Source organism: Lepidochelys olivacea, assembly GCF_965140295.1.
Source record: "Lepidochelys olivacea isolate rLepOli2 genome assembly, chromosome: 5".
Lineage (NCBI taxonomy): Eukaryota > Metazoa > Chordata > Testudines > Cheloniidae > Lepidochelys > Lepidochelys olivacea.
The window spans coordinates 20,404,893-20,883,569 of record NC_140415.1 but is presented as its reverse complement, the minus strand read 5'-3'; the positions used below and the strand labels follow the sequence as shown (position 1 = coordinate 20,883,569).

At 40.5% G+C, this 478,677-nt stretch overlaps 2 protein-coding genes across 6 annotated transcripts; one reads left to right on the top strand and one right to left on the bottom strand.

Moving 5' to 3' along the window:
- Positions 1-44,932: 44,932 nt before the first annotated feature.
- WDR7 (WD repeat domain 7) lies at positions 44,933-430,088 on the bottom strand. Of its 4 annotated transcripts, none has more exons than XM_084629121.1 (29): positions 429,883-430,088; positions 428,797-428,871; positions 399,573-399,744; positions 397,701-397,807; positions 378,124-378,202; positions 377,348-377,522; positions 376,194-376,270; positions 370,389-370,508; positions 369,661-369,806; positions 366,750-366,852; positions 363,673-363,814; positions 360,886-361,134; positions 358,986-359,206; positions 349,149-349,344; positions 339,622-339,836; positions 314,989-315,758; positions 314,390-314,478; positions 308,259-308,348; positions 302,941-303,059; positions 300,950-301,073; positions 253,146-253,259; positions 187,785-188,006; positions 145,367-145,553; positions 124,230-124,347; positions 121,312-121,461; positions 120,176-120,258; positions 108,519-108,618; positions 54,786-54,890; positions 44,933-48,326 (listed from the first exon to the last, which is right to left on the bottom strand). In XM_084629121.1, the coding sequence occupies exons 3-29, from the start codon at positions 399,729-399,731 to the stop codon at positions 48,123-48,125; spliced, it is 4,464 nt and encodes a 1,487-aa protein (XP_084485247.1). In that variant the 5' UTR covers positions 399,732-399,744; positions 428,797-428,871; positions 429,883-430,088; the 3' UTR covers positions 44,933-48,122. The 4 variants fall into 4 exon arrangements, with proteins under 4 accessions (XP_084485247.1, XP_084485248.1, XP_084485246.1 ...); XM_084629122.1 differs by having other exon boundaries at positions 428,797-428,868; XM_084629120.1 differs by lacking the exon at positions 428,797-428,871.
- Positions 430,089-450,757: 20,669 nt separating this feature from the next.
- Positions 450,758-476,789, top strand: TXNL1 (thioredoxin like 1). Of its 2 annotated transcripts, XM_084629007.1 has the most exons (8): positions 450,761-450,981; positions 454,013-454,109; positions 456,009-456,182; positions 460,278-460,400; positions 462,128-462,197; positions 462,759-462,931; positions 467,631-467,735; positions 475,144-476,789. In XM_084629007.1, the coding sequence occupies exons 1-8, from the start codon at positions 450,884-450,886 to the stop codon at positions 475,171-475,173; spliced, it is 870 nt and encodes a 289-aa protein (XP_084485133.1). In that variant the 5' UTR covers positions 450,761-450,883; the 3' UTR covers positions 475,174-476,789. The 2 variants fall into 2 exon arrangements, with proteins under 2 accessions (XP_084485134.1, XP_084485133.1); XM_084629008.1 differs by lacking the exon at positions 467,631-467,735 and having other exon boundaries at positions 450,758-450,981.
- Positions 476,790-478,677: the final 1,888 nt, after the last annotated feature.

Here is a 478,677-nt window from a genome sequence, read left to right as displayed (position 1 = left end):
GATTCTGGGATGCATTTCCTCAGAGGTGCAGCCCCCGGAAGTAGAGTGTAAGCTCCTTGGCACACGGAGCATTTATTTGTTCTGTGCCTAGCATAGTGGGGTCCTGGCCCATGACTGGGACTTACAGGCACTATGGTAATACAAACAAATAATAATAGGAGCAAACTACTCTTGCGGTAACGTGAGGAGTACCTTCCTCTCTAAACAGCCATTGATTTTAGTGGGACTGCTCAGAGAACAAGGTACTGTACAACATGAGTAAGGGTGTCAAAATTGGGTCATATTTCCTCTTTCTCTCATACACACATGCACTATTTCCAGCAGTGGCTTGCACAACCAAGGTATTAGTGATGGGCTGTGCAATTCTGTGTGGCCGTCCCTGCTGGTCTGTCTCTGAGGGAGGCCACACCTCCTCGCTGTTGGGCCCTTAGCACTGCAATTAATTAGTGGGGAATTAGCAGTCTTTAGAGCTCAGTCCACTTGATCCAAGCTGGGCAACAGTGAGTCTATGAACCCCAGCCCTTAGTCAGGGTGCAGCAGCAGTTACTGCAATCAGGACACAGTAACGTTGTCAGTCAGGGTAGGGCAGCAAGCAGTTAGGGGCTCAGGCCGGGCTGAGCACTCAGCAGGCTAGGGCTCAGGCAGGGATGAGCATCAAACACAGGCCTTCTGGCCTAATCCAGGGAGGCTGACACCCCAAGAATGGGGTGACGGGGGTGGAGGGACCTGGGCACACCCTACTCCACCGGGTCCCAGCCCCAGGCCCTAACAGTGGTGGAATGGTCTGCCACTGGGTCAGCAGGGATCCACCTGCAATATGCTGACCTAGTATCAGACTAAGGCCCAACCAAACTGTTGTCTAATTTGCCCTGAGCTACTTCCTACCTCCCCAGGGTTTGGTACCTCCATGCAGTAGTGGTCCTCCGTCTCCCCAGGATCAGTGGTCACCAGTAGCCCCAGCCACTCGTCAGTGTCTCGGTCAGGTGGCAGCCCTGGAAGCTCTGTCCAGTCCTCAGGCAGCAGCCCCAAAAGCTTCCTCGACATCCTGCTCCAGCAGTTGCAGAGAAACGTCTGTCTCCCTCAGTAGCTCCAGCCCAGCTGAGCTACAAGACCTGCCTTTTGTACTTCTGCTTCCTGTCCCACCCCTTGGCTTCCAGCATGGTGGGTGTGGCTTTCCTGACTCTGCAACCCAAAGGGTGGGTTGTGGTCCCTCCTGGTCTGTCTCTGAGGAAGGCCATGCCTCCTCACTACAGGCCTGAATGAAAACCTCCAGATCCAAACACCATGAACTTTGTAGAAGTTTGGAATCACATCTTTGTGTCTCAGGCCACAGGTGCCGACTTTCCAAACTGCTGGGGTGTGCTCGACCCCTGGCTCTGATCCATGAGGCATTTTCCAAATACTCAGGAAGGCACAGCCACTGTCCCAAAAAGCACACAATCTATTGTACACAGACAAAGGCGATGCCTATAAAGGCTGTGTCTAGTCTGTGCTGCGTCTCACTGTCAAAATAATAATAAATCATTTGAATTGTGGAGAGAGGGTGGAGAAAGGGAATTTAGCTTTTAATGCTAAATACAGTAACAAACATACCTAATAAACTATGTGCCTACCATTGCCCTGATCACTCATCCTGTATGTGACCTCCCTTTCCGTGAGCCTTTGGCTACATCTACACCATGAGCTCGGGGTGTGATTCTCCTTCTCATGTGAACATACTGGTGCTAGCTCTCACTGAGCTAGCAGGAGCATAAAAGCAGCGTAGCTGGTGTAGGCTGGGTAGCAGCATCAAAGGCATGGCTGAGCCAGGCAGAGAACCTATCCAATGGTTTCAGGTGAGTTCGTACTCTGCCTGGCTCAGCCGTGCGACTGACACCACTGCCCAGGCTACCTGACCTACAGTGCTCTCTAAAAAACCCAAACCACCACATCCCCTTTCTCCACCCTCCCTCACAGTTCAAGTGATTTATTCTTATTTTGATACCAAATGCACAAAATAGGTTTTTAATTAGAAATGGATAACCTCAAACTCAGGGTTCCATTGGGCCTGGGTTGGGTACTTTTTGGGTACTCCATCAGAAACGTGGTTAGAGTTGCCCTTTGGACAGAATCCTGGAGGAATTCAGAGACTGCAAAGAGCTAACAGGCTTTGTCTCTGACCACTGTGGTCCTCTGTAGGCTCCAGTATGGGCTCCAAAGGTGCCTGCCTTAGGACCTCTAAACCCATCTCATGACAGCAGCCAAGGAGGCAAATCATACCCTCAGGGCCTTCTCCAAGACCAGAGGTAGCCAGGCTCTGATCCTATCTAACTGCCAAACCCCTCCCACTCCCAAGGAGTCCATGTATTTACTTATGGCACTTGGAAACCTCTGGGATGAGATCCCAATAACGCAAGGGCTGAGTTACTTTCCAGGTGACTGGCAGCTAGGAAGACTGAATGGGTTGTGAGTCCTGATGTGACATTGGCCAAGGCCAACAGCTCCAAAATGCACCTGCTATCCAGAGACGGCCATCTGACTAAAGCTACTACTCTCCAAACCCCATGACAATTCAGATGTAGAAGATGGGACCTGACTCACCCAGGCAGTTGATGGCTAGGACTCCTCAGCACTGATGGTGAAGGGTAACTGCAGGCCTAGAACCCTAACCTTCATGCAAAGGGAAGGTCAGACTCTACAGATCTGTCCAGGGCGCAGAGCAAAGAACTCAATTGTGTGAGCTGTTCTGGAACACCCAATTGTATAGCCTCTCTGTTTTTTAACACACAAGAACCAATCGTCCTGAAGATCTGTTGGCTCATTGCAAAAGGTAATTTATGCAGCCATTTTATGTTCCCCTTAAAACTGGGTTAGGATGTGTCCCTCAGCTTCCAATACCCAGAATTAAAATGGTACCCTGGCAGTTGATTTGTTTTTTAAACATTTTCTCAAGGGGATTTCTTCTTTCCATAAAACAGTAAATCCTATTACTGGGGAGTCTGTTATAGGCCACATGAAAGAACCAAACAGTGCAACCCAGATTTCTCATTTTCACTGAAATGCCTGAGCACATCTTTGGAGTGGGATGGACATTCTGTCTTGTACTGTATCCCATAATGCAGTCTGCTTTTTCATCTGCAGTGAGCCTGATTCTCTTCACGTACAGTGCTGTGAATCCAGAGTAGCTTTATTGAAGTCAGTGGAGTACAGCTGGCATAAAAGACTGGAGAATCAGGCCACAAAACAGCCTGTTACCAGGGTATATAAGTGGTGCAAACAGAGGTGAATTTCCTAGAGGAGTCCTTTGAAGATAATACTTGGGCCCAAGGGAAGGCTCTGATGTTTGTGGTAAGAAAAGCGTTGCCATAATTGCAAAATGCTGCATTAAATATTGTGTAAGACCATGTGTTATAATTACAATGTTCCATAACACTTTGTCTGGGATTTTCAATACATCCTTTAATGAGTGGAAATGGCATAACAGCAAAGCACAACAAAAAACATAAAAACATTACTAGCTGGCACCTACAGCTTTATATCAATGATAAATCTTGAATTCCACCTTTCCAAGAGCCCCTCACTTCCGATCACTCAAGAATCCACTGAAAGTTTTCCCAAGGGTAGGGATATCTCCCTCAGTGTCCTCGCCAAATTCTAATTGGAATAACTACATCCTGCCTAATTAAAATTCTCCTGTTACTTTAAATGGATACAAAAATCCTTCACTTCCTGTGTTATGTGGCTGCTGAGCTTACAGTGTCTACGCGTTTTACTACCAGAGAGATGGCTGCATTTCAGGGATGGGAAAAGTCAAGCTATTCCTTTGTGCGGTGTAAAGAGCTTATACGCACTTGAAAACGACACTGAAAACTCAACAAATGATAATAACAGGGTAGAGGGAGAACAAACATTAAGCTATGAGGGCCAATAGCATTTTCTGCCCCTTGGGTATTATAGCTGGGAAAGGATGACCCTATTTTTTTCCTCTGCTGAACAGTTCTGGATTATATGCATATATGCACACAGCTGATTGCAACTATAGCAGCTGTGTTTTATTTTGTCAGTTCCAGTTTCCACATTGTCAACAGTTAGCTTCATTTTTCTGCACACGCAAGATGTTACTTTTAATGTTCTCTTTCTCTCTCTCTCTCTCAAACAGATGTTAAAATGTTAAGAGACGTCCTTCTGAAACTGCGACAGTAATTGCAGTGTATTCCATTAGTCATACAGATGAGTCAAACCCACCACAGTAGTAATTTGTGCTTTGTGCAAGTTGTTTTTCCTCCATACAGTATTCTTCTAATGTAGCACCCCTGGTATATAGCATCAAAGAGAAAGCCTGTCACAAACTGAAAAGGAGAGATGTAGGGCGAGGAATGAAGCTAAAGATGGCTTGCCCATCCCTGGGGATCTTCTGTTTGTATTAGTCTTAATATTTGGGCTTATTTGTATTCGTGTTTATGTTTTTATGGGTTTTTTAATGCTGTAGGGATCTGGTTTCCTCATGAAATTTCAATTCCTGGTTCACAGAATTACAATGAGGATCTCAGACTTCATGGGGTTTTAGGAAGCTTGCTCAGGTTTCAGATGGAATTTCTGGTCAAAAACAGAGAGAGATCCATCCCACAATAACCAATGGCTCAGTGGTTAGGGCCCTCAGATCCCAGGTGAGGGCCCTAATCATGGGCTGTTGGCTATTCTGGTGTGGTTCTCTCACACTTCCTTGACCTCATTTTTCATGAAATTTTTGAGAGGTCTTAGTTGCATTCCAATGCAGAATGGGAAACATTTTTGAAATTTCAGAAACCATTTCCCATCCCACTCTGATAGTGAGATCAGAAACTGGGAGGGACAAAAGGTCCACTCAACACTAATTCCTGTTTTATCTCCCTCAAAACATGGTAGGATCCTCCATGGAGAAAGGAGGAAAAGCAGGGCAAAGAATTCCAGGGAGTTGGAGCAGCGCAACAAAACAACAAACCCCCAACTGCAAAGAATTGCAGAGAAAGTTTAGACAGGAGGCAGAGAGTGAAAGAGGAGGAGGATATGAACTCAGGACAGTGGTCTGAGCCTCTAAGATGTTACCTTGTTACTTAGTGGGAAAAGGTCCTGGATCCAACTCTATGCAGTACGGAAGCTCTGTGGCAATCTGGGACAGTGTCTCTTGAGCCCCTTTAGATACCTGTGAGAAAATAACATAAATGAAGGTGCTCTGAAGTCACGACCTCTACTTGCAGTTATGTGAGGAGGTCTCCTTTGCCTCAGTCCTTCCCGTGCTCCACACTCTGTAGAATGCATATGGCAAGAGTGGGCAACCAAGCAATTCAAAAGAGGACCTGATGACGTATGTGCAACAAGTGGATGAGAAATGTGGCCTTTTCTTTTTACGCAGTCCCTTCATTGTTGAGATACTCCCCATGAGTTAAGAGAGGACAAGGGAGAAGGCAAAGCAGAAACATGTATGTGAGAAGTAGTTTGTTCCCTGCAGCGTACACAGATAATTACTAGACTTCCCTGGAAGTGGAGAGGAGATGAGGAAAGGGATGTTTTCCAGCACAATTCCCTTCCTTCTATTAAAAAAAAAAAAGCAGCTAGAATCAGAGAGAAAGTCTGTAGCACCCCTTTGATCACTGGATTAGGTCTGATGTATGGATCTCCTAAGAACTGCAACATGTACTGGGTAAAGAATCTCACAATGACTATTGATTTGTCAGCTCTGACAGTGGGTTCTGCCTCAGTGTGGCTAAGGAGATATTGCAATTATCACTTCAAGGAAAAAGAGCAGAATTTCTAACAGAACGGAAACAGGTAAGCAGAATTTGAAGAAGGGGGTGAGGATGTTACAGCAGCAGGAAGCATGAGCTTCAGCTGTGATTACAACAGGGAAACACAGGAAGCTTTGGGATGTGAATTCAGACACTTTTCACAAGGTAAGAGGCCTTGAGTCTGGCCAGCGCTTGGGTGACAGACTGCCAAGGAAAATCCAAGGCTGCTGTCCTAGTGATTCATCAGGTCACTCGTTGGTTCAGTACTTAGTCAGAGCAAAGCCCCTGTTGCTGGGAGAACTAAGCTTCTGGAAGTGCCAGGTTTTAGATTAGACAACAAATAAAGGGCATTGACTTTTGTGCGTTCCTGTGCTAGGAGAAAAAACATGCTTCCAGTATACTTTTGAAGTTAGAGAAAACAACAAGAAGAATAAGAGAAAAAGCCCATAGAGAGAATACAGTGTGTGTTTCTCCTGTGTTACAGACTGCAGCCACTCTGAGAACAAAATGGCTGCCGGACTCTGCACACAGGGAGAAACGTCAAGGTGTGTGCAGCACACACAAAAAAGACATTGCAATTTTATAGCTACATATACCAGCTGGTTACTTATCCCTATCTAAAGATCCTATGCTACTTTTTGCACAAGTAGGAGTGGTAGCCCTAATGCCCAGGCTAAAATCCAGGTTGGGTAATCACATTCCACCTACAGGTGTGGTGTTCTCCTTCATCTCTTCTCCTAAACCTGTTGCATGATGTCACTGCATGTTTTTAGAGGTATTTAGGTATGCCTGTGCTTAGAATTGCAATGCCTAAATACCTTTAAAAGTCTGGGCCTATATTAGCCCCTTTCCACTAATAGGTTGCTGATGTTACTCCTGTGTGTATATAGAGATAACTCTTGCAGACTTTACACATTACTCAATAAGGGCTGCAGTTTTGATTGAACAAGTACTGCCCTGTCATGCCATGAACATGCTGGGGGTTGAAGGCACCCACCACACCCCAGGGGATGCTCAGTACCTCAGACAATAGAGTCCATAGCTTCCAAAGTGCCCTGGGATCTTTCATGACAACAAGCGTTACACACTGTCAATGCAAAAACATTCAGCCACTGCCACTCCAGCCATCCTGCACTCTCAGGGCCGTTCCTGAGGAGACTTTTTACCGCCACTACAGAAAGGTACGCATTCAAACTGATTCCTCTTCAGCGGCTCTGAGTGCTGAACCGTCCTTTGCATCCCTTGTATCTGATGTTGGCTCTACACGGCTCAAAGAGCTTTCAACTTTGGCTGTCAGCTTAACAAAAAACACGAGTGCAAACATCCTGGCAGCAGCGGCGCACTCCTGAGCCCTCTAGAGGAATTGTCTTCAAAGGGGTTCTCACCCCAAAAGCTCTGAATTTCCTGAACGAAGGACTCCTTCATGTAAAACAATGACACCCTCTCTTTTGCTTTTAAGAGGAGCTGTAAGTTCTACATCTACAACTTACCAGGGAGCTGGGGTTAATGGATAATTTAAAATGATTCACAGTGAGATTTTTTTTCTGTATTTGAAGCTCAGGAGTAAAATGTTCAAGAGGAACCCCCCCCCCCAGACGGTTTGGACATGCAGGGAAAACGAACCCTATGTTTATTTTTAATGTATTATCCTAACAATAAACCACCCCAAACTCTGCGAGTGAAATTGTAGCCCCATTGAAGTCAATGGCTAACGTCTCACTGAGTGAAAAAGCCCAGGATTTTGCCCTCAGCCTACCCCCTTCTTGAGCAACACTGTCAATAACCCTGAAACAGTTTATTTTCCACAGGGAATTTGTGCTCATCAGAGTCATCAGTCACAGAACTTCCAGAAAGCAAAAGAAGCCGTTGTGCCCTAAAGGCTGTTTGAGGCTTTGATTTTAAAGCTAAGACTGGAGTGAGCACAGTGGTAGCGGTTACACGCCATCACTGCCCTCAAAGTTACACTTCAGGGGGATTTTGTCTTGCTCTTTAGTTATGCAACAGACACCGGAAAACATGATCATTTCCAGAAAACCAAGAGGTTCCTTTCATTAAAGTGGGTGAATCAGCTCATCTGCCTCAGGATTCAAGTAAGATGCAGGATCCAAAAATCTCTGCTGTGTACCAGGGAACAGCCCTATGCTTTGCAGAGCTTTCGGGAAAGGGACTCACTGGTGCACCCCTTTACCCCCCAACTTTCGTCCCAAACACTCATAATAGTTCCTCCTCCCCTTAATTCACTTGCTGTTCACTTGCACCACCTCCCACAGCCAAGCTGAGAAAATCCTTTCATCCTCCAGCCTCTTATTATCTATTCTCAGCCCCATTTTCTCTCTTTTTTAAATATATCTATTAATAAAGGATTTTTTAAAATCCCTCTTTTTCCTGGATTGCTCTATGCAAACCTTCATGCACATGATCACTCCCACTCCCATCACATGGGGGCAATCCCATAAGGAGTCAGTTTGGCTGAGCTTTTGGGATTACTCACCTGAGTAACCACTGAGCCCCTACTGGGTGAATTTTGCAGTGCAAAATGTCAGGCATTAGAATCCAGGCCTGCACTGAAGTCAGTATCCTCCAAATCCCCACCTGACCCTTCTTAATTAGACCTGAAAGGATTCATTTTCACATACCATGTTATTTTTACCCATTGGTTCCCATCACTTGGCCAACAAGAGGGAGACAGGTGCAAACATCTGTCATCTTGGCTCCTTTCCAGGACTCCAGGTGACTTCCCTTGCTACACAGCTGCCAGTGATTCAAGCCTGGTCAAGAAAAGCTTCAACAGCTCCCTGAAGTTCTCACCTTCCAGACCGCGGGGCAAGGCTGGACACTCCTATGGTTGACTTTCCACTGGCTGCACTTTGCAGCATCCTGCTACCTCTCCATTGTTTTATGAAGTCAATATGTGGGACTCATGTATGGGCCTGATTGAGTGGAGACGTGTAAGGGAGTTATCTCCCCCCATTTGGCCCCAATGTAGTTCAACCAGTGCAATTGCCCTGTGTGGGCTCTCTGATTTCGGTTTCGGAGTGGTTTATTTTGGTTTAGCTTAAACCTGTTCCTTATTTACTTAAGCAGAACCAAAAAAGTGTTTAAACCAAAATAAGAGTTTAAAATTGCCCCTTTATTTAAACCAGTGCAAGTTTGGTGTGTACACCTTGATTATAAGTTGATGAGGGCATCTCAGTGTAAGGGAGCCTGACTGGTGTAATTTACATGCTGAGGTGCTGGAAGGAGGTGAGAGTTAAAGCTGGGGGTGGATGAGGAGATGCTACTTTAATAGGTACCTGCTTGTACCCTCCTTCCAGCTGCCTGGCTTGCTACATCCCTCTCCTGTGTCCCTTTGGCATGTTACTCCAGCTTAGACTCCATTACACCCACATGCTGACATGTAACTTACACCACCTGGCTCCTCACCTCGGAATCTGGCCTGGAGAAGCGAGTTCTTCTCTCAGTTATATAACTGCAGACTCTAATGAAGTCAACGGGGGCTGCAGCCATGCAGCATTTGGCCCTTAGAGTATAATAATACCTAGTTCTCACCATAGATCTCAAAGTGCCCTGCAAGCCATTTAGAACCTAGATAAACCCAGGACAAGGAGCAGAAGAATTAAGAACTGGACACTGGGATATTAGTTGTCAGTTCCAGTCTCTCAGACTGAACATTGTGACATTGGACCAAAGGAAAAAGCTGTGTCATGCTTGGCAGACTAGTTCTTCTCCATCCCCCTCTGTTCTGCATCATAATAATTTGATCCAGAAGGGACTGTGACTTTATCATGAATTATTATTATTAACATTTCCAGAGCTGACAGGACTCAGATTCTGCACCCATGAAAATTCAGATGCTGAGTTTCTGATCTAGCAATATCCTCAGCGTGCTAATGCAGGCATGGAATCATGTGGAACAACATGGCTGCCAGCTTCAGCTGCAGCTTGCTGACGGTCCGGCCCTCCCCCTCCAAAAAGGGCAAACATTGTTTAGAGACAAAAAGAAAAGGAGGACTTGTGGCACCTTAGAGACTAACCAATTTATCTGAGCATAAGCTTTCGTGAGCTACAGCTCACTTCATCAGATGCATCAGGTGAAGTGAGCTGTAGCTCACGAAAGCTTATGCTCAAATAAATTGGTTAGTCTCTAAGGTGCCACAAGTCCTCCTTTTCTTTTTGCGAATACAGACTAACACGGCTGCTACTCTGAAACCTGTTTAGAGACAGTTATCCCCAGCCAGTATTTTAACTCTGGTAGAGAATACTTGCCTGAGCCTGACTGATTGCACCTATGAATGCATTTCCCAGCTTTACTAAATTAGAATAATTATCTTGTATAATTATCTCTGGCACCTTTCATTCCCAAGGATCTTAAAGCACCAGGCAAACTGTGTATGTAAAGGGATCACTCCATTTACCAATGAGATACAGCAGCCACTTGGGTGGGAAACGAATAGCTTTACTTTTAGTAAACAATAGACATGAGCACTACAAACATTTAGGACAGCAAGTGAAGAACATGGTGTGCAATAGAAAGTGTAAGTGTAATTAATAGTAAGCAGCCAGATATTAATCACCCAAACTGGAAATTACTCAGGGGGACACTGGAGTGAATATCCCTACTTTTGCCAAAAGTCCCATGGGAAGTCTTTGATAACAAGAGGGGCAGTGTTTGTACAGTCTCTGGCACAGTGGGGCACGTAGGTGCTTCTGGAATTCAAATAATAAGAATGAAAGGCAGGATGAGGACCTCCGTTTACATAGCCTCCAGCAGAACAACACTCCCTTATACCATACAGGGCCCTTGGTTCAGCATTAACTCAGAGGAAACAGTGCCTCCAACTGAATCACAAATACCATAAGTACTTGTGGCACCTTAGAGACTAACAGATTTATTTGGGCATAAGCTTTCATGGGCTAAAGCCCACTTTATCAGATGCATGCAGTGGAAAATAGATCTATATCTATCTATCTATATATACAGAGAACATGTGCCATACCAACTCTAACAAGACTAATCAATTATGGTGGGCTATTATCAGCAGGAGAAAAAAAACTTTGGTAGTGATAATCAGGATGGCCCATTTTAAACAGTTATCAAGAAGGTGAGTAACAGTAGGGGAAAAATTAGCATGGGGAAATAGTTTTTACTTTGTGTAATGACCCATCCACTCCCAGTCTTTATTCAAGCCTAATTTAATGGTGTCCAGTTTCCAAATTAATTCCAGTTCTGCAGTTTCTCGTTGGAGTCTGTTTTTGAAGTTTTTTTTGTTGAAGAATTGCGACTTTTAGGTCTGTAATTGAGTGTCCAGGGAGGTTGAAGTGTTCTCTGACTGGTTTTTGAATGTTATAATTCTTGACGTCTGATTTGTGTCCATTTATTCTTTTGCATAGAGACTGTCCGGTTTGGCCAATGTACATGGCAGAGGGGCAGTGCTGGGCGCATGATGGCATATATCACACTGTTTGAAATGGGCCATCCTGATTATCACTACAAAAGTTTTTTTTCTCCTGCTGATAACAGCCCACCTTAATTGATTAGTCTTGTTAGAGTTGGTATGGCAACACCCATTTTTTTCATGTTCTCTGTGTACATATATATCTATATCTTCCTACTGTATTTTTCACTCCATGCATCTGATGAAGTGGGCTTTAGTGGGCTTTATTTATGCCCAAATAAATTTGTTAGTCTCTAAGGTGCCACAAGTACTCCTCGTTCTTTTTGCTAATACAGCTACCACTCTGAAACAAATACCAGAGATTTTCCTTGATGGTCTCCCATCCAAGTTCTAATCAGATCCCCTACTGCTTCAGGTTGTAAGATCTGGCTACCTTCCGGGCACATAGCTGTATGGCTGCCATCCCTGAAAAAGCTGCTGGGGCATTTTGATGCCTGCTTTGCTGGGGGGGGGGGGTTTCTTGCTTTTTGTTGTGGTTTGGATTGGTTTGGGTTTTGGGGGTTTTACTAGTTATTGGTTTTATGAGTTACAGAGAGCAAAACTTTCAGTTGGGTCAATCATTACCTGGGCTGAGAGGATGTAACACCCAGAAATCTAAACCTAGATTAGCAGGCAATATTTTTTTAACCTTGTCACCTTGTGTCAAAGGATAATGTGTTTCCCTTCACAAGTGCAGCCTCTTCTACTGCTGTAGGCTGGGATGGAAACTGCTAGGATATAAAATCTTCCATTGCTAGAAGCCTGGAATGATTCGCAAAAGACTGGTTAAGGATCAGGGATATTTCTCAACAAGTGAGGTTGATTTCTTAGCAGATCCAAAGCATGGTACTCAGGGTACAGGAGATAACGAGTTGTACTGAGTGCCCCACATTTTAAAATGCTGGTAAATTGTCTCTCTCTCTCACACACACACAAGCACACATCTCCCTCCAACTATTGGAACATAAGAATGAACAAAGATAAGGCACAAAATTAATCCCACCAATCACATATGATGTGTTTAAAATCTATTTTCCCACAAGGTAATGTGAGAAGGATGGGAAATTAGTGAATATAAATAAAAGATTTTATCCAGCAGGTTAATATTTAAAATGTGTTTAATATTCTTCCTAATTAGTCGAGGTGGGCAAATATTACAAAAGCATTTTAACAAATAGTTGCTTAAATTTTTAAAAAACTATACACTTTGGCTGCATTTGTGCCCCCTTTGTATTTGCCTTCCATGAGTTTGCAGAAAGTGGCTTCTGGGCTTGCAGAAAAATTGTCAAACTTAGCAATAGAGCAAAGTGTGATGACAAAGTTATTCTGATATTGACATTAGGCTAGAATTCTAAAACACACAGATTAAGATGATAATATGATAGGGACTCATCAATATAGATTCTCCAAGGAAAAATCATGCATCTTCAAACTATGACATCTCTTTGAGAGAGATCAGCAAGAGTATGAATAAGTGAGATCTAGATGATATAATCTGTTTATCTCAAAGCTCTTGTTAGAATCCCAGAACCAGCATTCCCTATAAGTGTACTCTGCTATCTGTGCAGTAGGATACATATTTAGAACTCTTCCTGTTCACAGAACATTCAGATTTTCATTATGCACCCTATCCGCCAGTGTCATAAATATAAAGGGAAGGGTAAACCCCTTTGAAATCCCTCCTGGCCAGGGGAAAGCTCCTCTCACCTGTAAAGGGTTAAGAAGCTAAAGGTAACCTCGCTGGCACCTGACCAAAATGACCAATGAGGAGACAAGATACTTTCAAAAGCTGGGAGGAGGGAGAGAAACAAAGGGTCTGTGTCTAGTCGTCTTGGCCGGGGATAGACCAGGAATGGAGTCTTAGAACTTTAGTAAGTAATCTAGCTAGGTATGTGTTAGATTATGCTTTCTTTAAATGGCTGAGAAAAGAATTGTGCTGAATAGAATAACTATTTCTGTCTGTGTATCTTTTTTGTAACTTAAGGTTTTGCCTAGAGGGGTTCTCTATGTTTTTGAATCTAATTACCCTGTAAGATATCTACCATCCTGATTTTACAGGGGGGATTTCTTTATTTCTATTTACTTCTATTTTTTATTAAAAGTCTTCTTGTAAAACACTGAATGCTTTTTCATTGTTCTCAGATCCAAGGGTTTGGGTCTGTGGTCACCTATGCAAATTGGTGAGGCTTTTTATCCAACATTTCCCAGGAAAGGGGGGGTGCAAGTGTTGGGAGGATTGTTCATTGTTCTTAAGATCCAAGGGTCTGGATCTGTAGTCACCCTAAGCAAATTGGTGAGGCTTTTTACCAAACCTTGTCCAGGAAGTGGGGTGCAAGGTTTTGGGAAGTATTTTGGGGGGAAGGACGCGTCCAAACAGCTCTTCCCCAGTAACCAGTATTAGTTTGGTGGTGGTAGCGGCCAGTCCAAGCATAACGGGTGTAATATTTTGTACCTTGGGGAAGTTTTGACCTAAGCTGGTAAAGATAAGCTTAGGAGGTTTTTCATGCAGGTCCCCACATCTGTACCCTAGAGTTCAGAGTGGGGGAGGAACCTTGACAGCCAGCATATTCAGTTTTACAAAAGGGACTTGAATTGTATTCAGAGACTTATCTCAGAACGATCACAAATGTTGCAAAGTGTCATCTAATGGCTACAGCACATCAGGAGTGGGCAGATGCGATGCCCCCCAGATTTTTTGGCTGCACCCCCCCCCAACTCAGACAGGCTGGAGGCCCACTGAGGTGAGTCAGGGGGTAGATGTGGTGCTCCCTCCCAAAACCCCGCTACGCGGGGCCAGCCTGAGCTGCCTGACATCGCTGCTTACTCCCCTCAAATTTTCCTCCAAACCCCTCCTGGGTGGCACACCCCACAGCTTGAAAACCTCTGTGAGGCGGTCACATGCCCCATCCAAACCTTTAAATTGGGCCCCCACACTTTGAACAGTTACATGTCACCTGCAACCACGGGGGCTAGAAACCTACCTTAAAATCAATTTTAAAAATGCTGAGATTCTATTGTAATTACATGACAGCAAGAGACAGGACCCTAACATGGGCTTATGGTGTCTATGCATTAATTCAGCCCTGTCTATGAGCACTATACGTTTGCTGCAGAATCCACACACTTCTAAGGCTCTTAATTCACTTTTTTAAAGAGTTGATTTAGGATAAAAGAGTTGAACCAACCTATGACCCGAGTGGTCTTTACCCACATCGTAACCCCTAGCACGAAATACCTGACAACTCTCACACATCTAAACTTCTGTATATCAATAGTTAAAGAGAGCTAAGTCTTACATTGTGTTGGAGTAACACAACAGGGAAAGCAATTATTGGTGGATAATTCCAACCCCACATGCAGTCAAGTGTGACTAATCTCTAAAGATGTGATTATCTCCTGGGCAGTTCACCCCAGAGGATCTTGTTTCTGTTATGGAAAATTTGTGCTGTGGAGGGGAAAAAAGGTACATTGGGGTGAGAGACTGGAGAGGGGAGGAAAATAAGTTCAAACACTTGAAAAACACCCCTAGTTTCCTCTTTTCTTCAGTGGTGGCTTCTTGCCCATGACTTTTGCTAATTTAGCATATTCCCAACAATAACTTCTCCTAACTCCTATAATTGGGGTTTCTTTAATTCTGCCTCCAAAGGCTGCAAAAGCCACAAAAGAAAAGGAGCCCACTTCAGGATACTCATGTACATTACATAGGCTAAAAACACATACCATTTACTGCGTCTGAATCATGGGTTCCTTTAAATGTCCATTTTAAAATCCCAGGTCAAACCATACACCCCACTGAACATTTGCCCTCACCCCATACCCTGTCAAAAGTGACTCTGGCCTTGCCACTATTGTTTTTATATTTTATTTTTGTTTGTTTGTTTCTCACCCTCGGTATAGACTATCCCAAACTGCCCTTCTGCCTCAGATTGTATGGGGTAGCTTCAACAAGCTACCCTTGTGATATTTAATTATCATGCCACGGTCAAGCATATTTGCCTATTGGACTCGTCTCTGCAACAAAGTAATAATGTAGCTGAAAAAAATTACCTCATGCAAGTTTCAAATTTGGGAGCCAAGGAGCGTAATTTCCTGTGTGCCTCAGCTGTGACCACATGACAAAAGATTAGTATTAGATCCCCTCATTACAGCAGCGTTAACTTCTACTCTGAAAGGAGGTGGACAAGTGCCTTCCATTGAAAAGCTTGTCCCATTTAGCATGCAATATTCTTAACCTTTTCAGCCCTTCAGAGGGGGGAAAATAAACATTTTGACATTCAGGCAGATGCATGTGACAGGCCACAATGTATCATCTCTCCATGTCAACATGCTTCCACTGCCATGGATGTCTCACCAGTCTAGCTCGCTCCTGAAACCTGATCCTCTTTCTTCTGTTCCATGCATCCTACTACAATGAAATGTGGGCTTCTAGGCTTCTGCTGCCAGCATCAGCGTTGGTTGCCATTCGACAGACATCTGTACACAACCTCTGCCACAGAAATGATTAAAAACCTGCCAAAGAAGCATTGCCATCAATTAAAAAAAGGAGACATGCCAAACAGTTCTGCTGGAGATAAGGGCTATACCACTGTGTGCCAGATTCATCCCTGGAATAAGTCCATTATATTCAGCTAAGTCACACCCGGAGAAGAATTTGACCAAATAAGACCATTTTTCCTCTCAGACACACAGCTGCAACTCCACTGACAAAGTACCGAGTGAGGGCCTGACACAGGGGGACAGTACTTGAGGATCCAGGATTCCATTGCTGGAGTGGAGAAACCTCTAGTAAGAGCATCTAAAAGTACAGCAGGGGTTCTCCGTCTTGTAAGTGAGGATGCAGGCATCTAGTTAAGCATGCTCCCTCCAGAGAGCATTAGAAATAGCAGATTGTTTCCAGAGATATTGCCCTGCAACTCTCGTAATTATTTACAGACTGATCCACCTCTCATTGAAGTCAATGAAAGTCTTTCCATTAACGTCAATGAGTATTGCATCAGCCACTGAAGTAGGATTAAATATACTTACACAGTCCGAACCAAAGTGGGTGTGATTTTGATGTGCTTTGGATCTGGCCCTTAGTTACCAAAGTGACTCCGGTTTGGATATAGACTGGGGATATATGTATTTGGTCTAATTGTCTTGGCATTGTTCAGCAATACACCTTAGGACTAATGCCTTAAGACACGGAGAGGCAGCTTGCATTCTCCTTTTAGTGACAAATGAGATTTGAAGTTCTCCCGTCTTGGATCTATTGGCCTTCACACTGCTGTGCCACATACTCCCGAACACTGTGTCAACTATTGAGGCCACAGTTCAGAAGACTATTGAAGCACATCCTTAAATCCCACTGAATTAGTGAAAGTTAAGGATGTGCTTAAGTGCTGCCCTGAATGGGGATGCATTCCTGAATCAGGGTCTAGATTCTCAGGTATTGCTCTGCAATTTATTTTTTCTGGAAGCACAGAACTACTGCATGTTTTTTCGATCTCTGCTCTTCTTAGTACCTCTGGATACATTTCTTTCTAATCTTTCCCAGTGATTCTTGCTCCTCTTTAAAAGTCTCTCTTTAAAAGCCTTCTCCCCATCTCTCTCTCCCCCCCCTCCCCATCATTGGAAGAGGAGAACAGGATAAATTCCTTTAATCTGACAAAGATATCTGACTCAGCTGCTTTTCACACAGAAAATTAATAATAAATGATCATATTACTGTGAAATGTTTTAATATTGAGAGTGTGAAATAGCTTCTCTAGCGGTGGATGGTTTGCAGTGAAATACAAGTTGAAATGTTTGATTTTTCATTTTATTTGTGAGGTTTATTTGCCATGCAAGTCGAGTACGTATAATTAGCAAAATGAACTCTTTCGGAGTAGATTTCTGTTCTGAAATATACTAGTAGCGTTCTACATGAGATCAAATATTTTAACATCCACTTGTGTTTATTTGTGAAGGAATATACTGCAAAGGAAGGAAGGAAAGGGATGTGGAATATATAGAGAGCAATAATTTAAAGGGTTCATGTTTAGGGACCAATTAATTATCAAAACCTCCAGATTTGGGAAGGAAGATATTTAATCTCCTCTAATCCCTTGTGACTCAGACCTTTGACCTCAAAGTCATGACCTTTGGCTTCACACCTTGCCTCCCTTAGGACCTGACTAAATATAAGACTATTGTTTTGTCAACAATACTTTCATAAATCTTTTTAAGTGTTATACAGAAATACAGGAGAGCTTTGTTGTCATTCTCACAAGGTTGCTTCTTTCTAAAATAGACAGTTGAAGGAAGTGGATTTTAGCATTCTGGTTTGCGCAAAACCCATCAACACACTGTAAATGCTACCATGGTAACTGAAAAAGAATGGCCTAAAAATTTGCATTACACAGACAAGAACCTATCCAAACATGGAACATTCCTATATTTTTTTCTTCAGTTTTTATAGTTGCTTCTCAATGTAATTCAGCAACAGTTGAATTTGGAAGGTGATTACATGGTGCTGCATATACCTTGCTTGCTGCATGCTACCAACTATATTATTGACATTTATATTAATTATTAGTATTATTTCTCACCTACATAATTCATAGTTGACACTACCTTGTGCAAAATGGAAACTGGTTACAGTTCAGCAGGAGTTGCTGAATATTCTACAGCCAGCCCTCTGTCTGCTTTCTGCATATTGTACCAAATAGCTGGTGTCATTTTTTCATATGAAAAGAGTCTTTGATAGACGACCATACATAATGGAAGCTCTGAAAAAAATACAGCATGAATCTTCAGAAGGCATTTGTATCTTCATTTTATCATTTCTAAAATAATGAAAGGTAGCTTGATGTGTTTCATTTCCCACATATGACTTTCTTTGGATGTTTTTGACACTGGAACAGTTATTTCCAGCCACTGAAAAGAAGATTTCATCTCAGAGGCAATGAAAGAAACTTGATCACATTTAACTCTTGACACTGAATGTTTGCAAGGTGTATGAAAGGCAGGTGCCATAAACTGAATGATTTTTCCATCCAAACAGAATAATTACTAGTCGTTGTGAATCAGATAAATAAGTTATCCCCAATATGTGGTTTATGATTCCCATTTATGCTCCTTCCAAATGTCTTATATCATCAGTAAGACAGCAGACCATGAGGGAGCTGATATTAGCCTTACCTGCAGGCTTATATTTGAAGATGAATTACTGCATGTAGTCAAAGTATCTCTTCAGCAGGAAATACAATACCAAGTTACAAGTAACAAAAATGAGAATATTGAACGAAGCCTTAATTTAATTTATCCATGTATATTGCTATGTGCTTATATTAACCATGGGATGGAATACTTTGTATGGGTAAGATTGTGCTGGCATTAATAATTAATGTTTAGTTCATGAAAAATCCACTTCCCCTCTGCTATGGGTCTACACTGAGCAGGGGATATTTTCAGTAAACTGAAAAGTACAGAAAATTGACACTGAAATAAGTAATCATAGTGGTGATGTCTGAAGCTCTCTTTTGCTTCCAATTTTCCATAGTAAACATCCCCCTGAGAACACATATGCCTGACCCTAAACTTCCCCCATTTTTCAAGTCACTGCACTTGATGGGAACTCATCTTGCTGCTCTCTCTTTGATTACATACCCTGTAGATCTTTAGTTGTGGAACTGTTGCCAATTTAGAGTTGGTTGAATTCATCTCACTTATGGAGCTTTCCAAATATTTTTTTTTTCTTGCTGCCAATCAGACTGTGTAGCAAGGCTTATGATTTTATATGTGATTCTTTAGTCTCACCAAACATAAAAATATACTATGGTTTTTTTAGACCAAGTGGGGGCTATGGAATTGTCATTTATGGACCTAAACTTAAATGCAAGTTTTTTAAGGTCCCCCCCGCACTTTCAATTTTTTCATGCTCATAAAAATCAATAGATTTATGTTCCCATCTGTAAGCCACCTGACATTCTCTGAATGATCAATGGAATTTATGTAGCAACTCTCAAGTCCAATCAAAACCACGTTTAATTTTGTGTTCTGTTGATTTGAATAATCTTTCCAGATTATTATTATTATCAAATAATCTTTACAGATTATTATTTACATGTATGAAAGCAGCCCTAATTGCCTTTGGTTTGAACTCACAGCAAAAACAGTCCTGATAAATAAATGCTAGCAAATGCAACATACTAGCATATGCTAATATATGGAGATCAGAAAGATGATTTTCTTGATTTCTTAAAATTGAGAGACTTGAACTAAATAATACCTTGATATAATTAAACACACACATGCAATTTGCTGCAGCTTAAAGCCAAATACATGGTTTCAGAAAGATTTCATATCCAAATTAATTACTGAGTGTGTTCTTCAGCATAACAAATAGCAAAATATTAAGTGATCTAATAATGGAAAAACAAAGTTCCACTGTACACTCTAACTTCCTGATGTTGTGACCGCTCTCAGGGTGCCGATATCTTCTGCATATAGATGTGCAAATTTGTACCTGGTGGACAGGATCTCTGACAGCTTGGGCTCATTTCATTTTTAGCTATAATCAGTACCTGTATGAATTACTGCATGTAGTCAAAGTATCTCTTCAGCAGGAAATACAACCAAGATACAAGTAAAAAAAATGAGAATATTGAATGCAGGTTTAATTTACTTTATCCATGGATGTTGCCATGAGCTTACGTTAACCATGAGATGGAATACTTTGTGTGACTAAGAGACAACTAAGACAACACAATACTTTGTGTTGGCATTAAGTCTTGTGTCTGTTTTAAGTTTTGTCAAGAAAGTAATTTTCTTTTATTCTCAATGAAAAAAACAGAAAAGAAGGAGGAAACATAAAACTGAGATTTTCTTTTCTTTTCAAAATCACAGGCTGAACCTTATAGTCACTCCCAAGCCAAGTTTAACTTCCAAAAAAATCTTTTCAAGATGTACAAAGCATCAGAGCACAGTTTGGCTATAAGCACTACCATCTGCCACACTAGTCCTCAAACCATAATCCCTTGGTCTGGCAAAGCCTTTTATAGTGGATCATGCTGTGCCCAGTGGAGAATGAGCATTAGGTAATGAAATATGAAGAGTTTAGTGTCAAAGAAGAGCACAACAACTTAACAACTTCCATGCATGGTACTTATCCAAATGATGACTACAATATTCACACAAGATATGAGTGATATCTCTACCCTATAACCATGTGTAGGCACATTGCATTCAAGAAATACAAGAACTATGTGTGAGTGTAAACATTCAGAATGTCACATCATGCAACAAATCTGTGGCCACCTAGGAACTTGACAGTTATTACCATGCTGCACATAATAGCTCAGAACAGCACAGCAATTTTAGGGTTAGAATTTGGATATCCGGGCCGCAAAGGTAAAACATTTGAGCTGAGGGAGAATCTCCATGAGCTGCTAGCAGTACAGAGCCCCTGAAGCCCCCGAAGCCTTATGCCCAGATAAATTTGTTAGTCTCTAAGGTGCCACAAGGACTCCTCTTTGTTTTCGCTGATACAGACTAACACAGCTACCACTCTGAAACAGGACAAAATAGCGTATTGAAGTAAATAGGGAAACCCAGCATTTAGAACCCTATGTTAGGAATTTTTTTTTTAAAAAAAAGAAGTTATATAGTTGTGTTTTAACTTGTATTTTATTTAGGATGTCTAGGTATTTCAGATGATATCAATCCGTCTCTCTCTTTCTCAGGGTTCTATACTACGGCCCAGCACCAGAGTATCAAAGGACCTTCCATGGAACATTGATAGCAATAGCCAGGCCCTTAGTGGACTTCATGGAGACTCTGATGCTTCTCCCATTTCAGGGTCTAAACTTTACTAGATGAATCCCTGAGAAATGGAGCACCTCCAACTTCTGTACTAATTCTCTGTTCCCTCAACTCAGTACCCTCAGAATGAACCATTTCCCCAAAAGGTGGGTGTCATCTAGTGCAGAGGTCAGGCTGCAGGGCTGGAAACTGGATATTTGGAAGGAGTGAGAGAAATCTCAGAGTCCTGGGTTGCAGAAGTAGGGCTGGGGCCCAGGGCACAGTAGTTCAACATTCCTCAGATGTTATCGGCAGCTGAAATTGCTGGGTGTCATCTGCAATAATAAAGAAATTCAAGTTACAAAAATAAAATCAGTCACCTCAAATATTTGTGACAATTGCTCTTGTATTTCTTACCAAATGCTATTGTTCAATCCACAGTGCTTTCCTCACTGATTCCAATACAAAGCAAGCGTCTTCTCATTCTTATTTCTCTTACTCAATTTATTTAGCAGGAAAAATGGCAAACTCCATTAATAAGTAATCTTTACCTTTTGGCTCATTATAAAGACTTTAAAAAAATACAATCTAGTTAATTGTTGGATTTTGAGAATAAACCTATTCGATAAAAACTTTGATGGCCTTAACCAAAATAACTGGGCTCCTCAGTCTCAGCACCTGCATAACCATTAGGTGGTCATCTGGGAGTATGTGTTTTTGGTTTTGTTTTTCACAACTGTAAGCTAAAGCAGAGATCCAAATGCAAATTGCAGCACTTGGAAACTTCATGTGAATTTGTGACCGTTCACGAAGGGCTTTGGGTCCAGAAAGTACTGAATGAACTGCAAGGAGTCATAAATATAATATTGTCATCAGCAATGGATATAGCTTTGCTTCAGTGATGTTCATGTCATGAAGCAGGTCAATCTCCAACAGGAGTAATTACATTCACTTTACCAAAAAAATTGCGCTGCAGTTTCTATGGGAGACAATATTATTAATTATTATTATTCACTTAATTTCTGAAATATTGTACAGAAAAGAACTGCTGCTATGCTCCATCCGAACAACTGATTTCGGTGGTTAATGGAATACACTGAGGCTCTTTAAGCAGAAACGTGTCAGAAAAAGGTGTTCCCAGTTATTATGAAGAGGCCAGGTTGTCCCCATCTTGGGGGGCAAACCCCCAAACCAAACAGTACAGGAGGACAGCAAGTGCTGTGAGCTCCCACTCACAGGATTTCATCAAAATTGTCCAGTGGAAGAGGTGGAATTTGCCCTTATCTTCTATGGAACTGGCCACAGTTTGGCTCCATAAACTCATATCTGTGTGGGCATCCTGTGTCTCCACACTGCCTCCAAGCCACAACGGCAGCATGGCTCCTGCAGAAGTGAGGGTTGTAGCTAGAGAACAGTGCTCTTGCAGGTGGCTAGGGAATCCTGAGGAAGGCTAACTACTGTAATGCAGACTATGGGAAGGGGGTGGGGATACTGTGCTGTTGGCTTAGCATAGCTGGCAGCCAGAGCATCCACCCACTTCCCTTTTGGGGAGAGCTGGCTAATTTTGCCTCCCAAAGTGGATTCTTCATAGAAAGAGTCGCACCACATCCATCGGTCCTCTGGATCTAAGCACAAGAGTCTCTCCTACCTGGGCTAAAAGACTATTAATTAAAACTGCAGCAGTTTCTGTACCTCTGTTCCATACTTGGCCCAGTCACCCCCAGAGAGACAGAACCACACACTGAGTGCATGTGGATCAGTTCATATGAAGTGCCTTCATTTCTTTCCTCCCCTTCCCCCACCCTGAGAGCCTGTTGTGTGGGAGAGGCCGCTAGATATCTCCATTAAAGCCATGAGAGATAGAGAGGTCTGTTATTCCTCGGAGAATGTTGGTCCTGGGCCCCAAAGAGACCTCTAAGGGATAGGGTGGGAGGAGCGGAAGGGTATGATGTCTAGGGGTCTAAGCTGGACTGAGAGTTTCTTGGAGGTTTGGATTTATGTATAACCTGAATCTCTAAGTGAATCTGAATTGGTGCCAGGCCAAACATTTGCAAGCTACGTTAACTGGAACCTTCAGAGTTCGTCTTTCCCAGTCTTGACCCAACCCATCTCTCTTTCCTTGGCCTGTGAATGGTCTGGTTTCCTAAGGACTAACACTCAGATTTTTAAAGATACTTGAGCATTGCTGCACTCAGCATGGCAACACCTAACTGATTTAGGAGCCTAATCTCATTTCCAAAAGAGATTTAGGCACTTAGGAGCCAAAATTTAGGCACTTGAATCAGTTAGGCATTGCAACACTGAGCATAGCAATGCCTAAATACTTTTAAAAATCTGGGCCTAAATCTAGCCTTAGCTACGCTAACTGAAAAATGATACAGCGGGAGGTTGGCCCTGGACAATTTGCAGAGCTGGATATGGGCTTGTGACGATCAAAATTTGTTAGTCCTCGTGGACCTGAGGGAGCTGTCAAAAACATTCAGCGTAATGATTTCTCTCTTGCCAGAGCAAGAGAGGGCATGGGAGACTTAAGTATTACTTGTTAAACACAGTTTTAAAAATACCATGCTTGCATGCCTCAGAAACAAAAGCAAAAAAATAAATCATCACCTTAAACAACGTGGCACTCTGCTGAGGAACATCTCCACAGTGTGTAAAGTATTTACCTTCACAACACCCCTGTGAGGTAAGGTAGAGGTATTTCCCCCATTATACAGAGACGGGAACTGAAGCACAGTAACTAAGTGACTTATCCAAGGTCACCGAGGAAATTTGTGCTGGAGAAGGTACTTAACCCCAGGTCTCTCAAGTCCCTGGCCAACACCCTAACCACTGGGCTATCTTCCTTTGCTTTTAATATATAGTGTCTCTCTACAAAGGCACAAATAATTGTTCATACTTCTTTGCATGCACAAAGAACTCTCCATCCTTAGATCTCAAAGCACTTTTTAAGGTAAGTATCATTGTCTCCATTTCACAGATGGGGTGACAGAGGTACAGTGATGTGAATTAAGTGGCTTGCGTAAAGCCATCCAGCAAGGTCAGAATCAGCAATGGAGTCTACATCTGCAGACCAGTCGTATGTCCTACGCACTGGGCTTGGCTGCCCCTTCAACTGCAAGACATAGCTCCAGAAGGAAAAATAACAGTGCATGAATCTTCACATGATGCCAGATAGTGTGAGCTCCCCTGCTGGAAATCACTCTGTCACTGCTGCCAGTCCTGAAGACTTCAGACCCATGGAACAAGGCTCCCTGCTGAAGGCTGCCCTGTTGTTCAGACTTCAGGGACTTCTGGGGAAGAGGAGAAGCAGCCATATTCTGTTTTCTTTTCTCTTTCTCTCTTATTACTAGGCTTCTAAACTGAGTTTTGGTTTTGGAAGCAGTTTGCTGACAACTTCTTTGTCAGTCTAGCTTTTAAGCTGAGTTCTGGTCTGCTTTGCTTTTTAAATAACTTTATTTGATTAAATGATCCCTTACCAGGAACAGCTTTGCTGGCTTTTTGTCATTATACATACACAGCTTGATGGTTTTGCACTTGCTGAGCCTTTTTACCCTCATTATTTAATTATAAATTTGTGGGTAAGACTCTGGCCATTTTTCTCCCACTTGCCCAAACACTGCCTTCCTCTTCTTCCTCCTCCCCTTCTCAAGAAGGGTGGGGCAAAGAATATCCCCTAAGAAATAAGAGCATATTTGGCCGCAACAGTGGCAATAATGATGTACACTCTGGTGTACGTGGACTTGGGCAGGATGTCTCCATCTCTGCCCCCAGCTAGATCTTACCCTCCTGTCTTCTCCCCATCCTCATTCATGCACTAATTCACCCACACTGAATTCTGCTAACCCAAAGTGTCCATGTCCCCTGAGCTTCCTTCCTTCCTCCCACCCAAACCCACTCCACCAGCCTCAGAGCTCCTTATTATCTCAAACTCACCCCACTCAAGCTCAGGCACCCTTGGACTATAAACCCCACTTTCTATTGCTCAGATCTATGCCCTCTTCTGAGACTTCTTTCATTCCTGCCTGACCCTCCCCACGTCCACCTCACCCCTTCTTCCCAAAGCCAGAAAATGCTTCCCCAGGTGCGTACCCACCTAAGACCCAAGCTCAGAAATTCCCTCCAGCTCAGAACCCCCACAACAATCCCAGCAGACCTGCAGTCTTGAGCCACACCCCCTTCTCTCACATCCATCGTCCGACTCGCTAGAGGCCTGGAGAAGGAGGGAAGGGGAAGAAAAGAGAGATCCTGTGGCTGCAAACAGCAGATACCCTGCCTCTGAGGACTAATACGAGCTCCAAAAGTTTTGCTGGATCTGGATTTTACTTTATCTTCAATGGACTTTGGGATCAGTCTTAGTTCACATCTGCAAATGACAACTGCTAACAAGTTCACATTTCCAAGCCACTAGTCATATTGCAAGTGCATGTTCTTCTCACTGATAAAGGCTGCTAAATCTTTGGTGCTGCTATCTTTGCTTACAAAGCCATGACCTGTTAAAGTGTACAGTATTTAGACCTTGCAAGATGCACAATATGTTGCTTATTTTGGATAAGACACTGCACTGGAGAATCCACTACATCCCTAGTTATATTGTTCTATTGTTAATCACCTGGGCTATTAAAAATTGCATTTTTCTTCGAGTCTGAATTTGCCTCGCTTCAGCTTCCAGCCATTGGATACTGTTATGCCTTTACTGCTAAATAAAAGAGCGCCCTCTATTAGCAGAATTCTCTCCCCATGTTGGTACTTATAGAACATGATCAAGTGAACTCTTAACCTTCTCTTGGATAAACTAAATAGATTGAAGTTCTTTAATTCTCCCTGTAAGACTGCTTTTCCAGACCTGAGCTTTGTATCTCTTTTCTGAACTCTTTCCAGTTTATCAGCTGACGGGAGACAGGCTTAACAGAAGTGAAACTAGCATCTTTTCGCTGTCTAAGAAATTAAAAAATAAACTTACCGCATAAACAGAGAAAAGTAAGTTTCTGTTTCAGTTACCTATAGTCATCTGCTAAAGAAAGTTAAGGATTTTTTCTCCTTTTATATCTACTTCTTTTAACCTAACAGTATCCCCTACAGCAGAAAATTAGACTACGAGAAAATAAATATTCACAATAAAGAAATAGGTCACATAAGGACAAATCCTTGCCACCACTCCTATGAGTTATTGGTATAAATTAGCAATGTTCCAGGGCACTTTCCTGCCACACATAGTAGTTGTATTAGTTTGATCAAGCTTGTACAAATCTTTGACCATTCAATGTGCGTATCATTGCCATGTATAGTTATTAAGTATTCATTCACTCTACAACTTGTCTACCTAAGCTGCTAAGGACGGACATCAATGGAGATGGTGGGTTTTGTGATATCAACATCTGTCCACTAGGAACTGGACTGAAACCAGATGCTCATTTCACACAAGGTGGCAAAGAGAGTTGACAACTTGTTATATGGGCTGGATCTGGGAAAAATTGTATCCCAGTGCAAGACCCTTGCCCCCCATCCAGTTGCTAATATGAACACAGAGGGCTCATGAATGCTTATAGGCTTTCTTCAATTCCTATACATATAGATACAGGAATCTAGCTGAGTGTTCAAGTTTCTGAAAATGGAACCGAAGGATATTTATACTAGAAAGCGTTATTTTAGTTGCTTTCTCATTCAGCTAGAAGCTCGTTTAATGTCCCAAAGGGATGGCTTCCTTTTACTGAACAAGTATCACAGCTGACTCTTTCCCATGCAAGGTTTTTACAGAGCCTCCTAGTATTGGAATTTTTAAATGTCAACAGGCAAAAATCTTGAGCGTATGTAGAAAAACAATACACATGATAAAACAATGTTGGCATTTCAGAAAACATGTTTTCTTCGAAAGATTCCAGGTTCCATTGTACCCAAGCTGCGTGGCCGGTTTCTGCGAGTTGTTGCAATCTGAATTAAAAGCACAGAATGTAGGTCATTTCTGCTGTTACCAGCTTGTTAAGGAAATATGAGGAGAGAGAGAAATGCCCATGGAGTTTTATTTTCCAAATATTAGATAAAATGTTCAGGAGTTTTAGGACTATATGCAGGGTGCTACACATTCTATTTAAGATGCCCTGACAGTTGCTTGATTCCATCTTGTACATTTCCATAAGGAAAGAGACATCTCTAGGTAAGTATATGGCTTCAATTGTTGTGTCGATCTCTTCTCGTATCATGAACTATGAGAGCCCAGCTTGAGTGGTTTACAGCTGGCAGCTGCCACTGAGAATGTATTTAGCCAAGCATTCACTCAAAAGGCATTTATTGTTAAAATACAGGACACACAGGTGCACCTATTGTAGCCTGATTCTGGCTTAGCCCTGGTCTACACTAGGACTTTAGGTCGAATTTAGCAGCGTTAAATTGATGTAAACCTGCACCCGTCCACACGATGAAGCTCTTTTTTTCAACTTATAGGGCTCTTCAAATCGATTTCCTTACTCCTCCCCTGACAAGTGGATCAGTGCTTAAATCGGCCTTGCTGGGTCAAATTTGGGGTACTGTGGACACAATTCGACGGTATTGGCCTCTGGGAGCTATCCCAGAGTGCTCCATTGTGACCGCTCTGGACAGCAGTCTCAACTCAGTTGCACTGGCCAGGTAGACAGGAAAAGAACTGCGAACTTTTGAATCTCATTTCCGGAGACTGCGGGAACTGTGGGATAGCTACCCACAGTGCAACACTCCGGAAGTCGACGTTTGCCTCGGTACTGTGGAAGCACTCTGCCGAGTTAATGCACTTAGAGCATTTTCTGTGGGGACACACACACTCGAATATATAAAACCGATTTCTAAAAAACCGACTTCTATAAATGCGACCTGATTTCGTAGTGTAGACATACCCTTAGTGGGGTTGCTATTTCTACCCTTCTGTGGGTAAAGCAGGTGTAAATGATGGAGGGTAGGTCTACATCTACCACAGCATGTAGACTCCAGACATTGCACGCCCAGCGAGCATGGGTATGAAGAGTAGTGTAGATAGTGAGGCCTTGCTTAGGCGAGGAAAGACATTCCAGAACACTTGGGTATATATCCTTCATGGCTTTCTACATGCCCAAGCAGTGCCTTCTGCATCTACACAGCTATTTCTAGCCCTGTAGTGTCCTCATGCCTCCCCATTGCCAGAGTCTTTCCTTGCTGCATGTAACTACAAACTCCAGTGTGGACACAGCCTACTTTTCACCGTAGTATGCAGCTACACGTATTCTACACATGCCACCACATGTGTAGACAAGGCCTAAGCTTCACCTTTTTGATTCTACATCCTAACTGTAGCTGGGCAGGGCAGGGACCATGACACAGGGGCTTGAAGCTATCCCACCAACTTTCCCTGTCCGTTCCTTTGCCCCAGAGGGGATGCAGAGCCACAGACCTGGCCACCAATTCAGCAATGCTAGGAAAGTGGGCTGATCACACGCTGCGTTGCACAGTGGTTGGTGTACAGACTAGAAATATTCTGCAGCGTTGCACACTATAAAGCACTGACTGAGACTAGTGAAACAGTGCCACAGTTTTTCCTGGTGCAGGGTGCATGGTAGCCAGACCTAAGGCTTCTCAAATCTTTGGATGTGAGATTCTAGACTGATCCCATTACAGACGTGGGCTGGAGCCATGAAATTCAGATCCACACTTCCTCTTTCTCTACGTGCGAGGGGATTCTCTGATTCAAGTGTGTGTGTTAATTTATACCTATCTCCTTTCACTAAATCCCTCTGAATTTATCACATCTTTGCAATATCCAGATGAATTCCTTTTAGAATCACATTCTGAGAAGACAATGAGTATGTACCTGATAATATGCTGGGGCGGGGGAGGAGAGGGAGAAGAGGAATCCAAGCAGCAATGATAGTTTCCTTTACTTCAGGCAGATGCAGATTTTAATCAATTAAATCAATGGCTAATGTTTGCTGGCTGTAAAAATGGTTAAAAGGTTGCTGGTGAGTGGCCATAAGATGGATGGCCAGTGGCACAGGACTTCAGAAAGGTCAAAGGTGACTATCACCTTGAAATCTAATCTACAGCTGGTTCTCTCTACACTGGACACTGGCTGCGGTCATAAAAGCAGCTTAAGTCAACCTGCTGGTATAACCTTAGGGAATCCTGATCAGCTCTTTCCTGCTAATGAAATTACTTTATAAATGGTCACATACGCAGATTCATAATTATATTAGACATTCATTAAGCCTTTCCATGACTTGGGATTCTTCATAGCTAAGACACCAGAATGTAATCAGAATCAGAGCAATGTATATTCTCGCTCGGGGTTAGCCTTCTTTTCTTTTCTGTGGATTGTCTTCCAGCTATCTTTCCTGTCCTACAGCACCCACATTACTGACTCACAGCTGCCTTCCCAAGTTCCTGATCATCTCTTACCAGATCCAGTTTGTGGTACCCCGTTGTGCTCAATTTGTAACCTTCTCCCTCAGAGCCATCAGTGTAAGGACTGGGATGGTGCTTCTGTTCCAAAAATCCAGAGGTTTTGATCCAGGCTAGAGATGCTGGGTCCTCTCTGTCTACTCCTAATGTCATGGACGAAGTGGGGAGTCATATATTCTCCACCCCATCCCCTGAGAAGGAACTAACCAGGTCTTTTTCTTTCTTTCCCCATAAGCAATGCATGAGAGAGGGCCCAGGATACCAGTGCTCCTGGGTCTTTCAGCAGAGCACTGTCCAGGCACAGCTAACAGGAGGCCTAGCAGTGCACTCTGTAGTTGTCCCCCCGGGCAACTATGTGCCTGAAGACTACAGGAAATATATTCCAAGGGCTTAGAACCACTGCCCAGCGAGCACATGAGAACACGGTTCTGATGGCACATCACATGTATCCTGCTGGGATTTGGTTTCAGCCCCAAAGTGTCCAGCACTCATATCCGAGAACCATGCACACTCGTCACAATACTTCTTGTTCTCAGCTCTCCTCTTATGTCCATGACATTGTTTTCCACTGTTTTCCACACCGGCCTTCCACTGTGCCCTTCACTCATTCTGCTATTGACCCACCTTGATTCCTCCCCCTTCCCCAGCTTCTCTTCCCAATCTGATTGCCAGGGAGATACGTTTATGCAGCTCTTGCTACTAAATTAATCACCTTACAGCCAAGTTGCTGGCATTGGGTTAATGTCTCCTTTAAGTCTCATTTATACCGGTCTGATATATTAGACCAGTATAAATAAGAGTGCAGCTCTGTCCTTTCACCGCCTCCAAAACTTTACTTGTGCACACCACTGCCTTGACCCCACCTCTGCTAAAATCCTCATCCATGCCGTCAACATCTCCAACCTTTACTATTGCAGCTCGCTCCTTCGAGGCTTTCCCCAGCTCTTCAGATCTGCACTTGCTGAATCACGGAAATCAAAGATGGCAAAGACATACTAGCTCATTTGCTTTATCTCCTGTCTGTTGCAGCTCCTGATCTCACACCAGTCAAATCTAGTGTAACACAGAGACACAGAGGAACAGATCTAACTTAACCATCCCTTGTTGATCTTAAACCAGTAGCAGATTGCGCACAGCAGAGCTCTGCTTTGCCTCTCAGCATGGCCCCCTCTCCCACTCGACCTGGAGTGGGCGGGGGGGGGGGGGGCTAGTGCAGGTGACAGCCACGTCACTTCTGTCAGTGGAGCGTTCCCTTGCACAGGGAGTATTCTCTGCTGGTCAGTTCTGGTCAGTTTATCTCCACTTTGAATCACTAAAGCGGTTCAGTGTGGCCGCAGCAGACTGGAGAATCCGTCCCTTTATCTTTCTACAGTACCTCTTCCTTACATGTGCATAGGCATTTATTTACTGATATGTTTCATTCTCTCCCTACAAGCATGAGGAAGGGAGAGAGAGATTTCAATAAACCATATGAGGTTCAGGTGACAAATGTGGTGGTCTTCAGCAGTAAACCCCTTTCAGCCCTGACAGTAATAGGGAAAATGGGAGCTTCTTCTCCCCAGCATGGACTCTTGCTTCCGTTATTCTACAGCCAATATTCTGAGAATCAGAAATCTTCATGCTGTCTGCAGTTTAAGTGGGCAAGTTCAGGCTTTCAACGTATTTGCAGGCTGAGCAAAACTAGTGTGAAGTAACAAGCCATAGTTTCTCCATAATTTACAGCCTTTGTCTCTTTTTAAAAATAGACTCCCTTTCGGGTGACTTTTTCCTCTGCTAAGCCTCCATTGACCTGAGAGGCTATTCAGACATAGCTGGGTGACCTACATTGTTATATATCATTTCATTTCATTTTTTTCACCCCTTTTTTTTTATTACACCCGCTCTACATTTGCTTTTCATTTGGCTCACTCTCTGTTCCATTTTACATTATTTTCCCACCAGCTGCTTCTCCCTCTCCCCTCTGCTCCTTTTTAACACATATTTCTCCTAAGCAAATTCACAACAGCAGCATTCAAAACTGAAATTCCAAACCCACTGAGTGCAAGTGAGTTCAAAATTAGCCAACACTAGGCCATGCCAAGTCTTGAAACCAGCCCACAGTCAGGCAGCCTACAAGAACACAAACTGCACAAGACACTTACTTTGGGCAGGGACAATTTTTTTGGTTGTGTGTTTGTATAGCACCTAGCACAATGGGAGTCCTGATCCATGACTGGGCTCATGGGTGCTCTGCACTACAAGTCATGATAATACACAACCACTGAGAACTAGCTTCCTTTTAATTCCATGTTGATGTCATCTTTGCATGAGGAACACGAGAAGTGTAAAATCTCAAAGCCAGTTTCTCTACAAAAGATTATTCCTATGCTCAGCATGTGTGACTTATTTGCCTCTAATAAATGCAGTTGCTCTGGGTGTGCAGTTTTCACTAATCATCATCTTATTTGCATTTTAATGACAATTACGGGCACATCAAGGAAATAAGTTACATCTCAAAGTTGGTAGGTGCTCCCTTCCACTAAGAATATATATTTTACATCTAAAAAACATACTCCTAGAAGAAGCCTGTTGTGATTTCTTTATCCAAATTATTGAAAATCCATATAAATGTTGTCCTGCAAGCGTACTTTGATAACCTTCTTGTTGTGACCTCCTCAAAACAGCAAAGGCTCTTACTGAAAGCTCTTTCTCTGCTAAAATGACACTGTAACAATGATGTCAATTGTCACAATTATCAGGGGGTAGCCCTTCATGCATCTGAAGAAGCGGGTGTCTTACCCACGAAAGCTTATGCCCAAATAAATCTGTTAATCTTTCAGATGCCACCAGACTCTTAATTGTTACAATGGAGATTTTAATCCCCTTTCTTGCTAAATGCCAGATGATATTCCACCTACCTTAATACCCCCTTGTAATTCCAGTTGAAAGAGTTTTTTTTTCCTTTCAAACCAAGTGCATAGTGGTGCTGCACACTGTTAAGCAGCTGGTTCACCCCACAGCTCACTGCATTTCATTGGTGGGTAAATTCATTCCCACAGCTTGTACCACTAGAAATCAGCCTTCAAAGTGCTTAGAGATCCTTCTGGATGAAAGGGGTTATTAAAAATGTAGCATCATTATCATTATCACTTACCCTTCAAGTGAGGAAAATGGAAAGCAGCCTCTTCTGAGGCTATCCACATTGACAGATGACCTGCAGGGCGCAAGGTAGCCCACCCAACAATGAAGTTGTCCCCTCCTTCAAAGGTCACCTTATTGACATGCATTTTCTTTCTTACCCTATGCAGCAGGATGTCTCAAGGTGACTTGAATTCAAGTCTAACTGGCAGTGCTGATGTGTCAATGGGCTGACTAGTTAGATGTATTTATGAACTGAGATTACCATGAAATTGGACCTAATGGCTGACTATTAATTTCAATCCTCATTGGGATCATGTGGGATGCCAGGGAACACTTTATCTTTTAATGAAAACTAAATGAAAAAAATGTATCACTCATACTGTTACCCAGGCTCAATATATCAATGGTGTCAACTCCTTTGCCTTCAGTGGAATGACACCAGAGCTGGATTTGGTCCTATATGTTTAAATGATTTTAAAAGTGCCACTATTAAACAGGAAATATAATATTTCAGCGTGCACAGGATAAGAGCAGTCAGGCAGAAGGAGAACTGCAGTATGGTACCCTTTGATCCTTTTTTCAGAGTAACAGCTGTGTTAGTCTGTATTCGCAAAAAGAAAAGGAGTACTTGTGGCACTTTAGAGACTAACCAATTTATTTGAGCATAAGCTTTCATGAGCTACAGCTCACTTCATCGGATGCATACTGTGGAAAATACAGATGATGTTTTTATACACACAAACCATGAAAAAATGGGGGTTTATCACTACAAAAGGTTTTCTCTCCCCCCACCCTACTCTCCTGCTGGTAATAGCTTATCTAAAGTGATCACTCTCCTTACAATGTGGATGATAATCAAGGTGGGCCATTTCCAGCACAAAGCCAGGGTTTAACAAGAATGCCTGAGGGACAGTTGGGGGCGGGAGGGGGGAGAATAATAAACAAGGGGAAATAGGTTACTTTTTATAACGACTCAACCATTCCCAGTCTCTATTCAAGCCTAAGTTAATTGTATCCAATTTGCAAATTAATTCCAATTCAGCAGTCTCTCGTTGGAGTCTGTTTTCGAAATTTTTTTGTTGAAGGATAGTCACTTTGAGATCAGAAATCGAGTGACCAGAGACATTGAAGTGTTCTCTGACTGGTTTATGAATGTTATAATTCTTGACATCTGATTTGTGTCCATTTATTCTTTTATGTAGAGACGGTCCAGTTTGCCCAATGGACATGGCAGAGGGGCATTGCTGTACATGATGGCATATATCACATTGGTGGATGTGCAGGTGAACGAGCTCTGATAGTGTGGCTGATGTTATTAGACCCTGTGATGGTGTCCCCTGAATAGATATGTGGGCACAGTTGGCAATGGGCTTTGTTGGAAGGATAGGTTCCTAGGATAGTGGTTCTGTTGTGTGGTATGTGGTTGCTGCTGAGTATTCGCTTCAGGTTGGGGGGCTGTCTGTAGGCAAGGACTGGCCTGTCTCCCAAGATTTGTGAGAGTGCTGGGTCATCCTTCTGGATAGGTTGTAGATCCTTGATAATGCGTTGGAGGGGGTTTAGTTGGGGGCTGAAGGTGACAGCTAGTGGCGTTCTGTTATTTTCTTTGTTGGGCCTGTCCTGTAGTAGGTGACTTCTGGGTACTCTTCTGGTTCTCTCAATCTGTTTCTTCACTTCCGCAGGTGGGTATTGTAGTTGTAAGAATGCTTGATAGAGATCTTGTAGGTGTTTGTCTTTGTCTGAGGGGTTGGAGCAGATGGGGTTGTATCGCAGAGCTTGGCTGTATACAATAGATCGTGTGGTGTGGTCAGGGTGAAAGCTGGAGGCTTGTAGGTAGGAATAGCGGTCAGTAGGTTTCCGGTATAGGGTGGTGTTTATGTGACCATCGTTTATTTGCACTGTAGTGTCCAGGAAGTGGATTTCTTGTGTGGACTGGACCAGGCTGAGGTTGATGGTGGGATGGAAATTGTTGAAATCATGGTGGAATTCCTCAAGTGCTTCTTTTCCATGGGTCCAGATGATGAAGATGTCATCAATATAGCGCAACAGGACAGGACCAACAAAGAAAATAACAGAACGCCACGAGCGGTCACCTTCAGCCCCCAAATAAAACCCCTCCAACTATTCCACTTTCATTAAACTCTCCGGTCCTTAAGCCTTTTATTTCTCTGAACACTTTTTGTTGTCCTTTTCTGGACAATTTCTGTTTTGGGTGGGTTCTTCATGAGATGGGGTGTTCAAAACCAAATGCAATATTTGAATTGAGGAAGTACCATTTTGTTAAGATACAGATCTAGACAGATTAGATACAGATCTAATTTAACACATTCAACTTGCATGTGAGTCACGGAATACTGTTCAAATAAGATCAGTCCTGGCAAGCTGTGCAATGCAGTATGTTGGCTTTAACTGAGTTCCTTTACAAGGTGACAGTGACATAGGTAGGACTACTCTTGGTGACAGAGCAACTCTCCTGGGTTAGCTCAAGATCTCATGGCTACCCATGACAATTACAGGGAACCAGAGCTTTCTGGGGTCATTCATAGCTGGCCACACTCAAGGTCTCATGTGTGGACTGCATCTAGAGGTCTGCAATGTTGTCATGGATCAACCACTGCTATCTTCATTTTGGTATCAGGATGTAACCTTTCCTACCAGGATCTGTTTTAATAGTCTGTCCTTAGAAGCTGATATACTTTAAAAGTGTCTCTGTCAGAACACTCTTGATACTCTCAGTACAATGGCCTCTGGACACCACCTCCTCATAGGTCACCCTGCCATACAGATGATCTGTGATAGGTGGAGCCACGATAGAGTCAGCTAGAGTGCCAACAGCATAAGTCTAGTGCTAATCCAACTAATGGCATCTTTGAAGCCTTATGCCATTCAGGAGATGAAGAGAAGGCTCTTGCCTCCCCTAACAGTGTCCATAAAGCCCTGAATGGTGAAAATGTTGCAGGGGGTGAATGGCCTGGTTAATTCTACTTGGCTGTCACTGTTTTGTTATGTCGTTGAATTCCTTTTATTATAAGGAATTTTCATGCTACTTATAAAATCACTCAGATCTGGACTGAGCTGTTTGTTCTTGTCAGGGTGGCAGAGCAGTATCTAGGTGGGACAAATGCCACTCCTCAAGACATGCCACACTGTAACCTCACCCACAATCAAAAAAGAGTCTGCTCTCTAATTGTTGAGATGGTAGAATCTCAGGGTCCTTCTAGGCTCTTTAGTGCTACTAGTCACCCAGCTAGCAACAGCTACTCAAAATATCTTCCTACAGCTGGCTTCTTATTGGATTCAAACCTGGTTACAGTGATCGATTTTTTTTTTTTAACTCCAGCCTTGTGTTTTGCAGTGTATTGAGCCTGGAAATGATTACAGATGTCTAATTTCATTATTCCTGCCTGTTAAACAACGAGGTTAATGTAAGCACCTCACCCTGGTGCTCTGGATACTACATTAGCTCCCCCCAACTTCTAGATTAAATTCAAAATCTTTTGGTCTTGATTTTCAAAGCTCTGAATAGCTGGCCCTGGCTACCAGGGGTGTGCCCCTCTGCTCACAGTTAGGGATTACTGCAGCACAACCATGCAGTCACAAACAACAACAGAACCGGTCAACAACAAAAGTCAGACTCATAAGAGCCAGGGACAGCTTCTCAGTGGCTGGCCTGTAGCTGTGGAACTCCTGTCCACAGGGGCTTAGAATAACCATGAATCTTACCACCTACAGCAGCGGGGGTTCTCCACCTTTCCAGACTACTGTACCCCTGGCAGGAGTCTGATATGTCTTGTGTACCCCCAAGTTTCACCTCACTTAAAAACTACTGGCTTAAAAAATCAGACATAAAAATACAAAAACGTGTCACAGCACACTCTTGCTGAAAAAATTCTGACTCATTTTTACCATATAATTATAAAATAAATCAACTGGAATATAAATATTGTACCTACATTTCAGTGTACGGTATATAGAGCAGTACAAACAAGTCATTGTCTGTATGAAATTTTGGTTTGTACCTGACTTCGCTAGGGCTTTTTATGTAGCTTGTTGTAAAACTAGGCAAATATCTAGATGAGTTGATGTACCCCCGGAAGACCTTAGTACCTCCAGGGGTACCTGTACTCCTGGTTGAGAACCACTCACCTACAGGATGGACCTATCTCTTTGCAATGCCTTTCCCACAGTACAGCCACCTCACAATAGAGTAATGAGGTCAACAAATGATAGTGAGAAATGGGGAGGAAAGGAATTTACCTGCATAGCAAAGAAGAGAAAGAACCAATCATTTATGTTTAGGCTTTTCATAGACTTTATATCATTTTGTAAGATGTGTAAGATTCCACAGCATGAGTGCACGACAGATAAAGTGTCTGTCTAAGGTATATGGGCCAAATGCTTCTTTCACTTATCCCAGTATAAATCAGGAATAACTTCACTGATGACAACAGAGCTAATAACAACGTAAAACTGATGGGAGAAAAATCAAAGCTTATTGGGTTTTTATTTTAAGGTGGACATTTTCCACTCTGCAAAATGTGTTCAAATTAAAAAGTTTTGCAAATGTAACAAATATCTCCTCAGAGATGCCACTCAGCCTTCATTTAAAAAATAAAATCAACAAAAAATGCTCCACAGGAAGGGTTCATCTTTTAATTTTTCATACAAGATAAATTTTTAATTTCCAGACATCAGAAATCAGGGGAATTTCCCCATGAGGCTTGCAGTTCAAAGAACACTCTTTGGGCAAATGTTGCCATAAAGTGTTAATTCCTTATACTGAAGACTCAGACTGTACAATACTTATTTTTACTGCTGCTTTTCTTCAGACAAATTTATTACTGTTATTTTTTGAGTCTTAGCTCTTTGCTAAAAGGCTGGGCACTGCCAGAACAGCTTACTTGAACACACAGGAAAATCTCCCTAGCAAGCAGTTCTTTTATATAGTTTTGTCTGCTGAGCACAGATTTCACTGTGGTCCCATCAATTTCTCCTAATGCTGCCCAATTTTGTCTTATTTTAGTTTAACTCAGCATTATTAAAAATATTAAATTTTGAAGTTGGGCAATACAAATAGGACAAGCTTGTGTACTCTTTGAAGCTACCTGCTAATGTCGGAAATTCAAACATAGGAAAGACCTGCATGGCTGCTGAAAGATTTCATTTGTAAAGTAAGATCAACTTAAATTTTTTTATATAGTTGATGTGCAGGCCCCAGCTGTGTCTGATGTTCACATTGGCTGCTGACTGGTTTGCAAACCTTTGAACTGAAACTCTACTGAAATTAATTGCTATAACTTTGAAGGTACACTTTTGAAACTTGTCATTTGTTCTTGTTGTTGTTATAGATTTCTGCCTACACTGTTCTTCTGCTCTGGACGTATATATACACTCACTAAGCTCCAGTGTGCTGTTCCTATGTTCCAAAGGGAACAGGTTGAAATGACAGTCATGTTTTCTATTCCAACGTAGGAAGGAAAGAAGGAAGACGGAGGTATCACAAAGTTGTATTGTTTGTGGTTTCCTAGGCAAGAGGGGTTTGATTTGAGTCGGGTAGGAGGGTGGAGAAGATGGAGCTGTGCAGGAATCTTCATAATTTCTATCCTCTAAACAGGAAGGAAATATGTGCTATAAACTTTGATAATTGTAAGAATCCTAGGTTTCAGAGTAGCAGACATGTTAGTCTGTATTTGCAAAAAGAAAAGGAGTACTTGTGGCACCTTAGAGACTAACCAATTTATTTGAGCATAAGCTTTCGTGAGCTACAGCTCACTTCATCGCTGTAGCTCATGAAAGCTTATGCTCAAATAAATTGGTTAGTCTCTAAGGTGCCACAAGTACTCCTTTTCTTTTTGTAAGAATCCTAGATGCTCTTCAGTGAAACCAAGACCTTGCTCTCAACTGAAAATGTTTAAAACCAGCCTTGCAGCATTGTGAGGAGTTTTTTTTTTATTTCTGGAAAGCACTTGAAATCTAACCCGAGGTCACAAGTTAAATTAATTAGATGTTCACAAGCTCATCATTTACCAGACTGTGGTCTAAATCAGAGAATTGCCTCACACAGATACACTACAAGACATCAACAAGAAAACAATCTAACCTTGGAGGAGCCAGTATAGCTGGGTTGGTAGTTACATTTGGGACAGAAGGTCAAGTTGCCCGCAGGATTTGGGCTTATAGCAATGCTCTTGCTGCAATGCAGTACTTGGGGAATGCTATGCTGTCAAAGATGCTGTCCATCAGATGATATATTCAACTTGGGGCTCTTCTGTTGGTCTCTGTTGATAATTAAAGCTCCTGTAGCATTTACCACAGAGGAGAGGGAATAACTTTGGTTCCTCTCCAATATTCCCTGATAACAAAATAGGTTCTAAATGTGAGAGATATTGCTAAGCATATAAAGGTTCCTCCATTTACTTGCAGACATTAGCCTGCTTGTACAAGGTTTATTTTTTTTTAAACAGGCACTATATAAGGTCAAACCCTACACATTTCTAAAGTGTTCTTTTTCAGGCTTTGGGTTTACCCTGTAAGCTTGCACCGCAGTTTTCTGTATTATCTGGTTAACATGCCTTGTGAAGCCCTTTCAAATGGCTTTAAAAGCCCTTTATTTCACACTTTTGTGAAGTATACACTATAACTCTGGTGATATTTGCTTTACAGTTCTGATTGTGCCCTAATAGGTATATTCTTATCTTAAGGTTTTGGGAATTAAGCCACCATCCAAATGAGAACATAGCTCTTTAATGTTTTAACTAAAATAAAGCAAGATGTGTTTAAATGCATCTCTGAGTCAGCTGCGAGGGATGTCCATTGTCTTCAAGAAATATATATAATGTAAAACTGTAGCATCATGCTATTTGGCAAAATCTTTGATCAATACATTTGATGCAATTTAGCTTGTGCCAACCTCTGTAATTTGCATTTTGAAATAGCCCTGTTTTCAAGTGTGATTGACAGATTTTGAAGAGGACATTTAACACCAATTATGAGGGAAATCCTGCCCCTACTGAAGTCAATGCGAGTTTTGTCACCGACAAACCTTCAATGGGCCAGGATTTCACCCTATGGATTTATACGATTTAGAAGCAAGAGTTCCATACACTGCACTTGAAATGAGACTCCTTCTACCTGCACAGGGATGCCACAGAAGCAGCAGCCCAGTGGCATATAAAAGCAGGAAAGGCATACCTTCCTTTCTGTTTGAGTGCAACAAGCCTGAAAAGTTTAGTGCAATTTTTTATACAATTTTCTCCCTATAAATTTCAAGTGGCCTCTCATCACAGGTGTCGGACTCCAAGGGGATGGACCATCTGTGGATGGACCATCTGTGATGCTTTTAGTATTACCTGTCATTAGGGCATAGCCATTAAGTAATTTGCACCAATTCACACCGAGTATCATGTGGGAGTTTGGAGATAACCTGCTTATGTAATTAACAAAGCACAAATACACCATCCCTTATCTTAATCTCTCTCTCATTTGTTTTTTTTCCCCCTCTCAGTCTTCATTCACACTCTTGTATTCTGATTGCCACAGAAATCCCTCCCTTGATCCCCGCTGCCTCTGCCCTTTTACCTCCAAGCTTCTTGAGTGTGCCCCTCATATTGCTGCCTTGAAGGTCCCCCGCTCACCCCCAAAACCTTCTAATCAAGCTTGTCACTCGGAGTAACTACCCTTACTAGCCTCTTCCTGACCAACTTCCAGCACTACACTCTGTTAGTCTCTAAGGTGCCACAAGTACTCCTCGTGCTTTCTGCTGACACAGACTAACACGGCTACCACTCTGAAATCTGTCACCATGCAAGGCACTGCATTTAGCCATATGAAGTGGAAATCCATCAACTTCATCAAAGAACTCAGACAGACACAGACAGACATCATCTTCCTTTCCAAATGCAAACAGATGGACATCATACCAAAAGGACTGAAGGTAAAAAATCCATTGCGATCTACATACCTCACAGACTATGCTGACAGATTGTGCCACACGGTCTCAAAGAAACTGCGGAACCACCTCATCAACATCCTCTACAGCAAACGAAAAGATTAAGAATAAGCTCTCAAAACTAGATACTCTCATAAAAAAAACAACCTTCCATACAAACTTCCTTGTGGCTGGACTTTACAAAAACTAGACAGGCCATTTACAACACACACTTTGCTTCTCTACAAAGGAAAAAGGACATGAAACTATCTAAACTACTACATGCCACAAGGGGCCGCAACAGTGGTTCCCTTACCCCACCCACCAATATTTTAATCTATCCAGCTATACTCTGAGCCCAGCAGAAGAATCTGTCCTATCTCGGGGCCTCTCCTTCTACCCCTCCACCCCCACGAACATGATACAGTTCTGTGGTGACCTAGAACCCTACTTTTGACATCTCCAACACAAGGAATATTTCCAAGACACCTCTGAACAGCATACTAACCCACAGAAACCTTCCTACCAACACTAACAAAAAGAAAGATTCTGCGTGGACTCCTCCTGAAGGTCGAAACAGCAGACTGGACTTCTACATAGAGTGCTTCCGCTGACGTGCACGGGCTGAAATTGTGGAAAAGCAGCATCACTTGCCCCATAACCTCAGCCGTGCAGAACGCAATGCCATCCACAGCCTCAGGAACAACTCTGACATCATAATCAAAAAGGCTTACAAAGAAGGTGCTGTTGTCATCATGAATAGGTCAGAATATGAACGAGAGGCTGCTAGGCAGCTCTCTAACACCACATTCTACAGGCCATTACCCTGATCCCACTGAGGGTTACCAAAAGAAATGACACCATCTGCTCAAGAAACTCCCTGAAAAAGCACAAGAACAAATCTGCACAGACACACCCCTAGAACCCCAACCAGGGGTATTCTATCTGCTACCCAAGATCCATAAACCTGGAAATCATGGATACCCCATCATCTCAGGCATTGGCATCCTGACAGCAGGATTGTCTGGCTATGTAGACTCCCTCCTCAGGCCCTACGCTACCAGCACTCCTAGCTATCTTCGAGACACCACTGACTTCCTGAGGAAACTACAATCCATTGGTGATCTTCAGGAAAACACCATCCTGGTCACTATGGATGTAGAAGCCCTCTACACCAACATTCCACACAAAGATGGACTACAAGCCATCAGGAACAGCATCCCTGACAATGTCACAAAAAGCCTGGTGGCTGAGCTTTGTGACTTTGTCCTCACCCACAAATATTTCACATTTGGGGACAATGTACACCTTCAAATCAGCGGCACTGCTATGGGTACCCGCATGGCCCCATAGTATGCCAACATTTTTATGGCTGACTTAGAACAACGCTTCCTCAGCTCTCGTCCCCTAACGCCCCTACTCTACTTGTGCTACATTGATGACATCTTCATCATCTGGACCCATGGAAAAGAAGCCCTTGAGGAATTACACCATGATTTCAACAATTTCCATCCCACCATCAACCTCAGCCTGGACCAGTCCACACGAGAGATCCACTTCCTGGACACTACAGTGCTAATAAGCGATGGTCACATAAACACCACCCTATACTGGAAACCTACTGACCGCTATACTTACCTACATGCCTCCAGCTTTCATCCAGACCACACCACACGATCCATTGTCTACAACCAAGCTCTACGATACAACCGCATTTGCTCCAACCCCTCAGACAAAGACAAACAGCTACTAGATCTCTATCAAGTGTTCTTACAACTACAGTACCCACCTGCTGAAGTGAAGAAACAGATTGACAGAGCCAGAAGAGTACCCAGAAGTTACCTACTACAGGACAGGCCCAAGAAAGAAAATAACAGAATGCCACTAACCATCACCTTCAGCCCCCAACTAAAACCTCACCAGTGCATCATCAAGGATCTACAACCTATCCTGAAGGGCAACCCATCACTCTCACATGTCTTGGGAGACAGGCCAGTCCTTGCCTACAGACAGCCCGCCAACCTGAAGCAAATACTCACCAGCATCCACACACCACACAACAAAAACACTACCCCAGGAACCTATCCTTGCAACAAAGCCCGTTGCCAATTCTGTCCCCTTTCTATTCAAGGGATACCATCATAGGACCTAATCACATCAGCCATGCCATCACAGGCTCGTTCACCTGCACATCTACCAATGTGATATATGCCATCATGTATCAGCAATGCCCCTCTGCCATGTACATTGACCAAACTGGACAGTCTCTACTCAAAAGAATAAATGGACACAAATCAGACGTCAAGAATTATAACATTCAAAAACCAGTCAGAGAACACTTCAACCTCCCTGGACACCCAATTACAGACCTAAAAGTAGCAATTCTTCAAAAAAAAACTTCAAAAACAGACTCCAATGAGAAACAGCAGAACTGGAATTAATCTGCAAAATGGACACCATTAATTTAGGCTTGAATAAAGACTGGGAGTGGATGAGTCATTATACTAACTAAAAACTATTTCCCCATGCTAATTTTCCCCCTCTGTTACTCACACCTTCTTGTCAACTGTTTGAAATGGGCCATCCTGATTATCACTATAAAAGTTTTTTTTCTCCTGCTGATAATGGCCCACCTTAATCAATTGGTCTCATTAAGAGTTGGTATGGCAACCCCTATTTTTTCATGTTCTCTGAATATATATATCTTCCTACTGTATTTTCCACTGCATGCAGCTGATGAAATGGGCTTTAGCCCATGAAAGCTTATGCTCAAATAAATTTGTTAGTCTCTAAGGTGCCACAAGTCCTCCTCGTTCTCTCATCTGTGGCTTGTGACAGTCATTCACTCCCTCCTGAATTTGCTTTGCACTTGGAAGTCATAATCCTGTTTCCTTCCCTCGATATGTTTATTTCCTTTACATATTCATGAGCCAATTCTTACCTTTCTATCCCCCTACCATAAAAATCCTTATCTATGGCTTGCCTCACTTCAACTTACATTCAGATCACGGTATATCATACATTCCCTCCTCTCTAGGCTGTTCAAAACTCTGCTGTGCTCTAGATAACATTTCATGACAGTACTATTAGGCTTTGTATTAAATGCCTCCAGGCACACATTTGTTCATTTACATTATTCAGAACTGCAATTTTTTTCATGTAAAACTAGTCTTCATATGCTATCTCACCTCTGAGTTAAAGGTGTGGATTCAGGTCTAATTCTAGGATTTGGATTTATATTCCAAATCAGTACCAACACTGCAATACAGGTATAAGCCTTTGGATCCTATTATATTCTACCCTTTTCTGGTGGCTGTCCATGCTAAGAATTCTATAATACTTTACCAAGGTGTAGGGGAAATTCCATTCTCGCTCTCAATACCATTGATTATAAAGATAAAAGCTATTGCTAAAGACAAAATGGTTGCTCCATTTGCCTAATTTGTCTCCGCACCACCAGCAAGTAATTCATTGATTTGTAAAGTAGTTTTGGTGTAAAACATGTGCAAAAGAAATTTTAACCATTCTATATGGTGCACATGATATATAAAACCAGATTAAATTACCCAAGAAAGAAAATATTACATTGCCACATAAATGACAAATATTGATCATTTTGCATCAAAATGAAATCATGCCAAATCATAAATAATAAAAGTGCTTGAATATAGGTATATAGCAGGCAGTAAGCAGATTTACCACATAATTAAAGTGCTTAAGGCAAAACATAGACTTCTGGTATTTTCTAATTTCTAGTAAATCAGGGTGAGCCGGTAAATTCTGAGATCACTTAATTTAAAAGTATATTTACAAGTTAAATCTAACTGTAGTCTCTATTCTATAAAGTAAACAGCAAGGAAACAGTGAGCATCTAATTTTTGAAATTCTTCTGGCTTTTCTTTTTGACCTTTGGTATTTGTATGTATCGACGCTTTCTCTAAACCATTGTACAAAAACACCTTGAAGTGTCAAGCTTTAAAAATGAGTCTTCGTTTCTCTTTCTCCTGTGCAGCTTGGATTATCTTGGCCTTGTCAAAATACATTCTCTAGTTAGAGGTTGAAAATATTTCCCTCCTGGCTCCTAAGTATTGATTTTTCAACACTCAACTCTGTCTGTCAGCTGAAGAGGTGAAAGGTGAAAGTTCATCCAGCACTGCCTGGCTTTACCTTCCTATTAATGTCATGCCCTTTCCACATTTGATCAGTTTATGTGATCACCAACAAACTGTTATTAAGCATATTTTACCTATGAGAAAATATTTAAGTCATGAATGATTTTAACACATACACACACCTTGAAAATTCAGGACTCAAATATGTTGCAACCAACTCCTTTTGTTTTTATCTATTTTTTTAAAGTCTTGTTATGTAAATGATTGACTCAATTCAAACTGTACTATCTTATCTGAACACTAAGAGAAAGATTACATTTACTGCTTATGCTGTAAACCTTTTTAAGCAATAATGATCAATTTTGTTATTCTTGCTCAAACGCAATCATGCTTTTTCTTACTAGGGGGGATGCAAATTCAAATCCAAACAAAGTATTACATTAAACAAATTTAATAATCTCAGCTCAGTTTCCAGTGAACAGTAGTCCATGTCAGAAAATCTCGATGCATAATTTGGTTCCATTACTCTCCCTCTTAAGAGAGATCTAGGGCTTGAATAACCAGAAGAGAGCATAGCTTTACCCACGCTACAGAGGATGTTGCTGAGGTTCTGGAAGATCATCACCATCTTTAACTGGTTGACTCACACTGTTCTCATAGACAGAAAAGATAATAGCTTTCCCTCAGCACTTTCCGACTTCTTTTTTTGTTAAGGAGGCCTTGAGTCTCTTGAACATGAATCTTCATCCAACTTAGTGAAATGTAACCTTATTCAAATAAATGTAAGAATTTATTTCTGTGCATAAGAAAATAAAAATGAATGTCAAGTAAGTAATGGAACTAAGGATGCATTTGTGTGTGATCACATCACAGTTAGGATGATAATATAGGAACAATATCCTTCAATACTGTTCAGTTTTATTTCACAAACATATGTACATAGCATTAATACATACAGTAGCATTTAAGTGGAATCAAGAAATTTCTTGAGAGGCAAACATTTTCATCATTTAACATTCACAGTGACTTCAATCATTACAACATTTTCATACAGTTATCTCATCATGTCATCTTTAGCTTGTAAACCGCCAATAAAGCCACATACATCTCTACATTTACAAGGACAAGTCCAAATACAGTACCAACAAATCAATAAAATACTAAAAGCTTACACTGGAATGACAACACAAATTTTACTGCAGTGCTGAGAAATCTAATCTGTGAGGAAATTTGGGAGTAGGGTTAACAAAGTCACTGAAATGAAGATTTGTGTTTAACTAATGTGCAAATATTAGTTAAGCAGTTAGATAATCTATTTCCACCCACTAAGCATTACTGCATTTTCTAGCCAAGTAACACTAACTCCACATTAGATTGCAATCCTGACTGTTGCTTTAGATGTGTTGTATAAAACATTTGCAGAAGTTGTCATAATCTTCTGAAAATTTTGCTAATTTAGCTTTTGCTACATTTAACTATTTTTCAGTACTGGAAGTAGATTGCCCTCTTTCTTTTACAATTTTTTTGTAATCCATTAAATTTTTAGTTTAAAGCAAACTTTTAATTACACATGCAATGCAAGATCTTTTACTGTATACTAAAGAAAATCTTCTTTAGCATACCCATTGCTACTGTGTTTCCATTTAGATTTTAAAAATAAACATATATGTACTTGAAAAATATTATAACAAGTAAATATGACTTTGGAATGCCTATAGAAGAATGAATAAAATGTACCTTTTAATTTTCCTCATATGCCTATACTTAAATGTAGCACTATAGCATTTGATTCTACAGACAAATATTGTATATGCTGTGTAATTCTTTGCTTCTTGTCATAGAGACCTACATATATCTCTTTATAAATACAATGTACATGCATGTTGTATAAGTTTACTTTAAGGAAAAGCATCAAAAATTCTACTACAGAATTTTACCACCACTATATACTACAGCCTTGCCATAGTTAGAAAGAATAAGATTTACAGCAATATGAGATAAACATTCCTAATGGTCTTAATTTCTTACTTTGTTTGTAAAAACTATAGTAAACAACAGATATGTTGATTCTGGACTGTAGATCCTACTTTCATGTATAGTGTACTATACAGAGTGCCTCTAGAAAACAATGCATTTGAAATTTAGAAGCCATTATTTTCTTTGTTCATTTTTTCTCATTCTATTGGATTTTATGGCAAGTACCACCTTTAACTTTATGTCATCATTTAATGTGAGCCTTGTCTCTACTGTGAGTTTTCTAGACAAAAATGGCAAAGAAAATAAAAGCTATACAAACACTTATATCAATATGTTTAAATAAAATAGTATTTTATGGATTTTTTTTTTACTTTGAGCATAAACCAGCATATTTTTCACATTATTCGATATTTCACAAAATGAGATATGTAAGAAAGAGGGAAAATGTGAACAATTACAGCTTACATTACAGAAGAATTCTCTTACTGCGGAAAATGTTTAAATATATTGGATTCAAATAACAACTAACTCACCTTTTACATATTTTCCATAATTTTTGAGTTGTTAAATATCAGTGATATCTGTGTTTCCATCAAGCGCACTTGCATTCTTACTCAGTCCTTCAATGAAGCCAAACTGAGTTTGTGACACTGCAATAGTTTATACAGCAACAGGATGTGATGGCATAAATGCAGGATTCTCATTTTCCTGCAAGTTCCAGCACAAGTGGGAAAGAGAAAGGTCTTTTTAAAATATAAATATCTGCAGTAGAAGCAAAGGGAATACAGAAAAAACACAGCTTTGTGCATAAGTATTCTTTTTTTCAAGTTTCATTTCCCCTCTTTAAGAGATTCTTGGTATTTACATGTGGACGGCTCATTCTTTCTTCCAGGTCACAAAAACAATGACCTAGTATGCCACAACTTCCAATTCAAGCAAGAACTTAAACTTTATGAGAGGAAATAGACTTCTTCAAAATGAGAACAATGGCTACTCTTTTCCTGAAAACCTAATTCCTCATATACTTTCTCATGAATCCCATTACAGTTATCCCCAAGAAGCTAACTGCTAAACCCTATGAAACCTCACCCAATGATCACTCCATAGTCACTAGAAGAAAGTACATGTAAACATAGAACCTTTTTGGTAAACAGTAAGCTTCTTTAAGAACCTCAAAAGGAAAATAATATTTATAATTAGGACTGCTCTGCATTACTTCCATTTAAAATGTAAAAGTGACTTGATTCAGCCCAACTTCAGAGGTTGGGGTATGATTCCTGAAAATACTGATCTAGTCAAGGAGTACAACCTCAGTGATGTTGATTTTTTTCAGCTTCTGTTGCACCAAGCAACAAGAGCTTTCCCAATAGCCATCTTCGTCCCTCTTATCAACGGCAAGAAAAAACTACATGGTGATAGAATAACCACACTTGGTTGAGCTGGTGGACATACCTCTGAATCAATAGCTGGCAGAAGCAAGATTCTGCTCTAGGGAACCATGCAGAAATGTTGCAGTCTGGCTGGTCCCATTGGATGATTTATATAGGCACTGGTGTGGGTAATCCAGTGTTACAAAAGAATAGAGAAAGAGAGAATTACAGGGAATTTTACAACAAAAAATATATTTCTAGCAACAGAGAGCCTGACTCTAGACCATAAATCGATGTTCTTTGCCATCATGTGCCATAAGAATAACATTGCGATTGGAAGTCCAGATCAGCCGTGCCAATTTGAGTGCATTGTGTGAACCTGGTGAGGCAGGCTGGACAGGAGGCACCTGGTATGTTTTAATACAACGGAGCTGAGGTGCAGAATTCAGCATTCCAATACTTCCCAAAAGAGAGGTGTTCATCTGCAGTAATAGAAAAAGAAAGAGTCAACACTGAAACCAAAGGGTTTCTTGTGAAGAATAATTTAATGTGAAACAAAGCCTTTTCTCTTTGATATTTGCAGAAAACTTTTAATAAGACCTCCCAGTACCAGCTAAATGGCTGCCCTCTCTAATGATCTTCAATTAAAATTTTATTTAGTTCACCAAAAAACACTGTTTTAAACTAAAGAGATACTGAGAATCTAAGCAGTATGTTTGCAAATGCTTAATTAACTCTATACACAACTCTGCAAAATGAAACTAGTTGTGCTAAATTTAGTAGTGCATATATTACTGCTTTCCTTTTTTCTACCGATCTGTAGACTTTACATTGGTATAAACATAAGAACATAAGAATGGCCATACTGGGTCAGACCAAAGGTCCATCCAGCCCAGTATCCTGTCTACGGACAGTGGCCAATGCCAGGTACCCCAGAGGGAGTGAACCTAACAGGTAATGATCTAGTGATCTCTCTCCTGCCATCCATCTCCACCCTCTGACAAACAGAGAATAGGGACATCCTGGCTACATTATCTTAAACGACACTTTTACAGCCAGATTTTAAAATGTTCTCCTCCCTTTTTTCCCTGCAAGACATGATGAAAATGATTTTTTTTAAATTGGACTAAATGGAGAAATAAAGTACAGCCAAGTTTCTGGCTTTTGTAAGTTACACTCTTTTGCAAGGCATGGAAACTCAGCGAAGTTTAGAAACAGAATTAGTGGTAAAGAAATTAATTCCAGTCTCATCATTTGCCTTTTTAAAATTCCATTTTCCTTTGATTCTATCTACTTCAAATTAAATAGTGAGATCTGAACCAACATATTAGCTTAAACCTATAATGAAGTCTATCACTTTAATATATTAAAAAGTATCACCTACAATTTCTTTATATTCATTTAAACAATAGCATTTCAGAACTGAAGTAAGTAATCAAAAATTATAAATTATAATTGTTATATTTCTTCTGGAATATATATTGAAACATGTTAGAATTACAAAAATTAGAGATGGAAAAGACTTTTTGGATGCTGGAGTATATCTGCACGACAGAACAAGAGTGGTCCCAATGGCATAACAGAGAACTCATGGCGGACAGGTGAATTTCCAGACGACTGGAGAAGGGCAAACATAATACACCCATCTTTAAAAAGGGGAACGAAGAGGGCCCAGGGAATTACAGACCAGTAAACCTAACTTAGTTACTTGGAAAAATACTGGAACAATTGATAAACAATCAATTTGTAAGCATCTGTAGGATAATATGGTTATAGGAAATAGTAAACATGGATTTGTCAAGAACAAATCATGCTGAGCCAATCTAATTTTCTTCTTTGACAGAGTTACTGGCCTAGTGGATGCGGGGAATTAGTAGATGTGATATATTTTGACTTTAGTAAGGCTTTTGACACAGTCCCACATGACATTCTCATAAGCAAACTAGGGAAATGTGGTCTAGATGAAATTACTAATACGGTGGGTGCACAGGTGGTTGAAAGACTATACTCAAAGAGTAGTTATCAAACAGGGAGAGCCTGTCTCTAATGGGGTCCCAGAGGGGTCAGTCCTGTGTCCAATATTAGTCAATATTTTCATTAATGATTTGGATAATGGAGTGGAGAATGTGCTTATAAAATTTGTGGATGACACCAAGCCAGGAGGGATCACAAGCACTTGGAGGCCAGGTTTAGAATTCAAAACAACCTTGACAAATCAGAGACTGAGAGAGTTGTCTGAAATCAACAAGATGACATTCAGTAAAGACAAGTGCAAAATACTTCACTTAGGAAGGAAAAATCAAATGCACAGCTACAAAATGGGGACAAGCTGGCTGGAAGGTAGTACTGTTGAAAAGGATCTCAGAGTTATAGTGGATCACAATCTGAACATGAGTCAATAATGTGATGCAGTTGCCAAAAAGGCTAATATTATTCTGGTATGTATTATCAGGAGTGTCATCTGTAAGACATGGGATGTAACTGTCCTGCTCTAATTGGCACTGGTGAGGCCTGAACTGGAATACTGTATCCAATTCTGGGTATCACACTTTAGGAAAGAGATGAATAAATTGGAGGAGAACAACAAAAATGATGAAAGGTTTAGAAAACCTGACGTATGAGAAAAGCTTTTAAAAAAAGCCTGGGTTTGTTAGGCTTGAGAAAAGAAGATTATGGCGGGAGAGGGATCTGATAGTCTTCAGATATGTTAAAAGCTATTATAAAGAGGACGGTGATCAACTGTTCCCCATGTCCATTCAAGGTAGGACAAGACTTAATCTGGGCTTAATCTGCAGCAAGGGAGATATTAGGAAAAACCTTCTAACTCTAAAAGTAGTTGAGCTCTGGAACAGGTTTCCAGGGAGGTTGTGGAATTCCCACAATTAGAGGTTTTTAAAAACAGATTGGACACACACCTGTTAGGGATGGTCTAGGTTTACTTGGCCCTGCCTCAGTGCAGGCAGGCTGGACTTGATGACCTCTCAAGGTGTCCTCCAGCCCTACATTTCTATGATTCTGTGATAATCTTTTAAAAAACAACAACAAAAACTTCACCCTCTTTCTGCTATTTATATCAACAAAATATTAAGAGACGAAACCTTTAAACATATTTGTTGATCTATATTCTTTGAAAAATTGTCCAATATTTTTGAATTATATTTTGTTATATGTTTTAAAAACAAGAAAAACTCCCTCAAAAACTTCCATTCTATTAAATGCTCCAATACTCTTGAAAGACTCCCCATATAAAAATGTATTAGGATGCTAGGATTTCTATACAATAGGTAGATGATGGTCCAGCTGTATACCTAAGACTGGGCACATGAAACCTGGGCAAATCTTCGGACATTTAAGATGTGTTATTGCTGACACCATGTTCTGAATTCTGATCAGTACAAAATATAAGCCATTACTTTTTCTAGCCCTTCTCAGCAGCAGAATGGTGTCAGAGAGTGTAAATCATGGCATCTCTAGCAGGGAGCATGCAAGCACCACTGACATTTTCACAATTTAAATCATCTTGAGTAATAACCCTTTTAAGATGACTAATGTTACTGATTTTCCTGCATTAATAATAGTACCGAATAGAACACAGAGGGGAAAAAAATCACTAGTGCACCAGGTCACATTTTAAAACTAAATGCATAGGTACATTTAACTCTTTATGTAAAAGCCAGCTTAACATGAATAGATTTAGACACAGTAAAATCTGGCAATTCACATTTTTAAACCTGTGCCTGAATATGAAGTTTTTTTAAGTGAGGTCCCTTTTCTATGATTCTATGTAAAAGATCAAAATCAATAAGCCTGATTGCTTTCCCAGGTAGTTAAACTAAGTATATGTACTGATGGTTGAACATTTTTACTGTTCTTATTCACTATTTCAGAAAGCACAATATATGATGGATAATAATTCAGTACTTTTTATGGCATGTACAGTATTACTGAATGGCATACAGAAAATTGTGGAAGATTAAAAAAAAACATTAACTAATATCTGCAGGCATACTGGGTCTAGTCTTGCAGTCTTACTGCTGGCAAAACTCCCACTGTCTTTGATGGGTATTGTGCCTGCATGAACTGCAGGATCAAGACCACTTGTTTTTCAGATAACCATTATTTAAGTATATAATTTAAAAACACTTTTACATCCTTCGGCCATTTGAGTTGGTTTTCCTATTTAAATGCATACGTTTTAAAACTCTTAATGACATGTAAGGTAAAGGTGAATGTTAATTGCTTAAAAATATGAATGGAAACTAAACGTAAAGCAATAAATACCTCAATACATTAATGCCAATATCTTTTTCTTTTAGAATTCAATATGAATTGATTACACATGAAAGCGAGGGACAGGTTATGCATAAATGAGGGTAGTGCTGTACACACTTCCCCATCCAGCTTTGCCAACAAACCTTCACCCTAACTTGCTATTTCCTTTCTGTTGTCTCTTGGGTTCTGCCAATCATGCTACACTGAGTGCTGATGTTTTGCTATGATCAAAGGGGAACTAAATGGCAACTACTAAAATCCTTTATACTGGTGACCTGATATAGAATTGGAACTCTGAGCTCCAGAGGAAAAAAGGGACAGAGCTACCCAAATGTACCCTATCACATAGCCCAATTGCAAAGTCTTCTAGGGAAAAAAAAAAGTCTAAAGATCCAACTCTGCATATGGATCTGTTCTTGTTCCTTTTGCAGGATAAAAAAACCCATAAGAATGAAAAATATTGTTCAAACTATTAATTTAAACTCAAAAGGATAGGAATGCTGTTATCCTGCTTTTTATAAAGTGCACAGTTCACTTTTGGTACTATATAATATAAATATATATTAACAACAATAAGAATTTTGATTAAAATACTTAGATCAAATTCTCAAGCCTTAGCATAAAAATTCATTTAAAGGAAATAAAAAGAAACAAACGAAAAACCACAAACACCTGCTTAGAGGGTCTACTTGCTAAGTGCAGGGCAGGCTCTTATTTGGTCAACCATCAATGTACCCTTACATCTACAAGGCATCAATACAAGTTATAGAAGTATGGGTATTTGATTAAGAATATAGTGTTATTCCATGAAGTTCCAAACTTATGAATGTTCTGGAGTTACCTAGAGGTTACACATTTTTAGTGTGCACATGAACAACAAAAAACACAGTGCAGTAACTCCTCGCTTAACATTGTAGTTATGTTCCTGAAAAATGCTACTTTAAGCAAAACGATGTTATGTGAACCCAATTTCCCCATAAATAGGGGGTTAATGGGTTAATGCATTGTTGTTAATGTAACCTCACATTCTACAAGGCAGCATGAATGGAGGGAGGGGAGACTGCATGGCAGAGAGAGAAGAAACACACACTCTGTGTGTGTGTGTGAGAAAGAGAGAGAGAGACGCACATTGCCCCCTTAAGTACGTTAACCCCACTCTAAGTACACTGTCTTTTTAAGTAGATCAGCAAGTTGAGACAGCAGCTGCTGCCAGCAAGCTCCCCCCATCCTGAGTTGTGTTGTGCCCCCCCCAACTCTGTGGAGATGGGGTAAAGGAGCAGGGGGCAGGAGCAGCAGGAGGGGGGCACCCTAACTTTAGCACCTCTCCCCCTCCACCCCGCACAGCAAGCAGGAGGCTCCCGGGAGCAGCTCCAAGGCAGAGGGCAGGAGCAACACAGGGCGGTGGGGGGAGGGACAGCTGAACTTCCGGCAATTGATAGCCTGCTGGGCGGCTGTCGCACAGGGAACTTAGAGGAGCTAATACGGGGGCTGCTGGTCCACCCTGGTTCCAAGCCCCCACCAGCTAGCTCCAACGGGCTGCTCTTCCTGCAAGCAGTGGACAAAGCAGGCGGCTGCCAAACAATGTTATAAGGGAGCACTGAACAACTTTAAACGAGCATGTTCCCTAATTAATCAGCAACGTAACAATGAAACAACATTAACTGGGACAACTTTAAGTGAGGAGTTACTGTAAAATTCACCTTACATTTAAAAATAGTAATACAAAGGTATATTATTATTTATGTAGGAGCATTGGTAATCAGAGATATCATCACAGATATAAAATGCAAACAGAGGAGGGTGGTCTAATGGGTAGGGTGCTAGCTTCCTGGAACTCAGGGATCCAGGTTCAATTCAATGCCATGCCACACCCTTCCTGTTTCCTTGGTAAAGTTGTGTGGTCTCTCTGTGCCTCAGTTCTCCATTTGTAAAGTAAATGGAAATAATAGTACTTCCCTCTTTCACAAGTATGTTGTGGGGAGATATACATATTAAAAAACTGTGAGATACTCAGATAATACTGCAGTAATGGGCAATATATCAGCACCTAAGATAGACAGAGGTCTATATTGCAAGGACCTTATCTGTTTATACATATATATTTATTCAACAGATACATTTATACAATTTATAATCTATTTATACAGATAACATGAGTGAATACATTTGTCAAAATGTTACCCTAAGTAACTAAGGAGTCTAAGTCTAATGTTTAAGTGATTTAGGCACTCAGGAACCTAAATCCCATTGATTTTCAATGGTACTTAAATTGCTAAGGGCCTATGTCACTTTTGAAAATGTTACCCTTTATCAACATGCCTGTGTGAGCGCATCACAGACAGCATGTGAAAAAGAACTAGTGGGGCAATAAAATAGGGGGAAGCAAGAGAAAAATCAGTGGGGAGATATAGTTCTGTATATGGATTGTCCAAAATGAGAGTATTTATGTTCTGGTTTCAGCTTTAAGTTTTGGAATTTCCTGATTTTTGGCATGGTTGTTATTTCAGCCATAATGATACATTATTTTTTCCTTTGTCAGAGGTTACACTAGTACTGAATAACATTTTTTAAAAAGACCCAAAAAGTTGACTGTACAAATGCCAAAAACTCAGCCCCATTTACAATACGAGCATCGCATATATATCTTCGCCTTTTGTGTATATTCTTACCTGCCAAAAGGAGATGTGACTGTCTGTGTTGGAATAAGTGGCAAGGTACCGTCCATCAGGAGCGAAAGCCACAGCAGTTATTGGCCCTTTATGGCCATGGATAGTCTAACAAAGAGGAAAACACGTAGTTTAGAAGATTAATTACTCAGCACCATTATGGTGCCACACAGACACAAATTGAACACAAAGCTAACAGAGTGTGTATCTATAGAAATGACTTATAGATATAGGTCATAACTGTCAGTTAAAACTAAGTATAGTGAAGAGATCATAGTCTGGCAAACTGAAAACCAAATATAATTTCATTATTTCATAAATGAGAGGGAATTTAGTGATAGTGTAAGGCCGCACCAGGACAGCCTTGGAGGCAGAAGGCCTCTCTCTCTCTCTGTGTGTTCTCAGAACAGCTGCAGCATGTACAGCAGCGGCTGAAGCTTCCCCATGCCCCATTGTTATACATCAGTCCTAAACTAGGTACAACTTGTAATACAGTCTCTATGCCATCCTTGCCTTCTCTACGGACACTGTTAATTATGCCAATCGTGGTGGTTTTGCATATAAGTAAGTGAACATTTGTCCATTTTCAGGGATTCTGAAGAAATGTTCTGATCGAATAGTAGAAAAAGGTTCAGACTTTCAAAATTACGACCTTAACTAGAAGAAAAGGGAATTATTATTCTCTTGGCTATTTGTAGTAATAGTGCTTAATCTTGGTTTAAAATGTCAGGCATGAGATTCAGAAGCTGACTGTCCAGAAACCTTTGGTGGAACAATTTCAAGCATTTACTTGCCAACCTTCATCTGCTGCGAAGGAGATTAGACCTATACCTGTTACCTATATCCCGTCTACAGCTTTATAGTCACATGATCAGTGGTTCTTTCTTGTTACTCAGCTTCCAAATCTCATGCCTTATGTTTGAAATCTTGGAGAATTTTTCACCTATATCTTGTATATCTTTGGAGAATGCTGAATTCCAATGAATCTGCAGATAATATTTTTGCATAGCTCCCCAACATTCTCTTCCCCTCTGTATAAATATGTAGTATGAAGGATACAGCATCTTTTTGTGACAGCTGGTGTGGAGAAATAATGTGGATTCCCACAGCTATTCAGTAACGATGTCTCCTGCCTATTGCCAGGGGTTCCAGTTGCTGTGTAATGTCAAATTAGGAATTAGATGATAGCAAATTAGGACCACCATTTCCAGTACTACAATCACAGACCCCATCCTGCTTGATTATTATATGTGGACATTAGACTCAGGGCTATGACCTTTGGAGAGGCCCAGAGCATATTGAATACATTTCCTGTTGTCCTAACAATGATTATTTACAAGTTGACTGACATTCTGCCAGCTGGTATACACCTTCAAAGGCGGTGTGGGGGAGGGAAGTCTCTCTCACTGGGTTTCATTTCTGTTAGCCGCAGAAAAAAGAACCACCATATGCAGTTTTCTCTCACTTAAAGAAACGGCAAATGGGACATTGGGGAGAGAAGAGGCAATCAAGAAGCTTTCTCAAATAGGGTGAGGGTTGTTGAATGATTCTCATGTAATCCCAATAGGAACTCCCCTCTCCCCATCCCCCATCACCCCCCCCCCCCGTCTTTCATGATTAGAAGTTAACCTCTTTCTCCCTGATCCTTAACGACATGTACTCTTTAAAAGCCAAACCAAACCATGCCTTTGACCATGACTGGTGCTTATATTTTTTTTCCTATCTTGGGCTGCTGGAGGTAGTTATCACTGCTCTTCAGAGGACCAGAGAACATCAGGAGTGGAGAGGCCCATAGTAAGATGTTGGTAGGTTATTTGCATGAGATCTCCTCTTGGTGCAGTTTTTTTTCTTTGACTTCTGTGTAGCAGAACTGACCTTTCCTCCACCTGCTCTGGAGTCAGTATCCATGAATGGCTTTTGACAATTTATATGGCTCAAAAAGCTTCTTAGATAAGATAAGATAGAATAGGAGTCTATGTTTATCTACCATAATTAAACAAATGTAAATCAGAGGATGCAGAAAGAAAAAAATAATTTAAAATAAAATGAAATAATTAAATTACTGGACCAGATAGAGTCTTTGCACAACATTAACATGACACATTTTTACAGTAGGAGTTTATCATCCCATGGTAGCAGTAATTCAAGGAAAGAACATATGACATGATATATTTAAATCTGAAATGTCACCATAAAATTCACTATAACCATTACTATGACAGCAATCAATATTTTTGAAGCTTACAGACAGTAAGCACACTCCATTCTCTGTTATATGAAACAAGAAAGGTGCTATTTGGAGGAACACGTGATCACATTACAATAACAAATGAGAAAAATGCTCAAGACTAAATTTTCAAACAAGCCCCAGAAACTACACCGACAAAGTTTGACAGTGTGCCACTTTGTATACAGAAAAACCTTCACTTGCACTCAGAATGGGTATTCCTGCTATTACAATACATGTTTTGCCTTGGCACCTATGTGCTTGCTTGAATACCCAAAAGGCACAGGTACGTTTTTAGAAATCACTCCTTCTCAGTAGGTCTCCCATCAGCAAATGAAAATGTATTTGCAGGTCACTGCAAAGGAAAATCTCCATCCTAACAAGTATACAAAAGAGGTTGATTTCAGAGCCAACAAATCACAGAATCACAGATATATAGGGCTGGAAGGATCCTCAAGAGGTCATCTGATCCAGCCTCCTATGCTGAGGCAGGACCAAGTACTCCTAGACGATTCTTGGCAGGTGTTACGAATCATCCACATTCTCTACAAGCAAGTCTTGTCCCCTAACTACTTTCCCTCACAATAAGCCTAGATCCTCTGCAGGAGGAGGAAGGTACTGGGGCCAGTGCAATTTAGTAAAGTCTGAAATTCTCGAAACCTACCTCTCCACTTTATTCACATACCAAGAGGAGAGGAAAATAATCAGGAAAACAGAGTCAGAATTGGGGACGGGAGGAGAGTGTGTGTGTGGGAGCAAATGAAACACATTCTCAATTTGTAACAACTTAAATGTTCTTAACGCAATTGTTTTCGGGGGCCAGAATTTAGAGCCTCAAGGGCCACAGGGTGCACACCGCTGCATTAGACCTGATCTGAGCCTATTTTCCTTGCACAATTAAAACTCCCAGTGACATCACTGAGCATTTTGGATGCTCAAGGGGTGCAGGATCAAGCACAGGACAAAAGGTGCTATAAGAATGAAAAGAACTACATAAGAGCAAGGTATTAATTATTAATTATTATTATTAAGCACTGTGTCTCCAAGTGTTAAATCTCCTAAACTTTGGCCAGAAAAAGACACCCCTGCCCTCTCTCTGTCTCAAATTCAGCAAAGCAATACCAGAGTCCCAACAAGGAATCTATTTTTGTGTAAATTTGTATTTAGGCCATTTTCATATCTAATTGTCCCAAAGACCAGGAGAGATCATTTGAAGCCTCTACAGTCTGTTATGTACATTCTTATTTACAAAAATGATGTAAACCCATCAAATATCCAGAGAGAGCACCAAAACCATTCGAGTCAATGTAAACTTAGGTGTGTGCTTTTCAGTCAACATTTCTGTTTTAAATATTTTGACAATTTCTTTTCAATGTGCTTCAATCTCTCAGCCTATAAAATTGAATTAAATCATTTCAGAAACAAATCCCTCACCAACTTGCAGTTTTTAAATCAAATCAAAGCCATTTGTCAGGTATCTTAACAAAATATGGCTTTAATTGAATTGCTTTTTAAAGTATAATACTTAGGTTAAAAAAATCAGCTTTAAACTGAATGTCTAAAATATTTACTTGGGAGTTTATTGTTAAGTGGGAGTAATAATTCTTTTATGGGCAAACTAACCTGTCAAACTAAGTTATTTTTATTACGTAAATAGTTGCACGGCCTAAACTTTGTTCTACTTTGCTACCTTCCAATAATACAATTTGATATTTTTAATATCTTTTATATTTTTAGTAAAAAATTCTTTTTGCGAATACAGACTAACATGGCTGTTACTCTGAAACCTATATTTTTAGTGAATTTAGTGCTCATACTAAAAAAAATCTACAAATAATGGAAAATGCATATTTAATTAAGTCTTAAAATACATAGGATTTTATATTAGAATTTCAAGTTTCTAATATTTAAAAAGGTATTTAGGCTTAAAAAGTAAAAAAGACTTATGACTGCCAAAAACTACAGTACACATCTCCCAACAAAGCACGTACTTGGCATGTTTTATCACCACTTGCCCTTCTGAAAATGGGAAAGCTCTTGGGACACACAGGCTTGCAGCACTGTTCCTTTCCCACTGATCGACATAATCATTTATGTCCAAACTTGATTAAATTAGCAGCATGCAATTAAAATCTTTTGGACCACTGCCATAAAAAATGTTAATTAAAAGTTCAAACCTTTTGTAGTAGATGAAATGTAAAGGAATTATTTAAAAGGCATAATACTCAACCACTAGTGGTACATAACATTTTTTCACATATACTTTAAACCCGCGGTTCTCAAACTTTAGCAACCCGAGGACCCCCATTTTGATTTAAATTTTTTTGCAGACCCCAAAGCTCCCCACTCAGTACAAGGCCCTGCCTCCACTCCACCCCTTCCCCCAAAGGTCCACCCCTCCCCTGTCTCTTTTTGCCCCCTCCCCTGAGCACGCTCCATTCCCGCTCCTCCCCCTCCCTCTCAGTGCCTCCTGCACACTGGGGAACAGTTGTTCAGTGGCAGGCAGAAGGTACTGGGAGGGAGGGGGTGGAGTTGAGAGAGGGAGGGGGATGAGTTGATCAGTTGGGCCGGCAGACGCCCTGGAGTACCCTCAGGTCCACGGACCACAGTTTGAGAAATGCTGCTTTAAACTATAATCTGTAATCCGCACAGCAGTAGATATACAATTCACAAACAGTTGTAATGAAATATATTTCCTGTAAACCCATACAACCAAAGATCTTTCCAAGGCCTAGTCTGGACTCCTAACTTGGGCAAAACTCAAATGGACTTCAACATTACAATCTCATCCATCATCATCTTCTAGCTAAAGTAAAAACCTATATGCAATTTTTATGTGCATAAGACCCAGAGTCAGGAGCCTTGGATTCTACTCCTGTCCCTGCCACTGACTTGCTGTGTGATCTTCAGCAAGACACAACTCTCCATATCTCAGTTAAATACTTTTTATGTAGCTTTACTTGGGCCAAATTCACAGTGGGGTATTACTTAATATTTTACATTAAGGCAGTGCCTGGAGTTCAAAGCAGAACTGGGGCTCCTTTGTGCTCGATGTTGCACTCTACCTAAAGATCTCACAATCTGAGAAGGCAAGTGACATCAAAAATACTTGGCAAGGCGGATACAGTTTTTAAATATATCTATACACAACTGCAATTTTTTTTTATAATTATGAATACTTAAATCATTATAAATTGACTGATTTCTTATAGGCATCACTGCAAAGTTATTCTTAAGGCGAGATCTGCAGTACAGAATAGTAGCATATGCATCAGTTAGGGGAGGACATTGGACACTCAAGAGCAGGATGGAAGCAGTCATGAAAACGTTTGCCTGAGAAGCTGACAAAGGGTCAGACAAGACAGGCACTGCTGGTAGACAGTAGGAGATTAAACTGGCACAGTAGGAGACAAGAGTAGTCAAATAAAGAGGGGCAGAATTGTGAAGGGTCTTGAAAGGTAGGACAAGAAGTTTGAACTTGGTTCGGTGAAACAAGGGCATCCAGTGAGAGAAAAAGTTAATACAGTAGATAGAACCTCAAAGATATGAAAACCAGAATTACGGACTGACCGGTTAACCGGACATCATGTGAAACCGGGAGTAACCAATCAGGCAGCAGCGGAGACAAAAAAAAAAGAAAAAGCAAACACTGTACAGTACTGTGCCTGTATTGCATCTTAAAGGCAGGCACATCTGGGCTGCTTCCGCCCCCCCCCCACCCCCCAGCACCCACTTACGTCTAGGAGTGAAGACGCTTGAACTGCCAGCCCAAGGCAGCTGGCAGAGCAGGAGCAGCACTGGGGGCTGCACTGCTTTCACCCCGCCTCCCTCCCCCGTCCCGGGGGTGGGGGGAAGCACTATTTTCACCCACCTCCCCCGGCTGGGAGGGGGACAAGGTTGCAGTCTGACCCAGGGAAAGAAGCTGCCTGCAATTAAGCTGTTGGCACTGAGGAGGGAGTTCAGCAGCTGCTGGAACCTGGCTTGGAGCATCAGCTGCTGGGACTGGAGCCTGAACTGCACGTTGTTCACGGTTATGAACATTTCAGAGTCAGGGACAACCTCCATTTCTGAGGTGTCCGTAACTCTGAGGTTCTACCGTATGATCAAAGCAACCTGTAAGGAAGATGATCTTAGCAGTTGCTTTTGTATGGGCAGAATGGAGTGATGGTTCAGGGATCCTGGAGAAGAGGTTACAATGTGTCAGGTGAGAGATTCTGGATTAAAGTTTGCCCATCTAGACAGAAAAAAAGGACATATTTTAGAAGTATTAGGGAAGATTTAGATACAGCCTGAGTATACAGGGCAAGAGAGGATGGTGCTGATGATGGCTCCCAAGTTGCAGCCCTAAGAAACTTCTTCACGTTTGGATGCCTAAATTGATGCAACTAAACCAATATTCAAAAGTGCTGTGCCCAAGTACCTACAGATCTTAATGACTTCAGTGGGAGCGGTAAATGATCAGCGCTTCTGAAAGTTAGGCCACTAAAGGCCTGACCCTGCACCATGTAAGTAAATGGGAGTTTGCTACTGATTTCAATAAACTCAGGCTCAAGCCATTAGGTGGTTAAAAACAGATTTATTTCCTGAGTTTAGGAAAACCTGTTTGAAAAATTTGGCTTAAGTGCCAAAACAACTTAATTTTGAAAATATCTTTTTGCTATTATCGTGCAATAAAAAATACTAGAATTAGAAACGCATAACCGTTTAAACTATTTTCTGAAAAATATGCACAGTATAATTATTGTTTCTGCACTGAAAGTCTCTGTGCGTATCAGGCTAAAACTTGGCATTAAATGGCTACATTATAATCTCCCTATTGAGAACTGGGTTTGTAACATTATAACTTGAATTACAATAGGAAGATGCACCCTATAATTGATGGTGGGAAAGTACAGTAGCTTACATGACAACAGAAAGTAAGATATACTGCACTTACAAGAGGTCGTGTATTAGGAATCTATAGTAATATTTTCTTACTGTACATCACGTACAAGATATGTCGACTTAAGCAAACCCTTGTGCCTTTAATGTAATCACTATTGCTTAATGATAAGGAAAACTAAAAGGCCAATTAATTATAGGATTCAATATTTAGACCATCAAACTCTTTAGCACTTAACAAGCAATTAATATGTGTCAATGAAAAATGTTTTGGTAATACAAAGGTGAAAATCAATAGCACTAGCATACTTGTTGCACTCTTTACCACTGACAATTTATCCAAATAACTACAGTCCTTAAGGGAGCCACATCACTCTGATGTTTTAATTTATGTACTTTCCTAGCTGACATTAATCCTTTAAAACACAGATTTACCTTTTCTGTGGCTTATTCAATGTGCATTTGGCAATGCTCACCCTTTTATTTACTTGTCAGGTAAATAAGCATATCACAAAATCTATGCAGCTCAATCAGAAGTATTTTATTTGAACCAATGTTCTTGCTTTTTAGGCTTGGCTGGCCGGCCGAGGCAATTTTATTGCTATGCTAAAGGCTACCTGGAAGGATGTGTGCCTCTGTTGCTTCCATAAGGAAGTGCATGATAAAATATTTGTTTAGTTTTTTTGCCTTTTGGATTACACTCAAAATGGGTATGTTTTCTGCTTGGAATTAGTTACAGAATGTTATGGAAAAATCTAATATCTGTGCATTTAACAGTGGCACTGGTTCACGGATACCGTTTATTTTGAACAAAAAATACAGTGGGACAAAGTGCAGCTGTGTGTCGTATCCCTCTGCCCAATGAATTGATTTGTTCTTTTTCTAAATGGGGGATGCTCCTGGGAGACTATTTGACTTCTGCACCTGCCTGTGTTGCTGTACTAAAGCACATCATATATGGAAGCTATGAACACCCATTTCAAGGTCTGATATTTCCCAAACTCTACAATAAAGTAAATTGTTCTGTCAAAGGTAAATACCTGTGCTAAGTGTTGAATTCCACTGCAGCAATATTCTAAAGTATTTTATTTTAACCAGCAGTTGAAAAAAGTATTTTAAATACAGAACTGGATATTAATGTAACTACTGCGTTACTGCAGAAACATACATCACATTATGGATATCTATTCCCAAAACCCTGTGGGTGTATGAACAGAAAGGAAATGATATTGCGTTATCAAGGAAAGCAACGTACCCAAATGCATCACACAGAAGTATTATAATCCAAACACATACATAAGAAAAGTCTGGAAACCTAGCCTGAACTGTGCCACCTATGTGCTTTGACCAAATATTAAGCAGGAAGAGATCAGACAGTCCCCCCGTCCCGCAAGAACACATTGTCTACTGCTTGTAGCTTGGGAAGTTAGGCAGTTCCAGGTCTCCACTTCCACCAAAGGAGATAGAGCAAATCAATCCTTGTATAGACTGGTTATTTGCACATTAAAAATGAGAAGACTGTGAAGCCCTCTCATTAACAACCAGCCAGTGACACTGATTTTGGGGGCAAATCCCCTTGAGCAGTCATGTTGATGTGCTCTGCAAGAGCAGCAATATACATCTGGTTTTCAGTGGTACACTAAATAAAACACATTACAATAGCAATGCAGTCTAGGTCACAATGGAATGGCTCATTATACCAAAGTCCATGTCTGGAAGAGTGAGACACAATCTCTTGACATTTTGGTGACGATAAAGGACACTTGACCTCCCTGAGAACCTCAGCTTGCATAAAAACTTAGTTCACTTTGCAGTAAAAAATACCCCCAAATCTAGAGCACACCTAATCAAGAAAGACAGGTTTCCGAGTAGCAGCCATGTTAGTTTGTATTCGCAAAAAGAAAGTACTAGTGGCACCTTAGAGACTAACCAATTTATAACCAATTCAGTGGATCCACTGAATGCATCCGATGAAGTGAGCTGTAGCTCATGAAAGAACGCATCCGATGAAGTGAGCTGTAGCTCACGAAAGCTTATGCTCAAATAAATTGGTTAGTCTCTAAGGTGCCACTAGTACTCCTTTTCTTTTTGCTAATCAATAAAGAAGTCTGAATCAAACAAGCAAGATCCTCTAGATTAGAGGTTCTCAACCTTTGCTACATCATGACCCCATATTATAAAAGAAAAGTTTGGGGAGTTCCCTCTCCCATCTAGCCATAAAGAAAGAAAGGGTGGTGGCGATCCACCTACAGTTGTTTGTAAACCCCTCCGGAGGTCTTGCCATTCTGGTGCACAGCCCATGCATGAGATTTTCCCATACCACACAAGCATACCAAATAATCTTATTTGACATTTCAACCAGCAGTCTCCATTATGTCCCAGCTGAATTTTAATGTGAATGTAAAGCACTGAGAACAGAAACCAAACCATAAAGAGCTTTGAAAGTCAAAACCAATCCTTGGAATTGCACTAAAAATGCATTGGAAAACCAGAGAACCTATGGAGCATAAATACAATATGCTCTTTGTGTGAAACACTGTTAAATAAGCAAACGGATGCGTTTTGTACAAGCTGAAGTTGCTGAGTTATCATCAGGTATAGCCTTATTCAGAGTGCATTGCATTACGGCAATCTGGAGGTGATGAAAGAATGGGCAATGATGGTGATGTCTGTATATGATAGGAAAGGTCACAACTTGTAGCCCCAATTGACTATGAAAACAAATGTTTTGGCTGAAACTGCTATCTGGCCATTCTGAAACAATCCAGGAGCCAACAAGATTCCTAGATGACAGAAAACAAAGATGTATAGGTAAGTGTCAACAGCATACTACAGCCTAAATAAATGATTTCACTATCCCCTCAGAAGCCTCACCCACACATTGCCATTTACATATATAATCAGAAGTGGGTCTAATAATTCCCTTTATTGTTAACTGATGATATGTATTAGAATCAGTATGACAAACAGATCCCCTAATTTAAGATTATCGTCAATGTCATTTACATTGATATGGTGTAAGAGAAAAGAAAGTCACCCAAGATACATTAACTCCTATTCCAGATCACTGTCTTGTAGTCCCCAACTAGAGTTGCTATGGCCAAGAACAGTGCAAATTGCTAGGCCCAGTGCATATTTTTCATCTCTCAGTGGATCATCTGTAGAAGTAGTACACATCTGGGTAATAGAGCTCTTGTAGTGGTCTCTAGCATGCTGAACCTGTTTTATTACCCAATTCCGTGTATTTCTACAGATTTCTGCCAAATTTTCTATAATTTCAGAACACAATTTAATTTACTGGTAACTTATACCCTTACATTTACGTATGATACATACCTACAACTGACTGGTATATCTGGATCTACAAAACATGGTTTAGGAAGTAATCAATATTCCATTATGGAATTGACCTTTGATTTCAAATAGTAGCTTGCTGTAGCTGTGTCTGATTAAGATTAGCCCATAGTCTAAAGATTCCTGTGATCCAGAAGATCTTTACAGATCACTAGTATAGTGTTATAGCACACCCCCACACTAACTTTGCACAGCTTTCTAATTGCAACAACGCTACACTACTAACTTGTAGTGGGTATGATATAGTTATTTTCAATAAATATTTTTACATGTAAAATACTAAAAAATAATCACAAAAACAAAAACAACAACCCCATAAGTATGGTGGATTTTGAGTAATGCAAAACTTAAGAATTCTGTGTTCCAGCTTCCACCAACCTACAGTAGATCTGTTCATCTTTTTTTTCATGCAACTGAAAAGCAATTTACAACTAAGGGCCCTATCTTCAGCTGTATCTACAGCCATCAGCCCTAATTTAAAAATTCACTCTCTGTCTTCAAATCCTTCCTCAAAATTCATTTATTTTGGGTAGTATTCCACTAACACCACAGGTGTCCATCACCACTGCCATTTCTGCACATGATCATGAATGTATTGTAAGCAAAACAAAAAACCCCACAAGACAATGCAACAAAATAACTTGAATGTTCAATACATTAAGTTCCCATGGAAGAAACTTGAGAGGTTCTCTTTTCCCCTTATACCAGCTATAGTTTTGTCTCTCCACAACCATCCCCAGCCCTGGCTCCCCATATTCCCTGTACTGTATTTCCTAAAAAAGGGATTTTGGGGTTTAGGTTTTTAAAATATCTCATCTGGAAAACACTCTTTATCCATGTGCCATTGCAGTATATAAATAATAATAATAATCTGATATAATTAAGTTTGATGTCTTTGTTTTAAGAAAGCTCACTTTCTACAGATATTCTGTTTCTGTCTTCTTTGCTTGTGTCTAGTAAATTCTACCTTTCTGGTTCTCTCACTTGCCTTTCAAAACACATACCAAAGTGTCAAATTTTCTTACAGTGTGTTATGTGCTTAGATACACATTTTATAGTGTGAAATAATTGAAAGTACATATTAAAGTTAAATAGTTTTATGTGTAAAGACAGATGTTAAAACAATTTCTTCAATTTTTGTTGCCATACCAAAAAACAAATTTTTTTCTCAGAAATGTCTAAATGTGAATTCCAAAAATAATTCAAACTCCTTATTCTACAAACATTTATGTTCAGCTATTTTAACATATTTTCACTAAAAAAAGTCTAAATCTAAAGATCTCGTAATTAAACTGGTATGTTCGTTCAAATAATGCTGGCACTTGCAATAAAAATTCAGTACTATACTAGCAAAGAAAAAAGCATATTTGCCTTTTATTTTTTAATTCATTTTCTGCCTGTCCTTCAAATAGCTTTTCAATAATAGCAAGATAAAGTCAAAGCACATGTACTAAAAAAATTAACTTAATAAAACATAACAACTTTTAATCTTCTGGTAATATAATTTTGCATCAACCATTCTGCATCAACAATTACTTATGCGAATCGTATGATTTGACAGCCAGCATACGAGAGCACAAAGTGACCTTGAACAGCAGTGTACAAAAATACATTTATCACTGAAATGGCATGCTGGCTGTCAGTCAATATATGCCTCTCATTTGTTAGGAGGTTCTCCTGCTGTGATTCCCTCATTACAATTTGCTTTTACTTCCTGGGCAAATGACAACCAGAAAATGGGGCCGCTTCTATCTTGACCAAACTTAATCCAGAAAAAAAAATAGATGACAGCTGCAACCAACCAAGTGTTACAGGGTGTTTTACAAAATGTTTCTAAATTGCACTGCTAGATATCCTTAATGCTACAAACTATTAAATAAGATAGCCAAGGAACTAGCCTCATTGTCTCTAAAACCATCACATTTTATTAAGTTATGCATGGTGATCTGCAAAAATCAATCCCGCTTATTTTTCAAACAAACCAGAGGTTTACAAATATTTGATTTACATTCTACTTTAAGAAACATGCCAGGGTTTTGTCAGTTTAAGATACTTTAGACGACATCATCAAAATTCATATAGCAATTAACTCCCCCTATACATATAGAATGGTTATGCCCAGATGACAATATTAATATTTTCATGCATGCAGTTATCTAGATGTTTTTAATACTGCACCCATCATCATATAATCTGAGCACTAGTATGTAATGGATTCTTGCTACTGATGTTTAATCTTCCCACAGCAATTATTGTTTTAAAAGAACTCCAAACAGCTGATTGGTTAAATGGTACGCTATAGTTTATATTTTAAATTATTTTCTTAAAGGTGCAGTATATGCCATACAGGTATGGTCCAGAAAAACAGAAGAAGAAATAAAGCACTTATATGATTTTAAATTTTTTAAAAATATTCTTCTTTTGTAATATGCAAAGTAAAATATAATGAAGTTACATACATATTGTAATAAAGTAATAAAAGGGATATAGAAAATATGCATACAAACAATGAAGATTAATTCAGAAAATGCATAAAATCCACATCATAGGGCAAATTATAACTCTTGAATTTACATGTGCTAACTGCTATAAATCATTGTAAAGTACTGGTTCTTGAACCACAAATCCCATAAAATTGATGTTCAATAGGTGGGATGATGATTGGGTTGATATCCTAGCTCTAGAGAGCACTTTACACAAAGAAAAAACTTTGAACATTTTCCAAAAACATAATGTGGAACAGAATCACCATTTATTAGAAAGACTTTTATCTAACCAACTTTTAACATGCAAATCATATTCTTAATGGGAATAGCTGCATAAGTGCTAGAAATAAATAAAATTAGGAAGCATTAAATAATATTAATTCACTCGAATAATGTGATTCAGATTCATTAAGAGATTACATTACAAAGGAGCATAGAAAACAAATAAAAGGCAAGAGTATGCTATCAAACTAGAGTAGTAACCACTTTTTTGGAAATAGATCTAATTTGATTCTAATTTGAATGGCAATATACCTAGTTAATTAAATAATTTACAGGAAGTTTGGGGGTAAAAATTCTCCCAACCCTATTCTATTTCTCTTTGTTTAAAATAGCTTTGGTAAAGATCAAGAAAGCAATGCACATTTTTTGCCTTGGGAGGCTATTGAATTTTACTATAATTTTGGTACAAATTCGGGGTAGCACTGTATCCGCATTGTGACATAGTATCACATTAGTAATGTCCTAATGTAAGAGGATAACCTCTTTCAGTAACAACAACAACAACAAAAAGATATAATCATATACACTCATAGTATACACATTTTGACAATAACAGCACCACAAGCAAACTCCTCCGCTCCAAAGGAAAAAAAAAAATCCAACAAAAACAGCAAAAGAAACTCATAACTCACTCATATGAAAAAGTTATAATCCTTTGATCTAATCTGACTGGAACAATGTACTGTGATTAAAAGATTCAATAAAATACTTAAAATAAGAATGGAGAACATAGGAAGAAAACTTTTGTTATTAAACTGACTTCTGATGGAGACAACATGGAAGAATTATATAATTTTATCCAAGAATTCTGTAAAAAATTTCCAGTTTTCAAGATATGAACTTTTAAAATGAGCAGCAGTGATACAAGGAAACAGTTCTTTGTTTAAATAACATTATATGGCTTACGATGTCAAAGACAGACATCACAGAATTACTGTAGAATCTCCTTAATTGGAACACTCTTGCGGAGAGTTTAGCATCCCAAAGGAGCAGCTGTGCTGATTAAGAGAAAAAGCTATTACAAAATAAAGTCTGATTAGATTTAATATGAAAAATTACTGTACTGAAAAGCACATGCTATAAATATAGCCTTATTGTGTATAAATACACACACTCTTACCCTTTTTTCCTCTTTATAAAATAAAAATTATTTTAAAATAATTATAAACATTTAAAAGAATTTCCTGCATTTCACTTGCCTTATTTCTTTTAATATCTGGTTAACCTCTGTAACAAAAGACTGGCGTTTACAATTTCACACCTATTTAACAACAGGACTACTCACTGGCGTAAAACAAGAAGAATTTGGCCCTAAACATTAAAGAACACTTTGCCCTTTGGCACTGACAAAGTGTTCTTATGAAGCCAAATTTTGGCTAATGCTCTCCTATTTAAGCAGCAGTCATCGCAATGTGCAATCAGTTCTGAAGGGTAAATCAGTTTCCCAAGAAATGTTCCAATGAATTAACTATTTCTTTTAAACAATGTGTATTTGCTTATGACACCATTTGGACTCAGGGAGCAGTCTGATTGGCTAAAGTTTGTTCTTAAGATCCCACCACAAGGTTAAGGTAACTAGTCACTTGAATGAGGCAGGCAGAAATTGGTCCTGAATATTACTTTATTGTTGTTGAAATGAAATTTCCCCCCAACTTTAATCATAAAAACCTTTTAAGAAAAAATGTAGGGTACATAACTAAAATAGCATCATTTATGTACTTTGAACACTGTAGGGTATTTAACCTTTGACTTCATGAACACCAGTGCACAGGGAACATGCACAAATCAACAGCACTAGCTTTAAACAAAAGCTTTCACTAATGCACACAAAGTAGGGAAAAGCCATCAAAATCACCCTTCCCTACCAGCATCTCGGGGTTCTGGGGCTTAATTATCTGCTCAGAGGCTTTTTGTGCCCTGAGCATTCTGCCCATGGCCCCGGAGAAAACACGCTATGTCATAGTTTGTTTCAGAGTAGCAGCCATGTTAGTCTGTATCCGCAAAACGATTCACACTTTGCTCCCTGCTCCCACTCTAAGAACCTTTGGCTTGATTCCCAGGCCTTTACCAAGCTTGTACTCAAATTCTAATCCTTTACCATTCTTCCTTCCTTGACCATGCTCTTCTTTCCACTTTCACCATTCTCTTCCAAGAGGTACAGCATTAGACATGAGGGGGCTGAAACTTTCAAAGCCACTACAAAGAATTGGAAGCCCATTTCCCATTAACTTTAAGCAACCTTGAAAATCTCAACCTAGGAGCTCAATCTTGAATTCATACTTTTGTATACTCCCATTTATAATCTCACTGGTGTTTTATGTGGAAGATTGTAAACCAGGCTTTTAGACCTTTTTGCAGGTATTCGTGTTGCTTTATAAATTCTAAGCTTTAAGTCCAACACAGACATGTGTAACTGAATGGAAACAGCAATAGTAGGGGACTATGTACAGTAATAAGCATATGTAAATATCTAATTCTTTGCAGGATTCGGGCCTGGAATTGCTGCTAGAATGCTTGATTAGGAGCGATATGAGCAAAAATTCTCAAAAGGTGTTTTGATAGGGTGTTTAGGGTCTAATGGAAGAAGTGCTACCCAGAATCTAATGACCCCTACTGGGACAGTATGCCACCATTTTGTCGCAGGAAGTGGTAGTAAACCATGGCACTGGAATTGTAGCCTACCTATAATGACCCTCCATTTTTTTTTAATCCCACTGTTCCTTTTCAGGTGATATATTCCTTTATTTCTCTTTTGTCTGAGGTCTGTCTTCAGTGTTTGTCACGATTGAACGATGGCAGAAAGAATAAATGAAGCAGGCAAGTGTATGCCCACTTGCTATAATGTTGTGCTTCTGTGGTTAAAGGGGGTACGCATGTGAACATACTTACAGCAGTACAGTGCTCGGCCATGTTAGAAACATGAAATGCTCTACACAGATTGCTCTGAAAAGGACAACTCCTTCTGGCAACTTTTTCCAAACCTTAAATATACTATTTAAAATATGAAAGCAAATTGGATGCAGATTTTATTTTTGCATTTTTTACAGGCGTTTGGTTGCTCCTACTTTTCAAAATCAATGAAAACTCTCTACCACTTTGATGTGACCACACATCACAACTGCAGCTTATTTATAGAGATAGATCCACTAACAGCGGTGTTTTAAGAAGCACACACGTTCTTGCATTCACTGTCAATACCATACAATCTGCTCTTGCATTGCACAGTTCACATACAGTAACATGTCCCAAAGCATTTTACGATCTATAAAAGAATAACGCAAAATGCAAAACCTCAAATAAACTAGATAAGCCCTGGGGGGGGGGGTGGGGGGTGGGAAGTGTGTGTGTGAAAGGATTTTGAGACTAGCCTTAAAAATGCATCTGAGTGTTCCAAAACTTATTCTCCCCTAGCAAAAACAGTACTAATTATTCATACAACTGTTGTGCAATACATAAGGAAATCTAATTAATAATGATAAATAATAATATTTGGCACGTTATATATAGGGCTTAACATTTTACATTTTCAGAGCAATAAACAAATATTAACTGATCAATAATTATTTAATCATTAAAAAATAAGTAGCAAGAAACAATAGGTAAACCCTTTTTTCTGATTTTAAGCCTTTTTATTAAAAATGCTCTGGACACAGATTTCCGTTGCTCATTGTTAATTATTTTTTCAATTACCTTTGAATTGTACTTTGATATCCAGACTAAAAGCTTTAGTTTCATTGTAGCTTCTCTAAGTACTTCTATATCCTCTGCTGAAATGCCATTTTCTAACTTCTCACAGCAATATGCTCAGGGAATCACAAACAGATGTACCAAGGCCACCTGGGGAATATACAGAGGGAAGTTTTCCTTTTCTATATTAGCGGAAGCACAGCAGTGTCATAAAAGACTATACTTCATCAAGATTCTAGCCTGATGAGTTCTTCCCAAGCTGTAAAACATCATTAATAACAAGATATTCCAGAGACAAGGAAATAACTATGCACATTAGAGCAAGGAAAAATGGTCCTAGGGTAATGATTCCACTTAATACTGACCCTTGCCTCATGAGCCATCTAGTGTGGCTAGAATTGTGGAAGATGCTGCTATCAGAAAAAAAATATTGATAAGAAATTCTCTGTTTTGCAGAAAAGCAACATCACTTCTTGAGGAAGGAGGAATTCACCTTAGGAAGAAAGGATTCTGGGTATCCAGGGCACCAGACTGTCCTCATGGAGCATGTTGTAAGGCTCTTGTGTAGATAAGGCTGCCAGCTCCAACATTTGCCTGACAGATGTGGCAACTACTAAGAAACAAGTCTTACTGGATAAATAAAAAGCCGACACTGAAGTCAAAGGCTTGAAGGGATGGCTTGTCAAGGCCCACAAAACTAACGGAAGGTCCCATTTTGTAAGAAGTGGCCTGACCAATGGTCTGGCTAGTTGGATGGCCTGAAGGAATCTGGCTACCCATAGACTGTCTGCAGGAGAGCCTGAGGATCCTGTGAATAGCTTGCTACTAAGAGCCGACACCTAATGCACGATACTAGGCTGAAGGGCTCTGACTGTGCCTTCTTGGAGAAAAAATGGAATAGCTGGAATTCCAGGATCTCTGGGATTTGCATCAGTTGTAGAATCTGGAGCAGACAGAGGAGTATGCTTTGAGTGTCAATAACCTCCTAGATGAAAGCAATGTCTTGAGTCTGGAGGACAGAGCGATTCTAGCATTTCAGTCTCAATAGATAGGCTATTAGTTGAAGCTGTTTTGTGTCTGGATGTAGAAGGGAACTTTGCAAGAGGATGTCTGGCCTCTACGGAAGCTGGAGTGGGGATTCTGGTTTCAGCACTATCAGGTCTGAGAATTAAGGTCTCTATGGCCAATGAAGCGTTATAAGAATTACTGTCGCCTCAACTCATCTATAGTAGAAGAAAGGATGGAAATGTATAAAGTAGGTCCTGAGGCCAAGTGTATGATAAGGCATCTGTCTCCAGGGCTCTGGAGTCTGTGAAGTATTTTAGCCTTTTTGTAGTTGTATGATTCACAAATGGGTCAACTGAAGGGAGCCCAAATGTCTAAACAATCTGATTGAAAATCTCTTGATTCAGGCACCACTCAGAGTTGTTGATCCTGCACCTGCTGAGCCAGTCTGGCTTGTTCAGATCACCTTTGATGTGGATCATTCTGAAAGGAGGAACTGTTCTATGATCACCTCATTATTTCCAATGCTTCAGGCTTTTTGTTCCCCTTGGCTGTTTAAATAGGTGACTGCTGTCATATTGTCTGACTGAACCAGGACGTGGTTCCCCATTATGGTGGGCTGGAACCTTCACAGAGTTAACTTGACTGCTCTCAGTCCTAGGAGTTTTATGCTGTGAGCCTTTTCCTTCTGGCTCCAGAAAGCCTAGGTGGTTTGGGTCTCCAAGTGAGCTTTCGAGACCTCCAAACTCACATTGGTTGTGAGGACTAAAAGATCTGGAAGGTGGCTGACTGGATGAAGAATGAATTGGGTGGACCCCACAGCTCGATGGAGTAACCTAGCTAATTATTGCCCTGACCCATTTTCTGTGGTCAGTGAAAATCATTCCTCTGCATTGTGGTGGGGCTGAGGCACCTCTAGATTTCCCCCCTAGGACTTCGATTCCACTGTTTTCCCTTGGAGAATCTGTTGTCCCTTCAGTGGTACCTCTGTGAGGACAAGTAGTAAAAGAAGTGACTGTCTGAAAACTGGTCTGTACTCTCCCCTGGGGCACTTAATGGGACAAGGAGAGACTGTTTGAATTTTGCTGCATTGTCAACCACCACTTTCTCCAGCTCTTCTCTCAGAAGGAGGGAGCCTGTAAACTTGGCCAAACACATGGCCTGAGTGTGAGTTCATCTTCCAGAGATGGAGCCATGGATGGCACCTGGCTACTGAGCTGGAAGCCATGGCTTGGACTGAAAACGTCATTGCATCTCATTGAGGTGTCAGCTACAAACGCTATTGCTAGGGAGACTTTCTTTAAAGATAGAACCAGAGTCAGGGTGATATCTGTCCTTAAGGGCTCTGAGATCTTTTAGCCCACAGAGGGATGCTCTTACAAAGCAGGTAGCTGACAGGGACACTCAGAGGGTGCTAGAGGCTTCAAAGTCCTTTCTGAGAGTGGCCTTCATATTTCTATTTGTGAGGTTCTCAGGCTAGAACTCCTTCTCTGAGGAAATAACCATATCCCTGGGCAAAGGATGCTATAGTGGCATCAACCTTCAGTAATTGAGTCCTTGAGTCCTTGAGTTCCTGAATATGATTGACCCTGAGGTCACTCTTGTTAATATGCTTGCCTGTCTCAGGCTTGTTCCATTCATCCCTAATCACTTCCTCAAAGGAGAAGCAAAGGGGTATTGCAGCCTCAGGGGAGGATTTTGAGGACAGAAATTTACTCTGAGGCTTACTCTCAGAAGCCTGCTCAGGTTGGATTTGAATCGTGGCAACAAAGCTGTTGCACATAGCTTGAAATTTTCTCAAGGTGAAAAAAAAACAAACACCTTTGCTCCATTTTTCCAGCATTCTGTTTGGATTCGGAGACAGACAGGTCACCTTCCTCAGTGGAGGAGGGGAAGGATGAAGAGGAGTCAGAGAACTCATACCTCCTGGATTTTTTGGTGATTTTTCTTTTCCGTTTTTGGTTTTTTAAAACCTTTTTTGCATGCTTTGGAGACACAGAAGCTCTGCTGCAGCTCTGAGGAGGCCTTTCGCGGCTTGGTGCCCTCTCGAGAGGTCTGTTTCACAATCCTCTCCGCTGGGCTCCCCCCAGGAAGGAAGAACTCATTGTCAGAGCCCTCCTGGTAGGCTTGAGAGGCAGGGGAGCAGATTAAAAACCCTGCTTCTTTTCCCATTGTGCTCAGGACCCACCTTAAGATTTGTGGGGTGGGGTAAAATTTGTGGTCCCATAAGCATCTTTGTTCTGCAGGGGTCCTCTGAGACTTACCACCTGAGTTGAGTGGCCAGGGTCCGCCTCACTTTTAGAGCCTCTTCTTGTTCTGCACTGGGGTTCCTGGTTCACTTTTCCCCTCTTGGAGTCTTGGCTGCCTCGGTGGGAAGGGGACCCCACCTGTCCGTCTGAATTGTAGTCTCAGGGCCGAACAGAGTTAGTGTCAGAAGGCTAGATGCAGGCTGGGCACAACTCACCACCTGTCAAACCTGGAAAGGCTGCCTCAGAACTAGAGAAAAGTAAGGGATGGACCAACAGAAACCACTACTGTCTGCTGCCAGAGAGGCAGAGAATCCGGCGGCAAGTGGGAGCAGAGGGGACATGGCAGCACAGGCAAAGCCAAAATGCTGATCTGCCTCCATGAAGCTGCAGAGAAAAAGGAAACCAGGCCAGATGTCCAGCACTGTGGGAGATGCTGGGCTCCAGAAAAGCAAAGTAGTGACCTGAATTCATGACACCCTTCTTCCTAACAGAGACCAAAAACCTGCAAGCAAAAATGCATTCACAAAGGCCACACCTAAATTAGGGGAAAAGGTAAGGTTTTAAAAAATGTCTTAGTAACATGATTTTACCAAGGTCTTTGCACTTACAATAAACAGAGCAAGTCATGTTTAAATGTGCATTGGCTAGTGATAGTTAGCCTGTGAGGAGTTAGACTATGACCAGCTAATACATTTTTAAACATGACTTGCCTTGTCTACACTAACTGCAAAGTCCTGTTTAAAATGGAGTTTGTTAAAATGTGTTAACACATTTGAAACAATACTACTAGGGCTGTCGATTAATCGCAGTTAACTCACAAGATTAACTCAAAAAATTAATTGCGATTAAAAAATTAATTGCAATTAATCACAGTTTTAATCGCACTGTTAAACAATAGAATACCAACTGAAATTTATTAAATTTTTCGGATGCTTTTCTACATTTTCAAATATATTGATTTCACCTCATACAAGTAATGTAGTGCAATCTCTTTATCATGAAAGTGCAACTAACAAATGTAGATTTTTTTTTGTTACATAACTGCACTCGAAGTCAAAACTATGTAAAACTTTAGAGCCTACAAGTCCACCCAGTCCTACTTCTTGTTCAGCTAAGACAAACAAGTTTACATTTACAGGAGCTAATGCTATTTACAAATGTCACCTGAAAGTGAGAACAGATGTTTGCATGGCACTTTTGTAGCTGGCATTGCAAGGTATTTATGTGCCAGATATGGTAAACATTTGTGTGCGTCTTCATGCTTCAGCCACCATGCTAGAGGACATGCTTCCATGCTGATGGCGCTCGTTAATAAAATAGTACATTAACTACATTTGTGACTGAACTTGTTGGGGAGAATGATATGTCTCCTGCTCTATTTTACCCACATTCTACCATATATTTCAAGTTATATCAGTCTCAGATGATAACCCAGCACATGTTCGTTTTAAGAACACTTTCACTGCAGATTTCACAAAACCTAAGAAGGTACCAATGAGATTTCCAAAGATAGCTACAGCACTTGAGCCAAGATTAAGAATCTGAAGTGCCTTCCAAAATCTGAGAAGGATGAGATGTGGAGCATGTTTTTAGAAGTCTTAAAAGAGCAACACTCCAATGTGGAAACTACAGAACCCAACCCCCCACCTACCGCCCCCGCCCCCCTCCCCCAAAAAAAAAGAAAAAAAAAAGAAAAGAAAATCAACCATCTGCTGGTGGCATCTGACTCAGATGATGAAAATGAACATGCTTCGGTATGCACTGCTTTGGATCGTTATCGAGCAGAACCCGTCATCAGCATGGATGCACGTCCTCTGGAATGGTGGTTGAAGCATGAAGGGACATATGAATCTTCAGCACATCTGGCATGTAAATATCTTGTGATGCCAGCTACGACAGTGCCATGCAAATGCCTGTTCTCACTTTCAGGAGACATTGTAAACAAGAAGAGGGCAGCTTTAGCTCCTGCAAATGTAAATAAACTTGTTTGTCTGAACGATTGGCTGAACAAAAAGTAGGACTGAGTGGACTTGTAGGCTCTAAAGTTTTACATAGTTTTATTTTTGAATGCAGTTTTTTTCCACATAACTCTACATTTGTCAGTTCAATTTTCATGATAAAGAGATTGCACTACAGTACTTGTATTAGGTGAATTGAAAAATACTATTTCTTTTGTTTTTACAGTGCAAATATTTGTAATAAAAATATAAAGTGAGCACTGGACACTTTGTATTATGTGCTGTAATTGAAATCAATGTTTGAAAATGTAGAAAACAGCCAAAATATTTAAATTAATAGCATTATTTTATTGTTTAAGAGTGCGATTAATCATGATTAATTTTTTAATTGCTTGATAGCCCTAAATACGACCTCTATTTCTAGCTTGGATGTGGCTTGAGAAAGAAAATGGTTTAAGGATATATACATATAGAACTGCACTTAAGTATGCTGAAACCAATATGGAAGACAGAGTCTAACCCAGTGTTGCAGGGTTGGGTGAATGATACTACTCTAGGAAATAGGCAGGTAAGTGTTGTGCACAGAAACATTACCACCAGCCAAGACGGGTGACGAAACACATTGTCTCCTGGCTTCCGGCCAAGTGCACCTTTCCCAAGGTCAAAGGGAAATCAGTTCCTTGCTTATTCTCTCATTTGCTCTTTCCCCTAACATTTTACATTTATGTGAGCAGGTGTGACAGAGCTGCCAAATATATGACTGTCACATCACATGCATGACACTTGGCAGGTCTGAATCGTGTATGTGTATTTTGTTACTGTGGATGCACCTTTTGAATAGTCTGCAAAGTCTTTGCATTCAAACTAACCTTCCAAAACTCCTCTCTGCCCCTCCCACAAAATAAACTTTTCCCAGAGAAAGAAACATATGAAACCACATACTGAAAACTTGCTCACTGTGACTGTGTCTTGATTGCACAGAACCATCCTAGTTAGTAAGATTAAGTTTATTTTGTATCCTGCACACTGTGGAAGATTGAGGGAAAAGTGGGCAGTCAATGCTGACATCTTTTGTGGGACACAGTGAAGGACTTGGTAACAAACAAGAACAGGTAAATAGGGAGGGGAAGGTTGTGAAAAGCTTTAAAATTGACTGAAGATGTGGTGGAAATGAGGGATCAAGTGGAGGAATTCAAAGAGTGGGGTGACACAGGGAGGACAATAGGCAATGGAGACCATATTATTAATGGCATTTTAAACTGATGCAGTGGCAGGGATAGCCAACGTGGGAAGGCCAGAGAGGAGGTGGTTACAATATTCCAGAGAGAAGATGAGGAGGGCCTTGCTGAGTTTTAGCTGTACACACTGACAGAAAAAGCCATATCCCAGAGATGTCATTCAGATAGAAGCAAAAAGATTTGGATATGTCCTGATGTGTGAGGCAAGAAAGAGGGAGGAATTCATGACATTTAGGTTGCTGGCCTGGGTGACAGGAAGAAGATTGAGAAAGTGGGAAGTGAGGAGACTTTCAGAGAAGAGGTTGGGAGTTCAGTTTAGCATGTTAAATTTAAATGGTTGGTGAGAAATCCAGGTGGAGATGTTAGAGAGATGCAGGATTGGTGGGAGGGAGACAGATCAGGAATAAAAAGGTAGATGTGAGAGTCATCAGCATAAAGATGGCAAATGAAGTCATGTGAACAAATAAAATAATCTAAAGAAAGGGTATACCTGGAGGATTCAGACAAGACTGGAGTCCTATGGGACCCGCACAGAAAGTTGGGAAAAGGAGCAAGAGGACTGCCAACTTTCTGAAAACCTTCTGTTTTGGAATAGGGCCACTCAGTGTACTAGGATCAAAGTTTACAAAATACAAAGACTTTCATCCTTTCCACTAAAAATACCCACAAAACCCACAGCATTCCAAAAAAAGAGCAAATTAAGCCAAATAATTCAAAACTGTGAGGCTGGCACATTAAAACCATACTCTAATATAATAAAAGTAATACGTTAACAATTTAAAGAAGTCCCATGCAGGCCCAGGAAGAGCAGATTTATAAACATATCTAATTTTAAGCTTGTGAAAGCTCACTGCTGCTCCAACCCTATTTTGAAAATAAAACATAATCAAAGTGCTATTTTAAGAGTAACAATTCTACAAACATTCTCCACAAAAGCTTGCTTTAAAAATATATATGTATATTTTTCAAACTTTTTCTTTAGCTTCTTTGAAGAAAAAGTTAAAATTATAGAAAACTACAGCTCGTATACACATAAGGGACTGACAAGAATTATCTGTCTGATCCCAGTTAAATCTGTATATAATAATCTGTAGATTATGCTGGAAGCTATATGATCTCTTTACTGGAAAATACCTTTCCTGAGAAATTGCTTCCTATAAATGCAGGATGAAGAAGAAAAAATGTCTCTCTCCCTCTCCCTCCGGATACCTTCTTTTGACAGCTCTAACAAAAGTACTTTAGCAACACTTAAAAAATGGAAGCATTTAAAAAAGAAAAAGCTGGAAAGATCTGTCCTGGAAAAGAGCAGGTAAATTAGATGTTTTGTGGTGCAAATTCAGCTTTCTAACCAAACCTCACTACAAAATCTCTACACCCAGCTTTCTGACTCCCTTTTCTCGTGCTGCGTCTATAGCCACTACATGTAACTCAATGCTATAATAAAATTGTAAGGTCCCAGTGGTGCATGATGTGGCCTCAGAGTTTAGTCAGCAAATCTAATATTTTTTCAGGCACCCTTAACCTTAGTATACTGAATTGTACTGTTCCACAAATGAAAAATCTTTTAGTAAAATTGAATGTAGTGTAACCTTCCCACCTAGATATCCAACAGTTAAAGCATATAAGTTAAACTTATGTGGAAGCATGGATGAATGTATTTTCCTTCTTTAAATTTTATTTTTACTAACTTGGATTGTTTCAGAGCGTTTCTGATCACTCAGTCAATTACTCTCTATATCCATTCCTGATCACTTCCCCTTTTCCTCACAGGGAGATATCACCACATCCTCACTGGCTGTGAAAGCAGAATATGCAGTCTCCTTAAGCAAAGCCACCAAAAACCAGCTGGTAAAAAACGTGCTTATATAAAGGTCCAGCACCAATCCATTAGAGAACCACCACTGCTGATCTCCATCGTCTGAAACAAGTGCTATAATGTTGTGCCTGAAGTCTAATCTTTTACAGCACTCTTTATGGTAGCACACTTCACTGCTGAAGTACCCCCAGCCAAGTGGGTATTACTAAATCCATTGTTTTCCAAAGGGTGTTTGGGGAGGGCTGAGAAAGTGGGGATGGTTTGTTCTGCAACATTTTCTTGCTGACTTGTATTACATGGCTGGGGTCTGCTGCTGATGGGCGAGGCATGTTATATGTTTAAATAAAAATGAGCAGACCTCCCTTAGTTATAGCATCATAAAATGTTTAGAAAGATTAGTTCAGGTGTAATGCTACTGCATCCTATGGGGAAAATAGTGTCTGTGGGTGTGCTAGCTGGTGCAGAGCCTTGTTTCCCCCACACAGCACACCCTAGCATCAGAGGAGCAATCTCACCTAGGAAAAGCTAAGGAACGGGACGCTGGAATGAAAATGTATAAGCTGTTTTGTGGGGGACTTGAAAAGAATAAAAAGTTGTGGGAGGAGGTACATATGTCCCCTTAACACCCATTTCCACCCCCCTCTCCCCTTCAGTAACTACACTTACACCTAGTGTTTGAGTTGCCCCTTGAGGGCTTGGCCACTGCTTACGTGAGCTAAAGTACAGGCTCCAGGTGGTCCCAGTCTTCCATGCATATTTGTATGGCTGGCAGTACATGCCACAGGGGATACACACTGGCATATTTTAAAGTGAAAGTGTAATGCACGAAGAATTCTCCTGCATCTACCCTGCGCTCAGACAATAGCATAAGAGAATCCACTGCATGGCTTACAGCTTTCACTCCCTCCCCAGCATGTCTCAGGTGAGACAAGGCAAGGCTTTTGACCTATACGTTAAAGAGCTAGGCTCAATGATGATCTTTTATCCACAATATGTGATTGCGTGTTTCTGCTAACAAGTTTCCCTGCCTCATTTGAACTTGTCGTTATAACAGTGTCTGTAAACATATTGGTAGCTACAGGTTGCAGTGTATTCATCTCTCTTTCTTTCTGTCTAGAAAACATTGCATTTCTTAACAGTGATTTTTCACCCCATTTAGTGATCATGCTTCATAATATAAAAAGCCATTCGATATGGCAAGTTTAATACCTTTTTATCCATTTTTGATCTTACCTAAGAATAATTTTTAAGAACTAAAGCTATTGTCTAGGCATTGAAATTAGCGCACACACTATTCAATGAGTTCCTTGACCACTGAAACACTGAGTTTATTTCTATAGTGAGCAAGAAAATTTCTCAGACACACACTGAATTTATTACAGCATATGCTCAACAATATTGTTACTCTGAAATATGCAGAACCAAACTCAGACTTCTTTTTAGTCTCCTGTCTTTGTATGACACAGTAAAATTTTTATGTACAAAGACTCATATTTGCAGAGTCTTCTAATTCACAAGGAATGTGCACTGCAGCTATTCCCATAAAATTGCCCACCCTAATCTCCTAGCTATACATCATTCACTAGGATGCTCTTCACTATTGACACATGTCTGGCTAGGAACAACTGGTAGGTTAAAGAAGTGATTACAGAGGACTGATTGGCTTAACAGAGATAGGTAAGAAACTAAGAATGAGCTGTTATTCAGTGAGATAAATGATTTGTTTCCTTATGAGCTCTTTTTAGATTTAGATTCTACAGTTTTAAGGTTGTTTTACATAGACCAGATCTCATTTTGACTTCAATTTTAATTGACTAAACTGATTAATGAATATGAATGTTCTAAATAGAAAGGAAGAAAATTAAGCTGTTAGATTTAATCAGAGAAATATAACATTTTGGAAAAAATAATTTTAATATTCAGGCCTAGTTACATTTACTCATATGAATATACAGTATTCAGTTCCTCCTATATCTCTTGCAATCAACTCTGCATAGGAAGTGAACAGAGTGTACATTGAAAAGGAGGACTTGTGGCACCTTAGAGACTAACCAATTTATTAGAGCATAAGCTTTCGTGAGCTACAGCTCACTTCCTCAGATGCATATCGTGGAAACTGCAGCAGGCTTTATATATACACAGAGAATATGAAACAATACCTATTCCCACCCCACTGTCCTGCTGGTAATAGCTTATCTAAAGTGATTTCCAGCACAAATCCAGGTTTTCTCACCCTCCACCCCCCCACACAAATTCACTCTCCTGCTGGTGATAGCCCATCCAAAGTGACAACTCTTTACACAATGTGCATGACAATCAAGCTGGGCTATTTCCTGCATAAATCCAGGTTCTCACATCCCCCCCCACCCCCATACACACACAAACTCACTCTCCTGCTGGTAATAGCTCATCCAAACTGACCACTCTTCAAGTTAAAATCCAAGTTAAACCAGAACATCTGGGGGGGGGGGGGGTAGGAAAAAACAAGAGGAAACGGGCTACCTTGCATAATGACTTAGCCACTCCAAGTCTCTATTTAAGCCTAAATTAATAGTATCCAATTTGCAAATGAATTCCAATTCAGCAGTTTCTCGCTGGAGTCTGGATTTGAAGTTTTTTTGTTTTAAGATAGCGACCTTCATGTCTGTGATCGCGTGACCAGAGAGATTGAAGTGTTCTCCGACTGGTTTATGAATGTTACAATTCTTGACATCTGATTTGTGTCCATTTATTCTTTTACGTAGAGACTGTCCAGTTTGACCAATGTACATGGCAGAGGGGCATTGCTGGCACATGATGGCATATATCACATTGATGGATGTGCAGGTGAATGAGCCTCTGATAGCGTGGCTGATGTTATTAGGCCCTGTGATGGTGTCCCCTGAATAGATATGTGGGCACAGTTGGCAACGGGCTTTGTTGCAAGGATAAGTTCCTGGGTTAGTGGTTCTGTTGTGTGGTATGTGGTTGTTGGTGAGTATTTGCTTCAGGTTGCGGGGCTGTCTGTAGGCAAGGACTGGCCTGTCTCCCAAGATTTGTGAGAGTGTTGGGTCATCCTTTAGGATAGGTTGTAGATCCTTAATAATGCGTTGGAGGGGTTTTAGTTGGGGGCTGAAGGTGACGGCTAGTGGCGTTCTGTTATTTTCTTTGTTAGGCCTGTCCTGTAGTAGGTAACTTCTGGGAACTCTTCTGGCTCTATCAATCTGTTTCTTTACTTCTGCAGGTGGGTATTGTAGTTGTAAGAAAGCTTGACAGAGATCTTGTAGGTGTTTGTCTCTGTCTGAGGGGTTGGAGCAAATGCGGTTGTATCGCAGAGCTTGGCTGTAGACGATGGATCATGTGGTGTGGTCAGGGTGAAAGCTGGAGGCATGCAGGTAGGAATAGCGGTCAGTAGGTTTCCGGTATAGGGTGGTGTTTATGTGACCATTGTTTATTAGCACTGTAGTGTCCAGGAAGTGGATCTCTTGTGTGGACTGGACCAGGCTGAGGTTGGTGGTGGGATGGAAATTGTTGAAATCATGGTGGAATTCCTCAAGGGCTTCTTTTCCATGGGTCCAGATGATGAAGATGTCATCAATATAGCGCAAGTAGAGTAGGGGCTTTAGGGGACGAGAGCTGAGGAAGCGTTGTTCTAAATCAGCCATAAAAATGTTGGCATACTGTGGGGCCATGCGGGTACCCATAGCAGTGCCGCTGATCTGAAGGTATACATTGTCCCCAAATGTGAAGTAGTTATGGGTAAGGACAAAGTCACAAAGTTCAGCCACCAGGTTAGCCGTGACATTATCGGGGATAGTGTTCTTGACGGCTTGTAGTCCATCTTTGTGTGGAATGTTGGTGTAGAGGGCTTCTACATCCATAGTGGCCAGGATGGTGTTATCAGGAAGATCACCGATGGATTGTAGTTTCCTCAGGAAGTCAGTGGTGTCTCGAAGGTAGCTGGGAGTGCTGGTAGCGTAGGGCCTGAGGAGGGAGTCTACATAGCCAGACAATCCTGCTGTCAGGGTGCCAATGCCTGAGATGATGGGGCGCCCAGGATTTCCAGGTTTATGGATCTTGGGTAGTAGATAGAATATCCCAGGTCGGGGTTCCAGGGGTGTGTCTGTGCGGATTTGATCTTGTGCTTTTTCAGGAAGTTTCTTGAGCAAATGCTGTAGTTGCTTTTGGTAACTCTCAGTGGGATCAGAGGGTAATGGCTTGTAGAAACTCGTGTTGGAGAGCTGCCGAGCAGCCTCTTGTTCATATTCCGACCTATTCATGACGACAACAGCACCTCCTTTGTCAGCCTTTTTGATTATGATGTCAGAGTTGTTTCTGAGGCTGTGGATGGCATTGCGTTCCGCATGGCTGAGGTTATGGGGCAAGTGATGCTGCTTTTCCACAATTTCAGCCCGTGCACGTTGGCGGAAGCACTCTATGTAGAAGTCCAGTCTGCTGTTTCGACCTTCAGGAGGAGTCCACCTAGAATCCCTCTTTCTGTAGTGTTGGTAGGGAGACCTCTGTGGATTAGTATGCTGTTGAGAGGTATTTTGGAAATATTCCTTGAGTCGGAGACGTCGAAAATAGGATTCTAGGTCACCACAGAACTGTATCATGTTCGTGGGGGTGGAGGGGCAGAAGGAGAGGCCCCGAGATCCTACCTGCATGCCTCCAGCTTTCACCCTGACCACACCACACGATCCATCGTCTACAGCCAAGCTCTGCGATACAACCGCATTTGCTCCAACCCCTCAGACAGAGACAAACACCTACAAGATCTCTGTCAAGCTTTCTTACAACTACAATACCCACCTGCAGAAGTAAAGAAACAGATTGATAGAGCCAGAAGAGTTCCCAGAAGTTACCTACTACAGGACAGGCCTAACAAAGAAAATAACAGAACGCCACTAGCCGTCACCTTCAGCCCCCAACTAAAACCCCTCCAACGCATTATTAAGGATCTACAACCTATCCTAAAGGATGACCCAACACTCTCACAAATCTTGGGAGACAGGCCAGTCCTTGCCTACAGACAGCCCCGCAACCTGAAGCAAATACTCACCAACAACCACATACCACACAACAGAACCACTAACCCAGGAACTTATCCTTGCAACAAAGCCCGTTGCCAACTGTGCCCACATATCTATTCAGGGGACACCATCACAGGGCCTAATAACATCAGCCACGCTATCAGAGGCTCATTCACCTGCACATCCACCAATGTGATATATGCCATCATGTGCCAGCAATGCCCCTCTGCCATGTACATTGGTCAAACTGGACAGTCTCTACGTAAAAGAATAAATGGACACAAATCAGATGTCAAGAATTGTAACATTCATAAACCAGTCGGAGAACACTTCAATCTCTCTGGTCACGCGATCACAGACATGAAGGTCGCTATCTTAAAACAAAAAAACTTCAAATCCAGACTCCAGCGAGAAACTGCTGAATTGGAATTCATTTGCAAATTGGATACTATTAATTTAGGCTTAAATAGAGACTTGGAGTGGCTAAGTCATTATGCAAGGTAGCCCGTTTCCTCTTGTTTTTTCCTACCCCCCCCCCAGATGTTCTGGTTTAACTTGGATTTTAACTTGAAGAGTGGTCAGTTTGGATGAGCTATTACCAGCAGGAGAGTGAGTTTGTGTGTGTATGGGGGTGGGGGGGATGTGAGAACCTGGATTTATGCAGGAAATAGCCCAGCTTGATTGTCATGCACATTGTGTAAAGAGTTGTCACTTTGGATGGGCTATCACCAGCAGGAGAGTGAATTTGTGTGGGGGGGTGGAGGGTGAGAAAACCTGGATTTGTGCTGGAAATCACTTTAGATAAGCTATTACCAGCAGGACAGTGGGGTGGGAATAGGTATTGTTTCATATTCTCTGTGTATATATAAAGCCTGCTGCAGTTTCCACGATACGCATCTGAGGAAGTGAGCTGTAGCTCACGAAAGCTTATGCTCTAATAAATTGGTTAGTCTCTAAGGTGCCACAAGTCCTCCTTTTCTTTTTGCGAATACAGACTAACACGGCTGCTACTCTGAAACCTGTCAGAGTGTACATTATACATCAAAGCCAGGTAATCTTTTAATAACCTGTCATCAAATGGTTTAATTATATTCACACTTTGTGGCAAGAAACATTTCTTTTCCTTCAGTGTAAATGTAGTAATTCCCCACTCAAACCAATTTTCAAGTTAAAGTTACAGGGAGACTTAAAAACAGTGTTTTATAATAGAAGCTTGTTGCAGTCTTAAATATTGAGAAATCTCCAAAATAACAAGCAGCAAATTTCAAGTGCTCAAGAAGGGGACTCCTTTAATAAACAGAAGCTGTTTTTAAGTATTTTAATCTATGATTCAAATTTTTGTCTTGGTTGCTTTTTATAGTTCCTGTTCTAAAAGTAACCTCCATAGGTCTCTGAATTATTTCAAAATGAAAAAAAACAAAAAACCCTACATATTTTTTAAAAAAGTCAAGATTGTGGTACCAAATCAGTAAAAGAAAATGTAGAATTTTGCTGTGAAGTATCAAGTATCTTCAAATTTTCACTAGCATAACAGGGCAATAGGGTTTACCAACATATGAAAATGGCATAACAGAGCAATTTGCCCTCCAGGTGGATGAACCATGACACAACCACTACCTTTATGATCGCTTTTGTGGCTATTTAATGGTAATTGTTTGGTACATTTCACCATTCCTCTGGAAAAAAAGTTATAAGGCTATTTCCACTGAAGTCAGTGGAAGCCATATGCACATTATCAATGGCAGAATATGCCCAAATTATTTTTGTGTGTCACAACCTTAACAGTATTGTCGTTTTTCTTTTGTGCTATAAAAAATTACAATGAAGTAATACAATAGCTGTGGCACAATGGAAGACTAGGAGACTTAAGAGGACACAGAGCCCCTCACTTGAGACCACTAGCCTGAATTTAGTCTGTCATGACCAAATACACTCCAGGAAACTATGCAAGGAAAAAATCAAAATGATGCAAAATTAAATACTTTAACAAATTAAATGAACAATAACACTATTTGAACCTTCTTTAGAAATATATACAGGTATTTTGAATTACTATAAAGCAGATATAGCACATTTTATCACAGAACTGTAGTGCTTTATCATTCCTTGAACAAACAACAAGTGACCCAGCAGGTGTGATTTTTAAAACTAAATAATGTTAAATAAGGACTTGTTAAACTGAGATTAGTTTTTATAATTTTTAGCAAAACACCCCTTTTTTGCAGTAAATTAGATGCTCACATCTTTTCAAAGTTGAAGTGCAAAACAAAAAACAAAAGAATGCTTTGAGTCCTTGCAGTATCTCAAGTACTGTGCACCAATAAGACTAAACCAATGGATATTCTGTTAACAGAGAGTCTTTTTAAATTCCAAGATTGAAATAAAAATAAAAATAAAAAGGAACACGAGCTCTTTCAGTTGTCTTCTGAAAGAGAGTGCCTCAGACCAGAGAGGACAAGATTATACACCAAGTTGCTACGCTCAGCATCAGTTGTGTTTGTTACAGTATTTATGTATCTGAAAGCTAATATTTTCAAATTCAGAAGATGGTCAGATGTTGATGACCAAAACATGACGATGTCAATTTCCCCTGACCGCAGAGCTCTCTTGATCACATCAGGTGTCACCTCCCCGGTACACAAAGCAAACTCCTCTGCTGAAATGTCACTGAAGCCAGGAATTGAAGCGTAATCCTCTTTGACATGAGACATTACAGGAACTCTTCTGTGGTTGAAAATCCTTATGAATTTCAGGAACTTCACTGTGGGCTGCTCACTCTCAGTATCACTGATGTACTTCTTCAGCTTTTCAGCTGAATTGTCAACAGCCAAATGGAATAGGTGTACCAACTTGCTACTTTGATCAGTTGTTACCTTGTTGACATCTTCAGCCCTGAGAAACCTTTGAGTGGTTTTGTCATAACCATACAGCTAAGGGTAGCCTAGAATTCCTCCTTACCTGTAAGGGGTTAAGAAGCTCAGGTAAAGTGGCTGGCATCTGACCGAAAGGACCAATGGCAAAAGAAGATACTTTCAAACCTTGGGGGGGAGAAGGGGAAGGCTTTCTTTTGTGTGTTCTCTTGGGAAGCAGAGAAGCATCAGGTCAGAAAACTCCTTCTCCTGTAAACCATCCTAAAAGTCTCTCATATTCCAAAAATTGTAAGTAAAAGCCAGGCAAGCCGTGTTCAATTATCTTTTGTTCTGCTTGTGAATTTTTCCTTTGCTGAAGGGAGGTTTATTTGTGTTTTTTTGTAACTTTGAAACTAAGCCTAGAGGAAGCTCTGCTGTGTTTTTGAATCTTTTGTTACCCTGTAAAGCTATTTTCCATCCTCATTTTACAGAGGTGATTTTTACCTTTTTTTAAAAATAAAATCCTTCTTTTAAGAACCTGACTGATTTCTCTATTGTTCTAACACCCAGGGGTTTGGGTCTGTGATCACTTTGTAAAAGCCCCCTGGGTAATTATGGAATAAACACGGGGTTACCTGCATTGTACACGTTTATCGGTCAGGTAGTCCCAGACATCTAATAATAAAGGTGCGTCTGATTAAACCCATGTCAAACGTCTCCCTGTCCTTCTTTCTATATAGCCAGACTATGAGTCAGCATTAACTCTGAATTGGGTTTATCATAATCCCAACTCTGTACATAGATCTGGGAGAATTCAGTTTCCTTAAAAAAAAAATTGATATACTATTATATATTATTTAACTGCATGAAACATCTCCAATTTCTGCATTCCAAGTTTTCAGAAAATTATATAATTTAGAGCCAGAAGAGTACCCAGAAGTCACCTACTACAGGACAGGCCCAACAAAGATAATAACAGAACGCCACTAGCCATCACCTTCAGCTCCCAACTAAAAGCTCTCCCACACATCATCAAGGATCTACAACGTATCCTGAAGGACAACCCATCACTCTCACAAATCTTGGGAGACAGGCCAGTCCTTGCCTACAGACAGCCCCGCAATCTGAAGCAAATACTCACCAGCAACCACACACCACACAACAGAACCACTAACCCAGGAACCTATCCTTGCAACAAAGCCCGTTGCCAACTGTGCCCACATATCTATTCAGGGGACACCATCATAGGGCCTAATCACATCAACCACACTATCAGGGGCTTGTTCACCTGCATGTCTACCAATGTGATATATGCCATCATGTGCCAGCAATGCCCCTCTGCCATGTACATTGGTCAAACTGGACAGTCTCTACGTAAAAGCATAAATGGACACAAATCAGATGTCAAGAATTATAACGTTCATAAACCAGTCGGAGAACACTTCAATCTCTCTGGTCACTCGATTACAGACCTAAAGGTCGTAATATTAGAACAAAAAGACTTCAAAAACAGACTCCAAGGAGAGACTGCTGAATTGGAATTAATTTGCAAACTGGATACAATTAACTTAGGCTTGAATAGAGACTGGGAGTGGATGGGTCATTACACAAAGTAAAACTATTTCCCCATGTTTATTACTCCCACCCCCCACTGTTCCTCAGACGTTCCTGTTAACTGCTGGAAATGGCCCACCTTGATCATCACTACAAAAGGTTTTCTCCGCTCCCGCCCCAACCCCTCCCCCGCTCTCCTGCTGGTAATAGCTCATCTTAAGTGATCACTCTCCTTACAATGTGTATGATAACACCCATTTTTTCATGTTGTGTGTATATAAATCTCCTCACTGTATTTTCCACTGAATGCATCCGATGAAGTGAGCTGTAGCTCACAAAAGCTTATGCTCAAATAAATTGGTTAGTCTCTAAGGTGCCACTAGTACTCCTTTTCTTTTAACAATAACTGGGTATGTTTTAGATCAGTCCCAGGCTATATAATAGATGTGGGTTTAAGGCACACACTAAGTGTATTAGAAATACACAAGAAAGAACCTAATGAACAATAAATATATTAACCACTTATCAGGCTTTAAAATTTCAGTCCTTTGAACAGTATTTATTTCAAATTCTGAAAGCAATAACAATCACATATGTTGTGGGCTAATTGTTTGCAATACCTCTATCCCTCTCATAACACTAATTTATCGATAATTACAGAAAAAATCTCAGAAAAGATTAACTTTTAAATTTGCTTTGAGAGAACTTAAGATCAAGTTGAAAACAAAGAGTCAGGAACAATGCTGTTTCCAATATGAAACCTTTTAGGATTTTTTTTTTTTTAAATAAAGTGTGCCTATGAAGGAAAGAAAAGCTACATTTTCTATGGCAGATTATGGCCTGAAGCCAACTCTGTGGTAAGAAACACTGTTGCTAACTTTAGTTTCCATTTTCATTGTGAATTTAAAATTCCCCTTTTGTTCAGTTGCATCCAACTTGCTGAAACAGCTTCTACTTGTCATAAAATACTACTTTTTTTTCTCATTTATATCTTTTAATAAGAAAATGAATTAAGAAATTAATACATAAATGTTCTACCGAGCTGAAACTTTGCACAGAGTCCAGAGTACATCAAACTGTCATTTTATAAAATCAATGAAAAACGATATTCGGAATGGAAATTGCAATTCAACCACAACTACAGCAGCATGAAAACACTGCAATAATATCAATGAGCTGCAATGTGGTATGTTTCTCATTAGATAATCACACCCCTAGAGGATTAGAGGCACTCAGCTGAACCTTGTGCCTCAGAACACACTTGGGGTGTCATTATCTCATGATAACCCTACTCCCTGTCAAGTCTTATTGCTTAATTAGGGGGTTACGAAGGTGATAACAAGACTTAAAGAAATTGGATGAACAGCACATAAGATGAATGATACCTTAATCAACTTAAATCTAGCTCCTGAAAGACACACGGTCAACAAATGCATATAATCAGTTACAGTGACCATGCTCTATATTTTAGAGGAATGGGGTAAAAGCTGAGAGAGAGATCTGAGAAATCTTGACACATTTAATGTCTGACTTTCATTTGCCAGGTTTCATAATATTTTATGATTGGTAATTCAAATGGGGCTTTTAGACTAAATCACAGCACATGTAAAATGTTAAAAAATTGAAAGTCAATATGAAATTTAGCTTTGACCTTAAGATACCAGGCTCACAGGAGAATGAACCATCATAATCCCAATACAGAATTTAAGTATATAGTATGCAAGTTATCTAATCAATAGCACCCAAGATTTTAACAAACTTCTCTTTGCCCTCAAAGGTAGCAACAGTGTGCTGCTTTACTTAATTTTCAATTATGGTTTAGAAATGGGCAAATGTTTTTAAAAAGAGCTCTTTAATAATAAAGACCTCTAAGCTCTACAAAAGCTATCACGGAATGTTTGACTATAGTTCTTTTGTTCTGTTTTGTAAACAGCTACCATATTTGCAGATGGAACACAGTCACAGATCTGGTACACTCAGAACTGCTTTCCAATTCACCGTGAAACATCAATTATCTTTATCAAATAACAGTATCTCATCTCAGTCCATTATCAAGATGGAGTCTTATTTTAGCTGGACTGCTGCTCTATCTGTATATCAAGGCTGGCCGCAGTGGCAAAGAGTGAGTGAAAGGCTGTGAAATAATCAATAATAATCATCAAATTGTGGTCGACAGGTTGTGAGGATGGAAGTTTTTGATGAAACCTCAACCTTTTTTGTGCAGATGATAAGGCTTAACCTTTGCAATACCTGATAACTCAGTCAGAGGAAGCCCTGCATACACTTCAGAGGTTTCACAGTTCCAAAACAACAACAATAACAACAAAACCTACTGAAATACTCTGGTTTAAGTGGAATACCAATTTCATATCATCAAACACCATCTTTTCTTCACTGAACAACTGGGAGGACAAAAAACTGCACTGAACATATTTTACGGTATATTGTAAACATACTACTGTACTCCAAGAATTCAAAGCCTCACACTAGTGAAAGCTACATCTACACTATCGCCTAGGGGTGAGAGTCCCCTGCTCAGGTAAACATACTTGTGCTTGCACTAGCAGTGTAGGTGGGATAGCACAAGTAGTGGTAGCGGAGGCATAGCTTGGCCATGCCGAGTACGTACACAGGCTTTGAAGTAAGCTTGTATTCAGCTAAACTGTGGATCTGCTGCCACTGGTTGTGCTATGCTGCTATGTATAGTCATGCTAGCTCGATGAGAGCTAGCGCGAGTATGTGTACACAACCCGGGGATTCACACTCACAGCACAGACATAGCCTAAAGGTCAACTCAGAAGGGAAACTGCATGTGTAACAATGAGTAGGACTGGGGAAATAATGCAAAAACATTTTCAGCAAATATTACTTGAATATTTACATGAATAAATTTCAGCCACGTTTTTGCCCCTTTTAGGTTTACTTTCACTGGAAAAAGTGTTTGGGACAAGTGAATATCAAAGTCACATGCACAAATACTAGCAAAATCTGAATTCCAAATTCTCACGTGCAGATGATCCAGAAGTGCTTGTGTGCGCTCATGTAGTTAGGAAATGGAAGCAAAACAGGTGATTTATCGGAGCAATCTCACCTAAGAGAACTCACATTTTAAATATTTACAATCAATACATTCAAAAAGACATGAGAAAAATAATTGCAACTTATGAGTGCATTCAAGGAAATTGTTAAAATCAAAAATTTGCTGTTGTGAGTTATTTGCTCAGATCATACAATCTGTTAATTGCTTTTATTAAGTATTTGCTATGTAAATAAACTAGAAAGCCATTGTAAATCACAAAATTCTAGAAGAGTTGTTAATAACTATCTTACTAAAACCGTAACAAATTAATGGCAAACACTATTTAACTACTGTTTTTGTGAAATTTTATTAAGAACAAAATTTAATCATAACATTCCTAGAATTAAAAAAATGTGCTTATGAATTTAAGATCTTTCCTTGTTGATTTATGTGGGAGTGACACATATATGACTAAAAAGAAGCTTTTCAAAGTTAACGGGAATAACACACTTGATCTTGCCCACTTGTATGTCTTAATCCTGCAGTATGTTGGGGCTAATTAAAAATGCAACCTTAACACCAGAGAATTCTGCCCCATAAGAATTACCTCTGATTAAAGGAATCTTCTGGTGGCTTAGAGCTATGGGGGTGGACAAACTGTGGCTCATGAGCCAAATGCGGCTCTTTTACAGTTAAAGTGTGGCTCCAAGAGCTCCTCCTCCGTTCTCCAGACTCGGGGGGGAGCTTGGGGCTTCTGCCAGAGATGACTGGCACCTGCTGAGAGTGGGGGATGGGGCTAAATTTAAAGGTTCGCCCTCCCCCCAGTAGCTTGAGTCACACACTTCCTCTTTCCCTCAGCAGTCCCTCCATCGGCTCCCAGGTGTTAGCTCCATGTGGAGAGGCAACGGCAGACAGATGGGAGCCCCAGGGAGGAGCCATTGCTTTAGCTCCTTTGGGAGAAGCAGCAGCAAAAGTGGTGGCTCTCCCTGCAGCTCCCAGCTGTTTGCCATTGCCTCTCCCCAAGGTGCAGCTCCCAGCTTGCTGACTCCAGCAGGGAGGGGGCCTGGCAGCACAATGTGACCGAGCGGGGCCAGCAAACTCTGGCAAAAATCTAGAGGGGGTAGACGTGACCGCAGACCCCACATCGTCTCTGGCTTCTGCCCACCAGGGAGGAGGGTCTTGGGGCTTCAGCCCTGCAGTGCCGGAGGTGCCTGCTGGGGCTTCAGCCCCACGGGGCCCAGCTGAAGCCCCGAGACCAGGCAGGCGCACCCCAGCTCTTGAACTTCTGAAGATTAGAATCATAAAATCATAGAAACTCAGGGTTGGAAGGGACCTCAGGAGGTCATCTAGTCCAACCCCCTGCTCAAAGCAGGACCGATCCCCAATTAAATCATCCCAGCCAGGGCTTTGTTAAGCCTGACCTTAAAAACTTCTAAGGAAGGAGATTCCACCACCTCCCTAGGTAACGCATTCCAGTGTTTCACCACCCTCCTAGTGAAAAAGTTTTTCCTAATATCCAACCTAAAAGATTGTTGTATGCACCTTGGAGGATCAGTAACTTTGGCCACCCCGAGCTCCTACACCACTACTTTCCAAATCTTCTGGCATTGGGCCATGGTCAGAACATCCCTATACTGCTGGAATGACTCCTGGGAACTGTTGGTAAACAACACAAATTAAGTAAACCTTTAGGCTACCCAAATATGTCCTGGGGGAACAATCACCCAAATTGCCCTAGCAGCAGCTCAGGATTGGGTTCTTTGGCATGTTGGCAGATCTTACTCAATGTACAGGGTATGCTCAGGATCTGGGCCACAGAGGGGCATGTGTGTGTGTTCAGCTGTTTTCAATTTGCAAATCCTCAATCCTCATCTCTAAAGTTCTGACTAATTTGGGCTCAGAATATGTAAACAGATTACTTGATAGACTGGCATTTAAAACTGTAATTAACTCCCCTCTTTTGGCACAAGGGAAGAGTTACTGCAAGGGTGAAGACTGTTTATGAAGGAGACCAAACTTTTTCAGGGGCTCGCTCTGAACTTTCGAATGTACTCTAGAAATAAGAACAATCTCAAATGTCAACGCTTGCCATTCCAAATGCAAAAAGTCACAATTAAAAAAATGCATAGTGCTTCACAACGGAAACAAAATCCAAGAATTTTAAAAGAGCTGGCCAAGGAGCTCTGTAAATTGTTAATGTTGATTTTTAATAAGTCTTGGAAACTAGGGAAATTCAAAAGGACGAGAACAAATCGGTGGTTGGGCCAGTATTTAAAAGGATAAACGGGGTGACCTGAATAATTATAGACTTGACATAAAGCTCAGGCAACATAATGGATCAAATGATACAGAATTTGATTAATAAAGAATTAAATAATGGCAATCAACCAGGGTATATGGAAAATAGATCTTGTGAAACAAATATGATTTAATTTTTTGATGAGATTACGAGTTTGGTAGATAAAAATAATAGCGGTGGTGTAATACAATTAGACTTCTGTAAAGCATTTGACTTAGTTCCAAATGACATTTTGATTAAGTAATTAGAAAAATACAAAATTAACATGGCAGACATTAATATGATTAAAAATTGGATAACTGATACATCTCAAAACACAACTATAACCAGGGAAATCACCACTGAGTGGATGTGTTTCTAGTGGGATTAGTTCTTGGCTTTATTCTAATATTTTTATCATTGGCCTAGAAGAAAATATAAAATCATTACTGATAAAGTTTTCAGATACCACAAAGGTTGGGGGAGTGGTAAACAATGAGGAGAACAGGTCACTGCTACAGAGCGATCTGGTTTGTTTGGTAAGCAGAATGCAAGCCAAAAATATGAATTAGCCAAATGCAAGGTTATATATGTAGGAACAAAGAAGGTAGCTATACTTACAAGATGAAGCACTTCATACTGGGAAATAGCAACTCTGGAAGAGACTTGGGGGGTCATGCTGAATAATCAGGGGAGCATGAGCTCCTAAATTGACGCTGTGGCTAAAAGGGCTACTGAAATTTTTGGATGCATAAACAGAGGAATATCAAGTGGCACTACGAATGTTTATACTACCTCTGGATTTAGCAGTGACTGATACTAGACTACTGTGCCCAATTCTGGTGTCCACACTTCAAGAAGGATGTTGATAAATCGGACAGGGTTCAGAGAAGAGTGTCGAGAATGACAAAAGATTGGAAAACATGCTTTATAGGGAAAGCCTCCAGGAGCTCAATCTGTTTAGTTTATCAAAGAGAAGGTTAAGGGATGATTTGATCACAGTCTGTAACTACTTACATAAGCAACAGAAATTTGATTCTAGAACATTCTTCAATCTAGCAGTCAAAGGTACAATAAGGTCCAATGGCTGGAAGTTGAAGCTAGACAAGTTCAGACTAGAAGTAAGACACACATTTTTAACTGTGAGGGTAATTAATCATTGGAACAATTTACTAAAGGTATTGGTGGATTTTCCATCACTGAAAATTGTAAAATGAAGATTGGATGTATTTCTAAAAGCTATGTTTTAGTTCAACACAGCTATTGGACTTCATATAGGAATTAATTCAAGGAAGTCTTACAGTCTGTGTTATGCAGGAGGTCAGACTAAATGCTCATAATGGTCCCATTGCCTTCAAATCTATGAAAATAATCCATACACAATTTTCCCCCTTGGGAGAAGCACCATACATAACCAATGCCAGTTAAATTTCTTAATGCACCTCTGGATGGTGCACAGATCCCACGTTAACATATGGTGCAAGAGCACAAATAGAATAGAAAACCTAATCTTACATAGTACTATGGTCCTTCCTCGGAGCTAGTGCTCTGCACTTCACTTGCTAATCACCTGGTGAGACTGGGCAGCCCCTTACTAACTAAAAGAGAAGCCATCTTTTAAAATTTCCTCATGACAGTTTGAGCATAATATTTCTTTTAAAATATTTTTTTTGTTATTTTTTTCTGACTCACACAAAACACTATTTTTGTACCAAAGCAAAAAATTTTAAGTCAAGACAATAGCAACTTGAATAAATGCAATCATTTTTCAAAATGTCTTTCAAAAAGGTACCTAATTTAACGAATATAGATTTACTCCAATTTAAACAGCATAGGTTCAGAATGTGTAGTCTTAAACACTGTACAAATTCCAAACACAACAGAATTGACTACAGGTAAACAATAAATAATCCCTTTTATGGAAAAATATACTATTGTATTCTACAGAAATGGCCCAAAGTACAGCTTATAATAATGTTAATACCACTGGTGGACTATTATAAATTACTATAAAATCAAGTTACAGAGAATGTATTGGTAGATTTTTTTTAAAAGCTGACAGCTAATTAAGTGAAAGGCAAAGTGTATGTATGAGATTTCTATCTATCCTAGTTATTTTAGTATCCATCACTCAAGTTTCTACAATTTTGAAAATTGTCTCAGATTAACATCTTCACCAGATCTCTTTATCTTTTACTCTTTTGAAGTGCCCTTCATTAGGGAAATGTTTCAAAAGTTGTTCTGGTACAACCACATGTACGATTTCATTCTCATTTTCAAAAATACAATGTAAGACTTGTAAGCCCCTTTTTCCTTTCAACAAAATAAAATTTTATAGTGTGGGTTGAACCTTGGTATATAGGATCTGCTAAAACAGAGCACAAGACACAATCTTAAAATTGCTACAACATTTTACTCCACATACAATAAATGTTCTCCAGAAATGTAGCAGTTGTTCTAAGGCTAGATCAGTTGGCTTCCAGAGCTGAGCAGCAATAAGATAGTATGTTTTATTATGAGTGTCATGGAGACGGTGTGAAAAATCAAGAGCCACAGGCAGTAAGCGGCAGTGGGTCAATAATGTTCACAGAGACATTGTGTAGATAATCAACAACAAGGCCCTAGGTTCTCTATGCATTGCAAACAGCTGAAGGGCAAATCAATAGAGCCATGGGAAGGACACTACCCTGTTCCACTTCCCACAATACACTATTACCACTTCAGGAAAGCACCCTAAAAAGGGAAGTAATTCAGAATTTATATGCAGCTAACATTAAGCAAAAGGACTGTAAAAATAATAGTTAGTAAAAAAGATACTATACTTTTTGTCTAAAATATGCTTAAAAATCTATGTAGCTAAAGAGAAACACGATTAAACAGATCCTGAATCTGTTTAATCTACACTGAATTATAAACAATGACTAGCAGAGAGAAAGTGGTGTGTATTTGGAATACTTATGATGTAATACAATAGGGATGCTGACTGCTTTCTAAAAGCAATAAGTGTTTTATAGATAGACACTTGAAATGCATAACACTTCTAAATTCTAGGTATATGGCTGAAATGCATCAGGTTTTATAAATTTAGGATCTACCATTTAATATTTTAAATGTTGTAACCAAATGTTTTTAAAAGTAATGCACAGGAATTTTTTTTATTAAATTAATACATTTATGTATGATACAAAATTAATTATTAGAAAGAAAAAGGATAATATTTTAATGCAGATTATTGGTACTATGAGGCAATATTTTACAGGTAGTTTTTATAAATGACACTTAGTTAAATGTGTGACACTAATATTGCAAAATTTTAAGTAAAAAACCCATCACAAATAAATGTTCTTTTATTATTTCTTAAGAAAAAGGTGGTTCTCCACATCCATCATTGTATTAATCACTAGATGTAATTTCTCTGTGTACAACCATCTTTCTCAAACCCTAACTAAAAATATGCTGGAAGGAAAATGAATACATACAAAATAATTGTTTCTGATCATTCAAAGTTGAAGTGCCTCCCTGTTTCCTTAACCAGACAATAAAATCCTGACCATTAACAACACCCTATTTCACAGAAATCTAATAACTGCATCTAGCAGAATATACACAAAGAACAGCATCTTGTTCTTTTGCTGAGCACAATTACCAACTATATTACAAAGCGTATGAAAAAATACCACACTTTTGTGCTAAATCTTAAATGCAATTTCAGTAAATTAAAAAGCCACAATATACATATGTTACTACAAACAGGTCATTAGAAGAGTGCTTGCTCTGGTATAACTGCATATGAAGGGATGACAGCATTTACAGTTTTATTTTAAAGTGCACAGTAAAGTGCTACTGTTTTCTTTATGCCTCATTCATTACCAACACCACAAAGATAAAAAAAAGAAAATGCACACAAAGATTTTTATGAGGGCTTCTGATATTTTTCTCTCTTATAAAGATCCAGAATTCCAAAATCAATTCTGCTCTGACATACTGTATCCTAGGATGCTGCTGCTGAGAGAGAAAAAGAGGAACTGTAATAGCTAATGTCTCCACTCTAAGGTTCTTTTAACTAACTACAGGAAACCAACAGTAAATACACCAAATGAAACTTGTACTTGGAGCTCTGCTATAACAGAGTCTGAAACTTTGAACAGTATTCTTTGGAACACAGCTTGTTACAACATCATTAAAGGCTTTTTTCCATGTTTGTAAATTATACTGCCTAATAAAATCACCCAGACGGAATTGCTCTCACTGCTAACAAAGGAGGAGTGGATCTAATCTGAGTGGAATTCCCTGTGACAATCTGGAAAGGGAGGACTCCAGCTCTTCTGGGACCCCGTGGACCCCATGGTGAGTCTTCCTCCACAGGACTTTAGGGGTAGGAATGGATGAATCAAGAGATCAGCATCTACTCTTCAGCCATCAGGTATCTATGTGGAAATCTGGGAGTGAGAAGCAACATTAACATCCAGAGTCCCCTCCATAGCCATTCCTACACAAGAGAATTATGAAATGGGCTCCTTCAGTAGCCAGACTGTCAAGGCAACAGAAGCCAGTGAAAGCCTCATGAAGCATGTGCAAGATGACTACTGCCTCAGCAGATCAAGGATTACCCTCTTTCACTCCTCCAGTGGGATTAGGGAATCTTTCCTTTTATCCTCTGCACAGCTACCTTATCCCCCACTACAGAGGATGTTGTGAGCCTCACAGAGTTTTTTGGCCTCCCTCTGCCAACATCTCCACAGAAGGGGTGGTCCCCACTTAGTGTCTGTAGATGTACTTCAACACCTGTTGTGCAAGCAGCTCCCAGCAGCTATCACAGTTTAACTGAGCTTCATTTTAGTCACTTGATCTCCCCAAAATATTTAATCACTTGATCTCCCCAAAATATTCTTTGAGTTTGGACCTACAAAGTTTACCAAAGCCAGATTTATATTTGTATCCTGTCAGAAAGGGAATTTATTCTGTGAAAAAGATGGAAATCTGATGTAGAATAGATTAATGTTTGCAAAACCAGCAAAAATGTGAATTTTTCAATGGCTTCTTGGGTAATGAGAATATTTTCACGTAAGTGTAATAGGCATTCACAGCAAGCACTGTAATGCGGCATTTGGAAGTTTTACAGCGTGCGCTGTGATTTGTAAATATTCGTATTATGGACCTATTATTCACATTTGTATCTTATTCCTTTTGAACTGACATGTGATACCGAATATTAACCAAAGCACGGAATTACACAAAGTTGACGAGATTTTCAAAGGCACAGATGGCAGTTAGATGAGATTCAATGGAAGTTGGGAGCCTTATTGCCATTTGAGACTTTGAAAATCCACCCCAGTGCTGTTAGCAGAAATATACTGTGGTCTGCTGGAAAATGTAGCATACAATCGGATTAATCAACCACAGGAACTGCACTCCAAATGATATTAGTACAGAAACACATATGTGTATTTTAGTCAACACATAAACATGGTCTGTTTATAAATACATTCTGGGTTGTAATAAAGAGGATGTTTTTCAAACAACAATTTTGAAAAACATTCAATTTCGTCTTTCCTGCATATGTGAATTCTGTATATATGCTTATCCAGACAGTCCGCTAATCCATCTCCCACCAACAAGAGGTTGAGATTTTCCATGCGGACCTTAAGAACAGGTGGAGCGCCATATCATCTGTTTGTGTGTTTTCCTCAAGAACAGCAGCTAGCAAGCTACCCGGCATACTAAGTTATTAAATAATGATTAGAAAAACATTGTTTGTTAAACTGAACAATCTAGAACTCTTTCTTGAAACGCAGCACTATTTATAAAAAGGGCCTGTATTAGCATATATATAATCAAATGAACAGACATTTGCAGTAAGAACATAGCTTCCTCTCGGTGCAGTTTCACATATGGCAATCCAGGAAGCTCTATAACAATAACACCACCAACATTTTCAAACTGAGTGCTTATAGTTACATGGCCTAATTAACAGGTACTAAGCACCCAGAGCTGCTACTAAATTCAATGGGAAAACTAAGTTACTTATTTAAATGTGTAGACATGGATTTAAGTGCCAGATTTTGAGCACCCACATTTGAAAAAACTGTCGTTTGTACCCAGCTAGCCAAAGAGAGGTGTCAGGACGGCTAAAGTATTATCACTAGCTCTAACTTCAGCTCTGTGTGAAACTCAACAAAAGAGAAGGTGGGGGAGGGAATATCTTTTATTGGACCAACTTCTGTTGGTGAGAGAGACACGCTTTTAAGCCACACAGAGCTCTCTCTTGTCTCTCTCATCAACAGAAGTTCGTCCAATAAAAGATAGTACCTCGCTCAACTTGTCTTTCTAATATCCTGGGACCGACATGGCTACAAATACATTGCATGTAAAAGAGACGCGTCTCTTTAGAGATACAAATCTATTCTGCAATTTCTCAAACACTGAAGTTCAGAAAGTGTACTGAACTTTCTACATAGCTCATCAATACTGGCCTTCTGATGTTTTGTCAATGATATTGTAGCTGCTCTTTAGTAACCTATTCTGAAGCCCGCTGAAGTTGCCTTAGCTATTTACATGGGCCTCTTTCTTTTGCTTTCTATACTTATATTACAAAAGCAGATACAAATATCTGATTATTCTACCTTGGCTTCTATAGAACAAGATGGAGATGGATGAAATCCCAAATGCATAAATCAATAGCAAAATATCCATTGACTTCAGTGGGACCAGGATTTCACCCAGTGTCTAAGTTGACAGAAAGGAAGTTGACAATGGCCTTGTCTATATAATGAAGTTTTTTTTTTGTATAATCGAGTTGTGAATTTAAACTAATCTAGATATACTGGTATAACCTACTCCCATGTAGACATTCTTAATCTGCTATAAAAGAGTGCCTTCTCAAATTAGTCTATGTTGCTTGGGAAGCGGCTTAAGCTAAATGGAAAAAAGACACTTTAATATCAGAATTAGAGTGTCCATATTGAAGGGAGGGTGCTATACTGATACAACTACATTGGTGTAACTGGTAAAGCTTTCCTGTGTTGACAAGGCCTTATCCTTTCAACAACACTGACACACATAGCAAAGGCAAATTTTCCCTTGCAGACTCTAGCTTTAGAGAAAATGTAGCTATGAAGGTTTTCACCTTTAAATGGTACATGGTTAATAAAAAATTTTCAACACAATAACAGCTGGCCCTTTTAATACCAAATTTCTGATGACTGTTCATGGAATCAGAGTAACAGCCGTGTTAGTCTGTGTTCGCAAAAAGAAAAGGAGTACTTGTGGTACCTTAGAGACTAACCAATTTATTTGAGCATAAGCTTTCGTGAGCTACAGCTCACTTCATCGGATGCATACTGTGGAAACTGCAGAAGACATTATATACACAGAGACCATGAAACAATACCTCCTCCCACCCAACACCACCCTATACCAGAAACCTACTGACCGCTATTCCTACCTACATGCCTCCAGCTTTCACCCTGACCACACCACACGATCCATCGTCTACAGCCAAGCTCTGCGATACAACCGCATTTGCTCCAACCCCTCAGACAGAAACAAACACCTACAAGATCTTTATCAAGCATTCTTACAACTACAATACCCACCTGCGGAAGTGAAGAAACAGATTGATAGAGCCAGAAGAGTTCCCAGAAGTCACCTACTACAGGACAGGCCTAACAAAGAAAATAACAGAACGCCACTAGCCGTCACCTTCAGCCCCCAACTAAAACCCCTCCAACGCATTATTAAGGATCTACAACCTATCCTGAAGGATGACCCAACACTCTCACAAATCTTGGGAGACAGGCCAGTCCTTGCCTACAGACAGCCTCCCAACCTGAAGCAAATACTCACCAACAACCACATACCACACAACAGAAGCACTAACCCAGGAACCTATCCTTGCAACAAAGCCCGTTGCCAACTGTGTCCACATATCTATTCAGGGGACACCATCACAGGGCCTAATAACATCAGCCACACTATCAGAGGCTCGTTCACCTGCACATCCACCAATGTGATATATGCCATCATGTGCCAGCAATGCCCCTCTGCCATGTACATTGGTCAAACTGGATAGTCTCTACATAAAAGAATAAATGGACACAAATCAGATGTCAAGAATTATAACATTCATAAACCAGTCGGAGAACACTTCAATCTCTCTGGTCATGCAATTACAGACATGAAGGTCGCTATCTTACAACAAAAAAACTTCAGATCCAGACTCCAGCGAGAAACTGCTGAATTGGAATTCATTTGCAAATTGGATACTATTAATTTAGGCTTAAATAGAGACTGGGAGTGGCTAAGTCATTATGCAAGGTAGCCTATTTCCCCTTGTTTTTTCCTACCCACCCTCCCCAGACGTTCTGGTTAAACTTGGATTTATGCTAGAAATGGCCCACCTTGATTATCATACACATTGTAAGGAGAGTGGTCAGTTTGGATGAGCTATTACCAGCAGGAGAGTGAGTTTGTGTGTGTGTGGGGGAGGGGTGAGAAGACCTGGATTTGTGCTGGAAATGGCCCAACTTGATTATCATACACATTGTAAGGAGAGTGGTCAGTTTGGATGAGCTATTACCAGCAGAAGAGTGAGTGTGTGTGTGTATTGGGGTGGTGGGGTGAGAAAACCTGGATTTGTGTTGGAAATGGCCCAACTTGATTATCATACACATTGTAAGGAGAGTGATCACTTTAGATAAGCTATTACCAGCAGGGGAGTGGGGTGGGAGGAGGCATTGTTTCATGGTCTCTGTGTATATAATGTCTTCTGCAGTTTCCATAGTATGCATCCGATGAAGTGAGCTGTAGCTCACGAAAGCTTATGCTCAAATAAATTGGTTAGTCTCTAAGGTGCCACAAGTACTCCTTTTCTTTTTGTTGATGGAATGTAATAAGCAGTGTCTGCACTGAGATCTAACGCTGCAAAGAGTACTGGAAAAGCTCATGAAATGTTACTTTTCAGAGTAGCAGCTGTGTTAGTCTGTATCTGCAAAAAGAAAAGGAGGACTTGTGGCACCTTAGAGACTAACAAATTTATTTGAGCATAAGCTACCGTGAGCTACAGCATCCGATGAAGTGAGCTGCAGCTCACGAAAGCTTATGCTCAAATAAATTTGTTAGTCTCTAAGGTGCCACAAGTCCTCCTTTTCTTTTTGAAATGTTACTATCCACTTAAGTAGTCAGCTCTCACTGCAACTATTGCAATAATCAGACAAGTTGCCTGGACCTAGAAGTACTTTTAAGCCTTCTGTTCTCAAAACTGTTTCTGACGTTTTAAAACTCTTTCTTAAAAAACATGTTTTTGGTCTGCTGGATTCTTGAAGCATCCTTCAAGTAAGTGTTCAAACAAACACCTTCTGTGTGTACTTTATAATTCCATATAGAGACAGGCAGAAGAGCCCTTATAAATATGTAACTGTTAAATCTTTAAATTGGATAATATAAGATTGTCATCCGACTGCTCCCTATTTTCATCCCTGGGAAGACTATTCTGTCCATCCTCAATCTGTAAATCAGACACTATTTTAATATCTATCTCAGGATCAAAATACCCTTGAGGTCACTAAAATATGTTAAATAGGCAAAGTGAAAGAGGAGATTGGGGAGGACTATTTTTTACTGTCTTTCTTAATATTTCCCATCCTCCCTGTCTCCCATACTGATGGTAGATATTTTCCTCTTTTAAAAAATGTTACAGGATTCAGCTGTAGAGCCAGTCAAAGCCTATAAAAATCCCCTCTGCTCTTCGGTAAGCTAACCTATCTCCTGTTGCCCCACTTCTTTTCTCCTCTTCTGCCCCATCACAGAAGGCTCTTTCTAGCTGTAATAAAATTATCTATATTAAGAAATGGAGGGTTTTGATTCCATTAATGTTAAGCACCTTCCCATAGGGGTCATGGGGTGAGGAGCACCTCAAAAGATCAGATTCTGAACATGAAGCCTAAAGTCAACTGATGGCTTTTGTTTTTTCCCCTAATCATTTGTCATATTTGTGACAAAAAAATTTCTGATATTATGACATGGAATTTTTTTAAAAAAATCAAAACTGCAAATGGTAATATTTAATTACTCTGAATGCCCTTCCCTGGCAACCAAAATTATCTGCCCCTTCACATGATTTGTTTAGAGTCTGAAGGACAGTAAGGAAACAGGTGGTCTTAAATATTCCACTAAAACGTCCAATTAACTACAATATTCTTCAAACCATTTATTGAAACAAATCAGGATTAGGTTCCAGTAATCTAATACAATAAAATCTCAATTAAAAATGAAAACAGGGCGTTTCTGGATAAATGACTTGCAAACATTAGCCAGAGACAATCTCTTTCAACATACCCAATAGTTATTATATAGAATGCATTTTAAAAGAATGCGGGGGGGGGGGGATATCGGCAAGATAAGATACTTTTGCATGTCTGCCAAACCAAGGGCAAACCAATCCAGAGGGAAGATTTTAACTGCAGATGCAACCACACGCATACATGTAGCTGTAAGCACTTAATTAGCTTGTCTATCAACAGCTCTGATGCTTTTTAACTATTTTAGACCAGTAGATAAGACATTTGATAGCATATTTTGGAAATCCTATTGTGGGGACATACTTGCCAAAATTAGAGTTACTTCAGAAATAAAGATACCCATGTGTTTATCCAAGAGTCATTTTAGTAAATGAATATAAAGTTGAAAATTTAAGAATTCAAAGTGTAGGACAAATGTAATAGCTAAATTAAAGAATTGGGTACGTTGTCATTCTCCTTAAATGGGAATATACAGGCACAACAGAGTTAGAGTGAAGTGGATGGTTAAATACTTAAAAATTAGCATAAAAAATATATGGACTAGCCCACAGGCAAGAGAGACCCAGACTAAGAGGTTATTTTGGGTTTTTCACTCCCAGCTTCCAGTGAGATCAAGAATACAGCAAAGATGTCATGACGAGTTTCGGAATGGACAGAGATGCTCAATACAAAGCCTTACTATGACCTTGATTGCTGAATGATTGGAGCGGAAAGTGATGCAATGTTCATAGCACGCTTGGCAAAGAGGGTCAAGAAAACATATTTTGAGAAAAAAGAAAGTAACTGACTATGCCTTTGCAGTGAGAAGGTAGGCCATAGCTAGGGTCTGAAAACTGCAGAATGGGATAGCTTCTATAGGCAAGAAATAATATTATCCGGATCAAACAGCCCCCCATGGTTTGATGTGTCAAGGCTGTTCATGTGATAACAGGGTTGAAAATAACTCACAGTTCGTAGTGATGGAACACAATCAATGATTAAAATCCAGGCTAGCCTTCCATAAAGGCCAGGAGATTTACATAATCAGAGCTAGTGATTTCTTTAGCTTTCAGGTGATATTACAAACAAATCACTTTAAAAATGTCAACTGTCGGTCTGATTTGTATGTTACTAAAGCTTTGCAAGTCTTATGGAACTGATTCAATATTTAAGCCAAACAGGATATGTAAAGGGGCTGATGGCTTCTGGGATCAGAAATAGGAAATGGAGGCTTTCACCTCTAGGTTGCCAGCTGATAAAGTCTGTTACCATCATACGGCTGTTTTTAAAAGAAATTTGGTGATCTCAAACCAATTCCAAATGGACAGATGTTCACATAATAAATACTACCACAAATGACAGCCTTGCTAGTAATCTCAGCTGAGAAGTCAAGGATCAGATGCTGGGATTGGACACTGAACTACCCTCTTACTCCTAGTCCTTCCAGGTAAGAGGTGAGGAAGCATGAGGATATGTACCATTGTCTTTGCTGTTTTCCTGTTCTATAAATAAACAGAGGATTTCAGTCTCCGCGGCTGTCTATCTGGAAACTACAAGCAGCATTATATTTATACACAGAATTAGAAGAGCAAATAAAAACCACAAAACAAAAGGTAGTTAAAATTAGGGCTGTCAAATGATTTAAAAAAGTAATCATAATTAATTGCGAGATTAAAAAAATAGTTGTGATTAATCGCAGTTTTAATTGAACTGTTAAACAATACAGAATACCATTTATTTAAATATTTTTGGTGTTGGGGGAAGCGTGTGTGTGTGCGTGCGCGCATGTGTGTTGGGGCACTGCTGTCTCTTTAAGCACCGCACTCAGGAGCCTGAATGCTTTTTCAGCCAGCAGCAGCTGCTGTCGGCAGCATTCACTCCTAAGCCAACAGATGATAGGCTCCCCCTGTTCCCCAACACCAGCTCAGCAGCGACCGGGTACATGGGCGAGGGGAGGGAAAACACCACCACATCAGCCCCCCCACCCCCGTTCTGCACAGCAGACAGGAGGCAGGCTCCCAGTCTGGAGCAGCTTGGCCAGGGGGTGGCTCCATGGGTAGGAGGGAGAGGAGGTGGAAGAAGCAGTGGGGCAGGGCAGCAGGAGGAAGGGCACCCCTGCCACAGAGACAAGCAGTGGTGCCTCCCCTGAGCACGGCAAACTGATTAACACTCATTAAAAAACAATGTGTTAATTTGTTTTGAGTTAATTGCATGTATTAACTGTGATTGACAGCCCTAATAATTATTTTTGATTACAAATATTGGCACTATAAAAAAGATAAAAAAAATCTACAAGTCAAAGCATGAAGGGGCATATGAATGTTTAGCATATCTGGCACACAAATACTTTGCAATGCCGGCTACACCAGTTCCATGCAAATGCCTGTTCTCACTTGCAGGTGACATTGTAAATAAGAAGCAGGAAGCATTTTCTCCCATAAATGTAAACAAACTTCTTTGTCTGAGTGATTGGCTGACCAAGAAATAGGACTGAGTGGACTTTAGGCACTCAAATGAAATGAAAATGAAATTTTACATTGTTTTGTTTTTGAGAGCACTTATGTAAAAAAAAATCTACATTTGTAAACTGTACTTTCATGATAGAGATTGCACTACAGTACTTGTATGAGGTGAATTGACAAATACTATTTCTTTTGTCTTTTTTATAGTGCAAATATTTGTAATAAAAATAATAGCATAAAGTGAGCACTGTACACTTTGTATCCTATGTAGTAATTGAAATCAATATATCTGAAAATGTAGAAAAGCATCCATAATATTTATAATAAATTTAACTTGATATTATATTATTGTTTAACAGTAGGATTAAAACTGTGATTAATCATGACTAATTTTTTTAATCTAGCTAATTTATTTTCCGTTAATCGCTTGTGTTAACTGTGATTAATTGACAGCCCTAGTTAAAATAATTAGTTTACATTTAATCTAAAAGCTTTTGGAATTCTACCAGGGTTTTATCATATTATCAATAATAAGAGAGAAAATTAACACTTAAATTTTATGAAAAAATTATCAACTACAAAATAATATTCAACTAAGTCCTCATCATTCCAATATAAAGACTGAAAAATTTACCCTGAACCATAATCTGACTGTGCAACCTATTGTTTTGGGTTGACATTATCTTGCTCATCTAACTACACATTTTGTTTAATACCAGAAAAGTTAATATATTTGAAATATAGGCACATTTTGTAAAGGAGAACGGTAGAAAAAAATAACCAGTACATTTTCTTCATACTGAAAATCAGACAAATATAAAATCATAATTCAAATACAAGAGATTTATTTCAGAGGAGTTTGTCACAAGTAACACCTTATTTGGGGTTTCTGTTATTAACCCATCTATGGCAGCCATTCAGTCACAGTGAATGAAGACAGTAGGGCTCTATATACTTTGAGTCCTTCATTAAACTATTGATCCCCTTAGCATTCTCCATAATGTTCCAGCAGCTCAGCATGTCAACTGACGCAGAGCTAGTCTCTCTTTCCTTTCAATAACTTCCACATGCTGTGGGGAGAAAGTCACAATGATTTATTTACCTGACATTTTCCAGTCCGGATGTCGTAGAGGGCCACTGAACCATGGCGAGCTCCAACTGCTATTCTGTGACTCCGCTCGTAATAGCTGACCATGTAGAACCTGCATTGAACATTATAACAAGGAACAGGTGAGATCTGACCTGGTTTCACGATGTGAAAGTTAACTGGTCATTAATATTAGTGCTTAATATTAGTGAGGAGATTTTATTAAGCTATCTTTTGGTTACTAGTCTCCAACATACTTTTCATTTAGAAAAAAACCCCCAACTGACTCCTAATAAAATAATGCAGCACTCTAGCCAGACGTTTTATATCTCAGGACTTATGAGACTTGTTTATCAAGCTAGGTAACAGCATGCACAGGCGTTATAATATATTTGAATAAATGTGAATTTTGTTATAATAAAATAACAGACTGACAACTCTTAAATACAGAATGGTTAAATAAGAACCTTTCTGCACTGAACAGTACCAAAACATGTCTGCTTGAACATCAGAAAGGAAAGACAGGATGTAATGGGGGGGCGGGGGTGCTGCCCATTAAATGAAACTGGGCGCAGCTCTCTGGTTTCAGTCCACATGTTCTGAGATGGCCCAATTAAGAGGCAGGGTAGCACCTAAGGGGCTATAGGAAACCAGATGAGATCCAGTGTGTCAGAGCAGACTGAGTGAGTTAGGAGATAGAGCAGGAGATGTGAGTTGCCTGGGAAAGGGCTGAAGGCAGGTGTGCAAGGGGTTTTCTTGTTGGTGTTCTCCTCTCCCCTCCCCCCGAAAGCTGGAGAGCGCTGATGGCAGGAAGAGCAGCAGAGGGAGATGCCTGCTGGCTTTAAGCTGGAGAGCTGGAGCCAAGGGTCAGAGTGGTCTGAAAGAAGGGGGAGCAGCAGAGGTGTTTACTCACTGGTGTTTCTTTGCTGCATAGCTGAGGCCTAAGTGAGGGTCTGAGTTGAGAGGCTGAGGGAGATCCTGCTGGGAAGAGTGGGGTTGACCCAGGAAGGAGGGCTAGGGTGGCTGTTCTGGTAGAGGGATGAAAGAGGATTTGCAGGGAGTCTGGGTATGGCAGAAGACATTGGAACCAAGTATGTGTTATGTAAATGGAGAAGAGGATGTGTGATTTTAAGGACTCCTTGCACTGGGGTAATATGGACTATGCTCTGGGACTTTTGCACTATGTTTGGTTAATAAGTTATATTAATGGACTTGATAACATGCTTCCATAGAGTTTCTGGAAACTCAAAAGGGAAACTGAGGCAAGGGATGCCTGGGAAGAGGCCACTCAGTTACACAGGATCATTAAAAAAAGATAAGGAAAAAAACGCCGAAGTAATGACAGTATCTTTACATAAGAAGCTATGAACAACAATAGGTATTAAGGGCAATAATATTCTTCCAGCTGAGGAAGAATTGAGAAGTATGTTGTATTTCTTAATGTCACATGATACTTTATGCAGTGCATGAGCATAGCATTACTTTAAAACACACAGTCACTTTCAAAGTCAGGCCATTATTACATCTCCAACATGACACACAATGCCAATCTCCTTATTCCAAAGTCAAGCCCTTTGGAACTTCAGAATACCTTTCTGATAAAACACAAATCAGATCTTAAAAAAATAAAAGTGCCCACTATTATATTCTTGAGAGTTAAATCTCACTCAAGCAGGTTCTATGTGAGACTGCTAGAGTCATGCTGTAAAAATATGGTGCTGACCATATATATGGCTTTAAACACCACCGCTAACAAAATCTTACACTGATACATCACCTTTCTTCTTGAAGGACTTAGAGTGCTGCATCATCTATACAAATACAACAATCATGCACTCATTCCTACGGTGCAAAATGGTAGTCAGGAAGAAAAAGAGCACATAATGGGCTGTAAAAAAGTGGATGGTTAATTTTGATACAGGATAATAGGTTAAAGGGCTTGAAGGGAATGAAGAGTATGGATTATACTTTTGGGTCTCTGTTTTAAAGGAGTAAGTGCATAAAGTTAGGGCCAGATTCACAAGATTGGCCCCAGCATCTGCTGCGACTCAGGAAAGAGAAGGTCACAATCTGGCCTTGTCTGCCTGCACCATCCACATGGTTGTCCATCCTCTTGGGACACTATGCCGAGGTCAATAATTTAGTATAAAATTCTGAGGCCCTATCTTCCCACAACTTCTGCCCACCACTGCTCCTCCATCCATGCACTAGTGCTATTAAAAGGACGTGCACAGTCAAGGACATATCACATGAGAGCATAAAAAGCTGCTAAGACTGTTATCCCATGCCTTAACTTATGTCCTGTGCTCTGTCAGTACAGAACACTCCATCCCCAAGATCCATCAGCATGTTTCCAGCCTCAATACTAAGCCTCTTATTCCCCTTCCCTGGCACCAGCCTGGTCAATCTCTTTGATTTCTGGGCTTTCAGATCCATCAGTTAAGGCCAGCATTGAAATTATTCTGTCTTCTTATCACTCCTCATTAAGGGTAAAAAAAGGTGTTGGAAACATGGGCTTAGCCACGTGTAAAGACTGCAATCCAGGAGCCATGCAGAGGGAAGAATGAGTATTTTGGGTGAGGTAACTGATAATGCTATGGGCAAATAGATGCCCTCAAGGTCTAAAGAATATGAACTTGATATAAGATATGTACGTTGAATGAAATTCAGTGAATAAGGCAGGGCACCACTTAACTAAACTCATACCCACATTTCACATCAGCCATGTCAAATTTTACTTGCCAGGCTTAATAAAGTAGTTGCCTCAGGAATTTTGTAAAACTGTTTCATACAATCAGTAAACTCAAGACTTTATATTTATTCTCGCAGAAAAATATGTACTAAAACCAACCAAACAAAAAAGTGGTATCTGATAACTCCAGGTGAACATTTGTGGGGGGAAAGGAAGGGATTTTAATACAAATTCCTTTATCCCTCATTAGTTCTGATGCTCCACTGCCTGGGTACAATCCACATGTTGGCAGCAGATTTTTTTAAGAAATGAGAACATCACAAACTGCTGGACCAAAGCAGACAGCATTCATTTGCTTACTGGATTTTTTAAGTGCCCATTTAGACAGAGACAGCTGAGTCAGCTTTCTTCCTTGACAAGGAGAAACAGTCTGCATAATAACATTTTGGTTTTGTTATTTTTTTTTAAATGCAAAAACCTCCTTGGAAAATAGACATTTTTGTTTTCACCTTTAAATAAAAAATAAAAAAAACAAAGCCTCCAAAACCAATTCTAGTCCATTTGCATTCAGTTCTTGACTATTTTACTTTTTCTTTACTTTTAATTTGTTTTTTACTACCACATTAGCCTTCTCAATTTTTTTCTTAACAGTATCATGTTTTCATCTGTTGGCTGTAATATCTATTTAACATGTTTCCAACCCCTTTTAGAGAGTTTGCAAGAGATGAATATTTCCTTTCTGCAAAAATATATACACAGTTAAATATTTTTAATCCTATGAATCACACTTTCTAAGCTTCCAAACAGCAGAATTCAGCTAACAGATAATGATTTCAAAGCAGCCAATCTACATCTAAATTTAGATCCGACAGCAATTCCACTCCTGCAAATCCAGTTGATGTATCCATACACACACTTGGCAGCTTAGTGGAATCTATGCTCTTAGTACCGGGCTTTTATTGTACATGAAAAAGCTGTGGTGGGCAAAAGGACAACTTCCATCTCAGCATCCACTTCATTTTATTACCTGAGGAGTTTTGGTCAAACTGAATAAATAATGCTTTTATAGCAGCAGTGGCAGACATGCCCCAACTTAGAGGTGGGGCTGCACGTAGCAATCTGCACACACACTCCCTCCCCCACAACTCTCTCTCCTTTTCAGAATGAAAAATTCAGATGTTCATGGGCAATGTGGCCCCTTTACTGTTCTCTGTTAGGCCCAACTTCTCTCCCTCCAACCTACTTTTCAACTCCAATTCCTATCCATGCACACTGTCAGTTCACCTACAACCTCATTCACCATCTGACTCCATTTAATCCTGCCAGCCCAAACTCTTCCCCTCCCAACTCAGAACAAGCTCAAGCCACCTCAGCTCCCTCCAAGTCAACCAGAGTATTGCCAAACTGAAGCATGCAAAAATCATGAGTCAAGGCCCCAACTCTCCCTGCCCAAACCCATGAGATTGGCTTAAAAACCATGAGATTTTAAAAATAATAAAGTTGGGATTTTTTCTTTGCCCTCTGGTTGTGGAGCCTCTCCACAACCAGGAAGCTCAGAAACTTGCTTTAAATTTTTTAAAAAATGAAATCTTAGATTTTTACACAAGTCAAGTGATTCCTGAAGCTGGAGTTTTATGAAAATCACCAGATATCATAGGACTTGCTATAAAATCATGAGGGCTTGTGACACTGCAACCTCACCTATTCCAGAACACCCCCTCACACAAGCAACGCTCTATCCTCCAGGCTAATAACCCTTCTTCTTTCTAGCTACTTACTTTCTCCATGACACAGAACCCTCTCTCACCACACACTTCCAGGATCACAATACAATCCAGCACACCCCTGAGATTTACAACCTGCCAGAGCTTAGAAGAAACCTCCTCAGGCTCAGAACACTTCCTCCTCCTAACCAAACACCCCATCTCCGTGAAGTGGAAAAGAAGGAGCAGAAGCAGCAAAGGAATATGTGCAGAGTCTGCCTCTGTTGGCCTGCTCCTGTAGAAGCCTGCATTCCCTGCTCAGTGCCACCTTCCTCTGCTGCCTGCAGTCTGTGTGTCACTGACACAGAATTCCACCATGGGGAGCCAGGGGCTGCCACTAGAACCAGGCTCCAGCCCTACCAAGAGTGCCCCAGGGACAGCAGGTGGTACTGCACCCTGCCCCACATCAGTCACATTACACAGCTGTAATGTTATTGGTGGAGTTTAGCCTTAATATGCTATAATGACCAGCAACTCCACAGAATGGAAGAGTGTAGTGTATGTTGCCTTTAATATGCAGTATCTTTCACAATGTACTTGCTAGGGGTCATATTAAGCCCTGGCATAAATAGGCTTCAGGTATCCATTTACAACAGGACTGAATATGGCCTGTAGTTTTATAACAGTGGAATAAACACCATCCTTTCTCTAACAATAAACATTTCCTGGCAAGTGAAAAAATCCTAAATATTTTTCTTCCTTATTTCTCAGAAAATGTTTAATATACATGTACTTACATGTCAGATGTTTTCAATTGCTGTAAAAAGATGTTATGTACTAGTGTACATTACTGTAAACCACCATCAAATTACTGGTGTGGTCAGTATGTTATTTACTAAATATGTTGTGGCATCTAAACCAAATATTATAGTGAGTGCAGGCTGAATATTGAAAATATATGATACATTTTATTAGATTGTAACAATTTAGACTAAGAATTAGAGCCCATTTCTTATCTTTGTGTATTTGTCATTCCATTCCATATCTCTCTATAGCTCTGTGTAAGTAATAACAGTAAAATACAGTCCAAGTATTTGACAATTATTTTTGTTATTATTTATAATTTGTAATGTGGTAGTGCTCTAAGGCCCCCATTGGGATGAAGAAACCTATTGTCCTAGGTACTACACAGTCACACAGGCAAACATCTCACTCTGAAAGCCAATTTAAGGCAAGGTGCAACAAGTGAGTTACAGATAAACAAAACAAAACAAAAGAACAGGAGAGAAGTGAGGTAGAAGGTAAGAGAAATAAGTATATAAGTTTACACAGGTGAATTATACATATAGCTTGATGGTCTGAATCATTTCAGAGTTAATATAAATAAATAAGAATCAGCAATCCCCACTGACTTTTTACCTATCCTACTATTAGCTGATAAGTTCTTGTAGGCAGCATGGTAGAAAGGGATCTTGAGGAGCAATATGAAGGAGGGAAGAATTAGCAATAACTCCTATATAAATCTAATGTACCTATTCACTATGGAGGGAAGGGAGGTCTATTATAACCACGAATTGGATTCTAAATTACTTTCCTATATACCGAAGCCACTGAAGAGTGATGTAAGAAATAAGTCTGGCTGTGTGACTAACAGCTCACCACATTCTTCAGAACACATTTAGAATAAGATATTGTCTGCATATGATGGAGCTGAAGACACTATTTTGCTAATGCAATGCTTTTACTTTCAGATATTTCTTTGGACTCAGCGGGTAACAAAATGTAGAAGCTTAAATATTCATAAAAATATTAATTGTGTAGGTAATACATTTCCCTTTATTATCATACATTCACTGGACATCTCAGAGACCTTAATTTAGAATTTTAATGTCTTGCAATTAGCTGCAAGGGGGTCTGGCTTTACTTCAGATAGTCTTCAGTCATATTTTAAAGTTTTGTTCCTTTCCTTTTACAGAATCAGGCCTCCTCTGAGATCTGATAACCAAGAATTAACATGGGTGACAGCACCTTTACCTATTAAGTTGTAATTCCTTGGCATTCTACAAGAAACTCAGAAAGTATCTGTTTTTAAAATTTTGTTTCAAGTCCTTGTTTTGTTTAGTCTATGAAATAAAGTTCTAGCTCTAATACATTTGCTTCCTGTGAGATTCTTCCACTGTAAAAAGCAAAATAAGAAACATTTGTTGTTTCAAATTCAGACTAACTGTTTTCAAATACACAGCAACATTTGAACATCAGTTAATTCCATCCTAAGGTCTCGATTCAGCAAGGTATCTAAACACATGCCCAATCCCACTGACCTCAATAGGACTATTCACATGCATCAGGCTGCTGAATCAGGGCTACGTGATTCTTAGGAAATCTTCTGAGCCATACACATTTCTGACTTCAACTTTATCTTGAGCATTTTCAAAATTTCACGCATACTTTACCGTCAACCCACTGCACTTCTGTATTTTATTTTATTTTATTTGGACTTTTATGATTTGTCTGGTATTCTATTGAGCATTGGTAAAAATCAGTCTATATACAACATGACAGAAGCAAAGGGAAAACTAGATATCAACTCTAATCAAATATTGTAAAATATGTTGTTTAGTGAGAGATTCATCTCATCACAGCCAGATTGGATGGATTCAGGATCACAGTCATTAATAAGATGACTGCTAAATCTGTACGCCACTAAGAAGAAAAACTGAAGGAAACATAATAATCCAGTATTTGAACAAGCATACTGTTGTTTAAAGCCATGGGTTTTACAAGACTACTCAAGCTAGGACTTTGCTTGAAAACAGCAACACACACATCAGACAGAGATTGGTTGTTATAGCCATGATATGGTATTTAAAGACTACTGTATGAGAAGGGAAAGCCAAAAATGCCTAATAATATTGTTTTGTCTGCTGAAGTGACAGACTCAGTCACAACAGGTGTGCACATTTAATACAGTATAGCAGGGAGATCATTAGGAGATTAAAAGAATTAGTAATAGGATTAAGCCAAAGTGCTGCCACTTGGCTTCTCTCCAGAGATTCAATGATTTGCTAAAATCATATGAAAATTTCCACTGGTCTGAAAGATGACTTCAGTAGAGTACTGTATCATTTTTACAATAGCCATAACTATGTACAGTAGGAGATATTGCTAGCAATTTAGCCAAATGTAAAGACAATGTGCCACTATAAAAATGCAAAAAGGATGGGGAGATTTCTTGCATTAATTCCTACTTGTCCTTGCATTTACATTTCAAGCTAAAGTTTTTAAAACATCTGAAGGAAGGAAGATTATCTTTATTCATGACATACCTGTCAAGGGTATAATAGCTCCTTTCTTGCAACTGTTGGTTTTTTTATAACTTGTTACATTAAAATACAACCCCCTGACATATTAAATATTGTAATTTACATGGTTAATATGTTATAATATGAATATTTATAATAGCCTAAGAATATTATAAATACTCACATATTATAAATCACATTTTATTATCTGTGAGTATTAAATTTTAAGAACAAAAGGGGAGATTTTCAAAAACACAAATGACAGGCATTTATCTTCAACTGAATGTCAGTGGGAGTTAGAAGCCTACCTACACTTTGTGCCTTTCTGTACTCCCCAAATGTCAAACCACCACCATTCGAACATGAACAGAAAAAGAAAACCACCACGTTCCTGACTAGCTAAAATAATATGATAATTCTATAAAAACCAAAGGAACAAAAAAACAATCTCTGATGGCAGAAAAATATTAACACTCTCTCAGCAGCTTACATACAACAGACCGCGAGACAGCTTTAAAACCTGCAACAGGGTTCTACTGACATTTGTGAATTTAATTTCAATTGAATCCTATACACCTAGTGTGAGAGACAGTCTTAAAAATATTTTTAAGAAACCAATCAGATGAGAGCATTTATGTTCCATTACTTGACAGATGAATTAGCAACAAGTGCAGGTCTGTCACATAGTAAGTATCCTCTGAAGTCAGTTTTTGTTCTGTGTTTCCAAATTCTGTTCTTCTTCCAAAGATGCGAGTGGGGGAGCAGTAAAACCTTTTCAAATGGATCAGAAAGCTATCAGGGACCCTGACTGCATCTTTACAGTTGTTAAAAACAACTGAGGAAAAGGATAAAACTGGCACTTTGCAGCACAATTTACTGGCATCTGGGGGAAACTGGTCAGATGGGCAGACACAGGAGAGGACAGGCATTTGGGAGCCAGGTGATCAAGGTCTCCTTGTCCAGCAATAACACAATCATGAGGATGGTAGAGATTTGGCAGGTCAAAAGAGAGGTACAGATCCTGCTTATCTGGCAGAAGTGTGTAAAGTAGCTACATGGCAGGAAGAGATCCCTTTTCACTCATTCATCTGTCCTCAAAGGTATGAAGAGTGAGTGGTAATTACCACAAACTCAGATTTTATTAAACCCAGTTGTTTTTTTGTGACTGTTTCTTCTTATCTCAGTTATATTGCTTGTTCCAATTGGACAGCCATATTATGCCCCTAGAGCAGAGGTGGGCAAACTACGGCCCACGGGCTGCGAGCTCCTGCCGCTCTGAGCAGCATGGTAAGGGGGCAGTGGTGGCGGGGTTGGGTAGCGGGTCTCAGGGGGCAATAAGGGGACAGGGAGCAGGGGGCGGTTGGATGGGGTGGAGGTTCTGGGGTAGTCAGGAATCGGGGAACGGGGGGGTTGGATAGGGTATGGGAGTCCTGGGGGCCTGTCAGGGGGCGGGTGTATGGATAGGCCAGGGCAGTCATGGGACAGAGAGCAGTGGGAGTTGGATAGGGGGTGGGATCCGGGGGGGTGGTTTGGACAGGGGGTCCCAGGAGGGGGTGGTCAGGGGACAAGGAGCAGGAGGGGCTGGATGGGTTGGAGGTTCTGAGGGGGACAGTCAGGGGGCGGGAAGTGGGAGGGGGCGAGGGCCAGGCTGTTTGGGGGGGCACAGTCTTCCATACCCGGCCCTCCATACAGTTTCATACCCCCCATGTGGCGCTCGGGCCAAAAAGTTTGCCCACCCCTGCCCTAGAGACTAGGATGGAAGGTCTTGAAAGTGCATATTCTGTAGAACATTACTCTGCTCAATGCTCTCTTCAGGCTGGTCTACCGATACCATATGTATTTATAAAAGTGATGCACTTCCACGTTGGGTTCTTTGTAATTCCACCTTATTTTCAGCTATTAGATTTATCAAAGCTGATTCTTTCCAAGAAAAGAACAGTCATTTGCTTTCAAAATCATATACTTGGTGAGGGTGGCTTTATGGTCCAACAGCACTCAAAGAGCAAAGCTCAAATGCCTTATAAAGGAGGAGTACACCTGTGATATGGCCAAATTCTGTTATGAGAATACACATCGCTGCGCTGCTGCACATGGTTATATCACAAAAGGGAAGTAGGTAAGCAGGTGTCTTGAGTGCTGGTTCCTCAGCACCCATGGAAGACTTATTCTGTTATAGGGTCAAAGACCTCAATTATGACAGCGCAGCCTGCAGTCTGGCCTCAGCATTCCTACAGACTGTGATTAAATAGCCTCAAGTTGGACCAAGATAGACCACTGCGTTATTTTTTAACTGCTTATTTTGAAATAGTTGCAGCCTTCATTTTACACCAAAAATACATCTCTCTTCCTTGTGTGCCTGAGGCAACGTGCTTTATTTTTAATTGTATAAGCATCTATGAAGTTTGTGCAGAAACACTATTAAATTAAAATATGTCCTTTGTTTTCAAATGTGGGTATACAATTATCCACCAATACTTTGAGGGAAAAGTATTACAGATATTTTCCCCCTTCTGGAGAGGATAAATAGACATGCTGATAAATCACCTCTTTTATGGAGTATTGTACAGTGTTAGACTGGAAAGGAAGCATGTAAAACTCTCCTTTGTCATGATGCCCACAAAAATCTTGACCACAGTTAGGCTGCTGGTGCTCTGAGACTGCCTATCATGCTGACCAATATTTCCTCACTGCTTCCTTGCACCCCTCTGTTGGTCTGTCTGTATCCATCGGTTGTTTCTCCTGTCTTATACTTAGATTGAAAACACTTTGGGGCAGGAACTGTTTTTCTTCTGGGTTTGTACAGCACCTAGCACAATGGGATCCTGGGTCTATGACTGGGTTCTTAGGTGTTATGATAATACAAACAACAACAGATTAAACCACAGGGCTTGGATTAAACCTCAGAAGATCTGTGTTCTATTCCCATCATTGCCAGAATTCCCTTCACAAATCACTTCACTTTGCCTCAGTTTACCCATGTGTACAATGAGGTTAATAACTAATTAACTGAGGTACACAAAGCACTTTAAAATCCAGGGGTGTAAGATGCTATAGAATTACAGACTTATTATTACCAAACAAAAGAAATAAACTGTGGTGGTTTCAACTACAGTGAAAGAACCATGACCATTTTTTGTGGTTTATGATAGAGAAAATAATACAACGTTGGGGTTGTAGGGCAAAGTTTTAAGTGATACTGCCAACATAAAAATGAACAGGATTGTACCATGTGTGGACTTTTATACAGAAGCATTTTCAATAGTTGGCAATAACACTGCTATTTTCTGACCTACTTCCTCTTTTTCAGATGTAATATGGATTAGAAAAACTGTACACCACAGTAGAACCTAAGAGTTACAAACACATCAGGAACGGAGGTTGTTCGTAACTCTGAACAAAATATTAAGGTTCTTTCAAAAGTTTACAGCTGAACATTGACTTAATTCAGCTCTGAAACTTTACTATGCAGAAGAAAAATGCTGCTTTCTCTTTTGTTTTAGTAGTTTACGTTTAACGTTTACGTTTAGTAGTTTACTATGTGTACGTGTAGTTTATCCCTCAGAGGGAGGGATCGCTCAGTGGTTTGAGCATGGGCCTGCTAAACTCAGGGTTGTGAGTTCAATCCCTGAGGGGGCCATTTAGGGATCTGGGGCAAAAATTGGGGATTGGTCCAGCTTTGAGCAGGGGGTTGGACTAGATGACCTCCTAAGGTCCCTTCCAATTCTATGAACACAGTATTGTACTGTATTTGCCTTTTTTTTTGGTCTCTGCTGCTACTTGATTGTGTACTTCCAGTTCCAAATGAGGTGTGTGGTTAACAGGTCAGTTCATAATGCCTGTATTCATAACTTTGAGGTTCTACGGTACTTAAAATACTCTGTAAATCTGAAGTTTTAAGGTGTAAATGTTATGGCTATAAGTAAGCTATAGCAAGATAATATATTTATCACAAATCATTTCCTTCAATGCTTTTACCTGCAGATGGCTGGAAAGCATTCCTGAAGTCCCTTTTTTTTGACCAAGGATCCTTCAAGGCAGTACATGAGGATGTCCATAACCTTGGAAACAAAAGTTACAATTGTATAACAATATTTGATTTTATTGTTCATAACAAAAGTTAAATTCTGAACAATTATAGAGTTTTCTAGATCTTGTGTTTAATTATATTTTTGGTACCTTAGTATAATGTGTTATTTGCACAAACAAATCTGACTGCACTGCAACATATTGGAATTTGCAAAGACAATGGTACTGGGAATTGCTGCAAATTCTCATTCACAGTAACAGTACACATTTTACAAAGCTATAAACACAGGCAAGTCTCTGCTAGTGAAGGCCTGAGAAGGAACACCACATTTTATGCTAGTTATATTAAGAGGGAATTTGAACAGGAACACCAAAGTTAAGCAAATCACACGGTATGGTGGATTCTTTAACAATCTCCTTCATCCTTAATGAATATGCATCTGAAAGAGAAAACTTTCAACATCCCTCTTCAGTCCATTCAAAATGCTGCTGTTACAACCACATCCAAATTGCCAACAAATTATTTTGCTAGCTTGTCCTTACCAATTAAGTCCTACCCAACTCTCTGCTCTGGTCTTTTCAACCCTGGGCCCCTTCATTTTGCCCAAGCTACAGGATTAAACTATTCCATTTTGTCCATCTCCATATATCCTTTTATGTAGCCCTCATGTCAGAAACCCTCTCTGCAACCCTGTCTTCAATGGAACCACTTAACCATTTTCAAAGGCCTCCTGAAAATACATTACTTCTCAGCCCAAGTCATCCCCTTAAAAAATAGTTTACCTAAAAACAGATAAAGGAAAAAAATTAGAACAAGGTGTGCTAAACATCACTGCTCACTGATCTCGCTTTTGTTGCACCTTACCTAGCCATTTGTATATCTGCTTTCTGCTCAGTTTTTAAGCCCTTTGAGACAGGGACAGAGTCTTATGGCCTCAGATGTGTTATTTTAAAAAATAACATATGTTCCATGGTGCTGTAAAGGTAGATGGCCACTTTACAATTTCCAATTGAGTTTACGTGCAATGTATTATTCATTGATTTATTAAAAACTATGATATACAGATATTACAGCATATTCTTACCTCTACAAGAAGATCCACAACATCTGTGGGCATTTTATCTATTAGTATTTCGATGACTCTTAGGATCTCTCCTTTAGCCCGAGCAAGAGCTGTAGTGTGAATATTCTGTTGAGACTGAGTGTTTGCTGCCAGCGCAGTGTGTCTATGCACCTACAAAAGGAATAAGATTATATATTTAACTACTGCTGTCCACATATGTTTCAACTATACTTAGCATGAGCTTTCCATGATAGTTTCTTAATACCAGATCAGGATTCACCATGTCTACGGTCTCTAGCAGCAGTCAGAGGACTCCAAGTGTTCATATGGGCTACTGCAGTTCTACCTTGTCACACCTCTTCTTCAATGTGTACATAAAGCCAATAAGGAGGTTAAGTAAAGAGGCAGGGGTGGTGATTATTTCTGTTTGCTAATTACACCTAACTCTGTGACTGCACCTTTGATTTGGCTGGCAAAGTGGAATAATTAGCCCACCGTCTAAGACTGAGGCATGGATGAAGACTGAGGTACTGTCACTAGGCTGAGGGAAGAAACCAGAGGAATTACAATTACATATTAATTACAATTACATACAAATTACATATTAATTATGCAAAATGACATTTTTCCACATCATTCACTAGGAATAAAGACATCTGATGACCAATCCAGAAATATCATTTGTGAAATATACAGAAAAGAAACAGTTTTTGTTTGAGATTTAAGGACAAATGTTCAACATTTGGACTAAAATATTACATTAAGAACATCTGTATTTTGCAGAACTCATTTGAATCATAGAATTGCAAGGGACCTCGAGAGGTCATCTAGTCCAGTCCCCTGCACTCATGGCAGGACTAAGTATTATCTAGACCATCCCTGACAGGTGTTTGTCTAACCTGCTCTTAAAAATCTCCAATGACGGAGATTTCACAACCTCCCTAGGCAATTAATTCCAGTGCTTAACCACCCTGACAGTGGGAAGCTTTTTGTCCTAACTTCAGAGTTAAGAAAAACTCATTATTTTCTTCCTCCTTGTAACAACCTTTTACATACTTGAAAACCATTATGTCCCCTCTCAGTCTTCTCTTTTCCAGACTAAACAAACCCATTTTTTTCAATCTTCCCTCATAGGTCACGTTTTCTAGACTTTTAGTCATTTTTGTCGCTCTTCTCTGGACTCTTTCCAGTTTGTTCACACCTTTCCTGAAATGTGGTGCCCAAAACTGGACACAATACTCTAGTTGAGGCCTAATCAGAGTGGAGTAGAGCGGAAGAATTACTTCTTTTGTCTTCAGAGTAGCAGCCATGTTAGTCTGTATTCGCAAAAAGAAAAGGAGTACTTGTGGCACCTTAGAGACTAACCAATTTATTTGAGCATAAGCTTTCATGAGCTACAGCTCACTTCATCGGATGCTTGTAACACTCCTGCTAATACATCCCAGAATGATGTTTGCTTTTTTTGCAACAGTATTACACTGTTGACTCATATTTAGCTTGTGATCTACTAGGACCCTCATATCCCTTTCTGCAGTACTCCTTCCTACACAGGTATTTACCATTTTGTATGTGTGCAACTGATTGTTCCTTCCAAAGTGGCATACTTTGCATTGTCCTTCTTGAATTTCATCCTATTTACTTCAGACCATTTCTCCAGTTTGTCCAGCTCATTTTGAGTTTTAATTCTATCCTCCAAAGCACTTGCAACCCCTCCCACCTTGGTATTGTCTACAAACATTATAAGTGTACTCTCTATGTCATTACCTAATCATTGATGAAGATACTGAACTGAACTGGACCCAAAACTGATCCCTGTGGAACCCCACTTGCTATGCCCTTCCAGCCTGACCGTGGCTTTTGAATGTAGCCTTTGAATGTGTTTTAATTATTATTCCACATACAGTCTTTAAAATGTTGGTCCCACTTTCTTTACTGATCCTCACTTTCACAAAATGGGAGGGTCAGGGTGAATAAATGGCCAATCTTGGACTTAAAAATGATATATAATACCAAATGTTATTCTGGACATTTAGAGGCCCTTCAATGACTACCTCCTTGCTGGCCTTCTTTTACCAACCCCATGTCTAGGTACACTCACACATAATCAGCATGGTGCAGGACCTGCAAAGGCTGCAGCTGCTTCTAAAATCAGATGCACTAAGGAGATGGGAGGATGACTGGGGTAGAAAGGGGATCCTAGCTTCTATGCTACACCCAAAGAACCTAGGACTGGATTGGGGAGGACCCAGAAGAAACACCCATCACCAAAGATGGGTTGGATGATGGGCTGGGAAGGAGACCTGTGATGTCCCTCCCAAGAACACCTTCCTATTTCCCCCAAAGGAACACTTGTTAGACTCCCTTCCCCAACAGTGAAATGAGAAAAGGAAAAATCCCTGAACCTGAGTAGCCTGAGTGACAGAAGAAGAAAAATGAGAGCAGAATTTGGTCCCTAAAACACCGAATTCTTTCATCCAACAACGTATGTCTGCTGGACCAAATCCCAAAAGCAATGCTCAATTTCCATTCAGTCCCGAATCATGCAGTATTTGCATTGCCTAGGTAAAGGCTAAGAAAAAAACCTAGTAAATCCTTTGGGATTTTGCCCACTGCTCTATATGTGAATTGGAAGGTTATACACCCAGTACATCAGGACACAGCCATTTTCAACTCATCAAGTGACCTGGTGTATCAGTTATCAAGATACTGTTGCATAATGCTGCATACCGCCAAATATTTAAAAATGATAACCCATTTTGTTTCCCCAAAACAGCTAAATTTTGGGGCAGTTGTAAAGGAGATTTGACTATTTTTTATTTCTGTCTGCTAATACTGGAGCTGAAAAGAATTAATATAAAAACCAACCAAAAACTTTGTTGCACGCTGAGATCATTATTCTTTTGAAAGTGCAGCTCAGTGAACACTGAGGTTTTTCTCACCTCCTTGGCTATAGTTGTTATGAAGGCGGGTGGTCTGGCTGTGGCAATGAGTGAGAGAGCATGTCGTGCAGAGCGGGCGGAGTCAGCTGCTGGACTCAGAGGCAGCCCCATTGTGATGCTAAACAGGAATCAGACAAAGAGGGGAAAAAGAAAAGAGGCATTAGAAATATAGAGTGAAAAGATTAGGCACAGCTTATAATGTCAGTTCAAGGTCAACGGGAGCACTCAAACAGTTAGAATATAATGGACTTCCAACAATGAGCAGTGATTAGGAGTCAGGGTGTTCTGGCATCAAATACAAAATCGAATAATTAACCATGAAGATTGAAAACAGTATGTGCATCTGTCCAAAGTGTTAAAAAGGCCTTGTTAACAAATTATCTAGCTGTAGTATTGAATACATATCACAAAACCTGGGACAAAGCAAATAAAGAATGTCATACAAAGTATTTTTATATTTTATTGTTTAGCAAAAGTTTAGAAGCAGCTTGAAAATACAGCTTTTGTAGCATTACTATTTAATTCAGCTAAGTACTTTTAACTAGTTGGAGGGAGGAGAAGGAAGAGCTTCTAGAGGCACTGGAAATACTGAATTCATTCGATTTGGTTTCCTGTGTTGAATGAATCACTTTGTTTTAAATTACTGCAAGCGCTACTAAGACACAGCTAGACTCACCTGTCAGCAATCCCTATTTATGAACATTACAGGCATGGCAGAAGTTCAACACACATTAAGGCAAGATTGCTTTTTCAGAGCATATGCAAATGAGCACCACTGACTGGCTGGTGAAGAGGCACTGATTTTTAGAACAACTCCTCCGCCTTAAAAATCTACATCTTAGCTGTTGTTCTTAATTTACATTATACATATATATGAATGCTAAGTGTTAATAAAACTATGATTTTTCATTAAAGTAACTGTCATTTAAGTGCACATGGAGAAGAACAGATGATTTTTGTTACATAAGAAGAGGTGAAATCTACAGCTTTCTCCTCTAGCAATGTGATTTCAGATGCATTAGTACTTTAAGAGATGCACAGGAGATAAAAATATATTAATTGAAGTCTGTCCCGGCCCAATTAAGTAATTTTATCAAGCTTCATCTGTAATTTAAATTACAGACGATTTAACTCTAAATACTTATCGCTGAGGACACCCCCAATATGTTAAGTCATGGCAAATACAAAAGCAATACAAAATTATGAGTGTCTCTTTGGAAAGCCTGCAGTCCTTACTAATGTGAGCAGTCACACTGCTTTCAGTCAGATTACTCACATTAGTAAAGTCTGCAATTGAGTTGTGATTGCAATAATTTTACACAACTAATGTCATTATAACTGATCAACAAAAAAACTCCTTTCTAAATCCTTAACATAACATACACACATTTAGATACTCTGGGTCGGACTGTAACCGTGCCAGAACTCCACTCAGTGCAGCTGATTGGTGAGGTGGTAAAGGTAGCTGTCATCCACCGTTGTGCTTTTCTGATCTCTGGGGTTGCTGGGGGCCAGTTCAGCCTTCAGTGCAAGTTAGAGCGGCCTCAAGATTACTCTAAACTATATAAAGCCACAACTGTCCTCTGTGGAGCTGTTTCATAGCAGAGAATCTCTCGGTACAGTAACATCCCATCCATGTCCCTTTCATCCCCTACATACTGTTGGAGTGACAAGAAGATGCCTTATTAGAGGGCAGGATATGGCTCATTATTGCTGTTCGCTCTGACTGCAAATGAGAGAATGCCGAAGACCACCCCAAACAATTCCATTAACTTTCACATCATCTTATATTTTATTCACGTCACATCTTACAAAAGGCACACATTTAGAAATGTTAAGAATTTTAAGACTTGTTTTTTAAAAAACAGTAGTATAACATGTTTTGTATTGCTCTACTGCAAAGCCTATGTAGAGTCCAATGCCACAAGCCTCAAAACGACAGGAAAGAAAGCATCAATACCTTTGTTCAAGCTCCAAAAATATGTAACTTAGTCTATCAACTTGTTTGGCCCCATCCCAATAATGTCTGAGTCATGATATTAATGTTTGATATCTTCTGATATGCCAGGCTAAAAGAGGGAACGGTTTCTAATTCTCCAAAGGGGTATTTATAGCACAGTTAAAAATGTTCCGGGACCAGATAAGATGTTTCTCAATTCTGGTCTTTAAATAAGTATAACCGGCAAGGGGGCTTGGAGCAAATGTACATTTTTGGAGACAGGGAAGGAAGGGATGAAGTATACCTCTCAACAGCCTAACAAGAGAATGTGTGCGCAAAGGGGAAAAAAAGGATACAATGTGAAATGTTATTTTCTCAATGAAGAGAAGATATCTCTTTTTGAACTATGCTTAGGTCAAATATTTCCTATAAAAATAAGACTTAAAAAAATCTATACTGTTTAATTCTCTCCTCTGCTCATGTTTTATATGGAATATATGCTAATGAAGTGTGGTATAAAAGCTGTTGGCATGAGTTTGGGATGGCCAATTACTTATAAGTGACAAAGCCACAAATACATGTGAGTGCCATTTAAACCTTTATTCCACACCACTAAGTGAATGCCCTAGCTTCAGGAATATTTTAGTGGGTTTAAAAAAATTATTGGAACTATTTTTTCATCTGTAAAAGTAGGTGCTTTAGCTATTGAGAGTTCTCTCTCATGTTTTGTGCAGGAAGTGGGTGCCAAGACTGGTGTCAAAATTGTTTCATATTCTTAGTATTTCCATTATTTTTTATTTTCGAGAAAAAATGTGTGTTCAGTGGTACAAAGCTCCTCTTGAACTGCACTTAGCAACTTTGATTGTAACGTAATGAAGTTTTTCTTATTTTAGATTTTTGTGTGTGGTAAATCTATGATATAACAGGATTGCACACTCTTGTAGTTTACATATGAAAAAGTATGCAAAGACCAGCCAAGCATCCATTAAAGCTTTCTCTGACAAGTGAGCTATTTGAGCCACTTTCAAACTATGTAGCAGCAATACATGGATAAGGGATAAGCATTAGATTCAATAAAAATACATAAAATCTTGCTTATAATTTTTATTTACCTCATCTTCTTTTACTTCATCAATATATGCAATAAAATAATGAATATAACAATTAATGTACTTCTCAGGATAGCACTATAGAAGATGTCCCTGTTTCCTTTTATTTGTTATAGCTCTTTGAATAAAACTAAAAATCATTCAGGCATTTTTGCAGACTACTGAGTGATGAAAGCATATCAAAAACTAGTTTCAGAGTAGCAGCCATGTTAGTCTGTATCCGCAAAAAGAACAGGAGTACTTGTGGCACCTTAGAGACTAACAAATTTATTAGAGCATAAGCTTTCGTGGGCTACAGCCCACTTCATTGGATGCATAGAATGGAACATATAGTAAGATATATCTCTATATATCTATATAGATATACAGATATATAGATACAGATAAGTTGGAAGTTGCCATACAAACTGTGAGAGGATAATTAGTTAAGATGAACTATTATCAGCAGAAGAAAAAAAACAAAAAGCTTTTGTAGTGATAATCAAGATGGCCCATTTAGACAGTTGACAAGAAGGTGTGAGGATACTTAACTTAGGGAAATAGATTCAATATGTGTAATGACCCAGCCACTCCCAGTCTCTATTCAAACCCAAGTTAATGGATCTAGTTTGCATATTAATTCAAGCTCAGCAGTTTCTCACTGGAGTCTGTTTTTGAAGCTTTTCTGTTGCAAAATTGCCACCCTTAAATCTTTTACTGAGTGGCCAGAGAGGTTGAAGTGTTCTCCTACCGGTTTTTGAATGTTTTGATTCCTGATGTCAGATTTGTGTCCATCTATTCTTTTCCGTAGAGACTGTCCAGTTTGGCAATGTACATGGCAGAGGGGCATTGCTGGCACATGATGGCATATATCACACTGGTAGATGTGCAGGTGAACGAGCCCCTGATGGCGTGGCTAATGTGATTAGGTCCTATGATGGTGTCACTTGAATAAATATGTATCCTCACACCTTCTTGTCAACTGTCTAAATGGTCCATCTTGATTATCACTACAAAAGTTTTTTTTTCTCCTGCTGATAATAGCCCACCTTAACTAATTAGCCTCTCACAGTTTATATGACAGGTTTCAGAGTAGGAGCCATGTTAGTCTGTATTTGCAAAAAGAAAAGGAGTACTTGTGGCACCTTAGAGACTAACCAATTTATTTGAGCATAAGCTTTGAATAAATTTGTTAGTCTCTAAGGTGCCACAAGTACTCCTTTTCTTTTTACAGTTTGCATGGTAACTTCCAATGTATCTGTATGTGTGTATATATCTTACTATATGTTCCATTCTATGCATCCGATGAAGTGGGCTGTAGCCCACGAAAGCTTATGCTCTAATAAATTTGTTAGTCTCTAAGGTGCCACAAGTACTCCTGTTCTTTTATCAAAAACTTGATTAACAATCTAATCCTAATGTTGTTATCTAGTAAACCTGGTCTCATCCCTATGTGCATTCACTAAAAATTTCAGAAGCATAGTTCAGACAGTATTTCTGCCCATAAGCAAGGATTCACATGTTTCTGTCAGGAGTATTTTTCCTCCCAGTGTTTGGTAAGGCATGCATTTTCCTGAAAAGCAACAGGTTTCATGTTAATTCATTTACAACACTCAGCAGCGGTAGTATGTGGCCAGAGATTAACCCCCTCCCGCAGCTGGTCTGTATGTCTTCTCTGAGAGCTAAAGCTGTGGGTGATGGAACGGGCACATTGCACCAAGACCACAGACCAAAACAAAGGCAGGTGCAAACCTAGCATTCACAGGGAAGCACCAGGTCTCTTATATCCAGATATATTCTTTTATAGGGGAATTTCATTCTTTCCACATCCTTAAGATTAGTACAACCTGTGTACTGCCCCAGCCAGATACAGATTCTGATCACACCTGAAACAGTCATTTGTGTAAACCACAGTGCAGAAAAGCTACTGATGGACTTTTACAAAACTGATACTGACCCATCCTAACACAACACATACCTATCCATTGCCAGTGGCACTAAGGGAGCTCAAACTGTTCTATTTTTACCATGTCAAGGTTCCTCCCCCACTCTGAACTCTAGGGTACAGATGTGGGGACCTGCATGAAAAAACCTCCTAAGCTTATCTTTACCAGCTTAGGTCAAAACTTCCCCAAGGTACAAAATATTCCCCCCGTTGTCCTTGGACTGACCGCTACCACCACCAAACTAATACTGGTTACTGGGGAAGAGCTGTTTGGACGCGTCTTTCCCCCCAAAATACTTCCCAAAACCCTGCACCCCACTTCCTGGACAAGGTTTGGTAAAAAGCCTCACCAATTTGCCTAGGTGACTACAGACCCAGACCCTTGGATCTTAAGAACAATCCTCCCAACACTTGCACCCCCCCCTTTCTTGGGAAATGTTGGATAAAAAGCCTCACCAATTTGCATAGGTGACCACAGACCCAAACCCTTGGATCTGAGAACAATGAAAAAGCATTCAGTGTTTTACAAGAAGACTTTTAATAAAAAAATAGAAGTAAATAGAAATAAAGAAATCCCCCCCTGTAAAATCAGGATGGTAGATATCTTACAGGGTAATTAGATTCAAAAACATAGAGAACCCCTCTAGGCAAAACCTTAAGTTACAAAAAAGATACATAGATAGAAATAGTTATTCTATTCAGCACAATTCTTTTCTCAGCCATTTAAAGAAATCATAATCTAACACATACCTAGCTAGATTACTTACTAAAAGTTCTAAGGCTCCATTCCTGGTCTATCCCTGGTCTATCTATTTTTACCCTTCCTCCTCCCCGCTCAGGAAATCTGATTCAGAGTACAAATATATTTTTATTTTATTTATTTAAGTTTATACAATGCATAAAAAAGCCAGCTATTCAGGGCTGCCGGCATGCTTGGCATATGTTAAAAATTCAGTCAAACTGGTACAAACAGGAATAAATCCAAGCACCTCCCCCAAACTGGGAAACATCCAGCCAAATAGAAAATACCTATACATTAATATAGTGGGTCAAGATTTATTGCCTGGGTCCCACTGGCAGAAAGCCTGCCTGGAGTTAAGGTTTAGCTGCAGACTTTAGCTGCTAAGCCAGTGGCCAGATGATGGCTGACACAGCCCACAAGTGGGTGGAAAGCGCATCTCCCTCACAGCCTCCACTGATGGGACTTGTGAAGCTCTGGTTGGAGTTTAAAGCTGCTTTCCCATAGGGGAGGCTTCCCAACCTGGGAAAAACTGCCTCTATGGACACAGCTGGTGAATACAGTGGGAACTAATCAAACCCAAGCTTGTAAAAAAAAAATTACACTGTACCCCAAAATAAACATAACAACAGTATGTGGGACTGAAGTTCAGATTGCTCACTGTGGGTACCCTAGAGGGAAGGGGAGAGATGAGATTCCCTTGGCCTCATGTTCCCATGCAGGAGACTGCTATAAATTTGCTGCAAGCTTTAGAGAAATGTAAGGGACCAGCACTCTGCCCCTGAATAACCACGGCTACAGCAAGTCCCAGCAGGACAGCACTGTGGGAGCGCAGACTACGTTTTAAAGGTGTATCAATAAGTATTTTTTACTGAACTTACTCCAATACCATAGTGCCATACAAAAGATCTGTTCTGAACAAAGGTATGAAGAATGGCAGAGCAGTTTTGCCTGGGATGCTCTTGGGCCTACACTGACACGTTGTTGGTGGTAGTGGAAACTAGGCAGAGCTGAGACTAGCTGATACTGCTTCAGCTAATCTCCGGCCTTCATGCTGCTGGGAGAAGGGAGGCTTGGCGATGACAGAGCCAGTGCCCTGAGATGTCATATCTGTCACTGAAGAATGGGCAGGAGCATTATGGGAGAACTAATTGCATGACTGTAGCTGCAATACTTGTTTTTCCTGTTCATCCTGGCAATGCAATCATGTAGAGTGACTGGATGCAAATATATAAGTGCCTCTGTATGACAGTTGCATTTTCCAGGGTCTTTACAGACATTCCATGTTTTTCACACACTCCAGTAACTGACTGACTTCATTATTATTCTTATTTTATAGATGGGGAAACAGAGGCAGAGCAGTTAAGTAATTCTGTGAAGGCAACAGAGGAAGCCTGTGTCAGAGCTCTATCAGAGTCCATGGGTTATAATCCTGCATTCAGACTAAGGCTACTCATTCCTCATACACAGATGCATACTAATAAAAATGCATATTTTCAAAAAATCAGGCCAAGATTTATTTCAGTAGGGATTTAGGACACAAATGCAAGCTCTTAACAAGCAACAGTCTGTTCCAGTACTGTACTTGTAAGTGCACACTTATCCTAGTCCGACAATCCTGTTTTGGTATGGAAGCAAAGGAGTCTAATGGTCAGAGCACAGGCTCTGGAAGCAGAACTCATTTCTATGCACAGCTGTGGCATATGCTTGGTGTGGCATTGAAAAAGGTCACTAACCTCTACTGTACCTCAATTTCTCTATCTGTAAAATGGGTATAATGATATCTATATTTGTAAGAGCTTGGTGATTGTCAGATGTAAAGAACTATACAAGTAGTATCCCATGTCTACCTCCAGGACTAGTCACCACACAAAATATTCATATTCTCATGGTTAGATACATAAAACCATTTAGTCTTATCTTAGATGCCTGATTATTGTGGCTAATTGTTACCATACCTTAACTATTCCATCCCCTATGTAAGAGATCAATGTGCAAATGCTGTTCTTACCTGACCAAATCCCCACCTAACAGTTAAAAAAGCACCATGCATTTCCCCCTACCAGAATACCATACTGGTTGCATAATCTTCACAATAAGAATAAAGGTTCTCTTTCAGCTCCCTTCTCCTAAAAGGGGCTTCCATCTAATATTATTTCAACTGATAAAACCCTCGTATCTTCTCATCAAAGAAAACATTTCCTTTCCCGTTTCTACAGAATTTTTCTCTTAATACAAATAGTATGTAATTAGAAGGATCTCAGATACAAATATTTGGGTTTTAAGTTAATAAATGTTGCTCTGTTGGGATTATTTTTCTAGGAAGCACATTTCTGAGAGAGACACTGCAAGAACACAAGTCCTTAGCTAGTTGCAATAATTAAGTAGCACTGCTGGGAACATAACAAAGGCTCTGTTGGGTTACTGGAGAACAGTGGATCTTAACCTGTGGGTTGCAATCCTGAAGGTTGTTGCTGGCAGGTTTCTGTAGGGATGTAAGGCTGGTCCCTTTTTCCTGCTGGTCAGATGCCATAGGTCAGCACTTTGCCTTGTCTTATGCATGAGCGAGTGGAATGCTGAATCATAGAATATCAGGGTTGGAAGGGACCCCTGAAGGTCATCTAGTCCAACCCCCTGCTCGAAGCAGGACCAATTCCCAGTTAAATCATCCCAGCCAGGGCTTTGTCAAGCCTGACCTTAAAAACCTCTAAGGAAGGAGATTCTACCACCTCCCTAGGTAACGCATTCCAGTGTTTCACCACCCTCTTAGTGAAAAAGTTTCTCCTAATATCCAATCTAAACCTCCCCCACTGCAACTTGAGACCATTACTCCTCGTTCTGTCATCTGCTACCATTGAGAACAGTCTAGAGCCATCCTCTTTGGAACCCCCTTTCAGGTAGTTGAAAGCAGCTATCAAATCCCCCCTCATTCTTCTCTTCTGCAGGCTAAACAATCCTAGCTCCCTCAGCCTCTCCTCATAAGTCATAGAAGTGTGCTGGTATCAGCCAGGAAGACCTGCACTTGAGAGGAACTCAAGAATACAACATTCCCACTCCCAAGGGTGAGAAAGAACACTGAAGGGCTCCCTCCAGTTCCTGGGAAGGAAGGTGAAAAGGCTGTGTATAAAGGAAGGTACTATGATGGAGGATAGAGTTTTATCGGCTCAACACACATTAGTAGCTAAGAGCGGGGGCAAAGAGAAAGTGGAGGCCTCACCTCACAGGAGGGAGAAGAAAATCACCTACTCAGAGCAAAAAGATAAGATTTTTAGGATGTGAAATCCTGGGGCAGGAGGTGAGGAGGAAGCATCTCAATTTTGGGTCAGGGGAGGAAGAGGCTTTTTAAAACTAAAAATAAAGATGCTTCAGTGTTTTCCCATGGGAACATGGAGCCTTCTTGAACACACACAGATTTTACATGGGCATTTCCTCCATCTGAGAGGATGAGATCTACATTAAAAAAATGAACAAGTATCCAGTTATTGGGAGCTTTAATTTACTTTAATTTCCAGTTAACTTTTTGCAGCTTTGGGGAGCTCAGCTTTGCAAAAGAAAAAGAAGCAAAGAATGATCTGCTGTGTTATAATATGGATGTTCAGGACTACAGTGCACTTGGAGGTAACAGGAAGGAGGACAGAATGAGAGGGAGAGAGAGACTTTAGGGTAACACAGAAGAGGCAGATGGGTTAGGGGAAAGGGGATTAGCAGAAGAGAATCATAACTCAATTTTTTGGCTTTTGTAAGGTGAAGTCAGATGCAAAGTTTGATTACTGTGTTTTTACATCAGCATGAATAATTGGTTTGGTCGCTATGTAACTCTGGTAGTCCATCACTGATGATGATGACGATATTGCTGCAATTCTCATCTATGGCTATGCATATGATTCTGAAGTCCGAACCCTGATGCACAGTCAGCTGCACTGAGGGCATGGGAAGCCTGTATCTATGATGTTTGATGAAGCAGCTCTGTGGCGCCTTTCATGCAGACTGGAGATGATTTCGTTGATCCCTCTCAAACCTGTCACACGCTGATCTTGTCAGAGACCACCAGCGAGTCCTACTCTGAGCCATTTGCTCGAGTTCTTTGAGACTGATGCATGCCCCCAGAAGACTACTCTAGGCCCCTATCTAATAGCCAGCTATCAAACGTCAACAGTGCAGTTGTTTACCATTATTATTTCTAAAGCAGCCTAGTCAACTGCACAGGATTAAAACCATGAAATTTTAGTATAAAAAATGTGTTTATTTTGTTCCATATTTCCGTATAAAAAGAGTGACCAAGGGGGAAAGCAAATCCCGAAACCCCTGGATTCCACTCAGACAGTAACACAGAGGAACCATGTTCTCCTCCAACCCTTTATTAGTGATGAAACCATGACCAGTCTAGTAACCTTCTGCGAGAGAAATTCCAGGGATGTGATTTTGCTCTGGATCTTTCTCTGTTCTAAGGATGACGCATGTGGCTTCTTTTGTGCCCCTTTCCTTCTGTGGCTGTTAGGTCAGATAGTTACTTTGCAGAGGATGAAATGCTGCTGTACAAACGGGATTGAGGGAAAAGCCAACACACAGCCATTTTCTGTCACTGTGGCTTACGCTGCCAGACTGACACCATGAAGCAAAAGAGTGGGAGGAAACCGGTGTGTGTGTGTGTGTGTGTGGGGGGGGGGGCTATATTTCTGCAACACTGTAAAAAAAAGTATTTTTAAAAGCAGTCTCTTGCTTACATGAACAGGACTGATCTGATGGCAAAATAAAGAGCCAGGAATGAACATTCCAACATGGCATAACAGCATGGACATTGGGACTGTTTTGCCTTCCTCAGGGCTGTTGAGAATCTGAGCATATCCCAATGATCAACTGCCCATGAATGCAGAATTGCATGAGTACTGATGGAGCTGACTACTGATGGAGCACAGTACTTCCTATTTTATAATGCTATGCCTCTATCTTTAGTCTGAATTTCAGCTTAATGAGAATTTAAAGATTTAAAAAAAATAAGCTTATAATTGAAATGGTGACAGATCCCTTGCGACTTCCAGGTTTAAAAGGTATTTTTGTAGCCCAAATATACAGAAAGTCATCCAATCATCTTTAGAAGCTTTCTCTATTCACTAGCTCATGTTCTTCCTTTTTTAAAATCCCCAACCATAAACTACAAAGGTTACATTCTAAAACTATTGCCCTATATTTGCAAACTATTCAAGCCCTTTAATTTATGCTGCATTTTCACCATAGAACAAAAAAATTCCTCTAATCATGTTAAACTAACACTAAAAAGGTACTACTTAATTATTTGTACCGTTTATACATACACACGTTGGAGAAAATACAATTTGTTCTTAAATGTTGATAAAACATTACAAAGTAATCCAAATTAAACTGCGTTTTTTAATTCAAAGAAGAAAAATTATGGACAGCAATGATCCCTACAGTCCTCTATGCCTGTAGGAAATCAAAGCCTAATTTAATGCTAGAAAAATACTCTTAAATCCTCATGAGTGAGCAGTTCCACTCAGCATGGCTAAAATAGTGTATTCTTTAGTGTGTGTATGTATGTTTGTGGGTGGGGTAGGGGAGGGGCTGGACTAGAAGGGTGGAGGAGTTATCCAAAACTCTGCAGCACATCTCAGCTCAGAAATGTATTTTTATGCAGCGCAACAAAGAAGACAAACACTGCATGTGTTTTTTTTCTTTGTCAATAAATGTGAAGTGAATTTTTTTTAACAGCACAAGCTTGACATAAAAGCTCCTTCAAAAAGTGTGCTTAACATCACAGACAGAAGCAAGGCAGCTGTGCACTGTTATTGTGTACACGGTAAATCAGGCACAAAAAGGGGCAGCTCAGCAGGGCATCAGGAGGGTAAGATGCGTACTTAACCCCCTGTACACATTGTTACTACATTTCTTTCCATCTTAGTCCTTCTGAAGTCAGTACTGTACCTGTCATAGATGTAACAGGCCGTTTTCAATCTAAATCTTGTTATGGATTAATAAGCAAACACTTTCTCGCTTATTATGCAATTTATCATGATGAAAATTGCATTGGGCTCCTCAAGGCTACATGCTGATACATTCATTTATTCTGTGCTCTGTGTATAGAGAGCCATACTAATCTTTATGACAGCTAAGGATGGAACAGCAAGACTAAAATTACTTTCTGAATAACTGTACTTGCTCAGTTTATATAAAGTCTACATTTAAATACAGTATACCTTACCTGAATATTTTTAAAACCATGCCAAAGGGCATAAAATATTTTACACTTTTATCTTCTAAAAATCAAACTAAGTTCAGACAACAATTATTCATCTTATTCACATATTTTTCCACGTTAAACGTTACAAACCCACTCATTCTTTACATTTTGTTTGGCCGATGTCTAAAAATATGCAATATAATAAACTATTAATATTTATCTGTAAACAATGCAGAAAGAAGTTAGTCATCTGAAGACAGACACAGAATGATGACTGGATGCATTTTAGAAGCAAGGCAACCTGCAGAGTTTATTATTGTCCACGTTTTCTTACATAGTTCACAATTACAAGCCCCTGATACTGCAGCAATCTTCAAGTGAAATATAAAATGTAACACAAGAATGAATTCAATTTTGATACTAAAGAACATGGCTTGTGAAAGTATACAGTGGTGTTTAATATTCTAGGAATTATTTAACAAAAACAGATTAAGAGCACCTTTAAAATATCTAACTGAAATACTGTGCATTTTTTATTTTGTAGGGTTTATATTATCATCATAATTTTTTTTAAAAAAAATCTTTTTTCTCTTTTGGTAAACTACTAAGATATAGTGCACTATACAGCTAGATGAACAACTGTCATTAGATTTTTGCAAATAATGCACTTATTAGAATTAAATGTTAAACCAACTAATCACTTTAAAATATTGTGGCAAATTTGTTTATCATTTTAATTTTTTGTTAACATTTAGACAAGTGATCTGAAGATATATATACGGTATTATTTATGATGATCAAAAATTTATAATCTCACAATGTATATAAATACCAACTCATCAGTTAAACAGTATACTGCAATTTCAAGGCACTGCGCAGACGACGCATGCATTAAATCATTTATTAATGTTTTTTCAGTACTCATCTCTCACATGCTTTAAAATATATCCAGAAACCTTTATGGTATCAGCAATATGATAGAAAAAACCAATTACTGAAGAGAAGACCTGCACTTGTATTTCCTATGAACAACAGTATGGTAAGATTAATTCTTAACTTAGGATGGTAACACAATGCTGACTCATCTATGACATTTGTATGTTCAATTTCAGAATGTTCCTTTCAGTTTAAATCCTTAGCTAGCCAAAGTGCAAAGTTCAAAATACTGTACATTCTTTTTGTAGTAGTGAATTTTTTCCCAATTGTTAGTCTAGTTTACCATTTAGCACTTAAGGCTGAATGTTAAAGTACTGTATTCGCAAGGATAAAGGCCTATATGTTTGTGTGAAATTGTTCCATTCAATATAAAATGTATATTAAAAAATACAAGTTAGTATTTACATGCATCCGATGAAGTGAGCTGTAGCTCACAAAAGCTTATGCTCAAATAAATTGGTTAGTCTCTAAGGTGCCACAAGTCCTCCTTTTCTTTTTGTGGATACAGACTAACATAGCTGCTACTCTGAAACTTATTTACAACTTGTAACCTAAAAACTGGTAATTCTGGGAATGCTGATCAAAGGTCCAAAGAACCAGATCCTCATTTGGTGCAAATCAGCAAAGCTCCATTGAAGTACATGGAGCTATGCCTGTGTATGCCAGCTGTAGATCTGATCCACACACTTTACTGAAACACACCTTATAAGCAGAAATTTAAAATACTGAACAGTTGTAGTTTAAACTTTCAATACATTAAAAATATAAAATAATTTTTTAATTGTTTTTATTCCAAGTGGTGAAAAAGCATATAATTAGATCTGCTATTTGCAGTTATATTTCTTTTAACATTGATTTTTGTATCAAATAAATACTAAAAACCTTAATTTGTAGTTGCAAAAGAACTACAATACAGACACTTCTGAAAATATTCTAGATACCATTTAGAGGATAAATTGAATATTTACATAATTCTCCCAGAGTAGGAAGCTGATATTTTGTGTGTCGCAGTTAGGAGTTTATTTATTTATTTCACAGGACTCATGTAGCTATGAATGGAAACTAATCTTATCTCAATATACACCTGACATATAGCCACTAATATTATACAGTATTATTAATTTTTTTATACAGGAAAGAGCACAGACAATATGAAATATAACAATTTAGTTATATCTAATACACAAACAGACCACTCTGGCTGCTTGTTGTATCAACTGTAATTTAATTCATTAATTATAAATATACTATAGTGTTTCTCTTTTTCCATGTTCATTTTGTATAACACAGTTTGCATTATCTGATAAAACTTAACTAAATAAAGAAAAAATATAGGAGATACAGAAACATTTTAATATAAAATCTATTGTGAAAAATATTTAGGATAAATCTCAGACAAAATAATTAATTTTACAACAACAAACACTAACAATAAAAAAAAGAAAAAAAAAAGGCCCATTTCTGCAAAATCCTTAATTGTGCAAGTAGTCACACTGATATCAGATTACTAGAAAGAATAAAGATTATTCATATGAGAATTGATATTTATGATAGAAAGGCCTCTGGGTAACAAAATATTACTGAAATCATGCCTTAACAATCAATCAATCAATCCATCAATCAATCCACGCACGCACACACATATACATACACACAGATTAAAAAAGGCACATCAAATTTTACAAGCACCTAATTTCCCATCGCATAAGCACAGAGGTCCAGATTCGGCCACCCTTATTTCATGAGTCATTTCATAGTTATATATTTTATCATAATTATTTCAAATGGGATGATTCAAATAGTAAGGGACTACTCAGTGCAAGTAAAAATAGTAGAATCTGGCCTGTGATCATTGAAACAACCCTGCACAAACTACACATATTAAAAAAAGAAACTGAGCAACTCAGAATCTCAAATGAAAGGATGTTGTATATGTACACTACAATGGTGTGTAGACTAAGGGGGAGGAGAGAGCAGACAGAGGAGAGACATTATACGTGAGCAGATGCCACAAGCTTTTTTCCCTGTCCTCTATCTAGGTTTATATATTGCACTCATCAACACAGAATCCAAGCATTTTGTCTAAGCCAGGGAATCCTGCAAATACAGATGAAGGCTCCTATTCATGTGAGTTATGTTACTTAAATGCATTTAGCAGGATTGGATCCTAAGTGTTAACCTGAAGTAGTCAGGAATTCCGATTCTACTTAATCGCAGTTGCTCCAAGAGGACATAAGGCAAAAGGTGTCACATCAAATCGACAAATTCTGTAGTATTTAAATCTCTACATGCTAATAGTAAGACCTGGAGATGCACTTACTAGATAATAAGTCGGAGATGCAGAAGACAGATAAATTCTATAAACTATAGTTTAAGCTGTGAAATATTAGAATATATTTTACCATAATAGTATATTGATGTCTTATGTCTATTTCAAGGAATTGAGATTTTAGTTGTACTGGAGAAGACATATGATTATATGAACCAGAACCCAACCTGCCCATAAAATGATGTCATCAAACTCGTCTTTCTTGCCAGTCAATAAGACCAAGGCCCCACTTCCACTCTGAATGCCTCCACCGTCTTCACTTCTTCCACTGCATCAAGATTTTTATCCTTGACTTCAAGGCCCTGAATATTTCTTCCCCTCTCCAATTTTTGCCCTTTTCTCTTTTCATAGCAATTCTGTCCCTTCTGCTCTGCTAATTACTCTAGCCTTGTTATACATTATGCTCACTTCTCCCACAAACATCTCCATGATCTCCACTGTAGCATCCCTGTATTTAGTTCATCTCCATGAGCTGACCCTCTCCTCCTTTAAATCCCTTTGGATGACCCACTTCTAACGTGATTGCTACAGAAGATTAGCTGGGGGTAATTCGGGATAATCTTTGTATTTTTCATAACTCACACACACACTGTGTTATTAAAACTTTACAGTATCAGTGTTTGAGCAATCACTATCTATTTTCTTTGTTGGTTGTAACTCTTTCCTCTACCCATTCTCACTGCTTTGTCTTTTCAGTATGCATTATTTTATCTTTTTTATAGCATCCAACACATTGTGAGTACTACTGCAAACAAATAAATAATAGCTCCATCTCCAAATGCCTTCCTTGATTCAGACCTTCGATTTGTCTTCACCTTCCATAATTTTGTCTTTATCTTAGATTCAGAATCTCTCACCTCCTCATGCATTTCCCACATTGCTATACTCATCTTATACCACTGTGACACATAGGCCCCTTAGCAAACAATGCTTTGCAAACAACTCACGACATCAAATACATTGCTTAGAGTATTTGTCAATTAAGGTTAACATGTAAGGTCTCTATTGGAAGCTTGCAACGTATAAGTGCTTATAATCATGGCATGTTATGTCTATGGGTAATAGTTAAAGAATAATGTAACTATGTTGAAGTTTATGCTCATATGGTTTTTAAGTTAAAAGGAATCACCAGGGAGTGATCTTACTCAGTGACTGCCTAGTTCTACAGGAGGGAGTAGCCACGTATCCCTGGTTAGTCAGTGATGTAATGCAAGGTTCAACTGCCTATCATTGCCCCATCACAGAAGAGTCAATGGAAAACTATCAAAGACAACTGCAAACAATCGAACCACTTGGAGGTAAAAAAGGAGCATAACAACAGAAAGGGATCGCTTTGGATATGAATAAAGGCAAAAGACTGTTTCAGTATAATTAGAGTGCGGAGCAGCACTCTGGATCTTACTGAGCAGAGGTGTTTTTCATTAAAGATTAGATCTTGGTTTCCGTGAAGCCAGCCAGCTCTCCAACAGACTGAACTTTGGGGGGGGAACCTACTTTATAAGATAAGAAGGTCACGTAATAAAGTGTAGGCCCTAGTTCACATTTTATTATTTTATTTTGTATTGTAACCATTTGTTTCCTTCACTCTCTCTTGCTTCTTGTGTAATCTCTATTCTTTCTTAAATAAACCTTGTTTTGTTTCATTACAAGTGCTGTGTATTATACAGGGGCAGCAGTTTAAGTAAAACTGGTAAGAGGACCTGGGACTTCTGTGAGTAGCCAGTGTCCGTGGTTGGATATCACAGGGGAATGCTTCAAGAGGACTCAGGGACTGAGGTGCGCCTCTTACTAACCTGCAAGGCAAACACAGGGCTGGCATAGTCTGGAGGAGAGTGGCTTGAGTGGCTGAAAGGCTGGTGGTGTTAGGGAGCTAGCACCCAGCTACCACAAGCAAGACTCCCTCACAACTGGAGGCAGAGGCACAGTCCTGCGTACCCAGAGAACCATCACAACCACCTCCACTGACATCCTGATTCCTTCCTTCAACTACGGTACTTTTTATAAGGCTTCCCTAAGCCCCAGTACCCTAGATCTAACAAAATGCTGCTGTTTGCATTCTCACACATACAAACATGCCCAACCACATACCTCCATCCTCAAACAGCTCAACTGGCTTATCATTCATTCAGGATTCATTTCAAAATTGCCTCCTTGTTGATAAACACGCTCCCAGGGCTTGTCCTAGCTTACCACATAGACCTTGTCTCCTCACACTCTCTTCTACTAACCTTTCATTCACCTAGCATACGCACCCTGGAAGTAAGTAGGCTGTATCTGCATGGGCTGGTCGAAATATTGGGACCATTGAGCAGAATCTGCTGCTGCAGAGTCTAAGCAATGACACAATCCTGCCCCTTATCCTTTGATTAGACAATGTTAGGCAGTACATTGTGTCATTTAAATGTAGTGGCAGCTGCCACAGATCCTGCCCAATGATTTTAGGCTCCCCTTCCCCCATAATCTGGCAAGGCCAAAACCTCCTCTGTGTAGGCTTCAGGCATGGATGAGGCAGAACAGCAGCTGGGATCTCAAATACAAAGGATTAGTCTGCATCCCACACCATTCCCATGCCTTTACTGTGAGAGGTCCATCTCCTTGGCTTCTGGTCATAGTGGTCTTTTAGTTCTTCACTGGGGGATCTGTCATGACAATTGGGCCTATAAATTTACCTGAACCATGAGCTCAACTGTAAAAAGTAGGTAAAAGTTAACCAGATGTTACAGTAACCTACAATAACAAAAGTTGGTTGGAAAAGGTACAAAAGGGATACAGAATAACTGAATTAGGCTAGACAAAAAAGCCAAGTTGATATGATTCAAGGACTGCATTGAAATTATGCTGGTTAAGAACCAGGAGGTGAGAAGCCGGAAGTTAATAAGCCAAAATTGGTATGTTGGATACTAGGCCTAATTGGTGGACAAAATAACGAGGGGATGGCTATTCCATCCACCACTCCATTTTTGGGTCCTTACAAGAAAGAGATTTTCTGGGAAAGTATAAAAGAACAACAACAACAAAGAACAGAATGAAAGGACCGATGGAGGCTACTAGAGCAAGCTTTACCATCATGGCTGTCAGCCTCCACTGTTTCCTGGGACCCCAAGCCTCAATCAGCCTGATCCTGAGAGGTGTCCTCACCAGAACAAACCAGAAACATAGGGACCTCGATAACAAATTTCCACCACTATACCAGTTCCAGCTGAATCCCTATGAAATCTTAAAAAAAAACCTATCCGATATCAACACAATCACAGGATTTCAAGCTATGGAAACAACGCTTAGTTATTTAATTCACCATACATCACAGTACCTGCAATAAACAAACACCAGAGGATTAGAGAAGGACAGAGGAACTGGGCTCCATTTCATTGGTTTTGTGAGTTTAAAATAAAGTTACAGGATTGGACTGAACTAAAATATTTTCAGTAGAAATTACTTATTTTAAAGAAAACTAATACAAGTTTTTAAAAGAAATTCTTGCAGTATTTTACAAACCAGTTTTGAAGACATATTTTGAGAAAGTTTTAAACGTGGGTTGTTGTGTAGATGTAAATTTAGTGTTTTTTTACAATGGACATACACACACACCATACATTATTATTTTAAAAAATGTTATTGTGATAATATTTATTTTGAATTTTACCTCAGATTGGCAGTTTTACAAGAGAAATCTCTTTTTGATCTGATGGACTGCAAATATCAATTTAGAAAGTGGACTATGTGCCACACAGACCAAAAGATGTATACTATAAGACAGTCTATAGTATAAATCCCTATCTAGGTCAGTTTAACAAGCTGGGTATTGACCCAGGAGACAGTTTGTGGTCTATTGAGTTCATGATTTCTTAGGGATGTTTAAATCCACAATTTACCTAGATGCTACCCGTTCAAACTAAGTTTAGATGAGGAAAGTATAAAAATCTAGATGATCACCGTCATAAATGTAAAGGGAAGGGTAAACCCCTTTAAAATCCCTCCTGGCCAGAGGAAAAATCCTCTCACCTGTAAAGGGTTAAGAAACTAAAGGTAACCTCGCTGGCACCTGACCAAAATGACCAATGAGCAGACAAGATACTTTCAAAAGCTGGGAGGAGGGAGAGAAACAAAGGGTCTGTGTCTGTTGGTATGCTATTTTGCCGGGGATAGAACAGGAATGGAGTCTGAGAACTTTTAGTAAGTAATCTAGCTAGTTATTTGTTAGATTATGATTTCTTTAAATGGCTGAGAAAAGAATTGTGCTGAATAGAATGACTATTTCTGTCTGTGTGTCTTTTTTGTAACTTAAGGTTTTCCCTAGAGGGATTCTCTATGTTTTGAATCTAATTACCCTGTAAGGTACCTACCATCCTGATTTTACAGGGGTGATTCCTTTACTCCTATTTACTTCTATTTCTATTAAAAGTCTTCTTGTAAGAAAACTGAATGCTTTTTCATTGTTCTCAGATCCAAGGGTTTGGGTCTGGGTCACCTATGCAAATTGGTGAGGATTTTTACCAAACCTTTCCCAGGAAGTGGGGTGCGAGAGTTGGGAGGATTTTGGGGGGAAAGACGTGTCCAAACTATGTTTCCCAGTAAACCCAGTTAGAGTTTGGTGGTGGCAGTGGTTATTCCAAGGACAAAAGATAAAATTAATTTGTACCTTGGGGAAGTTTTAACCTAAGCTGGTAAAAGTAAGCTTAGGAGGTTTTCATGCAGGTCCCCACATTTGTACCCTAGAGTTCAAAGTGGGGGAGGAACCTTGACAGTCACAGAAAATAATTGTGCCTACATGTAATAAGCAGTATTTCTAAACAAAATAAATAGCTTTTTCCAAAATGTATTTTACAAAATACCCAAAAGTTATTAGTTCATGGTATAAATTTAATGCTGCACAACAAAAATATGCTTTTTGAAAAAAAGGAGAAAAAAAAAGCTGCTGACGAATACTAGCTTTTCGAGTTTAGAAAAATCTGTTTTCCTAACAGATAACGTGTAACTGATTTTTTTCCTCAAATTTGATGAGAATGTCTTATAGGTTAAAAACTTTGTACCCCAAAGCACATCCTGAAAAATGTTTGCCAACTACAGACTCCAGGAAAGGGTTCATGCCCAAGATGGTAACAGACTACATAAGTGTAAATAGTGTCACTAAAGAGATCCTTCTAGTCTATGGGTCTAACACTGCAATTAAACACCTGTGGCTGGCCTGTGCCAGCTGAGTCCAGCTCAATGGGCTCAGGCTAAGGAGCTGTTTAATTGTGGAGTAGTCTTCTGAGCTCCGGCTACAGCCAGGGCAATGGGCCGTTCCCATCTTGCAGGATCCTAGAGCCCGGGCTCCAGCCCTAGCCAGGAAGTCTACACAGCAGTTAAACAACCCCGCAGCCTCAGCCCTGTGAACCCAAGTCAGCAGGTGTTTAATTGCAGTATAGACATACCCTATGTGACTAGGCCTTTCCCCTGCTGAGGCTATAGCTACACTACAGGCATGACAGCACCACAGCTATGGCACTGTAGCTCTCCTCCAATAAACCCATAGCGTACAGCAGATTACAGCAATGGAAAGGGATTATCCTGTGCGGTAGGAACTCCCTCGAGTGATGGTAGCTAGATCAATAGAAGCATTTTTCTGTTGACTTAGCTGCATCTACAGCAGGTGTTCGGCTGGCCTAGCAATGGGGCTCAGGGATGTTTTTTTTTCACACCCACGAGTGTTGTAAGTACGTCAACCTAAATTTTGAGGCCTGAGATTACAACCAGAGCCAAGAGAGACTACAAAACCAAGTCAACTCTTGTATACCGGTAATTATAATTTTGGTGGTGTTGGTACAAATGCCAGATTTCAAATTGCTCAAACACAAGGGGGCTTCCTCCCCTAGTTAAATACAGTGGTCATATCTATATTTTCATGTGTGTTAACAGGTGCAACAAAGCAGAACATAACATACACATACACACCCCCCAAAAAATTATTGGATTAAATACATACTTTGCAAGTTGCTTCTCAGCATCAGCACAGAGCTCCAAAAGGCCCATTAATACAGCGGAGACATCCATGTAAGGCTCCCATACTGTAAAACCTCGCCCAATCAGATCAATGGCAGTTCTGCGGATGGTGCTGTGTGGAGGAAGTTTGGGGCTTGGTGGTTGCAGCAGAAGGAATGTCAAAGCTTTACCTACCATACAAAACAGAATAAAAACTAGTACAATAAAAAGAAAACTAGTGAATTGATTCTGCTTCGTTATTTTTAAAAAGTTACCATGAATAAGAGTACAGTAGGGAAATCTACTCATAGAGTACAATACAACATTATTATGCTGTAAAAGTTTCCAGTGGCCAAGTCCCTACACCTGCACAGGTCTCAGTGAAGTCAGTGAAAGGAGAGATGCACCCTGCTGTCTATATCAATTACAATAATTGACCGTAACCTCTATGGTGCAAGGACCATTTTTCTGTTATGTGTTTGTACAGAGCCTAGCACAATCAGACCCTGACCATGATAGCTAAGTGTTACTGCAATAAAAAGAATTATTATAAATACTAAATATCAAATCTTTTGCGGGATCAGGGCCCTATTTAATATAGGATCTTTCCAGTAAATGGTATGTCAACCCTCTAGCGAATTAAATAGTACAATCACAGATTTAAATAAATAGCAGGTGAGAGAATGAGAGGAAAAAGCGTACCAAGGAAAAATATGCTCTAAAATGAGACAGAAAGATACAGGAAAGTTTTTCTAGCTAAAAGGAATGGCAGTGGGGAAGGCTTTTCCACCAACACTTGTGAGACTAGAAGCCCAGACAAAGTGCTTACCAAAAAGTCCTACAGAATTCAACAAAAAAAGTGATAACCCTTCTATAGGATTTTTGCACCATCCTGTAAAATTTAATGAAGAATTATGTGCCTAATATAAAACTCTTTAGGATGGATAAACTATAGGAAGGCAATAATTCTCTATTAGAGTCTATACTAATATTTATAGACTATTGATTCCATCCATATTGTATTCTTTCTGTAGGACTATTTGTAGCAGGGCCAGCTGCTTCCTGCATGCCCTCTTGTGGCCTGGGGTCATGCTGCAGCACCCGGCCTCAGTTTCCCATCTTTGATAACCAAATAACTTCATGAAAGCTCTCTTTTCTCAATAATACCTCTCCTCGGGGCTGGTTTATTATTATAACCTAGTGCAAAATAGTGCATAACAAAAGTCCAACCTAAAATTGGACTAAAACAGTGTGTTAATTTGCATTAATTTGATTTCATGCAAATCTGACAGCAAAACCACTGATAAGTTTAACCACGTTAAGGGAGTTAGTGTCTTTGTAGTTGCTTATTATCCTTCCTGAACTTGGGGAAACATGTACCTATGTCAGCAACTGCAGCCATTTTATGGCAAGAAGTTGAACATCTACTTACATTTATCTACCGATTTTATTTTCCAACTAGAAGTCTGCATGCACTATAACTGCACTGAAACCAAATAAAATAACGTATTATGAGTAGAGATAGGTGGCATTCAGCCAAAAATATGTTGTAAATAAGTTTCAGATGTATAGCCTGGACTGCATGTATATTCTTCCTTTAAATCTCATATAGTATAAGGATTTGGGTTTATGTAATGTAGAAGGTTAGCAGTAATGAGGTGACTCAGGCTGCGACATGAGATTGAATCCCATCTCATCAAAAGCTACTATTCTTTCTCACTGATGGTCAGTAAGTTAAATCATCACAACATCATGGCACTGTTGGCTTGAGTAAATTTATAGGGATAATCTGTTGGCTTTGATAAATTTATAGGGATAATCTAGTTATCAGTTAAAAAATATTTGTCTTTCTTTATACCTGAAATGTGCTGAACTGACCCTAAAATATCCAAATGACTTTTTAACAGGGACATCACTAAGTTTATTGGGCCTAAAGAGTGACATGTTACAACATTTGTCCCAACAGTATTGTGGCTCAATTTTAAAAAAAACCAGATGTATAACTTAAAGCAAGCATATCAATATATATTTTATCTCACCTACTCTTTAGTGAGAGCATGTGAGTATCCGCACGTAACCCCTCTCTCCCCCCATTCTGTTTAAGAATGTTTGGATAAATTTAATACTCATGAATGGTGCTGGAGTAGTTCTCGGTCCACATAGCAAATACAGCATCATTGAAGGCAGCACTAGTTTTCCCACATCACCTTACTAATGTCCCTCTATCTTTTGCTGGGATAAAATGCTGTTCTGTTTCCATTCATACTTGAAACTGAGTCTACTAAAAAGGATGTCAACTGTGAATGTATTTTTGTGATGTGGATATCTGTCCACTAAGAACTGGACTGAGACCAGTATTGCACGTTAAAACAGACTCTGAACAGCCATCAGATGGTAATGGCCTTAAGGTACCACAACCTGGAACAAATGTGAACCAATGTGACTAGAGCTTAAAAGGTTTTATATTCCATTAACAATGCCATAATCTATAATCCGTCCCATCTCTACCTCTTGATTGTTGAAATAGCATGAGTGGCAGTAATGTTTGTGTGAAGAATATACGTATTCTGAACTAGGTGATCCATTGATCTGAATCATCGGGCAATTTCTATACTCATATTGCATCCTAAATATACATTTTTCAGTGGAGAATACCCCACTGTTAATTTTCAAACCAAATAGTCCTGAAAATATGATTTTACTGGGCCACAAGATCACCAATTAAAAATTGCATTTCTGTGTGACAAATTTCTAACTACTGTTTTTAAAAAGCCCTTAAAATTACTAGGACTAAAAGAGACTACAGGGTATTTTTAACAGGCTGGATTTCACAGCACTTTGTGCATAGTCAATTATTTCATTTCCCCATGTAGTCAGTAAGCAAGGGAGAGAGAACTGAAAAGCTCTAATAGACATTAATAGGAAGGAGAAAAAGATTTATAAAACCTGTAAATTATTTTGGAGGGTGTTTTATTAGAAGCAAGACTTTTAATTAAATAATTAAAAAAATTAAAATAGACATCATCTTTTTAAATGATCACAACACTATGTAAAGCACATTATGCTCTAGCCACGTAGATGTTGTAGCTTTCAACATTCCAGTCAAACACTTTTGCAGCCTAACCACAACCTACTGTAAGTCAAATTGTATATTGATTTTTGGTCAGAATTGTGGCTAGAGTTGGTAGAATTTTTTATGATTTTTTCAGACTTATTTTTAAGGTTTTTCAACCAGCTGACAGAGGTGGCTGAAGCATTTTTTTGGGGGAAAACGTAACCATTTTCCAAACAGCTTTAATTGTGTCCATCTCATCAGTATATACGTTCTATCCTTTACTTAAAAGATCCCTTATGACATCATATGAAGAATCAGTAGAGGGAGGCTTTCAATCTAAGTGAACAGTGCTGTCTGGGGATGTAACTTTACTGAATAATGTTGCAAAAATGGAGTAGTTTCCTATGTGTAATGGTGTATTCCACCAGCATTTCCCTTAAACTTAATCCCATCATGACTATTACTCACAGGCAGCACTTGATTTACTTTGATTAAAAGCTGCTGCTGTCTGCTCCTCAGGTGATGTCAGAAAGCCGCACTGGCCTTCTCTCCACCCTGAGACTTCTATAGGCAGCTTCCTCACATGAAGCAAAAAAGAGAAACATGCAAGTGGGAAATTTCTTGAGAGTCCGATAAACGGAGGCCGTGAGCTCAGGAAACATGCTCACTTGTCCTAGGCATCTCACAGCAGTGCGTTAGAAAGTGAAATGACAGAAAAGGAAGAATCAGCAATAGTAAAATGAAAATTCTTTGCCTGCCCTGAGCTGCACAGATGGTGGCTGCTGCTATAAGTGAGTGATTTAGGAACCGTATACACAATGAATAGCTCTACAGCAAAAGTAGATCTGGGCATCAGAGTAGCCTCTTCTCTCCCTTTCAGGAATGGACAGAAGCCCCGTGAAAACGTCTCATACTGAAACTTCCCCAGTGCAATAAGCATGACAATAAACAACATGCTGAATAGCCGACAAAGGAAAATTACTTATGATCCATCCATAACATTCTTTTTCTGCACGTGCCATCTGGTAGTGCATAATACTCACTTCCAAAATACTGCTAACTGCACCAGTCTACTGTACTAAATGAAAGAACCAAATAGAGACTGAGGAACACTTGGATATATTGCTAAAGTTGGTTTATCTTAAAGTATTACAAATATTTCACAAAACAGGAATGTCTTGAATACACATGAAGAAACAGCTACCAATTACCTACCAATGTCAGAGGCTGAACAGTAGACTGAGGAAAAGAGGGTCACATTAAAATAATGCTACATTAATTAATAGCTCAATTACAATGACAACCCTTTGAGATTACATATTATATGCACTTTAAAACTAAATGAATTTCTGATGATTTATGTTATTACAATGAATGCCAAATGAATTAATAATGTGTTACCAAGTGAATGAAGTCCTTCCCCCAGTCATGCAGGTCACAGAACACAAGTGGCATGGTGCCATATTGTATTCTTCTCTCTCTGTTTCAAATGACTGACTTTAATAAAAAGGAATTAAAGTATAACAAAATATCTTACTTGTAAGACAGGGAAAATAACTATTTACAATGGCTGTCACTCGATGTTTATACAAATCTATACATGTAGTTTTGGGGGGCTTTTTGTTTTTAAATTTCTACCTGGTGTCACATTTTATTAAAAAGAGTGAAGAAGCAGAAAAAGTTTCATTAAGGGCCAAATTCTGGCTGCCAAATGAACACAGGAGCCTGTCAGAAAAGTCTAAGGTAAAGGAGAGCTGGGTAAAAGTTTTCCACCCCAATTCTGGGTCACCATAAAACCCACCAAAACTGACCATTTGCAGGGCCGTAAATGATAGCAGCTGTGCAGAAGGCAGCTCAAGGCCTAGGTATTAGAAGGTGTGTTCTACCCATTTGAGTGCATCAGTCACCCGACTCAGCCACAGTAACTATGCTGGGGAGTTTGCCCAAAGGGTGTAAATATCCTGCATGGTTGAACTCCACAACCTGCAGGGCTCTAGTGTGCGATTGCACAGGGAAAATTTGGAGTGGAACAGGAGCAGAAAAGGGGAGAAGAAAGGGCAGAGCCGTGGGGCAGAGGTCACTGCCCCTATAAAACATGGATGTTAGAGCTATTGGAGACACTATAGCCACAGGGATTTAGCAGCAAATACAGAGAGCTTGCATTTACATCTGCATTTAAACATCCACAGCTGGCCCGTGCCCGCTGACTCGGACTCGTGAGACTCAGGCTAGGAGCTGTTGAATTGCGGTATTGTAGAAGTTCAGGTTCAGTCTTTGGGACACTGCAACTGGGGAGGGACCCAGAGCTCAGGCACCTGCCCAAGCCCAAATATCTACCTGTTAGCCCAAACCCTGCAAGCCCAAGTCAACTGACTGGGGCCAGCCGCAAGTTTCTCTATAGCCTAGGAGCAGCATTCTTGGTCCCAAGATACTCTTCAGTGCACAGCCCAAATGCAAGCTGTGCGCTTAAAGAAGGCATTGCCTGAAATTTACAAGAAGAGACTTCACTATAAAATTTCACACCCCCACTGGTGTCTCTCAGTAACTTAATATTTGATTACGGCACATAAATGAAAGACATTTTAAACTGAGAATCCATGTACAAAAAGAATATTGTGCAGTTTTACTTAGCCCCACTTTTGTGAACTCATCCTACATTGATCTCTTCACTGGCAATCTCACACATTCACACACTTCATTCAGACCCCAATGTATTGCATTTATCTGATTTTGACTGTTGGCTATTTGGAGCAGGATCCCTGCAATTTTATGTTTTGTGAAACACCAAGTACACTTAAGACACTACAGATAATACAACAACTTCAGATTTTCTTTGAGATTTGCTGCATTGCAGTTAATAGCTAAATGCAACTACTAATAGTGACTGCCTGACTACTACTTCAAAGAATACTGCTACACCATCATCAGTTTCTACTCTGTTTAATGGAAAGTAACTTTTTCACCTTTCTTTTCTGCCTTTTAAAAATGACAATAACTAGAAAAAAGATAATGATCCAGTCAAGAGCCCAGCCTATTAAAAGCCAAGTCCAGATTCTGCACGCTCAATCATTATAATTATGAATTTTATTTTAAATAGTCTCTATTAAAATAATTAACTAGTAACTGTTTATAAAATGTGAATGACAGCTAAAAAGAGTAAAATTCCAAGGTAAATGTAATTTATCATTATTGCTGTGCAATTATACATTACCTCTTCTAATAACATTACTTTAGATAGTTATAGTGGTAGAGATAAAATATTGATTTTTATTGGTTTTTCTCTAGGCAGTTCTTAAAACTAGACTTCTCCAAGTTGCTTATTTTTATTTATTGAACAAACTGCTAGCCATATTTAGCAGTTTAGAGCTCCTAACAACTGACATGCCTTCTTATGTTAATCTGTGAATATGCAATCAAAGAAGAGTAGTAACTGTTGCTTCCTGATATACACATTAAGCTCTGAAGTATGTGCTTTAGTTTACTTTAATTTTATTTCCTAAACATGGAGTTTTATAAAAAAAAGTGCCATATGCAAGAAACATTAGCACATTGATGATTGCATGCTTCCTTTAGAAAAATACTCTAAATATTTCTCTTGTCAACATTTATTTTGTTTAAATTGAGCTACAGGAAAAAAAGATGAACTAAACTAAAGTCACTCTGCTGCCAGTTTCTCAGTCTGGACATCTTTGTTTAAGGTTTGACTTGGCTTAAATGAACGAATTAATATTGACAAAAACATCAACTAAGCTAATGAGTTGTTAGTTAAGGCAATAAACATGTCACATTAGAGTCAGCGCAGTAAAGAGGTAATTAGCCCTGGAAAAGCTCCGCTGATTGGATCTGTTGAGATCCTTTGCTCTTAACCTTTGAGTCCATTATCTAGTGCAGGACAAGTAGTGGCTATGCTAATGTGAATTTGCCAATACACATCAGCATTGCTACAGTAGCCAAAGACTGCATTAGCAAGTCTGTGCTGATGCTGGTGTCTTGCTATTTATTAAATGTCTATTAACAAATATGCTAACTCCAAAAATGATACAAACCTAGCTGTACGGAAAACTGCAATATGAAAAGTATTAGAACATATTTAAATGCAAGTCTAAGATGACCTAGTGGCATGGTAACATTATACAGATTGCAGTAAGTTTTGGAGTTGACTAGAGTTTTTGCTCCACATTCCAGAAAAGATAATATACTCAACTGTAAATTGATGCTGCAATGTATCATGCAGTTCCCCCTCTTTTGCTAGTAATTAGCACACTCTTTAAAAAAAAAATCTGTCTTGGCAAGATGGGAATAATAATGTCCAACATATGTCAGTGATTACAAAAAGTAATTAAGAAATAAACTTCATGAACAAAGCCTTCAGTAAAAATACTCAAGCTACTTTTATTGAACAATATTATTTCAGGCAGTAATTTAGAATGTGATTTAGTAAAGGACTCTCCTATATCTTTTACATAAAAACGTGATTTTGTCCCTGATATTTTATTTAAAAGCTGCAAATAGACAGGGATATAGAAACCAGTACATTAAGTTGGTATCAGTAATTTTGTGACTGGAAGTAGCTGACCATCCTTTTTAGTTTAGAAGAAAGTTTTTCATTGATCATGTTTCTCCATCTTCAATTTGGATTTGCTTTCCCCTTCATGGAAATGTCTAGTGGGGCAGAGGGGAGACTGGGCGGGGGAGGGGAGATGAGCAGACAGGACGTTGAACTTAACATAGGATAGACACAGCAAAGTTGTAAGCAAAAAGTTCCAGTCTTGATGATTTTGTACCCTTTTTCAGATCTTGCACAATTATTTCTCTGCATGCACACTGGGAATGTCACAGGGAGTGATGGGTAATGAAGGAAAAGAGAAGCTTAAAAACCAGAAAGAAATCAGAACAGTTTGCTCCAAGCCAAACAGAGAGGGACCATGAGTAAGTAAACAAATTTTAACAGTAAATTAAAATGTTACCTCTTTAAAGCTTAAGTTGAATTTGTGACTGGGCAACTGTAACTTGCATCACTAGAATATGCACAAATATTTCCATGGTGTTGTTAATAATTGTGACGAAGCAGGACTGTTCTTAATGTTTCCTCTGAATATTGCGGGGGTGCCTCAGTTTCCCCTATGCAGTTCTTAAGTATCTAGGTGGTGGGTTAAGGGTGTTTGATCATTGCAGAGCCCTAGAGGGCAGGTATGTGCAGGGGTCTGGACACAGAGAATGGCCAACATTCTGTTTCCTGACAACTGGTGGCCTGGGCCCTTCCCCCTTGCAAGATGAGAGCTAAAGGGCTGGAGAACAAAGGAATCAGGTGACCTCCTGGCCCAGGAAAGGAGTGGCAGGAGAGAGTTTCAGTTTGGGGCTGGCTGGGGATGTGGAGTGAAGTGCAGACGTGGTTGTCTGGCTCACTGCCCCCCAAAATGGACCCAGCTGAGAGGTCCTGTTCTCTGCACCTACAAGCTCTGTTTTAGACCATGTTCCTGTTGTCTAATAAACCTTCTGTTTTACTGGCTGGCTGAGAGTCACGTCTGGCTGCGAAGTTGGGGTTCAGGACCCTTTGGCTTCCCCAGGAGCCCGCCGGGGCGGACTCGCTGTGGGAAGCACACAGAAGGGCAGAGGATGCTGAATGCTCCAAGGTCAGACCCAGGAAGGTGGAAGCCGTGTGAGCTGTGTGTCCTGAAGACAGTCTGTTCACAGAAAGGAGACTTCCCCAGAGTCCTGACTGGCTTCGTAGGGAGCAGTTCCAGAGCATCGCCCGGGGACTCCTTGACAATAATACTTTGCACTTCACTAGTGCCTTTCATTTTTAGGACCTCTGTGTGCTTTACAAACAACTTTGGACGATAAGTATTGTTATTCCCATATTGCAGATGGGGAAACAGGTTAAATGACATGCCCAGCGTCATGCAGAAAATCAATGGCAAAGACATGAAATAAACACTGATCTTTGTTTCTTAAGGCTGGTCTACACTAAAGCTCTAAGTTGACCTAAGTTACAGTACTTCAATTACGTAAGTTATGTATCTGAAGTCGACATAACCTAGGTAGACTTACAATGGTGTCTACACTCTGCTGTATCGAGGGGAGATGCTCTCCCATCGACTTACCTTCCGCCTTTCGGGGCGGTGGAGTATAGACGTTGATGGAGAAGCGCTCTGCCATCCACTTAGCTTGTCTTCACCAGACCTACTAAATCAACATCGCTGCATTGATCGCAGCAGTGCCAATTTAGCCAAGTACAGACAAGCCTTCAGTCTTATGCTTTAGCCACTAGACCAAGCTCTCACTAAACAAATATGAAAGACATCAGCCATGCATGTTAACTTGTTTCACCTCTTTTTTTACAGTATTAATAGTGACGACTCCCCTCCTCTCTATATTTTGTATAGCTTTCTGGGAGAATGATGAACAGCGGTTAGAGCAAATCACAATCTCTCTGGGTGAAATACATTCCCCACATGCTACAAAACCAAATGGATGTTGAAATGTTATGATGATGAGGGAATCAAATTTGTAGACAACTAGCTAGATGCAAGACCTATCCCAAGAAGAAGAGGGGTGCAAGGCCATCATTTATATAATCTCAATGCAGAGAATTTCAGCTATGTGCATCAGTCTACTCATCTATTAAGTGGGTAGAAGATGACTTTCCTCTCTCGTGCGGCGGAATTGTTAGGCCTAAATTAATGGTTTGTCAAGTGCTCCAGGGCTTGAAGATCCTCCAGCGAAATAATTATTCTACGTATAATCTTTGTAACTTTGTTTACTGAGAACTTATCTCTGTTTTTCTGGAACTTCCTTCAAGTCTAGTCGTAATTTCTTTCAGACATTGACGCTGATTTTCCACAACTAAGTTTGTGATGACCTAGACTCTTCTCTTTTGACCTATGCCGATGAGTGTTATGCACCATTCTCACGAAAAGATGGGAAGGCAGCAACTTTTAGGGAATCACAATTAGCAGTGACAAGATTTCAAAATTGTGTGTGTGTGATTTTCTTTTCTTTTTTACAAACATGCTTGTACTTTACACTAAGTGTATGTCAGCACAGCAAAAGCTGCGCATAGGCTCGTCTATATGAGCTAGCTCAAATCCAGCTGGTAGCAGCAGCAGCAGAGAATACAGCATAGCGCTGGCCTCAGTGGGGGTAGTACAGGTCTGGCACAGACCCTGGGACCATCCTCGGCTCACTAGCCCACTCTGAAGCTTATGCTGTGCTGTCTTCCCTGCTACTGTTACCCACACTCGACGGTTTCAAGCTAACTCGGGTAGGCTAGCCTAGGCACAACTTTGGCTGTGCAGACATACCTTTAGAAGCTAGTGTGGCTGTCATGTGTGGTCAACAAACTCCTGTGACCGACAGAACGATTAAGGGTACTTTATGTTCAGTCTGGAATTAAGATAGGAGTTGCTCCTAAATAGGAATAGAAAAACAAAATATCTTAAAATGATCCACAATGTCTATACTCGAACTCCATATCAAATGACAAATCATCAACAATGCTTGTCTGTAGACACATTGTATATTTTGGATGCTTTTATTAAATGCTGTCTCATTAACTTGGAAGATCCTCAGGTAGAAAAACAGATGAATAAATAACTTCAAAAAGCTTGAATTACTGTGTACTGTACTATTATCTGTATCTGCTGTGTTTATATGAGCACTGCACAGGCCAAGTGTGCAAAGAATTATACTGCATTCTCATATCTCTGCTTAATCATTTTGTGCCATGTTTCATTCATTATACAGTGATTCAAAATTAATTCCTCTTAATCTTTTAGATAAACTAAATTTGGTTTCAGTCAGGGCCAGATTCGCACCCTGACGTGTGGGGAACAATAGGACATTTACTGTACAGTAAATCAATAAGTACTATCTAGCTCAGTCTGAGTAATTTCAAAAGGGACAGGAAGCAATTAGCAGTCTCCTGGCTTATTGGTCAGACCACAGTTGTAATATTTTTGACTCCTGCTCTTCTTTCACTTATGAATATATATAGCCCATTCTATCAGAGATGGCACAGAAGGTTTAATGCATCTCTAGAAAACAATCTTTGCTTATTTTGTCATTATCACCTAATATTTTAAATGTAAATATAACAGAATTGAGAAAAATGTAGAATATTATTTTCTTCGTGAAATTAATAACAAAGCAATTTTTTTTACTTTTTATTATTTGATTTATGACTGATTAAAAAGTATTTTAAATTAATTAAGTTAGTAGTTGTTGCCCTTTCTAGTCTAGATGCATAAGAGTACAATTTAAAATGGTCGGAAGTGTGTATTTTAAAGAAGGCCTTCACAATTCACTTTTTTCTATTTCCGTGCAATTTTAAGGACTACGGGTTGTTTTTAAAACTGTTAAAATCTTAATACTCTAATGGTTTTGGAGCAATGAAGATTAACTATTATGAAAAATATATTGATAGCATCCTATTAAACCTATTCTGCCTTCATATCCTATACAATACTACTGGTTTCAGCTGGCTTTCCTGGGGTACAAGTGAACACAAAATTTGTGATGCAGTTTATAGCAACCTCTTATGAGCTTGAAAATTAAATGTTTCTTTATTAAATACTTTCCCCCTATGAAATATACAATTTGGTCTTTTATTGTAGGACTGCTAGAAGTTGTTACTATTTGAACATGGAAAGCCCAACATTTACTCTTTAGTTTACCCGTTGTCAAAATGCACATCTATGTTTTAAACATGTGTCTTAGCAGAACATATATATTTGAGTACAAAATGTGACAATCCATTTTGAAGAGTTAAGACAGCAGAGAAATATTATTTGATCTCAGCAAAGCAAGAACTTCCCTCCTATTAATTGTTATATCAAACCCTTCAGGTTAAACAAAAGTGTCTCAGTGCAAAACAGCTAATCCTAGGGGTAACAAATTGACAGTATTTTCTATGAAGTAATAAACTGATGTACTGCTTTGTAAATTAGATCCATGAATGTTGAGGGTCTATATGAATGACTTCACAAACTATATTAAAATCAGCTAAGATGTTATTTTAAAAAATCCACAGAGAGAAAGACAAAGAGAGAAAGAAGAAAAAATATTTAAAACAGTTGGTTTGTGAGTCTTTTCTGTCTAACTCTGGCCTAGTTAAACTGACCTAACAACGCTATTTTTCTTCCTCTCAAAATCCGCAGTGGGTGAATCAAATGTGAAAGCAAGATCAATTCTATTCCAAGACGGTAAATGAGCTTTAGATCAGACTTGTTTCAATTTATGGAGAGAACCCAAATATAGCAGCTTAAGTGCATTCTTACTCTGACTATGAAAGTATATTATACTGCTATGGAAACAGTAAACAATCTTTTTTTCTCAAATTTGTTTATACTCTAGCAAGGAGAAGAAAAATCAATGTGTTTATTCTTAACTGTGGTTCAAATTTTACACTTTCCTTTACAATTGTTAAAATTAATTTTAGAACACTATTAACCTATGTTATTTACTTTAACTTTTAAAGTAGTACTTAAATGTCATTAATGTAAAACTTGATAGTTTTTGTAAGAATAAACATCATATATACAGTTTATTTTATGGAAGCTGACTGTTCTTTATATTAAATATTTGGTCATGCTGTTTTAATGGGTTAATCTCACAAACCTTTTATATTACAAATGATATCTGCTAATAAGGTTTTAAATCTCTTTGAACCAGAGTGAGAGAACCCCTATTCATATTAGTGGGGGTTGCTCACTTGAGTAGCCCCATTAAAACTAACGAGAATAACTAGTTTACAACTTGGAACTCTCTAAAGTGTGTGTATGTCTGACATTTAAAAGCAGCAATATTGAACAGGGAACTCTTAAGTTATTCTGGATCAACAGCAGTTGCTTTAGCTGCATAAAACCCAAGTAAGAAATGGTTACTTACTGTAACTGGTTTTTTGAGATGTGATGGAAATGTGTATTCCACTTAGATGTGAGCTGGAGAATTTTGCTTAGCAGTACCTTTGGAAGGGCAGCACTTGTGCCTTGTGGCCACAGCCCCTACCATGGCTATATAAGGCAACTCCACCCCAACCCCCCTCAGTTCCTTTACACCGAATAGGGATGGAGGATGGGTTGTGGAATACATGTCTGCATCACATCTCAAAGAACCACAGTTACCGTTAGTAACCATTTCTTCTTTGTTGAGTTGATGCAGCCCTGTATTTCATTTGGTGACTCATAAGCAGTACCCTCTAGGAGGTGGGACTCAGACTTCCTAAAGAAGGATTGCAGGATGGCCATACCAAAGCTTGCATCCACCCTGGAAGATGCAGTAATGGCATAATGGTTCGAAAATGTACGTATGGACACCATGTAGCAGTCCTGTAAATATCCAATATTGAGACATCACCGAGGAACGGTATTGACATTGCTTGCGTTCTCGTAGAATGAGCTCACATCCACTGAGGCGGCATAGTCGAAGCTATTTCACATGCAGTCTCGATACAGGATGTTATTTGTACAGAGATCATCTGTAAAGAGACCATTTGCCCCTTCATACAATCTGCACATGACACAAACAGGTGAGGTGAAGCATAGAATGGTTTAGTCCTGTCCAGATAGAAGGCTAGACATCGCCTGACATCTAATGATGCTGCTCCTCAGGAGATGAATGCAACTTCTAAAAGAATACAGGTAAATATACCACCTGCTTCAAATGAAACTGAGAAACTTGTTTAGGAAAAAAAATTGTTGTAAAGTTATTTTGTCCTTAGAGAATTGTGTATAAGGAGGCTCTGCCATCAGAGCTTGCAACAAACCCACGCTCCTGGTGGATGTTAATGCTACCAGAAACACAGTCTTCTGACATAAAATCAGAAAGGAACAAGATGCTAGGAGCTCAAATGGAGGTCCCATTAAAACTGCTAGGACTATGTTAAGGTCCTACAGTGGAACTGGCTCTTGGAACAGAGGATGGAGCATGGGCAGCGGGTATCTTAGGCTGGGGGAAGCTGTGCCCCCCCCAAACAGCCAGGCATGGTCCCACCCAAGCTCCGTCCCCAGGTTCCACCGTCCCGCTTCCGCTTGGTGTAGCTCCAGTCTCCCTGTGGGGTGGCCCCAGCTCGGGCCATGCCACATGCCCTCCTGGTGCTCCGGGGCTGGGGCCGCACCGTCCGCCCTCCCAGCGCTGGGGAGGTGCCACCCACCTTCTAGTGCTCTATGGCTGGGGGTGCTGTGACTGTGCAGCCTGCTCTCCTGTCGCTCTGGGGTTAGGGGTGCTGGGGGACGCACTGCCGCCCTCCTGGTGCTCTGGGGCTGGGGGTGCTGTGGACGCGCCGCCCACTCTCCCGTTGCTCTGGGGCTGGGGGAAGGCGGGTAGAGGCTGAGGACGCTCCGGGGCTGGGGGTACTAGCCTGGGACAGGTGCTGGCAGCTGCGGTGGCGGGGGAACTCTTGGCTCCAGAGGGTGTGTGGAAGGGGCAGGGCTGTGGGCTAGCCTTTCCCAGCCGGCAGCTCACCTGCTGCCCATGGGATGGAGACAAAGAAGCCCTTTAAAGAATCTTGGTACTGTGGCCGTGGAGAACCCTGATTTTCCCTGAATAGGGGGATGAAACACCAGTATCGCCACCAGATGTACTCTTCATGAGCTAAGTGCATGGCCCAACAAGTGAAGATGCAGAAAGTACTCCAGATGTCCTGAACAGAAGTCAGCACTAACTGAATTCTGTGGGCCAACCACGACAGTGAAAACTGCTTCTATTTCACTCAATAGGCCATTCTGATAGAGAGCTTTCTAATTTGAGTGGGACCTATTGAACAGCTGCCGAACACTGCTCTTCCTCCCCGTTCAACCATGAAGCAGCCACCTGTGAGATGCAGGGAGCTGAGTTTGGGATGTAAGATGCAACTGTGATTCTGTGTGAGTAGGTCAGGATGGAGATGAAGAGGTATGAAAGGCTCAATTGACAGCGTGAGTAGGTTTGAGAACCAGCACTACCTCGGCCTCACCAGGGCAATGAGAATGAGTTTGGCCCAATCACGTTTAAAGATGACCTGTGGGATGATCAGGATTGGGGGAAAGCATACAGGAGAGCCAACTGCCACCTGAGATGGAAAGCACTGGAAAGATAGCCTGGACTGAAGCCCCCTCAAGAGCAGAACAGATGACATTTCTTGTCCTTCATAGCAAACAGGTTTTATCATCAGAATGTCCCGAGCTGCGAAGAAGAACCCGAGGACACTCATCTTCAGAGACCACTTGTGACTCAAGGAAAAATTCCTGATTTGAAACCCCAGGCAAGTGGTCGGTTATTGGGTGGTAGTCTCCTGGATGCAGAACTTCCACAACTTGATTGCCTCTTGGCAGAACATCCTGGAGTGTGCTCCCCATTGCCTGTTCACATAATAAATTGTGGTGGTATTGTTGGTAAGCATATGAACCACTGAGCCCTGATATGGTCCAGAAAAGCATGACATGCATAGTAGATGATCTGAAGCTCCAGTACGTTCATATGCTGTGAGGACTCCAGTTCTGACTCAACAGATGCCACAAGACCAAAACAGGAGTCAGTGGTATGTGTTCTCTGACCTCCCTGAGCAGTACTGGGGAGAAACTGATGGGACCTGCTCCATCCCGCATGCTGGCATTCACACTGTGCCAATCCACAAGCCTTCTGGAGGATGCAGATGAGCCCCCACATAACCTAGAGCAACCTCGATTGGTCTTACGCGACCTTTTCCTTGGCACACTTGACCAGAATCTCTGTCTTTTCAGAGAGGCACCAGTTCCAGACTGTAAAGAGGCAGCAATCTTGGAACCTGAGGGCAACCTCCGATCCAACACAGGCCTCAGTGCTGAAGCAGGCCTCATCTCTTGTTTGAGCAGGTGCTGTTCTAGATGAAGATCCCTGAGTCTGTTTCGTGAATGATTTGCAAATTGAACACTGCTCCTTGACGAGGACTTCTACTAAGGACAGCAAGTACCATGTGTGGTGATCATTGTTGGGAATTTCTCCCACACATGACAGTGTTTAAACCCTGGTGAGGGCATCACCAGGGATGTTCTTGAACTAAAGCGAACACTAAATCTAACACTAAGTACTAACTGACTATATAGAACTAGAAAAAATCACTAAGAAACAGAGAGGTTGTGAGGCTAGGAACCACACAGAACACCAACTCTAGCCACTGACAGTAAGCAGGAATGGGGGGGCAGGTCAGGGTGGCACTGCCTCATACAGCCAGGGAAGAGGCTATGAGCATGAGACAGGAGAGTCACCCCCCTACGGTTTCTGCTAAGCAAAATTCTCCAGTTCTGGCATTCTGGGTGTGCATTCATCTAAGTGGAATAGATGGCTGCATCTATTCAAGAAAGAACATGGCATTACTGGGATTCAGAGGCGTGTATGTATATATACAAAAAGATCTGGGAAGTGAAATAAAGCCCTAAGCTAGGATTAGGAAGCAAGGCTGTAGAACAGTTTCCCCCACTCGTTGCCTCCTGCTGCTACTCCACTTGAAGGGCTGAAGTGGATCCATGTCATTTAGACAATGTGTCAGTGCCACAGGACCTTGTGATCCCTTCCCTGGCTCACCTCCCTCACAACTGCCCTCCTGCACCAGCTTATTTTGCATGGCAATCTCGTCACATGGATGAAGGGGCCCCCTTCTCAGGTCTCATAGCACAGCCCCAGCACAGTACTTGAGTCATGCAGAGGGTGTCTGTTGATCTTACACACTTGGGCAAAATATACTCCTAGGTTCCAATCTAGGAAAGAGGTGAATGGGATGTTCATAGTATATAAAGTTAAATGTACGCAAGGAGGCTGTGGGTTTAACAGAATTTTTTACAGTTCAAGGTGATAGGAATGAATGATGCCTGTGTAGTTGAGCTGTGGGTTTCATTAGTGGGCCACGTTCAAAGAGAGCATAATAAAGAGAATACAGGACTAGAACTGGAACAACATATATAAAATTCAGTACTACATATACATATATAGTAACATAGAAATGGATATTCTGGATCAGACTGATAGCCCATCTGTCAAGGTTCCTCCCCCACTCTGAACTCTAGGGTACAGATGTGGGGACCTGCATGAAAAACCTCCTAAGCTTATCTTTACCAGCTTAGGTCAAAACTTCCCCAAGGTACAAAATATTCCACCCTTTGTCCTTGGATTGGCCGCTACCACCACCAAACAAATACTGGTTACTGGGGAAGAGCTGTTTGGACACGTCTTTCCCCCCAAAATACTTCCCAAAACCTTGCACCCCACTTCCTGGACAAGGTTTGGTAAAAAGCCTCACCAATTTGCCTAGGTGACTACAGACCCAAACCCTTGGATCTGAGAACAATGAAAAAGCATTCAGTTTTGAAACAAGAAGACTTTTAATAGAAATAGAAGTAAATAGAAATCACCTCTGTAAAATCAGGATGGTAGATACCTTACAGGGTAATTAGATTCAAAAACATAGAGAACCCCTCTAGGCAAAACCTTAAGTTACAAAAAAGATACACAGACAGAAATAGTTATTCTATTCAGCACAATTCTTTTCTCAGCCATTTAAAGAAATCATAATCTAACACATACCTAGCTAGATTACTTACTAAAAGTTCTAAGACTCCATTTCTGGTCTATCCCCGGCAGAAACCCAGCATATAGACAGACACACAGACCCTTTGTTTCTCTCCCTCCTCCCAGCTTTTGAAAGTATCTTGTCTCCTCATTGGTCATTTTGGTCAGGTGCCAGAGAGGTTACCTTTAGCTTCTTAACCCTTTACAGGTGAGAGGAGTTTTTCCTCTGGTCAGGAAGGATTTCAAAGGGGTTTACCCTTCCTTTATATTTATGACACCATCTATTCCAGTATCTTCTCATTGACAGCAAACAGTACCAGATGCTTCAAAGGAAGTTGCAAGAATCTTTGCTGTAGGCCAGGGGTCGGCAACCTATGGCACGCGTGCCAAAGACGGCACGTGAGCTGATTTTTAATGGCACGCTGCTGCCTGCCGGGTCCCAGCCGCCAGCCTTGCTGAGCCCGCTGCCGAACCCAGGCCGGGACCCCGGCAGGAAGCAGTGAGCCATTAAAAATCCTGCCCGCCCCAGCCCGCTCTTCTCCACCCCGCCCCCCGTGGGGGCAGGGTAAAGGAGTTTGGTCCTTCCGGCAACTGCTGCAGGGAAGGCTAGCTCCCCCCGCCCCCACCTCTTCCCCCAGCGTGCTGGGTTCCTGCCCCTACTCCTCTCCCTCCCTGCCGCCCATCAGCTGATGGCCCTTGCGAGGGAGGGGGAGAAGCGGAGCCGCAGCGTGCTTGCTGCTCTGGAGAGGAGGCGGAGAAGAGGTGGGGATGGGGCGTGGAATCAGGGCATATCCCCTCCAGCCCCCTGCCGTGAGCCACTCTGGGCAGAGGGCTGGGAGCACCCCCATGACCCTAGCCCACACACTCCCAGCCCTCTGCCCTGACTCCTGCACCCCCCCACCACACACCCAGCCCTCTGGCCTGACTCCTGCACCCCCCCACACCCCTAGCCTCCTGCACCCTCCTCACATACACCCAGCCCCCTGCCCTGTCTCCTGCACCCTCCTCACACCCCCCCAGTTCCCCAACACCCCATGCCCTGACTCTTGCACCCCCCCACACATTCCCACCCCCACTCTAAGCACCAAACAGGAGCTCCTGCACCCCACCTCTCACATTTCCACCTGCAGCTCTCGCACCAAATGGGAGCTGCCCAGGTAAGCACTCCACACCCAAACCTCCTGCCCCAACCCTGAGCCCCCTCCCTCATTCTAGCTCCTGGCCAGACCCTACACCCCAACCCCCAGCCTGCTCCTTCACCCCCAGCCCTGTGCTCAGTGCAGAAAGAAAGGAAGAGAATGGGCTAGAACCAGGGAGAAGGTATGTGGGCAGGGCAGGGATCCCAGACCTGCAGCGGGCTGAGCGGGGCCGGCAGCGGGGACCCTGGCTGGCAGGAGCTGGTGGACGAAACCCCAAACTGGCAGTGGGCTGAGTGGCAGCGGACTGAACCGCTCAGCCCAATGCTGGTCTGGAGTCCCAGCCACCGGCCCTGCTCAGCCCGCTGCCGGTCTGGGGTTCTGGCTTCCAGCCCCTTGCCAGCCGGGGTCCCGGCCTCAGGCCCCGCTCAGCCTGCTGCCGGCCTAGGTGAACGGAACCCCAGGCTGGCAGCCGGCTGAGCTGGCCGGTGGCGAAAGATCAGCATTTTAATTTAATTTTAAATGAAGCCTCTTAAACATTTTGAAAACCTTGTTTACTTTACATATGACAATAGTTTAGTTATATAATATATAGACTTATAGAGAGAGACCTTCTAAAAAAATGTATTACTGGCACGCGAAACCTTAAATTAAAGTGAATAAATGAAGACTCGGCACACCACTTCTGAAAGGTTGCCGATCCCTGCTGTAGGCAGTAGTGGGATAATCTGCCGCCAAGAAATGTGTCCTTCAAACCCTCACTATTTAGATGCTGTCTCACGTCATGAAGAATGAAGGTTTCTCACTCTTCCAAATCTTTTGTTTGGTATTTACTATTGGAACTCTTGATATTTTTGTTATTCATATATAGGTCTAATCCCTTTTGAATCCTGCTTTTCTCTTTGCCTGAAATTGCAACAATGAGTTCCACAGGCTAATAAACTTCTGGGGCCATGTGCTGAGTTTGGGGAAAAGAGTTGGTCAGGGGAATCCTGGCCCAACCCAGCTCTCTCCCACCATGCAGAGGCTGTCTGCTCCCAGGATTCCCAACGCAGTGTGCTTTTGCTCACTGATGGATTTTAAAGGCATGCTGCAAAGGATGGAGATGCTGGAGCTTCTAAAAAAAGTCAAAAAAATCTTTTATAATGGAAAATGTTAATCTAAATAGAGGGATCACTACTAGCTCTCTCTCTAAAATACTATTAATTTTTAAATACTTTTATCATGCCTTCTCTTATTTGTGTCCTCTCTAAGAGATCAGAATCTTTGAATCTCTTTTCATTTGAATGTTTTCTCATGCACCTAATCATTCTTATCATTCAGCTCTCTATGGACTAGAGTTCTGAATTTTCTCCAATTCCTTTCTGAGATAGAGTGGCCAGTGCTGAACACCACATTCTTGGTGAAAGTGTAACACTGATTGATATAAATGGCACTTTAATAGTTCCAGTATTTTCTTTCATTTAATTCTTTATGCAACCTAACATTATTTGTTGGTTTTTTTTAACTTTTGCTTCATATTAAGCAGCGGCCTTCATTAAAGAATTAAAATTCTTTAAAAAACATTATTTTAAAAACACACAAGCTATTGGTTGCCTAAATGTGCACAACTAATTAGATGTACAAACCTATTCCTTAGACATAGACACTGAGCAATATTAAAAAGAAATTTTTAGCCCCTAAATTCTAAATTTCTTATATGAATAGACGTACATAAATAATGTAAATAAAACCCCAAATTACTTTTTGTTTATTGGTCTTCTTAGCTTTATAAAACATTCAAATATTACTTTTTTTGTTGAAATGTGATTATAATCTAGAAGTACAAATCAGTACTGGAAAATCTTCTCTTATTTTAAAAATGCATGTACATTACCATTTTCCCCACAACTTTTTGTTCCTACACATGGTCTGCCTTAATAACAATGGTGACAGTTGATTATGGCAGCAAAACTTACAATTCATTTAATCAACTTCACAATTGGTTAAAATTTCCACTCCATACAACTAAATAATTAGATTCCAACAGAGAACACCTTTCACTGTGCTCATCAGAAAACATGCAATGAATCCAAGAAAATCCTTGATACCTAGATAACCATTTGTGCACAAGACACATCTATAGCAATTATGATACATCAGTTGTAAAGTAAAACAACAGTTATATAGCTTAACAAGCCTTTAAGCATTGCTGTTTTTTGTTGAACATACTAATGGTTAAAAAAATCCATGAATTAATTTTTATATTATTTTGGAGGCTGGGGTTACCTTTCCCATATATGTATATATAGTGCTAGCATAATGGTGTCTGATTATGGTCTCTAAGCACTATTGAAATATCCAAATAAGTTTCATATTATTATTTGAGTAAGAGGAGGTAATAAGTAAAGAACTGTATGAACCACAGATATCTGTTTCTGAATCACCCAAACAAAATAAAGGGAAAAAATATTATGAAATCTACTTTTAAATTTCAACTCCCAGAATATAAATATCAGTTGACCATTCAATGAGAATGATATGTTCCTGTTGTTCCATAATGACGGTATTTAAAAATACCAAGAGGATATCTTCAAGCATACTGATTTCATAACTTCCATTTTCTAAAATAATAATACATATCCAGCAGCATTCCAAAAGAGGTACATATGTAAATAAAATCAGTTTTTTAATTGGAAGAAAATCCAGATAATAAAACATATAAAACACACAACTGTGTTACGGCACCAAACAAAATTTTTTTTAATATACAACTGGCTCCCTAACATATGGGCTACCATGCCCCATGGCCAATATTGAGCAAACCTTAGGACTGGACTAAGATTTGCTCAATATTGCTCAATATTAGTAATGGCACCCTAATACATTTTGTGTCTAAGAAACCTAAATACGTATACACATGTAGGTCCAAGTAATGAACACTGGGAGCCCTATACTAACACATATTCAACAACAACAAAAACAACCCTGGTAGCTGCTACTTGTCAAAAGTTCCCTTTACTCACTGAGGTAGTCTTTCCACTGAATCACAGGTGCTTCCTGTATGTGTATCTTTTTAAGATATGGAAGTACATATCCTGAAGAGTAAGTGTCCTGACCAACCATGACAATTTAAACTAGGGATTATATCTCCCAGAGAAGCAGTAAGGCTTTGAGACCAATTTTATACCTTCCATTTCCACAAGAAAATGGACCTCACCCCTTAGCCGCGTAATGAAGAATTGTGAAGAGGAATGGAAAGTGGAGTTCAGTCTTGGTATGACTTCAGATTGAAGGGCATATTATCCCCCTTTAATTAACACCAGATACGCTGCTTTGCCTGAAAATATTTAGACAATTGGGAAATGAAATTAAAATTATATCTAGGCCATCAAGGTAAACTGCAGTTTTGCTAGGCCAATGAACCCAAGATGGATAAAAACAAGACAATCTACATTTTATTTTTTATCAGAAATTTTTCTGATTGATAAAATCAAGACCTGTGCTGAATCTGAAAGCCTCTTAAAGAAGAGTGGAAGGGACTGGCTTCTATGACACCAGTGTTTTGTTTCCCTATACAAAAGACTGTCTCCCACTTCAGTGGCCCAATTGTTAATCTGACCGCAAAACACCACAGTCAGCGGTACAAGTGGACAACAATGGATATAGTCAGAGAAGTATCAACAAAATCAGATGCATTGTTACACCATCTCCTCCAGGAATTGCAGCATCCTGACTTTTTCTGCTCATTTGAAGAAACTCCAACTTCTTACCATCTGCAATATGTTCCAATCTGATAGATATTTTATTCTAGAGAGAACAGCAATATCATACTGCCTGTGATAAAGATTCCTTAAAATAAGGAACATAAAGAGCGTATCTTCCTTCTAAATGGGCCCTTTAAGAAGCTGTTGACACCATCAAAGAGCCGAAGGCCACTCTACACTAGATACTTTTCCTGGTATATTAATGTTGCTTGATGTGATTTTTAAAATCATATTCTTATAACAGCAAAAGCATTCCCTTACTGGTATAAGATACATCTATATACATCTGTGTGTATATAATGTCTGCTGCAGTTTCCACGGTATGCATCCGATGAAGTGAGCTGTAGCTCATGAAAGCTCATGCTCAAATAAATTGGTTAGTCGCTAAGGTGCCACAAGTACTCCTTTTCTATCTACACTAAGAGGGTTTAGCTATACCGGCAAACATTTTCTAGTCTACACAAGGCTGAGGTAGGATGCTGACTGTTAAAAGGAGTCAGGCTTCCTGTTTCTCTGAATAATAAGAGGCTGGGTGGCAATAAGCCAAACGCCATAGACAGTGTTATTCAAAGGAAAGAGCCTGGCGTGGAAAACTAAATCCCCACGTCGGGCAGTCATGCTAGAAAACGATCCCCAGAGAAGTAACTGCTGGGATTCAGTCATTCCTTTCTGGGTCCCACAGTGAACCACGACGCTGATGGATCCAAAATGAAAGGCAATGCTGGGAAAAGCAGTGTCCCCAGAGACCCCTTGAATCTAAAACGAGTTCAGACAAAGAACCTGCAGATGATTACCCCATTCATTATTTACTGTGCACTATTCAAACCCTGCTCTGAAGACAGAATTACTAATTTCCTCATGAGCTCTTCTATGGTGCTCCTCACTATAATATTCAAGTGCTTCATAAACAATTTATTTTCACAACAACTCTAATATAAGGGGGTGGTGTTATTCCCATTTTACAGATGAGGAATTGAAGCTTAAGTACCCACTAATTCTGGTTGTCTATTTCAGACACCTGGGGCATCAGTAATTAACATTATATTTTAGATACCACTTTATACATTAAAAATACAGCTTCTTTTGGCTTAGGATGCAGCTGTGTGTGTCCAGCACTTTGTCAGACCCCAAAGTCTCAACTCAGGCACCCAGAAAATGAGGAATACACAACTTGTGACCACCTGTGAAAAATATGTGAGAACTCTGTGGCAGAGGCAGGAGTAGAATCCAGTGCTCCAGGACAACATTTGACTGCCTTAACCAGGAGATCATCCCTTCTCTTCCTGCAATCCCCTGCCTCATTCATTACACACCCTTCAACTTCTGCAGAAAATGAGGCAATGGCACATCTTGGACACTGATGAGGCAGAGGTCCTATGGAAAAAACAGTATTTCGATCATGTAATTAAAAACTGTATCATAACATATGCACAAGGAGGCTGAATTAAGGTTGCACAGGCAACTTTTGACTTCCTGCATAGTGGTATGCCTGACTGAGGATCACTGGCACAAAGAGACGCCACAATAGGTAAGCCTGACTGTCCACCATGTGGAAAGGAGAGGCTGGGCCTGAAGTTTTTTGGGTTTAAATACATTTGGGTCTGGGAAAGTTTACACTAAAGAACTGTGCCTTGAAATTTTATTATCCCCAAAAGTGAGGTGCCATTGGCAATATGAGGTTGTAGGGTTCTTTATTTTAAGCAGCTTACAGAAAAGTAATAAACTTGATGTAGCAATCTAAATCACTTATTGAGTTGTTTCATATTCAGAATGCAATACTTTTAGTTCACTATTTTTAACAACTCACTACAATAATCGGATATAGAGGTTGCTAAAAAGAAATCCCTGAGGACTAAAAATATATATCACATACAGTACTTGTGTTCCTCATACTTTTGGGGGAGAAGGTGGAATTTATTCTTAGATTTTGCTGTTGACGTCACTAAGCAGATACAGAGAAATCAGGGTGCATATCTGCTGTAAAGATTGACTGATTTCTGCCATACAGATTGACTTTTTTCTAAATATTATCTCTAAGGCCAAGATATAGAGTTTTAGAAAGCACCTTGGGTTTTTTCCTTCAGGGACAAAAATTCTGCTTTGAGACACTGATCTAATCATAGCAGCTAGGATAAAAAAAGAATGCTGCTGATCTACTGGTATGCTGAATTTCAGAGCAACCTGGAGATTAAAATCCACCGATCCAAAAGAACCAGTACAATTGCAGCCAGGAAGAGAATCCATGAGGTTCTGCAAACCTTCTTGCATACCTGGTATCCAATAAGCCAATAAAACAAAGTATAAATAATGGCACTATTAGCAATCTTTTAACTATGCCCAAATAATAAAATCAATTTATTTGTGATAAATATGCCCAGTTTTTTTATTATGTTATTCAGCCAGTTTGCTAAATTTGCTCTGAAAGGCTGCTATTCAGGTGCTCAACAACTGATTTATTGCCTTTGTAACTCGTGATCTTGAGCTGCCTCCTTTGTATTAATTGCTTTGGTGTAGTTCAAAATATTGGCTAGCAGATATCTTTATTTGTAATAGCTGTATACTGTTAGTGGGGACAGACATTCTTCTTAGAAAGATTATTTTTCTATATATTAATTGTTTTTAATGGTGATTAAAATACTGGCACTGCACAGCAGAGCTAATGAATCCAAAACACATTAGGAAAGGCTTCCGCTACCTGACAAATGTAGCGAATAGTCTTTCTTATGCTCACTATGGAGCTCAAGTTTAGCCTTATGTTAGGCTACTTCGTTAAAAAAAATAAAAAATTGGATATACTCCGTGTAAAAGTTTATAATGCTTTATAAGTTTATAATGTTTATAATGCTCCAGTTCAACAAAACACTTAAGTATGTGCGAGACATTTTAAAGCACGAGTAATCACATGCCTATTTACTTCATTTGGACTATTCACATGTTTAAAGTTAAGGGTTTGTCTAAGTGCTTTGCTGGATAGAAATGGGATCAAATTAAGCACACACTTAAGACCACTGCTGAATCAGGACTACAGTGCACACCAGTAAAATGATTATTTTTATTTTATATATAAACACATATACATATATTACCAATAATAATACAAGCTCACAGAGATGATGCAAAAATAAATTCAAGAACATTTGTGAAGCACTCAGCTCCTCATTCTAGTGAGAAGCACCATAAAAAAGCCCATGAGGAAATGAATATTTCTGCATTCAGAGCAGGGTTTGAAGAGTGTGCAGTAAATAAGGCCTGGGGCCACACACTGAAAATGAGGAAAAAACTAAATACTGAACAGCTGCTCATTCAGTGAGTACGGCCCATCCTGTGCACTGAATAAGGCAGGAATCCCATGATCATGTAATTAAGGACTATTATAATACACATTCATAGTTTCATAGAGTCTAAGGCCAGAAGGGACCATTGTGATCATCTAGTCTGACCTCCTGTATAGCACAGGCCATAAAACTCCCCCAAAATAATTCCTAGAGCAGATCTTTTAGAAAAAAAAATCCAGTCTTGATATAAAAATAGTCAGTGATGGAGAATCCACGATGACCCTTGATAAATTGTTCCAGTGGTTAATTATGCTCATCGTTAAAAATTTATGCCTTATTTACAATCTGAATTTGTCTAGTTTCAACTTCCAGCCACTGAATCATGCTATAACTTTCTCTGTTAGACTGAAGAGCCCATTATTAAATATTTGTTCCCCAAGTAGGTACCTATAGATTGTAATTAAGTCACTTCTTAAAACTTTCCTTTGTTAAGCTAAACAGATTGAGTCTATCACTGGAATGCATGTTTTCTAATCCTTTAATCATTCTCATTGATCTTCTCTGAACCCTCTCCAATTTATCACCATTCTCTGCGAATTGTGGGCACCAGAATGAGACACAGTCTTCTTGCAGCAGTTGCACCAGTGCCAAACACAGAAGTAAAATATCATTTCTACTCCAACTCAAAATTCCCCTGTTTATGCATCCCAAGATCGCATTAGCGCTTTTGGACACAGAATCACAGAGTGAGCTCATGTTCGGCCAATTATCCACCATGACCTCCAAATCTTTTTCAGAATTACTGCTTCCCAAGAGAAAGTTCTCCATCCTGTAAGTATGGCCTACATTGTTTGTTTACAGATGTACACTCTGACATTTACCCACACAAGGGGGCCAAATTAAGGTTGTAGAGGCAACTTTAATTCTGCCATTTTGAGTGCTTGACTTCACAACCTTAAAGTTCTTTTAATGTAGGGTGTGTGTATACAATTTCCTAGGATTTTAATAAAGCAAACTGAAAAAACTCCAAATTCCACCATGTAGAATCGTACTGATGCCCATGTGGATCACCAGCAGTTGGACCCTTTAAGTCCACAGGATAGACCTCTGCCATCTGAGTTAACACAGTAACTGACAGCAGTAGTAGATTGTCATCCTTCACATGCACAAGCCATATATTGGCATTGGCCCTTCATGTTGCCAGTGGATTTCATAGATATTTTCAGACAGCAGAAAAATGACACTCAGGAATCTTCTGTTCCATTCCACCATCTGGAGAGGAGTGTGCGCTACTGGCCACAGACTTTTCAGTCCCTGTTCCCCACAAGCCCTATCCCTTCTGCCCACCTTGTACCCTCCCATTTGTTCCTGTGTCAGCTCTCTCTCTTCCCCCACCCAAAGCTCCTCATCTAAGTTTTCCCCATACTACCCTAGCTCCTTATCCCAGTCCCCTCACTAAACTAGAACCAGTTTCTCTCGTGAGGCTCTTTATCTCAGACCCAGACCCAGGCCCAATCTCTTCCCTCCAAATTCCCCACGTTGACTCTCAATTCACCCTGCTGTCCCAGTCTCCCTTCCACCTCTTTTCCCCACCACCCAGTACCAGTCTTCCCTCCCAAGTCTTGTCCATCAGGTGCCTTTTTCCTCCTCCTCCTCCTCCTCCTCCTCCATGTTGTCTGGGGTGCCAGCAGAGGGAGCATTGGGAGCAATCTTCCTTCTCTCAGTTCCTTTATCTGGTGCCACAGTGGCCTCCAGCAGTCAGGAAGAGCAGCTGAAGGTACAGTCTTGTTCAGCCCCTGGGTCCTTGGACTGGAGCAGGCCCAGTGCAGATGGAATTTTTGGAGAATTTAGCTACCAAACTCTAACAAGTCTCTACTGAGCATGAGCAAACTATGATTATTTCAAAGGGACAGCAAAAGGTTCATCTCGGCTATCCCTGCCAATATCAACTCCCTATTTCAAAGCATGAGTGCTAGAACTCTCAAGTAAACTATTGTAAGATTTTGGGTTTTTTTTAAACATGGACAAAACAATGTATTTTTCCCCTCATCAGGGTCTTATAATGGAAAATGTTAGGCAATCTTAAGTACAGTTCTCACTAACAGAACCACCTCTAATCATTCCTGTTATTGTCTTAAACAAATGCAGTGGCTAAGACTGCAATTACAATGCCACTAAAAGGTTCACTGGGATTGCACATGTGACCAGAACAGAATAAAATTTCAACCTCTATCCCTTTTTAAGTCTGCTAGTTTATGTTTATTATAGGCAAAGCTGATAGCAATGCCCACAGTTCAGGCTGCCTAACACTTCCCATTTTAAAACCCTATTTTCAGTTGCTTATAACTTTACCAAACAAACTAACTGTTTGCTTGACAATTGGGTGTCTGCCTCAGAATGTATTCTTTTGGAATGTTTCAGCCAAAATTGGTTAACTGTTTCCAAGAACGAGGTTAGTATAACCCGTTATTTTTCCCCATGTTAAAAAATTCTTAGAATTGTTTCACTGAAAAGCTCTAACACCTCCATGCTTTGAAGCAGCAACTGGAAATTTGGCAGAAGTTGGGATGTTTTTGTTTTTGGGATGTTCCTTTTAACCCTGCCCCCCCTGAAATCTGCCCAAATCTAGACAGGTCATAAGCCTCTGCAAAATTGCAGTTTGCACATTCTCAGTAACGTTTACTAAACATTTTGTAGAATTTAGCTCCCAAACTGTCTGCACTGAGAAGACTCCACCCACACAACATTCCTATTCTCCACAGTCAGACCATGCATGTGCCTGTCTCACAGAAGGGCTGAGCATGCTCCCTCACACAGCTTCAGGTTTCCCAGAAATCTGTCCTCTTAGCTGCTGTAGCACCAAGCACTGGAACTGAGAGCAGGAAGACCCTCTCTCCTGTGCTCTCAATGTCCCTACTTCTGGTGCCCAGGCAACTTGGAGGAGAAGCAAGTGGCCTTACTGGAATGCAGAGAGATGAGGTGAAGGTGTGGGAGGCAAGAGACATGGACAGGATGGAGGGGACATGTATAGAAGGGGTCAGGCTGAGGGAGGTGTGGTAAGGGTAGAAGTGTCTGTAGCGACTAGACCACATTTCTCTCCAAAACCTGGAACGCTGGATTCCCAGTCTTAATATTTTTTGTTGTTAGCAAGTATCTGCGAAACCCACAAGTAGCAAATGTGAAACTGGCAAAATGTGTGTCTTTGCGATCTTAATTTAGCCTCTGTGCAGATTTACATTATGACGCAGTCTAATTACAAAGTCATGTACTATCTTTTCCACAGGATTGGCAGCGCATAGGGAAACAATTAGGGTTGTATAGTGTTTCAGGCTGCTGTCTGTAGGACCCCCCCCCCACCTCATTTGTTGCAGTAGTTGAAGTGTGTGCAGTGAATGAGACAGGGGACTGCAGGAAGAGGAAGAATGGCCTTATGGTTAAAGCTGCTGAATGCTGTCCTGGAGAACTGGATTCTATTCTTGCCTCTACCATAGAGTTCCCATGTGATGCTGGGCAAGTCACTTAAACCAAACTTTTCTCATGTCACCACTTACCTCATAGCCCCAGCTGGACAGGTGAGTTCAGGTTCAAATTACACATACATTTAATGGTTTTGTGTGTTGATGGCAAGGGGGAGATTGGGCAACAGCACGCATACCAACACACAGCAAGCCTTCAGTGTAGACGTACCTTAAGTGGGTAATCCTTATTTTCATCCCTACTTAACACTTGGGGTCTGATTTGCAGAAGTGCTGTAAGTGAGCTGTGCTTTGAAGGTATGAGGTGCTAAATACTATGAAACATCAGGCCCTAAGTATCTCACACTGGGCATCCAAAAATTAGTGGATACTTTGTACCTTAATATGTGTGTACCTCCCTTCCTCATCTGTAAAATGAGGATGATAATACCACCTGACCTGAGAGGATGTTATAAAGATCAATTCATTAATGTTGTGAAGCACTCAGATACTGTACTACTGTGGTGTGCATTGATGAGAAAATTCCTAGCAGGGTCAGAAGGGTGTGCAGTACATGAGAGATGGGGCAACATGCTGAATGATGAAAATAAAATAAAATATTACATAACTATCCAGTTGCTGAGCACAATATATACCGTGCACTGAATGAGGAAACAGTACTACGGAAAAAAATAGTATATGATTTTGTAATTAAAGACTGTACCATTATGTAAATGCAGAAGGGAACCAAATTAAAGTTTCATGGGCAACCTCAAACACTGGCCTTTCCTAAGGTTTGGAGTGTTTGATTTTGTATGCTTAACATTCTTTTAATGTGTTTTGTTTTTTTATTGCACATGTATGCACATGCGCGCACACACACACACACAGTGTCCTGCCGAAATTTTCACTTGCTCAGTTTCCTGGCCAGAAAACAGAGTCAGCTGCTGTTAGAGGTTGAGAAGTGTAAAAAGGAAAATGGTAGCCCCAAGATGTTTATAAACTAGGACCTCCATTCAGGAGTAGCTTAGAAGTGTTGAGGGCCAGCATAAAATAATAGCTGGAATGACTGTCAGGTAGCAAGGGAAACCCAAAGTTATTCTTTGAAAGATAGTAGATAATCTGCAAAAAAGAAACAAAAAAATCTCAAAAACCTCAAATATGTTGTCATTCATGACACTGACTGAGTTAAAGTGCAAAACACTTATCATTAATAACTATATTTCTAGCAGTGCTTTGAAAAATATACTACATTAACAATGGAGCAGAGTATTTTCATATTCAGGACAGTCATCCAGATTTATCAGCCCATTAACTTTATAAACATAGCATTAGCTGCAGTTTAGGTGTGATGTGGTGAATCTGTAATGAGAAATTCTTTGGGCGGCATTTTATAATTAAATATCTCATGAACCATTTGTAAGGTCAACACAGATTAATGTGAGATGTCAGGCAAGGTCACTGTGTGAATTTCTAAAGAATTCCATCCTCACAGACTGGAAATATCACAATTAATAGATATTTTCTAAAATACAATATAGCATGATATATATGAATTTTATATAATTTTAAAAGAACCTACAACATTAAGTTAACAGTTTGCCAAAATAAATTAATTACTTTTTAATGTGCTATTCTGAATATAAGGGGTGTATGTTAAATTGTATATTTTGGCTACAAATTGTTTTTCTCATTCCTTTATCTTTGAAAAATTCACAATATATAACTTCTCTAGAAATACACCATGATATACAAAATATATAGATTAGCCATGCTGTGATAGGGTTGGCCTCTGCTGCTCCCCCTTCTGCCCCTCTGTGGCACTATTCACCCTGCCTCAGTTCCTGCTTCCCTCCCCCACTCATGGGGAAAATCTCCAAGGTAGTAATCTCTAAAGAGGGAGCACGTGTTTAGTGCTGGGAACAAACTTAGAAAACAGTCCCAAGTGTAATCCAAACAAAAGGGTCTTCCATCCCTCCTGGGCTCAGTTCTTTCCCGGTCTCCTACAGATCACTGATTGTCAAAGCTTTTTCTCTCTAGGAATCTTAATTCTTCTAGGACTAGTCACAGGAACCAGCCTTGCTCCTGCAACCCTCCTCAATTATCCTCCAGGCTATCTGTTTGGAAGTTACGCTTCTCCAGGGCCTGCCAGAGGAGCCAACTGACTTCTTCCAACTCCCCCTCTCCCAATTAAGTTCTCACAGCTCTTTGTAGGCATCCCAGGACCCCTTCCCAACTGACTTCCCAGCTGAGCTGGCTGTATTTCAAGGAATCCCTGTTGAGGTTACAGGGACAAACCATCCCGATGTGTCGAAAGAATAGTAAATATGGCAGGCGACCAGCTTGGCTTAACGGTGAAATCCTAGCGGATCTTAAACATAAAAAAGAAGCTTACAAGAAGTGGAAGGTTGGACATATGACCAGGCAAGAGTATAAAAATATTGCTCGGGCATGTAGGAATGAAATCAGGAGGGACAAATCGCACCTGGAGCTGCAGCTAGCGAGAGATGTTAAGAGTAACAAGAAGGGTTTCTTCAGGTATGTTGGCAACAAGAAGAAAGCCAAGGAAAGTGTGGGCCCCTTACTGAATGAGGGAGGCAACCTAGTGACAGAGGATGTGGAAAACGCTAATGTACTCAATGCTTTTTTTGCCTCTGTCCTCACTAACAAGGTCAGCTCCCAGACTGCTGCGCTGGGCATCACAACATGGGGAATAGATGGCCAGCCCTCTGTGGAGAAAGAGGTGGTTAGGGACTATTTAGAAAAGCTGGACGTGCATAAGTCCAGAGAGCCGGACGAGTTGCATCTGAGAGCGCTAAAGGAATTGGCAGCTGTGATTGCAGAGCCATTGGCCATTATCTTTGAAAACTCGTGGCGAACGGGGAAAGTCCCGGATGACTGGAAAAAGGCTAATGTAGTGCCAATCTTTAAAAAAGGGAAGAAGGAGGATCCTGGGAACTACAGGCCAGTCAGCCTCACCTCAGTCCCTGGAAAAATCATGGAGCAGGTCCTCAAAGAATCAATCCTGAAGCACTTACATGAGAGGAAAGTGATCAGGAACAGTCAGCATGGATTCACCAAGGGAAGGTCATGCCTGACTAATCTAATCGCCTTCTATGATGAGATTACTGGGTCTGTGGATGAAGGGAAAGCAGTGGATGTATTGTTTCTTGACTTTAGCAAAGCTTTTGACACGGTCTCCCACAGTGTTCTTGTCAGCAAGTTAAAGAAGTATGGGCTGGATGAATGGACTATAAGGTGGGTAGAAAGTTGGCTAGATTGTCGGGCTCAACGGGTAGTGATCAATGGCTCCATGTCTAGTTGGCAGCCGGTGTCAAGTGGAGTGCCCCAGGGGTCGGTCCTGGGGCCGGTTTTGTTCAATATATTCATAAATGATCTGGAGGATGGTGTGGATTGCACCCTCAGAAAGTTTGCAGATGACACTAAACTGGGAGGAGAGATAGATACGCTGGATGGTAGGGATAGGATACAGAGGGACCTAGACAAATTGGAGGATTGGGCCAAAAGAAATCTGATGAGGTTCAATAAGGATAAGTGCAGGGTCCTGCACTTAGGACGGAAGAACCCAATGCACAGCTACAGACTAGGGACCGAATGGCTAGGCAGCAGTTCTGTGGAAAAGGACCTAGGGGTGACAGTGGATGAGAAGCTGGATATGAGTCAGTAGTGTGCCCTTGTTGCCAAGAAGGCCAATGGCATTTTGGGATGTATAAGTAGGGGCATAGCGAGCAGATCGAGGGACGTGATCGTCCCCCTCTATTCGACATTGGTGAGGCCTCATCTGGAGTACTGTGTCCAGTTTTGGGCCCCACACTACAAGAAGGATGTGGATAAATTGGAAAGAGTCCAGCGAAGGGCAACAAAAATGATTAGGGGTCTAGAACACATGACTTATGAGGAGAGTCTGAGGGAGCTGGGATTGTTTAGTCTGCAGAAGAGAAGAATGAGGGGGGATTTGATAGCTGCTTTCAACTACCTGAGAGGTGGTTCTAGAGAGGATGGTTCTAGACTATTCTCAGTGGTAGAAGAGGACAGGACAAGGAGTAATGGTCTCAAGTTGCAGTGGGGGAGATTTAGGTTGGATATTAGGAAAAACTTTTTCACTAGGAGAGTGGTGAAACACTGGAATGCGTTACCTAGGGAGGTGGTGGAATCTCCTTCCTTTGAAGTTTTTAAGGTCAGGCTTGACAAAGCCCTGGCTGGGATGATTTAATTGGGGATTGGTCCTGCTTTTGAGCAGGGGGTTGGACTAAATGACCTCCTGAGGTCCCTTCCAACCCTGATATTCTATGATTCTATGACTCTAATAATTAAACAGGGCCATCTTACCCGTCCAAACTGAGGTCCTATGCAAAATCCAGCTCAACCAGACCCTAGGATCAAGGACCTATCATTTCATCTTCTCCTAAGCTTTCATTCTGCTGCTAATAAACCCTTGATATAAAAAAATATCAGAAGAGGTTGTGGACATAAACCAATACCAGCTGCCTAGAATGATGCCAAATACCACAACGCTTGCAAACTTCTCTGATGAATCATGTGGAGCACAGAGGACATACCTAGAAACCCTCAATGGCAATATTTTTGGCATCTTCTTCTGCTTCTCAAGAAAATGATTAAAAAAAGGAAGTCACAGGTCCACAAACTGGAATTGATATTAGGCTATGATAACATGAATTGTTTACACAGATTCCCAATGTACCCAAGATCACCTTTCTGACCTAGAACAAAGTCAGTCTTTCCAGCTTCTTTGTTGCATAGAACACAGAAAACAACCCTGGAGCCCTTAGGTGTGTCACTGGTCACAAATACAACCACCAAAATGGGAGTTAAGTGTGAAGAAATATTGAAAACTGTGTCAGAACAGGTACTAACAATCTGCCCTTTTAAGGACAGCAAGTGTAGTGGATGGCATCAGCCAAATACTTTATTGACGGGTCACCTTCCCCCTTCTCCTTGTTCTCCAATGTATCCTTTAGATTATGACTCTTTTCTTAGTGATATTCTCCAAGAACTCTGCCATCTCAATTCCTGAAACTGCCTATGTTCACCACAAGGGGAGATGCAGACATGATGTATCAACAGGAAAAGCAAAAGACTCTGTAGCTTAGAAAATCACCTGATGTCCTCTATCACTAGTGTCTTGGCTACAATCTGCACACTCACACCAACCAAGAAGATCACCATGATTCACAGATAAAGAGTGCTCAGAGTACTTTGCTGATAGTTTTATACATACAAGGTTGATCTTAAAGAAAGAAAATGCCATTTCTGACCAGGCCATCTTGTCAAACCCAACATCCCTTCCAGGGTTTGACTCTATCAAACTGGATGAAGTTAAAGAAGCCCTGGAAAATATTAGAGCTACAATCTGTGAAATGGAACCATGGTGCTCCTGGCTTGTGAAACCCAGCAAAGACCAATTATGCCTCCTGCTAATACTTAATGTCTTCTTCAGGAAAACTAGTATTACAGAAGACAGAGTGTTCTACCTACTTAGAGCCTGATAAATGGCGCCAGCCTCGTGTCTGAAAGATTCTTTTCCCACTTTAGGGGTTTCTGAAATCAATTAAGGCCTACTTTGTCCCTGCACACAAATGAAACAAGGGATGAACCTAAGGGTAACAGTCTCAGTCTTATCATGAGGAAAGTCTAGAGCTGGAGGTGAGCATGACTTTTGGGATCAATGTGTAACAGCTCAGCATGCTGAACAATTATCATGGGATCATTTCCAGGAAGGCTCATGTCATGTTATTGACTTGAATTGGGACCATATAGAACATGGTTGCAAACAAGGTCCTGTAGTGGCACCAAATCTTGTCTAAAGTGGGTCAAATAAGGTGTCTCAGACAAGGTTATGGTTTGCTGGTTATGATTATGCTGTCTATACTTGTGAATCATTGTTGCGGTTAAGTTATGAATATTGGCTCTGTACTGTCTGTATTTCAAACTTATGCTATGCTTCTGGGTGACACCCCAAACAAGTTGGTGTCAGCTCTGCCTAGCCTGCTTGGTGGCCCATTAAGGACCATCAGCTACACAACTGACCCACTGAGAGAAGGCAGACACGCCTTGTGACTTAGCAAGGTATGCAGGGACATGCCAATGGACAGAAATGTGAGGTTTTTCCATGCCATGTGATGGACAGCTTGTCTTTGGAATAAAGAAAGCAGAGACCACATGGCAAAAGAATATAAAAAGATGCTGCAGCTCCTCCATCTTGTCTTCAGTCCTGCTTCTTACCTCTGGAGGGACTTTGCTATGCTGAAGCCTTGAACCAAGGACTGAAAGACCCACCCCAGCTGTGGATGTACTCCAGAGACTTGATTTGAACCTGCAGTTTATTCTATCACTGCAGCAAGCCTGAACCAAGAACTTTGCCATTACTGTATGTAATTGATTCCATTTAACCAATTCTAGCTATCATCTATATCTTTTTCCTTTTATGAATAAACCTTTAGATTTTAGATTCTAAAGGATTGGCAACAGCGTGATTTGTGGGTAAGATCTGATTTGTAAATTGACCTGGGTCTGGGGCTCGGTCCTTTGGGATCAAGAGAACCTTTTTTCTTTTACTAGGGCATTGGTTTTCATAACCATTTGTCCCCATGAGTGGCACTGGTGGTGATACTGGGAAACTGGAGTATCTAAGGGAATGGCTTGTGTGACTTGTGGTTAACCAGTGGGATAAAACCAAAGTCCTCTCTGTCTGGCTGGTTTAGTTTGCCTTAGAGGTGGAAAAACCCCAGCCTTGGGCTGTAACTGTCCTGCTTGAAGCAATTTGTCCTGAACTGATACTCTCAGTTGGGTCCCACCAGACCCAGCATCATTACAGTTCAGTACTATTAACCACTCCATTTAAATCTTTTTCCCAGGTCTGTTCAAGTAGACCTAATGTCTCAGAACCAAGATGGAGATGGCCCGGGAATCTAAACTATGCAGCAATTGCAGAAAGTATCATAAATTACCTATCTAAACCAAAAGTTAAATTGGAGGGGTTTTTTGTTTGTTTGTTGTTATTTTTTGTGATAAAATCTGTTTTTATTAATGCAGCAAGCAGGTAGCCATGAAAATGAAAGAAATGAGACAGCTGGGGCATACATGACCTTATAATCTCAGCTTTGAACACTGGGGGCTGTGAGAGGGCACTTACATATTGCTTTTCTAAAAGGTTCCTGAAACTTAAAAGTGCTGGAGAGGCTGCATTCCACAAGTGAGAATGTGTAGACGTCATTTCAAGGAATCATAGAATCAGAGAATATCAGGGTTGGAAGGGAGCTCGGGAGGTCATCTAGGCCAACCCTCTGCTCAAAGCAGGACCAATCTCCAACTAAATCATCCCAGCCAGGGCTTCGTCAAGACTGATCTTAAAAACTTCAAAGGAAGGAGATTCCACCACCTCCCTAGGTAACCCATTCCAGTGCTTCACCACCCTTCTAGTGAAAAAGTTTTTCCTAATATCCAACCTAAACTTTCCCCACAGCAACTTGAGACCATTACTCCTCGTTCTGTCATCTGCCACCACTGAGAACAGTTTAGATCCATCCTCTTTGGAACCCCCTTTCAAATAGCTGAAAGCAGCTATCAAATCCCCCCTCATTCTTCTTTTCCACAGACTAAACAATCCCAGTTCCCTCAGCCTCCACTCATAAGTCATGTGTTCCAGTCCCCTAATAATTTTTGTTCAAGAACGAGGGAGTTCTTAAAAATAGGGTTTGATTTATAACTGCAGCATGACCAACAGAAAATCTTCCAAGTTTTTCATGTTTCTATACTTTGCTATGAGCTCAGTTTTGAAGTCAAAACAGGAGTATGTTAGGGGTGTGTTATGTCTGCAACTCTCTTCAACATTTCCATCGACTGGGTAATGAAGCGTACAAAAGAAGACATGCCAAGGGGCATCAGATGGACACCCTTCTCATCTCTTGAAGACCTGGACTTCGCAGATGATCTCGCTCTCCTTTTGTATACCCATAAGAACGTACAAACGGCCATACTGGGTCAGACCAACACTCCATCTAGCCCAGTATCCTGTCTTCCAACAGTGGCCAATGCCAGGTGCCCCAGAGGAAATGAACAGAGCAGGTAATCATCAAGTGATCCATCCCCTGTCGCTCATTCCCAGCTTCTGGCAAACAGAGGCGAGGGATACCATCCCTGCCCTTCCTGGCTAACAGTCATTGATGGACCTTTCCTCCATGAGTATATCTAGTTCTTTTTTGAATCCTGTTATAGTCTTGGCCTTCACAACATCCTCTAGCAAGTTGACTGTGCGTTGTGTGAAAAAATACTTCCTTTTGTTTGTTTTAAATCTGCTCCCTATTAATTTCATTGGGTGACCCCTAGTTCTTGTGTTATGAGAAGGAGTAAATAACACTTCCTTATTTACTTTCTCCACACCAATCATGATTTTATAGACCTCTACCATATCCCCCCTTAGCTGTCTCTTTTCCAAGCTGAAAAGTCTGAGTCTTATTAATCTCTCCTCTTATGGAAGCTGTTCCATACCCCTAATTATTTTTGTTACCCTTTTCTGAATCTTTTCCAATTCCAATATATCTTTTTGGAGATGGGACGATCACACCTCCACACAGTATTCAAGATGTGTGCATACCATGAATTTATGTAGAGGCAATATGATATTTTCTGTCCTATTATCTATCCCTTTCCTAATGGTTCCCAACATTCTGTTCACTTTTTTGAATATCGCTGCATATTGAGTGGATGTTTTCAGAGAACTATCCACAATGACTCCAAGATATCTTTCTTGACTGGTAATAGCTAATTTAGAATCCATCATTTTATATGTATAGTTGGAATTATGTTTTCCAATGTGCATTACTTTGTATTTATCAACACTGAATTTCATCTGCCATTTTGTCACCCAGTCACCCAGTTTTGTGAAATCCTTTTGTAGCTCTTCGCAGTCTGCTTGGGACTTAGCTATCTTGAGTAGTTTTGTGTCATCTGCAAATTTTGCCACCTCACTGTTTACCCCTTTTTCTAGATCATTTATGAATATATTGAATAGAACTGGGCCAAGTATAGACCCCTGAGGGACACCACTATTTACCTCTCTCCATTCTGAAAACTGACCATTTATTCCTACCCTTTGTTTCCTGTCTTTTAACCAGTTACCAATTCATGAGAGGACCTTCCCTCTTACCCCATGACAGCTTACTTTGCTTAAGAGCCTTTTAGTGAGGGACCTTGTCACAGGCTTTCTGAAAACTTAAGTATACTATATGCACTGGATCACCCTTGTCCACATGCCTGTTGACCGCCTCAAACAATTCTAGTAGATTGTAAAGGGAAATCATGCCTCACCAAAAAGCATGTTGACTCTTCTCCAACAAAATATATTCATCTATGTGTCTGACAATTTTGTTCTTTACTATACTTTCAACCAGTTTGCCTGGTACTGAAGTTAGCCTGTAATTGCCAGGATCAACTCTAGAGCCCTTTTTAAAAATTGGCATCACATTAGCTATCCTCCAGTCATTTGGTACAGAAGCTGATTTAAACGATAGGTTAGAAACTACAGTTAGTAGTTCTGCAATTTCACATTTGAGTTCCTCCAGAACTCTTGGGTGAATACCATCTGGTCCTGGTGATTTATTACTGTTTAGTTTATCCGTTTGTTCCAAAATCTCCGCTAATGACAGCTCAATATGGGACAGTTCCTCAGATTTGTCACCTAAAAAGAATGGCTCAGGTTTGGGATTCTCCTTCAAATCCTCAGCCGTGAAGACTGATGCAAAGAATTCATTTAGTTTCTCTGCAATGGCCTTATCGTCCTTGAGTGCTCCTTTAGCAGCTCGATCGTCCAGTGGCACCACTGGATGTTTAGCAGGCTTCCTGCTTCTGATGTACTTAAAAAAATTGCTATTATTTTTTGAGTCTCTGGCTAGTTCTTCTTCAAACTCTTTTTTGGCCTTCTGAATTATATTTTTACACTTAATTTACCAGATTTTATGCTCCTTTCTATTTTCCTCACTAGGATTTAACTTCCACTTTTTAAAGGATGCCTTTTTGTTTCTCACTGCTTCTTTTACTTTGTTGTTTAGCCACAGTGGCACTTTTTTGGTTCTCTTACTATATTTTTTAATTTGGGGTATACATTTAAGTTGAGCCTCTATTATGGTGTCTTTAAAAATTTCCATGCTGCTTGGAAGGATTTCACTTTTGGTGCTGTACCCTTTAATTTCTGCTTAACTACTTTCCTCATTTTTGCGTAGTCCCCCTTTCTGAAATTAAATGCTACAATGTTGGGTTGCTATGGTGTTTTCCCCATCACAGGGATGTTAAATTTAATTATATTATGGTCACTATTACCAAGCGGTCCAACTATATTCACCACTTAGGACTACATCAAGAATTGCCTGTCCTTTTGTGAGTTCCAGGACTAGCTGCTCCAAGAAACAATCATTTAGTGTGTCAAGAAACTATTTCTGCAACGCAACACCATATACAAGAAAAAACAAACCAACTCAACACACATAGCCAGCAAATCACACTGAAAATCACCTGCAAAAAGATGATATCATGACCCTTAATATTGCCTCACCATCACCAGTACGTTCATTACTGTTTCTACATTCGTGAGAACTTCACATACTTGGGCAGCACCATCAGCCAGAATGGTGGAAGAGCCAGGATATCCAGAACAGAATCAAAAAGCCCGGATCCAAGAAGCCAGAACACCTTCAGGATCTTAAATACAGTCTGGAAATCAAAATATAACACCAAAACCAAACTTAAGTTTAGAGCTGCGTACTTTCAACACTATTTTATAGTGCCAAATGCTGGGGAATGAAAAAACAGGACATGTCTAAACCATCTTCACTCCATAGAACCTGCCTCAGAAAAAACCTCTGTATCTTTTGGCCCAGAACAATCTCAAACCAAGACCTATTCATACAGTGCAGCTAAGAAGATATGAGCACCATCATTACCAGGAGGCATTGGAGATGGATTGGCCATGTGTTTCGGATAGAAACTGATTCCATTATCAGAATAGCATTAAGATGGACACCAGAAGGCAAGTGAAAACGAGGTCACCCAAAAACAACATGGCGAAGAGCTGTGGAAGCTGAGCTGAAAACCACAGCTGGGGAACCACTGAAAGACTTGCCAAAACCAGACAGGAGTAGAGCAGCTTCGTCAATGCCCTAAACACCAGAGGTGTAATGGGTACTAACTAACTATACTTTGCTGAGTGCATGTGTTCTCTCAACAGGCATTCCCCTTTTCAATAGCCAGCTAGGTGGCTTTTCCTTGTGTACGTTTGACTTGTAGAGCACCTACAACAATGGACTTTTGGATACTAAAATAAGATGATAATTTTCATGGCTCTTAGGAGAATTCACAGTGCTCAATAAAGTGACTCATTTACAACCCTGATGCAAAACTACCTACGCAGAAATTAGAATTAAATTTTAGAGGAGAAAAAAAGCATTTTTTTCTTAACAAACAGGATTTCTCTGTTTAACCTCATGTATGCACCTGATACTTTACCCTGTAAATGAGAACAACTAGGAGGTTAAGAAATGAAGAGAAAACAGCATATCTTCAGACATGCTACAGTAAACAAAGCCTTGGTGACCTCTGCTCTTAAGTAGGCAGGACACTGCATTATGCATTGACTGGAGCTTTTCCAGGGTCAGCATTTTCATTTTTAGGTGCAAAGCATTGCAGTAATACAGCCTGAAAGTCACAAATGCATGGATCATTGCAACTAGAATCCCACTGTGAGGACAATTTCCTAGATAGCTAAAAACCAAAAAAAAGCATTACTCACCAAAAAAAGCATTACTGTAATTGTACCATACATCCAGGAGCAATGGAGAATCTAGCATGAGTTTGAGGCTGTGTGCCATGTTGATTGACTGTACTTTGACATCCTGAACCAATGGCAGGTTAGAGCACTGGCAAGCTCAGTATAATGTTTTCACCTTTCCCTACCATCACCATTTATCTCTCTCCTGGACTGCGTTTAAGTCAAAGCACTAGAATGCTTTTAATCCATTTGCTTATTTTTTCCAGGTATTGGGTCATCATCGTGTAGATGTTGCACTTGTGCAGTGGACAGATATATTTTCATGCTCTATTAATTATAATTAATATAAATTATTCTTATTATCCACATGCTGGTGGTACCATGGTGCTTCATGATCTATAGGAGCAGTCCAATATAGATGTTGAAGAGGGTTGAGAATATTAAGCCATTCTGGACTCCAGATAAGGTTTCTGTCAGAGGTACCACAGCCTCAAAACCTTTCCAAGATAAGTGAATGCACCCAATGTAGTGCTGCTACATTTGCTCCTATGAGGGTCTCACGAGTGTTAGCATCAAAACATCATTTACTGGCACTGACTGCTGAAGACAGCAATATAAACATAGAAGCTTGTTTCCTGTCCACAATCAGGATAGGTCCATCAGTACTAACAGGGCCATATCCTGTTCAGAAGGGTTCAATATACTGTAACAGCACAGATCTTATTGGACCTTTGAAGCCATCACATTTTCAGTAACCTTGTCAAACTCTTTGTTCTATCGTATTAGAGACTTAAGTCCTATTTTCAGCTCTGCCAGATAGGATCCTGGGTGACTTAACTGATTCTCATTCATAAAGTATTGGGGAAGGAAGTAAATTATACTTGCCAGCCCTTGCTCAAAAAGAGTTGTGAAGTACTGTGAATTAAGGCCATCCAGTGGAAGAGATGGGACCAGAACTCATGGTCTCCTGGTTCCTAATTTAGTACTTTTTCCTAGGCCATAAAGATATTTTTGAGGGGAAAGCAGAAGCAGTGGTATGCACACATGTACTCTTGGGTGCTTATAAATCTACACTATCTAGTTGATAGGTGGAATTTTTAAAAGCACATAAGGGAGTTAGGCAACCAATTCCCATTACAAGTCCAACCTTGAAAGAATTCAATTGACTTTAATGGGAAGGGAACCTAACTCCCTCAGGTGCTTTTGAAAATCCCACCATATATTCATAAAGTTCATATATTGCTCAGCTACATATTTCAGAAATAATTTCCTGATAGTCAACATACTAATTTGAAGCTAAGTGCTCAAAATTGGTTCCTTTTCCTTACTCTTTGAAAATGAGATTATTAGTGAACAAGGAGTATTGAAATAAAAACTACTGCATAGTTATGATGTGGTTAAAAGAGCAAAGGAGGACACAACATAGAATACTTACATGTATGTCTTGCCAAGGAATAGTTTGATCCACCACTAGTTAAACCAAATCCCTCAGGAATTTGACTGGAACTGCGTGGCCTCGTCAACAGTTTTGGAGGTTCAATTTCAGCTCCAAATTCTGCTCCAATCACGCCGAGCAAGACAATAGCAGTGGCTTGTTTCCGTCTCTCTTCATAAGATGTAGATATTTTTTTCATTTGTGGGAGACCAGATAGACAACCTGCAATGTAAAATAAAGGGCATTAGGATGATTGGTCAGCAATATTAGCAGTGGAAGGCCACGCCAATCAAATTTTATATATTTAGGAGAATTTTTCATATTTATAACAAAACTGTTCTTTTCAGCTACTTGAACATATACTGCTGGGAAAATGCTATTTAGAGTTGTCAGAAAACATCAAATATATATATATCAAAGGTCAAATGGGAAAACAAAACCGGTCTCTTTTCAATCTCAAGGCACTTGTTTGCTATGCTTACTTCCCCCTATAGGAAAATGTGGAGCCAGACAATTTTTAGGTGATTGGTCCTGGTTCCATTTTGTCTCTCAAAGTCCCCAGTCCAGGCTAAAAGTTTACGTACGACTTGCCCCTTCCTCAGTCTTCAGTGCCACCTACAGAAAAGTAGCATGTTCTTATAGGAAAAACTGTTTTAATTTCATTGTTTCTCCAGGTTTGTTTGTTGAAAAAGAATGAAAGACTTCTAAGATTCTGCAGTTATGAAATCAGTATTTTCTGGACGGTGAGTTGTGATCTTGATTCTTATTTACATCAGTATTAATCTGCTTTAAGACAAACAGGTTATCTTCACAGAAACAGTCTACGAAATAGACTTTTTAAAATACATATATTTTTCATGTTATAAAAAGCTGTTATTTAAGTGACCATCCTCTTCTTTTTTGAGGATTACTTTTAACCCACTGCAACAGTACATGGCACTGTGCAAATAATTTTCGATCTCATGATGCTAATTACAGAATATTAACTAATGTGCTTGCTAAAACGAGGGGAAAAGTCTCATTGCAAAATTTCAAATATAGTTATTAATAATCCAATATATCGCACACAACCTTTTTATTTCCCTCAAGTACTGCAGATTACCACATTTTGTGATTTAGGGAGTAACCGCACAACCATAATTAACGCCCCCCAAAAGAATGTACCTTCTTCATATATTTTGACAACTATAGTTCAGATACACTTATAATAATAACTCAAATTACACCAGCAAATTCACTGGCATATATCTTGCAAAAGTAATGAAGTCTTAGCTCTCACAGCACTCTGGGATTAAATCTTTGTTGAGAAGTTGGAAGAGACCACCTGGTATACTGTGAGAAAATACTAGGTTTGAATAATGAAGTGTGAATTAGTGAGGGTCTACTGTATGTCTAGCTTTTCGAGTGAATTTCATACTACTGTACTAATAGAAAAGTAAATATTACTTAAAAAATAAAACAAGTATAAGAATCTCTATTAGAATATAGCCCCAATTCAGGTAATGATGCTGTAGCTATGACTGTGATATGCCAACCAATTGGGGGGGGGGGAGAGAATCTAAAATCTTAACAATGCTAAGGGGGAAAAAAATCAATAGTCACTGCCTTCCCAGAAAGAAGGATGAAAATGGACTATAAACAAACAAAGTGATACTTAAACATTTTAATTTTTTATAACTTATTTCACATATACATAATTAAGATATACAACACACAAATGGTACCTGAGATTTTGATATATAAATATATTATCCTTTATGTGTTTTATATAGCATACTTGGAACACGAAGCAAACCATGCTCCCCTCCCCCAGCCCAGCAAGAAGCATGCTCCATAACAATAGTTCAAAGGGAAGCTCTATTCTGCAGTTGCACTGATTGTTCTGTCAGCTGACCTCTGCAGAAGGGAATTGCTAACCGCTGCCGAGCTCCTTAGCTGACAAATGAATGATCGTGGCTCCATCTATTTTCACTATGGCCGCCTCTAGCCCAGGTGCTCAGACAGAGAGCCCGGTGTGACATCTTAGATCAAGATGAATTGGCACAAACTCCTGATCCAAGATTGTTTTATACCATTTAATTTAGTTTCTTCCCCTGCTTGGATGAGCACAGCTCTGGTTATGGATTTCTATTCTAATGTACTGAAGCAGGCACTGAAAGAAGCCAATGAAGCAGATGCTGGAGCAGGGGACTGCAGGGATACTGATCAATAGGCAAGGCATTGACCCCAGCCGCTCAGCCTCTGCAATGGCCACTGCTTAAAGAAAAAGAAAAAAGAAAAGAAAAGAAAAGAAAGAAAAAACACATGTGCTGCTTCCAGTAGGAAATTAAACAACAGAGGCACTTGGTGAATTCCTGCCCCCACTTTGTTGTTCTTCCTTCTGTTTGATTACAATAATATTGCATTAACCCTTTATTGTACCGTGAAGGATGTCTTTTAAAACAATATCCTTAAAAACATAAGCCAAGGCCAATAAACCTGTCAAGTTTCACCCCTAAACTAACAAGTAATCCATTAACAGGTGCCTGGCCCATAATGCCAGAATTCTGAAGCTAAAGGTAAACTATCAATTGCCCTATTGCCAGATATTTTAATTATATTCTAAAAAGTAGGCTATTATGCATTTATCTCACGATTTATAGACTCACTAGCTGCCACTGCCACTCATGGCCTGTATATGAAGCATATAGGATTTTAAATCTCAGCAAGTCTTACAACTGTACTTCTCAAGAGTCTCTAGATTGCAAGATTCTGACTCTTTGTTAACAAAGCAGTAAATGCTGTGACCAAAACAGGGTGGAGGTAATGTAGTTCTGACAGTCTCATTAGCAACTCATTGTACCAACATAAATTGCTCCTTCTCTCTCACCACTGTATTTTTTTTCCTCCTTCAAAGGGAAAAAAAATCTCAGTGAGCACTTGTTTTTGCCCTTACTTTCTTTGAATTATTAGTAGGAACACACAATTAATTGTAATGATTTCCTACAAATAAACTGACAGCCAAATGGGAGATTTTAAAATGAAATGTCTATAAAAAAAGTCCTTTCTACAGTTGCATTTGTCTCATGAAAATTTGGTATTTTCTCACAGCAACGTGCCTCCATTTAATCATGCTAAAGGGTGACACAGAGATCCATTTTCTTGACAGGACGGTTGATCACCCTATCACAGAGAGAAAATTAATAACCTCAAATAGCTTTATGTGGAAAAAAGAAGCTACACTGGTGAAAGGAGAAAACGTTCTACATTTTAAGCCATACAGATAACAAACTTACTGTATTACACACAAATAGAAGTGACAGATTTCTTCATTTGCTCAGATTTAGCAAAATGAACACATATTAAAATATATTTCAAAGCATAAAATCTCTAATACTAAAACAAAGCCAGTAGTTAACCATTGTCTCTACAGATACCTTAATATGAGTAAATATTTTTCTAAACTGTTCAAACAAAAATATGAGTAAAATATTTGAGAAGTTAAACTGTTTAAAGGGCTGTGAGATATTGATTACTTCATTTAAAAAGCAGTCAGAGTGCAACCACGAGGTCAGGATAAATTTAACAGTTTGAAGCACTTTACTAAATAACTCTAAAGATCATGTTAATTGGCTTTGCAGAGTTCTAGGGTAAAATTAATTTTATCTTAGCTTCCAATAAAAGGATTAAAAGACATATTAAGTTCTTCAGGTTTAACTGGAATAGGAATCAATGAATTTGAATTAAGGCTAAAGGCAGTTTTATGAGAGATGGACTACTACCAGATACTTTATATCTGCTATTAGGAACATCTTGATGGTACTCTGTTATTGTATTAGGTATTAAACTCTCAGACAAGTAGATGCCAGGACAATGTATTACTGTAAGGATAACCCATAAGAACATGTGTTGCTAACGTAGTTTTCCCAGAGTGGATGATGCCTCTTTTGGTTTGAGTCCATCCAGGATGTTTTCCAGCTGTGCCCCAATCAAGTGCTATGAGATGACACAAAGCTGTTACATAAAAATACGGTGGACTATAAACTTGAATATTTTAGCCTTTTATGTAGAATGCTACACATGTGAATGTAATCAGTAAGATTTAATCATTACCCATAAACATCTATATCATAATATTCCTCATTGGAGAAAACTAACAAACATCGAGCTTCCAGCCTCTGCTTTCCATGGCATACCTTGTCATTTTTGAGACACATTTCAAGCGTGATTATGTATAATGCACATATACAAGACTTTCTATCAAACAAAACAAGAAATAAACAGATTTAATGAGTTTGTTCAACGCAGCAAATTAATTAAACAAATGGGGCACTGTGTGGGTGCAGGGGGTGCGCCAGTGGAGAACCCATTACATGATCAATGTTTAAATAGACAGGAAAGACAAAGGGTGGGAGAAAAGGACTCTAATACTCATGCTTTGGCAGCACATATACTAGAACTGGAATGATACAGAGAAGATTATAATGGTCCCTGCGCAAGGATGACATGCAAATTCGTTGCAGATGGAGATTTGAGGCACAGCATGATTAAATGACTTGCCCAAGATCATAGTAGTAAGGGGAGAACCAGGACTAGAACTCTAATCTCAATCCAGTACCTTAACCAAAAAACAAACCCTACTTTCAATTCTTGTATCTATCTCAGCAACTTCTATAGCATCTACCATTAAACACCGAACATGGTAATTTAGATTTGGAAAGCACTGCCCATAGAGAACAACTTTCAGTGAGAATATTCTCAGGGCATGTATCTTTCATTCAAGAGTATTTCACTCAAAACAAATAAAAATATCCTCCCTTGTTTGCCATTATCACACTCTCCCCATCTTTCACCCTCTTTTCTGTTAAGAAAAGCATATGCAACACAATGTGGCAAAAGCAGAGATTAATAGCAACAACCAATGACATTATCTTTGAAAACTCGTGGCGAACCGGGGAAGTCCCGGATGACTGGAAAAAGGCTAATGTAGTGCCAATCTTTAAAAAAGGGAAGAAGAAGGATCCTGGGAACTACAGGCCAGTCAGCCTCACCTCAGTCCCTGGAAAAATCATGGAGCAGGTCCTCAAAGAATCAATCCTGATGCACTTGCATGAGAGGAAAGTGATCAGGAACAGCCAGCATGGATTCACCAAGGGAAGGTCATGCCTGACTAATCTAATCGCCTTTTATGATGAGATTACTGGGTCTGTGGATGAAGGGAAAGCAGTGGATGTATTGTTTCTTGACTTTAGTAAAGCTTTTGACACGGTCTCCCACAGTATTCTTGTCAGCAAGTTAAGGAAGTATGGGCTGGATGAATGCACTATAAGGTGGGTAGAAAGCTGGCTAGATTGTCGGGCTCAACGGGTAGTGATCAATGGCTCCATGTCTAGTTGGCAGCCGGTATCAAGTGGAGTGCCCCAAGGGTCGGTCCTGGGGCTGGTTTTGTTCAATATCTTCATAAATGATCTGGAGGATGGTGTGGATTGCACCCTCAGCAAGTTTGCAGATGACACTAAACTGGGAGGAGTGGTAGATACGCTGGAGGGTAGGGATAGGGTACAGAGGGACCTAGACAAATTGGAGGATTGGGCCAAAAGAAATCTGATGAGGTTCAATAAGGATAAGTGCAGGGTCCTGCACTTAGGATGGAAGAATCCAATGCACAGCTACAGACTAGGGACCGAATGGCTAGGCAGCAGTTCTGCGGAAAAGGACCTAGGGGTGACAGTGGACGAGAAGCTGGATATGAGTCAGCAGTGTGCCCTTGTTGCCAAGAAGGCCAATGGCATTTTGGGATGTATAAGTAGGGGCATAGCGAGCAGATCGAGGGACGTGATCGTTCCCCTCTATTCGACATTGGTGAGGCCTCATCTGGAGTACTGTGTCCAGTTTTGGGCCCCACACTACAAGAAGGATGTGGATAAATTGGAGAGAGTCCAGCGAAGGGCAACAAAAATGATTAGGGGTCTAGAACACATGACTTATGAGGAGAGTCTGAGGGAGCTGGGATTGTTTAGCCTGCAGAAGAGAAGAATGAGGGGGGATTTGATAGCTGCTTTCAACTACCTGAAAGGGGGTTCCAAAGAGGATGGCTCTAGACTGTTCTCAATGGTAGCAGATGACAGAACGAGGAGTAATGGTCTCAAGTTGCAGTGGGGGAGGTTTAGATTGGATATTAGGAAAAACTTTTTCACTAAGAGGGTGGTGAAACACTGGAATGCGTTACCGAGGGAGGTGGTAGAATCTCCTTCCTTAGAGGTTTTTAAGGTCAGGCTTGACAAAGCCCTGGCTGGGATGATTTAACTGGGAATTGGTCCTGCTTCAAGCAGGGGGTTGGACTAGATGACCTTCAGGGGTCCCTTCCAACCCTGAGATTCTATGATTCTATGACAGTTTGTGGAATTGAAATTTTGGAGACAGTTTTCAAAAGATAGGAAGTTTTATAAACCAAATACGTAATAACTACAATGAGGATATGGGATTTGTTTACATTCATGTGAGATGAAAATAAATTCTATAATTGCAGTTTAATGTTGACAACAACTGGAAAATCTGAACATACAAAAAGGTTATTTTCAAGCCCCTCACAGAAAACATTTACACAACAATTAAAGTTGAGTAATTTAAATAATTCTTCCTCAGACAAAGCAAAACAATTTTCTCACAACTTATACATTAACCCAATACATTTGTAATAAGCTCTTAAAAGTGTAACTCACAGCAGATTAATTTATTTGCAATATAAATAGGACACTAAAGGTTAAGTTAGATGCATGTAAAAAATCTGCACATCATATGCACACAACTAGCACTTGAAATTGATCAGAACATTTAACAGAAAGCCAAATGCCACTTTACAACTTTCCCCAGGTAATTAGCTCCTAAGACAATACACAATAGAAGAAAATAATAATGTGTACAATATTTCAGGGCTTCTCAAACCTTATGAAGAGTTAATAATGTTTCAAATAAACCAAAACTGAAAAATAATAGTATAAAGCAATACTCAGAATGGGAGGTAGCAGAATATTTGCCACAAGTGGGAAGAGACACAATATAATTCACTTGATATAGCCTCCAGAGAGTTATGGTTCCTTCTTTCATTGATGAAATGAATAAAGTAGCCCTTGTTATGATGTACAAATATTCTGAGGGCCTGAAAATTTAGCTATTCATTATGTTGGTAGTTTTCTTCCACTGATTAAACAGACAGAATTCCTCCACAAACCCACCCTGTGATATTTTGGAGTGTTGTTTATTTTTGAACTGGAGAAGATTATGTGTATCATGACCCCTGCTGGACTATAAATGTCCTGCCCATGTATAGTAATTTTATATAATAAAGGTGAGCTGCCCTAGCTAACCAGATCAAGTTCTCTAATGCTGGCCTGAATATCCTGTGTATTTCTTTTCTAAACTAATCATGTCCAGATTGCCTAATTAGAAATCTAGTCTAGCTCAAACTTTAAAAGAATCAACACCATTGCTGTCATAAGATTTTACATCATTCTCTCCATACTTACGTAAGTCGTAAATAATATGGGTCACGTATATATGGATGTCAGAATAAATATGCTGTCACATTTTCTTAGATGTTACTTTCTCCTAAGAGCTGTTACGGATTCTACACCACCACTATCCTAATTATGGAGATAAACTTCTACTTTTTAAAGTCCTTTACATTTATATTACAATTGTCTATTGATCTTAGTTGTAGAGCCTCAATGGAGTTTCACCAGGGATAAATTTGGTCCCATAAAATCTGATTAAGGCTCCTATTTCAATGAATCTTTCCTGTTTTTCACCAACCTCTTGATGGAATCATAACTAATAACTTAGTGCAATGTGAATGTAAAGTATGGCATAGCTTAAAAAAACAGATTAATTTACAGTACAACTTTACTGTGAGACAGAATTCTGACACCAAAGAACTGCTACAGTTGAGAAATGAGGTTCTATGCATATTAATTCAGATTCTGGATCTTTAAATGCTTGAAAAGTGTCACCTCACATATTTTGTCAAAGGTCATTCTAACGAAATGGGGCAAGGATATTCAGTGACTTCTTCCCACTTACAACATTTACCCCCAAACAAACACATATGGAACAAGTTCTCAAAATTCCCTTACCACATTTATATACTACTTGCAGTGTCATTAGAGAACAGAACAAGGTTTTTAAAAGAAAGAATAAATGCAAACAGAAGATGTACATGCTTAATGCTAAACAAAAAGCTCTCAGCAAGAAACCTCAAATACTGAACACTGGAAAAATTGTAAAAGAACATTCAGTCATGTGAAAATATCATCCGTGTAACGCTGCCAAGGTCTGTGAAACCCAGTGTGTTGATCTGCTGAGTAAGTGCTGGATATGAAAGTTAAGCTGCCTTTGTGCAACTTTAACTTATGCATCCAACTTTTTTTGGGGGGGGGCATAGAAGAGGGGAGTGGGGAAGTATAGTTTGCTCCTTTCAACCAATTCCTCTCTTCTTTCAGCTTTCTATTTGGCTGAGCACACAACAAATATCAGTTAAATAGGGCAAAAACCTCTATGGAGGTGGAAATTCCAACACATACTGATGAGCTAGGAATCTTCTTTTACCTACAACTATTTTACCTTGGGATAATTATGTGGACTTCCATGGATTTACTGATATTTAAACCAATGCAAGTGAGAGAAGAATGAGACCATTACTGCACCCACAGAGATATCTCCAGAACTGGTTTTCTATACAACTTATTACGACGATTTCTTTTTTGATTTCTAATTTTGTTTTAAATTAAATTAGTTTGTAGCTTGATTGCCACCATGACCTTTAGAATGCAAACCAATACAGTGCTATCTTGAATCTGGAAGCCTGACAACAAACAACAAAAGAGGGAGGAACTTCTCAGTGATTGTTAACTCTAAAGCCCAACAACGTTACTATATTTTAAGTTTTTAATGGCTATCTGTAATAAACATACATCTAATGTGGGTGCACCTATCTGTCATGTCCTGACAGCACATTCAAAAGCTTATGCTGCAGAAAAAAAGGTTAAAGGTTTAAATGGATAAACTCCTATATTTTTCCTTGATCCTTAATGGAGAACTCTCCTCCTCTACTGCCAATGAATGGACATTATTCTTTCCTTCCCCAACATTAAGAGACTGGACTGGATTCTCACTGGAGAAAATCAATGCCAGTCCTTGTAAAATTGGGGTCAATATGAGGTGCTCCCTCCTCAGAAACATCTTAATCTGATACTTTCATAGCCCTCCCATATTAGGCTGGCCTGGGGATCAAGACTGTGAATTAAACGTGGGTCTCATGCAGTAGTTTAATGCACTAACTATAGGGCTACCAGTCTAGCTATTAAACAGTCTTTTAATTATTCATAGAATTGAGATACTACCTACTGACCTTAATTATTAAGAGTGAAAAAGTAGTTTACCATGTAGTCATTTATAAAGTGTTGGACTCCTGTGGCACACCTTCTAGAATTTTGTACGTTTCATATAGAACTTGCCCAGGAGAAGTACAGGCACTTCAATTTAAAAATCTAATTAGTGTCTTTAATGATCTCTTTGTTTTAGATACAGATAGATGCTACTAAAATATTACACATTGGGCCAAGTAGAAATAAGAAAGCAAGTAAAATTTCATGTTTTTAAAGAAAAATATCTCACTGCAGATTTTGCCAAAATTTTCTGCAGTTTGTAACGTACAATTTCTAGACAGAAGATATGCATATTTGGATAGCTTGAGAGCACTCAAAACACCATTTAAAAATCCAGTTTATGAAACATTAGTTATGAGATCAAGGCAGGGGCATATTTTTCCCCAAAAGGAAAGGTAATGGAGTGGCAATATTATAATATATTACAAGTATACTATAATATTGTAAAAGTCAAGATTTTTTCTATTTAATTTTCATTTAAAATCATGTACAGTTATTTTATATTTAAACATTTAAAATTTTTAAAAAATTGCAATATCTTGCTTTTGCAGGAAACATTCTGTGGTTAACAAGAATAGCCATTTATATTAATAATACACAGAATATTTTTGTAACATTTACAACAGAATTTTTTAAACAGCGTGACTTGCCTTTTTGAGGTTCCCATGATTTGGACACCAGTAATATAGTGACTACATAATGAAGTGCCTCAAACATAGCACAGAATGTTAACCTCCTCTGGTAAATGTGTAAAACCTCCTCTGGTAAATGAAATACTGACCAGAACACTAGAGTGTATTCTTTCTAAAACCAATCATGCAATCATTTACATACAGAAATGAGCAGAAGGTACCTTAGTTTAAAGTTCTAATTTGAAGGGCTTTGTCTCTAACAGCATGGACATCCACTAATAAAAAGTATGATCGGAAATCTTAGTATGGGATTAGAACCCATCTGTAAATCCTTATCATTCTAGTAAGCTTATTTCATTTTATTCATTACGGACTCCTTGAAATATGTGATTGCGAAATTCAATTTCTTTAATAATGAGTTAATATTGAAATATTCAAGTTTAAATTTGTTAGTAATTTCAATGAGTCTGTAATGAAAACATTTAAGAGTAGCTAACAGCAACCACAAGGATTAATACACTGATTTTCTGCAGCGTAGCTGCTGCTATTCTAAGCTGATAATGTGTTTAAATCCACACCAATGAAACCAATACAACGGTGTTTTATTCAAGGTGAGACCAAATAAACCTGTCTGAAGCTTTGAGAAATAGGATTTGCAGTACACTTTGAGTCCTAAGTGCCTTTCAGTCCAGGGACCTGTCATTAAATAATCATTAGCCATCATTCATTCTTCCTAAAAAGCTTAACATCTAAACTTGTTCAGCATTCACTAAAGTATTAGTATAGACTACCAAGTACTCATTAGCACTTAGTGATGTTTATACCGTTCTCTTTAACAACGTATGGCCTTGTTACAACATACTTGGAATAGCATGGCTTCACTGAATACACAATGTATTCATAGCTTCCAGGTATCCACAAAGCTGAAATGATTTGTATATTGTCTTGTTAAAATATAAAACTATTTGTAATCTTATATTTACTCATACATTTATGGTTTGCTGAAACTGTTTCGTATCTTATTGCACATTGTCAGTGATTCTCAGCATTTCCTAACCTCAGTTTGCCTCAATCTTCAGATTTAGACCAGTGACAGATGAAATTTTAATAACTGTATTAATCTATCCATGGATTTCTATTAGATTCATTCTGTTGCCTGTTTTGTTACAGGTAACACAGACCTGGACTTTAATTGTTGAATTGTAATGAAGATGCATAATACTAATCACAACAAACTGATTTCACCTTTAACTGCGAAATACTGAGGTTGTTACTGTCGAGCACTTGTTATCCCTAACAAGCTACAGCAAACAAGGATCAAAAATTAAATATTTATTTAATTCAGAATAGCAAGTTAAGCAGTAATGTTTCCTTTTTGGTATGTACAAATATACAGCTGATTGTTTTCTTTCCAGTTAAATGAAACCTTTCTTTGCTCACCAACGATTTATTTGGAAAGTATGTGGGTTGGAAATTCCCTATTCACTTTTAAAATCCAAGACCACAAATTAATTATTATGCTTTGCAGTGTGTGTGTGTATCTCTCATTGGTAAGTTCAACTAAGTGATCATTGCATTAGTTTAATATAATTCTGTTAAAAGCCATATAATATAATATTTATTTAATGAGTTAAGAATTAATTTAAGTGTGCCTGTATATTGTATTTATTATGCTGCCATTTGTTTATTTTACCATACAATTATAAATTATAAAAATTCATAAATTATACAAATATTTACTGTACAATGATCTTGTAATTTCAGTTACTAGATAAAATCATGCATCTGTATGCAGCATTTAAAATTCCATAGATTTCTCAGTATTGTGCTGTACTATGTTAGAAATCTATAGCTTATTTCATCAATATCATCTGCATAAATGTACAAATAACATACATAAAATCTTAAGCCTGATACAATTGCATAACAATAAAAATAATGTTATGCATAGAATAACATACATAAAATATATGCCTCATAGAATTAGGATATTCTGAGTATGAGGTTCTACTGTAAATAAAACAAAATTCGATTTTGTTTCTATTAAAGTAAAAAAAAAATCTGGCCTACTTTCCCAATGTAAACTGTAAAGAATCCATTTTGTCTAGGACAATTTTTCACTGGTCTATGCTCTGTGAGAAAGAGAATCATCTTCATCCATTTTATGCTCCTTGAAATTCAATAGAGTGAAATATTCAGTCATAAAAAGAATGCTACAGTACAGAACAACAGTCTAGTGAATAGCCATATACTATGGAAAATACAGTAAATAAAAATATCTACCTATATATATATAAATGCATTTTCTATACGGCATAAGATTAACAAATAGCAATAATTAAACAATATCTTGTGTCTTAGAGTTAATAATATATTTAAGCATACATTAAACAACAAATGGCAGAGTTAAATATTTGAGTAACCAAACCTAGAATACCTTGTCCTGTTTTCTTTTCGAATTAGAAGATTAATAAAATTATATTCTTACAATGTCACAGTATTTAAATTGATATTAATATTGAAAAATGAATCATGAGGTATAGTACATTGATACTAGAATTTCACAACAACATTTTTTTCTTGCCAAGGCATCAGTTCTGGCTACATTAAAAACACAGCTAGAAATATCAATATTCACAACTCTAACAAGGAAACAAAATATTAAAAAATAATAAAGGTCACTGTCAGCAAGTTTTGTGTCTGAAAAGAGAGTAGTTAGTTTGCATGTAGTTAATAGCTAAACAATAAAGAATACAAATGTTTTCCCAAATGCTTTTAAAGATATGTTAGATTAACAGTTGTTAAAAATAATTTAAAACAAAACAAAACAAAAACAAAACCCCCCAAACTCCATCACCTGATCAATAAAGCAATTCATTATTGAATATCAAATCTCTCTGGACATAGGTAAAACATCCAAATGTAAAATTCAGATCCATAGTGGTTTTACTGAAACATGATTACTACTTTCTTAAAAAGGAATGTAAGAGTAAAACTATTTTAAATTATAGTCATTTTGAATATGAGTTGCAACCTATCTTGATTCTTTATGAATACTGCAGGTTCTTACTAGAAATCAATGAGAAGGCAGGTAAAATTAGATAGCCATGTTTTGCCCGGAAAGCAATAAGAGATACAGCAATATCGGACTCTAAGTTCTATGTTTTTAAGAAACTAATATTCATTTTTCTGTAAGGAAAATTGTTAAAAGTTAACAGCAGAATGTATACTTTCAAATGTCATCATACAATTTTAGAGACAAGGTGGGTGTCTCTCTATATCTTGGGCCCAACACAGCTACAACAACATTGCAAATGTTATATAATTTTGACACATCCAGCTTCATAAAAATGCTTTTAAAAATATTAAATTTTTTTAAAAATCCCAGTTTTAGTATGATTAAAATACATTTCTCCATGGCTTGTTTTACTATATTTCCATTAAATAACTTAAAATGCTTAATGAAATCCATTTGACAGTGAAACGGTCCAACTATCACTACACACAAATAATAGGATATATTTATTTTTATGGTAGGTCTCATCATAGTATCTGTAAATTAATTTTAAGAAAATTTTAACCTCTATACAAATGAAAACTTAAAAGGTAAAATTATAAAGTAAAAATTTGGTGCCAAAGGTGTGACATAAAAAGGGAAAGGTGAATACCACCACGGGAAAGCGTAGCAGAAATATATTTAAAATCTTCTAACAGTATGGATTGGCAAATTAATAAAAGAAAGGGAAATTCAGAGTTACATGTGTACCTACAGTTCAACCCACCTAGTTTCTCAAAAGTAATAAACAGCAGTTATATTTAGTGATAGATTCTCAGCCTTTTCTTAAAGCTGATTCTATATTCCTTGAACACCCAAAATTCCCAGTGATATCAATGGGAGTAATCTATATATGTAACAAATAGAGGGAAGTGCCTCAAATTTATTTTCCCTCTGCAAACATGTAAATACCCAAGCAAACTGTGTGATCTATTAAGCATACATATTTTTATTAATATAAATATGTGACTATTACATGCGACTATACATTTCTGTATTATTTAACCTGTTATATTAAAGCATGCTATCTTTTACGGGGAAATGATGACTGACCCAGAAAAAACAAAGAAGAGCTTTACATGTAAAGTTAAATATTACTGGCTAGTATGTCAGCACAAATATTTTAAGATTCACAAGTAGAAATAGGTACATTTTTAGCAATTTCTTGATTCTTTAACCCAACATTCTTTAACATGCATGTATATTTTATTCTGATTACAACACATTGAATCTCCAATTAAGTTTCACTTTCAAACAGTATAATCAATAGGATATGCTTCTCACTTTCTGATTTAAATCTGTGTATTCATATTAATTATGAGAAACTAGTATATACAGCCTTACTCCGAAAAATGCAGAAGAATGTATCATTTTAGATGTTATCAATACATTTATTTAGAAGTAAAAGCAAAAGAAAGTCACAAAGGAAAGCACAAATCAGCATCAAAATTATATCAGGCCATACTGTATTGCAGAAGCTCAATACTAGACTGCAGCTGCTGGAGGAACTCCAGAGAGAGTTAACCTGATGTGATAAAAGGCTTGACAAAGCAATTCTGACTGTGCAGCAATGCTAAGTTGTGGGCTAATACGAGAACAGGGGGCCCAATCGGTGTCTTTCAACACGCGCAATTTACACATGGCTTTATCAATAGTCCTAGTGCTGAATACAGAACACACTCTATTTGGCTTTCAGTCAATTAAGCTTTAAGCTGTCAGCAAACAAGACTTTTAAGTTAATTTTGAATCACCGCGAATCAAGTTGAAGGTTGTGAAAGGGCGCGCTCACATGCCGGCATGAAAAAAGCAGTTTAATTGCCTCTGAATAGCTATTATTATGCTGCAATTGGCCTACTGAATCTTAGATGATCTATTTATTTATCAAAGTGCAACCAAAGACTAGTAAAAGAATTAAATTTATGAGCTAAGCTTTTAAAATTTTGCATAAGTAGGTAAAATTACATGCTTCTGTGTACAATATAACAGATCAAAATATTAGATTCTTTTATGTTCAACATGTTTTATTAAACTTACATTAAGTGACATTGCCTATTTAAAAGAAAGAAAGTATTGTAAACTTAAACTACAGATATCTGAAATGTAGAAACAAATAATTTTCAGTATAATAATTCCAATTACAGTTAATATCTTTTTCTCAACTTGAGCCAAATGGCCTTTGTATAAGTAGGTGATTGCTTTAAATGACCATAGCTTTGAAAGCAGAATGCATTTAACTTTGTAAAATTAGAAAACAGCAAAAAAGTATAACCATGAAAAATCTAAGATTAGACTTCTGAAGTTATAGGTATAAACTTTGTGTCAGAACTTTATTTTTCTTGATGTCAAACAGAGTAAGAAGATTGATTAGTTTAAATTTATGTCATAGGATCACCATTATGAATAATTTTTTGTCACTTTATAAGTTCTTTTCACTCTGTAACAGTAGCTTCTTGGGAGTTTGCTAGATTATAGACTTCATAAGGAAACAGGTTTTTATTTCAAAGCACTTCAGAATGTGCAGAACTTTAAGCACTAAAGTACTCCCATTGACTTCACTAGTTTCAGAGTAACAGCCGTGTTAGTCTGTATTCGCAAAAAGAAAAGGAGTACTTGTGGCACCGCAGAGACTAACCAATTTATTTGAGCATAAGCTTTCGTGAGCTTCAGCAGATGCATACTGTGGAAACTGCAGAAGACATTATATACACAGAGACCATGAAACAATACCTCCTCCCACCCCACTCTCCTGCTGGTAATAGCTTATCTAAAGTGATCACTCTCCTTACAATGAGTATGATAATCAAGTTGGGCCATTTCCAGCACAAATCCAGGTTTTCTCACCCTCCCCCCCCCACTCTCCTGATGGTAATAGCCCATCCAAAGTGACCACTCTCAAGTTATGTATACACCTAACTGCTTTGCTGGATCAGGGCCTAAATGTCTCCTTTTGCATTATACATACATAATACTCTATTATTTGACGGTTACATGAATACCAGGCTGTATATGCAATTTTTTTTTTTTTTTTTTGTAGGAAGAAAGGTCATTGAAGTATTTGGACTGGAAAATTCAAGCACAATTAAACTATTTTGTAAAGAGAAAAATGAACGTTTTATCTATAAACATTAGGCGTGTTTTTTAAAAGATGCAATGGGTACAACAGATTCTTCTATTGCAGGATGGTACAAGAAGTTGACTAGGTACTATATTATTGGGAAGCTCAGTGTTGCATGAACACCTGCTATATTCTCACAGAGTCGGAACCTATATGGGTTTTTGAGTTTGCTCATTTGGAGTCTGGGCATCAGAGAACCCCAAATAATGTCTCAAGACCTAAAACACTAATTTTAAATCTCTATTTAAACAAGCAGAGTTCCACAGCATACATCTTTGGCAAGGATTGAGGACTTCGACTGTAAACTCTGTGGGGCAAAGAATCAAATTCTATCTGTATTACACAGCATCATGCTATCCCTGTTGCTATAGAAAATATTAATAACCAAAATCTGATTGCAGAATTTTAAAAATTGGTGATATGTGACCTAAAAAGAACATGGCTCAATTTCATATTCCACAATGAGTTTATAGCATTGCAACGTGAAGGAAAAAAAACCACCTTACTTGTAAACTGTGTAACTCTGACCTGACATTCCTTGGCACACAAATACAAAATCCCAGAATGCTTAAAATACGTAAATAAAATAAATAAATAAATAAATAAAATCTTAGTCACTTTTCAGAGTAGAATCACACTTCAACAAATTGCATATTTCACTCAACAAAATGGTGTATCATAAAGTATGTTGGGCATGAGGTCCATGTAAATGATTTGATATGAGATAAAACAATTGATGATCCAAAAGTTCCTTCAGAACTTTCAGAAGCACTCAGGACAGGAGGCGTTTCCAAATGCAAATTTGTAGATTTTAAAGATTTAGTGACAGTGTTTGTCTCAGACACATAGGCAATTTATGTAAGTTAATACCATTAATATTAATGTGTATTATGCATAATGATGGGAAAACAGATTCTCAAAGTCTTTGGCCTACCCTTACATTTACTTGTCCCAAGAGATTCAGCCCTAGTGCTCTAATTCTAGCTAGCACAGGTGATCTAGGGTTGCCAGGTGTCTTGTTTTCAACCGGAACGCCCAGCCGAAAAGGGACCCTGATGGCAAAAGTCTGGTCAGCGGCACAGCGGGGCTAAGGCAAGGCTCCCTACCCGCCCGGCTCCATGTGGCTCCCAGAAGCAGCGGCATGTCTCCCCTCTGGCTCCTACTTGTAGGGGCAGCCAAGGTGCTCCGTGTGCTGCTCCCGCCCCAAGTGCCAGCTCCACAGCTCCCACTGGTCAAGAACCATGGCCAATGGGAGCTGCGGAGGCAGCACCTGCGGACGAGGCAGTGCACACTGTGCAGAGCTACCTGCCTGTGCCTCTGCATAGGAGCAGGAGGTGGGACATGCTGCTGCTTCTGGGAGCTGCCTGAGGTGAGCACCGCCAGGAGCCTGCACCGCTCCCCCATGCCCCAACCTCCTTCCTTCCCTACAAACTCCTCAATCCCAGCCTGGAGCTCCCTTCTGCACCCCAAACCCCTCATCTCCAGCCCCACCCCAGAGCCCACACTGCCAGCCAGAGTCCTCACCCCCACCCCATGCCCCAACCCCCTGCCCCAGCCCTGATTCCCCTCCCGCCCTCCATATCCCCTCCTGCACCCTAGATCTTATACCCAGCCCCACCCCAGAGCCCGCACCCTCAGCCACAGCCCTCACCTCCTCCCACACCCCAACCCCCTGAGCCAGACCGGTGAAAATGAGCAAGTGAGTGAGGGTGGGGAGAGCAAGCGATAGAGGGAGGGACGGATGGAGTGGGTGGGGGCAGAGCCTCAGAGGAGGGGCGGGGCAGGGGGTGAAGCAAGGGGGTTCTGTTTTGTGCAAGTATAAAGTTGGCAAACCTAAGGTGATCTGACTGATTCAGATTTAACCTGTGATATCCTACTCATACAATCCATTTACACTTGGTGTGAAATTGCAGAAAATCCTGAATGATTAACTCACTCTTGTTGTGACCCAAAAATGTGAATTTCCATAGACGAAAAATCTGGCAGAAGATCACACCTGCTTCACCGCAACTCCTGCATATAACAATTCCACAATTGAACTAGCAGGAATAGAAGCAAAATGGTTATGAAAATTATATAATCTATATTTCAAATCAGTAATTTTCTTCACTTGTCATCTGTTTATATGGGCTCTGATCCAACCTCCACTGAAGTCAATGTGAATCTTTCAACTGTCTTTAATGGGATTTGGTCCAGGTAGCTCATAGCTATAAAGAAGGCTGCTGTACATCAGAGTGTATCTTAATGCCACATCTACTGCACCTGTATCTAATTTTAACCTTGTGTTATAAGAACTGACTCTGGAATTCTTCTGCACTTCACTGCCAATTTATGTAGCACATGTTAATAGATTCTACGGCACCTACCTACTGGGACTGCCACAGGGAAAAGAAAAAGCAGAATTCCCATTGCCAAATAGTGAAACTCTAATTTCATGGCTGTGTTGCACGAGTGCTATATTTCACAGCAGTGAAATATGGCCTTTCTTTAAAATATGAGAAAAAGCTCAGACAATTTGTACCAGATTTTAACCAACGGTATTTCAGTATGTAAATTAACTTACCTAATATACTGTGATTAGAGGCATTATCACATCACAAACCCACCTCCCAACAATGATTTGTTCATTATGATCTTGAAATCAAATTAAGCTTTAAAAATGTCCTTTCCAAAAAAAGAAAAATAACCTTGCCTTTCCTCCCATGCTAAAAATGTAGAAGTCAGAGCTTGTCTGATAGCTGTTTATTGACCTTTTTAAGTGAGGTGAAAGTCCAATTCTAGTTCTTATGGACAGGATTTCCTATTACAAAAATCATCAATCACAACTGGCCTTTGGCAGTCTCAGCAGAGAGGCTAAGGAGGCAGTGAGCATAGACACTTTACTAGCCTATCACCTCTTGAAGTGGGTCTCTCCAAATCAGCCTTAAAGACTATTTTGGAAGTAAAATTGTACTACTACTGTTGCCTGCGAGGTAAGTATTAATTGAGTAAACAAGCCTTCAGCTTTCAAGCACAAAACTCACTTTAAAAATACTAACTCACTAAGAAGGACAGAAACATTTTGTTTAGAATATTTGTTGAAATTTTTTTTCTTAAAAAGATGTGATATTTTACAAATACACCGGGAAACTGATACGATACATATATGTCTGCATTCTAATGGTATAGGAAACCCCTGATATTATTTGATTTTGAAACTATGTCATCAAGATATCTTGCTGCGTGAATTACCTGACATTTCACAACTATGCGTTCTCTGCGTGTAGGCCTATACATTAAATAGGCATTAGAAAGATTAATCTAATTAGCTGACAAAGGCTTAATTGTGCACGCATCTAATATACAGTGAAGACTTGTCAGGTCATATTACCCTCCCTAAATCCACAACACCTATGAAAAGGGAGAAATATTGGAGAAAAGGATCTTTAAAAATCACCATTTTGGGAGATGGTCATTTAAAAACCTCTCTTTTCCGCCCCTCCCCTTTTTGTGCTGCTCTGACATCCATTTCCATGGAAACAGCACTGTTCAGTAGAGGAGTTGGAACTTTTGCAGATTCAGCTGTGGCTGCAGTCAGAGGGACACACAGTTCCCTTTTCTTAATTTTACAATTAGGCCTTTTTAAAAGTAATCAAAAAGACATTTTATGTTAGACATGAAAAGGTTGTAAAACTTCAACTCGTCTTGCCCTCATCCCATTCCCCCTCAACCCCTTTGCTTATATTGTGCCTTGGACATTAGTTACCACCGGTTAACAGAAATTAACCACAATCACAACAAAAAATGGCAGAAAGGAGAGAAGAGAAGTAGCTGAGCAATCCTGTTAAATTTTAAACTTAGTTTTGCTCTTAGCCCTGAATTCCATGGGGTTTATTGTAGTAAATGAGGGGGATCTGATTCTATTTAATCAATCATCATGGAGTTAAGGTGCTACCATGATTATAAATATGCTTATTTAAAAATAGACAGACTAAGTTACACAATTTTGGGGAGACAGAATTCCTCTAAACATTTATGAAAATTATGTAAATGGCTTTAAGATCTGACTGCACATTTTTAAAAGAAAGTCAGCTCCGGTACCTCTCTTCAAGTCTTCTCTGCACCCACAAAATGGATTTTAAAATCGATTAGGTCAGGACTGCCACTAAACCTATTATAATATTAAATGCTTATCTATTTAAAATACTATTTCCCTACACTGAAACAAAAAGGGGTTTACCGCCTAAATAGAATAAAATATAAATTCCACATTTAGAATAAGCAACATTTCTAAACTAAACAAAAAAGACAGGGTTAATAGATGCTGGGTTTAACATTTGATTTCTTAAAAGCTAGCTCAAATATACACATATTTCTACTTCAGAGTACAAAATGCATAAGGTGTTTAAATCAGTATTAATTAAGGGAACCACAGCCAATGGGAGCTGCGAGGGCGATGCCTGCAGGCAGAGACTGCCCGCAGAGCTGCCTAGCCACGCCTCCGCCTAGCAGCTCAGCGAGGAGGATGTTACCACTTCCAGGGAGCCCCCCAGGTAAGCGCCACTCAGAGCCCGCCTCATGCCATCCCGTGCCCCAACACTCTGCCCCTCCCACACCCAAACTCTGCTGTTGCTGGGGGTGGGAAGCACGGAGACAGGCAGGGAGACAACCACCCAGCACTAGCGGGAGTCTCGGGCCGTGCACTGCCGCCCGCCCCTCCCCAAGCAGCCGGGCTGCCCTCCCCCAGTACCTGTGGGGCCCCCGGTCAGCCCCCCGCCACTCAACTTTTATTCACTGGTATCTGTTGTGAAATTCATGGACAGGTCACGGGCCATGAATTTTTGTTTACTGCCTGTGACCTGTCCATGACTTTTACTAAAAATACCCATGACTTAAACACAGCCTTAATCATCCCCTTGTATGCTATAAAAAATTTTAAAGTATCAAGAGAACAACTTTAGTGTCTTGAAAATCCTGTTCCCTAGGGACTACCTAGTAAGCCAATCCTAAAAATCAGTAATTGCTGATTTTTCTCAAAAAATTGACTTAAAAAATAAAATCGTTATTACTAAGATTAAAATAAATAAAACCTTTAGTTTTTTGCCCTTTATAACTCATAGCATTTTTTAAGATTTCACAACAGTTGCTGAAGCAGGAATCAATGAGAACAGGCAAACAAATTTATTTAAAATGTGGCCAAAAGGCCAGAACTTTATTATATAAAAATTTAACATGATAACCCCTAATGGCAACAGGGTCCTGGTACTGGCTGAAAAAGGTGAGGAGGCAACAGCAGCCACTTAACTCACTTCACTGATACCGCCCTGTCACCATCTCCCTTCAACACACATACTGAGTTCGGAGTGTCCTGTCTAATCAGGGATTAATATATTCCATCTAATAGCAAAGCCTAAACCAAGCTACAGTTCTGAACAACTGACTGTTCATGGAGAGTTTGAAACCTTTAAAACCTGCACCTGGTTTTCTAGCAACAACCCATATGCACCAGCAACAGCATCAATTATTGGTAGTATAGAACACACTCAAGTGTGTCATGAAAATCTGCTCTGGTCAGTCTACTGCAGTGTATCATACCAGAGAATGGAAGCAGCCCTGAAAGAGCTCCAGCTGTTGCAAAATGCATTTAGGGTGACCAGATAGCAAATGTGAAAAATCTGGACGGGGATAGGGGGTAATAGGAGCCTATATAAGAAAAAGACCCAAAAATCGGTACTGTCCCTATAAAATCAGGATAGCTGGTCACCCTAAATGCATCAGTCTGCCCACCAAACAACACAGGACTACATGAGCACATCACACCCATGTTCTGGACACTACACTGGCTTTCCAATGAACACCAGATCAAATTTTAAGTTCAGATCCTGATTTTCAGGGCTTTTAACAGGCTGGGGATGAGGCTACCTCAGGGACTATTTCCCTCGGCAGCCATGACCTTCCATGGCAGATGCACTCCTCAGTAACAATGGATTTATCAACAACAATGATGAGACTTGCAAGAGGAGACAGCTTTTCCTGCAGCTGTCTCCCAGCTTTGGAACTCTCTGCCTTCTGGACAAAACACAAGAATCAGCTCTTTAAGCTCTCTCACAATAGTAATGTTAAAAACAAGTCTTTTTTAAAATTTCTGTACAACCTTCCCTCTGCCATCTGACAGGAAAAAAGGAGATGAGTCCCAAAGTATCAACACTAATTAAACTAAACTACAGAGTCAATCAAATATGTAAGATACTCTGATATTATAGTGGTAAAAAATAGATAGGCATGTTTTTCCATTAGTAAGGGCACTTAGCCCTTGTCTCCTTGCCAAATTCCAATTTAGATCATTAAATTTTGCATATTTAAATTTCCAACATAGTTTCAGTTGAACACTGTGAACACGGTTGAACTACTCGATATAGTCTTAAATGGCTTCCTCACACTAGTTCACTGAAGGTAGATCTGTATACACACCCATATATATTTAGTTTGTTTTTAAAAAGTGTTACTAAAATATTGGATAGTTTCAGTATGTGAAAGTACTGAGAAACTCAAATCTGTTGTGCAAAACTTCACATTCCAAAGAACCAAATCAGCTTTGAACTGAACCAACTCAGTTTAAGAGACAGCAGAAAGCAATGCTAATCAAATACCAAAAGCCTTACCTTGGCAAAATCCATTCAATCTACTAAACAACTTTTTTTTTCTTTTTCAAACTGAGCAGTAGCTGCACAAAACAGAGGCATGGTCTTTTAGAATGTTGTGATTAACCTGCCAGTGTCCTACATCAAAGATCACAACTGTGGATGTTAGGACACAGTGAGCAAATCATGTTATAACCACAACTGCTAAGAAATATTGTACACAGACACAATTTTTGTAAAAAATAAAGTATGCAAGCTGTGCAGGTATTTCACTGCAGATGACAATATAACCTCAATCCAACCTGAAGTTTTACCCAAACACTAACATAAAAACAGTTTTGGGGAATACAAATTAAACATTGTTTGCTTCTCACTGTGGGACAAGCAATTATTTTAAAAATGGTGTTGGAAAACCATTTCCCAGATCCAGTTTCCTAACATTGTTTTAGAAGAGTTGTCAGATGCAAAATGACCAGGCAAAATGAGGTTAATGTACAAACCAATTTTTCATCATTGTTATTTCTAAGGAGCAATAAAATTACATGCCATAAACAAAGAATTTTTGTTGTGGTGGAAAAAGACTTTGTCACCTCCTGTCTGGACTACCCCACTACAATATAGCTAGGCATGAATCCATCAACCCTTAGGAAATGAACTAGTATAGAATACTACCATACATCTCCTCAGCAACATGGGTTACTGTGAGCACATCAAACCTGTCTTCTGCTCTTTACACAAGCTTCCCGCAGAATATCAAGTCAAGTTCTCTGCCCTTATTTTCAAAGTGCTCAATGGCCTGAGCCCAGCATCTCTAAAAAAATTGCCTAAACTAAGATCTGGAATGAAGACCGAATAGCAATTCTGCTCCAAAAGGATAAAGCTTATTTGTTAAAGAGACAGAGAATTCTGAGAGACCAGACCAAGTCCATGGAATGAACTCCAAAAGGAAGGAAAGAAACATCACAAACCTCACCACCTTCCGCTAAGGTGCAAGGTGTGCTCCTTAGACTTTGCCTTTTCCAATACAAACACACAGCGGTATGTACCTTTACAAACAAAAACAAAACCTTACCAAAACTAAACTCTACACTTAACAGCCTTTTCTCCCCCAGGCGAGAGGATGAAAGAACAAACCACATGTGACAGACATTAGTCACATTGCTTAATTCACTGCAGGAGGTTCTCAACTATTAGTAGTAGTAAGGGTGGTATAAGAATATATAGAATAGAACAGAACACATCTTACTGAGAATCAATTTATTATTTTTAATCAAACATTTTCCTTTTCAATTTAAAGTTACTAATTCTACAGCTTATTTACCAAGCATTAAACTGATTAAGATATACTAAATAATACTGTTTCACCGATGAAGCCTCGCTCAGTGATTGCTATTTTCACATACAAGGGTGACTGTGTTTGGACCCAGTGTTACTGATGATGTCTTAACACTAGCAAATTTTGCACTCTACTTCTAGAATAGCAGAGGCAAATCCTAGTATATGTCAAAAAAGATTTACTATATAGCCTTTTTGAGAATACAAACTACATGTTTTATCTTTCTACCTGAGGTGATAAAGCATCTTTGGACAATCTGGATTTTAAATAAAAATGTAATGTTTGCAGTATAGTTATAGCTATATTGGTACCAGGATATTAGAGAGATGAGGTGGGTGAGGTAACGTTTTTTTATTAGATTAACTTCTGTTGGTCAAAGAGACAAGTTTGAGGTACACCAAGGTCTTCTTCAGCTCTGGAAAAAGTTCCACTTTACTACCTTTCCCAGACCTGAAAAAGAGCTCTGTATAGCTCAAAAGCTTGACTCTCCCACCAACAGAAGTTGGTCCAATAAAAGATATTATCTCATGCACCTTGTCTCTAAAAATGTAATGGCTGTTTACTAAGCCAAATTTTGTAATCCCAACTCTGTTCTTTATGGACCTGATCCAAAACCCACCGAAGTCAACAGGACTCTTTCCATGGAATTCAGTAAGCACTGGATCAGACTAAGACAATGTAATTTACAGTGTTCCAGTGCTTTTAGAAATGAACCATCAAGACAAAGGAAAAAAGTTTTTGTGCTTTTTACTGCTTCTTTATAATGAATATAGATGACTCAGTCAATTTCATGTAATTTAGATGCAATATTTAGGATCTGTTAAACATCTAAACAAACAGAAAGCGTTTCATGATTTTTTATGTAAGCTCAAATAAAAGTCTGCATAGATTTAAACATCTTCCTGCAGCATTTGCAACCCAAACATACAACACTGAACTGTTGAAAGAGAACCAGACAGTGAAATTACTAGAAACAAATTTGAAAATTAAGTCAGCTTTCATTTTCCTCCTGGAGCACAACCCAAAAAGAAATTTTAAACAGCATAAATGAAGAAAAATAAATTACTTCAATGTCAATGAGCTCCAGTGTTCTCAGTAACACAAACAGGAAAAGTTTGATTTTTAAAATACATGATTTTTATACAGCAGGGATAATGATACTGATATCCTTTGCAAAGTACTTGAGATCTACTCATGAAAAAGTGCTATATAAGAGCTAAGTATTTATTATTATTAACCTGACAATGTCCCTTCAAAAAGAAAAATGTAAAAACCCCAAAGACTTCTACAGTTAACAAAGTTATTCGAAATATCAGTTTAGAGAGATAAATTAATCAAGAGAGAAACCTTTAACTGAATTAATGAAAGAGACATTCTGAAAAACGTCTACCTGATGTCAATGAGGAAAGATGGGGAACCATCAGAAAACAAAGCCATAAATGCTTTTCTAAAGGAAAGAGGACAACCTTTTGCCAAGTTAATAAAATTATTCAGAGTAACCATGGAACAAAGGAAGATTGCACAAAGTTGGAACAATGCACCTGTCACCAAAAAGACAAAGAATTAAAGACCAATCACCTTACTAATTCTAAAAGCTTTCCACAAACACCAACATTCTTGTAATAACCAGCAGAATAAGTAGAACTGACATATTACTTAAACACACAAAATAAAAAGGCTTTAAGTATGAGTACTCATCAGCTACAGATTACACTGAGTGCCATCATGAAAATACGGGAAAGAAAAATTTAAAACATGCACAGATTTAGCATTATTTTAAAAACAAAAGAAGTAGAAACAGTTAAATATGTATACATATTAAAGAAGAGGATCTAAACTATCAAAATCAAAGTAATTCAGATTTAATTCTGCATTCTTTCTTAGATACTGCATGGGAGTAAAAAAAGACACTTTGAGAGAGAGAGTGAGTGTGTGTGTGCGTAATATTATTGAGATATATAATAAAGCAAGGAGCAATAGTTTTAAACTTTAATTTCCTTGCTTTTGTACCCTTAGTCAGCACCTTGAGATTAATATACACACTGTACAGAAGTTTGTGATTGATAAATTACATATTTACAATGCCTTGCTAAAGTTGGATTATAATATTTTCTACATTCTAGAATCTAGAAAATACAATAATGCAACTTAATGTAGATGTTTTAGTTGGATACCTACATGGATTTTATCCTTGGCATGTGACAGCATGATTTACAGCTCTGGAGGGCTAATGTTGCTTCTGTTCTGATCCAGACATAAAAAAGGGCCAATATCTAATCGCCAATCTTGTAAACACTTAAACATAGGTATAATTTTAGTTGTTTGAGTGAAGTTGTATACATGCTCAAGGGTTTGCAGCACCAGTGCCAGGGGAACAAATTCTGCTCTCAGTTAGGCAGCTGCTGAATACAATACGATTGGTATATGCAGGTCTGAGGGCATACCTCATCTTTAGTTAATCTCTTTTCAGTTTTGTAGCTTACACGCTGAAGCGCTGCAAGCACTGCTTTCCACTGATAATGTAACAGAGATTTTAAAAAGCCTTTTTAAAGGCTCTAATCATGATTGGTGTATCATACGAAAGGTACATCACCAATTGCTAAATAGATCCTGTTCTGACATTTTAACAAAAATTTGCTAGCAATTCCAAACTGGCAAAAAAACAAACATCATTTTTCTATGCAGCCATTTTGAAATGTCAGCCATTGCTAATCAATATGAATATGTTATGACTAGACACAGTGGCTCACAAACTGGTCACAGCAGCAATTTTACAGTCCTCTAATCTGGTCACATTGCCAAGATGGCCAAAATGTTTCTTCATTAGCCTAATTTATTACAATTGGGAATTTTAAAAACTTGGAATTCTTCCAAAGCGTTCTATGCTATATACTTTTAAGAAGTAATTTTGAAAAAATTAGCATTTTCTTATATTAGCACTTCAGAAATAAATATACGTAGCACCATTCCTGCACTGACATCTGTCATTCAAACAGATGTCGGCCTATAAACCTCAAAACTGTTATTGCAAGTTTATTGGGTGACATCTGTTTGAGTTACAGATGCCCATATCTTTTCAGATATGTGCATTTATATATTGTTTAATTAAGCAACTGACCCTAACCGTCTTTTTGGGACACTTTTCTTACCAAAAAAAAAAAATCCTAGACTTCTTATCCTTAACATATCATTGTTCTTTTCAAACTACTGCAAATTGTGAAATACTGGATTTTAGATCAAATGGATAATTAGACTAAATAAATTTTAGAAAAATATTTGTCAAAACTCCTTTTAAGCCCATGCTACTGCAAATGAAATCAACATGAGAAAAAAACAAATTTCTAAATAACCTGAAATCTTAGTTATCACTCTATTCTTAATTGTAATACTTAAAAGATAAAAATGACATACAAGAAACAATATACATTTTCTTATTTAGCATCTGAAAGAGTTGAAATTTGCTTCAGATGAGAAAACCTCGCTTATCTGGTATTCTATACAATAGCCAGTGCAGGATATGGTGGATGGTTTTTCAAGGAGTGATTAAACACAAATTAAAAGCTTCTTTGATCTCTGTATGACAGGCTTGTGAGAGACTACATACCAAAATGTGTGTTGACAGCGTCTGTGGAAGGTTCTCAGGTTTGGTCTAACCTACTTAAATGAAACCCAGCAGGAACTTTGTCAAGAGCCTGACTCTTTTGGCACCCTTATTGTCCTGAACAGTGGGTCATTGGCTTGTTTGTTGGGGATGGCAGATGGTTTCATTTGTTGTGTACTTCCACTCACCACCAAATTTTAGGTAGTAGCCTGGCCAGTGATGGGAGAGAAGTAATGCGTGGTTGCACCTGTCGCTTTCACTTCAAAAAAAAGTCCAGCTCCAATAGTAAAAGACAGTAGGGAAAAACGGTTAAGACTGGCTTCAGAAGCTCAATAAACCAAACAAGTAGGTGGCCTTAACACTATATACAGCTTTTAATTAGTAGTTCTTTCTGATTCTTTTTAATGTTTTCTTTTATGATAAGGTTTAAATGCTTGTCATACTTTAGGGGGAGCTATTGCGTCATAAGAAACTTTAAATGTTAATTATTAACAGTAGATAGAGGTGAAGGGGAAATTATACAAAGAAATAAAGAAAATAGCCACAAAAATATGATTAACCTGAATTGAATCTGAAGTCTGATTTCTACCTCATGAAAAGTGTTAACACTCTATTGATAATATTCATTCAGATTCAGTGCCTGAAACCCTTAATCACGATTGCAACCCTACTGTGTAAGGTATGGTACTGAACATATAAGATACAGTCCCTACCTTTACACACTTACAATCTAAGTAGCACTGAAGGTAATGTAGGCACACTACATTTTCCACTGTATCGAAAGGAAAAATATCTGCAATATGGATCAAGTGTGAGGTCTTTATTCATGCCACAGAATTCTTCTGAATAAAGGCTTAGTAACTGAGTTACCCACGATTGAGACACTGAATTGTCAGTAAAAAGAAAAGGAGGACTTGTGGCACCTTAGAGACTAACCAATTTATTAGAGCATAAGCTTTCGTGAGCTACAGCTCACTTCCTCAGATGCATATCGTGCTGCAGTTTCCACGATATGCATCTGAGGAAGTGAGCTGTAGCTCACGAAAGCTTATGCTCTAATAAATTGGTTAGTCTCTAAGGTGCCACAAGTCCTCCTTTTCTTTTTGCGAATACAGACTAACACGGCTGCTACTCTGAAACCTGAATTGTCAGTGTACTGTAAGTCAAAACTGAAACATACTGACAAAGCTATGTGGGAAAAGTTACCCACTACAATGCATTTATGCATGGCTCTTGCATTAATTTTATGGGAACCAATTCACACATCGAATCATCACCCGATTAGTCTTCACATGTCCCCATGCCATATAAAATTAAACTAAAATGCTTACTAATCTTTTGTAACCATTGTTCTTTGAGATGTGTTCTTCATGTCCATTCCACGTTAGGTGTGTGCGTGCCACGAATACTGTTGCAGGAGATTTTTCCCTGAGTGGTATCCCTCAGGCCGGCTCTAGCGCTTTCTGGAGCCCTGTGCGCATGCACTGGTATAAGGGGTGCGGCTGGCCAAGCACCCTCTGAGAATGGTGCCAGGGGAGCACTTTCCACTGATACTGAAGTACTCGGTGCTGAACTGGAGCAGCTCGGCTCTGGGACTGATCTGAGGGTGGCTCCCGTGAGGATAGCCTTCAGCGTCATGTCTCTGTTCTTTTTAGTGCAGGGTCTAAAGTCCCGACAGATCTTGCACTTGTCTCTCTCATGAGTTTCTCCCCTCTTCCCCCACAACCAATTTTGAGCAGTTGGAGTGCGGGTCACTCACTGGCATAGGTTTGCCACAGGAGGCACAAGGCTTGAAGCCCAGCCCCTGGGGCAAAGGAGTCCCTCGTCAATAGGAACTATCTGTTTACACTTACTATATACACCAACACTAATTACAAAAACCACTATATACACTAGACTAAGATAACTACGAACCTCTGGGAAGAAAGCCTTGCCAGAGCAAGAAGGGTCATTCCAACAATGGTGATGGGTGGTAAGAAGGAACTGAGAGGGTGCATGTCCAGTTGTGCCTCTTCTACCAGTGCATAAGTGCGCAGCTCCAGAGGGCGCTAAAACCGGCCTGACGGATACGACTGAGGGAAGAATCTCTGGCAACAGTGCACATGGAATGGACATGAGCAAGCACACAAAGAACTATATTATCCTCTGTACTGTGCCTACTTTTGAGTTTTGCCAGTAGTATTTATCCTGGTGATTCAGTTCTTCAGCTTACCCAATTCCTCAAACCCGATTTCCAAGACTCTAATCTACCCCATCAAATGCCATTATTTCCAACATGATGGTCCCCTCAGCTCCTGACAAGGGTTTCCAACTTGTCTTTTCATATCAGATACTAAACTACATGGACCAATGGTCTTATCCAGTATGCAATTCCTATGTTTCTGTCTCTAACCCTAGTTAATACCAGCTACTTCAAAAGAAAGTTCAAGAAATCCTGCAGAAAGCAGTTATGCAATAACCTTCCTGCCAGGAAAGTTTCTTCCTAATGTGCATTAGAGTCTGGCTTATGCCCTGAAACATGAGGGTCTATATTGTTTCCAAAACTCTTGGTTGCTTTTACTAATCCTCACTTATCATTGAATATTCTTATTGTCCACAGAAGTGTTCAATCTATTTAAAGCCTGCTACGTTGTTGGCCTCGATGGTATTTTGTTGCAATTAGTTCCACAGATTAATTGCATTATGCGACAAAGCATTTTCTTTAACAGTTTTGAATTTGCCACCTTTCAAATCCATTTAATGTCACCTGTTCTTGTAATAAGAGATATGGTGAACAGAAATTCCTAATCTAACTTCTCTGCATCATTTATTATTTTGTGAACCTTTTCAGGTCTCCTCTTATTCTCTTTCTAAAGGCAAACAATACCAGTCTTTTCAATCTCCCTGCCTATGGGAGTTTTTCCATTCTAGTCATTCTCATGGCCCATCACTGAAAGCAACTCTATATTTGCTATATCATTTCTGAGATAGACAGACAAGTACTTTTTAGTACTTGTCAAGGTTCCTCCCCAACTCTGAACTCTAGGGTACAGATGTGGGGACCTACATGAAAAACCTCCTAAGCTTATCTTTACCAGCTTAGGTCAAAACTTCCCCAAGGTACAAAATATTCCTCCTGTTGTCCTTGGATTGGCCGCTACCACCACCAAACTAATACTGGTTACTCGGGAAGAGCTGTTTGGACGCGTCCTTCCCCCCAAAATACTTCCCAAAACCTTGCACCCCACTTCCTGGACAAGGTTTGGTAAAAAGCCTCACCAATTTGCCTAGGGTACTACAGACCCAGACCCTTGGATCTTAAGAACAATGAACAATCCTCCCAACACTTGCACCCCCCCTTTCCTGGGAAATGTTGGATAAAAAGCCTCACCAATTTGCATAGATGACCACAGACCCAAACCCTTGGATCTGAGAACAATGAAAAAGCATTCAGTTTCTTACAAGAAGACTTTTAATAAAAATAGAAGTAAATAGAAATAAAGAAACTCCCCCTGTAAAATCAGGATGGTAGATATCTTACAGGGTAATTAGATTCAAAAACATAGAGAACCCCTCTAGGCAAAACCTTAAGTTACAAAAAAGATACACAGACAGAAATAATTATTCTATTCAGCACAATTCTTTTCTCAGCCATTTAAAGAAATCATAATCTAACACATACCTAGCTAGATTACTTACTAAAAGTTCTAAGACTCCGTTCCTGGTCTATCCCCAGCAGAAACCAGCATATAGACAGACACACAGATCCTTTGTTTCTCTCCCTCCTCCCAGCTTTTGAAAGCATCTTGTCTCCTCATTGGTCATTTTGGTCAGATGCCAGCGAGGTTACCTTTAGCTTCTTAACCCTTTACAAATGAGAGGAGCTTTCCCCTGGCCAGGAGGGATTTCAAAGGGGTTTACCCTTCCCTTTATATTTATGACAGTACTAATACCAGGAATTTTATTAATTAGTTCTTTATTCACTACTTTATTAAGACATTCAAAGAATTCTGATATATCTGTGAAGCACAATATTCCTTTGGAGAAACTATGTTGGTCAGATCTTATCTAATGATCAAGATGTTTTATAAATGTATTTTAAAAATTATTGTTTAAGCCAATTTACCAGGTCTGGAAGCAAGACTTACTGGTTTGTAATTACCCAGATCTCCTTGACTAAAAAGTAGCACAAAATTTTCTACCTTCAAATCCCTTGGTATGGCAGCTGATTATACTGAGTAATTATATAGGATTGATAGCAGTTCAGCCACATCATTTTTAAGTTACTCACAACAATGATGTGTACCACATGGTACTAGTGACTTGCTGAATTTTAAGCTTATCCATTTGTTCCAATATGAACAATGTCACCTCATTCCAGGAGTACCTCATCTTTATTGAAAAATAACAGAGATAAAATATTTAGCTTTTTTGAAATGCCTTTTTATCCTCCTTAATTGCTCCCTTTATCCCATGGTAATCCAGAAAACTCATCAATATTCTACAGGCTTCTTACTTCTGATGTATTTCAAAATTTCTTACTTGTTTTTACGTGTCTGGATATTTGCTCTTCAAATTCTAACTTCCACTTCTATTTTCTTTTTACACTCTGTCTGCTGTAGTTTATGCTCTTTTTAAAATGGCTTTATTAAGCTTGGTTTCCATTCTCTGAAGGATATCTGTTTGACTCAAATAACCTCTTGAACCTTGCCATTTAGCCATACTGTTTTACTTCTTGTTTCCCCGCTTCCTTTTTGTTGTTGTTGTTGTTTAAAGGTATATATGCCCTTTGAGACTGTTTTTGTATCCTGGGCCTCCAAATAAATCTAAGGATTATTAATTTCTTTATTTTTGACTTGAGTGCTTTTTGATTAGCTCTCTACATTTAAGAAAGGAAGATTTTAAATAGATGAGTGCTACCATGTTAGTTTTTGGTATCTTTCTTGCCCAAATGCATATATTATGTGATTTAGGTATGAAAGTTTTTAATATGGTCAATGTTTTCTTGCCTCTACAAACAAATGTATATTATCTCAGGATCAATCACTTTTCCAAAAAAACAGTTTTGACTTTGATTATCCTTCCTGGAAGACCACATGTTTCTTTTCCAACTTCTCAGCTTCCACTTCCTACTGCAATTTATTATGCACAATGTATTCCAGATATACATTCAGATCTTGAATATCTGGGTAAAGGCCAAATTTCTAGCTGGCCCCAAACCAGCCTCTAAAAATTGCACATAAAACCTGCATTTAACAGGTAATTTGGTGCCAGATTCTTGATTTTTCAAGAACAAATGCCTGTTTGCAAAAAGATCACCGCAAACCCAGAACTGGCAAAAGCAGACATCTTAGAAGATGTAGCTGAAACCTGTCCCCATATGTCACTGGTGTTACTGCCCGATGCCCTACTGTTCCTTAACTGAATAAAAAGAGAATGGGAAGGTAGGAAGAGTGTTACACCTATAGTTTAAAAAGGCAACTTTTTTTTAACCTCTTCTATAGAAGTTCCACTTCCAAATTTTGTGCTGTCTGGGTTCCAGTTTCCTCTCGCAGATAGAAACATTCACATTTTAACATTCTTTACTGACCTTGAGGGGTGAAAAGCAATCTTGAAAAATTATTTCGAATGGTCTGAAATTATGTTTCTTTTGTTTTAAAAGAAAGAGAAGCATTTTCACAATTGAAATTTAAGCCTGTTTAGTTTAAAGCAGCTGAAATGATACTGTGAATTAGTACAACAGTCTGATTGTACCCTATGATGCAATTTTACTTGACAGTTTAAAACGTACGGTACACAATTACTAGATGAACAATAGCTAATTTCTTAAATTATGTTTAAATTGGTCTTGATTACCAACTAAAGACAAAACTTGATGTCGCAAATGCAGTGCACATGATTAAAGGGGTGTCAAGTGTTAATGGGCGAGTCTAATATTTCTTGAGTCACAGGTTCTACCTTCTACCAGTAGAGCGGCTCTCAACCTTTCCAGACTACTGTACCCCTTTCAGGAGTCTGATTTGTCTTGTGTACTCACAAGTTTCACCTCACTTAAAAACTACTTGCTTACAAAATCAGACATAAAAATAGAAGTGTGTCACAGCACACTATTATTGAAAAATTACTTACTTTCCTCATTTTTACTATATCATTATAAAATAAATCAACTCGAATATAAATATTGTACTTACATTGCAGTGTATAATATACAGAGCACTATAAACAAGTCATTGTATGTATGAAATTTGTGTTTGTACTGACTTGGCTAGTGCTTTTTATGTAGCCTGTTGTAAAACTAGGCAAATATCTAGATGAGTTCATGTACCCCCTGGAAGATATCTGTGTACCCCCAGGAATAGGTATACCCCTGGTTGAGAACACATATCACAAGCAAAATGATTTTCGTGGGTCTTAACATATTAATCTGCAGAACCAGTTAAACTACTGCTCAGTTTTATAAAGTTGGAAGTGTGATCAGAAGAAACCTATGAATGGAACAGAGATGTTGCCATCAAGAACTTGGCAACCTGACAGACCTTTATGAATGCTAATTACATTCCTATAATGTGTCTGGCAGAGATAAGAGGAGCTCAGAGACCACAGTGATGGGTACAGTATAAGGACCTCAATGAGAGCATCTTCCCTCCGTGAACAAAGAAATCCCAAAGACATGATTCTTTTCTAGGCATGTTTTATCCCAATCTGAGAATCCAGAGTCTGTAATAGTGGAAAGCTGCAATGCAACAGAACTTCATTTATTAGAATACAGAAACTTAACACATGAGATCCAAAAACAGAGATACAAAGCAGGCTGATGTTGGAGGCACAGAAGCACAACTCATTCCACTTTGTTCTAGACCGGCTTTTTGTAGACGAACCCGGAAAACCCACACTACACTTCCCCACAGAGCCCTCTATAGCCCGCATGCAGAAGAGGAAACCCCTTTCAAGTTGAAAGTGATAGCTTCTAATTCTAACAGATTTCAATACACCAAAAGATTAACACCCGCAGAAAAGTTGAAATCTCTCAAAACCACATGTAAATGGGTTGGCTAAAATTTCTAAATCAACCACAATTCTTAAATATCAGTTCTGGTCCTCCTACTCTCCACACAACCACTGTTAACAAATAGTGGCAAACAGAGATACAAGATGCAAATTATGTCAGATGAGATGTACAATAAACAGACCTTTCCTATAAAAGTATTCTAAAAGCTATGTTGATTTTAAGTTCATTATAGGATGTAGTCCTGAAAACTTAGGCCAATATGAAATGCTGGGTTCTCAGCCCTTTTGAAAAACAGATTAGTTGTTAATGTCTAAATATAAATTTGGAAAACTAAATGTAGGCACCTAGTTCTGAAAACCTTGGCCTCAGCGTTTGTGTTCCCAGTTCTTTTGCTAGTGGACAGTCTATTGTTTCTACAGCCTTTGCTGCTGATTTGACTGCACATCCTCCGGAGAGATCATGAATAGGCTCTTCTGAAATTAAAATACTAACAGGTGAATTAAGAGGCTTTTTTCAACCTAGATCCAGTACAGGGTTTTGTGTTTTCAAATAACACTATTAACTGTTTGTAAATTACATTACAAACATGTAGTACAATTGTTCCCAGTATCTACTTGTGCATCATCCCTTCTGTTAGCCAATACATATATGTTAGGTGTAATGCACACCACGTTATGCTATCCAGCATGTGGGAGGTTAGGTTAATTTAATCTATTATGCTCTTCCCACAATGCTCTGTTCATTCATATCAAGGTATATATCTAAGGCCCTATCAAATTCACAGCCATGAAAAACGCGTCACAGACCGTGAAATCTGGTCTTTTGTGTGTTTTGACCCTATACTACACTGATTTCATGGGGGAGACCAGAGTTTCTCAAATTGGGGGTTGTGGTGGGGCGGTGCCCCAGCCCCAGGCAAGATTGGGTTACGGCAAGCCAGAGTGGCTATGCCAGATAGCAGCCAATCAGGGAGGGCATGTTAGAGAGCCAATCAGGGCCAGGCTAGGCCCTATATAAAGGCTGCCCAGGCCAGAGGCAGTCAGTCTCTCCCAGGCCTTCAGAGGGTGAAGGTCTATCTCCTGTGTGAGGAGACTAGCATCAGGGACAGTGCAGTGCTTGGCAGGCAAGGGGAGCAGAAGGGAACTCCCACCCAGTACCTACCAGGCTGCGGGCCCTGAGAAAAGGGCCTTGCCGGTGCAAAGGGGCCGAAGGGGAAACTGCCCAGGGAGAGAGAGATGGACAAGGGGAGAGAAGGAGGGCAAGCAGGAAGGCTGCCACCAAAGGGTTCCTGGGTCGGGACCCAGAGTAGAGGGCGGGCCTGGGTCCCCCCCCTTGCACTTACCCCTGGCAGTTAGGAATGGCCATCATGGACTGCATCAGACCCCTGCCAAAAGGGGTTATACTTTGGGGTGCGGCTGGCAATTGTGGAAGGGGGTGTGTGTGGACTAGGGGGCACTGCTGGAGGGCAGTGTCCTGAAGAGGATGCCGCCGAATAAGGAGCAATGCGTGTCCAGACACCAACAGAGGGCAAGAGACAGATGGGACACCACCAGCGGAGGGTGCTCCACGTGGACTGAGCTAATTCCCAGAGATACCAATGGGAGGTGCCGTGGTGGTGAGTCCTGACTCCATCACAGGGGGGTCACAGGGTTGTTTTAGGGGGGATTATGGTATTGCTACCCTTGCTTCTGCACTGCCTTCAGAGCTGGGTGGCTACAGAGCAGCGGCTGTTGGCTGGGAGCCCAGCTCTGAAGGCAGCACCCCTCCAGCAACAGCGCAGAAGTAAGGATGGCAATACCATACCATGCCACCCTTACTCCTGCCTTCAGAGCTGGACGGCTGGAGTGTGGCAGCTGCTGACTGAAGGCCCAGCTCTGTAGGCAGCAGTGCAGATGTAAGGATGACGATACCACACCAGGCCATCCTTACTTCTGTGCTGCTGCTGGTGGCGGCTCTGCCTTCAGAGCTGGCCTCCCAGCCAGCAGCCGCCACTTTCCAGCTGCCCAGCTCTGAAGGCAGCATCACCGCCTGCAGCAGCGCAGAAGTAAGGATGGCAGTACCACAACCCCCCCTACAATAACCAACCTTATGACACCCCCCCCACAACTCCTGTATGGGTCAGGACCCCTAAAATTACAACACCTTGAAATTTCAGATTTAAATAGCTGAAATCATGAATTTACTATTTTTAAAATCTTATGACCATGAAATTGACCAAAATGGGCCATGAATTTGGTAGGGCCCTGTATATATCCCACAATTCCCTGCACAGCTTAGCACTTGGCATATGGAACTTGTCAGAAAGAAGACACCTGAATGTTCTGCCACGTTACAAGCTTGCAGGGTATCTTTATGGTCCCTAGCACTGGGAATGTGGTATCCAAAACAAGAGATAAGGAAAAGTACAGAACAAGTTAAGGAAGTGGAATGAACTGGTGGGTTTGATTTTTAACTGACATATAAAGTGCTTTTGGCTTGTATACAACCAAACTATAAATATGGCTACTTTGAATGCATATTTCAGAGCACACCTTCAGTAGAAGATGAACTGAATGTTGCAAGAAACAGTTTCCCAAAGAAAATGATATGTGTAGCTCCTTTTCATATTGTACCATGTTGTCTTTGGACAATAAATTGGCTAAGTTTGGTTATTTGGGCTCTTCAACATTTTTAATATTGAACCACATGTATAGCCAAAATCAATTGGCTATACTGTTGGCAATACTTCCTCAGTTTCTATTACTTACTTTTTCTTCTAAGGGCCTTTACTTCTCCCCACCTCACCTTTAGATATCAGCTGCTGTTTCTCTTTACAATCTTATAAAAACAAAACAAAAAAACCCCTAAGAATAGTCAACTCTCTCTCCAAAAGCACTTAGCTATGGTGGTGGTGATTACGGAGTCCTTATAGAAAAGACTTCATGAGGAGTACTAAAGAATTAGCTTTCTTTTATATTTATACATATGTCTACACACAGGCATGCATGCATGCACAGTATTTCAGAACACATATGTGTATTCTGAATGCTGATGCACATTGCGCAAGGCCTAAAAGCCACAGCTGGCCAGACAGCGTGTTTTTTTAAAATCCCTTTTTTTCCCCTTTAACAGGGTGTGCACACTAAAAGCCATAATTCACAAGTGTGATGTAAAAACCTCTGAAATATGAGACATTGCTGTCATTACTCTTGTGAATTACAACTTTTTTTCATACAGGTTTGTGATCAATTATAAGGGCAATCCATGTAATATATAGAATATATATAATAGTATGCCACAGTATAATGTAATTTATTTCCATCACTGAAGTAATATCACACAGCTCACCAGAGGCCAAATTTGAAAGTTCACTCTGAAGGTTATTCCTTCATGTAGGTCTATTTTGTACCATTGCTCAATTTTCCCTTCAACTATTTGCTTAGTTTTCATCTTTGAACACGTTTTACTAAGATTCAGTTTAACTGAAACAATGTGGAAAAAGTGTCATTATTTAGCAATCAGGAGACTATGCCTCTAAGGCCTAACACTGAACATGATTCAAAAGCCAAGTGTGGTTTGGAAAACAAATTCGAATCTGTATGTGAATTTTTAATCTAGCATATTCTATGTGTGCATTTTTTTAAGTGTCTTCAGGCTTTTGATGTTGCGTTAACATTATATTTTTTTCTTGTCTCTTTAGTAAAATCTTTATCCATCTGGTGCCATGTCAAGTATAAGAACTCAGAATCTGTAGATATCATACATTTCTGTTTTTCCAGCTGGTCATCCTGCCGGGAGTTGGCTGGATGCCCTGGGCCAGCAGTATTGTCTAAGGGCGATACACTGGAGCATAATGCCTACTTGCAAGAGTTCAAAGGGGTTGCTTTGCCTAGCGGCAATATCAGGGGAAGGGTCACCTAGTGGCAAGAGAGGGGAGGGTTGGGGACCCGGGCCCGCCTGACTCCACGGGGGTTCTGACCCAGGGCCCTTCAAAACAAGGTACCTGGACACAGACATGTTCAAGTCCCAATACCCATAAGCACATTCCCTGGGTCACTTCCTACCCTTGTCCCAGTCACTCTGGTGATGTCTCCAGGATTGGATGTAGGCTGTCTCTTGAGTCCTTTCAGTTTAATCTCTAGGGGCTCCTCTGCTGGCTTTCCTAAGTCATCCATCTTGGCTCCAGTGGTTGGCTGGCTTCCCAGGGTGCTGTTGGCTCAATCCAGGCAGTTTGAGTCCCAGCAGCTTCCTGGCAGGAGGCTGTCACACACAACTGCTCTCCTCAGTCAGCCCAGACTGAGCTGAGCTGCTCCCTTTTTGAATGCTCCCTTCACCAGGACCACACCCAGCAGGGGTGAAGGGGCATGGCCTCTTTGGCCAGAACTGTTCTTTAACCCCTATTTTGCCCTGGGAGACTGGTATACCCAGTCATGCACACAGCCAGATCATTACTGGGAAGAGAACTTGTTTACCTGGTACTACTCACTTGAGGATGAGCTTCCTTCACAAAACCACATAGGGTACACAAGTAGTGTTCAGCAATTGAAGTTTTCCCATTAATTGCCTTATTCCATTTGGTAGAAACAGATGGAATTTATTTCCCACACATCATACGCCAAGGTCTTTTAAAACATGTTGGCATAAAATTCCACCACCCAAACAGAAACGTATTACAGGAAGAATAGGTTGCTATATTTAGGTGGCCTAACTATTCCATTATACAGTATTATTTCAACTTTTTCTTTGAGAAGGTCTCACATCTCCATTGTTTGAAGTAGGCTTTTGATATTCAGCAGGGAAAATACTTTCAGGCTACAGAAGTGCCTTTTCTTTGTCCCATGAAATTCCATTCAGCTTTGCTGAGGTATAAATTGTTAAAATTCACCATTTCCTTTCTCCTGTTTGCATTCCTCAGGAAATTTTTGGGAACATGGCAATTAACAGACATTCTTTGGCTGGGCTCATGCTGGCTGCCATCACTGCACCAAGCTGTACTCACTTCTGGAAGCTGCCAGAGCAGCTATAATGGGAGAGGGGTGCATGAAGGTGAAGGGAGCTGATTCCCCCCACTCCAGACCCAGCACAAAATCCCAGTAGCCCAGGACCTGCTCTGGGGGAGCCACTCAAAGCAGGAACTGGGCCAGAATACCTTCCACCCCTGTAAATATCTCCTGGACCCAGTGCCATGCCTCAGCAGCCCAATTCCCCTTCCCCTAGGGCACCACATGGGGCTGGAGCTCATTCAACTCTCAAATAGTGGGGTAGGAAGGGGAGAGAGAGGAGCCAGACTCCCTCTAACTAAGCATGGACTTAGCAGCCCACCCACACCTTCAGGGATTTAGTAGGGGGCAAGGAAACCCCACTCCTGAATCCTATGGCGGAGAAGATGAGAGAAAACCATGCTGGGCCAGGTTGAGCTGCTTCCCAGTCACTGGACCCATTAGTCCATCCTTTCTGGGATAGTCAACTCCAGCTGTTGACTGACAGTCCTCAAATACTAGTGGTCTGTGCTGCAGTGAAGAAGAATCAGCTTCAAAGTTGACCGATTATGAATCAAATATTAAAATGACATATTACAATTTTTAGTTATTTTGCAAAGTCAAACATGCAAAAATTAGAAAATTCCAGATTTAATTGCTTGTGCAACCTTAATTTTGCCCCTTGTGCAAACGTGTTAGGACACATTCTTTAATTACATGATCTCATAATATTTTTTTGCCACAAAATCCTGACCTAGTTCAGTGCACAGGACGGATGTATAAGGATACAGAATTAATTAAGGATACAGACGGATGTATAAGGACAGATGTATAAGGATACAGGATACAGAATTAATACTGTGCAAGTAATTGTAAATCTGGAATCTCCTATTTTTTGAGTGCTTGAATTTGCAAAAAATTTTTAAATGCAATTATGTACATAATACCAACAGTAAGTTCCATTTATATACAACTGAGGATCATTTATAGACCAATAAGCAGACAAGACTGCTGTCCCAGGGCCAAACTATGTCCAGAGACTTAAACAGGAACCAAGTATTAAGATATTCTGTGGGAAGAATATGTCCCATGATGCAATACACAATGCTAGCTAACACAGTGAATCCAAGACTACACTTATGATATACAGAGGAATCCCCCAAAATAGGGCACAGAAGATTCTTCCCTTATTTATCTCAAGTGTACTGTCATTTGTAATTGTACAGTGAAAAATTTCATCAATATTCACTTAGTATGTAAAATTGTAGTTTGTAGTGCCATTTCCCTTAAGTTATTTTCTTTCATTCTGTATCATTAATTGCATACAGTGCTATCATCTAAAAATATTATGATAATAAAATGTTAACTAAATATGAGAATACTGCAGTGATAATCTGGGTCCAGAACCTCTAAAGCACATTAGTAGTCAGCTGCGGGACACATTATGTAAGAACAGGATTAAATATTTATCTTTACACTTTACAGCTCTCTTATTCACTCCTCTTTTTAAAATTTTGTTCTAACACACAATTTGTAGCCAATTTTTTTAAATCAACAATCTCATCCTCTAAAACACACTCACTTTCTGCTGGGGTTTGGCTTAATAGAGTATCACCAAAAGTTAACATTTAGCAAGAGTTGTCATTCAGTTATAATACGTTTACTTTCTATTCTACAGAATTTGTAGTCAATGCTCTTCTTATTTTAAATGTAGTGACTATAGCATCTTCTGACATGGTATGATTCTGATGCCATCTCCCAATACTAGCACCATTGTCCTACCTCTTGTCTAGGATTCAGCTCTCAAGAACAGAGAAATAATCACTTCTGTGAGTCCTCTCTCGCCTCTAAAAGCAGTCTGGGCTTTTGGAAAAGGGAAACCCGCCTGCCTGCTCTAACATGCCTTCATCCCACTAACACTGCACACCTCCACCTCCCTTTTTTTCCCTCTCCTATGACTGCAGAGGTGTTAATGGGCTACTCTATCTTGAATGGTCCCTTCTTACAATATATGCTAACTACTTATTCTAAACAGTCTGTTCCATCTTGCATTTAGCTGTGATGCTTAGAGTAACTTTCCTAGAACTGAAGTGCTCTGTGTGGTTTGAAAGCTTGTCTCTCTCACCAACAGAAGTTCCTCCAATAAAAGACAGAGAAGGTGGGTGAGATAATATAAGGCCTTATATACACTAGTCAGCTTACAGCGGCACAGCTGTACCCATGCAGCTGTAAGATCGCTCGTGTAGCTGCTCTAGGCTGACGGGAGAGACCTGGGACTGACACAGCCACAACTACACTGAATACATAAAAAGAAAGGCATTCTTTACTACTTGGCTCTTCCTCCTGATCAACATGGATCTTCTCGAATGGAGGAGAACACCAATACCTGGCTCTCATCAACCACCAACAGGAAAAAAAAATCTACCACTAACAGAAGTTGGTGCAATAAAAGATATTACCTCACCCGCTCAGAATGTTTCAGCTATTTCCATAACTAAATGATTCTAAGATACCACAACCTCAGCCATTTTACTACTACTACTTGTCTTGCCAGAAGGAAGTCTACTGAGATTGGGGCCAATACTGAAAGCCTTCTCCACTTCAATATAGCTACTTCTCTGAGCAAGGATCACTTACATGAGTAATGCTTGAAGTTACAGGACCATAATTGTTACTAAGCATTTGAGTGCATGGGAGAGGCTAAAGATTTTCACTATTTTACAGTATGTTCTACCATAAGCCAGTAATATGGTAGAAAATATATTTTATTAATTTAGCATTGCTTTAATGCCAACACAGCATTAGAAAAATGTGTTGAAAACATAATAAAATTTACCTGCAACCAACTCAAAGTCTCCAGCCTCTTTCATGCATTAAAATGTTGTCAGCTACATCAGCACAGAGGGAAGATGGCAGATTCTGGTTTCTTTAATTTTTAATATTTATAGTTATTTTAAAAGAATAAACTGCAATTTCCCTTTAATACTGTAAATATCTTGAATTATTTAATATCTCGTTTAGTTTTCCATCTTTACAATTCCCTTTATGCAGCAATACAAGCTGTCACACACAATGGAAATGCTGATGAAAGGAAAAGCCTGTGGTTTCTGACAGCAGCAGTGAACTCTGACCTTCAAGGACTATAAAATAGCCAACTTGGGTCCATTTTACATGAATGAGTTGAGTGATATATGTGCCCTAGCTTAAGTTTACAGAGATAGAAAACATCCTATGAAAACTATAGAAAAAGCCTTCCAGGCTCAATAAAAAAGTGAAGCTTCATAGTACATAGGTTTCCCTTGATTTTGTGAAGGATGTTTACATGATAGTAGACAGACAGATTTCTATGTGGGATTCAAACAATTTTTAAAAGAACAGTTGCACATGAAAATGAACTGTGGGTATGGAGACAGCCACTGCACGCTGTAGGAGAATTGGTCATATATTCACAAATGGGATTACAACAACTACTAATCCATCACAGCAGGCACAGGCATATTACCTATCATACAGGCCTCAAAGGAATAATAGGGGGGGAAAACCACTCACCTGATAAAAGTACAGTAAAAGCTTTGTTATCCAGCAGTTTAGAGGAATGGGGAGTGCTGGTAAGTGAAAAATGCCAGTTAACTAAGAGTTTGGGTGCAGGAGGGGGTGTGGGGCATGGACTTTGGGAGGGAGATTGGGTGCAGGAGGGGGCTTGGGGCAGCAGGCTGGGGTGCAGGAAAGGTTTGGAGTGCTGGATCCAAAGGGTGCTCACCTTGGACAGCTCCCTGCAAGCAGCAACCTGTCCCAGCTGCTTCTAGGTGGAGGTGTGGCAGGTGGCTCTGTGTGCTGCCCCTGCCCCACCCCAAGCACTGGCTTTGCAGCTCCCATTGGCCAGGAACTGCGGCCAATAAGAGTTCTGTGGGCAGAGCCTGTGGGCGGAGGCAACGCACAGAGCTGCCTGCTGCACCTCCCCCAAGGAGCAGCCAGGACAGGTCACTGCTTTTGGAGAGCTGAATGAGGTGAGCACCCCCCGAATCCAGCACCCTCAAACCTCTCCCACAGCCCAACCCCCTGCCCTGAGCCTCCTCCCACCCCCGAACTCCCACTCAGAGCTGAGCCCGCTTTCCACACTCCCTCCCATGCCCCAACCCCCAGCCCCACATCCCCTCACGCACTCCAAACCCTCATGTCCGTTCTTACACCTAGGAGCAGTAGGGACATGTTGCTGCTTCCAGGGAGCCACGTGGAGCCAGATAGGGAGCCTGCCAGCCTTGCACCAACTGGACTGTAAGAACAGCCATACTGTGTCAGACCAAAGGTTCATCAAGCCCAGTATCCTGTCCTCTGACAGTGGCCAATGGCAGGTGCCCCAAAGTGAATGAATAGACAAGTTATCATCAAGTGATCCATGCCCTGTCACCTAATCCCAGCTTCTGGCAAACAGAGGCTAGGGACACCATTCCTGCCCATCCTGGCTAATAGCCATTGACGGACCTTTCCTCCATAAATCTATCTAGATCCCTTTTGAACGCCGTTATAGTACTGGCCTTCACAATACCCTCTGGCAAGGAGTTCCAGAGGTTGAAAGTGCGTTGCATGAAAAAATACTTTCTTGTTTGTTTTAAACCTATTAATTTTCATTTGGTGGCCCCTTGTTCTTGTATTATGAGAAGGAGTAAACAACACTTCCTTATTTACTTTCTCCACACCAGTCATGATTTTATAGACCTCTATCATATCCCCCCTTAGTCGCCTCTTTTCCAAGCTGAAAAGTCCCAGTCTTATTAATCTCTCCTCATACGGAAGCTGTTCCATACCCCTAATAATTTTTGTTGCCCTTTTCTGAACCTTTTCCAATTCTAATACATCTTTTTTGAGATGGGACGTCCACATCTGCACACAGTATTCAAGGTGTGGGTGTACCATGGATTTATATATAGGCAATATGATATTTTCTGTCTTCTTATCTGTCCCTTTCTTGATGATTCCCAACATTCTGTTCGCTTTTTTGACTGCCACAGCACATTGAGTGGATGTTTTCAGAGAACTATCCACGATTCCAAGATCTTTCTTGAGTGGTAACAGCTAATTTAGACCCCATCATTTTATATGTATAGTTAGGATTATGTTTTCCAATATGCATTACTTTGCATTTATCAACATTAAATTTTTGCAAGTTTTGCGAGATCCTTGTGTAGCTCTTCACAGTCTGCCTGGGACTTAACTATCTTGAGTAGTTTTGTATCATCTGCAAATTTTGCCACCTCACTGTTTACCCCTTTTTCCAGATCGTTTATGAATATGTTAAATACGACTGGGCCCAGTACAGATCCCTGGGGAACACCACTATTTACCTCTCTCCATTCTGAAAACTGACCATTTATTCCTACCCTTTGTTTCCTGCCTTTTAACCAGTTACCAATCCATGAGAGGACCTTCCCTCTTATCCCATGACTGCTTATTTTGCTTAAGAGCCTTTTAGCAAGGGACCTTGTCAAAGGCTTTCTGAAAATCTAAATACACTATATCCACTGGATCTCCTTTGTCTGCATGCTTGTTGACCCCCTCAAAGAATTCTAGTAGATTGGTGAGGCATGATTTCCCTTTACAAAAACCATGTTGACTATTTCCCAACAAATAATGTTCATCTAGGTGTCTGACAATTTTGTTCTTTACGACAGTTTCAACCAATTTGCCCGGTACTGAAGTGAGGCTTACTAGCCTGTAGTTGCCAGGGTCACCTCTGGAGCCCTTTTTAAAAATTGGTGTCGCATTAGCTATCCTCCAGTCATTTGGTACAGAAGCGAATATAAATGATAGGTTACAGATGACAGTTAGTAGTCCTGCAATTTCACATTTGTGTTCCTTCAGAACTCTTGGGTGACTATAAACCGGACTTTCTATGAAGATTAGAAAAGCCACTTTATAGAGCTTTCCAGTTGGTATAGGGCCAGATAACATAGCTTTTACTGTATTAATTCTTCCTTCAACCAGTCTTTTTTCCTCTCATTCCAACAAAGAAAATCAGTCTAAATCAACCCACAACGTAACACACACAAAATAATTCTGAAGGCATTATTATAAGACAAGGGTTGGTGATCCTGCTTCATGAATTTCCCTTTGCATCCATTGGCATCACCTCTCCATCTTGCAGAATCTACTGCTAATATACAATGAAATCCAAGGAGGTCTAAATTGCAGACTCTGCCAACCTATGCAAGACAGTGACCTCAGAATGAAATGCACATCAGAACACACAGAACTAAACTGAGGTGCTGTGGTTAAGCTTAGATTAGAGGTATTTTTGAAAGCCCTTCCAGTTGCTCTTGCAGTAATCATCACCAGCCAATCCCAGAGAAGTTCATCCCTACCATAAAGTGCATAGGCAGGCATCCTTGCCTCTGGCAGCATGACCTTTCCCGGCCAGTGCCAAAAACTTACCAGAATCTGAATGACCCTTCCATGTTCACCTCCCATGATACCACCTGAAGCCCTGACTCAGTTTCCTCAAAAGGTAATCTTACATTAGCTATCTTATTAAATGGATTCAAACTACCTTACTTATGTTGCTGTAAACTCTAAATCTTTAATTTTCTACTACTCTTTAAAATGAAAGAGACTTCAAGGCAACGGAAATAAATATTCACTGTTATGGTTCCAAATACCACTTTTGTTCAGCTAAATCAAATATTTGAAAATTAATATGGAAAAGAAGAAAAGAGAAGATCAAATTAAAATTCCTGCACATCAGCAGGAATAGGTCACTTTTAAAATTTGTTTGTAGGCTGCTCAATTTATAAGCCTTTGTATATCAATATTTGAAGACACAACCTTTTCTGTGGATTAATATGGAAAAGGGAAATATTTATAAAACCCAGACTCCAAGTTACCTAGAAAAATCTAAAAATTATTATAAATTCCCAGACAAAACACTACAATTAAATGAAATTAAAGTTGAGAGTAAGTACCAGTAACAGAGATTAAAAATGTTACATGGATGTTGCAATTATAACCAAACCAAACATCATAAAATCCAGGAAATTCAGAGATAAGTTTATGTTAAGGAAACCAAACAACTTTCATTTAACCATAAGTAATATAATGGAATAACTATATTATGGTGATTCAGGCATTTTAGTATTTGTGACCCCATATTAAGTTTTTACAGATTTTTTTTTAAAGATATGTCACATTTTTTCTCCTTATGGCACCTATAGGGCAGAGTTAAGGTTGTTTGTGTGCTTTAACTATCCATGTCTTACCTTAAGAATCTAGCTCTTAATTTGCAATTGCTTATTTATTTTAAAAATTGAGTTAGTGAGACCACCACTATGTGAAGCAGGAGCAAGAAGAGCTCAGTTTCCAAGTCCCAATGTCTCTGGGTATGTCTATACTGCAATGTAAGCCCAGGGCTTGAATTCAGGCTCAAGTCTACCCCAACCCCTTCCATCTATACACCTCCATAATACACACACCTCCATAATATGATAATTATATATTTATATCTCAATATACACATAGGCCACAAATGCAGTACGGTAAAGGATAGTGACATATGTTAAATGGCATGTTTGGCTACCTGACCTAAATTCTGCCAATTCAGGGCCTGATTCAAAGCCCAGTGAAGTCAATGTAAAGATTCCTATTTCTTTAATAAGCTTTAGATCATGCTTCTAGTCATCATGTCTTGTAGTTATATCAACATTCCAAACATCTGTTCTATTTTATGTATTTATTTGGGCAGAAAAACATCCTTCAAGAGAAACAGACTCTTTTCTTCCTAAATTTGGAATCCCCTCCTCATCCGTAATTACACTTGTTTATTGTACAAGACAGGCAATATTCAGCTTTGGCCCAGTGACAAGCCTAAGGTTCTATAGTTAGATTTTTTTACAATACAAGATGTATAGAAATTTATAGTAACAGTAAAGATGAGTCACAGATTTCTAGAGTTTTGGAAACAACAGACCTTTAAGACACACAGTTATGTGTTGAAATGGCATTTTATTATGTTGAATTGATTTTTTCCGTCTGAGGTCTGTCCAATTGGATTCATAGGAACTAAGCACAGGAGGAAGAATAACAAAAAAAAAAGGGGGTGGGGGGTGGGGAGGCGCGTCCAGATAGAATGTAAAAAGCAGCATGTACTGAATACATCATGAATATGTGGTGAACCTGCCCACCACTAATAAATAGTTTTTGGAACTAATGAATAATATGGTTATCCAAATTCATGTTAACAAATTTTTGTCAATGAAGCATTTGTTATACGCTCTTATTATACATACGTAAATTTAAAAGTAACTTAATATACTCTGCTGTGCTATCACTGATCACAGTCTGTAGTATGCTGTGAAGAGCATCTTTTTTTAATCTAAAGGTTATGCATATTTTTTTCTTACGACTTGTCTACACAGGGAAATTTACCTATAGAATTACGCTGGTCTAATTATAACGTTATAGCCATGCTGGTATAAGTCTCCAGGTGGACGCTATTATTCCAGAAATCAACAGCAGCATAAGCTATACTAGAAAATGACATTATTATTCTGGACTATGAGTATTTCCACATGGAGTTATACCAGCACAACTACAACAATATAATTACGTTGGTACAATTCTGTTGGTAAATTTCCAAGTGCACACAAGCCCTTAGTATTGACTACAGGTAAAATTCTCTCTTTTTTACTACTGTGTGTGAATTTTGAGTTCTTTTACCTTCATATTCTGGATGGTGAGATATTAGGAAATCTCATGGCGGACTATGATCAATTCCTATAGGGTAACTTAGGTTTTTGAGTGTCAGAGAACAAAGGTGCTTTTTGTGATGCCTCATGCATATTGGTTCGCTCAAACTAGAAAAGGTTTATTTTTATGTTGTATTTATTGCCACTAAATTGCAGAAAGAAGATGACTAAATTAAGTTTAATCCAGTTTATCACTGTACTGCACTTCTGAGTTCAAATAAAAAGAGGGACAAATTTGTAGGGCAAACCCGAAATGTTACTATAGCATTTGAATGTATTTAGTTTTCACCTACACATCTACCAATGTGACATATGCCATCATGTGCCAGCAATGCCCCTCTGCCATGTACATTGGCCAAACTGGACAGTCTCTACGTAAAAGAATAAATGGACACAAATCAGACGTCAAGAATTATAACATTCAAAAACCCAGTGGGAGAACACTTCAATCTCTCTGGTCACTCGATTACAGACCTAAAAGTGGAAATTCTTCAATAAAAGAACTTCAAATACAGATTCCAATGAGAGACTGCTGAATTGGAATTAATTTGCAAACTGGACACCATTACATTAGGCTTGAATAAAGACTGGGAGTGGATGTGTCATGACACAAAGTAAAACTATTTCCCCATGTTTATTCCCCGCCCCCTACTGTTTCTCACACGTTCTTGTCAACTGCTGGAAATGGCCCACCTTGATTATCACTATAAAAGGGTTTTTTCTCTCCTGCTGGTAATAGTTCACCTTACCTGATCACTCCCATTACAGTGTGTATGTGTATTGTTTCATGTTCTCCGTGTATATAAAATCTCCCCACTGTATTTTCCACTGCATGCATTCGATGAAGTGAGCTGTAGCTCACGAAAGCTTATGCTCAAATAAATTTGTTAGTCTCTAAGGTGCCACAAGTATTCCTTTTCTTTTTACAGAATATCTACTAGATTGGAAGGCTGTAAACATGCTGACCATAAAGTGATTGGAAAGTTACTGCAGAAGAGTCCCTAAGGCCATCACACCAATGTGCAGCTGCAGCATGCTGCGTTGCACAGCTGAGGGAATACAGAAGAAACCAAGGGAGGTGGCATTTTGATATTACAGTTATCAGCATTGCAATAAAAATGGCACTTACCATATTTCACCTTGGTATAGTGACAGTATTGGTATTCTAAAAATAGCATTACACTTTTCTAATACTAAACAGAATTCATTCTCTGTCATACTTTGAGGTATTCATGATATTATTAGTAGCAAACCTTGACTTGTAAATTAAATCAGGATGCTAGGTTTATACGGTAGGGGGAAAAGTTAAAGATCACATTTTCAAGTCTAGTTGCCTACAATTCCACTCCTAAAGCCATATTTAAGTAACTACTAAAAGAAGCCTCATTTTCAGAAGCACTGAGAACTCACAAATCCCACTCAAGTGAATGGGAGCTGTAGGTGCTCAGAACTTCTGAAAATTAGATCACTTATTTAAATGCCTAAATTTGGTTTCAGGTGCCTAACTATAGGCTCGTCAGTTAGATAACACTGCCCCAATTACCTATCTGCAATCCTTTACTAAAGATATAAGCTGTAATTGTCACATTCTTGGACTCATGCCACCAGCACATTACTCAGAGTTTTGTTTGCTGATAACCCTGGCTAAGAAAGACGGTACTTTGTATTCCAACCTGAAAGGGAATAACTGAGAATCCCTAGTTCCTTTTTAACTACTGTTGCATAGGAGCTCCCAATGATAGGGCTATTCCATGCTGCTGATGCAATTAGCACCCCCCCCCCGCTTTTTTTTTTAAATGACTCTCTGAGGACAGTTATTTCCTGTAAGACATTGAGTCAAAATTATGGTAATAGTGAAGGAAGGACCCGAAGGAGATATTATCTAGTCCCTTGATTTTGGAAGTTTGTCATTGGCCACTTGTGTTTGCAACTTAGAAGTAATGTTTCGACGCCCAGTTGCTTTTACAATAAAGATAATGGATTTCAAGTAGGCAGACTTCAGCAAACTCAGGGAGTTGGTAGGTAAGATCCCATGGGAAGCAGTCTAAGGGGAAAACAGTTCAAGAATGTTGGCAGTTTTTCAAAGACACATTATTAAGGGCACAAGAGCAAACTAGCCCACTGGGTAGGAAAAATAGTAAGTATGGCAAGAGACCAGCCTGGCTTAACCAAGAGATTTTCAATTATCTGAATCTCAAAAGGGAGTCCTACAAAAAGTGGAAAGTAGGTCAAATTACAAAGGATGAAGATAAACAAATAACACAAGGATGTAGGGACAAAGTTAGAAAGGCCAAGGCACAAATCAAGATTAAACTAGCTAGAGACATAAAGGGTAAGAAGAAAATATTCTAAAAATCTATTAGAAGCAAGAGGAAGACCAAGGACAGGTAGGCCAGCTACTCAATGAAGGGTAAAAAAAAACAAGAACAGAAAATGTGGAAATGTCAGAAATGCTAAATGACTTTTTTGTTTCAGTTTTCACCAAGAAGGTTAGTAGCGAACGATTGGACATCTAACATAGTAAATGCCAGTGAAAATGAGATGGGAAAGAACAAGTTAAAAATTACTTAGACAAGTTAGATGTCTTCAAGTTACCATGGCCTGATGAAATACATACTAGAATACTCAAGGAGCTGACTGAGGAGATATCTGAGTCATTAGCGATTATCCTCGAAAAGTCATGGAAGACAGGACAGATTCCAGAGGACTGGAAAAGGACAAATATAGTGCCCATCAGTAAAAAGGCAAATAAGGACAAAGCAGGGAATTACAAACCAGTCAGCTTAATAACTTCAGTACCTGGAAAGATAATGGAACAAATAATTAAGCAATCAATTTGCAATCACCTAGAAGATAATAAATTGATAAGTAACAGACAACATGGATTTCTCAAGAACAAATCGTATCAAATCAACCTAACAGCTTTCTTTGACAGGGTAACAAGCCTTGTGGGTGGAGGGAACTGGTAGATGTGGTATATCTTGATTTTAGTAAGGCTTTTGATACTATCTCGCATGACCGTCTCATAAACAAACTAGGGAAATACAACCTAGATGGAGTTACTATAAGGTGGGTGCATAACAGGTTGGAAAATCATTCCCAGAGAGTAGTTTTCAGTGGTCACAGTCAAAGCTGGAAGCTCATATCGAGTGGGGTCCCGCAGGGATTGGTTCTGGGTGTTCAATGTCTTCATCAGCAATTTAGATAATGACATAGAGAGTATACTTATAAAGTTTGTGGATGATACCAAGCTGGGAGGTTTTACAAGTGTTTGGAAGATAGGCTTAAAATTCAAAACGAGCTGGACAGACTGAAGAAATGGTTTGAAGTAAATACGATGAAATTCAATAAGAACAAAGGCAAAGTACTCCACTTAGGAAGGAACAATCAGTTGCACACATACCAAATGGAAAATGACCACCTAGGAAGGAGTACTATGGAAAGGCATCTGGGGGCCATAGTGGATCACAAGTTACACTGTTGACTCATATTTAACACTGTTGCAAAAAAAAAAAAAGCAAACATCATTCTGGGATGTACTAGGAATGTTGTAAGCAAGACATGAGAAGTAATTCTTCCGCTCTGCTCTGAGCTGATTGGGCCTCAACTGGAGTACCGTGTCCAGTTCTAGGCGCCACATTTCAGGAAAGATGTGGACAAATTGGAGAAAGTCCAGAGAACTGCAACAATAATTATTAAAGGTCTAGAAAGCATGATGGACGAGGGAAGACTGAAAAAACTGTGTGTGTTTAGTTTGGAGAAGAAGATTGAGAGGGGATATGATAACCGTTTCCAAGTATATAAAGGTTGTTACAAGGAGGAGGGAGAAAAGTTGTTCTCCTTAACCTCTGAGGACAGGAGAAGAAGCAAGGGGCTTAAATTGCAGCAAGAGTGGTTTAGGTTGGACATTAGGAAAAACTTCCTAACTGTCAGGGTGGTTAATCACTGGAATAAATTGTCCAGGGAGATTGTGGAATCTCCATCATTGGAAATTTTTAAGGTCAGGGATGGTCTAGATCAGTGGTTCCAAACTTGTTCCGCCGCTTGTGCAGGGAAAGTCCCTGGCGGGCCGGGCTGGTTTGTTTACCTGCCGTGTCTGCAGGTTTGGCTGATCGTGGCTCCCAGTGGCCATGGTTCGCTGCTCCACGCCAATGGGAGAGGCTGGAAGTGGCGCAGGCCAAGGGATGTACTGGCCGCCCCTTCCAGCAGCTCCCATTGGCCTGGAGCAACGAACTGCAGCCACTGGGAGCCGCGATCAGCCGAACCTGCGGACGCGGCAGGTAAACAAACTGGCCCGGCTCACCAGGGACTTTCCCTACACAAGCGGCAGAACAAGTTTGGGAACCACTGGTCTAGATAATACTTAGTCTTGCCATGAGTGCAGGGGACTGGACTAGATGACCTCTCGAGGTCTCTTCCAGTCCTACGATTCTATGGTGGTATATGGCCCTCTCCAAGGGCTACCTGCATTCAAGAATTTTAGAGTCTGCAATGCACAATATGCAAACTTCAGTCACTGGAATCTGTGAAGGCAATATCATCAGAGAGAACTGTATATCAAAAATAATACATCCAAGATAAAAAGGAATAATATGAAAATATTTTATAAATTCATGAGTGGAAAGTCAAACATGTATATTTTATAAGTGAAAATAATATCATCTATACCATGTAGAAGAGACAAGAATCATTGTTTGATCCACAAATTAGATATTTTATAGTAGTTCATGCAAATAGTAGTGAATTTTTGCATTCTAGATTTAGTTTGCACTTTAAGATGATGCCAATTCCCATAATCTTTCAACCAGAAGGGACATATAAATGTTTTGTAAGTAGGGACTCAGAAAGCAGTGATGTGCAAAAATCAATATTCAGTCTCAGACTAAGAGTCTTCCTTCATTTATATTGCTATACACTGGATATGGTTATTTTCAATATTTAAATATACAGTAATCATTCAAAAATTGCTTCATTCATTTATTTATTATTTACATTTCTAGGCGTCTTCTTGTACTACAAAAATGCAGCAGGCCATTTGCAGATGCAATAGAGATACTGATAAAAGCAGGACTTCTTTGGAGGATGGAGGTTAATTGCTTAAGGATGGGACAAATGGCTATAGTGAGCAATAATTTTAGGATTCCTTGTACACATTTGTCACACCTCTGTATTTACTGCTTGGAGCGAAAAGGGACAGAATATGAATAGCTTTAAAGCAGATTTCCAAATTAGATCTGTACTCATTGACAGGACTATAGCTCTTTGAAGAGTGCTTTGAAACACTTTTATAATAGCTCAAAAGAGCTACTGTGAATCAGTTGAGTATACATAAGTAGTAAAATAGAGTTTATACAGCTGAAAAATCCACTGATTTACCCAGCCCTACTAAGCAGGAAATTTCTCTTGATAAGTAGGAAGACCTAGTCCATCACATTTTCAGAATCTAAGCTTAAATTTAAAAAAAGATACATGTGTGTAGCTCTTTATTGGTTGCAAAAAAAGAAACAACCCACCATATATGAACAGAATGTGAACTGATGCACTACTATTTTACAGGTTTCAGAGTAACAGCCGTGTTAGTCTGTATTCGCAAAAAGAAAAGGAGTACTTGTGGCACCTTAGAGACTAACCAATTTATTTGAGCATAAGCTTTCGTGAGCTACAGCTCACTTCATCAGATGCTATTTTACAGAGTCTGCAGACAGACTGCTACTGTGCATATGATCATAATCATAGGTTTGTCAACCTACGGCTACATAGCTGCTTGGGAAAGCTCTGAACAGCAGCAGAGGCAGATAGAGGAGTTATACAGTGGGGAAGAGTGTCACCTTTAAGCCTCTTCATGGTGTGCTCAAAGAATGCCTTCTCAGGCCTTTAACCAACACCTCTCTCTGAGTAAGGACCCACATATCCCTTCTCTCTCCAGATTAGGTTTTAATCTGCAGCTGCCTGCAGCTGAACTGTGATTATCTCAAGCAGGTTCGATTTACCTCCAGTCCCTGTGCTTTGCTTTCTCTCCAAGAGCTATGACCAGCAGTTACAAATGACCACACAGCTTTTCCAAAGCAGAGCACATTTAAGAACAAAAGCAGAGAAAACATATAAAAGAAGTTGCCCGTATATGGCAACCCTGACAGGTTCAAGCCCTTCCTACCTTTCCACAGGATTTGGCCTCTCCTTAAACAAAAGGTCATGTCTATTTATTGAATCATCATGAAGGCCTCTCTGTCCGTTCAAACTCACCTTTTCTATCCCAAGTTATTTCTTTGTCACTGAGTCTCTTGAAACCCAGCCTGAACCAGTATACCCAAACCACCCAGGTATTGTACTTCACTGGAGCTGTTTACAGCCCTAGGAAATGCAGCAAATTGCCCCCTACTGCATCTAGCTCCTGGAAGAGCTACAGTATCTGTCACAAGGAGAGACCAAAAACAGAGGCTGATGGAGGGATAGAGGAGCTAAGAGCTCCCACTATCAATCACTCCCTGCTGCAGCAGAGGGAACACAATTGCGTAGACAGCCCTTCTTGTACCCACCAAATGACACTAGTATGTGTAGTAAGAAGAGGGCCTGAAACATAAGCCCATCTGTATCTGAGACCTGGTATGAGACCTGAGCTAAAGTAGTCAACCCTGATATTCTATGATTCTATGAAAACTTAGCTGATATAAAGCAAAGTTAAATTGTGAGCAAGAGGCAGACCCTGCTCACAGAATCTGGCAAGAACAGGTTGATATTACAGAAACACACATACCTAAGTAGTGCTAGGCATAAGAATATATATGCAAACACATTCCAGAAAGGTGGTACCAGACCACCTCGATACCAAACACATTCCCCCAAAAGATCAGGAACACACTGACCCATCCTAAAGATAAGGTCAGGATGACAGCATAATAGATAGAGATGTTTTGATTGAACCAACATGTACAAGGTAATGGGTGACACCCAAATACATCAGGAGTAACACATAACTTGTTTGTATCGGTGTATAAAAAGGTATCTCAGAGGGAGTGTCTTTGACTGGCCTAGGGTATAATGGAAAGTCCCACCAATAACTGAGCTAGTCCATTGCAAGAGGCATATATGTGTTAGAGTACCTGTAACCACTGAGCCAGGATATTAGGACCATGCTTCATTGACAACAAACCTGACCTTTTGCTATGAACCGAGCCTGTGGATTTATTGGGCCGTTCGATCAGCGCCTGCTGTACGGGCTATCTGGACAGAGTCAGTACAGCACGCAGAAAGAACACACATGCAGCCAAACATCTCATGACAGTATGCGAAGGAAGAACAGATGGGGGGGGGGGTTCCAGGCACCAAAGGGATCAAGACATTTAATATCCACTCAAGAAGTAGGGTGAGATTCCATAAGGGTTGATGCCATTGGAGGTTTAGAGTAATCTCTCCTCCATCTTTCACATCAGCCTCTAGCTAGTGGATGTAATGCGCTATTTATTGAGTGCTCATTACATTTTTCAAGCCCAGAAAGATCTACCTATTTGTGAACTCTACCTTCTGTATATATTGATAGTAATTAAATTACATTGGAGAGCAGCAGGTGGCTCTCCTTCTAAAGAGCATAAAGACTAATTAATGAAGACAGATCACAAGGATTCACATTTGAATATAAATTGAAAAATTTACAAAATATGTTAATCATTTTCTGGTTCTGAAACAGATATGTGTATCATAGAGATTCTTAATTCTTATTGCAGTTTTACTTCTTGAGAATCTCTTTTCAAGACAATTTCTACCACAGTAAATTCTGTGGATGTTTAAGACAGTTATCTTTACATTCCACATATCTCTATATTGCTTTCTTTGTAAGCAGCTGACTCTGTCAACAGAGGTACTGATGTAGCATCATGCTGTCTGTTTTTGACAATGTCAGTAACATTTGACTCCTTACCCGTTATATGGTCAGCCATGTCCTTGCTATACTGAACAAGTGGTGGAGTAAAACCATTATACAGACACTGCAATATAGACCCTCAGAATTCAGCAGTAACACTCCTTAAACGTGCATATGTACATTTCTAAATGAAAAAGAGATCTAATTGATTTTAAAATTATTTTGTTTCTCTTTTACCTCTCAGGAAAAAATATACACTAACGTTTTAAAAATTGTTATGTTAAATGGAAGAAACAGTGCAGAATGTTGACAGAATGTTCTGGTTAGTGGCAAATATATTTTGACAAATAGATATTTGATTTACAAACAAAGCTCTTGTCTCTTTCACAAAAAAGCTAAAACTATTACATCTGGTTATCTCATTTATCTGTATTAGGGTCTTCTCTTCAAGCTTTCTGACATTCTAGATAAACTCATTCTGTTTTACATAATTAGGATGTGGGGGATGGGGAAGGGTTAAGTGATCAGTTTAATACATTTTCTTTCAAGTCACCACATATTGAAATCTACAATATATTTACAATACAGGGTTTTCAAAGTCATCTGACTTCGATTCTGAATGCTGAAGTCTTGACCACTAAAGCCAGTGGGTTTTTGCCCAAGTAGGAATTGCTGTAAATTGCAAAATCATAATGCTTTTGATTTGATCTAAAATGTATGTTCAATTCATCCGAAGTAAAACATTTTACTGGATAGCTGCAATAGAACAATCATTCTAGCCATGAAAGATAATGTACATAATACTGCTGTTTTGAAAGAATATTACTTAAAAACATGTATGTTCAGTATAGTTAAAAACAGATCCAATTTCCCTGAGGACTACTGTAAGTGATTTTTTAAAAATGCTTAACACACAGTCTAGTGTATTAGTAAAAGTATTTTTCTGAAATAGGCTTCAGCAATTTTTTTTAAACTGCCTACACTAGACTGTCCTAATCTCTAAGAGGATTGATGTGACAGCGATCCTTTTAAAAAATTAGATGGATAAATAAAAGTGATTGGTGAATGTCAAGTTGGACCGAAGAAATGCCTGTTGACTGACCACTGCATGCTAGCATTACTTTGTGCATCTGATCAATAGATATTAGCTTTAAAAAGACAGGCAGAAAAAGAAGCTGCATCATATTTTTAAGATGACAAGGTGAGGTTTAAATTGTTTCATTCAAAGCTCAATTTTATTTTTTCTTACTCCCATTCCCCAGTTAGAAATATTCTTTTTGGGAAAAGAAATTATATTCAAGTGATCATAAACTTAATTTATACAGCTTTTAGCTTTGTTTGTTTATGTTTGTAAGTCAATCACTTTCAATATGTAAATGAGAGGTTTTTTGGTTCAATTTTTTTAACTGTAAATTATAAAGTTATGTCACAAGTATTCTAATTACCTAACACAAAGCATAAAATTGCACCAGCAGTGAACTAACCAGGAATCCTTACTACTTTTGACCAAGGCCCATCATTGCAGGCAGACTTCAATCACATACTAGGGTCTCCTGACCTGAAAATGCTGAGCGTTACACAAAGCAAAAACACGCTCACACCTTGGAATTTCTCGGACATGAGGTCCCATCTTCTGTCTCTTCCCTTTCCTCAGAGGCTTGCTTCCCTTTCCCTTCAAAACCTTTTGGCAGCTGCAACACTGGATGCCCACAATAGTGCTGACACTACAGTAACAGTTTCAGGGAAGGAAGAAGGGAAACTCGAAGGATGGGAGAGTCAAGGAGTAGGAAAACAGTAGGTAGGCAAAGGGAATACTGATATGAAGAGGTCTCTATTTTCTTGTGAATCTACATTCTACTACTCCTAACTTCCATTAATTTGTTTTCATTTTCATAATAGTCAACTTTCTATTACATGTGGATTTAATTACATTTAGATATGCCTTAAGCATAACACAGCATTTTTCATTCATGACTGGCTTTTATAGGAATAATTATACTGCTATTAAACAATGCTAGAAATACATTCTGCATATGACATATATTACATGTACAACTTATAATGCATACTAACTGGCAAAAATAATTATGTAGTAACGATTTCCTTTATAAAGGTAGAAAAAATGAATAAGCGTATTCCTTTTAGTTATTGTGAAAATCAGACAGATAATCAAGAAATCTACTAGCTATATTGCCCATAAAGTCCTATAGAACAAATGCTCCAACCATTGGATACTCCCAAAATAAACGTACTCTTCTTGATACGGGTTTCTGTCAGTGTGCCTACCAGATTTATCATAATGTAACTTATATAGACTTCTAGTCAATAGAAATAAATATAGTTTTCTTTTAAACTCTCACAAAATCCATACGCTGCTCAATCAAATCACACAAACTAAAGGTAAATTACACAATCTATAAACTGTGATATGCTAGTTGCTTTGATGGTGTGTTAAGAAAATCTTTTAGCTATTTAAATCCTGAGGATATTGAATATTCTTCCCTTTTAATACACAGCATGTAAGGTGGCATGAAAGGAAAGATTCAGTTCAAGAGAGCAATATTGTATATTTCTCATATTTTTATGGTCAGTCATAACATATGTTGAACTAAATAAACCGGAACTCTTTAGACTTCATCAGCTTTGCCTACGATAAAATCTAACAGTGGTGACAAGTTATGATGGTACTGTATATCTTTAACATGCTGTAGTTCACTCTGCTGTGCGCTGATTTAAACAGTGCTAATTTGTTCAAAACCCTCAATATTATCTATAAGTCAAATAGTGAAAGATCAAAACATCAAAGACAATCCTTTAATTAACCATAATTGCTAAGAAATAAGCCATTTCATCTCAAGGGCAGTAAGCTGAACATACCAGATCTTGCCAGATTTAAGACACTAGCTGAGAACACGTATAACACAAAATAAATGAATGAGGTAAAATTTGCTCAGTTTCTAGCACAAATAATTACAGAAGACTCAGATATTTTGCTTCCTTCTGCAACTATTATAGTACTATTTCTCTGCTTGAGAATCATTGAAATGATACAAGTTACTTTTCAAACCACACTTCTTCATATGGACTGGACTACATTGTCAGAGAACCTATTAACAAGAATAAATTCATTCTCTCAACATGTTTATATTCTAACATAATAGGAGATAAATGGGAACAAAGCAGGAGAGCCTATGTTAATTAACTATATGTTTGCTACACGTGATCAACTCCACATATAATGATGGTTTCACCGTTGTCTAGGGAGATCATTAGGGTCCCTTAGCTTCTTTTCCCAGTGGAAAGATTTTAAATACTTTCAACTGAAAGAGATTGTTAGATGGAGATGAGAAGGATCAAGATACTGGATTATTACAACAGAGGCTGACCGTATCCACAGGTTGCGATTTTACAATCAGTGATTTCATATATTAATAGAGGGCATTTTTTGCTTCATAATTTAGCAGTCAGATCAGAAATGGAGATTACTTACTGTAACTGGAGGTTCTTTCTGAAGTGTGATCTCTATCTATATGCCCCGTGTGTATGCATGCGTGCCATGTGCCCGAGTCTGCAAATTTTTCAAACCAGTGTCCACTGACCCATACATGCACAGAAACTTCCCTCATGCTCCTGACTGAGGATATAGGAGGCAGTGTGGGTTGATGTTTCTCCAGTTCCTCCTCTTACCACGATCCAACAGGATCTGAAGCCTAAGGGAAGGAGGGCGGGTAGTGGAATACAAATAAAGATCACACCTCCAGTTACAGTAAATAAGCTCCATTTTTTCAAGTGATGGTCCCTATGTGTATTGCACACGTGGGTGACTGGCCAGCAGTATTCAGATGGAAGGGAGGGTGTGAGGAAGATGGTAGCAGATATGCTTGAAGTTCTGCCATTCCTACAGCTGCATCTGCAGTTGCAGCTTGAGTTACAGTGTAGTGTGTCATGAATAGGTTGACAAAGCTCCAAGTTGTCACTCTGCAAATCTCCTGTAGTGGAATGTCTGATAAGGATGCTGTGAAGGCCACCTATGACCACATGGAGGGAACTATAATACCCCCAGGAGAAGGAAGTTTTGTTGTTTTGTAGCATTCTAAGATGCATCCTGAAGCCTACTTAGAAATCCTCTGTGAGGATATGGGCTGTCCATACAATCTTTCTGCTATGACAACAAAGAGTCTCAGAAATTTTCTAATGGGTTTGGTTCTTTGCAGGTGGAATGCCAGGGTGTGCCTGACGATGAGGAAGTGAAGTCTCCTGTCTTCAGAAGAAGCATGGTTTCAAGAAAAATACAGGTAAGTGTATTGATTGATTGATGTAGAGCTCAAACAATCATGGGAAGGAATTTTGGAAATAACCTAAGGGAGGCCTTCTCTTTGTGAAATACTGTATAAGGAGGGTCTGTCATCATGACTCCTTGCTCATTGACCTTTCTGGCCAAAGTGACGGTTTCTAAAAACACCACCTTCATGGACAGGTGGGTCATGGAACACATTGTGATAGGTTCAAAGAGCAGACCCATGAGTGTTTACAGAACAAGGCAAAAGTCCCATTGAGGTGTAGGTTTAATGATTGGTGGGAAGGTCCTGATCAAGCCCTTCATAAATCAATCATACAGTAGCCAGGTATGTAAGGACAAAACATCCCTCAACCGGAGAGAGGAAGGCACTAATCACTGCTAGGTGCTCCTACAGCGAACTAGGGGCCAGACCTGAACTCTTTGAGGAAAGGAGATATTGTGGGCATTCTAGTTATCCTAGACTATCAAGTGAATATTGGTGGTGATGTGCCCAGGCCAAAAAGCGACGCCATTTAGCCAAATAGCAGACTCTAGTAGAATCTTTTCCACTTTGGTTAAGGATTTCCAGAATGGGATGGAGCATTAGCATTCTATTTCTGATGCCCATCCAAACACCAGGCCATGAGGTGGAGTGAGCCTTGGCTGGGGTGCTTGATTTCCACCCCCCGCCCCCACCCCATCCTGGATTGGGAGGTCCTGAAATAGGCAGATCCTGATAGATAGGTAGGTGTGTGGACATCTTTAGGAATTCTGTGAACCAGAACTGTCTAGACCAGTAGGGTGCTAGAAGGATTATGGTGGCTCTGTCCTCATGGAGCTTCTGTTCAACCTGTGGTAGTTGTGACAAAAGGTATATCTGACATTATTCGTCCAGTGCAGCAGGAGAGCATGACCGTGGGAATTGCAGCCTGTGGCTCTCCTGGAGCAGTACATGGAAAGCTTTCTATTCGTCTGAGGTGCAAAGAGGTCCCTTAGTGGAATACCCCATTGTGCTAATATGTTGGTTAGAACTGTGTGGTGGAGCTCCCATTCATGGTCCACAGAGAAGCTTCTGCTTAACCTGTCTGCCAGGAAGCTGTAAACACCCAGGAGGTATGCAGCTTGTATCATAATGTGGTTTCTGATACATCACCTCCAAAGTCTGACTGTTTCCAGGTAGAGGGGATGAGATTGTTCCCCTTCCTCTCCCTGTTTGTTTATATAGACCATTGCAGTGATATTGCCTGACATTATTTGTACATGGAATGAGCGTATGAGGGAAAGGAAGGCCTTGCACGCAAGGTGGACTGCTCTCAGTTCCAGTAAGTTTTTTTTGTAGCCTGGCCACTTTTAAAAACATAAGAACGGCCATACTGAATCAGACAAAAGGTCCATCTACCCTAGTATCCGGTCTTCCGACAGTGGCCAATGCCAGGTGTCCCAGAGGGAACGAACAGAACAGGTAATCATCAAGTGATCCATCCCCTGTCACCCATTCCCAGCTTCTTACCTGCAATGGCTAGGAATACCATCCCTGCCCATCCTGGCTAATAGCCACTGATGGACCTATCCTCCATGAACGTATCTACTTCTGTTTTGAACCCTGTTACAGTCTTGGCCTTCAAAACATCCTCTGGCAAGGAGTTCCATCGATTGACCTTGCATTGTGTGAATGCACACAGGGTCCAGGTACCCTGAGCAGTGTGGTAGTCCAGGTAAACTCCCCACCCTCCAAGGGAGGCATCTGTCAGGATGGTGGCCCTTGGTATGGGAGGGTTGAAGAGAGGTCCCAGCATGAATTTGTTTGGGTTGGACCACCAAGGAAGGGAGGTCAGAACTCTGGCGGGCACAGTGACTTTGGAGTCAACGCAATCCCTGTGTGGTTGGTAGGTCAAATGGAGCCAAGCTTGCAGGCACCGCAAGTGGAATCTGGTGAACGGCATCATGTAGGTGCATGCAGCCATGCAGTCGAACAGAGAAAGACACTGGCGCACCACAGTTTGCGGGTGATGCAAAAGATCAGGTCGCTCATTGCATAAAGCCTGTCTATGGGGAGAAATGCTCTTGCAGAGACTGAGTACAGTCATGCTCCCATAAAAGTTATTGTCCTTGGGGGTAACAAAATGTACTTTTTTTTGGTTATGCAAACACCTAAAGTAGAAAGAAGGTGCTGAAGAGGTCCCATTGCTGACATGACTTCCTGATGAGATCAGCCCACCAGGAGTCAGTCATCCAGGCATGGAAATACTGTATAACCCTGGTATTGCATTTGGGCTGTTACCACAGTGAAAACTTTAGTGAATACCCTGGGGGCTGTAGCAAGCCCACAGGCGAGGACACGAAACTGGTAGTGTTCTTGGCCAATGAAGTACAGAAACTTTCTGTGAGATGGGTCAACATATATATGGACATATGCATTCTTCCTGTCAAGGGCAGCAACCACATTGCCTCCTGAAAGGAGGGGATTATAGATGCCAGCGCAATCATCCTGAATTTTAGCTTTTGAATAAAGATTTGAATTGCCGAAGGTCCAGGATGGATCTCCACTCTCTGTCTTTTTGGGGGATTAGAAAATAAGGAGCGTAGAACCATGTTCCTTGATACTGGGGTGGGACACGTTCTACTGTCTCCCGGCGTAAAATGTATTCCATTTCCTGTTGAAGAATCAATTGGTGAGAGCGCACCCCAAAGAGGGATCAGGAAGATGGTTTGTGAGCAGAGAAAAAAGATCTGTGGTGATCTTGTTCCAGCTGTGGGCAAAGTAAGACAGCCTCCAAAGATGACAGGAGAGGAAGTAGGTGCCATTGAGGGTGGTATGCAGGTCTTGACCTGCATGTCAAAAATAACTGTTGGCCTGTGGTTGGGAGTAAGTGGAGCCTGTGGCAGTATAGGGAACCATGAAACCGGACCCCTGAATTCTCTTTTATTTATACGGAGGCTCAGGTGGACATATGGAGCATGTCACAGCGGAGGTCATGATCTAAAGGGCTGTCTCTAGTGTTTCCTCCAGGAGGGCTGGAGCGTAAATCCCCAGGGATGCAGAATGGATCTTGAGTCTTTTAGAGAGTGCAGTGATTCATTCATCTTTTCATTAAAAGGCTGGATTCATTCATCATTGGATGGTGTTTTGGATCTCTCTAGGAAAGCCCGACTAAAGCCAGGAGTCCCTTCATGTGACTAGTTCTGTGGCCAAACTTCTGGACACTGTATCTGCAGCACCTATTGCAGCCTGGAGAGCCATCTGTGCCACTAACCTCATATTTTGCTAATAAAACTTAATAATTAGCTATACAAAATTGGAGACCTGCAGAAGAGAAGACCTTCCTACTCAGGAGGTCCAGTCTCTTTGAGCCCTAATCTGTTGGGATGATTTCTGGTAGTGTGACCAAGCTCTTTCCATAGCTGCCTGTACCACCAACGAATTGGGGCAGGATGGGAAAAAAGTCAGCTCATTTGGCAGGAACAAAATAACATTTTTTGGCTTTTGGGGAGGGGTATACAGGCACAAAATGTTGGCCAAACTGCTCTGGTCAGTACTAATATAGCCATGTTAACTGAAAGTGTCACCCTGGTAGGTCCTTGTGGTTGCAAATTGTCCAAGAGAGGGTGTTAAGGATCCTGGACCTCTTCTAATGGGATCTGCAGATTGTTAGCGATCCTTTGCAAAAGCTCCTGATATTGATGGTGGCCATCTGACGAAGAAGGCAATGAAGGAGCGATGGTGTCATCTGGAAATATGAAAAGGCACCCATCGGAACTGTTGGTACCAATGGAACTAGTTCCAGCTCTTCCTACTTATACACTGATGGAATCAGCTGACAAGAGGGGGAGGAGTGGTACGACTTCTGACAGGGGTCTTGGTACCTGCCACAGGGATCCCAAAGGTCCCAATAAGGAGGGATCCATTTGTCATGGTGGCCGTCAAGGGAAATAGGTACTATACCCGGGGGGAGGGTCAGAACTGGAGGGATGGTAAGCATAGCTTCTCAACCATCTTCTGGGACCAGAGAGGATTTCCCCCTATAGGGACTAGGTGGGGGGGAACAATAGTATACTATAACTACTAAGCTAATATATAAAACTATGTACAAACATTTTACTTTACAGGTTATGCACAGAGTGAAGGAGGACATGATTCCAACTTAGGACATGTGGCAGTAAGAAAGAACTGGGGAGGCATCTATCAACACTGCCTTGGTTGGGAGCACGAGGGAAGCTACTGCGCATGTGTGGGTCAACAGACACTGCTTTGAAGAATTTCCAAACTGGGGTGCATGGCATGCATGAGTACTCACATGTGAAATATACATAGGGACCATCACTCAAAGACGAAGTTAACATTGTCAGGGCATAATCAACATGTATCCTATCACTGGAAGCAATGTATGCAAATTTTCATCCTGTAATGTTAAAGTTTGTCTTATGCAATGATCTTCCTCATGCAACACAATCTTTTTCTTTTTAGCAATACTTGTCACCAAGTACTTTATACTTCAGGATAATTGTTGCTTGACAGTAAATTTTATCCTAATTCATAATTTCAGATTCTACATTTTTGTTAAATATAAAAGATCACTAGATACAATTCACAAATATACAACACATGCAAATACACTAATTATACTTTCTTGGGAAAGGGTTCTCAAATATTTTTGCTCAAATTCATGTTTCCTCCAAGCACACACTCGCCTAAAGGATTTAAAAGGAATGGATACAACAACAATAGGAATATAGTAGTGGTATTAAATATATTCATGCTCACCTGTTGTGATGTCATCATCAACAAGATCATGCTCTTCTTCCTGAACTTTGGCTTCTGACCCTGATGAATCTGGACTTGCACTACCAGTTTGAATGGCTTCCACTGTCACTCCAGCTGAAACAAATTTAGTCACATTAAAAAAAATGACTATTTTGTTTTTAGTTGGGTTTTTTTGGAATTTATAATCACAAACAACCTTAATTTTCTCCCACTAGGAATTGACAATGCTTAGAAATAATATCTTTATAACTCTTTCTGTTCAGCACTAAGGAAAATTTCTTTCCAATAAAATTTCAAATTTTCCTTCCTTTTATATCAGCATATAGAAGCAGGTTTAATATTGAGATTTGGAGGCAAAATACAGACACACCTTTAGCTGCCTTTAAAATGTATTAATATCAATTTTTTTTCTAAGTTTGACAAAATGGTATGTAATTTTCTATAAATATAAACATAGGAACGATTCCTCCTAAAGAAAAACGTTTAAGGCATTTATATATTTCTTGTACATCTGATGCAATTCAACTATAAAAAGGATTGGGCATTTACATGGATAATGAGAACATTGAGAATTACATCAGAAAGAATTTTTAAAAACTAGAGTTTGGAAGGTGTGTGGAATCTCATGCTTCAGAGCATGACAACTTCTGGCTAATATAGTTTCAAAGAAATATCCCTTACGGGCAAATTATTCACTAATTGCCCACTTCAGGATTTCTTGGGGAGGATTTTTTGGACTAACATCTGAAGCCATTGCCATCTGACGATATTGGACTAGACACACCACTGGTCTGATTGGATATAGCAATTCCTATTTCTCTGATGAAAAACAAAACCGGGCAGCCCGACTGTGGTACACTCTTGTGTAAAAAAACATTTTACACACACACACAAAAACAAAATTGTGTGTCAAAATATTAGTTCAGCTGTCATCATAATATGCTCGGGGCGAACATGAAAGAATGAATTTCTAAATCCAAAGTACAAGAAAAAGATTTCTCCATAAGTGATTGCCCTTAAATTGAAGGAATGGAGTAATAGAAGAAGGTAATGAAACGACAGAGGACGGAACACGCAACCAAATCAGTAACAGTTACTAGTATCACTTCACTAAGCCTGCTAGCAGTGATCATGGGAAGACCACCTAAATTAATAGCTTTAGCACACAGTATATTATTAAAACAAAGTTTATAATTTTATCTTACCACTACCACAACTAATGTACACCACAGTTCATAATTTGAACTCTGCTCCCCTATGGATGTGAGCATTTCAATGCTTCCTTTACCAACTACCCACTCCGAACACACCAGACTATCCTTCAGCCTTCTCTCTGGCACACACCCTTCATCATAATATCCCCTTTCCCCCCAGATGTTCTTGATGGTACAGATTTAGTGCAATAGTTTGGTGCATTGCAAGGGGTTAGCCTGGTAAGGAGGTGCTGGAAGGCTGGCATTACTAGCAGGACAAAATTAACGTTATTTGTGATGTACAGTAGTTGTAGAAGTGGTTAGGTATATGATTGAGTGGAAGATTAGAAGGCATATAGGAAACTCGACTTTTCATTTCCTGTGCTTTTGTGGTTGTGTGTGAAGCAACTTACCAATTTCACACTAATGGTGGTGAACTTTCATATTTTAAGAGAAAGAGTTTAACACCGGATGTCAAATCCCCACTGTTTTACCCTCTTGCCTCTCCTATTCCCTTGACCCCAAAATCTCTCCTGAAAAATTCCTTTGTGCACATACATACCCACCCCATTTCCCCCTCGTGCTTGCCTCTTCCCTATTCACCTACTCCTAACAGTGGCACTGTGCCACCTGACAGCATGGAGGAAGGCAATCATTTTCCTCAAAGGATGATCTCACTGGCAATGAGAACAATGGACAGAGGCGGTCATCTTTACTAAGGGCAGTCCAAATTTCCTCCTGCACAGGTTGAAGGGAAATGGCAACCATATTAACTAAGAGCAGCATGTGGCTTCATTCTGACACTGAACAATGTGAGGAGGCAACTATTTCGCAAGGGCAATTCTTCATGAGCATCTCCAGAGATAGTGACTGCATATGCCAGTCTCTGTTGAAGAATACATTTCTAGCTTTCAGCTATTGGCAGAAATTTACCGTTAACCTTAAATATTTCTTTCTTACTACCCACTTTGCAATACCTACTCAGGATCAATTTTCTGTAGATACATAGTTTTAACGCTGCACATCTACAACAACAAACTAAAAAGCCTCACAGATCTCAGATAGAAACCCATTGCAAACACTCCCTGTTAATAATCTGTTACACAAAGCTAAACAAAAACTGCATAGAAAACTCAAAAGACATAATAAACTTTGTGTAGAATTTACAACGGAAAGATCAACATGTAGGAAACCACCTTCCCTGTTAGGAATGCATGCCCTAATTTCAGCCTCTTTAAGAAGGCAACCTTAACTATGGAGTCACAATCAAACCCTCCATAACACAGCACCACCCCACACCTATTAGGCTGTATAAATAATCATCAAAACCTATGCACTGAACAAAACAAAAACCCGCACGAATACACATCTCTACTCAGTCAGAGAACACATTGGTCCTCTGCATAAAGGCAAACAAATAAAACCATTCTGCAACAAGGAGCTTCATAAATTCCATCTTCTGCATGCAGCAATCTAGAATATGATCCACTTGTTCCTAAGCACTCTACGCAGAATCCGCTTCCCTACATTAGGATGTCAGCAGGCACAGCAAACATGTTTGATGCATCCCCAACATGACTCATAAGACCCCAGGGCTAGGCACTGTCTGCAATTCTTCCATTTCTTTTCCCATCCCAGGAAGAGGATAGATTTAAACGGTTGCTTAATCCTTAAAAAAATGCATGAGAAAGCCTCTTCTGAAATGGAAGCTCCTCCTCAAGTAAAGTACAGTCTCTGAGGCTGTATAACTGGATAAGTTATCAGAAGCTGATGGTACGGTGGCCCCAAAAGGTAACTTTTATTGGATAGCACCCTTAGTGAATACTAGTTTGCATTATGGCAACCATGAATCTGTAGGTCACCAAAAGGAGGGTGATGTTCCATTTGATATGTGCTGCAATACCTAGGCTTAATAAGGATAAATCAAAAGGACAATATTAAAAGAACACCCACGCATGTGTTGGTTTACATCAGATATACAATAAAATATTTATTTCTGCTCAGCGAAAATCCAGTAATCAGGAACATGTATTCCTGTACTCCAGTGCTTTCTAGATAATTGTGGGAAAAAACCACCTAAAAAGTGTGTCTTAAATGTGTCATAAAAACCTGAATGCATGTTCAAAATAGGCCAAATAAAATACTAAATATGATTGAAAACTTATTTTACTATGAGTGATTTCACCAATGTGTGATATCCAATATGTGTATTAATCATAATATTAAATATAGCTGCCTAACCTATTTATCATTCACTTAAATACATTAATATTGTGCAATGCAATATTATTTTAGTTGTATTTTTCTGCTCTTATAACTCAAGTCTTCCGAAAGTAAAAGGATCGAGCATATGTATGTTAACGTACACCAAAGACCAGTTAATGAGCAACAGGCTGGGGTGCTTTTCAGATCACACCCTCTCATATGCATTGCCATGCTGTATAGACAAGCCCTAACTCTTTAGAGCCCAGTCAAACTATCCTTACCGTGCCTGAGGCCTTAGTTCCTCCAGGGCCGCTAACACAACAGGGAGTCCAGTTCCTCCAGCAACCAGGGCCACTTGCTAGTTCCAACGCTTCTTCCCAGGTGGTGCCAGCTCATTCAATATCATCTGTCATGGTCTTCTACCACTTCTTCCTTGGCTTGTCTCACTTTCTCTTTCCTCCTTCTGATATCCAGTTTAATGCTTGCTTAGCATGTCTCCCATCTTCCATTCAGTGTACAGGTCCCGAACCACCTGAGCATTCTTTCTCTGATGATATTTTCTAACATGCACTGCTCAATCAGATCCATTACTCTCACATACACTCTTTTTGTTAGCCACTACCATCGGCCAACTCTCTGCTCTGTACAGTGGTGTGCTCTGTATAATCACATGGTATAATCTGACCTTTCCTTTGGTGTGGAGAGCTCTATTTGATTAGATGTTGTTCATCCTTCCAAAAGTGGTGTTTGCTTTTCCTAATCTAGTATGAATATCTTTATCACAATCTCCTTCAAATGTCATCACTCTTCCTAGACAGTAGAACTCTTCTGTCTGTTCTATTTCTTTTCTGTCCACATATACCTTTGCATCTGTTGTCCAGTTTCCTACCATCTTTATTTTCTCTTCATTTACTTTCAATCTAATGTCTGCTGCTTCCTGTTCTACCTCTGATGCAAGGACAACCATTCTGTTTCACGATGTACTCAGCAAAGCAATGGTGAGTCACTAGTCTCTGTTACCCATTTAAACCTGCATAATGCCTTTTGTTGTTCATTTCATCACCCAGTCAACTGCTAATGCAAAGAAGTTGGTGACAACACACACCCTTGTCTAACTCCACTCACAATATCCAACCACTCCCGCTGACCTGTATCTGATCTGGCTGCACATCTACTTCCATCATAATAAGGAGTTTATATGTTGATCAGTTTGTCTTTTCTATCTTGCCTTCATCTCTTCTCTTTTTCTCTGTATCTTTCATCTGTGTCTAGGAGTTCTTCCTGTGTCTTGCACTGTTCCTTTTTTGCCTTCAGAGCTTTTCATTCATCAGTCATTGCCCATGTTCCAGATGTAATCCATGCATCTTCTGCCTTCTTTGGAGGTCTACTACTTCCTCTGCTGTCTCGACTACCACCTTCTACCAGTTTTACCATCTGTCTTCCAGACTTTCTAACAACCTAGTCCTGTAAAACACTGCGAAGGTTGCTAAGGGCAATCTGGAATCTGAGCTGTTTTTCTTTGTCCTTTGTCCCTATTACTAGAATACTCTTTTTATCTGTCTTAGTGATCTTTTGAGTTTAAGTTGTATTGTGGCCACTAAAAGATAATGATCTGAGCCAACATCTGCTCCTCTGCTGACTCTGACACCCTTCAAAGACACACATCACTTAGATATACACACATGCTCTATCTGGTTGAAAGTCACATTGACTAGTGATCTCCACGTGAACTTGTGTCTCCTCTTGTGTTGGAAGAGATTGCCTCCTATGGCTTGGGTGTTTGTGCCACACAGATTCAGTGTTCACTATTATTAGTTTGGATATCTTCCACTGCTGCGTCCATGACTCCTTCCAAACCAGCATAGCTGCCGATTTGTACACTGAAGTTGCCTGTCATCAGCATAATGTCATGGTTAAGCACGACATCAAATACTTGCTGCACCTGTTTGTAGGATGTATCCTTTTCACTGTCACCTGCAGAGTCTGTTGTTACACATACCTGGATTATTGTACACTTGATATGTCTTCTTTGCAGTCCAGACGTTGCTAGTCTGTCACTCACTGGTTCCCAAGGCAGCAGGGTCTTCACTATGATGTCATTTAGCATCATTCCTCCTCCTCTTTCATGCGTTCCTCTTTGTAGCATCATCTTGCCACCCCCTGCCCATTTCATCTCACTGATGCCAAGTATGTTCAGATGGTATTTTTTCATTTCTCGTGTAACCTATGCCAGCTTTCCAGTACTATACGAAGTACTTACATTCTATGTGCCTACTTGTTGTTACAGATTTGATCGTCAGGATTCAATGTCTCCAGATCTCAGCTTTCTTTTTGCTTTCACTGAGGTCTGTCATATTTGGATTTTGAGCTCCATCTGCACTCTTAAGGTTTGATTTAACTGAACTGTTTTTGTTGCAGGAAGGCTGTATCTCAGTGATTGCAAAACCAACTGCAGAACCCTCCTCTTTTATCTAAGCTTGGGAGTGAGCTGAATCAAACTTTAATTTAAACTTTATAAAAGATGCATATAATCTGTTAGAAATATATTAATTTTAAATCACTGATCATTTATTTTCTTTTGTAGGGATAATATGGATTATCATTCATATTTAAGCGAAATAAATAAATTCATTTTTTCAAGTTTTTATTTCTTCAGTTTCATACAGTTGCATCTTTCAAAATTTCTAATTAAAACACAATAGGGGCAATGATTTGATATATATAATTATCCAAATTAATTGGGTTTTAACAATGGGAGCATGAGAATGTCTGCAGTTTATTTTCAGATAGAGGGTTTAAATTTATTGGAAACAGATTTCTGCAGTGACTGACCAGCACTGCCCCACATTCCCTGCAATCCTTATGACAGACAGACTGCCTGCTTCACATTAATTCACTTCACACTATTTCTATCGATCCACAGCCGGTTCCCTAGTCTCTTTGCACACACTGCCTGTCTGGCTGCCTACATCCACATCAGCACATACACACAAAGGCCACAGAAAGATAACCTTTTGCTTCCATTAAAGACACAGTATCCATTTTTCTAGCTACAATAACATCAGAGATTTAAAATATACCAGCCTCTCTGTTGCCTAGTGAACAAATTTACTAGGACACTATGCCCATTGTATAGTCTGGGAAATGATCATTTCAACATTTTAAGAAAAGTTATGTTGGCCAAAGAGAAAATGGAAACAATGGGACAGAAGGTATACATATAGCATGCAACTAGAGAATCCCTTAAAAATGGAATTTAATTTGAAGAACCTATAATCATACTGAAGACTAAAGCTGACCTTCAACATATTTTTATCTTTAAGCATAAATAAAGGAAAATGGCATTTTCTTAAAATCTATACTGGCTTACAGAGCCCCTATTTGGGCAGAATATATTATAGACATTGGTGAATGCAACACCTGAAGTGTGATTTTAAGAAGTAAACATAAGGAATAGAAAATGAAGTTACTGAATGCTTTACATTCTTATCACAGTGCGGTGGGGGGGGGAGGGGGAATGAAGAGCAGTAAAGCTCAAAAAATATTAATGGTCAAAACCATCTCTAATACTTTTAATTCATGACTAGGGCCCTACCAAATTCATTGTCCATTTTGGTCAATTTCACGGTCATAGGATTTTAAAAAACGTAATTTCATGATTTCAGCTATTTAAATCTGAAATTTTATGGTGTTATTAGTTTAGGGGTCCTGACCCAAAAAAGAGTTAAGGGGGTGTCGCAAGGTTATTGTAGGGGAGGTTGCGGTACTGCTACCCTTACTTCTGCACTGCCTTCAGAGCTGTGCAGCTGGAGAGCGGTGGCTGCTGGCCAGAAGCCCAGCTCTCAAGGCAGAGCCGCCACTGGCAGCGGTAAAGAAATAAGGATGGCATGGTATGGTATGGTATTGCCACACTTACTTCTGCACTGCTGCCTGCCGAGCTGGGCCCTCAGTCAGCAGCTGCCACGCTCTGGCCGCCCAGCTCTGAAGGCAGCAAAAGGAAGGGTGATAAGGTATGCTATTGCCAGCCTTAATTCTGCACTGCTGCTGGCGGGACGCTGCTTTCAGAGCTGGGCACCCAGCCAACAGCCGTCGCTGTCTGGCCACCCAGCTCTGAAAGCAACACAGAAGTAAGGGTGGCAATACCGTGACCCTTCCCCCGCATCCCTGTGCATCTCCCTTTTGGGTCAGGACCCCCAATTTGAGAAACACTGGTCTCCCTTGTGAAATCTGTATAGTACAGGGTAAGAGCACACAAAAGACCACATTTCACAGGAGGACAACAGATTTCATGGTCTAGAACGCATTTTTCATGGCCAAGATTTTGGTAGGGCCCTATTCATGACATACACTTTTACAAACATTCCGTCTTGATTTGCAGTCAACAAGCTGAACACACCAATTTTGGATCCAGAAGGCCCAAATAAAATAAGATTAATTGTACAGTCTACAGTGTATTGTGAAATTAAGGCTAATCCATCCTAACACCTGAATTCTAATACATTTACTGCAGGAGTAGCTGCAGAAGCAGCATAAGCATGTACCGATGCACTTGTTGGGAGACGCAGGAGATAAAATAGGAGCCAGCCTCGGTGACCCCTTTCCCAGAAACCCTCCTTACTCTCACCCCACAAAACTGTGCAGGGAGACCCCTACTTTGGGTGAATTAAGACCCAGGGGCCATCCTTGCAGGGGACAGCCAGCCAAAGACTGGAATCAGCAATATCAGCTCAAGCAGAGACCCAGAGACCCCAGGCCCTTTAATCTGCCTCCAGAGCCCCGCTGCTGGAGCCCTGGGGTAGCGGCTGCAGGGCTCTGGCAGCTATTTAAAAGGCCGGGGCTCCAGCTGCCTCTGCCGCCCCAGTCCTTTAAATAGCCGCCGGAGCTCTGCCACTTCCCCAGGGCTCCAGCAGCTAATTAAAGGACCGGGGCAGTAGAAGCAGGGGAGCCCTGGGCCCTTTAAATAGCCCCCGGAGCCCTGGGCTGCTGCTGCAACCCCGGTGGGGGAAAGGGAGGAGAAGGAGGGGGGGCACTTACCTTATAGGGTGGGCTGGGGCTGGCTCTGACCCCCTCAGCCCCGCCCCTTCTGGGGGCCAGAGCTGGATCCAGCGTACCGCTAAGTCACTCGACTTACTTTCACCCCTGCATCTGCCCCTCCTGCCTCCCCTGCCCACCTTCTCTAGCCGCTTCCCTTCAGTGTCCCCGCGATATTCCTTGTCTTCCTGTTTAGTTTATCCCCTCCCAACTAACCCCCATCCCCCCAAAAATGTGAGGAACTATTTCCTTCTAGGCAAAGAAAGATGCCTAAAAGGTTTCCATTATTACTCACAGTATCTGCTGTATGAAGGAGTTCTATTGGTATGGGTGGTGGGGGGAACACTGTGCTAAATGCATTCGCTAAAGCTGGAAGGAAAATTCAACAAAATGCTACATGGTTATTAGGATAAAACATCATAAATGCAATTCAATATTTGGAATTTATTTTAAAAATAACCAGCATGTTTTTTCAAAATAGTTCAGTTCTACATGTAAGAAGCCAAGGAAGTTCAAGTTTATGCCACTTTTTTGGAATCTGTTGAATATTACTCTTGCTAGTGACAAATACTTTATATTGCTTATAAGACATGAATCTCTTTAAACTCCCATAATGGCACAGGCTTCTTTACCATTTTTATTTTATTCATCTCTATACCAGACTCCTTTGTTTGACAACAACAGATTGTTTAGTAAAGTGGCTACCATAAACTATTAATGATTATTATAGATAAGTATTTCAAAATATGTTTGCTATTTTTATACCTAATTCTACTGTCAAATTAAGATGCCCCTTTTACGGAAAAAAATGCATTGTACACACACAGGGATAAATGGCCTGCCTGAAGATCTTACCTCTTTAAAGGGCTTCTGAATGCATGTACACAACTTAAATTGGAATCTGTAGAGTGAGACTAATGAAGGGGAAATCCATTGCTCATTTTTATACCACTAGTTTAAATGCACACCAAACAGAAAATGGCATCTAGTAATCCAGAGCTAGTTTCATAGATCACCAGTAACCAAAAAGAAATCATCTCCATTTTAGAACAGGATATATTAAATTTAAATAATTTATTCCTCTGTAAAGTCCACGGTTTGAGTGAGGAGGGAGATCATATATTGCTTATTATGCAAAAGATGACCAGCTACAACAAAAAGGTGGGAAGAAGAATATTTCCACAAGTGTTTGTTAATTTTTTAACATTAGTTGAAAAGCTAGTGTTCAAACATAGCTACCGCCGGAGAATGTAGTGGGGGGGGGGGGGGACACTAAAATGGTTTCAGTAACCATCTATTCCAGACAAACAAAATAGGATAACTGTCTGTCATGTCAGAACTCTAGAAAGGAGTATTATAAGCATTAAATTGCACTCATGCTATCATAACACATTTGCAGCTTTTGAATTAGAGACCAAATTCTGAAGGTAAATAGAATCAGAGAACGACAGAGCAAAATCTGGAGGCTCCCTGGAATCCTCTCATGATTAGTCCCAGAAACCACAAATACAAACTATCCAACAGTGGTTGGTCAGAAGGGAAAAAAAAGTTTGGCCTAACAGCCCATTGGTAAGAGGTCTTAGAGAATCATAAAAGCTACAAGTCAAACTTGAGAGATTTCATGTTGTGGATGGCTGCACTGTATCATCCAAAATGAAGAGGCCCAAGGATGACTGGTGGGTAAAGAAATAACAGCAGATTGAGTCATTCCTTGTCTTGTGCAAAGGATCACAGAACCATATATTAAAATATACCACAGCAGCTTAGTGGCTGAATCGACAAACATTTCAAGTTTCTTGAATCACTATTAAAATGCATTTTATTTAAAACAATTTGACTCATGTATGATAAAGTTTTCCTTCCAGTTTATTACCAAGAATATTTGCATGAAACAGGATCCTAGTTTCTAAAACTGCTTATCTGGTCCTGGTATATATTCTCTACCCAAGTCAAACCTCTCTCTGTAATATCATAGTTGGTTACTTGAGAAATGAAAGAGGAAGATACAGTAAATATGATACACACTCATAATTGTTTCTAAATAGAATGAGATAGAAATATTCCTGTGGTCATCAACAATTCTTTAGAATGCCAGTGAAAAGAATTTCTAATAATGACAGTTTCTGAAATAGTTTTGACCAAGGCCTTATTAGTATGTGTTCCATATTCTTACTTAAACTCACTATAACAAATAAATGAAATTCCATAAATCAGTTATGCATTTTAACTGTCTGCAACGGATGCCTTTTTCCCTTCCACTTCCACAATGAATGCTTATTCCACACACTGATTTATAGCTGTCAGGGTAGCCTTACAACTGCACATTTTTATAGTTCTCATGTTAACTAATCAGGCAACCACTATGGGATGATGATATGTATATTTCTGGCTTTACTAATATAAAGGTGGCACGTGACTACCCACAAAGATAATGAACTAGTGTTGCAGAAAACATTTTTTTCAAGCAAACCTTGAAACAATCCATATTTAGCAGAACCCTATGCCTCACCTCAAAAATCGAGCTGGGGTTTATTAATTTATTTATTATTTTCAAGATGAGAATGGGGGTGAAAACCATCTACTTTAAAAACATGATTAGCACCCTATTATGTTTTTGAAATTGTAGTGTGGACAGGTCTTGCACATTAACGCCTATAAGGTTTACAGTATTTGTCAGTACAAATCTACTACTCAGCTGCTTGGATTTAAACATAGTATTTATCTCTTTCCTCTCAATCTAGCGGTGTCTAACAAATTTCCTGTTGGATGCTTAGGAGCTTCTTCCTCACTGATGATCCCAAAGTCCATATAATTTAATTACAATTTATACCACACTAGAGCCAGATAAAAGCTTCAGTTAATTACTTCCCAAGTATACTAATAATACCAGATGCTAACAATAACAGGGTTTATTAGCATATTTTACTGCGTGACAATCCCTTATTCAAAGAATTTATATTCACCAAAATGGATTGAAAAAAGGAAAATAAAAATGGAGTTCAGGGTATAGCATAAATATATGTGATAGCAGTAAGTTGTTACAGTTGAACATGTAGAAGCCACTAGTGGCTTCACATAGATCTGCCATTAAGGAGTTATATTTCTAATCCATGAAAATTAAAGAGTTACATTAGCCAACACTTCGTATTCTCTTTATTTTAATTAACAGCATCTAAGTAAATGAAGTAATCGGCTATATATTTAACAATTTGGACCTTGTTTGTAATGCAACTTTCTAAGTTACTTTCTTCTAGCTTTCTACCGCTAATCTCTGATTTAGTACTTCCCATACCTACTCTGGTATCTGACCATTCCAAAAACACTTAACGAACCTTAATTTAAATTAAAACATTACAGCAAACAAAAAAAAGAAAGCAAAACAGTTTTAAAGATCTGCTTTCTTTATAAAACAATGTTCCCCCTGCACTACCTTTTGTCTGTCCAAGCCGGAAGACAGACAGGAGGTCATGGATATGGTTTAATGAGGCTGCATCTTTATTCACTTAGAATATCTGGAAGTACCTGGCAACAAATTGTAGAGTGCAGGAAGGAGGGGATCAGCCCCCAAGCCCCTTATTTAGCTCCCTTTGAAGGAAAGGGATACTTTCCTTCAAATCCTTTTCCAATCCATTTTCTGTGGTAACCATATCCATTTCATACCAAGTACCTGCACTGCACATCCTCTACAAGTTTTACATTATAATGTTACCCCTTAATACTTAATCCCCCTACTCCACCCTACCAGGTCCCAGACCAGCTGTGGGAAAGCAAAAAATACATACTTTGCCACAGCCAATCTGGCAGTGAGAAAAAAAACCCTCATTCCCAGCCCTCTAAGGAAAAGGGGCAAATAATGTAATGCCCACAGCATGTCAAAATGGAACCTGGTCCTTTTGCCAAGTTTATGGATAGGTGGGTGGACGCTGCCAGTCCCAACCTGGTAAAGAGGGCCTATTCATGGCTGCATGGGATATAAATATCAGCCCCTGCGCCCTCTCCCCCTCCCACATTCCTCTGCTCAACTGGAAGGGCCTTGTCCTGACCTGGCCCCAACTGCTTCCTGTCTTTCCTGTCCATCCCTGTAAATTTTCCATACCTGATGTAAGGCAGCCCTTAAAGGGTCAATGAACCTTTTCTTCCAGCTGGACAAAGAGCCATGCACATAAAGGTTACAGTGGACACATCCTTAACATCGTTCACTCCCATCCCGTCATCCTCTTATAATTCAACAAATATTTACCTATTTAAGGCCCTGGTACAGTAAGATACTTAAGCACATGCCCAATTTTAACAGCATACATGTTTAAAGTACCTGCCTAAATCAAGGCGTAATGGGAGGCCCCAAACATGCAAGTAAACCCCTGCTTCAGAACCACACTGAAGTAAAGTCTTTCCACTTGGAGCAGATTGCAGGATCAAGGCATGCACCCTGGTTTTTAAAGCAGCTTACACACCAACTTTTGGAGGGAAAGGATTGAAGTTTTGACATAGATTTCTATTCTGATGTGCAATGAAGCCAAGACCTTTTTTGTGGGGTGAGGGAATAAAGTTCTCCCAGAATAGCCAATAACCCAGTGGTTAAGGCTCTCACCAAGCATGTGACAGAATCAAGTTCACGTTGCTGGTCTGAATCAGCCAGAGCAAGGACTTCAAATTGGGTCTCCCAAATCCCAGGTGAGTTCCCTAACCACTGGGTTACTGGCTAGTTTGGGGTCAATCTTTCCTCCTCTCTTGTTTTGATCAGAAACTCATGGACTCAAAAAACCTTCCCAACAAAAGTTTAGTTTTAAAAAAAAAAAAAGTTTCTCCAAAAAGTTTCGGTTTTAACAAATCAGAATTTTCTGACAAAATGTTTAGTCAAATGATTCCCAACCAGCAATAATTATCACTGTTTTTTTCCTTTACTTTGATCCGTCTTTGCACTGCCCAATAGAAGGGACTGTTTTGTCTAAAGTATTGTTTCCTTTTGGCAATAGAACCTGTATCTTATTGAAAGAGTTTTCGGTTTAGGAAGTTCACAAATTTACATGGAAAACAGATTAATCTTAGATCACTGCAAAAGTAACAGATGACAAGATTTGGACATTTACTTCATGGAATTCTTAGAATAGTGAATTACAATGTCAAATCAATGTTGTTGTTTTTCCTGAACTATATACATGTAATTTCACATAAATACACTGGGACAGCTACCTTCAATTATATCAGTGGATCCTCACTGGCTTTAGAAAATCTACAACCCCACTGCTAAAATGCTATCCACATTACAGATATAACCTGACTTCATTAAGGCTGCATGGATATAATTGGAGGTCAGCGTTTGTCCCTCTGTATTGTATCAGTTTGTCTTTAAATTAAGCAGGTAAATTATATGGTCTTCTGGGGGAGAAAACACACGTTGCTGCATAATCTTTAGTTTAACATACTTTCTTTTAGTCTAAAAATGACAAACTGATATTAAACTGCAGAAGAAATACATTTTCATACAGTAAAAAGATTGCAATGCATCTAGATAAGCATGTTGTTATTCCAGTACATTACACTGATTAAATCTCACAATTCATTTTAAAGACTATTCATATCAAACAAGAGATTTAGAGGGGGGAAATGTTGAATTAACTTAGGAAGCACTGGTCACAACATAGATGGAGGCTTTTTAAAGAATTAACTTGTAAACAAACAAAAATAATGAAAAATAAAAAACAGTCTGACAGAGACCTAGAGAAATGCTATCTAAAATAAATGTTCAAAGAGTAAAACATTTAGCAGAGGAAAAACTGTAGAAGAAGAAACAGACAGGCTTATAGATAACATAACTGTGTTGTATATCCAGTATCAAAACCCTTAGCTGCCTGTCAAATTACTATAGTACATCCAGATATAAATTGTTACATAGAAGCAAAAAGAATCAAAAGGGCACAAATTTTTACATTATTTTGTAATGTCGCTGTAGAGTGGTGTGAGTGAAAATATCAAGCAATACAAAGACAACAAATTTCAACCTATGTTGTCACAATAACTCTAGAATAGAAAAGAGAAAAAATCTGGATAAAATAAAAAGAAACATGGCAAAAGTGCTACTATTAAGATGTGGTACTAGTTAACACTATTCCATGTTTGTAGATTATGTTTTATTAATAAAAGCCGTGGCCATATGCCTTAAATCTAAAGTCTTGTGTTATGTTTTTATTCTATGCTGTCTGGGGGGCACATAGGCATGTCAACAATGACTGCTTTAAACATTATACAAGTACACTAGTTAGCTAAGGGTTTTGATACTGGATATACAACACAGTTATGTTATCTATATGCCTGTCTGTTTCCTCTTCTATTGTCTTCCTCTTATTTGTCATATTATATATATCTTGTTTCAGCAATGTACAACGTTTCCAGCTAATGTTAATGTTGAATGGGTTGGCATTTTACAGGCCACAAGGCACTAGATCCATCTAATTTTTTTAGGTCAGTTTGGGTTCTTAAATTTATTAGACAAAATAAACTTTATTTTAAAAATACTGATTTACATTTGTATGCTTCTACTCTTACTGCAATGTACAGTAGCAACCAATTTTGCAAATGAACAGTGAAATGCAACGCTCTACCATACAGTTAATAATTAAAATGCAAAAACTGAGTGTGAAATCCTACAGTCCTTAACCAGGCAAAATTCACATTGATCCCCACTGTTTGTATGTTAAAATTCACTTTAAATGTACTGAGAATACTACTGATCTATCAGCAAAACACAATGGCTACAAAAGTATTAAATGCAATCATAATTTACTTGAAGCTGTGGCTCACAGAAGTGCAGTTTAGCTCAAAATTAATAAATTATACTGCGACGCATGGCTAGAAATGGTTAAACATCCTGCAGGATAAATGACTCAAATTCAACCCTTAAAGACATATGGGGAGATAATGTTTGTGTTTTGAGTATTTACATATATACAGGTAGCGGACAACAAAGTAATCAACAGTCCCTGTCTATACTGTAGTCTGTTAATTCAGAGATCAAAAGAACATCCTGGCATGTCAAGGTTCCTCCCCCACTCTGAACTCTAGGGTACAGATGTGGGGACCTGCATAAAAAAAACCCCTAAGCTTATCTTTACCAGCTTAGGTCAAAACTTCCCCAAGGTACAAAATATTCCACCCGTCGTCCTTGGATTGGCCGCTACCACCACCAAACTAATACTGGTTACTGGGGAAGAGCTGTTTGGACGCGTCTTTCCCCCCAAAGTACTTCCCAAAACCTTGCACCCCACTTCCTGGACAAGGTTTGGTAAAAAGCCTCACCAATTTGCCTAGGTGACTACAGACCCAGACCCTTGGATCTTAAGAACAATGAATAATCCTCCCAACACTTGCACCCCCACTTTCCTGGGAAACGTTGGATAAAAAGCCTCACCAATTTGCATAGGTGACCACAGACCCAAACCCTTGGATCTGAGAACAATGAAAAAGCATTCAGTTTCTTACAAGAAGACTTTTAATAAAAACAGAAGTAAATAGAAATAAAGAAATCTCCCCTGTAAAATCAGGATGGTAGATATCTTACAGGGTAATTAGATTCAAAAACATAGAGAACCCCTCTAGGCAAAACCTTAAGTTACAAAAAAGATACACAGACAGAAATAGTTATTCTATTCAGCACAATTCTTTTCTCAGCCATTTAAAGAAATCATAATCTAACACATACCTAGCTAGATTACTTACTAAAAGTTCTAAGACTCCATTCCTGGTCTATCCCCGGCAGAAACCCAGCATATAGACAGACACACAGACCCTTTGTTTCTCTCCCTCCTCCCAGCTTTTGAAAGTATCTTGTCTCCTCATTGGTCATTTTGGTCAGGTGCCAGCGAGGTTACCTTTAGCTTCTTAACCCTTTACAGGTGAGAGGAGCTTTCCCCTGGCCAGGAGGGATTTCAAAGGGGTTTACCCTTCCCTTTATATTTATGGCATGGCATTTAAATGAATTGTAAATATCGCTGTATTCATCTCTCTTTGAAATGTAGAGCAAATCATCTGTGAATGATGGAGAAACAGGCCATTGCCTTATGTTAATTCATATAGCTAAGTACCGGTGATGGACCTACTTCAATGTTACCCTAATTACCTATTGTTCCCAGAGGGACTCTGACTTGCCAAAGGAAGTTTGAAATTGTATAAAAGATCCTTGGGTCCCAATCCTTTTTATCTCAGATCTGCTTAAGCTTCATCAAGGGAACTTTAAGCCACAAGATTGAGGTCCCAGTTCAGCTGGAAACACGCTGAATATGATATTGGACATTGGACTATAACCTATGGACTAAATTCGAAAACAACTCTTTGCAACTACAAAGCTCACCATCTCTGCTATGTATCTGAACCTCAAGAATTGAACTCATGTCTGCATGTATACTGATCTTTTAACCATACTCTCTCTCTCTCTCGTTTCTTAATAAATTTTAGTTTAGTTAATAAGAATTGGCTGTAAGCGTGTATTTGGGTAAGATCTTGAATATTCATTAACCTGGGAGGTAATGTGTCCAATTCTTTGGGACTGGTAGAACCTTTTCTTTTATATGATGAAATAAGATTTTCAGAAATCTTCATCATATTTGACTTGGGTACCTGAATGGAGGCCTGAGGCTGGGTTACTTTCAGGGACTGTGTTGTTGGCTTCTGGGCAACCAGTAAGGTAATAAAGAAGCTGTTTTTTTTTTTTGCTGGCTTGGTAAATCTAAGTATTAAAATATCCACCAGCTTTGGGAATTCTCTGCCCCATTCTTTGCAGGTTTCAGAGTAACAGCCGTGTTAGTCTGTATTCGCAAAAAGAAAAGGAGTACTTGTGGCACCTTAGAGACTAACCAATTTATTTGAGCATAAGCTTTCGTGAGCTACAGCTCACTTCATCAGATGCATATCGTGGAAACTGCAGCAGACTTTATATATACACAGAGAATATGAAACAATACCTCCTCCCACCCCACTGTCCTGCTGGTAATAGCTTATCTAAAGTGATCATCAGGTGGGCCATTTCCAGCACAACAGATTGATAGAGCCAGAAGAGTTCCCAGAAGTTACCTACTACAGGACAGGCCTAACAAAGAAAATAACAGAACGCCACTAGCCGTCACCTTCAGCCCCCAACTAAAACCCCTCCAACGCATTATTAAGGATCTACAACCTATCCTAAAGGATGACCCAACACTCTCACAAATCTTGGGAGACAGGCCAGTCCTTGCCTACAGACAGCCCCGCAACCTGAAGCAAATACTCACCAACAACCACATACCACACAACAGAACCACTAACCCAGGAACTTATCCTTGCAACAAAGCCCGTTGCCAATTGTGCCCACATATCTATTCAGGCGACACCATCACAGGGCCTAATAACATCAGCCACACTATCAGAGGCTCGTTCACCTGCACATCCACCAATGTGATATATGCCATCATGTGCCAGCAATGCCCCTCTGCCATGTACATTGGTCAAACTGGACAGTCTCTACGTAAAAGAATAAATGGACACAAATCAGATGTCAAGAATTATAACATTCATAAACCAGTCGGAGAACACTTCAATCTCTCTGGTCACGCAATCACAGACATGAAGGTTGCTATCTTAAAACAAAAAAACTTCAAATCCAGACTCCAGCGAGAAACTGCTGAATTGGAATTCATTTGCAAATTGGATACTATTAATTTAGGCTTAAATAGAGACTGGGAGTGGCTAAGTCATTATGTAAGGTAGCCTGTTTCCTCTTGTTTTTTCCTACCCCCCCCCCCAGATGTTCTGGTTTAACTTGGATTTAAACTTGAAGAGTGGTCAGTTTGGATGAGCTATTACCAGCAGGAGAGTGAGTTTGTGTGTGTATGGGGGTGGGGGGGATGTGAGAAAACCTGGATTTGTGCAGGAAATAGCCCAACTTGATTGTCATGCACATTGTGTAAAGAGTTGTCACTTTGGATGGGCTATCACCAGCAGGAGAGTGAATTTGTGTGGGGGGGTGGAGGGTGAGAAAACCTGGATTTGTGCTGGAAATGGCCCACCTGATGATCACTTTAGATAAGCTATTACCAGCAGGACAGTGGGGTGGGAGGAGGTATTGGTTCATATTCTCTGTGTATATATAAAGTCTGCTGCAGTTTCCACGATATGCATCTGATGAAGTGAGCTGTAGCTCACGAAAGCTTATGCTCAAATAAATTGGTTAGTCTCTAAGGTGCCACAAGTACTCCCATTCTTTGCAGTTCATCCTAATTGAGTGACCTCAGCTTGCCCCCACTGGGATCCTGGTCACATATACCTAGTGAGATTTTCTCTTACGTATAATTTTACAGAAATGCAACATTTAAATCTATTTGTCTAGGACTGAAACTGTGGGATCCACCCTCTCTAGAGGGGTTTCTCTTGCTGAGACCTCCACTGTTGAGGAGGATGTTGATGTCAGACCTTTCCCACCCTTCCCTGTTGTTTGAGGTGTTCCTTGTAGGGGATCGGGCTCTCTCCCTCACTCTCCAATGTTGCATCATTTTTAACTTGCTTGGGACCTTGCAGAGCGGTTCTCAAGTGCCAGCTCTCTGGGGTATTATCCAGTTCTGCAAGACAGGCAGGGAACCAATGCAGAAGCTTTTTCCAGCAGCACTTGTGCCCAGAACACCCAGACACCCCATCAAGGAATACAGCAAGGTCTGGGAAGATCAGTAATCTTTGATCCACAACCAGTACTTTTATTCAAGTCCCCCTGAATCACAGCCACAGAGGACAGATGCAGGTGACTACAGAAGATGGCAGGAACTGTGATGTGCCAGACACTTAACACACCTCCTTCCAACAACTCACAGAAGCCTTCAAGTATACTCCTTTCTCTCCTTCCTGCCAATTCAGAAGGACTCACTGAAATCTATTTTATAAATGTGCCTCTTATTCCTAACACTTTCATTCAGTCCTTATACATAGGTTTTCTCTGCCTCTAGACTCATTCCACTTCAAGTATATCTCATTTTTAGATGGAATGACCAATGGATCCAATTTAGATGGATTCCAGTGTTCAGTGTGATGGTGTACTCTCACTTATATAATGTTATACATTTTTCAGTATTGCTTATAATCCCATTCTTCACCTGTCTTAACTTTTTTCTTTTGGACAACTACTGCATGTTAAGTAGACAACTTAGCTGTGCTGTCCACAATGATGCTCAGGTCTTTTGCGTGGCTTTCAGTTAATTTAGAATCCACTGAGATGTAGGAGTAGTTCAAATCATTCCTTCCAACAAGTACTACCTTGCATTTCTCAACAATGAATTTCATCTGACCAATTACCTAGCATCTTTAGGTCCCTCTGAAGATCCTCAGTCTTCTGTACTCTAGATTAAACTAAATAGTTATGTCTCATTTGCAACGTTCTTCCATCTCACTTGGATCATTAATAATTTTGTAGAGATCCTTGAGACAATTATTCCTACTTGTCATTTTTTTTCTCTTAACTAGTTTCTAATCCGTAACAGATTTTTATCTCATCCCTATGACTTCCCAGTTTGCTTAACGGCCTCCTGCAAGAGGCTTTTGATAGTGAAAATAAATCATACATCAGTGTTCCTTCTTTGTGGACAGGATCAAAGAATTCTAGTAGTCTGGCACTGCATTATTTTCTTTTACAGAAGCCATACTGGTTTGGTCCTTCCATATCATATTTAACTAGATGTTTCATAAACACATGGTAATTATAGCTTCAATCAATTTACTTGTTATTAAATGAGGCTACTGGACTGCAGTTCCCAAGATCACCCCAGTACCTTTAAAGACAGGAATATCATTTGCCATACCTGCAGTCTGCTGGTATAACAACTGGTTTTAATTAAATTGCATATTAGTGGTAGCAGCTCAGCCATTTCATTTTTAATTTCCTTCAGAACCCTTATAGGAACACCAGCCAGCTGTGGTGACTAGTCTCAAATAATCAGTTTGTTCCAACACTTCTCAGTGACACTACAATTTCTGACTGTCTCATATTCTTATTACTGGGAAATAGTAGGATTCTCCCAAACATTTGCTCTAGTGAAGACTGAACCACAAATAATTTAACTTACTTAGTGGCCTTACCCTCCTGAATTGCTCCTGTTACTCCTGATAGTCCAGTACACATATTGATTCTCCCAGAAGCTTCCTGTTTATAATGTCTTTATAGAATTTCATGTTATATGTTTCCCTGTCTTTGGCTATTTAATCTTCAGATTCCTTGTTAGGAACCAATCCTATAATGAGTTCTGTTTGCACAGAACCCTGAAGTCAATGGGGCTCTGTACAGGTAAAATGATTCTGCTCAAGCAGAGCTCATTGTAGCATCAGGTTCTGAGTCCCTTAGTATTAATCTTATGTTTTAGCAGACACAGTTTGTGTTCCTGTGGCTTCATATGGGATAGATTTCCTTTTTTATTGTATATATACCCATTTTGCTTGAATGTTTTCTTGTATCTTGCCATTTATCCATACAAATTATTTGATTACCTTTCTGTTTCCTATTAAGTTCAGGGGGTACCGGCTGTAACTCATTTACAGTATTCTCAAGTCGTCACCTGATTGGGGTTAAGAATTTCAAGTTTCTTACATTTTCTACATTTAAATAAACCTTAGTTTTTACAGATACTCAGCAATCTGAGATTACTGAACTGGGTCATTAGCCAAAAAAACCTTACAGTCTGCACATAGAAGCGCTGTGACATGTTGTTAGTTTCTGTACTAGAACAAACAAAACAAATATATTTTTAAAAAGCTTCCTAGACAGTTTTTCCATTTCAGAGACATGTTCCCGTCTTCATGTGCAGTGTTTTGTAAAGCACTTTATTTCCATTAGCATTAAAAAACTCAGGTCTTCAGCAAATCAGCAAGAGACTAATGGCACAAATCAATATCAGATTCTTCATGGCAACTAATATTAGGTCATTTATTATATACAGTGCTCGCTAGCACCACTACAGCTATAGGTCTATCAGTGATTACGTAATGAGCCCTCTTTTTAGGGAGCCCCAAATTTGCTGTGGCTTGACACTTGACAGAGTTTCACAACATAGTGACTTTTTTCTGAACTTGATTTAATTTCAGCTGTTTCTAAGTTACAGAAGTACTTACAAAACTCTTTTTTGTTGTTGTTTTTTGACTAAATGAAAATAATTATTTAATGGGTTTAAGTAGCTGGCCTTAATAGGAATTATACATATTGTTATTTGTGCTTCTGAGAGTTCTGAAAGAAGAACAATCGTTGCAAGTTTAAAAAACAACTATACATCATATATGATAATTTCTTTTTAGAGTTTTTAGCCACAGCTTTTATCCAGTAGGACAGATCCCCTTGATGAAGTAGCTGCCTTTTCCTCAGGCTCAGTAGTCTCACCACTACTCACATGAATCTAAGTCATCACTGTCACTAATATAGCATTTGCGTCAGGTATTTCAGAAAAGGTTGGATTTTCTATTTTAAAGGGGTGACGGAGGAATGGATTTTATACCACATACCTGCTACAATCATTAGGCACAAGTAGGAGAATTAAGGAAAGGATGAGAAGTCTCACTTCTAAATTCCTTGCTTTAATATACAGAGAGCACCACTTAGTTTTTACTTCTATGCATATACAAGGAAAATGCATAGATGTTTACCTGAACATTTCCTTTCTTCAGGCAACAAGGACCACAGATCCATTAAAATGGATCTTCAGCCTGCTTGCAGCTTTGGGGCAAAACCCAACCTGTAGGTCCCTGGCATTGTCCTGAAGTTCCCTCCAGCTAAGACAACTTCCACAACCAGGATAAATCAATTTTATTTTTCTAAAGTACAAATTGGGCTAAATATATTTTGATGAAAAAGCATAATTTCTCCTACTGCAGAGCACTGGAAATTCCCCATAATGAAAGTCAACCCTAATCTCTACAAGTCAGCTTCTCTCTCTACTTTGGATGATACACTTGTCTCCAAGTTTTGGGGTTTTTTTCAAACTTTTCCTCAGAGGTCAGGCTTTCTAAACCTTTTATCATCTTTGTTGTTCTTCCTGGGACTCTCCAATTTGTTCACATCTTTCCTACAGTATGGCACCCAGAATTGGGCACGGTACTCCAGCTCGCTAGTGCCAAACAGAGCAAGACAATTACCTCCCATGTCTTACATACAACATTCCTGTTAATATACCCCAGAATGATATTAGCCTCTCTCACAACTGCATCACAATGTTGACTGATTCAACTGTAATCCACTATAACCCCCAAATCCTTTTCAGCCATATAACATCTAGCCAGTTATTCTCCATTTTGTAGTTGTGCATTTGATTTTTCCTTCCTAAGTGTAGTACTTTGCACTTGTCTCTCTTAAATTTCATCTTGTTGATTTCAGACCAATTCTCTAATTTGTCAAGGCAGTTTTGAATTCTAATCTTCCCCTCCAAAGTGCTTGCAATCCCTTCCATTTTGTCATCCACAAATTTTATAAGAATACTTTCTACTCCATTAGCCAAATCATTAATAAAAATATTGACTAGTATCAGACCCAGGACTGACCCCGTGCAATCTTACTAGATACATCCTCCCAGTTTGATAGCAAACTATTAATAACTACTCTTTGAGTAAAAAGAACAGGAGTACTTATGGCACCTTAGAGACTAACAAATCTATTTGAGCATAAGCTTTCATGAGCTACAGCTCACTTACGGCTGCTACTCTGAAACCTACTCTTTGAGTACTGTCTTTCAATCAGTTGTGCACCCATCTTATTAATAATTTAATCTAGCCCACATTTCCTTAGTTTTCTTCTGAGAATGTCATGTGGGACTGTGTCAAAAGCTCTACTAAAATCAAGATGTAGCAGGTCTACTACTTCCCCCCATCCACTAGGGCAGTAACTCTATTAAAGTAGGAAATGAGGTTAGTTTGGCTTGATTTGTTCCTGACAAATCCATGTTGGCTGTGCTTTATTTTGTCCTCTACGTGCTTCCAAACTGATTTTTTAATAATTTGTTTCAGTATCTTTCCAAGTATCGAAGGTAGGCCGATTGGTCTATAATTCCCCACCTTCTATTTGTTCCCTGTTTTAAAGATTGATACTATATTTGCCCTTGTTCAGGGACTTCATCCATGCTCCAGGAGATTTCAAAAATAGTTGCTAGTGGTTCCAAGATTGTTTTACCTAGTTCCTTAAGTACCCTGGGCCTACGATGTATTTCATCAGGCCCTATTGACTGACTTGAATTCGTGTACATTATATAAATATTCTTTAACCTGTTCTTTCCCTATTTTGTCTTGCTTTCCTTCCCCCTTGTTGTTAATATTAATTGTGTTGAGTGTCTGGTCATCAATCACTTTTTTAGTGAAGACTGAAGCAAAATAGGCATTGAACACCTCCGCCTTCTTGATGTTATTAGTCATTAGCTTTCTTTCTCCACTAAATAGAGAAGCTACATTTTCTTTCATCTTTCTCTTGTTCCTAATGTATTTAAAAATAAAAAATAAAAATAAAAAAAAAACCTAACTCATTTTGTGCCTTAGCCTTTCTGATTTTGTCCCTACACGCTTGTGGTATTTTTTTGTATTCCTCCTTAGCAATTCATCTATGCTTCCACTTTTTGTAAGATTCCTTTTTGATTTTCAGGTCATTAAAGAGCTCCTGCATGGAGCCATATGTTTGAAAAAGTGCCACTGACCTTAACTCCTTTTTCTCTTTGACTTTCTTCCAATGGGAACTTACCTACCTGTTCTGAGTTTGTTAAAGTCTCCTTTTTTAAAAGTTCACTGTCCTTATTCTGCTGGTCTCACTCCTTCCTTTCTTAGAATCATAACATCTAGCAATTCATAATCATTTCACTCAAATTGCCTTCCAACTTCAAATTCTCAACCATTTCCTCAGAATCTAGTCTAAAATGGATGTCCATCCATTTACTTCATTCATTATTTCAAACAAAAAAACTGTTCCACAAAATGTCCAGTAAATTGTTGGAAGGTACTGGGATGTTGTGCTCTTTCTGACACCTATTCCTTGGATTGAATTGGGACCTGAATAAGCCCCCATCCATTATCCTCAGTGAGCATCTGACTGAATGATGGTTCTCTGACTGGTTCACTAACCCTTCAAAAATCATATTCTCTGTACTCAACAATTGAGGAAGCAGAGAATATACAAAAGGATCTTAAGCTCTGCTAATAGACTGGAGAGGGGGAGAGGTAAAGGATATACACTGTATAAGTCTCATATGAATTTTGGTTCATTGAAGCATGTCCGTGAATGAGATCCCCATTCCCATTTGGCTCCAATAAGAACTGGAGTTTTGATTCTTGTTCTCCTTTAAGGCCATCTCTGAGACGAGACTTTGCACTTAATGGAATTCATCTTCCACCCAGGCCTATGGTTGACTTCCCTCTGTCTGTGTTTATCATGAATTCCAGATTGTCCAGAAACCATAACACTATTTGTCTCACTTTTGTCTCTGTAACAGAGCCCTGACCAGAAAAAAAATGGTCTAGGAAGTGATAACTGTTTTACCTTCTTCCTTTAAGCCAATATTAATACCACCATGATTTTGGAAAAGACCATGAAAGTATTAGTCTGATATAAAGGAAATGATTGAAATTGCGGGAAGAAAGCTGTCATCCATATTGTGACACGGTCGGGCCAGATGGTTACAGGAGAGTGATAGAAAGCAGATATATTAGCTGCAGGTTGAGTAGGTCCCTTTTCGCTAGGTAAGCTAACAGTGAAGGTTTTTTTTTTTTTTTAAAACAAAAAGAAAGTTTATTGGTAACGCTTACAGAATTACCAAAGGAAACAAAACAACTATGCAACAAAACAACGCAATCAGAAGGTATAACACAGCAGCTTTCAGGAGGGAGAAGTGTTCAGGCTAGCCTGGGCCCAGAGCGGGGGGGCTTCCTCGACACTCGTGGTCTTCCACCCTCCTGAGTTACCTGGTGGCCTAGAGCGGGGGGGCTTCCTCGACACTCGTGGTCTTCCACCCCCTCGAGTTACCCAGTGCCGCGCCCAGTGTCGCCGATCCTCCCTCTCCTGAGAGTGCCCGGTAAGATGGGCACGGCTGCGGGGTGGGCGGTTTAGGGAGGGGGGGGGTAGACACCCATGTATTATAGGACCCCTCCTAGATGACAGGAATGATGGTATCCACAGCGGCAATGGCTGGGGCTGGCGTCTCTCGCTCTTCCCCTCAATCAAAGGGTCAGACGGAGGGAACCGGACGGGGTCACCGAGCAGAGAACCCCAGACACCGCCCACCGCTCCTCGAAGGCTTCAAGGGAGTCGGTGGACGCCGCCCAGAGGAACTCCGCTCGGATACGTGAGTGTACTGAGGATCGGAAAACGGCCCCACAATCGCAGGACGTTTCATGGGCCAACCTCCTCTCTCTGGTTTTGTAAATGGCTGTTTTAGCCAAAGCTAGGAGGAGGTTGACCAGAAGATCCCGCGACTTTGTGGGGCCACGAATGGGAAGTGTATAGATAAAAAGGTGGGGGGAAAAATGAAGCCAGAAGCGTAATAAAATATTTGTGAGGAGCCGGAAAAGGGGCTGCAATCTGGCGCACTCTAAATACACGTGCACCAGGGTTTCCCTCACATTACAAAAAGGACAAGTGTCCGGAATGGGGGTAAACCGTGTCAAAAACACGCCCGTGCTCACAGCTCCGTGAAGGAGCCGCCAACTGATGTCCCCGACGGGCCTTGGGACCAGGGTGGAATACAGGCTGGCCCACCGAGGTTGCTCACCCTCCAAAGGTGGCAGGAGATCCCGCCACTTTGTATCGGGGCGGGACACCAGGGTGTGGGCGTGAAGGGTGTGAAGCGTAAGTGTATATAAATATTTCCGTGAAGCAATTTGAAAGCTAACCGGCTGCAGTTCGTGCAGCCGGCTTGCAGTGAAAGGGTGAGGGGTGTGTTGGGATCTATGGGGTGGGGGCCCGATGGAAAGGTCCGGCGGGCCTGGGGTAAGGGATGGGCGGGGTGTGCCCTCGCACAAGGCTCGGCTAACATAAGCCCGAGCAGCGGGGGTCAAGGCGGCCTTCACCTCCTGAAGTACGCGCCGGGGGGTACGGAGGCTGGAGAGCCCCATGCGCCGAGCGAGCATCAGGGGATCCAGCCAGTCTCTCCGGTCGTAGTCCAGGAGGTCTCCGACCCTCGTAACTTCCGCCAGGACCAACCTCTGGCGCACCGAGCGGGACTCCGCCACCTGCACACGGAGCTGGGGGTTGTGTAGCAGGGGCTCCGTGAGGAGATCTGCCCCCACGGTGGCCGCCACGGACCTGGTTGTTAGAAACAATTTCCAGGTCCGGAGGAGGTCCTGGTAGAAGACCGGCAGCCCGGAGAGGTCTCGCGGAAAACCCCTCGGAGAAAGATAAAAGAGCTGCCGGTCATATCGAAACCCTTGGAAACGGCGCAGGAAGGCGTGCGCCAGTATGCTCCACGCCGAACTACTTGCACTATAAAAGAGCCTCTGCAGGGCCTGGAGGCGGAGGACGCGGACCTGAGTGTACAGACACTTCAGGCCCTGCCCTCCTTCCTTCAGGGGTAGATGAAGAACTCCAACAGGGGCCCAGTGCATTCCTGACCAAAAGAACTCTAGAATCAATCTCCGGAGATGGGTCAGGAAACCCGGGGCCGGGGCCAGGGTGTTGAGCCGGTACCAGAGCGTGGACAGGACTAGTTGGTTAAGCACCAGTGCTCTCCCTCGGAGGGAGAGACATCGAAGAAGCCTCGTCCATCTCCGGATCCGCTCTATCACCCCGCCCTCTAAATTTTGCCAGTTCTCCGGCGGGGAAGGATGCGTGGCGGAAAGGTAAACGCCGAGATAGAGCAGTGGACCCGCACTCCACCGGATGGTCTGAAGTGCGGGTGGGAGGGAGCTCACCTGCCGCCAGTCCCCCACCGCCAAGCCAGAGCTCTTGACCCAGTTGACTCGGGCGGAGGAGGCTGCCGAATAGATGGCTTGGCATGCCTCCACTCGCGCCAAGTCGCCCGGGTCCTGGACCACGAGAAGTACGTCATCGGCGTACGCCGACAGGACCAGCCGCAGCTCCGGCTCCCGCAGCACCAACCCTGTCATCCTCCTGCGGAGGAGACAGAGGAAAGGCTCGATCGCCAGAGCATACAACTGGCCCGAGAGGGGGCACCCCTGCCGCACTCCTCGCCCGAAGCTGACCGGTTCAGTCAGGGTCCAGTTGAGCCTAACCAAACACTCCGCGGAGGCATACAGCACCCGGAGAAAACTCACAAACCGAGGTCCAAATCCAAACGCCTGCAGAGTGCTCAGGAGGTACCCATGGTCTACTCTATCAAACGCCTTCTCCTGATCAAGAGACAGGAGGGCGAACGATAGACCATCTCTCCGCCCGAGTTCCAAAAGGTCTCGGACGAGAAAGAGGTTGTCGAAAATGCTGCGACCCGGGACAGTATAGGTCTGGTCTGGGTGGACCACGTCCGCCATCACGGACCCCAGCCGCAGCGAGATTGCTTTTGCTACGATTTTGTAATCCGTGCTAAGGAGTGAGACGGGACGCCAGTTTCGTAGATCGCGGAGGTCCCCCTTCTTTGGCAGCAAAGCGAGCACCGCTCGCCTGCATGACAGAGGGAGGACCCCGCTCTGCAAGGACTCAGCCCAGACGGTGACTAGGTCTGGGCCGAGAATGTCCCAGAACGCGCGGTAAAACTCCACGGTCAGCCCGTCCATGCCCGGAGATTTATTGGTGGGCATGCAACGGAGGGCTTCCGAGAACTCGGCCAGGGTGAGAGGCAGCTCTAGTCGGTCTCGGTCGCCCACGCTGACCGTGGGGAGTTCCTCCCAGAGCACCTCGCAAGCGTCAGGATCGGTCGGGTCCGGGGAGAAAAGGCTTGTGTAGAAGTCACGGGCCCTCCCACACATCTCCTCCGGACCCGTGAGGGGGGTGCCGTCTTCCGCAAGAAGGCAGGTGACGTGTTTCTTGGCCCCCCTCGTTTTCTCCAGGGCATAGAAGAAGCGGGAGCCGCGGTCCATCTCCCGAAGGAGGCAGATGCGGGATCGAACGAAGGCACCTCGGGCCCGGTGGTCCTCAAGGGCCCGGAGCTCCTCCCGCTTCTCCCGGCACGCTCCGCAGAGGGACGGGTCCTCGGGATCGGCGGCCAGGCGCCTCTCCATCTCTAAGACCTCCCGTTCCAGCTGCTCTATCGCCGCATTTCGCCGTCGGCTGGTGCCCCGAGTGTAGTCACGGCAGAAGAGCTTGGCGCGCACCTTCCCGAGATCCCACCATCGCCGCACCGAGGGAAAGGCACGCCACTGCTCTCGCCAGGCCAACCAAAACTCCCGGAAGGACATCACAAAGCTCTCGTCCTCCAACAGGCTGTTATTAAAGTGCCAATAGGCCGGCCCCGGTCTCTCTGCACGGAGGGAAACCGTTACAGTGACTAAATGATGATCGGAGAATGGGGCCGGCCGAATGGCGGAGGAGTGGGCCTGTGAAAGATGGAAACGGGATAAGTAAATACGGTCCAACCGAGAGTGGTGTGACCGATGGGCCTCCACCCGGACAAAGGTAAACGTGGAGGTGTCATCTGGGTGATGGTCACGCCAGACGTCCACTAGGGAATGATGGTCAACTATCCCTTGGAGAATATACGCAGCGGCCGGACTCGGTTCGGCCCCTGAGCGGTCCCGTTCCTCGAGGGTGGTGTTAAAGTCCCCTCCCAGGACCAGGCACTCGTGCGAATCCAGGGTGCCGAGAAAGTCGGACACCTGCTGATAAAATTGTGGCCGCCTGGAGCTCATTTGCGGGGCATAGATGTTAACAAAATTAACCACGAGCCCCTCCATACGGACTCGAAGGTGCAGCACGTGACCCGGCACGGCCTCATTGACCCCTAGCACCTCAGGCCGTAGGTTGGGGGAGAATAGGGTTGCCACTCCAGCCTGCCAGGTCGCAAAGTGGCTAAAGTATACCCCGTCCCCCCACTCCAGCCGCCACCTGTCCTCGGCGGCCGGGTCTGTATGGGTCTCCTGCAGGAAAACTACAGAGTACCTCCCCTCCCGAAGGTAAGAGAGCACCTGGGACCTGCGGAGAGCCATCCTACAGCCCCTGGTATTCAGGGTCGCAATAATAAGAGGCGTCATACGGAGGGCTGGGGGTCTCGTATTGGCGGGGGGGTTCAGGGCCCCCGGCGGGTTGCGCAGCAACCCATGACCCATCCCGTGGGTGAGTAGATCGCTTCGGAAGCTGCGGGCTCGCTCGTAGGCCGCAGCACCGTGCTTTCCTTGCCCCCTGCCCTCCTTCATAAGGGCCTTTGTGGCCTGGAGGAGTTGATCAAAGTCCCCCCATAGCCGAAGAGCCAGCTGTGCCCTATTGCGGGCGCCACGGGAGTGCTCTAGGAACTTCCGTAGCGCATGCCGCAGCTCATGGGGGGGTGGGGTTACAATTCCCGAGGTATTCCCTAATGGGCCTCTTAATACAGCCTCGTGGTCCGCTAAGGCAGGTAGACAGGGTGCGGACCACCGACGGGGCGTCTGACAGGCTGGGGTTATTAAATTCATTTCACGCCTTGGGGTGGAGGGGGATGGCAGGGGAAAAATTGCCACTCCTAACGGGTCGCGACTAGAAAGTGCAAAGACTGCTCCCTGGGGGGAGTCTGCAAAAGGCGGAAAGGAAATAACCCCAGGGGCGGCATTAACATTGCAGGAGGAGGGACCTTGGGCAGGGGCAGGGGTGGGGGCAGGGGCAGGGGTAAGGCTCTGGGGTGCAGGAGGCGAGCAGCTAAAGGAAAGTGCCTCCTGAGCAGAATCAAGGGTTAAGGGGGAAGGGGAGGGGCTCCCAATAATACTAGGTGCTGGCTCCATGGTGATTTTAGCGGTCACGGCATCAGGTGGTGGACCGCCTTCTGCAGGGTGCTCACCCGGGAAGGCAAAAAGGGGGAGGGAGCATGGGGAAAGGGAGGCTGGGGTAAGGCTGCCCAGCTCGAGGCCGGCCGGCAGCAAATCATCCCCTCCCTGGGTGACCGGGGTCAAATCTAGGGCCTCAATCTCCGCATACACGGAGGAGAGGCCAACTCCTGCCACCCCGGGGGCCTCTCCTCTAGGGCCAGCCTCAACGGCCGCCTCGGGGTCCGCGGGGGGTTCGGGTAGCATCCAGGCAGAAGGGGTGTCCTCAGGAGTCTCGGAGGGGAGGGTTTCCCGTGGAGGGGGGATTCTGCCCTCCAATGCCAGTCCGTCTTCCCCTCCCGACACCGGCGGATGGATCTCGCTCGCGGCCGTGGCGGGAGGCTCGATAGCAGTGCCTCCTTTCCTGGTCTTCCGGGGGGCTTCCGCGTCGGGTGGATGCAGCGGAGCTCGAGCCTTCCGCTTGCCTCGCTTCCCCTGGACTAGGGTCCATCCCTCCATAGCATCATCTGGGGGTTGGTTAGCAGGGGTCGTGTCGGGGGGCGGAGGCGATGGTTTAGGGGTTCGGGGAGGTAGCGGTGGGGCAACATGAGGGGCGGGGGCTTCTCCTTGGGGAGGGCCCTCTCTTATACCCGATAACATCCTTGCCACACCCTCCTCCATGGGCTCTATTGGGGTGGTACTAGCAAGGGTGGAAACCCCTTGCTCGCCCGGGCATTGTAGGGAAGGTATCTCTTGGGCCCGGACGGGAGCAGCGATGGGTCGAATAGGAGGAGGGTTGGTTTCAGGTACTGGGCAGCCAGGGGTGTCGGCAGCGACGGGGCCGATGTCCTGCCGGGTCTCGGGGGTTTCGGGTGCCCCTCCCCCCCGAGCCAAAGGGCAGTCTCTGCGGACATGCCCCGCTGAGCGGCAGAGGTAGCACCGGGCCTCTCCGGTAGAATAAAAGACCCGATAGCGGGCTCCCTCGTAGGGGACTAGAAAGGACCCCTCAAGCGCCTCTCCGTCACGCGCCCCTGCCGGTGGTAGAAGCTGCACTTGCCGGCGGAACGAAAAAATGTGACGGAGGGTGGGGTCCTTGCAGCCCAACGGGAGAGGGCTGATGACAGAAACAAGTTTCCCCAGGGTGGAAAGAGCGGGTAACAGGGTAGCATTGGGTAAGAAGGGAGGAACGGAGGTAAGGACAAGGCGAACGCCCAGGTCTTCTAACGGTTCTAGGGGGACAAACACCCCCCCTACCGTCAGGCCCCTCTCCACCGCCTCCTGGGCGGCATCCTCCGAGGCTAAGAAGAAAACGACCTTCCCATACATCTTGGAGGCCGCCACAATAGCCGTGGGTCCCACCACCTTCGCCAACGCCTGCACGTATGTCTCCACGTGGGGCGAGGCGGGCACCAGGAGGCAACGGACGCCGTGCTTCCTGGTCAAGGCGGGGAAAGGGCCTCGGCCGCTGGTGATGGTGGCAGAGGCAGGGGGGGGGCGAGATGACGAGGCGGTAGGCAGCGGGGAGCCCGCTGCCGCCCGGGCATACGTCCTGGGGGCCGGGGGAGGGACAATCGCAGAGCTGGTGGAGGGAAACGCTGGGAGGGGCGCCACGGTTGATGACGAGGCCGCAGCGGTGGGGGCAGCTCCCGCCATGGAGGGCTCAGTGGTTTTAGCGGGGCCCTTTCCCTTCCACCCGCCCTGGCCCTTCTTGCGAACCGGGGGGGGTTTCCTAGAATCTGGGGGGGTGATGGGTGCAGCAGCAGCAGCAGCAATCACCCTGGTGCCTCCTGCTACCGGTGCCCCAGCAGGGGGGGTGGCAAGTACCTTAACAATAGTAGTAGTGGGGGGACCTTGGGGGTTGGGCTGGGGTGGTGGTGGGGAAGGGACAACTAATTTTATTGAAGCAGTCTCACCCCTCTCGTTCCCCGCCATTGTGAGCAGGGAGAGACAGGGAGACACCGGAAGGAGGGGGGGGGAGGCAGAATAGCCCCTCCCTCCGCTGGTTGCGGACGGGAAGGGAAAAAATGCCGAGGGAGGGGGTCTGGGAGGAGGGGGGGAACAAAATCGGGGTCCAGTAAAAGGGGCAAACTGTGGGATAAGCAATCCGGGGGGGGGGGTGCAGACCCACACACGTTTGTCCAAAGAGTCTCGGTTGGTCGGTTGTTAGGTCCGGTCCGGAAGGCAAAGTTCAAAGCAAACAGCTGGATCCGAAGGGAGATGGCAGATTGCCAGCAGGGACAGACTGCGGGGGGGCCGTGACAGTTGTAATAACGATGGGGGGGGGGTAGGGGCACCGATGGATCGGGGGTGGGGGTCTCCACGCCACACCCCCTGTGCCGCCACAAACGCAAGTAATCACAGTCAAACTCCCCCCCACGAGAGCATAATTCAAAAAGTTACTCAGTCTTACGGCCTCCGTCACGATGATTTATATTATTTCTTCTGTCCGATGGAATCTCCGTCTCCGGCTGTGTTGGCTGTGTTCCAAGTCCTCCGGTATGTTAAGAATGCTATAAGGTCCGAGCTACTGGCGAAACGGCTGGGTCTGGGGGTTTCCACTCCCCCCTCCGGACAGCAAAATCGGCAATCTTCCCCCCCTCCTCCGGGGGCTCAGCTGAGGCAAATAGCTGCGCCCGAAAGCAGGCGTGGGGGGGATGGCCGGCAAAGGACGTAGATGGGAAAAAAAACAAAAAAATGGAAAGAAAAAACAAAAAAGCGTCTGGCCCGGTCAGGGGGGGACTAAGGCAGGTGCAAAAAGTAAGAAAAATCCGGGCCAGGGGGCTTTAGGAAAGAATAGAAAGCAGATAGCTAAGGAGCAAGCAAAAGACGTTCCGTTTCCTAACAGGGAAGGTTCCAGAACAATCAGGGACTTTCTGGAAACAATTAAGACAGGCAGGCTGATTAGAACACCTGCAGCCAATCAAGAAGCTGCTAGAATCAATTAATGCAGGCTAATCAGGGCACCTGGCTTTAAAAAGGAGCTCACTTCAGTTTGTGGTGTGCGTGTGAGGAGCTTGGAGCAAGAGGCACTAGGAGCTAAGAGAGAGAATGTGTACTGTTGGAGGACTGAGGAATACAAGAATTATCAGACACCAGGAGAAAGGTCCTATGGTGAGGATAAAGAAGGTGTTGGGAGGAGACCATGGGGAAGTAGCCCAGGGAGTTGTAGCTGTCGCACAGCTGTTCCAGAAGGCACTCTAGACAGCTGCATTCCACAGGGTCCTGGGCTGGAACCCCGAGTAGAGGGTGGGCCCAGGTTCCCCCCAAACCTCCCAACTCCTGGTCAGACACAGGACGAGTCGACCTGGACTGTGGGTTCATGAAAACAGCCAAACTGAGGGTGGCCGTGAATCTCCGAGGTGAGCAAATCCGCCAATACGTGCAAGACCCACCAAAGTAGAGGAGGAACTTTGTCACAATAAGCAAACTTGAAGTACTGTATGTGGATGTTAAAACAGGAATGTTTGAAGACAGGCCTCCTAATACCTTATTTAGATGCTTCAGACGGAGTCCTGTTCTGTTTGCTCCTGATTTTCTGAGGTTAGAAATAGGATAAAGAGAGAGTTGTATTGCTCCAATCTGAACCAGATTGACGGCTTCACTCATGTCCCCCTATTCCCATGGGTTGCTTGAGATTGGAACTGCGACAAATCCGTTCCTGTGATTCTTGCACAGCTCCAGAGAGTATCCCCTTTGCACAACGTCCCGTGATCTCATTTTGACTAAAGCTATTAGTACCCACTGGCTCTCATATTGAAACAGCCCAGCACAAACTGGGGGTCTAACTCCAGATAGGGCTGGATGAGAGTAATGCAGATAGCATGACAACAGCAGGAATGCAACTGAGGGAAGCAACTGACATTGCCTCAGAACCCTACCCCTTACAAATTGGTATCTTCTGTTGTACTTCATGGATTGCTTCAACTTGCCATATGAGCTGTATTTCTTTCTATAGTGCCTAGCAGGAATTAAGATTCTAGATTGACTTTTCTGATTACTCTGAATTGCCTCAGCTTTCCATACAATTTTCCACTGAAGCACCATGAGAACCGGGCCCAAGAGTCTGATCTCAAGGACCAAAGCCCCATAATGCTGCATGAAACAGATTTGTATAACACTGTCTTTTTCGGGGAGAAGTCCTTAGGTTGTGAGATAGACTGTGAGATTTTTTTAGGTTGACAGAAACCTTATTTGCAATACTCTCCACCTATGTCCCCATTGCTTATGAAAGCAGGCAAAGGCACTTGAGGTGTTAGGTGATAAACTTTTTGTTGGTCTGAAGCCACCAAGGAGTTTTCATGCCTAAAGAAGAGTGCTGAGGTGATGCCTGCCCAGACTCAGCTGCCTATGAAGGATCGGTATGGTTCAGAATGTCACTGATCCAGGAACACTGAGGCCCTGACCACCAGTAGTGACACCAGATTGAATTTGGAATGGTGCACACTGAGGAACCTTTTGGATTTATACAATGCAGGCCAGGGGGATAGAAAGAACTAAAAAGGTGCGCCAAGAGACCTTGCTTTCTCTTTCATACCTAGGCTGCTGGCTCCCTTGTGATTCCATGGCCAGCTGCTGGAGGAAGAATGAGGAGGGGAGGCATAACAGCCGGTAGCAGAAGCTCAGAGCAATACCCTAGACATAAGGCATGGTGACCAACAGCAGAAGCTAGTTATGACAGCCCAATACTTTCTCAATCTTTAGGTATGGCAGAAAATCCCCATCCTTCTATTACACCTTCCCAGAGACCATTATGTAGAATATACTACACTGTCCATAGAGTCAGCTGAGCTCCCCAGTGAGTCACTCAATAAGAACGATAAAGCAGTAACACACAATCTTCATTTTGCTTCTGGCTTTCCCTGAATCCTGCACGAGAAGGGGAAGCAAAGCTGAGCATTCAGTCTCCCCAAAAGGTAAAACAGCCCTGGGACACTGCTTGGAATTAGATGGGCATGTTATTGAGCCAAATTGTTAGCCAGAAATGTGACAAAGATCGGAATTTGACTAAGGAAATCTCTGCCAAGGGAGGTCTGGCTGAGCCACCAGCCACTGGGGAGGCAGAAATAACTGGAAGAATTGCCCTTTTGCCAGTGACTCACAGGTCTAATTCTGCCCAAGACACAAGCAGGCTGAAGTACCCATTGTAAGCGGTCTGTGGGCCTTAGCGCAAAGAAGAAATTAATACTCTCTCTCTCTCTGACACCCACACACACACAATCTTTCATCTTAATCGAGAATTATTGAAAAACTCTTTTCTAACATCTTAAAACTTGAAATGTTTACAGTATTAAAGAACCACCAATTGCAAAACCTCCCACCTACATTGTGCTAATATGAAATATTAAATAGCGGCTTGAAATTTGCTATGTACCAGATCCTGTCCTCAAATATGTCAATACTATACTGTAACAAAAAGTAGAATAATTTGTATATGAGAAGGTAAAAGCAGCCCAAGTAGTGAATTGTGCAACTCTACAAGGTCAAGGCATTCTTCAACACCTATAATTTTGATAGCTACACATCTTCCAAGTCTTTTGGCAAAGATATAGCAAATAGAGCATGGTTTGATCAAACGTGGAAAGTGTTAGCCTATGCTCTAATTATTCATAATTTTACTATCTCAGATGCTTAGACCAAGAATACATTTAAGTGTTTATGCATAATAATGTAATAACTGCAAATAAGTTTCCTCAGATGTGTAATAAGGAGTTATCAAGCTAAATGTTATTTTTATAAATCGTCCAGCTAACTCAAACAACTACAAAATCCAGGATTCACGGACAAAACATGAATATGGAAATGGGTTTTATCATTTCACAAAGTGATAGCATTTAGTTAACCAAAAGGGGATTTCTGAAAGAAAAAAAAAGTTTATTTCAACTCACTTTACTTTCTCTGGCAACAATTACACCTGCTTATCTATAGATACTCAAGAATCACATCTTATTTCAAGTTCCCTAAACACATTTTACCAATAGGTGGAGACTGACTGCATATTAAGTGGTGGGGCCGTACTCTGGCTTGCCGGATGAAGGTGTGTACCTGTTTAAGGGGGAGAGAGACACAGGGACAGTGCTTAATTTGTGCCAGGGCTTGCCAGGGCTGAGCCCCATTAACTCTGGGCTTGCTATGTCAGTTATGGAAGTAAAAAAAAGTGCTTGAGCCCCAGCACCTTTTTCATTACAGATTAAGCACTGTACAGAGTGATTTTGTAGCACTCACATAGCAGGTTGTGGGGATGTGACCCAGCCTCCTTCCAGGTGATCAGAAGAGAGGGAAGGCTATATAAGCACATGGTGGGAAGGAGAAGCCCTCTTTTACCAGGACCAAGTAGAACAGCAACCACCCTTCCATCCACGGAAATGGAGAAACATCAGGTCTGGTCAGGATCTGCTGTGGGCACTGACCTAGTCCAGTGCAGTTACTCCATAGGGAAGGAATACAGTGATCAGGTAAATTGATTGGTAAAGGATATATAGGAGGCATTCGTTAAAGGAGCAGAAATGGGGGTGGGCGGTGGGTTTCTAGGGCTACTATGACTAGCACAGCAGGGAGCCAAGCCCCCAACCTTTATAGCCCAACTTAACCCTCATTCGAGGGGGGAATGGAAAGGTCCCAACAGCAGAAGGGTTGGGCACCAGGATAGGGAAGGTGGAGGGCTGAAAAAAGCCTCCCAGGATATACTGAAATAATCATGGAATTATTTGCACTGTATACTCCTATCTGCCAGGTACTCCCAGACAGTTAATAATGAAGTTGTGGCCCAGTTAAACCACATCCAGTGTCTCCTACTCTTCTTCCAGCATAGCCAGACAAATTACAATTTAGTTTAAATTATGTGAGTGAAATTCTGGCCCATATCTCCCATTGGCTTCAGGGAAAAGGGGATTTCACCCTGACTGTTTCCTCCAGACAGCTTTCTAATGTCAAAGGCTTTATTTATTCAAGAGTCAATTATCCGTTTTTAAAAGTATATGGCTAGAATATACAGTATAATTTTAGTAGCAGACTTGTGTTTATGTTTGTCACTTGTCGCAATTAAACATGAGCTTGTATACAAACTGCACAAGGAACATTTTGTATACACAGTTAATATACAGTTAGTGTGAAGTAACATTCATGGCAGGCAAAAATCTTCTGGTAACATTTTATGGTCACCCAACTCTTCTGAATAAAACAAAACCAATTACTATATCCTGACCTGTCAGATTCCACACTCTTCCATTTTAGCATAAATTTTCCTGTGCACAAGTCCATGCCTTTACTCTTAGTTATGCTGAGTTTGACCAATTCCTCTCCCCTCTTGATGCTTTTGTCCTAAAATACGTCAATGTTTACCATTTTAGCCATAATGTATCCAAGTCATACTTATTTATTTTACTCTTTCCTCACAATGTAATTCTTCAAGACCCTTAATCATTCTATTTTTCCTCTTTGAAATCCCTCCAGTCTGTCAACATTTTTCTGAAGGCAGTTCACAGGCCACTATTTTAAATTGCCACTTCTCCAGTGTCATTTAGAAGGAACACAAACCCACTAAACAATAATGGGATGCCTCTGTTAATACAGCCCCAAATTGCATTGTTGTCACTGTTTAATGATGTTGCAAAATTAAATCTTATTTGCTGGTCATTATCACTTCCAAGTTTTTTTTCCCAGTATTACTGCTTTCACACTTGGTCCCATACCACTGATATCTGTATCTCAAATTATTTTCCCAGTTGTAGTAGACCATGTTTCTCTCATGTTGGATTTTATTATTTCCTGCACATATTAGTAACTTTCTAGGCTTCTTTATATGATTATTTTGTCATGACTAATGTCCCAATTTAGTATCAAACTAATGTAATCCTTTCATCTGCTGATTAAACAATAAGCATTATAAAGACTTTAAAAGATCAAATTCAAAATATCAGTTTAATCATATTTTCTTTCTAAACACTTGACAGAATATTTTTCTGTGAACTCATAAATCACTGACTGCTACTAAGAAAACATATCCTCACCTCCACAACCAGAACACAAAAGCAAACTAAAAAGACAGATTCTACAAGAACAAAGGGCTGTGCTTGCAACTGACAGAGATGTATATTAAACATGATGCTGCACATTCCTCTATAATTTTTTCAGACATAAGGATTTAAGTATGAGCAGAACAGTATATTGCAAATAACTGGGGAAAAAAAATCAAAATGACTATTGCCACTTGTTTTAACTAACATTTTTGGAAAGAAATGGTCCTTTTCATGGCAACAGTATCATAGTCCACTGGCTAGTGTGAATAGGAGTTTTTATATACACACACAAACATACAATACAAAAATAATTATGTGTATGACCTTGTATCCTAGAAGGTCACTCAGTCACTTTAGAGAAAAGAAATTAGTAATCACCAGTAGTTGCTATAGCAGCCACTCCCTAGAAGGAAGGCAACTACAGCTGTATTCTACAAACTGAGTGCAACTGACCGCATAAAAAGGTCAATTACAAAAATAAATCCAAATATACAGAATGGCATAATGTCTACAACCATGAATCAAGACTCTTCCACCCATATACAGTACGCCATTGCTTAATATCTTATTCAATCCTTATTTTTGTGCTTAATTGTGTAATAAAAACATACATGTCATAACTTTGGCTAAAGGCTATAGTTATCAAAAGTTTGGTCTTCTAAAATGTACAGAACTGTTTGTAACATTTTAAAGTTGTGTGTGCCACATAATTTAACTAATGTGTCCAATTTAGATGTTCTAAGGATATTATATGTCTTCCAGAAAACAATTGGCATTTAACATAAAAATCTGTCTTACTGAATAGTAATTAAATTTGTCCTTTGGACAAACACTGAAATGTTAATAAAAATGTACATTTTATTTTTTAAAGCAAATAAAATTTCAATTCTGAAACAAATATGTTAAGGAATTCTCTATATGAAATAGAAGTGTTTGCATATTATTATGCAACTACTTACAATAAGTAAAAACAGGCTCGGTTTCTAGGTAAATTGTGGTTTATGACTTGAATAGATGATCTCATGAAGCACTTCAAATGTCCAAGAAAATAGATTCTAGGAAGGTCATACAGGCATCTCTTTACTATGCTGCATACATTAATGGGTAAGAAAATAACTATGTTTGAAGAAAATAAATAACTTTATGTAAGGTCTATTGCCAGCTATTTAACAGGGTTGGAGAGGAAAGGAAATGTGTTTTGGCATACCACATATATATACTACTGTAATATATAATAGTAAAGTATGTATAATATATACTACATCATATACATGTTTGTGAGTGTTGATTAATCATGAGAAAGACAAGACATTTTCTCTCAAATTTAAATTCAGCTTAACCTTTGTTAGCCCATGAGTACAATGCCTCTGTCTTTTGCACCAATGCAATCTTCATCAGGGTCCACCATTCAGAAATCCAAAAAACAGAAATACTAGCCAGGAAAAATATTTTGATGAGATTTTCTCAATATAGCTCTATCTCCAAATGCAAAACAAGATAACATAAGGACACTTAAGTAAAACTAGGGGTTAATGTGTATATCTAATAATTCACTTAAAAAGTATCACCATTGTATTGTATAATTCTCCACATTTCAAAAAAATCTCAAGAAAGATGAAACTATATGGTCAACTATATGGTGAAACTGCAGAATAAAGTAGTTAAGAGGAAACAAAATAGTTAAAGGATTATTGCATATACAATTTTTCTCCCCTTTACAAAAAAAGCACCCCAAGAAGGGAAAAAGGTTTCAAAATAATGAGGATGATTTCTAATACAAACATCATCAGGAACAGAATAGTATATTGGATGCAGGAAGGCTAGAGGAGAAGAAGGAATAGATGGCTCAAGGAAATTGGTAATAGGATATAGAGCCTTTCAACTTCAGTTGATAGGTTAAATCCAGCCCAAGCTGGTAGTGACCAAAACTAGTTACTATACAGTGGTTGCTCAGTAACCTATGTGAAATGAATTGGTGGTCAAAATCCAGTCTCAACCAGACAAGTTTTCAGTGTCATAAGCTGCCAGAAAGACTCAGCAGAGATGTCAAAGGAAAATAACCGTCACATCCCTAAAAGCAGTTCCTTCTGGTCAGGTTTGACACATAATGGCATGACAGCACAAGGGAGCACTGCTACTGCTGTACTAGTTTTATGGACAGAGGACCTGAGTTTCCAATGCATCCATCCCAGCACTGATTACTACTTTTTTAAAAAAAAATTTGACAGAGAAAGAGAGAACAGAAGGAAAAATGTGAACATACCCTTTCTATACAGGAAGTGAAACAAAAATATCCTGCAGTACTAAAAACAAGTTAAAGAGAGTCTTATTATATGTTTAACACAAAAATTAAATGATAACTATTGCTTATGGTTTTTATTTAAAATGATAAAAGCCAAGGAATAATTTCAAAAGGAAGGAAGGTATATTACCAGCCAATATATAGTCCCTACCCCTACTTCCAATGTCTAGACATTATTGTACATAGTGTATGGTCACAGACTCAAAACACCAGGAATACTTCTGAATTTGCCAGTTATTTGTTTATTGAGTACATGGCAAACTGTAAAAATAGGCAAAGTCACTGTAGATTAATATTTAAATAAATTATATAATACTCAAATAGATCCTCTATCTCTGAACACTTGGCAAATGAGACATGTCATGAGTAGTTCCTTTAAGAGACAGTGTTACTGCGTCCAAACAAATAGCTAGACAGTGAAGTGATGTGTGGTCTTCAAGGCCTGAATCTGGCAAATGCTTAGGCATGTGCTTATCTTTAATATCATGAGTAGTCTCATTTATTTCAATAGTTCTTTTGATTTCAGCGGGATTACTCTCTGTAATTGTTAACCAGGTACAGAAGTGTTTGCAAGAATGGGGCCTAAATGCTGAAGGTAGGCATGAATAAATGTACTAGGTAGCTCATAAGGGTTAATGAGTGCATTGTTTTAGTACAGCATTATTGTACCTATTTAAAGAATTGTGTGTATTTTTCACTATTTTATTACACTAGAAAAATATAAAAAATCCAGAAAATACTAAGATAGTACAGTTTTTATTAGTAGTATGTTCAAAAAAGTTATCAAGAGCCTTGGTCAGCAAAAACAGCACTTAACATTTTAGATTAAAAAACCCTTTATAATCTCCAAAGAATTGTTGGGTTTTTTGTTTGTTTTTGTTAAAAGGTAAAAAAGTAAGGCAAAATAATAAAAAAAATGTCTGTATTAATATAATCTTGAAATGTGATTTCATCGTATCTCAAAAGGTAAGCAAAGTTAGCCAAGCCAATACTTGGGTGGAAGCCAACCACAGAACATAGAGGTGCTGCAGACATAATGTTAGTGATTTAACTCTTTGTCGGTGTTTAAACAGTTTCTTAACATGGTTTCAGGAAACAACAGGATGCTGGAGTATCCTAGCCAAATTCCAAGTCAGGAAATTAAATATGGCCAACGTACATGTTTCCTGTAGTTTCTATTAGATTCTCCTTCATTTCTTGTTCTAATGTTTTGTGAAATATTGTTATAGGAATTATAAATGGAAAAAGACCTCTTACTTCATCTGCTTCATCCCCAGGATTAGGGCAGACTAAATGTTGGTGCACACTGTTACTGCATATTGTAGCAGTGAATTAAATTATACCTCTGCGATAAACTATATACCAGTAAATCCTATTTCAATATAGGAAATTATTACTGTTTTTACAAAAATTATAATGCGTTTTAAGTAGTCAACACATCAACAAATTCATATTATCCTTAATAAAATACTATAATGAAACAGCACTAAAGCTTAAGGGGTTTCCCCTAAACTTACAACAAAATCAAATTTGAAGGCTCCATTGCCCCCAATTACAAGTTGCTGTAGAAATATCTTTAATATGTTACAGAGATGTTAAGTTAGGAATAGGTTGTAGTAGCAAAGATTGTAGCTAGGAAAATCCTGTTTTCAGAAACAAATATTATTAATAATAGCTGAGTGAATCAAAATCTAAGATGTACAAAGTCATTTTGCATCTAAAACAGAATATTTTTCAAAGTTTTCTATTTGGGATAAAGATTGCTATTCAATAGCTTGAATAAAATGGCCTGGTGGTCTCAGAACAGCTTCTAGTGGACAGATGTTACAAATAAATGTCACTCTACTACCTTTACTGGCAGTATCAATGGAGACAATCACAAAGACTTCTTACTCTTACTGATGATTTCCACATCTGGGGCACATTTGTGGGTAGAATGGAGACGCTTGCTTTATCAAAATATGTATAGTACATATTCAGTGGATAAACACTTAATTCTCAGGACCAACAACACAGCATCTTTGACCACCACCAAAATTAGGTCCCACCCCACAATCTGATCCAAGTGGGAGGACCCTTGTGTCAGGAAGTGCTCCATGTACTTCAGTAGGAATGTGTGTAGAAACAAGGGTATTAGTAGATCAGACTGCAGGATCTAGGCCTTAACAACAACTAGGTTTTTTTTAAAACAAATTGTTCCATGAAATTTGGTTTATTATATAAGGAAAGACAAAATGCAGCTCCTTCTGTAATCAACTAATGCTGTTATGCAGCATTAGTACGAGATGGTACTGATATTTTCAAAATATTCCAAGTTGCATTCATCAACACAGCTAAGAAAACTAAACTGGCAGAACTTCCTCCTCTCGATTAGAAAACAGCATCTCTAAGAAAAGGAGTACTTGTGGCACCTTAGAGACTAACCAATTTATTTGAGCATAAGCTTTCGTGAGTTACAGCTCACTTCATCGGATGCATACCGTGGAAACTGCAGCAGACTTTATATACACACAGAGATCATAAAACAATACCTCCTCCCACCCCACTGTCCTGCTGGTAATAGCTTATCTAAAGTGATCATCAAGTTGGGCCATTTCCAGCACAAATCCAGGTTTTCTCACCCTCCACCCCCTCACACACAAATTCACTCTCCTGCTGGTAATAGCCCATCCAAAGTGACAACTCTCTACACAATGTGCATGATAATCAAGGTGGACCTTTTCCTGCATCTCTAAGGGTAACATTTTAAAAGTAACTAAGATATTTAATAACTTAAACCCCATTACCGAAGCACCGTAGGCTTTTAGCAAGACTTGGGCTTCGCTCATGCTCAAATAAATTGGTTAGTCTCTAAGGTGCCACAAGTACTCCTTTTCTTTTTTTGAGGTTTCTAAAGTCATTTCTGTGCTTTTTAAAAATTGTACAATTAGTTCTAGGTGTAACACATATATATCTCTATCTATCTATCTATCTATCTAGAGAGTCTGTATGTATGTTATGGAGGGAATGTATAAACACATAAATTGCATTTTATTATTTGAAAATAAATCTATGAATACTCTTTCCAAGTAAATTGGAATATTAATTTATTGATGTCTTATAAGACTGCATAGCACTAAGTCTGAAGCTTAACATCAAGAAGTAGAAGGTTAACCAGGGCTCCAGTCATTAGGTCAAAGACAGCATCAGAAGAGGAGCAGAAATAACTACATTTATTCAAGGCTACAGGACAGATTTATCGAAAAGTTTAATTTAAATACTAGGAAGTTACAAAGCCTTCTGTTGTTCAGCTCACACAGGGCTGGCCTTACCATGAGGCAAACTGAGGTGGCTGCCTCAGGGGCCAGACTGTGGGGAGGGGTGCCACTAGGACCCAGAGTGTAGAAGATTGTGTCTGATGCTGGTGCACATGTATTCTCTCTGCTCTAGATGCACAGAGATGGTGAAGTGCTGTGCTGGAGGAAGGAGGGCACAAGAGACATAACAAGCAGACAGGAGAAAAGGTGAGAGGGAAGAACCGAAAGCAGCAGGAGTTGCAGGAAGAGAGAAGAGGAGAACCCTCTTATGTACCTCTCTAGCACCCCCAGGAGCCTGGACTGATTAACACCAGCTTCTCAAGGAGCTTCCTGTTTCCTGCTGCTTCCATGAACCCACTTGAGGAGAACAGGCAGCCAACTGAAGTAGTAGGAGCCAGTTAGGCCCTTAAGATGCTGATAACTTCCCTAACTCAGGCCCTGGTACCAGCCTGCTTATTTGTCCCCCTCAATTTAGTGTTGAGAGCCACAATAGGTGGCACAGAACAGCAGTCATGAGTGAAAGAAGAAAACACCCCTCTGGGGCAGCATTCAGAAAAAGAAAGAAAGCAAAGGAAGCTTCTCCACCTAAGCAGGGAGGAGCTCTCCTGAGATATATAGACACAAATATTCATGATGAACCTTCCAGCCCCAGTGAGGATGTCAGTGGTGAGGAGATGCCTGATCTTCAAGTTAGTCAGAGTGAAGGTGACCTGGCAGCTACTGTAGCATCCGTATCTCCATCACAAATGGATGTAATCATGCACATTCTTCTCTGATCTACACTTTTCTTCAGGAGTGTGGTGGAGGCGCAAGAAACAGCTGCTGCTGAGTTTAGTTGCTTAAGTCTAGATGATCAAGGACTGTGGACGCACTTGAGCAGTAGCCTGAGGGACTTCCTTGTACTGCATGGGCCACAACAAGTGAAAAACTTCATGTTCCCCAAAGACAATGAAAATAGAAGTTTCCATCCAACACATTACTGGTGTGAAATCCTCTATGGTGACAAAGTGGAGAGGCCATGGCTTATGTACTCAAAAACCCAGAATGCTGCATACTGTTTTTGTTGCAAACTCTTCCAGTCTAATGTTCTAGCCCCATTGGGTTCTACAGGAACAAAGGACTGGAAAAATCTGGCATGCCATGAGAAGGAAGCAAATCACCAGAGAGCATTCCATAGGTGGGAAGAGCTTGAGATGAGACGAAGGTTAAAGGTCACCACAGATGATCAGCATCAAAAGAAGATTGCTCTTTATTGGCAAAATGTTCTGAAAAGGCTCATTGTCAATGTAAGAATGCTTGCTACCCAAAACCTAGCACTGTGTGGCACTTCAGATCAGCTGTATGTGCCAAACAGTGGAAACTTCCTTAAAACTGTGGAGCTAATGGGCGAGTTTGATGCTGTACTCCAGGAGCATCTAAGAAGAGTCACCACCCAGGAAATGTACACACACCACTACCTTGGAAAAACAATTCAAAATGAGATCATACAGTTACTGCCAACAAAAGTCAAACTGAAGATTGTGGCAGATCTGAAGTCAGCAAGATATTACTCTGTTATTCTGGACTGCACACCTGACATCAGCCATATGGAACAAATGACTTTAATGGTGCATTTTGTAACAACAACAGAACCTAGTGAAAACGTGCCTGCAATGGTGACTGTCAGAGAGCATTTTCTAGAATTTATTGACATTTATGATACTACAGAAGCTGGTATGACAAATGTGCTTCATAAAAAGCTGGAAGATACGGGAATTGCAACAGCTGACACGAGAGGTCAGGGCTACGATAATGGTGCCAACATGAGAGGAAAGAACAGAGGAGTACAGACACGGATCTGAGAGTTAAACCCATGAGCTTTTTTTGTCCCATGCAGTTCTCATTCATTGAACTTGGTGGTCAGTGATGCAGCATCAGCAGCTTCTAGTGAGGCTGCTGAATTTTTTAATGTAATTCAAATCATCTATGTATTTTTCTCTGCATCAACTCATCGATGGCAAATTTTGAAGCAATATCTGGGAACATCCTCTCTGACACTGAAACCACTGAGTGGCACATGATGCAAAAGTCGAGCAGAGACAAAGCCTATCAAACACCAAATTGGGAAGATAGATGATGCCATAGTTGCCATTATGGCGGATAATGCTATGACAGGAACTGTTCGTGGGAGAACAGTGGCAGAGGGAAATGGAATCACCAGAAACATATATAACTTCAAATTTCTGTGTGGCTTAGTGTTGTGGCGTGACATAATGTTTGAAATAAATGTTGTAAGCAAGAGACTCCAAGGTGTTGACCTTGATATATCTGGAGCAATGAACAACGGGACAAAGCAAAGTCATACCTACAGTCATACCGGTCAGATGAGGGATTTCAAAATGTTCTGAAGAGTGCACAGAAGTTGGCAGAGGAACTTCACACTGAAGCTATTTTCCCACCCATTCAAGAATACAAGAGTCACCGAAGAAGACGACATTTTGATTACGAGGCACAGGATAATCCCAAACAACAATATAAAGTTGAATTCTTTAACCAGGTGCTAGAGTGTGCAATACAGTCAGCTGATGAACGTTTCATGCAGCTCAAGGAACACAATAGAATATTTGGGATGTTGTATGATATTCCAAAACTCCTCACTATACCTGAAGAAGACCTCCACCAGCAATGCAGGGCACTAGAGACAGTGTTGACACATGATGACATGCATGATATTGATGCACGTGATTTAGGTGATCAACTGAAAGCCCTTTCAAGATACATTTCAGCAGGATCAACTCCAAAGGCTGTTCTGGAATATATGTGCACAAATAAGATGACCACCCTCTTTCCAAAAGGTCACCCTCTTTTGTTGCTCTGCGCATACCTCTAACGCTTCCTGTAACAGTTACCAGTGGAGAACACAGCTTCTCCAAGCTGAAGTTAATAAAAACACATCTACGCTCCATAATGACACAGGAGACGCTGGTCGGCCTTGCAACCATCTCAATAGAGCATGAGCTGGCCCAGACTGTGGACCTTCAGCAGGAAACAGTTCAAATCTTTGCAACTAAGGAGGCATGGAAAGCACTACTTTGATTATTCAAACAGATAAAAATGCCAGGGTTTACTGTGCAGACAAGAAAAGTGATATTTGCTGTTCAGGCATTTGAAAGTTAAGTGTTACTTAAAATTTTTGAACAAGGCATTTTAAGTTGTTAGTTCTCCTTTATTGGGGTAGGTAGCAGAGCAATACCATGAGAGGAGAAGAACAGGGAGAAGGCAGAATTGAGACCTTTCTAAGTTTTGGCCCAAGCGAGGAGGCATGGGGCATCATTTGAGCACCCGCCTCAGGTGCCAAAATGTTGTGGGCCGGCTCTGAACTCACAAACACATATCCAATTACCATCAGAGAAATCCCTCCCGTCCTTATAACTACATTTTTCATAATTTTTTTTTTAAATTCACCCTACTCTGTTGAATTGCAGCAAGGTGATCTAGTTAACCATGTCCTTGGCAGCGCATGAACTGTCTGAACTTTACTCAGGCGGGGGGGGAAAATGAAGGATTAGTATTTGGTTTTCCTCCCAGTTTTACCACCATTAATTCACTTGGAAATTTCATGGGATAAATATGGAAATAATGTGTTAATAAATGTAACACTAGCCATTCCCCAAATGTGACTTAAAAGAGGAACTGGACAAGACCAACCTTATACAGGTATTTCAGCACAAATCTGTGAATGTGAAGCTGGTCGTTCAGAAAGAGAAAAGTTTAATTACAGCTAATGACCTAAATTCTGGGATTTCATTAAATAACAGATATTACAAATAAAAAGCTTTCCTCTGGTGTGTACCAGTATTCATATTCATTGTTTATACACTTGCCTTAGTTATATATTTTAACCAAATTAGTTTCAGGATAAATGGAGAGTACTCACGTGATATAATGCTGTCAATGTACTGTGGTAAATATGGAGCCCAAGCATCAATGGTTTCTTTCCGCCCTGCCTGTTCAATTCTTCTCAGTTCTGCTAACAGCAAGGCCTGGGCAGCTTCCCTTACCTACAAAGTAAACCAGAATGTCATACAAGCTCAACTCTCAAATAATATTTACAAATATTTTTTTAAAGGTAACAGGAAAGTTATCCAGCCATTACATTCTTACAATACAAACAACAGAGCTAAGCTAAAAAGATAAATTTACAAAACCCAACACCTAAATACTGTTTTTAGGTCTCTGACAGTTACATAGAGCTAAATTCTATGTCCATTTCCATAACTAGATGAAAAAAAATTAAATAAACATTAATAGTTTTTTAGCTTTCATTGACTACTTGACTCATTAAAGAGCACTTTTACTTAGAATCACAGAAGATTAGGGTTGGAAGAGATGTCAGGAGGTCATCTAGTCCAACCCCCTGCTCACAGCAGAACCAACTCCAACTAAATCATCCCAGACAGGGCTTTGTCAAGCCGGGCCTTAAAAACCTCTAAGGATGGAGATTTCACCACCTCTCTAGGTAACCCATTCTAGTGCTTCACCACCCTCCTAGTGAAATAGTGTTTCCTAATATCCAACCTAGACCTCCCCCGCTGCAACTTGAGACCATTACTCCTTGTTCTGTCATCTGGTACCACTGAGAATAGTCTAGATCCATCCCCTTTGAAACCGCCCTTCAGATAGTTGAAGGCTGCTATCAAATCCCCCCTCACTCTTCTCTTTTGCAGACTAAATAATCCCAGTTCCCTCAGCCTCTCCTCAGAAGTCATGTGACCCAGCCCCCGATCATTTTCATTGCCCTCCGCTGGACTCTTTCCAATTTGTCCACATCCTTTCTGTAGTGGTGATACTCCAATACTCCAGATGTGGCCTCACCAGTGCTGAATAGAGGGGAATAATCACTTCCCTTGATCTGCTGGCAATGCTCCTACTAATGCAGCGCAATATGCCATTAGCCTCCTTGGCAACAAGGGCACACTGATGACTCATCTCCAGCTTCTCGTCCACGGTAACCCATAGGTCCTTTTCTGCAGAACTGCCACTTAGCCAGCCGGTCCCCAGCCTGTAGCAGTGCATGGGTTTCTTCCGGCCTAAGTGCAGGCCTCGGCACTTGTCCTTGTTGAACCTCATCAGATTTCTTTTGGCCCAATCCTCCAATTTATCTCGGTCACTCTGGACCCTATCCCTACCCTCCAGCATATCTATCTCTCCCCCTAGCTTAGTGTCATCCACGAACTTGCTGAGGGTGCAAACCATTCTATCATTCAGATCATTAATGACGATGGTAAACAAAACCGGCCCCAGGACAGACTCCTGGGGCACTCTGCTTGACACTGGCTGCCAACTAGATATCGAGCCGTTGATCACCACCCATTCAGCCCGACGATCTAGCCAGCTTTCTATCCACCTTCTAGTCCATTCATCCAATCCATACCTTTTTAACTTGCTGGCAAGACTTCTGTGGGAGATCGTATCAAAAGATTTCCCCATAACCACAAAGCCAGTTATCTCATCATTTTATTTCATTTTATCTTACTTATTTTATTAAATAAAAGAGAAGACCTGTAAACTACTTGAAATTCAGCTACTGCAAATGAATTTGTTAAAATGGTCTGTATATTAGGGAAAGGGAGGTTTTCTACTGCACAATAAAATTACTTACAGGTATTTTAGTGAAACAATGACGACATCCAGTGGCCAGTTAGATAAATCACAGATTCATATTTCTCTTGATAAAGTTCTACAGTTCTAGCTCCCAATTTAAATCCAAAATACTGGTTTAAAATATAGAGAGGCCAGGTATCTGTTTAAAAGCTGACCTGCTATTTGAAAAACATTATCCAATATTGCAGCTTACAATTTTTTTCGAACCTAAATTCTTTGTCATATGCAGATCCCTTTGTTTTGCAATTTGCAACTTAATATTACCTCCAAGCATCGATCCTGCCACCTGCGAGCTAGCATCTCAAGAAGAGGAGGTCTAAATTTCTCCAATCCCAACAGGTCGGGGAGCATAACACAATGCATAGCAGCTAGTTGACTCCATCCTGTTAAAATATGTTAAAAACAGGCATAAAAAACACATAGGCAATTTTAACATCAAAAGGTCAAAATATATGCATTTTATTTAAATGTATTCAAAATATTTTTGGATTTACTCTGGCCACTGGCTTGGGATATGCACTTTTTCCCTAAGGCTAAATTGCTTCTTAGGGAACAGTGTGGAAACTACTCTGCATGCAGACAGCTCTCTCACTGACAAGATCAGGGTCTTAGTAAATAATATGCAATACCTTTTCTTGCAAGGCAGATATTTTTACATAAAGAACAATATTACTGTTGCCATTAAAAAACACATACACAGCTAAATCTCTGTTCTAAGCCAAATTCAGACAAGTTTGTCAATTGCAAAAACTCTCAAAATGTTACATTGTAGCAAGAAGTCACAAAAATCCAGGTTCAAAAAAACAAATAAGACAAAACAAAACAAAAACTACACAGATGAGTTACTACTACAGATGTGAGGTATATTTAAAAGAATTAAAGCAGTTAAAAGAATCTTTGCTGAGATCAAAAGAGGGCTGTGTGTCCACTAAAAACATGACCATCTGTTTGTTGCTGTCATCTGAAGCAGAACACAATTCTTTTCCCCTCTGTCATGGGAACCCAAGGTTTAACCGTACATAGAACTTGACCCAGAGCCCATGAAAATTAATGGGCAACTTTCCACACTTTTCAGTGGACATTTGATCAGGCCTTCAGAGCGCATATGAGCTTCCAGTACCAACCACACAAATTGAATTGGCTCTCTACGGCTCAGATCCTGCAAAGAAAACTAACTGGTCAGATCCCTACACACGTGCAGAGCCCCACAGACTTAGACTGGGGTCTATCTACCTGTGTCTCAGTGCACACTGAGAATCAGGGTCTCGGTCATAATCTATATTGTGATCTTGACTCAACAAAGTATTTAAAAACATGCTTTGAGATTTAAAGTGCTTGAGTTCATTACTGAATCAGGGACTATACATAGAATTAAATGCAAAAACAAAAATAAAACAAAATCCATGAATTCATTCGACATTGAAACAGATTTTAAAAAGCACCACCCATGAAATTCAAAGGAAGTGTAAGTCAGCTGGCTCGTATATACATTTGCATTACTTTATATGGAGTTTAACACCTTAATATTCAAGTGCAACATATCACGTTACTGTCATTAAGCATGCAAAGTGTCAGCAGTAATACTGCACGTTGTTTTTGTACTTAATTTCATTTTTAGCTTTTTAAAGTATTATTTTAAACAACAAATAGAAAAGATGCCAGTTTAAAGTGACCTACCAGCATGTGAGAACAGAACATACATACAATTCAATATTGGAATGAAAGCTTGACCTGTTCATTTAAATCCTTATTTCAACATGTAATGCTTCAGACATATATGCTTACCATAACACATTGAAGCATCACACCTTCTATGTTAGTCAGTAAAAATAAGCATATCCAGCTTGTGCAATATGGCATTTTAGAATTTGTATAACTTATTCCAAGTAAAATTTCATGAATTATCTTTTTTGCAGAAAAAGACCCTCTCCCTTAATTGACTCAGTGGGTATTAATGTCAATGGGGCTTTCCAGGGGCTCAGGAGTCCACCATGAAAAGTGAATTTCTTGATCAGGGTCTTGATCTACGCCAAGTTTGATTTTTTTAATTTTATTTTTATTTTTTTGTAAACTCTAAAAATTATTTGTGCATGGAAAGGCATCTAAATATTTTCATTAACTGTGGAAAGGTCTTTTCTTCATTCATACATACCACCACAAAAACATACAAAAATAATTTCAAGCTTTCCCACAGAAAAATTAATTTCTGAACTAATAAAAAAAAAGAAATTTCATCTTTAAAAAGTAACTGTTTCTGATAGTTATAAGCACTTGAATACAGGAGCACAGAATGCAACTCCACCCTCACTGACTTTGTGGCTAGCACAGCAGCACTTACAATCACCTCCTATATTGAGTATTTTCAGTAATCTGTAAATTAATCATAAAAATTCTATTTCAGCTGACACTTCCCATAAAATTTCTCTACACAGAAGCGACATTTTAAAAACTGGATTTTCTCAGTCAAACAAACAATTTAAATCCAGCTATTTTTAAATTACATGAATACAAAAATACAGAAAAGTTAAATGATTGTAAAAAAAATTGTGTGTTTCTATTACTTCCAATCTTTTTGTTTTGTTTTTAAATAATATTTTAGGGCTTCAGTTCATAATGTAGACTAAGTAACACTGGTATTATAAAAAACAACTGTAGTACTCAAGTTTCAGAAATGACAACATACTCATACTAATAATTGTTCTCAAGAATCTTTACTATCAATTTGATATTCCTATCATTGCAAACTGTAAAACAGAAATTACATCCACAACAGAGAAACTAATCTGTTGTTAAACATAATACTAAAGGTATTAAAAAAATTGTTTTAAATGGTTTCATGGCTCCAGAATGCAAAATGCATATGATGCCATAGTTGTGGCCATCCAAGGTGTCTGAACTGGAGCTCCCTTTATATATATGTAGGCATGGCAACATTCAATTTATATTTTTTAATAATTTCAATTGAAAGTATTTGTTTTAGGTCTGTCAAGTGATTAAAAAAATTAATCACGAATAATCACGCTGTTCATTAATAACAGAATACCATTTATCTAAAGATTTTTGAATGTTTTCTACATTTTCAAATATATTGATTTCAATTACAACACACAATACAAAGTGTACGGTGCTCACTTTACATTATTATTTTTATTTCAAATATTTGCACTGTAAAAAAAGAAATTTTATTTTTCAGTTCACATAATAGAATTACTGTAGTGCAATCTCTTTATCATGAAAGTTGAACTTACAAATGTAACATTATGTATAAAAAAATAACTGCATTCAAAAATAAAACAATGTAAAACTTTAGAGCCTATAAGTCCACTAAATCCTACTTTAGCCAGTCACTCAGACAAACAAGTCTGGTTACAATTTGCAGGTGATAATGCTGCCCACTTCTTGTTTACAATGTCACCTGAAAGTGAGAACAGGCGTTCGCATGGCACTGTTGTAGCCGGTGTCGCAAAATATTTACATACCAGATGCACTGAAGATTCATATGTCCCTTCATGCTTCAACCACCATTCCAGAGGACATGCATCCATGCTGATGATGAGTTCTGCTCGATAACAATCCAAAGCAGAGTGGACCGATGCATGTTTATTTTCATCATCTGAGTCAGATGCCACCAGCAGAAGGTTGATTTTCTCTTTTGGTAGTTTGGGTTCTGTAGTTTTCGCATCTGAGTGTTGCTCTTTTAAGACTTATGAAAGCATGCTCCACACCTTGTCCCTCTCAAATTTTGGACTGAACTTGAGATTCAGATTCAGGTTAAGTGTGTAGCTATCTTTAGAAATCTCACATTGGTACCTTCTTTGCGTTTTGTCAATTCTGCAGTGAAAGCGTTCTTAAAATGAACAACGTGCTGGGTCATTATCTGAGACTGCTAGAACATGAAATATATGGCAGAATGCGGGTAAAACAGAGCAGGGGACATACAATTCTCCCCTCAGGATTTAAGTCACAGATTTAATTAATGCATTTTTTTTTTAACGAGCATCATCAGCATGGAAGCGTGTCCTCTGGAATGGTGGCCGAAGCATGAAGGGACATATGAATCTTTAGTGCACCTGGTATGTAAATATCTTGCAACACCAGCTACAACAGTGCCATGCGAACGCCTGTTCTCACTTTCAGGTGACATTGTATGAATGTTTAGCACATCTGGCACGTAAATACCTTGCAACGCTGGCTACAAAAGTGCCATGCAAATGTCTGTTCTCACTTTCAGGTGACATTGTAAATAAGGAGGAGGCAGCATTATCTCCTGCAAATATAAACAAACTTGTTTGTCTTAGCGACTGGCTGAACAAGAAGTAGGACTGAGTGGATTTGTAGACTCAAGTTTTACATTGTTTTGTTTTTGAGTGCAGCTATGTAACAAAAAAATTCTACATTTGTAAGTTATACTTTCATGATAAAGAGTTTGCATTACAGTACTTGTATAAGGTGAATTGAAAAATACTATTTCTTTTGTTTATCATTTTACAGTGCATATATTTGTAATCAAAAACAATAATATAAAATGAGCACTGTACACTTTGTATTCTGTGTTGTAATATAAAATCTATATAGTTGAAAATGTAGAAAAAAAATCCAAAAATATTTAATAAATTTCAATTTGTAATCTATTGTTTAGAAGTGCGATTAATCGCAATTACTTTTTTTAGTTAATCGCGTGAGTTAACTGTGATTAATTGACAGCCCTAATTTGTTTATTTTAAGCATCATTTTATTTTTATTTAAATTTTCACAGTTGTAAAAAATTATGAGTTTTAATAATTTTAATAATTTTAATTTTAATAATTAATAATTTAAGCATTTTTCCCCCATTTTAAACTTTCACAGTTGCGGGAATGTATGTGGGGGAGGGGTCAGATAATAATTTAATGACAGTAGATGTTGAGACAAAAAAAGTTAAAGTTGTATAATTGTTAAAACACAAATTGTTAACATAATATGTCAAAATATACAAAGTAAATAGTCTTAAATCAAACTCAAGTTCTCAAGCAGCATTTTCCTTACTTTGCCTATCTGTAAATTTTAATCATCACTGATGGACATTTTTTCATCTTTTGTGAGTATACAGTGAAATTGACCATTCTCAACATTTACAGATAAAAATTGAATCCTTGCAAGCCAAGATACAGGAGAGAGAGAGGGGGGACAGTTGGCATGGTGTTATCCTGTGAGGGCCCCTCAACTTTGGAATATGCTGCCGTTCCCTGTCTAACAGGGTCCCAGTTTGTCAACCTTGAAGGCATATGTGTTTTCCCTAACTGAGATACATTGAAATTATTCTGTTTTTTAAATGAGAAGTTTCAGATGGAAAGAATGTCTATAAACAATTCTCATGGATTTAAAGTAAACATGATTTTCACAAAATTCAGGAAATATGAATTAAAAATAATCCTTGTCAACATTTTTACCCAGTATTAATGATCAAAGTTGGAGACCACAAATTTCATTTTGCATCTCTCCCAAGACAAATGAATATGCAGATTAAAGAGTCATGTCATAACAATGATAACGACATTAGTTGTAAGTAAATGACGAGTAGATAGAAAATGTGGAGAGAATACCTTCATTTACTAAGAAACAGCTACGTAAAGTAGGAGCAGGGTCAGAGCCAGAGCGATCAGCTTCAGAGCTAGAACAAACAGCAGGAGGAACTTGCAGAGGATAGAAGAAATTTAAAAAAAAAAAAAAAGAGAGAGAGAGAGAGAGAGAGGAAGATGAAGATAGACATTTCTGAAAAACTGATTAGTGTTACTGAAAAATGAAAAAAGAAAAACTGAGACAAACTGTGACTACATCAACTATAAAATAAAAATATTCTAGGTTTTACCAGAAGTGTAACATCAGTGACAGAAAGACAGGCATATGCGAAAGATACTAACATTAAACTTGCTTATTTGGAATAGACAAGAGTCACTGTAAATTAAGGGATTTCAAATTTGCTTTAAAATATAGCATGAATTCACAGTATTACACAGCACATCAACTAAATGCAGCTAAAATCATATCTGTTAAATTAAAAAAAAACACCAAATATGACACTTTAAAAAGATTATTCCCAAAACTAAGCGATTTGCTATTTCCTACTACTAGTTACAAAAACTAGAAATAGATACTCCTACAACAAGGCATCCCATCTAATCCATGACTCTACCCCTGAAGGACTGCTTCCTACAATTTTAGTTCTTAGTCTAGTTTTAAATGTCTGAAACTATTAAAACTAGACTAAATAAAGCCCTATACAAATAAACTGTAGCAGAAAACCTACACAAACATATAAAGTGTGTACTATAATAAAGTAAAACTAGGCCTGTAGATAAGCAACTTTTAATGTAACGTTGTACAAAAAACTGTAACTGCTAAATTAAAGCATTTCAGGCTTTGAAATAGTCATGTTGTAAATTGCATCATTTCTTAGTGCAAAGGCAGTCCAAAACTAGTAATAAACATTATAGTCCCACTAATGCTCCGTGACTCAAATTATCATATGAAAAGACAGGCAAACCTTATGTCACACACATTCTACAAGCAGAGGTCAATGTTAAGATTTAGAGGTCACTATTTGACACTTCCTTCCTATAGAGAAATTACCATATGTCATGCACAAGCATCTTCAAATTAATCCCTCTCCTTTATTCCATTGCAGAACAACAATAGGTTTAGTCTCCTGAACAGATTAACCATTGTCTTCTAAATGGTATGTTTGCTTTTCATGCAATGAACTTCTTTTGTCACTGTAAGGACATCTGCATCAAAACTACTTTTTTCCATAATTTCCACGTGAACACATCATGATGGCACGTGTAAAGTGAAAGAATAACTAGCGTAAACTGCCAACCTTTTATTTTATCGAAAGAAAAATTAAATGTACTAGATATGGTAAAACAACCAACCCTGAATTTGATTTATGAGAATAAAAAGTTTAGAGAGCTTTATAAAAAATAAACTGTCTGGTAATTCACTTGGAAAAGTATCTGTTCATTTTCTTAGGATAGCTCCCTCCAAATGCACTTTTATATCAATCACTGTAACTGGAAATAACAACAGCTGGCTCAAATAGCCCAGTGACTTTGGGCTCTACACAGATACTGGTCAAAGTGATGGAGATCAAATGCGCCACAATGTGTACTAATTCTCCTAATTGATCTTAAAAAAAAATAGCAAAAGAAATCAACAAGACAACAAGATGCTACAAGTACTACATATAGGGATAAAGAGATTTGAAAATATTGACTTTAACCTACTGCCTACGAATACCACCTGGAACAAAGATACTAAATAGAAATGTGGAGAAAATCAGAATTCAGCTTCCCATGAAGAAATACATAAATCTAATTTGGAGAAAATAGAGGTACAAACTTAATTATGCTTGTTATAAAACACACCACAAAATGAAAGTTGAAAATGACCATTTAAATAAGTGAACATCCTACGCTATACAGGGATTTGACACCAATGCATAATTTCATTTTTGCAGATTACATTCTAATATAATTCAGTTCCCAACTGATGTCTTTAAACGTGTTATTTACCATCATAATTAGGACTGCCATTTGGATGAAAAATGACAGGTTTTTCATTCTGAAAAGGATAACTCTCATACAGAATGAATGACTTCTTTACAATCTCCACTGAGCTCTCCCTAATTTTAAAAACTTTCTTTAAGAAAGAAGGAAAGTAAATGGGTGAAAAAGGGAAGATGTCTTGAACCAATAATGCTCAATGGGCAACTAGTCTGGATCTTTTACCACCATAATTTTGCCATTAAGTTCCAGTTCTCCATTAACCTTTCATCTCATCCCAACTTTGGCCCTGATCTCACAAACACATGTTTTGAGTACATTTATGCATCCAAGTCCTGAAGCTAAACTGAGCTGAGTTTCTCTTATCTAATGAAAGTACTGGCTTAACAAAAGAATGAAGATTCACAAATGTTGCTGCCTAGCAAATTTCCTCTTTGAAGAGGAACCCCTCTCTTTTTGTGTCCAAGATGACAATACCATCACTTAGAGAAGAAATTATCCCTCGTGCCTAGTAGCTTTCCAAATGGTAAAGCAAATCCATAGCTTTTTTGGTTGAGCTAGACTATAAATAAAGCAGCACAATGGCAAAAGAAATGCTTACTGTAACTGTGGTTCTTCAAGATGTGATGCAGATGTGTATTGCACTTAGGTGTGTGTGCGCACCTCGTGCACCAGAGCTGGAGAATTTTGCCTAACAGCACCTGTAGAGGGGTAGTGCTCACACCTCTTGCCCTTAACCCCTCCCCTGGCCTCTTGCCCTTAGACCTCCCTCTCCCCAAGTTTCTTTGCCCCCAGACGCCCAGAGACTAGACTCTGATGCAGTGGGATGGATGGTGCATCATGGAATACACGTCAGTAACCATTTATTCTTCTTAGAGTAGATGCAGCAGTGTATTCCACTTAGGTGGCTTACAAGCTACCCACAGAAGGTGAGTCTAGGGGTCTATTTAAACAACGCCTACAAGACTGCCTTCCCAATATTTGCATCTGCTCTGGATGCTGCGGTAATGGCATAATGGTTTGTAAATGTTTGTATCAACAACCATGTGGCAACCCTGCAAATGTCCAGGATCGAGACGTCACTTAAGAACACTACCGATGTAGCTTGCACCCTCCCAGAATGAGCTTTCACCTGTTTCATATGCAGTCTTGATGCAGGAAGTTATCCACTTAGAGATCATCTGTGAGGAAACTGCCTGTCACTTCATAGGGTATGCGTATGACGCAAACAAACGAAGCAAAGCCCAAAAGGGTTTAGACCTGTCAACATAAAAGGCCAGACATCATCTAACATCCAAAGTGTGAAGATGCCTCTCCTCCAGAGATGAAAGGAGCATGGGGAAAAAAACACAGGCAAATATACCCCCTCGTTTAAATGAAACTGAAAGACCACTTTAGGCACAAATTACAGCTGCGGCTGCATCATCACTTTATCTTTGATGGCAGAGCCTCCTTACATGCAGTTCTCCAAAGCCAGGAACTCTCACGCTCTCCTTGCAGATGTTATCGCCACGAGGAATGCGGTTTTTTGACATAAGAAAGGAAAGAGGCAGGATTCCAGAGGCCTGCACAGAAGTCCCATAGGGGCTGCTAAGAATGTGTTAAGGTCCGACAAGGGAACTGGTTCCTGCACTGGCAGATGGAGGCACAAGATTCCTTCTAAGAATCTCACCACCATGGCACTCAAAAACACCGATCTTCCATGAATGGGTGGATGAAAGGCTGAGATTGCTACACCCTCAACAAGTGAAGCCCAAGGCCTGATGACTGAACATGCAGCAAATACTCCAAGATGTTTTGGATAGCCAGCAATGCCTGAACTCCGCAGACCAGTGACCACACTGAAAATGCATCCACTTTGCCGAATAGGCCATTCTGGTGGAGGGTTTTCTACTACTGAGTAGGACCTGTTCAACAGCCACTGAACACTGCTCTTCTCCCTCATCCAACCATGCAGCAGCCACGCCATGAGATACAGGGAGCTGAGCCCGGGATGCAGAGTGCAACCACGACTCTGTATTAGCCGGCTGGGATAGAGAGGAAAGGATATGTTAGGCTGAATCAGCAGCACAAGAAGGTCAGAAAACCAGCACTGCCTCAGCCATGCCAGGGCAACGAGGATGAGCTTTCAGCTGTTGTCCCTTCTGGCAAACAGATTGATCACTGGATGCCCCATGCTGCAAAGATGACTCACAGAACACTGGGCTTCAGACACCACTCGTGATTTAGAGAAAAATTCCTGGTGAGATGGTCCGCAATATGATTCTGGACCCCCGGGCAAGTGATCAACTATCAGAGATACTCTAATCAAAGCAGAATTGCCACAACCGGATTGCCTCTTGGCAGAGCATGCTGGAGTGTGCTCCCCCTTGCCTGTTCACACAATACATCACAGTGGTATTGTCCATAAGTATGTGAACTACTGAACCCTTGATGTGGTCTAGGAAAGTGAGATACCCATTGTTGATGGCCCAAAGCTCCAGGACATTGACATGCAGTGGAACTTCCTGCTCTGACCACAGGCCCTGAATCTTCAGCGATCCCAGATGCTCTCCCCAACCAATCAGGGAGGTGTTGGTGACAACAGTCCTCATTGGTAAGCACCAGATGAAGGGAATGACTTGAGATAAATAGGCCCAATGGCCTGTGATGGGATATTAGATGGCGTGGGATCTGAGTTACCCAGGAAAGAATTTTCTATAGTATCTAGCTGATGAATCTTGCCCATATGCTCAGGGTTTAGCTGATCACAATATTTGGGGTTGGGAAGGAATTTTCCTCCAGGGCAGATTGGAAGAGCCCCTGGAGGTTTTTCGCCTTCCTCTGTGGAATGGGGCATGAGTCACTTGCTGGAGGATTCTCTGCTCCTTGAAGTCTTTAAACTACGATTTGAGGACTTCAATAGCACAGATATAGGTGTGAGGTTTTTTGCAGGAGTGGTGGGTGGGTGAAATTCTGTGGCCTGCGTTGTGCGGGAGGTCAGATTAGATGATCATAATGGTCCCTTCTGACCTAAATATCTATGAATCTATGAGATACATTTGCTTGAACTATCCACCAGCACAAGGAGTCCAGGATCAATGAGGGGAGGTACAGTCCTAAGCTACATGTGAAGAGGGCAAAGGTCCACCTTTGCAAATTGAATCTCCTGTGTGCATGCAGACATATGGCCTAAGAACCTCAGGCATAAGTGAACCATCATGGAAGATTGAAACTGCAGACTGAGACAAAGGCAGCAAATTGTCCAGAAAAAGTCGGTTAGCAGAAACACTCTCAAACTCGTAGAGTCTATTAGGGCCCCAATGAACTTGATTTTCTGAGTGGGAACCAAGATTGACTTTCCAGTGTTTAGAATGAGACCCAGATGGTTGAGTAAGCAAAGTGTAATGTGTAAGTGAGAAAGGACTTCTTCCCCGGACCTGTCCCTGAGAAACCAGCCATCCAAATATGGGAAGACATGGATTTCCTTTTTCCTGAGGTACGCTATCACCGCGACCATACATTTGGTAAAAACCCAGGGGACAGAAGACACAGGGAAGGACTGTGTACTGAAAATGGCAGGGCACTATAATGATAGAGAAATGTTCTGGGGCTCAGGAGAACTGCCACTTGGAAATAAGCATCCTCAAGGTCCAGAGCAGCAAACCAGTCATTCTGAGTCAAAGCGGGGAGGGTAGCTGATTGGGTAACCACGTGGACCCTCATGTATCTGATATATTTGTTGAGATTGCAGAGGTCAAGCATAGGTCTTAACCCTCCCTTGGATTTGGAAATCAGGAAGTACCCCGACACCGGTGTTCTGGAGGAACTTCCTCTACCACTCCCAAGACCAGCAAAGAGTTGAGCTGCTTGAGGAATAATATCTTTTGAGAGGGGTTCCTGACAAGGGTCAGAGAAGGGGGTGGGGGGAAGAGAGTAGTGGAATTTTGTCATGTTTTGTATGAAGCAGACAGTTAAATGTCATGGGATCACACTATGTTAATATCAGCACTTCATTATACTGATTAAAAACACACATGGATCTTAACGTACACATTTTCATAAGGAATATCATAGTATTTTCTTTTTACAGCTAGAAACCAATGCAATGTTATCATCACTACTGAATAGCTAGACCATTTCAATCTAGAGCTAAAATGTCATGTCAGTTATCTCACAGGCTTTAATTTTACCTTGTTTAATTTGCCCTTGAGCTGCATTACTGGAAGCTGGTGGGGGAGACTTCATTTTAGACAAATCTGGGGTGCCTGGCCTAGGAGGCCTAAAAATAAACAAAAAATTCAAAACTTATTTTCCAAAAGATATTTATTCTGATTTAAGTGTCCCATTAAAAGAGTGTCCCATCAAAACACTTTAGTTGCTATTAAAATTGAGGCTTATTAGCAATTCACAGATAATCCTAATTTCTCATCAAGTATAACTGAAATATCATCAGTATAATTTATTTAGAATTTGCTAATCTATTTAAAAGTTATTGAGAAAACAAATACAAATATGTGAGCCTAATTCTCTCTATCTTACAACCATTTTATGTGCTGAAACAGCAATTAAGTCACACTGGTGTAAAAAGACCCACAACAAGTATAACATAATGGATACCCATACCATGATCATCTAGTGCAGCTGTAATAGGTGTTCAATAGCACAAAGCTATAAAGAGTAACAGAATAAAATAAAATTAAATAAAATAAAAATATTGTTTTACAATAAAAAAATCAGAAGGCAAACAGGTTATTACAAGATAAGTAAATACACTGAATCCTTTTCATACCTGATTGGACCCTTCTTCATATGGTCTCCAATAAAAGTTGCATTAGTCATACTCATCAAAGTATTCGCCAAAGAGATAATAGATAGGAGATGCTGAGTAGTGACTGCACGTGATACTCCATATGTCCCCCTTCCTAGTCCCTCTGAAATGGACATTTTCCTTTCTACTTCCACACTACCATATGACGGTTTGCCTATGGACTGGTTATATCCTGGAAGCATCAGAGACATGTGGCCTCCTCTAGATAGCAGACCAAAGGACACAGAACAGTGCGGTTTAAGCATGCCAAGGCGATCAAGACAAACATCATCTAGAACTTCATTCAAACCCCAGGCATGAAGACAGGACATAAAAAGCTTTGCTGTGTCCATGGTTAGATTATACTCTAATAAGGTTAATGGTTTAGATTTGCTGGAGCGATATTCTGGGTCACTGTCTTCCCTTCTCTGTCTCATTGATTCTTCATCCTCATCTTCATCATCAAGAAGATGTTCCTTTATGTTCTCTTTGATCGTTTCCTTGACTTGCTGGAAGAGCACTGCTGCTCGTTTGCCAGCCAGAAAAGACCCCCCCTTATCAGAACTACCAGATGCTTTCTGTAAATTCTCTGGGGAAATGAGTGCAGTATTAGGCCTAGAGGCTTCTTCAGTCAGTAGCTGAATAATCAGAGCTTCTACATCAAAGAAGAGCACATGTATATCTGGATCTGTTAGGTTAGTCTTTATGGCTTGAACCATCAGAGAATTGTGTGAATATTTAGGCAAATTCCCCTGCAAAGAAAAAAGAAAAAGTACTGATTAAAATGAAAATAACATCTTCACTTTATTAATATTTTCAATCTTTTCACAAAGTTAGTTTATAAACATAAGCATTACAGGTAAGAAAAGTTTGAGAACATATGAGATTTAAAATACGTAATTCAAGTGCCTACGGAAAACATCATACGATTCCATTTAAGACACCATACACAAAAGAGAGGAAACATAATAGCTTTGAAATATCATTGGGTGGGTTTTAGCTTAAGTACATGCAAATTTTAGTTACACAACTCCATCAATGAAATACCAATCAGCAGTCACTTCTCATTGGTTCTTTAGATCATGAACCCTAAAAGATAACAGCTATTCTACAAATATAAAAGAAACCCATATATTCTGGTCTATTAAATTCAAACCAAACCAAACCAACCTCCCCCACCCCCCCCCCAAAAAAAAAAACCACACACCTTTGGTATTTCAGACACTAATAAAATTTGCAAAAACAAGGGCATAATTTAGCCTACTATGCCAATTTATGTGATCAGAAGCTGAAAAAGTAAAATAGATACTCCTCAAGTTTGCATTTTTCTCTACTGTTCCACCCCTCTCCCCCAAAAAACAAACATACACTACTGATGGAGAAAAGCCAGCAGGAGTGTAAAGAAGAAAGGAATAAACAACACCAACATTGATTTCTAAGTACGATTAGAATTCTATTTTCTCCCTGTAACCAAAGTAGACATTAATTCCGGAGGAAAACACATTTATATATTTATATAGCACTTTAATATCTGCTACATCAGAAATGTGATAGTTTCCTTTTAAAATGTCATATATACAAAGGGTAATTGTGAAGCTATTATTCTTGCTGCTCAGTTTAAGCAATGGACTGCAATATGTAAGGGTCTGACGGGAAAAAAAATAAAAGGATTGATATGTGGTCACTGTATAGCATTTCCAAAACCCAAAATGTGGAAAAACTATCGGTGGAGTGCAGGGACTAATTGAGTAATCAAATTATGCTTTTCGGGGGGAGGGAACTTGATTGCGGTCAGTGACTGTTTCTTTTTTGTCTGAAAATGCAGTCTTTTGTTATAATTTACAGAATTGTAAGATTTGAGGGGACATGTATCTGTATCTTTGCCTTCATGTTTAAAGTAACTGTCCACTGGGAATAGAATAGCTTCTTTTATCATTTCAAATGAAATACCCTTACCTTGTACAAGGCTGAGAACAGAAAATAAAGTTACCTTTAGCATTTTTTATATCCATCAGATTGAATGGTTTGCTAAATCATTGCCACATTTGGTGAGAGCTGGACAAGCAGTGGGGGAGGTCCAGGTTAGGTATGAGGAAAAACTATTTCATTAGGAGGGTGGTGAAGCACTGGAATGGGTTACCTAGAGAGGGGGTGGAATCTCCATCCTTAGGAGGTTTTTAAGGCCCGGCTTGACAAAGCCCTGCCTGGGATGATTTAGACTATAACAGGGTTCAAAAAAGACTTAAATAAATTCATGGAGAATAGGTCCATCAATGACTATTAGCCAGAATGAGCAGCGATGGTCCCTAGCCTCTGTTTGCCAGAAGCTGGGAATGGGTTACAGCAGATGGATCGCTTGATGGTTACCTGTTCTGTTCATTCCCTCTGAAGCACCTGGCATTGGCCACTGTCCGGGGACAGGATGCTGGGCTGGATGGACCTTTGGTTCTTATGTTCTCTTTTTCATTTTTCTGTGTTAGTTCATTGGAGAGCATACTCATGGTCTGATTTCACCTACTGAAAAATAAATCCCACTAACCACACACCCCTACTTGTAATGTACCACCCTACACTAGCACCCATTTAATTAACAATTACAAACCATGCTTGATGGGGATCCACCCTGAAAGAAATCTTTCCCGAACTCCCTCTTCTGGCCTTCAAACAATGCCTCTTCCACCAACCTCACCAAGCTCATCATCAGAAGCAAGCTCCCCACAGACCAGGACACACCAACTTAAAGCAGCACCAAACCCTGCCAGAACAGATCAAAACATGCAGACATATCTCCACTAGTATGAAGATAAATAACCCCCTCAACACACCTCTCAAGATGAAAGGGTCCTACTTATGACAACATGTAGTGTACCTCATCCAGTTCATCAAATGCCCCAGCAAGAACTATGTAGGTGAAACCTGACAATCACTGTGCTCTCCAATGAACTCACACAGAAAAATGATAAAGACAAAAAACACCCACGGGCCAACACTTTTCACAAAGTAATCACTCTGCAAGTGACCTCTCAGTCTTCATCCTCAAAGGAAACCTGCACAACACTTCAAAAGATGAACCTGGAAACTTAAATTCATAGCTCTGCTGGACACTTAAAAACGAGAGACACTGGTTTTACAGCTCCTTACAACAATTTGTAACACACCTACTCCCTGTTAACCCTTTATTACCCACTTCATTTTAAGTGGCATCCTACAGTATGTGTGAAACCCTTATGCTTAACTATCTGTCCCACCTTGTACTTAGTTCAGATACTCTGGTTACCTTCTCCAGAACTGAGGAAGAGCTGTGTAGTTCAAAAACTTGTCTCTTTCACAAACAGCTGGTCCGATAAAAGACATTACCTCAACTACCTTGTCTCTCTCATATCCTGAAATCACCACGGCTACAGCACTGCAAACAACATAGAAATTGCCATACAGATCAGACTAGCACTCCACCTAGTCTAGTCTAGTCTAGTCTAGAATAACCTGCCCTTAGTGTAAGTTTCTTCCTAACATAGGTAGATAGTGATTGGCTTATACGTTTAAGCTCTCCATCTGTTCTAAAACAACTGTTGTTCTATTTAATATAATTTTGGATATGCAGAGGCTGGCATCACTGATGGAGGTGAGGATTGACAACTTAGTGATATATAAGATGCTATGGTAGGCAAAAACCAAGGAAAGTCTTAAAAATGAACAGTCAGTTTGTATCTGATATGATAGACATGGGGGAGTCAGTGAAAAGATGTAAATAGCAAGATGTAAATATATCAATAATAAAGTCCCCTATTATTTTTCCCCTCTGTTAACTAAATAACCTTCTTTTTTCCCCACTACTCTTTCCAACTAGAAATCTTTCAGTGTTTCTATCATAAATTCTTTTGAGGTGAGGTGATTAGAAGTTAGTAAAGTACTCAAGGTGAAGGCTTAGTACCAACTTATACAATTATATTCTCAATATTATTTTCTATCCCATTCTTTATAAATCCTAACATTTTGTTTGCTTTTTGACTGCCTCCATGCACTGAGCAGATATCTTTCTTGTGCTGTCCCCAATGAAGGCTGCATCTTTCTCTGAGTGTTTACAATTAAATTTAGAACTCATCGAGCCATATGAGTGCATTACTCCTCCAAGATGCAGTACCTAGAATTTTTCAACACTGAATTTCAGCTTCCATTGTGGTGACTATTTTTGCCTGTGTTTTTAGGCCCCCCTTGAGTCCCTCAAAGGACTAACCTAGACTGATCTAGACTAACCTAAATAATTAAATCTGCAAAATTTTGCAACCTAACTGTTCATTCCATCTCTAGACCCTTAACAAATCTGTTCAACACTATAAGTCCTTGCAGAGATCCTAGATGCATGCCATTTAACCTTTGGCCAATTATTCTTATCCTTTTTCTCTGTCTCTTTGCTAGTTTCTTCTAATCCAAGATAGTACGTGCCTTTCAACCCCATGGCTACTTCATTTCCTTTAACAGCTTCTTGTGCAGGACTTTGTCACAGACTTGTTGAAAACCTAGGTAATTGACATCTACTCTTTTTCCTTGCACCACCATTTTGACATGATCAGGAAATTATAGTATATTGGAAAGGCATAATTTTCATTAACAGAAGTAATGCTGGTTTGTCCCATATTATCTCCTGCTCAGCTAGGTGTTTTATAAAATACTCTAATTATTGTTTCAACTATTCTAATAGATTAGTATCCTTATTTCAGTACAAAATTCCAAAGATCATTCTAGCACTGTTTTAAAAGATACGTACATGTGCTATTCCCCCATCCAGTGGTATAGTAGATTATTTTAATGAGAGTGCATATTTATGTTAGAAGCTCAGGTCACTCCACACTTGAATTCCTTCAGAAGTATTCCATAAAGATATGAAGTCCTAGTTATTTGGTGCTGTCCATCTTATCAGTTTCTTTCAGAATTTCTTCTTTTGACATTTCTGTCTTTTGCAGTGCTTCATTTATTACCTAAATGGGGTCATTATCACTACAGCAGATGTTCAGGAGAAGAGGGACCTTATCTTCCTCAACTGCTTCCTTTACACACTGATAAGGCTTATTTGTTTTTGAGATCTTCATTTATTTACTCCACAAAATTCCTCTCAACCTTTATAACTTCCAATTTACATATTATCTGAAATACTTTATGTTCCCTTCACCTGGATTCAGTTGGGAAGGATTCACACTTTTTGAAGGATACTAGCTTACTTCTTATACTTTGTCATTTAACCAGACTCCTCACACCTTCTATTTTATTTTTTTACTTTCTGCTTTATCTGTCTATGAATATGTATACTTGTTAAGGGATGATTATATTCCATGTTTAAAGTTCCTCATATTTAACTTTAGGGCCTTTTGACTAGATTCTTCATAGAAAAAAATCTTCTAAAGTTTAAGGTTCATGTTAGATTTTGATCAATCCCTCCCTGAGGATTTTGAATGTTATTGTATTGTGGTACCATTACTTAGTGTTTCAGCTATAGTTACTTCCTGAAACAACTTTTCTATGTTATTTAGGACCAAGTCCTCCTGTGTGCTCTAGAACTAATGCCAAGAAGCAATCATTTAAAGTGCTGAGAAATTGCTTCTATAAAACTTGCTCAGCTGTGATATGTGACTAGTTGTTTCGGGATGGGGGGGGAATGGAAAATCATCATTATTGCATCTGTATTTGATTTAGTTGTATCTTTGATTTTCCTCCACAGTGCACATTTAATGTATTTTCCTGATTCAGAGGCTGGTAGTACAATGCTACTAATATATTTTTATGATGATGATTTGGAATTGGTATGCATGCAGATTCAGTTACATGGTCCTTTCCACTTGAAATCTAATGTGATAAAATTTCTACATACTCTTTCAGATACAGTGCTATTCCCCCACCACAACCTAATGTGCACTTCCAGTACAGTTTATAATATACAACAAAGTGCCCTGGTTTGACATGCCCTGTGTTTCAGAAGTGTCTATTACATCAGTCTCCATCCAGTCTTCTTTAGCTAGGCATTCTAGCTCACCTATTGTTTTGCTTTTAAGCTTCTTACACCAATATACAGAAATGTATAGCTTTTATTCTTGACCACATACTTTTATTTAACTCCTTTACTTGAGGCCCTGTTATTTCTCTGGAACGAACCTGCGATAACAACCTGGACCTCCTTCATTTCAGTTTTAATTTCTCTTTGCTGGATATACAGTTTTGTATTAATGAAACCCCTAGCAGATGTCTTTGGGTATGTCTATATTAGAAACACTACAATGGCACTGTTGCAGTGAAGATACTTACTACAGTAACAGGAGGATTGCTTAGAGAGGATTCCACCTCTCTAAGAGGTGTTAGCTAGGTTGACAGAAAAATTCTTCTGTCTAACTTGTGGTATCTACACCAGGGCCTAATTTGGCTTAATGATACTATACAAGGCATAAAATTTTTCACAGCCCTGAGCAATCTAGTTGAGCTTACCTAACTCCGTAAAGTAGACCAGCCCTTAGGGCATATCTACACTACAAACTTCCGCTACCCCAAGTTTGCATTCATGGGATCACAGTTACGTCAGCATAAAGCTGCCGCAGTACGCATAGTTCTTGTGCACATGCATACTTGGCTCTCTGCATCCACCCTGCCATACTCACTAGGAGTGCTTGTTTCAATGCACAGCGCAGCACCCTGAATTCCTACCCCTGGTGTACAACTTACCACCATCCAGGGCACTGACTTATGGGAAGTTTTAGCAATGCATGGTGGGGAAGAAATGAGTCATGCAGGAGTGACTTGGACAGAGGGGTCAAGTTCACATCATGCAACTTTCTCAACCCCAAATGCCATCTCTGTACCATATTTTTTGTAAATCCCATGAACCCACAATGGACTTGTCACAGTCCGCCATCTGACAGAATGATGGAGCCTGCACAGCTCTGGACTATTGTCATGAGCATTGCAAACACAGGATGCACAATCCTCTGGTAATTGCAGAGCTGCAAGGAGAGCCGTAGTGAACATGATGATTTCCTGGAGGTCAGATGACTGTAGAACATAGCGAGACCCAATTAAAGATTGTTGATGGCATTCACAGCGCTCCAAATGGTGGAACACCACTTCTGGGCTTGAGAAATGAGCACTAACTGGTGGGAATGTATCCCAGTGCAGGCTTGTGACTATGAGCTGTAGCTGTAGAACTTTTGGATGCATAAGGCAACATTCCTGGATTGATGCGCCAAGTTTACCCCAGCCCTCAAGTCCAGGGACACCAGAATGAGAGCTGCACTGGCAGTGGGGAAGGGAGTAGCAATCACATGCAGAAAAATTGCAATGCCAGATTGCTACCAGTCAGTGGGAAATCACTTTGCAGTTGGAAAATCCACTGTGGGGGTTATTGTCACACAAATGAGCAGGGCCATTAGTCGTCTCCTGCTACACAGGACTGTGACTTTTGGCAAAGTGCAACTGATGACTTGCAGCAATGGGGTTCGTGAACTGTGATAGAGCGATTGATAGCACGCATATCCCTATTTGGGCACCAGACCCCTTTGCCACAGAGTGCATCAACAGATAGAGCTATTTTTCTGTGATTAGGCAAGCACAGGTGGATCACCAGCGACACTTAACCAACATCAGTGTTGGCTGGTCATGGAAGATGCATGACTCTCGCATCTTTAAGAACACTGGACTGTTCAGAAAGCTACAAGCAGGGGCTTTCTTTCCCATCTGGCAGATAACTATTGGCAATATTGAAATGCCAATAGTGATCTTGGGGGACCCAGCCTATGCCTTACTATCCTGGTCATGACACCGCACACTGGCCACCTTGACAGCACCCAGGAGAGATTCAACTACCAGCTCAGTTGGTGCAGCAAGACAATTGAGTATGCTTTTGGTACCCTGAAGAGGTGCTGACATAGTTTACCCACAAGATTGGAACTCAGTGAGAAAAATATGGTTTAGCTGCCTACTGCATCTTGCATAGTTGTGAAGTAAAGGGGGGAAGTATCCATTATGGTGGAAGGTAGAGGTGGAACTGCTGTCTGCTGCATTTGAACAGCCAGATACAAGGGCTATCAAAAGAGATCAACGTGGAGCTATATGGCTCAGGGAGGCTTTGAAAGAGCACTAACAGCGAGCCACAGTAATGCACTGTGCTCTGCCCGGCCCTGCAGTTTGGGGCCCTGTTAGGAACTGTGAGGTGCTTGGTGCACATCTATGGAATGTAACAGACAATGCACCCTATTAACTTTGTGGCGCTTGCTGTACATTTATGATTATTACATTGTTTGTCAGGGATTCTATGAGCTCTGTCAAAGTGTACCAATCACAAATAAGTGGGTGCTTTCAATGCCACCAGCCATTTTGCAACATACGTTGCGACTTAACAAAGATTAATTATTTACCAAACAATAGAGTTTTACTACATAATAAAACACATCAAAAAAATTTCTGTGCAAGTTAAAAGCAAATACATTACAACCTTACCAAATTTATGTGTAACCCTTTTGGGGTTTAGAGAGCGTGGCCCCTTTAAATCTTTGTCCTGGGGTGGGGGCAGGGGAGCATGAAGGGAGGGAGAGCAACAAGATTTGTGTCTGGAGCTCCACACAGAAGAACTACAGCAAGCAGGTCCTCACATAGTGAAGCAGCCGAGAACCTGCCCAAAGTCTGGAAGGACAGAGCGGCTGACCAGGAACATCCCAGGACAGGAGCAGCACTGTGCCAAGGAGGAATCACCTGAGAAGGACAAACCGGAGCTGGACCCAGCATCACTGTTGCCCAGAACTGTATGGGGCAGTGAGTATGGGGCTTGTGACTTTGCATTGGTAGTAAGAAGGGAGACTGTAACTAGCTAAGTGGGTTTGCAGAGAGTGGCAGAAGAGGACACAAGAGCGGTTTGTTGGGAAAAGTTTAGTGGTGCCAAAGACGACCAGGAACACCCAAGTCTCACCCCCAGATTGGAACTTTGCCCAAGACTCCTGAACTCTGAGTGCAAATGCATGGCTTGGTGTTTTTCCTTTCAGACAGTGATACCACTGGGTCTGTGGGGCCTTGTGTTGAATGTAACACTGTGTTACTGCTCCCCCATCATTCCCCTGTTGTTTTTCTCCATTCAGCCCTCTGTGAATAAATATTTCACTTTCCTAGATTCATTGTACTATACCAGTATGTGTGTGTTCACTCCGGGGGTAGTTTTGGATCAGGTGCCCCTGGGGTGGAAGGGACTTTCCTTGCTGTGTTCCTACACACGCCTTTTCTCGGCTGGAACTACCTGCAGAGTAGGCTCCATCTTGGCAACGAGGACGTTAAAGTTACATATGGAACAGAGCTTAAAGACGGGCAAGGAATGTTCATGTCCATTTTAGCTACACATACATCAACCATGGCTTTAACAGGTCAGTGTATGGGAAACTGTGTTTGTCCTTAATGTCCCTCGATGTGGAGTGATAGGGGCAGGAATGTGGCCCCTGGTGCTGCATGGAATGTTGAGGGAAGTATAGGGAATGTTGCCATTCTCCATGGATTGCAAAGGGAGGCAAGCCTAGGTTTGTTGAACCTGTAAGTCCGGAATTGTCTGCAGCATCAGCATTTGCTGCCAGAGAAGCCCAAATATGTCCTGGTGCATCTTCCTCTCCAACTCCTTGGCCTTTCTCCTGTCCGCTCTCTCCTTCGCCATACAGTCTGCAATATTCATGATCCATGCCCTCTGTTCATGGTCGGATGCAGCACTGGTTTGCAGGATCTCGCTGAACATGTCACCCCTAGTTCTCGTCTTTCTCCTCCTTATCTAGCTCAGGCTTTCCACTGATATGGAGGGGGAACCCCTCAAGGCTGCAATGGCAGCAGCTACAGATAACACACACACAGGTACCATTGTCAGTACAGTCACAAGAGAAAGTTAAGATCCAGAATTCCCTTAAAGTTAAAGTTTTAAATAATACAGACTTATTGACACTTCTGCTTCAGAGTGCCTGTGCACAGTTCCACTCACAGCACCAGCCATACTCCGTATGGCCCTCCAGGGGGTGAGGGAAACGAGGAGGGAATTGCTCAGTTGAGTATGAGTATTAGGCAATGACACTGAATACTGACACCGTTTTCGTAGGCGGTGTTGATTTTAGCTAATCTTTCTCTGGAAGGTAGCAAAAGCAGAGAGAGCACAGCTGCTGCTGGGGTCCCAAAGCCACTCCCACCCAGCATGCTGCTAACCTGTTTACTACAATAGTGCCTGCTGAAGTTACCACCGACTGGCACAGGAAAATGTCCGACCACAGAGGAAGAAATAAGACTGTTACAAAGCTTTGGAAGAGGATTGCAGAGTACCTCCATGAATGTTTCATAGCGATCTCTCAGGAGGATTCATGGGACTTCTGTATGTACATAAACAAACTTCTCTGCATGGCCCTTATTTCTACAGGGGAACAAAAAGCAGACAACTCTCTCTCTGTTAAACCAATACCTCTTCTAGTATGAGCAAATTGATGAAAAGTGATGAATAGTTGAGTCCTGCTAAATTGGGGACATCATCACTGTAATGAGAGGTTTAAGAGTAGCAGCCGTGTTAATCTGTATCCGCAAAAAGAAAAGGAGTACTTGTGGCACCTTAGAGACTAACAAATTTATTTGAGCATAAAGCTTTCGTGAGCTACAGCTCACTTCATCGGATGCATTCAGTGGAAAATACAGTGGGGAGATTTTATATACAGTGGGCCATTTCCAGCAGTTGACAAGAATGTGTGAGGAACAGTAGTGGGGGGAAATAAACATGGGGACACCATCATAGGGCCTAATCACATTAGCCACACTATCAGATGCTCGTTCACCTGCACATCTACCAATGTGAGATATACCATCATGTGCTAACAATGCCCTTCTGCCATGTACATTGGCCAAACTGGACAGCCTCTATGTAAAAGAATAAATGGACACAAATCAGACATCAAGCATTATAACGTTCAAAAACCAGTCGGAGAACACTTCAATCTCTTTGGTCACTCAATTACAGACCTAATGGTGGCAATTCTTCAACAACAAAACTTCAAAACAGACTCCAGTGAGAGACTGCTGAATTGGAATTAATTTGCAAACTGGACACCATTACATTAGGCTTGAATAAAGACTGGGAGTGGATGTGTCATTACACAAAGTAAAACTATTACCCCATGTTTATCCCCCCCACCCCCCGCCCCTACTGTTCCTCACACATTCTTGTCAACTGCTGGAAATGGCCCACCTTGATTATCACTACAAAAAGGTTTTTCTTTCCCCCCTCCTTCTCCTGCTGGTAATAGCTCACCTTACCTGATCACTCTCCTTACAGTGTACATGGTAACACCCATTGTTTCATGTTCTCTGTGTATATAAAATCTCCCCACTGTATTTTCTACTGCATGCATCCGATGAAGTGAGCTGTAGCTCACGAAAGCTTATGCTCAAATAAATTTGTTAGTCTCTAAGGTGCCACAAGTACTCCTTTTCTTTTTACTGTAATGAGAAACACTCTTACCTGAGGATCCTTCCCCTGTATTGGGCTCACTCATGCTTGACTACCAGTATAGTCAGTACTGACTGGACTGTGGTGGAGACTCAAACAGGTCCTAGCTTGTGGTATAGCTGGACCCCCTCCCCCCCACGGCTGCATGTCCCCCATCTTTCTCCTCTTCTTCCTCTACCTCACCACCCCTGTTCATGTCAGGGGCCTGTGATTCTGGCTCCTCGGAGGTATCCACAGTGGTGTGCAGGGTGGTGGTGGGGTGTCCACAAAGTATGGCATCCTGCTCTTTCTAAAAATGCCACATCTCCAGCTTGGTACTGGATCAACTGTTGGCCTCCCTGGCCTTGTGATATGCCTGCTGCAGTTCCTTTGCTTTCATGCAGCACTGCTACTGATCCCAGTCATACCCTTTCCCCTGCATCTCCTGTGCAATCTGCTTGTAGATGTCCAATTTCCTATGGATGGTCCATAGCTGTGCTTGCACCACCTCTTCTCCCCATAGGCTCAAGAGATCCAGCATCTCCTGTCTACTCCAAGGCAGTGCACATCTCGGATGTGTACCCAGCATGGTCAGCAGGGCAGCTGTGCACAACAATGGAGAGCTGCTAGGTGTGCTCACCAAGCCGGACAATCAGGAAAAGGCATTTCAAAAAACTGCTGGGCTTTAAAAGGGAGCAGATGGGGCCTTCTGGACTCTGTGACTCCTGGACAGTGGAGTTCACAACAGTGGTCAGTGTTCGGCATTGTGGGACAGCTGCTTAAGGACTGCTAGGGTCAACACAGGTAATGCAGTCTTCATTCATCCTGCTTTGACCTCAATACATCAGCTATGGCCTGCATGCTGCAATGATGCCTGCTGAACTGGTGTTACTGCATCGGTGTATTGGAGAGCACAGAGATAAGTTTAAGTGTAGACACATTCACAACTAGGTCGATGCAAGGCGGCTTACTTCAACCGAACTTTGAAGTGTAGACCACGCCTTAGTCTGACTCAAGTGTCCCTCTGTATCTGGTAGTTTTCCCTCACATCCCTTTCCCTAGTTTAAATACTCCCCAAAAAACCCTTTTTGAGCCAGCAGTCTAAATAAGATGCTGCCTAGCCCATCAGGATAGGCTATCCCTTCCTAACAAAGTTCCCCTCCAATTCCTAATAAATGTCAACCACTCTTCTTTCCATCATGCAGTCTTCCATGCATTAAGACACTGAAGTTCTCAGTCTAGTTGTTCCTGTGCACCAGAAGCAATTCAGAGAAAGCCATCATGGAAGCTCTGGTCTTAAACTTTTCCCTAATCATCTAAATTAATCATTCAGGATCTCTCTCCTGTCTCCTGATATCAGTACCAGTACAGTAGAACCTCAGAGTTACACACACCAGAATTATGAACTGACCTCATTTTGAACTGAAATTATGCAATTAGGCAGTAGCAGAGATCCAAAAAAAAAAGCAAATACAGTACAGTACTGTGTTAAACTTAAACTACTGAAAAAAATAAAGGGAAAGTTTAAACTCAGATTTGACAAGGTAAAGAAACTGTTTCTGTGCTTATTTCATTTAAATTAAGATGGCTAAAAGCAGCATTTTTCTTCTGCAAGTAAAGTTTCAAAGCTGTATTAAGTCAATGTTCAGCTGTAAACTTTTGAAAGAACAACTGTAACAATTAGTTCAGAGATACAAACATTTCAGAGTTATGAACAACCTCCATTCCCAAGGTGTTCGTAACTCTGAGGTTCTACTTTATGTACCATTACTATGCATCCGATGAAGTGAGCTGTAGCTCACGAAAGCTTATGCTCAAATAAATTGGTTAGTCTCTAAGGTGCCACAAGTACTCCTTTTCTTTTGCGAATACAGACAACATGGCTGTTACTCTGAAATACGTCTTCCTTATCACTCACTAGAATGTTTTTATAAAAATCCATGTAAGATCAACCCATTTCTCAACCAGTCAGCAAGTCACTGAATGGTTCTCAGTGCTATCACATGCTCAGTTGTCAATATTTCTAAGGACTGAATCCCCTAATATGCTACTCAGTAACATGCTACTAACATGCTAAGTCAACAGCTTGGTCTCCTGGAGAGAAATTCTCAATGTATGAGGCATGAATCAACCTCTTCTCCCTCTGCCAGAAGATGGATCTCATCTGTCCCTCCATTCAACCTTGGTTTCCACTCATCATGACAGACTTCCTCACCTGGAGTACCATGACACGGGTGTGTCTGCTCCAGCGTCTCTGTAAATAAATATACGTGCTGTCTTCCTCTACTCTTCCAGTTCATCAACTCTAACCTCAAGCTGCAGTTCTTGGACCTTGAGATGCATGAGCTGCTTGCATCAGGGACATACACAGGCCACCTGACTACAAGGTGAACTGTCACACATGTAAGTAATCTAACATTTGCTCTTACACAGAGTTTGGATTGCTTAAGAATTTTGGTCTGGAAGGAGACCAAAGCCCTGAGGTAAGTGGGAAAGCGGGATACCGGGAGGAAGCACAGGCAGGAATGTCTGTGAGGGGAGGGCTCCTGCCTCATACTGAGAATGAGGGGCGATCAGCAGGTTATATCAAGTGCTTATATACGAATGCACAAAGCCTTGGAAACAAGCAGGGAGAACTGGAGGTCCTGGTGACGTCAAGGAATTATGACGTGACTGGAATAACAGAGACTTGGTGGGATAACTCACATGACTAGAGTACTGTCATGGATGGTTATAAACTGTTCAGGAAGGACAGGCAGGGCAGAAAAGGTGGGGGAGTAGCACTGTATGTAAGGGAGCAGTATGACTGCTCAGAGCTCCGGTACGAAACTGCAGAAAAACCTGAGCGTCTCTGGATTAAGTTTAGAAGTGTGAGCAACAAGAGTGATGTAGTGGTGGGAGTCTGCTATAGACCACCAGACCAGGGGGATGAGGTGGATGAGGCCTTCTTCCGGCAGCTCGCAGAAGCTACTAGAACGCACACCCTGGTTCTCATGGGTGACTTTAATTTTCCTGATATCTGCTGGGAGAGCAATACAGCGGTGCATAGACAATCCAGGAAGTTTTTGGAAAGCGTAGGGGACAATTTCCTGGTGCAAGTGCTAGAGGAGCCAACTAGGGGGGAGCTTTTCTTGACCTGCTGCTCACAAACCGGGAAGAATTAGTAGGGGAAGCAAAAGTGGATGGGAATCTGGGAGGCAGTGAGCATGAGTTGGTTGAGTTCAGGATCCTGACACAGGGAAGAAAGGTAAGCAGCAGGATACGGACCCTGGACTTCAGGAAAGCAGACTTCAACTCCCTCAGGGAACGGATGGGTAGGATCCCCTGGGGGACTAACATGAAGGGGAAAGGAGTCCAGGAGAGCTGGCTGTATTTCAAGGAATCCCTGTTGAGGTTACAGGGACAAACCATCCCGATGTGTCGAAAGAATAGTAAATATGGCAGGCGACCAGCTTGGCTTAATGATGAAATCCTAGCGGATCTTAAACATAAAAAAGAAGCTTACAAGAAGTGGAAGGTTGGACATATGACCAGGGAAGAGTATAAAAATATTGCTCGGGCATGTAGGAATGAAATCAGGAGGGACAAATCGCACCTGGAGCTGCAGCTAGCAAGAGATGTCAAGAGTAACAAGAAGGGTTTCTTCAGGTATGTTGGCAACAAGAAGAAAGCCAAGGAAAGTGTGGGCCCCTTACTGAATGAGGGAGGCAACCTAGTGACAGAGGATGTGGAAAAAGCTAATGTACTCAATGCTTTTTTTGCCTCTGTCTTCACTAACAAGGTCAGCTCCCAGACTGCTGCGCTGGGCATCACAACATGGTGAATAGATGGCCAGCCCTCTGTGGAGAAAGAGGTGGTTAGGGACTATTTAGAAAAGCTGGACGTGCACAGGTCCATGGGGCCGGACGAGTTGCATCAGAGAGTGCTAAAGGAATTGGCGGCTGTGATTGCAGAGCCATTGGCCATTATCTTTGAAAACTCGTGGCGAACGGGGGAAGTCCCAGATGACTGGAAAAAGCCTAATGTAGTGCCAATCTTTAAAAAAGGGAAGGAGGAGGATCCTGGGAACTACAGGCCAGTCAGTCTCACCTCAGTCCCTGGAAAAATCATGGAGCAGGTCCTCAAAGAATCAATCCTGAAGCACTTACATGAGAGGAAAGTGATCAGGAACAGTCAGCATGGATTCACCAAGGGAAGGTCATGCCTGACTAATCTAATCGCCTTCTATGATGACATTACTGGTTTTGTGGATGAAGGGAAAGCAGTGGATGTATTGTTTCTTGACTTTAGCAAAGCTTTTGACACCGTCTCCCACAGTATTCTTGTCAGCAAGTTAAAGAAGTATGGGCTGGATGAATGCACTATAAGGTGGGTAGAAAGTTGGCTAGATTGTCGGGCTCAACGGGTAGTGATCAATGGCTCCATGTCTAGTTGGCAGCTGGTGTCAAGTGGAGTGCCCCAGGGGTCGGTCCTGGGGCTGGTTTTGTTCAATATCTTCATAAATGTGTGTGGATGGTGTGGATTGCACTCTCAGCAAATTTGCGGATGATACTAAACTGGGAGGAGTGGTAGATACGCTGGAGGGCAGGGATAGGATACAGAGGGATCTAGACAAATTGGAGGATTGGGCCAAAAGAAATCTGATGAGGTTCAATAAGGATAAGTGCAGGGTCCTGCACTTAGGACGGAAGAACCCAATGCACAGCTACAGACTAGGGACCGAATGGCTAGGCAGCAGTTCTGTGGAAAAGGACCTAGGGGTGACAGTGGACGAGAAGCTGGATATGAGTCAGCAGTGTGCCCTTGTTGCCAAGAAGGCCAATGGCATTTTGGGATGTATAAGTAGGGGCATAGCGAGCCGATCGAGGGACGTGATCGTCCCCCTCTATTTGACATTGGTGAGGCCTCATCTGGAGTACTGTGTCCAGTTTTGGGCCACCACACTACAAGAAGGATGTGGATAAACTGGAGAGTGTCCAGCGAAGGGCAACAAAAATGATTAGGGATCTGGAACACATGACTTATGAGGAGAGGCTCAGGGAACTGGGATTGTTTAGTCTGCAGAAGAGAAGAATGAGGGGGGATTTGATAGCTGCTTTCAACTACCTGAGAGGTGTTTCCAGAGAGGATGGTTCTAGACTATTCTCAGTGGTAGAAGAGGACAGGACAAGGAGTAATGGTCTCAAGTTGCAGTGGGGGAGGTTTAGGTTGGATATTAGGAAAAACTTTTTCACTAGGAGGGTGGTGAAACACTGGAATGCATTACCTAGGGAGGTGGTAGAATCTCCTTCCCTAGAAGTTTTTAAGGTCAGGCTTGACAAAGCCCTGGCTGGGATAATTTAATTGGGGATTGGTCCTGCTTTGAGCAGGGGGTTGGACTAGATGACCTCCTGAGATCCCTTCCAACCCTGATATTCTATGATTCTAGGAAGCCTATGGAAGTGTTCATTTTTAACAGGTGTTTGGCAAGGTAGAGGGCCAGCTGAAAATACATTCCTAAGGACTGATTTTTAAATATGCAGAACCTACTTACAGCAAGTTATAGTGTGCATGGAGGCTGTCCACCAAATCAAAACTCAGAGCAGCTGAGTTAATCTTCAGTATCGTCTGATGTTCTGCTAAATATTTTTTCCAACTTCTCCTCTTAGTTCAGCATCCCAGTTGAAATCCTCATTTCTTCTGCACCATAAAAATTAGGCTCTCTTTCCAGCAGTCTCTTCACTTTGGACATGAAGACAATTATAAACAAGAACCTTTTCCTCCACCCCCTTTTTTCCCCTGTTACATTTTAGTACATAGCTCAACCATTAGTGGCAACACTGACTGAACACCCATGTGGCCTAAAACAGTCAGAAAAAAAAACAAAAAAACCAATGAATAGCCAAGTTCTGTGTTACATGAACAGAGAATCAAAAAGTTCCATTTATTTAATAAATTAGCCATGAAAGAGATCACAGGAAATGAGAGTGTGGAAGGAAATTATCCAATTTCTCAGTATCAATGAGTAAAAGCTAAGAGAGAAGAAGCCATTTTTAAACACATTTTTATAAATGGTATATCAGAAGGGGTGATCTGATTTACAATGCATTAATTACTCTTATGCCTTATGTACTATAAAGTCTAATACTTTATCAGAATACAGAGTACAGAACTATATTTATTTATCCAAGACATTTTGTTTATTGCTAGAGGGGGGACAATATAATGAAAGGTAGAGATAACATAGAAGAAATATTTTAGCTATTAAAATCTCTACACATACGTTGTTACCAATGCATCTCTCTTACATGCTACCCACTATGGTTGAAAGACAGATATGCAGTGATTAACAACATCTTAATTAGATTTGGAAAATTTGTTAATTAAAAATGGACTCATCTAGAGCACAGTTTTGAACTCATACTTGTGCAGCTATAATATTTAAGAATCCAATCCTACAAGCATGCCAACAGACACATTTGAGTTCAATAGGAACAATCACATACATAAACTTAAACATATGGTTAGTATTTGTCAAATGCAACATGGTATGCTAAAGGATATACTTTATAAATATTAATGAAATGATTTTGAACATAGAATATGTAAAAAAGAAAAAACATGGCTCTAAAATGGGAATGGATCTCTGATGCCCTCTGCTGTCCTATTGTTGTCACTACTAAAACACTAGTAAGCATTAATTTCAGAATCAAATCATTTCTGAAGATTCACTTAAAAACTTAAAGTAGACTAATTTAATTACCTGATACTCCAATTTGACAGGTTACTGTTAGGTATGAGAATTTATTATTAGTGCTCACCTATGACCTATCAGCAATAATTAAAGAACATATTAAGCAAAAACAGAAGCAGATATGCTTTCCTTTAATATGCAATTTCAAGGATTTTCCAATTTGCCCCCCATCAGAATTTAGTCTCTGTTAAATTTTAATTTTCTTCATTATAGAAGATAATTCGAGCAGGTGACTTTCCCATCCATTCTATGACAAATTCATAAGCCCTTTGTAGGGGCATAGCTTATTCTCTTCCTGTGTTTGACTCCATTAACAAACAAATGCACATGAAACAAGTCCAGCCCAAGCCTTCTCTTCAGGCTTTACCCCTAAAGTTCCTCCTTGAGAGTTACTTAGCTACCCTCTAGAGTCCCTCTGCCTCAGACCCAAGATATCTCTGTCAAGTGAGCCTAGTTTTGAAGCTTGCTTTCTCCCTTTTTATTCCATCCAGCTGGAGGGTCTCTTCAGACTGAAATCCTGGCAAGGGTGGCCAGTTTCAGCCCAGCAAGATCAAATCAGGAAAAGGTTGAGGAGTTGTATGGGCTTTGTGTACCCCACTATAGATATGTAAAACTAATTATTCTTTCAAAAAAGTTCAAATAATAAAAAGCAAAATATAGTTGAAAAGGTTTAAATTTAAATAAAGGGCAGGGAGGGGAATCTAACACCACACAAGGTCAGTGCTCAGGACTAAATATGGGACATGTATCAAGAACACATATAACCTTACTATTACCCTCACTACAGTTTAATAAAACTTATACAAACATTTGCTTGGGATATATGTTTTCTTTTATTTGCCCTCAAATTCTAAAATGTTTAAAACATCCAATTTCAAAATATTCACCACTAACTGGCATACAAACCAACTTAGAAAAATAGCTCTCTAAACACATTTCTCTTGTTGATAATCTTTTAAAATCAAAATATAAAATCAGAATTCTAAAACATACAAATGCTTCCAGCTTATGCAATAATTTAAACCTGAAACGTAAAGAGCAAAAACTAATCATATATTGACACTAAATTCCTTTGTTTTTTCCTTAAACAGCTAGGTTATTTGCCTTTTTTTTTTTTGGCGGGGGGGGAGGCTCCATAGACTAGACTAATGTATAAACTCATCCTGCAGCTCTGATAATGTAACATCTGTACAATTTACTTAAACTTTAGTATTCACCGAAAGTTGCAGTTAGCATGGTTGTCATTACACGCATTTATTTATTACTCACATTGATAAATAGCCCATTATTATACTATCTGGGTAATATTTACATAAACTATAAATTTTGTGTTTCTAAATGCATACACAAATGCATGCAATTGATCAACTTGTGCCTTACTAACGGTTAATGAAATGATTTTAATGAGTAACTATAGTTTCATTTACTGAACATATGTAAACATAGAAAAAAGAGTTGTTAAAATGTTTTAAATATTTACTCTGTCAATTACCTGTATTTGTAGACAAAGCAAATCCATTAACATGTTCTTGTGTTAGACTTCATTAAAAATCTTTCTCCCTTATTAGTTTCAGCAATGAGATTATTCAGCTCCACATATATCCCCTCACTCTTCTTCTGTAAGCTTCATATATATATTTTAACAATATTATTTCCTGGTTTCCCACAATGCACCATTATAAAATCAAACTTCAGACACATCATAATGGAGGAATTTTTCAGGCAAGTCAAACTACTACAACTGACATGAAAAAATATGGATCAATGCTGCAACTTTAGCATGCATGCGTGAGTGCGCACGCACGCACACACAAAGGGTAAGACTTCTTTATATTGGACAACGATCGTACGGTAGACCCTGGCCCAGCTTCAACATTACCAATTATTGAAAGGGACACAGCTGATACAATATATTTGGATCTTAGTATTAATAATCTGGATTTCGTATTATTTCACAAAATCTTATTTAAAAAAAATTCAAATCAACTTGGAAAAGAGCATGGTAAACCATAAACAAATAGGGATAAATACCAATATCAAATTGGGGATCAATATCTAGAGCAGTAGCAGAGGGATCAGTGTTGGCTTGGTATTATTAAGCATCTTTATTACCTATCTGGGAGGGAAAGTAAACAGTATCTTCATTGAATACCTTTGTGCTTGCTAAGTCTAAAGAAAAAAGAATAAAAATCATGGTGGGACTTGTGATGACTGAAAGATATTGAAAAGGATATTAAATTTTTTTTAAAACATTTAAAATTATTAAGAGACAAGAAAAGGAAATCCACTACCATTGTGCAAGCTGTCATGAAATGGGAATTTTCTGCAATATTTTTATGAATATATGCATGGTAACGACTTACTTGAGTGGAAGCAAATAGATGCTCTGAGGGAAGAATGGTAGACATGAGGTATTTATGTTACCATCTGGGATGGTATGACTGGATTGGTAAAGTTCTGGCTGAAACTGACTCGTATCAATGGAGGATCCAGAAAGACAATGGGAACACTGAACAACTGGGAAACTCCAAGCAGGCAGAACATTTAAACTCAACATGGGTCTGCCAGAGGATGACAATGGACTGAGAGGTAAAAGGAGGCTAGGAACTAGCCTTTGATTTAACAAACACAAGTAACAATTGGTTTCAACAGAAATCATAGAAGAACAAAATGAAATGGCATATCTAAATAGTAGCATTAGTTTAATAAAAACCTGACCCCAGTAAGCTAGTTCCGGTGGGACTGATGGATTATTAGAGCAGTGCATGCTTGAATCAGGGCAGTAGTGACTATCTCATGGCCCTAAAGGCTCTAAAATATGTCTAATGAGGGTAACTAAGTTAAGAAGAAAATGCATATTTGATTATAATTGAAAATATGTTCCTTGAGCTCCACCCTGAAATTTTTGAACTGAAGCATTTGAAACAGTCCTATCACTAAAGGAAGGAGATATGGGGCTCCACCTCCCCAACTCTCTGCCAATGCTTTCCCTGCAGCACCAGGAACAGCTCTGATGTAAGCCAGCATCAATCCAAACAGCCACTGTCCCATCCCTGCTGCAGTTGCTCAGTGCTGCCCCCATTCGCAGCCTGCTGTATCACAGCGGAGGATGGAGAGAATAGCTCTAGCCGCTTCATTGCTTTCTTCCCTGCCAGGCTGTGGGAGGCCCAGAAAGAGCAAAATTAGGAGCTCAGCTGGCTTTACGTAAGCCTACTAAATAGTTAAACTATTGATTATATAGCCCCTTGACCTTTCTGAAATAATATATTCAGCCCACAGGCTGAACAGGTTAAACTCCTCTAGAGAAAGGGATAACTCACGCTAAGAGCCAGTGTTATCCACTAAGGCTGGATGCTGCATGATATAAAAGGAAAAATTAAGCAAGGTCAACCAGCTGGTTCCTTTTACACTCCCTGTACCCTGTCACAGTTTGTGAGGGGAAGTGTATCCACCAACTGAGGCCAGGTCAGCACTTGTGGACAAAATGGGCGTGCAGCAGAGTTGCCTGTAGATCACTTGTAGCACCGCTTGGACTCTGTAGAGGAGTTTTGGCCCCACAGTATTACTGGGAGGTCTTGTTGCTACCTCCCTCCTCCCCTTACTTACATGTCACAAGCCAGGGAGGCAGTAAGAGGGGCTTTCAAGAGAACATGCATTCAGCAGACTCATGATCAATTTCACTGGCTCATGTAGTCAGTGGCTTCTTCAGGAGATCAGGTTTGTAAGTGGTTACTAAAAAAAAAAAAAAACGGGGGGGAGGGTGGGAAGGGGGTATTTTTTTGGTAGGACCATCCAGGATCCCAGGAAAGGCGCTGGATGTTGGGAGGGGCATTCTCAACTTTCAAGGTCATATGATAAGCTTAATAGAGGACAATGGAGTAAAGATGTAGAGGGATACCAGGAAATACTCACCTGAAAAATCAAAACATCTGTGTGTGTGCACGTTTGTGCGTGTCTGTGTCTATATAAACATGTACCTCCACCCCAAGATACAGGAGTTTGAAAATCTGCCATATAAAACTAGACTTGCGTCCTGCCATAAACTGTAGGCATTCATGTGTTTTCCAGTCAAAATCTATAAAGATAGCATTTACGTTTTTAAAAAATTGAATGGCACTCTAATAGTTTAACATCAGACGAAATCTTGGGCCCTAAATGATCTTATTGTATCTAATGCTACTATTTAGATATGCCATTTCATTTTATGTTCTACTATGATTTCTATTGAAACCGATTGTTACTTGTGTTTATTAAATCAAACTGAGAGAAAGTTTAACGTTCGCAGAGCTCCATACTTTTACCACAGCACTCTAAATTTCTCTTAAAACTATCAGCGCTGCATGCGTACTCAGACTTCCAAAGGGAGTTAAAACTGTTTTGAAATTAAAAAACACTGTACCACTAAAGATTCCCCCTCCCCCCTCCGGTTCAATAAAGTCCGTGTTGAAAGCCAGAGCATGCCTGATGTTTATGTGTTCTCCTGTATTGCACAAAGAAAATGTGATTGATTTTTTGAAGTACAGTCTATGTGAGCAACACAAGCTTAAGACAATTACAATCATTCAAATACTGTATTCTGAAGTAAAAAATAGCAAAATGTATAAATCAAAAGCACACTGGATTTTGGTGCTCTGAATTTTCAAAGATACATCGTCATCATCAAACGCATCACAGTAGTCAATTACCCCACCCTTGACATTAAATATTCTGGATTTAAGTTTGCTAACAAAAACACTGAAGGTAAAACATTCGCCATACTATGTGCAGATTTCCCAACAGAAAAAAAATATATTATGCAACCCTCCACTTCAATTTTTCAGTTATTTTTCTGAACCTCTCTTGCCATAATCAGGAAGCTGAAGTCATCAGGAAGGTGTCTCTTTGCTAAGATTTCTCTCAAAGAGACCTGCAATCTCTACACAGAAGAGTGGTGAAAGAAATCCCTAATGAGTGGAGAGTGGCAAGAGAAATCCCCAATGATTCTGTCAGCATACATTTTTCATAAAGTGATTATCCCCCAGCAGCCTTTAGCTTCTTAGACTCCTCCTCCCCCCAACCCCTTCTATAATTGTTTTCCTTGTAGACTGGGCAACAATTATCATTGCTGCAGGACTGAATATGTTCACAAGCTATACATAAATACTAGTTTCACATCAGGGGCTTTTATCACTAATTGCACTATAAAATGTGCTATTAAAACTGAGATAAACAAGACTGTAAAAAAATAATCACATAATGAGCCATGACCACTTACAAGAAGTGTTTCATAAATGGCACAGTAAAACTTATTTTTCAAAATTTTAGTCATAATATCTCTCTTCCCTGCCTGCTCTCTTTTCAGATGGGATTGGGAAATAGTTCTGAATTTAAATACGTACTATTATATATAAATTAAAATAGATTAAAAATAGACTGCATTTCTATCAAGTCGATTCTTGGTGTACTCAACTGTTAATACATCTTAACAGACATTCTGATATTTACAAACCAGCTACAGTGTTGACATCTACTGTGCACTGCAAAGTATTTAATAAAAAGAATAATACTAAGTTTCAATCTTTGTTATAAATATAAATTACACTAGTTACCTTACGAAGAAATTCCATAAATCTCAAAATGCCAATATGGCAGGCAGGGAAAAAAATTAGCATATGAAAATCCTGTCACTCAGTTGCAATATTCAAGTGAAAATGAAAGTTATTAATTATAAAATACAGGTACTACAAAGAATAGTTAAAATGTATAATTGACATGTTTCAGTGCGGCCAATATTTTAAACCTCAAACACATCAACTGAAAAATAAACCGGTTTCTAAACTATATAACAAGTACGCTAAGCATCTGCTTCGTACTTTATATATAACAATCCTACCAAAGTGTAACTCATTGCGCACTTTTAAAAGTGGTGGAATTTACTCATATTGTTTTAGAGAAACATATTTTAACCTGTCATTTAAGCAGCTGCAGATACAAGGACAGTTAATCAATGTATATTAAAATGAATCTCTAAACTATAAGAGGCACTCAAATACTTCTTCTAATGAAGTATAAAAAGATTTGAGTTTGGATTCCCATAAACAGATATCATTTTAATTAATTTGCTTCAAATTTTAAAACAATGTGTATTTTTTCGTCTTTACTTTGGTTTATATTTAACTCTGGATAAATACCCTTTATGTTAGAAGCTACAGAAAGTTCTAATCAACTTCAATTCATTTTAATAGCCTCAAAGGACATCTGTTTTTTGGGCCTGACCTAAGGCCAACTGAATTCAGTGAGAGACTTTCTATTAACTTTAAAAGCTGTTGGATCGGGCTCTTTGAGATTAAAGTGATTAAGATTTTCTACATAGGTTCAGTTATGGCAAACAAAACAAACACATTTCAGCTATTGCATTAAAAACAAACAAAAACCGTACTTTGTCAGATGCTTCAGAAGCCAGAAGGTTCGTAGCAAGAGTCTGTAGTTTCTGATGGGCCATATTTTTTAGAGCAGCAAGGCTACGTCTAGTCATAGCCTGTTTTAGATTGACGGCTGGGTGGCTCAGGGAATCTACTGCAGCTGGAACTGCCTCATCACAAGCATTCAAGATCTCGACTGCCGTTATCCCCATCACACAACGATCCAGTGCACCTTGAAATGGAAGGTGAATAATGAAATGCATTATTTTAGTGCAGGCAATTCAAAAATGTCAAAAGCATATGTTAAGTAGTCACCTATTCTGCAGTATTTTCTGTAATGCCTAAGATGACCTGTTATTATTTATATTACTAACAGGCCTAGGAGCCCTAGCCGTGTAGCAGGACCCCAGTGTGTGAGGAGCTGCACAAGAACATGGTCCCTGCCTCCAACGAGCTTACCATCTAAGTATAAAACAAGAGACAACAAATGGCTATAGAAAGATGAGGGAGTATATTAGTCAACACACTTGGCAGTGGTATCGCAATAGTAACCCAATGACTTTTGTGACTAATATTCCTAATGTGGTGGGATTTTCCTAAATTTCCTTGCAATTATAGGATGTAAGAATCACAAACGCTACACTTGATTTTTATCATAGGCAAAGTCAGTAGCAACACTTACAGTTGCCTAACACTTTCCATAACCAGCCTGTTTCCAGTTACTTATAACTTTGTCAGACTTTACTTGTTGTGGCTTAAGTTTTCCATGCTTTCTCTCAGACTAGATTTTTTAGTTTAAGCAAAAACATCTCAGCCATTTCTGAGAAAGAGGTTAGTGAAAAAAAAAAATGAACAAACTTCTGCTACTGTTCAAAGAAATTGATGAAAAATTCTGTTAAGAGCTGTAGTGCTTTCATGCTTTGAGGCAGGAACTTGAAATATGACAGGCTGATAATCTCTCCTTCGCCCCAGTGCTAAATTATAAAAAACTCTGAAAACTGCTGTTAGGATATAGATATTCAGGCCTGTCTGTAAAGGCCTATACTCTAAGAATTTAGGTGTATTCTTATCACTTGGCTAGTGATAGAGGTATAAAAGAAAGAATCAAAATCACTGCCTGCTGGTGTAAGGGCCTTCTCTTACTGTGACAGTCTGAGGCCCTGTTCTTAGGCTAAGGCCTTTGGCTAAACAACAGAGGCAGCCATAAACTGGGAAGCGAACGGTCACATCCTCACATTCCAAACTAGTCACATTGAAAGAAGGTGCTATTCGGCTGTTAGGAATACAATCCTGTCCTGATAGTTCCTATCACCTCCAGAGAAAGGGAAGTGCCTAGAAAATGTAAAAGGAAACTTAGTTTGATAGCATCCTGTCTGGCAAGAACTTACTTATCAATAGCTGGGATGTGAAATCCTCACTTCTGTATTGTTTTCTCATTATAGTTCCCACTTTGCTATTGTTTGTCTGTATAATCTCTGTCTGGTTCTGTGATTGTTCCTGTCTACTGTATAATTAATTTTGCTGGGTGTAAACTAATTAAGGTGGTGGGATATAATTGGTTACATAATCATGTTACAATATGTTAGGATTGGTTAGTTAAATTTCAGGAAAATGATTGGTTAAGGTATAGCTAAGCAGAACTCAAGTTTTACTATATAATCTGTAGTCAATGAGGAAGTGACTGGGGGTGGGTGGGGGTGGGTGATGGGAACAGGGAATGGGGGTAAGAAAATTGGAATCATGTTTTGCTAAAGGGGGAAATGGGAACAGGGAATGGGAGTAAGGAAGTTGGAATCATGTTTGGCTAAGGGTAGGAATGGGAACAGGGACACAGGTGTAAGGCTCTGTGGTGTCAGAGCTGGGAAGGAGGATACTAAGGAAGGAAACTGGAATCATGCTTGCTGGAAGTTCACCCCAATAAACATCGAATTGTTTGCACCTTTGGACTTCGGGTATTGTTGCTCTCTGTTCATGCGAGAAGGACCAGGGAAGTAAGTGGGTGAAGGAATAAGCCCTCTAACAACTGCCATTTGCACATGCGCAGTAGACCTTTTAAGAGGCTTGATGCTAAAGTCTCTGATCATTCCATCTACACTGAGCATGCTCCACAGCCTCATAAAGCTCTGGCTCCAGACGGGGCACAGCAGCAGCAGCAGCCACCACCATCTCACTATTTTATGGGCAGTAGTGCTGGCCTGGAAGCAAGGAAACCAGAAGTTCTAAGCTCAGCAACTCCACTGACCAGTATTAATAATTCTGTGCATTTCACTGAATTTATTACTGACAAGTCCTCAACACTAACTTGGGAAGCAGGCAAGTGTTCCACAAAATTTTGCAGATCGGATAACAGAGGGTGCACTAGGTCCATTCTGGCAATAGATGTCTGAGTCTACTATATTAGAAACAAGTCTCATTCATTCTAAAAAGCAGTGCAGCTGTGAATGTATGAATAAGACACAGGTTCTCATTCTGTGGGCTGCCCCTCCCCACAGAGTGGAGGGGTTCCCAATAGATTTTAGGAGCCCCTCAACAGGTTTTGAACCCAGGACCTTTCAATCCACAGCACTTGAGATAAAAGGAGTACTAATAGCAGGAATAGTGTGTTATCCTCTGTGTAGGCTAGCCACTAGAAGGAAGCACAACACATGCTGGCCAGTGGCTTACACATATATTTGCTAGATCTCAGTGGAATGTTGGATGTCTGGATTGTTAGGTTGTACTCCCAGCTCTGGAGATCAGTAGTATCTAATTATTACTTGATAATACAGCTGTGTACACAGATTTGGCACATTCATTTTAAAAAACAAAGTTAAGTGCTCAAAAGTTAATAAGTGCCAGAATCTAGGTTGCTTGAGCAACACTAATTCAGCCCCTTGTGAGTATGCATGATGATACAGTCTTGCTCAACATCACATAGGAAGTCTGGCAGAGCTGGGAATAGAACCCAGATCTCTTGGGTTACAATCTAGTGTCTCATGAGGGTCTGAATTAGGCTGACCAGACAGCAAGTGTGAAAAATTGGGACGGGGTGGGGCGCTAATAGGAGCCTATATAAGAAAAAGTCCCAAATATTCGGACTGTCCCTATAAAATCGGGACACTGGGTCACCCTAGTCTGAATTAATGTTTCCCAAGCAACTTTAATTCTGGCATTTCCTAACTTTTGAGCACTTGTGTTTGCAATTTTTACTTTCATTAAACAGGATGTAATTTTATATATGTGCATATAGGCGTGTCCACAGGCACACCCTCAGTGCAAAACTATATTTCAAGATGGTTCAACAGGAGATGCTGGGTACTCAGAGGTTTTGAAAAAAAATAGCATGTCACTTTATCTACATCTCTAGCTTTAGCCATCCATTTTTGAATATGTTGGCCACTATGCCTTCTCTAGAAAGTTGCTGGTACTTGCATTCTTTCTGGGCCAGTACCATAGTGAGATGCTACTATACAAGTAGCAAATGTCTTTATATTTGAAGTTTTTAAAGCCAATGTTTTTTAAAGAATATAAAAAACATAACTGAATATGCCCTTTATGTCATGACTTCTCCTCAAAAGAGAATAATGTACCAGCAGCCTGTCAAAGTACAAAGGTAATAGTCTTTAACCACAGTGTGGGACTAAATTAAAAGTGACTTCAAAACTGGAACTCTGAAATATTTATTAGGACCAATAGTAAATTTTCATTTTTTTAAAGACATTTAAGATGTTCTTTGAAGTCCTTTTCAGATTTGACATTACAAGGAGTCCCAAATTATAGGAAAAAATGTTTCCAGTTCTTTTCCTCAGTACCTTCCTAGCAATACATTCAAGCTGATCTCAGAGGACATTAAATTTCACCCAGTTACTCCTGTACTGAACTTGGAATATTGGAACAATGGGTGCTGGGATATTTGCACAGTAGGATATTGTTTACGACAGAAATGGTTGACTGGTATATGATCTGGTAGATGACTGATCTTTTAGCCACTTTCTTCCGGTCTTTTGACAGTGGCCAATGCCAGGTGCTCCAGAGGGAATGAACAGAACAGGTATTCATCAAGTGATCCATCCTGTCACCCATTCCCAGCTTCTGGTAAACAGAAGCTAGGGACACTTCACAGAGCATGGTTTTGCATTCCTGCCCATCCTGGCTAATAGCCATTGACGAGTAAGTTGGGACGACGAGTGATTGTGAGGTTGCACTCTATATGATTTTATAAAAATATGCTAATGAGTGTGAATATAATGTAACTGGAATATGCTTCCTGCAAAAGGTCTCTTGTAAGGTATCATTACAAAGTTAATAATCTACTGAGTGTGGTCATCCTATTTGTATAACTGTATCACTCTTGTATCAAACTAGAAATATGAAATAAACTCTGAGGTCCTATTGTAGTTATGCAAAGTGTGGGCCATTAATGGTGGTTTGGAATCTTGATGGCTCCCATCATCCAGGACAATTGACTGCAGATGGCTCTGTTTTACTTGTAAGTCTTCCTGTATACACATGTGTGCTGGCAAGTGGGTAATGAAGTCTTCCAGTGACATGTGATCATGTCACCTGAACTGGAATCCATCTTTAACCTGGTGCTTTTCCATTGAGAAGGAGGGGGTGGGAACCCAGAGAGGGACAAAGGATTCCCGCCTTATGCAAAAGATATATAAGTGGGTGGAACAGACAAAGAGGGGAGCCATCATGAGAAATCCCCTAGCTACCACCTGAGCTGTAACAAGGGCTGTACCAGGGGAAAGGATTGTGCTCAGACTAGGACAGCGTCCAGTCTGTGAAAGAAACTTATTGAAACATCTCTAAGGGTGAGATTTTACCTGTATTCAGTTTTATTACTTTATTAGACTAGACTTGCGTGTTTTATTTTGCTTGGTAATTCACTTTGTTCTGTCTATTACTACTTGGAACCACTTAAATCCTACTTTCTGTATTTAATAAAATCACTTTTTACTTATTAATTAACCCAGAGTATGTATTAATACCGGGGGGGGGGGGGGAGGCACAAACAGCTGTGCATATCTCTCTATCAGTGTTATAGAGGGTGAACAATTTATGAGTTTACCCTGTATACGATTTATGTAGGGTAAAACGGATTTATATGGGGTTTGGACCCCATTGGACATCTGAGTGTCAAGGACAGGAACACTTCATAAGATGCATTCAATTAAGCCTATAGCTGTTAGGGGACATGGCTCAGACTGGGTCTGGGTTTGCAGCAGGCTAGTGGGTCTGGCTCAAACCAGGCAGGGCACTGAAGTCCTAAACTGACAGAGCAGGAAAGCAGGAGCAGAAGTAGTCTTGGCACATCAGGTGGCAACCCCCAGGGGGTTTCTGTGATTCAACCCGTCATGGTAATAATTAAAGGTTTTTGTCATTTTGCAAAAATGGAAATGTTATGGTATCCTTGCCAAATTCCAATTTGGACAATTACATACCTACAATAAGATCACTTAAAAAATTGCTTGCAACCTGGGTATTTTTTAAAAGAAAATCATGCTCCAGTTCTAGATAAGATGCTTTGATAACTTATCTTAAGTAAAAAAAAACAGCCTATTTCTCCTAAACTCAATAATCTCAATTAATAGAAATATAAGTGCTTTTCATATTAAACCACATCCTACTGTGGAAACACTTTTGGTAGCAGGAATATTATATGTATCAGTTCAGTTAATGATGTTTGAGAAGCTTATTAATGTCTTACGTAACCCCTGTTACACCAGGATTTAAACTGTGGGTGACAGCCCGGACACTGAAATGATCATGAAGGATTGAAGCAAAACAAGAAGCCACAACCTCTCCTATGCCAGGGTGGCCAGAGGCCAGCACAACCACAAAAGTGAGTGGAAGTTGCCAGGAAAAGCCATGAGCATAGTAGCCAGACAACTGTGCTTATTCACTACCTCCTTGCAGCAACCCCCTCACATGGAGCTCACTTGTACCCCCTCAAAGTACGATTTAAAACTGCTCCTTTCCCTACTGGAAACACAGATGGAGGCCAGGGCAGTACAAACTTTGTCTCCATCTTAGTAAGCAAAGCTTTGCTGGTACACAAAAGCATAATTCACATCCTTACACTGAACAGTATGTGAAATGATCAACATAACCCAATAGATGATGTTATTTTCTACTTCAGACTGTGAAGCAATGATAAATAGAAGGCACAGCTGCAGGACTTCCTCCTGCTTCTAACTGGTATCGTGTATTGAGAGAAAAGAACACAGCAACAAAACTTGGCTACATTATCAGATATGAAGAAAGATCTTCCTTGAAGAGAAGTTCACAGACTGTCAAAAACGAAAAAACCTTGCACAATTTGCTACATTCATCTGCTAAATTGGATGAATCTGGTTCCACACAGACATTTTCCCCTTAATGCCCTGTCCTCTTATTGCTCCAATTATATTTCATAAGACCTCATGATGTGCTTTCCTTCCCCCCTTCTAGTACATTTCATATTTTTCACTGCAGTTCAGAAACCACCTCTTCTTTCCCCATCAGGGAAAAATATCTGTTACTGTAATGTTTCCCCCACATCAGCAACAATGGGATGAATCAGGTCATCCAGGCTAACTGTCCATCTGAAGATGTGTGTATTACTGATTCACTACAGTGGTAGGTTTAATGAGATAACTTTCCACAGATGAACACCGCGTACGTATTTTGATTTATTTCCTTTCTATGTCTGTAACAGCTTAGAATATATAATTTTCTACATCATATCTATCACTTTTATACACTGTTTGTTCTGTTATTTAAAACTCATTCTCATCCTCTTAAATGCTTCCAATTGAATTCAAAGCTGTAATTTTGAGTATTATCCATCTTTTACTTACTTACTTAGAACAAAAAGAAAAGGAGTACTTGTGGCACCTTAGAGATTAACAAATTTATTTGAGCATAAGCTTTCGTGAGCTACAGCTCACTTCATCAGCTGCATTCAGTGGAAAATACAGTGGGGAGATTTATGATAGTGTGGCTGATGTGATTAGCCCCTATGATGGTGTCCCCTGAATAGATATGTGGATACAGTTGGCAATGGGCTTTGTTGCAAGGATAGGTTCCTGGGTTAGTAGTTCTGTTGTGTCGTGTGTGGTTGCTGTTGAGTATTTGCTTCAGGTTGGGGGGGCTGTCTGTAAGCAAGGACTGGCCTGTCTCCCAAGATCTGTGAGAGTGATAGGTTGTCCTTCAGGATAGGTTGTAGATCCTTAATAATGCGTTGGAGAGGTTTTAGTTGTGGGCTGAAGGTGATGGCTCGTGATGTTCTGTTATTTTCTTTGTTGAGCCTGTCCTGTTGTAGGTAACTTCTGAGTACTCTTCTGGCTCTGTCAATCTGTTTCTTCACTTCTGCAGGTGGGTATTGTAGTTGTAAGAACACTTGATAGAGATCTTGTAGGTGTTTGTCTTTGTCTGAGGGGTTGGAGCAAATGCGCTTGTATAGTAGAGCTTGGCTGTAGACAATGGATCATGTGGTGTGGTCTGGATGAAAGCTGGAGGCACGTAGCTAAGTATAGCAGTCGGTAGGTTTCCAGTATAGGGTGGTGTTTATGTGACCATCGCTTATTAGCACTGTAGTGTCCAGGAAGTGGATCTCTTGTGTGGACTAGTCCAGGCTGAGGTTGATGATAGGATGGAAATTGTTGAAAACATGGTGGAATTCCTCAAGGGCTTCTTTTCCATGGGTCCAGATGATGAAGAGGTCATCAATGTAGCGCAAGTAGAGTAGGGGCATTAGTGGACGAGAGCTGAGGAAGTGTTGTTCTAAGTCAGCCATAAAAATGTTGGCATTCTGTGGGGCCATGCGGGTACCCATAGAAGTGCCGCTAATTAGAAGGTATACATTCTCCCCAAATGTGAAATAGTTATGGGTGCGGACAAAATCACAAAGCTCAGCCACCAGGTTTGCTGTGACATTATCGGGGATACTGTTCCTGACGGCTTGTAGTCCATCTTTGTGTGGAATGTTGGTGTAGAGGGCTTCTACATCCATAGTGGCCAGGATGGTGTTTTCAGGAAGATCACCAAGGGACTGTAATTTCCTCAGGAAGTCAGTGGTGTCTCGAAGATAGCTGGGAGTGCTGGTAGCGTAGGGCCTGAGGAGGGAGTCTACATAGCCAGACAATCCTGCTGTCAGGGTGCCAATGCCTGAGATCATGGGGCACCCAAGATTTCCAGGTTTATGGATCTTGGGTAGCAGACAGAATACCCCAGATTGGGGTTCCAGGGGTGTGTCTGTGCGGATTTGTTCTTGAACTTTTTCAGGGAGTTTCTTGAGCAGATGGTGTCGTTTCTTTTGGTAACCTTCAGTGGGATCAGAGGGTAATGGCTTGTAGAAAGTGGTGTTGGAGAGCTGCCTAGCAGCCTCTTATTCATATTCCAACCTATTCATGATGACGACAGCACCTCCTTTGTCAGCCTTTTTGATTATGATGTCAGAGTTGTTTCTGAGGCTGTGGATGGCATTGCGTTCCGCATGGCTGAGGTTATGGGGCAAGTGATGCTGCTTTTCCACAATTTCAGCCTGTGCACATCGGCGGAAGCACTCTATGTAGAAGTCCAGTCTGTTGTTTCGACCTTCAGGAGGACTCAACCCAGAATCCTTCTTTCTGTAGTCTTGGTAGGAAGGTCTCTGTGGGTTAGTATGTTGTTCAGAGGTGTGTTGGAAATATTCCTTGAGTCGGAGACGTTGAAAATAGGATACTAGGTCACCACAGAACTGTATCATGTTTGTGGGGGTGGAGGGGCAGAAGGAGAGGCCCCAAGATAGGACAGATTCTTCTGCTGGGCTAAGAGTGTAACTGGATAGATTAACAATATTGCTGGGTGGGTTAAGGGAACCACTGTTGTGGCCCCTTGTTGCATGTAGTAGTTTAGATAGTTTAGTGTCCTTTTTCTTTTGTAGAACAGCTTACAGAGCATCTTTCATCATATGATCTTAAGGCACTTTACAAATCAACTACAGCACCCCCGTGAGTAGGTATATATGATTATCCCCCATTTTACAGATAAGGAAACTGAACCACAGGGAGGTTAAGTTACTTGCCCAGGATCATAGAAGTCAATGGCAGATCTGGGAATAAAAGTCCAGATTTCCTGACTCCAAGTCCTGTTGATTTAACCACTAGACCGTGCTTACTCAACAGTTACTTCAAGTTTAAGGACAAACTCAAACAATCAGTTACTGAAGTCTCCATCAGTGTGTCCAGCAGTTGACAGCCCAAGTGCATTAATTAGCTTTTCTAAAGATAAATAAGAAATTAAGTGGGGGGGGAAAATAACCACGGCTAACTGTATTTCTCTAAATCTAATCAAGAACTAATTATTGGTTTTAACTACTGGAATGTATGCAAGAGTTGTGGCACCAAAGAATCCTAGGCATACTCCATATTTAGAGAGTCATATTTCCCAAAGGTAATGTGATAAAGTATGTTTGGTGTCATGCCAATCTGTCTTGCAGATGGAAAGCTAGACAAACCTTATAGAACATATCCCCAAAAAGTAGAATTTAGCTCCAAATGAAGGGATATTTTGTTCAGTTTCTTGCACTTGACCTTACCGGTATCCATTTGCCAGACATACACAGATCCGTCAGAACATCCCACCACCAGGTAATCATCTGAAGGCCTCCACTTTATTACTTGAATAGGGAAAAGGTGACGAGATGCCAGCATAATGCATTTTTTCTCTCGCAAACTCAAAAGTCCTACTGAGTGGTCACTGGCTACTGAGCAGATGCAGTGCTGGACTCTTCCCTGAAAAATAAAACATGTCTTGATCATAATAAGATTACTTTATATTTCCATATCACTCTTCATCAGAGATCTAAGTAATAAACAAACTTCAACAATCTGTGAGTTTTGTAATTACTACCATACCCATTTTACAGATAAGACACAGAGAGTGAAATTCTAACCCCATCAAAGTCCATGGCAAAATTCCCATTTGACTTTAATGGGCGCAGGATTTCACCAAGAGAACTTAAGTGATTTGCTAAAGATTGCACATATTGAAGAGCTGGGAACAGAATTTAGGAAGTCACCTGTTAACCACTTGAACATAATTGCTTATCCAGGCAGGTTGTGAACAGTGTTAGGGGATAATGAACATCCTGCCTCTCCTATATTGCTTAATGCTACAAGAGTCTCAGTATGGAAGTATCTGAAAACCACTACACAAAACCAGTGATGTTACTTAACTAACATTAATTAAGAGGCTCTGAACTTTTCATACCTTGATATATTATACGTTTGTTTGTTCTTAAAAAGTGATCACTGAAGTTATCTAACATTCTTCCTTCTTAGAAAAAAAATTGAGATAAGGTTTAAATACTTTTTTTTTTTTTTTTTTTTTTTGAAGTGCATCTCATCCAAGCACTTACGGAAATGTTTTCTGAAAAGCTGCAAAATTAATGCAACGAGAACAAGAAATAATCATGTCTTGGAACAGTTTTGCAGTCTTTTAAAAACAATTCAGCCATTTGACAAAATAGTTCACCTTCAAAGCAAATAGAGATTATTTATGCTCAAAAGAATCTTGTTTTCATTTTATTATATTACAGCATGAAACATGAGCCAATACAGGGAATGACACTACAGCCCTGATCCAGGAGGGAGCTCTGCAATTATAAATCCAATGCAGCTTCCCACTGACTTCCTTGGGGGTCAGCCTAAGTAGAGCCATTTGTAAAATCAGAGCCTAAAACAGTATTTTTAGTAAATCTATTAATTCACAACTTTGTTGTAGGTGAGGAAATGATAGGAAGAAGGTATTTGCGCCTCCAACCGATTTCCTATTTTTTAAAGGTCAAAACACACAACTGACAAAGGGGAATTTCTATCAAACAAGCATATAATTATTCCTGACACTTTCAATTTGCAATTAGTAAGTGTTTAGGTGAATTGTCAAAACAAGATTCTCTGTAAAAAAAAACCAATCTTATTCTTTATTACCATTGGCTGTGGTTCTTTTAATGTTTGCATAATTGAAAACACAAAAATGTGCCTTTATAATGATCAATAATATAATCAACTAATCATATAGAGACAAGCCATCAGAAATAATTTGAATAGAAAGAAACACTATAAGCAAGATACTGCTGAACAATTTAATTTTTTTTTATTACTTTAAATTCAAGCATCATTGCAAACTACATTTAATATTACATTTAATTTTGGGCAGGTGTTAATTTTTTAAATGGTTATAAGTTGAATGGAGCCATAAACATCCAGTAACAATTAAAGTAAATGAGACAGAATCTAAGTATTTACATCATTGTGTATGGTTTGCCACAACAGATACAGGCCCTGACTGAGAAAAGCACTTAAGCATGTGTGTAAATTGTTTTTCTGAACAGGGATATATTGAAACACATGCTTCCCGAAATGAAGGCCATAGTACTTAGAGAGACTGGCACATTCAATTTTATTCAGATGAAAACAGACAGAAGGAACCTTTAGAATATAAAATCAAAACAAATCCAACTGCCTGCAAGTATACCAAGGTGTATTCTAAGTAGCAACTCTAGAGTAAACTCTTGAGATTAAAATAACATCATGTACCCAAATAAGTGTAAAAAGAAAAGGAGTACTTGTGGCATCTTAGAGACTGAAAAATGTGTTCACCTCTAAGGTGCTACAAGTACTCCTTTTCTTTTTGCGAATACAGACTAACAGGGCTGCTACTCTGAAACCAAATAAATGTGTTATGGCACATGTAAGTTAAGTTATTTTAATATAATTTGCTGACAATGTTCATTATTATTATCGTAATGTATGACTAACTTTTGTATATGCATGTAGAGCAATGGTTCCCAAACTTTTTACTAAGGTGACCCACAAACTGCATTTTTCCTTCTTTTGCAGCCCACCATTATATATATGCAAACTCCACTCCATCAACACAACCCTAATCCCAGCAGAGAGGAGGCCTGCAGGGAGGGAGTTTGGAGTGCAAACCTACCCCGAACTCATCCTGCAGTAGCAGTTCCTATCCCACAGGGCTGGGCTTAGCTTTCCACTCAGAGGGCAGCAAGGAGAAACCTGAGTGGCACTGAGACCCTGAGTGGCACTGAGACCCTGTGCACCAGGTCACAATGCCCAGAGTGGGGCCCAGCCCCACGGGACAGGAACTACCACTGCAGGGTGACTGTGGGGCAGGCTCGCTCTCCAACTGCATTGGGGTGGGAGAAGTATATGCTTGCCTCCACCAGGGCCCAGGGATGAGGTAATACAGCCCTAGATGTGGCGACCCATCTAGAAACTTCCCACGACCCACTGGTATGTCTGGACTGTTTGGGAAATACTGATCTAAAAAATGGCAGTAGGCATACAGAAAATGAATTCTGAATTAGGTTGTAGTCATTTTACAATAGCAGCTGAAGTTACTGTCATCAAATTATCAGTCCAACCAGTATAAGACCCCAAGCACCCATAATAATCATTACCTCCAGAAGTCCATTCATTAACAAAATACATCTTCCATTTACCAATGAATACCTAATCCTGGTGTAAATTACAGCACAGTCTGGTGAATGCTGCATAAACATAATTTAGAATATACAGAATAAGCTAAATTCTTATCCCACCAAAGTATACATGAGTTTTGATATCAATGGGGTCAAAAATTTAGCCCATGAATTCTTTGGTATCTGCAGAGCACAATGCACACTTCAAACTCTATAAAAATCACAACCCTCCTTTCACATTAAAGGGAGTTACATGCCCATACAGGGCATAGATCGGGCCCAGTGCTGAACAACAGAGCATCAAAAGCCATCAGAATTATAGTAGGTATGCCATAATATCTTGTGAGGATCATTCTTTCTGATATCTCTTCAGTTTGAAAGCATACTTATTAGGGCTGTCGATTAATCACAGTTAATACACACGATTAACTCAAAAAAAAGTAATCAAAAAAAATTAATCATGCTTAATCCCAGTTTTAATTGCGCTGTTAAATGACAGAATACCAATTGAAACTTATTAAATATTTTTGGATGTTTTTCTACATTTTCAAATATTTTGATTTTAATTACAACACAGAATTCAAAGTGTACTCTGCTCACTATATATTTTTATTACAAATATTTGCACCGTAAAAAACAAAATTATGAACAAAATAGTATTTTTAAGTTCACCTCATACAAGTACAGTAGTGCAATCTCTATCATGAAAACGCAACTTACAAATGTAGATTTTTTTTGTTACATAACTGTACCCAAAAAACAAACCAATGCAAAACCTTAGAGCCTACAAGTCCACTCAGTCCTACTTTCTGTTCAGCCAATCGCTAAGACAAACAAGTTTGTTTACATTTATGGGACATAATGCTGCCCACGTCTTATTTACAATGTCACCAGAAAGTGAGAACAAAGTTCACATGGGACTTTATAGCCAGCATTGCAAGGTATTTACGTGCCAGATACGCTAAACATTCGTATGCCCCTTCATGCTTCGGCCACCATTCCAGAGGACACGCTTCCATGCTGATGACACTCAGTGATGCTTCTGCTATATACTTCATGTTATAGCAGTCTCAGATGATGACTCAGCACGTTCATTTTAAGAACACTTTCACTGCAGATTTGACAAAAATGCAAAGAAGGTACCAATGTGAGATTTCTAAAAATAGCTACAGTACTTGACCCAAGGTTTAAGAATCTGAAGTGCCTTCCAAAATCTGAGAGGGACGAGGTGTGGAGCATGCTTTCAGAAGTCTTAAAAGAGCAACACTCAGATGCGGAAACTACAGAACCCGAACTACCAAAAAAGAAAATCAACCTGCTGGTGGCATCTGACTCAGATGATGAAAATAAACATGCATCGGTCCACTCTGCTTTGGATCGTTAACGAGCAGAACTGGTCATCAGAATGGATGCATGTCTTCTGGAATGGTGGATGAAGCATGAAGGGATATATGAATCTTTAGCGTATCTGGCATGTAAATATCTTGCGACACGGCTGCAACAGTGCCATTCGAACACCTTTTCTCACTTTCAGGTGACACTGTGAACAAGAAGCAGGCAGCATTATCTCTACAAACATAAACAAACTTGTTTGTCTGAGCGATCGGCTGAACAAGAAATAGGATTGAGTGGACTTTTAGGCTCTAAAGTTTTACATTGTTTTATTTTTGAACGTGCATTTCAGTAGTGATGTACCTATAATTTGTAATGATATTTTGCATCCTGTGAAAGAAGGCATTTTATATATAAGAAAAATTCTTCTTCTTCTTCATGCATTTATGCTGATTCTACATTTATCCAGCTTCCTGTCCAATTAGAACCTTCTAAAAGATTTTAATAGAAAGTCCTTTTTCAAAGGAACAAAATCCTGTACCCAGGACCCTCACCCTATTCATTATTTTTTCTTCTGGGAATACAATTTTAAGACCATGGGAAACATCTTCTGTTGCATTAGGCTGACTTGCTCCTTGGTGCAGCTAAGGTTAGCATATTGGTGAAAGTGTAATTAAACTACATTTTAAAAATGTCTACATTTAACCAGAAAGCCTAGACTAAAAATAATTCATTTAAAAATCTGAATCCACGCTTATTACTCTTCTTCATCCATTATCTTTTAGTGTAAAAATGTAATACTTATTTTAAAAAATGTGAGAAAAATAATCCACACATGAAAAATCTACACATTGACAACATCTTAAAGGAACAAAAACAGTGTTTCATGTCAGACTGTAGGATCTCATATAGTTTGATTTAAAAAATAATTGAAAGAAAATTCCTTTCCACTTAACATGCCATAAGGTGTAATCTGCATACATACCACAATAAATAGTAGTGCTCTGGTCAAAGGTTAAGTGAAGCTTTATTGAACCATGTAAACAGAGATATTATGATTCAGTGATCAGCACATAATGTGGTTAGCTCTCAAATGCTCAACAGAACGGATGTTTGCCAGGCATTCAGCAAATATGCTCATACCCACACCCCCTTCACTTTTTATGTATCCCTTTGGTCTTTAAGCACATCTATTGATGTGCTTTAAACTACCGGCATAACCGAACTGGTCATTCAGTTAGCAGTAATCCTTCTATTTGTGAAATTAGTTTTATAGAGGATATTACCACCTGTGCTTCAAATCAATATGCTGCATGTGTTTTTTTTCTTAAAAAGGATGCCAATCTTGAACATTTGGGGGGGGGGGGGGGGAGCGAGGGAAATAGAACTTTTAAGGTTTTTTTTTTTGTAATTATTACAAAACACAGCAACTCATTTGTCCTGCTTTAATTAAGGTTGTAAGTAGGGCTGTCAATTAATTGCAGTTAACTCATGTGATTAACTCAAAAAAATTAATTGTGATTAAAAAATTTTAATTGCAATTAATCGCCATATTAATCACACTATTAAACAATACTACACCAATTGAAATTTATTAAATATTTTGGATGTTTTTCTACATTTTTATATTATATTCTGTGTTGTAATTGAAATCAAAGTGTATATTATTTTTATTATAAATATTTGCACTGCAAAAATGATAAACAAAAGAAATAGTATTTTTCAATTCATCTCAAACAAGTACTGTAGTGCATTCTCTTTGCTGTGAAAGTGCAACTTACAAATGTTGATTTTTGTTTGTTTGTTACATAACTGCACTCAAAAACAAAACAATGTTTTGTAGGCTTCACAGCCTACATTTCCACTCAGTCTTACTTCTTGTTCAGCCAATCGCGAAGACAGATAAGTTTGTTTACATTTACAGGAGATAATGCTGCCTGCTTCTTATTTACAATGTCACCAAAAAGCAAGCAAAGGCATTTGCAAGGTATTTACGTGCAGATATGCTGAACATTCGTATGCCCCTTCATGCTTCAGCCACAATTCCAGAGGACACGCTTCCATGCTGATGACGCTCATTAAAAAAAAATGCATTAATTAAATCTGTGACTTAAATCCTGAGGGGAGAATTGTATGTTCCCTGCTCTGTTTTACCAGCATTCTGCCATATATTTCATGTTATAGCAGTCTTGGATGATGACTCAGCACATGTTGTTCATTTTAAGAACACTTTCACTGCAGAGTTGACAAAACACAAAGAAGGTACCAATGTGAGATTTCTAAAGATAGCTACAGCACTCGACCCAAGGTTTAAGAATCTGAAGTGCCTTCCAAAATCTGAGAGGGACTAGGTAGGGGCATACTTTCAGAAGTCTTAAAAGAGCAACACTCAGATGCAGGAACTACAGAACCCGAACTACAAAAAGAAAATCAACCTTCTGCTGTGGCATCTAATTCAGATAATGAAAATGAACATGTGCCGATTTGCACTGCTTCGAACTGTTATTGAGCAGAACCCGTCATCAGCATGGACGCATGTCCTCTGGAATGGTGGTTGAAGCATGAAGGGACTTATGAATCTTTAGCGCATCTGGCACGTAAATATCTCGCAACAGCTGCTACAACAGTGCCATGCGAACGCCTGTTCTCACTTTCACGTGACATTGTAAACAAGAAGTGGGCAGCATTGTCTCTTTAAAATGTAAATAAACTTGTATGTCCGAGCGATTGGCTGAACAAGAAGCAAAAATGAGTGGACTTGCAGGCTCTAAAATTTTACATTGTTTTATTTTTGAATGCAGGTTTTTTGTACATAGTTCTACATTTGTAAGTTCAATTTTCATGATGAAGAGATTGCACTACAGTACTTGTATTAGGTGAATTGAAAAATACTTTTTCTTTTTTTTTATAGTACAAATACTTGTAATCAAAAATAAATATTAAGTGAGCACTGTACACTTATATTTGAAAATGTAGAACATCCAAAAATATTTAAATAAATGGTATTCTATTTATTGTTTAATCATGCGATTAATTTTTTTAATCATGCGACAGCCCTAGTTGTAAGTAGTTCTATTGTGAATGTTTTCTTTTTTTGGCAGGGATTCTAAAATCTGGCCATAAAAAGTTCACTCTCAGCAAAATATTTTAGTTTAGAAGGGAAGTTTGGTGGAGTTAATAAAGGCGACGATTTTCTTACAGAGGTCACAGAAGTCATGGACTCTGTGACTTCCAGAGACCTCCGTGACTTGAGCTGGCAGCACCTGGGAGCTGCAGCAGGGTCCCCCCTCTGCCTGTGACAGCTAGGAACTGTGGTGGCCCCAAGCTCCCAGCCACAGTGGGGGTGCTCCGCTGGTAGGAGCCACCGCAGGGGGTGCCCCAGAGCAGGCTCACGCACCTAGCCAGGCCCCTCGGGGTGGTGTGGGGATCCCCACAGCTCCCTGTTTTGTCACACATATTTTTAGTAAAAGTCACGGATAGGTCACAGGCTTTCATGAATTTTTCTTTATTGCCCATGACCTGTTCCTGACTTTTATGAAAAATTTCCGTGACAAAATCTTAGCCTTAATTATGAGTATGGGAATGAACAAGAATAAAGCAGAACTGCTTAGCCAAGAGCAGCGCCAAACTAAAGGAAGAGAAAAAATGTAGATAGCAGAAAGTTGGCAAGGTCATATGACTTCCTTCCAGTGGTATCCAACCTTTTAAGCCCCCAGACAAAAAAAGGTATTACAAAATATCAAGGGATGCTACCAGGAAGGGAAAAGTTATTTCAAGCTGCCCTTCTTTTAACCCCCAATGTCCATTTACACTCCCTTCTCCTACTACTGAACTGGGTGCCTAAAAGCAGCTCTCAGCTCAAGCCCTTAACCCAAACTTTAGGTTCCAAAATGCTCTGCCATTTATTCAAAGTACCAGATGGGCTTGGAAAGAGAAGAGATAACCTTCTTTTTCAAATCTTACTTTAGTGGCCCCATCCCTCAGAAACCCACCTATCTCTGCCTTTAACCCTCACCTAGCCCCCAACCCTTTTTGCAAGCACATTCCTCAGCCCCAATCCCTGAAGGGAACAGTTGGTTCCTTTTCCTGAAGCCTCCAGCCCCCAGGAACTCAGCCCATCTTTCCCATCGTACACAGCCCCCAGTATCCGCAGGAAACACAACCCCCCGCCCCCATCTCTATCCCTCTTTCCCCTCTATGTTCCTCAAGAATACCCCCAATACTTACCTTAGGTCCCTATTCACCCCAACCTTCCCATTCCCAAAAATAAACTCTTTCCAAAAACAAAACCACTCAACTGCAGTGGGGGCACCCCGCCTCCAAAATCAATGACTACTGCCTCCACTGCACTGTCTGGGACCTCTGCTATTGTGTGTTTTCCTCATGCCCTTTCCAGACAGCCAACCCTCCTACTGAACCAGCGGCAGTTACGCTTCCTTGCTCCCCTTTCCCTTCTGCTGCTCCTTCCTTTCTTCTGATGACTTTGTGGCTCTAGTCTTCTGCACTACCTTCCTCTTAAAGGAGCAGCAGCTCAGAGGCTCCTCACTTCCCCTCCAGGGGAAACTGCACTAGGGGACTTTTAGCGCACTGCAGTAGGTTCTACACAGACAGCTACTTTATGACAGGCTAAAGTGTTATACGTTACACCCCAGTTTGTCACTCACTGTATAGATAAGCCCCAATAATATATTTTGCATATACGTATATCTATATTTACGTGTGTGTGTATTTTGTGTAAAACAGTTTTAATTATAAATCAACTTCAATTATCAAAACAATGAAAAAGCAGCTCACTCTTTTACTTAATAATATTTCCTTAAAACCCACTTCATTCAAATGTCTTAAAATGCTTGACTTCTCCTTTAATATAAAAGTATCAGAGGGGTAGCCGTGTTAGTCTGCTTCCACAAAAACAACGAGAAGACTAACAGATTTATTTGGGCATGAGCTTTCGTGGGTAAAAAACCACTTGAAAAAAAAAAAAGCTGAAGAAGTGGGGTTTTTACCCACGAAAGCTTATACCCAAATAAATCTGTTAGTCTTTAAGGTGCCACCAGACTCCCCATTTCTTAAAAAAAAAATAAATAAAAGTGAGCTAAATTAGACTCCAACATTTAAAAAAATATTAAACAAAATCACAGAGCTAACAAGATAAGCACTTCTCCCTCTGCATCGCTTCACCCATCTACCAGTAGTCTATTCAGACTGTAATATCTTAAAGGCAGGGACTTTGTCTTCATGCTTCCTATAAAACACCTGGCTCACTACTGAAGTAATATACCAAACGTACTATCATCTGTTTGTTAGACAAAGTTTAATTGTCCATTAATGAACTACTGTCTTAATTCCTCAACTAACTAAAAAAGCAAAATCATGAAATAATTTCACTTTGCTCCGAAAAATTAGCACCTATACATGTCAATGTGAATTGAGTTTGACTGACACGTCTCTCAATTTAGTAAATTTTGTTTGTTTTGTCCAAAATGTCTGTATATACACACACTCATTATAAGGGTTCCATCAATATAATTCTTGGAGGACTGCATTATAGACGAGTGGTGAAGCCACAATACTAGTGTACATTTAATATAAACTTACACTACAGTTTTCTGGTGGAACTAGAAGTTGTGTAATCTCTCCACCATGGACACAGAAGATGTGTTTCATTTCTCCAGAAAAGATGTCCCATATAATGACTGAAAAATCCACACCACCTGAGATCAAGTATCTTTGGTCATAACGAGATGAGACCTGATGAGGATACAGTAAACATGTAACTTTGTTCCGATGAGCCCGGAGATTTCTGTGAGGTGGCCAACCTGGGAAATAATTTAAAAAAAAGTTTAACAACTTTAAATATTCAACAATATTTTTAAATTACAAAACTGAGTATAATTTTAGCAGGAGTGGTAAAAAAGGCAGGGAAAATTCTCAAATCTTCACCCTTCCTTCCTCACCCCTCAAACAGATATACTAGTTGTGACACTGGTAGACCAGGTACCAGCTCATGCCAAAGCCCCAGGCCAATTCACTTATTTATGGTTTATTAATATAGATCACAGTGATTGTTAAATGTATAAGAGTGTATTTGGTGTTTAAACTTCATGAAAACTAATGGGATGTTACTTGCATTGTTTTCACTTATCTGTATCCTGTTACAGGGGGGTTGGAACAGAGTGGGACAGCGGACCATGGCCCTCCCACTCTTTACAAGCCATAAGGACGCGTGACCGTGGGGGGTGGAGGGGAAGAGGAGGCAGCAGGGTCTTGTGGGGGAAAAGCCAGTGTGGGAGTGGGGCCCCGGGGTGAGGCAGTGCAAGGAGGTGGGGCCACAGTTCAGGCACTGTTGGCTCCCCCACTGTTAGGAAGCTTCCCCCGCCCCTGTCCTGTTATAATGTAGTAGCAAACATTTATATTGTGTGTACTGCTGTAACTAAATAACCCATCAAAGGAGAAAGAAACCTTGCAGAATGCAAATGAAGAACTCTAATAGAAAAGAGCTAATTGCAAACCAAGTGGTCACTGTGTGTGATGATTAGAGGTCAACGACTCAAAATGCATTCATCATACTCTACCATCAAAGGAAAAGCCCACGTGGGCAGTGACACTGTCGGCTTGTTTTCTGTGAGAAGAAGCTGTAAGTACGGAATCAAGGAAATATCCTTCATCTCTGGACTGTTTGGACTCTTACAGGGAAGTGTACCAGATGCAAAGTGGTGATACCTAGAGACAATCTGGGTACCCTGAAAAGACTTTTGGGAAACTGGCAGTTTATTACATCACTGCCACCATTTGGAATTATAAACTGTGACTCACCTGTGCATATATTTCACCTGCTTTAATCTCTCAGCAGCTCTCATTTCCTTTTCTTAGCTAATAAACCTTTAGTTTATAGAATTGGCTACCAGCATTGCCTTTGGTGTAAGATCTAGAGTATCAATTGATCTGAGGTATGTGATTGGTCTCCTGGGGCTGGGAACAACCTCATGTGGTGTGATTTTTGGTGTAAGTGACCTTTTATCACAAAGTCCAGTTTGTCTGGGTGGCAAGATAGACTGGAGAGTCTAAGGGGACTGTCTGTGACTCCACAGTAAGATTGGTATAGTGATCCAGGAGTTCACATTTGTTACTGGTTTGGTGAAATCTAATTATAGAACATGACACCATGTTGGGGTATCTACCCTGTTTTCTGATAGTCTGCTATGAGGTAGGCACTAACAGTTGTGAGCCACTCCAGACAGCATGACATGAGCTGGGAGCCAGCTAGTGTTCACTATTTAGATTTCTCCTGATATAAAAGAATTTAGGGATTATCAAGGGTATTGTAAAAATGGCTCCCTTTTTATCTCCTATTTGCTAAAGCACCTGATGCTGTATTTGTTAAAGCACCTGATGCTGAAAAGTGACTTCCCACAATTCCTACTTATTTCAACATTGTTTGCAGATGACCAGCACCTTTTGTAATTCAGCCATGCATGTCTAAAGTTTGCTTACATACCTCTCCTGAGCATGTGCTCTCCTTGCAGAAGCTGAACTATTGCAGTTTGAGTTGCTGGCACAATAACAATGCTTCCATCTTCACGACCACAAACCAGGCGTCCATGTGCTGGGATATACACACTGGCTGTAACTTTAAGTGGTTCATTACTGTTTGGTATTAAGCTTAATTGGTCTATAATTCCAGCCGGACAAGGAGTAAGTTTACAAAAAGCTTCTTGCAGAGAAGTTGAAGTTGTCATTTGCAGTCCTGTTAAAAAAAAAAAAAAAGTGATTAAAATAATTACAGCACCTGTCTTGAGAAGATCTCAAAGCCCTTTATCAATATTAGTAAATTTTACAACACCCTTGGAAGTAAATACAAAACACATATTGGAGATTAATTCACCTACCACAACAATGCAATCAGTCACTTTCAAACTTTAACACTCAACTCTACTAGCACACAGAAATACTAGACCAGAGTTTGAGAAAGGAATTGAAAAAGAATGTATCCAACTTAAACAGCACAAGGAACTTATTTAGACAGATGGCAATTACCAGACATGGAATTTAGTAAGAGACCCCGTTAACTCCTTTAAGTCTTGTAAAAAGTACTATTGAATTTTTTCAATGACAAAACACAACTCAGGACTTCAACTCTACATCTCATCTGAAAGAGAACTGCTGTAGGAACACAGTGCAGCACTGGTTTACTACCTGATCAGAAGAATCTACTGACTCACAGCCCCTTTCTTTAACATCTTGTTGAACATCTCTTGATTCTAAATATACTTGTGCACATGCTTAATATTAGTCGTTTGAGTGAAGTACATTATTTTTTGTATTGTAGTAGCACTTGGAGCCAGGACACCTTTGTGTTAGATACTGTAAGAACGCAAAGAAACAGTCCCCGTTCTGAAGAGCTTAAAATCTTAAAGCAACAGACAGCATGTAGCTATGACAAATACATCAGGAAAATGGAAGCACAAGGGAACAGCAAGACAACTGAAATCAGTATAATAAGCAGTGGTCATAACACTCACTTAACCACCAGCGAAGGGGTTTTTTTTTTTTTGTAGTCATCACAAAATAAAGAGAGATTTAAAAGAGGATAATGTAGTGAGTGACCTTGCAGATTTTTACAGGGAGCTTCTTCTATGCATAAAGAGGTGACATGGGAGGTGCACAGCGGTGTTTGTCTGAAACTGTGACAAATGGCCAACTAAGGGCCGCATCATTGACAGAGAGGAGGTGGAAGTCTACATCTTCACAGAACATTGAAATTATAGGCAAAGTACACGCAGCCATGAAGAGCCTAAAAAGAGGCAGACAAGTACTTTGTGCTTCACGTAGTGGAAAGGGGGAGGGGGAAGGAGTCGGTGGAGGAATTCAAAAGGTGTATGCGTATGCGTGATATGGTCTACGTAACAAGACAGGAAGATTATTTCTGAAGCAGCATTATGAATAGATTTAAGGGAGGCAAGACTGCATTTGTCAGCAACGGAGGAGGAGGACGTTGCTATAGTTAAGATGTGAGATAATGATTGCCAGAATGAGAATGTTAGTGTGAACAGTGAGGAAAGGCTGGGCTTTGGTGACGTTGTACAGGAACAAGAAGCAAAATTTATAAGTGGCTTGAATATATGGGTATACAGAAAGAGCAGAGCCATGTTATAGTTCTGAAGGTGGTGGTACATGTGTAAATATTTGGAGGACTGGGTCTTTGGTTTGAGAGGTCTAAAATGGCCCATAGCACAAGGTAGTATTTTGTTAAATACCAGTACCGTACAGATTAACAAAACTGTGTGTGTATTTTTTCCTTAACTCCCTAGATTATCAGAAGAGAAGAGCATTTTACTAAGCAAAAACTAAAATTTAGGTGAAGAACATTTACGAACTGAAAATAGAAGTATTGGGTGCTGGTACAGAGGTGTTCCACTAAGCTCACTGGGAATGATATGCAGGAGGCGGTTTGTGTGAGCCTCCAGATAACAGCCACCTTGTGGTCTCTATGAATGAAAATCTCAGCTTTAAAATTTAAAAGAAAAAATTGTAGCCATTTTTCTTCTGAATTACAGCTTTAAATACGTAAAAACAGAAGTAAACCAGTTACTAGGGTCAAAAAGAACAAGCAGCTGGGTTTTACTTTTTGAGCAGAAGACTGGTAAAACCTAAATATTCCTTCCTTCTCCCCCCCACCAACCCTCTCTCCACAAATTGTATGTAAGCTTTACCACAGCAACAGCAGCTACTGCAAGGAGAACTCCTCTTCTTCCACCCTCACTGAAGCTGCCAGTAGCACAGGGAGACATACCACCTAGTCTTCCTGCAACCACCCATCTGCTTTAACAAGAGATAGTACTAAGCCACTGCTGCACAGAGCTGAAGTCCCACAGATGCTGCCTCCCTCCCCAACAGGGCCTGCCCAGAGCCAGTACAGAAAAAGAGCCTAAAGGACATCCAGGCCAGAAAGGAGACTTCCCCTCCACCTCATTCCCGTATCTGCCCCTACTCACACTAACCAGAGAGATTTGTTCCCTCACCCAATCCACCACCTGAAGAAGCTTGCAGAAGAGTAGGAGTAGAAGGAATGGTTCTAATCAGGCTCTTATATCACATACCACTGAGGATGGTGTTATGTTAGAAGGCTGAAAAGCATATGAAATTAATGGAGTTAGAGGAGAAGAGGAAGCACGTTCACCCAGGGAACGTCACACATATAACCAAATGAGCCAAAAAAAAAAAAAAAAGGAGCAACTTGTTAAAAAGTTTTGGCAGCAAGTCACTGTGTTTTAGTTAATGCTACCTTCTGTGTTGTCTTGCAGTTCAAGTGTATCTGGCACACTCCAAATACACAGTCTCCCTGAAGAGTCTCCCTGGATTAGAAGTTTATGGAAACACTCCCTGCGTCCATAGAAGAATCGAGTAACAGGGGGACAGATTAGCAGCTGTAAAATAAAGTCATATTAGAACAATTTCAGATGCATATAGCTGGTTCCTAATCTTGACAGTAACTTCCTTTGCATAACCTTCTCTATTCCTGCTATACCTTTTAAAGACAAACAAGAATGGGGAAAAAAGTAACACGTAGCAAAACAAAAGCATGACTAATTACAGAGCATGTTATAAACAAAATATATCAGGTAAAATTTTATAATAGACATTTTAATTGCAACAGAGGACTGAAAGGTGTGATTTGAAATGGTGAAAGTTAACAGTAATAAGATCTGAAACACAAACAGAATACAGAATTAATTAATTAGTGTCCGATAATAAAACGATCAGGAAAGGTTTCAATCTCTTCTGCTGGGACAAAATTATGGCTAAATTAAAAAAAGTGTATTCCTAAAAACTACCTTGTGACCAAGTTATTCTTTTTAACTTATGCATATCTATGAATATTTTAAGCATCTCAGTGTTTACAGTGCCAAAAAGGCCATCAATTTCAAGTTATACAATAGCGATATATTTTTATGTCTAGTCTTCCAAAAGAACTCATCTCCCATTTCAGCACCTCACTGACAGCTGCCAGGTACTGAGCACTTTTGAAACTCTATCCCTTTTGAAGTGCAGCTGCCTGATGTTCAAAATCTACTGTAAGTTCCATTACAGAAAATAGAGAAGAAAGATACATTAGGTTATCTTCGTCCATATCTCTGCCAGTGCAGGATTGTTCCCAATAATATCCTCTCTAGCACTTTGCCTAGTATTATTTTAAATAAGAAAAGGATTCCATTATTTCCCTGAGGAAACTATTCCAGAGTGTCTTATAAATATCACTCAATTAGTTTTACCCAATATTTACCCGAAGTTTACCTTTTCTTAATTTCAGTCCAATTCCGTTAGGTATCCCTTGCACCATACTATATATTTCCACATACCCCTCAAATATTTGTCACTTTAACAGCTGCTTAGCCAAGCTACAGAGTATATACTTCACACATCCAGTCTTTTCTCAGATTCCACATAAATCCCTTCAGCTCTTCAATCATTTTTGTTACTTTCTCTACAGTCCCCTCAGTTTGTCTAGATCTTTCTGCTAATGATTCATCACTCTTTGGCACAAAACCTCTGAGGTACAAAGCCCAAAAACTGTACTGACCTTTTTCCACCTCATTGCATTACATTGCAGTGACACAGTAAAAGCTGTGTTATCCGGCCCTTTACCAACCAAAAAGCTCTAGAAACCAGCATTTCTGATATCCATTAAAAGTCCAGTTGATGCAGGGCCAGCAGGCTCCCTACCTGGCTCCACATGGATCCCTGGAAGCGGTGACATCCCTGCTGCTCCTCGGCAGAGACGCTCCGTGCACTGCCCCCACCTCGCCCCGCCCTGAGTGCTGGCTCCACAGTTCCCACTAGCCGGGAACTGCAGCCAATGGGAGCTGCGGGAGTGGTGCCTGCAGGCGGAGGCAGCACGGAGAACCATCTGGCCGCGCCTCAGCCTAGGAGCAACAAGGACATGTCGCTGCTTCCAGGGAGCTGCCCAAGGTGAGCGCCACCTGGATCCAGCACCCCAAAACCCCTCCTGTGCCCCAACCCCCTGCCCAGAGTCCCCTCCTGCATCCAAACTCCCTTCCTTCATTGGTAACTATAACTCTGAGTTAACCAGAATTTTTGACTAACTGGCACCCCCCCCACACACACACACACCGATCCTCCCAACATGCTGGAAAACAAAGCTTTTTACTTTACTTAGGTTTCAGCATTCAAAAGGCAACATCTTCCAGACGACTGTTTTATTTAAATCGTACAGAACTAAGCTCTTCAGCCTAATACAACAGTAGCATAAAAGGGACAAACTAAAAAAATTTAAAAAAAATGAACAACCAAAGAATACATACAAAGGGAAAGTGGTTATATGCTGCAGTAACATGAGTGTAGAGTAATCTGAGATTGCTTAGACATCTTACTGTGTGTGTATTTATTTATATATTTTAAAAAGAAAAACCCCTTAGTATCATTAAAAATTTGTATCATCAGTGTCTCTTTCTCTGCTGCTTCCTCCACCAAACAGGGGTCTGGGGCATCAAGGGAGTGGGAGGGAAGAATCCCAAAAGGGTGAGGAGATAACACAGGAGAGGGGGGACCCACAAATTGTGTGTATGTGGGGAGGGAGAATGGTACAAAAGACCCTCCAAATGGTGTGACAGGGGATGGGAGAAAGGAAAATGTCCAAATTGGAGCAAGAGATGGAGAAAAAGGAGGGAAAAATTCAAAAAAGTGTTGGTGAGGATGGTCATAGAGGGGAATAAATGGCAACCCAAGTTAATGGACAGAGGCAAGAAGGCTCATAAATGAATTTAACCTTTTTAAAAACCCTTAGATTTGTGTAAATGTAATACTTAGCACCTCCTTAGCTATTGAGACTCATTTTCCAGTCGCAGTTGGACAAGACTGTGAAACTTGCCTCCTTGCTAGTTAGTTTTTCCCCCTCCTCACACGCCATGGACTCTACCCAAATGGGTAATTCAGGCTCAGAATAAGTATGACATGCCTGACCTAGAAGATTATTATTGGAGGATACCATCTAACGATACTCACTGAAAAAAAAGGAAAAATGATATCTAAATTGTTTGGCAGATGTACCAATACATTAGAGTGAGGATGTCTGCAGAACTGAAAACAAACTGATCTTATCTGTGCAGTGCTAATCATGACATTCATGTTTTAAATAAATAAATAAAAAACCACGCAAACTCACGAAATACTAGGGGAGAAGGAAACGAAGCCAAATGAATTTACACTTTAAAACGTCAGTTATTCTCTGAAAATGTTGACTGTAACTTAGGAGAAGAAATAGACAGCTTATAATGTTTTTGAGCAAGTTTTATGTATAAAAACATGCACAGCGTAATCCGCAAGACAAGGAACGTGTTTTACCTGTTTATCTGCTCGGTCCAATACACTGTACAGTAAAGGAGGAATTAAATTTTCAACAGCTTTTCCCACATCACTGCGAAACGTATCACTAGCTGGTAGGCAACTGAGTTTAACACAGAACAACAAAAGACACCAATTTAGAACCCTTACATTATTAAGGATCTATTACTGTGTCACTGTTTAAAAGCAGAATTTGCAAACAAAAAAATACTTTTAAAAAAATCAGTGTTTCCAATACGTTATATTTGTTCATTTTGTCAATTTTTCAATATATAACTATACAGATCCCCATTCAGCTGTCTAGTTTATTTCACGTAAACTAAAAATCACGATATTACTCAGGAATCACAGAATATCAGGGTTGGAAGGGACCTCAGGAGATCATCTAGTCCAACCCCCTGCTCAAAGCAGGACCAATCCCCAATTTTTGTGCCAGATCCCTAAATGGCCCCCTCAAGGATTGAACTCACAACCCTGGGTTAAACAGAGGGCTACCCATAAATGTATCCAGCTTAGTCTACTTCCACCTCAATAGCCTTAGTAAAGAAAGAGGAGGAGCTTTGCAGTGGACCTGGAAGGTTCAATCTAGTCTCTGTTGGACCAAGGACGGGGAGGAGCAAGTGCCCAAACCAAGGATTCCTCACAAAGCGTCCTGCCAGCAGCTCCCTCCTGTTTATATTGAGGGAGCTCCAGCTCAAGCCCTTCTGCTGATCTCTGCTGTGGCAGTATATGGTGTGGAGAGAGATGCTCTCTCAGATAATCTTATCCCAAACCAGTCAGGGCTTTACAGGTTTAAACTAACACTTTGAACTCCACACAGAATTCTATTGATCCTGATTAGATTCTGCATACAAAACGTAAGAGTTTATACATTATGAAGAGACATGCTCCCCAGACAAATACAGTTGTCCAGTCAGAAGACTATATATAATTGAGAACAATTAAAAAAATTAAAATTTCAAGTGGCTACAGATACTATATTTAAAGACAATTTTCTAGCTCAGATTGAGAGGACTGCATAATTTTCCCGTCATATATAATGAATTATGATCTGAAACATATGTAACTAATATTTATTTACCACAGCATTAAAAAAACAAAGCATCTTAGATAGACTGAGACAGGAGGTCTTTCTCTCATGACAATAACTAAAAAGAAAAATGATAAAACTGCTCTCCAAAAAACATCAGAAAACTGATTCCAGGGCTTGAGACACTCTCTTGTATACTGTACCAATTGGCAGATCCACAGACCGGCAACATGTTACCAAGAAATATTAGCTTGACCTGGGATACTGTTAGTAGGCTTACGTCTAGGACAGAACTGGTTCCAAAACTCGTCCAGGTAATGTTCAAGACATGCGGTACAGACATTAGATCAAACTGAGGCTTAGGAAAGGTTAAACACGATCTCACCACATAGTCATAGAAGCATAAAACAATTTTGCACTGGCTACAAACTCAGCAAGAATTTCATGCAAATAGAGTTGAGAAAGAGTGTAGCCTACAGAGATGATGTTTGCTTATACCAATGTGCTGAAATGTAAGTAGAGAATATGTTTTTGGGCCTAAATTTGGGCTTGAAGATAATAAAATATGAGTGAAGCAGACAATTCTGGGTCAAGTTAAAGGTAAGGTAGGCCAGGTCATGTGGTAAACATGTTTTGGTTTTAACAATGCTCTAGGCAAAATGTGTATGTTTTGGAAGAATGTTATATGTACTGATAATTACTGGAACGATATTTACAGAGATGTTAATTAAGAGGACATTTCATGTGAAATAGCCTATGATAAAGTAGAAAATATTTAATCATGGTGGTGGAAATATAAATATGGTAAAAGGTGGGTTTAATTTATTAAGGAGTATTATTATAATTGATTATAAAAATGGTAGCACATTAATTTTAGGTTAGCACATTCATTGGCCATCAAGGTACCATTAAAGAAAGGATTACATGTCCGTTCTTCTCAACCAGGGACTGATTACCCCGGATGCACCTTTTCATCTTGGAATATGGTATAAATGCAGTGTATCATTATACTGCAATACCTGTTTACTTTATTTAAAATAAAATAATTAGCTCAAGTTTTTAATTCTATCACTAATTGGGTCATTCACAGTCTTCCACTAAACTAAATTATCTGTAATGGCACCAAAGGCTCCAACCTTAAAGAGTTTAGTTTAGTTCTATTCCTTATCTTTAAACCATTAATTTGGAACTCACACACCATTCAAGTTGATCAGCAGCATACAATTTAGGCATTCCCAGTTGAGGTGGTTCTGTTAACAATGAGTTCAGCAGAAACCAATCATAACCAGGAAGTAAAGACAAGGGTCTGATTAACATTAAATAAAGTATCTTTGATGAAACATACTTTAAAAATCCACCAAGTCTGATCTTTTACCTTTTGTGTGTACAAGAACAAGTAATGCTCTGTAAGTTAACCTTTTAAAGGTTGAAATACTACACTTAACTTACTGTAACAACATCCTGTTGATCCTAATTAACATAGCACAAATAATATTTCTGCCCTTGATGTGTTCCTGATTCAGCAAAACATTTTAACTTGTTCATGGCACATCTTCAAGAGAAAAGCAAACCCAGTAACACCACATATTCTCCAATGTCAGCAATAACTAATCAGAAAGGATCATTGTAATGATGGAAAATATGTGTCTCAAGCTTTGACTTTATTATTACCTAGTATTGTTTGGTATGTACCACAAAATTAAGGTACATCATTTTGGGGATACACAAATTTTAAGGTATGTTAGTGGCATTTTAGTTTCTACAACATCAGTCTGATTTAGGAATCAAACAAACCAATCAGATTCAACATTTTATTTTTGTTCCACATCTCAGTTTTACCTGATACCGCATACGTGCTCCATTATTTAAAATTCTGAGTACCTGGCTGGTAGTTTGTAAATAAAACTTTGTCCATCTTCTGTCCATATGATCACTTTATCAGCTGATACAAAGTCACCGCCAGTCCACGTTTGTCCATTTTCACTGGGAACTGAACATAACAAGGAATAATCTCCAGCATCAAAAACCTAGAAGTAAGCAAAATTAAACAAAAAAAAAAAGGTCTATTTGTTTATCATTACATGTTCATATTTTAAATGTTTGGATAGCTAATAATTTAATACCTCCACATATTTAGTTTTAAGGAACATTCAATTCTATTACCTATGGCAACAATTACTTAAGATACTTAATACATACTAAATTCCATAAAATAGCCAAGAAAATAAATTTGTTATAGAAATTACAATGTCTGTATCATGTTTGCAATCCTTTGATACACATTACAAATATGGTATGGCATAGCATGCTTTCCATTTAGATTTTGCAGATTTTTGTCTGCATAAAACAAAACCATATCAACTATTTAGCCTTCAAAAAGGCGTTTTCATCTATTTTTTAAATAATGTCCAAAGCATGAACGCAATATACTCCCAATGCTGTGAGCCAATATACTTGAAATAGACTAAATACTCAAAGAACTCAGAGCTCTAGTTGATTTATAAACACTTTCCCAAGCATCTTTCCCTATGTCTCACTGACAGTTTTATTAAACCAGCCTCTATTGCTAAGAAAAAGCCAGTTTTTTTTACTTAACTGGTTATACTTACCCTCCAGTATTTGGAGCACACTACCAAAAGTGATCGCTGGGTAAATGCACAGAAAGAAATGCTTTGGCAGTTTTGACAGTAAATTGGTTTAGACTCCTCCTCAAATACTGGTTCTGTATCCTAAAAGAGAAAGAAAGAAAGTTACCTTTATTCAACCCTATGATACCGAAAAGTGTTCTGCTTTGTGCCACAGTTCTCAAATTATGCTCTCTGGACCTCTGAACGGGTCTAAGGAGCATTTTAGGGGGGTCTCACAGAAAATCTTCTGTCACAACAGCAAAACATTTATCAAGCTTCAAACAAGGACATTTCCTGTGATATAGCCCAAGATACACCCATACATCTTTGTATGCCATGTGGATGCAACATGTTTTACTCTGTCAAATATTTCTTTGGTGAAAATTCAATCAGGATCAAATTTGCAGACTGCCAAAACTAAAGGGGTTGGAAGTATACAGAAGAGCAGCCCAAAAATTATGAAGTGGCACGTGTCATCAGATGTTCGGCTGCCTGTGCGTTCCCTCCGAATGCCGTCCCAGCTCTGCACAGATACTGGCACTGCAGACCTCAAGTGAACCACCCAATAAGACCACAAGACTTGGTTTAGTAGCGGAGGGGCCCAGCCAGGTTTATTGTTGACGAAGCATGGTAATAGCACCTGGTAGACTCTACAAGTATAATAAAATATGTATGATCATGACAATGGATGCAGCTCAGTCAGTGGCAGGACTTTCCACTGCTCCCTAGGCTGGCAAAAGACACTCCCTCTGAGATACATCTTTATACACAGTTACAAACAAATTACGTATTACCCTGACATATCTAGGTCCCCCCCTCTGACATATCTGGGTGCCACCTGTTAGGATATAGATATTCAGGCCTGTCTGTAAAGGCCTATACTCTAAGAATTTAGGTGTATTCTTATCACTTGGCTAGTGATAGAGGTATAAAAGAAAGAATCAAAACCAATGTCTGCCAGGGTAAGGGCCTTCTCTTACTGTGACAGTTTGTGGCCCTGTGCTTAGGCTCAGGCCTTTGGCTAAGCAGCAGAGGCAGCCATAAGCTGGGAAGCGAACGGTCACATCCTCACATTCCAAACTAGTCACATTGAAATAAGGTGCTATTGGGCTGTTAGGCACTATCAGGACAGGATTGTATTCCTATCACCTCCAGAGAAAGGGAAGTGCCTAGAAAATGTAAAAGGAAACTTAGTTTGATAGCATCCTGTCTGGCAAGAACTCACTTATCAATACTGGGATGTGAAATCCTCACTTCTGTATTGTCTTGCCATTATAGTTCCCACTTTGCTATTGTTTGTCTGTATAATCTCTGTCTGGTTCTGTGATTGTTCCTGTCTGCTGTATAATTAATTTTGCTGGGTGTAAACTAATTAAGGTGGTGGGATATAATTGGTTACATAATCATGTTACAATATGTTAGGATTGGTTAGTTAAATTTCAGGAAAATGATTGGTTAAGGTATAGCTAAGCAGAACTCAAGTTTTACTATATAATCTGTAGTCAATGAGGAAGTGACTGGGTGTGGGTGGGGGTGGGCATGTGGGTGTGTGAGATGGGAACAGAGAATGGGGGTAAGAAAATTGGAATCATGTTTTGCTAAAGGGGGAGATGGGAACAGGGAATGGGGGTAAGAAAATTGGAATCATGTTTTGCTAAAGGGGGAAATGGGAACAGGGAATGGGAGTAAGGAAGTTGGAATCATGTTTGGCTAAGGGTAGGAATGGGAACAGGGACACAGGTGTAAGGCTCTGTGGTGTCAAGCTGGGAAGGAGGATACTAAGGAAGGAAACTGGAATCATGCTTGCTGGAAGTTCACCCCAATAAACATCTAATTGTTTGCACCTTTGGACTTCGGGTATTGTTGCTCTCTGTTCATGCGAGAAGGACCAGGGAAGTAAGTGGGTGAAGGAATAAGCCCCCTAACACCACCCATTACCTCGTACATGTTGGTTTGATCAAAACATTTCTATTCATCATGCTGTCATCCTGACCTTATCTTTAGGATGGGTCAGTGTGTTCCTGTTATCTTTGGGGAATGTGCTGGTATTGAGGTGTTCTAGTACCACCTTTCTGGAATGTGTTTGTATTTAATTGATTTAATTGGGGATTGATTCTGCTTTGAGCAGGGGGTTGGACTAGATGACCTCCTGAAGTCCCTTCCAACCCTGATATTCTAGGATTCTATGATATATTCTTATGCCTAGCACTACTTAGGAATGTGTGTTTCTGCGATATCAGCCTTGTTCTTACCAGATTCTGTGAGCAGGGCCTGCCTCTTGCTCATAACTTAACTTTGCTTTAGATTAGCAAGTTTTTACCATTACTTTAGCCCAGGCCCCAGGGCTCATACCAGGCCGCTTAATACAAGGCCTTATGTTTCAGGCCCTCTCCTTCCTACAGCATGTACAGATTACAGAAGTGAGGGCTGCAGACAACAAGTGGAGACTGAGTTATAGTAAACTAAAAGCCCTATGTCAAATGAGTTTATTTTAAATTTGACCCCTTTCACATCAATGAGTATTAGAGCTACCAGAGGCAAAGGGTGAATTCAGGATTGGGAGAAGTGCTCATAAGAAGATCTCATCATAAATGATCCACATGATAAAGTTTGAGAACCACTGTTTAGTCAGTTACCAAGAAAATCTAGGTAAAGTGTTCAAGAGTGCCTAAATTACTTAAAAGCCTACATCCTAGGTAGGCACTCCATTAATAATAAAAACTTATGACTTAAACTGAAAAGGGAAGCAAGAAAGGGGGGGGAGCGGGGAGAGAAGAATTGGGGTGGGGGGGCAAGACAGCTAGTAGACAGCTACCTGATTTCCTAGCATTTTACCTCAGTCATTTGTGTTTTTGTGCACCTTAGGACACCAAAGCAGTTTGGCGATCTCCTCCTCCCGTAGTTCCAATCATAAAATCTACTATATTTTGTTATGATTGGCAGTGTGCTTAGAAAAGACCCTGAATTGAAACAGTAGAAGGGGTGCATGCGGAGCATTGTTGGGGAGAAGAATAAGAAGCTTATACAATGACCTGTTTGTGAAATTCCCTGCCTCTAGCCAATGACATCAGCCTCCTCACCCACAAAAAACTGGATCTAATTTAAGGAACAAAAGAGGAAGGACTGTTCAGTGGTTAGGACTCTAACATGAGACTCAAAGGACCTCAGTTCCTGTGTGACCATGAGCTACTCACAGTCTCTCTTGCTCCTGTTCCCCCATATTTAAAATGATAATGTTTCGCTGCCTACATGGGTGTTGTATAAAACACAACGAATATCATGAAGTGCTCAGATACTGTGGGGGTCTTAAGTATCTCAGAAAGATAGACAGTAAGCAAAGATTACACATCAATAACTGTACTTGTCTTATAATATATAGTTATTTTTTCTATATTGAAATGTTAAAAATCGCCTTATATTGAAATTTATCATTCAAAATGGAGTTTAATAAGACAACAGTAGATATTTCTACACTGCATTTTAAAACCCAGGGCAATGAGTCTCCAACAGATTCAGGCTCAAGCCACAGCAGTAAAAACAGCTGCAGTCATTCGGGCTCGAGTTTGGAGGGGTGGGCTTCAGAGCCTGAGCCACAATATCTACACAGCTGTTTTTAGTGCCATAACACTACAAGTTTGTAGGAGTCTTGCTGTTGCAGGTTTTAAATCACAGTGTAGACATGCCCAATGTGCATGTAATAAGAAACGGAAAAGTGTTTCATAAAAGGCCGGATGACCATCTCCCAAGAAGAGCCAAAAAACTTTTCAGAGTTCTTATGACACTAAGAGAATAAAAAGATCTGCAAGAGCTTGTGGTAACCTATTCTGTCACTGGTAAGCATAACAAATTCCTCTGCAGGACAGATTAGTGTTTTCTATTTAGTTCTGATGCTGTCGAGTGACCTCGCCTGTAGACAGTCAGCTGAGCCTAACTGAATAAGATGGATATTGTTTTAACTTCAAGCTACACTCTTTCAAGGAGCCCAACATGTTTGTAAGAAAAATTGGACAACAAAGTATTTTATGTGGTTTGATTACCTCTTTGCTGTCCACATCTTTCCAAAGCAGCCCAGGTCCCTTGCAACTGGAAATTTTTAACATTTTAACATTGTTTTTAAGGAAGACTTTGATACAACTAGTGTTTCTTAATTTAGAACATGCCAAATTATTCCAGAGAATACTCTGGCTATTTCAGGAAGTGAAACAGTAGAAAAAGGAGTTCCCCTTTTTTTCCAGTCTCTGCCACAGAGGACGAACAAGGATCAAGTAACTGCTCTCTTTTTCAACCAATAGACACACAATCCCTTTTTGTAGTTTCCAAAATAGGTCTCAGAATTGTTTGCTCAAGTGAGTAACTCAGCTATTTGAAGTCATCATTTAGATTTGATCTTATACATAGTAAAGATAATTGGTGTCCCCTTAATATTCAAGAGCAGATGCAGCCTTCTAAATTAAAGCAACAAAATCTAAATTAGCTGTAAAGATTTACACCGAGGGAAAATTTTGCAGATGTTTAGCTTTGATATACACAACATATGAATCTCCTGTGGGCAGCTAAAATGCTAGTAGTCTCCTAAAAGTCTTACACACCCTTTTAGAGAAAGATTCTTTATTTTACTGACTGGCACCAATTCAGATCCTGACAGTACAGGAGGGCAGGAATCGCAGACTATCATATTGAGGATTTATAGCTCTCTATGAAAAAGTGGAAATTTATGCAAATTCTATCTGCTGCTCTGCATGATACATGGAAATCTTCACTTACCAAAACTCTCTCTGCGATCCTCTCAGAGGGTTTTTTTAAGTCACTTACAAAGTATATCATGCAAGGTTCAGAATGAGGTGGGGTAGGGGAGTTAACACTAAAGAAAAGGATGGTATTGAGGTTAAGGCACAGTTCTGGAAGGCAAGAGATCTGGGTCAGTTTCCCAGATCTGACACAGATTTCCTGTGCACCTCAGGTAGGTCACTTAAATCTCTCTGTACCTCAGTTACTCCATATGCATAATAGGGATAATAAAACTTCCTGTCTGTCTCCCACATCTATTTAGACTGCAAACTCCTTGAAGCAGGGATTGTCTCTTATTATGTGCTAGGTGCTGTTGTATACACAATGAGACCTCAATCTCCACTAGAAACCCTAAGAGCTACAATAATAACTATGATCTCTGAAAGTTTGCCTTCTGATTCTACTTTTCCACATCCCCATTGGAAATTCTGTAAAAATGCACAAGAAGAATTCATTATTGGTGAAAGAAAGAGGGCTTGGGGAGAATGGAGAGAAAGAAAGAAAGTAAAGTGAAAAGTACGCATGCATCAATATTTAAAGCCCCACCTTCATCCTGCAAAGCTGCTTGTAATTTCCTTGCAGTACAAGTAATTTTAAAATCACCAAATACCATGGCAGACTTAGCACTAGAATCTCTCTGGACTTAACTTTAAGAGTCAGACCTCTAAGAAGCCGGCATGAGACATGGACAATTGAAAAATTACATCTCTGAAGAGTTTGCAGCTGAGCTAAGGGAGAATTTAGACAATAAGGAGCCTCTTTTTGGAAGGCAGAGGAGAGGTCAATTATTATGGCTCTTGGGCAGCTGGAGGATCACACAAAAGATGCTGACCAAAAGAATGTTTCTGTTCAACAATACTCAAGAGGGAAAAATTATGGGACTCAACACAGAGAACATACAGAGAGTGGCCCACAACAGAAAATGCACAGCCTTGTTCATGCCCCATGTAATGTTTGACAGTGAAGGAAGAATTCAGATTCAGAAACTCCTCTGCTTACCTGCATGCGACTAACATCAGAAGTTACAATCCACACTTTCAGAATACCAGTCACTGAAACTGCTACGACAGTATCCTCTGGTGGGTGAAAGAGGGGCAGAAAAGAAGTTACAATAAAATGAAGGATATGTTGAACAAGAGATTACAAACATCAAAGATATGCTAAAAGTTTTTAATAAATTCATGAAATGCTTGTTCCAAATTCAAATGGATAAATTAGAACTGGCAAACTACACGCAAAGAAAGCAATGCACTAATTTCCCATTTGTTCTTTTGCTTTGTGGGAGTGAAGAATTCTCTGCATACATACGCAGAGCTCAAACTGGAGAGAAAAAACAATGACGGAGTGGCACTCTCCCAAGCTCTGCACACGAGCCAAGGCTCTGCCTACTTTAGATGTCAAAATAAGACTCCACTCCAAGTAGATTGTGCAGATGTGATCACATGAGCTCTTTAGGGTTGGGTCTCCCTCTGTGGGGTTTGGATAGACTCATGCAGAGGGCCAGGTTACACAGTAGTAACGATTTACTGAATACATATGAAGAAAAGGAGTACTAGTGGCACCTTAGAGACTAACCAATTTATTTGAGCATAATTTTCCACTGAATGCATCCGATGAAGTGAGCTGTAGCTCACGAAAGCTTATGCTCAAATAAATTGGTTAGTCTCTAAGGTGCCACTAGTACTCCTTTTCTTTTGCGAATACAGACTAACACGGCTGCTACTCTGAAACCTAAATACGTATGGAGACTGAACTACACTACCATTCCTAGAAGCGACTGCTCTAAATTACAGTTGAGGCCAGTATACAAAGCCAGTGTCTGAACAGTAATTCTTATTCTGTAGATTAACAAAAAAACAAAACAAAAAACACAACAACCTAAAACCGCCAAAAAACTGCAGTATCAAAGGCTAAGCCTGTACTTTTCACCGACACCAAATTCTCCCACTTGTATTTTTTAAAAGGTTAGAACTTAACGATTTCTGGCAAAGATAGCCTTAATCCTTCAAATGGAAGAAAGATTTGAAAACATGTGTGATTTCAACATGAAGTGACATCATTCCAGTCTAGACTTTGCCAGGAGACTAGACCAAAAAGTAGCTGTTTTTCTTACTTAAAGAAAAGTACAATAAACCCAAACAACTTCTCATTACCTTGTGTTCTATGGGATCGAATAATACTCATGGAGCTGATCCAGTCGGGAGAAATCTTTGACACTAAGGAATAAAGAACCTCGAGACTGGTAGCATCCACAACAAGAATTTCTGGGTAATGACCATGACACAGTAGCCTGCCTTCACGCTGAGTCCCAACTGTGAACTGGTAGAACTGTTGTAAAGAGAACACAGTCCCTTAAGAAATCAGTTAATATTTTTTAAATCACAATCTAATTATAGGTTTTTGATCTCTATGGTGTTATTTGCGTATTACAATTATTTTCTATTTTCATAAATTATTTTGATAAATTAGAATTCCTTGATTAACTAGCAGAGCCAGCCAGGTATTTACAATTTGTTTGTTTGTTTTTAAATCCACACCCCCTTATGCCCCAAAACGCATTGTGGTATTACATCACATAACCAGATATTTTAAAAATTTCAGAACTGGCTGACCAAATATTTGGCTTCAATTATATTTACATTCCAGCTGGTCTCTGTGGGGAGCAGTGCTACTTGCCTGATGATAAATATGATCACTGTAAATTAATTCTTGACATTTTTTCAAAAGCTGAAATGCAACACATTTCTAGGGCATGTGACAACATAGAAATATATTTTATAAACTGGCATAATTGAACTTGTGAAGATAACAGCCCAGTACAAGTACAGCAACAAGACTACAGCAAAGGAGCTAAATAGTTCCTCAACTGTATAAAATATAGTACTGGCCTTCCCAAACATTTTAGCATTTACATGAATACTATACCAACCTGTATTCCAGTATGGGTGCAGGCGAGTTTTGTAAATTCTATACATCTCCCATCATTCACATCCCACAGACACATCTCCCTAAAAAACATATACGGTAAGTAACTCTGATCATGCCTATGCACTTCATTTTTCAAAGGACTTGCAAGTTACAGAATTATTTTGGTTTCAAGAAAGCTATATTGGGTTATCGAGTCCAGTGACTCTCAACCTTTCCAGACTACTGTACCCCTTTCAGAAGTCTGATTTGTCTTGCGTATCCCCAAGTTTCACCTCACTTAAAAACGACTTACTTACAAAATCAGACATAAAAATACAAGGGTCACAGCACACTATAGGTGCTGATCCCGTGAGTGCTCCAGGACTGGAGCACCGACGGAAAAAAATTAGTGGGGCTTAGCATCCACCAGCAGCCAGCTACCCCCTCCCCTCAGCGCCTCCCGTCTGCCAGTGGCCCACCGATCAACTCCTTCCCCTCCCCCCCAGTGCCTCCCACTCGCTGCGATCAGCTGTTTCACAGCGTGCAGGAGGCGCTGGGTGGGGGAGGAGCAGGGATGGGGCGCACTTGGGGCAGGGGGTGAAACTGGGCAGGAAGAGGTGGGGCGGGGGTGGAAAGAAGTGTGGTGGAGGTTTGGGGGAAAGGGGAGCCTGGGGCGGAGCAGAGGTGTGGCCTGGGGCAGGAAGAGGCAGGGCGGAGGGTGGGGACTTGGGGGAAGGGGGTGGAGCAGGGGGTTGAACACCCCTGGGGCCCAGAGGAAGCCGTGCCTGTGCAGCACACTATTACTGAAAAATTACTTACTTTCTCATTTTTACTATATTATTATAAAATAAATCAATTGGAATATAAATAGCATAGTTACATTTCAGCGTGTAGTATAAAGAGCAACATAAACAAGTCATTGTCTATGTGAAAATTTTAGTTTGTACTGACTTCTTATGTAGCCTACTGTAAAACTAGGCAAATATCTAGATGAGGAGTTGTACTCCTGGGAAGACCTCTGTGTATCCCCAGGGGTACACAAGCCCCTGGTTGAGAACCACTGATCTAGTCCATCCCAAATGTTTAGGTCAGATAGCAATCAGCCCTCTTTTAATTCCCCTTCCTTTCTCAGAGTCATCTCTCGCTCTCTTTTTTTTTTTTTTTAAATCCACAGCCTTCCATGCAAGGTCTGCTTCTCTGGCATTATTTTTTTAGTTACAACAGAAAGAAGAAGTGAGGCACCAAGACTTGTCACAAATAATAATAAATATTTAGTAGGATGCAGTGTAGAGCCCAGGATTCCCGATTTCTCTCATGCAAATATTTTCAACAACCTTTATTTCTGACCACCTATTAAATACTAAGACTAAAGAACTAGGTTTTCCTTTTCCATTTCTTAAAGCAGTAAAAGCAGTGGTGCTTTAATCATGTGGCAGTGAAGACTGAGGGTAATTTCACAGCTTTTAAATTGCTGAAAAATGAAAGTATCACTTGTTGCTGCTAAGCATATGTGATGGGGCAGATAGATGCCACACTGGCACTGAGAGGATTAAGGAAAGCCTGTGGACTCAGCTGACCCTGCCCCACTACATCTGCAGTCAGTCAATGTTAGGCATGGAGAAGAGAGTTAGAAGGTGGAGACCTAGCCCAGTTGAGATCTAACCAGGAAGGAGAACAGAGCTCTAGTGCTTCCTCAATGAGGAAAATCTGGTTCTAGCCAAGAATCTAAGGTTCCATGCTCAATGGATGAGCCATTTGGTGGATGGGATGACTAAGCACAGGACAAGGAGAGACTAACTGCACAGACACAAGCCTGGAGACCTGCCAACAAATCCTTGGATTACCCTGATTTTTAGTATAACGTTTTCCTTTGTTTTGGACTCTAACATGCTGGAAGGGGTACAAATCCAGTATGCCATACCGGGAGGGCTAAGGCACCAAGTCATTGGCTCTAAAAGAGGCGACACCCACCCATCAGAGACCTGCTGTGTAGAGTCATTCATTGATGAACTACAAATGGGCGCCACCTAGACAACATGGTTACAGGGTGCTGAAGATGAATCCACCAAATAAACAGTTAAAAAGTACCATCTAGTGGAGATTTTTCTTACAGACTAGGAGCGTGAGTATTATAATTTTGAAGTAGTTTTTCTCTTGGTTAATTCCACTCAACTTCCAGGCAGGTGAGCACAGGATGCTTGGACCTGGATGAAGTATTTCATGGAAAGAAGCATTGATGGATTCTTTGATATAATAAGCAGACCCTCAAAAAACCATTTTTGCTTACTCAGCTAAATACTTAGAGGATGATCAATGCTGTGTTCTTAATTTTAATAATTCATCACTAGAATGGGAATATGGAATTATAGAGGAGCCAACTAGAAGATCTGATCAAAAGTTTTCATGTTTTTCATTTAAAAAAATATCAAAATGAAGCATTTTAATAAGGTCATAATATTCCATTTCAACCTTGTTGTAAGGGATCATTTAAAACTTATTTGTTTCTAAATTTATTTTCATTTTATCACCATACAAATTGCTATTTAGAAAACCAATTACAAATTACCAGTTGAAATATCAATCACCAATTTTTACTATAATTTAACATTTAACCTCAAAATTTAACATAAAGATTTCAAAGTCAAGAGAAAACATTTTGATTGCTTCTAACTGAAATACTTTCAAAGGCTTTGTTTTGTGGGAAATTTCTACTTTTCATTTCAGTTCAATATGAAAAAAGCTGAAGTGTTGGAAGATCCCATGGTACAGAAATTCCAAATTTCTGTCAGTTCTACTCACTATGTTCAAGGTTGGGAGGTCACCTGGAGCTACAACTCTGACCATTCCAGCTGCAGAAGAGGAGAATTTCCTTACCACATTTTGATACAAACAGATCTATAACTGGTTAGCCACATTTCTTGACTATAAATCAGAATGTTAATGAGTAAAGAGTTTGTCTCGTTCATTTGGTTGAGGCAACATTGCTTAGTATTGAGGTACACCTTGAAATGTATGGCTCATATGCAAAGTCGATGGGACTTTGGAGTTCTGGGTTTTTTTCTAAAACATATTTGTGTACCCAAAGAAACCATTCATTCCAACGATTAATTCTCCAAAACCACTTTAACAACAGACTAGTGCTGTGACCAACATGACCTTTGTGAACACTCTCAGGGCAGATGCCAAGACAAATGGAAGAGATTGAATTGGAAATACTAACACCCAGTAGAAACCTCAGGTTACTTTTGGTGGAAGGGAGTGATAGGGATGTAAAAAGAGGCATTGTTAGGTCCATTAAGGCCATGAAATCAGGTGGTCTTTGTGATCCATGATGGGCAGCCTGGATCTGATGGATTCTGTTCGGAATATTTGCAATTCATTAAGTTGTTCACCCATTTCATATAAAAAGAATCAGGCGCTTCCCTCTTTAGGTCCACAAAGAATTTCAAGTAAATTCCCTTTAAAATCTCTGTTTGACCGTGGCTAGGACCATAGTCCACAGACTCTAAAAGGTTTCCAACAGTTTCCAGGAAGAAGAAGAAGAAGAAAAAAGCCTCTCCTGACCTAAAAAAAGAGGAAGGAGAACACTAAGGGTTTCTCTACATATGGAGTTACTCTGGAATCACTATTTCACATCTTACGTTATTCTAGAATAATTTTCAGGTATAGACAAGCCCTAAAAAGGAAAGGTGGCATAACTCAAAGAGTTACCACCTGGAGACTAGGGAAAGGAGATCCAACCGTTAGAGGAGATAGCTTCCCACTGGAATGAGAAAGAAAATGCAAGATCATCTCTGCACAATGTAAGTCCACAGAGTGGAGACATTGAGAGCCCAAAGCCGTTATGCCTCTATTTAGCAGCTGAAAGAAAAAAGGCTTATGCTTACTTCAGGTATATGAAAAAAAAGAAATTGCTGTTCCTAAAAACAAATTAGGCTTCTCCTTGGGAGAGAATTTCATGACTGTAATGAGTGACTTTTCCTTGAGGAAGAGGGTTCTGGCCTATTTTCCATCCACCACATGATGGTTTGGTTTCATTGTGGAGGGGAGGTGTTAGAGTAAGCCAAACTGTAGTAGAATCCACTGTAAGTAAGAGAACCACTAATCCCCAAACTTGGATACTCACCAGCCTTCACTATTTTCAAATAGTAGTTCCACCCACATTTGTTTCTTATAACAATATTTGCTACTTACTCTGTAATCAACAGGAAAAAAAATGAACTCCAGTTACCAAAACCTTCCGAGATGTGTGGTCCCTATGGATATTCAGAGTGGGTGTGCATGCACTCCATGTGCCTGAAACCAAAAAAAATTTTAACACCAGTGTCTGTTGATCTGTGCTTGTGTCCTACACCTCCTCGTGCTCTGAACCAAACGTAAAAGGGGCGGTGTGGACCAACATCCCTCCAGTTCCTATTTCACTGCAATTCAAGTGAGGATCTGAGCAGAGGGGAAGGAGAGCAGGTTGTGGAATAGGAACCATACATCCGGAAGAAATCCAGTTACTATAAGGTGAGTAAACTCCATTTCTTCTTCAGGTGCTCGTCTCTGTGGGTGTTCACTATCGATGACTCCCAAGCAGTATTCGTTGTGGAGGAAGGAGCAAGGAAGAATGTTGCATCACAGAATCACCAAACCAAAGGAGGCATCCGCCAATCAAGCTTGAACCAGGGCATAATGCCTAGTAAAGGAGTGAATGGAGCTCAACATCCGAGAGGGTAACTCCCTGCCGGGAAGCCACTGAAACAGCTTTTGCCTCTCGTTAAAAGGTCCCTCCAATACCCAGAGGGGAAGGGGCTTCCATAAGATCACAGCAAAGGAGAACATATCCCTAAAGTTCATTTGAGAGTTTTTGGTTCTCCTTGCATGCTCTTGGTGATGGAAATGAATAAAGGGCTTTGTCCTTTGTAAGGCTAAAGCTCTGCGGACATTCAAAGAGTGGCTATTCCTGTCATCACTGTTATTGTGAGGTTTCGCATAGAAGATGGGCAAGTGAACAGTCTAACACAGGGGAAATTCAGAGGCCACTTGTGATGCTTCTTGGGGTACTCAGGGCTGAGAGTCACTTTGTTGTCATTTGTCTCTAGGGTGAGTGAGTTTCATCTGTGCTAGCTGGGTGTTCACTCCCTAACACAATCAGCCTGTCAGCCACACAAGCACTCCCCTCTGGGCTATACCCTTTTGCCCTGCAGATAGACAACAGATGCATCCCAGCCGAGTCCCTTCAGTACGTCCCCCTGATCACTGGATACCCATAGAAATCCCAGATCCTCCATTACCAAAGGAACAGCGTACCCTGTTCTACCAGCTTTCCTTTGATACAGGAGCAGTGGGCTATACACAGCACATGACTGCATTTATAATGCAACACAAGAAAATCTATTTAAGAAAAAATAGAGATTCAAATAGAAACAAGCGAGAGGGACAGAAACAAATGGTTACATAAAAAACGAAATTTTTAAAAAAGCAAACTAGGGCCTACTTTTATTAATAGCTACCTTTCCTATCTAATAAAGTAGATTGTCACCCCAAATTCAGTCTTTTGCAGCTCTTGATAAATCCAAATAGCTAGGACCTAGGGTTTCATGAAGCACCCTTGCTTATCACGGTACCTCCTCAGTGAGTGGATGCAGGGTGTCTTTCTCCACCCTGAGATATACTGAATCAGTCTTTTGTCTTTATTCACAGACGGGGATCCCTTCACTAACATATCATTTCTTTTCATTTCCAAGTGGTTTTGATGTTTATAGGTTGTCTTTGATGGTTTTCCAGTGACTTTTCTGAGTTGATGCAAAGATAGATAATTGAGCAATACATTTAATTAGCTAACCAGGGAGGGATGACAACTTCCTCCCACTTGAATGGGCCATCACAGAGATATTTCCTGGGATTCACTTTTGCTCCAAGACCATAAGGGCATAATTTTACATTGTTACATTACAACTTAAATATAATCCATATGCACATGATGCCATGACTATCGATATTGAAAAGTAACAAGATTTCAGTAGAGACCTCACATGCTACCCCATGAAAGTGGTATATTTGGAGTACTGAGTTTCTGAGGGCTTAGCTACACTTGCAAGTTAGAGCGCATTAAAGCAGCCCCAGGTGCCCTAGCTCACTACCCGTCCACACTAGCAAGGCACGTAGAGCGCTCTGACTCCACGGCTAGAGCGCTCCTGGTACTCCACCTCGGCAAGAAAATTAATGCTTGTTGCGCCTTGCTGAAATGCCCAGGCGTCAGTGTGAATGAGGTGTTGCATTACTGCACTCTGATCAGCCTCCGGAAACATCTCATAATCCCCTTAAGTCAAGTGGGCCACTCTTCTCATTGTTTTGGAATCACTGCAGGAATGCAGATATGCCCTTTGAAGCTCAGTTTCTGACAGCAGGCTGCTTATCTGCTCTGAGACAAAGCAAACATTACTGTGGAATGGTGTGTGTGTGTGTGTGTGTGTGTGTGTGTGTGTGTGTGTGTGTGTGTGTGTGTGTGTGTGTGTGTGTGTGTGTGTGTGGTGAGAGAGAGGGGCGGGGAGGAAGGAGGTCTGCTACTGTCTGAACTTACAAGATTGCATGCTGACATGCTCTCAGCCCCCCCCCCCAAAAACCCACTCTCTCTCCCCCCACATACACACAAAACACAGTCCCTGTCACACTCCACCCCCCCCCCCACTTTGAAAAGCACGTTGCAGCCACTTGCATGTTGGGATAGCTACCACAATGCATTGCTCTCTGTGGATGTTGCAAGAGCTGCTAATGTGGCCACACCAGTGTGCTTGTAGGTGTCAGTGTGGACAGATTGCAGCACTTTCCCTTCTGCACTCTACGAAGGCTGGTTTAACTCAAAGCGTTCTACATCTGCAGGTCTAGCCAGGCCCTGAGGTCAGACAAGAGTTGCTTGTAAAGAACCTTTTGCTAGTTGTGTCACAGGACCTTTGGGATAAATTTGGGAATAAATTTCAAAGACACTTTAACACTCATATCTAACCTAAGTCTCCCTTGCTGTATATTAAGCCAAAAATTTTTGTCCTACCTTCAGTGGACATGGACAATTATTGATCACAGTCCTCTTTAGCACAGCCTTTAATGTATCTGAAGACTTATCCCCCACCCCCCTCCAGTCTTCTTTTCTCAAGACTAAACATGCCAATTTTTTTTTTTAAACCTTTCCTCATAGGTCAGGTTTTCTAAACCTTTTTTCATTTTTGTGGTTCTCCTCTGGACACTTTCCAGTTTATCCAGCTCTGCTGAACAGAGTGGGACAATTTACCTCCCTTGTCTTTCATACAACACTCCTGTTAATACACCACAGAATATTAGCCTTTTTCTCAACTAAATCCCATTGTTGACTCATTCAATTTGTGATCCATTATAACCTCCTTTGAATTGATGGTGTGTATTCTTTAATACATGCTTTTGAGATTTATTGTATTGTTGATTCATAGAATCATAGAATATCAGGGTTGGAAGGGACCTCAGGAGGTCATCTAGTCCAACCCCCTGCTCAAAAGCAGGACCTATACCCAATTAAATCATCCCAGCCAGGGCTTTGTCAAGCCTGACCTTAAAAACTTCTAAGGAAGGAGATTCCACCACCTCCCTAGGCAACGCATTCCAGTGTTTCACCACCCTCCTAGTGAAAAAGTTTTTCCTAATATCCAACCTAAACCTCCCCCATTGCAACTTGAGACCATTACTCCTTGTCCTGTCCTCTTCCACCACTGAGAATAGTCTAGAACCATCCTCCCTGGAACTACCTCTCAGGTAGTTGAAAGCAGCTATCAAATCCCCCCTCATTCTTCTCTTCTGCAGACTAAACAATCCCAGTTCCTTCAGCCTCTCCTCATAACTCATGTGTTCCAGACCCCTAATCATTTTTGTTGCCCTTTGCTGGACTCTCTCCAATTTATCCACATCCTTCTTGTAGTGTGGGGCCCCAAACTGGACACAGTACTCCAGATGAGGCCTCACCAATGTCGAATAGAGGGGGACGATCACGTCCCTCGATCTGCTCGCTATGCCCCTGCTTATACATGCTCGTTTTATTGTTTTATTATGATTTATATTTACTGTGTTTTTCGCCTTCCTCTGTAGCATGGGGAATGGGTCACTTGCTGGAGGATTCTCTGCTCCTTGAAGTCTTTAAACCACGATTTGAGGACTTCAATATCTCAGACATAGGTGAGAGGTTTTTCACAGGAGTGGATGGGTGAGATTCTGTGGCCTGCGTTGCGCAGGAGGTCAGACTAGATGATCATAATGGTCCCTTCTGACCTTAGTATCTATGAATCTATTAGGGAATATTATATTTAAATAAGTTATTTTTGTTTTCAAAGCAATGTCTGCCTGAATATCAACAGTTTGAGCAGAGGGCTGTATCCAGGTCAACAGAACTAGTCTGTTCTGGGAAGTCCTCTGAGGGTCAGAGGCAAACTCACTGATAAAACCCAGACAATTCCTCTAGGGCAGGCCACCTCCTGTTACCCATTGAAATGGGCCAAACTGACAATTACAAACATCAGCAAGCAATTATTGGGGTCCCTTGGGTCCAAATTTTGGGGTAACAGTACAAGACCCAGGACTGACTCCTGCCAGACCCCACCAGATACACCTACCCAGTTTGACAGTGAACCACTGATAACTACTCTTAGAGTACAGACTTTCAAATCAGCCATGCACCCACCTTATAGTAATTTCCGTTACATAACATTTCCCTAGTTTGCTTATGAGAATGTCATGTGGGACTGCGTCAAAAGCCTTCCTAAAAGCAAGATATATCACATCTACTATCTGCCCCCATCTGCTAGGCCAATAACCCTGCCAAAGAAGAGTGATGGATGGGGGAGGGGAGGAGGGGATCGGAGGAGCAGCAGAATGGAATTCTCTGGTGTCACCGGTCATGACGATGTCTAGGACCCATTTGTCCAATGTGGTATGTTGCCACATCAGGACGCACTGGGGTAGGAGGTGAATGAAGGAGAGTAACAGGCAGTATGGAGACTGGTTCATGACTCTCAACAGTCCCATCAAAATGCTTTCTTGGTGGGAAGCTGGGACTGAAAGGGAATGACAGCAGTGCACTGTGTCTGCTCTGTTGTACCCTTTGACACTTCCTAGGGGGCTCATAGGCCCTTTTATGATAGAAGGGCTAAGAGGCAGGATGGTGTCTGTGAGGAGTTGGCTTGGAATATATCCTCCAGGATGCCAGGGTTTATATCCTAAAGGAGTGGAGAGTTGCAGGAGAGTCCTTAAGGGAATGAAATGACTCACCTCTTTACTCATTAAACCAGGTTGTTACCCTCACAGGGGAGATCTTGTACTGTTACCTGGATGTCTTTGGGAAGCCATAAGGATTGCACTCATGAAGCCTGCCTCATCATGACCAGTCACCATGGAGCAAGAAGCCATATCTGCTGCATTGAGCAATGCTTGAAGGGATCCTCCGGCAACCAATTTTCCTTTTGTCAAGGATGGGCTGGAACTGGGACCTGAGCTCCTGTAGCAACTAATTAGCTAATTCTGACAGTTTGTTGTAATAGTCATATGTGAACATTAATGCCGTGTAATTTGCTAGACAAAGTAAGAGGACAGCTGACAAAAAATTCTTTCTGCCAAAAAGATCCAGTCTCTTAGCATCCTTTCCCAAATCAGAAACCTACATTGGTGCAGTCTGTGACACTGCATGACAGCCTAGATCATTTGAAAATTCAGACTAGAGTGAAAGAACAAATAGTCTAGTCCTTTGGATAGAACTAAGTACTTTTTCTTTGCCCTTTTTAGAGTCAGTGTATAGGCAGCTGGGGTGTGCCAAACCATTTTAGCAAGTTCCAATAGAACCTCATTAACAGGGAGCACCACGTTGTTAAGGCCCGTAGTCAGGTGGATGTCCAGTAGCCTAGGCATTGGATCTTGAACCTCTTTCCAAGATGCTCTAGAGAGTTTCCACAATCCTCATCAAAAGCTCTTGATACAGATTATAATCATCCAGTGGCAAGATTCAGGCGGTGCCACTGCCTCAACTTGGAGAAAGAAGAAAGGGCTACCATTGGATCCGGCCATACAGGTTGAGCCAGCTATTCCTCTGACAGACCAAGTGCCAGGTAATGCCAAGGCCCCTTGGCCTCAACTGAACACTGATGAATGCATAGCTGGAAACCAGTCTGGCTCACCAGTGTGTTAGTATTATTCAAATAGGTGTTAGACTTATAAAAATGTGTTCAGAGTTTATGAAATGTATTAATCTCACTTAACATCTGTATCCCATGTTATAAGGTTATATTAAGCGTTTGCATTGTAAACCTCTGTAATTTTGTAACTCACTAAACAGGAAGGAAGCATTAATTAATGTAAAGGCTGGTTTCCTACAGAAGGTGTTAGGTCCTACACACAAGAAGGCCCATTGAAACCAAAATGAGCCATTGTCAAACATCAAAGAACAAAGACTTTGTTGATTGCTTCTGCCAAACCCAGGAAGAGGAGACGTGCATGTGGACTCTTCCCATCAGCATGAACTCTGAGGGAAAGGAATAAAAATCCCTGACAAGAGAGAAATGTATCTTTATGCTGTTTGGACACTGATGGGAAGGATTACTAAGCATAAGCAAAAGATCCTCAGTGCTTGGCCTGGATAGCCCTAAAAGGCATATAGATCTTGCTTATTATACAAGCTTCTACCATCTTTTGGAACCTACAACTAACTCATTTTTGTGTGTAGGTTACCTGCATTAACTTTGTAAATAACTCATTTCTTTTTCTTAATTAATAAATTTTTAGCTAATTTATTATAGGTTTGGCTACAAGCATTGTCTTTGGTGTAGGATTTAAGGTGCAGCTGACCTGGGGTAAGTGACTGGCCCTTTGGTACTGGGAGTAACCAGAATATTGTTGTGATTTTTCGTGAAAGGGACCACTTATCACAAAGGCAAGCTTACCTGGGTGATTAAGATAGACTACAGTACTCAAGGGTACTGTCTGGGAATCCAGGTTAAGGTGGTTATAGTGCTTAAGGAGTTCACACTTGATACTTGGTTGGTAAAATCTAAGTATAGAACTCACAATCAGCTTGGAGTTTGTGCTGTGCTTCTTAACAGTCAGCCCTGAGGTTGGTACTCTTGCTTCTGAGTCACTCCAGACAGCCTGACATCATCTTCCTCAAAATATTCCTGGGGAGACTGAAGCTTCTCTCTGGGAGGTTACTTCTGTCTAAAGCATTGCCCAGCATCTTTGTACTCCAGAGAGCTAAAGTAAGGATCCCTGGAGACCCAGTTTGGCCAATGGGTGGGATCATAAGGATATGGGGGAAGATTCTAAAAGGGGCTACCACTGGTCCCTAGGCCAGTAATGTATTCCACTGGAATGTGGAGGCAACCGGAAGGCTCTGGAAGCCCTGTCAGGGAGCTAATCTCTCGTCTCAGGACCATCAGAGAAGCCATTAGTACCACTTCTTGTTCACCAGAAAAATAGGAGTTGCCTGACTTTACTGGTGGAGCCAACCATCTGCCTTCCGACACTCTGGCTGGTGAAAGGAAATGGCAAGTGGCGCATTGGCTTCTATGCCATAGAAGATTCATGGAACTGGCAGATGACACAACACTGTAGCAATGTACCTAGGCAGTATATGATCTGAAAGGATCAATGACTCCGGATTGGTGTAGATCACCTGGTCCTTGAGAAAGGAATATGCAGCCCTAGAAGGCAAAGAGCAGGAGGGACTGTTGTATTAAATTAGATGGAATATATGGGCCAAAGGTGTTCACATAACCCAGTCACCATCCAACATTAAACAGTTACATAAGGTCCAGGGTTTGGTATATAGAGACTTCAGCCCACTTAACACCATGGCAAACACACCATTAAAAATTCTTTTATCCTTTTGAGATACAAAAAAGAAGGAAAAATACTTAAAGCATTTGAAATGTAAACCATTAAATAAGACTTTGATTTTAAACAACATCCTATCCTTTGTTCCCTTTCCCTTTAGCTGGACAGAGTTTTTAGAAGGAAAACCCCCTTGTTTGACAGTCTCTTAGGCTATGTCTACACTGGAAATTGAACAACAAAACTGTTGTCTTTTGGAGGTGTTAAAAAAACAAACCTGAAAGACAAAAGTTTTGCTGCGACAAGCACCAGTGTGAACAGCGCATTGTCGGAAGGAGCGCTTTCCTGCCGACAATGCAAACACCACTCATTGGGGGTGGAAGTTTTTTGTTGGCAGGAGAGCCGACAAACAGAGGCTACACTGCATGACTTTTAGCGGCACAGCTGTAGCAACACAGCCACGTTGCTAAAAGCTGTGTAGCATAGATAGAGCCTTAAATGGTATCAAATAGGGTAATAACTGTCCTTTTGCGGGAGAGACACATTATTTGGTATGAGCTACAGCGGTTGTTCCTGCTGCTGCTGTTAAAGTCCAATCCCATTTAATCTCAGGTGGTATTTGGGATTCAAATGGAGCCAGTAGGAGTGGCAATGTCATGTGGATCCCAAGTTGGTCATGACATCCCTTGGGATTAGGACAACGGAGGTCTGCGCTTCCAAGATATGGTGGTGGTGACAACCATGATGGTGAAGCTCACTCCAGAAGCATCCATCGGTTCTTCTCCCAACACAGTTTCCTTCCTTAGGGACCCAAAAAGGCAGTGATGGGAGAAATAGCCCATCCCCGCATTATTTTGTCCAAACACGTCTACTATTCAACACATCAATTTCCAGTTCCACATCCATGATTTCAACACTGTCCTTGAATTATACCAATGTGACCTATTATGTTTAGACTAATTTAGTCTCTGTCTGGTTCCCTTGCACCAGTTTATACCATTCCTTATTGAAAATAATTTGACCTACTTTCCATGCTAAATTCCTAAGCAAGCAATAGCTATAGACCAATTGTCACAATAGGACTCCTGACTCTAGGTGGATCCACCAGTGTGTGTTTCATGCAAGGCGGTCTTCTTGCAGTGCAGTACCGCTAGTGCAAATGAAGGCTCCCTTCTCTCTCTAGTAGGTACAGGGGTCAGTCCCTCCCCTGGCGTAGACAGTTTTAGGGCACTCTTAGCACTTGGTACCGCTGATGTTGACAGGTACTCCTCATGAGCTCCAGACTCACCTAACTAGGGTGTGGAGTCTCACTTGGTGCCAATGGTAGGGTCCTTTCCTTAGAAGAGCTGTGGGATAATTTATCCCTCATCTTGAGGGGGTGTTTGGGCTTTTACCCTCCTCATGCCTCTTCTTACACAAGTCCTTGGGCTTGCTCAAAGTTCTAGAGCTACACAGCATCAGTGCCTGGTGGTCACTACCTGGATGCTCCAATCAGAGTCCAAGGGAGCAGGAAGGCTTAGGATCAGAAAGGGGTCTCAAAGAGAGCTCCATTAAATGCCTGCAGAGCCAAAACTTCTCAGACTGTCTATTCGGGAGGAAAAAGAATGGCAGTTTTGCACTTAAAAGGAATGTGTGATTTCCTAAAACAGTACAGGAAGCTCCTGTGAGGGTCACTAACTGGGAAGATCAGGGAGCAGGCCAGGCAGGGCTTAAAGCCTGGTATCTTGGGCACAGTAAGTGCCTTGGATGGTGGAGCTAGTAAGGGGGTGTCATAAATATAAAGGGAAGGGTAAACCCCTTTAAAATCCCTCCTGGCCAGAGGAAAAATCCTCTTACCTGTAAAGGGTTAAGAAGCTAAAGGTAACCTCGCTGGCACCTGACCAAAATGACCAATGAGCAGACAAGATACTTTCAAAAGCTGGGAGGAGGGAGAGAAACAAAGGGTCTGTGTCTGTCGGTATGCTGCTTTTGCCGGGGATAGAACAGGAATGGAGTCTTAGAACTTTTAGTAAGTAATCTAGCTAGGTATGAGTTAGATTATGATTTCTTTAAATGGCTGAGAAAAGAACTGTGTTGAATAGAGTGACTATTTCTGTCTGTGTGTCTTTTTTGTAACTTAAGGTTTTCCCTAGAGGGATTCTCTATGTTTTGAATCTAATTACCCTGTAAGGTATCTACCATCCTGACTTTACAGAGGTGATTCCTTTACCTCTATTTATTTCTATTTCTATTAAAAGTCTTCTTGTAAGAAAACTGAATGCTTTTTCATTGTTCTCAGATCCAAGGGTTTGGGTCTGTGGTCACCTATGCAAATTGGTGAGGATTTTTACCAAGCCTTTCCCAGGAAGTGGGGTGCAAGGGTTGGGAGGATTTTGGGGGGAAAGACGTGTCCAAACTATGTTTCCCAGTAAACCCAGTTAGAGTTTGGTGGTGGCAGTGGCTATTCCAAGGACAAAGGATAAAATTAATTTGTACCTTGGGGAAGTTTTAACCTAAGCTGGTAAAAGTAAGCTTAGGAGGTTTTCATGCAGGTCCCCACATCTGTACCCTAGAGTTCAGAGTGGGGGAGGAACCTTGACAGGGGGAAAGGGGCAGGTCAAATCCCAAAGCCATCTAAATAATACTAACAGCTAACTATCTAAGAACAAATATTTACAAGAAAAACAAAAGTGGGTCTGACTGTGAGGACATTTAGTGTCCTCAGCTAACAAAAGCTGAGGACACTAAATGACTCCATCACAGACTACAAGTAGTAGAAAGAAACTAGAGAGGAGGTCAGTCCATACTGCCCTTTATGCACCCTTGGTTCTGAACATGAGGAAGCATAGGGCACAGACCTGGACCAACAACACTGCTATTGAAAAATCTTCTGGTCTCAGGTGCATGGAGGATATGCACACCACAGTAAATAGCACTGGAAGAAGATCATGACTGTTAAAACTAGCTTAATCAGGGGAGATCAACAGGGGCCAGAATAACAGGGGTGCCTGAAGGCTGAGCTCTAAGGGGATGATGGAGGTAGATTGCCTTGCTAACTCCCAAAAAAGACAGAGCAGAGGACTGATTCTCCAAGAAAATATGACAGGTTTCAGAGTAACAGCCGTGTTAGTTGGATACTATTAATTGGATACTATTAATTTAGGCTTAAATAGGGACTTGGAGTGGCTAAGTCATTATGCAAGGTAGCCTGTTTCCTCTTGTTTTTTCCTACCCCCCCCCCCCAGATGTTCTGGTTTAACTTGGATTTTAACTTGAAGAGTGGTCAGTTTGGATGAGCTATTACCAGCAGGAGAGTGAGTTTGTGTGTGTATGGGGGCGGGGGGGATGTGAGAAAACCTGGATTTGTGCAGGAAATAGCCCACCTGATGATCACTTTAGATAAGTTATTACCAGCAGGACAGTGGGGTGGGAGGAGGTATTGGTTCATATTCTCTGTGTATATATAAAGTCTGCTGCAGTTTCCACGATATGCATCTGATGAAGTGAGCTGTAGCTCACGAAAGCTTATGCTCTAATAAATTGGTTAGTCTCTAAGGTGCCACAAGTACTCCTTTTCAAGAAAATATGAAAATTTTAAGAAGATACATCATTAAGAAGAGTGTTTCAGGCTCACTGCATTGAGAGACCTGTCAGACTCCAAGTGAATACATGGCAGCCATATTAGGCAGAAATACCAGGGCTGAGGAAAAATCAAATGGCTACATTCTGCAGATGATATCTGAGTTTAAGGCCATGAGAAATGATGAGACACCGAACTTCTTGCAGTAAAGAAGGAAGGAAGGGACTTTGTAGCGTGCTAGAGACTGGCCTAAGAAAAGCAAATATGAGAGAAAAAGAACAGCAGAGCTGAATGGCACTGATGGAGCAGAGCTGCAGAGATGCATCTTAAATTGGTTGACAGATTGAGAAGGAACAACAGAAATAAGGGGCTGCCTGGAAATGCTGAAAGAGGAAACCCAATCTGGTATGCAAAAACATTAATTGTGGAGTTGTTACATCTGAGCTTCCTAAAAGAGGTAAAAGTGGAGAGATCACATAGGATGCTGCTAACCTCCCTCCCTCAATAATAATAAACCTGGAGACTTTAATGTGAAAATTCATGATTATCAGCAGAAAAAAATAATTAGGAAGGAAGCCAGAGAGCATTCAGAGCTCATATTCAAAGACCACAAGCTGCAATTTTTTTCATGGCCTCTCTGCCCTAACTTTAGAAAAGGGGAGAGAGCTGGGGGAAATTACAGCAACACTCAGATATCTGCTACAGGTGGGAATTCCCATTTAAACTCTCATTCCGGTTCTAAAATCAGCATTATACAGTTAGAAGCTTGAAAAAAAAGTGTGTGTGGGGGGGGAAACAAACTCCAGCCACTTGGGATAAAAATCCAAATTTCATATGTAGAAGACAACTCTCCAGAGGCAGTAATTACAGATAAGCGTCTGAAAAACTCTTGGCAAACAGTGAAATCCAGGAAAAAGAAGATAGGAAAGAAAAGACAAAAGAACGTCTCCAGCGACTGTATGGGCAATGGCAGTAGTGAAGCTGAACAAGAGAACTTGGACACCTGAGAATAACCTAAAGATTAACCAGAAGGCACTTCTTGGGAGTCACCAGGAATGAACAGTTGAATAACTATGTAAATGCTATAAAAGAAATAGTATGAATTTGCTTTAATTGGGGGTGATCATTAACAGTTGGGTTCTGTATTTTAAAACACAGATGAAATAAAAGGACAATAAGACGAAGGGGGCAGGAAGGAATCCAAAGATGGAGGAGATTGGAGAAAATAAAGAGGGGATTGGGAAGAGTGTTTAGGGGGTTCTGTGTAAATCCTCCCCATAACTCAAATGATCAGATGGTAATCTATCCCTAAGGTTGAGGGTCAAAGTGAAAATTGTACCTCCTTTGGATTGCAAGAGAAATCCAAGCGCTCGTGGGGAGAGTACAGAGTTCAGCAAAGCACAGTCATTTGGGGATTATTTTACATGTTATGTTGGTATTTTATTTGTGGTTTTAGAGTAAGGGGAATGCAGGAGAGGAGAGGGAAAACACAGGATGCGGGGGGAGGCGGGGGGAATTAATACAAGAAATATATGTATGGAAGTTTACAAAACAGAAACCAGGCTATATTCAGGAACACAATCATGAATGCAACATAATCAGAACAGGTGAGACATTGACCAGAGAAGGATACATGACATCAAACAGCTAAATATCACAATAATCTCAAGTTTTTCAATAAGCTAAACAATTACTCTCAATGGTCTTCCTAAAAGTGACATCTTTGAATGTAAAAGGGCTCAATGATGTCATTAACAGGGGAAAAAGCCATGGCAGAATAGAATTAAAAAAACAAAACAAAACACAGATTATTCTTGTTCAATAAACTCATTTCAGGATGGATAAATTATGGTCATGAAAGTTAACCGGTTTCAGCAGACATTTTTTGCTTCAACCAAAGAAAAGAACAGACTAGTGGGCATAGTATTTGATAAACACATACCTTTTCAAATTAAAGACCAATTTAAGGATAAAGAGGGACAATTTACATGGTTGATGGGCACAACTGCTGGGTTTTTAATATCAGTGTATACTCCCAAACAAAAGCAAAAATCCTTTTTAAGGACTTCTTAAAAACACTGCCAACACTTCGGGAAAAGAAAGATTATACTTGGAGGACATTTCAAATGCACACAGAATCCTTACTGGGACAGATCTTATAAAAAAAGACAAGGTGGATAGACAAGCAGATGCAGCCCTAACTTCTTTATGTCAACAGTTCACTCTCTCAGATTGCTGGAGAGAACTACATCAGGGGAAAGAGATTACACATTTTATTCATACCATCATCCGTTACATACTAGAATAGCTCTAATGTTAATTCCTAAATGCCTAATGAAGCAGACGAGTTCTGCAAAAGTTCTCCACATTACATGGTCAGATCATGCACCAGCTGAAGTAATATTTGCTGGCTGGGATGGGTCACAAAGGTCATTTTTTTGGAAAATGAACTGCTTGCTTCTCCAAAACAAAGGTCAGATTGCAGCAGTTAAACAGGACACTATTCAATATTTCCAAATAAATTATACAGACAGTACAGAATCACAGAATATCAGGGTTGGAAGGGACCTAAAGAGGTCATCTAGTCCAACTTCCTGCTCAAAGCAGGGCCAATCTCCAATTTTTGCCCCAGATCCCTAAATGGCCCCCTCAAAGAGTAGCTGCTCAAACAGCAGCTACTCTGCTATTGGTAGTCTCCACTGGAAAAAGAAAAATAGTCCAACCATAGAGGACTGTCTCAAAAGATATGGAGGTTGTGGTTATAGAAAATTAACACAGAAAATGTACACAGCAAAATAGACAAAGGACAGATGGATATTTGGTTACCTTTTATTCAGTAGTCAAAGTACATTCACATTCTACAGATTCATCAAACCTCAGAATAAAATAGTTCAAATGCAGAAGCTGCATTTTACCAGTACATCAACAGATTTTAAAACATAAGTGTGTAATACAACTTGTTATACATTTTTCTTTTCAGTTGCTACAGTATCATTTGGGGGTGTTGTTTGTTTTTTTTAATTAAGACATTGTTTACATTAGAGAGTAAATTTTCAGCATAGTACCATGTGATTTAATCATGATTAATTTTTATTAATGTCAATAGGAGTTGTGTGTTTAAATCCTTTGCATTACACTGAAAGTTTACTCAACATAACCAATAATATGCTTTATTTAAAAACTTATTTTCCAAAATTATCCTTGTCAACTAATGAGAAAAGCTTCAAACAGTGAACAAAGGCGAACCGAATGATAAATATTAATAAAATGATAGAAAAGAAATTAAATTTAAGCTACATATTAGGAATTATTCCCCACCAACAAGCTCTAGCAGGACTATCCTGCACCTACTGAAGAGCTTGACTACAGACAGGCAAAGGCATGATAAGTAAAAACACATGCCTGTTCATTGTCCCGATTTAAAATTGTGTCTCTCAGAAGCAACGGGCCAGTGTTTTTGGTTGTTAAGTGAAAGCTAAGCTTGAGTCCACCTACATAGGCAGCTGTTTCCTCTTCATCACGATGTGGGTATCTGGATTTGCCACAATTTCAAGACAATCAGTTTTTGGCCAACAGAAATCCTGCATGGGTAGCTAATCTGATTTGCAGATGCAAACCACAACTGCATAATGAGGTGTTACTCAAAGTGTTTAGCCAGTAAAAACACTCTTTTTGAGGAGAATTACCAAAAAATAAAAAGATTTAAATTTTAAGGCATATTTACTATAAGAACTGAAGTGTAAATTAAGCAGGCTTTACTGGCTATATTATCTGCTGTAAACCAATCTCTTTGTAGAACACTGAGTTGTTCATGGTGCAAAATCAGGGATTGGTTGTGAGAAAGAGAAAGAGGGGAGGGATGAAGGAGCAGTGTGAAAACAATCAGATGCTTTCTGGAACAGACACATTTACACCAAAGAATAAAAACTTCTCTCAGGACAATGATACACACCTTAAATACAGAAAGATTAAATACAAGGTTTAGACTTACTTCTAGATCTAACGGCAATTTCAAGAAGAATCGAGTTCTTAGGTTAGAGAAGTCCCATCACATAGACTATTTGGAAGTAGGGTGTTTAAAGGACTAGATAAAAATACTTTAGGAAACCTCCACTGGAAAGGGGTACTCTGTTGTAAGTGACCTGATCTCTCTTCCACCTCTAATTTCCTTTATTTTGAATCAACAAATCTACACATTAATTAATCTATAGAAAACTCACCCACTTTCAGATGCACTCACTATATACTGTTTTTCACTGGAAGCAGAGGCTTTGGACAAACATGTAATTGAAGCTGTGTGACCAAACAACAGCGCTCTGGGATTAATCTAGAATTACAGAAGTAAAGTATACAGTAAACACACTGTACCTACTATTAACAGAGCAGTTAACCACATAACCGGAATGACAAGAAAAGTTTTCTAGAGGATTTTATATAGATAGATAGATAGATGCATTATTAGTGCACCTGTGGTAATATAATATTTTAAAAGTATGAGTATTTTATGACAAGCTAGCTCTATGACAAGCTGGTCTGCTGTGCAAGAGAACCAACTGCCAACAGGTGCTGAAATGAAAGTATTTGAAAGACCCATAACTTTATTCAACCTGGCTCTACCAAGGGTTTTTAAATCGGATGCTAAATTTGGATAAGTCATGCTGTTTTACTATAAAAATAATTAATTCATAGTTTCCATTAAACCGTGTCCTTCCCCAAAATTAAGGGTTTTAAATTTAAAGTTTAAAATAAAACAAAAAATTATTCAAATTTATGAAAGACCATATCTACTTCATGACCTATAGCTAGTATTTCCACTCCACTCAAAGGTTTCTGGTTGTATTAGACACTTGCATGTTTTGCATGGGCATGGGTTAAAAAAACAAGTGCCTTTAACTGCTTGAGAACCGCAGTTACCCAATATAACTCCACTGCCTGATTTGTGTTACTGCTTTTCTAAGAGGATTGCTTTTTAACTGAAAGCTATTTGTTTCCAGCAAATCACCATAGGCCATAAAAGCCCATCTGAGATGGGCACTTGCAGCTGTAAGAGTCAGCAGCTGAAACCTGTAAGTAAGCAGTCTCAATCTCAAACTATCAATCTCCCTTCTGATCCTGTTTCTAAAGAAATAAAGGCTGACGAATAAGGATGTGCTTTTTTAAAAGTTGGAAATTTACATTTAATTTTTTTTAAATACTAAGATTAGATGTCTGTTTTCATAAACCAATCAGCTGAAGCTGAAAGAAATGCAGCAGCTTTTGCAGCTTCTGGGTCAAGAAAGGTCATCAGACATGGGAAGGGAAATATTGGCTTTAAAAATTAATTACCCTAGCCAACATTAGCTCCCAGGGAACAAGGATTGGAAAGGCATGTGTGAGAACTCTCATTTCAGCTACTGGCTGTCAGCTGAGATGAGCAATTACTGGCTTCAAACCCCAACTAAAAAGTTTACCTACATTTGTCATTCATGTCAAATTGATCTAGCAGTTTGTCCCCCAAAACGAAAAGGCCCAGAAACAAGTGACACGAGATACCAATCTTCAGCTGGATTTATTGATTTTCCACGATGCAATGATTTTTTATTTAAAAAAATCAAATCTCTTCTGGAAAAAAAAAAACCACTAAGCCTACGAATATCAATAATTAATACTGAATACTAGGCACTAGGGTTTAGAGTTTTGTCCAACAGAAATCCTGCATGGATAGCTAATCTGATTTGCAGATGCAAACTACAACTGCATAACTGAGGTGTTATTCAAATTGTTTAGCCAGTACAAATACGCTTTTTGAGGAGAATTTAAAAAAAGACTTAACAGTTAAGGCATCTTTTATTATAAGAACTGCAGCGTATATTAAGTTAGCTGTACTGGCTAAATTATCTATTGTACACCAAGCTCTTTACATAACACCGAGTTGTTCATGGTACAAAATCAGGGATTAGTTGTGAGAAAGAGAGGAGGATAAAGGAGCAGTGTGAAAACAACTGCATATTTTCTGGAACAGACATAATTATACCAAAATATAAAATCCGCTTTCAGGATAATGATATGCACCTTTAAATACAGAAACATTAAAATTCAAGATTTAGACTTACTTCTAGATTTAATGAAAGATCCCAGAGAGATATCTGTCCATCATGACATCCTGTGACAATCATTGAAACATCATCCATTAACAGTATGGCTGATATGCAGTGTGTGGGAGCTTTGCGACCCCAAAGCACGATTGGTAGAACAAGGCTGTTTCCTGCCATTTTGCTTTCACTCCTGTAAATTTTATCAAGATCATAAATATCAGAGATGTAAGGTTTCAGGGCTTTTGTCATTTTGGCAGCCTTAAGGATTTAAAACCCCAAAACCAAAACTCTATAAACTGTGCAAAAAGATTACGGCATTGGTCAGAACTGATTCACTTACCACATCCTCATCCCCAGACAAACTTAACAACATCATCAATTATACCTACTGTAAAATACAAAACGTGCTCAAGATTTTTTTCCCTAGTCATTGAACATTTTAAAATGTGTCTTCAAATACTAACCAGGGACAGAATAAGAAAGATACTTTAAGAAATCATCTGTAAAACTCAGTGGTTTGTGATATTATTAGAACCTCAAGATGCATGCAAGAGTTTGTATTATAATATATTGTTGCTTACACTTTTTTAACAGGTGGGTTTTCAACACTGAACTCAGCCATTTTTCCCCAAGTGTCATTCTTCTCTTACCCAAAATGTTTAAGAAGTAAATGTCTGAAGTGGTGTATACTAGTATCTATTTGCTAGATGCCCAGTCAACAGAGTCCTGACATGGTTTATTTTCCTCCTCATTCATCTGACATTTAAAAAATACTGACTTGAAAAATACTTTGATACTTTAAAAATCTCAACTGAAAGTAGGCACTGCAATATTCTGTAGATTAACTGGATAAATCCCAAAAGTATTTTTATTTGAATTACTCTGAGCTGATGTTGTGGGAGGTTTTTTTTTCTAAATTACGTTTATAATATTGAAATGCATAAAGTGTGCTGTATTAGCCAGAGTTACAATTCACAGAACAGTCAAACGTTATTACAGTCTCCTCATTCATATTCAGACCAGTCTACAGTATGTTACGCTGAACAATTGTGACCCCAATAAGAAAAAAAAAGTTAGCCAATCTCATGATGTTTTGGGGGCCCAACACAAAAGATGATGGCTACGACATCATCAGCAGATTTTTGAAAATAATATATTTTAGGTTCTTTTTATATGCCTTCTGGGTTTTGAGCCTTTACGGTGCACTCACAGCACATTTTCAAGTTTGTCTCTGCAACCACAAGGACTAGAAGGTTACATCTTTTCCCCTAATGAAAGCCAGATTTTCACGTCATCAGAAGACTCCAAGACCTGGCGCTTTAAGAACACCACCAACTACTGAGAGACTTGTCATAAAAATCGCTAGAGTAAGCAACACTGACTTTTTCTGCTTCCTCCCTGTCTCAGTATTGCCAGCTCCAACCATCCAAGAGACATGGGTCACATTCCAAAAAGCCATGAAATTCACTTAGAAATCATGAGATTTTTAAAACCATTTTGCTTCTATTTGCTTTTTGAGCCTCTAAGGTTCACATTTCCAAGCTTTTCTCTGCAACTGTGCAGCTAGAAGGTTTGGGAGGTGGGGGCTAAACGGAAGCTAAGATTCTCACATAATCAAATCACTTAAGATTTGAGACAGTCCCCTACCCCGATCCCCCAACACCAAATATCTCAAGATTCACAATAAAAAAACTCAACTAAGTTGGCAACATGGCTGCCTTGCAGCAACCGGGACAACGGTGCTAAGTGAAAGTCAGCTAACAGAGATTTAAAAAAAAAAAATTAGACAACCAGAAAGCCAGATTCATAAGGGTCTGGAAAGCAGAGGGGGAAAGAAAGCCTCCAGCCAAAACTCAGATGTTTGAATAGGTCTAAAAGTAGCTATTTCACTTGGACCAATGGGTGTATTATCTAGTTTGGAAGGGGTGGGGTGGGGGAGAGTCAGTGGACTGCAAAAACAAGATTAATAAATTGTCTTTATCTACTTTTTTACCAGTTCTTGTATTTAAACTCAGAACAGAATAGGATTGAACATTCAGAGAAGTTCATTTCTGGTTTGAACACAAAGCCTGTTGAGGTTTCCATCCTTCTAGCACATGCCAGATGGTTCCCTCTACAATATGGCTAACCTTTTAAGTACTTTAAAGTTTCTTTTCAAAACCAAAATACTGTTTCAAATTTAGCCCCAATCAGATTAGGTATATTTTGTAACTGGTTAGCCACACACTCAAAGATGGCCTAGCAAACTGAAATAGCAGAAGAGCCTGGTTCCTCAGCTCTGTTGGCAGCTCCCTGTCAGGAGTCCAGCTGTCTGCATCCACTCCCCACCCGGAGCCAGGCAGCCTTGTCAATTTCATGATTCCCAGCTAAAAAATTGAGGCAATAGCCTAGCTCCCCGGGGAACAGGAAAGCCACCTGGGGCTTCTCACCTCTCACTTCCCCATCAGTAGTGGGGGAGGGATGAGCCTCCTCGCCTCAGCTCCCAGCTGGGAGTGGAGTCCAGCCCTCTGGGCTTCTTGCCCCAGATACCAGCCAGGAGCAGGGTTAATTTCCCCCCACCTCCCAGCCAGTCCAGCCACCCAGCTCTCCAGAGGAGCAGGGGAAGTGGTGCTTTGGCTGTCCAGCTTTCTTGCCAATTTCACTGCTTCTTCCATGAAATTGACAAGACAGCCAATAGCAGACCTATGTAAGGCAGTGTCTACACCGACACTGCGTCATCCCACCTACACTAATATAAGCCCTACGCCTCTCGTGGAGGTGGAGTTATTATGTCAGTATAGTAGGACAGTTACATCAGTGGGACAAGGCTGTAGTGTAGACACGGTCATAATTAGGTCAATATGAGCTGCTTTACGTTGACCTAACTATGTAATGTAGACGATCCCTCTGTCATCTCACCCAAAAGACTTGTGCCTGTCTATACTATAACTTCCACCATTTCTGGAGAATTTTGATAATATAAATGCAACTTGGATCTCAGAACCACCAACAGCAGCATATGATGAGTTTGTGCCTGGATGGGCAGCAAGTTGAGAGTTAACAGCTAACTTGTTATGTAATCAGTGCCTTTCTAAATTTTCTACCCATGTTGCCATAACACATACTGTATAGCTACGTGACCTCTCCTCTAAGCAGATGGAATTTTTAAAGGAAACAAAGCAATTTTTAGTACTAGCTCAGAATACCGTTAAAGAAAAAAAATTCTTATAAAAAGGCAGCAAATATGTAGCAGCTATTGTAAAATGTGGCTCAATTCTGAAAAACAGTTAAGTATAAAAAAACCAGCACTTTCTTACTCAACAGAATTGCTCAACTGTGTGTATTCAGAGCCAGAATTGCAGACTTTCTTTTTTTCCACCAATTTTTTTTACTGCTTTTTATTCCAGTTATCCATGCAGATCCAACAATGCTATTGGAGAGTAAGGTGAATTCTGGCTTGCGCATTTTTAACGTAATTGCTAACCAAGTTATAATTCCAGGCGCAAATTCTGCTCCCAGTAAAGAGAGACATGTTGCACAGATGCAATTGAGAGCAGAATTTTATCAACTGAATCTTTATTAATGGTACTGGCATAAACCAGAAAGAAAAAAGCATGACAATTATTTATTAGCAGTATTACAAGAGGGTCTAGACTAAGATCTCTGATTGCATTTGCAAAGTTGGCAGGTTTTTTTTTTTAATTTTTTTTTTTTTAAACTTTGTAACCAAATAAATGTTGTATGGAAAACTGCATTATGGGTTTCCAAAGTCATTTTTCAGAGAAGTACTGTGCTTTACAAAGACTATCATTTGAACTATGCTGGTACTATTTGTGACATACTTCAGTAAATTAGAGTAGTTCCGGTCCACGGTGATTTCCTATGATCGCCTCATGGCTGCTGACCAATTGAAATTATTACGTAATGCCAATTTATTATGGGGTGTCCAAAGTTTAATATCTTATTAATGTGCCAAATACATGCTGACACACCTCATCTGGAAAAAAAAATTGATTTCCTGATACTGGAAATCAATTTTTTTTCCCTCCTGCTGCTGCCCTTTCACATCTCCCCTTTTCTCCTGCATCCCCCGCCATAGTTTTAGAGGGTAGAAAATGCTCTGATATTCGAATTCTAACCATTAAAAATATAACTAGAATGAACAGAAGATTACATTTGTGCTTACAGATATATTTTTTCCTTTAGCACTCTAAAAAGTTTATTCATCATTTATGTGATGTTTTTATATCAATTTTGACTGTTTATAATATATGAATCAGTCATAGTGAAAGTCTGCTTACGCAGAGCTTGTCAATTTGATTCCAATAACTTCTGTTTATATCAATCCTCTGCTATCTAAACTACATATCTTCCCTTTGGCATGGAACATGTTTATGCCAATCAAGCATGAGGAAATCCGTACACAGAGTAAAAGTAAACTATATACACAAAATTTTCCTGCACTTTCCAACTAACTTGCTTAGCTTAAAATACCTTAGTAATGTATTTTGCATTTAATAAATAAAAATGTTGAAACTTAAATTACCCCGCATCATTTTATAAGGTGCCAGTCCAATTTATAAAAGCTTCCATAAAAAGATCCATTTCGTCTCCTTTTATTTGCTAACAATTCAGAGAAGTGTAACAAACAGGGCACAGTCTCTCTTACATCTCTCATATTCTGGTATCAAATGCACCTGTGTAAGTCTCAACACTATGTCACAGTTCAAAACTGAACCAGCTAAATATCTGAGTATGGGGTGGAGAAAAGGGCTGTGTTAGTACGTGGAAATGCCATTCCTCCTGCATACTGTTATGTAGATGTGCATGACGCTTTATGGGTAACTAAAAACACTGTACCTCCTAGGACCTAGGAAAAAACACCCCCCTGACTGACAAAAGTTTTAGCACTGAAAAGCACCAGTATAGACGGTGCTCTATTACCCCTCGTTCGGGGCGGTTATATTTTATTGCCGGGAGAGCTCTCCCCCGGCGATAAAGCATGACTGCACTGCCCACGTGGCAGCGTTACCACGGCCGCTCTGTAATTTGGGCAGCGTAGACATACACTAACTATTCCTTCCGCTTCCTCCACCACACGTATCTTTTAGCATGTTACCAGAGCTCAGACTCCAACTAAATTACAAAGTAACTGACTTAGGTCTTGTCTACACTTAACTACTATAGTGGCGCAGCTTCAGCATTTTCAGTGAATACACTAACTATACCTATGGGAGGGATTCTCCTATCAGTGTCTGTAATCCACCTCCCCAAGTGGCAGCAGCTAGATTGAAAGGAGAAGCCCTCCCATCTACACAGTGCTGTCTACTCCAGGCATTATGTTGATATTACTGCGGCACTCAGGGATGTAGATCTTCCACACCCCGAGCACCGTAGTTATACCATCATAAGTTGCTAGTGTAGACCAAGCCCAGAAAAGCAGCCGGAGTAAAGCTGATGTATAGTCAAATTCAGATAGAACCTAAGTAAGTTAATCATGCACTATTCCTACTTGTCCACTACAGAAAAGGGCTTTGTGAACACACATGACAAAGTCTGTTTGTTCCCAAGAACTCCAGCACTAAATACTGTAAAATGGAACTAACAAGGCATTCTGCAAATTAAGGTGAAAAACAAACAACACATACACCTCCCACTTTGCTTCTAAAATGACAAAATTAAAAAAAATAAAATTGCTCAAATAGAGAAGTTAGCCCATAGAGAATTTCATCCTCAAACCCATCTGCAAGCATGTTACTTGAGCTTTATTGTCTTTCTCCTCTTAATTATTCCCATTGAACCAAATTCAGAACTGGCATATGCAGATACAATTCCATACATCTTGCTTACGCAAGCTAGGCACCGTGGTTTGTGTCTGTAATCCCAGTTACTTGGCAAGCTTGGGCCACCAGGTTGCCTAAGGAGGGGTGAACAGCCCAGGTCAGAAACGGAGCAGATCAAAATTCCCGTGCTGATCGTATGAGGAGAGATTATTAAGACTCGGACTTTTCAGCTTGGAAAAGAGACAACTAAGCAGGAATATGATAGAGGTCTATAAAATCATGACTGGTGTGGAGAAAGTAAATAAGGAAGTGTTATTTACTCCTTCTCAGAACACAAGAATTAGGGACCACCACATGAAATAATAGGCAGCAGATTTAAAAGAAACAAAAGGAAGTATTTTTTCCACACAATGCACAGCCGACCTGTGGAACTCCTTGCCAGAGGATGTTGTGAAGGCCAAGACTATAACAGAGTTCAAAAAAGAACTAGATAAATTCATGGAGGATACATCCATCAATGGCTATTAGCCAGGATGAGCAGATATGGTGTCCCTAGCCTCTGTTTGCCAGAAGCTGGGAATGGGCGACAGGTGATATAGTTCACTTGACAATTACCTGTTCTGTTCATTCCCTCTGGGGAACCTGACATTGACCACTGTCAGCTGTAGCTCACGAAAACTTATGCTCAAATAAATTTGTTAGTCTCTAAGGTGCCACAAGTACTCCTTTTCTTTTTGCGAGTACAGACTAACACGGTTGCTACTCTGAAACCTGTCAGAAGACAGGATACTGGGCTCAATGGACCTTTGGTCTGACCCAGTATGGCCATTCTTATGTTCGAATCTGGCCTTTTGTCTCGTCCCCCAAAATCCTGGCTTTTATACCATCCCAGTGTTTGGAATCACCTTTTGTATGCCAAGAAACCTTACCTGTTCAAAACATTTGTTTCCTTCAGGTTTCCTATACAGTATTACATTAAGCTCATCTTGGCCTTCAACATCTCTTGGCTTAACAGAGCTATCCCACATAAACTGAAGTTACCATGCAAATGCTTCTGGGAAGAAACTTTGTGTGTGTTTTGCGAAGTGTTGCCTACAGTTATTTAACACCATAAATAACAATGTATGCAGCCAGCGAGGCCCAACACTATAATGTAGCATATTTTTAATGGATGATGTGCAATGGGTAGAATTTTGAATATACAGAAACACAGAAAACGCTCACAGTGAGAATAGCATGGTTCTGGAAAATTACTGATGAATACATCATAGCTACCAAGTGGCAAAGTCCATTAAGCAGCAGAGATACTAATTTTTTTCCACAAAGCCCAAGCCAAGTGAGTAACATGAGCTGTCACTTACTGTGGATAATCAATTTGTGGCAGCCTGCATCTTGTGTTTGATTAGACTACATTTATAAAGAACTATGATTTAACAAACAAGAATAGTGCAGAACCAAGGTAGATAGTGATAACTACAATACTGATCAAATTACATCAGAATGACTTTCTGTAGCAACATGCCTGAAAATTTATTGTTGATTGTTATGCAATGCCAGATCAATTGTTCCCTTCCTGACTGTTCCCAATAATTGAATTGTAACACAGGCAAGAAAAAATAATTTAAAAACCCATATACGGTTACCTTCTAATCAGAACAGTACATTATTGAAGAGTTGTGATATTTCATAAATACTTTAGCTAAAACATACTAGCAAAATTTTGTTAATAAATAGATTTTCAAAGCAACATGTACTCAAAAATTTCAACCACAACTGTATCTAAAACTAAAGCAAAAGTGGTGGATTTGTGCACCTACACCACAGTAATAAAAATTGCATATTATAGTCCAATAAACGATATTAGATCCATAGATATTTAGGTCAGAAGGGACCATTATGATCATCTAGTCTGACCTCCTGCACAACGCAGGCCACAGAATTTCACCCATCACTCCTACAAAAAAAAAAAAAAAAAAAACCCTCACACCTATATCTGTGCTATTGAAGTCCTCAAATCGTAGTTTAAAGACTTCAAGGAGCAGAGAATTCTCCAGCAAGTGACCCGTGCCCCATGCTACAGAGGAAGGTGAAAAACCTCCAGGGCCTCTTCCAATCTGCCCTGGAAGAAAATTCCTTCCCGACCCCAAATATGGCGATCAGCTAAACCCTGAGCATATGGGCAAGATTCATCAGCCAGATACTACAGAAAATTCTTTCCTGGGTAACTCGGATCACACCCCATCTAATAGCCCATCACAGGCCATTGGGCCTATTTACCATGAATATTTAATTACCAAAACCATGTTATCCCATCATACCATCTCCTCCATAAACTTATCGAGTTTAATCTTAAAGCCAGATAGATCTTTTGCCCCCACTGCTTCCCTTGGAAGGTTGTTCCAAAACTTCACTCCTCTGATGGTTAAAAACCATATTGCCTCACCCACGCTGTCTCACTGGCATCCTGGGACCAACATAGCTAAAACACTGAATAAATCATCCTGACTGCTTTGTAAACTAGTGGAATGTCTTAAAACAAAAAATTGCAGACAGCAAGGTCTTTTCAAGGCTCAGTGTTTATAAGAAGAAAAAATAAAGAGTTTATCAGCAACTGAAGAGAAAAAGTTAGCGCGCGACTTACTCCAGTCCTACAACATCTGGACTAGAGCCTCACTTTCCCAAAGCGCTCTTCCTGATCTGCCTCCCAAAAATTCACTCCTCCAGCCATAGCACTTGTATAAAGGGTGTGGAAAGATGAGCTAGAGTTAATACTGAAAACAAGGTATTACCCTTGCACTCTTTTATATATACAAACATATGTGCCATTCTTTTCACCTCTATGATTAGGAAAAATATGGTCTCAACAACAAATACTTAAACTATTAATCTCACTACAATAACCCAGCATCCGTATTTGTTAATCACAATTAAATGATACCTCACCAGGAATGTAAACTAACAGTTTATAGTTTTGAAGAAAAATGACAATCCATCACTAAATACATAGAATAGTGACAGTCTCAATATGCACTATGGAAAATACTTTGTACACATGACTTTTTATTTCCTACTGCTTATATCCCAGGAAACTAACAGTAGCACATTCTTAATTTGTAATAACTCAATTTTACATCACCTTCCAGATGCCAATGCCAATATTTTCAAATTTAATGCAGATGTTTCTCTATTAAAACACAAGCTTCATTTCTTCTCCTCTGCCATTTTTCCACATAAGTCAAAGTGAAATGTTTTAATCAACTAATTTATAAAACTTAACTGATCAACATTACATATTAACTATGAATTTCACAAGTCTCAAGGTTTCAGAAAAATATTTACAAACTCATAAAAAAGACTTAGAACATTTTCACATCCAAACACCTTGTAGAAAACAAACAAAGAAAATATCCTGCAAAATGTAGGAAATTTCTTGAAAAATATATAGACATAAACAGCAAAATAAAATTTGTCTATTTTTATACTTTTACTGGAAAAGATATTTAAATTTCAGAACTTTGTACCTAAACACAACACTCCAAACCCTCAGACTGTTTAAAGATGAAGTTCTTTAAAAAAAGAAACAGATTATTCTCCGTAACTACCTGTTTTCTTCTAGTTTTTTATTATGGTATCTCAATGCCTTCATTAAAAACTTCATTTTCAGGAACCGGCTCATGTTAACAGATGAACAAGTTGGGCTATGATGGGTACAGCTTCTCTATCATTACTGAATACCAAATACATCTCTTGTTAAAAAAAAACAAAAACCCACATTTAATGTCAGTAAGCAATCAATACTTTTACATCAATAAACTGCAAGCTACAGTAGCAGACAAACGTATCTACTAGCAAATGATCAAAAAGCAGAAGGGAATGAATAATTACATAATGCAGTATCACATGTTAGTTGTCAGTACTTCTTCTCTGGAGGACTCTGGCAATTTTGTGGAGGACCTGGAATGTGGCATTAAAGTTGGATGCCTAAAAGTGAGCTGTATCTCTCCCAGCCTAAAGGTTTCCTTGCATGACATTCAGGAAAATTAATCCAAATTAACTATATGTGTGAATTTAAGGTAGATTAGCTAAACTGAATTAAACCCCGGAGTGGACACATTCAGAATTAAAGTAGCCTAACTTCAGTTTACTTTATTCACTGAATTTTTGGTTTAGCTTAATTCAGAATTAAAGTGGCTTTAATTTGGTTTAGTTTAATTCATTGAATTAAGATGGGATGAATTACATTCCAGGAACTTTAAAATTGCCGAAGACCTATTTTACTACTGGAAAAACACAAACAGAAAAATCTGAAGGAAAAAAAGGCTGTTTTAATATATCATGTACTTTACTCTCCATTCTGATATATTTAACCTACTTTGCAGTTCACCTTCAAATCACCGTGTGTGTGTGTGTGTGTGAGTGAGTGTGAGAGAGAGAGAGAGAGAAACAGAATTATGTGGAGGGCAGTATGAAGGAAGAATTGGTGTTTGAGTTGGGAGAGGCCTGTGTAAGGGAGAAGCAAAGGAAGAGGATCTTTACTCTGATAAATCATAAGAGACTTGTCAATAGTGAAAAGAAAAGGAGTACTTGTGGCACCTTAGAGACTAACCAATTTATTTGAGCATGAGCTTTCGTGAGCTACAGCTCACTTCATCGGATGCATACCGTGGAAACTGCAGCAGACTTTATATATACACAGAGAATATGAAACAATACCTCCTCCCACCCCACTGTCCTGCTGGTAATAGCTTATCTAAAGTGATCATCAGGTTGGGCCATTTCCAGCACAAATCCAGGTTTTCTCACCCTCCACCCCCCCACACAAATTCACTCTCCTGCTGGTGATAGCCCATCCAAAGTGACAACTCTTTACACAATGTGCATGATAATCAAGTTGGGCCATTTCCTGCACAAATCCAGGTTCTCTCACCTCCTCAACCCCCTCCCAAAAACCACACACACAAACTCACTATCCTGCTAGTAATAGCTCATCCAAAGTGACCACTCTCCCTACAATGTGCATGATAATCAAGGTAGGCCATTTCCAGCACAAATCCAGGTTTTCTCACACGCCCCCCAGCCCCATACACACACAAACTTTTTGCGAATACAGACTAACACGGCTGTTACTCTGAAACTTGTCAATAGTGGAGTGCCACACCCCTTCCTTCTGTCCCCACCTCTCCCATACCTTTTTCCGCATGCATACTTCCCTTTGTTTCCCCCCACCAATGTCTCCAGGCACTCCTTTCCTCTTGGCCCTCTGTACAATCCTGCTACCTGCCATGCATCTCCCCAAAGCCCACTCAGCCCATCATGTCCCCTTTAAGACTGGGTCTATCAGCCTTCTCTTCCCCATCCTACACAGACCTTAACTCTCCCCCTCATGCTTATCTCTTCCTGATGGTCCACCCTTATACGTCCTGCGGCCCACTGCCTCACCGGGGTGAATGCAGAATACAGCTATCTAGAAAAAATGTCAAGAGAAAATCTTTTTTTTTTTTTAAATTGTGTTTGTCCATAACTCAGGTATCTGATGGATCTGCACATTTCCACTAGCTAATCTTTGCATAGCTCAAACATTAATCCTGAATAAGAGAAATAACTGTGTATGTTTAATTAAGTAGCTACATCCAAAATATTAAGAGAAGTATGTGTAAGGGTAAGTCTATATTGCAATTAAAACCCAGGCTCATGGGGCTTGGGCTAAGTGGCTGTCTAACTGCAGAATAGATGCTGTAGCTCAATCTGGGAGGGTCCCAGGGCTCGAGCTGCAGACCGACCCCGAATGTCTACACCGCAATTAAACAGCCCTTTAGCCTGAGCCCTGTGAGAGCAAGTCAGCTTGCACAAGCCAGCTGCAGTTTTTTAATTGCTGTGTCCACATAAGCACAGTTGCCATAAATTCCAAACTTCACTTACCCACTTAGGGTGCTATGTATGGCGAGCTAAAGAAAAATGTGAAAAAACAAACATTTTTAAAAGGGAGTTTCACAGAAAAATCAGTAAACACTTAAGGGGGAAAAAAGACATATGAAACCCAGTTGTCCTCTTGAGTGTTATTGTCTCAATTTTGGAAACTCTGTCTATACTACCCGCCAGATTGGCAGACAGCGATCAATCCAGCGGGGGTTGATTTATCGTGTCTAGTCTAGATGCGATAAATTAACCGCCGGCCGCTCTCCCATCAACTCCGGTACTATACCGGAGCAAGAGGCACAAGCAGAGTTGATGGGGAAGTGGCAGCAGTCAATTCACTGCAGTGAAGACACTGTGGTGAGTAGATCTAAGTACTTCAACTTCAGCTATGTTATTCACGTAGCCGAAGTTGCGTAACTTAGATCGATCCTTCCCCCGCCGTGTAGACCAGGCCTAAGTTCAATCACTGAAGTGTGGAAAACAGGGATTTCAGTCGTGGTTAACTACAAGTGACAGGCTCAATGCCATCTTAAGAAGCAGCAGTTACTGATGTCTCCATAATATACACAAATATTTTGCACACACATTTATTAACAGAGTTTCAATTCTGTTTTCTATAGTAAAAGAAAAACTGATAAAATCATCAGTGTTAGCAGCTCAGGATTTAAGAGCATCCCTGCCACAAACTAATATGCACACACAGGAAGTCTTATATTACCAAGTTTATGTTCATATTTAGTCAGTGAGAAAGTAACTCCTTAAATTACAAGAGAGTCCAAAATGTCAGATAATCATATTAAACAAATACAATGTTTTTAAAACATTTTTACTATGCATTCTGCAGCTGGAAAAATCACTACTAAACAAATTTTAAACTCAAATGAGAGTCAAAATTTAGGAGATCAAATGCATTAATCTGGAAAATTATTTCAAATTACTTTCTGGTGCACAAATTTATGACTGATAGTTGGAAAGAAAGATAGATATGATCTGGGTTAAATTCCTAATCGAGCAAAGTTATTGTAATCCATGCATTTCCGAAACAAGGTGTGCTATTTGAAATTTTGGATTAAAAAAAATCTTATATAAACCTCTTTTATTCAAGCCAGAATCCTCTCTAAACTAAGTTGCATTTTCATTCTTAACAAGATATATCAAGTGGATCAATTGAGTCTAGAGGCCTCTCAACAGAAAACCAAAGAACAAGGTTGAGAGTTTTAAGAAACTGGATATTTATGACTGAACTCAAGCATGGGACACTTTTATATCACCTAATGTGTAAAATAGTAAATTAGTCACCACCAAACCAAGCAAGTTGGTATACTAAAGTATAACTGAAATCACCACCTGAGCAAGATGCTTCAGCATAATAAATCTAAGATGAGTTAAAAGCCTATCCTTAATGAGTCCATCACTCTTCCCCATGTCTCAAGCATGTAAACCATAGAACTTAACATGACACTAATGTGTCAGATATATTGCCTTTACTGTTTAAATTTTCAAATTTTGCACATGCTTTTAATTCCTTCAATTGAAAAACAAACTAGGGGAGTGTGGTATAGATGAAATTACTAAAAGGTGGGTGCACAACTGCTTGAAAGACTATATTCAAAGAGAAAAGGAGTACTTGTGGCACCTTAGAGACTAACCAATTTATTTGAGCATAAGCTTTCGTGAGCTACAGCTCACTTCATCGGATGCATACCGTGGAAACTGCAGCAGACTTTATATATACACACAGAGAATATGAAACAATACCTCCTCCCACCCCACTGTCCTGCTGGTAATAGCTTATCTAAAGTGATCATCAGGTGGGCCATTTCCAGCACAAATCCAGGTTTTCTCACCCTCCACCCCCCCACACAAATTCACTCTCCTGCTGGTGATAGCCCATCCAAAGTGACAACTCTTTACACAATGTGCATGACAATCAAGTTGGGCTATTTCCTGCACAAATCCAGATTTTCTCACATCCCCCCCAGGAGGGTTCCCTCAACCCACCTAGCAATATTGTTAACCTATCCAACTATACTCTCAGCCCAGCAGAAGCAGCTGTTCTATCTCGGGGCCTCTCCTTCTGCCCCTCCACCCCCACGAACATGATACAGTTCTGTGGTGACCTAGAATCCTATTTTCGACGTCTCCGACTCAAGGAATATTTCCAAAATACCTCTGAACAGCATACTAATCCACAGAGATCTCCCTACCAACACTACAGAAAGAGGGATTCTAGGTGGACTCCTCCTGAAGGTCGAAACAGCAGACTGGACTTGTACATAGAGTGCTTCCACCGACGTGCACGGGCTGAAATTGTGGAAAAGCAGCATCACTTGCCCCATAACCTCAGCCATGCGGAACGCAATGCCATCCACAGCCTCAGAAACAACTCTGACATCATAATCAAAAAGGCTGACAAAGGAGGTGCTGTCGTCATCATGAATAGGTCGGAATATGAACAAGAGGCTGCTCGGCAGCTCTCCAACACGAGTTTCTACAAGCCATTACCCTATGATCCCACTGAGAGTTACCAAAAGCAACTACAGCATTTGCTCAAGAAACTTCCTGAAAAAGCACAAGATCAAATCCGCACAGACACACCCCTGGAACGCAGACCTGGGGTATTCTATCTACTACCCAAGACCCATAAACCTGGAAATCCTGGGCGCCCCATCATCTCAGGCATTGACACCCTGACAGCAGGATTGTCTGGCTATGTAGACTCCCTCCTCAGGCCCTACGCTACCAGCACTCCCAGTTACCTTCGAGACACCACTGACTTCCTGAGGAAACTTCAATCCATCGGTGATCTTCCTGATAACACCATCCTGGCCACTATGGATGTAGAAGCCCTCTACACCAACATTCCACACAAAGATGGACTACAAGCCGTCAAGAACACTATCCCCGATAATGTCACGGCTAACCTGGTCGCTGAACTTTGTGACTTTGTCCTTACCCATAACTATTTCACATTTGGGGACAATGTATACCTTCAGATCAGCGGCACTGCTATGGGTACCCGCATGGCCCCACAGTATGCCAACATTTTTATGGCTGACTTAGAACAACGCTTCCTCAGCTCTCGTCCCCTAAAGCCCCTACTCTACTTGCGCTATATTGATGACATCATCATCTGGACCCATGGAAAAGAAGCCCTTGAGGAATTCCACCATGATTTCAACAATTTCCATCCCACCACCAACCTCAGCCTGGTCCAGTCCACACAAGAGATCCACTTCCTGGACACTACAGTGCTAATAAACAATGGTCACATAAACACCACCCTATACCGGAAACCTACTGACTGCTATTCCTACCTGCATGCCTCCAGCTTTCACCCTGACCACACCACACGATCCATCGTCTACAGCCAAGCTCTGCGATACAACCGCATTTGCTCCAACCCCTCAGACAGAGACAAACACCTACAAGATCTCTGTCAAGCTTTCTTACAACTACAATACCCACCTGCAGAAGTAAAGAAACAGATTGATAGAGCCAGAAGAGTTCCCAGAAGTTACCTACTACAGGACAGGCCTAACAAAGAAAATAACAGAACGCCACTAGCCATCACCTTCAGCCCCCAACTAAAACCCCTCCAACGCATTATTAAGGATCTACAACCTATCCTAAAGGATGACCCAGCACTCTCACAAATCTTGGGAGACAGGCCAGTCCTTGCCTACAGACAGCCCCACAACCTGAAGCAAATACTCACCAACAACCACATACCACACAACAGAACCACTAACCCAGGAACTTATCCTTGCAACAAAGCCCGTTGCCAACTGTGTCCACATATCTATTCAGGGGACACCATCACAGGGCCTAATAACATCAGCCACACTATCAGAGGCTCGTTCACCTGCACATCCACCAATGTGATATATGCCATCATGTGCCAGCAATGCCCTTCTGCCATGTACATTGGTCAAACTGGACAGTCTCTACGTAAAGGAATAAATGGACACAAATCAGATGTCAAGAATTATAACATTCATAAACCAGTCGGAGAACACTTCAATCTCTCTGGTCACGCAATCACAGACATGAAGGTCGCTATCTTAAAACAAAAAAACTTCAAATCCAGACTCCAGCGAGAAACTGCTGAATTGGAATTCATTTGCAAATTGGATACTATTAATTTAGGCTTAAATAGAGACTGGGAGTGGCTAAGTCATTATGCAAGGTAGCCTGTGTCCTCTTGTTTTTTCCTACCCCCCCCCCCCCAGATGTTCTGGTTTAACTTGGATTTAAACTTGGAGAGTGGTCAGTTTAGATGAGCTATTACCAGCAGGAGAGTGAGTTTGTGTGTGTATGGGGGTGGGGGGGATGTGAGAAAACCTGGATTTGTGCAGGAAATAGCCCAACTTGATTGTCATGCACATTGTGTAGAGAGTTGTCACTTTGGATGGGCTATCACCAGCAGGAGAGTGAATTTGTGTGGGGGGGTGGAGGGTGAGAAAACCTGGATTTGTGCTGGAAATGGCCCACCTGATGATCACTTTAGATAAGCTATTACCAGCAGGACAGTGGGGTGGGAGGAGGTATTGTTTCATATTCTCTGTGTATATATAAAGTCTGCTGCAGTTTCCACGGTATGCATCCGATGAAGTGAGCTGTAGCTCACGAAAGCTTATGCTCAAATAAATTGGTTAGTCTCTAAGGTGCCACAAGTACTCCTTTTCTTTTTGCGAATACAGACTAACACGGCTGCTACTCTGAAACCTATATTCAAAGAGTAGTTATGAATGGTTTGTTGTCAAATGGGAAGAATGCATCTATTAGAGTCCCGCAGGGTCTGTCCTGGGTCTGATACTATTCAATATTTTCATTAAGGACTCAGATAATGTAATGGAGAACATGCTTACAAAATTTGTGAATGGCATCAAGCTGAGAGGGATTGTAAACACTTTGGAGGACAGGATCAGAATTCAAAATCACCTTGATAAATTTGAGAACTGATCTGAAATCAACAAGATGAAATTAAATAAAAAGATAAACAAAGAACTACACTTACAAGGAAAAATCAAATGCACAAATACAAAATGGGAAAGAACTGGCTATACAGTATTACCACAGAAAAGGATCTGGGGATTATAGTGGATCACAAATTGAACATGAGCCAACAATGTGATGCAGTTGCAAGAAAGGCTGACACTCTTCAGAAAGAGTATTAAAGCAGCATTATAGGTTAGACATGGGAGGTAATTATCCCGCTCTACTAAGCAAAGGCGAGACTTCAGCTGGAGTAGTATGACCAGTATTGGGCACTACACTTTAGGAAATACGTGGATGAATTGAGGAGAGTTCAGAGAAGGTCAACAAAAATGATAAAAGATTTAGAAAAATCAACCTATGAGGAAAGGTTAAAAAACTGGACATGTTTAGTCTTAAGAAAAGAAGACTGAAGGGGGACCTAATAACAGTCTTCAAATGTGTTAAGGGCTGTTACAAAAAGAATAATGATCAATTGGTCCCCAAGTTTGTTGAAGGTAGGACTGGGAAGAATTGGCTTAATCTACACACAGCAAGGGAGATTTTGGTTACATTTGGGCAAAAACTAACTATACAGACAATTAAGTACAGGAATAGGTTGCCAAGTGAAGATGTGGAATCCCCATGACTGAAGGTTTTTAAGAAAAGGTTGGCCAAACACTTGTCAGTGACCGTCTAGACTCTAGGCTTACCTTGTCCTGCTTCAGTGCAAAGGATGGACTAGATCACCTGCTAACATCTCTTCCAGCACTAAATTTCTTCGATCCTATGATACGGCATTATCATGGCTTGAAAAATCCACTCATCAATTTGCCTGGGATGAGTGCCATCAACCTCTGTAGAATCTAAGTTTGCATTTAAAATAAAATTAGTTCCTAATCCTTACTATTGTGAAGATAACTTTCTGAACATGAATCAAGCACAAACAGATATGATTCCTGCGTGTGAAAAAGCTGCTGGACCTTTTTACTACTCATGACTTCTCCAAGGTGCAGTAGAACTTTCAGTGCAGACAGTCTGTTCAGACAAAACTTTGGTACTGGAGCTGTTCACCATAAAAGAGAACCTAAATGGATGCTGAGGCGGGGTACATTTCTCAGACACAAAACAGGAATACACCCAAACAAAAATTAATCCATGATAGGAATCGCAGTATCTAGATAGGAGGGGGTTTTCTCACCAGTGCATTGCCTCTGGACAATGACATTCACCATCTTCGGTGCCAGTCATTAAATCTCCTTGCTAATCCTCTGCGTATTTACTCCTGAGGACATTCTATGCCAAAAAATAAAAAATTCTGTGCCAAAAAAATTAAAATTCTGCGCACAAGATTTTAAAATTCTGCAAATTTTATTTGTCTAATAAATGTGGAGGCTCCAGCATGGCATTGGGGAGCACAAGTCACTGCTGCACAGAGGTGGGAGATCACTGTGCAGCTCCCCTGCCCCACAGGACATGGACTCAGCGGTGAGGCTGCACCCAATCCTGACACAGAACAAGGACTGGGCCTGCCCCAGAAACATCCCAAGGCCCTGTTCCTCCATGCCAGGTGCACCAGGTGTGGGAGGCAGGCTCAGCAATGCAGGATCCAAATGTGGAGGGGCTTAGTGTGGGGTGATCCAGGTGTGAGCTGAGAGGGTTCTGTGTGGGGCAATCTGGGTGCAGACAGTTCAGTGGGGAAATGCAGGTGCAGAGGGGATGTGGATGCACTGGGGCTTGTTGGGCAGTTTTGGGTGCAATGGTAATGGAACTCTACAGGGGGATGCTGGGGGGAGTGGGGATCTTGGTGCAACTGGTTGGGTCTCGGTGGGGTAGGGATCTGGGGGGCGGGTGGCTTGTTGTGGGGCTCATCAGGGGGGCTCTGAGTGCAGGGGGGTAAGGTTTGGCAGGAGGGTCTGGGTATGAGGAGGTCTAGATGCATGGGGGTAGGACAGACCAGGGAGCAGCACCCTGTACAGGGATCCCTCCCCCTGCAGCTAAGGAACAATGGGTGCAGGAAGCGGGAGGTAGGGGAAAGAGAGTTTGCAGAACTTCCTGCAGCTGGGAGAGAAATCTGGAGGTGGGTCTGACCCAGCCCTGGATGGCGTACAGGGCAAGAGGAAGTCTCGTCCTCCCTGGTCCAGCCCAGACTAGCAGCTGAGCTGGGCGCAGGGTAGAAATCACCAGCCGGGTCTTCCCTAATCCCACCTCCTGCCCCATAGTGATTTACCTCTCTGCCAGCTGCCCTGGGCACCTAAAACATACTGCTGGAGAGGGTCGCATGACCGCTCTTGGGTCTTCCCTGTCAGAAAACCATTTTTCTGCAGGGAAGCAAAGAAATCTGCAGAGGACATTAATTCTGCACAAGCGCAGTGGCACAGAATTCCCCCAGGAGTACATATTAGATGACTGGTAATATTTCCATGCCCTGGATGCAAGTAGGAAGAGGGATGTGTTTAAGATTGGACATCTACATATGCATGTACATATCTGTGACAACTATGGGAAAGATGATTAAGATATGTTTTTAAAAAGTACTGTTTTGCAAGAGATTTTAAAATTAAATAGAAAGTTTGTTGACAATCTTACAACTAAAAGTATGCATTTTTTTTTTAATTGCAGGGGGCCTAACTAGTTGCTTTGGGAGTGCTGAAGCACAGGAATCTTTCACCATTTTAGCATGCTTAATCCAGGAGTTAATTTTCAAAATAATAGCTAGTCTTGGCTATGAACTCAACACCAACACACTAGGCTCAGTTCTTCTACAAAATGGAAAATTTTAGGTTTATTCTACATGCTTATACTAAATAACAATTTCCGTGCTGTCTTGTGCACCGTGTGCCAATGCCTTCTAAAATCTACATTAGAACGCACCATAATTTGAAATATCACAAGATGGATCTGGTTAACAGAAAAGCAAAATGAAATACACTGAACCCCCCAAATGTCAGTTTCCACAATTCGAAATGGGGTTATAATGATAACCTATTTAATTGGAATGTTAATCTTAAATCATTAAAGTTTGTAAAATGCTTTGGTCTCCTCAAATGGAAGGCATGACTGAATGGAAAAGCATTTTTAATAGACGTATTATCTTCATATAGATTCTTTTAGGAAATTATATGAGGCTTAATTAATATTTGTAAATGTCACTAAAACCCTTGTATTAAAGCTGCTGTGGAAGTAAAAAAATATTAGTATTATTAAACAGTCTGAAAACCCAAAATTCAGTTCACAGATCAGTGCTGATGTCATGGGTGGTGGTCATCTCTGTATTTGTGTGATACCAAATCTAAAATAGGCATATTTGAATTCCACTGACAATGCAAAAAAAAAGTATAATAATGTTCTAAATAGAGAAAAATACAATTGGTAGAGAACGTAATGTTTTCTTTCTAATCCTTCTGATTTATGTTGCACTAACATATGTAGTGATTATACACATTTTTAAACATACATTTATTTAATAATTGTAATGTTTCTTTTTGGAGCTGTTATGGTCTGAGACCACATTTGATTTACAAACACTTCAGTACACAGATTGTTTGTGATTAATCATATTGGCATCAGCACCAATCCAAGAACCATGCCAAAAGTGTATGCTTTTAAAAGCAACAACAATAATTTGCCCAAGGTCAGACAGAAAGTCTGTAGCAATCAGCAATAGAACCCAGATGCCTTGACTCCCAGGACTGTGTTTTCACCACTAGATGATGCCACCCGCACATGCTGGTTGTTCAGTAAATACAGTCAGTACCAATCAATTTATTAGTTGTAACTCAAACGTTTCTGAAGTTTCTCAGCAGTTACAGAATACATTTGCATTCAGTCAAACCCTGCAACCACCTCCATCAGCACTGTTTTGGTTTCAGAGGCTTTCTTGGCCCTGGTCTACACTAGGACGTTAGGTCGAATTTAGCAGCGTTAAATCTATGTAAACCTGCACCCGTCCACACAATGAAGCCCTTTATTTCGACTTAAAGGGCTCTTAAAATCGATTTCCTTACTCCACCCCTGACAAGTGGATTAGCGCTTAAATCGACGTTGCCGGCTCGAATTTGGGGTACTGTGGACACAATTCGATGGTAATGGCCTCCGGGAGCTATCCCAGAGTGCTCCATTCTGACCGCTCTGGACAGCACTCTCAACTCAGATGCACTGGCCAGGTAGACTGGAAAAGAACCGCGAACTTTTGAATCTCATTTCCTGTTTAGCCAGTGTGGCAAGCTGCAGGTGACCATGCAGAGCTCATCAGCAGAGGTGACCATGATGGAGTCCCAGAATCACAAAAGAGCTCCAGCATGGACCGAACGGGAGGTACGGGATCTGATCGCTGTTTGGGGAGAGGAATCCGTGCTATCAGAACTCCGTTCCAGTTTTCGAAATGCCAAAACCTTTGTCAAAATCTCCCAGGGCATGAAAGACAGAGGCCATAACAGGGACCCGAAGCAGTGCCGCGTGAAACTGAAGGAGCTGAGGCAAGCCTACCAGAAAACCAGAGAGGTGAACAGCTGCTCTGGGTCAGAGCCCCAAACATGCCATTTCTATGATGAGCTGCATGCCATTTTAGGGGGTTCAGCCACCACTACCCCAGCCGTGTTGTTTGACTCCTTCAATGGAGATGGAGGCAATACGGAAGCAGGTTTTGGGGACGAAGAAGATGAGGAGGAGGAGGAGGTTGTAGATAGCTCACAGCAAGCAAGCGGAGAAACCGGTTTTCCCGACAGCCAGGAACTGTTTCTCACCCTAGACCTGGAGCCAGTACCCCCCAAACCCACCCAAGGCTGCCTCCTGGACCCAGCAGGCGGAGAAGGGACCTCTGGTGAGTGTACCTTTTAAAATACTATACATGGTTTAAAAGCAAGCATGTGAAAGGATTACTTTGCCCTGGCATTTGCGGTTCTCCTAGATGTAGTCCTAAAGCCTTTGCAAAAGGTTTCTGGGGAGGGCAGCCTTATTGCGTCCTTCATGGTAGGACACTTTACCACTCCAGGCCAGTAACACGTACTCGGGAATCATTGTAGAACACAGCATTGCAGTGTATGTTTGCTGGCATTCAAACAACATCCGTTCTTTATCTCTCTGTGTTATCCTCAGGAGAGTGAGATATAATTCATGGTCACCTGGTTGAAATAGAGTGCTTTTCTTCAGGGGACACTCAGAGGAGCCCATTCCTGCTGGGCTGTTTGCCTGTGGCTAAACAGAAATGTTCCCCGCTGTTAGCCACAGGGAGGGGGGAAGGTTGAGGGGGTAGTCACGCGGTGGGAGGAGGCAAAATGCGACCTTGTAACGAAAGCACATGTGCTATGTATGTAATGTTAACAGCAAGGTTTACCCTGAAAGAGTGTAGCCACTGTTTTATAAAATGTGTCTTTTTAAATACCGCTGTCCCTTTTTTTTTCTCCAACAGCTGCATGTGTTTCAATGATCACAGGATCTTCTCCTTCCCAGAGGCTAGTGAAGCTTAGAAAGAAAAAAAACGCACTCGCGATGAAATGTTCTCCGAGCTCATGCTGTCCTCCCACACTGACAGAGCACAGACGAATGCGTGGAGGCAAATAATGTCAGAGTGCAGGAAAGCACGAAATGACCGGGAGGAGAGGTGGAGGGCTGAAGAGAGTAAGTGGCGGGCTGAAGACAGGGCTGAAGCTCAAATGTGGCGGCAGCGTGATGAGAGGAGGCAGGATTCAATGCTGAGGCTGCTGCAGGACCAAACCAGTATGCTCCAGTGTATGGTTGAGCTGCAGCAAAGGCAGCTGGAGCACAGACTGCCACTGCTGCCCCTCTGTAACCAACCGCCCTCCTCCCCAAGTTCCATAGCCTCCTCACCCAGACGCCCAAGAATGCGGTGGGGGGGCCTCCGGCCAACCAGCCACTCCACCACAGAGGATTGCCCAAAATAAAGAAGGCTATCATTCAATAAATTTTAAAGTTGTAAACTTTTAAAGTGCTGTGCTTAAAGTGCTGTGTGGCATTTTCCTTCTCTCCTCCACCACCCCTCCTGGGCTACCTTGGTAGTCATCCCCCTATTTGTGTGATGAATGAATAAAGAATGCATGAATGTGAAGCAACAATGACTTTATTGCCTCTGCAAGCGGTGATTGAAGGGAGGAGGGGCGGGTGGTTAGCTTACAGGGAAGTAGAGTGAACCTAGGGGCGGGGGGTTTCATCAAGGAGAAACAAACAGAACTTTCACACCGTAGCCTGGCCAGTCATGAAACTGGTTTTCAAAGCTTCTCTGATGAGTACCGCGCCCTCCTGTGCTCTTCTAACCGCCCTGGTGTCTGGCTGCGCGTAACCAGCAGCCAGGCGATTTGCCTCAACCTCCCACCCTGCCATAAACGTCTCCCCCTTACTCTCACAGATATTGTGGAGCACGCAGCAAGCAGTAATAACAGTGGGAATATTGGTTTCGCTGAGGTCTAAGCGAGTCAGTAAACTGCGCCAGCGCGCCTTTAAACGTCCAAATGCACATTCTACCACCATTCTGCACTTGCTCAGCCTGTAGTTGAACAGCTCCTGACTACTGTCCAGGCTGCCTGTGTACGGCTTCATGAGCCATGGCAGTAAGGGGTAGGCTGGGTCCCCAAGGATACATATAGGCATTTCAACATCCCCAACAGTTATTTTCTGGTCTGGGAATAAAGTCCCTTCCTGCAGCTTTTGAAACAGACCAGAGTTCCTGAAGATGCAAGCGTCATGCACCTTTCCCGGCCATCCCACGTTGATGTTGGTGAAACGTCCCTTGTGATCCACCAGAGCTTGCAGCACTATCGAAAAGTACCCCTTGCGGTTTATGTACTCGGCGGCTTGGTGCTCCGGTGCCAAGATAGGGATATGAGTTCCGTCTATAGCCCCACCACAGTTAGGGAATCCCATTGCAGCAAAGCCATCCACTATGACCTGCACATTTCCCAGGGTCACTACCCTTGATATCAGCAGATCTTTGATTGCGTGGGCTACTTGCATCACAGCAGCCCCCACTGTAGATTTGCCCACTCCAAATTGATTCCCAACTGACCGGTAGCTGTCTGGCGTTGCAAGCTTCCACAGGGCTATCGCCACTCGCTTCTCAACTGTGAGGGCTGCTCTCATCTTGGTATTCATGCGCCTCAGGGCAGGGGAAAGCAAGTCACAAAGTTCCATGAAAGTGCCCTTACGCATGTGAAAGTTTCGCAGCCACTGGGAATCGTCCCAGACCTGCAACACTATGCGGTCCCACCAGTCTGTGCTTGTTTCCCGAGCCCAGAATCGGCGTTCCACAGCATGAACCTGCCCCATTAGCACCATGATGCATGCATTGGCAGGGCCCATGCTTTCACAGAAATCTGTGTCCATGTCCTGATCACTCATGTGACCGCGCTGACGTCGCCTCCACGCCCGGTATCACTTTGCCAGGTTCTGGTGCTGCATATACTGCTGGATAATGTGTGTGGTGTTTAATGTGCTCCTAATTGCCAAAGTGAGCTGAGCGGCCTCCATGCTTGCCTTGGTATGGCGTCCGCACAGAAAAAAGGCGCGGAACGATTGTCTGCCGTTGCTCTGACAGAGGGAGGGGCGACTGACGACACGGCTTTCAGGGTTGGCTTCAGGGAGCTAAAATCAACAAAGTGGGTGTCTTTACATCAAGGAGTATTTCAGGCAGGACTTCACGGAGGGTTCCAATAAGAAATGGTGCACCTAAGTTATCGTTCTTATTGGAACAAGGAGGTTAGCCTGGCCTCTGATTGATACATGGCTAGATTTACCTCGCTGCACCTTCTCTGTGAGTGACTGCAGTGTGACCTAGAGGAATGAGTCCCCTAGACAGGGGAGGAGGCAAATGAGTACAAAACAAATCTGGTCTATTTCTTGTTTTGACCCACTCCATCTATCTTTTACATCTTTGGCTGGCAGCAGACGGTGTAGAAGGACTGCATGCCATCCACATCTCATGGCTGCTCGGCAGAAGATGGTACAGTACGACTGCTAGCAATCCTCATCTCTTGCCTGCCTGGCAGAAGATGGTACAGTACGACTGCTAGCAGTCCGTATCGCCTGCCCGCTCACCATAAGATGGTTCAATAGGACTGACTGCAGGACTAAAGAGAATGACCTGGTCAAGTCACTCCAAATTTAGTCCCTGCGCCCATGTCTGCCCAGGCGCTCCCAGCCGACGTGGCCAGGAGCACCTCGGACACGACGAGGACGACTACCAATCGTATTGCACCGTCTGCTGCCAGAAGGCAATGGGTTGCTGCTACTGTGCAGCAAAGCCGTACTGCGTCTGCCAGCACCCAGGAGACATAGGGTGACGGTTACCTGAGCGGGCTCCATGCTTGCCGTGGTATGGCGTCTGCACAGGTAACTCAGGAAAAAAGGCGCAAAATGATTGTCTGCCCTTGCTTTCACGGAGGGAGGGAGGGAACGGGGGCCTGACGATATGTACCCAGAACCACCCGCGACAATATTTTAGCCCCATCAGGCATTGGGATCTCAACCCAGAATTCCAATGGGCAGCGGAGACTGCGGGAACTGTAGGATAGCTACCCACAGTGCAACGCTCCGGAAGTCGACTCTAGCCTCGGTACTGTGGAAGCGCTCCGCCGAGTTAATGCACTTAATGCACTTAGAGCATTTTCTGTGGGGACACACACACTCGAATATATAAAACCGATTTCTAAAAAACCGACTTCTATAAATTCGACCTTATTCCGTAGTGTAGACATACCCTTGGTACAGACATTATTAGGGTAGAAGACCAACAAATTCCAAAACATGTTTACTGAAGACTGTTGCTACATGGCCAGCAACCATGTGGTCACCAAAACCTTCAGTGGCACAATAAGATTGCCTGTGATGGACATAAATTGAATATACAGCCAGATCACATTAAGGACCTAGGTGGCAACTGATCAGCAAGGAGGCAACATCCCTTTGGGATTTTCCATGATGATGATGATTTACATTCAGCTTTTATCTAATTTAAATGCACCCAAATGCTTTCCTTACTTATTATAAAAATTAAAAGAAAGAAAATTATATATTTTATACGTATCCAAATAACTATAAAAGTGTCAACGGTGGAAATGCCTTTGAATCACCACAATAAATACAGTTTTAGAGTGCATACATTGCATTATACTAAGTACAATAAAATTATTTTGAAGACAGATCTTTCATTTTGACACATATCACAGACTATTACTATCATCTGGGTTGACAGGTGGTAAGCGTAGAACATTCTACCAGAATAGGGAATGACAATTATTCCCGTGTACTTTAGCCACTCAATGTATTGAATTGCAAATAGCAGCTACATGACTTCAATACTGTCTTAAGATGTACAGATTCACAGACAAAATACAAGTGAAGAAAGCACTGCAAGAATCCAAATTCTTTTAGGCAGTTTTTCATTACAGCAACTATAAGAAACAGCAAGAGGAGGAATCCTCAATTCTAAGAGCACAATTAATTCCAACTAAAAATCCATTTCTTTACAACATTATAGCACAATCAAAAAGTGAATTTCTTGTTGTGCTAGCACAGCAGGATATTACTTACACGCAAGAAGCCAGCAGCCAGACCATGCAAAAATATATTCAGGTTGGCAAGTTTTAATGAAACTTCCTCCACCCCCACCCACACAGAAAGGAACTGAAGAGAAGAGTTAACAGCTGGTGAGTTAAACTGAAAATTTATTCATTTTATGATGCTCAATTCTGGACATCTGATGACAAAAAATTAAAGAAGCTGTCAAGAGGACTTGATGTATCTATAGACTAACAACAGGATACAAAGACTCTCACCTCCAAAACCCTAATCCTGCTAACTTACACAGATGCTTAACCATGAGTAGGCCAACTGAAGTCAATGGGACTGGTTGTGGTAGTAAGGTTATGTACATTCATAACTGTTTGTAGGATCAGGTACCATGTCACTATTTTGAACTTGGCCCAAGTTTGTAGGCTGCGTAGGGGCTCACATAAACTGAGTAGATGGTTTCAATCCAGGTACTATGCATGGGTATACAATGATTGCAACCTACCTGTCAGTCTCATCAGGCTGACCAAGCATTAAATTGGCCTGGAAAATTACCCTAAAGGTAAAAGGTTAGTTAATCTTAGTAGCTCACCTGAGATAAGGCACTTAAATATACAGCAATGGGTACAGTATAAACTCTTGGTGTGGTGTACATTCATTAATTCTCTATCTAAACATTTCAGAAAAGTCTGAAATATCTGTGGAACATTAATAAAATCACAGTTGGCAAAATGAAAATGAATTACCTCATTCTGGGGAGGAAACTATTCTATTCTAGGTGTCATGAATTTAAAGCTCCACTCCATCACACTTAGATGAATTAATTTTATCACGCTTAATTTTATGTAAAAAGAAAAGGAGTACTTGTGGCACCTTAGAGACTAACAAGTACTCCTTTTCTTTTTGCAAATACAGACCAACATGGCTGCTACTCCGAAACCTTAATTTTATGTGTGAGTAGTCCAGTTGTGTATACCCGTTAAGTTTTTGCAGGATCCAGATTCAATATTTTTTAAAAAAAACTATACAGAATGCATGAAAGTTTAACTACCTTTACTCATTTCAATGATAATTTTTGTCTTAACCTTGGAATTAAATTCATCTACAAGTACTTCATATCTAAAAAGGCCAAGGTTTTAAATTTTCTTAGATATCTATCTATCTATATCTATATCACTCTTCTCTCATTTTGTCAATTCTCAAATGCCACCCTGGGTCATTTGTCTGTCTTATCTCCTATTGCATCTTATCATAAACCTATGGTGTGACCTCTCTAGGGCAGGGACTGTCTTCTTGTTACTTGTTTCTATAGTCCTAATACAATGGGTCTTGATTGGGTCTTATGTACTACCGTACAACAAATAAAGATAATAATTCACTGAACACTATTGCCAAACAAATACCAAATCAATCATAAATAGACTTTCTAAAATTAGGACCTTACTTGCTTGCAAAACAATCATAAAATATTAGCAGCCCAGACAAGATCTACACCTTAAAACTTTAATCATGATAGTAAAGATAATGAAAAAGCTAAAGATGGATATTTTACTCACCCCAGCTGTGTGAGTGAATAGAATTATTAAAGTCATACATGTGCAGACTACTATAATTTTTAATATTAATATGAGATTAAGGCTGAACATACCTGCTACGGTTGCTTACATGAGAAGATGAATTATTTCTAGTTTCTCATTTTATAAAATCACTTACATAGCATTAATTTTAGCCAGCTTTTAAAAGCATCTCATTTCTGTAATGAAGGGTTTTTTCCTTGATGATGACTTTAAAAATCTCACTTTCATTTTTTCTCAAAAAACCTTCCTCATTGAAGGTGTCACATGAAGTACAAGTTACTCAAGGCAGTTATGAAACTAGATTTAAAACTCCTTGCTATTTCCTAAGATTATCTTGCCTTCTATTATGAAAGGAATTCATAAAACAATAGGGATCATGTTATGATGACTTTTCTTGTACAACTCATACACATTTCCCTAATCAGGAGTTATTTTTAAAGCTACTAAATTTCTTAGAGAACTTCCGAGAATTTAGAAATCAAAAGGTACTGTATCATATAAGCAGTCACCCTATACTGTTATCTATAGAGTGCCTTAACGTACATGGGTGTATTATACAAACATACGATGACAATTATCATCATCTTTCTTTCTATCCTGAAACTTGTGGAAGGAGGAAGAAGTGGAGGTTCCCTCTATTCATGAGTGATATCTAAAGCTATCAGCAATTCCTAAAACAAGATCACAACATTCATTGACCAAAAGGTGCTACCATAACTCAGTTTACTGAATTCATTTAATCTCTAACCTAGTCAGAGGCTGTGCTGCTGTAGCAAGATCTATACTCCAAGGTTCTGATCTTGCAAAGAGTTATACAAGTGCTTAACTTTATGAACTTCAGTCCTGTTTACTTCAGTTAGGTTACATACCTGCACAAATTAAGCATGTGCATAAATCTTCACAGGAATAGATCCTAAATCTGCAAATAAGTCGCCATCATTTGCAGTCACCCTCTTGTTCATGTTCCTGTCCTAACACACAGGGAAATTCCTCCCACGGGGAAAAAATTCTAAAAGATACAACAGGCAATGAGCTCTGTGTTGGCTGACATCTGACCCGCATGAAATGTCATGTAAATCCACCAAGTGCTATGTGGGTACAAGGATCTGCTTTCACAACAATAGTTTATAGAGGAAAACAATGGCTATGAAATCCTGAAATCTGGATGGAGAGGAATGAGTTCCAGATCGGCATCAAGTCACTACCAAAAGTTACTAATTCCTAAAGACTACCCTGTAACAGGGGATTTGCTTTAAATGAGTAATAGGTGCCATCATACCCCATTAAGTGATTCTATAATTAGGGCCCTACCAAATTCATGGCAGTGAAAAACACATCATGGACCATGAAATCTGATCTCCCCTGTGAAATCTGGCACCTAGTTGAGGCCCTAAGCAGGGCTCCAACTGCTAGTCCCGGATGGGGATGGGGAGGAACAAGACTTCCTCTTCCCCTGAAGGGGCTACTCCTGGGATGGGTCAGACTCACCTCCAGAATCTCCCCCAGCTGCAGGAAGCTCCACGGTTCGAGCTGTTACCTCCACCCCCGTGAGGCAGGAGACTGCTGGGAAAACCGGACATATGGTAATCCACCCCTACCATACCCTGAGATCCTCACTTCTACGCTGCTGGTGGTGGTGGTGCTGGCTTTAGAGCTGGGCTCCCGGTCAGCAGCCTTCCTCTCTGGTTGCCCAGATCTGAAGGCAACACCCCTGCCAGCAGCCAGGCAGAAGTACAGGTGGCAATCCCATGACCTGCCTACAATAGCCTTGCAACCCCCCCATGCTGCCTGCCTTTTGGGTCCCACGGGAACCCCAGGGTTACTAAATGGTGAAATTTCAGACATAAACTGAAAACCTGAAATTGACAAATTTTAAAAACCCCTGTCCATGAAATGGACCAAAATGGAATTTGGTAGGGTGTTATCTATAATACTTGTGGTGATGGAAAGTATCCACAACTCATATAAAACCTGGTACCACTTGTAAATCTGTTTCCCCTCCACAGGCATTATATTCCAATATGCAAAAAGAATACCCCTCCCAATATTGTAACCACATGTTGTACTCATGGAAACTCACCTCTTACTGAGCCCAATTTCTAGAAGAGTACTAATTCATAAAGGAATATAACTGTTTGGAAAGTGAAAGCCGTAACACAATTAACTGAATGAATAAGGTCTGGTGACAGCAATGAGTCTGCAACTCAGCCAGATCCTGAACCCCCTGACTGGGGCAATTCCAAGAGGACGTTAGCAAGTGTCTGCAACCCACTCAAATCCCCTGAAATGACACAGCTGACACCCAGCTGAGCTGCAAGGGGGTGCCAGGCAACCCCTGTATCGTCTTCGCCGTCCCGTCCCCCCCAAGCTGGGCTCACGCTGCGGGGGGGCAGGATTGCCAGGCAGAGCTCAGCCCCAAGGGGGGCTCGTGCTGCGGGGAGGGGAGGTGCCAGGCAGAGCAAAGCCCCGGCGAGGGAGGTCACACTCGGAGAAGGAGACAAAGCCTCCTGCACAGAAGTGGGGGTCCCCCATGGGACTAGGGCAGTTACCCCTCCCCCCAAGTGAGGCACTCACCTGTCCAGGCAGGACCCGATCTTGCCGCAGTCTGTGGTGTGGTGTGGTGTGCGGCCCGGCCCTGGCCCTGGCCCCTACTCGCGGGGATGGGGCTGCCCAGGGCTCTCTGCCCCCCGCTCGGGTGCAGTAAATCAGCTGACAAGCTCCAGCCAGGCGCCGTGACTCCCACAGCAAGTGTCGCAAAGCCTCGCCGCAGTGACTGACGGCAGGTTGAGGAATCGGCGTAACTATGGAGACCACAGCGGCGTGACCCCCTCCCCCTTTGGTGGACGGGCGGAGCGTTACGGCTGCAGTGCTGCGTGGGGGGGTGTGGCTGGGGCGCTTCGGCTTCCAGAGCGCCCCGCCTTGGGGAGCGGGCGGTGCCTGGTGCAGGAGACCAGCAACAGGGCCCAGCAACCTAGTCATGGGCTAAGCTAAGTCAGGAACAGGTCCTCTTATCTCAGAGTATCTCCGCGCCGGGAGTTCCTCTGGGATAACTAATAGCTATCGAAAATAAACGCGTGTTTGATAATAGGCTCTTCAGTCTAGCATAGGAAGGGATAACACGCTCTGATGGTTGGAGCTAAACAAATTCAGACTGGCAATATTGAGGTGTAAATTTGTAATGGCGAGAGTAATTACCTATTGGAATAATTTATGGAGTGTGGATGGGGTGGTTTCACCACCACTGACCATTTTTAAATCAAGGTTGGATGTTTTTATAAACCATTAAGAATGTTGAGGGTGGGGGAAGAGTTCTGTTTCCTGTGTTATACGGGAAATCAGACTAGATGATCACAGTGTTCCTTTCTGGCCTTGGAGTCTGTGAACTAATAAATATTCCAGAATAACTAATAATTATTCCACAAGAGCTAGTTCAGTAAATTTTAAAGTGCAGACAAGCTCTAAACACTGGAGAGTTAGGACAGAGTGCCCACCCATGTGGGGAGTAACTACTTTGTGGGTATTGTAGTTTATCTATGAAGAATATGTGTTTGTTAAAGTACCTACGGGGAAAATACTTATTAGAGAGTATGGGCGCCTGATGATAGTTCCCAGTAACTTCCCGGACTCCGTTTTTTGGGGGGAATACTTGCTACTTAACAGAGATGTTGTGCGAACTAATAAATTAATCTTTGTAAAAATGTAAAGAGCTACCTTAAAGTTATTTTTATAACCTGTAAGACAGTACCTATAAGAGTATTTAATGATTGTAAATTGAGCATGCAATAAAACTGGTGGTCGTCCCATTCCAGGGTGCAATTCAGACTAGTGAGGGGTTGTGTCACCACCTACCCTACATCCTTGTGTGCCTCACAATGCTTTGCTGCTAAAGTTCCCAAACTGGGCCGCTCACAAACAGCATGCAGGTCACACCTTGGGTGTCTATAACTATGGCCTGTCAGCAGCACTCTGGTCACACTCTGGCTTCCACCAGCCTTGATTACCACTTGCAGAGTGACCCCAACACTCCCAGTCCTGAATTTTTGAAAAACATTTGTTCCGCCTTGTTCGTCCCTCTCCTGGACAGTTCAAATATTAGAGTTTCCCTTGTAAGGGGCCAATATTCAAGTGGATATTTGAATGGAGGATATTCGAGTGGAGGTACTCAGTTCAGTTTAAACACAACACTGGATTAGTTCCGATTCAAAAATAAAACGTTTAACTTCAAAGAGAAAGATTTTAAGTGAGTACAATTATAAGGTATTAAAGTCAGAAATGGTTACAAGAGAAATGAAGATAAAATGCTCTCTAATAGCTAACACTCAACAAACTAGACTTGGTTCAAGGTAAAATCCTTACCATATATTCCTAGTGACAGGGCTGACCAAGTTCCAAAGTCCATTCTGACACTCTGTACCTTGGGGGGCATTTACCCTCATATTCCTCGTTTATATATAATTGTGATATTGCATATAAAGCAGGCCACGTGAATTATCAGGGGAAAGGTTATGATCTGCTGAAAGTCACTGTTCTATTAAAATACGTGTATCATTAATGATTTTGAAGTTATGAGAATTGTGTTGTATGGTTGTCACTAAAATATGCTGTGGGTTGGAAAGCATCCAGATACTAGCTCTCCAGAGACAGTGCCAAGGAAAGTAACCAACATCCGGATGGATGTCAAACAACCATTAACAGGCGTGGTCCAGCATGGGAGCTACAATTCGATGACTCACCTGCAAAAAGCCACACCAGGGGAATTGCTCAACCTTGCCTACGGACTCAACAACGCCCACCAGACATGCTTGGACTTATGTTCTCCAAGCTCATCGGACTGAGGGTATAAAACAGAACACAGGGGTCCCATGCTTGGCCTTTTCTCCTCTCCCCCACCTATGCTGCAAGCAACAAAGACACTTAGAAGACTGAAGACTCCAACAGAGAAGACTGGCCCAGGTTTAAGGGACAAACCTGTATATTAAGGACTGCAATATTCAGTGGGGTGAGAAAAACTGCTTAATCTAGATGTTTCCCAGTTTGATAGGGTTGAGAGTTTAGACTGCATGCTTATATTTTCTTTTCTTTTGGTAACTAACTCTTACTTTTTTGCCTTATAATCACTTAAATTACTTAAAATCACTTAAATCACTTATAATCACTTAAAATCTATCTTTTGTAGTCAATAAATTTGTTTTAACAGTTTATCTTCACTGGTGAATTTGCCTGAAGTGTTTGGTAAGGCTGTTTGCTCAGGTTTACAAAGGCTGGTGTATATCCACTTTCCATTGATGAAGAGGTGAACCAAGGTACAAGGCTGGGAGCTGGGAGGATTTGATTGGTGCCTTTCTCTGTGTGATTCATGAGTGACTCTGGGAGCATTCATGCAATCTAACTGGGTGTGGGGCTCCACATGCACTTGTGCTGAGTGATACTGTTTGAAGAAGAAAAGGAGTACTTGTGGCACCTTAGAGACTAACCAATTTATTTGAGCATAAGCTTTCGTGAGCTACAGCTCACTTCATCGGATGCATTGGTTAGTCTCTAAGGTGCCACAAGTACTCCTTTTCTTTTTGCGAATACAGACTAACATGGCTGTTACTCTGAAACCTGTTTGAAGAAGGTGAAAGCATGAAGTTAAGTAAAATACTGACTAAATTTGAGGAACATTGCATGCCAAAAAGGAATGAAAACTTTGAGAGAGACAATTTTTTTACATGCATGCAAAAAACTGATGACACCTGTGACGAAGTGGGAATATTCTTAATGTTTTGTCTGACTACTTGTGCCTCAATTTCCCCTATGTGTTACTCAAATATCTAGGTTGTGGGACAAGGGTGTATGATTGTTAAAGAGACTCCTAGAGGGCAGGAGTCTTGCCATCTGGCTGCCTGGGCCCAGACAATGGCTGACACTCTGTGTCCTGGCAACCAATGGCCGGAGCCCATCCTCTGCAACAGCCAGCTGGAGATGTTGGAGAACACAGAGAGAGGTGGAGGAGAAGTGACCTGTTTGCCCAAGAAAGAGACAAAGGGATGAAGGTGGGGCAGCTAGGTGTGATTGAGGGTGGGCTGCTGAAAGCTGGTCAGTCTGCTGTTCGGGGACTCAAGTGGCAGGGAGTCCAGGGCTCTGGATTCCCCCCCACCCCAGGATGGTCTTTGTGAATGTTCCTAATTTCTGTGCTAACAAGATCTGTTCTACGCTGTGTTCCCAATGACTAACAAACCTTCTGTTTTCCAACCTGGCGGAGAGTCACTGCTGATTATAGAGTTGGGTGCATGGCCCCTTTGGTGGGCATGTAAGGCTTCCCCAGGTGTCCCATTCAGGTGGACTTATTGCAGGGAGCTCACAGTGTGAACAGGAGTTCTGAACACTCCAAGATCAGCCCCAACAGGTACTGAAGCCAAGGAGGCTTGCCCTAATGAGAGTGTGCCCTAAGGGGAGACACACTGCAATAGGGTCCTATCTGACTTCATTCAGAGTGGTTCCAGAGCACCAAGGCTGTGACTCCAAGCAATATGTCACAGAATTAAGGAAACTCAGTCAAATCTGTGACTTTGGTGAGCTGACAAATTCTCTGGTCAGAGGTAGAATCATTGATGGCATGAAAGACAATGTGTTAAGAGACAGATTACTCTATGAAGGATGCTTAACTTTAAAAAAGCTCTCCAAATATGTCGGGCAGCAGAAACTGTGAAAGCACAAGCCAAAAGGCTGAGTTCACTAGAGTGGTTATCAACTTACCTTGAGAAGGTTCGCAGAGGTCTTCCAGGGAGTAAATCAACTCATCTAGATATTTGCCTAGTTTTACAACAGGCTAAATAAAAAGCACTAGCGAAGTCAATACAGACTAAAATTTCATACAGACAAAACAAGAAAGCAATTTTTCTGTAGTAGTGTGCTGTGACACTTTGTATTTTTATATCTGATTTTGTAAGCAAGTAGTTTTTAGGTGGGATGAAACTTGGGGTACACATGACAAATCAGACTCCTGAAAGGGGTAGTGTAGTCTGGAAAGGTTGAGAACCACAGCTCTAGAAGGAATTATCCTTGTATTATTTATAAAAGAATATAGGTAGAATAGGTCGAATCAAAGAATGAAACCCCTCACTGTGAAAAGCACTGAGTACACATGGTAATGTGGGAGGTGTGGATCATAGCATGGTCCCAAACCATGTGTTACCTTCAGGAAACTCTGTCATAAACATGGGGGAAATAATCATTTTGCAAAATGCTGTACATCCCAAATGCAGAAAAGTCAAGTGTATTCAGTTAAAGACAATCTGGTTAAGGAGTTTTTCATAATTGTACTGGGATCTAGCAAGTCTGATGATAGGGACTGAATACTGCCTATGCCAGTGAATGGAACAATTTTTTTCACTGAAACTGGGCATAGGAGCTCAGGTTAATATTCTGTCTGAACAAGATTATGAGATTACAAAACCAAAACTGGGACCAACAAAAATAAAAGTAACTGATTATTCTGAAACAAATATACCAGTGAAGGTGGGGTGCATTGCTAGCATCAACCATATAAACACTATGTACAGGCTCCCTTTCATTGTAGTGCCAAAGGAGGTGACATCAATTTTAGGCCTGACTGAATGTGAGAAATTCAATCTGGTGCTCTCCCTACAAGATCATACTGAACCTGGCTATTAGACACTGCGATGGGGCGTACTCGTCCACACTGGACAGGGAAGGATTAACCCTACTGTGATATTGCACCCCATAATGCTTTATAGAAATATGCTTACGAATGCAAATATGACATAACTGAAATATGTTTTACGCTAGATATGCCATGTAGCATATCTTTGCAAAGGTTAGGAACTACTCAATATATTCATCCTATTTATATGCATGTATCATTTTTATATCTGAAGTTATGAGCGTTGGCTCTATGCTTATGTTTAAAGTGTTTGCTGTAGGAAGCTGTCATAAATATAAAGGGAAGTGTAAACCCCTTTAAAATCCCTCCTGGCCAGAGGAAAAATCCTCTCACCTGTAAAGGGTTAAGAAGCTAAAGGTAACCTCACTGGCACCTGACCAAAATGACCAATGAGGAGACAAGATACTTTCAAAAGCTGGGAGGAGGGAGAGAAACAAAGGGTCTGTGTCTGTCGGTATGCTGCTTTTGCCGAGGATAGACCAGGAATGGAGTCTTAGAACTTTAGTAAGTAATCTAGGTAGGTATGTGTTAGATTATGATTTCTTTAAATGGCTGAGAAATTAAGCTGTGCTGAATAGAATGGATATTTCTGTCTGTGTGTCTTTTTTGTAACTTAAGGTTTTCCCTAGAGGGATTCTCTATGTTTTGAATCTAATTACCCTGTAAGGTATCTACCATCTTGATTTTACAGGGGTGATTTCTTTACTCCTATTTACTTCTATGTCTATTAAAAGTCTTCTTGTAAGAAAACTGAATGCTTTTTCATTGTTCTCAGATCCAAGGGTTTGGGTCTGTGGTCGCCTATGCAAATTGGTGAGGATTTTTACCAAACCTTTCCCAGGGAAGTGGGGTGCAAGGGTTGGGAGGATTTTGGGGGGAAAGACGTGTCCAAACTACATTTCCCAGTAAACCCAGTTAGAGTTTGGTGGTGGCAGTGGCTATTCCAAGGACAAAGGATAAAATTAATTTGTACCTTGGGGAAGTTTTAACCTAAGCTGGTAAAAGTAAGCTTAGGAGGTTTTCATGCAGGTCCCCACATCTGTACCCTAGAGTTCAGAGTGGGGGAGGAACCTTGACATGGTGGCAGAGTGGTGGAATTAACCTAAAATTATTTTGAGATCAATTTGAGATTTTTTGAACTAGAAATACAGATTTTAAAAAGGAATTTTTTTTTCCTTTGGGGCTGCTGGAAAGGAGGTCCAGAGAGCAGCTGAAACTGAAAACAGCTTGTTTTTTCTCTGCTTTGGGGCCAGAGGAGAGAGAAAAGGGGATTATCTTTGTGAATTTCAGGTTTTCTTTGCCTGGAGGCACGGTACTTAACTTCCTGCAGGGATATTCACAGTCTTGGTAAACCAGAAGTTGTTTTTTTTTTTAAGTAAATAGGGGGGGTGTTCTACCCATTTGCCTGGAGACAAAAGTGGCACGGGCTTTTTTTTTTAGGATTTTGATTTTTTTACAAGGAGCACAAGTTTGAAAAGGAATTTTTTTTCCTTTGGGCTGCTGGTAAGCAGGTTTCCAAGTAGTTGGAGGTTTTTTGCTTTGATTTGGGGCCAGAGGAGAGACAAGGGAATTGTCTTTTTCTGTAGGCTGACAATCACTATCAGAGAATAGGTATTCTATTCCAGCACAGCAAAATTTTACAGCCAAGTTTTGTTTGTTTATTTCTAAACCTCAGGTGTAAAGTTAGTTAAAAACAGAGAGGTTAGGATGACAAAATCCACGGCTCGACAAAACCTGGAATTAGCCAGATTTCAGGCTGAGGAAAAACAAAGGGAACATGAAAGACAGATAGAACTCATGCAGCTGAGGAAGGAGGAGAAGGAAAAAGAGAGGAAGCATGTGGAGGAGGAGAGGGAAAAAGAGAGGAAGCATGGAGATGGAGAAGGTAAAGGTTCAGCAGAATATACCAACAAACCCTAGCAATCCTTCTCCAGGTACCACTCCCCATCCCAGAAAGTTCCCCACCTATAAGGCAGGCGATGATACTGAGGCCTTCTTAGAAAACTTCGAAAGGGCCTGCCTTGGGTACAACATCTCTACTGACCAATACATGGTAGAGCTGAGGCCGCAGCTCAGTGGACCCTTAGCTGAGGTGGCAGCTGAAATGCCTAAAGAACACATGAACAAGTATGAACTGTTTAAATCCAAGGCGAGAGTCAGAATGGGGACAACGCCCGAGCAGTCTCGTCGGAGGTTCAGAGCCCTAAGGTGGAAACCAGACGTGTCATTTACCCGACATGCCTACCACATTCTGAAACATTGGGATGCCTGGATATCAGGAGCAAGTGTTGAATCTCCAGTAAATTTGCCCTTCCTAATGCAAATGGAACAATTCTTAGAGGGTGTTCCTGAGGAAATAGAAAGATACATCCTAGATGGGAAGCCCAAAACTATAATTGAGGCAGGAGAGATTGGAGCCAGATGGGTGGAGGTGACAGAGAAGAAGAAAACTGGTCGCAGTTGGAGCGGAGACCAGAAGGGACAACCCCAGACCACACCCTATTACCGGGGGCCGCCCAAAGCCCCACCTACCTCCCAAAGAACCCTCCAGACCCTTATCGTCCCACCACTCCGTTCTCCAGCAACCCACCTCGCCCCAGTGACCCGACAGCTGGACGATGTTTTAAATGTAACGAGCTGGGGCATGTAAAGGCCAACTGCCCCAAGAACCCCAACAGATTACAGTTCATTGCACCAGAATCACACCAGAGGTCCGCAGGCCCAGATACCTCCCAGATACCCTTGGAGCGGAGGGAAACTATGAGTGTGGGCGGGAAGAAGATCATCGCGTGGAGGGACACCGGAGCACAAGTGTCAGCTATCCATGCTTCCTTAGTGGACCCCAATTTAATCAACCCAGAGATCCACGTGACGATTCAACCCTTCAAGTTCAACTCTTTCAATTTGCCTACAGCCAAGTTGCCTGTCCAGTACCAGGGCTGGTCAGGAACATGGACTTTTGCAGCCTATGATGATTATCCCATCCCCATGCTGTTGGGGGAAGACTTGGCCAATCATGTGAAGCGGGCCAAGAGGGTGAGAATGGTCACCCATAGCCAGGCTAAACAAGCCGTGAGGCCTAGCTCTGTTCCGGAAACTTCTATCAGGACCCAGTCAGAGGTGATGGACCCGGACCCCAGGCCAATGTCTGCAACAGCAGTAGTGGATTCAGTCCCAGAGACCCAGACGGAACCAGTCCCAGAACCGGAACCAGCGGAACAACCAGCACCAGACCATTTGCCAGCACTGAATCCAGTACTTGCAACCTCAACACCAGAGGGCCCCACCGAACCTGAACTGGCAGCAGCCCATAACCCTACACAAGAGGCTCAGCTGGAGCCTGAACCCCAACATAGTGTCCCAGTGGAGAGCAGTTCACAGTCAACAGAAACAGCCCCATCCCCTACATCACTTCCACAGGGACCAAGCATAGGTCCACAATCCAATGAGGAACTGATGTCTCCAGCATCAAGGGAACAGTTCCAGACCAAACAGGAAGCAGATGAAAGCCTCCAGAGAGCTTGGATGGCGGCACGAAGCAACCCACCGCCTCTCAGCTCTTCTAATCGATCCAGGTTTGTTGTAGAAAGAGGACTTTTATACAAGGAAACTCTTTCTGGTGGACACCAGGAAGACTGGCATCCTCAGAGACAGTTGGTAGTTCCACTAAATACCGGGCCAAGCTCTTGAGCTTAGCCCATGATCACCCTAATGGCCATGCTGGGGTGAACAGGACCAAAGACCGTTTGGGGGGGTCATTCCACTGGGAGGGAATGGGCAAGGATGTTTCTACCTATGTCCAGTCTTGTGAAGTATGCCAAAGAGTGGGAAAACCCCAAGACCAGGTCAAAGCCCCTCTCCAGCCACTCCCCATCATTGAAGTTCCATTTCAGCGAGTAGCTGTGGATATTCTGGGTCCTTTTCCGAAAAAGATACCCAGAGGAAAGCAGTACATACTGACTTTCATGGATTTTGCCACCCGATGGCTGGAAGCAGTAGCTCTAAGCAACACCAGGGCTAAAAGTGCAGTTAAGCCTGCAGTTTTTGGGGACGTGGGCCTGTGTTTGTAGTAGGCTAGTGTGTCTGGCTCAACAAGGCAAGGTACTGAAGTCCCAAGCTGCCAAGGAAAATGGGCTCAGAGGTAGTCCCAGCACATCAGGTGGCAGTCCCAAGGGGGTTTCTGTGACCCAACCCGTCACACCTACATTGTGGGCTGAGGCAACCATACCCCCTCAACTCTACTGCACATACTCCAAATGCACTAATATAAAAGGGAGCCACTCTGCTCAGTTGCTGTTGACCGCTAGAGAGGAAGGATGTATGCCGCTGGCTCCAGCCAAGGATCAGCCAAAGGCCGAGGCTATGGAAGGCAGAGACACTGCGTCCCAGGCAGACACCAGGGTACCCAGGGAGGCCCTGCAGAGTCCATAGTCGCCGGGGAAAGTGCAGACCGGGGAACCTGGAGACAGCAGAGATGCCCAGATCACTGTAGCGGGAACTGTGGTAGGAAGCCTCCCAGGGGAATTAGATAGTGGCCCAGTTAGTGAAATGAAATATTGAGTCAATGTGTTTCAGTCAGAATCCCCCAGATGACTAAGTGGCATGTGCTCCTGAGACTATCTGGGCTGTGGGCTAGGTTCTGGGGGAGAGGGAGGGCCCAGACCCCTCTACATGGGCCGCCACCCCCCATTTGTCCGTGGCGGCCCCCTTCCCGATTTAGGCCACTGGGCCTCACTACCCTGCTACCAGGGATGAATTTACTGACTTTGGCCTTACTGCCCTGCTAAGAGAGGCAAATCTATGGACTCTGGCCATTGAGCCACACTGCCCTGCCTACCCTGCCCTAATGACTTTACCTGCTAGGCCTTACTGCCCTGCCGACTGAGGCAAATCTTTTGACACTGGCCATTAGGCTATACTGTCCAGCTATTGGGGCGAGTATATTGACTCGGGCTAAGGAGGCATAGACGTAGGTTAGTTAGTACACCCCACCCCTACGCCCTAAGAGAGATGGGGTGCACTTGCCCCACACTTTCGGGAAGGCACTCTTTTGGGAATATCATCATCTGTTTCAACTAACAATCAGAGGAGAGATTATGGCTCAATTTGCAAATGAACAATATTTCAGGAAATTGGATGCATCTTCAGGTTTTTGGCAGCTAAAATTAACCAAAGAAAGTTCAAAACGATGCACACTTAACACCCCAGTTAGAAGACGCACATTCTTACATTTACCCTTCGGCATAGGTTCTGCACCAGAAGTGTACCACAAAACCATATATATGAACTAAAAACAAATTAATGGTGTTGACACCTTAATGGATAATATCATCGTCTGGGGCTCAATGAAAGGGGAGCATGATCATAGACTTCAGAAAGTTCTGGATTCAACTAGAGCTGCAAACCTCAAACTAAATAGGGAGAAATGTGTTTTAGGGGGTTACAGAATTTACTTTTGTTGGGGATGTTATTTCCAATGAAGGTGTAAAACCTGATAAGAGGAAGATTTCAGCCACATCCCCACTCAGATTTCCTGGTGCCAGCTGCATGCTGCTCCAGCCACTGCCCCTGCTCCGCCCCTTCCCTGCCCCAGACCCGCCTCTTCCCACCCCTGCTCTGCCCCAGCCCTGCGCCCACTCTCCTGAGCTCTGCTGCAGGGCCGGGCCTGCACTCACCGGCAGCAGGAAGTGCAGCGACCCAGACCCAGCCGCACTGCTGATGAGTGCTGGGAGGTAGTTCCCCCTGTCCCCCAAGCAAGCCCCACCCCCCACCCACAGACCCCCGGCTCCAGCCCCAAGCTGAAGCCGCAGGGCAGGGGCACAGGATCCTGGTTGCAAAGTCAGACCCAGTTGCAGGGCAAGGGAGTGAAGGGTCCCAGTTCTAGCCCTGGCTCTAGCCGCAGTCACAGAGGGGAGGCCCACGGTACCCCAGAACAGCTAGGGATGGCCCTGAGAGGCAGCATCCCCAGAAAGCTCTGCCATCTGGGAAACTCACTCTGCAGCAACAACAGAGGAAAATCCACCCCAACCAATTGAGCCCGGGTGGCTGCTGACCTCCGGCCCAGCCCCAGGGCTGGAGTGTTCCAATGGCTCTTGGCACCCAGGGCTGAGTGACAGCCCTCGAGTGGAACCACTCTGTGCTTGGGGTGCCCCTAAGAAGGGCTGGGCAGCTCAGCTCACAGGGAGCCCTGGCTTGCAGAGCCAGGCAGGGAGTCCCCTGCAGCCGGCTCCATGGATGCAGTGGAAGGACTAGAACTGCCGGCTCTGAAATGAGATGTGGCTCTGTGCTTGATGGGATAGGCTGCTAGAATCGGAGAGTTGCCATTTCAAAGCTGTTCTTTCACCACCTGTTTTTGTATGGTGGAGGCAGGTGCAGGTGCCCCACAGACCTAATAGCTACATCCTCCCCCCAGCAGAGTGTGCAGACCGGTCCACCTAGCTCCTGGCAGAGCCAAGGAAAGGAGGCACCTGTCTCTGCACCTGCTGATTCCACACAGGGCAGGCCGGGGCCGAGCACTGCTAAGCTGCTGCCCAGTTCACTTACGCACATTGGCAAGCAGGGATTGCACCTGGCAGCGTACATCTGCTTGATGTACAATCGGGACGCCATTTGTCCTGATATTCAGGTAAAATTTGATAGTAAAATAGAAAATTAGTCAATTGGGAATGTCCCATTAAACCCGATTGCGCTCTATGTTATCTACTGACAATTTTGGTTTTTCAGGTTGTTTTCAGGTGTAACGCAATTTACAGTAGGGATATGTAGTTTACAGTTCTGAACCACAGTGCATACCATAGGACAAACTACAGTGGGCACATAATAACACGTAAGAAACACAGAGACTGCATGGTTCTTTTCAGTGGCTAGCTCTCTAGCTAACGGTCTTCAGCCAAAAACCCCACCCAAAATGGCAACGGCAAGGGAGGAGCCAACTACCAAAAAAGACAGTGCAGTGCAGATACAGGACAGAATGCGAAACCACTTACACCTGGATTCGGAAATCCTACAAGTGTGATTCAAAAACCTTTTGTAAAGCATGCAGGAAGGAATTTAGCATTTGCCATGGTAGTGAGTCTGATGTTAAGCATCATGCTGATTCAAAAAATCAAGAACAAAACACCAAGAGCAATACCCTGGTCTCATTTTTTTCAGCAGGCCAAATGAAACCTTCAATGACAAGATTATCGCCGCTGACCTAACTCAAGTTTACCATACAGTAGTCCATCAACACTCCTATTGCTCATGTGATTGTGAACTTAAACTGGCGCCTATCTTGTATCCAGATTCAACGACTGCGAAGCACGTCAGCTGTGGCCAGACTAAAGCGGAGGCATTGATCAAAAATGTCACCGCTCTCAACAGAATTTTCAAAAGACCTCAGCAAGCCAGACGGTACCTATTTCTCAGTTGCCACAGAAGCATCTAACAAGGGCAATGTGAAAACTTTCCCCTTATCACTGAGATACTGGACACCCGAACATGGGGTCCAAGATAAACAGTTAGACTTCTATGAGCAAAGCGAAGAGACTGTAGAGGCAATAAGCAACACATTACTTGAAAAACTTGCGAGACACAAACTAGACCTGAACAAAGTGTCTTCCTGCTGTGCTGATAATGCAAACGTGAATTATGGAAAGTGACAATCAGTGTACCAGAATTTAAAAAAACAAAACGAAAATACCTTGCCTGCAAATTGCCCTGCCTATGTGCACAATGTCGTGAAACATGCTAGCAGTACCCTACAAGTTGACATAGAGACTCTGGTGATTAAGACATTCAATCATTTCAGAAGTTCTGCTAAGAGAGTAGCAGCATTGAAGGATATGCTTAAGTCCCTCATTATGCTGCAGTCTGAGCACATCTAAGCATGACTCCCCCTGCAGCCAATACAAAACTGCATTCCATGTCCTCGCCAAGTTCCCCCATCACATTCCTCGCATATTCCCAGTCTCTCACAGTACCCCGTGCATGCCACCCCTAGGGACCAAATGAAAGCTGGAGTTTCACACAGCTGTGAGAGCTGTAACCAAGAGACTGTTCCTCATTGCCTTGTCCCCTGTTTGACAAAAAAAAAATTGTGCTTTGTTCTGTTATTAAACTTTAGTCTTTGAATTAAAATGAGTCTTTTGTGTGGTGCTAATATTCAAACACAGAGGCCTGAGGCAGAAATATTTGCTCAGTGCAATTAAAGTTGCAGAAGCAAGTACTACAGGGGTTATTCAAGGTGGCAAGTAAACACTGCCTGGCTAAATGCATCACATAAAGACACATTACTGGGAATCATTTTCAAAATGCTCCTTCAAAGCCTCCCTAATTCGAATACCTCCCACTTTGCCCCTCTAATTGCCTGGTATCTGGCTGCTCTAAATCAGTAGCCAGCTGATCTACCTCAGCACTCCACCCACCCCTGCATTTCCCAGCATTTCCCCCAATGTTATACAGAGCACAGCCAGCTGCAATGACCATCGAAATATTTTCCTCATTAAGGTCTAACCTGCCAAAAAGGCAGCACTAGTTATCTTTTAATCAGCCAAAGGCACATTCAACGGTCATTCAGCACCCACTGAGCCTGTTTTTGAAACACTCCTTGCTGCTGTCTAGGTTCCCAGAGTAAGGCTTCGTGAGCCACAGGAGCAAGGGGCAGGTGGGGTCTCCCAGGATCACTAGGGGCATTTCCATATCTCTCATTTGAATCATCTGGTCTGGAATGAAAGTCCTAGCATGCAACTTTCTGTACAGTCCAGTGTTCCTGAAGATGCGCACATCATGCACCTTCCCTGACCACAACATATTAATGTCAGTGAAATGGCCCCAGTGATCCACCAGTGGCTGCAAAACCATGGAGAACTGGTTGATGTACTCTGCTGCAAGATGGTCTGGGGCCAAAATTGGGATATGCATTCCATCTATTACCCCACCGCAGTTAGGGACTCCCATGATTGTCAATGAAACTTATGTCGACTTAACTCTGTAGTGCAGACATGGCCTAAGTCAGTGATAGCCAGCATGAAGGGAATCTTCTCCAGACATGGAATTCCAGATGAAGTCTTTAATGATAATGGGTCGCCATTTTCCAGGGCAGATTTTAGGCAATTTGCCATAGCTTGGAATTTTCATCACAAAACATCAAGTCCAAATTACCCCTAATCAAATGGACTTATGGAAAGGTCTGTACAGACAGTAAAGTACCTTATGAAAAAGACTTTTGATAGTGGGGGTGATTTGTATAAAGCATTACTGGTTTACTGAAGTACACCCCTGCAGAAGGACTTTTCTCCAGCTTAGCTGTTAATGAGAAGGATCAGGTCTAATTTACCAATTACTGATAACTTGCTGAAGTCTCACAACAACGAGATCATATGGAAGATGAAAGAAAATCAGAAGTGGAAGCAAAAATATTATTTTGACTAAAAGGCCTGTGATCTCCCATCTCTTAACCTAGGTGATAGAGAGTGCATGAGGAATCACTCCTCTAATACTTGAGGCCAAAGGGATACCATTAAAGAACAGCTGCATGCAACGTCTTATGTAGCTAGGCAGGTGTGGGGGACATATTTTGATGTCACTGAAGGGATTTACTAGTGATCTTAGAAAGTTCCAACACATTGACAGTAGATGTGGACTCTGGCATTTCCCATCTCATTGATCCTTTATCAACACACAACGGAGAAACTGTCAAGGAACTAAAGAACAACTCAGACGCTAGTGAAAGGCTGATACTGAGAAGATCAGTGTGAGAGATTAAATGGCTTGAAAGATTTATAGAGACTTGCTAACCTGCCTGGAGAAGGGGTATTTGAGGAAAGTGAGTGGTAAAGACTCACTCGAAAGTGATGTGCTGGTAACCTCTCCTCTCTAGGTAGTTGACACATTGGGTTTATGGAAATGTATTACATGGTGTCAAGGTTCCTCCCCCACTCTGAACTCTAGGGTACAGATGTGGAGACCTGCATGAAAAACCTCCTAAGCTTATCTTTACCAGCTTAGGTCAAAACTTCCCCAAGGTACAAAATATTACACCCGTTGTCCTTGGACTGGCCGCTACCACCACCAAACTAATACTGGTTACTGGGGAAGAGCTGTTTGGACGCGTCCTTCCCTCCAAAATACTTCCCAAAACCTTGCACCCCACTTCCTGGACAAGGTTTGGTAAAAAGCCTCACCAATTTGCCTAGGTGACTACAGACCCAGACCAATGGATCTTAAGAACAATGAACAATCCTCCCAACACTTGCACCCCCCCTTTCCTGGGAAATGTTGGATAAAAAGCCTCACCAATTTGCATAGGTGACCACAGACCCAAACCCTTGGATCTGAGAACAATGAAAAAGCATTCAGTGTTTTACAAGAAGACTTTTAATAAAAAATAGAAATAAAGAAATCCCCCCTGTAAAATCAGGATGGTAGATATCTTACAGGGTAATTAGATTCAAAAACATAGAGAACCCCTCTAGGCAAAACCTTAAGTTACAAAAAAGATACACAGACAGAAATAGTTATTCTATTCAGCACAATTCTTTTCTCAGCCATTTAAAGAAATCATAATCTAACACATACCTAGCTAGATTACTTACTAAAAGTTCTAAGACTCCATTCCTGTTCTGTCCCTGGCAAGAGCAGCATACAGACAGACACAGACCCTTTGTTTCTCTCCCTCCTCCCAGCTTTTGAAAGTATCTTGTCTCCTCATTGGTCATTTTGGTCAGGTGCCAGCGAGGTTACCTTTAGCTTCTTAACCCTTTACAGGTGAGAGGAGCTTTCCCCTGGCCAGGAGGGATTTCAAAGGGGTTTACCCTTCCCTTTATATTTATGACACATGGGTTGAGAATATGCATTTGTTATTAGATAGTTAGTTGTTTATATATATGTATATGAGTTAATTTGTTTTTCTTTACGAGGAAAGATGTAGAGATATGTTTGTAGAAGATAATAATTCAGAGATGCTCCCTCTTAAGGGACAGTATTATGAACATAGGAATTTGGAGATCTGCCCTGTAGGAGGGAGTTGGGAACACCAGGAATGCTGGAACAATTTGCACAGTGGGGGTGCTGAGAGCCATTGAACCAAACTGTAAACCCTGTATATGATGGAAACCACATCAAGCCAGAGGGTGCGGCAGGGCCGGATTAAGACCTTTAGAAACCCTAAGCACTGAAAAGATTATGGTGCCCCCCCCCATATGTAATTCAAAATAAAAACAATACTATACCATAATATGAAATTTTATTGTTCGAAATGACACAAAACTTACATGTTTGCTGAAACTAAAATAGCTTCTTTTTAGATTTTCTGATTGCAAAATTCTGGATAAGTTCATTGAAGCTGACTCAACGAAGTATGTCTGTTTCCATACACAATAGGGAAAGTGAATCAAGTCTGTCCTGACACATTGTTGTTCTCTGAGGGTTTTTTATTCTTTTCAGGTGAGAAAAAGAGAATTCTGCGGAGCAGTTAGTAATCATCAATGTTAGAAAAATATGTAGTGCGAGCTCTATATTTGGAAATACACATTGTATATCGTCTTTCAGTATTTTGTCATGAAAATCAATGTGACTGAATTTCATTTCTCCTGTTTCATTAAACTTTGCGTGCATATAACAGTGGAACTGCCGTACTTCTCCACAGAGATTCATGTTCAGGTCAACAGGGTATGACACAACTAGCTTTTGGGAACCTTGTAATATTGTTCGTCAGATAAGTCCATATCGTTTAGAAAAGAAAATCTACTTGATACTTCTTTGTACATTTCACCTCTCCTCTTCATATGAGTTTCAAGTGTATCAATTATAGCGTAGTAAGTAGATACAAGAAATCTCTAGGATTCAACGCTGTTTGTGTTGCACTGCTATCATTTGCTTGTTTTTTCCTGATTCACTTGCGGGACTGGGCTTCTTTGTAGTTAGTATCAGGCAAGATATCTTTTGATATGTCTTCAAATCTTTCGAAATCATTCCTCAAAGTGTGTAAGAGGTCTGCTAATGATTGACAGAGGTCTGCACACGTTTTCAAATACAATTTTTTTTCTTGAAGAGCTTGATTAGTGTGGTAAAAGTGTTGTAAAATTTCATTCCACATGGTCAACATGAATACAAACTCTAGTTCTTGCATCTTGTTTGCAATGTTTTCTGCCTCTCATATAGTTTCTCCCTTTTGTGATTGGACTTCAGCTATACTTTCTAATGCATCCACAATCTTTGAGTAGGACTCCAGAATTGCACTTGTTGCCACTGCATGTGCCTCCCAGTGAGTATTAGAAAGAGATTTCAACACACAATCATTGCCCAAATATGTTTTAAGAACTTCCCATCGGTGTGTTTAGGCTGAGAAAATGTATAAAGTAACTGGACGGTTGAGAAAAAACTTCCTACCACCGGACAACAATCAACAGCATGGTGGCCAATAAGATTGAGAGAGTGTGCAGCACATGGAATGAATATGGCATATTTGTTCTATTCTAAAAGCTTCTTCTGCATTCCTTGATAACGCCCTGACATGTTGGCAGCGTTGTCATAAGACTGACCTCTGCACTTTGAGAAATCTATTTTACAAACTTGGCACAGATAATGCAGTACTTGATTTGCCACTTCTTCACCAGTGTGGCTTTTCAAATTGAGGAATGTTATAAATCGTTCAACTGGTTTTCCATCTGTGGGAGACACATATCTTAGTACAATACTCAATTAATCAATATATGAAAGATCAGGTGTAGAGTCGACAGATAAACTGAAGTACCCAGCAGTACTTATTTCATCCACAATAGCTGAACGAACTTTGTCACCCATTAGACCAATGAGTTCACATATTGTCTTGGATAAGTACAATGGGTTACTTTTGCCAGCGTTCCCATATTTTGAGATATAGCCTGCTAAAAATGGGTGAAACTGAGCCACAAGGTCCAACAATCCCAAGAAATTTCCATTCTGCAATGATCCAAGTGTGTCATTTGATCCCCGGAAAGGCAGACCACGTTCAGCTAATGTTTGAATAACAGCTATAACATGCTGCAAGACATGTTGCCAGTATTCACGCTCCCCTTTAATTTGTTCTTCCAATTTTTGTGTCAATCCAAAGCCCTGTCTTCAATTTAAATATGTCAACATTGAATCTCTGTGAGTAGTGCTATTTTCATGTTGTTCAATTAAAACAGTATTCCACCAGTCACTAAATCCATCTGCAGCAAACCGGGATGTTGAAGGTTTATATGCAAAAAGTTTGCAAACAAAACAGTACACAGACCCTGTTGATGGTGAATACAGTAGCCATTCTCGAGTGTATTTCTCACCATTCACTTTCATGCCGAAAAATATTTTTTGTGGACAATATCTTGTTTATTTGCCATTGGTAAAAATCCGACATGATTTCTCCAATGGCCCAGTGTGGTGTTGACAGTCATTTGGTCCACGATCTATCCGGTAAGCTACATCATCGGTACTGAAATTAACCCACATACCAGGATCTTTTCTCCTATTATTTACAGCATGAGCAGGTTCAATCTCTGACACATCCACACCTTCTAGAACAATGTCTGTTTTACCACCAGGAGTAGGATGATCAGTTACAGTCTCTGACACATCCACATGTTCTGGAATGGTGTTTGTTTCACCAATAAAAGAAGGGTCAGTCTCTCAAACACCTACAGGTTTTGGAACAATGTCTGTGCTACTGAGAGAAGATGTTGCTTCTGATGGATTCACTTTGAAAAATTATGTCAGCTTTGGAAGATTTTGGAAAATTTCACTAGTTTTTTGTTTCTTTTCTTCCGCCAGTTTACGTTTCTGTGCTCCACTCGGTTACATTTCATCCTGCCCCTTAACTCAGTTATCTGAACTTAAAAAAAAAAAAAATTACACAACGTACACTATTTTTATGTACATATATATTATATATATAAGAAAGAAAAAAAACAAATCAAGTACGTATAACTCAGAAGAATATATCAATAATAAAACATAAATTTATTGCAATACATGACAGGATCTGATTTCCTTGCATTATTTCAATCTACGTTAGTAGGATGCCTCCCTGGTTTAGGTGGGTGGGGATAAGTAATAAAAAGAGAACAGAAAAATGGGGGAAGAGTGTGTAGTGGAGTGTAAGGAAGTCTAACAAAGTTCTGATTTTTCCCATGATGACTACTTTGATGCTTTTTTTGAAATATCAAATATCAAATTCTTTCTTTCCCCCTGCTTTGCTGGTGCCCTCAGTACGTGCTTAGTCTGCCTATTGGGTAATCCAGCCCGGGGTGCGGCCTCACCCCTAGTTCTAGCACCTATGAGGAACACCGCTGGCTGTGTGCAGCTGTTCACCAAAGATGCTCTCCAGTTCATTTTATTCCTTTTTCATTCACTCATTTGTTATTTAATGAACCCCAGGATTATTAAGGTAGTCAGATACGCTTTCATGGACCACTACTACTATTTTAATTACAGGTGGTATAATTATTCATTATACGGACAAAGGCACTGTAGAGCCCCTGCTCTAGCAAGGTGGTAGGACATCTGCCCCATTATCCTGGCGAATGAATTACAAAAGGACAACACCACAATGAGGCACTATAGTTCCAGCTCCACTGATCAACTTCTTCCCTTCCAAGACTTCATCATTTTATTGATAACAGATTTACAAATCACAACTTTGCTTTAGAGTGGGCACCACTTCTATTTTAGTGACATCACATTGTAAAGGTGCTTGTCTCCAGCCTATTTAAGGTTTCAGAGTAGCAGCCGTGTTAGTCTGTATTCGCAAAAAGAAAAGGAGTACTTGTGGCACCTTAGAGACTAACCAATTTATTTCATCCGATGAAGTGAGCTGTAGCTCACGAAAGCTCATGCTCAAATAAATTGGTTAGTCTCTAAGGTGCCACAAGTCCTCCTTTTCTTTTTATCCTATTTAAGGCAATGGTTCTCAAACTTTTGTATTGGTGACCCCTTTCACATAACAAGCCTCAGAGAGTAACACCCCCCCCCTCCCCACGGGCACCTGCCCTTATAAATTAAAAACACATTTTTAAAAATATTTAACACTATTATAAATGCTGGAGGCAACCTGGGTTTGGGGTGGAGGCTGACAGCTCTGACCATCACATAATAACCTCCTGACTGGCTGAGGGGTCATGACAATCAGTTTGAGACACCCCCCCCCCCTTGAAGGGCTGTTGGTTTTTTTTACAGGGAGAGACTGTGGTGGAACGAAGAGGCCACAGACCCGTGAAGCGGTAAATTTTCCATCTGACCATTGTCAAGCCACATAACCATGGTTTAGGTTCCTCATTTGAAAAATGGGGGTGAAAATGCCTGACCCCGAGAAATACGTGAATAGGACGTGCGACATCAGCGCTCAGTATTATTATGAGGAGCCACCGGATCTCCTCACCCGCACCACCCCGGACTGGGCAGGCTCCGTCGAGGCGAGAGCTCGGGCGCTGCCTCGGCTCCAGTAGCTCAGTTACTCCCGTGCACAGCTGACTCACGCTACAGATCTGGGCTCACACCACCGATAAGGTGTTATAAGATTATAAAACTCACGCCAGGCCATTGCCTTTCCCCTCCCTCCTCCACCCGTCTGGCTTCACGGACGCTGGGAATCAACACTCCCACGGGGCTGCTCCCCGCCCCAAACCAAGATGGCTGCGGGTGGTAGGGACGCCGCGAGAGGGCTGCCCCAGTCCCTCATTCAAAATGGCTGCTTAATTCCACCCACGGCCTTATCCGCCCTACAGCAAGATGGCTGCCGGGGGAGGCAGCGGCGTCACGCTCCGCCGGCCCCGCCCCCCGGAAGCAAGCCGCGTGAGAGGGGCCTGGCTGCGGCTGCGGTGCATGCTGGGCGCACCTTTCCCGCGGTGACTTTGCAGATAAGCGAAGGCGTCTGCGGCTCGCTGCCTCCGCTGGTGGCGGGGACCCCCGGCCAGGATGGTCGGGGTGAAGGTAATCGCGAACGACACCGAGTTCCAGCCGGAGCTCAGCGCCGCCGGCTCCCGGCTCGCCGTGGTCAAGTTCACCATGCGGGGGTGAGTGAGAGGAGAGCCGAGGTCCCCGCGGCCGGGGCCTGGCCGCCCCTCCATCGGCACCTTGGGGAGAGAGAGGCGCCACTCCCCCCGCCGGGCCCGGGTCTCTCCCTGCTTCAGGCGCCCCTCGCGCAAGGCCCCGGGCTCCCCGTCTCGTACGCCCTGCTCTGCCTCGCCCCCGCCCTGCTGCACCCCTGCCCTGTGGGGGCAGGCGGATCCTGGCGTGTGGGCGGCGGGGCGCTAACTTCGCTTCCCCTTCGGTCTCCTAGGCGTGACGGGTCTGGCTGGGTCTCTTGCTCGGGGCTGTGTAAGGGGCTTCTCCCCACTACCTGTCACTCCTCGCTCTCCGGCCTAGGAGAGACTCTGGTCTGAATCCCAGTCCTCCTGCACCGAACTTTGTGTCTCGTGTGCGGGTGGCGGGTGTCAGATTTCCTTACTAGGAGCGAGGTCCCCTTACTGGGGAGAGGTTTAAGGGCAGAGTTTATGATCCCTCCTGATTGCGAAGGAAACGTTTTGCTGTGTGAGTTTAGTGGGACACACGCTGATCGTTTGCTAATAATGTCCATCACACAGACTGTCCCAGTAGCAGAGAGGTCCATGTGACTCCCCTGTGATTGTTTAAAACCCCGAATGTGTAGAAGATAGTCACTCTTGCATGGAAAGGGTGACTCTCCCTCTGCTTTTTGCTAATTTAACTTCAGTAGACTGGTAGGTGGATCAGGCATGTCTAATTTTAGTGGTAATTTAGGTTTAGCAAATGCTTACCCTACCTTTGAATTTTAACTGTGAAAATTCTGGCTTCGAAAATCTTACAGTAATTAAAATTAAAAATATCAGGCATTGTCTAACTTAAATAATTTTGTAATTAGTTGTCAGAATGCTGCATCATCTTGGCTGTTGACAAAAATACTCTACTACTGTGGAAAGGATTAGGGAACCAGTTATTAATCTTTGTATTATTAATACCTGCAGTTCTGATTGCAGAGTGTCAATACAAAATTCATTAAAGTTTTTGAATTTTAAACAGCGTGCTTAATTAATGAAACTGCAGTCTTCTAAATCGAAGACTATATTTAGCATTTGAACCAGAAAGCAAGCCCATCTTTTATGTAGTGTTTTACATAATGGTAGGTTTCATGTTAATTATATATGGCCTTGGAGGGGGTGGGGGCTGTGTTTCTGCATTGTTGTATTGAATCCAATCTCATTGTAATCAGTCTGGTGGTGTAATTTCTCGAGCCCATTTTGCAGTTTGGAGCTACATATTTGTGGGTACTCTGGTTTTGGTACTGAAGTCATGTAATCCTAATTATTAACATTGTAGATCCTAGGAGCCTCGGTCATGGACCTGGACACCATTGTTCTAGGCACTGTACAAACACAGAACAAAGATAGTCCCTGTCTCAAAGAGATGAACATCTAAGCAGAATTTAAATCTTCCTCAATTTTTATTATAACATTCTAATCTCTAATGCTTTATAGAAACTTGGCTGTATCTTATTGCAGCCTTGCGGAATCCTGCTATTCCTCTTGCTCAGGGCAAGTAAATGGTTCTTATGAGCAAATAAAGTACTATAACTGTTAGCACTCTTATAGCAAATAATGCATTTTCTTACCTGTATAGAAGAAATCTGTTCAACTTGATTGACATGACCCAGTTTTAAGGAAATTGTGTCTGAGACCCCCCCCCCCCCGTCCTAAAATAGGCATGTTTAATATTTTGATCTACTACAGTGTTTGTAGCTGAATGTCTTACAATTGGCAAGAACAGCAGAAGCATTGTAGACTCTCATTAACTTCAAAGTTCTTTTGCTATAGTAAAGCATGGATCAAGAGCCAGTTAGAGGCAACCATAAAAAAATATAACTCCGCTATTAAAGCACATTATGGAGCAGCTGAAAAGAAATTGTAAGGTGAGTGATTGGCGAGGATAGATGAAAGGCCCTACAAGAGACGACAACATACATAAGTTGTCTGCCAGAAAAGTTACTTTAGTAAAAATTGAGAGGAGAAGAGGAAACCACCTCGGTCTCTTTATACTTTGATACTTCCTAGATATTGTAGTGATTGGGATTTTAAGTAAGCTAGTCTCATTCTTCACTACAGTTATAGTACTTCCTCACTATAATAAATAACATTTTTGGGGTAGCAACTATTAAGAGGTTACAATCAAAAAGAGCTGAGTTAATGCGCTCTAGTTAGGAGAGCAGTAGCTTAGGCCTGCATTCTGAAAGGTATTTAGGCTCCCAACTTCCATTGATTTCAGTAGAATTTAGGAACCTAAATACTTTGAAGATCTGACCCTAAGTGACCTCATGAAATTTCTGAAGATGTGCCTTCCTGCAGACACTGCTGCTGGAGATCAGTGACTTCTCATGCCGAATGCAGGAGAAAAGAGAAGACTAACTACATAGCATTCATGGTTGAGTGAATACTGTAGTAGAAGCTAATGTCACTTATGGTAAACCTTTTGCAGAAAACATAGAACACCAACTACTATGGAAAAGAGAATTAATTCTATAACTACAGTTAATAAAGTGAAAATTCAGTATATTTATTAAAATACGAAGTAGGGTTAGTCTGAGCTATTGATTTTTGTGTTTCCACTGTGAGTGTAGTTCAGTTCTCTTTCAGAGCTGCAAAGAACTCTGCCCCAAACTGGACAGACAGCTTCCTTTTTACCTGGTATGATCTCCCTTGATAGTGATATGTGGTAACACTAACCAGACTAAACCTAAAGTATAGAGTTTAGAGCTAACAGATGAAGCTTATCACTGTAAAATCAGAACAGTCTAAGCAGGAAGCGGGACACATTACTTACATTTCTCACATTATTTTGTCTGTGTCATTTACAAATATCTAACCAGGTTTGCCAACCAACTATGAAAGGTGTTTTGAAACTTACATCTGTAAGGACCAAATGCATACGCAGCTCCCATTGACTTCAACAGAGACTGGATAGTGTATCTAGGGGCAAAATACAGCCCCAATTGAAAAAGTTGGACAAGCTTATATCAATTTTTTTCGTTAATAGATGTGGCCCTTGTGTGAGGATAGCCCCAGCTTTCAGTGCTTTGAGTAATAAATATCCCCAGGCAACTTTTTTGGAAGTGGATGTACATCAGTGCCAGGTGAGTAGTATACAAAAATACATTTTGATCATTGGGAAGTAAGACCTTATAACAAGGGTGGGCAAACTACGGCCCGCTGGCCGGATCCTGCCCGCCAGCCATTTTAATCTGGCCCTTGAGCTCCTGCTGTGGAGCGGGGTCTGGGGCCTGCTGCGCTCCAGCTGAGGAGCAGGATCATGGGCTGCTCCACATTGCTCCTGGAAGCAGCGGCATGGCCCCCTTCTGGCTCCTACGCGTAGGTGCAGCCAGGGTGTGCCACTCTGCCCGCGCCCCAGGCGCCACCCTTGCAGCTCCAATTGGCCAGGAACCGCAGCCAATGGGAACTGCAGAGGTGGTGCCTGCGGATGGGGCAGTTTGCAGAGCCGTCTGGCCGTGCCTCCACATAGGAGCTGAGAACGGACTGCCACTGCTTCCAGGAGCCACTTGAGGTAAGCGCAGCCCGGAGCCTCACCCCGTGCCCCAGCCCTGATCCCTCTCCCGCCCTCTGAACCCCTCAGTCCCAGCCCAGAGCACCCTCCTACACCCCAAACTCCTCATCCCCAGCCCCACCCCAGAGCCTGCACCCCTCAGCCGGAGCCCTCATCCCAGCCCAGAACCGCCACCATCTGCACTCTGAGCTCCTCCTTTCTGGCCTCACCCCCTCCTGCACCCCAACCCCAATTTTGTGAGCATTCATGGCCTGCCATGCAATTTCTATTCCCAGCTGTTGCCCTTGGACCAAAAAGTTTGCCCACCCCTGCCTTATAAGCTGCTCTTCATAAAAGAGTGGATCTGGAAATCATGAATAAACATGTCAGTTGGTCCAAACTATGTATCTTAGGACACTATGGCAATTAACTAATCAACTTACTGAACGGCTGACAGTTAGATTAGAAAATTCTTGGAGTATTGAGGTGGTACCAATAAGACAGGAGAAATTACTGCATTTGTTTAATACAAAAATAAAATGGTCCTAGTTGTTACTACCATGAAATTCCTAACTGGTGTACCTGGCTGGGTGGAGTGTCCAGTGTGCTAAATATCTACAAAATCATGGGCAATAGTAGCATGAATTATGAAGAATAAATCTTACCAAACAAGTCTGCGTATATTTCCAAATGAAAAAACCAAATAAGTAGGTATTGAGACTGCTGCGGATATAATATCAGTTTTTAGTTAAGCATTTATTAGTGACTTCTGACATGTTATAAAAACTTATTTTCAGTGGGGTTGGGAGTAGAGCAATACTGTCACTGGCTGAACAAAATGGTTAAATGATTAACATCAACATTGAGGGGCTAGGAAGTGTCTTGAAATGACCAGGAGTCTTACTTTTATTAGTGGAAAAAGGGGAATAGACAACATTAACAGAACTTGCAGATGATACTAAATTGGAATAGATTATGAGACCCAGGCAGGATAGATAACTAATACAAAGGCATCTGAAGAGATTAGAAACACAAGCAGATAACAAAATGAAAATCCTTGATCAATGGAATCTCCTAATCAATATTTAGTGTATATATATATTGTATGTTTAAAAATATAAAATATCTGGTTAAGGGCAATCATGGAAGAGGGAACAAGTGAGATTGCTATACATTGTTCTTCATTTTATTAGCAACCATGTCTATTGGTCTGCAGTCATGGCTTTAACCTTGATATGTGTTGGCAGAGGAGGGTGAAGAGCTTAAAGAGCTACCAGTTTACCTTATCCCAGAGTGAATGGTCTTTAGTTCTAGGGCTATTCCACAGCAACAGTTAGTTACAATCTAAGCTGTTTTTCTAGATGTGCGAAGATGCAAATGATCATGATTGCTAATACTCCTGCATGTTAACAAAGCTACTTTTTTCAAGTTTAGAAATGTTTGTATCTAACATTTTATTACACAACACTGATGATCAATTTGTGAATTCTAGGGAACAGCTGCAACCAATAATATATCAGCAACACCAACATTTCTGTTTTTCCGAAACAAAGTGCGAATCGACCAGTATCAAGGAGCTGATGCTGTAGGATTAGAAGAAAAAATTAAACAGCATCTAGAGAATGATCCTGGAAGTAATGAGGACACAGATATTCCAAAAGGATATGTATGCATCCCTTACTTTAAAGATTTTTTTAAAGTAAATTATTGCAAGTTATGTCAATGTTGCCCTGTTTTCTAAATGTACTCTGATCTAACTAAAGTGGATACATTTAGGCAGAAACTTAAGTGTCTTAAGTTTTTTTTGAAATATCACCTGCCTTTTCAATTTTCCTAGCAAACTTTTAAAGATTGACTTGTGCATAGTAATATATTACAGTAATATCTGAAAATGGTGTAACTAAAAATCTCCTCCTCCAAAATATTCCTCTACGTCTGGAACATTGGATTTCGTGTTTCATGTTGAAAATTTTGCTGTGGATATTTACTATATCTTTGCTTCTACCAGACTTCTCAGTCTGTTTCCCTGTACATTTTTAGAAAGTGGAGATCTCTCTCCTGGAAAGTGACAGTTATTTCTATAACTGCTAAAGCCTTAAAGATTTTGTGGACTGTTCCTTAATGAATCCTCTTTGCTACCTTTTCAGTATCTTCCTTTTCTCATAACTTTTTTTCTTAATCTGCTCATGCTGTAATGTTGCAGCTACCCCAGAAGCTTGTTGGAAGCTGCTTATTGGAAGGAGTGGTGTGTGGCTTATCATAGTTTGGTCATTAACTTCTAAGAATATTTGGAAAACTGTACAATACTGCCAAACTCTGTTTACCTAATTCCTCCCTCACCGCAAAACAGAGATATAAAGTAGCTCTTGTTTTGGGGTGGTATAAAAAGGGGTTCTCTGTGGGTCACAGCATCACAGCGGAATAGGAATAGTCAAAACTAGGCAAGTACAATTCTGTTAACCTGAACTTGTTTCACTTCTCTCTCATCTGTTGCTATGGCGTTATTAGTGTATAACCTTTCATGTATTTTCTAAAAGCTACAAATTATATCTTTAAAACTAAACAATACTTTTTAGTCTGTCGCAGAATATTGTGGCATAGCATAGTCACAGGATACATAAAACTTTTTGCTTGAGGCATAAAGGTTCACTGAAATTAAGATCATTCCTGGGGGAGGGAAAATGTTTGGAGAAATATTTAATATAGACACCTTGAAAATTAAATTATTTAAACTGCATTCACACAGAAAACATAATAACTGAAAATGGAAGGGTAAGTACGATAAAGAGCAAACATTTTTCCTTGGTTCGTTAGAACTTCTGACGCCTTACAGGAAACATGGTGAAGCTTGATTTAGAAACTGTTCTGCTTGAATGTTGTTTGTATTTCTCCTCACTTATCTCTCAATTAGTAAGTGTGCTCAATTAAAATATCTCAAAGTTCCTTTATTCATAATGGTGGTTTTCCAACACTTCGTCACACATGAACTAATGAGAGGTCTGGAGGAGACAGCATTTTAACTTCATGTACTAAGATCTGGAGGGAAGTCCATAATTTAAAACTGATGTCATATGAAAATAGACATTTTTTTACCCTTTTTCTTGCATGTTCATGCACAGAATTAAAAAAAACTGGTAAAGTTTAAAAACATTAGTTTATGCTGATTTCTTCTAATGTTTCTGCTTGATCAGTGAAAACCAGAAGTTGTCTGGTTCCATTGTTAGCACTTTGCTGAAATGCTTGAATTGCAAAAGCTGCCTGGGAATGTCTAATTCAACAGAAACTGAACTGGAATTTGAAAGTTTGTGGAAACATTGCTGCTTTTTTATAAAGCTGTAGTGTCATAATATCTGCATTGGGCCTAAATAACCTGACTGTTGTCCTTTTTTTGACAATAAAATCAATTTGTTTTGTCCAAACATTTGGAAAACGCTGTCCTAAATATTTTTTATGGTAATTCCATTAATTTTCAGACAAATCAAACCTTTTAACAGGATACTTGGAGTTTTGAACCACTGTTGCCAAACTATGATGCTAAAGAAGTAATATGGTTTGAAATACTTAAGGAAGAAAACATTTCCTGAAAGCACTGTTCTACTTGTTTTCATGTTACCCGAAGGCAACTGTGCACTGCAAATCTTAAGCATGTCTGACAGCTGTACCAACAAACACATGTAAATGAGAAACTTAATGTGACAAAACACTCTGATAGAGCTGTCATGTGAGGTGGCGTTCTCTGAGCAATATTTGATATAATGTTTCTACTTAAAAAGGGATGGTTTATTGTTCTGGCAGCAATATAAAAACACTTTTGATTTGAATACCTGGTATTATATTTCAGAAACACTAAAACCACTAATAGGTTCAATAACATGATAGCTTCACTACAGTAGGTTTGTATTTAGTATTAGGAAATCTAATACATTAAACTTAACTGTGAATAGTAGTTGTGAAACCTGAAATTATGTTAAATGTAAAAACGCATCTCTTTGGATGTTAAGTACTTTAAATTCATAGCTAAATAGAGACATCTACCATACAAATACAAATAACATACTCTTCCTGTTGAATCGTTCTTATGTAAATAAACAGTAGGAATACAGGCCACTTGAATTTGCAACAGTTCAATTACGCACTATGGTACCAGCATTAGTGTTGCATCTAGTTGTGAATGTAAATACTTACACTAATAGTTAATGTAACATCCAGCATGGCAACATTGTAATACAAAGAGGCAAAAGGCTGTTTTTTAGCTTCACAGCCCAAAACACATTAGAAGTAATTTAAGTAACACGAGCGCAAAGTAGGTATACATCTGTTTTTTTGAAACTTAGGTAACTTCATAAACAGATTTTTTTTTAATACTCAATTGTGTAACAGACAAATTCACACCCTTATAAGTAAGACTGCAATTTAATCTGTTGACCTGCTAATAAACTTCTAGAACACTGATATTTTTTTTTTTTTAAGTTCAGCCTCTACTTAAAGGTTATAATTATCTGGAAAGCTTTTTAAACAAAATCTCTTGAGCTTTTTGAGTAAGGAAAGCATGAAATCCACCTTCTCTCCGGGGGGGTGGGGGGTGGAGTTCTGGCCACCTCATTTTTCATAACAAGTTAAACTGAATATTAAAGCTATAAACTGAGCATATACATTGTCCTCGGTAATGTGTTCTTTTTTGCCTCTTCGTGGGGTTGAACGTTTTAAAGAAGTTTGAAAATTCGAGAGGATGCAAGCCTAGTAAAGAATTCTGTTGAGCTATTAGCTGTGTACTTAACTGCATTACACAGCGATGTCACAGCTTTTTAGTAGTCCATAACATCAGGTATTGTCCTTGGGGTAGAACTTAAGCCTTCTTGAAGGCACAATAGACTTCTATAATCTTGAAAAAGAAGAAAAAATAAAACAACAAACGCTTTTTCCTCTGAACAGATATCCTGAGTGTATCTTGATCTAGATTTTGTACCCTATTGGTATATAGTTGGTGGTATTTTCATGTTTTTCTTTCAAGATGTGAATACCCTTAGTTGGATACTTCATAAGAAAAAGTTCAACCATGAAGAAATCTGCTCTTCAGTGACTCAAGCAATTGCTGCTATTCGCTGTTCTGAAAGCTCTAGTAGGCACAAGGAAAAGGGCTGGGGAATTCTTAATGCCCGATGAAAGGATCTTAATTAAATACTAAAACCTGTTAGAAATGAGTGCAATCTAGTCATCGACACCTTTTATAAAACTAACAGCATCTTTTTCAGTGCTATGTGTGAGAGGTAACAAGATTAGCTCTGCAGGTGGAGTCTAGTAACATTTACAGTGATAGCATTCTAAGCTGTTCCATTAACTGTACACGATTAATCTTTGAGTAGACTTATTTTTGGACTTTGTTAAAACTTCAGTCTTTGTGCCTGTTTTGCAAATGCATTATTATTTTTTAGGATATAGTTTTCATGCTTAAACCAAAATACAGCCTCCGATAATTCACTTTATTATACGTCTCTTGCTGTGGACTTCTGTGCATTTGCATTCCAGGGAATATGTGATTATAAAATTTGGAAAGGAGGAGGTAAGGGGGGAGTTTAACTAAAATGTAAGATGAATGCTTCAATGTGTTCTGTTCATAATTAAGTTGTCTGACCAGTTTTATTATTTTATCTTCTCCTATATCCAATGAGTTTCACTCATCCACATATTTACTAATCCTTTTCAATTAGTAGATGGCAGATTTTCAAGCACCCAACAAGCAACACTGTTGGCTCTTTTTCAGATGGATTTAATGCCGTTTATTAATAAAGCTGGCTGTGAATGTCTTAATGAAAGTGATGAACATGGATTTGATAACTGTTTACGTAAAGACTCTACCTACCTGGAATCTGACTGTGATGAGCAGGTATAATTTCAGTTTGTTTTAGAGGTTCAATATAATTTTAAAGGGCAGGTTTTTTCATTGTATTGGTCTAATACCATTATCTAATTCTCCTATGTTTACAGTAGTCTTGGGATTAAAAAGCAGGAGAAATAACTTGTGTGGAGACTAATAGCTCTTCCCATCTTTCTGTTTCTGGCTAACCAAATGCCAAACAACACAGTACTTACCAGCAGCAAGCCTACAATAAACTACACACTTGATCGGGGTGGGCAAACTTTTTGGCCTGACGACCGCATCTGGGTATAGAAATTGTATGGTGGGCCATGAATGTTCATGAAATTGGGGGTTGGGGAAGGGTTTGAGGGCTCCAGCTGCGGAAGTGGGCTCTGGGGTGGGGCTGGGAATGAGGGGTTTGGGGTGCAGGAGGGTGTTCTGGGCTGGGACCGAGGGGTTTGGAGGGCAGGAGGGGGATCAAGGCTGGGGTAGGGAGCTGGGACATGGGGATTGAGGGCTCTGGCTTGGGGTGCAGGCTCTGTGGTGGGGATGAGGGGTTTGCGGTATAGGAGGGTGCTCTGGGCTGGGACCAAGGGGTTCAGAGGGTGGCAAGGGGATCAGGGCTGGGAGGGTTAGGGTGCGGGCTTGGGATTGGGATGTGGGGTCAGGGTTGCGGGCTCTGGGTGGTGCTTACCTCAGGCAGTTCTAAGAAGCAGTGGCATGTCCCCCCTATGCCTCCTACACAGAGGCACAGCCAGGCAGCTCTGCGCACTGCCCCATCCACAGGCGCTGCCCTTGCAGTTCCCATTGGCCGCAGTTCCCGGCCAATGGGAGCTGCAGGGATGGCATGCAGAGCCCACTGGCTGTCCCTGCGCATAGGAGCTGGATGTGGGACATGTCACCACTTCTGGGAGCCACGCAGGAAGCCCCAACCTCGCTCTCTGGCAGGAGCTCGGGGGCCAGATTAAAAATTCTGGCCAGCCGGACATGGGCCGTAGTTTGCCCATCCCTGCGCTTGATGAATGCAGTAAACCTGTTACTAGATATTAATTGCAAGCTCAAGGGTTTATTTTAAACGGTGGAAAATTGACTTGGGGAAGAAAACTTTAAAATCAGTGAAAACCGTAATCTCACATAGCTTCTAAATGTTTTTCCTTTAGATAAAGCACAGCTCTTGATGCTATGTAAAATGTTTGTTAAACAGAATTCTAAATTTGTGGAGGCTTTCAGGGACATGGGTGAGATGGGGGCTGCCCTGTAACTAATACAGATGAAGGCCAAGATTTTTTGAAAATGCGTATCTAAAGTTAGGCTCTTAAACTCATATTCAAATGTTTGGAAACTGTTGTATACTCCAGTCTTGAAAATTGGGCATCATTAAGACATCTCAGATGAAGCAGCCAAAAATTGAGGCACCCAAAATTACTAGTCTCCTTTGAAAATCTTGCACGAGATGTTTGGGTTCGGACTCTTAACTTTAGGTACCCATTTTCAAAAGTTTTGGCCAAACTCTCTGAAATACGTGGTTCAGGGTTCTAGTAGAATGGCTTTCATTAAAATGACCCTTCTTAGAAACAGTGTAAGAGGATTTTCTCTATTTTCTAATAATACTTACATATAAAGACTGAGAATATTATCACATCCTAGCAATCACAGCTACTCTTCCTGAACTAAACAGAATTTTGGCTTATTTTTCTAGTTTAAATATTTTTTCTGTGTTCAAAAATACTTTATGATAAACTTTTTCTCTACAGCTCCTTATTACTGTAGCTTTTAATCAACCTGTCAAGCTTTATTCCATGAAACTTCAAGGGCCGGATAATGGTGAGTAAAATGCATCTGTTTCTTCATTCCATCAAAGTGTTCCTAATAAGTTCTGCTTACACCATTTTTAAAGGCTTAAGTGTTTTTCCAAGTTTAACTAGACTCTTATTTCAGTATCTGGAATCTAATAGCCGCAGTTCCTGTTTTCTGAGCAGTGTCATTATAACTATTAGCAAGTCCCATGTATTCATGGCAAGAGGACAGTGTGGATCCTATTGATCTCTGGAAGTCCTGTAGCAGCTTCGTTGAAATTAGGAAAAAAAAGAAAATCAGTACAATAGACTTGTTTGTTCTTTAAAACAAATTTAATGTAACCTCATGCTATCCCTGTGCTTTATTTTTGATATGGCACAGATGTTTATATTGACAGTACACTAGAGTAAGATAGAAGTACAAATTTATGAATCTATGCAAGACAGAAGTACAGAAACCACATTTTTACGTAGCAAAACTAAAATTTTAATCTGTTTATAGAACAGACTGTCCTAAAGATGTTTTTTGAAATTTTATACTTTAAAACATGGTTCAGTTACTTAAAATTGCTGATCTATTTTAACACAGGTCAAGGTCCCAAGTATATAAAAATCTTCATCAACCTTCCCCGATCTATGGACTTTGAAGAGGCAGAAAGAAGTGAACCAACCCAAGCCTTGGAACTAACGCCAGATGATATAAAAGAAGATGGTATTGTCCAGCTTCGCTATGTAAAGTTTCAGAATGTTAACAGCGTAACTGTAAGTAAAGCTTTCTCTTCCAAGCTTCATGCAAATGTAGCTATATGAAGTTTGGAAGTCTACTTTAAAATACTCTGGGACAAAATAATTGTGGAGGTGACAAAGGTTCCAAAGCTTAGCCAGGTTTTCTTATAACAGTCTATCATTTCAGATTTACTACACACTTATGTCAAACATACGTTCATAGAATTTAAGGCCAGAAAGGGACTGTTAGACATCCAGTCGCACTTTCAGAATTCTAGAAATCTAGGGCTGGATGAGACCTTAGAATCATAGAATATTAGGGTTGGAAGAGACCTCAGGAGGTCATCTAGTCCAACCCCCTGCTCAAAGCAGGACCAATCCCCAATTTTTGCCCCAGATCCCTAAATGGCCCCTTCAAGGATTGAACTCGCAACCTTGGGTTTAGCAGGCCAATGCTCAAACCACTGAGCTATCCTTCCCCTCCTCATCAAGTCCAATCCCCTGTGCTGAAGTAGGGCCAAGTTAACCTAGACTGTCTCTGACGGGTGTTTGTCCAGCCTGTTCTTAAAAATGTCTGATGGGGATTACACAACCTCCTTTGGAAGCCCATTCTAGTGCTTATAGTTAGGTTGGATATTAGGAAAAACTTTCTAGGTCTCCCATGTTGCAGATTAAGACTAAACATGCCCAGTTTTTTAACTTTTCCTTATAGGTCAGGTTTTTGAAACCTTTTATTTTAGTTGCTCTCCTCTGGACTCTTTCCAATTTGTACACATGTACTAAAGTGTGGCATCCAGAATTGAACACAGTATTATAATGCGGGCCTCACCAGTGCTGTGTAGAGTGGGACAGTTATGTCTCTTGTCTTACATACAACACTGCTGCTATTATTCACCTTTTTTTCAGCTGCATCACGTTGACCCATTCAGTTTGTGGTCCACTAAATCTTTAATACTTTGTGTATGCCACAGGGCATTACATTTCTCTGGGTTACCCCTGTACTGAACTCAGTAACTTGTCTGAATAAAGCATAACTTCCAGAAGGGCATCTGGGCGCTTCCTGTAGTAGTTTGTTCCTGATAGTTTAGAAATAAAGCCTCCTTTTTTTAAAATGTGAATTTGTCTAGCTTCAACTTCGAGCCATCAGTTCTTGTTTTGCTGTTGGCTGCTAAATTAAACAGCCCTATAGTACTCAGCATTTGGTTCCTGAGAATATTCTTATATATTTTAATCAGCTAATCTCAAGCTGTTCAGTTTATCAAAAAGATTCAGAGATCTTTATTTCACTTTAGTGCATTTTCTCTAGCCCTCAAATAATTTTTGTGGCTCTTCTCTGTACTCCCCACATCCTCTTCAAAATGTGGACATCAAACTAGATGCAGTATTCCTGTATCAATGTTGTATACAGAGGTAAAATCACCTTCCTATTCACTGCTTCCCTGCTTATACATCAAAGGATTGCATTAGCCCTTTTTGCCACATCATCACACTGGGAGCTTATGTTGAGTTACTTGTCCACTAAATCGTTTTCCGTCACTGTTTTCCAGGGTACAGTCCCCCATTTTGTAGGTACAGCCTGAGTTCCTTGATCCTACATGTATAACCTTGCATCTGTCTGTTAAAACTCACTGTTTGAATGGGCCTGGTTTACCAAATCCAGATTGCTCTCTGACGATCCTGTCCTTGTTATTTAACTCTCCACTAATCTTTGTGTCATCCCCAAGCTTTATCAGCAGATACTCCATACTTACTTCTAGATTGATAAAAATGTTGAATAGCATTGGGCCTAATATAGATCCTGGAGGACACCAATAGAAACATCTCAAGAAGTAGCTGTCAATGGGGGTATCATTTGCCAGTTCCTAATCTATATAACCTGTGGTTTGATACTGTATAGTGCTGATTTTTTTAAATTAGAATGTTGTGTGCTGTTAAGTCAAATGCTTTACAAAAGTCCAAGTGCATTACGTCTATGCAGCTGCCTTTCAACCAAATTTCTCTTGTAAAAAAAATCAAATCAGGTTTGTTTGAAATTACCTATTTTTCATAAAACCATGTTGATTGGCATTAGTTATATTGCTATTCTGTATTAATTGAATCCTATAGCAGTGATTCCTTTATTTTGCATGGGGTTGATGTACAGCTAACTGCCTATAGTTTTCCACGTCATCCTGCTTGGTTTTTTTTTGAATGTTGGCACAACATTAGCAATTTTTCAGTCTTCTGGATTTTTCCTGGTATTCCAAAATTTATTACATTAACATCAGCGGAGCTGAGATCCACCTCTGCCAGAAGGTTGGGGGAAATTACTCTTTATTGTCCTTACCTTTGCCAGGCATTGATTTTTTTTTTTCTTATGACTTTTTGCCTTCCCTTATCAATTTTCTGCACCTCATTTACTAATTTACATTGTCTATTTCCCCTCTTTTCCATTTATTATGCATTGCTTTTTTTTTTTAAAATGCTTCCTTCACTTAGCCATTGAATAAGGTTGGGTTTTTAGCCAAAGTGTTCTTGTGAATGTGGAATGTCTGCTCTCCAGACCACCACTTATGAAGATGAATTGCAAGCCACAGCCATTTTTTTTCAACAGAGGTTGGTCATGGACATGCTAGTTGGAATGTAATGCTTCACACCAAAGCCACAATAGCCAGACTGAATCGTATCTAGTAGTCACAGAATCTCACAGTAGAACAGGTGAATCACTCTTCTGGGATTGAACCCACTTGACAAGATCATAACATTTGCATGGACAGGTTATATGGACAGTCTTAAAATGAAATCTGCATGATGTACCAACTTAGCATTTAGTACAGACTGATATCCATGTAGTAATGGTGGTTTTTTGTCTGCACTGTGGTCAATTCCAAGATTTTTCGCGTATCTGCTGCTTGTTAACTCCCAGTAGTCTCCTGTAGGCTTATGGGTTCTTAAGTGTGAGAATCTTGTATGCATTTGTAAATTTATCTTATTAAACAGTATATGAACAACATCCTGTTAACTGTGAAATCTACATTTAATTGTTAACTGAACAATATAATAGAACTAATTTAAAAAAAACTTCCAGTGGGTTTCGTAATGGGGGTATGATGCAGGTAAGTAGCTCCTAGAGACACAGGGACAGAGGTCTTGGCTCCAAAAATGTTGCCTGATCCAGTGTTGCTCTCTGAAGTGCTGGTTTCAACGGTTATGTGAAGACTTGTACATCAGAGAAAAATTGACCAAAATTTGATTCACGTAGCAGATGCATCATCAGGAAATGATGCAAAGACTAAGTATGCGAACAGTTCGATTGACTTCTGTAGAACTACTCACTTTCATAATGGTAAGCATGTGCCCAAGAGTTTCAAGGATGGGTGCTAAGATATATTACAATGTCATTGCCACAGTGAACATCTTCTCCATAAGTAGATTTCCCCCCCCCCGTAATAGTATTTTATTGTAGAAGGACCTAAAGGCCCCAGCCAGGATTGGGACCCCCTTGTGCTAGGCACTGTACTAGCAGAGAGTCTGTGCTCCAAGATGCTTGCAAAAAGACAGACAATAAATAAGCAATTTGTCAAAAGTTACAGTATAACTTCTTCCCACTTCCCCTGGGAAAACAATCCCCTCCTGTGCCTCTGCCAGGCACATTCCTTCACAGCCCTTATTCACCGCAAATTCCCTTTCTTCACGCTATCCAGCCCTTATAGGAAAACATTTCAACTCACTGTCATTGGAAGAATTTTTTTTTAAGGGCAACTAACGCTGCTCCCTGTGGCATGAGGCACAGGGCCCATAGTAGCCCCCTAATTTTTGCTGCTCTCCCTCCTCGGGAGGGAGAGGGATCTTGTTGCTACTTTGCTGTAAGATAAGAGATATCTTAAAGCAAAATGAACAATTATAGATAAGGGTGCAGGAGACCCATAGGATCTGTTCCTTGTACTCCCAAACTGTCGTCTGGTCCCAGTTCCTGTCCATTTCCCTTTCCTGAGATGATTGATTTGTTTTTCATTTTATAATATGTATTGGCTTTTGTGGATATAAAGCCAGATTAAACCAAATTAGAAAACATTTTGGTTTTATAGATTTATTACCAATTCATCCTTTTTTTTTAAGGAGAGAAAGTGATAGAGAACATGAAATCCATATAGGACAGCATTTACATTTACAGAGCCATGTAAGTTATCCCTACTGAGCTCCTGTTGAATTCTAGCAAATCTTCATACTGAAAGAACGTAATTACACAATTTGCTATGAAGAGGTAATGCTGATTTCAATAAATATAGAAAATGGTTAAACTGACATTTGATATAATCTGAAAGTAGGTAAACTAACTGTTCACCTGCAGTTACTTTGATTTAGAAGTTTCTTGCTTTGTGAATGTGGTCTTCTGATTTAACCACAGACCTCAAAGTTGGGGAAACCTAGATTCCACCTTGCTGCATGCTTGATTAGTAGTCGTTTTTACAGAGGTGAGCAAAGAGGTTTAATGAGGAGAGTGGCCTATATTTAAAGAACTCTGTAGTTATTTATACTTCTATAGTACTTCCCACAAAGTAGTATTTTTGGGGTATACTCCACTTCTGAAGCTGTTAGATTGTCTGCCCCCACTTTTTCTAAAATTTTGAGAAACTAACAAGTGTAATACCTCACATTTAAGGGAAGGATTGTAGTGTTGGCCAAACTGCTGTAACTACACCATGTATATCTAACAAAGTTAGAATTAATAAATGAACTATCTTACTTTTTTTAGTTATTTGTCCAGTCCAATCATGGTGATGAAGAGACAACAAGAATTACATATTTTACATTTATTGGAACTCCAGTCCAAGCAACAAACATGAATGACTTCAAGCGAGTAAGTTGGAATCCAGAACACACACATGAATATTTAATTACATTTTTAAAACAAGTGTCTGTTAGTGGATTGGTAGTTTCATTCTCAGCTAAGTGGATTCTTTCTGTAATTGTTCATTTTGCTTTAAGATACCTCTTATTCCTCTCGGTGCAACACAAGTGCCTTTGAAACTTTTGAAATTTTGGCTTCCATGCAACATTGTCTGTGATGTGTAACATGCCTGAGAATCTTTCAAGGTGTAAGGCATTTTGGAAATGTAAAATAACAGCTAGGGGTTCAAAGTTGATAAACAATGACCCCTTAAAGTTTATATGTAATAGTTGCAATGTTCATGGTGTGTCTGAATATTTCTGTGCCCCACAGGTGGGCAGTTTGTAGAAAAGCCATTGCAGAGACTGGAAAATAGAAAGCCTAAGTAAACCAAAATCTGTGCCTGAAGATTTTGTTCAGGAGGCAATTTTAAAGAGACTAGAGAGGTTTGGAAATGCTTGGTTATAAGGCTGCTTCTTCAGTAACGCATGGTGTCTGTCTTTATACAATTTCATAACATAACTCTAATCTAACTTTAATTTGTTCCAATATCATTTAAGGACTCTTTATTCCTAATAAAGATTTGTCTGGATATTCCTTTGGAGCTGCTTTTGGACCACCCTGGGTGGGACTGAAAGTGGGTGCTTTAAGGGCTTAAAGGAAATGGAGTACTTAATGGGTAGCCAACTCTCAGGCTATGCCTACACTACAGTTTATGGTGGCAGAATTTATGTTGCTCAAGAGTGGTGAATAAACCACCACCACCCCATACCCCTCTGAGCAACATGAGTTATACTGACATAAGTGATGGTGTGGACAGCGCTATGTTGGCAGCAGAGCTTTTGTCACCGACATAGCTTCTGCTGTTTGCGGGGGTGGTTTTACTATTCCACATCTAACTCCATCTAAAACTGGCCAATTAAAATGTGTTCTAGCCAATCAATTCCGTATATAATTAGTCCCATACTGCTGCAGATAACTAGTACTACCACACTCTTTTTAAGTAGATAACTTCACCGCAGTGGTAAACAAAACTTGATTCTTTACACCAATAGTATTTGCCAAAAAATCAGTTATCTGGAAGCCTTGATAATCTTTAGTGTTGTAAGGATTTACAGATAAATTTATATCCATTAGATTAAATGTGATACTGCAAAAGGCAGAGTTTTAACACTTGGTTCAATACACTCAAACTTGAAAAGACAATGACTAAAAAGGCTGTGTTAAATGTGCTGAAAAGGGATTTGAATTACTGATACAGAATTGTTTAATAGTATTTTCAGTTGGCTCAAAACCAGAAGAAATGTGTAGATAAGTCTCTTACCACCCAATTACAGTGAGTAGCCAAAAGACATCTGTTATGCTCTGCTTTTTTAAAAGGACTTGTTACTATTTTGTTTTGTATTAGTTTTACAGCATTCTAGAGTAATCATTGCTATTAAGTCTGTGAAATAGTTTCTTTCATAATCTTCACTGCTTCATAATCTGAAAAATTCATTTTTCAAATTGACATCTTGGTCTCCATTCCAGGAAGATCTTTTTTAACTGTCTCAGGAAAATTATTGTTGACAGTGAAAGACTTCCTCTATTTTAAAAATGCTGGAACACTATTTTATTCACTAATGAACTGGATTTCAGGCTTGTTATACAAGTAGTGCTCAATGAGGTGCATGCTTGCTACATTTAGGAAACATTTTAAAACGCTTGAATGTAGCACAGAGCCCAGACAGTGGAAAACCTTACTAATTTTTAAGCTGCACAGTTCATGATACAGCGCACAGCTGTCCCAAACTGCTGCCTCTGTCTGGACTCTCCTCTATGGCCATCTGTCATCTTCCTATTAATGTTTTTTAATGCACTCATTGACTCTCGCATTCAGTTCAGACTTACTGTGTCTTCATAAAGCTGTGCAAGCACCTAGAACTGGTGCAGTTCTCCAGGCATATCTTGCTTTCTTTGTTCTGGTTTGGGTGAGTGAACCCAGATGTCAGTCCTTGCCTCTGTGGAGAGCAGGTCCTAAAGCTGCTCCTTGGTGGACTTTTTGGAAACACCTGTATAGTTCTGGTAAATAACACACCAGTGCATCTGAGTGCATGATGCCTGCTCCACATGCGTGCTGCAGTCAAAGGAATACACACTTCTAAATAGCAAGGAATGTATTTGTTCATCTGTAGCCTCCATTTTAAAGAAATATGAAAACTAAATAAAATATTAATTTAACATTAAAGTTGTACAATTAACTTCTGCATTTCCTGACTGATTTTAAGGGGATAAATTCAGGACTGGTTAACCAGATATGAATTTGGTCCAAGACTCCTAGGACAAAATTTAGCCACCAAATTAAATACGTACACACATCTGTAATATTTCCTATTTTAATTCCAGAATACATAATTTAATATTACTGTTAAGTATTTTACTATAACATGTGGAATGTGTAGTTATGGTTCCCATAGGAACTTTAATTTTTGCGTTTCCAGACTTTTTCCAATTTAGCTGTACAACCTTAATGTTGGACATTATATTCAAGTGTATAAAAAGGGTTTTGAATAAAAAGTTAACTGGAAAACTCTTCAAAACCCATTTTCTCCATCTACAGATAACTATGTATAACTCCTGAGAACTCACTATTTTAACTTACAGATTAACACGGCTGTTACTCTGAATTTGCAAAAAGAAAAGGAGTACTTGTGGCACCTTAGAGACTAACCAATTTATTTGAGCATGAGCTTTCGTGAGCTACAGCTCACTTCATCGGATGCATACCGTGGAAACTGCAGCAGACTTTATATATACACAGAGAATATGAAACAATACCGCCTCCCACCCCACTGTCCTGCTGGTAATAGCTTATCTAAAGTGATCATCAGGTGGGCCATTTCCAGCACAAATCCAGGTTTTCTCACCCTCCACCCCCCCACACAAATTCACTCTCCTGATATCACCAGCAGGAGAGTGAATTTGTGTGGGGGGGTGGAGGGTGAGAAAACCTGGATTTGTGCTGGAAATGGCCCACCTGATGATCACTTTAGATAAGCTATTACCAGCAGGACAGTGGGGTGGGAGGCGGTATTGTTTCATATTCTCTGTGTATATATAAAGTCTGCTGCAGTTTCCACGGTATGCATCCGATGAAGTGAGCTGTAGCTCACGAAAGCTCATGCTCAAATAAATTGGTTAGTCTCTAAGGTGCCACAAGTACTCCTTTTATTTTAACTTTGCTCACTAATCTCAACTTTGGCTCAAACTATGCTCCATTGTGGTCTTGTAATTTATAATACAAATAAAGATAGAACTGCAACAGTTCCTTATAATCAGTGCTCCCAGTAGATGCTTTCCTTTTTTCCCAGTCTTCTGCTGTCTTAACACTTTTTGTATAACTTGTCTGATTTAGACAAGAGTTCATCAGGGAGGGACCATCTTGTTTGTGTTTAAAGTGAGCATCAAAAGCCCTATATAGGTAACCAAGCTTAAACTGAGCAGCTGCTCAAGGCGGAAAAGGTAAACGGAAAAGGGCCACAACATCCAGTACTTAGAATGTCAAATGTGGAGTTTGTGGTTAGTTCAATCTTGTACTGAAAACTAATAAAAACAAGCAGTTGCTGGTTGGTCTTTCAATAATAACTTAACCTGTTATCTGAGACAGTGAACTGTGACACATGAATCCAGCTATTAATGTTAGTTCAGTAAATAAAATGATGCAAAATACAAGTGGCTTTTAAACTTAGATTGATACGATGTAGCTCCTCCCTCTCCTCTGAACTTGAGTTTAGCTGATAAGTGGGAACTGTTAAATGCTCTAAAACTTTTTTAATACAAAACTTGAGTGGAGTGTGGTAAACTGAGGTACATGAGGGCAGGGGAGAAAAGAGACTCTATTGCCCTGTTTAACTGACATCATGAGCAGCAGGAGAGTGTAAATAAAATACTTGTATTTTCCTGGAAAGTCAATGCACAATAAGAATACTACTTGAAATGCTTGGTTTATGGCCAGTTTTGTAAATGTAGTAAAATGAGACAGTGTGATATTTGTGAGAACTAAACACCATAGGTGTGTTGACATCTAGTTTTTGCCTGTAGGCCAATGCAAGCTATGTATTCATTAAAGTTACCATATCTATAGTGCAGATTGAACTATTGTAGCAGATTACTTTTAAGATGTTTCCCTCCAGAGACTTTGCTAGGCTAGGTTACCCTGCTAGCCAGACCAACCAAGTGAGATGGGTCAAAGAAGTGGGTTTATTTTATTTCCCATTTGTTAGCATCAGAGATCTAGGTGTCTTGCTGTTGAATGTTGTAGTGAACTTGCAGGCTTAATTTTTTGGGGAGAGGAAGGAGGATTTTTCACTCATGTCCCAGTATGCTTTTAACATAATTTCACTTTATATTTATTATAAATATCAGCATTTTAGAATCCTTATAAACTACTGCTCCTTTTTAGAGTGGGGGCTTAGGTGCATGTAAAAAGTAGGTTCCCAAGCCCCAGATGATCATAGCTTTTCATTTCTTCTTAAAACTGCACTCCAGGATGCTTTTCCTTTTTTCTAACATTTTGTTTTTGTTTTTCAGCTTAACTTCCCAACCCCAAAGAACTAAAAATGCAGAAGAAAATGTTTTAAAATGAATATTAAGAGTGACCTTGTCTCGCACCACACCCTTCCCTTCTCCCTCCGTTCATCTAGCATCTATCTCTCTCGCTTTCCACAATCTCGCCACTGGTGCAAGAGCCTTCTCCTCTGCAGCTCCTGTACTCTGGAACAGCTTTCCTGTACACCTCTGCTTCATCGACTCATCTTTTTTTAATCCCATTTTAAAATCTTTTCTTTCTCAGCTTTGCTTTTTAATTTTTATGCTTGTTAACATTAAAACTAAATAGTAGATTTGTTATACAACGCTTTTTAGACCTGTTTTCTGTGATTTTTATAGTCTATCTTTTATTTAATCCTGTAAAGCAATTTGAGAAGCAATTTGAGATGCAGTTTGAGAGTTGAGCAAGTATGTTAATTTGGCTTTTATACAATTTATTTTATGGGGAATAACATTAGAACAGTTTGATTTTTACGGTGTAATCGATCATGAAGACAATCTCAGGATTTTTCATCTCCAGTTATTGTTTCAAAACTTTCAGTTTAGTTGGCTAATTTTTTAGTAGAAAGATGTTTAGCAAATCATACCAATTTCATTTCCCTGCCATTGTTGGGCCAGTCAGATCCAGAAATTATTCACTTGATTTTTTACAAAATGTCTAATGTTAAATATTTGTATTATGTCACAATTGCAGTACCTACTCATAGTTAAGGTATGGTATCTTACAAACAACTGCCATATAAAGTGTCCAGTAAGTGATGGGAGGGAGATGAATTTCTTGTTAAAAGTAAGAAATTGCTGTTCTTAAAACCATCCTCCATTTGGGATAGGGATGGGAAATGAGCCTTTTTGGCCTGTAATGACAAAATATCCATTCTGGTGCTTAATTTTTGCAGATAATACACATGGGCAAGTTGACAATTCCCACCTCTGAATGGTATCGATCTATTTCTTGATTGATGTTACACATCTGCTAACATCTTAATAATCTTTAATATATTCATGTTTTCCTGTTTAATCCAAATCTGGTGTGCTTGGGGTTTAAGATTCACAATCAAAGAATATATATTTCGTTATTTGTTGGGTTTAATCTTATTTTTTTAACTCGATTAATCAAACTTTAACACAAGTGAATGGATTTTTTTTAATGGACACTTCAACATTGCCATGCAATTAAAATTCTCTTGGCCCTACACATTAGGCTCTGCAGTTCAATGAGCATCCTCCTGTCCACAAGCTCTTTGGAGGAGGCGATGACCAATAGATCCCAAAGCTCTTTACAAAGGAATTCAATCAGCATGGTTTTTTTTTTTTAGTCAGAGCAATTGCAGCTGAGTGGTGAAAGGCCATTTGCAGCTGAGTGGTGAAAGCTGTTGCAGCCCTTTCAGGGAGGCAATACTGGGACAAATAACCCAGATCTCTCATGTGTCACAGCAGAACATAATCACGGTTCCAACCAGGTACACCAACCATCATCTTTTCAGTCTGTACTAAAATACAGAGCTGTATGAACTTTTGTGAGAACATGCTGTGTCCTTGGGAAGCCATGTACTGCAAAGGTAACATACTACCCCATTAACAAATTTTGCCACATTAGTCAATTTATTAAAATGCAGAGATTTTTACTTTTCAAAGATTTCAGCATTGCCAGTATCATAGTGCTGTAAACTTGCCCTATTACATACATAGGATTTAAATAGAACTTCGGCTTCAAAGCATATTGCTGGTAACACCAGGCAGGTAGGTAAGTACTACTCTCAAGTTTAGAAGGGTAAACAAAGAACCTGAGGATGACTTGCATATGGCCACATGGTAAATCAGGGACAGAATCAAAATTAGTACAGCTTCTATCCTCCAGACCTGTGTTATGATTATTAAATTGTTAACACAGATTTTTTTTCCACTTAATTTGTTTAGTTTGTAACCAGTTACTCTTCTGGGTTGGCAAAAACTCAAAAGTGTGGTTTTGGTCTGAAAAGTGACTAAAAACCATTTTACACCTAGATCTGTTGCCTGTTTTGTGTGCGCTTATCTTAGCCAAGTGGGCTGGATTCTCTTCCTTTCTGTGCAGAAACAGAATTATTTAAGCTCCAGTCAAAACTAATGAGGTTGCATTAGTTTTAGAAGGCAAATCTGCCCTCTAAACCTTTATTACTGATGATACCTAGAAAGGGAAGAACTAAACTTGAATCTGATTCCAGACTGAGTTTGCAGAGCTGGCAGTTAGAAATTTTTTTCACTAGCATTGAGCACACTTGACATCAAAGTCATTGAAAATAAATGTGGAATGCTGGTATGCCACTTTTAGTTACTTTTCAGTGTTGAATCACATTATAAGGCAAAAATTTCTCTCAGACCTGTCTTTAATATAGACCTAGTTCATCTCCTACAACAACTACTTGAAATTTGGGCCCAGAAGGATGGGTTACCACTACATTTTTGTTGTGTGTTCAGGTCTGATTCTTAACACCTAACTTGGTTTTGTGAATAATAAAAATATGAGGGCTGTTCCTTTTTCCTAACTTGCCTCGAACAAACGAGATCTTTGCTATCTGGATTAAAAATACTTGAAGATGGGGATTTCCTCACATATATTGCAGGTCCTGTTTAATTCCTGCAGGAATTTACAGCTCCCTCTGTATACAGCACTAGAATGCATGCTGAAAATCCATTACTACAACTGCAAACAGCCACTTTATTTAGTTCAAAGCTTATAAAAAATTGGTTGGGAAGCTGTTTGTTTTCCAACTTAACTTTCATTAGTGATTATTTTCTATTTTTCTTTTATCAGGTGGTAGGCAAAAAAGGAGAGAGCCACTAAGATGCAAGAAACACTGGATCGCCTTATTGCAATCAAATGGGATCTTCACTTTATCTACAGCTCCTGGATAATTGCTTGACTGTAGCCAGAGACTGTCAGTCTGTTTCATTTAATGCCATTACCAATAAATCATTGCTTTTGTTGAGATGGAGTTTCACTAGAGTATTTCTGTTGTAATCTTGGTACATGTATTTGTAAATAAAATTCATTACTTTTGCCAAGTTTAATTTTGTCATTGTAATAACTAAAGCTTTTTTTTTTACAGTTTCATTTAAATTTTAAAACTGGACTGGCTTATCTTTAAAAACAGAAGACTTAATGTAGCCTGCATTTCTTTAATTAGTTTAAAATGTCAAATTTAAGTAAATCATCTTTGGTTTTCTGAAAGTACATTTAAAAATAAAATCCAGAGTACTTTGTTATAAGCCTGTACTAATTTATGAGCAACATTGACACAGTATGGATATTTCTCAAAGGGAATAATTTTTTCTTAGTCTCCCTTTTCCCTTCCAAAAATATAGGGTGAGAAAGCATATTTCAAGATACTGTTGCATCAACTTAACTTGCTTGTTTGTCACAATTGCACATCAGTTGAAACAAACAGTAGGATATGACAGTTCACTACAAATTAGGCATCATGAGAATTCTTGCTAGTCTTTCAAAATATCATCTCCAGTTGGAAAATTGTGAACTTGTTAGCCAGACACACACACTCCCAGGATATGCAGTGCAGGAGATGGCCAGGCACTACTGATGCCTGTAGGTTTATAAGATCCCTCTGTTACTGCTGAATTTAATTGGGCATTATATTCTTTCTCTGAATCTTGATATAGAAATGCTCATTGCAGATACCATTCTTGCATCATAAATCTGAATTCCTTAAAGGATGGGTGTCTGCACTCAACCGCTTAAAACCTTTTTTGCTAAAATTCCTTGGAAAAGTGCCCTAAGTAATTTTAATAAATAAATTCCTATAAAGTTTTACTAAGTGGTTTTTAATTGGTATAATTAGTTCCTTTGTAAAGTTAAATTTGTTGCATTTCTAATTACAATAAATACCAATAAGAATTAAATCCTGTCCTAATTGGCATTCTTTTAACACAGTAGGGATTCTTTCTATATACTTTCTATGAGGCAGTTCTTTAAAACTGTATTGCTACATACCCCTCTTTACTCATCCCTCCGTATTGCACATATTTAATGGCATTAATGCCTTGATTTCTTTTGTAATTCCTAAATGTTTTGCTTAAATGGGATGAGGCATCTGAGACACTGTATATAGAATTTAAAATCACTTTTAAATCTAATCAGGGGCAATATGAATAACTGTTTCTGTTTATAATTTTGTACACTAAACTACCTTTTGGGTTATTGTTAAAGTGCCTCATCTTAACTATTACTTACCTCATACTATTGATACCTGAGAGAATTTGATGATCTAGTGATTCTCATCTTTGTAAAAGGTCAGATTTGTATTGTTTGCCTCTTCTGTGACTTCCTTGGTTGCATGGTGCATACTTTCCATAATTATACAATGTAAATATATCTGAAATGTTTAGAGGTAACTGTAACATGTTCAATTGATGGAAAGTTATTAAAATCATGCATATCAAAAATAGCTGAAATTCTGATAATTTCACACTTAGGAGAAAAGAGGTCATGAAGTAATCCTAAATGTTGAAACAAACACGAATATAAGGCTATATGTTAGAAAACTCACTTATTTTGTTTATTGCTTTGAGTAACCACTTTCTTAATGTGGGAAAGCTGCTTCCTTGCACTTGATCTGTATTTGAAGATTCTAAATTAATAAACTAGAACTACTTTTCCACCTAGTTCATATGGTTTTACACCACTTGGCATCATCCAAATGCCATGTCCATTAAATGGAGTTTAATATTGGCTCATGTAAGCAGTCACTAACATTCACCGTCTTTAAGCTAAATCAAGTTTTCTGGGATGCATCCCAGTTAAATGTATCCTGATTTAGCATACAACGTTTATATAAATTCATAGAAATATAGGGCTGGATGGGACCTTAAGGTCTTTTAAATCCAGTCCCTGTAGTGAGGAACGACAAAGTGAAACTGAACCATACGTGGTAAGCATTTGTCCTACCTGTTTTTAAAAACCTCCAATGATGGAGATTCCACAACCATCCTTGGAAGCCTATTCCAGAACTTGGCTATCATAATTATAAATTTTTTCCTAATACCTAACCTAAATCTTGGCTACAGATTAAGCCTATTACTTTGTGTCCTACCTTCAGTGGACATGAACAACCACTGACCTCTGTCCTCTCTCTAGCAGCCCCTAACATATCTGAAGATTTTATCCGGTTCCCCCTCAGTCACCTTTTCTCAAGACTAAACATGCCCAGTTTTTTAATCTTTCCTCATAGGGTAGGTTGCTCTCCTATGGACTCTCTCCATTTTATCCACATCTTTCCTAAAGTATGGTGCACAGAATTGGACACAGTGCTGAGGGCCAAGTTGAATGGGACAAGTATGTCCTGTGTCTTACATACAATGCACTTATTAATACACCCCAGAATATTAGCCTTTTTTGCAACTCTATCACATTGTTGACCCATTTAATTTGTGATCCAGTATAACCACATGTTCCTTTTCAGTAGTACTGCCGTCTAGTCATCATTCCTGCTTTTGTATTTGTGTGTATATTTTTTTTCTTAATTGTGTATATTGCATTTCATTGAATTTCATACTGTGGATTTCAAACCAATTCTCTAATTTGTCAAGGTCATTTTGAATTCTAATCCTGTCCTCCAAGGTGCTTACAACCCCTAACAATTGTGTGTTTGCCAATTTTCTAAGTATACTCTCCACTCCTTTATCCAAGTCATTAATGAAAATATTGATTAGTACCAGCCCCAGGACTGACCCCGCATGGAACCCCATACCTATGCCATCCCAGTTCAACAGCAAACCCTTGGCAGTGATACTTTGAGTAGTCTTTCAATCAGTTGTGTGCCCACCTTATATATTCATGTAGACTGTATTTCCCCAGTTTGCTTATGAGAATGACACACAGGACTATCAAAAGCATTACTAAAATCAAGATACAGCACATCGGCTTTCCCTCTGCCCTGCACTCCACTAAGCCAGTAATGGTAACAAAGGAAAAAATTAGGGTGGTTCATCACAATTTTTTCTTGACCAATCCATGTTGGCTATTCCTTATATTCTCCTCTAGGTGCTTATAAATTGATTGTTTGATTTGTTCCAGTATCTTTCCAGGTATTAAAGTTTGGTTGACCGGTCTATAATTCCCTGCATTCTCTTTGTTCCCTTTTTTAAGGGTAGGTACTATGTTTGCCCTTCTCCTATCCTCTGGGACTTCATCTGTCCTCCAGGACTAAGATAATTGCTTTATCTAGTTCCTTAAGTATCCTAGAATGAATTTCATTAGGCCCTGCTGACTTGAATACATCTACCTTATAGAATTATAGGCCTGGGAAGGATCTCAAGAGGTCATCTAGTCCAG

Coding starts and splice junctions, on each gene's coding strand:
- WDR7 (XM_084629121.1), bottom strand. CDS start 399,731: ATGGCAGGAAACAGCCTTGTTCTACCAATCGTGCTTTGGGGTCGCAAA. Junction 378,203..397,700: donor GTGAGTGCATCTGAAAGTGG/GTGAGTTTTCTA, acceptor TATGTTTTTTAG/GGAGATGTGTCTGTGGGATG. Junction 349,345..358,985: donor TTCCACCAGAAAACTGTAGT/GTAAGTTTATAT, acceptor TTTATTTTTCAG/GGAAGAGTCCAGCACTGCAT.
- TXNL1 (XM_084629007.1), top strand. CDS start 450,884: ATGGTCGGGGTGAAGGTAATCGCGAACGACACCGAGTTCCAGCCGGAG. Junction 450,982..454,012: donor GTCAAGTTCACCATGCGGGG/GTGAGTGAGAGG, acceptor TTTCGTTAATAG/ATGTGGCCCTTGTGTGAGGA. Junction 467,736..475,143: donor ACATGAATGACTTCAAGCGA/GTAAGTTGGAAT, acceptor TTCTTTTATCAG/GTGGTAGGCAAAAAAGGAGA.